Source organism: Ovis aries, chromosome 1 (assembly GCF_016772045.2).
Source record: "Ovis aries strain OAR_USU_Benz2616 breed Rambouillet chromosome 1, ARS-UI_Ramb_v3.0, whole genome shotgun sequence".
In the NCBI taxonomy this organism is placed as follows: Eukaryota; Metazoa; Chordata; class Mammalia; order Artiodactyla; family Bovidae; genus Ovis; species Ovis aries.
In genome coordinates, this window is record NC_056054.1 from 70,963,686 (window position 1) to 71,523,134 (window position 559,449).

Here is a 559,449-nt window from a genome sequence, read left to right on the forward strand (position 1 = left end):
ACGTTTGAACACAGACTCAAGGAGGAGATGGTCATCCGACCACAAAGGCAGAAATCGGAGTGTTATATCTACAACCCAAGGAATGACAGGGTTTGCCAACAAACACCAGAAGATAGAATGGGAAAGGAAGCATCCTCTTGTAGAGTTTGAGAGGGAACATATTCCTGCTAACACTTTGATTTCAGACTTTCAACTGCAGGACAGAGGGGCATTACATTTTTTTTTTAAGCTACCCAGTCTGTGGTACTTTGTTATTGTAACCCCAGGAAACTAATACTATCATCCTTGCCTAGAACCATTATTTCTTTTAGGACTTGTCAAATGGTGATATTCCTTAATTATTGGCTGGAAAACTTCTATAAAAAGAAACATCTCTTTCACTACTATTTGAAATTCAGTTCATATGGCAAAAATAGGTAACAGGTTTACTTGCCTATATTCAGAATGGTAAGTTGGTTTCCCAGTATCATCCAATGATGGTTTGGGGTTGGTATTTTTTTAGCATCATTATGAATATTATGGATTTTGAACATGATTCACATGTTTTATTCTTTTCAGTTTTCATGTTTAAATTGTCCCATATGTAGTTAGTTAGAGCCTTGACAGGTTGGCTCTGAGTCCTTTTGACATGACTCCAGGAATTTCAGGTATGTTGTGATGTTCCAGGTTGATCACGTACATTGCCTGCCTCAGACCAGAACCATCCATCTCCTCAAGAAGCCCTGGTTCCCTTTAGTGGGAAATAGTATTAAGGGACTAAACTGGCACTAAGGGTATGCATTCCATGTGACTGGTCATTTTTTTCTGGGCCTGTCCAGTGGACAGAACTAGGAAACAGACTTTTAAAATAAGAAAATGTATCAACAGTTCATACTGATATTTTCCACTCAAATTTAAGACTATAAAATGTTTACTATGTTATTAAATTCTGTGTTTGCATCTCCTTGTCTCTTCTGGTAAAATTCTTGGTTTCTATTCACATTAACATAATTACTTATTTACTTACTTTATATAATATTATATATAATATTACTTTAGATAATAATTTCAGAATAATAATACCAATGTTATTACTAACATTTTACTCTGTTAAAAATCTCTTGAGGGGCTTCCCTTAGTGGGTTAGTGGTAAAGAATCCACCTGCCAATGCAGGGGACATGGATTCAATCCCTGCTCCAGATCCCACATCCCTTGGAGCAAATAAGCCTGTGCGCCACAACTGCACAACTATGAGGCCCTTACATTCTAGAGCCTCTGCTCCATGACAAGAGAAGCCACCACAATGAGAAGTCCTTGTACCGCAACTAGAGAAAGCCTGCATGCAGCAATGAAGACTCACAGCAGTCAAAAAAAAATTAATTAAATTTTTAAAAAATCTCTTGAAATAATTCCTCTTGGTTGGCCACCAACTCAATATAGAGTTTGAAACATTTTATTTTGATTTTAAGGAATTGCCTTTTTCAATTTTGATTTAATTTAGTCTATATTTTATGTAAATTATTCCCATGAGTCCAAAACCAAACCTACAAAACAAGGTATATTCCAAATCTAGCTTTTAATCGTGTCATTTCCTAGTTTCCTCCATCCTTCTATAGATAACTGTTTAAAAATTTGTGACTTCTATGTTTTTTAAAAATGAGGCAAAATCACTGTCAACAAGGACTTTAGTGAGGTGACTTTACATATAAATGAACATCTTGGTGAATTTTTATCAAATACACAAACTTACATAGGCTAATCAAGATAAAATATATTTCCATCATCCCAGAAGGTTACATCATCCCCACTCCAAAAGTCAATTGAGAAATCCCAGAAATAGCTACCATCTGATTCCTACACCAGTGATTAGTTTTGTTCATTCTTGACTTTTATGTAAATGGAACCAACCATACGGAGTGCACTCTCACGCCTGGTTCAGTTAACATGTCTGGGAATTATTCATGCTGTTGTATCAGTTCATTATCTGTTCTTGCTGAACAGTATTTCATTGCATGAATGAACCATGATTTATTTTTCCTTTCATCTTTTCTGGATTGTTTCTAGATTGTGTCTGATAGGAATAAAGCTGTTAAGAATTTTCTCATAGAAGTCATCTTTTTGTGGCTATTACTATTCATTTCTCTTGGGTGTGTACTTAGAAGTGGAGCTGCTGGGTCATAGGAAGTGGTGGTCTGGAGCCAGCTTGTACAGCTTGGGGCCAGTTATGTGCATTTCTTCCCAATTCTACTTTCAATGACTTCCCATTGGTAGCTTGAAATCAGCCAAGGGGGAAATATTTATCCCAAGGGGGAAATATTTACACCATGGAAATGGGCAAATACTATAAACCAGGACTTCCTTCTCCTCTACCCCCAAAGCCAATTGGTAAATGTTTACAAGCACACTACTAGCTACAAGGAAGTTACATAAATTTATTAGAAACAACTAATTTCCCAAATGGTTCTATCATTCATATTTCCACCAGAAGTGCATAAGTGTTCGTACTGCGCCTCATCTTAGCTAGCACTTGGTATTCAGCTCAGTTTAAAAAATTTTAGCCATTAGGATGGATAGGTGGTATTTTCTTATTGTAATTTTTATTTTCTTGATGACTAATGATGTTCACAATCTTTTCATTTGCCTATCGGCCTTATGATGTTTTGGTATGTTGACACTTTGTCTTCTGATTTGACTAAATTTACTTATTAGTTCTAGTAGTTTACTTGGAGATTCCTTCAGGCAAAGGACTAAATGTCCTTGTACACAATCATATTATATACTTTATAATATAATAAGCTTTATTTAATTTCCAATCTTATATCTTTTCTTTTACCTTATTGCATTAAAAAAATAAGTACTGCGTATGTTTTTTTAGACAAATTGTAGCATACCACACATGCTTTAATTCATCTTGCTTTTTTCACTTAACTCTATATCTTACAGCATTTTATACCAGGATATAGACAGAATAGTGCTTTTTATAAAATTATTTTGGGAATTCCCTGGCAGTCCAGTGGTTAGAACTGTGCTTCCACTCCAGGGAGCATGGGTACAGTCCCTTGTCAGGAAACTAAGATCCCATAAGCTGCATGGCCAAGAAATAAAATTATTTTACCAATTTGAAAAGTTGTGGCAACACCCTGAAGAACTTACAAAAATTATATGCTATATGGAGATAAGTCAATAAGATCTCAGAAATTTATTTCTTGGACCTTCCATCTACTGGCTGGCTGATTTTCTTCAGGTATAGTAATCTGTTGACAACTTGATAAGGTCTAGTTGTGGGAGATAAGAGATCCTTCTGTCCTGATTGAAGGGTCAGAAATTTATATAAGAGAATGTATCCTCCTCCGTAGTCATAGCAACCCACCCGGTGTATCAGGCTCTCCTTGGCAACCCTACCATACATCCAGTTCCATTTCATTGTTTCAGTACTCATGTTTCAAGAACATTCCTCCTCTAACTCTTAGAGCAATGCAGAGACTACATACTTCATCCAATTCTTATATCCATGTTCCTCAAATGTATCTATAAATGAAGTGTGGTCTGTGAAACTTCTTGGACTTAGCATTTGTATACATATATGTATACATACACACATACCTGTGGGAATAATTTTCAGTCTAGACCACTGTAATCTTGCTGAAAAACATAGGATATTACATTTGGGCTTCCAATTTCGGTTGGTTGGATGTGACTCAGACAGAATCCTGTGTCTAGCACTGTAGTCTAGCTCCCTTCGAGCACCTAAAAAGTGGATGGAGCCATACAGCTATCTAAGTTTTAAACGCAAACACCATTTAGTACAGCAAGTTCACCTAGGTAAGTTTACCGCTTCACAAACATGCAGCATCTATATGTTCAAGGGTTTATTGCAACATTATTTGTAATAGAAAAAGAAATTCTGGAATAAACTAAAGGTCAGTGGGTAGAAGACTGGTTAAATTATGGCTCATCCATATCATGGAAAACTATGCAGATGTTTAAAAGAATAATAACTGTCTGAATGTACTGTTGTGGCACATTCTATAAGATAAATTGATTGAAAAGTAAGGTGAAAAAGCAGCACTATAATATGATCACATGGGTATAAGCTTGAACGGAGATAAATTATAGAAAAACAGATCTGAATGTAGTTATATATGTGGGTGAAAAGTGAAAGTGTTAGTCATTCAGTCATGTCCAACTCTTTGCAACTCCATGGACTGTAACCCGCCAGGCTCCACTGTCCATGGGATTCTCCAGGCAAGAATACTCGAGTGGGTTGCCATTCCCTTCTCCAGGGATCGAACGCAGGTCTCCTGCATTGCAGGCAGTTTCTTTACTGTCTGAGCCACCAGCGAAGCCCATCAGTTCAGTTCAGTCGCTCAGTTGTGTCCGACTCTGCGACCCCATGGACTGCAGGAAGCCAGGCCTCCCTGTCCATCACCAACTCTCGGAGCGTACTCAGACTCATGTCCATTGAGTCAGTGATGCCATCCAACCATCTCATCCTCTGTCATCCCCTTCTCCTCCTGCCCCCAATCCCTCCCAGCATCAGGGTCTTTTCCAATGAGTCAGTTTTTCGCATCAGGTGGCCAAAGTATTAGAGTTTCAGCTTCAGCATCAGTCCTTCCAATGAATATTCAGGGCTGATCTCCTTCAGAATGGACTGGTTGGATCTCCTTGCAGTCCAAGGGACTCTCAAGAGTCTTTTCCAACACCACAGCTCAAAAGCATCAATTCTTCAGTGCTCAGCTTTCTTTATAGTCCAACTCTCACATCCATACATGACTACTAGCAAAACTATGACTAGATGGACCTTTGTTGGCAAAGTAATGTCTCTGCTTTTTAATATTCCATCTAGGTTGTTCATAGCTTTTCTTCCAAGGAGTAAGAGTCTTTTAATTTCATGGCTATAGTCACCATCTATAGTGATTTTGGAGCCCAAAAGTAAAGTCTGTCACTGTTTCCACTGTTTTCCCATCTATTTGCCATGAAGTGATGGGACCAGATGCCATAATGCAGGTAAAGGCACTTACATTTCTGGAGGGTTACACTATTAACTGCTTCCCATGGGGGCCTGGGAAAGGACCAAACCTCTAGCAAGAGGAACCTCTAGCAGCTCTTCTTGGTGTGAAGAGTTGGGTGGCTGGAGACAGAACTGCTGCCTCTATGAGCCTGCAGGACCTTCACCTGTCTGTTGAACATGCCCCATGCTCTGGGCACCTCCCCACTAGTGCAGGCCTGTGTAGCACAAGAGCACAACATACAGTGAAGAGTTAGTGTGGCAGGCACTTTGCTCAGTGTACGGCCTCATCCTCGAAGCACGCCTAGAGACTACTGCGCTCTTCCATAAGGAAGCTGATTCTTTCATGGGATCACTAACTTGCCCAGAGTCGCACAACGAGGAGCGTGGGAGCTGGGAGTCCACTCTGCTGGTCTCTTGTTGCACTCTGGCTTTACCCACGACTCCCACCTCCCGCTCCATTTCCAGGCACCTGGCATTTCCAGTTCTCCCACTAGGTCCCACTTTCCTAGTCTCTGAGACTTGCCCTGAGATACACCTTTACCCAGCCCTTCCTTGCTCAGTTAGCTCCTGCTCGACCTTCAGCTTTCTATTCAGATATCATTCCCCAAGGATGGGATGATTGACGTCCTCAGAGCCCTTCTGAAGGTACTTCCTCCCCTGTTTCCCTTTACCTGCTATCATAGAATCAGAAGTTCAGACTTCCCTGGCATTCCAGTGGTTAACACTCTGACCTTCCACGGCAGGGCGCGTGGGTTTGATACCTGGTTGGGGAATTAAGATCCCGCATGCAGTGTGGTGTGGCCAAAAAGATAAAATTTAAGGGGCTTCCGTGGTGGCTCAGTGGTGAAGAATCTGCCTGTCAATGCAGGAGACATGGGTTTGATCCCGGATCCAAGAAGATCCCACAAGCCTCAGAGCAAGTAAGCCCATGTGCCACAACTACTGAGCCTACGCTCTACAGCCCAGCAGCCACAACTGCTGAGCCCGTGTGCCGCAACCACTGATGCCCATGGCACCCTAGAGCCTGTGCTCCAAAATGAGAGAAGCCACAGCAATGATAGGCTTGTACCAGGGAGCAGCCCCCGCTCGCCGCAACAAGAGAAATGCCTGTACAGCAATGAAGACCTAACACAGCCAAAAATAAATACATTTTAAAAAAATCACATGTTCAATTATCAGTCTGCCCACAACCTGTGCTCAACCTGGGCTCTTAGGGGAGAGGAGGTTGTCTGTCTTAGTTATTAAAAACCTCAAGTCCTGGTAATGGGTCATGGTAGAGTTTCGATTTTCTGACTCTAATGTATCTCTTGGCCGAAATCAGAAAAGGCAGTTTAGGAGGAATGGCAAGATGGGGGGGAAGGAGTGGCCAAAACCAGCAGCCGAGTTTCTAGCAGTCAGATTTAATTGTATAAAACTTTGAAAGAGGCAGCGTGGCTGTGAACTTTAGGCAACTCACTTTTGCTTAGGAGGCAGGGTGCAGAGAGACTACTCAAGGGTTAACAGAACCATCAACAGGGCAACAACTTCTAATTGAGAGATGAAATCCCTCAGGGCCTATAAACAGCCGGAAGGCCACTCTGCCTGTGCTCACCATCCCCATTTATCCTCCCACTTTTTTCACAAATATTCACCCAGCTCTGCTCTGAGCCCTGGGAAAGAGGACTGAGAAGAAGAGAAGGCTCTTGACTCCAGGGGGCTGACAGTCTAGTGCACACAGTGCGCTGAGTCACTTAGTCTTGTCTGACTCTTTGTGACCCTCTCTGGAGTGTAGTCCACCAGGCTCCTGTCCATGGAATTTTCCAGGCTAGGACACTGGAGTGGGGTGGTATTTCCTCCTCCAGGAGAGCTTTCTGGCCCCTAGGGATCAGACTCACATCTCCTGCATTGGCAGGCGAAGCCTGCATTGCAATTAGCCTGCACTGCGCCCCCAGGGAAGTGGAGGTAATAGTTACCTATTAAACAAATATAGACGGAATCAGGTGGACATACGCAGGATGAAGAAAATAAAGCAGGATAAGACAATTAGCGAGTGATGCGAAGGGCTGTTTTGGGCTCAGAGAAGCCCCCTCCCTGAGACAAATCTGGGTGAAGAGGAAAGTAAGCTTCACACAAAACTGAGGGGAAAGGTGTCCCAGGGAAACATTAGTCATGTTGACAGAAGGTCATTAGAAACCTGAGCCTCCTCCTCCAGCGCTTTTAAGTAACTGCTTAGTATTTAAGTTGTTCAGGAAATGAAGACACAGTTACAACGCGCGGTACTCCTGGGTTCGGGCCAGGGGAACTGATCCAGGCAGCTGCCTCAGCCCCCTCCCTCCCTTGCATCTGCACCAGGCCTCTCATGCCCACCATCCCCACCTCTCATGCCTCCAGGAAGGGAACAACCTTACCCCAGCATTTCGCCTTGAATTCAGGGCCTTTTAATCCTGGGTCACTCATGTTCCTGTAGCCCTTGTCCTCCAGCGGAAATACAAACCTCTCAGGGCATGTCTCCCTACCCTCAGCCCTGCCTTCCTTCATTTCCTTCCTGCTGACCTCCCCTCTCACTGCTCATGGGATTCCCTCCCATTCTTCCTCAGTACCACCTCTGGGGCCCCACGAAAGGCAGACAACACCCTAGACCTCAGCCTTCCCTCCCTGAGGGCTCCTCAGCCTTCCCTTACCAACTTCTCCAGGGACAGCTGCCCATCCTTCTCCTTCCTGTCCCAGTGCCCAGCTGCTTTGCTTCTCCCCTCCTTTATAGAAAACTCCGGCCATCCACCCCGTCTCCCCTCTGCTTTTCTGGGTTTCCCGTAATAGTTACAGTAAATCCCCTACATATGAATGAGTTCCATCCCAAGAGTGTGTTTCTAAGTCCAATTTGCTCTTAACTCCAACGAAGTTAGCCTAGATATTCAACTAACACAATTGACTGCATAGCACTGTAATAGGTACATAACACTTTTTATACAAGTGAGACATGAAAAACAAGTGAACACAAGAAATACAGAAAATATTTGTAATATAGTCAGCACTTTGAAAAGTACAGAAGTGCAGTACAACAGCTGGCATACAGGGGCGTGTTTGCATCTTTGAATGTTCACAACTTGGAGGTTTGTATGTAGGGGACGTACTGTATTGAGGGATTGACTCAGAGTGTTTCTTACACTCCAGCCCTCATCATCACCTAGGGAAATGTCAAAACCTGGTTGATGATTTTCTTGAAACACTGGTCTCACAATTCCTTGGCTTTTTCAAGTGTAATGATTTTCAACTGCTCTCTACTCAGACACTAAAAGCTGGAAATGGTCCAAAACAGAAGCATAGAGACTGGAAGAGAAAATGACATTACGTGTACAGGAAGCAAAGAGGAAGCAAAAACAAGATGGCAGAGCCAGAATTTTCTTTAGAAATAAGGTTGGGAAGCTCAAAACTCCACGGTGAGGGTGGGTTTCACATGCTTTATGGGTGTTTAAATTTGGCATAAAAATTTACTGGTCTGGTCAGAAATGAGAGCATTCTGGTAATTTTGCTTCAGTTCAGTTCAGTCGCTCAGTCATGTCCAACTCTTTGTGACCCCATGGACTGCCGCACGCCAGGCTTCCCTGTCCTTCACCAACTCCCGGAGCTTACTCAAACTCATGTCCATCCAGTTGGTGATGCCATCCAACCATCTCATCCTCTGTCTTCCCCTTCTCCACCTGTGTTCAATCTTTCCCAGCATTAGGGTCTTTTCTAAAGAGTTGGCTCTTCACATCAAGCAGCCAAAGTATGGGAGTTTCAGCTTCAGCAACAGTCCTTCCAATGAATATTCAGGACTGATTTCCTTTAGGATTGATTGGTTTGATCTCTTTGCAGTCCAAGGGACTCTCAAGAATCTTCTCCAACACCACAGTTCAAAAGCATCAATTCTTCAGCACTCAGCTTTCTTTATGGTCCTACTCTTACATCCATACATGACTACTGGAAAAACCATAGCTTTGACTAGATGGACCTTTGTTGGCAAAGTAATGTCCCTGTTTTTTTAACATGCTGTCTAGGTTGGTCATAGCTTTTCTTTCAAGGAGCAAGTGTCTTTTAATTTCATGGCTGCAGTCACCATCTATAGTGATTTTGGAGCCCAAGAAAATAAGGTCTGTCACTGTTTCCATTGTTTCCCCATCTATTTGCCATGAAGTGCTGGGACCAGATGCCATGATCTTAGTTTTCTGAATTTTTTTTTTTTCCTTAAAAAGACATATTACTAAACATACAAAGAAGAATAAAATACACTGAAATCTCACTATTACTAGCCACTGTTTGCTGAATAATAACATTCATTAAATTTTCAGAGCACTTTTGCACATTTCACTTCATTTTGATCTCAGAACAGTCCTATCTTGGCTCCCTGGTATGAAGCAGGCCCATTGTTTAGAAATCCAGACTTCAGTGCATTGGCTCAACTGAGGATGGCCTCACCAAAAGGTCCTCTGGGGGCCCAGGGCAGTGAGAGCCAGTGGGAAGAGAAAGGTAGTCAGCACGTGCAGAGCCATGGAGAAGAGAAGGCCCAGTTCTGCACAGTCCAGCTGACTGTCTAATGCAAAATAACTACCATGGCCATGCTTCAGTAAAACTTTATTCCTGGACACTGAAAATTGAATTCCATTTAATTTTTACAGATCACAAGATATTATTACTTTTCTTTAATTTTTTTCAACCATTTACAAATGTAAAAACCATTCTTAGCTCCAGGGTCATTCAGAAACATCCAGTGAGCAAGATTTGGACCATGGACCACAGTTGGCCAACCCCTGGTCTGTGACAACACACCCATAAAGGAACCTGACAGCTGGTACTCTGTTCACAGACTAATGGTGATAAAAACAGCTGCCATTATGAACACTTGCTTTATGCCAAATGCTATGAATGTGCCTTATATATTATCACTTAATCTTCATATAATCATGTAAATTATCCCCCTCCCCCCACTGTAAAGTGGCTCTCCGCATGAGATCACACAACCAGTAAGGTTAGGAGATTCTCCCTCTCTACAAAGATTATGCTCTGAACCAGCATGTGGAATGCCCTGTGCCAGCTCTCTGCCATCCACCATCTGGGTCTCAAGTCCTCTCACTCCACCTATCCATCCTTCTACATCTTCCTGATGTTTGGCTGTTTTAACTCTTATTTCGCCTTTTCTTTGCTCCCCAACTTAAGATTTATCTTCTCCCTGACTTGGCAGTTATTCAGCTAGAAACCAGGAAATCTGTCTCTTCAACTTTATATAGATCCACGAGCTTGGGTCAGGAAAGCTCGAACCAGCATGAGGTGCCTTTCTTGAGGCAAATGGGAGCCAAAAGATGAGTTTTATCTAGAGCCCTTACAAAGTGCCTAGTGTCAAAGCCAGAAAAACTCAGACCAGTGTGAAGTCAAAGGTGAGAGGATCCAGGAGAGAGGGGCACCAAAGATTAGGTCCCGTGTGGAGTTGGGAGGGAAGGGAAGTGAATTTAAGTCCAGTTTAAGTCCAAAATGGGTGAATGGGAAAGATATACCATGTTCTTGAACTGGAAGAATCAATATTGTCAAAATGACTATACTACCCAAGGTAATCTACACATTCAAAGCAATCCCATCAAACTAACAAAAGCATTTTTCACAGAACTAGAACAAAAGATCTAAAAATTTGGATAGAGACACAAAAGACCCTGAATAGCCAAAGCAATCTTAGGAAAAAGGGAGCTTCAGGAATCAGGCTTGTTGACTTTAGGCAATAGTACAAAGTTAAAACAGTATCTAGATTGCCAGGAGAAATATCAGTAACCTCAGATATGCAGATAACACCACCCTTAAGGCAAAAAGTGAAGAGGAACTAAAAGCCTCTTGATGAAAGAGGAGAGTGAAAAAGTTGGCTTAAAGCTCAACATTCAGAAAACCAAGATCATGGCATCTGGTCCCATCACTTCATGGGAAATAGATGGGGAAACAGTGTCAGATTTTATTTTGGGGGGCTCCAAAATCACTGCAGATGGTGACTGCAGCCATGAAATTAAAAGTCGCTTACTCCTTGAAAGAAAGGTTATGACCAACCTAGATAGCATATTCAAAAGCAGAGACATTACTTTGCCAACAAAGGTCCATGTAGTCAAGGCTATGGTTTTTCCTGTGGTCATGTATGGATGTGAGAGTTGGACTGTGAAGAAGGCTGAGCGCCAAAGAATTGATGCTTTTGAACTGTGGTGTTGGAGAAGACTCTTGAGAGTCCCTTGGACTGTAAGGAGATCCAACCAGTCCATTCTGAAGGAGATCAGCCCTGGGATTTCTTTGGAAGGAATGATGCTAAAGCTGAAACTCCAGTACTTTGGCCACCTCATGCAAAGAGTTGACTCACTGGAAAAGACTCTGATGCTGGGAGGGATTGGGGTCAGGAGGAGAAGGGGATGACAGAGGATGAGATGGCTGGATGGCATCACTGACTCGATGGACGTGAATGGAGTTGGTGATGAACAGGGAGGCCTGGCGTGCTGTGATTCATGGGGTCTCAAAGAGTTGGACACGACTGAGCAACTGGACTGAGCTACATCAAAACAGTATCAGTTCAGTTGCTCAGTCATGTCCAACTCTTTGCGACCCCATGGACTGCAGCATGCCAGGCTTCCCTGTCCATCAACAACTCCTGGAGCTTGCTCAGATTCATGTCCTTTGAGTTGGTAATGCCATCCAACCATCTCATCCTCTGTCTTTCCCTTCTCCTCCTGCCTTCAATCTTTCCCAGCATCAGGGTCTTTTCCAAGGAGTCAGTTCTTTGCATCAAGTGGCCAAAGTACTGGAGTTTCAGCTCTGGCATCAGACCTTCCAAAGAATATTCAGGGCTGATCTCCTTCAGAATGGACTGGTTGGATCTCCTTGCAGTCCAAGGGACTCTCAAGAGTCTTCTCCAACACCACAGTTCAAAAGCATCAATTCTTCAGCACTCAGCTTTCTTTATGGTCCAACTCTCACATCCATACATGACTACTGGAAAAACCATAGCTTTGACTAGATGGACCTTTGTTGGCAAAGCAATGTCCCTGCTTTTTAACATGCTGTCTAGGTTGGTCATAGCTTTTCTTTCGAGGAGCAACTGTCTTTTAATTTCATGGCTTCAGTCACCATCTACAGTGATTTTGGAGCCCCCCTCAAAATAAAGTCTGTTACTGTTTCCATTGTTTCCCCATCTATTTGCCATGAAGTGCTGGGACCAGATGTCATGATCTTAGTTTTCTGAATGTTGAGTTTTAAGTCAACAAAACAGTATTGTACAGCACAAAACCAGAAATACAGCTCAATGGACTAGGACAGAAAGTCCAAATACACCTATGGTCAATTAATTTATAACAATGGAAAAGATAGAGTCTTCAATAAATTGGTGCCAGGAAAACTGGACAGCTACATGTAAAAAGTGAAATTAGAATATTCTTTTAACACCATGCACAAAAATAAACTCAAAATGGATTAAAGACCTAAATGTAAGACCAGGTACTATAAAACTCTTAAAGGAAAATATAGGCAGAACACTGACATAAATCGCAGCAATATCTTTGGGGGGGCTTCTTTGGTGGTCCAATGGTTAAGAATCCACTTTGCAATGCAAGGGATACCTGTTCGATCCCTGGTCTGGGAAGATCCCACATGGAGCAACTAAACCCCCACGCCACAACTACTGAGCCTTCATGCCTACAACCTGTGTTCCACAACAAGAGAAGTCACTGCAATGAGAAGTCCATGCACAATGAAGAGTAGCCTTCACTCTTTGCAACTAGAAAAGCCCACGTTCAGCAACGAAGATCCACCACAGCCAAAAACAAATAAATAAATCTTTTTTGATCCATCTCCTAACGAAAATAAAAACAAAAATAAACAAATGGGACTTAATTGAACTCAAAAGCTTTTGCACAGCAAAGGGAACAATAAACAAAATGAAAAGACAACTCATAGAATAGAAGAAAATATTTGCAAATGATGAGACCAAAAAGGGTTTAATCTCCAAAATTTACAAACAGCTTATGCAGGTCAATATTAAAAAAAAAAAAAAATCAAAAAATGGGCAGAAGGCCTGACTAGACATTTCTCCAAAGAAGACATACAGATGACGAACAGAGACATGAAAAGATGCTCAAGATCACTAATTATTAGAGAAATGTTAATCAAAATTACAATGAGATATCACCTCATACCAATCAGCGTAGCTATCATCAAAAAGTCTATAAACAATACTGGAGATGGTGTGGAGAAAAGGGAATCCTCTTACACTGTTGATGGAATGTAAACTGGTGCAGGCACTGTGGAGAAGATTGAGGAAATTCCTTAAGAAACTAAAAGCAAGCTACCGTATGATTCAGCAGTCCCACTCCTGGGCATATGTTCAGAGAAAAACAGTTCAAAAGGATACACACACCCCAGTGTTCACTGCAGCACTGTTTGCGATAGCCAGGACAGCGCATGGAAGCAACCTGAATGCCCGTCAACAGATGAATGGATGAAGAAGAGGTGGTGCATATCTACAGCAGAATATTAGCCATCAAAGAGCATGAGATAATGTCATTTGCAGCAACACAGATGGACCTGGAGATCATCATAAAGTAAAGCAAAGACAAATATCACATGATACCACTTATATGTGAAATCTAAAAAAAAAAAAAAAAGATACAAATCAACAAAACAGAAATAGACTCAGAGAACAAAGTTATGGTTACTAGTCAGGGACAACTGGTGTGGAGGGCAGATTGGGAATTTGGAATCTATATGTACACACTGCCATATTTAAAATAGATAACTGGAACTTGCCTAGTGGTCCAGGGGTTAGGAATCCACCTGCCAATGTAGGGTTCAGTTCAGTGGCTCAGTTGTGTCTGACTCTCTGCGACCCCATGAATCGCAGCACACCAGGCCTCCCTGTCCATCACCAACTCCCGGAGTCTACTCAAACTCACGTCCATCGAGTCGGTGATGCCAATGCAGGGTACATGAGTTCAGTTCCTGGTCTGGGAAGATTCTCACGTGGCATGGAATAACTAAGTCTGTGTGCCGTAACTGCTAGATCTAAACACTATAGAGCCTGGGAGCCACAACTACTAAGCCCACATTCGGCAGCTACTGAACCCTGCATGCCTAGAGCCTATGCTCTGCAACCTGAGAAGCCACCACAACAAGAAGCCCACACAGAGCAATGCAGAGTAGCCCCTGCTCACTGAAACTGGAGAAAGCCCATACACAGCAACAAAGGCCCAGCACAGTCACAAGTAATTTTCCTAAAAAAGAAACTACTACTGAAAAAGTTAAAATAGGTAACCAACAAGGATGGACTGTGTAACATGGGAACTCTGCTCAATACTCTGTAGTAACCTAAATAGGAAAAGAATCTGAAACAGAACAGATAGATGTTATGTATAACTTGATCACTTTGCTGTACACTTGAAACTAACACAATATTGTTAATCAATTCTACTCCAACATAAAACTCAAAAAATGGATAGATAGATGGATGGATGAAACAGAGAGCTCCAAGGCTACCCTTCAACTATGGCCAGCGTTTCAGGGCACTGGACAGGCAGGCTTGGCTTGAAGGTACATGGTCAGAGCAGAGAGGCTCATCTTGGGACTCCCCTTCTGGGAGAAGCAGTGTTCCTGGGCACCACTCTGCACCTTCGGCTCCACTGTCATTGATCCAGGGCTAGAGGAATGTTTCCCAGATGGGTCCGGATGAAGCTATCCATGTACTATAGAAAATCAGAGCTCAGTCCAAGCAAGGCTGATATCTAAGGGGCATTTTTGATGGTGCTGACACTGGGGTGAGGGGCAATTTGATTCCAGAGAAGGCAGATCATTTTGAGGCCAGCCTCCAGACGGCAGAGTTCAGTGCTGGGTGGAGACGAATTGAGAGAGGTCATGGAAGGACTCCAGTCCCAGCAGAGAAAGTGCAGTGTCAGGAAATCAGTGCTGAAGTCCACTACCCATAAGTACTCAGTAATCATTCCAGAAGATCAGGAAGGACAGCCCCCTCTGGGGTCAACAAGAGGAACATCAGGTTCCAGGAGGGGCCAACTTGAAGGGGTGAGACCCCAGTGGGCTCCCAGGTTTGGAAGGCAGTGAGGACCTCAGAGAAGGACAGGCTGTCTTAAATAATATCCCCAAGTCCCAAGCCTAAAGGCTAGTATAAGATTAATAAACTTAACTATAAACTTTAAGCACTTTTGTTTATCAGAAGAACCATGGGGCTTCCCTGGTGGTCTAGTGGTTAAGAATCTGTCTGCCTGTTCAAGGGGCACAGGTTGATTCCTGGTGCAGGAAGATTAGAAGCGTCGGAGCAACTAAAGCTGTGCGCCACAACTACTGAGCCAGCACTCTAGCGAGCAGCAGCCACAGCTGCTGAGTCCATGCACTGCAATCACTGAAGCCTGTGAGCCTAGAGCCCGTGCTCCGCAACGAGAAGCCCGCACAACGAGAGGCCCACATTCCACAACTAGACAAAGCCTGTACACAGTAACAAAGATCCAGTGCCGCCAAAACAATGAAAAAAAGAACCATGAGGAAGTGAGAAGACAAGCAACAAACTGGGGGAAGATATTTGCAACACATACGGCCAACAAAGGGCCGTAGAATATGTAGACATACGTAGAATATGTCAAGAACTCCTACTAATCAATGCTATTATCTGTAAAAGGGTAAAACAGGTGAATAAGCAAAATTTAAGAAGATTGATAATATCGGAGGATGTGGAAAATTCTGCTCTGGCAGAGTGTAAATTAGTTTAGCCACTTGGGAAAATAATTTAATATCATGTAATAAAGTTGAAACTTGGAAAAGGAAATGGCAACCCACTCCAATATTCTTGCATGGGAAATCCCCTGGACCCAGGGGCCTGGCAGGCTGCAGTTCATATGGTCGCAAAAAAGTTGGATATGACTTAGTGACTAAACAATAACAACAAAAGTTGAAACTACAAATGCCGTATCATCTAGGAATTGCCTCCTACCCTAAGCTAGAGCTTCTCACCCTTGGTATGATTAACATCTTGGATCAGATAATCCTTCGTTATAAGGGGCTGCCCTGAGCACTGTAGGATATTTAGCAGTATCCCTGGCTTATGCCCACCAGATGCCAGAAGCAAAGCCTTACCATTAGTCACAGAAACCAAAAACGTCTGGAATATTTGCTGACATTGCTAAAAATCACCCCTGTTTCAGAACCACTGCCCTAGGCTCTTGTGCACTAATAGAATTCTGTAAGAATGTTCACAGCAGTACTGTATAAAATATCAAAAAGCATAACACATTAAAAAGACTGGGAAAAATATGAATATCCAACAAGAGGATGGACAACTAAATCAGGGTCAACAAATGCAATGAAATATTACACAGTTCTAAAAATGAATAAACATCTCTCAACAATAAATGACTCTCATGATTGTTAGTGGAAAACAAAGTTGTAGAAGAATATGTTTAGTATGCTAAACTTGACCTGTATGCAGGTCAGGAAGCAACAGTTAGGACCAGACACGGAACAACAGACTGGTTCCAAATTGGAAAAGGCTGTATATTGTCACCCTGCTTATTTAACGTCTATGCAGAGTACATCATGAGAAATGCTGGGCTGGAAGAAGCACAAGCTGGAATCAAGATTGCCGGGAGAAATATCAATAACCTCAGATATGCAGATGACACCACCCTTATGGCAGAAAGTGAAGAGGAACTAAAAAGCCTCTTGATGAAAGTGAAAGAGGAGAGTGAAAAAGTTGGCTTAAAACTCAACATTCAAAAAACTAAGATCATGGCATCTGGTCTGATAATTTCATGGCAAATAGATGGGGAAACAATGGAAACAATGACAGACTTTATTTTCTTGGGCTCCAAAATCACTGCAGATGGTGACTGCAGCCATGAAATTAAAAGACACTTGCTCCTTGGAAGAAAAGCTATGACCAACCTAGATAGCATATTTAAAAAGAGACATTACTTTGCTAACAGAAGTCCATCTAGTCAAAGCTATGGTTTTTCCAGTAGTCATGTATGGATGTCAGAGTTGGACCATAAAGAAAGCTGATTGCTAAAGAATTGATGCTTTTGAACGGTAGTATTGGAGAAGACTCTTAAGAGTTGCTTGGACTGCAAGGAGATCAAATCAATCAATCCTAAAGGAAATCAACCCTGAATATTCATTGGAAGGACTGATGCTGAAGCTTCAAAACTTTGGCCACCTGATGTGAAGAGCCAACTCTTTAGAAAAGACCCCGATGCTGGGAAAGATTGAAGACAGGAGGAGAAGGGGATGACAGAGGACAAGATGGTTGGATGGCATCACCAACTCGATGGACATGAGTTTGAGCAAGCTCTGGGAGATGGTGAAGGACAGGGAAGGTTGGTGGGCCTTCATGGGGTCACAAAAATTTGGATGCAACAACAACAAATATTTAATATCAATATTTCTATAAAGTTTCAAGCATGCAAAATCAGGACTTCCCTGGTGGTCCAGTGGTTGGAAATCTGCCCGCCAACACAGGGGACATGGGTCCTATCTCTTCTCTGGGAAGATTCCACGTGCTGTGGGGCAACTAAGCCTGAGTGCTATAGTGCTCCGGCAACAAGAAAAGACTCGCAATGAGATGTCCATGCACCACAACAAACGGTAGCCCCTGCTCACCACAACTAAAGAAAGCCTGAGCACAGCAACAAGGACCCAGAACAGCCAAAATAAATTAAATAAATTTTAAAATAAATTGAAAATAAAACATGCAAAATCAAATATTTTATCTATGTAGTACCTACATTGATAGTCCAGTAGATGGTACTTCCCCAGAAAGACTGCAAGAGTATTTCTGGTCCCACCTATTTTCCAGAACCCGCCTACTCCCCCATCATCAGGTGCAGGCAGTGACCCTGCCCCTTGAAGCAGGTGGGACTTTGTGGCTGCTTTGACTAATGGACGATATATGACTTTTGAGGCTAGGTGGCCACAGTTCACACAGCTTCTGTGTAGTTTTCTCCTTGGCAACTCAGGTACCACGCTGTGAGAAAGCCCAGGAAACACGGAGAAGAACCAAGGCCGAGGCCTCAGTCCAACTGCCAGCCAGTCAACGCGTCATGAAAGAACATAGGCCCCAGGTGAGTCCCCCCAGCTGATGCTGTGTGTGGCACAGGTGAGTTTTTCCTACACAATCCTGCCCGCATTGCAGATATGGGAGGAAAGAAAAAAAGATTGTTACTTTTACACCACTAAGTTTTATGGTTGTTTTCACATAGCAATAGATTTATAAAATAGATGGCAAAACTATAATGAAGAGCAAGTGAATGATAACATAAAATTTAGGACCCTGGTTACTGATGGGGAGAGGGTTGGGGAATGTGACGGATTAGGAGCTGTGGGGAATGTTCTAGCCAGGCAGCTGAGCCCACTGATGGACAGTGAAACCACTCTGTTCTTCCTACTCTTAGGCATCTTCTGTGCTGAGGGTGAGCAGTTCTTCCTAGTGTTAAAAAGGCGCAGAGAAACTCAAACCCCAGAGAGGAAGGTGTCCTGACTACCCAGCCTGGGCCCAGCCGGCTGCACCTGCCTGCTGCCCTTTCAGGGTGGGCCCGGCTCCTCTGAAGGGCTAGAGGAAGGTTGGAGAGAATGCTCTCCCTAGGCTGTGCTTTTCTGGTTGTTTACTCAACACCTACAGTTATCTGTTGACATTTTGGAAACAAAACCAAGTGTCCCTGAAAAGACAAAGTGAGCATTGTGCCTCTGAGCCATTAGAAGTATTCAGAGCTGGTCCTGAACAGTGATGTGAACACTGGACACTTATCTTCCAGTGAGACCATCTTTGTGTGCAGACTTGGCACTGGGCGAGGTTTGATGTTGGTGCTCCTTGTATGAGCTTCCCTTACCCTTGTTGAGAATTCCAGTGTTATGGGGATGCAGCATTTATCATGCAGTACAGACAGTGAACTTGAGGTTTCAAGGAGAATTCTGCTCATTTGTGGGGGATTCCCAGAAGGGCCTGTCTGGGCAGGGGGGGACTGGAACTGAGCATCAGGACTGTTCTGGGAACTAGGACAGATCACTCAGCTGTGTTCTTCAAATGAGCAGAGCTGCAGATGTCTTCAGACAAGAAACAGTGACCTGCTGGCTTCCCCCAAAGAGAGGTCAGATTGGAAAAGAAGGAAACCCCCAAAGGAGTTCTCTACAGAAAACTAAAAATCAAAAACAAGTATTATTTGTTACTTTTCTATGGTAGAACTGGGGTGCATTTTTCTAAAGCAGAAAGCCTCAGAATCAAGTGTTTGTGAGACATAAAATGTAACAGTGGAAGGGAGTGGTGGGGACTGTGGCAAATGGATCACAGACAGGTGTTTATGAAAGGGACACCCACTACTCAGATCCAGCCCATTGCTCAGAGGAGGAAAACGAGCCTAAATGTATTCAATCTTCTGAAGATTGTGATGAAAAGCCAGAAATTCAGATATTTATATAATTTTTTTGCATATGTAATCACGATTTTTAAAATAATGTATCAGGTAAACCGACTATATATGAATAGTATTTGGACATGCCAAAAGGAATACAACTCCCTTGTAGGGTTGTGAAGAGGATAAAATGAAATAAAATAGAAATAACAGCATTTAGTGAACATGCTTCCCTGGTGGCTCAGATAGTAAAGAGTCTCCCCTGCAATGCGGCAGACCCAGGTTCAATTTCTGGGTTGGGAAGATCCCCTGGAGAAGGGAATGGCAACCCATTCCAGCATTCTTGTTTGGAAAATTCCATGAGAAGAGCCACCTGGTGGGCTACAGTCCATGGGGTCACAAAGAGTCAGACAAGACTAAACGACTAACACTTTAACTTTCAGTGAATATGCATCAGAAAAACCTGTATACATAATTTAAAAAATAGGTCAGTCTACCGACAAACTATTCTCCAAAGACAACTACAATAATATTTTGTATCCTCCTGTTTTTATTATGTAACCTTGACACCCCTTTCATCAAGTGATGGGGGCTACTTCCCCTCCCCTTGAACTGAGGACTTTATGCTTTCTTGAAGCCATAGTATGGTGGAAAAGACACTATGTGGCTTCTGAAGCTAGGTTACACAAACACCATGCAACTAGGCCTTGCTCTCTGAGATGCTCCCTTCTGTAGCCCAGCCTCCATGTTATGAGGGAGCTCAAGCAGCCTGTGGAGAGAGCCATGTTCAAAGGAGCCAGCCCACACATGCAGCTCCCAGCCAGAGCCAGCTCCAGCCTGCCAGCAGTGCAAGGGAACCATCTCCAAGGTGGGTCCTGCAGCTCTCATTTGAGCAGCCTCAGTGGGACCATGTCGAGTCGAGACAAACCATTCCTGCTCAGGCCTGCCTGAATTGCAGATTCATAAGCAAAACAAATTGATGTTGTTGTTTTAGGTCACTAAGCTTTGGGTGTCTTTTTATATAGCAACAGTTAACTGGAACAGGGTCAAAAATTAAACTTTTAAACAAGAGACATTCCTGAAAGGGTGAAGAAAGAGACCTAAGGGCAACTCAGGCCCTCCTAAAGCCCGGGAATGTAATTTTTAGGTCAAAAGGAAAAGGTGTTTTTTTTCCTGATTTCCCAAGCTGAGACAGAACCCATGGAGACAAGGAATGGAGTGGAATGGACCATCTGAACTTTAATTCAGTCCCAGCATTAGGTTGAGGAGGGAGCTGCAACCCTTCTGAGTCTGGGAGTGGAATCAGTCCCCATCCTTTTCAACTTTGAAGATGAACATTTTGATTTACCATTTAGGCCAGCATTCCTCAAATTGGGGTACCCACAGTACACCCTACATCTGACTAATGTAGAAGGGGGTCTGAGAAGCTACATTTTCCACCACTTCCCAGATGATCCTTTTGTTTCAGTTTAGAAACCTACATTCTACTCATCTCTCAGGTGCCCTTTCAGACACTCTCTTGGGGCTTATTTCTTCGGGAAGTGCTCATGGTTGAACATATAAGCAGCCCATGGCTTTGTCAGGGGAAGAAGCAGATGTTTCAGGCAGCAGCCCTGCATCCTCGGGGACTGGGTACAGTGGGCATGGTGTTCAGCTTGAAGAGGTGGAGGGAAAGGGGCATCCCACTCAGGCGGTGGGTGAAAACTTAAAATTAAATGAAGTCAGAGGCAGTTGTGCAGACCAGAGCCTCTTCTGCTGGCAGATGCCTTTACCTTTCCCCCCACAACCCCGCCCCCCATGGGCTTCCCAAGTGGCACTAGGGGTAAAGAACCCGCCTGTCAATGCAGAAGACTTAAGAGACGCAGACTCGTCCCTGGGTTGGGAAGATCACTGCAGCAGGGCATGGCAATGCTGCCACTCCAGTGCTCTTGCCTGGAGAATCCCAGGGACAGAGGAGGCTGGCGGGCTACAGTCCATAGGGTTGCAAAGAGTCAGGCACAACTGAAATGACTTAGCAGTAGCAGCCAAACCCCCTGTAACTCCACCCTTAAACCACAACAAGTCTCTCATTCAGCCTCGACCACCACCCAGAAACCCACCTAGAAGTACCTCCCCTCTGGTAGTAGAAAGAATTTAGGCCGCAAGAACTTAAAAGTTAGGAGAAAAACGTGATTTTAATAAAATTTAAAAAGAAAAGAAGAAACAAACTGAAAATGTTGGTAAAATATTTTCTCCTGAAGTAAGAGGAAATGTTCACCAGCAAATGAAGACAAAGAACCTAACATGTAAAGGCCTGTTATGTGCAGGACACTTTCTAGTCACTGCAACAGAAACCAGTTGGGCCCACTGCATCAGGCAAAAGCTAGAAAATGTTACATACAAATCTCAAGAATATGTATATAGCATTATCCTATTTCTATAAACAGCGTTCATGTAGGTCTGTATTGGTATATTTATCAGATAATCTGGAAACACGCAAATGGTCATTGTGGTTGTAACTTGGGGTGGAGTGAGAGTGAAAGGCAGTGTGAGATTATGCTGAAATTTCCCTTTTTAAACTAAATGACTGTAAAAAGTTTCTTTTTACTTTTTATTTTTGGTAATGGCAACATATTAAGAAAGTGTCATAAGAAATACTAAGAATATGAGAAAAAAACCATAAGGATAATTTAGAAATATAAAATTTTTACTTTGAAAACTATGAACATATAATCTGCATACTAAAACACACCTATTTTAAGCATATATACTGGTTTGATGAGTTTTGATTAAAAATATACACCCTCCAAACACCTCAATCAGAATATAGAATATTTACATTACCCCAAAAAGAGTTCCTGTCCCCTCACCCCTGCCCCAGGCAACCACTAATCTGCTTTCTACCACAACAGATTATTTTTGCCTACCCCAGATTTCATATAAATTAGAAGAATAGCATATTGTTTTCTCTTTTCTAGCTTCTTTCATTCCATGTTTCTAGATTCATTCATGTTGTGATGATTTATCAAGAGTTTGTTGCTTTTCATTTACAAATGGTATCCTATTGTATACAAAAATGTGCTTATCCATTTAGCAGCCGATGGACGTCTGGGTTTTTTTCAGTTTTTAGCCATCTTGCATAGAATAACATTGTTGTGAACAAGTCTTTGTATGAGAATGTATTTTCATTTCTTCTGGGTAAATACCTAGGATTGGAATGGTTGGATTCTAAGGTAAATGTATGTTTAATTTTATTTTTTAAAAAATATAGGTGTTTCCATTTTGATGCAGTAATTCTTCTCACAATTTATTATAAATAATCATGGTTGCTCATGAAGATTTAGCTACTGGATCTTCATCACAACATTGTTTACACATTTGCTACAGTTTACAAATTTTACACATTTGCAGTTTACAAAAGTTTACACATTTGCAAGGTATATCCCTGCAATGGAGTACCATGTGCATGCTAAGTCACTTCAGTTGTGTCCAATTCTTTGTAATCCTATGGACTGCAGCCCATCTGGCTCCTCTGTCCATGGGATTCTCCGGCCAAGAATACTGGAGAGGGTTGCCCTCCTCCAGGGGATCTTCCTGACCCAGGGATTGAACCTGTGTCTCTTATTTCTCCTGCATTGGCAGGCAGACTCTTTACTGCTAGCGCCACCTGGGAAGCCCTATGGAGTACCCTACAGCTACTGAAACGGCTATTTCAGGCTCCTAGTTCAGGTTTGGACTTAGCATGGCTTCCCAGGTGGCTCAGTGGTAAAGAATCTGCCTGCCAATGTAGGAGGTGCAGGTTCAAGCCCTGAGTTGGGAAGATGCCCTAGAGAAGGAAAAGGCAACCCACTCCAGTATTCTTGCTTGGGAAATCCCATGGACAGAGGAGCCTGGCTATAGTCCATGGGGTTGCAGAGTCAGACAGGGCAGTGACTAAACAACAAAAGGACTTAGCAAATGTATTTATCCTCTGAGACGGCCATTAAAATAACAATAAATGGATTAAAATGATATAAACTGACAGCAAAGAAGAAAGCAGGAAAGGGCCATCAGCTGAAGTTTCAGCAAATTTCTTGGAAACATAAAGGGCTGGGTGAATACTAAGGAACACAGCAGGTGGAGGAGGCTACAGGCAATGAAGGCTCCAGTCTGTCCCGACCCTGAGATGCCTCAGCATGGAGATGCACAGGATCTCAGAAAGCAGGAAGGGAAAATGGGCTGAAAACTGCTGAAGTTCTAATATGCAACACCTCTGTTTGCCCAGATTAGACACTAGACAGGTGCCAATCACTTTCTCTAAGACCAACACTGGAGGGCTTGTTTCTGAAGAAATTGTACAGACCACCTGGGGAGAATTCAGTTAGCCAGTATGGAGCTTGGAAGTTCAAAGTAGATTCTTCTGCACTCCTTTCCTTAGGAATCCTTCACAAGAACAAAAAAACTAGCTTTCTGCCACCTTTCCCTGGAGAGAAGCCTGAGAGGCTCTGCCCATGTTCTGCAAACTTCCCGTCAGCCTTCTGTTGCTTCAACCTCATCCTTAAATATTAATAGAAAAGAAAAACCAAGAGTAAACAGATACGGAGGATATTTGGCAAAAGGAAAAAGTACAAAAAAGATAAACCAACAAACAAAAATGATTCTAGAGGAAACAGATAATTCACGGAGGAGAGGATTAAATAACAAAAACTTTTAAAAAAACTCAGTGACTGGGAAAATATATCACTGTGGTATAAACAAGAAGAGGGTGCTATGAGAAAGAAACAGAATGAGATAAAATTCTTTAAAATTAAAATTTACTGCCAAAATAATAATAACCACCATAGCAAGGTTAGATGATGAAGTTGTAATCTCCAAATATAGATTTTAAGGTTTTAAAACTTTTAAATCATACTTTCATAATTTAAAAAAATATTTAAAAGATTTTAAAACAAAAAATGCATGATGGAAAATACAAAAGACATAAAGGGATGATCTAGAGGTTTGAGATCTAAGTAACAGGAATTCCAATAAGAAAAAGTTAAAACAAAAGGAAGGAAGTTATAAAAGAAAGATGATAAATAATTTTCCAGAATGAAGAAGGGCATGTGTCTTTGCTCATAGGATCCACAGAGGCCCAGCACAATAATTGAGAAAAGATTCACGCCTGGACCTGATCTCTGAAAATTCTCAATACAAGATAAAGACCAGGGAGGGAGGGTCAGGATGGGGAACACATGTACACCCACAGCTGAGTCATGTGAATGTACGGCAAAACCACCACAATATTGTAAAGTGATTCAGTTCAGTTTAGTCGCTCAGTCGTGTCCAACTCTTTGCGACCCCATGAAGCGCAGCATGCCAGGCCTCCCTGTCCACCAACTCCCGGAGCTCACGCAAACTCATGTCCATCAAGTCAGTGATGCCATCCAGCCATCTCATCCTCTGTCGTCTCCTTCTCCTCCTGCCCCCAATCCCTCCCAGCATCAGGGTCTTTTCCAATGAGTCAACTCTTTGCATCAGGTGGCCAAAGTACTAGAATTTCAGCCTCAGCATCAGTCCTTCCAATGATCACCCAGGACTGATCTCCTTTAGGATGGACTGGTTGGACCTCCTTGCAGTCCAAGGGACTGTCAAGAGTCTTCTCCAACACCACAGTTCAAAACCATCAATTCTTCAGTGCTCAGCTTTCTTTATGGTCCAACTCTCACATCCACACATGACCACTGGAAAAACCATAGCCTTGACTAGACGGACCTTTGTTGGCAAAGTAATGTCTCTGCTTTTGAATATGCTATCTAGGTTGGTCATAACTTTCCTTCTGATTAGCCTCCAATTAAAATTAAAAAAGAAAAGATAAAGACCAGGGTCACAAGATTCCAGAGAGATAAAAACAGATTCTGCTTTGAGGAAAGTGATGTTTGACCTGGAATTTAATACACAGCCAACTGATTAATTGAGTGGAGCACAATAAAGGCATTCTCAGTAGGCAAGTTCTATAAATTTTACCTTCTGTATAGCTTATCCTGCAGAGTGACTCAAGGACACATTCCAGCGAAATGAGAGTGTAAACTAAGAAAGAGGAAGCTATCGTGGTCTTGACAAGAGTGATCCTGATCAATGAAAGCAGCGAATGAAAACTGCAGCAGTGTGCACAGACCCACAGGGAACAAGGGCAGGGAGACAGAACTACAGGAAGCTGCAGGGAGAGGCTTCTTGTTTTGTTTTTAGGGAGGAAAGGAAACAGAACCCATAGAAAAATAGCATGATCAAAAGCTTGGAAAACATGATATGAGGCTCAGATAAAGGACATTGGTGGGATGTAAAGAAAAGAGAATAAATTTACTTCAGAAATAGTCTCTGTTGGATAGGGACACTGGTCCCATAAAGAAAGAAATGTGGTCCTAGTTCACTACGTCCATCTGCTGTGAGCTGTGTTTACATCACCAAAGTAAAAGAAACACTATTTTCTGGCCTTCTACTCTTAGAATCAACCTTGGACAAACAAACAAGAACAAAGCTGTCAGAACAAACGTAAAAGTATGGAACAGGCTGACAGAGGTGGGGAGGAGCAAGGAGGGAAGCGGGGAGTGGTGTCATTTCCTTACAAAGTGAGGAGTAAAGAGATACTGTCTGCAACTGATGGAGCAGGAAGTGGGGCTTAATTGTGTTCTTTGAAGCTGAAGAAGAGACCAGGGTTTAACTCTGAAAATAGTCATTTAAATATATTTAGAAGAGCTGGAGGAGGAGATAGGAACAGGGTAGAAATGAACCGCTGCCTCATCTATTACGTAAGAAAGTCAATCGAAAGCACGAAGTTAAATCAATAAATAGCATCTTATTTAGAAATACGGTGGTAACCTCCAAATGAATTCTAAGTAGAAAGGCTTAGAATTTGTCTCGGGGGAGCAGAACCATGGATGGGGAGGGGTGAAGCAAGTGACTTGTTTCATTAAAAGGTCTCTGGTAGTATTTGATGGTAAATATTTGAATATATTACTAATTAAAATCTTTAATGATGAATTTCTGAGATAAGTAGTTTATAAGACCATGTAGAACATCATTCCTTGAAAAAGTTGAGGGATATGAATAAAACCGGTGTCAGAAATCATCTCTGAGTCTTTGGATAGTAGATTGCTTCATTTTCCTCTTTATAATTTATACATATCTATATCTTCTATTCAGAGAAGGCAATGGCAGCCCACTCCAGTACTCTTGCCTGGGAAATCCCATGGATGGAGGATCCTGGTGGGCTACAGTCCATGGGGTCACTAAGAGTCGGACAGGTGGAGCAACTTCACTTTCACTTTCCACTTTCATGCATTGGAGAAGGAAATGGCAACCCACTCCAGTGTTCTTGCCTGGAGAACCCCAGGGATAGGGGAGCCTGGTGGGCTGCCATCTATGGGGTCACCCAGAGTCAGACACGACTGAAGCGACTTAGCAGCAGCAGCATATCTTCTATACTAATTAGCTTTTTACTCATAATTTTTAAAAATAACTTTTAAAGAATAACCCTGTAAGTTTCTCTTGGCGCACAGGCAAACTATCTGAAACTGAGACCTAGGAGGTTAAGACCCTTGGACTTGCCCAAGGTCACAATCCAGATTTGATTCCCAGTCTTTGAGCTATACAAGATTTTAAAAGAAAGATCATTAGGGCATCTCAAGTCTTTGGGTTATAGGTAACAGAATCTCAATTTCAAGTCAAAGGAAAAAATTATCAGAAAAATGCTTTACTTCCCTGGTGGAACAGTGGAAAAGAACCTGCCTGCTAATGCAGGGGACAGGGCTTGGATCCCTGGTGCAGGAAGATTCCTCATGCTGCAGAACAACTAAGCCTATGCGCCACGGCTACTGAGCCAGCACTCTCCAGCGTGCGGACCACAGCTACTAAGCCCACGTGCTGCAAGCACTGAAGTCTGACTGCCTAGAGTCTGTGCTCTGCAGCAAGAGAAGACACCACAGTGAGCAGCCCCAGCACTGCAATGAAGAGCAGTCCCCACTCACTACAACTGGAGAAGGTCCTCGCAGCAAGGAAGACCCAGCACAACCAAGCATTAAAAAACACTGGACTCCAAGGACAAGGCAGTGGAGGACTCTTAGCAGGGTGGAGAAAGCCCAGGGGATCACAGGCAGCTCCCCTTCCCCTCTCTCTCTGCACCTGACAAACACCACTCCCGACTCCTGGGCTCCAGCCTGAGTGTGGGCGACAATCCTGAGGGAAGGAGGATGGGTCTTACCGGGCAGATACAGGGCCTGGGCCAGCGTAAACCCTAGGCGAGGAGGGGAGACAAATGCTGCAGGGTGGGAAACCGGAGGAGGGGAGGGAGGGGAGAAGCTCTGGCGCGTGTTGAATGCTTCTGGGCCGTGCATTCTGCTGGTGACTTGGTCAATACCTCATTTTAAAGACAAGGGACTGAGGCTTGGTACAGTTGAGCACAGACAGTAGCGGAGCTGAGTAGCGGACTCGAAAGTGGCTCTCCTTCCTCTTAGTATAAGACTCTTTCCTTGACACTTCTCCTGTATCATGTGAAATGATCCTCTTGGCATTGGGGGCCCTGGAACAAGCCCCAGCTCTCCACGTACCACTCTGAAAACTGTTACATGCTAGCTACTCAAAGCCATCAGCACCCTGGGCTGCTCGCTGGGAACTTGGGCCAGTGCTGAGGGGTGACTCTACCCACTTCTGGCCTTGGTGGCTCCATCCATTTCCTGGCACCGGGCCTCCATTCAGGAGTGTGCTGGAGCAAGCTCACACCGCCTCCCAGGGTCAATTGTATTTTTTTGGAATTGTTCAAGCTGGTTGACATCATACTGGTATCTTGAAATCAGTCGTTGTGGGAGGATTTTAAAGCCTGGAAATGGACAAATGCCACCAATCAGGGCTCTCTTCCACTCCCAGCTTGTTGTTAAATATTTACCAGCACATCACTGTCTCCATCTGCCCACTTCCTGCCCGGAAGACTCTTGAAGATGTTCACATGGAAGCTAACACTTGACTTTTAATTCTCTGTGTCTTCAAATATATTTAGTAGATTGATTTAAAAACAAAAAAAAAAACCCTTTGTAATCTTGAATGCTTCAAATCCATTTCAGTGGTAACTCTAGGCCAAAAGCCTAAGAGAACAAACAGATTCTTTGTGTAACTCAACACTCCAACTCAGCCGTAATGTTTAAACCTCCTTGCTTTCCACACTCACTGCTGTGCCCTTGCCTCAGGCCATTATCTCTCATGGAGCCCATAGCTGGACCTCCTATCTGGTTTCCCTGCCTCTAGCCTCCCCGCTATCCACCCTCCATATCTCTGCCCAGTCAATCTTTTGGAATCCCTGCCTCCCATCAGAGGCTCTGCACTGGCTCCACACAGTTCAGTTTCCTGGCCCTGCCTCTTGGCCTCCTTGCCTCCCACTGCCTTCAGGCCTCTATTCCCCAGGGAACCCCAGTGATTAAACTGGGCAGGACTGGACTTTGCTCCTCTGCGGTTCTTTCTCCCTACAAGGCCCTCCTCCACCCCATCTCCCGTGAAGCCCAGTTTCTGCGGCATTTCATCCACGACACCATCTGTCCCTAGTCCCTACTGCCTGGACAGAGGTGACCCAGGCGCTTTGGACTTCTTAGAACTTTGCTTGAGGCTCTCCGGGGTCCCTCACGGCTGTGACTCTTCTAACGCGGGCAGGCCACAATCGCCTGCTGCAGCACTGCCACTCAAAAGGTAATCCTGGCAGCACTTGGCTGGCCTGTTAGCAAAGTGAATTCTCAGTGCCCATTCCAGGCCTAAGTGAACCAGAATTCTGGGCTGGGTTGGGGAGGGGGCCCTCCAGGTGGTTCCGAGGGAACTGGTCTACTCTCCCTCATTCCCATGGGCCCTTTCTACGTGATGCCCTTTATCCGGCTGCCCCTCATGGTATCTTTTTATTATCAATATTGCCCCTGCTCATTCAGATTCTAGCAGTCTTACCCGCTAGAAGGATCCTCTCAGTAAGGCTCTAGGTGACAGTCGCATCCACCCATATTACTCTCCTTTTCTGTATTTCACAGGCTCTGAACGTTCCCTGTGTCCCCAGCCTCTACTGAGATGTGGGGCCTGCAAGCTCCATTCCTCACTCAGCTGGGTCCACTGTTCTTCCCCCCTGCATAGGTGTGAATTGCAGCCTGTCTTCTCAAAACACGGGCTGCAAAGGCCATCTTCCAGGGCAGGCAATGCTATTATCAGGTAAGCTTTGTGTGCAGCTACTCTGGCCAGCCAAAGGCAGTCAGGGCTTCACAGCTAAAGCCACTTTCACTGAGAAAAGGCCTCACTGTGGGATAATGAGCTCCCTAACCCCAACGAGGGAGCTCTCTCCCTGCCCAGAATCAGGTGTGGCTACCACAAGCCCCAGACCTTGGAGAACTAGGAGGCTTTTTTGTTGTTTTTATGTGGATACAATTTCAAAGTTTAGTACAAAGTACCGTGGTGGTCCAGTAGTTAAGAATCTCCTGCTGATGCAGGGGACATGAGCTCGATCCTTAGTCTAGGAGGATCCCACATGCTGAGGGGCAATTAAACCCCAGCGCCACAACTACTGAAGCACTAGCGCCCTAGAGCCTGTGCCCCGAAACAACAGAAGCCAGTGCAGTGAGAAGCCCGAGCACCTCAACGAAGAGTGGCTCCTGCTCTCCAAGACGAGAAGCCCATGCAGTGACAAAGACCCAGCACAGCCAAAAAAAAAAAAATTCCATATACCTTTTACCACATGCACATTTGCTCATTTCGTTTATTGTTAGTTTTTTCTTAACTATTTAAAAGCAAGTTCAAAACATTGTGTTTTTACCCCTAAATATTTCTAAGTAAAAGGATATTCAATGTCAAATGACCTTGACATTTTTCAAGGTCACTGGCTAGTTATTTGGGGCTTCCCAGGTGACTCAGTGGTAAGAATCCATCTGCAAATGCCGGAGATACAGGAGAAGTGTGTTCCATCCCTAGGTCAGGAAGATTCCCCTGGAGGAGGAAATGGCAACCTACTCCAGTATTCTTGTCTGGAAAATTCCATAGAGGAGCCTGGGGGGCTGCACTCCATGGGGTCGCAAAGAGTTGATATATGAGCACCAGTTACTCTGTAGTCTGTCCCTGAATTTAAGTACCTGGTGTTTCATGCTTACATTTAGATAAACTTCGAGGGTAGGAAAATCACAGGACATGACGTTGTATCCTTCTCAGTGTATCTTCCGGGATCCATGATGGGGGTCTGTCCCAATAGCAATGGTAGCTTTGAGCGCCAAAGAGGCGTGGAGAGCCGTGTGAAGGCTGCCCTCTGCTGGTCATTTGCAATATTGCCTCTGCCTGCTTCGGCGGTTATAATTGACAAGGGACCATGATGGACAGGGAGGCCTTGCGTGCTGCAATTCATGGGGTCGCAAAGAGTCGGACAGGACTGAGCGACTGAACTGAACTGAACTGAACTGAAGAAACCTTGAAGCGCAGACCTTGACCCCTGTCCGTTCCCTTATTGGTTGTGAGACCTTGGGAAAGGTATTCAGCTTTATTGAACCTCGATTTTCACATCTATAAAAAGAAGGTGACAGTTTCTGCCCTGCTTCTCTTACAGGACGGTTGAATGTGAAAGGGTCCTACAAATGTGGTCATGCGGTGTTTTAAACTGTCTACGACTTCTGCACAAACCCATCCTGGAGGTCCCTGAGTGCCAAAGCTACCTGCACTCGCGTCCGCTACCTGCAAAGCCCCTAGTGGATCCTACCTCTGCTGCTGCTGCGACAGAGATGCTGCCTTACCTGGGGCTTCCACCAACAACAAGTATCCAGGAGTCGTGCTGTGAAGGAACACAGGGAGGTCTGGCCCTCTGTGTTTCTGCCCTGGAGGTCCATATGGGGTCCCCACTGGCCCATGCACCAGCCGTTACCCCACACCGCTGCTCCCAGGCTGGTGGGACTGAGCCCTCCCCTTCAGCTGGCGTCCTCCCAACCCCACCAAACCAGGAACACCTGTGTCTTTAGCACATTTAGGTGTAGGGGTTTCACCTGCAGTAATGCCAGAATTGTGCAAACTCTGTTCTTAGCCAGACCTTAACTCCCCACATTTTCTTTGCAGCCTTCCGAGACATTTCGGTGCCCCCACACACATTTCTTTCTACCTACCTGCCTTCTTTCCTCCTTTCAGGTAAGTATTTATTGAGCACCAACTATACACCAGGCTTGCCTTGGTTCTACATGGAGAGAAAGATGCCTGCTTGCCTCACGGAGCTTATAGTTTTTTGAGTGATGGAAACAAGCAGAGCAGCATTTACATCCTAAATGAGATTCCTGTGCCTTCCCAGGCAGGCTTTTCCCATCCCACGTGACTCATCCACTCTTAGTGCCCCTCACATGGCCCAGAGCCTCCTCTTTATGGCTTTATGGTTTTGAGTGCTTTCCCAGAACACCAAGGAGATTCATTTTGTAGGCCCAAAGGAGAAGCTCAGAGCAGAAGAATCATGAGAAATAAATAGATCAAGGAGAGGAGAGAAATATCTCTCAGCATGAAATTAACTAGCTGCTTCTTTTCTTACTGCGATTTATACTTGGAGCAGAGGCATCTGTAAGTAGTGAACTGAAGCCATTCTCTGGAGCATCCGTGGGGTCCTCCTGTTTGGGGAAGCTTGGGATTCATGAGAATTGATGACTCAGCAAATGGAGTTCTGCGCCGGCTCAGAGAAAAGAGCATCACACAGACAGGGGCTCAGTATATAGTGATGTACAAGTGCACTTGACTTTGTAAAGCCCAGATTAGTCTGTGAGGTTGGTCCAGAAGGCACTGGGGAGGTGGGCAGCCCTGGCCTGGAGTGACCAACAAGCCTGCCCAGCTTCTCTTCATCTACAAGACTGGAGAAGTCATTCCTCACCACGTGAAAGACACCATTGCCTGACTCATCTGCCTCACAGGCTTCTTTTGAATGGAAAATGAAATAAAACATGGGAAGGGCCATACACCATTTGTGCAGAGATGCCCTGTGCACCAACAGATATACAGGAAACATGTTTGGCCAGAAACATGAATAAGGAATCACTTCAGAATGTAATTTTACAGTGGTTTATTAGGGAGCTTGTCTCCAGCTGGTTAGGCTTCCCAGGGGGATCAGTGGTCAAAAAATATATATATATATTCTGCCTGCCAATGCAGAAGATGCAGGTTCAACCCCTTGGGTCTGGAATATCCCCTGGAGTAGGAAATAGCAACCCACTCCAGTATTCTTGCCTGGAAAAATGCATGGACAAAGGAGGCTGGCAGGCTACAGTCCATGGGGTCGCAAGGAGTCAGACATGACTGAGCATGCTTGTACACACTCCACCTGGTTAGCAGCGGGTTAGAACAGAGTGCAGATTAAGCCGCAAGATCAGGGTCTGAGCTGGGTTTACAATGGTCTGATTCACACCTGCCTTGCTTCCTCATTTATGTGTGCATTCCAGCCACAAAGGATGCTGGGGAAGAATGTGAATGGAACATTCACAAATTCATCACAACTTCTCAAAGAACAAGTGGGTGAAAAATTAGGTCAGCCTGCTCTGCAAAGGGCTGAATGTGCTTTAGAAAAGTTTACTAGAAAATTCCATGAGGGTGAAGACTATGAGGTCTTGTTCACCACTTTACACACAGAACCTAGTGCCATACCTGGCACTGAGTAGGCACATTAAAACATTAGCAGCAGTGGAGGCTCACCATCACCTAGTTTATTGCTGGGGCATAACTGACAGAAGGGTAGTTGATGCTTTCTCGTGATCTTATCCCCCAAGCAATACTTTTGAAATGAAGCTGCAATTTCTAGCTTTGCTTTAATTGGTGAATAATTAATAAAATACTTTAGAAATTAAAACTCTATTTAAAAATCAAGCAATTGATGGTAATATTGAAAGCATTTAAGCTGTTGCCCACTGAGTTCTTGATTGACAACGTCAAAACAATCATTGTAGCTAAGGCTGAAATATTAAGGAATGCACCTCCAAAAACGAAGACAGAACAAAACAAAATCCTTAAACTATCTTAGCTATCATGATGAAAACAGGTACTAGCTTGTATTTTGCTGAAGTCCTGAAACTGCCTTCAGGGGCAGGCAAGCAAATACTACATAAAGGGAAAAAAAAAAAAAAAGCAGCAGCAGCAGCACAGAAGCAGCAGCTATAATAATAGAACTAGTTTGTCTGTCCTGAGCCTAGGAAGGCACTACCTTCCTGTATTGTTCCATAACATTCACTTCCCAGCCATCTGTTTCCTTGGTCCCTCTACATCCTGTTAAACCAACACTCTCCTGGGAACAGGAATTCCTGTTACATAAAGAGACTTTATGATATCTTTCCAGCTTCCTGTCCTGTTTCTGCAGGAGTTTTATTTAGCCTTATATACAAGTATGTACTTGCATGTGTGATGGAAGGAATGAGGGCCAGGGCATCAAAGCAGGGGTCAAAAGGGGTCAGTCACACGAGGGGAGGCCAGGATGGAACATGGTCTGGCCTTGCTTTCTGGTTCTTGGGGCTGAGAACCAAGCCTTCTTAGTGGATCTAGTCCATGGCTTTTGAAAGTCACCACTTACTGAGCACAGTGCTCGGTGCGTTGCGTATGTTGTTTCTCATTAGATTAACTTCGCAGCACCTAATGAGATGGTTTTGTTGTTGTCACTGCTTTTTTATTAGAGCGCAGGAAACAAGCCTCAAGAAATGTTACATGGCTTGGTCTTTCACGCGACTCAGAAGAGGCAAAAGTGAAATCTGAACTCACGCTGCGTCTAAGGCCTGTGCCCTCAGCCACAGGTGTTTTAGCCTTTCCGCTCCTTCTGTTTTGCTTCCCTGTCTCTGGGCTCCTTCCTAGTTCAGGATGGACAGACATCCATAAGCTCCATGTCACATCTGCATCCTGCCTTCAAAGCCCTCCGCAGCCTGGCTCTATCCTCCCCTTACTACTCCCGTGTTCAGGCTCCCTTCTGCAGCTGACCAGGTCTGTTTATCTCGCAAGTCCCACCCAGCGCCGCCGCCGCGCTGCATCACAGCACTTTCTGCTCAAGGAGTTTTCCTCGTCCCAGCCTCCTCCTGCTTCCTCACCCGCCTTACTCACATCCCCAGCCCTCTCGCTCTGCCAGGGCCAGTGAAGACTTATTCCCTCCATGAAGCTTCTCCATCCACCCAGGCCTCAGAGACGCCCACTTCCTTTAGGGTGAAGAACTTGCTCTTTGGGCTGCTGATCTGTCTGTTAACCACATGCTACTTTACGATACTCTTGATATTACCGCCTTCGCTATCAACTTTCCATGTGCTACTGCTTTGTCTCCGCGATTAAGATTATAAGCTCCTTGAGTGCCAAGTGTCTCCTTTAAACTTTGTGATATTTCTCTTAACCCCTCGTGTGGCGCTTTGCACACTAAAGGGGTTCAGTAGATATCTGTTGGTTTCTATATGATTATATTCATACCTGGTTAATACCAGTACTCTTAGCACAAATGTCAAAGAGCTAAGTTAATCGTCAGCGCTTACCACCTCCCACTCAGGGCTTTCTTTTTCCTACCTATGAGCTGAATACTTTGGTCCACCCTTTCCACACAATATCCCCAACTCAGGCCTAGTCACGCTATACTCGGGCCAGTGGTCTGTTGTTGTAGTTATGTGTCTCCAGAGCCAAGTTTCCTGGATTTATATCCTATTTCTGCTACTTTCTAGCTGTAATCTGAGCAAGCTACTTAACCACTTGGGGCCCCAGTTTCCTCATCTGTAAAATGGGGATAATAGTACTGTCATTCATCAACTATATATTGAGGGCCTACTGTATGCTAAGCATTGTTCTAGGTGCTGAGCATGAAACAAATTCTCACCATCAGGAAGCTAACATTCTAGTGAAGAGACACAGACAAGTAATCGAAATAAACATAGTGTGTCAGGAAGTGATATGGGCTGTGGAAGGGAGTAAAATGGCATGGTGACACTGGAAACCAGACCCGCAGGACACTGTACTGATGAAACGAACAGATGAATGGAAGGACTTAGCATGTGGTGCACAGTAAGCACTGAACAATTGTTGTTCAGCTGCTAAGTCTTGTCTGACTCCTTGTGACCCCATGAAATGCAGCACACCAGGCTTCCTTGTTCTTTACTATCTCCCAGAGTTTTTCTCAGACTCATGTCCAGTGAGTTGACTCTTAGCATCAGGTGACCAAAATATCGGAGCTTCAGCTTCAGCATCAGTCCTTCCAATGAATATTCAGGGTTGATCTCCTTTAGGATGGACTGGTTGGATCTCCTTACTGTCCAAGGGACTCTCAAGAGTCTCCTCCAGCACCACAGTTCAAGAGCATCCATTCTTCACTGCCCGGACTTCTTTAAGGTCCAACTCTCACATCTGTACATGACTACTGGAAAAACCATAGCTTTCAGCTGGAATGTGAACTAGACTTCAAGAGGCAGAGATTCTGGCTTGTTTGCTCTGTTTTTAGTAGATGGTGAACATGTGTTTGTTGAATGAACAAATGAACCCTGGGCCTCACCCCAGGCCTCTCCCAGGCAGCCTGGCCAACTCTGCCCCTTCCCTCCTTCCTACAGACACCTGGCCTGCACTCCTGTTTCCCGCCCTGCTGAATGTTTAGGACTCCCAAAGAACAAAACAGTAGGGACAGAAACAACTTCCTTCCACCTTTGCCCTCAGAACCCCTAGTGCTGCTCCGTAAAGTGACATGTGGCAGCTGTGCTCGAAGGTTGGGGTCAGCAGCAGGGCTCTCCATGGCTGGCTGCAGGCAGGGCCTGACTGCCTCAACAAAGGGGCCCGTCCTTTCCTCCGATCCATCAGATCCATCCCAGAGGGCTGGGCTGGGCTGGCCTCTCAGATGATGACTCTGGGTGTACAGACACACTGACCTTGCAGCTTCCCCTCCTGTCGGGGCTCCCCAGCTCTGGCCCAGGCACTTAGAGGCACCATGCCCCTCCTCTTTGTGTTCCTGCATCCGCCTGGCGGGCTCCTCCTCCTTTCTTTGTGGCCCTCTCCCCCTCTGGCTCCCTTTGCTGGCTTTATTCCTCCCAGGCTTCCTGTCACACTAAGCTCTTTGTCCTCTCTCCCCACTCCTCAGATGACATTCTTTCGTGCCCTCTGTAAGTCCAGAGCTGCCTGGCAGGGCCTCTCCTCCTCATTCCTTCTGTCTCATCAAAAAAGGCACTTAATCTGATTGAAAGTTTCCTTCTGGGCACTGGGTTCTGCCTGCCTCGGTGGCCTGAGGGGCAGCCTTCTCCCCAGGAGGGCTCTGCTGTCCTGAGGAAGGGTCTGTGAGAGAGAGAGCTTTGTCAGGCTTGGCTGCGAGCGGCATGTCTGGCTTTTGTTCCAGGCCATCCCCTTCCTCAGCTCTCAGGCCATCCATCAAAGCTCAGAAGCACAGACCGAGAATCCTCAGCAGGTCAGTCAGCTCTGGGGTGAATTCCCTGGGTGACGTTAAGTGGACAACATTCTCTCAACACCCAGGGTCAAGTTAGGGAGCCAGTACACAGGAAACCCCACTCAGTAACACCAGAGAAAATCACTGAGTGCCACACCTATGTCCCCAAGTCAACCTCAGAGCCAGTCTCATTTCAGGGCTGTAGCTGGTAGCTGCCCTGGGCATACATCAACTTGCAGAGCACCCGCCCTGCGCAGCCCGGCCTTCAGAACTCAGCCTGCCCCACCCTGCTTTGCTCTAAGGAGCTAAGCAGCAGCCTTCATTGGCAGGTTTAAGCTCCCCCTTGGTAGAGAAAAGCAACCAAGGCATTTAAAAGTTAAGTTCTCTTCAGGGAGAGAACCAGAGGTCATGCTGGTAGGAGACAGCAAGGAAAGGAAACAAGGGCATATCCCCTGCCCTTCTCCATGCTCTGCCTGTTTCTTCCAGCAGGGATTCAAGCTGCCCCTTCTCTCTCTCTCCTGAGCTCAGCTTCCCTCCATGTCCAGGGCCAGTGCTTTGGAGCTCATCCTGCTGACTCTTTGCCCCATTTCTGCACTGGCAGCTCCGCTCACCTGACCCCTAAATCTGTGCCTGCTTGGGGACCCGGCCGAGATGCTGTTCCTGCTCTTGTCTGCCTGCCTGCCAGCTCCCCTCTGCTTCCCCTACCACGGCTCCAGCCCAGTGGAACTGTGTCTGGTTTCTGGCTGGATTCATTTTTCAAAGGTTTCAGAGAGAATGAGAGGAAAATTCTCTCTCCAACTTTTAACACATAGAAGGAGCTTGGTAAATATGAGTTGAAATTGGTAAAGAATGGAAGGATGGAAGGGAGGGAGAGAGGGATGGAGGAAGAGGAGAAAGAAGGAGACGATGGAGAATCCTGCTCACTGGACTACTCTACCTTCTTAAGGACTCCAGATCCAGAGCTTCTGAAAGCTCTTAAACAAAGTATCAGGGTGGGCGGAGGTCAGGAGGGGAGAGGCAGAGCGGAAGGGAGGCACTGGCCTGTGCTCCTGGGAGAACACAGACCCAGGGCTGGGGGCCCATAGCTTCCCCATGTCTGCGGCCCTGATCACTGGCCTAGTGTCTCCCCAGGCCCAGGGAATGTCAGAGCCCCACCCCACGTCTTCACCCCTGCAGTTTTTCCTACCTGGGCTGCTCTTTCCTTTCCTCTTCACCTTTCTCATTCCTCCTCCTTCCTGTGAAGACTTCCCACCCATCCCTCCCCCATGCCCGCAGCCAGGGACTCTTTCCACTCTGCCAGCCTTCCTGGAGCAGTGCCTGATGGAGGGTGTTTGTCTGTATCTCTCTCCCTTTCATGGTTTCCTTCATGCAGTATTCATTCAAGTGAAATTTATGTTTTTTTACTTAGTAAAAAAATGAATTTATTTGGATACGCTGGGTCTTAATTGCGGCACATGGGATCTTTAGTTGTGGCCTGCAGGAGCCAGTTCCCTGACCAGGGATCAAGCCCCAGCCCCCCTGCATGAGAAGCGTGGTGTCCCAGCCACTGGACCACAAGAGAAGGCCCCGTGTGTCATTTACGGAGGGCCTACCATCTGCCAGCAGTGATTAAGAGAGACCCGGCTCCTCAGTGCCACCAGGGAGGTCGCAGTGCAGCGAGGGAGAAGACTTCAGGAATACAAGATGGAGAATGCTTTGGAAAGGAAAGTCAGGGTGCTATGAGTGAATATGAGAGAGGGTGTACTTTAGCCTGAGGTTAGGAGCAGCACAGTCAGGGAAGGTCTCCCAAAAGATGGAACATTTAAACTGAGAAACTTGAATAATGAGGAAGGAAGGCATGGCCAGGGAGAGAGGTGTGTGCATGTATGTTAGGGGCAGTGTCCTATTTCAGGCTGAGCTTGCGCAAATGCAAAATCTGCACAGGGAAAGAGACAGTGATTCCGGTGAGAGGATCCCAAGCACAGCTTGTAGCTGGTGGAGGGAGACAGGCTGCACGGTCGGGTGGGACGAGACGCTGGGGCACCAGCAAGGTCAGGTTCAGTGCCATTCCAGAAAGGGGGGGCCTGTGATTTATTTGTTTTTGTATTTCTGGGGCCCCTGGGAATCACAGGTGCTCAAGAAGTGTTTATTGAACAAATAAAGACTGAAAACACTTTAACTAGAGAAACAGAATTTACCAGGACATGGGGATCTGACTAACGAAACAAAACCACCCCAGAGGCCACCACTAGGGCCATTTCAACCTTCAGCTGGCAGCCGGGAAGCGCTGCAGCCATCCGCCTGGCACAAGGACAGGTCTGTCGTAAGCACATTTGGCCTGATTTGAGCTGGTGAAACTTAGCAAAACAAGAGTGACGTTCATCCAAAGCAGGTCTATCCAGAGCCCGTGGGAGGGACCAGTGACATCTTCCAGGCTGGGACTTCACACGGTGGGGGAGCCTGGCAGACACAGACCCTGCCAGGGGCTGAGTATAGCCTTTCAGGGACAGGCACTCTCCGCTTCTCCCTACAGTTCTGGAGGGACACAGGACTCTGGAGAGCCTGCACATTCACAGGGAGGGGGACTCCAGCGATCATCTGGTCAGTTCCTAGTTTTATAGACACTGACACCAGACAAATTGGGTGTCTCACCCTAAGTCAGTGGCAGGAGGAAGCTAGATCTCAGGGCTCCTGATTCTACTTCCAGTCCTCTTGTAAGAACACCTAAGGGAAGAAAGGAGGAAGAGAGAGAAAGAAAGTAGAAGAGGAGTGGGGAGGAAACTCGATTAGGGCTGTCTCATGGGAACTGAAGCAAAACACAGGTCTCCACAGTGAAGGGCAACTCAAAGTTCTGTGCCTTGTAACATACTCATAAACCTGAGTTCAGGTGCCACGCTGAAAGGCAGAGTGAGAACCCAGTGTTTGCCTTTCTCAGCTGAAGGCTCAGCCTTCGGGAGAAAAGTTCCTACCCTAGCGATCTAAGATGCTACTGGGACCACAAAGCCTTCTCCTTTCAGCTAACCAGTAGCTAGGAGCTGGGATCTGGAACGAAGCAGCCCTAAGTCTGGCTGAGCCCTTGTGCTTTCATAATCTCCCTAACCTTTTCTCATTTCCTTTCTCGCAATAAAACTCCTGGGCTTTAGCTGGCACGTGGTTGGCTGGAAGAAAGATAACATTCCCCAGCTCCTGGTGGCTAAGAGTTGCCTCTGTGACTAGGTTCTGATCAGTGGCAGAGAGATCAGGTGCAGCCTCAAGAAGTCAATTACAAGCAGTGGTTCTCTAGCTGAATAGATTTTGCTTCCCTGGACACACAGCAATGTCAGGGGCCATTTTTTCTGTCACACTTGGGAAGAAGAAAGTTATACTGGCATCTGGTGGTAGATGCCAGGGATGCTGCTAAACAGGAGAGGCCCTATGACAATCTGACCCCAAATGCCAATAGTACCAAGACTGAGAAACCCTGCCTTAAGGGAGACAGTGTGCTCATTTGCTTCTCTCTCCAAATTACTGACTGGAGTGTGGATGTAAAGGCTGGAATCTAAGCTGCCATCTTTGTCCATGAGGTGGAAGCTCCATGTTGAGGATGGTGGAGTAACAAGATTGAAGAAATCTGGATCCTTGATCATCCCGAAATTGCTGTACCAGCTAAGGATGCCTCACTTCCACACTCTGTTACTTAATACAGAATGAAGTTTTAACTCCATTGTTTTAGGCTTTCCATCACTTTCAGCTGAACTTCACTGATAAACATTCCTTCCTCCTGCTCCGTCTCCCCTCAGCTTCAGTGCACCTCTGCACACTCAACCCTCGCCCCTGGTCTCCTCCTGCCTCGTCCTCCTTCGTTGCGCCCAGCTTTCACCTCCAGATTGACTCCAGAGCTATATTCACCCATCCTCTACCTCGCTCTACTTTGACTTTGGATCCTGGCTCTAAGATCTATCTTTTTGCAGCTCGGAGTCCATCAAGTCCTGCTCCTTGCAGATTCCCAGTCAATCCAGCCAGTGCTATGAGCAAGCGCATATCATTTGGGTTCTAAACATTCCTCTGTAACCTAATTTGCAACACCGTACCACATTCTTCCAGACTGGGTGCTATCTCTAATGGCCAGTACAGTGTGGGTGCCGTCAGCAGAGTGGAGGCCTGGCCAATGGGAATGGTCCCCTCCCGTGAGGCACTACCCTTTGGTATAGTGGTCATATACCCATAGTCGTATTACACCTGAAGAATTCATCCATGTATTCATCTATCCATCCATACATCAGTTCATTCGACAGTTGCGTGAGTTGTGTTTAAGGCTGTAGCACAGAATCTGCTATGATGGTACCCTGGAGATCTTTCCATGTATCATTATTGTCTACCACAGGCTGGAAAATGCCAAATCACTGGCCACCAAGGAGGGTCAGCCAGAGAAGCAGATGGAAAGGACTGGCCCCTCTCTATTTCTTGATGCCTCCCCATTGCTAGTGTTGAAGAACTTGGTATTAACTAGCCCTTTCCTTTCAAATGGGAATTCGTTTGTATAATGGTGGGGTCACATTTATACAACCAAATTGTCAGCGATCCAGAAGTAAACCCTTTGTATTCAAGGGCAGATATTCCGGGACAAGGAGGGAAATTTCAGCCAGCGTATTTGATAGTGCTTGAGCCTGACATCTTGCAGATATAGCAAAATGCATAGAGTGGATTCTTTCAAGGGGAAAGTGGACAAGGACCAGAGAATAGTAAAACAAGGAGCATCTCAGTCAATCTCCGTGTTCGTCAGGTGAACTGGGATAAATACTGAGTCTGGTACCAAATTTCTGAGTCATAACTGTCTGGATCCTTGATCAGATGTGAGGCCTGATGTCAGGAGAGAAGCTTCCGACTTAGTCAGAGTAACTTGGAGTGAGAACAAAACTGAATCACCTCAAGAATCTTCCTTCTTGGAATATTTGGTGATTGAAATGGAGGAGGGAAATTGGCTGCCATATTAAGAGGGGGAAGCAACTAATATTAGAGATGGGGTGTGGGGCTTCCCTGGCGGCTCACACTGTACTGGAGTTGATCCATGTGGCCCAGAGAATGCAGAAGTGACGGCGTGGGACTTCTGTGGCTAGGTCATAAAGGCATGCGGCGTCCACCTCTCTCTTAGATCATTCAGTCTGGGCGAGGCAGCCCTGTTGAGAGGGCTGAGGCGAGGAACTAAGCGCTCCTGCCAACAGGCCTGTGAGTGGAGTCGTCTTGGGAGCAGACCCTCCCACCCCAGTCGAACCTTCAGGTACTCACAGCCCCAAACCACCTCGAGAGAAACCCTCAGTGTAAACCGCTCAGCTAAGTGGCTCCCTGACCCACAGAAACTGAGATAATTTTATTGTTTTGAGTTGCTAAGGTCTGAGATAAGTGGTTAATGCAGCCCTAAGTAACTGCCAAGCTTCCCTGGTGGCTCAGGGGTAAAGAATTTGCCTGCCAATGCAGGAGACTTGGGTTCAATCCCTGAGTCACAAAGATGCCCCTAGAGGAGGAAATGGCAGCCCACTTCATTATCCCTGCCTGGGGAATCCCATGATGATTGAGGAGCCTGGAGGGCTAAAGTCCATGCGGTTGCAACACAATTTAGCAACTAAAGGCAACAACTTTGGTGACCTTTTCCACCAGTACCTGTTGCAGCCAAGGCCAAGTTAGCTGGACCCATTCAGACACTGGACTGCTCAGCCGCTGCCATTTCCCCAGCCCTGACCTGTCTTTTTCCTCCATCCTCCCTAGTCCGTTTACTAACTCCTTGCCTGGAGATCCTTGCAGGCAAGTCGGCCCTAGGTTAGGTAGCCCTTTCCAAATGCAGCTTCCTCCCTGCTTTGCCCTTTCAGGATGTAATCTCAGTCTCTTCTCTTGAAGCCCCAGACCACTGCACCTGTCTCACTGAGACACTGTTTCACCTTGCATCACAATTGTGTTCCTTTCATCATATATTCTAGGCAGTAAGCCAGGCACACGTCTTTTTCCTTTGTATGTCAACCAGACACTCAACCATTGCTTGTTGAAGAGATGAAGTCATAAGACAACACTAAGCACAAATCAAATGGGATGTAATTTTCCCTGACCCTTGGGCTCCATTCCATTCAGCCTGTGTATCACCTCCTAAATTAACCGTTCTAAAACACAGCCATTCTCACGCCAAAAGAAACGACCTACTGCGTGAAATCCACGTTCCTCATCCTGAACCAAGCTTGCCCCCAGCTCCCTTGCCACATCTGGCCTCCATCCTACTTGCCCAGCATCCTGACTCTGCAAACCCTCACCCCAGCTGTACATTCATAAGGACTCTTTTGTGTCTCTTCTACATTAATATCTAAATTTCTTCATTCTGGCACTTTTTCTTTTCCTTCTTCTATTCCACCTTGCCACCTAGCTTGCTTAATGGTGAGCACTAAGCTTATTAGGATGAAAAAAGCAATCATTTAAATGTTGTGAGCAGATTTTGTCTTCATAAATCCTTCAGGGATACATTGTTTTCCTCTTGCTTTGGGAAACCATGTGGTTGTACTCAGGAAAATAAGAATCCACACAAGGTTCCTGGGGGAGAGTAATGAGGAAACCACGGAGCTGAAGGTAGATGTTTTAGTTGGAGAAGCTGAGCGTTCTGTTTGGTACATCATGTAAATATGACGTCAACAGCTGAGTAGGAGTTCGGTAGGGAGGCTGAGAATGTTTCTTGAGTTGCAACAAATTTAGCTGACCTTGTATCTGAGGTGGTTTGTTCCTGCAGAATGTATGAGATTTCTTTATTGAGAGCTGCTTGCTAATAATAACAGCAAACAGTTGCTACACACTTACTGTGTGCCAGGACTCAAACTGCAGAAACCCTTACAAGGATTAACTCCCATAATCCTCACAACTTTAGGATTTTTCAGAGGTGGAGGAGAAGGCTCAGAAAAGTTAAAGCTGATGTCTTACAAATTAGAGGCACAACCAAGATGTGAACACCAGGAGTCTGACTTCGCAGCCTATGTTCCTAACCACCAATCTCGGAGTGTTTGATTTTTTAAAAAAATCTCTTCCTTTACATTTTTTCTTTTAAAAAGATAATTAGTATAGAGTATATGCTTTTCATTTGGGAATGCAAACTCAAAAGCCGTTTACCGGTAGGGATACCCAATCACATTTTGCCCCTTTTTCATATGCCATCTTCCGTTAGTTTGCTCCTTATTTCACAGTCACAGGTATTTCTCCCAAGGAATCTGAAGTGTCCTTAAAGGTAGGGATGTGTCTTAAACTTCTATTCTAGCTGCCACAGTAGGCCCAACTGTATCCTCCCTAAATACTCCTTGTATTGAATTACACTGGTACTCCAATGACCTTCTCCCTCTGGAGCAAAGCAAAGCTAGTGAAAATAAATAGAAATACAGTGGATTTCTAGAGATTCTGGGGAAGGCTGAAGCTGCTTTTAAGCACTGCAAATAGAACTCAGGAACTTTAAAATAATCCTCCTATACAAACATGAGAAGTGTTACTGCAGACTCCCAAAGGGGTATAATGATCTGAACTTAAAAATAAGACACCGAGATGAAGTAGGGTTTTGCTGCCCAGGGAACTCAAGCTGCAGCTGTGTGATCAGCCACTCACAGTCCATGCTTTGGCTCCCTCTGTTGGCAGAAAAGAAGAGGCTTGTCTGTTTTCACCTGTAGGAATTCTTGGTGCAAGCTGTGTGATGGCTGTGAACTGCATGTACTATTGCCTGAGATTCAGCTCTTAGATTTAGGAAAGGGGATGAGAAAGCCTACTGGATCTTTCTCCTTAGATGGAAACTAAATACAGATTTACGTTCCTTTTATATGCTAACACTGCTGCCTCTAAAACCAGACTCACTACAAACCACTTATTGTCAGAGAACAGACACAGCACTTGTTCCACCATGGCTTTCCCAGGCACCAACTGTAAGATGGAAGCAAGTACACCTTGATTGCTCACAGAGCTGGTCACACAAGCCCTGGTTTTCCCACACTGTCTGGTAACCTTGTATCTTGGTAATGTTTTCCATGACAAAGACAACTACTAAAAGCAATCCAATGTCTAAAAATTATTTGCTTGATTTATTAAGTGGAATTAAGGACAAACATCTTTTCTTAACATGTGATTTCTTTTTCTATTCCCCCTTCCCAGACCTTTCACATATGAGTCTGAACTGTTAATCATGTCAATGTCTCATCATTTGTGATTTGGCTCCAATGCTCCCAGAATTCCTCTGTATGGTATTCCAAGGAAACATTCAGTGAGTTCAGTTCAGTTCAGTCCAGTCGCTCAGTCATGTCCGACTCTTTGAGACCCCATGAATCGCAGCACGCCAGGCCTCCCTGTCCATCACCAACTCCTGGAGTTCACTCAAACTCACGTCCATTGAGTCGGTAATGCCATCCAGCCATCTCATCCTCTGTTGTCCCTTTCTCCCCCTGCCCCCAATCCCTCCCAGCATCAGAGTCTTTTCCAGTGAGTCAACTCTTCGCATGAGGTGGCCAAAGTACTGGAGTTTCAGCTTTAGCATCAGTCCTTCCAAAGAACACCCAGGACTGATCTCCTTCAGAATGGACTGGTTGGATCTCCTTGCAGTCCAAGGGACTCTCAAGAGTCTTCTACAACACCACAGTTCAAAAGCAGCAATTCTTCGGTGCTCAGCTTTCTTCACAGTCCAACTCTCGCATCCATACATGACTACTGGAAAAACCACAGCCTTGACTAGACGGACCTTTGTTGGCAAAGTAATGTCTCTGTTTTTTTAATATGCTATCTAGGTTGATCATAACTTTCCTTCCAAGGAGTAAGCGTCTTTTAATTTCATGGCTACAGTCACCATCTGCAGTGCTTTTGGAGCCCCCCAAAATAAAATCTGACACTGTTTCCACTGTTTCCCATCTATTTCCCATGAAGTGATGGGACCAGATGCCATGATCTTGGTTTTCTGAATGTTGAGCTTTAAGCCAACTTTTTCACTCTCCTCTTTCACTTTCATCAAGAGGCTTTTAGTTCCTCTTCACTTTCTGCCATAAGGGTGGTGTCGTCTGCATATCTGAGGTTATTGATATTTCTCCCGGAAGTCTTGATTCCAGCTTGTGTTTCTTCCAGTCCAGCGTTTCTCATGATGTACTCTGCATATAAGTTAAATAAACAGGGTGACAATATATAGCCTTGACGGACTCCTTTTCCTATTTGGAACCAGTCTGTTGTTCCATGTCCAGTTCTAACTGTTGCTTCCTGACCTGCATACACATTTCTCAAAGGCAGGTCAGGTGGTCTGCTATTCCCATCTCTTTCAGAATTTTCCATAGTTTACTGTGATCCACACAGTCAAAGGCTTTGGCACAGTCAATAAAGCAGAAATAGATGTTTTTCTGGAACTCTGTTGCTTTTTCGATGATCCAGCAGATGTTGGCAATTTGATCTCTGGTTCCTCTGCCTTTTCTAAAACCAGCTTGAACATCTGGAAGTTCGCGGTTCATGTACTGCTGACGGTTGGCTTGGAGAATTTTGAGCATTACTTTACATTGCAATTGCAAGGACTAGTGAAGACTCTAAGATACCACTAATGCCTGGCACATTTCCAAGTTCAAAAAAGATTAAACAAAAACACTCTGAAGTCATTTGCTATTTTAAGAGTTAATTTTGTATATGTCAGAATTTCTCCTTCCTGCATATAAGGATATTTATTTCATTAATCTTAAAGAGGGCATAATGATGTTTTACATAAAGTGCTTACTGTCAAGAAACTTTATGTATTGTGGTAAAATGAAACATACAGGCCTAGCATCAGTCTGGGCTCTGGCATTGTTTGGAGAGGCAATGAACACAGGCCCTTAGCATCCCTGCATGTTCTTGCTGAGTGTGCTAAGAATGTAAGACCCTGCTCACTTGGCTCATTCTTCCAGGCTGTTTGCAGTGACCAACCTTGAAGGATTAGGGAATGTCTGTGAGACAAAGAGCCAGCTTGCTTACTGCTTGCTATAAAATGGAAGGTTCCCCAAGATCAGTATTCCTCTTATGTAATGAAACTCATTATGTGTGCAATCATCCATCTGAGCCCACCTGCTTCTTTCCTGTGAGAAATGGGGTTCAGAGAACTGATACAATCATGTTAGCACTCTGGCTACAGTGAAAGTCTTTCATCTCTGACCCAGGAGTTCTATGTGTTCTGTCAACATCCATGAAACTGGAAAGATGTCATAACTGGCAAGTAGGGTAAAACAGACGATTCTTCAAAGTTCTTGTCACACTCCAGCGGGGCCTCCCTACACAAGTCATTCAAACTCTTTAGCTGCAGTTTCCCTTCCTTATAGAGAGGATGTAGTATCTGGCTCATACCACTGTAGTGGTTCAGTTCAGTTCAGTTGCTCAGTCATGTCCGACTCTTTTCGACCCCATGGATTGCAGCATGACAGCTGCATGTCCATTGCAGCATGTCCATCACCAACTCCTGGAGCCTGCTCAAACTCATGTCCATCAAGCGGGTGATGCCATCCAACCATCTCATCTTCTGTAGTCCTCTTTTCCTACTGCCCTCAATCTTTCCCAGTATCGGGATCTTTTCCAAGGAGTCAATCTTTGCATCAGGTGGCCAAAGTATTGGAGCTTCAGCTTCAGCATCAGTCCTTCCAATGAATATTCAGGACTGATTTCCTTTAAGATTGACTGGTTTGATCTCCTTGCAGTCCAAGGGACTCTCAAGAGTCTTCTCCAACAGCACAATTCAAAAGCATCAATTTTTCCACGCTCAGCTTTCTTTATGGTCTAACTCACATCCATACATGATTACTGGAAAAACCATAGCTTTGACTTGATGGACTTCTGCGGCAAAGTAATGCCCCTGCTTTTTAATATGCTGTCTAGGTTGGTCATAGCTTTTCTTCCAAGGAGAAGAAAAGCTTCTAATTTCATCTTTTAATTTCATGGCTGCAGTCACCATCTGCAGTGATTTTGGAGCCTAAGAAAATAAAGTCTGTCACTGTTTCCATTGTTTCCCCATCTATTTGCCATGAAGTGATGGGATTGGATGCCATGATCTTCGTTTTTTGAATGTTGAGTTTTAAGCCAGGTTTTAAGTCTCCTCTTTCACTTTCATTAAGAGATTCTTTAGATCCTCTTCACTTTCTGCTATAAGGGTGGTATAATCTGCGTATCTGAGGTCATTGATACTTCTCCTGGCAATCTTGATCCCAGCTTGTGTTTAATCCAGCCCGAAATTTCACATGACGTACTCCGCATATAAGTTAAATAAGCAGGGTGACAACAGACAGCCGTGACTACTCCTTTCCCGATTTGAAACCTGTCTGTTGTTCCATGTCCGGTTCTATCTGTTGCTTCTTAGATTTCTCAGGAGGCAGGTAAGGTGGTCTGGTGTTTCCAACTCTTAAAGAATTTTCCAGTTGGTTGTGATCCACAAAGACTTTGGCGTAATCAAAGTGGAGTGAAGTTAAATAAGAATGCACTGATCCCTACTCTACTCGACCCTTCCTGGGTGCTTCCTCTCTCTTTAGCACTGGGATAGGGTGCGGAAGGCACGATGTAGCTAGCTGGGCAGAGTGGAACGGAGTAGACCACAGGGTAGGCTGCAAACGAACCTCAAGAGAGAGCACTGTAGCAGCCCCGCAATTTCTAAGTAGGCGGGCTCGGAAAACCGCAAGCTCATTGGAGCGGGGACCAGGATTTTGTATGCAAAGACGTTTGCGGGGCAACCACGCGTTTTTTACTTGGCTCGTCTATTTCAAGTGGCTTTCGGGTCGTACTGATAGGAATTACGGGGACCACTGAAACCCCAGGTGCCCTCAGACAAATCCTTGGATTCGTGGCGACCGCGCCCTTTCGAGCAGCGGGAGCTCACCCAGCCTGTGGCTGCGCCGCCTCCCGGAAACCCCGCGGCTGCTCTCGGGTGCGCGCCCCCCGACCGCTCGCGACCGCTCACGCATGCTCCCCAAGCTCCCACGCGCGCAGGCCCTTAGCCGCCGCCGCCGCCGCCGCCGCCCACGCAGCCGCGTGCTCTGGCCGCGCGGACTCTGCGGCTGTGCTGCGCCCACCGAGCCAGCTGCCGGCGCTGGGACGACCTCTCGGAGGATGCTGCAGCGCGGGGCGCGTCGCCCCCCTCAGTCCACCAGAGCCCGGATACCTCAGAAATTCGGCTCTGGGTCTGTGGGGAGCGAAATGCAACCCAAACTCCATTTTGCCGAACCCCGCGCAAATAAACACACACAAGCATTCACACAGACGTCGCTGCGACCCGCGCCCGCCGCGGCGGATCCCGGCCGCGTGCGGCCAGGGAAGAGCTCGGGACTCGGGAGGGGTCGCTGCTCGGGACCAGCCGATAAACGGTGCGACGTAAGTGCCCGGCGTTACCGGCCCGGCTTAAAGGCGCAACTGCCGGCCCGAGGCCTGCAACGCCGGGGCGGGGCCAGGCCGCGCGGAACCGGCCGCGGGAGAGCGGGCAGGCGGGGGAGATCGGAAAGGAAAATAGCCGGGGAGGAAGAGCGCGGGCGTGATTTGTCCTCCTCGGCCAGGTACGGCGGCGCCCAGGGCGGGCGGGAGACCGGGCTGCGGCTGAGCTCAGACTCACCAGCCCTCGCCCGGCGCCCCCGCAACATCCCTTCTCTTGCAAGACTAAGCCGAGTTTATTAAAAGGCGGTCGCCGAATGAGGACGGGCGCCAGCGGCCAATGTTTGGAAGTGCCCTGGCCTCAGTGATGCAGACCAACAATATGGGGGCGGTGGGAAGGGCGCGGGGCCGTCGCCTCTGGCTTAACAGAGCAGATGCGCGGAGACTCCAACAGGTGGCTCCGTGGCGCAATGGATAGCGCATTGGACTTCTAGAGGCTGAAGACATTCAAAGGTTCCGGGTTCGAGTCCCGGCGGAGTCGGAGGTTTTTTCCGACCCCCTGTTTTATTTTCTACACCTGTCATTTCTCTCCTTTTCTTAAAGGGTGTACACTCGCATCGCATTCTCTGCCCGCTCTCCCTACTGCCTTCGGCTTTCTGCAGCTCTTTTTCTTCTAGTCGCTCGCACCTCTATAGTCTGTCCCTCCCCCTACTTCCCTGCCTCGGTGGCTCTGGGCCAGGGCCCTGCCGACTCCGGAGCCTGATCTGGGAACTGGGAAAAGCAGCCCGTGCGGCATCGAGGCAAGGTCTCGCGGTTTCGGCCTAAGCAGAACGCGGCAGTGGCCCCGTATCGGTTGTTCCGGAGAGCTGGCTCCAGACCCCTTCTGCAGAGCCGCGATTGTGGCTGCTAGGGAGGGAGGGGCGAGCGAAGGACAAGGAGACGCGCCCACACGGTGAACAGTCCTCCAGCCCAGAAGGCTCCCAGATTGTCACGAACTGGAATCCCCAGTGGGATCCTGTCACAAATACAGATTTCTGGGCGTCACCCCAGTGGGTCCCAGGAATCTGACTTTCGAATAAGAACGCCTGCTCCTCTCCTCCATGATTCCGGTGTAAAAAGACCCAGGGTCTACTCTGCCTGTCAGCTCCTTTAGGCATGGCTATCTTGCACCTCTTTACCGACTGAGCTACCGGCGAAGCCCTTCTGACAATTCATATCTTTGCATGAGATTAGGGTTCTACCTCGATGAATGCGAATAAATCAGTGAGTGAATGAAATTTTAACAGTGATGCAACAAACAATTTATGCAAAAAATACAAAATCCCAAATTGTCCAAAAAAGTACAGGGAAAAGTAAATATCTTTGTTCTTCCTATTTCCCAGCCCTTCAGCTCTATAAGCCATCAGTGAAAACGGTTTCTTGGAAATATTTCAGATTTATTTTATGCACATGTCAGCATTTCTGCATCTACCCTCTTTATGTTTGTTGATGTTATTGATGTAGGTGGTTTCGCATTGCCATTGGTGGTATGCTATGCTTGCTAACTCACTTATTAATGCAATAGGACTGCCTTGTTCCATTGCACCTAAGTATCATAATGATTTAATAGTCCCCAATAGTTGGCTATATCAGTGTTATGTATTTTCCTAGTGTTTCAGTGAACATCCTTATTCTTATTAGTGTACACAAGTGCAAATTTATTTGTAGGATAGATTCCTAGGAAATTGAATTGCTGGGTCAAAGACTTGTTTGTGCATTCTTTGATAGATATTACCAAATTGCTTTGGTAGAGATTGTATCCATTTTACTGTCACTAACAGTGATAAAAGTGGCATTTCAAATTTGCTTAGAAGAGGAGGAATGTTCACTGTCAGTGATTCTGAGACAAAATTCCCACTTCAGTCCTTTTACAGAGGTATATTTCAGATGAAAATACAAATAATATGACCATCAAAAGCACTAAAATAAAATGTGATGAAGTTATTTAATAACTTAAGGGGTACAACTCCAAACCTAGAAGCCACTAAAAAATCAATAAATCCAAATATATGGATTTCTGTAAGACAAAAAATAAAATACCATAAACAAAATCAAAAGACAAACTGGAAAAGAACAATTGTAATACATATCACAAAAAAGGGCTGGTTTCTTTAGTGTGTAAACAACACCTGCAAACCAAGAAGCAAATGACCAATGATGGAATAGAAAAATGACCAAACCCACCACACACACAGTAGGTATCTAGAAAATATATTTGGGTTTGTTTTCTTTTAAACAGACATTATATTTTGGCTTTAACTTCTTTTTCTAAAGTTAAATCTGATAGTTTTGTAGACAACCAAGATTCCTGTGCTATTTATTAGTTGCACTAAAGTACTCACCTACCTTTCTTATTTAAAAAAATGTTAATAGACATACAGTTGAATTGCAGTGTTGTGTACAGTATAGTGATTCAGTTATATATAAAAATATTTTTTTACATACTCTTCCAGTATAGATTATGATAAAAATATTCTTTTTTTACATACTCTTCCAGTATAGGTTATTATAAGATATTGAGTATAGTTCTATGTCTACTGTTATTTTGTATATAGAGGTCTGTATTGGTTAATCCCAAGTTTCCCTCTCCCCCTTACCTTTTTGGTAACCATAAATTTGTTTTCTTTGGCTGTGAGTCTATTTCTGTTTTGTAAATAAGTTCATTTGTATCGGTTTTAAAAGATGCATATAAGTGATACCATATGCCATTTGTCTTCTCTGTTTGACTTAATATGATAATCTCTAGGTCCATCCATGTTGCTGCAAATGGCATAATTTCATTCTTTTTTATGGCTGAGTAATATTCCATCATGTGCGTGTATGTGAATACCACATTTTCTTTATCCATTCATCTGTCAGTGGACACTTAGGTTGCTTCCTTGTCTTGGCTATTGTAAACAGTACTGCAGTGAACATTCGGATGCATGTATGTTAATTCAAATTAGACTATTCTTCAGATATATGCCCAGGAGTGGGGTTGCTGGATCATATGACAACTCTGTTTTTAGTTTTTAAGGAACCTCTAATGGTCTCCATAGTGACTACACAAATTTACATCCCCCCGTGTGTAGGAGAATTCCTTTTTCTGCACACACTCTCCAACATTTATTATTTGTATACTTTTTCATGATGGCCATTTTGACTGGTGTGAGGTGACACCTCACTGTAGTTTTGATTTCCTTTTCACTAATAGTTAACCACATTGAGCATCTGTTCATGTGACTGTTGGCCATCTGTATGTCCTCTTTGGAGAAACGTCTGTTTAGGTCTTCTGCCCATATACTGATTGGGTTGTTTTTTTTATCTTAAGCTGTATGAGCTGTTTGTGTATTTTGGAAATTAATCTCTTGGTAACATTGTTTGCAAATATTTTTTATACTCTGTAGATTGTCCTCTTTTGGTTTTCTTTGCTTTGCAAAAGCTTTTAAGTTTAATTAGGCCACATTTGTTTATTTTTGTTTTTATTTTCGTTACTCTAGGAGATAGGTCCAAAAACATTCTGTAATTTATGTCAAAAAGTGTCATATCTTTTCCTCCAGGAGTTTTATGGTATCTGGTCCTACATTTAGGTCTTTAATCCATTTTGAGTTTTTTATACAGTGTTCAAGATGTTCTAATTTCATTCTTTTACAGGTCGCTGCCTAGTTTTCCCAGCACCACTTATTGAAGAGACTGTCTTTTCTTCACTGAATATTCTTGCTTCCTTTGTTGTAGATTAATTTTGACCATAAGTGAGTGAGTTTACTTCTGGGCTTTCTGTTCTGTTTCATTGATCTGTGTGTCTGTTTTTGTGCCAGTATCATACTGTTTTGATTACTGTAGCTTTGAAGTATAGTCTCAGGTCAAGGAGCTTGACTCCTCCAGCTCTGTTCTTCTTTCTCAAGATTGTTTTGGCTACGAGGGGTCTTTTGTGTTTCGTAGAAATTTAAAATTTTTTGTTCCAGATCTGTGAAAAATGCCATTGGTAATTAGATAGGGATCACACTGAATCTGTATGTTGCCTTGGGTTATAGAGCCACTTTAACAATATTGATTCTTCAATCCAAGAACATGGTACATCTTTTCATGTCTTTCTTTCATCTACATCTATAGTTTTTAGAGTACTGGTTTTTGTCTCCTTTGGTAAGTTTATTGCTAGGTATTTTATTATTTTTGGTGTGATGGTAAATGGGATTGTTTCCTTAATTTCTCTGCTATTTTGTTGTTAGTGTATAGAAATGGAACAAGTTTCTAGATATTAGTTGTGTATCTTGCAACTTTACTGATTCACTGATGAGCTCTGGTAGTTTTCTTGTGGCACCTTTGGCGTTTTCTGTGTCCAGCATCATGTCATCTGCAAACAGTGACAGTATTAGTTCTTCTTTTCCAATGTGGATTCCTTTCCTTTCCTTTTCTTCTCTGATAGCTGTATCTAGGATGTCCAAAACTATTAGTATGTTGAGTAAAAGTGGCAAGAGTGGGCATCCTTGTCTTGTTCTTCATCTTAGAGGGAATGCATTCAGCTTTTCATCAGTGAGGATATTAGCTGTGGGTTTGGATGTGTGTTCTGTGTCAGCCCTCTGAATATGGATCCCAAGCTGGAACAGCACAAGATGGGAGGCTGGATGACCAGTTCAGGGCTGTTGAGGTCATCTAGGTAAGAAAATGATGAGGGCTGGAACTAGGGAGGGGGTTTGGAGAGAGGGATGAGTATACAAATTGAGAGAGATTAAAGGAAGCCAAATTGATGGGACTTGATGAATTAAGTGATATATAGAGGAGCAGGGGCAGTCAGAAAAAAACTCATTTCTAACCAGGGACTACGGGTGGATACTGAAAGAGTCATGAAGGAGACAGACAGAGAAGTGGGTCAAGTTCAGATTTCTTGAGGTCTCTGAGGAACATCCTGGAGAAGAGGTACAGTGGCAGTTGATATGCAATGTGAAGTACATAGCAAGCTCTCAGTGAATACTTACCGAATGAAAGGACTAAAAGGAAAGTAGGTATTTAGGGAAAGAGGGAAGAAAGAGGTGGTCTAGAGCTCAGGAGGCTGATCTAGGCTTGCGATTTAAAATTCATTCACCTACAGATGGCACTTGAGACCATGTGAGGTCATGCGGGGGAGTGTAGATGGTGTATGGAGAGATGAGGATTGAAGACAAAAACCTAGAGATAGACAGTTGAAGGATAGCAAAAGAATGAGTTCTTCAGAGAGAACAAAAAGAGTAGCCAGGGAGGTATTAATAGGAAGAAATCCAGGAAGAAGCATTATCTCCGAAAACAGATGGAGTAAGTTTCCTCTTGAAGAGGACTGAGTCAAGAGGAAAAGGAAGACATCTCACATTTTTCTAAACACCTGCTTCATGATAGCAACTTTATTTAACCCTTGCCATTTAATTATCCCCCCAACCCTAAAAAGCACAAAATCTCCCCACTTTACAGATGAGAAAATTGAGGTGCAAAAATGTTATGGGGGTAAGGTGAAAGGATTAGCCTAAGCATGATGGAAGAGTGTCTGCTCTTCTAAGGCAAGCAGGAAGCGGGCAGAGCGTAAAACATGAAGATAGAGAAGGGAAAAAATTATAGGTTTCCATGTTTGAGGACCTGTTTCCTTTGTGCCCTCTTTCACTGCTCTGTGTCACGCACTCAGAATTCAGGAAGGTATTGACAAAGTGGGAGCTCTGCCCCAAAGGTGGAGACATTCCTATCTTAATGCCACATAGAGCCAGTACAGACCTAAAAGACCAGGGGCTCAGGGAGGTTTCATTCCAGCTTCCTCTTGATCTGAGGCTTTCTGTATCAAAAAATTAAAAAAAAACATTTTACAACTTCATCCACCTTCTATGGCAGCTACTCAGTCAGGAGACCCAGGCTCCTTATTCTTCCATCTTCAAAATGCAACTTCCACCTCATGGTCCAAGATGATTGCTGCTGCCCCTGCTGTCAGGTCAGCATACGAGTTAGTGGGGAGAAGGTAAAGGGACAGAGCCTCATTTCAAGCTCACCTTTCTCTGAGGACACCTCCCAGAAGTTGCACAAACCACGTTCATTCACATCCCATGGAAAGGTGGGACTATTCCCAGCTAAAAATCTTATGTTCTGTTAACTATAAAAGAAAGGGGAAAAATCCAGCAGTTTCTGCTGGTGATGCTGAAATAGGTATGCACATAGCTGTAGTGCATAGCTAAAATGAAAGTGGAACAGAATTATACATATTAGCTCTGTGACTTTAGGCAGGTTACTTAATTTCTCTGTGCCTTAGTTTCTTCATTAATAAAATGATGAGGATAATAGTAGGACTTATCTCCTGGGTTTACCTAAAGGTTACCTAAATTGTTATATATGTATGTACGTTTCATACATATGTACATACATACATAATGGTTACATAAAATAAGTTGTAAGTCCTTAGAAAATGCCTGGCACTTAGTAAGTGCTATAGTGTTTATTAAAAACAAAGTAAAAGTAAGCAGAGTCAAATGGGAATTCCAAGGATGCACGTATTGGTGGGGAAAAAACAAAAGATACTTTATGAAGAAATGTAGAACATCAGCTCATTGATGCCTAGAATGGTCTTATTCCTTCCCTGGGCACCCTGAGCCCCTGGGCCTGTTGCCTTGCACAGAGAAGATGCTCAAAGTACTGGTTTCTGAATGGGTTTGAAAGGTTAGTAGTATTTTTTTAGGTGGGTTGGAGGCAAGGAAAATAGTCTAGGTGGAGTTAACCATATGAACAGAAATAAAGGTGAATGCTTACTGTATCCAGCACAGTAGCTAGTGTGCAGAGCGTGGTATATCAGCTAGTTTGGTTTGGCTGAAATCTGTCAGTTGGGTCCAGGCAGAAAGACACATCACTTTAGGAAATGTAATATGGGGAACTGTCACACAGGTGATCAAAGTGTAGGTAACCCAGAAATTCCAACAGTAGGAAACCTCTTATCACTCCTAGTGCCAGCGGGACATGGGAGGAGGTGTTCCTAGAACCCAGAATCCTGAGTGGTGGGGGACTGCCTGGTGGGAGCTGGGAAATGGCAGAGCTGCAACCCAACCCAAGCCAGAGAGGGAGAGAAACACCCTCTTCCCTTCTGTCCTCCTCTCAGGTCAGTGTCTCACTGGAAAGTCAGTTTGGCATCTGGGAAATATCATTTCTTGAAGCCCAGAGCAGAGCAGTGAGAGAAACAGGCAGATGACCAGCAAAAAGGCAGTTTGGAGCATAGGCAGGGCAGTGAGGAACATAAGCCTGTGGTGGTGTCCTTTTATGGAGTCTTGAATGTCAGATCTTGAACGCAGGGGTTGCCTCATGTTTTGTTAGGCAGAGGTAGGCCACAGAACGTAAAAAAGCAAAGGCATTGTTCAAACCATTTTAGGAAGACTTCCCCAATGGGGAAGATGGAGAACAGGGAAATAGTAGCTTCCCTTTGAGTACCTGTCATGTGCCAGGTATGGTGCTAAACATTTATCTCAGAAAGATGATGTGTCTGGTTCTGGATATGCTGAGTGAGAGAGGACATCACAATAACATGGATGGGCATATTACAGAGTTAATAGGAAATTTGCATCTGAAGCCGAGGTGTAGAGATGTAAGGGTGGATGGACCTCCCTGGTGGTGTACTGAATAAGAATATGCCTGTTGACGCAGGAGACATGGGTTCAATCCCTGGTCCAGGAAGATTCCACATGCCGTGAGCAACTAAGCCCATGCATCACAATTACTGACGCCTGCGTGCTCTAGGGTCCACGAGCCACAACTATGGAGCTCGCATGCTGCAATTACTGAAGTGCGCACCTAGAGCCTGTGCTCCACAAAAAAAGCCACATTGACAAGCCTGCTCTCCCCAACTAGAGAAAACGCATATACAGCAACAAAACTAAGTGCAACCAAAAACAAATTATTTTTAAAAAGCGATGTTAGGATGGAGACTTTGGTGTTTTCTGCAGAGAAGTGAGAGCAAAGCAGGAGAGGGAGAACAAGACATTCAAGTTAAACAGTATAGAGGAAGAAGATAAGAGGGCAGGCATTATGGAAGACTAGCAAGCAGTGGGCAGAGTAAGAAAACCAGTGAAGAGTAGAGAGATAGGAGAAGCAGAAAGTTTATCTTCTGCAGGCACCAGAGGCTGGAGCTTCAGGAAGGAAGGGTCAGTAATGTTAAATAACATTTCCTGGCCAGAAGAGATGAAGACAAAGATAAAAGCTATTGAATGCAACAGCTGGATGCATGGAGGAATGGTTTCTCTTGATGGATTAGGTCACAGAAGGAACAGTGGGTATTTCCTTGGCTGGGAGTGGCAGGTGCGAGTAACAGGAAAAAAAAAAAAAAAAGAGTAAAGGGATAAATAAACTGTAGAGATAAAGAGGTTCTCACCAATGGATCCAGATTGATTAGGGAGGAAAATGTATCCTGATGAGGGTGGAGGACTGGGAGGGTGAAATACTTGAGATCAGGCATTTATAGTCTTTGGAGTCTACAGGACTTTGGAGCCACCTCAGATAATCCCAAAGTGCAGTCAAGGTTGGGTTAGAGTGAACTGGAGGGAAGGCTAACAGAACAGACTGGGATAGTCAAAGTCCAGAATCTTGACCACTGAACAGTTTCAAGCAGTGAGTCTAAGTCTATGATGGAGATTGACTGAGGTGGAGTGGAAATAGGGTGACTAGAATTGATGAGACTGAGCCTGAGAAACTGCAGGCTTGTCTTGGTTCAGTTGCCTTTGGACAGATCAGGATAATGATTTTCACTAAAGGAAAAACCAAGAGTCAACCTTAAAGGACTACAGTCAGGTAAAATGTGACAGGGTTGAGTCATGATTCAGCAGTCACCGAAGCACGAGGAGAGGTGCTGGGCCGGCTGTGTGCTCTCTTCCCCTCACTTGGACATCCACCTCCCCCCTGGCAGGTGGGGGCAGTGGACAGTTGAAGCAGGTTAAATGGCAGACTTGGCTGGAAGGGCAGATGTTACAGCTACATCAGCCAAAGTTTGGGTGAGCTTTACATTACAGAATTAAGCCGTGGCTTGTTCTCCTAGCTCTCGTTTCAGAGCCAGCCATTTTGATTTGTATATACATAAAAATGTATACACATAGATTTGAGGGAAAAAATAGATTTTCCTGATAAAACCTTAACATACAAATTTTATTAACTAGAGTGTGTGCCTTGTTTTTGTTCTCTACTAGTACATTATTCCTGTGAACTTCCCTGAGTTATGGGGGTGGAGGAGTGGATGTAGGAGGGAGGGACTGAAAACTTCATATACACATTTCTTCATATAGATGACTGCATGCACATATTTCTCTCCTGCCACTGAGAAAGGTTGAGGAACACCTCTCAGTCATTTGTAATTGTCCTCACTGTTTTGGGGAGCTAAAGTTCATATGGTAATTGACCTAAATCTAATTAAAGTTTTCATAATCCACGTTTCACTTTTCTTCCCTTGATGAACGTGACCTCAGAATTTGAGTACATTGCATGGGATCTGAGGTCAAGATTTTGGCACCTGAACCATACCAGCTTCTGCTTTGCAATTCTGCCCAGGAGGTTGTAACCATAAGGAAGATGAATCAATGGAAAACAAAGTATACCACTCACGTAATAGCTTTACAAGAGCACTGTGACTGCAGACTTCTCAGTTAAGCTGCGATTGAATGACTTATACCCCTGTCATCCCCTACCTTTCATAGAGAAAGCCTGGCTCAGGAAAGCCCAAATTCTCATTTCCCACCTCATTTCGAAGAGAGAATGATAGGCCTGCCCACTAACAGGGCAAGAGTGACTGCAGATGGTTTCTGACCTGTTACTACATCAGCCCTATTTATTTGTGAAAGTATAGCATAATGGGTGTATCGGGCTCACCTCACTCTGGTTAGCAACTCCTCTTTCCTTAGGAGGGGTAACTGGGAAGGAGGCAGATGGAGAAGAGCAGGACTTCTAAATTCTGAGCAGTGCCACACAAAAGGTGTGGGTCGTTTTGGTTTTCTAGCCAATTTCTATGCTGTTTAGTCGCTAAGTCGTGTTCCACTCTCTTGCGACCCCATGGACTATAGCCCACCAGGCTCCTCCATTCATGGGATTCTCCAGGCAAGAATATTGGAGTGAGTTGCCATTTCCTACTCCAGGGGATCTTTTGACCCAGGAATCGAACATGTCTCCTGCAGGTGGGAGGCGGGTTCTTTACTGCCGAGCCACTGGGGAAGCCCTTCTATGCTGTACTACCATTAAACTGAAGATAAATTTCAAGAATGTGTTAGGCCTTCGAGATCTGCTCAGCAGCCAGCTGAATGACCTCATTTGATACCATGTGGAGTACAAGCCACCTAGCCCAGCCCTGGCCTGCTGAATCATGAGACTGAGTAAAACAGTGGCTGTTTTGAATCAGAGTCTTGGGGCAATTTTTTACAGTGATAACGAATGAACACCTATCACCTGAACCTATACGTTTCCCCCTTCTCACAGCTGGTGTTCAGTGTTTACTGGTAACTTTACATTTCAGAACCACCTCTAGTTATCTCAACTTACATTTCATAGTTTGAAACATTCCAACTCTGATAAAACACTGATCTGCTTAAGATAAGTCATGCTACTGACCCTGCTTCAGGGAAATTATTATAATTTGAATGCATTCTGTCTTCATTTTTAAACAATGAGACCTGAATTTTACATTCTAGTCAGATGCTTTGGGGAGTTTTTAAAATCATTTTGTTTCAATCCTTAACTGCATGCTTTCAATAAGATATTGTAGATGGTTATTCTAAACAGTAGTTGTCATTACTTGAGAGACTGAACTGAATGAGTACCTGCACATATTCCAGAGATGGTACTGAAAATTTTTTCATGAGTTTTTCTTATGCTATATTTAGAATGCAACCCCTTGAATTTATCCCAGTTGCTCACAGTTTCATTAAATGTTTCTGTACAGCCTTTCTTCCTTTTAAAAGCCTGCTATTTATTCTCTGAACAACCAACCATGGCTTGTAGTCTGACAGCCTTGTTAGGGAACCCATGAGACATTTCCTCGGGTTTTAAAAATAGGTATAATGGTGTTTCTCTAAAGCAGTTGTTTTTAATCTCATGGCAGAACACTGAACAGAGCTGATTTTTGTGTTAAGATTCTAGGAAGCCGAGAACCTGCCTTCATCAACTGTTGTTTTCTAATTTCTTCCATCTTCATTTTCCTTTCCCTAATTTCCTTACTTAAGGAAAAACAACACCCCCCTCCCCCACCAAAGAAACCAACAACAAAACCACCAAAACTAGCACTGTAGACTATCTTTTTAATAAGTTGTCTTAAAAGCATTTCAGGTGTCTTTCAAGAGCTCCTTAAGGTATTCTGAAGGCTCTTCTTTCATTACACTGTATCAGCACTTAGTACACTTTTTAATGCTTTCCAGTTGAGAAGTCATGGTACTTCTGATAGTCATTAGCCTTCAAATAAATAGCTCCAGTAAGTGAACTGAGTTTAGTTGACAAAAGCCAAAGACACTAAACCTGTTTCTCAATGGTGGTTTTGCTTAAAAAAAAAAAAGATAAATATATCCATTATTCAAGTATAGATTTTTGTGGAAGCCTGAGGCACTAAGAGACTTCCTTCTCATCTTTACGTAGATATACTTTGATACTCTGTTTTGAAGATTTAAACTTGTGAAGATCGTATCTGATACGGCTATGCATCTTACCAGTTTTAATCCCTTAAAGTAAATGTTAATAAAGGTGACTTAAATTGATTTTCAGTTGAAGTATTTCAGTTTATTTCAGTATTTCACTGAATAAGGTATTTTACATTTGTTAATAACTCTCTACTTTGTTCCAAGTTATTTATGTGACTTAAAAAAATTTACAAATAAAGGGACTTCCCTGGTGATCCAATGGTGAAGGCTCCATGCTCCCAATGCAGTGGGTGCAGGTTTGAAATCTGGTCAGGCAGCTTCAGATTCTGTATAATTTGCAGTGCAGCCAAAAAAAGAAAAAACAACTGCAATATCCTGGAAAAGACAGATTATTAGGTAAAAAACTAAGAAAATCTGAATAAAGTATAAACATAAAAAAAATACACACAAAATAAAGAATCAATGGAGACAAAAAAAGCATGTTACAATGTAACTGTAAGTAAATAACAGTGGACCCCTGAACACCACAGGTTTGAACTGGGTGCGTCCATTAACACATAGATTTTCCAATAAATCCATACTAACGTACTACATGGTCTGCAGGAGTTGACCAGTTGGTTCGCAGATGCAGAACCGTGGGTATAGAGGGCCTACTTTAAGTTTTTGACTTTCAGCTGCTTGGGGCTCAGAGCCCCTCACCCCTTTGTTCAAGGGTCAGCTATCCTCAGAATACATTTTGTGAGCACCTCTAAGGTGGGTTAGCGAGGCTGGCACCTAGGTTCAGTTCTCTTCCTTATCACTGCTTCCCAATCTAGAAAGCTCAAATGCTGCCCTGTGTGGGAAGGATTGGAGATTTCCAATTTTGTGTTCCCTGTAAATGTACTATAGTGTTCCAAATATCTGTCATAACTGCAGTTTTGAATACCAGATAATTCAACCTATTCTAGCATTCATGAGTCAGAAACCAGCATGCAAGTTACAAACAGATAAAAAGTTGACCCATCCCCTTGAGCCTGAGAAAAAACTGGGTAAATTCTCAGTTGCACAGAGAAACACAATACAAAAGGGCCACCAGTTTTGAGTGTTCCAACACCCTAGTAGCATGAGTTGAAGAAACATTCCGCTAAGAATGTCTCCTGGAAGAACGTGTATGGGGTAAATGCTTGTTTTGATAGTTAATTCTCTCATATCAGGTCCTTAATGTAAAAACTTAATACTCTTGAAAAAGCTTTACTATAAAAGAGAACAGATACAGATGCTTCCCTCACTCCGCCTATAAATGTCATTTAGTTTTATTATTAGGCTGCTTGTGATCCTGAGCAGTAAACACAAAATAGGAAGTTTCTTATTTACTGAAATCCCAAGAAAGCAGTATGGTAGAAAATAGAGGTCCTGTGTGAATAACGACATAAAGGAAGCAATAAGCCACCAGGAAGCATGAATAGAAATGACTAGTGTTCCTTGGGTGTCATGAGTTGCTTAGCCAGGATGCATATTTCTGCCACTGGAGACTTTACCTCCTGGCCAAGTTAAAATTATTTGAATACTATTCACTGGAACACAGCATTGAATATGGATGAAAATCTAGATAAAAACCTATCTTACCTCCTGTTTCAGTTGCTAAGGAAAGAAAATAGCTCTCCTGTTTCTACCTTTAACCCAAACTTTCCAAGTAGTCTTTTAAGTCCTTTTCATAGCTTCATTTAGTTCTTTGGTCATGTATTAACATACACATGCTCCAACACTTATAACATTTCTTTGGTTTCAACTATGACTTTTACACTTGCAGCAAGATCTCTGCATCCCAGCTTTACCAGTTTTCTGGATTTGATTGTGCAACTGACATAGGGCATCATCTCCTATGTCTATCTCTACGTAATAATTACAGTATTGCTTATGTAGCTTTGAAAATACTACTTTAAATTTTTTTAATGTTAGCAAACTTTGTATTTTCTAAATATTTTGATTAAGGTTCTTTTCCTTTTTTCCCTCCTCAAAGGGTCTAAACATGAGTGGATCTTTTGTAGACACACCTATTTTTATTCCGGGTGGCATGTGACTGATTCTTTCTCAAATCAACTTTTTAAAGAGAAATCCCCCCAACAGGGCCAGTCTATGTTACTTTATGTGACGGTCATGCTAATTTTAAAATTATCTTTAGTAAATAAATAAAGAGGAGATGTACAATTTTGTGATTTGCTTGGTGAATCTTAATTACGGAACTTCTTCTTCTTTCGAAACTTCTTTCCTGCTGCATTTGCTGCCTTTTCAGCCATTATCTCTGAGTACTTCCTTCGGTTGTATCTAAAAAGAAAAACCAAACCTTTAAGTTCTAAAGTATGACACACCAGATATTAGAAGTTAATGTAACTTTTTGGTGGTGTTTGGGGGGCAGAGGGGGTGAAGATGATGGGCAGGTGCTTCTAATTTTTTTTTTTTTTTTTTTTTTTCATTTTCACTATCCAGCACACCTGTACCGAGTCCCATCATGAATAAGAAGCCACACTAGGGGCTGGAGACAGAGCAGTGAACTAGCCAGCCGCAGTCCCTGCCCTCAGAGCTTGTAGGCTAGTAAGAAAAAAGTGGCCACGGTAGAGGCAGGCTTTTGGAAACTTTCATTCAACCACTAGAGACCCATGCTGTAATTTCTGAGACTGCTATCATGAAGATTACAAAATGCAGGCCAATATATGAAGTAAGCAAAGACTCAATCACCTTGTACCCGACACCTCTGTGGGATAGAAAGACAGGCTTGAGAGAGGAAAATGGGAGGAAAACTGACAGTTTGAACATGGGACTGAAGGGAGAAGGTGCTGTTAAGGACTTGCCCTAAGGGATGGAGGGCAATGCCATTCAGTCAGGAGAAACAGGACACTGGGAGGGGACTAGAAGGGAGACCCCAAGTTAGCTCTCAGAGGGGCTTATGAGATACTCATTAGAAGTTCCTGAGGCAGCAGCAGGTTATGTGGCTCTGGACTCAGAAGAGATCCAGACTATACATATATTTGAAAGTCAACAGTATATAGATTAATACAACTTTGTGGGGATGAGATTTCCAGGGAGAGAAATAAGCGAGAAAAGAGCATTGCTTATTTCTAAAAGTTTCACCATTACCCAGAATCATGAAAAAGTTTACATAACACTTGAATTAAATTTGTCTTCCATGCCTATATTAACCTAATTTTTAAAATCCCTGATGAATATTTTCACTTTTGCTATTAAACCAGTCTGGAAGTTCACAAGTTTCTATATGAGGCATGCTTTTAAACCTATGCTATACACATACCTGCTTCAAGGACATTTAAACATACTTAACTGCCCCCATCTCGGGGCGGGGCGGGGGGAAATCCAGCTGCATTCACTAGCTGTGCCTCTCTCGTCTTGCTCACAACATCTCTTATTTCTTCAGTTCACTCTCAAGTACCATCCAGTCTAGTTTCCTCCCCACCACTCCCCTAAAAACTCCTGACAAGGTTACTGTGACGTCCACATACTAAATTCAGAGAAGATCTTAGTTCATAGCTCACTTGCATTCTCAGCAGCATTTATTCCTGTTAACCACGCCCTCTGGCTTCTACCCGCCTGTAATACTCTCTTTCCTTGACTTCTTTGACACTGTTCTCCTGGTTTTCCTCCTGCCTCCCTGACTTCTTTCCTGGTCTCCTTTGTGGGTTCCTCCTCTAGTCAGTCTCATTTCCTTCTAAAGCAGTGGTTCTGAATCAAGAATGCTCATGCACACCAGGGAACATCTGAAAAACGTTCGAAGACATTTTTGAGTGTCATGAATTGGGAGGGAGGGGAGTGCGCTACCAGCATCTAATGGGCAGACACCAGGGATGCTGTCAAAGATCCTACAGTGTACAGTCCTCCCTAAGAATTATACCACCCAATATACCTAATAGTTCTGTTGAGAAACTGTGCTAAAGCATTTAAAAATTATCTTGAATTTAAAGTTTTTGCACATTCTAAAGGAAAACATGTATTATAAAGTGAAACATAAATTCCTTTACCTTCTGAACTCAGAATCAGCCAGCAGTTCCTCCACGATAGTTCTCTTCCTTTGTTTCTTGGGAAGTCGTGAATGGTAGAAGTCAGCAGGATTGTCAACAATGGTTCCAATCTATGAATGAATGGTTGAAATAAGTCATGTAATACCTGAAAGCCAAGCTGTTTTCATATCTCAGGGGAGCTCTAACAAAGTTTATAGAAAGGAATGGAAAACACAGCTTATATTTTACCAATATTAAAGTTAGTTTTGCCATTTCTTAAAAAAAAATCACTTATTCAACCTGCACTGGGTCCTACTAGTGACATTTCTTCATTAAAATTTTTGAGTAAAACTAAAATTCCTTCTATGTAAGTGCTAGACTATAAATTCTTGATGAATAGTCTAAATAGAGGAAAAGTGGGACAGATAAAAATAACACCTTTTTAGTTTTCCAATTTAACAAGATTGATACACACATTCTATTATATACCTGTTAGATCTCCTAGGTTATCATAAATGCTGCCAGCTTAGAACCTTCTTACTGAACACTTGGCATTTGTTCATACATTCAACCAAGTAAAATATACAATGTCTGCTTTGTGCCAGGAACTGTGCCAGGGGTAGGGAAACAAAGAGTAACTGGTCCCTGCCAGTGAGTGGCCAGTTTTATAGAAGATCCAAAGGGACACGGCTAAAAATGAAAGCATAACCTAGTATTATGTTGAACAAAACACTCTAGATTCTCTGAAAACAAAGTGGCCAATTCTACCAAATGGAGGTAAAGAAGGTTTCACAAGGATGACATTTTCGCTTGGATTTGTATGGGTAAAATTTCACCAAGCAAACATGGCAGAGCCAAACACTAAAGTCAGAATGACTAGGTCATCGGTGCATATCCTGAGAAGACTGAGCAGCTGAGTGTGTTGGAGCTTAGAGGGCTATGTGACCAAAATAAGGATTAGTGAACTGGTGTGGGTGCAGATTGTAAAGGGCTACATCACAGGATAGAGATTCTATCCTACAGGTTATAAAGAATCACTGGTGGTATTACTGGGTATCTTGATACCACTGAGGTGTATCATTAGTATACGGTACACCCATCTTACAGGTCCCATATTTAGAGAGCTCATCTGGAAACCTAGTTACCATCTGGAACACTGTTTCAATGAGGAAAGCCATTCATTATAGGCTGAGGGCTATCTGAACTGGGTTCTGGCCATTATTATATGGTCCAAGCAGATATACACTGTAAATACACATTTAAGAGGAAACAAGTCACTATAGTGTTTCCCAGACTAAAATCCTCAGAACATCACTACTATTATTCTGTTTGCTTCATACCTGGAAGTACTTAGGGAAGCCATCTCTATCATTTTTCTTGTAAAACCTTTTTGGGTCCATGCTAGCTCTCATCTTCAGTGCTTTGAGATCATTTTTCAGTTCATCTGTCAGTTCTGGCGCTTTCATACCAAACCATCCATCACCTGCTGTTTTTTGTCGCTCTTGCTGAAGTTCAAAATTTCAAAAACAATTAGAAAATTCTAATTTTTAATAAGTAGTGTATAACTACACCTCATTTCAATATTATGAAGAAAATTTCATGAATTAAAAACAAGTAAGGTTACTTTACAGGAATGTATGTATTAGTCTCCAGATACACCTTTCATAAAATGAATTAAATGACAAAAATCCATTTCTCTTATACATTAGACACAGCACTATCAGTGTCATAAATGAAGACTCCTTAAAATTAATTTTGTATCTCAGTAAGAACTGCTAACTTGTTGGGAGAATAGCCAACAATGTCGATTTTTTATTGTCTGAGATATCCTACAAGATGTAAAGTATAAAAACATTCTTACTTCTGGAGCCTTTCTGTACACATTAAACATTTTTTTCAGTGACCCAGTTGTCTCTTAAGAGTTACCCTCTCCAACATGCCCAGAATTTGTGTTATTTCTAAAATTTAAAACCTTTCTATTTTTTGGAAAATTTACAGCAAGTTATTTGCTTAATTTCATTTTTTTGTTCATCAGCAAATATTAGTGTTTACTACCTGCCAGGGTGCTCTGGTCATATCAGTGACATTACTGGAGCACCATCCTCAAATTTCCTCGTGTACCATCCATAATTTCTTTATGCTTACTAGTTGAAATGGAAGTAGTCCCCTGTATTTTGCTCAAGAAATTCCTTGCTCCCATTTGGCAGACTAAATAGGCTGGTGTTTTTAGCTGGTTACATTACTTCAAGAGCCAGCAACAGAGTTCCCAGCCTTCTGTGAACAGTACCTATAAGCCACGACATTGTATGGTGTGGACAGTGACTTCATATGCTGGCTGCCACTGTTTTTAATGAAGGGAAAAAAGATTGGATACATTGGTGTATCCAAATGCACCAATCGCTGCACTTTCACTTTGTGAAAATTTACATGAAATGTGTTTATGAAACCATATTTTATGGGCTCTTAGACATCTGTGATAATTTTCTTTGGAAACATATTTTAATTGTACAACCATGTTAGACAAGCTGAATATATATATAATCAAACACATTAAATGCTCTAAGAAAGAATCACTGTACTTACTCTGCGTTTTTTCTGAAGTTTATATTTTGATTCACTATATGGTGGGACACAGTAGTTTTTTTCAAATTCAGGAGTAATGACAGTTTTCTGCAGAAGCTACAAATATATTAAACTGGTTTTAAAATAATGTCAAAATGTCAGTATTTTTTCAACATTTTTGCCTTAAAAAAGAAACATCTCCCACACTGATGACTCCAGATACATTAACCTTCTTTATAGACAGACATACTACTGCAAAGTTGTTCCTGTTCTTAAATCTATATATAAAAATAAAAATGCTTTAGGAGACAAATTGAAGGGTTATTTTAGGGTATCTATAAAATATTCATCTCAAATTTCTTTTTCTAATTTGAATTTGTACACATCAGACATACATTAATGTGTCCACTCGCATTTCATTGGTTTGCAACCAGCCACCTGCACCAACCAACTGGAAAACAAAGACAATAGAAACAATGCTATAGTATTCTGGAACTTCCTGAAAAAAACAAACACACACACACCTGACTAGCCTAAGTTCTTCTGATGTTGACAAAACAGCTTTATGTGATCTGAGACCAGCTAGACTACTGATAAGAACAGCAGTATAGATTTTGATTAAACAACACATGCTTTAAATGGTACACCAATTAAATCATGCCATCAAGCAAATCTGCTTTCTGCAACTCAACAACATATCAAAGATATTCTTTCAATGTCAATTCATGCAAAGATCAACTTCATTCATAGCTGTTAAGCACAATTTTTCTTGATACTTAGTTTAACAGTCTCCATTAAATTTTTTCCATTAAATATTATAAACATCACCTCTGAATACTTGTTATTATTTCTGTAAAACAGATTCCAAAATGTGTCATTTAAATTTTGATAGGTACCACTAAATTGCCTTGAATCCAAGTAGCATAAACTCCTACCAGAAGTTAATCAGTACCTTTTTTTTTTTTTTAACATAGCTAACACTGGTGATTATCTCTGTGTTTTGTCAGTGGTACCTCATGAATGTTTCCATTTGCTGCTGATCATCTTTTTGTGTGTTTTTTTTTAGCTGTGTATAAGTCTTCTGTGGAATGCCTGCATTTGTTTGGGAGTGGGGGTGGTGTTCTTTTTCATTTTTATACAAGGTTGTGTTCTTATTAATTTGAAGAATTATATTCTGTATCTTAGTGGTATTAAAACCATGGCCTTTTACTTATCTTTGCTTAGATGTTTTTAATTGCGCAAGTTTAAAAACTTTATGCAGTCAAATCTGTTAATCTTTTCTGAAATGTCTTCTGCATTTTTTGATTACTTGCCTAGGGTAATTAAATACTGTCTTAATACTGTGTATGTGACTAAAAGGAACCGCAGCCTCATTAGTCATTTCCCTAGAACAAGAACTAAAGACAGTTCACAAAGCCGTTAGCCCGCAAAACAGTTCGCAGGAATGCAGCAAATATTAACTTGGTCAATAACATTTGCGATTATTAAATCCTCAATTCAAATTTAGGACTAGAAGTTGCTGGGTAGCATGGTAGTGGTCTAGACTTTCCTATCAGTCAGAGAAGAGTGCATGACATTTATTTTATAGGTTATTAAGAGCTGGTTGTGTATCAGGTACTACACTAGGGTTTAGAGTGGTTCTCAACTGAGCAACTGGCAATGTCTGAAGACATTCTGAGGTGGGGGGCATGAACTGGTAGAGATGGATGCTATTGGCACCGACGGGGTAGAGGCTGGGATGCTGCTAAACATTCTACAATGCACATGACATTTTCCCACAGCAAACACCAGCTTTGCTGAGGCTGAGAAATCCTGTTTTTTTCAGTGCTAAGAACACAGCCAGGGAGACAGCCAGATGAACAGAGGCACCTTGAAATGCTCTGGGGAACCACGCAAGGACTTAAACAGGAGAATATCATGGTCAGATGGTATCCTGTGTTTTTAGAATGAGAAATCTAGCAAGACCATTGTGGACGGCTTGAAGAAGAGGAGGCCAATGCAGTGGTCTAGATAAAAAGTAAAACAGATGTCACTAGTCAGTGACAGTGGCATGGAAAGAAGGGAGTGGAATATTAATAGAAAGTATATAAGAAGCACTGTCCTTTAAGCTTAGTTACTGATTACAAAAGAGAAGTAGATTGGTGTCATTAACCAGGATAAATAATACAAGAGGAGAAGCTGGTTCAGGCAAGGAAGAAGAAAGGGGCAATTAGTGAAGTCAAGTGCCTGAACACATCTGAATGAAAAAAGAATAGGCACCTGAGTTTAAAGACCTGTGTAGGCTGCAAGATTAGAAAATACTACAGATTTAGGAGGAAGCCACTCAAGGTGGCAGCAGAAACTGAAGGCTTGTGTAAGACTACCTAATGTATAATTTCCTTCTAAAAATATATGTACAATTTAATGTCTATGAGCACATATGCTTTTTCCTGGTGGGGTTAATGGGTACTCACAACTTTCAGATTTTCAACAGAGTCCAAAGCAGTGAGGAACGAAAAATATAGCAAGAAAAAACAAAAACTCTGGGATCACAACTGGTGCTTGCCAGAAGAGGAATACTGACCCTACATTAGTTTTCAAATGTCACCTTTGGCTGGGATTTTATGATAAAAAAAGAAATGACTCTCCTGCAAAGAGAGAAAAAAGGAGCACAGTAGGCTAATGTGGTTTCACTGCAGGAAAACTAGTCTCTTACCAAGGACTAATCATTTCTAGAAGTGACTGGTGAGTTCTGTGCAGCTTACCTCATCTTTCCTTTTCTCTTTCATCTGTGTTAGGGTTCTCTTGTTCAACTGTAGCTTGTCTGCATTGAAATTAATATACAAACCACCCAGCTCCTTAATATTCAGTCCAGTATCTATGCTGCTGCTCGTCAACTTCAGACTGAAAGAGAAATGATCACTTTTAAGTGATTAAGAAATAATCTTTAGATCATTTAGCAATTCAAAATGAAAACTGAGACTTTTCATTTAGAAGAAATTACAGGATAAATAATGAATTAAGCCCTTTGAGAGCACATGCAAATTTATTCCCCAAATTTTCTTAAAAGGGGATTAAGGCCATATTATATGTCAACAGACTTCATACACGTATTTTATAAGGAAAGAATTACAGAAAAAAGGAAATACATCTGGCATTTAGCTCAACTTCATATCTAGGTAGTAAATTAATAAATGTCCATATTTTTCCATGTCAAAAGCCAATGAGACAGACAAGGCCTTTTTCTCTGTACTTCTAAGTTGTCCAAACTTGGAATTTTTTCCTGAGTATTTAAGGACATTTAGTAGTGCCTCTAAATCAGTGAATTTTAAACAATAGTGAGCATCTGTATTTTCCACCAGAGCTTATAAAAAAATTTAACTGTCATACCCTAGATCCACCAAATCAGAATCTTCAGCAGTTGGCTTGGGCTTCTGCTGTTATTTATGTAATTACTGAAGTCTTTTTTATAAGTACACTTATAAACACTTGGACTTAGTGTTAGTTAGTTTCTTCCCTAATTATTCATATAAACTGAGCAGTTTAAAGTTTCCATGAACAACCTCTATTCAATTACAGTGCCTTGGCAGTGATTCTCAACCCTGAGTGTATGTTACAATTATCCTGGGGAAATGGTATGGCTTGTAAAAAAAAATCAGTCCACCTGAGACTAGTCTCGGAGATTTCACCGGTTTAGAGTGAAGACTGGGTATCTGTTAACGCACAGTTCCTTAACCAAGGATACCTGTATTTTCAGTGGATACACTGCCACCAAAGGCCTGTGCCTGGGAAAAACAATTTGGAAAACAGAAAAACTAAAGAAACCGCCTCCAAAGAGTGCTTTTTAATGCTAGTAGATGGGATTATAGGTTACTATTTTTCTCAGTTTTCCTCTATTTTTCATTTTCTCTACAATCAACATGCATAAAAAAGCCAAGTTACCTTCCTTCCCTTTTGTATGTTGCTCTTAATAATCATGCAAGAAAATCGTAACATCATTTTTAATACACCATCAAATGGAGTACTTTTAGCTCTCACCAGTGGGAAAAATATGACTAACAAAGGTGCCCACATAAACAAGGGAAACCCTGACAGATAAAGAACCCAAAGCAGTAATTTTCAGTTCCTATGGTTTGTAATACTTCTATGGTAAATTATTGCCACTTGAAGCATGTATCAAAAGCTTACTTTAAAAAAATAAAAAGGTAAAACTTACAGTTTAGATTTTGTGTTACTTAGCAAGTTGTCTTCATCACTAAACTCATTATCTTTATTTCTGTCATGGTCTGATAGTTCTTCTTCACTTTCTTCCTCTTCTTCCTCTTCCTCCTCCTCCTCCTCCTCAATGGCAACCTCACCTGCCTTGTCTTCTTCATCCAAGTAAAAATTTTTATCAGCACTCAATCCGGGAGTAGTGTCAATCACAAACAATGCATTGTCACCTGACAGATTTTCTGAGTCTCCATTTAGGGACTCTTTGTTACAGTTATTTTCAACAAAACACACAGTGTCCTCTTCATTCTCACTGTGTTCAGACTGCTGGCTTTCATCACTGCTGAGAACTAACAAAACAGAATCATCTTTATCCTGAGTTGTACTGAACTCAAGATTACTTGGTTTGGTATCACTCTCAGAATCTACCTCCTTTTCTTTGCTCATGTCTTCACTAACACCTATAACGGTGCACTCTTCAGCATCACTCTCAGAATCTGCCTCCTTTTCTTTGCTCATGTCTTCACTAACACCTATAACTGTGCACTCTTCAGCATCACTATCACTATCATCATCATCACCAGGTTCTGAATAGTCCCTTGTTTTTATGGCATTCTTTCTCTCTTCATTCCATCTGTCCATTTCCACAACTGCAAATGTTTGAGCCAACGATTTCATCACAGCCTCACAGTTCAGAGTTGAAGATTCTGATGTGGTTTTGTCACTTTCAGGGCTTGAATGCCTTTGAGAAACTAACTGCTGAAGGCCAGTATCCTGAAGTTCAGAAAGATTCTTCAACTGAGAGCTCTTCTCATTACCTTCTTTTCCCCCATCTATTATTTTTTTGGCTTCTTCATCTAAACTTTTACAATTCTGCTTTGTTATTTCTTTGAGAGGTGAAATACTGTCCTGCTTTTCCTCTCTTATGGTAAAATTTTGGGTTTTTTTCACAGCTAGTTTTTTTCCTGAAATTCCAAAGAAGGAATCATCATCAGGGTCATTACAAATTTCATTATTAGAGAAATTTGGCTTATTTATCTGAGAAAGTGATCTTGCTAGTAAACGGGAAGTTCGTCTGTTAACTGAATCCTCTAAATTCACAGGTGTATGTATGATTTCCTTCTCATTTTCTAGTACAATCTTAGTATCATTCTCCTCAGTTTGTGCCTGTAATTTCCTTTGCATACTCCTTGTTGTTCTCCTAGTTGCAATTCCAGAAAATGAAATGTCTGAGCATGATGACTCAGCATCAGAAATAACTTCCACATGGGATTCTTGCTTTGGCTCTCTTTGGGATTTAGCCTTACTTCTTCTGGTGGTTGTTTCTATGGGAGGCGTAATTCTAGAAATACCTGAAACATGTGAGTCTGCTTCAGAGATGACTTCTTCAGTATGAGACTCACTTACCCGAGTTATTTTCAGCCTTTTCCTTACACTAGAAACTGGGGTGCCTGCAACTAAGATCTGTCTTCTCCTAGTTATTCTGAAAACAGGATCCTGGACCTCAGACACAGAAGAACAATCTGACTCTGCTTCAGAAATCTCGCCATTTGTCGAAGGTTTGTTCATTTCTGGTAATGAGCCTGTAGTTCCACTCTTCCTGGTTTTAGGAGCTGGACTTCGTTCTGGAGTGGTCTGTGATTCAGCTGTATTTTGGTTATCAGGTGAAGACCCCTTCCTGCCTTTTGGGTGCACTTGAAGTCTTGTGACAGCAGAATTCTGTAAACCAAATACACTGTAATTTAGGTAGGGCTGGGAAAAGGGCAAAGTGAATGAGTCACTCCCTTCAACAGCAAATTTTAAGGGGGCACTGGAAAAACTCAGTAAAGAAAATTAACGTAAAACAGTAACTACCATCACCAACCACAATTAAAAAAATCAATAGCTAGATACTGGATCTGACTTCGCATTTGCAGGCCCTGCCTCACTAGCGTCACCTCAGTCCTGACTTCAGGAAACAAATAACTACAAATAAAAATCTTCCTCACGCAAGGTCACAAATGCCTGGTGGACCTACATTCCGACACACATACAGGAAAAGAACAAAGAAGCCAACGATGTGTTCAGGAAAACAGGCCAATGAAATCGGTCGCTGTCCTTACTTATCATATCTACGGGGACTAACACTCCCTTCCCTTCATCGCAGCATCAGAGGCAGCAGACAATTAGCACCACTAATTACGAGGTGACGTCACCGCAGTCCTCTTCCCTCCAGACGGAAGTGCAGTCGGGGCACAGTCTTCCCACGTGAAGACGGTGCCTTTTCCAATCCACGCTTGGCGGCCGAAATTAATCCTCCAATAGCAGTAAGGTTAAAATACGAGCAGTTCATCTGCATTACGGAACTGAACTACGCAAATCAAGGTACCTAATCTATTACCTGCCAAGCATTACCTTAAAAGATCCTAATGTGGTCTTTAGAAGCTACAGGCTTAGAGAGGAGCCTGGTACGCAGAAGCGCGCCGCCAATTCTGGCTTTTCTGCCATTCCTTCCCCAGGCTCCACGGGACCCCTGCACCGCCCACCTTCTTCAGCACCGTTCTGCGAAGAAGTTAGGAGAAATGAGGGAGACTTTCGAGTTTTCCTACCTTCTGCTGCAAGCTTTCAACTGACGTGGCTTGGTTCCCGGCCCGAGGCCGCGCAGACCTAGTAACCACCATCCTCCAGGCGTGCGGCCCCCGCAGCCTCCCTCTGTTCCCGCGCTCCGGAAGTACGTCAGAGATGCGCCTACTCGCGTTTCCCGCGAGAATCTCGGAACTCAAGAGAATCTCGTGCCTCCTCGGCCACTCAGACCTAGGTCTAGGCAATCCGAGCCGAGAAGGGCTAGGGTTTGAGAGTTCAGTACAGTGCGGGACCGGAGAAGGCAATGGCACCCTGCTCCAGTATTCTTGCTTGGAAAATCCCATGGATGGAGGAGCCTGGTGGGCTGCAGTCCATGGGATCGCGAAGTCGGACACGACTGAGCAACTTCACTTTCACTTTTCACTCATGCATTGGAGAAGGAAATGGCAACCCACTCCGGTGTTCTTGCCTGGAGAATCCCAGGGTCAGAAGAGCCTGGTAGGCTGCCATCTCTGGGGTCGCACAAAGTCGGACACGACTGAAGCGACTTAGCAGCAGCAGCAGCAACAGTGCGGGACTCCCATGGATGGAGGAGCCTGGTGATCTGCAGTCAATGGGGTTGCTAAGAGTCGGACACGGCTGAGAGACTTCACTTTCGCTTTCATGCATTGGAGAAGGAAATGGCAACCCACTCCAGTGTTCTTGCTTGGAGAATCCCAGGGACGGGGGAGCCTGGTGGGCTGCCATCTATGGGGTCGCACAGAGTTGGACACGACTAAAGCGACTTAGCAGCAGCAACAGTGCGGGGCTTCCCTGGTGGCTCAGACGGTGAAGCGTCTACCTACAATGTGGGAGACCTGGGTTCAATCCCTGGGTCGGGAAGATCTCCTGGAGAAGGAAAGGGCAACCCACTCCAGTATTCTTGTCTGGAAAATCCCATGGACGGAGGAACCTGGTAGGCTACAGTCCGTGGGGTCGCAAAGAGTCGACACGACTGAGCGACTTCACTCACTTGCACTCACTCACAGTGCGGTAGAAGACAGCCCAGGCTGGTGCAGGGAGAGACCTTCCCGCAATGATCTAGGGCCCTTGTCCCTATTACACCCGAATGAATTAGAAAATAGCATCATGTGCCCACTACATCTATCCTCTTGTTTGTTCAGCAAAAGTCTTAATGTAGCCATGGTTATGGCCAAAGGAGACGTTTGCATTATCTATCGCAACACCTTAAAAAAAACAAAAACACTCTCCCCCCAACACACTCTTCTATAACGTGTGAAGTTAAATAAAATAAAAAGCCCTAGTTAGGGTAAAAGACGTGTTTGCTAAATGCCCAGGAACTCGACTAGTTAGGAAGGAAGCGATATAATTTAAAGGTGAGATGGTGTGTAGGGATGGGGAATAAGCAGAATAGAAGAATGTTAAATTGCAAAGGAGAGAGATTTTTTTTAAAGGGTTTTTTTTTTTCAGTGAAAGGAAGAGAATGACCAGAACGAAGAAAAGCGTTTTGATTTTTCCTTCAGAATGAAGAGAAGAGCTAGAATATGTTTGAGGGCAATGGATTGAAAAAGTAAACAGGCATTGGAGATGAGAACGCGAGCCTCATTGTATCTTTTCTCTCCTTTATAACAGAAAAGTGATTTTTTTTTTTTTTTGGCTTAAAGTCATAAAGTACAGAATTTTCAGTGGGCACACTGCCCTCAGCTAAATAACTCCTCTCATAGTTTTCTTTGCAGACAGATAAGGGCTGTTTGAGCTAATTACAGATCATCAAGTGTTGGGTAGTTCTCTGCTGCTGCGTCGCTTCAGTCCTGTCCGACTCTGTGCGACCCAATAGTCGGCAGCCCACCAGGCTCCTCTGTCCTGGGATTCTCCAGGCAAGAATACTGGAGTGGGCTGCCACTTCCTTCTCCAATGCATGAAAGTGAAAAGTGAAAGTGAAGTTGCTCAGTCGTATCCGACTCTTCTCGACCCCATGGACTGCAGCCTGTCAGGCTCCTGCGTCCATATGAGTTTCCAGGTAAGAGTACTGGAGTGGGTTGCCATTGCCTTTTCTGGGGTAGTTCTCTAGAGACCTCTTAAAATAGGAGGTTCTCCTTGCCTTTAACTTCATTCCACTCCCTGGAGAGTCATGTTCCCTGGTTTTCAAGCAGCAATCTTGTGCCATGAAGAGGAGAGCCATGCTTTAAGGATCGCAGAGCAGTGACAAAAAAGTTTCTGACAAATTGGGGAACTGCCATATCAGTTGTTGCAGTCACTCAGTCGTGTCCAACTCTTTGTGACCCCGTGAATTGGAGCACGCCAGGCTTCCCTTTCACTACTGTCTCCCAGTTTGCACAAACTCACATCCAGTGATGCCACCCAACCGTCTCATCCTGTCATCCCCTTCTCCTCCTGCCCTCAATCTTTCCCAGCATCAGGGTCTTTTCCAGGAAGTCAGCTCTCTGCATCAGGTGGCCAAAGTATTGGAGTTTCAGCTTCAGCTTTAGTCCTTCCAATGAATATGCTGATTTCCTTTAGGATGGACTGGTTTGATCTCCTTGCTGTCCAAGGGACTCTCAAGAGTAGTCTCAGCACCAAAGTTTGAAAGCATCAATTCTTCAGTGCTCGGACTTTATGGTCCAACTCTCACATCTTGTACATGACTACTGGAAAAACCATAGCTTTGACTATACAGACCTTTGCTGGCAAAGTTATATCTCTGCTTTTTAATAGACTGTCTAGGTTTCTCATAGCTTTTCTTTCAAGGAGCAAGTGTCTTGTTCTAAACAGACTAATTTTAGAGCTGTTTCACCTGAGAGAAACATCTCTCACTTTAAACCACTGTTATTTGGGGATTTTCTGTGTTTTGCAGCTGAGCCTAATCCCAGCTTTAGAAAAGAATTTTTTTAAAGACTGGAGATGAAGCTATAGAGGAATGCTCCTTCCTTTGAGATAAGAGGAAAAAGTTGATAATTGAAGCAGACAGGAGACTGTAAATGCAGGGGAATTAAAGTGGAGAGAAGAGGAGGGGGTCTGAGAGAACATCAATCCATGTAAGTTGGAGTAGGTAAGAAAGAAGACATGCTAAATTTGAAGAGATGGGATGGGGTAGAGAAAGGAAGGTGAAGCAACAAGGTGGGTAATGGAGATCAAAGCAGCAGAAGACAACAGCTTCAATCGTAGTAACCAGTAGTTCAGTTCAGTTCAGCCGCTCAGTCGTGTCCGACTCTTTGTGACCCCATGAATCACAGCATGCCAGGCCTCCCTGTCCATCACCAACTCCTGGAGTTCACTCAAACTCATGTCCATCTAGTCGGTGATGCCATCCAGCCATCTCATCCTCTGTCGTCCCCTTCTCCTCCTGCCCCCAATCCCTCCCAGCATCAGAGTCTTTTCCAATGAGTCAGCTCTTCGCATGAGGTGGCCAAAGTACTGGAGTTTCAGCTTCAGCATCAGTCCTTCCAAAGAACACCCAGGACTGATCTCCTTTAGGATGGACTGGCTGGATCTCCTTGCAGTCCAAGGGACTCTCAAGAGTCTTCTCCAACACCACAGTTCAAAAGCATCAATTCTTCGGTGCTCAGCTTTCTTCACAGTCCAACTCTCACATCCATACATGACCACAGGAAAAACCATAGCCTCGAGTAGACGGACCTTTGTTGGCAAAGTAATGTCTCTGCTTTTCAATATGCTATCTAGGTTGGTCATAACTTTCCTTCCAAGGAGTATGCATCTTTTAATTTCATGGCTGCAGTCACCATCTGCAGTGATTTTGGAGCCCCCCCCCAAAAAGTCTGATACTGTTTCCACTGTTTCCCCATCTATTTCCCATGAAGTGATGGGACCAGATGCCATGATTTTCGTTTTCTGAATGTTGAGCTTTAAGCCAACTTTTTCACTCTCCTCTTCACTTTCATCAAGAGGCTTTTTAGTTCCTAATCAGTAGAGCACTTACTATATGCTGGTACTAAGTGCTTTACATGCATTAACTCATTTAATATATACCTATGTATAACATTTAATATATATGACCACCTTAACATGAACAAATGCATGAAAATAGAAATTAAGATCACAGGAGTTGTGTAGAAAATTGGGAGAGTATTATTAATATAAAACCAGTGTGTACTATTCACTTACAAGCATGGCCCCTTTAAAATGAAACAACAACAAAATGCTCCCAAGTATTTGGAATCTAAAACGTTCAAGAACAAAAATAAAATACTAAGATTAAAATGTTAGCACATATTAATAATATAAAACTGGACTGGTCTGCTGATCAGGGGCAAAACTGTGAAGTATTCTATTTGAACTGAACAGGTCTGCCATGTTTCCCCATCTCTGCCTTCTTTACCTGCTCTCTTCTTTACCCAAAGTGGATTTTGGGAAGATACAGTAAATATAAAAACACAGTAATTATTACTCAGGCCTAAAGGGAAACTCTCCCATAATATTTTACTAACTAAAAATATTAAATTATAGGGTTGAATCTCTTGCAGGAATTTTAACCAAAAGATGAGAGTTCAGTTCAGTTCAGTCACTCAGTCGTGTCCGACTCTTTGCAACCCCATGGACTGTAGCACTCCAGACCTCCCTGTCCATTACCAACTCCCGGAGTTTACCCAAACTCATGTCCATTGAGTCGGTGATGCCATCCAACCATCTCATCCTCTGTTTTCCCTTCTCCTCCTGCCCTCAATCCTTCCCAGGATCAGGGTCTTTTCAAATGAGAATTTTAGTGCATATGCCTAAAAATACATACTATTCATGGTCATTTTACCTTACTACATACAAAATATTACTTTTAAATTAAGTTTGACTGGTAAGATGGTCTCCATTGATCCTATCCTCTGGTCTTCATACCCTTGAGTATGGGCTAGACCTAGTTTCTTATAATGAAAAGAATGTAACAAAAGTGATGGGTGTCACTTTCAAGACGAGATTACAAAAAAGGCTGGCTTCTCTCTTGTACTTTCTCACTCATCCATTCTGTGGGAAGCTAGTAATTGCTTGCTATGAGCTGCCCTATAGAGACGGCCATGTGGCAAGGAAGTGAGGAAGGCCCCTGGCTTATAGCCAGAAAGGAAACTGAGTCCACTCAACAACCTCATGAGCAAGTTTGGAAGGAGACCAACCTCAATCAAGCACACAGAGGAGACTGGAGTTCCAGATGACCGTGACTGCAACATTTTGAGAGGCCTTGAGGTATCCAGGTGCAGCAATAGATAATACAGTCAATACTAATTCTGTCTGCTCTAGAAATTTCATGTAATGGAAATAATGTACTTTCATGTCCAGCTTCTTTCACTCAGCCTATTTCCAAGACTCATCCATATTACTGTGTATGAAAGTGAAAGGGAAGTCACTCAGTCGTGTCTACCCCACGGACTATAGCCTACCAGGCTCCTCCATCCATGGGATTTTCCAGGCAAGAATACTGGAGTGGGTTGCCATTTCCTTCTCCAGGGAAGAAGATCTTCCCGACACAGGGATCGAACCTGGGTCTCCCGCATTGTAGGCAGACGCTTTACCGTCTGGGACACCACGGAATTCCGAAGTACTATAGATATTGGTATATATCTTCTTCAGATATATGATTTCTCTTGAGTAAATACCTAGGAGTGGAGTTGCTGGGTCACATGGTACATTCTGTAAGAAATCTAAAGTTATTTTTCATAGCAGTTGTACCATTTTACTGGACTATGTAAAAGTTGCTTCCTCTACATCCTTGCCACCACTTCTATTGTCTTTAAAAATTTTAGCTGCTTTGGTGATATTTCATTATGGTTTTAATTGGCATTTCCCTGATGACTAATGATGTTGAACATCTTATATGTTCTTACTAAGTATTCATGTCTTCTTTGGAAAAAAAAAAAATCTGTCCTAAATTTTGCCTAATTTTCCTTGTCTTAAGCTGTTAAGAAGTTCCTTAAACACTCTGGATACAAGATCCTTATCAGATGTATGATTTTCAAGTATCTTATCCTGTTTTTAGGTTGCCTTTTGACTTTCTTGATGGTGTTTTGACTTTCTTGACGGAGGTTTGAAGTTTTTAAAAAAATTTATTAAATGTAGTAGATTTACAATTTTGTATTTTTACTATACAGCAAAGTGATTGTTATATATATATACACACACACACACACACATTCTTTTTCATATTCTTTTCCATTATGGCTTATCTTGAATGGTGTTTTGAAGTTCAATTTAAAAAAATTTATGTCCAATTTATTTATTTTTTGTTTTAACTGCTCTGCTACGTCAATTTATTTTTCATAAGATTTATTGCACGTTTCATTGAGTCTGTGGCTCACATTTTCATTTTTTTGACAGTATATTTTTAAGAATGTAAGATTTTAATTTTGATTAAATTTGGTTATTGATATTTTCCTTTATGGTTACTTTTTTGGTGTTATTAGAAAACTCATAAGCCAGTTTTCATTTTCTTGCTTTATTCTAATTCCATACATATCAAAATGAATCAAGTATTTCAAATGAAAAGAGACCAGAGAGAAAAACAGATTATTTCTAGGGAAGAAAATCCAGATTCTCATTAGCAAGAGTATAAATGCTGGAAATCAATGGAATATTATCTTCAAGATGCTGAGGGAAAGTGTTTGGAAACTTAGAATTCTATAATGTCAAATGATCATTTAAGATTGTTAACAAAGACATATTGAGACAAACAAAACATACTGCCCAAAGACCTTTAGTGAAAGAATTACTAAGGATGTAATTAAGAACAAAGTAAATGTGAATGGAATAGGATGCAAGAATCAACAGTGAGCAAAGAAACAGAGAAAACAAAGCTAAGTCCAAACAAGTGAAGCTTATTATAAAACATGAACCTTCTTAAGATAATGAACCAAAACACAGACCAAAATCTTGTAGAACATTTTATACATTTATTCATTGCTCAGGGATACATATTAAGGTTTTGTCTGACGTTTCTGGTAGTGAAACTACATAAGACATACTCTAACATGTCTAGGGGCCTGGGGCAAGTTTTTGTCTTTTATAAAATGTGACTTTTCAAACCTTACCTACTCTTGTCTCACTAGAAGCCATTCCTTTCTATCTGATAAGAATAAGCTCTTGAAGAGAGTGTTTTCACCGAATTTCTGAAGTTTACATATAAACAGTTTCATCATTCAGTATAAGTGTATTTATTGAATACAAACCAGGCACACCCCACATCCCACTCTACGATCCTAACTCTCAGGCTAGTCTCTTCAGGGAGCTTTTCTTAACGTCTTCTCACTCTGCTCCCAGCAGTCCTATTCCTTCTGTATGACCCTACTCCCCTTTCACGGCTTTCATCATTAACAACACACACAGCCCTTTATTGCTCTTGTTCACATTGAGATCTCTCTCGCCCCTCAAATATACTTATCTGCTCTTTGAAGACAGAGCTGTTTTCATTTCTGTCTTTCTGCCAACACCTTGCACAGTGCCTGACACACAGCAGGCATTCAATACATCTTTATTGAATGAATGTATGAATAACTTTATGGCTTGGATATTTAAATTTTTATCATAATTTATTTCCAAATCATACTCAGTTTGAATTTAAACAGTTCAAAATCAATGTTTCAAGATGTTTACAATTATTGCAACAACTCAATTAAAAAATATACAACTCATACTTTAAGTTCATAATATAGTTAAAATTAAAAACTGTTATAACTATTTAATGATGCATTATATTTTGCCTTTATAGTATACTACTAAAGACACATAAAAGTAGAATTATCTAATTAAAACATTTTCCCCTCCTAAGTATATTTCTTACTCTGAAAACTATAAAAAATTAATAAAAGTTATAGTACATATTTTTTAAAAATAAAACACATATTGTGTGTGTATATATATACACAGATACACACTATCTCTCTCTCTCTCTCTCTCTCTCTCTCTCTCTCTCTCTCTCTCTCAACTGCTTACATTCCTAAATATTGAATCTGGGTGGAAAAGTTAGAAAGACTTCTAAAATTTCTTAAGTTTAAACTTAAGAAGTTCTAAACTTCAACTTTTTAGGTTCTAAAAAGAGACACAATTAAATGAGCCTTAGACCTTTATCACTGAAAATCAAGATCCTATTTCAGTTACTACTAGGCTCTGGTAGGGAAAAGTCTGTTATCATTCATTCAAAATAGAATAACTTCACTTTTCATTTCACACAGCTGTCTAAATGTTCCTGTCAATGGAAAAATTATTAGCTGTTATTCGTGATTCAATTTCTAGCACTGGTTGTTGGATGCTCTATTATCATACTGGCACAATGTGGTCTTCAGAATTCACACTACATAAAACACATTTTATAAGACACCTGGGTTCTTTTTTTGACTATGGTTTCTTAGATGAGGATTCAAAACAGACTCATTACAGAACAAATTACAAGTTACAGCACAATGTGTTAAAATAAGGCTCCAGTGTATTTTGGACATATAATAATAAGCTGCAGCTTCTTGTCATGTTTACTGGAAAAAAAGTTATATAAATTCTTTATACCTTGGGTCACTGGATACACATCTCCCCAGAAAAACAAATCTGTTATATACACTATTGCTCACTTAGCTTTCAGTTTTAAGCAATTATTTGGTAGTATCATCACTCTTTATTTTATGGCTTTTTAAACATTAAATCCTTCAATATTTGAAAAACATTCACTATATTCTGATAGTTCACCAAATAAGTGGATATCAGCTTAGAAAAGATGAAGCCTTAAAAAATCAGTTTTTTAAAGAAAGGTGATTCAGGAACAGAAATTAAAGGTATAGAAGCAAAACAAAAAACACATTTAAAAAATGCCATACATGATCTCCTTCATGAAATGAATCTATAATCTTGGTTCCTTGTCAAGAGTTGATGGAAAAACACACAAAAAGGTCCCCCTGAAGTCTGGATATATTGGCAATATACGTTTTTTTTTTTCCTATTTTCAAAATAACCTTTAAAAATCCGCTTTTGTAAGCCTAGGGTTTTAAAAAATAATAAATGTGATATTTAAGTACCCTCTTAAATATCTTGGCCAATTCACTGTATAGGCTTAAATTAAAATGAGCATTTGTTTAAGACTTATGTTACATGAAAAAATGTACATTTCTAAATTAAAAAGTTAACTATGTATACTTAATAACATTACATACAATTAATATAAAGGCTACAGAAGGCTTTAGGAAGCTGAAAGTCTAAACAAGTTTTAGTAGGTAAGTCAGCTGATTTCACATTACAATTCTAATCAAATTATACAACTAGTAAACCACAAAACCTTACTTAGGATAGGAGAAGAGTCTTGTTTATTTATATAATATTGATTTTTAATGTGTTTATTTTGAATATGGAATCACAGCTCTTTTCCCTAAGCTGAAAAAACTTGGGCAAATTAGTTTTATATGAGTTACATACATGTGTATGTGTGTGTATGTACATATGTGTGTATGTATGAATATATATATTGTCATTAGCTTAGTTTTACAAACCATATGTTAAAATACATGGTTTAAAAGTATTAACTGAGATACAAGAGATTAAAAAAATTTTTTTTCAAACTATTTGGGTCACAGATACAAATTTATAGAATTACAGAGACTAACAGTATATACCAAAGGTCACAACTTATTTATTTGCTATTTTCTGGTTCTTAATCTAATGAGGAATCATATTAAATAATACACAGTCTCTTTTAGCTTTAAAGTTTTGGTTATACTGTTCTACTTTTAAACAGTTAAGACCGTATCTCAAACAAAGTTGTCTAAATAGACAACACTGACCCTGAATTAAAGATTTTTTTCACCTCTTTTCTGGCTTTTAGTCCCTTGCAGTCGGTTACTAGAAGGGAACAAGCACTGCATATTTTACTTAATTGTTTCTTCATCCCTGTGCTCCCTCCCTCCTCCTTCCAGAGCCCATAGTGCCCAGCACACGGAAATCGCTCAATACTTACTGAATATTCGTGAATGAGTAGAAAGATACTAAGGACAGATTGAGAATTAAAAAGAATCTGGATGTGAAAATAGCTGCTTTTATAAAGCCCCCAAACAATAAGATCAAAGCTCCTAGTCTCCTTTACATATTTACTTTGGTCTGTCCTTGTAATAAAAGCAAGAGCAATTATGGCACAGAATACGAGGTTAAGTCACTGCAGGTAAACTACAAGCAAGGACACATTAAAAAAATGTAAGTTTCCATTCATGTAGTGAAGAAAGGACTTTTATTTACACTATTAGTAGATCCCAGCTACTCCAGTTAGTCTGAGATATAATCATCTTATCAATGACAGGAAAAATATCTTCCAGTATTTCAGTTTTAACAATTGTAATTAAATTGCTTAGTTATACTATAGAGTAAGAAGCAATTAATGAACTGTTTAGAAATAAAAAATATGTATATATATTACCCTGATGCCTAGGCCAAAATATATCTAATGACAAATTTTCTTGATTGCTGTTGTCATAAAAATAAAGGAAAAATATATTGCAAGTATATTCTTTATAGACAATTTCAATTGGAAAACAATAGTTTAATGAAAACAATAGAGTGGTTCATGTGAGTGAACTGATATGGAAGCAAGAGAAGTATTCAAACTTGACAGATAACATATTGTCAAATATAACTAAAGAATATCTGCCTCCAAGGCACACTTACAGGCAGTAATTAGATTTTTACACATCTCAATTTTATCTTATATTCAAGGAAAATACAGGTCAGTAGGTTATGGTCCTAAGCTGCAGTTAGGAACCCTTTCTTTTAGCTTGTAAGATGTAGCCTTTTGATTTGATAATTCCTCTACTTTTAACAATGACCGAGTACCGCAGTAGCCACAGAGGCACCCACTCATGTGCTCGAATGTCAGGGATGCTCTCCTGAAGTGCTTCTTGGAAACTTGCTTCAGAAAGCAGTTCTTAAAACAAACAACAAATAAAATCCCAAATTGTTAAACTTGAAATCAAAGCACTTTACTATGTAGGTAAGCATTTAAATACAACAAAAGAAACATCTCAAAACTGAATATTGATCCTTAATGTGTGCTACAAATATGAATCAGAATATCAGAAAAACCCAGGTAGTTCTTTAGAAAGTATCTCCACCTGTAACCCAGCCAGTTTAACTCATAATTTCTGGTGAGAGGAGCCTGAATACTTGTGTTTTTTTGACAGTCTCCAGATGATCCCAATGTACAGTCAGGGACAATAAAGGAAAGGACAAAAGGAAAAAAATATGGACCATTCCACTACCGTGTATTTCCATCAAACTATTTTTTCTGTATATATTTATTTTATATGTATGTATGTATCCATATCTTAAAAACCAGAAATCATACTGCAGTTATAGCCTAATTTATTTATTTTTTCACATATATTATGGATATTTTCCCATGTAATTATTCTGTGAAAGCATTTTTCATAATTCTCCCGATATATTTTATAGATATAATTTCTACATCTTCTTATTGTTGGCAAAAAAATTAGTTTTTTCCTAATATTTTGCTAATAAAAATAAAGCTTGATGAACATCCTTAAAATGTGTGCCTGGCTATGGAATGACAAAGTCAAAGTACAAGTACCTTTGGAAGGTTTGATACATTGTGTACTGCCAACTGCTTTTCAGAAAGACTGCACTTCACAATTGATACTGGAGTGCCAATCTTACCATATCCTCACCAGCACCAGCAATCATTTAAAAAACCTTTCCCGACGGTTGTCTTTTAATCTGCATCTCTTTGATGAAACCATTATTTTCTGAGTCCACATTTATATCTAAGACCTCTGCCAGTGCTCCGATTTACAAGTCCCCTCCTCACTTCCTCCTCTCTAGTCACACTGGCCTCGTGGCTGTGGCCTGAAATCCTCAAACACATTTCTACCTCGGGGCCTTTGAATTAGCTGCTCCCTCTTCCCTGAGCACTCTTCTTCAAGATACCCACACGGCTCTCACCCTTCTTGGAGGTCTGTGATTAATGCACCCTAGCAGAGGCCTCCCCAACCATCCTACATAAAACAACACCCCCTAACCTAGGCACTCTTCTTCCTCAGGCAACTTTTCTCCATGGCACATACCACCACTTATCACATTCAACATTTATCTTATTCGTGTCTCCTCCCATCAGAATATAAATTCCATGACAGCTGAGATTTTCCTGACTTGGTCCTGTATTTCTAGTACTTAGAATGCCTGGCACATAGTCTACTGAAGAAATCACTCAATATGGAAAGATTCCACTAGGGTCAGAACCAATCCTACAGATAGGGATTAGATGACCATCTATGCAATATGATTTGGGAATGTCAAAGAACCTGCCTGCCCCAAAATGAACTGCTGTGATATTTGAATAACAGCAATACTAAACTCTCAGTAAATATTAGCTACTGTCATGTGCCAGGCACTTTTCTAAGTACTTCACATGTATTAACTCTTTTAATCCATATGTTAACCCCAAGAGATGGATATTATTTTCCTTTGCAGGGGGAAATCGATGCAGAGACATTAGATAACTTGCCCAAGGTTTACACAGCTAGTAAACGGTAGTTTTCACAAATAAAATGGTAATTTTCCAAATATTTCTGTTTGCGGATCTGTTTTTCAGATTGTCTAATCGAGGAACCCTGAAGGAATGGGGCATACTATAGACTTAATGGGAGTGACGAGAGGAGGAAGGCCAATAAAAAAGGAAAGGTCTTAAGTCAGAATCACATACTTGACAATTGTACTCTGACTGTAGTTAAACAGTTACCACAACTTCTAGGACAAAGAATAATGGAAAATAAACCTTTCTGAGGAATAAGGGTAATTATGAAGAGAGGAAGGCCTTTCGGTGACTTATAAACAAGATTCTATTTTAGATGACAAATATAGTTAAATGTTTAACAACTTGCTTGCTTAAAAAGTATATCTTACTGGGTTAATTCTCTCTGTATAATAGGTTCCAGTTTCATCCATATGAAACGAATCACCAGCCCAGGTTCAATGCATGATACTGGATGCTTGGGGCTGGTGCACTGGGATGACCCAGAGGGATGGTACGGGGAGGGAGGAGGGAGGGGGGTTCAGGATGGGGAACATGTGTATACCTGTGGCGGATACATGTTGATGTATGGCAAAACCAATACAATATTGTAAAGTAATTAACCTCCAATTAAAATAAATTAAAAAACTTACACAAAATCAGAAAACTATGTTATTCACTAACTACATTCTTTTAATTCAACTAATGTTAAATCTTTAGAATCAGTAAGCATGACAAAACTTTTAAGGGAACTGCTCCATTACAGATCAAAGTGTCTGAAGACCCATTTATAGTATGTGCAGGATCAGACTATAAATTCTACCTAAAGGGCTTAGAATCAAAGAAACATCCTGAAGTCAAATTACACTGGTAAAACAAAGACACACTCTCCCCAAAAGGATTAAATTTCTCTTCTCCTATACATAGGTAATACATCTTTCCATGACGATGTATCGGCACATGATCCACATGCCCACATTTAGATAAACAGAAATAAAACACTAGACACCTTAGACTTTTCCTGGTTCCTTTCCCACTGGAAAAAGAATTACATGTTTTTCAAGTGGAGCACAAATGGGGTACAGGCTCACCGATCAGCTATTTGTAACAACTGCTGTTGGTAATAATTACAGTTGGAAGAGCCTCCACAAAGTAAATAGAAAAATTAGATAATATATGCCAACATATAGGAATTTAAAATTTAAATAGCTTATATTTCAGAACAAATCAGCACAGCAATTCTTTGTTGGATTTTCACTAAAATGACTTTAAAAAAAAATGAATCTAATTACTTATGCATGAAAGCTCTGCTGGAGAGGGAAGGTAAAAGCAACTATGTCTTATTCTGGTATGATTTAAATGGAGGCTGAAAGAAAGTTTTGGACCTGAAATATTACAATACTAATGTTTCAAATCAGAGAGAGAGTGGGGAAAAGATTCCAGATTCACTCAGGACCTAGGTCTAAGCTCAGACTTCAGGCTAGGCCAGCTGGGTGACCTTGAGGAGTTTCTTAAACTCTAAGGCCCTATTTCCTTATCCATAAAATGTCCAGTTTCACTTGTGAGAGTTACAATCTCTGAGGCATGTAGTATGATGCTTAGCATTTGAGAAAGAATAACTATTAAAACTCCTCCTCCACTTCCTATAAAATAGTAAAAAAAAAAATGAGAATGAGGCAGACTGTTTATAGTAAGGTTTAAGTTATCCATAAGCATCCTAAATATAAATGGAGTCACACCACCTATACAAATGTCATGAAATGAAAGTAAAAGCTGAAAGTTTTTCTTTAGGAATCACCTATAAAATAAAATTTCCTCCGATTTTTATTAAATGAGAACTTCTATAAAAGTGAAAGTGAAGTTGCGCAGTCGTGTCCGACTCTTTGCAACCCCACGGACTGTAGCCTACCAGGCTCCTCCGTCCATGGGATTTTCCAGGCAAGAATACTGGAGTGGATTGCCATTTCCTTCTCCAGGGGATCTTTCCGACCCAGAGATCGAACCCGGGTCTCCCGCACTGTAGACAGACGCTTTACCATCTGAGCTACCAGGGCAAGTGTCATGGGAATTTGAAATTTTCACAAGCTAGCTCTCACTTGTATACCAAAAAGAACTATTTCATAGAGCCTGTATGTTTACTTAGTAAAACCCCACCTCTGCTCACTATGAAACTGTGAAAAAATGAAGATGGAGCAGACTGCTAGTAACTAAAGTGTAAAACACTATCTTCCCAGCTTTCCAACTTATCTTGTAAAATGTTGATAAAAAAGTATCCTACAAAAGGCAGACAAACCATTCTCATTAATCAAATAACATTTCTGATTAACATCAAACATATATGTCTTGCTGGTAATGATTAATAAAATACCTAATCAAATACCCATCTTAAGATGCTTAAGTTTCAAATTAAATTTTATCTGCTGCTTTTTCCAGATATTTATCCTCTTTAATTAAGTGGCCTTTTGGTGCAATCTCTGCTGTACTACACAATATTATATGTGACACTAGTTAGAGTATCTTACAAGATCTTCTCTGTGTAGCTTAGTATTTATAAATCTGAGCAGACTGGATGTTCAGGAAGTGATCTCTTCATTTCTTTTCCCATTGGTACAAAGACAAAATTAAAGCTTTCTGAAACTAAAATAAAGGCGTATGTGTTTTTAACTATTAAGAATAGTTCTAGGTGACAGCATTGTACCTTTATCATTGTACAATTAAAAATTAAATTTTAACAAGTAGCTTCTTATAAAATAAAAGCACCTGATCAATCTCTACAAATGAAAATCTCAGTCTTACCTTTTGGATCATTATGAGTCAATAGCTGTATGTCAAACTGTTTAGCAAATGCAGTCAAATCAGGTGGCATCACACAGCAGGAGGCAAGATTAACTTGGTTACTATTTGGTTTTACCTAGAAGTGAAAAAGAAAAATCATGACATCTCCTTTAAATTAAGTACTTCGAAAAGTAGAAAGCAATAAAAGGACTCAATTTTAGAACATATGAAATATCACATCCTACAGTGCTTCAAGTTTACTTTTACATGAATTTATTTTTTACTTTTACTTATACTTGTGCCCAGAGAAGGCAATGGCACCCCACTCCAGTACTCTTGCCTGGAAAATCCCATGGACGGGATTTTCATAGTGAGCCTGGTAGGCTGCAGTCCACGGGATCGCGAAGAGTTGGACACGACTGAGCGACTTCACTTTCACTTTTCACTTTCATGCATTGGAGAAGGAAATGGCAACCCACTCCAGTGTTCTTGCCTGGAGAATCCCAGGGACGCGGGAGCCTGGTGGGCTGCCGTCTGTGGGGTCGCACAGAATCGGACACGACTGAAGCGACTTAGCAGCAGCAGCAGCATACTTGTGCCAGATTTTTTTTAATTTATTTTTTAATTGGAGGATAATTGCTCTACAATGTTGTGTTGGTTTCTGCCTTATATAAAACAACGCAAATCAGTCAAGACTATATAAGTATCCCTTCCCTCTTGGGTGTCCCTCCCACCCCACCTCTCCATCCCACCCCTCTAAGTTGTCACAGAGCCCCAGGTTAGTCTGTGTCATAAAGTGGCTTCCCACTAGTTATCTATTTTACACATGGCAGTGTATATATGCTTCCTAGGGGGCTAAGTGGTAAAGAATCCACCTGCCAAGCAGAAGATGCAGATTCAATCCCTAGGTTGGGAAGATCCCCTGTAGAAGGAAACGGCAACCCACTCCAGTATTCTTGCGGGGGAAATTCCACGGACAGGGGAGCTTGGTGGGCTATAGTCCATGGGGTCCTGAAGAGTCAGGCATGACTTAGGGACTAAATAGCAGCAGGAGCATTGTATATATGTCAATGCCACCTTCTCAACTCATCCCACCCTCTCCTTCCCCCACTGTGTCCACAAGCCAATTCTCTACATTTGTATCTCCATTCCTTCCCTGCAAACATGTCCATCAGTACCACTTTTCTAGATTCCACGTATATATACAAATGTATGTGTGTGTATATATATATATATATATATATATATATATGCATTAGTATACGATATTTTTCTCTTTCTGACTTACTTCACTCTGTGTAACAGTTCTAGGTTCATCCACCTAACTATAACTAACTCAAATGCATTTCTTTTTATGGCTGAGTAATATTCCATTGTATATATGTACCACAACTTCTTTAACCATTCATTTGTCAACAGACATCTAGATTGCTTCCACGTCCTGTCTACTGTACACATTTCTGCAATGAACATTGCGGGTACGCGTGCCTTTTGGAATCATGGTTTTCTCAGGGTATATGCCCAGTGGTGGGATTGCTGTGTCATATGGTAGTTTTATTCTTAGTTTTTAAGAAATCTCCATACTGTTCTCCATTGTGGCTGTGTCAATTTACATTCTTAGCAACAATGCAAGAGAGTTCCCTTTTCTCCACATCCTGTCCGGCATTTATTGTTTGTAGATTTTTTTGATGATAGCCATTCTGATTGGTTTGAAGTGATACCTCATTGTAGTTTTGATTTGAATATACTTATTAATATACACTTTTCTGACTCAACGGTACTGGTAACAGGAAAGGGAAAAATAGCTCTAAGGAGAGGGAAATAATCCAATATATTCCTACACTGTTAAAAAGTCTCATGCTAGAACCTGCCATCTAATATATCTGCCTTGAAAACAAACATGATTCTAAGTGTGATGGTTCCACCTAGAAAGGAGATATCTTAGAGACAAAGGATCAAATACAAATGACAAGCATATTTAATGCTGAAGTATATGATATGGTTATTAATCATATACATTTGAAAAAGAGAAGAATTAGGTCATTCCTAATAGATGCTCTGGTTAATTTACAGATACATTTCAGATCACCCAAGTGATCTTAGCGATTCAGCAGAGTCTTAGCCACATTCTGGCTAAAACCAAGTCAAAGGGACAAGGAGGCAACTTTTCTCTAGGGTTTTCCTGCCCAGAAGAAAATGAAAAGGCTGGGGATGAAGTAAAAGGAATAAAGAAAACAGAGACAGCAAAGGTAAACTACTTGTGAGCAGCTTCCCTAATAATAGTGTAGGTTATTAGGCCAGAGAGTGGCAGTCATTAGTTTATGACTCCTACTCCGTATCAAGACTTCCCTGGTGGCTCAGACGGTAAAGCGTCTGTCTACAATGCGGGAGACCCAGGTTCAATCTCTGGGTTGGGAAGATCCCCTGGAAAAGGAAATGGCAATCCACTCCAGTACTATTGCTTGGAAAATCCCATGGACAGAGGAGCCTAGTAGGCTACAGTCCATGGGGTCGCAAAGAGTCAGACATGACTGAGCAACTTCACTTTCACTCCGTATCAAGTTATGTGAACTGAAGGTCTTACATGTCTTTAAATAACAGAGCAAAATATAAGTTATATATGATATTCTCTTATTAGAACCATGGTCTAATAACACCTAAAGGAAAACATCATATTTTTATCACATAGTTAAAAGTGAAGGAAAGAGCCTTAATTCATTTGGCTATGAATGTTTCAACAGACATTTTCTAGAGTTTTTTTGTCAAAGTCTGCCTCCAAATCCCCATATGTGGAACAGGCCCCCCACAGTGGTGTCTGCTCTGTGCATGATGTTTAATGGGATGCAGCAAAGACTGTGAGAGACAGGGTGCTCCTGGAGTGCTCAGGATGCAGGTGTCCTTTACCTGTGCCCACTGATACAGCTGCTCCAACTGGGTTTTGTCCAGATCAGAGGTCCCAATAGCAACAATCTTTTTGCTCTGAACTAAGTTTTGCAATTCTTCCCAGTAAGGCTGCAAATGTTCCAAGGAAAGATTCACTCCATCTTCAATAGGAGGTGAAGCAATGATCACAGAATCCAGCTGTGCAACTCCAAGGACTGAGCAGGCTGATGCGGAGGGAAACACAAAGAAGACAAACGTCTGTACGTAACGAAGGCAAGTTGTTTCTAATGTCCTTTGCTCCCCCACTGAATTCTGCCCATAGTTCACTAGTACTCTATGTAACAGACTATTCCAGTAGGTTTCATAATTTACCTGTCATGTATAACATTTCCATCTTTTTCAAAACAATGAGTATCCATTCATCTACTTGGTCTGTGTGGCAGACATGTGGGTTTCCTTGACCTGCCTCACTCCTGGTGAAACTCACAACTACTGTAGGCTCCCTATTTCCTAGGCCCCAGGACTTTCTGGTAGCTTCTGACCTAATAGCCTATAATTGTCGGGTGTGCTGTGCATGCATGCTAAATTGCTTCAGTTGGGTCTGACCTTTGGGATCCTATGGACCTCTAGGTTCCACTGTCCATGGGCTTCTCCAGGCAGGAATACAAGAGTGGGTTGCCATGCGCTCCTCCACACGATCTTTCCAACCCAGGGATCAAACCCAAGTCTCTTATGTCTCCTGCACTGGCAGTGGGTTCTTTACCACTAGTGCCACCTGGGAAACCCTGTAACTGGTAGTCATAGCAAAGAATAAGCTTGAGACGATGAGAAACTGAATTTATGGCCTTAACTCACACATTAATTTAGGTGGCTCAGTGATAAAGAAACTGTCTCCCAAGCAGGAGATGCAGGTTCAATCCCTCAGTCAGGAAGATCCCCTGGAGAAGGAAATGACAACTTACTCCAGTATTCTTGCCTGGGAATTCCCATGGACAGAGGAGCCTGTCAGACTACACAGTTTAAGGGACTGCAAAAGAGTCAGATATGACTTAGCAACTAAACAACAATAGATGTAGGTAACTTCTTAGTTTTTATGAAAATGAATTTATTTTTACCGATTTTTATTCCTTCCATAGTAATATTACAGAGCTAGTTATTTAACTGTTCAATGTATGTAAATACGAGAAGAATGTTTTAAAAGAAAAAATACTCATTAATTATAATGCTATATAGTAACCTCACCAGGAGATGAAAATAGATAAAAATGCTTGTTTTTGTTGTTATTCTTTTGATATTTCACCTGTAGTACTAAAAGAGTTAAGAATATGATTAAAGAGAATTTCTATCTCCAAATGTATAGTTTACCTACAGTTATGTTACATCTCTTACAGTCCTCTTATATATCAAAATATGACCTTACATTGGTTAATGTGATTTCCACAGAAACCTTAAAAATTAGGCTAGAACTTGAAAAGTAAAATTGCAATGAGCTCATTTTTTTTAAACTAGACGTGAACACAAGATATATTAATACACTTACAGTAATTTAAAGTTCACTATGAAAATAAAAGTTAAAATTTTGCTTACCCATATCGACTGCATTTCTAGTTGATGATGAAGAGTTTGATCCTACAATGAACAGTTTTGCTGAGTGACAAAAAGAACAAAACAGATTATTATATTTGAGCAACATTCTACTACACAGCAGTAACACTGCTAAAATACTAAGAACAGATAATCCTGAATGAATTTTTTCCTTCCCTAGCTGCATTGTTTTATAGTTTTAAGACCTAAAAGTGTATTTCCATGGTAATTTTAAAAAGATATGCTAGTTGCCAACCAGTATCTGACTGTCAAAACAAAAAGGCAAATATTAATTCTCCTTTATTGGAAAGCAGGGCAGATAAATATAGAAGCATTCAAAATATCTTTTTTTATGAATTAAACATTAATGGAGCATATTATATACCTGGGCTTTCCTGGTAACTCAATCAGTAAAGAATCTGCCTGCAATGCAGGAGACCTGGGTTCTCTCCCTGGATTGGGAAGATCCCCTGGAGAAGGAGATGGTAACCCACTGCAGTATTTGCCTGGGAAATCCCATGGAGAGAGGAGCCTGGTAGACTACAGTCCATGAGGTTGCAAGAGTCAGACATGACTTAGTGACTAAACCATCACCACATTATATACTTTCTCCAATAAACTAAAGTCTATATAAAGATTAGATTGCTTGTAATGAGAAGAAAATTGAAAAAACAAAACCAAAAAAAACCAAACAAACAAATATCCCGCAATTCTACTTTCCTAATCAATTTTAGACAATGATACCTTCAAGTTCTCGGTCATATGAAACACAGTATATATTTTGTACTTCTAAGTATTTGGTTTATTACCCTTATGTAACAAATATTTTTTTATATTTCTATGCAGTATTTAGGTAAACTGCCAAGAGTCTCATCTCTAAAAGCAGTTACTGTTTAGATTTTTACCTACTCTGTACTTTTCTTTTGTTTTTTTTTTTTTGGCTCTGCAGCTTGTGGGATTTTAGTTCCCTGACCAAGGGTCAAACTTAGGTCCTTGGCAGTGAAAGCACAGAGTCCCAGCCACTAGACTGCCAGGGAATTCTCTGTACTCTGTATTCTTAATGAATAATATCGATGGTAACTCTATGTTCAACTTTATGCCTGAAGCATTTCTGAAGATCAGAAATGTAATCATGGGTCAAAGGATATGATTCTTTTGTTAGTCTTGTTTTATTTATCTCTTACTTAAAAAAAAAATTTCGTCAGGTTACCAGACCATTAAAAGTTAGAAGTTGCTCTCCTAACAATATAGGATGCTATTTAAAAAAGATATATATTTTTGCTAATTTGATAGGTACAAAATGAAATTGAAACTTTGGATTGATTTGACTCAACATTATATATATTGTATATATATAAATATGTATATATTTACTTTATGTAATAAACTCACTGTTCAAAAATCTAAATTTACTCAACAAATAGGTAGAGTAATAGGAAAGCAAGAAGAGAGAAAATCATAAAGGGTAATAGAGAGAAAACAGGGTTAATGAAATACCCTTATGTAAAGTGCTTGGCATTCAATACATACAACAAATTTTCTTTGTACAACATTTCTTGTCATTTCCTTTCTACTGCTGGATAATCTTCCTAAAATATTGTTTTCCGCATGTTACTTCTCTATCTAAAAGCCATCACAACTTCCTTACCAGCTGAGAGTCAATCTTTACCACTTTGCTCTAACTCAGCTCTGTAATTATATTCTGTGAAAACCCTCCCCATCATTACCCCACTGGCTATGAATTGGGTGTCATTTGAGATGGTCTCCTCTTTCCAAAAGAGGAGGCATTTTTAGGTAGGTGAAAAGAGGAAAGCTCTTGATGCTTATCAAAAATCTCAAGCCTTCCAGGAATCAAGGGCAACTTGTTAAGAGTTCCAAAATGGATCTACACCATGATGAATTGTAATACACCACAGAGAAATGCTGCTCTGATGACCTTTTCAACACAAACAGTAATGTGAAATTAACAAAAAGAAATGGGTTCTGTAGTCAGGCATACCTTGATGGACTCCTGGTTCAACCATTTACTTGCTACACAACAGCTTTCAAGTTATTTAATGTCATTTGTGTAATGGGGATAATAAACCTACCTTGCAGAATTGTTTTGAAAATTCTATAGAATAAATATAACCATAATTCTATAGAATAAATATAACCAATACGGTTATAACCATAACCATAATGGCAAGTACAATCTCTGGTATAAAGTGAGATTCAACAAATGGTAGTTATTAGAGTCAATGCTCTAATTCATCTTACGTGTTCATCCTAATAAGAATAATAATAAAATGACAACAACTACGACACAGCCACCAATAGTAATAAGTAAGTTTCCTGGCACTTTACTTTGTGCCAAGAACCATGCTAAGCGCTTCTTTTGTTATTTCATCTAACTTAAAGGAAGCTTGAGAAACAGGTGTATCCCCATTTTATAGATAAGAAAACTGAGCTCAGAGATGTTAAATCATTTGTTAGCCCTAGATTATGTCAGTTAGTAATCTGCACATCCAGGAATTTCAATCTAGTTAAGCTCAAGTATTTAGTGACTATGTTATGCTGACTGTAAGCCGAGGACAAGAACAGCTTTCATTCCTTGAACTTAACACTCTCTCTGGAAAGTAGCAGGAGTCCCTCCACCTTTGTTGAATGGGCACAGTATGTATATTATTTTTCTTCATGCGACTTGTTGCCCAGACTGGTTTCCCTGCTCCCAAGTGACCTCAGCCATTGCTTAGTAGTGTCACACCAGGAAGGGAGGACTTACGCCGGCTTCGGGTGAAAACTGCTCTTAAGCCTTCCCTTTATTCTTTCCTACACCTTCTTCTACTGCTCTGATTAATAATGTCTCACATAAATTAGTGAGAACAAAATGAAGAGGTGAAGTTCTATTCTGCCTTCACTGAAGTAGCCAACAGTGACCTCCTATAACTCCTTCTTTAAAGCTGGCTATAAAATTATGTTATAAAGAATCTCTATATTTCCTACACTGAGTGATCGAGTTACTTATTACCAGAGTCAAAGAAAGGCTTAGCCTCATGTCTAACAAAACCTATTATCCACTGTAAAACAAAATGAACTGTAAAGGCTGGACTTTACCAGAAACTTTCATTTCTTCTCTTTCATCGGGATTTATCTTTTCTACTGCATGAGATACAGTACATTCCAAGACATCCGGAAACTCCTACAATAAACACATGATATTTACAATAAATATAAAATTAATGTTTTTACTTAGCTATATATTTTCTACATAACACTCTGTAGAAGCAGAGAACCCGTAAGACAATAAAGTTCTTTACCTGATTGGCTTCAGAAAGTTTATAAAGCCCTGAAATAAAGGTAAAGTGCTGTGTATATATATATGTGTATGTCCATTTTTCTGGGAAAAAGTGTCTCATTTTGATGAGATACTCAGGGCGGGGGTGGGGGAAGGATGTATGACCAAAGACAAATGAACAAACCAGCAAGCAAGCTGGGCAGTATGTGAAGAGTGAGAACCATTAACACAGTCAATACTTCTACTCAGAAATCAATGAAAAGTAGTATTTTCCTTCTGGATACTGACATGTTAAAAACTTCCCATATGTCAATCGCAAACATTTTAACCCAAAATATATTTTTTTCTGAATGCAGTGGAAACAAGTAAAGGCAAGTCCAATGCATAAAAATGAGTAGTTAATGAGGGAAATGTAAAATATTGGTACATAAAAGTCACTAACAAACTAACATTTATAAAACTAAAACAAAGTAAACAAGATTTTCCCATAATTCTTGAACACAGAATGCCTGACCACATGTTAAGTATCTACAAGTCAAGCGCAGAGTGAATGGTCATTTCAGAGAAAGGGGACTGATAGAAGACATTAATGAATGTCTGCCTAGCACCTTTAGTTACAAAGTTGCAGTATGCTCCCGAAAACAATTATTTTTAGTACATGTCCTCTTCCATACTTTTTAAGTAGTCTCTGTAATTTGTGACAAGCCTTTGGCTAAGCTGGATTCCAAAGAGTAGTTTACAGACTGTGTTTTGTATATTAATATTTTTGATAATAGTCATATACTGATATTCAATGAAACACTTCCTTACTGTTTCATAACTGACACTTATAAAATTATTTTTAGCAACTATGTTTTGCTTATAGTCTACCAAAAGCAATCTAGAAACCAGAACTGTTTGATAGTCATTCCTCTACTAGACCAAATATAAACTGGAACTAAATACACTCTGAGGAGACTGTGGAATCTTAGTAGCTTGTCTTACTGAAGAGTTGACTTACAGAGTTGGATTTTCTCTTTCATGCTTAAGCCTACCGGGTCAAACTGCCATTTCAACAAATGGACCACAGTGATTTTCATGCTAGTTGCCTATCTGACTTCCTGATCAAACCTGAGAAAATTAATTTCCTGCTTATTACATGATTTTTTCATTCACAGTTCACTCACCCTGATCAAATCTGGGCTGATTTGGGAACTCCACTCATTTAAGGTCTTTTGAATACAATCTCGAAGCTGCAAAAGAAATGCATTTTTAAGCTGTTAACCATATACTACACTTTTTATGTACTTCTACAATGAAAAAAGGTTGAAATAAACCTTCACCTAAAGTTAAAAAGAAAAAAAGGACTGTATTAATCTGATAAGTAGGAAAAAGAAGATAACCCATAGGAAATACGATACAAATCAAAATTTTAATTCTACAAGGTTTTGTTTCCTTTAACAAAGATCAACTTATATCTGTTTTTATCCTACTCTTAATTCTCAAATGTTCTTGACCTAAAGCAGTAATCTAATCATTTAAAAAGTATTTTTGCACCAATGAAAATTTAAGGAAACTTTTGAGATGTAAAAGCATTCATAAAGAAACAAAATTTCAAGAATAAGGAAATTTATAAATGGAGGAACTGTAATCAAGCCCAGGCAGCCTGACTAGAATGAACCTTAACCACTATGTGCCTACATGAGAATCACCTGTGGTGTTCAATAAATGTTTAAATTCCCGAGCCTCATCCTAGATCTGCTAAATCACTTTCTAAGGGCAGCAGAACTTTCATTTTAAGAGGCATCCAAGTAATCAAAATGTACTCTAAAGTCTAGAAACCACCATAGTCCTATCTCACAGGAGTCAACTTGCATAAAGTCAGTTCATAGAAGTCATTTCCTAACAGGCAGGTAGACCTTAGACCTGTCATCAATGTTTTCTTATACAATTTTCTTACACTAACATTGTAGTATTCTGTAAATTCATTCAAGTGTCTAGTTATCTTTTATCTCTTATGACAGCGTATTTCCAACTTATTTAATAGTGGTCCAACATAAGACATACACTAACAGTGAGTACAGACGTACATACATATAACAACGATAATTGACAAAGTAATATTTATGCTTACTATATACCAGATAGGCTGGTGACTTCTATGAGTTAGAAAAAAATATGTTGCTCCGTGAATCATTGAACTGACTTCTGACCACAAATGGGCCAACACTAGCAGTTTGAAATCACTGCCTTATAAATACCAAGGGCACAGTACTTTGCATTCTGTGGGCAATCAATGAAAAAATAAATGACTAACTAGAAGCACATCCCTGAATTGCAAAAGCACTTTCCTAATATCAACAACAGAGATTAAACTTCTGAACTCACTGTCTGATCAACAGAGATTAAACTTCTGAACTCACTACCTGATCTCTGAGTGCTCATGATAAAAACCGACACAAGAACTTTACTGCTTATATTTCAGTATAGGTAATTACAAGGGACAACTGGTTTATCAAGAGCTCAGAATCACCTATTTAAGATTTACAATATATAACAGTAATTCATGTGCTAGCCACAATAAGCCATATGAATTCATTTACAGGGTCTATATATTTATAATCAAATTTGTCATTAAATAAAAAACAATTAGTTGATAATCATTTTAGACAGAATTACAAGTCAATATTCTCTGAAAAAATGAATAAAAATTGAGGCAGCAGGAACAACAATTCTATCAGGAGTGCTGTGGCTCAAGTCATGGGAGAAATTTTAGAAATTTTCCTCTGGCAGGATGGTTAACTGGTGGAAGGCTTTCCAGATAAATTTCTCAATTCATGAAGATAAGTATATTTTCAGTGTTCTCTCCCTTCTGTCAGGACAAGTTATGGAACAGTCCAATGTTATAATAATATGAGAAATTCACTGACTATCACAAACTCGGTGATTTTTAATCTTTTATATGTTATCTGTACTGAATGAACGTTAACTTTGTACTTTTTTGTTCTCTGCTCTCTTCATTCTTACCACACATAGTATCATGGAAGATGAGCATCATCATAGTTTAGTGTATCATTAGATCTGGAGTTGTGTAAGAGTTTTAAGTCCCTCCTTCACCTAACCCAAAATAAAATACACAAATCACAGTTAGTCTTTTGAAGAATGTTTTTCAAACTGAGAGGTGTAACTCATTACTGCATTAACAAATCAAGTTTTTAAAAATTAAAATAAGAAAAAATTAGAATGCACAGTATATAGTAAAATCTTTTCATAAGATTTTGAGTGTGTGTGCGAAAACATGAAATGGACTGTCATGGCAAAATGCTTTTTTTCTTTTACTGAGTTTGCAGTCAAACTGCAAACTACTACTTTAGCATGTGTTAAGTGAGATAAGAGAGAAAATGTCACCCAGAATTATCTATGTGCAAAATGCTGTATTGAACCATCAACCCTGGAGAAGTTAAAGGTCTAGTACAAAACACAGAAGTGTCTATCTTTGGGAGAAATAGCACAAGTGAGGGTGCTTAAAAAACAAACAAACAAACAAGAGAGACAAACTGATCTGCATCCTGGACACAGAATATGGTATGGATTCTGATTCTTATTAAAGTTGCAACCAAGAGTTACCATCCCCCGATTGGTCCTCACTGCCAGTAGGAGGCCTGGGCACAGGTCCAACTCATACTCAGAGGGATGCTACTGCTACTACCTAGTATATTTACCAACATCTTATTTCAAACTGATTAGGAACACAGTTGATAACATCATAATTGACGTAGCTTAGGAATTTTTTCTTTTAATCAAGATTTATCTCTCTGAACCAGATGGCAAGGGAGATAAATGCTTGCATGGGGTTTCATATAGAATCTTTTATTCCTCACCGTGACCTGATGATGATACAATCCAACTTTCAAGTCATGGGAATAGGCTCGCGAGGGTAACTTTCCCAAAGTCACAGAGCTCTTAAATTAAAAGTTTGTTTTATTGTTATTTTTTTAACACTAAAACCCGTCCTATACCACCAACATGCCTCAGCAATTAACTGTGCATAATGATCAACTCTTCATTTCAGGAAGGACCAGCGATGTAACAAATATTCAACGAGAGTATAATTCCAGGTTATTCCCTGCCGTTTCAAAATTGTGGTCAGTCTTCTGCCAAACTAATCTTCGGCAAGAGAAATACATACCTTTTTCCAAAGCCGAATTTGAGTGTTCAGTCATTTGCCTCACAGCCAGAGAGAAACTACAGTCAACACCCTTAAAGCTAACTGGATTATTACTACTACCTCATCTGAGTCTTCGGCAAGATAATCCCCCCAATTTTTCTTTACCTGGACGCCGTGGGAGAAAGGGAGTGAGCTAGAGAGGGGGACGAAGCGCGGGATCGGCCCTCTCTTATCCCCTCGCCCGGGAGAGCGATCCAATAGGTTCGAGAGTTTGGTCATCAGCCGGGAGCACCGACAAGAGGCGTCACTCCTCAGCAAGTTGCACCTGCCGAATTTGTAAAGACGCAGTGCCCCCCAACAGCAGGTTCGGACGCGACATCGAGCAGATAGCAGCCCCGGCTTCCTCTCGCAGGCGGAGCCCAGGTGCGCGCCTCGCCCACGTCCCCAGCGGCGCCCAGAGCCCGATCACCCGCCCGCGGAGCCGCCCGGCCCGGCCCGCGGCCTGTCCCTGGAGCCGGTCTCCGCCGGCGCGCTCGCCGCCCTCACCTCCTCGCTGTGCGTGGACGGGCACTTCTTCCGCAGGCGGCCCCAGTTCAGCAGGTTCCCCGTCTGCAGGTGCAGGGTGCTGGCCCGCGCCAGGAGCGCTCCGGCCGCGCGGCTGTCGGTGCCCATGACAGCAGCCGACGGAGCGGGCCCGGCGGCGACGGGGCCGCAGGCGGGGAAGGAGGCCGCCCGTAGGACGCGGTGCCCGAGGCCGGAGAGCAAAGCGCGAGGCTGCTCGCCCCGCGCGGCGAGACCCCGGCCTGCGCTCGGGCCCAAGGACGACGGAGCGGCGGCGGAGCTGCGGCCGGGAAAGACGCGCTGATGGCTGCGGCTCTCTGCTACAGCGGCCGCCGCGGTAGAGTGGACTCCCAACTGAGGAGCCGTTTCCTGGAAGACAATGACTAAGCAGAAATTGAGGCGGAGAAAGTGCTTCGTAACCGTTACCCGTCCAGCGGCGGCGCCGGGCGGGGCGGGGCGGCGAGCGGGCTGCGGGGCGCCGGCCCGCGGGTGACTGGCCCTCGGCCTGCGGCGGGCGTGGCGCCGGGCGGCAGGCGGGCGCGCGGCGGAGAGATCGCGGGGCACGCGGGGCGGGGCGGCATGGCGCGGGGCCCAGCGCGGGGCCCAGCGCTCGGCAGGGCTCCCCCTGCCGGCCAGAGGGCGGTGCGCCGGCCCGCTCCACCTCCATCGGCTGCGCTAGCAGTCTCACCTCCCAGCCAATGGGCTATCACGCTGGTGATAGACCTAAGCTACCGCTCTAAAAAGAGAAAGTACCGAGGCACTGAAACGCCCGCCGGTTTCCATTCTCAGAAGCAGTTCGTTTTCCTTCTTAAGGGCTTTCCCCCAAACTGCTCATTTTTCTTCACGTCCATTGATTAAAGGTCTATTGATTTACTCTATTTGCTGGCCAGTGTGTGAAGTCAAAGAGTAAGACAATCTCTGCCCTTGAGATTCTTCAACTGTAGTTCCAGATATGATTTAAGCAAATGAAACAGTGAGTAATACTGTAAGAATATCATAGTTTCCGGATGAGATTAAAGAGAATGCTTAAACTGGTGAGATCAGGGAAGATATGAGCTGTTCCCTTAGAGTTTGTGATTCTTTCAGTTCAGTTCAGTCGCTCAGTCGTGTCCGACTCTTTGCAACGAAGCACTCCAGACCTCCCTGTCCATCACCAGCTCCCGGAGTTCACTCAGACTCACGTCCATCAAGTCGGTGATGCCATCCAGCCATCTCATCCTCTGTCGTCCCCTTCTCCTCCTGCCCCCAATCCCTCCCAGCATCAGAGTCTTTTCCAATGAGTCAACTCTTCCCATGAGGTGGCCAAAGTACTGGAATTTCAGCTTCAGCATCAGTCCTTCCAATGAACACCCAGGACTGATCTCCTTTCGGATGGACTGGCTGGATCTCCTTGCAGTCCAAGGAACTCTCAAGGGTCTTCTCTAACACCACAGTTCAAAAACATCAGTTTTTCAGTGCTCAGCTTTCTTCACAGTCCAACTCTCACATCCATTCATGACCACTGGAAAAACCATAGCCTTGACTAGACGGACCTTTGTTGGCAAAGTAATGTCTCTGCTTTTTAATATGCTGTCTAGGTTGGTCATTTTACTCCTATTAAATTTCATATGTACTAGACTTGGTAAGAACCGCGAATTTAACATTTATTGAGCTTTCCTCAACACATTTTTGCTTTTGTTGAGAGTAATCAGATATACTAAAAAGCAAAAACATAAACCTGTGCGGCTTGCAAATCTGACTTTATCAGGTACTGGTTATTTTAACTTAGACAAGTCGCTTAGTCTCCGTGTTTCACTTTCTCCCGTTTTTGCGGATAATAGTTTAAACTTCGTGATATTGCTGATAACTGACTATTTTTGAGCTACTGAAATGGCTAGTTCCCATGATTCCACCTAATACAACACTACTATGTTGGTTAAGTGTGAGGACTTAATGAGAGAACTTATGACAGCCCTCAGTACAGTATTTGGCTCATAGTAATGTCCAGTAGGCGAGATCACTTAGAAATACTGACTCTTCTCTTTCCCCCTTACAACCCACTTCTCACACTCACAGCAACATCACTGTCATGTTTTTAAAATTTACATTTAGAGAGGAATTCCTGGGTGGTCCCCTGGTTAGGATTTGGCACTTTCACTGCGAAGACAGAGGTTCAATCCCTGGTAGAGGAACTAAGATCTTGTTGGCCATGGGGCATGGCCAAAACAAAAATTCACATGTGTAAACTGCTTTGGGCTTTCCTTGTAGCTCAGTGGGTAGAGTCTGCCTGCAATGCAGGAGACCTGGGTTCAATCCCTGGATCTCCTGGAAAAGGAAATGGCAATCCACTCCAGTATTCTTGCCTGGAGAATCCCATGGACAGAGGAGCCTAGCAGGCTACAGTCCATGGGGTCGCACAGAGTCGGATAAGACCTAGCGACTAAACCATCACCAAACTTTACTCTTCACAGCAACAGATAGGTGATTTGTTGAAAATCTTAGGTAGTACTAAGTTTTGGGGCCTCCATCAAAACCCAGATCATTCATTTTCAAACTCCTTACTCTTCCATACTACAATTTATGCTACATAAGGCGTACTTATTGAGGTAATTTTAATTCTTAAATGTGTATGAGCATGATTTATATGCTTTCTGTGCTTGTACAGCTTTATTTTACAGTATATTATACTGAATGATACCTTTGCCCTGGCATCATAATTTTGGAAGAAAAAAAGCCTAACCTTCTAAATTTATTTGTTGACAAAAACAGGGAATGCAAAATCAGAAGTATTTTGCTATATACAGTTATTTTGAGTGAGTTGCACCCCCCTCCTCCTTCTATGGAAGACGAAAAAATGCTGACACATTCATCTTTGGGAATGGTATAAATTTCAGTTTTAGATACTTTAAAATTCTGCAAATGTGTGTAAGTATAAAGAGTCACTAATATTGACTGCCCTTTTTCAATTCTTCTTGACCTTTCCAGGATCTGATAACTACTGTCCAGGCTCTCCTTTAAAAACTATTCTCCTCACTTAGATTGAAATAAACTACACTACATGTTTCCTCACCATATTTGATCACAGAACACTTTTTAACATTGTAATGTGTTGTTGGAAGCCCAATAGAGGCTCATGAGCTGTAGATGTTTATGTTAAAGCACACAGCAAAAATGGTTTCATAAATAAATTGTAGGAAGTGATTACATTTTTCATTCATAGTCCGTTTTTGTTTGATGTAAGAACAAGCAAAATATGAAAATTAAATTAAATTTCACCTTATTAAGGGGCCACTTGGTACATTTTATGCTTAGTCAGTTAAAACTGATTTAAATTCTTGACTTTTGTTTTAATTCCCAAAATTAATGTTACAACATTCAGGAGTAACTAACTCAGTCATGGCCACTTTAGAGGTGAAGGTTTTTAAAAGGATTTTTCAGACTTCCCTGATGGCTCAGTGGGAAAGAATCTGCCAGCCAATGCAGGAGACATAGGTTTGATTGCTCATTTGGGAAGGTTGCGCATGCCACAAAGCAACTAAGCAGGTGTATCACAACTACTGAGCCTGTGCGCTAGAAGCCAGGAGCCGCAACTGCTGAACCTCCCTGTGTGCCCTTAAGCCCTGCTGCTGCTGCTGCTGCTGCTGCCGCTGCTGCTAAGTCACTTCAGTCGTGTCCAACTCTGTGCGACCCCATAGACGGCAGCCCACGTCCCTGGGATTCTCCAGGCAAGAACACTGGAGTGGGTTGCCATTTCCTTCTCCAATGAGCGACTTCACTTTTACTTTTCACTTTCATGCCCTTAAACCCATGCTTAGCAAAAAAGAGAAGCCACCGAAATGAGAAGCCTGTGCTCTGCAACTAGAGAAAAGCCTGCGCAGCAATGAAGCCCCAGTATAGCCAAAAATAAATATAACAAAATATAAAAAGATTTCTCTAAGGTATTTCTGAAACCCAGATCGTTTGGAAATAACACAACTGTCACTCTCACACAATTTGGAAGAACAGACCGGTGGCTTGGAATAGAAAGAACATGAGTTAAGTACAGAGGAGTGGAAACACCCACAGCATTTTTTGAAAATAGGAAAGAGAGGCGCCTGCCTTGAGCAGGAGTACCCCTTAAAGGTGAAGGCAGTGAGAGTGTGATTAATGGAAGACCATTATCAGCAAGCTGGAGTTTTCGAATTTGGGTTAGGAAGACTTTGACCTTGAGTAAAACAAAGTCTTGACTCCAGGAAGTAAGAAAAAAAAATCTATATTTAAAGTAATATTAATTTACTCAACAGATATTTCTTACATGTCTAGTACTTGTCAGATGCTGGACTAGGCACTACAGATTTAGGGTGAGCAAAGTATGACTTTATCCCTGTCCCCACATAATTTACAATCCAGTAGAGGAGGCCACTTTAGCCACTGCTGCTAAGTCGCTTCAGTCATGTTCGACTCTGTGCGACCCCACAGATGGCAGCCCACCAGGCTCCCCCGTCTCTGGGATTCTCCAGGCAAGAACACTGGAGTGGGTTTCCATTTCCTTCTCCAGTGCATGAAAGTGAAAAGTGAAAGTGAAGTCGCTCACTCATGCCCGACTCTTAGCGACCCCATGGACTGCAGCCATGAGTTACTTCTACCAAGAAGAGTGAGCAGATTTTTAATAAGGCTGTGTAGAGTTATTTTTCAGAAGGCCAGAAGGTAGCACTTTGCTGAGAGTCCTTCTGGTTTTCAGGTAGGCCTGTCTCACCTCCATAAAGCAGGTCAGACCCATTCTCCGGTTACCAGACAACTTGGCAAGAATTCTGGACAGCAGGCTCCTGAAATTCCAATATTTCACCCTGAATAAGACACAACACCCACAGACCCCTATGGTAAAATGATCAACCATCTTCTGGAAAATCCAAGCATGATGTTATCTAAAAATGAAGTTTTAATGAAATTCTAGGCTTTGGAGTCATTCAGAACTAGTTTAGCTTCCTGTCCTATCTCTTCCTTTTTTAAGGGATGGGCTCTAGAGCAAAACTGCCTGGGTCGGAATCTCAGTTCTATCTCTTAGCGGCCATTTGCACTTGGCCAAGTGACTTAACATTCTGTATCTTGATTTCTTCTTCCGTAAAATGGGCATAATTATCGTATTCTTGCTCATGTTGGTGCTATGATAATTAAAATGAGTCAAAACCCATAAATCTCTTAGAATAGTGTCTGAAACATCTTCAGTAAATGTTAGTTATATATGTGTTTTTGTGTGTTTAACATAAATGTGAAACACTATTATTTTTATGCAATTTATTTTAAATTTAATTATATATTACATGTATAATTTAATTATGTATACATATATATGTATGTAGGTCAATATATAGATTTCTATTTCATGTATATTTTAGAAACCTAGTATTATGTAAATATACTATAATTTATTTATTCTCAGTATACAGTTTTGCACCCCAAGAAAAAGAAATGCAAAAAGGCAAAATGGCTGTCTGAGGAGGCCTTACAAATAGCTGAGAAAAGAAGAGAAGTGAAAGGCAAAGGAGGAAAGGAAAGATAAACACATCTGAATGCAGAGTTCCAAAGAATAGAAAGGAGAGATAGAAAGCCTTCCTAAGTGAACAATGCAAAGAAATAGAGGAAAACAATAGAATGGGAAAGTCTAGAGATCTCTTCAGGAAAATTAGAGATACTAAGGGAACCTAGATAGTATATTCAAAAGCAGAGACATTACTTTGCCGACTAAGGTCCGTCTAGTCAAGGCTATGGTTTTTCCTGTGGTCATGTATGGATGTGAGAGTTGGACTGTGAAGAAGGCTGAGCGCCGAAGAGTTGATGCTTTTGAACTGTGGTATTGGAGAAGACTCTTGAGAGTCCCTTGGACTGCAAGGAGATCCAACCAGTCCATCCTAAAGGAGATCAGTCCTGGGTGTTCACTGGAAGGATTGATGCTAAAGCTGAAACTCCAGTACTTTGGCCACCTCATGAGAAGAGTTGACCCATTAGAAAAGACTCTGATGCTGGGAGGGTTTGGGAGCAGGAGGAGAAGGGGACAACTGAGGATGAGCTGGCTGGATGGCATCACTGACTTGATGGACGTGTGTCTGAGTGAACTCCGGGAGTTGGTGATGGACAGGGAGGCCTGGCGTGCTGCGATTCATGGGGTCACAAAGAGTCGGACACGACTGAGCAACTGAACTGAACTGAAGGGAACATTTCATGCAAAGATCGGCACAATAAAGGACAGAAATGGTATGGGCCTAACAGAAGCAGAAGATATTAAGAAGAGGTGGCAAGAATAAACAGAAGAAATGTACAAAAAAAGATCTTCATGGCCCAGATAATCATAATGGTGTGATCACTCACCTAGAGCCAGACATTCTGGAATGTGAAGTCAAGTGGGCCTTAGGAAGCATCACTATGAACAAAGCTACTGGAGGTGATGGAATTCCAGCTAAGCTATGTAAAATCCTAAAAGATGATGCTGTTGAAGTGCTGGACTCAGTATGCCAGCAAATATGGAAAACTCAGCAGTGGCCACAGAACTGGAAAAGGTCAGTTTTTATTCCAATCCCAGAGAAAAGTAATGCCAAAAAACATTCAAGTTACCACACAATTGCACTCATCTCACATACTAGCAAAGTAATGCTCAAAATTCTCCAAGCCAGGCCTCAATAGTACATAAACCAAGAACTTCCAAATGTTCAAGCTGGATTTAGAAAAGGCAGAAGAAATGAAAAGTGAAAGTCAGTCAGTTGTGTCCGATTCTTTGCAACCCCATGGACTGTCCATGGAATTCTCCAGGCCAGAATACTGGAGTGGGTAGCCTTTCCCTTCTCCAGGGGATCTTCCCAACCCAGGGATTAAACCCAGGTTTCCTGAATTGCAGGCAGATTCTTTACTAGCTGAGCCACAAGGGAAGCCATCAGAGATCAAATTGTCAGCATCTGCTGGATCATAGAAAAATCAAGGGAATTCCAGAAAAACATTTACTTCTGCTTCATTGACTACGCTAAAGCATTTGACTGTGTGGATCACAACAAACTGGAAAATTCTTAGAGAGATGGGAATACCAGACCACCTTACCTGGCTCCTGAGAAATCTGTATGCAGGTCAAGAAGCAACAGTTAGAACCGGACATGGAACTACGGACTAGTTCCAAATTGGGAAAGGAGTACGTCAAGGCTGTATATTGTCACCATGCTTATTTAATATCTGTGCAGAGTCCATCATGAGACATGCCAGTTTGGATGAAGCACAAGCTGAAATCCAGATTTCTGGGAGAAATATCAATAATCTCAGATATGCAGATGACACCATCTTTATGGCAGAAAGCAAAGAGGAACTAAAGAGCCTCTTAATGAAGGTGAAAGAAGAGAGTGAAAAAGCTGGCTTAAAAGTCAACATTCAAAAAATGAAGATCATGACATCTGGTCCCATCACTTCATGGCAAATAGATGGGGAACAATGGAAATAGTGACAGACTTTTTCTCCTTGGGCTCCAAAATCACTGCAGATGGTGACTGCAACCATGAAATTAAAAGATGGTTGCTTCTTGGAGGAAAAGCTATGACAAACCTGCTGCTGCTGCTGCTGCTAAGTCGCTTCAGTCGTGTCCGACTTTGTGCGACCCCATAGACAGCAGCCCACCAGGCTCCCCTGTCTCTGGGATTCTCCAGGCAAGAACACTGGAGTGGATTGCCATTTCCTTCTCCAATGCATGAAAGTGAAAAGTGAAAGTGAGGTCGCTCAGTCATGTCCGACTCTTTACGACCCAATGGACTGCAGCCTACGAGGCTTTTCTGTCCATGGGATTTTCCAGGCAAGAGTACTGGAGTGGGGTGCCATCGCCTTCTCTGATGACAAACCTAGACTGTATTAAAAAGTAGAGACATTGCTTTGCCAACGAAGGTCCATCTAATCAAGGCTATGATTTTTTCAGTAGTTGTGTATGGATGTGAGAGACCATAAAGAAGGCTGAACACTGAAGAAATGATGCTTTTGAACTGTGATACTGGAGAAGTCTCTTGAGAGTCCCTTGGACAGCAAGGAGGTCAAACCAGTTCATCCTAAAGGAAATCAATCCTGAATATTCATTGGAAGGACTGATGCTGCAAAGCTGAAGCTTCAATACTTTGGCCACCTGAAACGAACAGCCAACTCATTAGAAAAGACTCTGATGCTGGGAAAGATTGAAGGTAGGAAGAGAAGGGGTTGACAGAGGATGAGATGGTTGGATGACATCACCGACTCAAGGGACATGAGTTTGAGCAGGCTCCGGGAGATGGTGAAGGACAGGGAAGCCTGGAGTGCTGCAGTCCATGGCGTTTAAAGAGTTGGACATGACTGAGCGACTGAACAACAACAATTTCATGAGACAAACAAGCTTTTAACAAGAAGTGATGTAGACAGTTAAAAAAAAATCCACAGGTCAAGTTTCTTCTCTCTTGGTTCCTGTTTCTGTAGCAATTCCAATGAATATGTTAGATAACACTGCATACCTCTTCATAAAGCATTGGAAACTGCCATCCAGTTACTGAGTTGGCAGTTTGCCCATGGGACACAGACCACAGTGTCTCACAGCTATAGGAATTCAGTGCTACCTTATTTGATAATGTGTTTGTGGTGAAAATCTTAAATTGCAACTCAATCCCCAAATTTCCTTCTAGGGTTCTTTCCTGTATGATACAGCCTGCAAGCTCTTTCACTAACTAATTCTCAGAATCCCTTACAAGCTCTTGTTCTAGGTACAAATTAGATTACATAAATTCCATGTACTAGGTTTGGATTTCAAAGTAGAAGTTCAATGGAGGGCGTCTTCCTGCATCATCAGCTGTTGAATTTTGCCACAGCCATGGTCTGATGTCCTACCCCCAGCTTCGCAGACGTCACAGAAGCAGTTAGAACCACTTTCTGATCCCTGGATTGCAGCAATGATGATTCCATGGCAACCTCCTGGTTGCTCATCCTTCTTATTGTGTCCTAGGAGAAGCTCTCCTGAAGGGACAAGTTGAACAGTATCACCATGGGCGTTATTTCTAGAGACAGGGTGCAGAGCTTGTTTGTCCAACCTTCAGTTATTTCCTGAATCAAATATTATCTTCTGCTTTAACAGAGTAGTTTCTGTTTACCCCACTTGAACCCTGACTGATACCATTTCTGTTCTTATAATTTCATTTAAAATGTGTTACTACTATGGAAAAATGTACTACTATTTTAAGATGTAATATACATTTCTTCCCATCTCTAGCAAACAAATATCACTCTATAATTTTTAAGTATACATAAAGTATACATTGATTGTTTATACATTTGGGCAAAGTACTAGCTTTAGTTTGCAATTATACCCACAAAATCACACTCATGAGTATGATATACACATTTTTAAATTATTACATGAAAATATAATAGAACAGTTCTAGGAAGATTAAAAACAGGGGAAAACTAAATTCTGATGTGCATTTCTGAGGATGATATTCATTGATAGATGAATGATAGACAATGCTAACCAGAGAAGCATATACAGGAATGGTTAGGAGAGCAGGGAAGCTGCATCAGATGGCTTTAGTTCAAACATTTGCTCCGACACTTGCCAGAAGCATGTGTTTGGGTAAGCTTTTACTCTCTTGAAGCCTCCGTTTTCTCATCTATAAAATGGGGTGGGGGTAATCCTAGCACCCAACTCATACAGTTGTTATGCAAATGAGAGAATATATATAAAATTCTTAGCATAATGTCTTAGCATATGTAGCTCAATAACTGTTATCTATCATACAAATAAATTTTTTTGCATGATTTACTTAGAAAATACAAGACTTTTGGGACAAGGATTCGAAGAGTTTCTGGCAAAGGTACTGTACTTATTAGTTTCTAGTTTTGGCTATTTCTATATATCATTTTATATTCTCTGTGATGTGTTGCTACCTTCTTCAAAGAATCATCCAAAATCCCCGAGGAAATACTCCATGATGAAAGAAACGAACTTTAAACGTCTTTGAAACTTGCTAATACTTGCTAACTCTGTGCAAGTTATATTTGAAATCTGACTATTGTTGAGCCAACTTTGGGCTTTCATTAAATTGTGGCTTATTGGTTTGGGGATTGGTGGACATTAGCAGCAAGTCCAGTGGCACCCCACTCCAGTACTCTTGCCTGGAAAATCCCATGGATGGAGGAGCCTGGTGGGCTGCAGTCCATGGGGTCGCTAAGAGTCGGACACAACTGAGTGACTTCACTTTCACTTTTCACTTTCATGCACTGGAGAAGGAAATGGCAACCCACTCCAGTGTTCTTGCCTGGAGAATCCCAGGGACGCGGAAGCCTAGTGGGCTGTCGTCTATGGGGTCGCACAGAGTCGGACACGACTGAAGCGACTTAGCAGCAGCAGCAGCAGCAAGCCCAAGCATCAGTGCGTGGTGGAATGTGGAAACCTAGATTCTGTCTTAAGTGTTCTAAATGATGCCTCCATCCCAAGATGAGCGTGTTTGTCATTATGACAAATTACTACTAAGAAACTGAAGGGCTTGGAGAACTCTGGGCTGCCGGGGAATCAAGTGCCCAGGGAGCAAGGGAGCAGGGCCACGGAGCAAGTGAGCCCGTGTGCCACAGCTGTTGAGCCCTTGCTCTAGAGTCTGTGAGCCACAACTGCTGAGCCCACACATTGCAACTACTGAACCCATGTGCCCTAGAGCCTGTGCTCTAAGACAAGAGAAACCACAGCGATGACAGAACGCACGCTGCAATGAAGAGTGGTGCCTGCTTGTCACAACTAGAAACAAGCCTAGGCAGCAATGGAGACCCAGCACAGCCAAAAATGGACAAATAAATACTTTAAAAAGGAAAATCGACCAATATAAATCATCATGTTAGTAGTTTCAAATTGAAAATCATATACTTACTTTGTAAATACTGAAAATGCATTTAATAAAATTAAAAAATACACAACGAAGAGACGGAGTTGAGATACTCATTATACTATTTGTGTGTGAGCATCTGTATGCTCAGTATAGTCTGGTTGTTTGCGACCCTGTGGACTGTAGCCCGCCAGGCTTCTTCTGTCCATGGGAATATCCAGCTAAGAATACTGAAGCGGGTTGCTGTTTCCTCCCCCAGGGGACCTTCCCGACCTAAGGATAGAACCCAAGTGTCCTGTGGCTCCTGCATTGCTACAGGATTCCTTGCCACTGAGTCACCTGGGAAGCCCCAGCTCTATTTGGGACTGTCAAATACCATTATATAGTAGAAATCAAAGACTGGCAGGTTTAGGGGCTGAGAACAGGAAATCTGCCTTTTAAACAAGCCTTCCAGGTGTCACTACAACTAGGGTCCTAGGGTCACTACAACTTGAAAATCACTGGACTTGTGTATGTATTTTTTTTTACATCTGACTACAGATACAATTAAATTTGTTAAGGAATCCTAAATTATTTTGTCCAGCAATTGTCTTTAAAAAATATTTTTTCATTATAAGAAGAATGTATTTTATCACAGAATATTTATAATATGCAGAAAAGTAGAAAAAAATAATTTATACTACTCAAACATATCTACATTGGTTTTTAAACACATACTTTTTAATGTATTGTTAAACACACATTTACAGAACTATTACTCATACCGTCTCAACAAATGTATCTTTTTTCAACTTAACATCATAGCAAACATTCTCCAGTGTTATTAAAATTATTTTAAAGCATTGTTAGCATCTTAACCTACATTTCTTATGATAAAATTAATACCTGTTTATTATAAAAGATTAAAATATACAAAGAAAAAAGAATAAAATCCATAATCTTACCACCTAAAATCACCATTACTATGATATGTCACTGGCTACTGGCTAGATGTTTTCTGCATATTTACATATCTTCATTTTTAAAACATGATCATACTGTTTGAATTGTTTTATAATCTATTTCTATTTACTATATTGTGAATATTTTTATGTTAACAAATATGCACAACATAAAATGTATTATATATATTCCTGACAACACTGGTTAGTAGCATTTCTTTTATAATCTCCATTTTAAAAATGGTTTCCTAAATCCTGCTTACTCATGTAATTCTATGTCCTGTTAACATCCCTTATTTTGGGGCTTAGGACTATTTCTAATTTTTCACTATTACAAACTATTTTATATTGAATATTCTTGTGATATATCATTAGGCTGTTGTACTGTTAAATATGCAGAATAGTTTTCTAAAAGTAAGATTGCAAATCATCAGAGTATATATTGTAAATGCTGATATAAAGGATGATACCAGTTTACAGTCTCACCAAGAGTACCGAGGGATCATCGTCACTCATATTAAATGTCAATTTGTAACTGCCAATCTGATCAGCCACAAAGGGTATATTTTTTAAGGTTTGTATTTTTCTGTATGAAGAATGTTGCTCACTCTTTCACATACTAATTGGTCATTTGTCCGTGTTTTCCCAGTAGTAGCCTGATGATACCTGCTGTCTTAGACCCTCTGGGCTGTTGGAATTAGGTATCATGACAGAAGTTTATTTTCACAGTTCTGGAAACTAGGAAGTCCAAGATCAAGGCACTGGCAGATTCCGTGTCTGGTGAGGATCGGCTTCCTAACTGTAGATACCCTCTTGTCCTTATGTTCTCACATGGCAGAGGGGCAAGAGCGCTCCCCGGGGGTGTCTTTTATAAAGGTGGAGCCCCAAGGCCCCGCCTCTTAATACCATCACATGGGGATTAGATTTCATCATATGAACTGGGAGGGGACACAAGCATTCCGTCTCTGGCACTCGCCATCATCAAATATTGATTATCTGCCCTCCCACTGCAGTGGAGTCTATTTACACAACCAACTAAGGTTAGGCTTTGCCATCTGACTTGCTAACAAAATGTTTGCAGGAGATAGGTGACTGAAGGTCTAAACTGTGCTTGGATGGTCGGGAATGCTTGTTGGTCTTCTGCCATCTCTTTGAGAAGAACATGCCCTGGCCAGCCTGCTGCCAAAAGCATGAGAAACACATGGCACGGGCCTGGACTCTGCCTGTACTGAGCCCAGTGCCCAAACAACCTTAGTTGACCTGCGTGTCATAAGTGAGAATAAATGTTATTTTGCACCACTGTATTCTGGGCCTCTTTATTATTAATTATTTTTGTGGCAATAGCTAACCTAGAAGGGCTTCCCAGGTGCTGCTAGCAGTAAAGAACCTGCCTGCCGATGCAGGAGACCTAAGAGATGCGGGTTCGATCCCTGGGAAGATCCCCTGGAGGAGGAAATGGCAACCTACTCTGCTATTCTTGCTCGGAAAATTCCATGGACAGAGCAGCCCTGTAGGTTACAGTCCATAGCGTCACAGAGTCGGATATGACCGAAGCGACTTAGCACATAGCACACACAGCTAACCTAGACATTGCCCTAGCTATTTTTCCCACTGTTTTATTTTCTTACTGATTTGTAAGAACTATGGACATAATTGGTTTGCTAGTATGATGTTACATATAATTTTCCCTTTGGGCATTTTCTCATTAGTTTCGGTTACTGTACTTATTGATTTACTGAAGATTTTTACTTTTTTCTAATAGACAAATCTGGCATTCTTTTCCTTTATGGTCTCAGCCTTTGGTATTATCCTTAGTAGGGCCTTTCAAGATAACATAAATATTTCCCTCCATTTTCTTCTAGTACTTTTCTTGCTCTGGTTTTTATACTAAATCTTTAGTTGATTTATAATTTATTTTATAAATTATTTTATAAAATAGTTTTATTTTATTAAATAAAATATTATTTATTTTATAGTTTATTTATAATTTATTTTGATAAATGATATGAAATAGGTATCATCTAATTCATACCATATTAGGATCTGTTTTTTAAAAATTGAGATAGAATTGAATTTCAAGTGTTCATTATAATGATTCAGTATTTGTATATAGTGTGAAATGGTCATTACAATGAGTCTAGTTAATGTCTGTCACCATCAGTTCAGTTCAGTTCAGTCGCTCAGTTGTGTCCAAATTTTTGCGACCCCATGGACTGCAGCATGCCAGGCCTCTCTGTCCATCACCAGCTCCCGGAGTTTACTCAAACTCGTGTCCATTGAGTCGGTGATGCCATCCAGCCACCTGATCTGCTGCCCTTCTCCTCTCGCCTTCAATCTTTCCCAGCATCAGGGTCTTTTCAAATGAGTCAGCTCTTTGCATCAGGTGGCCAAAGTATTGGAGTTTCAGCTTCAACATCAGTCCTTCCAATGAATATTCAAGATTGATCTCCTTTAGAATGGACTGGTTGGATCTCCTTGCAGTCCAAGGGATTCTCAAGAGTCTTCTCCAACACCACAGTTTAAAAGCATCAATTCTTCTGCGCTCAGCTTTCTTTATAGTCCAACTCTCACATCCATACATGACTACTAGAAACACTATAGCCTTGACTAGATGGACCTTTGTTGGCAAAGTAATGTCTCTGCTTTTTAATATGCTGTTTAGGTTGATCATAGCTTTTCTTCCAAGGAGTAAGCGTCTTTTTATTTCATGGCTGCACTCACCATCTGCAGTGATTTTGGAGCCCCCCAAAATAAAGTCTGACACTGTTTCCACTGTTTTTCTATCTATTTGTCATGAAGTGATGAGACCAGATGCCATGATCTTCGTTTTCTGAATGTTGAGTTTTAAGCCAACTTTTTCATTCTCCTCTTTTACCTTCATCAAGAGGCTCTTTAGTTCTTCTTTGCTTTCTGCCATAAGGGTGGTGTCATCTGCATATCTGAGGTTATTGATATTTCTCCCAGCAATCTTGATTCCAGCTTGTGCTTCTTCCAGCCTAGCATTTCTCATGATGTACTCTGCATAGCAGTTAAATATGCATGGGGACAATATACAACCTTGACGTACTCCTCTTTCTATTTGGAACCAGTCTGTTGTTCCATGTCCAGTTCTAACTGTTGCTTCCTGACCTGCATATAGGTTTCTCAAGAGGCAGGTCAGGTGGTCTGGTATTCCCATCTCTTTCAGAATTTTCCACAGTTTATTGTGATGCACACTGTCAAAGGCTTTGGCACAGCCAATAAAGCAGAAATAGATGTTTTTCTGGAACTCTCTTGCTTTTTCCATGATCCAGTGGATGTTGGCAATTTGATCTCTGGTTCCTCTGCCTTTTCTAAAATCAGCTTGAACATCTGGAAGTTCACGGTTCACGTATTGTTGAAGCCTAGCTTGGAGAAATTTTGAGCATTACTTTACTAGCGTGTGAGATGAGTGCAATTGTGCAGTAGTTTGAGCATTCTTTGGCATTGCCTTTCTTTGGGATTGGAATGAAAACGGACCTTTTCCAGTCCTATGGCCACTGCTGAGTTTTCCAAATTTGCTGGCATATTGAGTGCAGCACTTTCACAGCATCATCTTTTAGGATTTGAAATAGCTCAGCTGGAATTCCATCACCTCCAGTAGCTTTGTTCGTAGTGATGCTTCCTAAGGTCCACTTGACTTTACATTCCAGGATGTCTGGCTCTAGATGAGTGATCACACCATCGTGATTATCTGGGTCATGAAAATCTTTTTTGTATAGTTCTTCTGTGTATTCTTGCCACCTCTTAATATCTTCTGCTTCTGTTAGGTCCATACCATTTCTGTCCTTTACCGAGCCCATCTTTACATGAAATGTTCCCTTGGGATCTCTAATTTTCTTGAAGAGATCTCTAGTCTTTCCCATCCTATTGTTTTCCTCTATTTCTTTGCATTGATTGCTGAGAAAGGCTTTCTTATCTCTCCTTGCTATTCTTTGGAACTCTGCACTCAAATCGGTATATCTTTCCTTTTCTCCTTTGCTTTTCGCTTCTCTTCTTTTCACAGCTATTTGTAGGGCCTCCTCAGACAGCCATTTTGCTTTTTTTGCATTTCTTTTTCTTGGGGATGGTCTGCCACCATAAATAATTATAATTTTTTCAATGAGGACTTACTTTTAAGATCTAGTCTTTTATCAACTTTCAAATATGCAATGTAGTATTATTAATGATGGCTTACAGTGAACAGTGTTGGATTCTTGATCTCTGAAGAAGATTTAAGTTTGGGACCAGGGACCAGGCTTGATCACTCAAGAACTTTTGTGTAGCAGAGTTTTATTAAAGTATGAAAAGGGGCAGAGAAAGCTTCTGACACAAACATCAGAAGGGGGACAGAGAGTGCCCCCCTGATAGTCTTTAGCAAGGGAGTTATATATTTTTTAATTAGTTATAACAATAAATCAAAAAATGTCTCAATGTTGTAAAGATCTTACTATAATTTACATTTTAAGATAACAGAATTAGCCAGAAGGTTTTCAGGAAGGAGAAACTCTCCTCAAGCAGGATGCATGTTGTTATATAATCCTTAGTACAGAGTTTAAACTGAGTTGTTTGTTGTGTAGTCATCAGTTCAGTTCAGTCGCTCAGTCGTGTCTGACTCTTTGCGACCCCAGCATGCCAGGCCTCCCTGTCCATCACCAACTCCTGAAGTTTACTCAGACTCATATCCATTGAGTCGGTGATGCCATCCAAACATCTCATCCTCTGTTATAATCACCACTTTAAAGAAAAAAATGTTTTATGTAACTAAGACTAAGGAAGGTATAGAAAAAGAAGATGTTTGTCCTTTCCTCCTCCTTGAGAATTCCAGACCCCTATGGGGTGGAGATCAGCCCTGGGTGTTCTTTGGAAGGAATGATGCTAAAGCTGAAGCTCCAGTACTTTGGCCACCTCATGCGATGAGTTGACTCATTGGAAAAGACCCTGATGCTGGGAGGGATTGGGGGCAGGAGGAGAAGGGGATGACAGAGGATAAGATGGCTGGATGGCATCACCGACTCAATGGATGTGAGTCTGAGTGAACTCCGGGAGATGGTGATGGACAGGGAGGCCTGGCGTGCTGCGATTCATGGGGTCACAAAGAGTCGGACACGACTGAGAGACTGAACTGAACTGAACTGAACTGATGGGGCTTCCCTGGTGGCTCAGAGGTTAAAGCGTCTGCCTTCAATGCAGGATACCCGGGTTTGATTCCTGGGTCGGGAAGATCACCTGGAGAAGGAAATGGCAACCCACTCCAGTATTCTTGCCTGGAGAATCCTATGGACAGAGAAGCCTGGTAGGCTACAGTCCATAGGGTCGCGAAGAGTCGAACACAACTGAGTGACTTCACTCACTCACATCTCCTCCTTGAGAGCCCAAGACCCAAGACTGGAAGTGTGTATCTTTTAACCCTCTTCTATTTCACTCATTCCCCATCCCCTGCCTCTGGCAACATGCCCTGAACCTATGAGCCTGGGTTTTGCTTTGTTCTTTTTAGATTCCACATATAATAAGATCATATGGTATTTGTCGGTCTTTGTCTACCTTATTCAACTTACATGATACTCTTGAGGTCCATTTATGTTGTCACAGTGCCAGAACTTCATTCTTTTTTCATTACTGAAAAATATTCCATTGTATATACATATTATGTTTTCTATATCTATTCATCCATTGATTGACAACACAGAGTATTTCCATATCTTGGTGATTGTAAATAATGCTGCAATGAGGGTGCATATATCTTTTCAAGGTACTCTTTCTATTTTCTTTGGACAAATACTCAGAAGTAGAATTGCTGAATCATATGATATTTCTATTTTTAGTTTTTTGAAGAAACTTCATCATATTTTCCATAGTGCCTGCACCAATTACATTCTCACTAACAGTACCCAAGTGTTCCTTTTCTTCCATGTCCTCACCAATGCTTGTCATTTTGGGGTTTTTTGATAATAGACATTCTAACAGGTGTGAGGTGATATCTCTTTGTTGTTTTGATTTACATTTCCTTGCTAATTAGTAATACTGAGTATCTTTTCATGTGTCTGTTGGCCAGCTGTGTGTCTCCTCTAGAAAGATGTCCATTCAGATCTTTTGTCCATTTAAATAACTAATTAATTAACTAATTATGTAGTTCATCAACCAGGGATCAAATCTGTGCCATCCTGCAGAAGAATCACAGTCTTAACCACTGCACTGCCAGGGAAGTCCCTGCCCATTTTTTAATTATATTCTTTGCTGTTTTGTGGTTGAGTTGATTGAATTCTTTACATATTTTGGATATTAACCCTTAATTAGGTATGCAATTTGCAAATATTTTCTTTCATTCAGTAGGCTGACTTCATTTTATTGATGCTTTCCTTTGTTAAGCTTTTTAGTTTGATGTAGTCTCAACTGCTGATTTTTTGTCTTGTTGCCTGATATCAGTGAGCTTACTCCCTATATTTTCTTCCAGGAGTTTTATGGTTTCAGGTTTTCTTTCAACTCTTTAATCCATTTTCAGTAATTTTTGTGTATGGTGTAAAAGTGCAGTCCATTCTCTTGCTTCTGCAGTTTTCCCAACATCATTTGTTGACTACTCTCCTTTCTCCATTATCTATTCTTGGTTCCTCTGTTGTAAATTAATTGATCACTTACATGTGGGTTTATTTAGGGACTTTCTAATCTATTCCATTAGTCTATGTGTCTGCTTTTACAGTAATACCATAGTGTTTTGATCATTGTAGATCAGGTCTGCTCCCACTCTTTCTATTCTCATCTACTGATGGAAGACTAAACTACGATATACCATCCAGTCGAGGATGCATACACATATGTTCAAAGTAGAAAGTAAAGGAAGGAAATGGTAGCCACAAAATTTAGGAAAGTGAAGGTGGGGTTTCAAATTGGGAGGTGCACACAGCTGGCTTCTGTGGTGTTGCCAAGATTTTATTTCCTGACCTGCGAGAGATTACACAGGGGTTCACCTTATAATAATTCTTTAAGCTGCACCAATATGTTTTACTCGATTTTTCTATAAAGATGATAAGTCTCACAATGTAAATTTTTTGGAAATTCTTATTATACTCAGAGTACCTTTCAAGCATGTGTGTAGAGAGGATTTTAAAAATAGCCAGGTTTGGATGCTTATGCTTGGAAAGCTCAGATATCGTTGATATGAACATTATTTTGGGATAGTTCACAGCCCATGGAAGCAGATCTGTCAGGATGTTTGTTTCAAACCTTCTCTCCCATAACATGTTCAGACTTTCAGGTGAGGCCCCCAGACGTCCTTCACGTCCCTCCCTCCCGCTCTTCTCAGCACCCGCATTCCTGTTGAGGTCAGCACCGCCTGTGCCTGGCTCCCCATCTGGGCAGCTTCAGTAGCTCTCCCTCATCCATCTTGACCTTTGCTCTCAATCGAAATGCTATGAGTATTGCTGGCTGTTAAGCTGTGAAGCTATCTATCATCACCTAGCATTCCTCACACACAGCTTCTGATCTCATATGTCCTTATCAACCACTGCCAGGGACTCTCACTGCCCTCTGAACAAAGTCCAATTCTCTATAGGCCAGCAACTCCCAGCTCCAGTCTGCCTCTTGTCTCATGCGGTTGACTTCCTAGTCAGGCCCCACAATGAAGGCAGCTGCACATTGTGCTTTTCCTCACATGGACAACATTTTTCAGCCTCTATGATTTTGTTCTTCCATCTCAACATGCCAAATAGCCCAGTCTTCCAGAGCTACCTCACACACTCTCTTCCTCACAAAGCTGCCCTCGCCCCTGCACTGCCGCCCTCACAGCCTCGTGCTCTTCTCCCTCAGTGTGATCAGTTTGCTATCCATCTGGTTGTCCCCATTCCCACCTTTCTGATGCCCCATGTCCTTTTCTGCTTAGAGTCCCTTCTGGGATTTCCCATGACCTCCTCCATCTGGAGTCGGGGCCCTCAGACCCCCTCCTGTCCCACTTAGGTCCCTCCTGTGTGTGGACCCTCTGCTCTGACCAGAATCACCTGTTCTCTAGTCTTGAAACACTTGGAGGGACCCATGCTGCACCTTCAGTCCATTCCCTCCCTCCAGCCTAGTGGCCTTCTGCTTCATTTAGCCTAGCTTAGTTTAGTCACTCAGTCGTGTCCAGCTCTGTGACCCCATGGACTGTAGCCCACCAGGCTCCTCTGTCCATGGAATTTTCCAGGCAAGAGTACTGGAGGGGTTGCCATTTCCTTCTCCAGAGGATCTTCCTGACCCAGGGATGGAACCTGAGTCTCCCACATTGTAGGCAGATGCTTTACTGTCTGAGCCACCAGGCTTGTTCAAACTCAGCTCATCCTTCAACACTAAGTTTAGATTGCATCTCTCCTCTGCGAAATGTTTCCTCATTACTCTGATTAAACTATTTCCTACCTCTGAACTTTTGTGACATTTAATTTCTATTGACATTTGTTCCATTTATCCTTACATTTTCATTTTGGTACTTGATTATCTAGTTAATTAATTATCAGCTCCTGGAGCTGATGTTCTAGTTCTTCAGTTCAGTTCAGTTCAGTCGCTCAGTCGTGTCCAGCTCTTTGCGACCCCATGAATTGCAGCACACCAGGCCTCACTGTCCATCACCAACTCCCGGAGTTCACTCAGACTCACATCCATCGAGTCGGTGATGTCATCCAGCCATCTCATCCTCTGTTGTCCCCTTCTCCTCCTGCCCCCAATCCCTCCCAGCATTAGGGTCTTTTCCAGTGAGTCAATACTTCACATGAGGTGGCCAAAGTATTGGTGTTTTGGTTTCAGCATCAGTCCTTCCAATGAACACCCAGGACTGATCTCTTTTAGGATGGACTGGTTGGATCTCCTTGAAGTTCAAGAGACTCTCAAGGGTCTTCTCCAACACCACAGTTCAAAAACATCAATTTTTCAGTGCTCAGCTTTCTTCACAGTCCAACTCTCACATCCATACATGACCACTGGAAAACCATAGCCTTGACTAGCCAGACCTTTGTTGGCAAAGTAATAGCTCTGCTTCTCAGTATGCTATCTAGGTTGGTCATAACTTTCCTTTCAAGGAGTAAGTGTCTTTTAATTTCATGGCTGCAGTCTATTTCTTAGGCTTTCTCTATTTTTAGTATCTCCCATGGTTTTGGGTATTGAGTCTCAGCACTTTAAGTTACTTGGTACAGATGTATTGACTGAATGTTAACGAAGTACCTAACTCAATTCTGAGTAAGTGCAGGGTTCCCTGGCTTGGGACCTGGACATTTACCTTCGTCCTATATTTCTTTTCTTGCTTGAAAATGATGATAATTTTATTCCATAAAGGAATGGATGGGACAAAGCTAAACTGGATATATGCTCTATATTTTTCAGTGTTGTATATTTTCATTATTGCTTACAATAAAGTTGCTTCTTAATTCCGATGTAATAGAGGAAGCCAGTATCTCTGGGGTGAGGATGCATTCCCCAGATAACTTATGGTAAAAGCTGATAGGGTTTGAATTCAACTAGATAGCTTAGGGAAAAAAGAAACAACCAACACAGAACTTCACAGAATTTTACTTATGGAAAGCCCTCAGAGTAGAGGGCTGAAGCAAGCTCTGTGGCACACAGGGAAAGGTTTTTGTCATTGTTTTAGTCACTAAGTTGTGTTTGACTGTTTTGCAATCCCATGGACTATCGCCTGTCGGGCTCCTCTGCCCGTGGGATTCTCCAGGCAAGAATACTGGAAGTGGGTTGCCATTTCCTTCTCCAGGGGATCTTCCTGACCCAGGGATGGGGCCCATATCCTCTGCATTGGCAGGCAGATTCTGTAGCATTGAGCCACCTCAGAAGCCCCATGTAGGGGCTTTCCTCTAGAAGCTGAAGCTGGGGAACGAACCCAGCCGGTGCTGTGTGCACCATCAGACCCCTACACCTATCTCTCCATCGGATAACTTCGCCTGGTGGGCCCACCAGCACCTTGAACTCCTGCCCGCTGAAGCTGGCTCCTTATTTCCTCTCTGAAACTCTTTATCTGTGATGGTACCACCTTCTAGAGTTCTCAGGAACCACGGGAGCCAGGGAACCCTCCTGTCATTTTTATCGCTCCTACTTGTTATGCTGACTTTCCTTGTGAAAACCACCATTGTTTTCCATTCCTACTCTGAGTCCCTTCAGTTCAACCAGTGCAGAGCCTCTTCCTGCTGTGAATTTCCACAGTGCCACCTCAGTGATCTTTCTAAACTGCAAACGAGCATCTTTGCCACTGTTTGAAACCTATTTCTCTGTTCTCTCTGTTCTGAACCAGATGTGTCTCCTCGCCTGTCCACCTGCAGACAAACTCATCCTTGGAAAGCCTGCGTGGCTGTCTATTCTGCTGGGCATCTTTGATCCTCCCAGTGAATTATCTCTCCCCTTCTCCTGTGTAGCTACCCTGTGGGCCCATGCAACAGTCTCACACTCACTCTAGTTAGGGTTTCCAATCTGTTTTCTGTACTTGACCACGAGTACCTGGGATGAAGAAGTGACTTACTCATTTTTGTGGCATGACAGAGTGACTTAATTGTCTTTGTATCACTGTATTCAGGTTTCCCAGCACCTGATAGCAGATGCTCAATTAATGTCTGTTGACTTGACCATGGGAGTAAATAATCACAGGCTAGTGATCCAGCAAAAAGACAGGATATGGTGTCTTCTCATTTCAGCAGATATCTTGGAGCCGCCAAACAACTAGCGGCCTCTGAGTGGCTTTGCTCCGCTCTGTTGCTCTGTGCATCTGGCAGGGCAATCCTTCTCCTCTTGTGCTCCATCTTCTTCCCATCAGCCGTCCCTCTGCATTAAGAAGCAAATTTTCCCCACCCTCTGCATGGTGCAGTGGAAGGGTCACTGCATTTGGATTAAGTCGACCCAGGAACTCATCCTGGTGCCTCTGTGTGACCATGGACAAGTGAAGGATTTTTCCTCAGTCTCAGGTCTTCCTACTGCACAACGGCAGGGCCAGTGAAGTTTGATCACAATGAGAAGTTTTAGAAGTGCTCACGAGTAGAGAGCACTTCTTTGACTTGTAGATCACAACAAACCGTGGAAAAATTCTTCAAGAGATGGGGATACCAGACCACCTTACCTGCCTCTTGAGAAATCTGTATGCAGGTCAAGAAGTAACAGTTAGAACTGGACATGGCTTCCTTTTCCGGTAAGTGGCCTGAAGTGACCCCTAAAAATGGTGCTCTATTCACTTGACCCAGAAAACCCCACAAAATCATGCAAATCAAGAGGTTCAAATCTTCATGTACACTTTAAGAACACTCGTGAAACTGCCCAGGCCATAAAGGGTATGCATATCCAAAAAGCCACCGAGTATCTGAAGATGTCACCTTAAAGAAGCAACGTGTGCCATTCCGTCGTTATGACGGTGGAGTTGGTAGGTGTGCACAGGCCAAACAGTGGGGCTGGACGCAGGGTCAGTAACCCAAAAGGAGTGCTGAATTTTTACTACACATGCTCAAAAAATGCAGAGAGTAATGCTGAACGTAAGGGCTTAGATGTAGATTCTCTGGTCATTGAGCACATTCAAGTGAACAAAGCCCCCAAGATGCGGCGCAGGACTTACAGAGCTCACGGTTGGATCAACCCCTACATGAGCTCTCCCTGCCACATTGAGATGATCCTTACTGAAAAAGAACAGATTGTTCCTAAACCAGAAGAGGAGGTTGCACAGAAGAAAAAGATATCCCAGTAGAAACTGAAGAAACAAAAACTATGGCCCGGGAATAAATGCTGCAAAAAATAAATGCAAATAAAAGTTAAAAAAAAAAAAAAAAGAACTGGACATGGAACAATGGACTGTTTCCAAACTGGGAAAGGAGTACGTCAAAGCTGTATATTGTCACCCTGCTTATTTAACTTCTATGCAGAGTACATCATGAGAAATGCTGGACTGGATGAAGCGTAAGCTGGAATCAAGATTGCTGGGAGAAATATCAATAACCTCAGATACGCTGATGATAACCACCCTTATGGCAGAAAGTGAAGAGGAAATAAAGAGCCTCTTGATGAAAGTGAAAAAGGAGAGTGGAAAAAGCTGGCTTAAAACTCAACATTCAAAAAAACGAAGATCATGGCATCCCATCACTTCATGGCAAATAGATGGGGAAACAATGGAAACAGTGACAGACTTTATTTTCTTGGGCTCCAAAATCACTGCAGATGATGACTACAGCCATGAAATTAAAAGACGCTTACTCCTTGAAAGAAAAGCTATGACCAACCTAGACAGCATATTGAAAAGCAGAGACATTACTTTGCCGACAAAGGTCCATCTAGTCAAAGCTATGACTTTTCCAGTGGTCATGTATGGATGTGAGAGTCAGACTCTAAAAAAAGCTGAGGGCCAAAGAATTAATGTTTTTGAACTGTGGTGTTGGAGAAGACTCTTGAGAGTCCCTTGGACTGCAAGGAGATCCAACCAGTCCATGCTAAAGGAAATCAGTCCTGAATATTCATTGGAAGGAGTAATGTTGAAGCTGAAACGCCAATGCTTTGGCCACCTGATGCGAAGAGCCTACTCATTTGAAAAGACCCTGATGCTGGGAAAGATTGAAGGCGAGAGGAGAAGGGGATGACAGAGGATGAGATGGTTGGATGACATCACCGACTCAATGGATATGAGTTTGAGTAGGCTCTGGAAGTTGGTGATGAACAGGGAAGCCTGGTGTGCTGCAGTCCATGGGGTCACAGTTGGACATGACTGAGCGACTGATCTGAACTGAAGAGAAGAGAGAAACAGCTAGAATTGGGGCCTGGATCCTGCCTTCAAGCTCTGTCTTGATGTGTTTTTATTTGCTCTTATATATTAGTAATATTTAGTTTGAACAAAGTGTTCCTCAATCAAAGCATGTTTGAAAATCCCTAGCATAGATTAATTTAAAATCCTTTTCCTCCTTCTATTATCCAGACTTCTTCATTTGCTAATAAGAGAAAGGCCGTCCTAGTCTTCTGAAAAGGATTACTATTGGCGAGGAAGATTTCTTCCTTTGTAGTTTTCTTAAAATTGAAAACTAGTCATAAGTCCAGCTGGTTATCTGAACTGACTTGATTTGTACAATCCTGACTTGTTTGTATGTTTATTGTCTTTCCAACTTTCATTCTCAGTTCATGCTGAGATTTGCCAGTTGACTATAAAACACATCTCTGTGGTGAGGTCACCCTGGAGATTAGCTTTCTGCTCTAAGAGATCAGAGGCAGGCCCAAACTTGCTTTCCTGTGAGTTGAGTGGAAAGAGAAGCATTGGGCATTGGCAGAATTCATTTTAACACTCAGCATTTAAAAAGCATTTATTAAAAAATATTGAGATGCAAATTAAAATTCAATGCACTCAAATATAAAATAAAAAAGGCTTTTCTGGATACCTACTGTGTGGAAGGTGTGCTGGGGGTGATGTGGGGAGTAAAAACAGTAATGTCTTCTCTTAGGGAGTCTATGGACCAGGAATCGTTCAAGAAATAATTCAATTAACCTAAAGATTTGAGTCTCATGTTTGTTTCCTACTGAAAATAAAAAGAGAACTTGTGAGCTATTGTGACCCTTGTTGGTATGACCTTCAAAGATGCCTTAAGTTCAGACTTGCTGTGGGGATCGGAACATGAATTTTCTGTTTGTTCATTAATGGTTCAATGGACAGAAGGCATGTTACAAATTCTGTGATAACTGTTACTTAGTGACTGAGCTACTAGTTTCATTTTTTTAAATGAAGCAAACTCACCAAAGAAAGTGTGGACTTTTGCCTCCGCATTATTCCACGTGAAGTCACTCAATCTGGAACATTCTTCTTATCCTCAAATCTCCTTCCTATGTTTTAAGTCTCTCCCAGGTAGCGCTAGTGGCAATGAACGCAGGAGACGCAAGAGTTCTATCCCTGTCCTTTGGGTTCTATCCCTGTCCTTTGGGCTCTATCCCTGGGTCGGGGAGATCTCCTGGAGAAGGAAATGGCCATCCACTCCAGTATTCTTGCCTGGAGAATCCCATGGACAGAGGAGCCTGGCGGGCTACAGTCAGTGGGGCTGCAAAGAGAGGGAGATGACAGCGCACAGCAGCACATCCTTTGGGGAGGCATCCCAGGTTCGGGTTTATGCACCCTTTTGGTGTGCTCCAAAATAATCTTGTACTTACCCTTGATATAGAGAGCACTTGTATTTTACTGTAGCAGTCTATTTCATTATCACTACAGTCTGTAACATTAACTTCTTTGTAGGACTTACTGGGTACTAAGAGTAAACACACTTAACAATGTATGAATTCACTTAATCCTCTCATCACCATGAGGTAGGTGACCATCATCATCACTGTACATACGGCAAAACCAAGATACACAGGGGCTAAGTGACTTGCCCAGGGCAACAGTAGCTAGTACACGGCAGAGCTGGGATTCTAATCCAGGCAGTCTACCTAGAGTCTATATTCCTAAGCATGATGCCAGGACAGTCTTGCTTGCAGGTGTAGCCCAGGGCCCAGCAATTTGCTTGGCATGTAGAAGACATTAAGGCACTTCCTGCTTGGTGACCTGGTCATTGAGAGCACTAACATGAGGGTGGGGCAGAGATTTCAGGAATGCTATAGACCCAGGGCTGAGGGTGTGATGAAGAGGGAGCAACTTCTGCTATCTGGGAGCTGAGGACTGACCATGCAGGCTCAACATTCTCCCACAGGGAGCGAGCTGGGCTCTGCCGGGCGGTGACTGCCCTTTCTGGTTTGTCCAGACAACCTGGAACTGTCTTGTTCTGAATGTTGAACTAGTCACCAGATGACTTTAATTTCAAGAGAAGCATTATATATTAGATTTGTAGAAATTATTAAAAAACAAATATACTACCATATGTAAAATAGATACCCAATGGGAAATTGCTGTATGACTCAGGGAACTCAAATTGGAGCTCTAGAAGGGTGGGGTGGGTTGGGAGGTGGGAGGGAGGTTCAAGAGGGAGGGGATGTAGGTACACCTATGACTGATTCATGTTGATGTATGGCAGAAACCAACACAATATTGTAAAGCACTTATCCTTCAATTAAAATGGACAACCAACAATAAAACATTTTCTCTCAATGCCAAACAGCAAAAAAAAAAAAAAAAAAAAAAGTCAAACTTGCAGGAACCATCTGCACAGCAGAATTTCCAAAACATAAAGAAAGAGCAATTTTCTTTTTAGAAGGATATTAAGCCTAAACAGCTTGCGTGGTGGGAGCTATCCTGACCCTCCGCTATTCACAGAACCACAGGTATGCGGAGGGAACAGGGTGTCAGCACGGGTTGGCTGAGGGGAAGGCTTGAGAGGACCATCCCTGCCTGCTCATAACTCTCTCATCCTGAGTGCTAGCTGCTAAAATTAACAGGTGCTTTAACAGCACTCATTTATACAAGTTCAGGTATGTTTTAAATTAGAGATTAGATACATTATGGCAGGAATGCGAAAAAATTTTGCCTTGACAAAGTCTATGCTTGGTCTTGCCCCCACTTCCTGTACCACCAGACTCCTTCCCAGCATGTGGGTGCCTGGCCTCTTGCCTGGGACCTCTCCAAATCCTCCCCCTTCCATTGAACCTTCCTGAGTAACTGCACTGCTCATTAATCTCTCAGTTTTTGGAAATACTACATTTGTGGTTGGTAGTAAAAAGGTAAAGGCGGTATCACCTGATGCTCTCCCACATCAGGCTGTGGGGCTTAGGATCTGCTTCTGCCAGCTTTTTGAGCATGCCACTGACCCCTCTGAGCCTTCGCACTAATGACAGCTCCTGCAGTATGGGGCGACTAGGAGGATTAATTAATTAACATCTCGCACCACAGAGATTCGGTGTGAGGCATGTACTACCCCTTCATGGGCCAGTCCTGTGCAACAGGACCCCATATGCTTCTCTTTGTCTCTGGGTCCTGTTTGGTCCTGGTGGTGTCCCAGAAATGACTTGGTGGTGGAGGCGGTCCCATCACCCACCACACAGGAGCAGGGAAGGTGAACAGGGACTGAAGCTATAAATCTAGTGTCTCTGTCCCTCCACGCAGGAAAGATCCCTTCTGGGCTACAGGACGGAATGTGCCAGAGCAGCTTAATCACTGGCTTATTTATTGACCAGCTCAGGGAGAGTTTGGCTGAGGAAGCTAACATGGATTTGGGGCATTAGTCTTTATTAACTCTATTGCCTGTCTCATTTTGAGCTTTTGGTTTGAGTTTAAAAAAAAAAAAAAAAAAAAAACAAGGACAGAAAGAAAGAAAAAAAAGAAATTGAAGCTAACCCAAAGAGACAAAAAGGTTTATTGCCCCAGAGCTGGCAGAGACACCTCGGGGCCTGCTTCTCAGTTCCAGGTGCCATCTGCTATTATGTATCCTGAATATGCGCCCTACTTCCAGGTGGTTACCCCTTTACAAAGCAGGCTGCGGAGATTTTTCTTGAGATTAAAAAGTAACTATGCAAAAGGTCCCAGTGTGAGTAAAGAAAAGCTCACTGGGAGGAGGCACCATAGCCTCCAAGTCAGAAACTTGACTTTGAGCATCCTGACCTCAGTGCTGTGCTGCCAGGGCAAAAAGAGATAGCAGATCTGAGCCGTGGGGATTCCTGGGGTTTGGGTTTGCCGTGAGGGTCAGGAACAGGCTGGGTCTTTGGCTGCGGGTTTCCATTTTTACTGTTCTCAGTTGTTCAATCAAAAGTGGCTGGAACTGTGGGGTGGTGAGGTGGCATGAAGAGACCTGACTTACGGGCTGTGGGATCGGGATTCAGTTCTGACCATGACTCATAGGGAAATTCTTTTAAAAACACCCCGTCGCTCTTGGCAGACATTTCCAGGCTGTTAAGATGCTGACATTTGCTCAGCAACGAGATAGGCCCTGTGCTGTGTGGTTGATAGATGTCGCTTCATTTAATTTTCATAACAACTCTGCCTTGTAAGCCTCCCAGGTAGGCCTTCTGTCTGCACTCTGCAGATTCAAAACTGAGTGGCAGAGAGGTGGGTAACTCGCCCAAAGTGAAATCATTAGAAAGAGGCAGAATTGAGACCGGAAGCCAGGTCTTACTGACGCCCAACCCTGTGCTTGCAGCAGAATAGAAGAAAAACATCACCGAACTTTCCTGTCCCCTAGTTCAGTGAAGTCAGTGGGAATAGATGTGTTCCCCTCTACCTTATAGCACTTCCCAGGTGGCACTGGTGGCAAAGAACCCACCTGCCAGTGCAGGAGACATAAAAGACTCAGGTTCTATCCCTGGGCCAGGAAGATCCCCTGGAAGAGGGCATGGCAACCCATTCCAATATTCTTCCCTGGAAAATCTCATGGACAGAGGAGCCTGGCTGCTACAGTCAATAGGGACATAACTGAATCGACTTAGGACATGCACACTCTACCTTGTAACATAGGCAGTAGCTTCCCACGTCTAGCACCTTGGAAACAGGGTGTAGATTTGGCTCTGGAGTTGCCTCAGGGAGGGAGGCTCAGGCTGGTGACAGAGCCCAGCACTGTGAAGCCGGTGAGTGCCTGGTCTTGGAAGAAATTACGTCCAAGTAAAACTTATACCCTGGGAAATGGGGTGCAAGGAGGCCTGTGTCCTTCCCCTCAAAGGAAAGGTGCCGGTTTAGTGTAGATTTGCCTGTTTGTGCAAAGCACCAGCTGCAAAGGCTTGGTAAGGTTCTTGCCCCATGACCCAGACTGAATGTCTGCTGTGAGGAGCATTTGTACGAGGCAGGAAGATTTGGGTTGGTCTGTATCCAAGGCTGAGGTCAGGTTGGGTAGAGCCAATTGATGTACCTTTCAGATCAATCAGCTCTTCTCCTCCCACCCCCAGGGTTTAGCCAGTACCTGACCCAGCCTTTACTCCACAGACCCTGGGGCAGACATAGGGGCTGCCAGGCCTGAGAGGTGAAGGCATGTGTCCACAGTCACAGCGAGAACTCCAGTCCCATGGTGCTTTTCTCTGCCCTGCCAGGCCTGAGCCCACCTGTTCCTGGTAAACTGACATACCAAGAACTTTGTGTGGGAGGCCTACAGTCCCACATACCTCTGTGAGCATTTTAAAAAATTTATCTATTTGTAATTGAAGGATAATTGCTTTACATTATGGTGATGGTTTCTGACATACATCAACATGAATCTTCCTTTCCCTTGTGACCCTCCCTCCCACCCCTCTAGGTTGTCACAGAGCCTTGAGTTCCCTGAGTCATACAGCAAATTCCCACCAGCCATCTATTTTGCATATGGTAGTGGATATGTTTCCATGCTGCTCTATCCATTCGTCCCCCTCTTCTTCCCACCCTCCATCCACAAATCTATTCTCTATGTCTGTGTCTCCTTTGCTGCCCTGCAAATAGGTTCAGCAACACCATCTTTCTATATTCTTTCTCTCTCTATATATATATATATGCGTTAATACACAATACTTGTTTTTCTCTTTCCCTCTGTGAGCATTTAACTCTCTTCTCGTGTCCTCTTCCACGAAGAGACATTTCAGTAAGTGCTGTTATTTCTTGGTGTTTTACCACCATCCTTCCCTTGGGAGCTGTGAAGAGCTTACAGGTGAGTCAGTGAACATGCAGGGTTCTCCCATGAGGATGCCTGCAGGGTGAGGCCAGGCCAGCATGTTCCTCTTCATTTAGCAAATGTTTATGGAGCTTCATGACCAGAACTGAAGGCCACGGTGGTAACACTCTCACTCTTGCTGGACAAAAATCTACCAGTCAGCTGGGGGCTGCGGACATGTAATCAGGCAACCATTCTACAGAGTGGTGATGTTTCAGGGTGTCAGGAGCAGAGCTGCTGGTGCCTCACCTGGAGTGGGGGACCCTCGGGGGGGCCCTCAGGGAGGATTCTGCAAGGGGTAATAATGCAGCTGGGAATGGAAGAGTGAGGGAAGGGGCAGGTGAAGGGTAGAAAGAGGAGACCACTCTGGGGACCATACCTGGTTTAGTATGTTCAAAGCTCAAAGAGGAGATAGATGAGGTTGGAGAGGAAGGCAGGGGCCAGGACTTGCGAGTCTGGATGAAGATGCTGGACGTTTTCACGAGAGCAGCAGATCATGAGACCTTGTGAGAGAGAAACCCTCCGAACCTGTGGTGACTGCCCCCAAAACAATGAGTTTTCCTAAGAGATCTCAAGGCAGAACAAGTCAGGGGCTCTATGCCAGCAATAGTCACTAACCCTGACATTCCACGCTGGCCACCAAACCAACTTTTGCCCCTAGGCATAGTTCAGTTCCAGACACTGAGGCCAGGGAAGCTCCTATGTATCCCTGTCACAGGTCACAAAACACAGGGGATGACTAATTGCGGACTTGTACTGTTACCAGCCATGCTCCAGAGCAGGCGCCATCCTTGAAAGGCAAATGCCGTATCCTGTGTATTTTTTGTTTTGTTTTTCTAAGTGGGACTATCTTTTTGTATGTTACTATTATGAAAGTAATATATGTTTCTTAAAAAAAATGAAACATCCCTGAAATGTATACAATAGAAGGTAGAATTTCCTATCTCCTCTCATAATTGCATTTCTCCAAGAAACCATTATCCCTCCAGACTTAAAAGAAATGTATGTATATATGTATGTCCAGACATTTTCTGTTGTAGTATCCCAAGTAAAGCCAGGCTCTCAGGAACCTCACCATGTCCTCCAGTTCTTTCTGGAAGTCCCCAAAGGGAGTCTCATCTCTGTCTATAAGCCTGTCTGCTGGTTCTGTCTCCATATGGTAACTTCCCAGTCTCTCTTGGCCCCTGCTCCTTGTGTATCTGCCCAGAAGCTTGGAGAAGTTAACAGAAACCAAATGTTAAAGTCCATGCCATGCGGTGCTATTTCTAGATGTCTCCAAAGTGTCCATTTTTTAAAAAAAACACTGTCCAGTGTTTTGAGGCCTATTCACTGACAGGTGCAGACCTGGACCCACAGGGCAGGGAGCTCACTGGTACTTCTCCATCGGCACCACTGCCTGGCCGGTCAGGAACTTATCCCAGGCTGTGAGCCTGCCCTGCAGGTGGGCGACCAGCACCGTGTGCAAAGAGTGGCTCAGCAGCACGAAGGTTGTGGGCTCCACACACAGGTGTGTCTTTGCGGGTCTGCCACCCGGCTCAGGGCCATGCACAGGTTACCATGCCTTGCATGGTAACGCCCACTGCCTGGAGCTTGCAGTCCCTGGCTCAGCAGCTGCACGAGGCCAGGGTGCTCTCCCAGGTAGTTAATGTAGGCCTTGGTGCTGGGTTACATCAGGAAGAGCCTGTGGAGAAGGGAGCACAGGGAAGGGCTGTCCCTCCAGTGCTGGTGCTCCAAAGGTTCCAATTCTTATTTGGCAGAGTTGTGATGTTGAGCTTTGGGCAGAGGTGGGGAAAGGGCCACCTGCTCACTGTGTGCCAACCACCCTTTGTCACTGTTATGCTTAGATCCCCAGACTCCAAACATCTCTACTGAATGGCTTCATGAGCTTCTCTGCTAAAGACTCGTGTGGGGGCCTCAAATTCAGTCTGAGGGGCAAATGGAAGGGGGGATTCTCTTCTTGCTCATTGCTCTTTTCCCTTTTTTCAACCTCTGCTGCTGCTGCTAAGTCGTTTCAGTCGTGTCCAACTCTGTGCGACTCCGCTGTCCACCCTCAAAAAGGAAGCTCTGCTCTCCCGTCCTTTATCTTCAAACAATTTGTAGAAGCTCTTTATGTACTATTGACCCTCTTATTGATCTATATTGAAATACTTATATCAGTCTATATTTAACATTGTTAGTCTTGTTATTTTTCCTTAAGAAGTTTCAAATGTTATTTAATTAAACTCTCTAATTTTTCCTTTATTATCTCTGTGTTTTCTGTCCTGCTTATAAAGGACTGCTCCAGTCCAAGATTAAAGGTCAAGATTCTTTTGTAGCAATGTAGGAATTGTATATTTAAATTAAACCTTTTCATCTACCTGGATTTGTTTTTGTGAATGTCATATATAGAGTGGAATTTTAAAATTCTCCATAGAGTTGGGTGTAGAGGCTAAAAGCTAAAAGAAGAGATGGAGGGAGCAACTCAGCTGGCTCTTGGATGCCCTGGGGAAGCTTGTTTGCTGAAAACACAAAGAATTGTGCTCTTGGCTGGCTTGGAGTTCCATCTGCTTCCTGCTGAGAGTGACTCTCAAACATTGTGTCTTTAGAGCCAGGCTTCCCTGTGTTATTTTAATCCAGGCTTCAGAGGTTGAGAGGAATATGTTCAGGGCTGCATTCTGTTGATTGCAAGGGCAAGCTGAAGAATCACTGTGGAATTCTGACTTTCAGAGAAGGTCAGAACTCTTCTGTCCACAAGGTCTGGCTCCATCCTGGTGGGGTGGGCAAAGAACCATGAGTTCCTGAATAGCTCCAAGACCTATGGCATCAAATGGCATGCTTGCTACCTCCTGGCTAACTTTATTAATGTTGGGTCCTCAGTGCCTGGCATGTGTTGGGACCTCAAAATATTTATTTGTTGAACTTTTACAAATCCATTAGGAAGGAATGGGACTCCCAAGGAGATGATGGTCAAAACAGGAGAACTTTAATGGCAGTCCTATATAGGATGACATCTATCCATTTGCTCATTCAGTAAATATTAGGTGAGTGCTTTCATGCATTGGAGAAGGAAATGGCAAGCCACTCCAGTGTTCTTGCCTGGAGAATCCCAGGGATAGGGGAGCCTGGTGGGCTGCCGTCTATGGGGTCGCACAGAGTCGGACACGACTGAAGTGACTTAGCAGCAGCAGCAGCCTACTATGTACCAGACACTTTTCTAAGAGGCCGGGTGTGTCATTTTAAAAATAACAACCAATTCTCTCCTTCTCTAGCACCATCTGTGTGTTCACAGTTCAATTCCGACACTAACTGCTTAGAGTTATCACAGACTCCATATGTTAGGGCTTCCCTGGCAGCTCAGATGGTAAAGAATCCTTCTGCAATGCAGGAAACCTGGGTTCTATCTGCCGGGAGCCACCATGGGAGATCCCACCCATGACAAGCTCATGTGGAAGAGACCTGATGAGCAAGGTGGATCAGGACTCAAGGGACTCCCAGGACCTGCTCGAGCATCTACCCCCAAACCAGAATCTGTCTGTCTTACTATTTTGTGCCTTTCGCCAACTTTGCTGACATTAACAGGGGGCTATCCCCAACCACCTTTCTCTGGAGAAAATCAACTTAGGGCTCTAGCTAATAAGTCTCTTGGGCATGAAAGGAATATTTCAATTCAAACCCCCTTGTTAGCATTCTAGCTTGCCTGACAGGTTTATCCAGACTCTTGCAGCTACGCATGTGATTATTCACAGCCTCCCAACTGTGAGAGGCACAGGAAGCCTAAAACATTCTAAAAATATAGAGCCTTTCAAAGAGTTAAAAGCTATTAGAGCAGTGCTGGTGTAGGATTTCTTTGTTGAGCCAATGCTTGCTGCTAAGTTCTCATATCTCTTATCCACTGTGCACCTGGGAGTGCAATAGTTAATGTAGTTGGAATTTAAGAAAAACAAGTAATAGCCTTGAAATTAACCATATCAGACCTTTGAGCTAATTGGTTTTTCTTTGTTGTAACTCACTGCACCTTTGCTCCATGAGAAATGTAACTCTGTTTAATACTTTCTGAGGCTGATATAGATTAAAAATATAAAGAAAAAACACTTCAAGGGAAAATAAGTTTTCTGGTTGAGCAGCCTTTATCAAAAGAGGGTCATAAAATGTCCACAGGCCTCCAAGGCCAGAAGATAATGTACACAACATTGTTTATGGGAAGGGTATGCAGAAAAAAATCCTGGTTTCAATAAAGACAAAACACATATAATGTTTGGGCTGACTCTGTATGACATTGCATCTTTCATTTCCCTCTATGTACAAGTCAAGGTATAAAAGTTCCTTTTGAAAATAAAGTTATGGGCCTTGCTCACTGAAGCTTGGTCACCCCGTGTCAATCATTCTTTTTCTCTCTCTTTCCCTTTCTCTCTCTCCCTCCCTCTCTTTTTCAGGCTGATCCCTTGGAGCACAGAGGCTCTCTGCGTTCACTTTCCTGCCTGGACTTCTAAGACCCGATGGAGAAGGCACTCTGTGTCTTCAGTCTGGTGAGAGGGCACCTGCAGCCTCCATGAACAGAGCAAGTCCCTTGTCTTGGGGCTTTTATTGGCTTTCTGTGTAAACAAAGGAATATCAGCTTCTATCCTTTCCTCTCCCATTCATTCATTCATTCGCCAACGCCGTCACACTTCGAATACCCTGGATCCAACCAGGGCAGGACCCCGGCATCTATCCTTGAGTCTTGAAGAGTTCCATAAGAAGGGAATGATAACCCACTCCAGTATCCTTGCCTAGAGAGTTCCAGGGACAGGGAAGCCTGGCAGACTACAGTCCATGGGGTCACAAAGAGTTGGATATGACTGAGCGAATAACACTCACTTTCCACAGGTGAGGAGCTCAATTCCGCAAGGCTGCCCAGCTTCAGATGCCAGCCAAAATGGGGCCCCAGGTTACCTGCCCTTCTGCCTGGCTGTCTAGAAAATTGAGGTCTCCATGACACTCCCCCCTCTGGTTTGATAATTTACTAGAGTGACATACATAACTCAGGAGTTTATACTGATGATTATGGATTACTATAAAGGATGAGGGCATCACTGGGTAGCTCAAACGGTAAAGAATCTGCCTGCAATATGGGAGATCTGGGTTTGATCCCTCAGTCAGGAAGATCCCCTGGAGAAGGAAATGGCAACCCACTCCAATATTCTTGCCTGAAGAATCCCATGGACAGAGGAGCCTGATGGGCTACAGCTCATGGGGTCACAAAGAATCGGACACGACTGAGTGACTAACACATAAAGGATACAAATGAACAGCCAGATGAAATGGTACATAGATGAGATCCAGAAGGGTCTCAACTGCAGGAATTTTTGTCTTGGTGGAGTCAGGGTACATCATGCTCCAGGCATGCAGTTTTGTTCAACAAACTGAAAAGTGCCCTGAACCTGTTGCTTAGAATCTGTATGAAAATGAAAGTGTTATTCACTCAATTGTGTCCAAGTCTTTGAGACCCCATGGGCTGTAGCCTGCCAGGCTCCTCTAATCATAAAATTCTCCATGCAATATTACTGGAGTGGGTAACCATTCCCTTCTTCAGAAGATCTTCCCCAGAGATTAGCCTAGGTCTCCTTCCTTGCAGGCAGATTCATTACCTCTGAGCCACCAGGGAAGCTCTTTTGTGTAGAGTTTGTATAGGGAGTCTCATTCAGTTCAGTTCAGTTCAGTCGCTCAGTCATGTCCGACTCTTTGCGACCCCATGAATCGCAGCACGCCAGGCCTCCCTGTCCATCACCAACTCCCGGAGTTCACTCAGACTCACATCCATCGAGTCAGTGATGCCATCCAGCCATCTCATCCTCTGTTGTCCCCTTCTCCTCCTGCCCCCAATCCCTCCCAGTATCAGAGTCTTTTCCAATGAGTCAACTCTTCGCTTGAGGGAGTCTCATTACATAGGCACAATTGATTAAATCATTGGCCATTGTGACTGAACTCAAATTTCATCCCTTTTCCCCTCCTGGAGGTTGAGCGTGGGGCTAGAATTTCTAAACCTCTAATCATATGGTTGGTGTCTCTGGCCATTTACCTCCATCCTGATACTATCTAGGACCTCACCGCTAGTCACCTTATTAGCATAAATTCAACTATGATCATAAAGAAGCTCACTATGAGTAACAAAGTACATTCCTATGGCTCAGGAAATTCCAGGGGTTTAGGTGCTCTGTGCCAGGGACCAGGGAAAAAATCCAGTTATATATGTACCATAATAAGATATCTTCCCTTGTGGGGGCTTACAGTCTGATGGGAGAATATACGCAATAAGTTGTATGATATGTTGGAAGGCGATAAATGCTTTGGGGGAAAAAAGGCAGAGCAGAGTAAAGGGGGTTTGGAGTGCAGGTGGGTAGGGGTGGCAAGTATGTTACAATTTTGAAAATGTTTTTGCTGAAAATTAATTTCATTTTAGACAAACACCCAAGTGCTGTGGTTGTAGCAGAATAGAATGGTTGAAAGAAGGGACATGGAGGGAGGGCACAGTAGGGAATAAAGCATATGGTTAAAACAAATTGCCCTGATTTATTATTCTCTCTATTGATAAGGATCTAAGCTCAGTTTTGGCTGGTCAGCATAAGACAAGGGTAATGTCATCAGTAACTCTGAATCAGGTTCCCAGCTAATTTGAGGCAAACAAAGTACTGACTAAAATCCAGCATAGAAATGTGATATTGCAGTCACGTGTTCTGCTTGGTGAGCCAAGTACAGATAGAACATTAATCAGATAGGCGTGAAAGAAGCTCCTTTAGAAATGGGGTCTGAGGGGCCAGCACTAAAGTCCTAGAATTGGCATGTTAATCTTTTCTTCCCTTTTCACAGTGCTGGATGTTGACATCCGTGTGATGTTGCACTCATTTGTTTCTGTAGGAAAAGGCTTCAAACAAACTCTGGGGTTCATCAAAACATATGCATTCCTCAGATAGCTGTATTAAAGTCTCCTTGAAGTGACTGTTATACCAACCATCTACAGAAACTTAGACCTCAGGGTGGGTTTAGAAGACTTTTGGTCATTTACTTCAACTCCTGATTTTATAGATGCAGGAATTGCCCAAAGACATTGCAGAGAATTAATAGGAATCACATTGCCTAACTTCTTATATAGTGTTTTCCCCATCCTATTTTTCTATCCATATAATAATTTTGTGCTTAGAATTTGGAGTTAGCTATATGTTATATTTTTATGAATAAATATTAGGAATGACTACTTTTCTTTTGCTAAAAACTCTGCCCCTTATATGGATGAGTCAAATGGCACCCCACTCCAGAACTCTTGCCTGGAAAATCCCATGGATGGAGGAGCCTGGTAGGCTGCAGTCCATGGGGTCACTAAGTCGGACATGACTGAGCGACTTCACTTTCACCTTTCACTTTCGTGCATTGAAGAAGGAAATGGCAACCCACTCCAGTGTTCTTGCCTGGAGAATCCCAGGGATGGGGGAGCCTGGTGGGCTGCTGTCTATGGGGTTGCACAGAGTCGGACACGACTGAAGTGACTTAGCAATAGCAATAGCAACCCTGCTCCAGAACTGGCTGAATTAGTTGGAAACATTCACTTTTCATTCTGAGAATTTGGCCTGAGTCCTGAAGTTGGGAATTGAGTCATGTAAGCTGCCTCAGCTGTAGAAGGAAGGTCTTTAAACTCTCTTACTGAAGCCCCTACAGGTTTCCCCGGTAGCTCAGGTGGTAAAGAATCCACCTGCAATGCAGGAGACCCCAGTTTGATTCCTGGGTTGGGAAGATCCCCTGAAGACGTAATAGGCTACCCACTCCAGTATTCTTGGGCTTCCCTGGTGGCTCAGATGATAAAGAATTCACCTGCGATGTGGGAGACCTGCGCTCAACCCCTGGGTTGGGAAGATCCCCTGGAGGAGGGCATGGCAACCCCCTCCACCTGGAGAATCCCCATGGACAGAGAAGCCTGGCCAGCTACAGTCCATAGCAGAGTTAGACATGACTAACATAGAGTTAGACATGCAAAGAGTTAGACATGACTGAGCAACTAAGAACACACTGAGATCCTGCAAGCTGTCTTGCCCTAGTTATTGAATTTCATACTTCCAATAAAACCACATTTTAGTTATGCTAAGCCAGATTGGTTTCTGTTATTTGCAACCATGACATCTTAGCCAGGAATCTTAGGAGCTGAGGACAGTTTCTTTCAGACATGAATTTTAGGTTTAGAAGTCTTGGTTCTTTTGTTGTATGCTATTATATCATTACCATTTTGTTTATAATATTAAATCATGAGGGTTTATATGAAGACTTAGTCTACTTGGAGCTATGAAGAAGTTGAGCAATCATTGTGAGGGACTTGTTCTCAAAAAACTTTTCTTTCGTGTTCTGTTAAGAGTCTTGACTTGCATATTAAAAATACTTCTATGAGACAGTGTGGAAAAATGCTTGAGTGTTCCAGAGGGGAAACTCATTTCAGAAACAACCTCAGTTTCTTTACCTGGAAAGTAGTGGTAATAATATTGTCATCATAATGTGAAGAAGAGCAAATTACATTAAATGAAATAGATGAGATAACACGTGGTGGTAAGAGAGGCAGACTTTGGCTCAAATCCTACTCTGCCTCTCATTAGCTGTATGGATTTGGCAGACCAATCTCCTAGAGCTTGAGTGGGCTCATCTAAAAAGTGGGGGAAAGAGTAAATACTTCAGAGGATTATCTTGAAAGCTTTTTTTTCTGTTGTGGGAACTTTACAAATATCAGTGCTCCTCCCAAACCTATTATGTCTTTTCAGCTGCCTCTGTTTGCCATGGGTGGGTTGCAGAGTCACAGGCTTTGCTGTGTGATTATTACAGCATAGGTAGTTGGAGGCTATGAACTAAGCTGACAATTTGAGAATGGGGAGGACTCAGCCCAGTGCATCTGAAATACAGGCTCTCAGAATAACCATACAGGTGCACACAAAGCCTTTTGTATAGCTGTTAAGATGAAGGGTGGCCCAGCTATGTGTGTGTGTAACTATTAGTCTCCTGAAACTCACTTTTGTCATTTGGTGTCTAAAAACTGGTTGTGCATCTTTGAGTAGGGTCTCTGAGCTGAAGGCACTTGGGAGGGGTGGCAGCGGGGGCCCCCATCTTTGATTCCCACCTTAATGGCACTATATAAACATGCTGTGGGTCATCCTAGGCCGCACAGGACCAATAGGTAGAGTTTTTGTTGTAATTTTTGTTTATGCCAGGTGGAGATTCTTGATTATAAGACCAAGAAACAGCTGTGTCTTCCAGACAAGGCAGCAAACCCAATTTCCTAGCAACTCATTAATTATAAATATTTTTGATACCTATGTTGAAACTTACCCTTCAAGTAATAATATCAAGTCAGATATTAGATAAGATCTTTTTAGGTACCAGTTACGTACTCACAAATGTTATTAGATCTCTCTCTCTCCCATGCACACACACACACATGCACACAAATGATATTTAAATGTATTTGGCAGATTTCCCCAGTGGTCCAGTGGTGAAGAGTCTGCCAGGGGACATGGGTTCAATCCCTGGTCCGGGAAGATTCCATATGCTGTGGGGCAACTAAACCTGTGTACCACAACTAGTGAGCCCAGGCACTCTAGAGCCTGTTCCCCAACAAGAGAAGCCACAACAAAGAGAAAGGCCCGCATGCCTCAGCTAGAGAGCAGCCTCACTCACTGCAAATAGAGAAAGCCTGAGCACAGCAACGAAGACCCAGAGCAGCCAAAAATAAATAAATAAATTTAAGATAAATAAATGTTTATAGACTAGAATCTGACTGGCAAGTTAACACAGAAAAGCCAAAATATTTGAGGTAGTCCCCCTGATCCAAATGGACTCACCTTCTAATGGCTATTTAAAGTACCTGAACTATTTTTCTTCTCTAGATCCTCAGTGGGGTCCTGCCAGGTGGTCAGTGAGGCTCCATCACAGAAAATACTAATCAGGATTCAGCTGACAAAAGGGGCAATCCTATACGCATACACCAACAGCATTATTCGGGGAGTATTCAGGAAACAAATGTCCCAGGCGAGAGTCTGGTGCCTGGGCAGTGGCAGAGCTGAGCTGGGAGGACTTTGGCTGGGGCTAAGAGTGGGGCCAGCCCGACCACATGGAGGTCTCTTGGTCATTTCAGACCTGCTCACTGGAGTAGCTGCTTGGCACAGGGAGCCAGAAGAAGCCCAAGACAGGGTTCTTGCCCTCTGAGATGGTAGAATATGAAACAAAATGTTATAGATCATAGCATGGTCCAACTTTGGAAGAGATGTGACTTTTGCTCTGGAAGAGGCATGGAAAGGCAGACAGGTTCTGGGACTAAAGGCTCACTGGGCTTGGATCTAGGTGTGGGTGTGGGTGGTGGATGCTGTCAGCCAGCATCAGTCCGCCTGAACGTTTTACCATGGTCAGAATCACCAGGTTATAAGAAGGCAGTTTTTGCAGAACTGCTGCTTGACTGATTCAGCAGTTCCAGAAAATGAGTGTGGCTTTTGGTTGGAATGTCATTGTTGTAGCCATCACGAAATATTTATCAGTGTATTTTTTGCCATTGGCTGCAAGAAACTAGGCCATGCTAATCAGGATGGGTTCAGCTTTCTGAGGTGACATTATTGGCATTCCAGGGGAAAATGCTGATGTGGCTTGTACCCAAATCCCCCTGGGTCTTTATTAACCAAATGAGCACAGGTTCTGTCCTGTCAGGAGCTTCTGTAGCACCAAGACCAGACTTGGGTCTGCTCCAGGCGTCTGCCCCTTTAAGAGCCTGTGTCCTCCAGCATTCAGAAGTTCATCAGTGGACCTGGAGCCCCAAGACTTTCCTGCTTTCACAACCAGCACCTCTTGTTGCCCTGAGTCTGGAGCTACAAAATTTCAGAACAACAGGCCAGGAGGCATAACTTTCCCAGTGGACTCCCTTCTCAGGAGACTATCTCTTTCAGAGCCACCTCTGAGCGCTGCAGGCCCTGGGCAACAGAAGGTTACTAGGGGATTATCAAAGGATTAGGGGCCTTTGCTGAGTGAGCACGTATGCATACTTTCTGCCAGAGCGACTTTTCTGAAACAGATTTGATCATGCCACCCCTCTATGACTCCCCGTCTCCTGTAACTGTATTCGGAAAAGTACTGCCCAAGCATACTCTGCATCAGATTTACTCAGCGGAGGGAGAGGTTATTAAAATGCAGATTCCTAGGTTCATTGCCTGACCTGTTGAATCCAATGTTCTATGTGCAGGGTTCAGGAGCCACCGTTAAAAATGGGCTCCCTCACTGATTCTTATGTACACCAAGAATCAAAGTACGTTACAGGATAAAGTTCAAACTGCTTAGCCAGGAAGGCAAAGCCCACCAGAATGTGGGTATGCCTGCCTCTATCTTCTCATCCCTCCTGGAAGCACTTATCCACCCCGCACTGCCACGTCTAGACAAACTGATGCACAGAATTAGGGTCTCCCTCCACATAATGCTCCCATTGCTTAAAATGCTTTCCCTCCACTACCTCCCCTTCCCCTGTTACTCTTTTATTCTTAACAATTCGCTCAGCTGCTGCCTCCTCTATGGGCCTCTTAGTGGGTCCACACTGACTCCTAACCATCTGGGACTTGCCTTTCTTCCCACTGTACTCTTGAGCTCCACAAGTTGGGACGGTGTCTTGCCCTGGTTTCCCAGTGTGTGCTACGTTCCCTGGCTCTTAGTAGAGGCTCAGAAATAGTTGAGAATAAATCAAAATTTCAAGTTAGAGGCACCACAGGCTTGGGTCTACTTGAGTTGAGCACATCTTCTTAACAAAACCCAAATATTGGTGGTGGTAGTTGTTTTTAAATTCTGGTCTCTTAAAGACAACAATGGAGGGACTTCCCTGGTGGTCCAGTGGCTAAGACTCTGTGCTTCCAATGCAGAGGTCCTTGGTTCGATTCCTGCTCAGGGAACTAGATCCCACATGCTGCAACTGCAACTAAAGATCATTCTTACCACAATGAAGATCCCCAGATCCTGCGTGCTGCAACTAAGACCTGGTACAGCCAAATAAATATTTTTTTAAAAGACTGCAATGGGAATAATAAATTAAGTAATAAACCTGAGCTATGAGATTAATTATATACACTTTACTATAAATTGTTAGGCATTATATATGCAACAAATTTCAGATGGGGGTACAATCACAATTTGGTTATGTCCCATCTGTGCAAAATCACATTCAGGGGGCCAGAGTTAGATGACGAGGGTGTTGAATAGATGGGCTACTGCTGGGAGTTGAGGAACCCACGGCTGAAACTAAGATAGGAGTCAGGACCTCCAAGGAGAAAGGAGTCAGAGGTCTGGGTCAGCACTAGCAGGCATACCGAGGGTCGTGGCTTCCAAGATTAAGTATCCTTACCAAATCCTGAAGGCAGCAGTTTATAGAGCCATGAACACCACTGTTATTAAGAGTCAGGAGCTGGACGATACGTGGGCCAAGAATGGTGAAGAGTCTGGAAAAGGCAGGCCAGCACTGTTCTCCAGGAGCCCTTGGAAGAGTGTGATAGTCTCCAGGATGGGGTTTTATAGTGAAGGACCCGCTTTAAGAAGGTCAACTGAAGGTAGCTGTGGGACCTAGATATGGGTTCATGGGAATATGACACTTATGAGAAGGTGGGCATCTGGACAGGATGGTCAGGTAGCCCTGATAAAATTCTTACCAGCCTCCTTCCCTCTTCCCTTTAAAAATAAAACTTTATTTCTCATGGTTCTAGAGTCTGGATGGTCTGTGATCAGGGTGTCAGCATGAGAGAGTTCTGGTGAGGATCCTCTTCTGGATTGTATACTACTGACTTACTGTATCTTTGTGTGGCCGAGAGCAGAGACGGGAGTACGTACAATTATTACTCCGCTTTGTAGATGAAGAATTGCAGGCACAGAGATGTTAAGCATCTTGCCCAAAGTCACACAGTTAGGAAGTGGTGGAAGCTGTCTCTTCCCTGGACACAATAATTCTGACCCTGAGATTCTGGAATTTCATGGTTCTAGGATGTCTAAGGGAGAAGGCAATGGCAACCCACTCCAGTACTCTTGCCTGGAAAATCCCATGGACGGAGGAGCCTGGTAGGCTACAGTCCATGGGGTCGTGAAGAGTCAGACATGACTGAGTGACTTCACTTTCACTTTTCACTTTCATGCATTGGAGAAGGAAATGGCAACCCACTCCAGTGTTCTTGCCTGGAGAGTCCCAGGGATGGGAGCCTGGTGGACTGCCGTCTATGGGGTCTCACAGAGTCGGACATGACTGACGTGACTTAGCAGCAGCAGGATGTCTAAGAATCTACAACTCTTAAGGTCCTGGTAGCCCCCAATTCCATCAGTTTGAAGATCTTAAAATTCTCAGATTCCAGGTTGGAAAAGCAAATGCCTGGCATCCGTGGGAGTGGGGGCCCAGGCTGTGAGGGGAAATGAAACTTTTTTATTCTCTCTCTGGCTCTGGCACTGACCACAGCTTCAGTGGTTTTAGAAAAGGCCACCATCCCTTTTCCTGCTCTGGCTAGCCATGCTGCTGCTGCTGCCAAGTCGCTTCAGTCGTGTCCGACTCTCTGCGTAAATAGTGACATTTTCATCAGAGTTCTCCAAAATGAAGTCATTTCATGAAGTGGTGAGCCTCCAGGTTTGCATGCTTGAAGTTTTAGTCGCACTCTGAAAACTGCTCCTCTTTACAGTTACGGGTCCCTGAACACTGCTGCCTGTTTTATCTCTGCACACTTTGTTTTTGAACCTTGGCCTGACGGAAAGCTCATGTTTGGCCTCCTTGGATTAACCGAGTCTCTTCCCAGAGCTCCAGGGAGTGTCAGCACTGGAGTTTTATTCGGAATGGCTTCTTTAGCTTTCTTAAGTTCTTTTGTCTTATTTCCAGCTTTGCCTGTATCTGCCATTCTTTTCATCTCCTCAAAAGGCTGAATGAACAGTGTTTGTTCATGGGATATCCCATGGAACCATGCTGTTGGGGAGCATCAGAGAGGCAAATTGTTTCTGCGTCCTCCAGCCTCTGTCCTGGGCCCTGGTTCTCCCTGCTCGGCTATGTGCATGACCTTGGGCATGGACCTGTCTCCAGGTGGGCATGGACCTGTCTCCAGGTGGGTATGGCCTCCCTTACCCCAGTTCCACTACACGCAGTTTTATCATCATCTTAATCCTGTCTCTAGCCAACCCTGCTGTTTCAAGCCCAAAGTCTGTTTCTCCCAGTGTTTTCAGCACGGCAGTGCTCTTTGGTGGTTATTGTAGATGGACCATGTTTTTGAGAAGAGGGTGTGACAAGTATATACAAGCAATGTTGGCCTTTTCTTGAGACTGGTCTATTTCTCTGGGGCTTTTTTAAATTAAAAGAGTAGGAGGCATGAGTGCAGGCTGCAGACAGGACTGGGATCATCAAGACTTGAGTCTGATCCAATCTCTAACATTGCGTCTCCCTCTGGCCTTCTTTAAATTTTGAATGAAGCCTCTAATGCAGGGTCCAGAAGTTTCTTGGGGAATATGCTAAATATTGTTGAAAATACTAATTATTGAAAATATCTTCTCAATGGCATAGCTGTTCAGTTCAGGTCAGTCGCCCGGTCGTGTCCGACTCTTTGCGACCCCATGAATCGCAGCACGCCAGGCCTCCCTGTCCATCACCATCTCCTGGAGTTCACTCAGACTCACGTCCATCGAGTCAGTGATGCCATCCAGCCATCTCATCCTCTGTCCTCCCCTTCTCCTCCTGCCCCCAATCCCTCCCAGCATCAGAGTCTTTTCCAATGAGTCAACTCTTCTCATGAGGTGGCCAAAGTACTGGAGTTTCAGCTTTAGCATCATTCCTCCCAAAGAAATCCCAGGGCTGATCTCCTTCAGAATGGACTGGTTGGATCTCCTTGCAGTCCAAGGGACTCTCAAGAGTCTTCTCCAACACCACAGTTCAAAAGCATCAATTCTTTGGGGCTCAGCCTTCTTCATAGTCCCACTCTCACATCCATACAAACCCACAGGAAAAACCATAGTCTGGACTAGACGGACCTTAGTCGGCAAAGTAATGTCTCTGCTTTTGAATTTGCTATCTAGGTTGGTCATAACTTTTCTTCCAAGGAGTAAGCGTCTTTTAATTTCATGGCTGCAGTCACCATCTACAGTGATTCTGGAGCCCAAAAAAATAAAGTCTGATACTGTTTCCACTGTTTCCCCATCTATTTCCCATGGAGTGATGGGACCGAATTCCATGATCTTCATTTTCTGAATGTTGAGCTTTAGGCCAACTTGTTCGCTCTCCTCTTTCACTTTCATCAAGAGGCTTTTTCATTCCTCTTCCCTGTCTGCCATAAGGGTGGTGTCATCTGCATATCTGAGGTTATTGATATTTCTCCCCGCAATCTTGATTCCAGCTTGTGTTTCTTCCAGTCCAGCGTTTCTCATGATGTACTCTGCATAGACGCTAAATAAGCAGGGTGACAATATACAGCCTTGACGTACTCCTTTTCCTATTTGGAACAAGTCTGTTGTTCCATGTCCAGTTCTAACTGTTGCTTCCTGACCTGCATACAGATTTCTCAAGAGGCAGGTCAGGTGGTCTGGTATTCCCATCTCTTTCAGAATTTTCCACAGTTTATTGTGATCCATACAGTCAAAGGCTTTGGCATAGTCAATAAAGCAGAAATAGATGTTTTTCTGGAACTCTCTTGCTTTTTCCATGATCCAGCAGATGTTGGCAATTTGATCTCTGGTTCCTCTGCCTTTTCTAAAACCAGCTTGAACGTCAGGGAGTTCACGGTTCACGTATTGCTGAAGCCTGGCTTGGAGAATTTTGAGCATTACTTTGCAATTGTGCGGTAGTTTGAACATTCTTTGGCATTGCCTTTCTTTGGAATTGGAATGAAAATGTACCTTTTCCAGTCCTGTGGCCACTGCTGAGTTTTCCAAATTTGCTGGCATATTGAGTGCAGCACTTTCACAGCATCATCTTTCAGGATTTGAAACAGCTCAATTGGAATTCCATCCCCTCCACTAGCTTTATTCGTAGTGATGCTTTCTAAGGCCCACTTGACTTCACATTCCAGGATGTCTGGTTCTAGATTAGTGATCACATCATCATGACTATCTGGGTCGTGAAGATCTTTTTTGTACAGTTCTTCTGTGTATTCTTGCCATGTCTTCTTAATATCTTCTGTTCCTGTTAGGTCCATACCATTTCTGTCCTTTATCGAGCCCATCTTTGCATGAAATGTTCCCTTGGCATCTCTAATTTTCTTGAAGAGATCTCTAGTCTTTCCCAATCTGTTGTTTTCCTCTATTAAGAAATTTGAATATTACACATGCAGTTAGACCTTCCTTGCATCTCACCCTGAATGTCATTCCCTCCCTCACACCTGGAAGCAGTCACATCCTGAATTTGGTGTTCATAATCCTCAAGCATGATATTTTTCACTGCATATACATGTATCTATAAATAATCTTTAGTGATTTCATGAGTTTTAGATTTTATAAAAATGTCAGGGTACACTATTTAGTCATTAATTCAACAAATATTGATACTTACTGAGTGGCTACTATGGCCAGGCACTGTTTTTAACACTGGGGACGGGAAATATGCTGGGCAGCTTCACCGAGTGGGCCATCATCATCACTGGCGTGTTGTGCTCTATCACCGAGTGTGCCAAGCAGCTCTGCCTGGGCATGCTAGAGATGCTGTTTGGGTCCCCACAGTGAAGAGTCATGACTGTTTGTACCAGCCCATGCCGGATAGCTCTCTATCATCTGTGAGGGCTGCCAAGGTGGGTGCAGTGATGCTGCAAGCTACGCCTACACCACCCATGACCTGGAGGAACCACCACGACATGCCTGCTCAATTCAAGGGCAACACACCATTTCTCCACTCCATATGGCTAAGTTGAACCAGATGGCATCACTTTGCTGTGATGCGTGGTGAGACTGGATTTACCAGAATTGACTCCAGCTTTCCAGAGATAAAAGGCTATTGGGCAAGTTTGGATGCCTTTAGTCAAACCACCCATGAACTCACCATTCTAAATAGCTTAACTGGTTACTTAGTCAGGGGCCAAAGCACCAACAATAATGAGATCTTCCAGATGTCCAGGGCCCAGATCAAAACTGCTGACCCAACGGAAGGCTGTCCTGGAAGGCAGATTGCTATCACTGATTCTGCGGCCAGTGTTAGTGTGGCCCAGAATCTAATCAATGCCAGGCTTTCCTCTGAGAAGGGCAGGTGCTGTAGCTGGAAGAATGTAGGTTCACTCATAAACTTTTTATCCTGTGTCCACATAATCAAATTGTGTGATTTCTAGTCAGTGATTTTCAGGTTTTAAATTATTTCTAACTGTTCAGTTTCTATACAACTTTTTATGATTTGCTAAAAATTTAAAAATCACATTTTCTGTTCAGCTGTTAATGCTGGGATTCATATTTAGTTTTACAAGCTTTTCTGTTTTTAGTTTTGTTTTGGGCTTTTTGGCTCATGAATTATGGTTATGTTTGTTGATAAGAAATGTAAGAGCAGACTGTTACATTTCAGTTTAGTTCTATAATGCCAAGAATTTAAAAATTAAAAATGGTTTGGTTAACAACTACCAGGAAAAATAAGAAACTAAACAAAAATTTCTGTCCTCATGGAGTTTGTATTTAGGGGAGCAGAGAAACAATAAACAAGAAGAGAAAGTAAAAACATACAGTATGTTTGATAATGTAACTTCCAAGGATTTAAAAAAAAGCACAGAAGTGGGTATGATGTCAGGATGGGGATGGGACAGTTGAAAATTTAGATTGAGTAGCCAGAGAATGCCTTGCTATTTCTAGCCTGCTGCCATTGGCTATTTTGCTAATTATTAAGTTTTGAGATACATATTTTTAATTAATTCATTTCCATTGCTATATAGCATCCACTGCATGAATTGGAAACAATTCATTTAGTTCACTGTACTCTCTGGCCCCTTCAGGAAGTTTGATGACCCCCTACATGAGAATGTGAGGATGTGAGAGTTGGACCACAAAGAAGGCTGAGCGCTGAAGAATTGATGATTTCAAACTGGTGCTGGAGATGACTCTTGAGAGTCCTTGGACTGCAAGGAAATCAAACCAGTCAATTCTAAAGGAAATTAACCCTGAGTATTCACTGAAAGGACTGATGCTGAAGCTGAAGCTTCAATACTTTGGTCACCTGATGTGAAGAGCTGGCTCACTGGAAAGACCGTGATGCTGTGAAAGACTGAAGGCAAAGCGAGAAGGGGCAGCAGAGGATGAGATGATTAAATACCATCACTGACTCAAAGGACATGAGTCTGAGCAAACTCCGGGAGATAAAGGGGACAGAAGTGCCTGGCGTGCTGCAGACCGTAGGGTCCCAAAGAGTTGCACATTGCTTATCAATTGAACAACAACACATGAGAATATTAACACCATAGAGACATTGGGTGTATCTTGTGCACTGCTTTAGACCCAGGATGTGGAGCACTGGATGCTTCCTGCCCTCTTCTCCCCTCCTCTCTTATCTTTTCCTTCTCTAGCTGGCATAAGAGGATGGACTCAGCAGTCAGTATCATTCAAGACCAAAGAGACTGCCAAGCTCTGGCGGAAAATGAGAATAGCACAATTGCAGAGCTGTGTGCCAGGGATCCTGACAACTAGGTGCTGTGTGTGCAGTGCTTTGTAGATGACGTGTCCTTCCTGAAACTCACCACAATCCAGGACTAAGGGATTTGGCTACAAGGTGCTGTGGTCCCTTAGGAAAGTTACTAACGTGCTGAACCAAGAGGATGACTGGTTTGGCCAAAGCTTGACTCATGAGACACACATGTCTGAGCCTTGATATCAGACAGCTGCTTGAAAAGCTGAGTATGTGTCATGGTGAGCTTTGGGAAAGGCTCTGAGGAGAGTAGCTTTGATGGATTCTCATATCATGTATGTCTCAATTCTTAAAGTAATAAACTAAGCAAAGAAACTGCTAAATAATGACCTCCTTGGTGAGGCAGGCTCAACTATCAACTTCTTGGATTCCTTGGAGTCCTGTGTTGGACGATGGTGGTGCAGAGCTAGCTGCCCCATGGCTTACCCCTCTTTTCATCGCTTTCCTGCTTTCCCAAGGGCCCTCATGTGCCATGAGCAGACTTGAGCCTGAGAGATCCAGGACCATCCATGACCCAGGGAAGAGGCCCACCAGGCCCTAGAGGCAGACTTTACACCAGCGGGGCAGGGAATTCTGGGTCTGTGTCTTCAGACATGCGAGTGAAGTAACCAGTGGAGAACCAGAGTGAGGCCTGAAGGGAAGCCTGGATGGCCGGCCAAGTAGCTGAATCCTTCTGGGACTTGGTTTCCTTTTCAGTTAAAACAGTGTAAATCAAACAATTACATAAGGATTTAGTTTTTGAAAACTGAGCCTTTTTTTTTTTTTTTTTTTTAGCTCTACAAGCCTGTAAGTCTCTAAATCTGAAACTTCTAGTGCCTCTGCTTTCTTGAACTTGACAAACACCTTGGACAAATGTGGCAGCAGTTACGCCCTGTGGACACCAGGAGTCATGTTCATCTCAGAGGACCTGCTGAGGCACTGAAGTACCACACTGAGGAAACCAAGCCCCAGATAGCCTGGGTCCAGAGGGCTGAGAGCTTCTGGGGTCATGTTTCAGGAAGGGGATACTGCTGTCCTTCTAGGGGAAAACGTTTCCCCTTTCTCCACAGGCCCCTCAGGCTGCTGGTGCTAACTTCCTCCTCACTGGTCCTGGTGCAAATATTCAGGCTGCCACAGAGACCCTTTCTTCCAAGCCCAGAGCTCTGCTGACCTGTTTTCTGCCCCATTTTCCTCTTCTTCTTTCTCTAGGAGATCTAGAGTAGCAGGAACAAATCAAGCTCTCTATGAGCTCTTTACTTAGAGTGAAAGAGATCCTCTTTTGATTCCAGCTGTTCTAAAATCTTGAGTTCCCCAAAGAAGAACAGGAAATTAGAAAAATATGGCAGCAAGTCATACCCCTGGAACACCTCCCAAGTGGTCTTGTTTTCTAAACTGACTCTTTCCATTTTCTCCTCCTCTTCTTTGTAAATTTCTCTTATTAATCCAGATTGGGAAATTTTTCAATAAATTAAACATGTTCTCAGGAGATTTGGGTCTAGTCTCCAACTTGAATTTTCCTCAAACCCAGGCTAAGTGTGTGCATGCCTCCTCCCTCTCGAGGTTTCCCTGCTTATGTTTCGCGGCCAGTATTTCAAAATTTTTATTTATTTATTTTTTGTGGTACTTTGTGGCTTGTGGGATTTAGTTCCCAGCAGGGAACTCAACCTAGATGCAAACAGTACCCAGCTGACAGTGGATAATGTCTACATGCATTGCCAGTTGGGTGTTGTCTCAAACCCTGTGAGGCAGACTTGCCATGGAACATCAAGGCTAGCTCATTACAGAAGCTTGCTGTGACTGGCACTCCCAGGGCAATTACTCTCACATAAGCTCATGCCATGATGGCAAGCCATATGGGCATCGGGAATGACCAAAACTACACCAGATGGTGCCCTCAGGGAGAGGAGTGAGTGGGGATAGTTTGTTGAAAGTGTGTTTGCATTTTATTTTCTCTTTAAAAATAACACACACACACGTACACACACACAACGCAGATCCACTTGAAATGAGAACAGTGTGGAGGCCAGGGCCAGGAGGAAGGCGGCCCCAGGCTTCTCCCTCTGTGGTCTGCTCTGGAAGAAGCGCGTTCTGCGCTCATTTGGTTGCATGAGTTTCCCATCGGATGTTTCAGGTGAGCGAGTCAGTTTCTGTTTCCTTCTGAAAAAGCCTCCAATTTGGGGTCTATACTGTGTGCCTCCTCTGTGTTTGTCTCTGCGGCCAGGGGGCTGCTTATGCTGGCTGGTGTGACTGACCACATGGCAGAGGCTCCTGCCTTTTCAGCTGCCTGCAGTTCTTTTTAAGCTGCAGCAGAAAACGTGGGCAGTGTAGAAGGAGATCAGATGGACTCTGTTCATCTCGGTTTTCTGGTTCGATGGCTTTTAGACTTTAAGTTAAATAGCCGTCGGTCAAGCTCTGAAGGAAGCTCAGCTGAGGGCACTGGAGTCTATCAGATCATCCAAGTTTACAGGTTATGTTTATCTCCTTGTCTGTAATGTTTGGAGCTGATGATCCTGCAGGTTCTTCTGACTCTACGATCCAGATGTTTTAAAGATTCATGCCCCACCATGCACGTACATGTTGACATGTACGTTAGCCACACCTTCTGTAACATTTCTTATGGTGCCTTTTGGTTTGTTTTTTTTTTTTTTAGCCCAAGGAAGTTATCATGTCCTTACTGTCTTAAAAGCCAAGAAATCATAATTAAGGTCATCCTTGAGGTGCAGAATTCCCTTTGTCCACTTCCTATAGAAGAAAATGGTTTTAAAATGGGATAATGTAAACAAACCATAATTATTATTTGTTTCATGACATTTACTTATGTACAATGCTCTGCAGGAGGGTTTTTGCAAACTTTTATAAAGGTTGTATGTCACAGAGTCAGGGTTAGGTTTTGAACCACACATTTATTATAGAAAAATGCTGACTTAATAAATATGCTGCAGTAGGTTTTCTAGTCTCTGCATGCTAAAATGTGACAGGCAAAATAGGAAACGATCACATCCAGTAAGAGGGAAAGTTTGGAGTTAACTGCTGCAGATCACAGATCATGAATGCCCCTTGTCAGGTCCACAGATGACCTGGTATTACCCCCTTTAAGAGGGCACATGCCAGCTGGTGGTGAGGAGACCACTGACAGTTTTAGGAAAAACTTCTGAAACCAAATTATGTATTTTGAGTTGCAAAAGGAATTTGTAACTGCAACTGCTTTCAAAGAATAATTTTCTGCTGGTGTAAACAGCAAATATAAGATTTATAAATGAGAAAGAATGGCTGGAAAATCTCAGCAAAACTAATTTTCTCTGGACAGATGCCTTTACTTAGGTATTTCTGGGCAAAGTCAGCCTTGCCAAGTAGTCATTATGTCTCTACTGGTCAAGAGAAATGGGGAAAATGCATCACAAATAGTGCCTTGGAAAGGAGTGTTTCAATCATTACCTGCACCTGGCTTTTCTCACAATCAGGAAACTGGGAGGAATGAGAACTTTATGGGAAATTAGGCTTATTGAAGAAAATACTTTGATTTTATTTGATCTACTCTCCAGGTAAGTCAGGAGAGGATGGCTGAATTAATTTGATCCTTTAACACCCCAGGCTTAGGTCGCCTCCTCCAGGACTTTCTCCAGCTCTCTTTTGTTCTCTTTCTGGGGAACTGGGATGAATGTGTTCCTTATGTGCTGTGTCAGGGCAGGAATGTGGAGGCACATATCCCAAGAGTTATGACAGGCCAGGATACATACCTTTTATTGTTACTTCCTTCATCATTTTGAAATTTTTATGAAGAGCAAAGAGCCCTCTTCATAAAACAGAGAATAATCTTTACTCTAGCCAAATGAGAACACCAGTGAAATGAGTGCCAGTTAACTTCCTTACTTTGAAATTCAAACATAAGACCAGATGTATATGTCAAGTATCCCAACAACTGAAATATTTTAATATTCTCTCCTATCTTCCCTGCTTATTTCCAAAATCCAATTTTTTTTTTTTTGCTATAAGCAAAAATATATGAGAAAGTTCATTTCAAAAATGTTCTCCGATACCATCCGAAAGTTTCCTGATTATAAAATGAAGGTACACAGCTATCTTTGGCCCAGACAAGTGAGGCATGGAAGGGAGGAGGTGAGGGCTGCTATGGGTGGGACTCTCCGCAGGAGGCATATCTGGGGCCCCTGCAGGCCCAGTGTGTCAGTTGGGTCCCTGAGCCAAGGATCTGCCCCAAGCAGTGGACAGGGAAGGGGTGGCAGAGGTACCTTGGCCTGTCGGCTGGCTCCTGCAGCTCGAGGGTGCAAAGGGAGGTCGTAAGTTTCATTCTGCTGTTTAGCAAAGTTCACAAATACCTGGAGGCAAGAGAAGGGCCAGAGTAGGTAGATAGCTCCAGAAAAGGGCACTCTCCACCCTCCCTCCCACCCATCACTTTGTTGTTTCCCACGGTTAATGTACAGCCCCGTTGGAGCGGCCTGTGTCCTGCCCAGGCCACAGGGTTTCTTCTTAGACTTGTGAGCTAAGCCAAAGGAGTGCCCGCAAGAGGATTATGGGTAAATGAGGCAGAGCCTCAGCTAGTGGTAGCCTCCTAAACCTCTACAGGAATAACTGAAAAATCAAAGCCAGGAAGACGGGAACTGATCGCTCCAGTTTCCTATTCTCAATTCAGTGTGCAGTGTGACCAACTCTGGTCCCTGCCTCCATCTACTTATGCTGGCAAGAAGGTGCTGGGAGCCAGCTCCTCAGAGAGTAAGCAGAGACTTGCCTGTTTCTACTGCTACGCTGAGTAGTCTTTAAGGATATTTATTTTAAAAAGAACAAATACAAACCAATGAAACCCAGAAACAAATGTCCATATGGATGAATGGATAAACAAAACATGGTATGTACACACAACTGAATATTATTCAACCTTAAAAAGGGAGGATATTCTGACACAGGCTCCCACATGGATTTACCTTGAGGGCATTATGTTAACAGAAATGAGCTAGACGCAAAAGGACAAATACTGTGTGATTCCATGTCTTCGAGTTACGTGGAGCACTCAACAATGTAAACCAGTGGCCGGGGGAGTGGTTCCTGGGGAGTTACTGCTTGATGAATACAGAGTTTCAGTTTGGGAAGATGAAAAATTACTGGAGATGGATGGTGGTGATGGTTGTACAACAATGTGAATATACTAATGCCGCTGAAGTGCAATGCCACTTAAAAATGATAATTACATATATTTTATACACATATTTTACCACAATAAAAAATGACCACGTTAAAAAAACCTGACACATGGCACATACATTTGCCAAAACTCACGGAACTGTACACTTTAAATAGGTGCATTCTATTGTATTTAAATTAAGCATCAGTAGAGATGATTTGAAAGGAAAGAAGGGCCATCCCCACAAACTGGGAAGGAGAAAACACATAGTAGTGCTGTGGGGAAGAAAAAGTCAGTGAAGTCTGTCGATGACTGAAATACTCTTAGAAAACCATTTCTGATTTTCCAAGTTTGCCCTAATGGACAGGGGGACTTGGCACTTGGGCACATCCTCCCTTGCCCTCGTGTAGATCCCAGCCGAGCGGGGCAGCGCAGCCCAGGCTTTGCCCAGCTGGGCACCCCCCAGCCTTGCCTGGTCCAGGGTGGTCTGCGTGACCGAGTACTCCTCGATGAGCAGGCTGTCCTTGTGCGAGACGAGCAGCCGGAAGACCCTGGCCAGGGAGGAGGAGGAGACCTGGAACTGCAGCACGTTGCGGTGCCTCTCCGTCTGGACGCTGCCTGGGAAGTTGCCCTGGAAGAACCGCTCCACAGGGCCCAGGTCAGGAAGCAAGTCGTCCTTTGGGGGTCTGATTTTCATCGTGACAATGTAGCCGTCTCCAAACCTGGGGGATGCACATGGCGGTGGGGAACAGGCCTGTTAGCAGCTGGATCTAAGGAAATCCTGAAATGAGGACTAGACTTATCACAAATATTGGGGATTAAAGGCCCATACTGTAGATCTTGAGAAGAGAAGGAAGTGGCTACCCACTCCAGCATTCTTGCCTGGAAAATCTCATGGACAGGGGAGCCTGGTGGGCTCCATGGAGTCGCAAAAGGGTCAGACACAACTTAGCAACTAAACCAAAAGAGATCTTGCGTGCGTGTTTAAAACTAGGACCAAAAGGGCCATGATGGTCCCTGGAGAGGTGGTTTGACACTAGTGTTTAGAGGTCTTACTGCCTCATGCGGTGGAGTGGGTCTCCAGGTCTACGTCACACCTTCCTGTGTCCACCTTCTGGAGACACAGGTGTTCCCTACTCCATTCCCTTTAATGTATGTGCTGAAGTCAAAGGTTGTCTGAGCCCTGTGCAGAGACCACAGGCTGCCCAGGGCTTCCTCAGAGATGGAAAGACTGCCTGGGCCTTTAAGACACTGGCCTGGTGGGCGAAAAGGCTTGGGAAGGCAGTGCTTCCCTGGGGAACCTTCCAGAACAAATGGAGCTGCCAGGCCCAGGGCCATGGAGGCCTCCCTCCTTCACTCACCAGGTCACTCGCATGTAGATCAATGGTCCACTAGAGAGTGAGTGCACGGCCAGATGGCATCCCTTCACACTTACCTCATGGCATACTTATTTCAGTGCTCCATCCAGGATCCAGGGTTGTTTCCCTTTGCAATAAAATGCCTTTACCTTTCACCCCCAGAAAAGTGACCATCCTTCACACAGGAATGTTCCCGCTCACCTGCTCTCCTACAGGAAACTGAGGACTGAGAGGGAAAGGGGGTAGGGAGCATCTGTTCTCCAGCAGGTGGACACTGGAAGCTGCTGACATGGGTCTGGTGACCTCACATGCTGAAGTCCCTGTATAGCGTCCAAGCTGTTGTTACTCAAGACATTATGGGTCTAGTGCCCAGATGCAGCTAACCTATTAGACCTTCATCTCAATTGTTGTTGCATATGATGCCTTTGAAGCCTGATGTGTGCTGTGCAAGACACTCTCCTGGAACATCGAGATGAAGAGTCTTGGCACAGATGTAGTGGGTTATGTGTTCTTCCTTTCACCAACTGGCACGGTGACTTTTCCTATTCTGGGCTCTCAAAATGTGTTTGATAAATAAGTAATAATTTAAAGTCCACCCTTCCTAGTTTATAAAACATATCAGAAGGCAAAGGAGTATGGCATTATTATCCAAAGCTTATTTTAAGTGTTTGTCCACTTTGGCACACAAACTGTTATTAATAACACATTATTTACAGCAGTTTACAATTTATAAGGACAGGATAATCCTACTAATGATTACTGGCATTGCTGGTTTGTCATATAATACATGGTCATTTCCCAAACTCAAAAGCATATGATTCTGTATTTTCCAAGTCTCCTGTAAATGTGTTGTAATACTTTCATAATTTAAAAAATAAAAAAGAAAGAGGAAAAAAAAAGCATACGACATGCCAGAAAGAAACTGACTGTTCAGGCTGTTTGGTCTCTGGATTGCTCCTATGTTGGTTGTGGACTCATTAAATAGGTCACGGGTTCTGGATTGTTGGGATGAGTGGTGTGATAACGAGGCAGTGGTAATGACCCTCTCTCATCCCAGCTGGGCTCTCATCCCAATTTGCCCCTTTCAGAATCCCCATCTGGAGCCTCAGCAAGCCTTCAGCCACAGGCCGTTAGCCCAGTAAAGAAGAGCTGCATTCAGCACACCGGTTTTCTCTACCTGCTGCTGCAGAATCAGGCTCAGATACCTCTGTCCGTGGCATGGGGGAGCAGCAAGACTCTCTCACATGTCAGAAAAGAGCACAGGGCCTTGTTGACTCCCCACTTCTCCCCCGAAGGTAACAAAGGCAACACCCCACCATATCCTTACTTGGACTTGAGGTGCTGGATGGTGCCCAGACACTGAAAGGCGCCTTTCACCATGATGGCCAGCCGGGTACACAGGGCCTCGCACTCTTCCATGCTGGGGGCAGGGAGAGAGCAGATGAGGGCTGAGAGGACTGGACTCCATCACCCGCCTGCCCCACCTCAGCCCCTGGGAATCTCTTGCCTGTGGGAAGTGAGGACCACAGCTCTCCCTTCTCTGATGATGCCCATGATAGTGTTCCACAGCATGCGGCGTGCCTGGGGGTCCATGCCTGTCGTGGGCTCATCCTGTGGGGAGGCAGAGGGCAGAGGGCAGAGGGCCAGGCTGGGAGCCAGCCTCCCCCGGTTCCTGCACACTCCTTGGCTGCACCTTCCTCTCTCTGAGCGATGTTGCTCTCTGGCAGACAGTGCACAAAGTCGCTCCCCCGTGGGCAAGAGCCGGGGAAGGCAGCACAGGGCATGGAAGGCAGGGGGTGAATCAGGAGTGTGAAGAAACATCAGCACGCCTCTAGATCTGTTTTAGCCCATGAATGAGTCAAAATTCATTAAAGCAATGATAGAACTATTTTTCAAAAAGAAAATAAAATTCTCTACATGTGCTTGCAAGGAGGCAGGAAGAAAGCTCAGGTGACTTTTCAGGGTCCTTTCAAGTCCTGTGACCCATGCCCTCATGAACCCCAGACTGCCTGGGAATAGGGCTTTGGGCCTGGTCTAGCTGTGGCGAGAACCACATGAGCCTTTGCTCCAGGCCAGCGCTCCTGTCCAGTTAGGACCTCAAAGAGGCAACCCACTCCAGTATTCTTGCCTGGAGAATCCCATGGACAGAACAGCCTGGCAGGCTACAGTCCATAGAAAGAGTTGGACATGACTGAGCAACTTTCACCTTCATAGGCCTCCTCAGGCAGAGCTAAGTTTTGACCAGTCACTGACATTCTGCAGAAGGGCTGAATTTCCCTGCTGTGAGCCTGAAGCCCCACTAGAGGCTTCCCAGGAACTCAAAGTAATAATGTGTTCTGACTCTGATTTCCCCCAAGAGCTGTGAACCAAACATTGGACTGATTCACTCAACATGAGCAGTATAGGAACAACCCAGACAAACACAGACCGCTGCAGTTCCTAAATCCGCTGGCTCAAACACAGAGATGTGGCCCTCGGCTCTCGCGAGCCCTCAGGTGGCCTCCAGGGTCCTCACCAGCAGCACCAATGGTGGGCAGCCTATGAGTGCAATGGCTGTGGAGAGCTTCCGCTTATTTCCTCCACTGTAGGTGCCGGCCAGGCAGTCTGCATAGAGAGACAGGCCCAGGCTCTGAATACTCCAATTTGTCACCTAGGGAGGAGAAAGAAATCCCATTTGGGAAAAACAAACAAGCAAACACCCCAGCAATTCAAAGTCTGGGCTCCTAGATCTCACTCCTCCAGGGTGACAGACCCAGTGAGGCCAAAACATGACGACTTATGGAGCGGCTCATGGCCTTCAAGGGCCAGGCATCTCCTTTCCAGTCTCAGATCCTTAGATCCCTGTACGGTTTGGTCTGCTTCACATCCATTGGATGCAACTCCCTGAGAAATAGTCTTCAGCCTTTCCAGAGCAGGACAACGCTTCTTACCCAGTGTCCTGGACGATGGTTAGGAGTGGAAGAGGAAGAGCTCTGGCTCCAAATGACAGAAACCCACTTATTCATTTACTTAGTCCTATAAAACATGTAACATTGTTTCAGGAGTGCTCTTCCCATGCCTCTATAAAAAACAAATTGACTAGGAAGAGCTCATAGTCTGTTTGTAGTTCTTTCTCTCCACTCTGCCTGCCCAGGACTGAGGATATACAATCAAATACTGTGTCATCAGTTATTTGTATTAGTTCTTTTCCTCCCCTTCCATATGATTATTACTTTCATTTGAAATAAAATTGGATTAGTTGGTTTTAGTTTGCTTTCAGTGTTAGGATTTCTTTTTGTTTTCACTTTTACCTCTTTCTCATTCTTACTGAGTTAGTTTTATTTTTTGAATATGTAGAATGTTAGCCTGATTGCAAAAGTTTAAACTACACAAAAAAATGTCCTGACAGAAGTGTTACTCCCTCCCATTTCCCTTTCACCCTATTCCCTCTTGCTGATCACCACACTCATTGGTTTCCCGTTTATCCTTCCTGTATCTCTATTTGTGAAGGTAAGCAGAAGTATTTATGCTTTCTTATTTGTCCTACTTTCTTCCATGAAAAAGTAGCATTCTACACGTGCTCTTTTACACTTTGCTTTCTTCATTTAACAGTATTTCCTCGAAAAAAAGTCGGTATCATTCACAGAGCTATTGTTTTGGTTTTGATTTTTCTTTATGGCCACACCAGGCACGGCATGTGGGATCTTAGTTCCCCAACAAGGGATCAAACCCATGCCCCTGGCAGTGAAGCACAGAGTCTTAATTGCTGGACCACCAGGGAAATCCTGGGCTTTTTAAAATAGCTGCATAAGACCTTGCTGCATGTATTTATGGCATAAATTATTCAATCAGTTTCCTATATGCCTGAACAGTTAGCTATTTCCAATATTTTATGACTAAAGTGTAGTGAATATGCATTTTGAATGTGTATTTTGTACTGTGGGATGTGTGTCTTCAGGGTAAATGCCCAGCAGCGGGATGGCTGGATCAAAGGGTAAATGCATATATCATGTTGTTAGATAGGAGGGTGGGAATTTTTTTTCATCTGGTTTGTTGACTGCTATACTCTTGTTTTCCAGAAGAGTACTTGGCACACAGCAGACACTCAGTTGAGCATTTTTTGAATGAATTAATGGATAGCATGCTCTAGTTTTCCCATATCTAAATAAATGCATTCTCATGAAGCAGGTTCATGCTTTACCAAACTATTAAGTGGACACAATAAGCCAAGTTAATTTACCCTCTCAATTTCCTCTGCTGGTACACCTCGAAGCCGGGCATAAAGGTAAAGATGTTCTCGCCCTGTAAGCAGGTCATCGATTGCATCAAACTGAGGACAGTAGCCCATACTTTGATGGACTTCAGAAATATTGGTCAAAATACTGCAAGAAGAAAAAACAATTAGTAGGTTTCCTTCACAAAATGGGTAACCAGAGATCTGGGACTGGAGGAGTTTCTGCCAAAACGATAATAAAGCTCCCTCTCCTCTTCCCATTTTTGCTTTAAAAATGTGAACAACATTTAGGAATCAAAGTAGGGGTTCTTTGGTTAGAAACTGATAAACTCCAGGAGTTCTGAGCTTTGAATCCAGTTGGATTCTCCTAGATTTCCCTATCTAGGATAAACTGAATACCTGTTACCCAAAGACAGCTGTGCTTTTAGATTGGATCCCCTCATGTGTGAGTTTAAAAACAAAGGGAAGATCAAACTTAAGAAAATGAGCAATGTTTTTTGATCCCTTTCAAATATTTGGGAAGTAGCTAGAGAAGATGCATGCTTCCCAATGGAAGTGAATTTTCTACTTGTATTTAATGACAGAGATACTGTCAATGAAAGAGGAACCAATCAGATCACCACACAGAGAAAGAGAATAGCAGAAGAGATGAAGAGATGAAATGAGTTCTGTCAATCCCTCTAATCAATGTATTCTCCTCCACTAAAAAATACACTGCCTTGATGAAAAACAAACTGACCACAGACTGGTCCAATTTTCTTGCTCCTTCTCTCATAGCTTAGGGTCTAAGAATGAAGGATAGATGCAGTGGTATGGGACAGAGAGAGGCCATGTACTTCCCTACTATGACAAAACCATTTAGGTGTGGCCAATTAAAATCGCTCAGGGAAGCAAGGAGGGTACTTCACCAAATCCACAGGAATTCCCACACTTAACAGCCCCAATCCTGTGTCTTAAGCCTCTAGTTTCTAGCTTCTGTCTTGATTTTACCTGTGTCTCATTTTGATGTCTCATGGTAAATCTTATTTCATCCCCTTGTTCTCCACTCCCTGCCCTCTCCCCTTTTGTTTCCCATCATGAAGTCATTTGCTTGGTTGTAGGCCAAGCTAGATCTGAAGATGAGGTGGAACCAGTCATGGCCTGGCTTCACCTCTGCCATTCTCTTTGCTCTAGACCCAACAGCAAGGCTGGGAAGGCTGGGGAACCAAATTCATCCTGTCTGAGCCAGTGAAGAATGCTTAGGACTCTCCTCACCCAGGGAGCATTGGGCCACGTTGGTGATGGCTTTCCCCAGGCAGGCAGAAGTTGGTTTGATGTCAGCAGTGGCTAACTCCACTCATAAACCAGGACAGAGAGTTTCTCTGGGCACAATATGTGTGAGCTCTGCTATTCAAGGAGCAGCTTGTAAAGAGGCAGACAAGTGCCAGCTCATGTTTTCTGTCCTGTCCTGTCCAAGACCAGTCTGTTTCCATGCTCCTTATTTCAGAGAGCAGCAGGCACTCTCCCAGAATCCAAGGGCACATGCCAGTTCTCCCTTTATAAAAGAGTCTTGGCCAGCAAAGCCAAGTGTTGGCACAGAAATAGCCAATGCAGATTAAAGCTTCCGAGGACTCCTGAACAAGCCCCACCTAGAAACGCAACCCAGAGACAGGGTGCTTCACCACAGATGTTCTTAATCTGGGCCCTAGGGGTTCCTGTAAGGTCATAACTGTGCTTCAGGGCTCAGGCAATCCCCTGAAACTGTCTGTAAAGAACATATGAAGAGAGGCAATGGGAAGCAACTTTTATAGGTACATGTGTTCATCACATGATTAAAGGGTCAGAGGCTTATGACCCACAAAAGACTAAAAACCGCTGATCTGGTGCTTCCAGAGTTTCCTGAGAATTCATGCTAAGGGAGGAATCTTTTAACAATCACAATTCAATTCAGTTCTCCAGACAGTCTTAGACTTTTCAGATCATGTTTGCTGGGAGGTCTGTACCTCCATACAGATCTTTCAGGCTCTCAGAGTCATCCTCAAATACAGGGTGGGGAAGAGGACATGCCTCAGGACCTGGGAGAGACACCCTGAGGCAGGATAACAGAGCACTCACCTCTTGCCTGCGACAGTGGCATCGCCTGAGGTCACTGGCGTGTCCCCAGTGAGCATCTTGAACGTGGTTGTTTTGCCAGCTCCATTCACTCCCAGGAGGCCAAAGCACTGAGGGAGAACACACAGAACTAGCCTCGCTCTGAAGCCCAAGGTCAGAGTGTCAGACCCCTGGGCAAGTGGGACCCAGGCTGCCATATAAAGGTGATTAGCCATTTATGGCCTATGGGAGCAGAATGTGTCATTTGGCATGAGGGTGATTGTGAGCTGAAGGCAAATGGGAAGAAGCAGACATAAGACAAGCTGTCTGCCCTCCCCTTATTTGCCTCAAAGCAAGACATAAATTTACAAGGTGTTCCCCTTTCCTCTCTATCAAGATGGACAAAAGTAATCACTGGAGACAACTTTAGACTCTTACTAGCCTGGAGACGACACTGCTGCTGCTGCTGCTGCTAAGGCACTTCAGTCGTGTTCAACTCTTAGCGACCCCATGGACCACAGCCTACCAGGCTCTTCCATCCATGGGATTTTCCAGGCAAGAGTACTGGAGTGGGGTGCCATTGCCTTCTCCAGGAGACGACACTAGAGGAACCTTTATCACAAGCTTTAATAACTAGCCTTATGTGCCATTATTTTCACATACAGGGCTTCTCTGGAGGCTCAGATGGTAAAGAAACTGACTGCAATGCAGGAGACACACGAGATGCGGGTTTGATCCCTGGCTCGGGAAGATCCCTTGAAGTAGGAGTGGCTACCCACTCCAGTATTCTGGAGAATTCCATGGACAGAGGAGCCTGACAGGCTACAGTTCATGGGGTCACAAACAGCTTACCCACACACTTTCCTGCAATCCACCCTTCTAGAAACTGTAAGTCCATCTCCTTTCTCTTGTAACTTCCCTAACAATGTACTGTTCCTTTGCTAAGGTGCCACGGGAGCCCAAGTTCTAACCACCCCTTTGGGGTCGTCATTGCTCCTGCACAGGTACAGTGCACATGCCAGCAAACTTTCTCTTTGCTTCTCTCTCATTACTTCATCTTTTATCAGTCCAATTGATAGAGCACTGGCTCCAGAACCTAAGAGGGCAGTAGGAAGCAGAATTTTCCTCCTTGACAGTGACTGCTGAGCACTTGAATGCATCTACGTGTACTATAAGCTTAAATGCACACTAGATTTTGAAGATTTAGAACAGTAACAAAAAAGAATGTAAAATATAAATGACATTTTATATGACTTACATGTTGAAGTAAGTATATCTGATACTAGTTCAGATATATTGGACAAGATTAATGATTAAGACTAATTTCACCTGCTTTCCCCCCTATGGCTACTGGGCAATTAGAATGACCTACGTGGCTTGTGTTTTATGTCTGTTGATCAGCTTTGTTTCAGAGGAGACCAGAGACATGCATGGGAGCTGGTTTCCTGAGGTTCTTTCACATGTGGCCCATAGAGTACCCACCTCTCCGGGACGGACTCCTACACACAGCCTGTCCACTGCTGGGCTGGAGGTGCCTGAATAAACCTGCAAGATCAGAGAAAGTGGACGGAAGACTAACAGAGGGTTAAACAGGGGAGGGCAAGAGAGCAAACGATGGCTTAGGTGAAGGTTACACATCGACATGGATGTGATAGAGGTGCTGTGAGCACTGAGAGTGTTGAAGCTGAGCCCCTGTGCGGAAATGGAGTGCAGGAAGATTCATTAGCAGGGCTCAGTTGCAGCGGCTCTTGCTGAAGCCCTGTGTCAGTGCCCAAGATAAATGCTAGGGAAAGTGCCTGAAAGTTCTTGGAAGACTAATTATAACAAAGATGACAATCTCACATAAAATTGGGAAAAGGAATTGCTTGCATTAGTGTATCGCCTATTCTACAGAAGGCAAATCACAGCATCATGCCATCTTAGTCCAACTGGCACCTCCAAACTAACATTTCTGTATCTATTCCCTTACCTTGGTGAGTTCATTTAGCCGTAAGATATCAGTTTTATTTCCTCCACTAATAATTCTCTGTCTTTCTTCAGCCACATCATCATCTTCATCTATGATGGGCTCCTTTGCAGGCTCAGTAGTCCTAGGGGAAGACAAGAGGACAGAGAGGGCTGGTGCACAGTGTCCTTAGCGCTGTCCTTTCATCGTACCCTCTGCTCATTCACTGGCCTCTACCCCAGCCTAGCCTTCCACCCCTAACGCTTGACTCTGAAAAGGACTCTGCACAGGAAAGATGTCAGGCATTAGGCAGAGAAGGCAAGCGCTCGAGACCAGAGTCTGCCCTGGTCTCCAGTCCTGGCCTCCCTGTGTGTGATGGTGAGGATGCTGCCGAACCTCTCCAAACCTCGCCTCCTTCAACCATAAGACAGGGAGTGGGTGGTAAGAACATCTGCCTCATGGGATTGTGGTAAAGACGAACTTGGCACAGGGTCTGGCATACAGTCAAGACTCAAAACCTGGTAGCTGCTATCATGATAGAACCCTTCATCTATGGTAAGCACTCAACAAATGAGAGTGACTAGCAACCAAGCCTCCTACTTCTTTTAGTACATCAGGTTATCTCCTGTCCCAAACTATAGTTTTCCATCAGCTGTAGGTTAAAACCCTAACTCCTCAGCTGAAATCCCAGAGACCTGCAGTCAGGCCCCACCTACTCTTCCCACTCATCCTCCCATTAATCTTTCTTTTTTTATTCAAAAAATTGTAGAGAGTTTTATTATTGCAGTTAATGGTGTTATTATTGGTAGAGTCCCTTGGACAGCACTGAGATCAAATCAGTCAATCCTAAAGGAAATCAACCCTGAATATTCATGGGAAGGACTGATCCTGAAGCTGAAGCTTCAATACTTTGGCCACCTAATGAGAAGAGCTGACTCACTGGAAAAGACCAGTGATGCTGGGAAAGGCTGAGGGCAGGAGGAGAAGATGGCAACAGAGAATGAGATGGTTGGATGGTATCACTGACTCAATGGACATGAGTTTGAGCAAGCTCCGGGAGATGGTGAAGGACAGGGAAGCCTGGCATGCTGCAGTCCATGGGGTCACAAAGAGTTGGACGTGAACTAGTTACTGAGCAACAACAACATTGGTAGAGAAATTACATTCCAAATGGCCTGGCCCACCCAGTTAGTGACTCAGGAAACAGAGAGTAGCAGAATTATATCCAATCTCCTTATTGTCCATTTGAGGAAACAGGTTCACAGAGGGGCAGGCGCTTCTGTCAGGTCAGGTCCTACAGCTCAGAGCCCTGCCTCCCTGCACTGGATGGTTCTCCTGCAGCACAATTACTCTCCAGTAATTAATTCAGTAATACTCAAACCCTTTTGAATATGTACACTCAACATAATTTTGAAAAGCTTTAAGTAGATACCTAAATTTTCTCCCCACACTTTAAAAAGTAATTTTTTTTTTTTTTTTTTTTGGCCATGTCGGGTGGCGTGTGAGATCTTACCCATTTATCTCTTGGACTGACTCCTCCACCAACCATAGCTGCATCTCCCCATCTACCCTCAGCTCCCAGCCCGGGTTAGGCTTTCCCAGCTCCCAGCCCCTGCAGGCATTTCCAGTGGCTCAGTGTTATTGTTCTCCTACCCTGCCGAGCAGAACCCTCACCATCCTTAACAACACAGCCTTTTCTCGGAACACCCTGAGTACCCTGACCCACATGCTCTCTTCCCTCCGTTCCTGGCCATATCCAGTTCATTACAAAGTTTTGTCTAACAGACTTCTTACTATTTCCTCCATCAACTTCTTTTACTCTCTCCTAACACCCTCGCTCCTTTCCAGGCTACCCCTGTCCCTTGCCTAGGTAACAAAGCAGCTTCCTGTCTGATCTCTCTGTTTCTAATGCTTGCAAATCATGTCATCTCCCTGATTAAAACACCCCAACAACTTTTTGCTGTCCTCAGGCTTAAATTCTAAGTCCTCACCAAGGTGAGGGGGCATTTCATGACCTGACTCTGCCTTCTTCTCCACTCATCTCTCACCGGCCCCCCCATCCCAAACCTCTCCTTTCACAGCCATCCTGAACTCCCCACATGTGTGCATACCCACTACCAAGAGCACCGTTCTTCCCTCCTCTCCTTTCTCTCCTTTCCTGGTTGTTTCTCAGGATGGGCCCTGTTGTCTTCTTGAAGCCAGAGATTCTGAACACTTCTCTGGTCTAATACAGAAGGACACACTTGATGTGTTGACATCAGAGTTTGAAGCTAAAGTGTGTCTGTTTTAGTAAATAACTCTTGCTTCTCTCCCACCCAAGGCCTCTTAAAGGGGCACCCCCCCAAAAAAAAGAGGTAGCCAAAGCTGCAGAGGGGGGCCTGCAAGGACTGAGGGTCCCATGGACAAATCCTCCTGCTAGAACCACTTTCTGGCCATGTATTTTTATTCTAAGTGTGTTGACATTCATTATCTTATTCAATCTCTTTCCAAATAACTCAATTCCCTGAGGATTAAAAGCTAAAGACAAGTCCTCTGAGTCTTTATTTATATGTGCCCACATTTGGCCTGAGAGGGTGAGAGGGTAAGAGGGTAAGGGACAAACACTGTCCAGGAAAGCTTGTTCTGAGTGCCCAGTGACTTGCAGTTCAGCCCTCTGAGCCGAGGCCAGTAAATATCAACTTGGGTTGCAGAGGGGGCTGCCTTCTGGAAACCTGAGCACACACTTCAGAATGAGGCAGGGCCTTGAGCAACAGAATGGGAAGAAAGGCATGGCTGGGCTGGGTCAGGGTTGGCAGACAACCCTCTTGCTCCCCAACCAGGGGGGCATGACCACTGCTCCACCCCCGCCACACTGCACCTGGCCGCCTTCACCTCAAATATCACCCCCGCATTACTCTCTTCCCCCTCTGCCCTGTCCCCACTCCCAAATCTCTAATTAGCAAAGGGACCTGATTTTTCTATTTCCTCATGAATACATGTATTGATTTCCTAGTACTTTGGATATCAATTAATCATTATCATTTGTGATGCTATGATCCAATTTAATATGATTATATGTTTATTAAAAGAATGGGATTAAATACTAGTGATTGAAATTAATCGTGTTATATTCTAAACACTTTAAAATTTTCACAAATTCTAATGTGACTATTTTAATGTGTCTCTCCTTGCATTATTCAGAATAAGCCAGGCTTTGAGAGCATAACAATCTTTACGGAGTGGGGCTCATGAGGAAAGAGATGACCACATGGATGTGAAATCAAGTCCCCTGACTGACAGATGTGAGGAGCCGGGCTTGGTACCCGCAGGGTAGTGGCGGAGCATACCATCGGCTGAAGAAGAACTGGTATTGGATGAGGAGCGTCAAGAGGAAGTACACCACACCTTCTATTGCCATGGCAGCGAGGTTCTTCCCAATCAGGTCCCACTGGAATGGATTTGAAGAGTGCTCCTCACCTGGGGATGCAGACCATCCCAAGACCTAGTTAAAACACTAGGCTCAGCTAGACCACGCCTTATACAAGGGATTAAGTCAGTGGCAAACCCGAGTCTCTGTGTTGTGTTTAGTTTCTCAGTTGTGTCTGACTCTTTTCGACCCCATGGACTGCATGCAGCCTGCCAGGCTCCGCTGTCCATGGAGATTCTCCAGGCAAGAATACTGGAGTGGTTGCCATGACCTTTTCCAGGGGATCTTCCCAACCCAGGGATTGAACCAAGTCTCCTGCAATGCAGGTGGATTCTTTACCATCTGAGCCATCACCCGAGTCTCATATTGGCTCAAGTCAGAGCAGAACTGTCCCTGATCCCTCCTATGCTCCTCAGCCATGGACACAGAAGCACCCTGATTCCTTCTAGTATCAGGAAAAAATCCCAGACCAACCAGGTGCCCCCAGACCCAGTCCAGGCTGCAGGTTGGTCATAGAAACTCCCACTGGAGCCCTCCCAGTCTTGGAGGATCCAGGGCCACATGACTGCTACCCACCAAACCGGGCATAGACGTCTGTCACTGCCTGGCTCAGTGCCAGGTCAATGAGACCCCGGCCCAGGCAGAAGTGAGGGAAGATAATGAGCAGCTTCCTCAGCATGGCATTGATCCTGAGCAGCGTCTGAAATATAGAAAAGCAGGACAGTCAGTGATGGGGCCAAGCCTGTCCGCCCCCTCCTGAGTGGAGTTGGGCCAGGGGATGGTGTGCAGCCAGAGGGGCCTGGCTGCTGGAGGGATCTGTCAAGCAGATAGGAGGCTTGGGAATACTCACAGGAGGTGCCCCTAGCCAGCAGCCTGCTTGGGGAGCTTTCACAGCGGACTCACTTTGAAATTCCACAGGAAGCCCCCCAGGCTTTTGTTATCAGGAGATGCAGCAGCTGCTGGGCCTGTGGCCTGGACTCTCCCTCAGGCTCTGTCACTGGCGGTGTCGCAGCCTTGCTTGTACCAAAGCGGAGAGGGCCCCTGAGCATCTTCTAGCTCTGCCTCCCAGCTCCCACAGGACAGCAGTGGCTGTCTGCAACTGTCGCCAGCAGAAAAGATGGCCGGAGATCCTCCCTGGTGCCTGGGGTATGCTGGGGGACTTGTTTTCAGGTGGTAGACTGTATTTGCTGTATGAGCCTCAAGTGTCAGTGTCAGGCAGAGGGGACACCAAGGGGCTGAGGCTGACCTACTTTTCTGGCTCATCCCTGCCGTACAACCTCCTTCCTCTCTGGCCTCTTGACTTTCGCTTACATCACCTCATCTCCGCCTATCTACCCCTCCCCACCGTCCCTCTACACTCTGCCTGGAAGGCACTACGTTCTTCTCTCTAGGCCCTTGCACTTGTAACTTCTATTAACCATTGCTATTAGTGAAAAGAATGCTCTTTCCCCTCCTGCTCTCTGGCAGATAACTGCCCTTCTTTAGAAACCTAGCTCAAATACTCTCTTCTAGCCTAAACCTTTCCAGATTCCCATGGAAAAACATCGAACCCTCTCTTAGAGAACTTACCATGTCACCATGATTAATTTTTTTTAACCTGCATGTTTTCTGCACTAGTCACTGGTGCCCAGAGAGCAGGAACTGGGTCCAAATTATTTTGGTGTCCTTCCTAAACACCTGACGCCTGATTAGCTCACTGTAGGGACTTCATTGTTTATTAAGTGGGTTAATAAAACACTACTTATTCCAAGCCAGGTTTGAATTGAATTCCTCTATCAAGGTCCTGCTGACCCACTCTGGTCTGTGGTGCTTTATCAGTCTTGCTCCTTTGATGTTCTGTCACTGCTGTCTCATGGAAGGTTATGAACCTCCATTTATATCAGTTCCTAATTTGGTGTGCAGATCATTTCCTCACCGGAAGGGAGTTCCTGGGGCCACAGTGGTTTATATTGGCACATTCATCACACGGTGCTCTCCTAGTGGATGTCTCTGTGACCTGAGGAGCCTCCTGTGGGATTCTGGGGATTTCTGCAGCATCCATCTATTCCACAATTTAGGGGGAAGCAATCAGCTTTTTTTATGCAGGAGAGGGGTACACACTCAGTAATTGTTGGCTAAATGAGTGCAGCCGGCAGGAGTGGGATGTTTTGAGTTTAAGGCTCAAATTCAGAAAACGAAGATCATGGCATCTGGTCCCATCACTTCATGGGAAATAGATGGGAAACAGTGGAAACAGTGTCAGACTTTATCTTTTTGGGCTCCAAAATCACTACAGATGGTGACTGCAGCCGTGAAATTAAAAGATGCTTACTCCTTGGAAGAAAAGTTATGACCAACCTAGATAGCACATTGAAAAGCAGAGACATTACTTTGCCAACAAAGGTCTGTTTAGTCAAGGCTATGGTTTTTCCAGTGGTCATGCACGGATGTGAGAGTTGGACTATGAAGAAAGCTGAGTGCCGAAGAATTGATGCTTTTGAACTGCGGTGTTGGAGAAGACTCTTGAGAGTCCCTTGGACTGCAAGGAGATCCAACCAGTCCATTCTGAAGGAGATCAGCCCTGGGATTTCTTTGGAAGGACTGATGCTAAAGCTGAAACTCCAGTACTTTGGCCATCTCATGCGAAGAGTTGACTTATTGGAAAAGACTCTGATGTGGGGAGGGATTGAGGGCAGGAGGAGAAGGGGAGGACAGAGGATGAGATGGCTGGATGGCATCACTGACTCGATGGACGTGAGTGTGAGTAAACTCCAGGAGATGGTGATGGACAGGGAGGCCTGGCGTGCTGCGATTCATGGGGTTGCAAAGAGTCGGACATGACTGAGCAACTGAACTGAACTGAAGCTTTTATTTTGAAGTAACACACTCTATTAAGATGTGGAGAGTTGTGAGCCTGTGACAGAAGCAACTCTAAAGAGCAGCATATTCAGTCTTCCAGAATGCTCCAGTCATTAGTGGAGTCTGTTCTCATCCACCTCCTTTCTGGGGTCTGACTGTGATGTGGTACATTTCTTATTAGTCATGGGACAGCTGGGGTTTTGCTTCTTGCTTAGTGGCTACAGAAAGCCTGATGAGGTCAGGGAAAGAGTTGCTCTCAGGAAGCCATGTGACTGGGTGGTTAATGCAAGTTTGCCTTGGGTCCTCCCAGCAAGGCCTGGAGGCAGGCGTGGGGAGAGGGGCCACAGGACAGGTGTGCAGACGTGCTGGCTGGTGCCCACCCTCTCAACTGCAAAGACCTTCCGAGAGAGAGAAGGGCAAGAGAGGTGCTGGGGACACAGGCACACGGAAGAGCCCACTGATCCTCGGGAATGTTTCCAGGACAGCCAGGGCTCAGACACAGAGGACCGGGGGAGCAAGTGCAGAGCAAAGACAGCCCCGGGGCACTGCCACTGGTTTAGTGTTCATTCTGCCAGGTCTTGCCGGGCAAGGAGCAGTCTGGGGGTGTGCGTGTGACAAGCGCACTGCACAGCTCATAGAAGTGGGTCATTCAGCGCTACAAATTCCTAACCCTAATCTCAGGATTAAGCTTCATATTATTCTGTTACAATATGCATATGAAACTGGGAGAAAGGTCATATATGCATTTGTTTATATGTCAGCATACTGAACACCCATGCACGCACTCCAGAATACATAAGAAATTCAAACCAAACGTTGCCTCTGGAGAATGGAACTAGGCAAGTGGGAAACAGGAATAAGGAGGAGACTTTTCATGTATGCCTTTCTGTTCTTTTTAAATTCTGAAATGACAGGAATGTGTTACCTTGTGTATATGTGTGTGTAAAACCTAAGACCCAAAGTCCCCAAGGATAATTTCTTGAAGAAGTAAGATCTAAAAGCTTAGAATTATGAAAGGGCTTTTATAAACTGCAGAAAGGGTCCAGAAAACCATGACATTCAGAGCATATGAATGAACAAGGAGCTTAAAGCAACAGAGAAAGGAAGGGAAGAGGGAGGGACAAAGGAAAGGAAGCAGCAACATTCATCTACACGCTAAGAACTGACAGACGCAGAGTTTGCCCCTGGCTCTGCTTGACCTTCACACACTCTCCAGTGTCCTAATAACTAGCCGGAGAAGCCAAGAAAGGCACACTTACCCTGTTATTCTCAAATAGTTCCAGGACAAAAGTGATGGCACTGCTGTTGATGCCAATGAACAGATTAGCACAAGATAAGGCCACATAGGCAGTGCTGGGGATATCGAACAGGAAGGATGCCGGGTACATCATGGGAATGATTGCCCACCTGTGTGAAATGACACAATTCAGTTGATGGCGTTCCAATTTCCACCCCACCTGCTGTGCCCCTAGGTATAATTCATCCCCCTCTCACACGGGGTGGTATGTTTGAACTGATGAAGAGTCCAGGGGAACCAAAGAGATACTGCCTTCCTTGGTTTTTGCTCTTCATCTTTGAATGGAGACAAACAATGCCTTTCCTGACCACCTCGTGGAGTTTTTGTGAGGAGTAATGAGATAGGAGCTGTGAATGTGCCTTGTAGATTATAAAGCCTTACACAATATATAGGAGCATTCTCTACCCTGCAACACTTTCCATTCTAGTCTGGATCAGCAAAGCTGGGCTGAGATTCCAACAGGCTAATATTCATAGCTCACTGGAGCTGATATGTCATATTCACACTAGTTCCTGAATTCTCTAAGAGATGAATAGAGGCCATTACTCTGGGAAGACACTGCTGGCCCCTGTAGGAAGGGCCAGGTATCCTGATCTCCATTTTGCAGATGGGGAAACTCAGGCCCCAGTGAGGTGAATTACTTGTCTACAGTTTATATGTATAGTAAGTGGTGGGCTTAGATATAAAGTTGTATGCTCTGTAATTCTATTGGATTTAATCCTTGCGTTATTTTCTGGTCCTGACCCAGGAATGACTTTTCAGCTGTAGTCTTCTATGTTACAAATAACTTTTGGCTTGGTATAGGAGACACTGAGATGGACAGATTTGCCACAGATGAATGAGTCAGAGCTGAGTGAGGAACTGGGCAGTGATGGATTCTCAGACTTTGGTCAGGCCATAGTTTGAGTGGAGGAAGATTAAGATTCAAACCATATGGGGCGTCTCCATTGTTCCTGAGTGCACTGGGCTGCAGGAACAGCTCCATGCATGGAGTCAGAAACAGAAGCCAGCCAGATTCCTGGTCAGCAGCCGCAGACCCCGCCAGGAACTAGAAGCTGATCTCGACACTGGAAACCCAGGTTTTCTGTCAGAAGAGCAAGCTCCTCCCCTGGCTTCCCTTCCCATTAGCTAATGGCCCACACAACTTACCCATATAGCATAAGCAGTGCAACAAGGGCTGGAAGGTTGTCTGAAGAAGTGTAGGCTTTCTTCTGAAACCCGATGAAGATGCCCACCACCAGCGCAGCGGTTACAGTGTAATTCATCTTGAAGAGAGAAGAGAGGAGCAAGGTCCTTAATCTCTGCACCTCTGTTTCTCATTCAGTAAGACACGGGCTGGGCCAGGCTCCTCCAGTACTTACAGTTTGGGATTCTGATTCCATTTGTATTAACAGTTCTTGGCTAGCAAATGTATGTAAAGGTGTCCTTCGTCCTCCTACCCTGCTTCACCCCCACCTCCCTACAAAGGGAACCTTCAGTTGTATCTTTTGGAACAATGAATTATAAAATTCCACTTGATTTCTCCTCTTTCTAATCAGTCTCAAAGTCCCGTTGATTCTACTTTCTAAGCATGTCTCCAGAATTCAGGAAAAATTTAAACTATAATCCTTGGTCTTACATCACTCCCTCCCCTCTCTTCTTAACAGAATTCAGTCCATCAGGCTGGACAGGGAAAGGTGGGAAGCCATGGTAAGGACAGGGGAGGAGTCAGAATGGTCCCAAGTAGAATGAGAACCTAAGAAGGACATCCATGGAGGTGACTTGGTACGGGGTGCTGGAGCCCCAGGCGGGGTCAGGATGGTGTCCTTACAGGGGCTGATCTGGTGTGCGATATCAGAGCCAGAGCAGAATGGAGAGGGCCTGCACAAGAAGGCGGGTGGCTGGAGGAGGGAGAGGAGGGTGTCCACACAGTGGGGAGGACGAAGGCAGCGATGGGGAACTTACTACATACAGGTGTGTTGCTCAGGCAGGTAAATGAGTCAGGGGCAATAGCAACCAGTTTTTCACGTTTGGAAAAGGGAGCTACAAATATGGAAAGACAGAAACCAGAGTGAACCTGTAGTGCTGGATTGGAACTAGTGGTGTTTTTTAGTGAATGTTTTGTTCAGTTTTGTTGGATTCCCAGGTCCCTCAGTGGTAAAGAATCCTCCTGCCAATGGTGGAGGCAGGTTCAATCCCTGGGTTGGGAAGATCCACTGGAGAAGGAAATGGCACCCTACTCCAGTATTCTTTCCAGGGAAATCCCATGAACAGAGGACTCTGGCAGGCTATGGTCCGTAGGGTTGCAGAAGAGTTGGACCCAACTTAGTGACTGAATAGCAATAACAACAATTGTTCAGTTTAGTTCAGCATATAGATGAAGTCTAGATGTACTTGTGTGCATGTCTATGTATATACACGCGCATCTCACCTAGATCTCACATCTCACACGCGCATCTTGTCTCCACTGTGAAGGCCTGGGACCATTGATACCCCGGGGGCAAGGAATATATTCACCACCAAGACCTCAGTTTTGAAGGACATTTTCCACTGGAAGGAACCAGAACTCCTTGGGGAGATGACTGACTCCAGGGTAGGACTGGGCAGAGAACTTGGATGAATTCAAGGAACATGTGGACACAAGTCAAAAGGGCATGGGAGCTGGCTTAGAGGACGTCCCACTGGCCAAACTGGGGAAAATCTGAGCACCAAAATCAGTAAGAATGGTATCAGACTGTAATCTGGATTAACACAGGAACCATGACTCCATAAAAGCATAAATAAACATATGAATAAATGGAAAGTTTGATTTAAAAAACCAGGATATTTACACAACTTCAAAGTTGTTGTTTAGTCACTGAGTCATGTCCTGGGGAAGGAGGTGTCTGTGTATGGTTGATGTCCACGTTCCAGAAACAGACTTGAAGAAAGTGACCTCTCAGCTGCCTTGCAGATCTTTTTTTCTTTGAGGTAAAGCAATCTCTTGAGTATTATTACAGTTTTACTTTTGTGCTGGATGAAATTTAAAAGATTACTTTGTTGTTGGGGAACTTACTCTGTTTCAGTAGGACTCCGTGAAGCTAGAAAACTTTAAAAATTGTGTTTTCTTTAGTGGAAGTTTTAAATTTCTAAATAACTCCTCTCATCATATTGTGAAGGCCATCTAAAAATATCATTGATATCCCAATATTTAGTAAAATATTTAGAAAAATATTTAGTAACCTGGAAAATCGATATCGAATTAGAACTTACTTAATTCTTTAATTTAATGGTAACTTAGGTTTCAAACTCTGGAAAGACAAGGGACATGTAGAAATAATTTTCAAATGCCTGTTGCTGCTGTTTACTCACTCAGTCATGTCCCACTCTTTTGTGACCCCACGGACTTCAGCCCATCAGACTCTTCTGTGTGTGTGGATGTGTGTGGGTGTGTGTGTGTGCGCGTGTGCTCAGTGGTGTCCAACTCTTTGTGAGACCATGGACTGTAGCCCACTAGGCTTCTCTGTCCATAGGATATCCTAGGCAAGAATACTGGAGTGGGTTGCCATTTCCTTTTCTAAGGGATCTTCCTGACCCAGAGATAGAACCCATGTCTCCTGCACTGGCAGAGCCACCAGGGAAGCCCTAGCTTCAAAGCACCTCTCTCCAAATCCTGATTAATTATAAGGGAAAAAGAGTAACTTTACAGTGAACAAGCTCAGCAGACACCATCTTAATCAAGTGACAAAAGTGATCATCAGTAATAGGACAAATTGAAGTTAGAAGCTACCTGATAGGATGTAGTGAGCAGGATAGAGCATCCACTCATGAAACTGCTGCTATGACCTGAATCCAATCATGAGGCAACATTAGGCAAACCCCAGCTGATGGACATTGTGCAAAATAACTGGTCTATGATCTTCAAAAGTGTCAAGTCGTGACTGTCAAGGAAAGAGAGAGGATCCATCCCAGGCTGACAGAGACTGAAGGGACAGGGCAACGAAATGCAGTGTGTGTGTGTGTGCGCGTGTGTGTGTCTTATGAGGAAGTTACTCTCAAATGGCTCAGAAAAAAGTTTCAAACTGTATTTTCACTGTTTTTATAACTTTGCGGTTATTTCAAAATTTAAAAGAAAAGAAAAACAGATGATATATTAAAAATAAGAACTTAAAGCATCACATATGTGCTGAGTGAATGATATAAACAACGTGTTTGTTCATTTATTCAACAATGACCTCCAGGCCAGTGTTATCTTTTTACCATTGGCCAACGAGGGTGCTTAGTTCCAACAATATAGCTCCTTGAATTGATTCCAGGCCATTCTTAAAATTCTAGAGCATCAGGAAGCCTGTTGGCATTGTAGTCACCATTTCCAAGCTCTTCATTAGACTGCCAAGTGTCTACTTTGCTAGAATCATCTCCCACTCAGACACTCACTTTGTCTTTCTGTCCACAAATTTCTCCTTAGGCTCAGAGATCTCTGTCTATAGCCAGGCACATGTGTGGGTCAGCATCAGCTGTAAATTCTATTCCTTGTCTTTTTTTTAAAAAAAAAAATAGGATGCAGAACCAGAACTTTAATAGCTTTTCAGTGCAGGAGAGCCTAGCTTCTCTCATGTTTAAAGCACAGGCCAATATGAGTGACTACAAGTGATGTTCTTGTTCAAAGGGAGGCTTATTGTCTCTGACCTCCTCCCCATGTGTTCATAAGTGTTTCCTCAGGTAGACAGAAGCTAGAGAAAAGATTAGTTGCTACTGGTGATTTCTGGTTTTATATCGTTAAATGATGGCTGCTTAGTAAGTTGAGTAAGAGAGAAGAGATCATGTCTTCATAAACCCTAAATCTGTCATCATTATTAAAAATCATAGTGGAAAAAGTTGTATTGGTCTCCATCATGATATATTCTATCTTTGCATGAAGTGGAAGATTAACATCTTCATGTTAGTCTTAGAATGTTGAGATAAAACAAAGTATCTTGGTCCCAAGATGCCTGGAATAGACAGGAATTGGTGTCAAACAACTCCCACATTATAACCAGACCTTTGCTGTCAAGTCATTTGGACCCTGTGACCTGTAGTAAAGTAGCCCATCCTGACCTCTTTCTTCCCCCACCAATTCTGATTCTGAGGTAGTAGTCTGCTTCTGATTTGATATATAGCTTTTTTTTCATGTTCTCTGAAGTGGTAGCTCATCTAATATAATGAAGATCTGGTTGGGAAATCAAAGTAAGGCCCCTGGATAGGGTTTCTAGATTTAGCAAATAAAAATGTTGAACATGCAATTAAACTTGTATTTCAGGTCAAAAACTGATAAATTTTTTGGGTAAGAATGCAGTATTTGAGGGGGACTTAGGATAAACTCCTACAAATAGCTGCGAAAAGAAGAGAAGCGAAAAGCAAAGGAGAAAAGGACAGATATAAGCATCTGAATGCAGAGTTCCAAAGAATAGCAAGGAGAGATAAAAGAGCCTTCCTCAGTGATCAGTGCAAGGAAAGAGAGGAAAACAACAGAATGGGAAAGACTAGAGATCTCTTCAAGAAACTTAGAGACACCAAGGGAACATTTCATGCAAAGATGGGCTTGATAAAGGACAGAAATGGTATGGACCGAACAGAAGCAGAAGATATTAAGAAAAGTGGCAAGAATACACAAAAGAACTATACAAAAAAGATCTTCATGACCCAGATAATCACGATGGTGTGATCACTCACCTAGAGCCAGACATCTTGCAATGTAAAGTCAAGTGGGCCTTAGGAAGCATCACTACGAACAAAGCTAGTGGAGGGGATGGAATTCTAGCTGAGCTGTTTCCAATCCTAAAAGATGATGCTGTTGAAGTGCTGCACTCAATATGCCAGCAAATTTGGAAGACTCAGCAGTGGCCACAGGACTGGAAAAGGTCTGTTTTCATTCCAATCCCTAAGAAAGGCAATGCCAAAGAATGCTCAAACTACCGCACAATTGCACTCATCTCACACGCTAGTAAAGTAATGTTCAAAATTCTCCAAGCCAGGCTTCAGCAATACATGAACCGTGAACTTCCGGATGTTCAAGCTGGTTTTAGAAAAGGCAGAGGAACCAGAGATCAAATTGCCAACATCCGTTCGATGGTCGAACAAGCAAGAGTTCCAGAAAAACATCTATTTCTGCTTTATTGACTATGCCAAAGCCTTTGACTGTGTGGATCATAATAAACTGTGGAAAATTCTGAAAGAGATGGGAATACCAGACCACTTGACCAGCCTCTTGAGAAACCTGTATGCAGGTCAGGAAGCAACAGTTAGAATTGGACATGGAACAACAGACTGGTTCCAAATAGGAAAAGGAGTCCGTCAAGGCTGTATATTGTCACCCTGCTTATTTCACTTATATGCAGAGTACATCATGAGAAACGCTGGGCTGGAAGAAGCACAAGCTGGAATCAAGATTGCCGGGAGAAATATCAATAACCTCAGATATGCAGATGACACCACCCTTATGGCAGAGAGTGAAGAGGAACAAAAAAGCCTCTTGATGAAAGTGAAAGAGGAGAGTGAAAAAGTTGGCTTAAAGTTCAACATTCAGAAAACTAAGATCATGGCTTCTGGTCCCATCACTTCATGGGAAATAGATGGGGAAACAGTGGAAACAGTGTCAGACTTTATTTTGGGGGCTCCAAAATCACTGCAGACAGTGACTGCAGCCGTGAAATTAAAAGACGCTTACTCCTTGGAAGAAAAGTTATGACCAACCTAGATAGCATATTCGAAAGCAGAGACATTACTTTGCCAACTAAGGTCCGCCTAGTCAAGGCTATGGTGTTTCCAGTAGTCATGTATGGATGTGAGAGTTGGACTATAAAGAAAGCTGAGCGCCGAAGAATTGCTGCTTTTGAACTGTGGTGTTGGAGAAGACTCTTGAGAGTCCCTTGGACTGCAAGGAGATCCAACCAGTCCATCCTAAAGGTGATCAGTCCTGGGTGTTCACTGAAAGGACTGATGCTGAAGCTGAAACTCCAATACTTTGGTCACCTCATGCAAAGAGTTGACTCATTGGAAAAGACCCAAGGCTGGGAGGGATTGGGGGCAGGAGAAGAAGGGGATGACAGAGGATGAGATGGCTGGATGGTATCACTGACTCGATGGACGTGAGTTTGAGTGAACTCCGGGAGTTGGTGATGGACAGGGAGGCCTGGCGTGCTGCGATTCATGGGGTCGCAAAGAGTCACACACAACTGAGCGACTGAACTGAACTGAACTAGGATAAACTATACCTAAAATTATTCATTGTTTTATCTGAAATTTAAATTTAACTGGATATCCTATGTTTATGGTGACTCGACCACAGGGGCGGTTCCATTTTACCCACTTTGAGGGTGGGGTGAGATTTAAGAAGAGCATGCAGGGTGAAGGACCTCTTTAGATTACCTCTTCAGCTCCAGATGATTCCCAGGAAGGCCAGCCTCAGGCCTGCCAAGCAGTGATGTTTCTGATGGGTCAGAAGGCCCCTTGTGCAGAACGTGTAGAGCACTCCCCACCGCAGTTGCTGAGCTGCCCCCTGCGTCCTTCCCCAGCTTGGGCCCTGGGCGTGGCACCTTCTGTCAGCCCTGGCCATATGAGAGCCCCATCCTGCTGTACTCCTTCAGTCTTAACAGATACAAACGCCTTGGGCCCAGGGTGGCGAGAGCAGGTCCATGACCTGATACTTACGATGTCCCAGAGGAAGTTGGTCAGCCAGTAGGTGGTGGGGCTCACTCCACTGACAAACTGGAGGTGCTTGGCCTTGTTCACCCTCTCCTGGATCAAATAAAGGACAAAGCTGGCAGGGACGAAGGACATGGCAAAAATCACGCAGATGGCTACTACAGCGTCCACCGAAGTGGTCAGTCTGCAGAAGGACGAGAGACACGGGGAGAGAGAGGCAGGTGAAGGAGGAGGAGCAGAAGCAGAAGGACAAGATCAGGCTCTGGAAAGTCCTTGCCCCACCCCAGGGAACAGCCTCCAGAACCCCCTTGCTTAACCTGAAGCTTGTCATCCCACTCGACTGTCCAAATCAAACTGGGTCAAGGTGAAGGTGGAGATTTGTGTGTTTCCTCTTCCAGGCTGATGTTGAATGTTAAGGTTATGTAATATATAACCAATGTATGTAATATCATACACTGTTCCCTGTTAATATGAAAGTCTAGATACATTTTCTTTATATTACATTTTCTAATTATTTGTTGGTTGTGTATAGGAATGGATTTTTACCTCAAAAATATCATGCACTATAATGCTTTTATTAGTTCTAATAATTTGTCTGTAGATACTCTTGAATTTTCAGGTAAATAAATACATGGTTTGTGAAAAGAAATACATTTTTAAAGGCAATGAATTATTAAATCACGCATTTAAGAAACACATCAGAACACAGAGAAATGTAAGTTTAAGTGAGAAAGGAACAGGCTGGTTATGCAGGCACTTGGCAATATTCACTCTTTCCTGGATCAGATAGAAAGCATCTGCCTGATGGGGCAAGTTTGTGCTGAAATCTAACCCAGCCTTCACATACAAGCCATGAACTCTGGTGTGGGCCAGCGCCCACCTTGACAAAGGAACACGTGTTCACACTATGTCGCTTCAGTCATGTCCAACCCTTTGCGACCCTGTGAACTGTAGCCCGCCAGGCTCCTCTGTTCATGAAATTCTCCAGGCAAGAATACTGGAGTAGGTGGGCATGCTCTCCTCCAGGGGATCTTCCCGACCCAGGGATTGAACCCATGTCTCTTTACATCTTCTGTCTTACAGGTGGGTTCTTTACCACCAGCACCACCTGAAGTACCTTTCACTAATTCCCACGAAAGCACTATATGTGCTGGTCGACGCCCCTGTTAAAATGACAGATAGCTTGATCCACACACATAGTAAGATTAGAACAAATGATCAGAGGGAACACCAAAAAATACTTAGAGGAAATACCCTAAATTGTTGGGTTATAGAAGCTTAGTTCTTAAAACTCTCTTCTATAAACCTTATTTAGTGAACATATACTATTTTATATACTGACCCTATAATCACAAGACTCCTATCTCATATTTCATATTCAAAAGGCTTGGCAGAAAGTAGAGAAACTTAGGTTAAGTGGGAATGGACACAGACTATTTTTCCTCAGTCTAGGGCCTCAGTGGGTGTCCCAAGAAAGGCCCCTAGGGCTTCAGATCCAAGTTTAGCCATATTCTTGGGCATGGTCAGTGCACTTGGAGTATACAGGGCCCCCTTACTGCCTTCCAGAAGGAGTTTGTACTAACAAAGGCATTCTCACCAAATATAGACCTTTGATAAGGCAAACATGCTACAAATTGCAAACGTTTTTCCTGCTTGAGGCTGAGCCTATGCTTTAGGAACGTAGGGATATGTTGACAGGTCCAAAGCCTGACCGTCTGGGGGAAATTACCGGAATCTAAGATAATTACTGCTAGGGCGATGAAAGATTTACTGAACTTCCCAGTTACTGGCAGTCATTTTGGATAATGGAAAGGAGACGATTTGTGTACGTTCCAGGAGCAATATGTTACCAAAAGCAAAAAGGGAATGGAACCAGACATATGCTTACTTTCCAAATAAGTGAGGAGAAAGAATGGCCAAGCTGTTTGGCACAAGGAATCTTATGTTTCTGTGCACCTGATTAAACAAGCTGGCCATCCAGTCTGACAGCTCCTGCTAGTGAAAAGCCTCTTGAAGTGTTCAGAGTGGAGAAGGTGACAAGAACTCTGTGAGGCAGGGGGCACGGTGGCTTACACTGTGATCTCAGAGAGCTGCTCCTTGGTCAGGTTCAAGGGCTGGCTTATGATGGTGATGCCATACTCCTCGGGGTTCTTGTCCTTGTGCAGGCTAGCCCGTAAGATGGCGTTGTGAGCCACGTTGAGGAAGCTGACCAGAGCATGCCAACCCTTGTTGTTAAACCACACCTAGAGGACAGAAAGGCAGCTTCCTTAGGCTCTGCTCCACAGGACACTCTGCACGAACAGCAGCTGTTTAAAGAAAAAAATGAGCTGCAAGAAAACAATGGGAGCAGGAGGAAGGTTTTGGCAGCTGGGAGACATTTCATGCCAGATTCCAACAGGAGGAGGAGTGGAATTTAATTAAGCTGGGAAAATAAAAATAAAACAGCCACCAGCTCACGTGAGTTTTTAGCTCTAGGGCAGATCATGCAGGGCCAATACCTTAATGTTGTCTTCAGTTTCTAGTTGTTTAAGGAAAGCAGGCATTTCTTTAGCGGCCTCTCTGGTCATAGGGCCCTAGAAAGCCATAAAAAACAAACAAGAGGGTTTTTCCCACTCCCCCTCACCACCTCTTCTTAGCACTCATGATCATTTCTATTTCATAGATGACCAGTTGAAAGTCCCACCAAATCTCCAGTCTGTTTACATACCCCGCTCACATTCATTAACTGGCCAAGGTCACTTAAAAATCCGACAAGTGCTTCTCCAGTGATGGGGGGAGCTGGGAGCTTTCCTCCAATAGAAATTCCTCCATACCTGAGAAGGGAACAAGAAGTCCTCAGCTCTGTGTCATGAGCCATGTGACCGTGTGTGTACCTCATGGCTATCATAGCTCTCAGTTTCTGTAGGAAAAGATGTATTTTTGCAGGAATTGTCTGGACTAGTGGGAAACATGGTTTCACTTTACAAACCAACTTTTCACAGCTTCTTCCTTATCTCCAGGGTGCAGTCCTGACTCCTTCTGAGCTTGGTGTCTGCCAACCTCTCCTACTTCACCCTCCTTATGCCTGACCTCCAGTGGCCTATTCCTGGCATCTAGTCACGCCACAAGCTCCAAGTGGTCTCTTTGCCTTTGCAGGGCTGCTAGTTTCTCTGGGTGCCTCTCCAACTCATCTGTCCTGTGTTATCTTCTCTTTGAGGTCTTCCCTGACTTTCCCCCACCCCTACCAGTGGTTCCTCTCCTCTGCCGCTTCCATACTCTGCAGGTACTTCTAGTGTGCAGGACTCACCATCACTGAACCTGGCCCAGTCTGCCATTCTCTCTTTGTGCCTCTCACCCATCCCTGCCTTGGGGAGTCCCTCCCCTCTCCCTGCGTTGCCTCCTATCTGGTCTTCATCTGCGATCCTAGCCTTGGTCTCTCCCTGTCTAACACATCCTCCACACTGGTGCCCTAACACTGGCCTGGGCGTGTCACTCTCTGGCTTAAAACTCTTCAATGGTAGCATAAAAGCCAAACATCTCAACAAACAAAATTAACTTATTGAGTAGGGGAGGTGGAGGAGGAGAACTTTATTTCTCAGAGACTCAACTTGTCCTCCCCACCTCCCTACCTTTCTGCTTCAGTTGAGGCCCCTCACTACTTTCTAGCGAATGACTCTAAAAGCTGAATTTTACTTTCATGGCCTAGAGCCTGCCCAGGAAATCAAGTCAACATCAGCTCCACATTAATTCTAGAGGCCCTGTTCCTGAGGGAGCCTAGGGAGGCCAGCTCACTTGTAGACTGTCTCTGGAGGATTCTCAAACCTCAGGAACCACATGAACCTCCTAGATACCTCAGGAACAGGGTGAGTCTGGGGCTGGGCCAAACTCCTTGAGCCTTAAATGGAATGGGCCAAGGAGTGCCAGGGTATAGGGTACTTGTGCTCTTGTTATAAACTGTTATTTGCTTGGAGGTTTTAGAACCTCCAGTGGAAGTGAGAAATAGATTTAAGGGACTATGGACCGAGGTTTGTGACATTGTACAGGAGACAGAGATCAAGACCATCCCCATGGAAAAGAAATGCAAAAATGCAAAATGGCTGTCTGGGGAGGACTTACAAATAGCTGTGAAAAGAATAGAAGCGAAAAGCAAAGGAGAAAAGGAAAGATATAAGCATCTGAATGTAGAGTTACAAAGAATAGCAAGAAGAGATAAGAAAGCCTTCCTCAGCGATCAATGCAAAGAAATAGAGGCAAACAACAGAATGGGAAAGACTAGAGATCTCTTCAAGAAAATTAGAGATACCAAGGGAACATTTCATGCAAAGATGGGCTCGATAAAGGACAGAAATGGTATGGACCTAACTGAAGCAGAAGATATTAAGAAGAGGTGGCAAGAATACACAGAAGAACTGTACCAAAAAGATCTTCACGACCAAGATAATCACGTGGGGCTTCCCTGGTGGCTCAGAGGTTAAAGCATCTGCCTTCAACATGGGAGACCTGGATTCGATCCGTGAGTTGGGAAGATCCCCTGGAGAAGGAAATGGCAACCCACTCCAGTATTCTTGCCTGGAGAATCCTATGGACAGAGGAGCCTGGTGGGCTACAGTCCACGGGTCGCAGAGTCAGACATGACTGAGCGACTTCACTTTCACTTTTTCTTTCACTTTCAGATAATCACGATGGTGTGATCACTCACCTAGAGCCAGACATTCTGGAATGTGAAGTCAAGTGGGCCTTAGGAAGCATCACTACGAACAAAGCTAGTGGAGGGGATGGAATTCCAGTTGAGCTATTTCAAATCCTGAAAGATGATGCTGTGAAAGTGCTGCACTCAATATGCCAGCAAATTTGGAAAACTCAGCAGTGGCCACAGGACTGGAAAAGGTCCGTTTTCATTCCAATCCCAAAGAAAGGCAATGCCAAAGAATGCTCAAACTACCGCACAATTGCACTCATCTCACATGCTAGTAAAGTAATGCTCAAAATTCTCCAAGCCAGGCTTCAGCAATACATGAACCGTGAACTTCCGGATGTTCAAGCTGGTTTTAAAAAAGGCAGAGGAACCAGAGATCAAATTGCCAACATCTGCTGGATCATCGAAAAAGCAAGAAAGTTCCAGAAAAACATCTACTTCTGCTTTATTGACTATGCCAAAGCCTTTGACTGTGTGGATCACAATAAACTGAAAAATTCTGAAAGAGATGGGAATACCAGACCACCTGACCTGCCTCTTGAGAAATCTGTATGCAGGTTAGGAAGCAACAGTTAGAACTGGACATGGAACAACAGACTGGTTCCAAATAGGGAAACGGGTCTGTCAAGGCTGTATATTGTCACCCTGCTTATTTAACTTCTATGCAGAGTACATCATGAGAAACGCTGGGATGGAAGAAACACAAGCTGGAATTAAGATTGCCAGGAGAAATATCAATAACCTCAGATATGCAGATGACACCACCCTTATGGCAGAGAGTGAAGAGGAACTAAAAAGCCTCTTGATGAAAGTGAAAGAGAGAGTGAAAAGGTTGGCTTAAAGCTCAACATTCAGAAAACTAAGATCATTGCATCTGGTCTCATCACTTCATGGGGAATAGATGGGGAAACAGGGGAAACAGTGGAAACAGTGTCAGATTTCATTTTGGGGGGGGCTCCAAAATCACTGCAGATGGTGACTGCAGCCATGAAATTAAAAGACGCTTACTCCTTGGAAGAAAAGTTATGACCAACCTAGATAGCATATTCAAAAGCAGAGACATTACTTTGCCAACAAAGGTCCATCTAGTCTAGGCTATGGTTTTTCCTGTGGTCATGTATGGATGTGAGAGTTGGACTGTGAAGAAGGCTGAGCGCTGAAGAATTGATGCTTTTGAACTGTGGTGTTGGAGAAGACCCTTCAGAGTCCCTTGGACTGGAAAGAGATCCAACCAGTCCATTCTAAAGGAGATCAGCCCTGGGATTTCTTTGGAAGGAATGATGCTAAAGCTGAAACTTTGGCCACCTCATGCGAAGAGTTGACTCATTGGAAAAGACTCTGATGCTGGGAGGGATTGAGGGCAGGAGGAGAAGGGGACGACAGAGGATGAGATGGCTGGATGGCATCCCTGACTCGATGGACGTGAGTCTGAGTGAACTCCAGGAGTTGGTGATGTACAGGGAGGCCTGGCGTACTGCGATTCATGGGGTCGCAAAGAGGTGGACATGACTGATTGATTGAACTGAACTGAACTGAACTGGAGGGAGGAAGTGAGGTGAAGTCACTCAGTCGTGTCTGACTCTTTGCGACCCCATGGAGTGTAGCCTATCAGGCTCCTCTGTCCATGGGATTTTCCAGGCAAGAGTGCTGGAGTGGATTGCCATTTCCTTCTCCAGGGGACCTTCCCAACCCAGGAATCGAACCCAGGTCTCCCGCATCACGGGCAGACGCTTTACCGTCTGAGCCACCAGGGAAGTCTGAGGGAACTGGAGGGAGAGTGCTCCAGAACTCCTCTTCAGGAAGTATCCCCCCTCATTTATGTCCTCTGAGGAGATTCACTGCTGAGCATGTTCTGGGTGCAGGGTGTCTGTAGCCGCATGTCCCTTAAGACATGTCTTATGAATTCCTGGGCCCGTACGGAACAGCTCATCCAGGTGACTTTGAGGTGTGACTTTTTTAATGTGCAGTAATTTAAAATAGATCACTCTGAGATTTTAATTTTTTAAAAATAGTTTCTTACCTCTGTTCATTGACCCAGAATTTGCTCTTCAAACTGAAAGCCGAAACAAATCATACAGTGAATACAACAAATATACAGGAGTGTTAACTTTCTTTCCCAAACGCCCACTGGGCTGTCCCAGTCTTCAGGGGCATTTTTGTATTTCCTGATAGCCCCTCACAGGCCAAGGGCTTAGCCTGAAAAAAAATCTGTGGAGCAAAGACTGATGTTTCCTAACCCTTGCCCTCCCGTCACATCCTGACTGCTGGGCCTTCCTTCTGGCCCTGTTGTAAGGTTATCTGTCAGATGATCTGGACCCAGGAAACAGGACAATGATCCTGGCAGCGTGGAATGAAGGCTACAGCCCTCCCCTCTTGCACCCGGCAAGAGTGAGACTCTCATAATCACCTGCACACTTGGAGAAAGTTCTGAATCACTCCTAGTGCAGAGTTAAGGGACTGACTTCCAGCCAACAAGGGACAAAATTACAAGATCGGAACCAGCTCTAGTCCTCATAGTGCAGGCGCACAAGCTATCTTGGTCACAAAGCACAAAATCCCAAATTTCACATTGCAAATGTGCTCCTGAGAACAAAGGGTGGGATGCAGTCACTGTTTACTGCATTACTGAATAAATTCTATGCACTCTGCTGGTATTTTCGTGCTCAATGGTATTCCTCATTTGCTAACTGCTGGCTTGGCACTCCTTTCTCAGCAGCTGCTTTCACCATCTGCAGTGTGTTGTAGTTAACTGAGTCCATTAATCCTTCGCTTAGGGACTGGGAGGGGAAGCCACTGAAAACATGACTAGAGTTAGACAGTATGTTTTATTTTAAAATTCCAGAGAACATGGGGCTTAGACCAGGGTCCCCTATAACCCTCTCCATAGCATGCTCTTGTCTCACTGTTTGCTGTGATGGGGCTGCTGAAGTTGGTCCATCCTGGATGGAGCTCAATGAGAACAGCTGCAGAGATGAGAGGAGTGCCTGGCATTGGAAAGGGCAGTCATCCCGGGGCTAATTCACAGTTAGAGTACAACAGGTATAGTTAACCTGGACAACCTGCGGGCTCACAAGGACTCTCTCCCACTGTCTCGCTCCTATCTTGGTCTCATTGTTTCCTTTCTCCGTGTCGCTTCTTACTTTTCCTTTTTTAATTGTCTCTTTGTCTTCTCCCTGTCCCCCTTACTCTCCTTCCTCCCTCCAAACTTCACCTCTCTTTTTGAACTACTTAAAATATGAGACTGTATTTTGGAAAGATTCTATACTTTCTTATTTTACTTGTAGTAGTGCATGGGTTAAACTTTGCTTGGCCTAAACAAAACCAAAAACAAATCAAAATTAATCATAAGTTGCATTTGACTGGTATATGCCCCAATTGTCTTTTCTATCAGTTGAGACTTTCAAATTAGGAAAAAGAAAAAATTCCACTGCCCTGATTGTTGAAAAGTCATGAGGAAATTATCTTCTGATCTTAGTTAATATTTTCCCAAGGGAGCCAGGATGAAAAGTACAAAAAAGTATCTTACCTGCTTCGGATAAGAGCAGGATATGTTTTTACCAGGAAGTCGGAGACATTCCTGTCTGTAAGGTCCTGCAGAATTTCAGTGCTGCGTTGTATTCTCTGAAGCAAGGACATATCTGCATTAATTACTTCTGAATTTGAGGTGAAACTACTTGTTCTTTTCCAAAAATCATTTGTAGACTCAACTACCGGGAAGACAGTAAAGGATTGGTGTCTCCCTAGTTCCCCCAGCAATGATGTGAAACTTCCGAGCCCTCTTTTTCCTTTATTCCATTGATGTAGTTCTCACTTCAGAATCCATCTCCAACCCGTCTGCACGTCTCCAGCCCTGCCACATCACCCTAGACCAAGTCTCCACCCAGGCATCACCTGGACGTCTACAGACACTTCCAAACTGGGCTCTGCGTCCACCCTGGCCCTCCACAATCCACTCTCCATTCAGGAGCCAGACTGAGCTCAAAAAAATAATCAATCAGAATATACCATTTGCCTTGCTTACCACACTCCAATGAGCCGCAGGATCAGATCCTACTTCGTTACCAAGGCTGAGTTTACCTGTAGGCACCCCCTTGCTTCCTGACCTCCCCACTTCTGCTTCTCAAATGCATACCTCGCATTCCCTCCCCCTCCCTGGACAACCTCTCAGGGCTAACTTGTCCTCGTTCAAATCTCAGCCCAAAGTTTATTCCTCAGAGAAGTATTTTCTTTTCTTTTTTTTTTTTTTTAAGTACAAAATAATTTATTACAGTATTATATAGGTTGGCATTATTTTACAGTGAATTCTTTTCTCTCAACAATTATGAATCTAAATGAAAAACAATTCTAATTAGAACAGTTTCTCTAAATAAAATCTCTTTTGAATTTTAAGTGGGTTGCCATTTCCTTCTCCATAGAGAAGTATTTTCTGTATCCAGTTACACATGGTAGTATTGTCTTCACAACTTCATGTCTATCTGAAATTTTCTTTCCAGTCTATCTGTTTACTTGTTTTTGTCTGTAGGATAGGATACAAATTCTGTGAGAGCCAGGACTTTTTCTGACTTGTTAGCTGTTCTGTCCCCAGCACCCAGAATAGTATCTGGCATAGAGTTGACACAATAAATTGTGATGTGAATGAAAAAAGTCAAACAGTGCCTTACAATTTACATCACTTTGAAAATTCATCTAGAACTCAAGGTAATCAAAAGATTTTAGAGAATTCAAAAGTGCATGAGTTTGACCACCAGGTGGCACTTTAAATATAAGAATACATAGCATTTAGTTTCCAGTCTGTCATGAACCTGAGGTGTGAAGAGTGCCACCCAGAGGCAGACGTGCATGGTAAGTCGCCTCAGTCATGTCTGACTCTTTGTGATGCTATGGACGGTAATCTGCCAGGCTCCTCTGTCCATAAGGATTCTCCAGGCAGGAATACTGGAGTGGGTTGCTGCGCCCTCCTCCAGGGGATGTTTCTGACCCAGAGATTGAACTCACGTCTCTTATGTCTCCTGCATTGGCAGGTAGGCTCCTCACCAGCTGAGCTATCTGGGACCCCTAAGAAAGTGTAGTTATCTTCAATTTATAAGTGAGGAAATTATCTCCAATTTATTAGAGAGGCCAAGTAACCCGTCCATGGCTCTCTGATGCCAATGATGGTGCTCATCCCACTGCCTCTTGGGGATTTGTTCATTCATTCATTGGCAAATCATGAGAGATGACCATATAGGACCCAGCTCTGTCCTAGTTAGCTTGGAGGCCTGTTATCAACCTTAGACAAAACAAGACTTCTCTGGCCCAGCTCACTGTCTCTGAAACCTCATGGAGAAGCTCATTGTGATACATTATGGCGTTTAGAACTCCATGAGGATGCCACTCAGAGCCAAGATTGCTGATATCCTTGAGAAACATAGATTTCTAACATAGATTGCATGTGTGTGTATGTGTATGCATGTCAATAACACAGCACATGGCAAACTTCTTAATCAAGATTGTTAGCAAGTGTGCTCTTGAATGGACACTACAACATGGTTTATAACAGAGAAAAATTGAAAACCTACATGTTCAGCAATGAGTGAAAGTTGCTCCTTCATGTCCAACTCTTTGCGACTCCATGGACTATGCAGTCCATGGAATTCTCCAGGTCAGAATACTGGAGAGGGTAGCCTTTCCCTTCTCCAGAGGATCTTCCTGACCCAGGAATTGCAGGCAGATTCTTTACCAACTGAGCTATCAGGAAAGCTCCTATCAGCAGTGTGAGATGCAGGCTTGCTTGCCTGCTCAGTCACTTCAGTCATGTCCGACTCTCTGCGATCCCATGGACCACGGCCCGCCAGGCGCCCCTGTCCATGGGATTTTCCAGGCAAGAGTACTGGACTGGGTTGCCATTTCCTTCTCCAGTGAGAGATGAAATAAATGAAAGTAAATCCAAACAGTAGGATAGTGTGCAGGCATGCTATGATGAGGTAGATGTATATTTACTGATGTGGACATATGTTCATGATATGTTATTGGTTGCAGGTTTCAGGACAACATTTTGAATATAACCCTGTTTGAACAAATAAAAACTAAATATTATTGGTGGTTATTGCCAAGTGATAGGGTGATATCTTTTTGTTCTGACTTCTCTGTATTTTCTAATTTTTCTACAGTAAGCATGCACGATATATTATTTTCTCAATACTCAAAGATATTTTCTTACTAGATTGAATGGGAGTGTTTAATGGAAATGAAACTTTTGGTCAGTGACTTCCTTCAGTTGGTGAGGACCCAGAGCCTCACTTAGTCCTTCACTTAGCTGTTAGTTTGAAATGGTAGTTGTCTAGAAACTCAAGAGGTGCAATGGCTGCAGTTGCAGGCAGGCTCAGGGCCCTGGTGGCCCCCGGAGGGTGGAGGTACCTGCGGGGGTGGGAGGCCCCCTGCGCCCTCAGGGCACTCAGGGAGCATGGTGAGCTTCTCTCTGGTGCTGCACCTGCAGGCAGGTGAAGGTTGGTCCGCTGTCCATCTCTGCTGTTGGAGCAAGTGGGTGACATCCGGGGACACAGATGGAGTCTTCCAGGGGCTTGAATTTCCACAGGGGAACTCCCTCATGGAAGACAAGAGAATATTCCACAGTCAGATCCAAAGTTTATAAAAACTCCTAAAAATGAGAAATAGCACCTAGCCCTTTCCTTCTTAGCCATTTCTTCCCTTTCCTCAGACCCATGCATTTTCTCCTACCCTTTAAGGTTTCTGCTCAAGAAAAATCAAGACTAGAATTTTGTTGATTGACTAGGTGGTGTGGGTCTAGGCAAGGATTATCTAGAATGATATAATTTTCCTTTTATCTGCTGGCAGCTCTGTTAAGGGAACAAATACAAGAATTTGAAATTAGTCTATTTTGGTCCTCACAAATAACTCTGAAAAAGACTAGATGAAAAAGGCATTTAAAATTATACTGCACATTTTAAATTCTTGGTGTATTTCAACCACCAATGAATGAAAGCATGACTTTTCCTCTAGAACTCTCTTCTCTACACTGAAAGCAATATTGACAGTTGGCCATATGTGTAAGTAATGCCGTTCTAGGTCCAATTACTTGCACACCCCCATCTCTCTCCTTCTTCCTTCAGATTCCTTTCAAAGAAGTTGTGAGTAGCATATGTCAACTCAGTTTGGAACTTCATTGAGAATTATAGAAATAGAGACTTATCCAGTGATGCAGAGGCTTCCTGAAAGCTAGTGAACACCCCTGCACACAGGTGTTGAAGGAGAGGCCCAGTGAGTGCTGCTCAGGGATACGGAAGTGTCTGAGTAATATAGATGGGGTCTCGCCAACCATGCTGTCCTAGGCCCCCACTATTGGGCTCTCCCAGGGCAGCTGTTGGTGTTACAGCAGGGGAGCATAGGGACTTACGGAAGCCACTCTTCCTTCAGGCAGCGGTTGCCAAAGCCTGGCTTATTCACAAGGACATCTGCAAGTGCTGAGAGCCATTCGCTGTCCGGCTGGTCCATGCTAGACAGAGTGAGAGGGGCACAGACAGTGGAGGTGTGACTGGGACAGAGGATCAAAGCCACCAACATGGAACTCAACAAATGTCTATTGAATGGGTACTGTGTGCCAGGCATGTACACAGGGCACAGCACGCTGCCTTGATGGGGCTCTGGGTCTCCTGAGAAGGGCGTAGGTAGGCTGCCTGAACATACTCAGTGGTCTGATGCCACATCGTGTCTGCAATTCAAAACAAGGGAACTTAAACCCACTCACCCACCATCTGCCTTCTCTTTCCTTACTCCTGGCAGTCTTGGCTGTCCATGTGGAGGTCACCTTTCCCAGGTGGCAAATTATCTTTCTTTCCGAGGGCAGCCTGAGGACCCCTATCCACACTGGTGACTGTCCCAGAGTGGAAGGGCAGGGCCCTACCAAGCAGCAGGGGACCCAAGGGCCCCACAACCCAAGGAGGTGAATGATGACCTTTGGGATGAGTCTACACACCTGAAGAAGGTGTACTGCTGTCCATACATCCAGGGGTGAAGGGTCAGAGCAGGATATTCACCAAAAGGAGGGATGATGAGGGAAAGCATTAGAGCCAAAAACACAAAAGTGGCCGGGAGCACAATCTGTGGGAAAATAAACATGGTAACTTAGGCTATGGTATCACACACACACACACACACACACACACACACAGCACAATCTGTGGGAAAATAAACATGGTAACTTAGGCTATGGTATCACACACACACACACACACACACACACACACACACATCTTTTAAACATTTATCTGGCAGCCTCATAACTAGCCCCTAATAGAGATTAACATGATGGGAGGATGTGCAAAGGCAAGTTGTAAAGGAGAACAGAGAACATTCCACCCTTTGAAGGATAGTTAAAGCAGGCCAGTTATTGAACCCTAAAGTAGGCCAGTGCTCAGCCAGAGGTAAACCAGAGTTTCTGCTTCTGAACAAAAAATCTAAAGAGAAAAAGCAGACAATGACGTAGGGTCTGCAAAAAATGAATAAAAACATGATTTTACCTTCCCCTGTAAAAATAAAACCAATATTAATATTTTCATTATTATGCTATTTTCTCTGCTGAGTGTACTAGAATACTTACAAAGAAGCTTCATGTTACCAAGAAGAAGCAGAGGTTGGCAAGGAGAAAACAAAGCTGACAGAAGCCAAAGATGGTACCCGTGGCCATGTCTGACCCCACATGCACAAGAAGGCCTGGGAGAGGATGGGGAGGCCAGGGAGGCCACCAGCAAACAGGCACAGCCAAAGACTGCAGTAATACCTGCGCCAGGAAGTCCTTGTGGCTGCGGATGGTGTGCTGGAACCTCTTCACCAGCAGAGCGTGCACATGCTGGACGACAAGCCGCGCTCCTGAGTTCAGTCGGCTGTGTCCCTCCTGCTCCGGTGGAGGCTGGCCCTCCGGGTGAGCAGCTGGCTCCCCAGGGTGGCTGCTGGAGCCCTGGGGAGTCTGTCTGGCCTTCTCGCTAGGACCCAAACAGGAGTTTCGAAGGTTGATGTTTTCTCTTTTCTGCTGAGGGCCTCCTGGTTTGGAAGATGGAATGAGTAACTTAGAAAAACATTCACAAGGTCAATTTTTTCCTTACTGTGTTAGTTTTCCCTTCATCTAAGTTAGAAACAAAATATCTGTCAGAAACGTTAAGAAAAATTTTTAAATTCTACTTTCTGATATAAATCATTTTAGACAGAATTGCCTGAAAATGCTTTAAAAATCTCTACATAAAGAGGACAAGACAGAGAGGTTCAAAACACATAAGCAAAAAATAAAAACAATAAAGTTGCAGAACAATACGTGTAATAAGATCATATTTATGTTAGCACATGTGTCACATGGAAAGAAACATGTTTTATGTATACACATACACTCACAGTGTGTACCCATGTGCAAAATTCTGAAAGAATACCTGTTAATTGTTAAAAGATCACTTCAGGGGCAGAGCTGGACGGGGCAGGGGATGAAGTGGGAAGGGTTAGCCTTTTTTGTATTATTTGAATTTAACAGCAAAATATATTCATGTATAACCTGTGTACATGAAAAGAAAAAGTCAGCTTGGTTCTTTCTATATTTTTAGAGGTCACCGAGAAGTAGAAAGCAGAAAGACCAATAAACTAGGAGTTAGGAGACCTGGGTATGAATTCTGACTCTACTAACAAGATGCGCAAATTTGTCTTAATGACTCAATCTGTCTGAGTTTTCTCCTCTGTAAAATGAAAAAAACAAAAGGGTTATTATGAAGATTAAATGAGCTAACACATGTGAATGTGCTTTATAAACCATTGCAAGTCATCAGCTATTTTGAAGCTAGAGTGTATCATCGCCAATTAAAATGTTCTTGCAGAATGTGGTGTTGGACCTAGAGAGGTTAGAGGACGGCTGGCTGGCCCCCACGTCTCTCTCCTAACGTCCTCCAGGACAAGAACAACTGCAGAGGGAGCTGGGTCAGCTGAGTCATTCTTTCAGCTAATTTCCACAGGCACCTGCAGTGTGCCAGGCTCACTACTTGGAGGGTGACCATCTGCAGGCTCACTGACTACTCAGCACCAGCGCCCCAGTTCTGCCTCCCTTCTGATCTGGACTCGGCTTTGACGCCTTTGCTGTGGCTGGCCCTCCCTCTGGCAGGATTTCTGCTGCCTGTCTTCATGCCTGTCCTCTGAGCTGCACTCTCCCTGACAGCCCATCCAGGCTGTAGGCCCCTGTTCAGATCAGAGTCGAGGGCTTCAGGCCGGTTTGTCCCTGGCTCTCTGCTACCCTCTAGAGGCCACTGGCAATGAGACATCCTTCAGAAATGGCCTGGAGTCTCTAGGTGCCGTGCAGCTCCATAGACAGCCACAGCTCCTTCAGACTCTGAAGACAAGACCAGAAAAACACTGGCCTCAAAAACAGAGCCCTTTCAGAAAAATGCAATTAGCAATCTGAAAAATGGGAGACAATCTGAAAAATAGGAGTGTGTAATCGAGGGCCCTAGATTTGAGAACTGAGACCAAGGAATAAGACTGAGAGGCCTATATGACTTTAAGGCAAGTCATCCAATTTATAAGAGCTGTTTAGCCAGATGTTCTTGCCTGGAAAATCCCACGGACAGAGGAATCTGGTTGGCCACAGTCCACGGAGTTGCAAAGAGATGGACACAACTGAGTGACTAACACTTTTACTTTCTTTTCCCCAGATGGGGTCAATCCCTGCCCTACCAGCCTCATAAGGCTATAGCAACAATCAAATAAAACAATGGATATTTAGTTTTTTGTAAAGTATAAGTTATGGCTAAGTTTGAGGTAAGAGATATTTGTAAGTGCTGAGATGAGGGTATTGCTGAATCATTACCAGAATTGCACACTGTGTTAAGACTTAGCATGCTTTAACTCATTTAATTCTCTCAATAACCTAGCTATGACAAAGCTAGACAGTGTATTAAAAAGCAGAGACATCACTTTGCTGATGAAGGTCCATTTAGTCAAAGCTATGGTTTTTCCAGTAGTCATGTATGGATGTGAGAGTTGGGCCATAAAGAAGGCCGAGTGCTGAAGAATTGATGCTTTTGAACAGTAGTGTTGGAGAAGACTCTTGAGAGTTCCCTTGGACTGCAAGGAGATCAAACCAGTCCATCCTAAAGGAAATCAGTCCTGAATATTCATTGGAAGGACTGATGCTGAAGCTGAAGCTCCAATACTTTGGCCACCTGATGTGAAGAGCTGGCTCATTAGAAAAGACCCTGATGCTGGGAAAGATTGAAGGCAGGAGGAGAAGGGGTTGACAGAGGATGAGATGGTTGGATGGCATCACTGACTCAATGGACATGAGTTTGAGCAGGCTCCGGGAGATGGTGAAGGACAGGGAAGCCTGGGGTGCTGCAGTCCATGGGGCCACAAAGAGTTGGACGTGACTGAGTGAGTGAACAACAACCTTCAAAGGTGGATACTATTATCATCCCCATTTGGCATACGAGGAAACTGAGGTACAAAGAAACTAAATATTAATAAGCCCTAGGGATATAATGTATGACATAATAAATTTAATTAACACAGCTATATGTTATCCATGGAAGTTATTAAGGGAATGAAATCTTAAGAGTGTTCAGAAACAAAAAAAGGGGCTAAGTATCTACCCAAGGGGGCTTCCCAGGTGGCACTAGTGGAAAAGAACCCATCTGCCAATGTAGGAGACATAAGAGATGCGGCTTAGATCCCTACCTAGGTTGGGAAGGTACCCTGGAGGACGGCATGTCAACCTACTCTAGTATTCTTGCCTGGAGAATCCCATGGACAGAGGAGCCTGGCGGGCAAAGAGTCGGACGTGACTGAAGCAGCTTAGCACATATGCATCTACCCAAAGCCACTCAATCAACAAATTATAGAATTCAGGTTTGGTGTTTGGCCTGCTTCATTGTAGAGGCTACACTCAACTCCTACCCTTGACTGTCTCTTTGGAACATCCTATTCTATTAATAGATCCAGAATGATCACTCTTCTGATGTATAATTTATTCTTTTGCTGCTGCTTCTGCTAAGTCGCTTCAGTCGTGTCCGACTCTGTGCAACCCCATAGACAGCAGCCCACCAGGCTCCCCCGTCCCTGGGATTCACCAGGCAAGAACACTGGAGTGGGTTGCCATTTCCTTCTCCAGTGCATGAAAGTGAAAAGTCAAAGGGAAGTCGCTCAGTCGTGTCTGACTCTTCGTGACCCCATGGACTGCAGCCCACCAGGCTCCTCTGTCCGTGGGACTTTCCAGGCAAGAGTACTGGAGTGGGGTGCCATTGCCTTCTCCGAATTTATTTATTCTTCTAAGAGGACTAATTATTAAGCAGAAGCACTCTGTGCAGATTAAAGGCCCCAATTCTTGAGTTCATCATAGTTTCTAATATAAATTATCATGTTTTCATTCTGGTCTTGGTTAATGGAAGTTTTTGCCCTTGGGTGAGTTGAGGGAACTTAATTGCTGTGTCTAAAGAGCTGGAAAGAAGACATGGGCCCTGTGGTGGGCTGCTCTCACTCCCTCCAGGGCACTGCTCTTTACTCCCCGCCCTGCCCGGAGGGCCACCTCTTCTGGCAACCACACAGCCTACCTGGATCATGGCACACATCTGGGCTGATATATTGGACCACTGATAGTTCTAGACAGAGCCGGGATCACTTACAAAGCAAGGTGGAAACCATGACTTAAGAGCAGGCACCAGAAACAGAGAGGAAACAGTCTTTGCACAGGAGAAGGCTGCAGTAGTCACACAGGGTAGAAAGAGGTGACCAGCGGCAGGTGCCCACGTCAGCAAAGGTGAATTCCTTCAGAGCTCTTTCCATGACCAGCAAGAGGGAAATGGAACAAGAAGGGAGAAGCCAGGGAGAGGATTCTATCGGACTGGGTGGATGCCTGTTTTTCTATCAGAAGTGGCCTGTGTTGTGGCAGGTGAGTCCTCCTGCACATCCATACTCCCATTCTCCATCCTCCACAGTAAAGACCACTTAAGTCATGAGTGCTTTTTGTGGCTCTGAGATTTGGTAGAAATTGTGGAAGGGGATAACTGGTGTCCAGGCTCACACATATAGAAGAGAAACCCCCAGAACCCACAACCTTTATGGTCCCCACAGTTTCAAAATTCCTTAGGGCAGTAAATGAGGGCTCAGAACCATTTTATCTCCATCTCAAAGAGGCCAGGGGGTCCTAGCTGGCATCTGGATTGTATTATCTCTAAGAACTCTGTGAGCTGTCACTCATGCCGGCAGGAGTGGATCAGAGGCCTGGTAGAGAGAAGAGGAGAAGATGAGGGTGGTGATGTGGAAGGAACAGGAGACCAGGAAGTGGGGTGAGGAGCTTGAGGGTGGCAGAGCTCCCAGCCTGACCTTCTTAAGACTCCCGATTCATCTAGCATCTTCCCACCTGGACCCAATTCCACTTGCCTTTCCTGTGTCATACAACCAAGAACTCAAAAGGCCTGTCATTTGGGGGTCAGATAAATAGGATGCAGGAGTGTTTGTCCACTTTGTTGTTTCATGAGTTTTTCCTTAGGTTTTTGAGATAGAGCATGAGGGTTTAGTGAGGGGACAAACTGCACACTTGGGGGGCACCATACCAGCAAACAGATGTCCTGAATCCAAATCCTCTGTGACCTTCAGGAAAATCTGTCCAGAAGGAAAAAGAAAATTTGGTTTAGGCATTCCCAGTTTCCAAAAAATCTAACCCAAGCTCAGTTCTGTTGGGTATTGCTTCATAATGGGAAGGGAATACATTATGACTCTTTATCTAAGAACATATTCTTCTGTAAATACAGAAGTGTGTGCACATGGTGACCACAGCTATGTGAAATATGTGTGAGTACGGATGAAGGCAGGAGGAAGCAAGCCAAAGTGAAGACAGCTGCTATGCTTGGGCAAGGAATTATGGCTTTTTGCTTTCACGAAATTTCCCTTCTAGGCTTTTGTATTAGACTTTGGCAAGGAACTTCCTCTCTGGTGCCTGACAGAAACCAGCAGGAGTCTCTGCCTCACCTCTTCCAGGGGAGTGTCAGAAATTCCAAAACTGCTGAGTCCCAGGTCAGCCAGCGTCTCCTCCAGCTCTCTGAAAAGGCTAGCATATGCTCTCTGCTTGAAATTCTTATTTGGAAGAAGGAAGATGAGTTCTTGACCGATGCATTCTACCAGCTTTGCCTCTGGAACGTGGTGGCGAACCATATCCGTCAGTTCATTCACATCCCCTAAGACAAGAAAAAGGCTGACATCAACTGTTTTCCAGAAGCTGGAAGACAGGGAGCTTACCCAGGTCCTCTACTTTCTTCTGTTTTGCGTTTGAGGAAGGCCCATCTCCTTTATCAGTAGTGACTCTTGTGGAGGAATATTGCTCCATCATGTCTATTTTTAACTTAGTTGACCCTGTGACAGGCACTGAAAGGGAGATGGAGATGGAAGCCAACTCTCCCCAAATTATCTGTGTAACATTGGGGCGCTCACATAACATTCCTGTGCCAGGTTTCTCCTTTGTTTGATTAAATGTTCTGTTCTTTACTAGCTATGGAACATCAGGCAGGTGAAACCATAGTTTCTTCATCTGTATAAGAGAAAAATAGTGGTACCCATATTATTGTTACATGTGAGGCTTGGATGAGTTAATCTGCAGAAACCACTGAGAATGTTGTGTCTGGCCCATAGATGACTGATAGCTGCTCTTCTTATCATGAACATCATCTCAAGTAAGAAAGCTCTTGTCATCAATATTGCTCATCCTTAATCACCACAAACCTGAGTCAAAATTGCTTGCATTTTTCTGGTCTGGCGTGTGTGTGTGTGTGTGTGTGTGTGTGTCAAGTTGCTTCAGTCGTGTCCAACTCTTTGCGACCCTATGGACTGTAGCCCGCCAGGCTCCTCTGTCCATGGGATTCTCTAGGCAAACATACAAGAGTGGGTTGCCATGCCCTCTTCCAGGGGATCCTCCTGCTTCAGGGATTGAACTCATTTCTTTTATGTCTCCCGTGTTGGCAGGCAGATTCTTTACCACTAATGCCACCTGGGAAGCCCCAAGGTATATGGGACTTGACCGAGAAGTAGACCTGGGCCTGGTGACCAAGCCAGATGAGAACCCCACTTCCTACATCACACCCCCAGGCCTGGCCCAACGTTTTGGAGGACTGTGCCACTTCCCTCAGAGTTGCATCTGCCTCCTCAAATAAACAAAAAGTCCCAGCTCACGGGAAATGCAGAAGGAAATTGAGACACTGTGAAGAAGGACCAGGGGATGGAGTGCAGAAAGCACAGCATGGGGTAAAGGGAAGCATCCAGTATCAGGTATTTACCTGATATACTCATGCAATCAGAATTGAATTTTATGCATGAGCATATGTTACTTTAAAATTAAAAATCTAGAGATTTCCCCAGCAGTCCAGTAGTTAAGACTCTGCCTTCTAACACAGGGGGCACAGGTCTGAATCCTGGTCAGGGAGTAATATCACACATGCTGCAGGGGATGGCCCCAAATTAAACAAATAAAAAAACTTGTTAAAAATCTAATTAGCATGCATTTAAACAGATAGTTCCCTAGAATACTGTTCTGAGAAGCAGGTCAAAGGGGAAGGGATTCTGGGCGCCCAGAGCCTAGGTCTTGTGTGTTTTGTGAGTAACACTCTCGGAGTCAGGATCACCCAGTGAGTTCTCTTTTTTCTTTGTTTCAGAAATGACTCATGCGGAGAGATTTCGTGGCTTTCAACCCAAATCCTTCTGCCTAGCCGGACTAGAAGGCTTGCTTTATGTCAAACATGCAAATGAGACTCAATTGTCTACAGTTCCAGATGACTTCATGCAGGGGCTAGAGGGCTCCTCGTGGGAGGAAGCAGCTCTGCCCTAGCCGCTCTCCGGGGTCACGTTCATTGTTCTCTAAGGAAGGAAATCGAACCTGAAGCTGCTGGATTCCCAGGAATTGTGTCTTAGATGTGTGTGTCAGCCTTTCCAGAAGTGGTCCTTCAGGGCGGCAGGGCTTTCAGCATCTGGCAAGGGGGTCTGCCAGTGCGTGTGGTTTGCGAGTCTGTATGAGTGGAAAGCCTCTCAAGGAGCTAATGGGAACTGAAATTATCTTCCTTCTCTTATTTGGGGCACAACAACTTACTGTGCTTCCCACTATTCACATCATCCCTCTTCTATTCAAAGAAAATAAACCTTTATTTAGAAATAAAGTAATAGTTAAAAAATTTACCCCACCCAGCAGGCTCTGTTTGCATATTGACTTTGGTGTGTGTGTGTGTGTTTCACTTCAGTTGTGTTTGACTCTTTGCAACCCCATGGACTGTAGCCTGCCAGGCTCCTCTGTCCATGAGATTCTCCAGGCAAGAATAGTTGAGTGGGTTGCCATGCCCTCCTCCAGGGGATCTTCCCAATCGAGGGATCCAACCCATGCCTCTTATGTTTCCTGCTTTGGCAGGCACGTTCTTTACCACTAGCGCCACCTGGAAAGCCCCAGGAATTAAACATATTCATTTCAAAAAAATTATCTGGAAAGCAGGGAGGGGCCTACAGCAAGGCAGACTAGGAAAAAGACACAGAAATGTTCTAAGAAGATATGTTCGTGTTCATCACAGGTTCTGTCAGTGCCAGAGAGGGTGAGACAGTAAATATGATGCAACCCTGGGCATTTCCCCTTAGCTTTTAAGCATAGTGCATAAATACTGCCTTGTTTTCTTGTTTCAGATTTTAGTTAGAAAAATATTTGTGCTTAGGAAACTTTGTCTTTTCTTTAATACGCAAATACTTTCCCCTTCATTAACTTGGATCAGAACATAGTTTTAGTTTTGTTCCTACTTAGGAATATGGGAAATATGGTATTCCAATTGTGAGGACAACCCCTCCCCCTCCCTTCTCTCCCGCCCAGGCCCCTCCCCACCACCCCCAAACAGGAAAGGATGAGAGGCAGGCATTAGCAGAGACTAGAAAGAGCTTGGAGAATAGAAAGAGCTGTTGACAAGCACTCTGGGGCCAGGAAGTCAGGTCCTGTATCAGAAATGCTTCCACAGTGAGAGTCTCTGTTTTGCATCTTTCTGGAGGTGGCTGCTGCTGCTGCTGCTGCTAAGTTGCTTTGGAGGTGCCCCTTACAAGGTTTAACACACTGTATCTAATCCAAGGGAGAATCACTCAAAATTAGGAACCTGAGAGAAAATCTGGGAGTGTAACAGGGCTATGCATTAACCCACAGGTTTGGCATCTACACCATGCAACCTGACTCTCTGGAGAAGTTCACTGTGAGGGCTGTGCATCGCCGAGGCTCATAGGGCTCCAGCTGGCACCTTTGGAAGACCTCCTCTCCTGATACTGGGGAAAGTGGCTTGGATCCAGGCAGGGGGACCCCAGAAATGCAGGCTTAGTATGGGCAAGGGCTAGGAGTAAACAAAGACTGGGTTCCTCATTAAAGGGAGAGGGCCTGTAAGCCCAAGACTTCAACTTTCTTTGGGAATGGAGGAGGAGACAAAAACTCAAAAGAAGAAGATGAGCAACTGCATGACCGTCAGCTTGAGAAGCACACAGAGAGTTCTCTTTGCTCCCATTGAAATGCTCGACAGCTGGACACACCAGCAAGACCCAGAGATGATTGCCAGACCAGGACCAAGGTACAGCCTGCTTGAGTCCTTACCGTCCAAGACTTGTTCTGGAGTCATCGGCTCAGCACAGGCTGGACATCTGACGGAGAAGCCCTTAGACGCACAGCTGCAGGTCCCCTACAACAGATGGACGGCAGTCATTCCTACAGCGCCCCCTGACGTCCCAGATGCCCACTGCAGTCACCGCCATGCTCTGTGTCTCGCACCAAGTGTGGTCAACACATTTTTCTTCACTGTTTTAATCTTATTACTTCATCTGAACATTTCAGGGTGTGGCTGGCTGATTTCGTTCTGACAGTGTGTGAATCAGGCACCGAGAGAACATTGAAGGATTCCTTTGGCTTGTCATCACTTATGTGACAGCTGTAGGTCAGCCCATGCGAGACTTTCTGCTTCTCCCTCTCCGGGGATGCACAGTGGGCTGTGGAAATCTACCCAGGACTGGAAAACCCAGACACCTAAACTACAGGGCTGAAGGCATAAATAATACTATAATACAATAAAAACAAGCATGACAGGACAACTGGAAGGTGAGCAGTGCCTTTTTAGCAGCCCAAAGCACATTTATCATACTTTATCTCATTTATCTTCACCACATCCCCGGGAAGCAGAGTGGCAATTATCAGCTGCACTTTCTATGTGGAAAAAACCCAACAACAATGAGGAATTAAGGAATTTGCTTAAGGCGACAGTCTGTTCACCTTGAAGCCCACACTTGGACCTGGGATTCTTGACACGCTGAGGTGGTCTCTGCTAGTTGGCATTTTATTCATATCAACATTTCTAGGTTATAGTTACTAGGGAAGCTTTTTCTCGGCTTTCATTTGCCAATGAAATTACAGTTTAATTAGCTAACATAAATGTTTGAATGAAAAAAGGAAGCTTGAATAACTACTGTCCTTTAAACAGTGTAACTTTGCAGAATAAGTCATTCCTTCCCTCTATGTTGCACGAAACCACATGTGTAGTTTAGGATTCTGGCCTGTAACAATTTCAGGTCTTTTAAACTAGTTGGTTAAAGCATTTCTGTAGGAGAGTTCAGAATGTTCTCTTATCAAAATCTACAAATGGTTCCAGAAACAAAGAGGTCAGTTCTGCTGGCTGGAGTCTGATTTGGGTAGAAGTGTCTGGAATGACGTTCCTTCTCACCCAGGACAGGCTTTTCCCCTGGACAGACACAAACCTCGCAGCCTCTTCCTTGGCTCTGAATAGTCTTCATCTTGCGCACCAAGGTTAAGTAGAAGCCTGTGCCAAAGCAGTTCTTCAGGAACAGTGGGGTTCCAGAGCAGTAGAGCCGTCCCTGGGATATGATGGCGATGCGGTCCCCGAGGATGTCGGCCTCGTCCATGTGGTGAGTGGACATGATGATGGTTCTGCCTGCAGAGGCAGGGGTCAGAGGAATTACCAGGCAGGCCTGGGCATGGATGGGAGAAGGTGTATAGCAAACTCCATATTCCATGGGTTGCAAAACTGGGAGTTAATAAATAAAAACAAGTATTCTGCAATACAGTCTAGAATATTAGAATAAAAAATACCAATAGGTACCATTTTATAGCATCCTGCATATTGTAAAGCACTATTTTATAGAGTATTTCTTCCTTAGCATAGGGCCTGATGCAAATAAACCACCACGTATGGGACGTATTTATTACTGTCAGTCAGTATCTATTGAGTTCTGTAGTATATTCTCTGGGTCATTAAGTGCTACATTTATCATCTCTGCAAAGAACACACACACACACACACACACACACACACACTCACACTTACATTCTTTCATACTAGAGATGTCCTTAAAATAAAATGGTAATGAGGATTCCAGGAACGCAAATACACCACAGGATTAAATCACGCTGTCACTTTTATGATGGCTCTGCTTGCTGTCTTGTTTGGGTCTGTGCATCTGGTTTCAGGTGCCATGACAGAGGAGGGACCGTCCCATTGAGATACTTCCATCCACAACACTGAATATAGGCTCGTCACCCTCACACCTGGTTTTTGTAGATAATTTGGGTCCCTTTGTCAAGGGGGAATTTTACTTACAGCTGCTCCCATTGTTCCAGGCAGAAGGGTTTTGGGTTGAGAGAACTTTCTAGAGCATTTTGGGAAGTAGGCTGCTTCATCAGTAATTCCCTGCTTATATTTGGGTAAAAAAACCTCAGGAGGCTTCACTTGGAACTTAGACTCCCCAAGCCAGTGATAGTGCCACATCTGAGGGTAGTCGTGGCTGTTACTACACTGAGCTGCAAGATGCCAGGTGTGAGAGAGTGGATTGCACACATTCAGCCTCAGCAAGAGCACAGGTGATGTGCAGTGGCCATTACCTGAGCGATACTTCAGGAGCAGGTCCCAGATTGAGCGACGTGAGTAGGGGTCCACCCCAGAGGTGGGCTCATCCAGAACCACCACCTTGGCATCTCCCACGAAGGCAATGGCCACGGACAGCTTCCTCTGCACGCCACCTAGAGAGACAAGGTGGTGGGGTCACGGGAGCTGTGGACGATGTGAAGGAACGGCCCAGGGCTGGCCACATAAGGAAGGTACCTTAGATCCAGCAGCAGCTTCAAGCTGCCTCCTTAGATGTCCACAGTGTTTGGAACCCTAAGTGGTTCAGGCCTTATAGTGCACAACAGAAAATCCCTGCCTCCCAGGATCAGACCATGTGAAGACTGTTCTCACATTTTTAGTTCAAACACATAAACCTCAGAGCACATAGAGCCCAGGCTGCTGCAGGATAGTGTTCTATGTAGAAAATAATCCAGAGGTGGGTTTCTCTTAGATGCTCAGAATAACTTTATAGATTATTCCAACCCTTAGGAGCTCTCCTGTTACAAGTCTAAGAATACACACACACATACATATATACAAGGCTCTGTGCACTGGGAACCCATGGATTGACCATCTGAAGCCCTTTTTCCAATACCAAGCACCTGATAGATCCTGAGCCTCTTCGTTCCTCTTGTGGTGGAGGCCTGTGTCCTCCAGCATGGCTTCCATCTCCAGCTGGGCCTCGTCCCAGGACCTCCCTTTCAGCTGCGCGTAGAACAGGATGTGTTCAGCCACGGTGAGGCTATGGGGATGGGGCAGTGAGAAACACAATGCGCTCAGCGTTTCCACTTGTAACAATTTACCTTATAGAGATAATTAAAGATGAGCACAGAGATTTAGCAATCATGACGCTCATCATGTTGTTGTTCATAACAGAGAAATGAGACAAAATACTGATCCTACCAAAATATCTGACAGCTTAAATAGCACATTATACAATGGAATAGTATGTATACATTAAAAATTATTCTATAGAAGAATACATAACAGCATGAAAAAATTTTTGTGATATCTTAGGTTTAAAAAAGCATTAAAATAGCAGGTTACTAAATGGTAAGCAGAGTTTTATTCTCTTTTATAATTTCAAATATATGTATAGCTACACATGCATAAGAGAAAGCTTTGAAAAATTATATATCAAAGTGTTAACAGTGGTTTCCTATGGATGGTGAAGTTACAGGTGATTTTTAGTTTCAATCTATATTGCCTTCCTTCCTGTGATCCCTCCTTCCTTTATTCAGTGACTGTATATAATTTTTTATATAAGAAAAGTTTGGGAAAAAAGCAACTGAAAAACTTCCTCAAAAGTGTTTTTAATGCCTGGCTGAAGAGGAAAACAGGAGCCATGGTCCCCTCTGTGGGTCCCCTTGCGTTCCCTGAGAGCAACTTCTGGCCAAGTTCTGAGCAATGGGCCCCAGGACCAGCCACCCTGGCAGAGAGAAGGCAGTGCCAGTCTCCTGAGCAGGAAGACCTCAGCATTGAGCATGAGAGAAACAGTCTCATGTTCTGAGGGACCTTCTCAGTGCCAACAGGACAAAGGACCCCAAATGCGGGTGAAGCCGCTGAAGAGTATGGCCTCTGGCCCCAGAGCCAGCACCCCTCAGCTGTGCTCTAGAGAACATGTTAGGGGAGGGCAAGGTGAGGTTAGGGCACCGGGAGGGTCCCAGTTCCTGTTCTGCTTACTGGTGGAACAGGATGTTGTGCTGTGGACACATGCCAAGGCTCTGCCGGATAGCATCCAGGTTGGTTTCAATGTCCTTTCCCCCAACAAGCACAGTCCCGGATGTCGGTGGCAGCAGACCAGTCATGATGGACCTGCCAAAAGCAGAAATCAGTGGCAGAGAGCCTGGCCTTTAGGAACACCTTAGGACAGCAGTCTCCACCCCAGGGTCAATGAGGACTCTCAGTAATTCTACCCATGCCTCTCAGTTTAACCCAAACCATCACTAGTGGCAGGAACCAACAGTTTCCCAGACAGGGCTTAGCGCTAGTGTGTACTCAAGACCCCCAGGAGGGGGAGTACATCTGCCTGCCTTCCGTGCTTCTCTTATGCCCTAGTGCTCACAGGCAGGTGCCGATGGGCCTCTGGGATTTCCAGCTGCAGAATGCTTGCTTATAGCCAGGGATCTCTCCCCGACTCAGCCATCACAGCTCCTGGTGCTGTGGGGGCTCAGTTAACGGTATTTAGCTCATGGGTCTATGTTTTGCCTGATGTCACCACCACAAAGTGCTAGGTCTTGGTGAGAAGCCCAAGCATTCAACATGTATTTGTTAATTAGTTGATTGAACCCAGGCCTGGGAATTCTCAGAACAATTTTGGATCCAAAGTAAGAAAAAGCCCAACAGCACTGTTAACTTATTTTTGTGAAATGGGAAATGATGACTCTCACTTCATGGGGTATTTTGTGAGGATTAAATACAATTATTACCTCTAAAGCGCTTAGAACAGTGCTTTATAAAGGAAGTGCTTTCATAAAGGAAGAGTCAAAAATGTTATACTGCTTTTATTAAGCGTTGTGTTCCAGCCCCAGGCAATGTTGCGTTTCTCATGCATGAAGTAATATACTTGGGTTTGGGGTCCTCTGACCACATTAGTTAACAAGGAGAGAAATGAGATGCGTCAGTGCTGCTCCTCCCAGCTTTGTCCCTGAGTCAGATACAATCTCAGACTCTCTGAACTTGTCTGTTGATCAACCACTAGAGGGAAACAGAACCAAGTGGAATGGCACCAGCCCCACATTCCATTGGTACTGAACCCGCCCTCAGAGAACATTCCAACGCAGGGTGTACACGGCTGTTCCTTCCTGGGGCTCCGCAAAAAGCCACAGGACTTGATGAGTGCATTCACATGGCTTCCCCGCCCCTTGAAAGGGCCGCCCCTGCTGTTCCTTGGGGAACCTTAGATGGCCGTGTTATCTTTATGCAGATGGCGCCTGGATCCCTTAGAAAAGCCAGGGGAGTGTCCTGAGCTGAGGACTCCATGAAGAGCCTTCATCTTCCCTGAACTTGGTTTTCAGTTGCTCAGCTTTTTATTATTTTGGATCCGAAATTGTTGTGGTGATAATTCCCAGACCTGGGTTCAATCAGTTAATTAACAAACACATGTTAATGCTTGGGCTTCTCACCAAGACCTTGCCCTTTGTGATGGTGACATCAGACAAAACTTGGACCTATGTGCTGAATACCTTTAACTGAGCCCCTAGAGTGATGGGCTTTCTGGTGGCTCAGACAGTAAAGAATCTTCCTGTCATGTGGGAGACCAGGGTTCGATCCCCTTGGTCAAGAAGATCCCCTGGAGACTGGAATGACTACCTGCTCCAGTATGCTTACCTGGAGAATCCCATGGGCAGATGGGCCTGGTGGGCTATAGTCTATGGGGTTGCAAAGAGTCGGGCAATAACACTTTCACTGCAGCACCAGGAGCTGTGATGGCTGAGTCGCAGAGGGATCTCTGGCTGTACGTGAGCATTCTTTATGTATCTTTTTCTCCAGAGCTACCACCAACCCTCATAGGCAGGAAAAGGAATGCTCTTTGAAAGTAAGCAGTGCTCTACAGGCTTCTCAGGTAATGCTAGTGGTTAAGAACCCACCTGCCAATACAGGAGACTTAACAGATGTGGGTTTGATTCCTGGGTTGGAAGATCCCTTGGAAAAGAGCATGGCAACCCATTCCAGTAGTCTTGCCTGGAGAATCCCATGGGCAAAGAGCCTAGGAGGCTACATTCCACAGGGTCACACAGACTTGGACACGACTGAAATGACTAAGGCATTCAGAGGGTAGCCATCTATCAGAAGAGCGTGGAAACCAGATGTAAGGAATCCCCTCCATCATTGCCTTGGTTTGCACGTGGATGGGCACAGCATCCCTGTGTGGAGAAGCTGATGCTTTAACTTAGCCTCTAATGGGACTGGAAAATATTTTTCTCAGAAGAGTCACTGAGAACCCATGAGGGATATTTCTTAATGAGTGATAGAGAAAACTCTGGTGGCATAAGATGGCAGAGGAGAAGGACATGCGCTCATCTTCTCCTGTGAGAACTCCAAAACTACAACTCGCTGCTGAACAACCGTTGACTGGAGAATGTTGGATCCCACCAAAAAAAGATACCCCACATCCAAGGGCAAAGGAGTAGCACCAGTAAGACAGTAGGAGGGGCGAAATCACGTTTAGAATCAAACTCCTTACTGGCAGAGATTCTCAGAGGGCTCAAAAAAAACCTTGTGTGCACTAGGTCCCAGAGACCCCACAGAGACTGAGCCAGAACTGTGTTTGAGTGTCTCTTGCAAAGGTACAGGTGAGCAGTGGCCTGCTGCAGGGGGAAGGGGCTCTGGGTGCAGCAGACCTGGGTATGGCATAAACCCTCTTGGAGGAGGTCGCCATTAACCCCACCATAGAGCCACCAGAACTTACACAGGACTGGGGAAACAGACTCTTGGAGGGCACAAACAGAACCTTGTGTGCACCAGGACCCAGGAGAAAGGAGCAGTGACCCTACAAGAGACTGACCCAGACTTGCCCATGAGTGTCCGGGAGTTTCCGGCAGAGGCAAGGGTCAACGGTGGCCTGTTGCAGGGTCGGGGGCACTGAGTGTGGCAGTGCTCGCATGGGACCTTTTGAAGAAGGCTGCCATTATCTTCATTACCTCCCCCATAGTTTGGCCTCAGGTGAAACAACAGGGAGGGAACATAGTCCTCAACAGACAATTGGATTAAAGATTTGCTGAGCATGGCCTTGCCCATCAAACAAGACCCAGTTTCCCCCTCAGTCAGTCTCTCCCATCAGGAAACTTCCATAAGTCTCTTATCCTTCTCCATCAGAGGGCAGACAGACTGAAAACCACAATCACAGAAAACTAACTGATCACATGGACCACAGCCTTGTCTAACTCGATGAAACTATGAGCCATGCCATGTAGGGCCACCCGAGATGGACAGGTCGTGGTGGAGAATTCTGACAAAACACAGTCCACTGGAGAAGAGAATGGCAAACCAATTCAGTATTCTGGCCTTGAGAACCCCACGAACAGCATGAAGAGGCAAAAAGAGAGGACACTGAAAGGTGAACTCACCAGGTCAGTACGTGCCCAATATGCTATGGGAGATCAGTGGAGAAATAACTCCAGAAAGAATGAAGAGATAGAGCCTAAACAAAAACAACACCCTGTTGTGGCTGTGACTGGTGATGGAAGTAAAGTCCAATGCTGTAAGGAGCAATATTGCATAGGAACCTGGAATGTTAGGTCCATGAATCAAGGCACATTGCAAGTGGTCAAACAGGAGATGGCAAGAGCGAAGACTGACATTTTAGGAATCAGTAAACTAAAAGGACTGGACTGGAGTGGACTGGAAAGGGTGAATTTAACTCAGGTGACCATTATATCTACTGTGGGCAAGAATCCCTTAGAAGAAATGGAGTAGCCATCATAGTCAACAAAAGAGTCCTAAATGTAGTACTTGGATGCAATCTCAAAAACAACAGAATAATCTCTGTTCATTTCAAAGGCAAACCATTCACTATCAGAGTAATCCAAGTGTGTGCCCCAACCAGCAATGCTGAAGTTGAACAGTTCTATGAAGACCTACAAGATCTTCTAAAACTAACACCCAAAAAGATGTCCTTTTTTTATTATAGGGGACTGGAATGCAAAAGTAGGAAGTCAAGAGATACTTGGAGTAACAGACAAATTTGGCCTTGGGGTACAAAATGAAGCAGGTCAAAGGCTAACAGAGTTTTGCCAAGAGAACACACTGGTCGTAGCAAACACACTCTTCCAACAACACAAGAGGAGGCTCTATACATGGACATCACCAGATGGTCAATACTGAAATCAGATTGATTATATTCTTTGCAGCCAAAGATGGAGAAGCTCTATACAGTCAGCAAAAACAAGACCAGGAGCTGACTGTGGCTCAGATCATGAACTTCTTATTGCCAAATTCAGACTTAAATTGAAGAAAGTAGGGAAAAGCACTAGACCATTCATGTATTACCTAAATCAAATCCCTTATTATTATACAGTGGAAGTGACAAATCAATTCAAGGGATTAAATCTGATAGACAGTGTCTGAACAACTATGGATACAGGTTTGTGACATTGTACAGGAGGCAGTGATCAAGACCATCCCCAAGAAAAAGAAATGCAAAAGGCAAAATGGTTGTGTGAGGAGGCCTAACAGATAGCTGAGAAGACAGCAGTAGCTAAAGGCAAAGAAGATAAGGGAAGACATACCCATTTGAATGCAGATTTCCAAACAATAACAAGCAGAGATAAAAAAGCCTTCCTCAGTGATCAATGCAAAGAAATAGAGGGAAAGACAGAATGTGGTCCACTGGAGAAGGGAATGGCAAACCACTTCAGTATTCTTGCCTTGAGAACCCCATGAACAGTATGGAAAGGCAAAATGATAGGATACAGAAAGAGGAACTCCCCAGGTCATTAGGTGCCCAATATGCTACTGGAGATCAGTGGAGAAATAACTCCGGAAAGAATGTAGGGATGGAGCCAAAGCAAAAACAATACCCAGCTGTGGATGTGACTGGTGATAGAAGCAAGATCCGATGCTGTAAAGAGCAATATTGCATAGGAAACTGGAATGTCAGGTCCATGAATCAAGGCAAATTGGAAGTGGTCAAACAAGAGATGGCAAGGGTGAATGTTGACATTTTAGGAATCAGCGAACTAAAATGGACTGGAACGGGTGAATTTAACTCAGATGACCATTACATCTACTACTGTGGGCAGGAATCCCTCAGAAGAAATGGAGTAGCCATCACGGTCAACAAAAGAGTTCAAAATGCAGTACTTGGATGCAATCTCAAAAACGACAGAATGCTCTCTGTTCGTCTCCGAGGCAAACCATTCAATATCACAGTTATCTAAGTCTATGCCCCAACCAGTAACGCTGAAGAAACTGAAGTTGAACGGTTTTATGAAGGCCTACAAGATCTTTTAGAACTAACACCCAAAGAAGATGCCCTTTTCATTTTAGGGGACTGGAATGCAAAAGTAGGAAGTCAAGAAACAACTGGAGTAACAGGCAAATTTGGCCTTGGAATGCAGAATGAAGCAGGGCAAAGACTAATAGAGTTTTGCCAGGAAAATGCACTGGTCATAGCAAACACCCTCTTCCAACAACACAAGAGAAGACTACACGTGGACATCACCAGATGGTCAATACCGAAATCAGGTTGATTATATTCTTTGCAGCCAAAGATGGAGAAGCTCTATACAGTCAACAAAAACAAGACCGGGAGCTAACTGTGGCTCAGATCATGAACTCCTTATTGCCAAATTCAGACTTAAATTGAAGAAAGTAGGGAAAACCACTAGACCATTCAGGTATGACCTAAATCAAATCCCTTATGATTATACAGTGGAAGTGAGAAATAGATTGAAGGGTCTAAATCTGATAGATAGAGTGCCTGATGAACTATGGAATGAGGTTCGTGACATGGTACAGGGGACAGGGATCAAGACCATCCCCATGGAAAAGAAATGCACAAAAGCAAAATGGCTGTCTGGGGAGGCCTTACAAATAGCTGTGAAAAGAAGAGAGGCGAAAAGCAAAGGAGAAAAGCAAAGATATAAGCATCTGAATGCAGAGTTCCAAAGAATAGCAAGAAGAGATAAGAAAGCCTTCCTCAGCGATCAATGCAAAGAAATAGAGGAAAAGAACAGAATGGGAAAGACTAGAAATCTCTTCAAGAAAATTAGAGATACCAAGGGAACATTTCATGCAAAGATGGGCTCGATAAAGGACAGAAATGGTCTGGACTAACAGAAGCAACAGATATTAAGAAGAGGTGGCAAGAGTACACGGAAGAACTGTACAAAAAAGATCTTCACGACCCAGATAATCATGATGATGTGATCACTAATCTAGAGCCAGACATCTTGGAATGTGAAGTCAAGTGGGCCATAGAAAGCATCACTACGAACAAAGCTAGTGGAGGGATTCCGGTTGAGCTGTTTCAAATCCTGAAAGATGATGCTGTGAAAGTGCTGCACTCAATATGCCAGCACGTTTGGAAAACTCAGCAGTGGCCACAGGACTGGAAAAGGTCAGTTTTCATTCCAATCCCAAAGAAAGGCAATGCCAAAGAATGCTCAAACTACAGCACAATTGCACTCATCTCACATGCTGGTAAAGTAATGTTCAAAATTCTCCAAGCCAGGCTTTAGCAATACGTGAACTGTGAACTCCCTGACGTTCAAGCTGGTTTTAGAAAAGGCAGAGGAACCAGAAATCAAATTGCCAACATTTGCTGGATCATGGAAAAAGCAAGAGACTTCCAGAAAAACATCTATTTCTGCTTTATTGACTATGCCAAAGCCTTTGACTGTGTGGATCACAATAAACTGTGGAAAATTCTGAGATGGGAATACCAGACCACCTAACCTGCCTCTTGAGAAGTCTGTATGCAGGTCAGGAAGCAACAGTTAGAATTGGACATGGAACAACAGACTGGTTCCAAATAGGAAAAGGAGTACATCAAGGCTGTATATTGTCACCCTGCTTCTTTAACTTCTATGCAGAGTACATCATGAGAAACGCTGGGCTGGAAGAAGCACAAGCTGGAATCAAGATTGCTGGGAGAAACATCAATAACCTCAGATATGCAGATGACACCACCCTTATGGCAGAAAGTGAAAAGGAGCTAAAAAGCCTCTTGATGAAAGTGAAAGAGGAGAGTGAAAAAGTTGGCTTAAAGCTCAACATTCAGAAAACGAAGATCATGGCATCTGGTCCCACCACTTCATGCAAATAGATGGGGAAACAGTAGGAACAGTGTCAGACTTTATTTTTTGGGGCTCCAAAATCACTGCAGATGGTGATTGCAGCCATGAAATTAAAAGACGCTTACTGCTTGGAAGAAAAGTTATGACCAACCTAGATAGTATATTCAAAAGCAGAGACATTAACTTTGCCGACTAAGGTCCGTCTAGTCTAGGCTATGGTTTTTCCTGTGGTCACGTATGGATGTGAGAGTTGGACTGTGAAGAAGGCTGAGTGCCGAAGAATTGATGCGTTTGAAGTGTGGTGTTGGAGAAGACTCTTGAGAGTCCCTTGGACTGCAAGGAGATCCAACCAGTCCATTCTGAAGGAGATCAGCCCTGGGATTTCTTTGGAAGGAATGATGCTGAAGCTGAAGCTCCAGTACTTTGGCTACCTCATGCTAAGAGTTGACTCATTGGAAAAGACTCTGATGCGGGGAAGGATTGGGGGCAGAAGGAGAAGGGGACGACAAAGGATGAGATGGTTGGATGGCATCACGGACTCAATGGACGTGAGTCTGAGTGAACTCCGGGAGATGGTGATGGACAGGGAGGCCTGGCATGCTGTGATTCATGGGGTCGCAAAGAGTTGGACACGACTGAGCGGCTGAACTGAACTGAAGGAAAATTTCATGCAAAGATGGGCACAATAAAGGACAGAAATGGTATGGACCTAAGAGAAGCAGAAGATATTAAGAAGAGGTGGCAAGAATACACAGAAGAACTATACAAAAAAGATCTTCATGACCCAGATAACCACAGTGGCATGATCACTGGAATGCAAAGTCAAATGAGCATTAGGAAGCATTACTACAACAAAGCTAGTTGAGGTGATGGAATTCCAGTTGAGCTATTTCATATCCTAAAAAGATGATGCTGTGAAATTGCTGCACTCATTGTGCTAGCAAATATGGAAAACTCAGCAGTGGCCATAGGACTGAAAAGGTCAGTTTTCAATTCCAATCCCAAAGAAAGGCAATGTCAAAGAATGTTCAAACTACTGCACAATTGCACTCATCTCACACGCTAGTAAAGTAATGCTCAAAATTCTCCAAGCCAGGCTTCAACAGTACGTGAACCGTGAACATCCAGATGTTCAAGCTGGATTTAGAAAAGGCAGAGGAACCAGAGATCAAATTGCCAACATTCTCTGGATCATTGAAGAAGCAAGAGAGTTCCAGAAAAACATCTATTTCTGCTATATTGACTATGCCAAAGCCTTTGACTGTGTGGATTACAACAAACTGTGGAAAATTCTGAAAGAGATGGGAATACCAGAACACCTAACCTGCCTCTTGAGAAATCTGTATGCAGGCCAGGAAGCAACAGAACTGGACATGTAACAACAGACTGGTACCAAATCGGGAAAGGAGTATGTCAAGGCTGTATATTGTCACCCTGCTTATTTAACTTATATGCAGAGTACATCATGTGAAATGCCAAGCTGGATGAAGCACAAGCTGGAATCAAGATTCCTGGGAGAAATGTCAATAACCTCAGATATGCAAACGACACCACCCATATGGCAGAAAGCGAAGAACTAAAGAGCCTCTTGATGAAAGTGAAGAGGAGAGTGAAAAAGTTGGCCTAAAACTCATTATTCAGAAAACTAAGATCATGGCATCTGGTCCCATTACTTCATGGCAAATAGATGGGGAAACAATGGAAACAGTGAGAGGCTTTATTTTGGGGGGCTCCAAAATCACTGCAGATAGTGACTGCTGCCATGAAATTAAAAGACTCTTGCTCCTTGGAAGAAAAGCTATGATCAACCTAGACAGTATATTAAAAAGCAGAGACATTACTCTGCCAACAGAAGTCTGTCTTGTCAAAGCTATGGTTTTTCCAGTAGTCATGTATGGATGAGAAAGTTGGACTATAAAGAAAGCTGAGTGCTGAAGAATTGATGCTTTTGAACTGCGGTGTTGGAGAAGACTCTTGAGAGTCCCTTGGACTGCAAGGAGATCAAACCAGCCCATCCAAACGAAATCAGTCCTGAATATTCATTGGAAGAACTGATGCTGAAGGTGAAACTCCAATACTTTGGCCACCCGATGTGAAGAACTGACTCATTGGGAAAGACCCTGATGCTGGGAAAGATTGAAGGCAGGAGGAGAAGGGGACAACAGAATATGAGATGGTTGGATGACAACGAACTCTATGAACATGAGTTTGAGCAAGCTCCAGGGGTTGGTGATGAACAGGGAAGCCTGGTGTGCTGCAGTCCATGGAGTTGCAGAGTCAGACACGACTGAGTGACTGAACTGAACCGAAATGACTTAGCATGCAGGCACACACAATGCTCTACAGATGAAGGGCATGTGATGGTAGTGGTCATGACTTTATCACCACCATCATGATAGAAACTCTGGGGATGTTGGGAATGGGGGACCAGCTCACAGCATCAAACACAAGAGATGATCCGGTTCTTGCGCCTATGGAACCACCACAACTTGGCTTCCTTGGAAAGTCACTTCAGCTCTCTGGATGTCCCCATCCCTGGCACCAAGGGGGCAATGAACTTACTACTCCACCTCTCTCTCCAACTTCGTGATCTAATAAAATGATTAATGTGAGCAGGCTTCGAAAACTGCAGTACACTTTACACCTTCCTGGGATACACATATAGAACACATTTTTCTCACTAAACTTCTGTGGGAAAGAATGTGAAGTTGCTCAATTGTGTCCGACTCTTTGCGACCCATTGGACTGTAGCCTGCCTGGCTCCTCTGTCCATGGGATTCTCCAGGCAGGAATATTGGAGTGGGCTGCCATTTTCTTCTTCAGGAGATCTTCCTGACCCAGGGATTGAAACCGGGTCTCCCACACTGCAGGCAGCCTCTTTACCTGAGCCACCAGGGAAGCCCTGGAATGAGAAAGAATAGACTGAAGCTAATAGAGGAGGAGAGCCAGAAAATGATCAAAGACTCACAAGGTCGTGGTTTTCCCTGCTCCATTGTGACCGAGGAATGCGGTAATCTGACTTTCGTAGAAGGTAATGTTAAGACGGTCCACGGCTGGCCTGCCATAGGGCTCAAATATCTTTACCAGATTCTTCACACATACTCCGGGAACCAAGCCTGGAAGCTCACGTTCAAAGAAGCAGCCTTGTTGGAAAAAATGAACATGACGTAACAATGCCTTCATGTACACACTACCCAAGGTTCCTTGTTGAGACTGTTGTCTTTTGTACCTATGGCTTCAACTATAACTTTATAACAGTGACTACACAATAATAATGGTAATAATAGTGTCTAACATTTGTTGAGCTGTTACTCTGTCCCAAGCACTGTTTGAAGTGCTTTATATAGATTTCCTCATTTTACCCTTAAAACGGTCTTAGGGGAACAGAGATTACCGTGCCATTTCTACAGATGAGGAAACCTAAAGAGATATCAAGAGTCCAATCAAGGTCGCATGGTTTATGAGTGGCGGAGCTGGGATCTGAATGCAGATGTGCTCATTGTCTGTATGGAGAGTTAGCCCTAAGCTCAGCCTTCAGTCCCAGGCCCTCATTTCTGACAGTCTACAGGGGATTTCCTCAGGAATTTCTTGGGACAGCTCAGGCTCCTCATTCTCTTTTCCAAACAGTGTTTTCCTTCAGACTATCTTATGTCCATTCTCCTAGTCACCTTGGCTCACATCTTTGAGTCAACTCTACTAAAGCTGACTACTTGCTTTTTAGCGCTCCAGTTTCTCCAGTTAGGGTAGGACAGTCCACTTGTTCTCACCACTGTCCCTCCAACTCTGTCCCTCCACTTTTAAACTCCATACTCCCCTCCAGTATGAGGTCCACTTGGTGTCCACGTCTCCCTGGCTTCGAGTCTCTCCCTGCTTTAGTTCACACAATACAGTGATGGGGCTTCCTTGGTAGCTCAGATGGTAAAGAATCTGCCTGCAGTGCAGGAGACCTGGGTTGCATCCCTGGGTTGGGAACATCCCCTGGAGAAGGGAATGGCTACCCACTCCAATGTTCTTGCCTGGAAAATTCCATGGACAGAGGAGCCTGATGGGCTATAGTCCATGGCGTCACAAAGAGCCAGACATGACTGAGTGACTAACACTTTTCATTTATATGTGTTACTTAATTTGTCACCTTAATATTGTAATTCTGAGCACTTACTCCCCTGCCAAAGAAAGCGGGGAGGGGGAAATCCTAATGCTTCTTCTCTCTTTGCCTCCGCTGGCCTTGTTGACAGTTGAGGTCGGACTGGACCCCCACCCCCTGACTTTGGTCTTAGAATTCTGCTCTGGGAGGAGGGTCTTCCCAAAGGTTCTGCTGACTGGAAACTGCAGGAATCACAGGTCTCCAACCTCAGCTTTGTGAAATGGCACCTGGGGTGCATCAGACACACAGAGGCTGGACCTTCTGCAACATCAAGTGAAGTCCAGAGGCCAGGCTGCCTCTCTGCACCCGGGGTGATGATAGCGGAGCATTTCAGAATCCACAGAGAAATTCTAGAGAAATCCATATGCTTGAGGAATGAAGAACATGGTGGGGGTGGGGGAACCGGGACAGAACTGGTTCAAGAGGGAAGGCAAGGGAGGTAAAGGCCAAGAGGACACTTGCAAACTTGGTCTATGAGCTGAGGAATTATTAAGTAACTTCCATGGTCAGGAAAGGCTTTTGATGGCTTGAATGAATGGACCTCTAGATTTGTAAATCACAAATGAAGTGTAGTCAGCTCCTCTAGATTCTTTCCCCCTGTGCACAGGAGCATTTATTTTTGTCTTTCCTTATAGCTCATATCCGCTTGAAGTCCCAGTGACCCAAGTTATTGTTCTTGCTAAATCCTCGGAAGTCAGCACATTTGTGCAATTCACTGGGGGTTTGCCTAAACAAGGGCACAAAAACACCATATACTTGGGATTTGCTTTCTCCAGGAAATATGTGTTAATGTCTGGCTGGACCATTCATTCCACACATGGACAGCTGGACCCTAGAGAAGGTAACAGGTTTAACCCCTGTCAAGAGAGTCAGCTTCCTGGGTTCCATTACACCCCACACATGAGGTGTTCTGCTCTTGCCCTTTGCAGTATTCTGAACCTTCTCTTGCCTCTGTTCTGCATTCTTTATTGAGGGTTTTTTGTTTTTTACCATTTATTCCTTCTGGGTGTTCTGGGTCCTCCATTTCCTCTGTTATGGGTTCTGTCTTTTCCCAGGCTCTTTCTTCTCTGGTTGAACACCCTACACAAACCAGAAGCTACTGTTACTCTCCTGGTGAAGGCTGAGAATCAGGAAAGACAGGAAATGAGAAGAAGAGGGGAGCAGAGTTTCCTACCATAGCTGGAAAGCACAGTTCCCTCAGAAGGCCAGGTCAACATTGCCAGGACCAGCCCCAGGGAGGGCTCTGCCAACCTTTGACCTGTGGGGCTGTGAAGTTCCCACGGGGTCTGGGGAGAGGGGTTGCCTCCCAGAGGTCTGATTTGGCAACCGTTGGTGAGCGCAGAGGGAGTTTTGTACCAGGAGTTTCACTTATCCTCAGGTGAAGTGCACAATGTCAGAAATTGTGATTAAAAAAAAAATTAAAACTAGGATTGACTTTTAAATGGATTTTTTTTTTCAGCTCACTAATGGTACTTTTCACTCCAATCCAAAACATGCCAAAGTCACGGTGAATCTTCAGTAAAAATCCATTCAAGCTGATATGATGGGCAGGCAGACTGAGACATTGGTTTCCTGAGAAATCTATCAATACTTTTATGGGCATTCACATATTTGGGGATTAACACCAGAGCTGAGCCTGGCTATTGGACAGGCTTGCACAAATTGTGGTGTAAACACTCATGCACATATTCTCACATTCACACATACTCTGACACACACAACACCCATACCCCTAGCCCTCACAGAGGCACTTTTTGTAAACTTTACATTTGGTTTCAAAGGACAAAATAGATAACTAATGAGAACACATTACACAGCACAGGGAACTCTACTCAATGCTCTGTGGTGATCTAAATGGGAAGGAGACCCAAGGAAGAGGGGATATATATGCACATGTGGCTGATTTGCTTTGCTGTACTTAGAAACTAACACAGCACTGTGGAGCAACTATTCTCCAACACAAAAAATAAATTCATTAACTGGAAAAAAAGGACATCACAACATCCTGAAAGGGGGAGAGAAGCAGAAGCACAAGCCAGCTAGCGAAGAAAGCAGAGGCGGGAGGAAACCATCGTCACCAAGCATCTAAAGGCTCTGGCTACAGGTGCACGTCCACGAGCAGGGTGATGTTCTAACGCTGCAGCCAGCCAAGGCCTCTTCCGTCCACACTGCTGTCTGTGGACTGCAGGCTGTGTGGTGAACTGGCATGTACTGGGCCCTGGTCAGGGATCGGCACCCCCTGGTACTTCTGTTTCCTGAAGGACTTTTGAATCTATTGCCCACAATCCCTTTGGTCACTTTACTAGCCATCATACTGCATTGAATGTATAATAATAAAAGAGCAGGAGGAAAATTTCTCCTAGTCACTGGAGTGAGTTCCTTGCCAGGAAATGCATGTCCCAATTCCAGATTTTGTCCAAAATGGCCAACAGGAACTGGGTTAGACATTAGATGTCTCTTGGGCTCCATGTCTTCATCTGTGAAAGGAGTGGATTAGGTGGAAAAACTCAGCTGTTTTCTAATTTTAGAAAAATTTAGAAATCTATTTCAGTCTAGCTTGTGAGACAGGTGAAAAATATTTAGCTTCTGTTGGCAAAAATACATGTGACTCATTTTTGAAGGAGCACATTTGTCTTAAGATTTTTCTTTTTAGAGGCAGCATATCTGTTGAGATTATAGAAGGAAAAACATGCCCACAAAGTCCTGATACTCACTGAAATTAGAAACATTTCAGGAACAGACTCTTGTGTTGAAAATTCCCATTTATTATAGGTTATAACTTTATTATACTAGAAATTTAAAAGTTTACTAGATAGACAAGAAAGACAGACAAGGCAACATAATGGGGGGAAAAGAAAACAAAAAACACTGAGCTGTTGAAATGTAGTTTGTTTGAATCATTTAAAAAAAAAGGCACCCCCCACTGCAAACCTTTTAAAGGTCCTAGACTAATCCCCTAGAGAAAACAAACATCTATCTTAGTGCTTAAAGGCTAAATCCTGGCCCAGGCCCAATAATACAAAGTAAAGAGCAAGTAGGTAAGGAACAAACAGATTGGAAAGCATCTCCTTTGCTTCCAGAGACTTCCTAGCTCCAGGGGCGCCCCAGCTCTCAGCTCTGGAATCTCTCTATCTCCTCATCCCTCCAGGAGTCCACAGTCCGAAGCCCCCCCTCTACCCCTCACTTCCCAGCTCTCAGCTCTGGAATCTCTCTATCTCCTCATCCCTCCAGGAGTCCATAGTCCGAAGCTCCCCTCTCTACCCCCCACTTCTAGAACTCTGTCCTGTTCAGGAAGAAAGGTAAATTTTATCTGTGATGCACTCTGGGCAAATGTCCTTTTAACCCTCTTTCCCAGTCACAAGAAAGACCAACACTAAGGGAATCTGGGAGTCTGCCCCAGCCTCAGGAAAATAAACTTATTGCTTTGGGAAAATAAATTTAATTATATATGAAAAAGTGGAGAGGACTAAAAAACCACACAAGGGGACACAGCAGAAGATGGATTCCTCTGTGATTCTCTAGATCTGTCTGCTTTATTGTCTTCTTAATTATTTATTTTAATTGGAGGCTAATTACTTTACAATATTGCGGCAGTTTCTGCCATACATTGATCTGAATCAGCCATGGGTGTACATGTGTCCCCTGGTCCTGAACCCCCCCTCCTACCTCCTTCCCCATCCCATCCCTCTGGGTTGTCCTAGCGTACCAGCTTTGAGTGCCCTGTTTCATGCATTGAACTTGAACTGGTCATCTATCTGACATATGGTAATATACATGCTTCAAAGCTATTCTCTCAAATAATTCCACCCTCGCCTTCTCCCACAAAGTCCAAAAGTCTGTTCTTTATATCTGTGTCTCTTTTGCTGTCTTGTACATAAGGTCGTCATTATCGTCTTTCTAAATTCCATATATATGTGTTAATATACTGTATTGGTGTTTTTCTTTCTGACTTACTTCACTCTGTATAATAGGCTCCTGTTTCATCCACCTCATTAGAACAGACTCAAATGTGTTCTTTTTAATAGCTGAGTAATATTTCACTGTGTATATATACCACAACTTCTTCTCCAGATTCTATAGATCTGTTTGCTTTAAATTGAGAAGTTGCAAACCTCGTTTGCACCCTCAAGTGGTCTGGCTTTCTTTGAAGCGTGCACTTTAATCCACTGGGCACAACCAGGATGCAAGGGCTTATCAATGCTCAGCCATCACCCTGGTCCTGCTGCTGCTGCTGCTAAGTCACTTCAGTTGTGTCCGACTCTGCGCTACCCCATAGATGGCAGCCCACCAAGCTCCCCCGTCCCTGGGATTCTCCAGGCAAGAACACTGGAGTAGGTTGCCATTTCCTTCTCCAATGCATGAAAGTGAAAAGTGAAAGTGAAGTCACTCAGTCATGTCCAACTCTTAGCGACCCCATGGACTGCAGCCCACCAGGCTCCTCTGTCCATGGGATTTCCCAGGCAAGAGTACTGGAGTGGGGTGCCATTGCCTTCTCCACACCCTGGTCCAGTCACTCACAAAATAGGGGCTCCCAGAGGCTGTGATTATGCACTAAGGAACAGAGCCCCCAGCAGACAGCTAACTAATCAGGAATCTCACACTTCATGTAAGAACCACCTCTACAATGCACACATATCCAAAGAGAGCCAAAGGAGTTAATTTCAAACATTTGTTTTTCTTTCTTAATTAAAAAAAATTTTAAACAACTCACCTTCACCACCTAGCCAGTAAGACTCTTGTAGAAGGAAGTACCAAGGAAGTGGGGTTCCATAGTCCCCTAAAGATAGATAGGCAAATAAAGAGAAAAAGCCTAAGTAGTTCAATCTTACCATAGTTCTATAAGATCTAGAATTTATCTACCTGAACCTCAGGTTGTAACTATATATATTTATAGTTCATAAGCATTACATGGCTATCCACATGCTTCCTCTAAGACTACTTCTTCTAATATGCTTCAATTCAAAAGGTCCTGTTTTGGGGGTGAAATCAGCAACACTAAGACTGATGATCTTAGCTAACATTAGTTTTCCAAGAAACCATTTAATTAAAGAATTTAAGCATGCTTTTTTCAACAGTTCCAGATAATAATAGTGATGATAATTACTAACATTTGTTGAATGTTCTTTCTGTGTCAAACATAACTGTGAGCCCCTTCAATGTGCTAAATAATTTAATCCCCAAAACAACACAAAGGGATAGGCAGTATTACTATTCTTGTGGATAAGGAAATTAAGGCACACTGAATTTGAGGCTTCTGCCCAATGTCACAGCTAATTTAATAGAGGCGTAAGAATTCCAACATTGGTAGTCTGGTTCTAATACCACTGATCCTTTTTTAAAAAAATTAACGAATTATTCTTGGCTATGCTGGCTCTTTGCTGCTGCGTGGGCTTTCTCTATTTGCAGTGAGTGGGGGCCACTCTCTATTGTGGTGCATGGGCTTCTCATTGTGGTGGCTTCTCTTGTTGCAAAACACAGGCTCCAGAGCACACAGCCTTCAGTAGTTGCAGTGTGTGGGCTCAGTAATTTCAGTTCCCAGGCTCTAGAGCAAAGGCTCAATAGTTTTGGCACATGGATTTAGTTGCTGTATGGTATGTGGGATCTTCCTGGACCAGGGATCAAACCTGCATCTCCTACATTGGCAGGTAGAGTCTTCATCATTGAGCCACCAGGGAAGCCCAACACCACTAATGTTAACCATATCATCCTACTTGATCCACTTGAGTTTCAAAGAATAAACTATGAAGTTTCTAGTCCAGTTCCCTTAGCTTGCTGCCTATAAATGTTGACTTTGTGAGAATATTATCTTTGCTTATTTAATAGTTACCCTGTGCCTTATGGCCAATACTAGACTGTAATCCCTCAAGGACAGGCTTGGGTCAGTTTTATCCACTCCTTCTTTTCTGAGTACCTGTGCTACTGAGCCTAATACATCGGTGCTGCTTAGTACATAGTGGCTGAACATATTAAAGCTTTAGCTTGGCTAAATTAAAGCTCTTGAAATATACACAAATTTTATTTTCAATCTAATTAATTTTCACTTATTATTCCTCTCTCATGGCCCAGTGAGATGGAAAAAATGGAGGCTGAGAAAGTCAAGGATATTTCTTTGAATCCACTGTTATAAGGTTGAATTGTGTCCCTTGACTCTCTCTTCCCCCAAAAGAGATATATTGAGGTGTGTGTAGAATACAAAATAATACTTGATCTTTGTCCACAGTTCCTGGTACAGAGCTCTTAAAACCTTTGGAGTTTCCTGAATGATAGAAGTGCCCTTGTTATTCATCAGTTCATTTCAGTTGCTCAGTCATGTCCAACTCTTTGTAACCCCATGGACTGCAGCACACTAGGCTTCTCTGTCCATCACCAACTCCCGGAGCTTGCTCAAACTCATGTCCATTGAGTCAGTGATACCATACAACCATCTCATCCTCTGTTGTTCCCTTCTCCTCCTGCTCCCAATCCCTCCCAGCATCAGGGTCTTTTCCAGTGAACCAGTTCTTCGCATCAGGTGGCCAAAGTATTGGAGCTTCAGCTTAAGCATCAGCCCTTCTAATGAATATTTAGGACTGATTTCCTTTAGGATGGACTGGTTTGATCTCCTTGCAGTATAAGACTCTTGAGAGTCTTCTCCAGCACCACAGTTCAAAAGCATCAATTCTTTGGTGCTCAGAGATTTTTGTGTATGGAACTTGTATCCTACAATTTTACTGACTTTTAAAATTAGTTCTAACAGTTTTGTGTTTTTTTTTTTGGATGGGGTCTTTAGAGTTTTCTATACATAAAATAATGTCATCTACAAATGTTACTATGTATAAATGTACCTCTTTTCTGATTTGGATGTTTTTCTTTTTCTTGTCTTATTGCTGTGGCTAGGACTTCCAATATTATGATGAATACAAGTAGCAACTGGGTGTTGGGTTCTGAGATCCCTCCTGGTTGTGGATCACTGTGCCAAGGGTGGGGGTTATGGTGCAGCTGTGTCTTAGACTCCCCTACCTGCTTTGCCTGATGTGTAGTTATCACTCAGCCAGACTAGGTTTTTTAAAAAGAGGAAATGGTTCCATATGAAGCTGAAGACTCAGTTCTCTATGAGGGAAGGTGAGTTCAGCATCTTCTTAAGCTGACATCTTCCGAAGAATTTGAACAGAGGATTGACACCACCTGACCTAGATTCTGAAAGGATCTCTCTGAACACAGTGTGGAGGAGAGACTAGTAAGAGATGATGATGGAAGAAGGAGGCTTGGATTGAGAAGGTTGTGTAGAGGTGGTGACAAGGGATCATATTCGGAATCTGTTTCTAAAGGTGAGTCAAGCACTCATTGATGGATTTTTGGTTCCTGGGTTTAAGATTTAAATATGGGTTCTGAGAGTTCAAGCTGAAAGACTTCAGAAAGAATAAGATTTTGAAAAAATTGAAGTATACTTGATATAAAGTGTTGTGTTAGTTTTGGTAGAATCACTCTGCTGTACACCATACCTATATTTATATTCTTTTTTTAGATCCTTTCCCATTATAGGTTGTTATAAGATATTGAATATAGTTCCCTGTGCTGTACAACAGGTCTCGGTTGTTTATCTACATTATATATAGTATTGTGTATATGTTAATCACAAACTCCTAATGTATACCCCCCACCCTGCTATCACCTTTAGTAACCGTAAGTTCGTTTTCTTTTTTCTTCTTTTTAAAAATATTTATTTTTGTTTATTAATTTTGCTGCTCTAGGTCTTAGTTGTGGCATGCAGGATCTTCAGCCTTCATTGTAACATGTGGGATGCAGGATCTGTTTTTTCAGTTGTGGCGTGTGGGATCTGGTTCCTGGACCAGGGATTGAACCCAGGCCCCCTGCATTGGGAGTGCAAATTCTTAGTTCCTCGACCATCAGGAAAGTCCCTATAAGTTTCTTTTCTATGTCTGTGAGTCTATTTCTCTTTTGTAAATAACAAAACATTTGCACCATGTTTTTACATTCCACATATAAGTGATCTCATGCGATATTTGTCTTTCTGTATCTGACTTCACTCAGTTTGACAATATCTAGGTCCACCCACATCACTGCAAATGGCATTATTTCATTCTTTTTATGGCTCAGTAGTATTCCATTGTATATATATTCTTTATCCATTCCTCTGTCAATGGACATATAGTTTGCTTCTATTCCTTGGCTGTTATATATAGTGCTGCTTTGAATATTCGGGTGCATGTATCTTTTCAAATTACAGTTTTCTCTGGCTATATGCCCAGGAATGAGATTGATGAATTATATGGCAGCTCTATTTTTAGTTTTTTAAGGAACCTCCAGACTACCTTCCATAGTGGCTGTATCAGTTTACATTCCCACCCATAGTATAGGAGGGTTCTCTTTTCTCCACATCCGCTCTAGCATTTGTTATTTGTAGATTATTAATGATGGCCATTCTGACTAAGTTCAGTTCAGTTGCTCAGTCATGTCCGACTCTTTGCGACCCCATGAATTGCAGCACGCCAGGCCTCCCTGTCCATCACCAACTCCCGGAGTTCACCCAAACTCATGTCCATCAAGTCGGTAATGCCATCCAGCCATCTCATCCTCTGTCATCCCCTTCTTCTCCTGCCCCCAATCCTTCCCAACATTAGAGTCTTTTCCAGTGAGTCAACTCTTTGCATGAGGTAGCCAAAGTATTGGAGTTTCAGCTTTAGCATCAGTCCTTCCAAAGAACAGCCAGGACTGATCTCCTTTAGAATGGACTGGTTGGATCTCCTTGCAGTCCAAGGGACTCTCAAGAGTCTTCTCCAACATCACAGTTCAAAAGCATCAATTCTTCCACATTCAGCTTTCTTCACAGTCCAACTCTCACATCCATACATGATCACTGGAAAAACCATAGCCTTGACTAGACGGACTTTGTTGGCAAAGTAATGTCTCTGCTTTTGAATTCTGACTAGTACCTCACTATATTTTTGATTTGCATTTCTTTAATAATTAACAGTGTTGAACATCTTTTCATGAGCTCATTGATCATCTGTATGTCTTCTTTGAATAAACATCTATTCTTCTTTGAATAAATATCTTCTGCCCATTTTTCAATTTTTTTTTTTTTTTTTTTTTGGCTGTTGAGTTGTGTAAGCTGTCCGTATGTTTTGGAAATTAATCCCTTGCCTAATGCATTGTTTGCAATCATTTTCTTCCAGTCCACAGACTGTCTTTTTGCTTTATGCCTTTTTTGCTGTGCAAAATCTAAGAAGTTTGATTACGTTCCATTTGTTTATCTTTGCTTTTATTTCTTTTGCCTTTGGAGACTGACCTGGGAAAACATTCCTATAATTTATGTTCAAGAGTGTTTTGCCTATATCCCTTTCTAGGAGTTTTATGGTATCACATCTTATATTTTAAGTCTTTAAACCACTTTGAGTTTATTTTTATGTACAGTGTGAGGGTGTGTTCTAGTTTCATTGATTTACATGTAGCTGTCCAGCTTTCCCAATAACACTTGCTAAAGAGACTGTATTTTCTCTATTGTATATCCTTACCTCCTTTATCAAAGATTAATTGGGTGTAGGTGTGTGGACTTACTTATAGGCTCTCTATTCTGTTTCATTGATCCATTTGTCTGTTTTTGCTCCAACACCATGCTGTTTTGATTCCTATAGTTTTGTAATATTGTCTGAAGTCTGGGAGGTTATGCTTCCGGCTTTGTTCTTTTTCCTCAGGATTACTTTGGTAATATCGAGTCTTTCATGGTTCCATATAAATTTTAGGGTTATTTGTTCTAGTTCTGTGAAAAATATCTTGAGTAATTTGATAGTGAGTGAGTGAGTAAGTGAAAGTCATCCAGTCATGTCTGACTATTTGCGACCCCATGGGACTATACAGTCCATGGAATTCTCCAGGCCAGAATACTGGAGTAATTCAATAGGGATCACATTAAACCTGTAGATTGCTTTGGGAAGTATGGCCATTTGAACAATATTAGTTTTTCCAATCCAAAAGCATGGGCTATTTGATTAAGATTTAAACTAGAGTGAAAAGGCAGAGTAACTAAAGAACATAGTTACCTTTACCCTATGGAGGAGGACCCTTACCTGGAAACACCTGGTCAAGATACCAGGCAAGCAAGCCATACAGAGCAGCATCAAGGAGCATCATCTTCATGGACATCAGAAAACTGAATTCATCCCCTTCCATGGGACTATTCCCAATATTGCTCCACTGCAGCCCCACACCTTGCTCTTCAAAACGAGCCAGGTACTCAGTGCCAAACCCAAATGCCACAGGAGACAGCAGGCTCTGCAGTGGGGCAAAGAAGGCATGAAAGATGAGCAGAGGATCTTTAACCCAACCCAACAGAACCCACAAGGTAGGGAGGAAGGCCAATGGAGGGTCTATAATGTATTCTGGTCTAAGACCACTCCAGGGAGGGGTTAAGGCAGTCTTCCCACAGGAAGAGAATTCTGGGAATACTTCTCAGGCCTCAGGGACCCCTGCCCAATACCTACTTGGCCACTTTTCACCTGTCCAATGGATCACAGTAGTGCACTAGGGAAGACAACACAACAAAGGACCAAAGGTCCTCAAGCTTATCTTCCTACCTTTCCCTGCCTCTACCTACCTCTTCCATAAAATCTCACAGTTTTTGGCACAATAAAGAAGCTAACTTGAGCTGCTTTGTGAGAATCCCAATAAAAGTGTCCATAATGTCATCAGTGTTTTAGAGCAAACTAGAAGGCTAGACAGGATATTGTCTCATGACCTCCTTAGCAATGTTTGGCCCAAAATCCTCAGCTTATAATGACTATCACCTTTTCTCATTTCCAGACTAGGGAAAATCTTTTTCTTAGAATCTCCTTGAAGAGCACAAGTAACTGAATAGGTGGTATGCAGAAAGTCTAAAGAGGAAGTCCCCCAGCCACATCCCCACAGTTGCTCCCTGGCATGGCAGAAAGCATATATACACATACAGAGGGATGAGCTATTCCCACTTGCTCTGCTAGGAGGCCAACCTCTAGTTTGCAGGACACAGGTGGGGTTCAGAGTGTCTCTCTGCAGAAGGAAGGGATTCCCTAGCTATATCTTCACAAAAACCATTAAAAAAATCTCAGCCCAGCCCTGGTCCACAGAGCAGCCAGAACTATAGCTTCCTGGTAGATCCACACATGCAAGGAACTAGTTGTGGCTTCTAAGTACCAACTGTCTACACAGTATACCAAGACAGCCCAGCTCTGCCAACAGGCAGAGTCATAAGAATTTCTTGCCCATTGTGATCACGTAAGAAAATTAGGTGCCATAAACGACAGTAATTAATTCTTATTTAACATGAGAAATAAAAGGCAGATGCCCTGGCAGTACTTGAGCCAAATAAGCTTGAGTCATGAGAACAAGTTTAACTTAAATTTTCCCCAGTGAGATGCAGGTGACAGTCCTTTCTCAACTGCATTGTACAAAGAACCATGGATAGGGAGATTCTGGAGGACAAAGAAATTTGCATCCTACAGGGCTTAGAAGCTATTTAGTCTGGTTAATGAGAGAGTAGACATAGATCATTTGAAAACAATTAGAGAAAAAAAAAAAACATGTTGTTTGGGCATTGTGAAGAGGTCTCTCAGGCAATCCAGAGTCAATTTCTAGAGACCTCTCCTGGGAAGAGCACCCAACTGGCTCATTTGTGCACCCTTCTCTGAGTGCCTTGGTAGAACATGACAAAGACACATTAGAGCTATTCTGATTCAAGTTCTTTTACAGAGAAACAAAAACTTTTAATTTATGGGAACATCTTTCTGGGCAGAATAGTAAGGGAGAACCTCCCTCCCTTATGAATCTTCTCAAATGCTAGGGGAAAAAAAAGAACTGAGTGAAATGGGCCCCACTGTTCTCCTCTTATGGATACACAAAGGGGCCCATGAGCTGAACTGATTTTCAATTACTTCCCAGGGCAGACTTATCAAGCAGATTTGGTGAAGAGGAACTGTTAGGTTGCTCAAGATGAAGACTACTCCCACTTTTGTACCTGTGCCTTTAAACCTTATGTCCGTTTCTGCCAAAGGCAAAGTGGACCCCCTAAAGGGTGAGCCAGTCCTCTCAGACTGCTACATACCCTGCAAATGGAATGCATCATGTTCTGGGTGTAAGCCCAGGGTCCCTTACCACAGCCATCTTCATGTCGGCTGTAATTCGGTCCTGCCAAGCGAAGCAGAGAATGTGTGGCAGGTAGAGGGTGAAGTAGATGACACCACTACAGGCTGCTGCCAGACTGGCCCTGGAGAAGAAGGTGCTGAGCAGGAAGCACTGCATGATCGTAGCAATGGAGAAAGCCAACAGGAACAGGAAGAGGACGAACGGATTGCTGTAATGCAGGATCCTTCCATGCTGAAACCAAAGTGGCCACTTGAGTCAGTAATTTCCGCCCACATCCAGGAGCCCCACCCCTTTAGGAAGTGATCTCCATGTGTTCAGAAGCCCTCCGCCCCAAAGGGATCTTTCCCATGACCCAGTGTGTGTTAGTCGCTCAGTCGTATCTGACTCTTTGTGATACCATGGACTGTAGCCCACCACACCCCTCTGTCCATGGAATTCTCCAGACAAGAATAATGGAGTGGGTAGCCATTCCCTTCTCCAGGAGATCTTCCTGATCCAGGGATCGAACCTCAGTTTTCTGAATCTCAGTCAGATTCTTTACCATCTGAGCCACCAGGGAAGCCCTGTTATTGTCTAATTTTCCACACTTAATACTCAATATACTGAGGTCCTTTAATTCTAATTACTGCATTTTCTCCTAGGAGGGTAACATATTAAGCTACCTATCAGTACTGAGTAATTGTTATGGTTCAGTAATGAAATCCTTGGGAAGAAGAAAGAGTGGAGGAAGAAGCCTCGAGCAGGGAGGAAGATCTGGAAAGGGGGTCTTGGAGCATCAATAGTTCCTGTGATATACTGAATTGATGAGGAACAAAAAAGGGAGGTGGGAGACCACCCAACAAGCTTGAACATTTTGCTTTGGTCCTGGGAAATGGCAACCCACTCCAGTATCCTTTCCTGGAAAATCCCATGGACAGAGGAACCTGGCAGGCTATAGTCCATGGGGTCGCAAGAATTGGACATGACTCAGAGACTAAATCACCACCACCTCGTCTGCTGACTTAATTATTTATACTTATATTCTGAGATTTGCCTCTCACATTGGTGAAAATGTCTGTAGTTAATCCACATCACTTGAGAGTGGATTAATCCTTGCAGCACATGATATTATAGAAATACATTTCATAGAACCTGTGGACTATACTCAGCACCTTTCATGTTAACTAATGGGTCAGTCACTGGCTATGTAGAAAATAGAACCAAACTAGCTATTTTTAATAAGTAAGCTTCTATCTAATTACATCAGCAGATAAATTGAGATGTTCAAATTGATCAAGCCTACTTGTTTCTCTTTTGCTATAGGCCTCCTATGAGGATTTTTACCCTTTGCACATAACTCCAAACATGTATAGATTGTCCTGTTCTTTTCTTGGGAAAATAAAGGTACATTGCTTTACCTCTTGAATTGGTTCTGATTATTTGGTAGTGGTACCCTAGAGCACTGGGTTTCTCTAAGTAGAGAACAGAAACCAAGTAGCAATATCTCTGTGTGTGTGTGTGTGTGTGTGTGTGTGTATGTGTGTACTGACAGAATGTGGTCCACTGGAGAAGGGAATGGCAAACCACTTCAGCATTCTTCCCTTGAGAACCTCATGAACAGTATGAAAAAGATAGGACACTGAAAGATGAACTCCCCAGGTCAGTAGGTGCCCAATATGCTACTAGAGATCAGTGGGGAAATAACTCCAGAAAGAATGAAGGGATGGAGCCAAAGCAAAAACAACACCCAGTTGTGGATGTGACTGGTGATAGAAGTAAAGTCTGATGCTGTAAAGAGCAATATTGCATAGGAACCTGGAATGTTAGGTTCATGAGTCAAGGCAAATTGGAAGTGGTCAAACAGGAGATGGCAAGAGTGAATGTCGATATTCTAGGAATCAGCAAACTAAAATGGACTGGAATGGGTGGATTTAACTCATATGACCATTATATCTTCTACTGTGGGCAGGAATCTCTTAGAAGAAATGGAATAGCCATCATAGTCAACAAAAGAGTCCAAAATGCAGTACTTGGATGCAATCTCAAAAATAACAGAATGATCTCTGTTCATTTCCAAAGCAAACCATTCAATATCACAGTAATCCAAGCCTATGCCCCAACCAGTAATGCTAAAGAAGCTGAAGTTGAACAGTTCTATGAACACTTATAAGACCTTTTAGAACTAACACCCAAAAAAGATGTCCTTTTCATTATAGGGGACTGGAATGCAAAAGTAGAAAGTCAAGAAATACCTGGAGTAACAGGCAAATTTGTCCTTGGAGTACAGAATGAAGCAGGGCAAAGGCTAATAGAGTTTTGCCAGGAGAATGCACTGGTCATAGCAAACACCCTCTTCCAACAACACAAGAGAAGACTCTACACATGGACATCTCCAGATGGTCAACCCCGAAATCAGATTGATTATATTCTTTGCAGCCAAAGATGGAGAAGCTCTATACAGTCAGCAAAAACAAGACCAGAAGCTGACTGTGGCTCAGATCATGAACTCCTTATTGTCAAACTCAGACTTAAATTAAAGTAGTGGGGAAAACCACTAGACCATTCAGATATGGCCTAAATCAAATCCCTTATGATTATACAGTGGAAGTGAGAAATAGATTTAAGGGCCTAGATCTGATAGACAGAGTGCCTGATGAACTATGGACGGAGGTTTGTGACATTGTACAGGAGACAGAGATCAAGATTATCCTACGGAAAAGAAATGCAAAAAGCAAAATGGCTGTCTGAGGAGGCCTTATAAATAGCTGTGAAAAGAAGAGAAGTGAAAAGCAAAGGAGAAAAGGAAAGCTATAAGCATCTGAATGCAGAGTTACAAAGAATAGCAAGGAGAGACTAGAAAGCCTTCCTCAGTGATCAATGCAAAGAAATAGAGGAAAACAATAGAATGGGAAAGACTAGAGATCTCCTCAAGAAAAATAGAGATACCAAGGGAACATTTCATGCAAAGATGGGCTCGATAAAGGACAGAAATGATATGGATCTAACAAGAGCAGAAGATATTAAGAAGTTCTGGCAAGAATACACAGAACTATACAAAATAGATCTTCATGACCCAGATAATCACAATGGTGTGATCACTCACCTAGAGCCAGACATTCTGGAATGTGAAGTCAAGTGGGCCTTAGGAAGCATCACTACAAACAAAGGTAGTGGAGGGGATGGAATTCCAGTTGAGCTGTTTCAAATCCTAACAGATGATGCTATGAAAGTGCTGCACTCAATATGCCAGCACATTTGGAAAACTCAGCAGTGGCCACAGGACTGGAAAAGGTCAGTTTTCATTCCAATCCCTAAGAAAGGCAATGCCAAAGAATGCTCAAACTACCGCACAATTGTACTCATCTCACACACTAGTAAAGTAATTCTCAAAATTCTCCAAGCCAGGCTTCAGCAATATGTGAACCATGAACTTCCAGATGTTCAAGCTGGTTTTAGAAAAGCCAGAGGAAACAGAGATCAAATTGCCAACATCTGCTGGATCATCAAAAAAGCAAGAGAGTTCCAGAAAAACATCTATTTCTGCTTTATTGACTATGCCAAAGCCTTTGACTGTGTGAGTCACAATAAACTGTGGAAAATTCTGAAAGAGATGGGAATACCAGACCACCTGACCTGCCTCTTGAGAAACCTGTATGCAGGTCAGGAAGCAATAGTTAGAACTGGACATGGAACAACAGACTGGTTCCAAATAGGAAAAGGAGTACGTCAAGGCTGTATATTGTCACCCTGCTTATTTAACTTCTATGCAGAGTACATCATGAGAAACACTGGGTTGGAAGAAGCACAAGCTGGAATCAAGATTGCCAGGAGAAATATCAATAACCTCAGATATGCAGATGACACCACCCTTATGGCAGAAAGTGAAAAGGAACTAAAAAGCCTCTTGATGAAAATGAAAGGAGAGTGGAAAAGTTGGCTTAAAGCTCAGCAATTCAGAAAACTAAGATCATAGTATCCGGTCCCATCACTTCATGGCAAATAGACGGGGAATCAGTGGAAACAGTGGCTGACCTTATTTTGGGGGACTCCAAAATCACTGCAGATGGTGACTGAAGGCATGAAATTAAAAGACGCTTACTCCTTGGAAGGAAAGTTATGACCAACCTAGACAGCATATTAAAAAGCAGAGACATTACTTTGCCAACAAAGGTCCATCTAGTCAAGGCTATGGTTTTTCCAGGAGTCATGTTTAGATGTGAGAGTTGGACTGTAAAGAAAGCTGAGTGCAGAAGAATTGATGCTTTTGAAGTGTGGTGTTGGAGAAGACTCTTGAGAGTCCCTTGGACTGCAAGGAGATCTAACCAGTCCATCCTAAATGAGACCAGTCCTAGCTGTTCATTGGAAGGTTGATGTTGAAGCTGAAACTCCAATATTTTGGCTACCTGATGCAAGGAGTTGACTCATTTGAAAATATCCTGATGTTGGGAAAGATTGAAGGCAGGAGGAGAAGGCGACGACAGAGGATGAGATGGTTGGATGGCATCACCGACTCAATGGACATGAGTTTGGGTGAACTCCGGGAGTTGGTGATGGACAGGGAGGCCTGGCGTGCTGCAATTCATGGGGTTGCAAAGAGTTGGACACGACAGAGCGATTGAACTGAAACTGATGTGTGTACTCAGTCATGTCCAACTCTTTGTGACCCCATGCTCCACCAGGCTCCTCTGTCCATGGAATTTTCAAGGCAAGAATAACAGAGTGGGTTGCCATTTTCTCCTCTAGAGCAATATCTGTAATGGGCATGTAAGATCTGAATACAAAAAAAAAAAATGTGCCACTTACCTCCTATTGCTACCATTTCTTCTTCTGTCATGCTGTCGTGCCTGCTGGGCACTGACAGAACAGATTGAAAAATGGAATAAAACAATGGCAAAGGAGGTGAAAAAGAGCCATGCTTTTAACTAAAGGCAAACTTTGAAGAAATCTAAATAAAATCATGATTAATACTCAGAGGCCTGATTTTGTATGAAAGAGCTCTCCACATTACCCTGGAAATCGCTCTCCTTATCCTTAATGCCATGCCACTCAATAAAAGCAAGTCCCTGGCTGAACAGGTGGCTTTTGGCTGGAAGACCTTTAAGATGGTTGTTAATCACAAAAGAATGAAATCAATTTCTTATCTCAGATCAAAGTAAGGTCCTTCAAACTTCTAGGCTATATAATTTCTCATTGACTTAAGACAGAGATGAAAGTGGTTGGCCTTGGCTTTTTCTTATGACCACTTTTCTTTTTTGTTTTAATGGCTTGAATAACAATGGAAGCCTTTCATTGTCCCAGCTTCCAGCTTCTTTCCTGCATAGTTGAGGTGGGAAGTAAGGATAGGGGAAAGATGAGAACGTCATTCAAAGGAAAATCCTATTTTGTTGTGGAAAGCTCTGTTTCCGCCATCACTGGAACAATGTCCTGGTTCCCACAAGGAGAAACCCCTTTGTACAAGAAAGTCTTCATAAACATTCTTTACCTCACGTCCTAAAAGCTTTGAAGTTCTAATGCCCATTCTTAGGGAGGCAAATCTCAATGCCACTTATCAGCAACAAGTCTCAGGGCCATCATAAGGTGTCATGCATGTTTACGCATTTTGCATGAGTCAGATGCTCATGTATTTTGATTCTTTTGATTCTGAGGACACTAAATGTCTTAGTAGTGAGGAAAAGAGTAGACTGAAGGGTGGGATGGAACAAAGATCCCTAGAGGAAGACAAGTTACTCAGCTTCTCCCCTCCTCTCCGTGGAACTCCAGGACCCTTTGGGTACTTAACGCTACATCTGGGTCTGGTCAGACTGAGCAGGCTGACTTCAAAATCAGCATTGGTTTTGATAGGGTTCTAGCTCAGGGTTTGGCTAAAGCCACTGTTCAATGAATCTCAATGCAACACTTATACCAAAACCATTCAGACTTAGTACATTTTACTGCAAAGAGAAGGGACAGGATTTGGTTTAACTGGATATGTGTTGGTTGGCCAAGATATGTGATGGAACATTCTTGGATCAAGTAGCCACCAGGTAAGGTCCAGCAAAACAAGGGACATGCTTAGCCAGAGCCTATGCATCAGCACACATATTGCTTAGTGCAAGGAGCTCTTAATAGCATGATGGCAAAGAGGCACAACAAGTTATCAGGAGCTTGCAAAGCCTGAAGTCTAAGCCTTATACTAAATCCCAACAAAAAAATGTAAAAAACTACCTAAATTTAATGTCCCATCACTTAACAAGTACAAAAGGTCATCTATTGTGGAGGAGTTAAACATGAAGCACAAAAGGGTATTATGAAATAAAATTTTATATATAAGTTTAGCTTGCATGGGAGCTGTAAATTTGTGGACAATGACCTATGCATGCTGTCTGCACTGATAAAATATCCGTCACTGAGAAAGGATGGACTCTAAATTCTATCCAAGATTTTGTAGGCATCAGAATGTCCTTTGGTCAAGCAATGAATGGAGTGACCACAATGGTTATTAATAAACAGTCCAGATCTCCTCTCCTAATATACTGAAAAGGCTCTCCACATCCCCACTCCAGCTAGGGGTTGGTACAGTAATCCCAAGAAAACACTCCTTAGATTCATTTCTTCTGTATTTGACAAGATAGAACCCTTTGCACATACAACCACCCAGTTAGCAGAGTCTGGGATCTGCTAACAGCAGCTTTTCCAGATAGTTCATGTAATGGGGTGGGATAATCTATCTATTAATAGCTTGTGGCTCCCCAGGCAGGAAGTGGGGGCAGGGAAGATGCTCGGATACATCGGCTTCTTGGGGAAGAATTTGTCTCTCTGTCTTCCACCTTGGCCTAAATGGAAAGACAGCTACATGTCATGCTATCATTGTTGGTGAGATGACTAATCTAGGTACAAGTTCATTAACAGGAAGGAAAGTAAGAGGAACAAAACTATTCAAGGTTTTCTGGACCTTCTCCATCTGGCTTACCATGATGAATATCGTCAGCAGGCAGATGCTCATCGACATGATAGAGAAGCTGTCCAGGAACCAGGTACACCAAATCACCCTGTTGGAGACACCCTGATTTTTCAAGGTTTCCTTCAGTCTCAACTCCTTCTCCAAGACAATGCTCTTTACAGTCATGGAGACAGAGTAGATCCAGGCCAGCACCATGAAGATAGGGAAACAGCGGTTCAGGATGATCATAAAACTAAAGCAAGAGGAGAGAAGCAGAATAGTAGATTGTCCTGAACCTGGTGGAGTAAATGTTTGAGTAATGAAGTAATGTATTGAGAATGAAGCGCAGGTGGAGGGAAAAGGCAGAAAATTCTCCACTGGGCATTCAATGGACTTGAATCTTTTAATATATTGCCCTCTGTCCCTTTCCAAATTATATGTTAGTTGTTCAGTTGTGTCTGATTCTTTGCAACCCCATGGACTGTAGCCCACCAGGGTCCTCTGTCCATGGGATTTTCCAGGCAAGAATATTAGAGTGGGTTGCCATTTCCTCCTCCAGGGGATCTTCCTGACCCAGGGATTGAATCTGGGTCTCCTGTATTGGCAGGTGGATTCTTTACCGTCTGAGTCACTAGGGTAGCCCCAAAGGATTACTTTTTTCCTTAGAGCAAGTTGGTAGCCTTTTGGTTAGCCCTGATGAAAACTCTGTGAGTAAAATGTGTAAATAAAATTGTACTATGTATATTACACAGCATTCTTTATAAGATCTCAGTTAGCTTTTTGGTTAGTACAGATGAGTTCTCTCTATACATAAAACATGTCAATTAAATCATACTATATATGTTATATAGCTTCTTATAAGGTCTCCCAGGAAAGGACTGATAATACAGGATGTGACTGGAAGAGATTCGTGCTAACTGATGTTGAAGTCCAAGAAGATGGACCAAGGGAACTGGTTGTGGTGAGATCATTAATTGAATTCACAAGGGTTAGGCCAGTGAAGCACTGCCTACCCTGGAGGATCAAACCTCAGTCATACAGGAAGAAGCACAAGATAACTAATCACTGTGGCACTTTTAGAAGGCAACTGCCCCACTGACAAATCAATCAGGAATTCAATGGTCACCGATTCCAGCAGCCTATACTCATGGAGGACATTCATGGATATTCATTCCGGCAAACAGGGCAAATTTAGTATTCTGGAATTACTCTAGTGTGAACTTTACATGTGTTTTCCATACACTTGACCTTGCTAGTAAAGCCCTTGAGGTTATTATCTATTGAGAACTGCTGGGTAACACAGTAAGGGCCCAATTCCCGGGTGGGAGAGTTTCACTGAGATGGCCCTAGGAAGTGAATCATACATTCATAAAGTCTGCCCTTCTGGGACCTGCCACCAGAGGGCTCTCCCACATTGAATGGCCAGAATTCCTGCCTCCTCACTGTCTACCTCAGTTCCCTGCCACTCACTCCTATTCTGATCTTTAAAGTGGAACTGGGCTTTTGCTCCTGGTTCCATTTCCCATTTCTGCCTATTGTCCAACCCTAAACTGACTGTGAAACAGCCCCTGTTATCTCTTTCAGTCTTTTACAGAGCTGAGCAAGAAGAACTGATTGGACTAAGGTGTTACACCCATACGGGGTTTTATTTTTACAATTCTGGCCAGCTGGCAATTTGACTCTTCTTTTCTTTAGGCTGTGCACATTTTTCTCTTCCCTGAACCCCACAGACCCACATATACACTATGGTGAACTTGCCATTTTTTTTTCCTAGGAGTTGAATCCCTAAGCCAATTGCAGATCTCTGCTCCCGTCCTGGGACATTTCTGCCCCACCCACCACAGTAAATGAGCCCTCCCAGCCCCTTCTCCCTCTTTGTCCCTCCCTCCACCTCTCTACCTCCAAATGCATGTTCAGAAAACAGTAGGATACTTGCATGTCTTGCTAATGGCCAGCAAAAGTACAGGCTTGGGGGTGGGGTGGACAGGAAAGGGGGTCCAAGCTCATCCAACACCCCCTTCCCTTCTCATGAAGCACACATCATGGGAATGTTAATTAGGGAAGGAGCTGCATTATTCCAAGGCTCCTAGGAACCGGACCTACTTGTGATGCAGAATCCTAATTTGCTGTTTTGGCAATCACTGGCCAAACACTCTGACCTGAACTCTTTCACATACCAAACATATTACATAGTGGAAATTTTAAAAGCCTGTGTTCCCTCCCCCAACCTCACTTTCTCTGCTTTAATTTTCACCTTCCCTTTTCTACCCATAACACCAACTCCTTTCTCCCACTTTACTTACCCATCTGGCCCTGCCTGCAGCTGAGGGGGCAGGGCATTCTCCCTGAGATGGCCCCAGGAGCCAAAGAGATTTTTCTCCAAAGAGATTGAAGCCTGGGGAGCACCTCCCCTTCATCCTACCCCAGAAACGTGATTAGCTTGTCCTGGAGGGGACCTGGGACCTCCGACTCACGAGTCATCCACGAAGCAGGGGTAAGGCATCTGCTGGAGATAGATTCCAACTGGAACCTCCTCCCGGGCCTGACTCCTTGTGATCCCCTGTTCAACCATGTCCTGCAGATAGGCAAACCCTCCCCAGATGTATCGGAAGTCTTCCACAGGATCAGCTCTGGGGCCGGAATCCCAGTACCTGAGAAGAAACCAGAGAGAGGGACAAGGGATGTGGATGCGGACGGACAGGACAACTCACTTGTTATCAGCACGAGGGGACTTGGCATTCACTCTCCTGAAACTCTCTCCGGAACTTTTCCACATTCTCTGATTCTGTTTTCTAGGTCAAAGTTTAAATCTCAGTGATGAATATTAGCCTCAGCATGATTTGTAATGGCTTTCATTCAAGCACTCTATTTTGAGCTTTACAAATTATCTTTCTTCCTCTGATTTAACTTAATTTTTACTGATGTATAGGCTGAGCCCAGTTTCAATCCCTTGCTCTGTAACAAATGTAATTTCCCAGTGACTCTGGTGAAACCTCATTTGCAGGATCTCTGTGAAGATAACCCAATACCTAGAGATTTTCATCTCCAAATTGATCAAAGGCCAGCCAAGGACAAGTGCTGAGGTGAGGAAGTAAACACATGTAGCTGAATTTGCCTGGTCCCACCAACTAGCAGGGTCAACTGTCTAGCTTAGTTCTTTGATATCAAATGCTTTTCTGTGCCTTCTGTCTCAGGAGGAGATGAGTGGCCTGAGCCCACAGGAGCCACCTTTCCTTGCCTCATACATCACTGGTGATTGCCAGGGCCTTCTGAGATCTCCTGAAGCATCACCTGTCTTTGATCTTATTGGTTTTCTCCACCACATCTATGTCCATTCGGATCTTGTACTTCACATGGGGCGGTAAGGAACTGGTCCAGGGGTGCATGTCCGGAAATACCACTCCAGCCCAGAACCTGTTTTCCTCCAGCAGGGACAGGGCTCGCTGAGTGAGTTGAAATTCATCATCATAGCTTTCAAACTTATCCAGGATCAAGCACTGTGGATAATCACAAAGGTTGAGAGTCTGAGGAACAACCAACCGCAAAGACTCAATGGCAAAACAGGGCAGAGGATCAGGGCTGCTGCCCCAGTGGATGGGTCAAAAGCAAGAAGACTTATAAACTTGCTGTTTGCTTAACTCTGGGCTCTGGTGTCAAGTTTTCAATGTGTGTAGATTTAGGGGTGAAAGGGAGCTTAGAAACACTGACTTGCTCTCATCCCTGCAGATTTAGTAAGGACTGCACAATTGGGCTGTCCAAGGCTGTCCAAACATGCAAGTCATCAAAATGACAAAAATACTCCCAGCTCTCACTCCCCAGTACATGGAGTCTAGGGAGTGGGGTCACATCAGATACAAGCTGCTTTGAAGATCAGAAAGCCTGCCGATAAAAGAGTTTTAAAGGGAGACAGAAACAGTCCCAGCGGTGAACCTTCCTGCCTCTCTGCAAACACACAAGGATGGCCAGCTGAGGGAAGAATGAGGAGGAAGAGAGAAAATAACAGAAAACCAAAGGGATTTCATCAGAGAAATCATTTCCAGTTATAATATTATGACAGGTAATGAGGATAGAGAAGATCTCCTAACCTGTCTTTTTCTTTTCTCCCCCGGAAGAGAAAAAAAATCATTATCTAGAAAAGAGCAGAACTAAGAATTTCTTTTAATTTGAATATTGGGTGTTGTCCACTTTTATAGATTTGTTAAAGTGTTGTACTGTACTTGGGTGTGTTTTTTCCTTAATCTCCTGTTTCTATAATACACTGGGGTTATTGTGCGATGTTTCTTTCTTAGTATGTAACTCACAAGAGGTCAGCTGGCCTTGCTTTGATTAATCTGTTCACGGAATACTTACTGAGAGCCTGCAAAGTGCCAGAGCCTGTTTGGCTCCAGGGATACAAGGAAGAAAGATAAAATCTCTTCCTGAAAGAAACTCCAGACCTAATGAGGGAGAGAGTTGGTGTAAGCCAACAGTCAGAATGCAGGTTCTGGTGAAAGCAAGCCTGGGGTAGTCAAGCAGCCCAGTGGTGGAATGAGGCTATCTACCTGGAGGGGGTCCTGGAGGGCTGCCTGGAGGAAGAGACTCGAGTAGGACGAGAATAAGCAGGAATTAGCCAAGGGAAGAAAGCAAGGGAAAGGTCAGCTCAGGCATGGAGAATCGCTCACCGGATTTCTGCAGACCTCTGAGAACAGAATAGAGATCCCTTCCTCTGGTGCTTTCAAACCACTATGGAGATTTTAAAAGACAACTATACTCAAGTTCCACTCCAAACAATGAAGTCAGATTCTCAAGAGGCAGGACCAAAGCATCAGTATTTTGTCAAACGCCCACACCCAGGTTGTCCTAGGTTATAGAGAAGAATGTAGGTGAGCAGAGGTGAATGGTGAGAGGTGTGTACTAAAAAGGCAGGTGGCAACCAGGTCAGTTGCTCTGCTGGGTTTGCAGGGTGATTGGCCAACTGAGAGGTTTCATGGGATGCAGGGCTTTCCATGCTAAAGTCAGGAGTTTTCCTGGCAAAATTCTAAAAAGCCACAAGAAACCACTGTGGGGCTCTAAGCAGAGGTCTGACATATGAGATTAGATCATGTTTCTCAAAGTACACTGGTGGTGGGAAGGGGAAGCTGGAAGCCTGGTTAGAAGGCTGTTGATGTAACACAGGCTTAAAGGAGCACATTAACTCTCCCACAGAGCCTCGTGAGTGGCCTGGAACCCTAGTTTTATTGAGGAGGAGACCTGATAGAGGTCACATAGCTAGATGGTGGCAGAGTCTGGATTCCCATTTTTCAACTCTAGGTCCAGACTTCTTCCCACACCAGGAGCCACTGGTACAGCCCAATCTACAGGCTTCCATGCGCTACGATTGTCTCATAAAGTAAGAGAGCATGCTTGGATGGGGGAGGGTTAGGAGGAGAATGGATACACATATATGTATGGCTGAGTCCCTTTGCTGTTCACCTGAAACTGTCACAACATTGTTAATCACCTATGTGTGTGTTAGTCGCTCAGTCATGTCTGACTCTTTGTGAACCTATGGACTGTAATCCACCAGATTCTTCTGTCCATGGGATTCTCCAGGCAAGAATAGTGGAGTGGGTTGCCATCCCCTTCTCCAGAGGATCTTCCTGACCCAGGGATTGAACCCAGGTCTCCTGCATTGCAGGCAGATTCTTTACCATCTGAGCTACAGGGATAACCCAATACAAAATAAAAAGATAAAAAGAAAATAGAGCATAGCTATTACTTATCTATTTTAAAATAATAATATCTCCCTTTAAAAAAAAATCAGTTTGTCAAGTTTAGGACTGCACATATAGAGTTTTAGTATTGACAAATAGATTGAACTTGAAATTAAACTTCCAAAATAAAAAAGAATATTATTGGGGAGATGGGAATTCTTTGCAGTGTCTTGTAGCTGTGACACACACACAGAGAATAGTCTATCAATTCCCTCATAGCATCACAAGGCACTTGGACAGAGGAGTCATAGAGGTCTTATGGTCTGATGTCTTTGCTTTACTGATGAGGCAACTGGTATCCGATGGGCAAAGGTCCTTGTCTAAGGTCAATATGGGTCAGAAGCAGAATATGGATCCATGTCTTCAACTGTTAAGCCTGAAGGGTGGTGCTGGTCCTTCACATTCCTCTAAGAGCAGCCGCAAAGTGGGAGAACAGAATTCCTGAGCAAGATCTCTTGCTTCTGGTCAATAGAGCAGCACTGTCCAGCAGCACTTTCCACCACAATGGAAACGTTCTACTTCTGCCCTGTCCAACATGGTAGCCAGGAAGCACACATTGCTATTTTGCACTTGAAATGAAGCTAATGCATCTGAGGCACTGGCCTTTTCACTTTATTTAAATTTAAATAGTCACATGTGACTGCTGGTTACTGTATTGTTAGCACAGCTCTAAAGATAGTAAATTTCCGGAGGTCAGGGGCCATGTCTTGTTTACTAAGTCTCTGTAACAGTATTTCCTCATGAAAGGGGCTTAATAAGTGTATACTGAATTGAGTTAAATTTAGAAGTCCCAAATGCTGCAAGAAATATAACCTTACTACTGTGAGTTTTGAACATAATCCTATGCACCTGAAATCAGATGATAAACTGGGAGAAATTAGTGAAAGGTGAATTTTTGGTATAATGTTAACAAGAGTATAACTCTCATTAAAGCAAAAAAAAAAAAAACAATAAAAACAAAAACATTTTAATAACATGACTTTCTGAGCAATCTAACCCATGCTCTTTGAATTCTCCTTTCATGTCTTAAAGGGAAATCTATAGTAGAGTAGAGTAGTGCTGGTTTTTCAGTGAAATTGTTCAGTCCTGCCATGACCTGGGCTCCATTCTGGCTGTTTTATCAGGCAGCTGATTCGCAGTCATGTTTCCTGCTGTGTCTCTCTAGATTGGTACTCTGATACTCTCTGGAAAAACAAAACCTAAATGGTTCTCACTCATTTTTACTCTGAAACATTTGACCCATTTTCAAACTTAAATTATCATCTCTAGAAAGATGGTACAGGGTAGTGTTTGAATGCCATCCCTACTTTGCTATTTGCTAACCATGTGGCCTCTCTTTCTCTATTTGCAAAATGGAGATGTGCCTACCTTATAGGTATGTTCTAAGGATCACATGAGTGTGTTTGGGAAGGGCCAACCACTGCCTTCTGGTAAGAATAACAGTTGATGCTTAATGAAGGCTTACTATGTACCCAAAACTGGTCCAAGGGCTTTGCTTGTATTAACCCCTCAAATCCTCCCAACCACTTTATGATGATCACTCCAAGCTCTCTTATGAGGCAAACAAGTAAACTTCCTCCGGAAAGAACCTGTGTTTTAACTATGTAGGATCCTAAGAGTGAGTGACTGTTAGTTGTTCAATCGTGCCCGACTCTGTGTGACCCCATGGCTGTAGCCCACCAGGCTACTCTGTCCATGGGATTCTCCAGGCAAGAATATTGGAGTTGGTTGCCATTCCATTCTCCAGGGGATCTTTCTGACCCAGGAATCGAATCCAGGTCTCCTGCATTATAGGCAGATTCTTTACTGTCTGAGCCACCAGGGAATACTAAACTATTTCACAAATAATGAGGACTTGATCAATACAATTTTAATCACTGTTTTGGCAAAATATCTTCAAAGTTAAAAGAGTCTAGTGGCATTTAAGCCCAGCCATTTATAATAGCTGTTTGTCCTGGAAAGAAGACAGTTATTTTAAAAAAACAATATGGCTGGGAACACAATCCATCCCATACTTATCTGCAGCACCCCATCTGGTTAGAAGTATGCTATGGACAGAAGCCAAAGCTTCCACCTGGGCAATAGGGGTGGCGGTGGGATGGATCCTAAGCCACTGGTGTTCACTAGCTTGCTCATTGGCCATTAGTTGAAAGTCAGACAACTCTATCCAGAGGAAGGTCTTATGAAACTAATCCAGAGGTCAAGGCAGAGCAGCTGTGGAAGCTGGTTTGGACATGAGTCAGAGGTCCCTAGGTCATACCCCGAGGTATGATTCATAATGTATCCTTGCATTCTCATGGGGAGGCCACCTGCCTCACAGCAAGTGACCTCATTCCCTACTGGTACTTACTCTGGGTTCCTGAAGTTAAGATCTTGACTAATGAACATGTATACTCATGTGAGTAGGTGCATGAGTGTGTTTGGGAAGCAATGGTGAATGACTACACCCTTAACCACGGTCATAAATTTTGACACATCTGGTCTGGTCTGGTTGGCTTGTAAGTTAAAACATAATAGATTCCAATGAGACTGAAGCCACAGAGTCTGTTTATAAAAGCTCTTTGGTTCTAAACAGAGAGAAACAGTGTGATCATGGATGTTGGGAAGAATATTGTAGGTAGATAAGAACTGGCTAGTGAGAGAGGCTCAGCAGAAAGATAGCATCATGACTAGGAAAAAATTCAAAGGGCATCTTCACTAATTAAAAAGACAGTATCTCCAGGGTCTCATGGCTATAGTCTAGACAAATTTTACAACCAGAGTTGAGAATCTCAAAGAGAATTTTTAGAATGCCCTGTGATAGCCAAGGGCAGTAAAGCAAGAGAAGAGGTTTCCTTGTCTCATTCAGTTTCCAACTGCTGTGGCCAAAATCTGGGTGGCAGGGTCATTGCCATTTGAAGTCTACACAATCCCTACCATTCCTTGTTGGTTGTTTTGCTGATTCTCAGCAGGAAGCAGAGTTCACCCTGCCGGAAGAGGTGTGGCCCTCTCCAGGGCAGACAGCTGTGTTCAGGACCTCTGGAGAATGCAGTCATTTGTTTATACAGCTAAGTCAAACACCACCTTGGGAAAAGAAGCTGCAGTAGCAGCCGGCTTCCTTCTTCTACCGTGACCCCTCCAATGCTAATTCAAACACATTAAGTAATAAATAAATTAAATTATCTCTCAAGTGGAAAACTATATCCAGTAGAGGCAAAGAAAGAAAGAATCATTCTCTTGGCTTGAACTTGATAATCAAAGGGGACTGGTACTCTGTGCTGACCTTTTTTGACTAACATGTTCAGGACGTGTGAGGGATAAATCTTCAGGGATAAGAAAAGCACTGCACCCTTAGAGATGCTGGCTCTACAGCCTTGTCTCTTACATCTTTAACTTCCACACTCAGGCCGAGAACAAAGTGGCTGATGAATGCCTCAAGTGGTCCTGCTGGTGTTAATGTAGATACCTGGGGTTCCTTTTGAAAAATGCCAGTGGATGTGGGCAAACATCCCAGAATGAATTTCCTGGCAGATCTAAACCTTAACACTCAAGATTTGTTTCTCCCCACATGGAAAAAGCCACTGGATAAAATAGCTTTGGGCTGTTTGTGTTGGTTGGGATGGTGAAGTACAGGCCAAAGGCGCTGCAATAAATTTTATCTAACACACTGGGCACCATGAACAGACCTCTGAAATGTTCAACTGTAAGAAGTGCGGAAATGCACCATGACTGGAAAACAAAGGAAGAGGAAATGCACAGCTGTTTAAAAATGTCTGTTTCTAAAATAAATACAATAATGAAACAAATAAAAAGGTCACGTTGGAGCATGAAGTCTCACACTCCAGCAAAGCCCCCAGGTGATGCTTCCTGTGTAGCTGGGTTCAAGGAGAGAGAACAGTCTGGCTGACTGCAGGGCACTTTAGCTCTCAAAGCTTTCTTGTTTAATCATTCCAACAACTTTGGGAGGTGAGTGTTATCATACTTAAAATATTTAATAAGCAACAGAGCCGGGCACTGACTGTTGAAAGCATATTCCAATCACAAACACCCAGTCCAGCCACATTGGTAAATGCTGCCCTAGCTGTAACTTCACTTACCATCCTTATTTTCAGCAGGCAGGGGAACAATATTGCCTGAAATCACAGAACCAGTAAGTGAGGGCAAGATGAGTTTCAGCAAAATCTCACTGGGCAGTGTGGGAGCTGAACAGAAGCAGCAAGAGACCAGAGGCCCAGAAACCAGCTAGGAGACTTGTTGGTACTGGTCCCTGAAAACAGAGGCCATACATGCAGAGAGTGAGGAAGGGGGATTTCAGAGACAGTTGGAGGATAACTGACAGTGCTTGGAGGATTTGTGACATTTTGGATTTGTGCAACTTGTTTCTTTTCCGTTAGATTGAACTGTAGCAGCTCTCTGAGATACTACCACTATGAAGGCCTTGGTAGCTCGGTCGGTAAAGAGGTTCGACCCAGGTTCGACCCCTGGCAGGTGAGTTCTTTAACCACTGGTGCCACCTGGGAAGCCTCTAAACCTAGCTATTTCCAAGCAGAAAAGACTGAAAAAGAATAGTGTTTGCTATCCTGAACTTTACAAAATAATTACTGTCCTTATCCAATTGATTAAATGGGCTTCCCAGGTGGTGCTAGAGGTAAAGAACTAGAGTTCGATCCCTGGGTCACAAAGATCCCCTGGAGGGGGAAATGGCAACCCATTACAGTATTCTTGCCTGGAGAATCCCACAGACAGAGGAGCCTGGCAGGCTATGGTCCATAGTGTTGCAAAGAGCTGGACACATGCATCCAACTCATTATATAATTTATCCAAACTTACTGAGCTCCCTACTAATGTGGCCCCTATGGTAGAAGAAAAAATTTCCTTTTCACAGCCAGACAGTTCTGGGTTAGAATTCTGAAGCCATCTCTCATCTGCTGTGATGTATTAGGCTACCAGGTCTTTAATTCTATAAAATGGTAACAATTATGCCCACTGGGCAGGCAGCAGTGTTGCACGAGATGACGTGTAGGGCTGTCCAGCACAGTGGCTGGTCACAGCAGACTCAAATGCACCTTCCTTCCTTCCACCTATGACTCAAGCTGCCCCATCCCCGACCTGTGTTCTCCTTCCTTGACCCAGTTCTATGTTTCTGAAAGACTGATGAGACATAAAATAAGATCATTGTCCATAAGCTGTTTGTGATTCAGTTCATGGCTCTTGAAATAATATGCTTTCATGCTGTAGACTTTTGTACCCTTCTGGAATAATCTGGCAGTCCTGATTCTAAACCAGTTCACAAGGTTAATATGAACAGTGGCTTCACATCCCTGGTTAATGCTTACATGAAATGAGAAAAAGGGACATTCCTCAGATGGCCTGTGGTTCAAGGGTAGACATCCTTGTGGTTCACAGCAAGAGCTGCCGTGCATCAAATGGCTAGGTGCCCAACCCCCTCCAGTCTCATCCTCACAGCCACTTGGAAAGGAGGGCACTGCCAGCCCCACCTAAGATGTGAGGAATCAAGGGCAGAGAATTTACACACAGGCTTAACTAATCGATGGCAATGAGTGAGTGCCATCGTTCTAAGTGCCTTGCACGCTTCACTCACTTCATCCTCAACAGCGATTCTGTGAGATCTGTTGTGTTATTACCTATATTTTACAAATGACAAAATTGAACCTTGGCAGATAAAGTAGGTTTCCCAGAGGGATACAGCTTATAAGCAAGATCCAAGGTGTTTATCCTCACTGGTGGGTGAGAAGCTTCCCCAAGCAGTGAGTATTTCCCTTCTCCAGGTGATCTTCCCAACTCAGGGATCGAACCCAGATCTCCCACATTGCAGGCAGATTCTTTACCAGCTGAGCCACCAGGGAAGCTGACCTGGATCAACATAATTTATGTTTTACAGTATTTTTTGCTGAATTTTCCTGAAATGATTTTTTTTTTTTCCTTTTCTTTTTTTGCAATAAGCAGGGAAGTAGGCTTTGAGTCTGGCCCAGAAGTTCTCAAAGCTCCCTAATGAAAGTCATATTACTGAAGAGAGGAGAGACTCAGTCAAGCCTTAAACAGCCTGTGCAGGAACACGCTTGCTGCCCTGTCCTGGAGAAGTCCTGCAGCCATTGTGAAGGGGTTTTCATGCCCTGTCTGCTTCTGAGGATAAGAACTGGGGAGTTTCCAAGGCTCTGCCAGACTTCCCAATTCCAAGGCTCTTCCTGACTTCCCAAAACACAAGGACAAAAACAGAACATCCCAGGACCAGTTGCAAGGATCAGATTCTTCTTCACTACTCTTCACCCTCCTCTTCTCTTTTCAGGTCACTGGTCCTCACTTTTCCTCCCCCCACCACCCGAGGGCAGGAAGATCAGAAACCTCAGCACAATTACCTGCTGGGTTTCTGCCACCATCAAAACCCCTGTTAGGAACCCCTGGGGCAGGCCACTAACTGGTGACTATCCTAGTCTTTGCTTAGGAGCACTTGGCTGGGCTAATGGAATTGCAAGTCCTGGGGACATGCTGGTGGCTGTGTTAGATGAGATTACAGCTTTGTAATCCCTGGAGAAGCAGCAGGAGGGGCTCAGTGGCTGGGCCTAATTTCACTAATTCCACTCGCCTCCTGCCAAGCAGTAGTTCCTGCTTGTTTGTTTGTTTGTATTTTACTAAAAAGTTAATATTAAGTGCTTACTAATTGCCAGGCACTGTCTTAAGTGTTTTGCAAGAATTAACCCAGTTAATTCTCATAACAAGCCTATTAGATAAGTATCAATATGTCCATTTTACAGATACAGAAATTGAGGCACAATTAGCAGGGATTTGAACCCACGTGGTCTGGTTCTAGAAACTAAATTCTTAACCATCTAATATATATTAAGTATCTATTTGGTATCTGGTACTATATTAAGCACAAGATATGTGGAAAAACTGATCTTTCAAGAAAACAAGCCCTTTACATCACTATGCAAATATCAAGTTAAACAAAAGATAAGAGGTATTCTGATAGGACCTCACAAAAAACTGTGAGACCCAGTGAACTCCATTCAGCAAGAATAAACGAATAGAGTGCCTCTGTCCATAACCCATCCAAAAATCCTGCCTATATTATAACCACAGTGGCAGATGGGGGTGGGCATGGCCAGGAATGGGGGCTTAGCTGGCAAAGGCATTGCAAGAAGAAAATAGCAACTGAGTAATTGTATGAGGGGACCCTGAGGCCCCACCAATCTAATAGGTCTGTGAAAATACTAGGCCTCTTCCCTGGTAATTCTGAGTCAATCGATCTGGGTTTGTGTCCAGAAATCTGTTTCGTAGAAAGCACCCATGGACACTGTTGCCTTCAGACAAGTGGGAATCACTTTGAATGACCTGAACTTTGGTTGTGTTGCTGCCATTCCTGGCCCCTTCTGAAAGGCCACCTAGGAAGCCTGTGCTGACATGTCTATGGTTCTGGAGAGGAAGTGGCGCACACACTGGGAGAATTCTGGTGGCTCCAAGAGCAGCAGGGAGTCTTTAAGAACGCTGTGGTGACAGATGAAGGTGGGCTTTTTTCTCACTAGTCAGTTATCCTTAGGACCACGGAGTATGGGGGAGACGGGCTTGCTCTTAGGGGCCACTGGCTTAATTTCCTCTCCTATTTCCTTGAGCATCTTCTCTGTGTCAATGTGCTGTATGACGTGAGGCCCATTGGTAGGTAGCTCCCAGACAGAGATGTTCCCTGGGAGTCTGAGGTTGAGAATTTGAACCTAACTAGGATCTGTTCCCTGACTCTGATAACTCCAGTCTGCTGATCAGCCGGAGATGGACATGTTAATAGCTGTCACGAATCGGACTGGAACAAGATCTAAGAGAGATGCGAAGAGAGGGCCAGCGATGCACAGAGGAGTGAATGACCAGCCCTGCGTTGAAGCAGAAGTGACATTTGAGAGCTAAGTCTCAAAAAATGAATGGATACTCACTCAATCGATGATGGAAGGGAAAGCCTTTTGGACTTCTCTGCCTTGTGTTTCTTCTTTTGGGGAAAGACCTTCCCCCACTTTACAGTAACCCTGCTCAGTCCATGAGACTCAGATGAAGCTAACGCTGCCTCCCTTACCCCGGGGTGGTACACAGTCCCCTAAGGGGCTGGTGCTAGGTAGAGCGGCCAGGCCAATACTGTCCAGGAGGACTGTGTATACTGTGGGAAAGCCACTCCCTCTTTCTGCAGAGATTTTGGTATAAGGATGACCACTGAGGGCTGCGAGCAGCTGACTCACTACCCAGTGGAGAGGATCTGGCTGAGATCAGAGTTGGGCCAAGGCAAACAGCAAGGTAAGAGGGAAGGACACAGTGTCCTAGGTCCCCTGAACTTCCAGGTTATGTCAACCAATAAATTTTCTTTATTTAGGCAAAGAGCCTCCAATAAATTGTCAGAGAAACAGACATTTGCAAAGAATGGCACCATGAGAAGCCAGGGTGTGCTTTAGGGTGGTGGCAGGGCCAGTGGGGCAGAACTGAAGATGTGTGGACGAGCAGAGGCTGGGAAGGTGGGCTGGGGCAGGTTTGGAAGGGACTTGTCTTCCTGGAGAGTGGGTCATTAAGACTGTAAGTGTGAGAGTGATATTAGCAGATGTGAGTTTGGAATGTAACTCTGGTGTCATCATGGAGAAGAAGCTGAACCAACAAAGAATGGACCCTGGAGTCCAGGGAGGGAGAATTTAGGAATGACTGGTAGAAAGATGAGAAGGCCTCTGGGGTTCAGAGAGCCTAGAAGGTAAGAGGAGGAGCTGAGGAATACTAAGAGATGAGAAGACAAAGCTCAGTGACTGGGCATGACAGACGCAGGGCAGGAGTCTGGGCAGTAGTATCCCTTCCTGTCTGCTCCACCTAATAGCTAATGGGGATCATACCTAAACTCTTTAAGCCTCAGCTTTTACATCTGTAAAGTGGGAATGATGACAACCAACACGTGATGGAGCTGTCGGAGGATTGAAGGGACTAAGGTATGTAAAAACACTTAGCACAGAGTTTGGCACAAAGTTACACAATTAATGAGAAGTGTTGTATGGAGGGTGATTTAAGGGTGATCGCAAAACCTCTAATTTAAGAATCTGCAAAAACGCAGAGGACTTGATCAGGGTAGGAAATGCTGAAGGAGGATGCATTTTACAGGGAGGGTGAACGCAGATTTATTTTGGGACATGCTGAGTCTGATGTGCCTGTAGAACCTGGGGGTGGGAGTATCTAACAAGCAGGGGGACCTCATAACTGGAGGTTTGGTGACACTAGCAGTGGACAGCCACCGAGGCAATGCAGACAAGAGGTGGCTAAGGACAGACACGACACCATGTGGGCTTCAAGGGGACAGCCAAGGAGGAGCAAGGGAGCTGTTAGGAGGCAGATGTGAAGAGGGAACTGTTTTAATTGTGGATAAGCTGACAGAGAACAAGGTCCATCTCCGTTTGGGGACTGTGGGAATCTTTCAGTGAAGAAAATGAGATCTGAAACCCGAGACCACTTGACTTGCTAAGGAATCTCTGGCTCCATGTACAGGGCTGTTCTGAAGGGGTCCTGGGTGGCCCTCAGGTGACTTGCTACCCTTACCTCCAGATATTGATTAGCCAGGCGTAGGGCACGATCGGTGATGTTAAATATATCCCTCCAGTTGAAGTTGCCCACATCGTCAGCCTGGGCCTCTCGAGGCCCCTTATAGAGGAAGCTCAGGATGGCTTCAGCAGTGATGCCTTCCTCACCAAGCTGCCTATTCCAAAAAGCTTTTACTGTTGGGTTCTCCAGAGTGTCCTTGGGAAGAAGCAACACAGTTACAGCATTTAGAATTCCACAGGATCTCTGGTCTTGTTTTTAGGCCATTGCCAATTTTTAACAAATAGGATAGACTCTAAGGTTCCCTAAAAATCTAGTGGGTTTTCTTCTATCATAAAGCATATCTAGCTATATCCCATTTTTCCCCTAAACATAGGTCTCTATAATAAAGGAGGGATGTGGGAATGGGGGAGAGGGGCAGGGACATGGTATATTGGAAGCTTTCTTTTTCTTAAGGATTTTCTTTGGTTTCCTTTAAATTATCTCTGCTACGCAGGACTCTTATCTCCTGGTTTTGCAAAATGGAAAATGGGACCAGAGAGACACATCTGACTATCTTTGCAGTTACAGAACTGGCCCCTTGAGGAGATGCCCCTTTGAATTGGAGGCCCTCATGTGATGGTTCTTGTATTTCCCCAGTTTCAGAAACCGGCGCTGTACTTAGTTGCTCAGTTGTTTCCAACTCTTTTTGACCCCATGGACTGTAGCCCGCCAGGCTCCTCTGTCCATGGGATTCTCCAAGCAAGAATACTGGAGTGGGTATTGGAGGAAGGTATGCCTTCCTCCAGGGGATCATCCCAACCTAGGGAGAGAACCCAAATCTCCCTCATTGCAGGCAGATTCTTTATCGTCTGAGCCACCAGCAAAGCCCTAGGTCCCATGCAAAGTCAGTGATTCCAGTTAAGGACAGCTTCAAAAACTGGTGCCTGTTATATTTTGATCTAATTCCAGGGAAAGTTATGGGAAGAGGAAACAAACAGAACTTTCCTGGCCTTTCTCTTCCCCTCTCCCTCCCAACCTCTAATGCCATCCGTACTCTGATCATGGTCATCTGTGTGCTCTTGTCAAAGAAGTACCAGATCTGGGGCCCTACTTCTTCCCAGACTTTGACCAACTTCCTGACACGCTCCAGCTCTTCAAACGTCGAATTAGCCTAAAATCAGACAGAGACAGCAAGAGAATGGAGAGAGAAAAAGTAAGAGAGAATCTGTGGTTGTACCTTTCCTGTCACTAACCTGCACTGTTTAGGAAAGGGTTTTCAAGGAATTGTCTTTATTTTCTCAGTCAACTGATATTTCCCAGAACAATCGGCTATTTCCCAGCCTCCAGGACTGACAGAATTTCATTTCTCAGTGGTATTCCTAATATTGATGATGTTATTGTCTCAGAATCTCATTAAAGCTAGATTTGGACTCCCTGTGAGCAAATGCTCTCCCTCCCTTCCTCCCTATCTTTGTCTATTCCCGGAAGCCAGGCTTCAGAGAACTGTGAACCCCTCTCTAAGGGATAGAATTTAGGCAATGAGGAAGAAAATATCATTGCAGGCTCCATAGAGAAGGGAGGGTCCAGGCAGGGGCACCGGTGCAAAGCCTTCCCATGGGAGGAACCAAGTGTCCACTGAGCAAAAAACAAACAGAAGGCTCACCACCAGGAGGGCACAGTAAAACACACACACACACACTCACACATACACACACATGCATGCACACACACTCCCATTCTACTGGACAGCCAGAGGCAGAAGGCAGAAGGGACAAGACCAGCTGGGACCTTACATTCTTCAGGATCCTGCGTGTTGCAGGGGAATCTGGAGTAAAGAGGATTTTTCCCATCAGCAAAGGCTTTGCTGCCCTCCAGGCTATTTTGGTTAGAGGGTTTGACTCCAGGCTCTGGATCAATGCATTACAAAAGGTCGCTGTCAGGAGAGAAGGGACGGATTTTATAGAAACTCCCAGCTAAACACAGTCATTAGTGTGTTCAAATCGCGTGTTTCATTCAACTATATGCTGGAGGATTTGACAAATAACCTAAATTAATAGGCTGCACTCCACCAATAACAAGCTCATCATTAGTAAGTAACAAAATGCCACAGTGCATCTCAATAAAGGCCTCATCAGAGAAACAAAGGATGGGGCTTACCCTCGGTTTCTTTTTTTTTTTTTTTCCTTTGCTTTAGAAGAAGGTTGAGAAGCCTGCTTGCGATTATTAAAAGGAACAGAGGACATTCTCAGATGAAAGGGACTGAGAGGCCAAACGAGGCCTTCACTTGAAATCTCAGCTTTAGTTTCAATAATTTCCCTTCAATTAGCCGCTTAACTTCTTTGTTGTGTGTGGCTATCTTGGGGCCCAACTGCTTTGGGTGCGTGCCTCACTGCCTCTTTAATTTTTAACTAGTGGGTTAGGTTGCATTTCATCCATACCCCACCCTCCTTTACCCCACAGGAGCCAAAAAAAATAAGGAAAAGTGGGAAAGATAACTTGCAGGCAACTTGCCTTTTGGAACACAATTCAATAGTACTCATACAGATTTTCACTGCATTGTGTTTGTAAAAACATCTCACAGCCATGTTTATTTGCCAGAGCCCTTCTGACCCCAGCTCCGCTTGCAACTCTGGGCTGCCTCCTCATTTATCTTTCTCTTCCTCTAGAACTTAACCCTAGTTCAATCAGATCAGTAGGAAATGTCCCCTCTGTTCCCTTTCCAAGCGGGTCTCTGTTCTTTCCTTGACTCACTTCCAGATTTCTTTCTGAGCACTGCCCCTCTTCCTACTTGGGGAAATGGACTCTGTACAAGGAGAAGCCTCTTAGCCCAAAGCTGATCAACAAGACCCAGGGTAAGTCAACCCCGGGATTAATTTCACCTGCAAGTGTGACCCTATCAGCTTAAACCAACATTAGAAGCCAATTTATATGCAGGACTTAGAAAACTTACTTGTTCTTTCGTCATAAGAATAGATAGGATCTTTCCTTGTGGAGTCGATCCCTAGAAAGGCCTTATAGTTATTGTCTTCGTACCAGTTGAACGAGAACACCCGAGATCCTCCTCCCTCTGGGTAGCCACACAGGAGGTCAGAGAGGATGCCCATCAGCTGCGTGAAGGTCTCCAGGCCTCCAGTCTGCACGAGTGGTCTGGTCACCCACAGCAAGTCTTGAACACTTGGCCGGTGGATGAACTATGGCAAGGCAAAGGCTTCAGGTCATTCTAAGGCAGTCAGAGTCACAACCCACTGTGAAGCCAAAGCTCCAAAGTTTGGAGAGATCTCAGCATTTGCCTTTGATTTCCACATTTAAAAGAAACCATAAATATTCTTGACGATCTTTAACCCAGGTATGAAATAAAAGCTACTGCCATCCACTCAGGCCCTAGGAGGAAACTAGGATGAGCCTTAAAGAAAATAAAAGAGGTAACTTCCAAAAGCATTTTAATATTACTTCTCTTTTCCAGTCTGTTTAGTGTGAATTCCCTGGGAATGTATCCTTAGCGAAATGTAGAGAATATTTCTTTGTAAGTCACTTCTTTGGTTCTGTTATTCCCATCAAGATGGAGCTACTGGAAAAAATTGGGAAATGAAATGGAGGAGTAGCTCTGTCTTAGAAAGGCAAAGTCAGGGCAAATTTGGTCTTTGGCCAAATAGTTTAGAAATTAGTTTCTTATATTTGGAAAATTATCTTCTTATTAGCTTAGCTTTACTGAATGTGGACTGTTCCATTTCCTTGAAATGTGTGGTTTGTGGTTTCTTTCAGTCTGTGTGTGTGTATATATATTTTAAGATCGAAGCAAATATAGAACAAATGAACTCTCCATTCCTGGAAAACCTCTTTAAATTCTGCCCCAAACTAAGAAGAGGCTGGTGGTCCTCTCCCCATACGGGTACTGGTGGCACTCACTGGCTTTATCTTTTGAAGGTGAATCTATAATGCTGAGAACTAAGTTAAGGGCTGCCAGAGTTGCCAAGATATCAGTTTCCATACTACCATTTGACTTTAAAGGAAAACACAAAATAAAAACCATGCTGCTTTTATTCCCCAAACACACTTGGTTACCTGTGTTCAAAGGCATATGGAGATCTTAAAAAACCATTCAATCAGGTGAGACTGAAAACAGTTCTCCTGCTGCACTAAGTGATGTTTACCTGTCATCTCCTCTCTGTCCACATGCCAGCACTTGCCCTCTGAAACTGCTGAGTGCCGTGGAGAATCCACATAGTGAGTCATGTCTATAATCCCAGTCTAGGCTTCAATAATAAAGACGGAATCTCAAATTGCTTTAATAGCAGTAAGCCTTATGACAGTCTTGTAAGAGGTTATTACCATTATTATGTTGCTCATTTAATCAAAGTGCTCAGAGATGAAGAGGCTGTTCCAAGGTCAAACGGTTTAGTATCAGTTAATATAAACAGGGCCATCTGCTTCAGTGCAGTTCACGAATGCTAGACTTGTTATCTAGTCAGGCAAGAAACTTTCTGGAACTCCCACATGGAATTCAGAGTGTTGATTTGCTTTGGAGATTTCAAAAAAATTCTCTATTAACTTCAACCCTATTATACTGATATACATTTTTTAAATGCTTATGAAGAGAAGAATGTTAAACAGAGACTCCTACTATAGCAGGTGGCCATCAGTACAATGGGCCCTTTTCTTTTTTTTTTTTTAAGAAAATACTTAAGAGAGTAGGTTTATTTATTTATTTATTTATTTTAATTTTATAATCTTTAATTCTTACATGCGTTCCCAAACATGAACCCCCCTCCCACCTCCCTCCCCATAACATCTCTCTGGGTCATCCCCATGCACCAGCCCCAAGCATGCTGTATCCTGCGTCAGACATGGACTGGCGATTCAATTCTTACATGATAGTATACATGTTAGTATACATGTTAGAATGCAACGGGCCCTTTTCTAACTTGCCCTGCACAGCACTCTGCCCAGGCTGAGCTTAGTTTCATGAGGACAGATTCTAACCATGCAGTTTTCAAGGTTGGCAAAGCCCAAATCGGCTGAGAATACTGGAGGGAAAAAAAGTTTTGGGAAAATTATGTTTCCCCTTTGCCTCTCTTTCATAAGATTCACTACACTTGAAGCTAATTATTTATTTCACAGCTCTCCTCCCTGTTGGACTTTACATTTCACAAGGCAGTGACCATATATCTGTCTCTTCATCATCATGACCCCAGCACATCTCATCTGTTGACTGGAAAATCGTTTATATATGGGCAATTGGCTTGTGTATTTGATTAAAATGTGCACATCTTTTATAAAACAACACCAAAAAGTCACTCTCTTTGTGATGAAATGAGTAAAGTATGTAAGACACTTAGAGTCTGTAAGTATATGCTATTACTATTAATGGTATAGATTTATGCGGATTTTAAGGGCATAAGAGAATATTGTATCATGTCAGAAAGAGTGAAAAGACTTGAATTCAGTTGTCAGTCCCCTGATAATCCACTATACCAGACAAAGTGTTGTTTCCTTCTAGGTGTGAAATTAGACAATTGGTTCCTTTTTGTCTGCCTCCAACTCAGGAGCATGGATAATTAAGGATATATGAACAGATGTTTTGAAATTGCTAGATGGAAAAACTGAATGTATTTCTCCTTGAACAGGTCTGAGGTACAATTAAATTATTTGATATAATAAGTGTGATAAAACAGTGGAAAGATATAATGGAATTATATTTCTATCATCAAGCCACTTACTTCTTGAATTCTTGGTGACATATCAGATAATATTCTTCCCCAGGATCTCAGATTCATACCTTGAGATCTGCTGTCTAGGAGTCTGGGAAACTGTAATTGATAGGAAAAAAATATTTTAAAAACATATATGTGTGTGTGTGTGCAGTTCTACATATGCACGTTGGTGCTATCTGATCTCTGGTATGCTGGAAAAACATTTCCTACCTTCTTTCTGATCATAGGACCTCTTCTGCAAGATTGCTTTCAAAAACAAGTTTTTGTCTAACTGAGAAAATCAAAGGTTCTTATTCTCAACCCTGCTGAACTAGTCAATCACAAATAGTTTTATGGTGACATTAAATACACCAAAGTGATTCTGAATGCTGGTTTAGTAACACCAAACAAGACTCCTGGAGGAAAGAAAACAGAGCAGCTGCTGGTGCGTAAAGGAAGGCTGCGTGCAGACGGCGCCCATCTGTTCACCCGGGCTCTGCGGATGCTCGCAGGCTTCCTGGTCGTTGTCGTCCCTTTATGTCCTTTCCAGACAGGTTGTGTTTCTTACTCTGTTCAGGACCAATCTCTTATGGACGAGTCGGCCAACTCCAGCACCTTTCTTTTCAAAGCTGCTGCTGGCAGCCTTGAATAGAGAGAGCAGTTCCCTCTCAGTCTCTGTCTCATGCTGGTGTTCTAGAGATCCCAGGGCTGTGCAGCAACACAGCGCTGTTGGCGTGTTTTCCACTGCTGTGGGGAAGGTGGGAGTTCATGAGTTTTCTGGCTCTGAGGCCCAGAGCCTGATGTGAACACCTTGTTTGCCAGAAATCAAGTTCAAGTCCTGAATGAATGACTTCATTCTTCATAGTTTCAAAATGATTGACATCACCAGTTCTCTGTTTTTTTTAGGATTGAATTCTAACTTTTGAGATGGTGATTCAGACTCAAGCATGCCCCTTGAGTAGGCCAGAGGGGATCTGCATTTTAACAAGCTCAACATATATTTATCATTCATATATTTGTGGACCACAAGCCACAAGCCTTGCCTTCTCATTTGCCAGTACCGCTCTCCTAAATGCTGGGGGTACTGATCCAGCTGCAGCAAAGCAGAGAAGCAGGTGGAGTGAGGCTTTGAGCAGCCTGGCCTATTTCCAGCTATGGCCCTGCTCCCCTCTCTCCTGGCTGTAGGGGCAGGAGCCCTCATACTTCTCTCTGACTCTGAACTGAAGAATAAGTGTATATGCACTTATGGAGCATTAGCATTTCAGGCTTACTTTATAACTGCAGTATGAAAGACCTCCTTATGCATGAGAGCTACAAAGCAGCAGGAGAATTTTCTAGACTAAGGAGCAGGAAAGCCACCATTGAAACTATAACCTTGAGAAAAGTCTTTTCTCCTTAACCTTAACACTGGTCCCAGACTTTGGTCTTGCCATGACTACTTTGCAAACTCCTTGAAAATAGCTTCAGTGTGGGGCAAAGTACTTTAATTCCTGTTTTCCCATAAGAGGGTGGGACTGAGAAGAGTAGGTAGGAAGGGAGGAAGCCAGCAGGTAAAAATGTATCCCAATGGTAAGATATCACTCAGTCCTGCTGACTCGCCTTCCGAACTACCTCCAATAAGAACTATAACAGATGAAAGGGGATATACTGCTGCTATTGCTAAGTTGCTTCAGTCGTGTCCGACTCTGTGCGGCCCCATAGACAGCAGCCCACCAGGCTCCCCCGTCCCTGGGATTCTCCAGGCAAGAACACTGGAGTGGGTTGCCATTTCCTTCTCCAAAGCATGAAAGTGAAAAGTGAAAGTGAAGTCGCTCAGTCGTGTCCAACTCTTAGCGACCCCATGGACTGCAGCCTTCCAGGCTCCTCCGTCCAAGACATAACCAATTACAATGCTATTGTGAACCTTATTTTGACTTTGATCTGAACAAACCACCTGTAACAAGCAAAGGGAAAGTTAACATAACAGGGTATTAGGTATTATTGAGGAATTAATTTTGTTGGGAGTGATCATAGAACTGTGGTTTTGTTACAACAAGTAAGTTTTTATGTTAGAGATACATAGGGAAATATGTGAGGGTGAAATGTTGTGTGTGATTTGCTTTAAAAGACTTCAGGGAAAAATGGAACAGATAAAACAAGAACAACCAAATGTTGATAATAGTTGAAGCTGGGTGATGGGTACATGGGCATTTATGATGTTATTTTCTCTTTTATAGTTATTTCTAGAATAAAATTCTAAAAATAAAAAGGTTTTTGCATGCATAAATAAATGAATATTGCATCAATACTCTCTCCTCTCTTTGTTCTTTGCTCACTAAACTGTTTTGCTTAAGTTCTCCTTGCTTCTTTCTCAGAACATCTTATCAGAACAGTCTTCTTGCTGGCCTCTTGACCCTAATCTCCTTCCTTCAAATGCACCCTCCACACTATAGCTTGAGTTACCTAACATGACAATACAATCATGTTACTTCTCCCACACAAAGATCCTCCGTGGCTCCCTACTGTCTCCAGGAGAGAAGGTCAGTACCCATGGTGGACACACATGACTTCTCATGAGCTGGTGCATGGCTCCCTCCCAAGCCTTCTCTCTTACTTTTCCTTCAGAGTCTAGACTTCATTCTACACTCCCTAATGTGCTGGTCCCTTTCTCATGCTTCCTGGCTTATGCACATTGTCTGCCTCCCTCCTCCGCTTGGTAAAGCTTTCCTCATTCTTCAGGGCTGATTCCTAAGACCACTATCTATATGAAAGACAGTGTTCTTATGGTAGATTTAGATGATGCTTCTTTTTATATGCTTCTTCACTCGCCCTTGCTCTGTTGAGTTCTTTTAAGGCGCCCTGTTTATTTCCTTCCTTGCACTCTTCACCATAGATAATTATTCTACTGTTCACATGCTATCTGTCTCTCTTATTATACTCTAAGCTCCATGTAGACAGGAACTATGTCTGTGTGTTGGGCACATAGTAGACATTCAGGCACATATCAAATATGATGAATGAATGCTCATAGCAACAAGCAGGTGACTGTTTCTACACCTGCTACTTCATGAAATGGTATGCTTAAGGGCAGTACATAGGTAGATAGAAAGATAGATAGACAGATAGATAGGAAGAGATTTATTCTAAGGAATTGGCTCATGAAATTATGGAGGCTGGCCAATCCCAAGATCTTCAGGGTGAGTTGGTAGGCTAAGTGCATATTAGTCGTTCAGTCATGTCCAACTCTTTGCCACCCCATGGACTGTAGACTCGTCAGACTCCTCTGTCCATGGAATTCTCTAGGCAAGACTACTGGAGTGGTTAGCCATTCCCTTCTCCAGGGGATCTTCCCAACACAGGGACTGAACCTGGGTCTTCTCCACTGCAGGTAGATTCTTTATGATCTGAGCCACCAGGGAAGCCCAAGCAGGCCGGAGACCCACAAAGAGATGGTGTTTCAGTTTGCGTTCAAAAGCAGAAAAAGCATCAATGTCTCATTTCAAAGCCAGTAAGGCAGGAAGAATTCTCTCTTACTTGGGAGAAGGTCTTCCCTGCTCCACCCTTTATTCCCACATTTCTTAGAAGAACAATTTGCATTCAGTGATTCATTTCCTCACCAGCACTTCCCAGTCTCCTGCCTTCGTCATCCTAGCAAGATGGTTTCACTAGAATCCCCAGTTTTAGAGTCTGAGGAATGCTTTCTGTTCTGGTCTTTTCAGACCTCTCTGCTCTTGACAGTTGGTCATGTTCTTTTCCTCCATGACACTCGTCTTGCCTGGTTTCCTCTGTTCTCTCTGCCTGTCCCATAGCTCTTCTGCTTGCACCTTCCGCATATGTGCTGAGGTTCCTGAGGATCTCCATACCCTCGCTCTTCTCACTCCGCACACTCTCTCTGGGTTTTTTCATTCCCTTTATCATTTAATCGACTACATTTTTGTTGATGACTTCTAAATCTGCATCTCCAACTTTCAATTATTTGTTGGATAATTTGCTCAAATCCAATTTGTCCTAAACTGATCTCATTATCTTCTCCCAAACCAGCTTCTGTTCTGGGATGCCCTTCCTCAGTTGGTGGCACTGCCTCCTGCCCATCACCAGAGCTGGAAGCCTGGGAGTCATGAGTGATTCTTCCCCATCCCACTGTCAAAATCCCAGCCTGAAGATCTAGAAGCTGGTGCTGGGTCTGAGTGTGGGCCAGGATGAGCCATCAAAATGCAAAGAGGGGAGAAGAGAAATAGGAAAGACAGCCTTAGAAGGAAGCTGGAATCAAGGGATGGAGACGACAGAAGCTGTGCAGACAAAAACAAGCAGAGTCCTAGATGATGGGAGGCAATTAAGAGAGACCTAAGAAGCCCAGAGGCACAGACGATAAGCAACTGTCACATTCATGCACCCAGAGACTAGACAGGAATCAGTCAGTCACAGCTCCTATCACTTGTAAGTACTTTCTCTTCTTTGTGAGTTTGCTGTTGTTTTTCACTTAACTATGGACTAGATACTATCTATGCTTGTGCTTTGCCTCAGTGGACAGCTTCTTTCCATCCTCTCTCCTTCATCTCCATAGGCTCTAGGCACACACTGATCTTAAAACTTGATCCTGCCTCAAATTCACATATTTAAAGCATCTGTGTCTCTGTCTATAGCTATATTGATACAGATAGATAGATACACATTTTTAAGGCTCTTAATTTTACTTTTGAAATTTGCCTTTGACTAACTACATGGACATCACCCGATGATCAACACCAAAATCAGATTGATTATATTCTTTGCAGCCAAAGATGGAGAAGCTCTATACAGTCAACAAAATCAAGACCAGGAGCTGACTGTGGCTCAGATCATGACTCCTCATTACCAAATCCAGACTCAAATTGAAGAAAGTAGGGAAAACCGCTAGACCATTCAGGTATGACCTAAATCAAATCCCTTATGATTATACAGTGGAAGTGAGAAATAGATTTAAGGGACTAGATCTGATAGACAGAGTGCCTGATGAACTATGGACGGAGGTTCGTGACATTGTACAGGAGACAGGGATCAAGACCATCCCCATGGAAAAGAAATGAAAAAAGCAAAATGGCTGTCTGGGGAGGCCTTACAAATAGATGTGAAAAGAAGAGAAGCGAAAAGCAAAGGAGAAAAGGAAATATATAAGCATCTGAATGCAGAATTCCAAAGAATAGCAAGGAGAGATAAGAAAGCCTTCTTCAGTGATCAATGCAAAGAAATAGAGGAAAACAACAGAATGGGAAAGACTAGAGATCTCTTCGAGAAAATTAGAGATACCAAGGGAACATTTCATGCAAAGATGGGCTTGAAAAGGACAGAAATGGTCTGGACCTAAGAGAAGCAGAAGATATTAAGAAGAGGTGGCAAGAATGCGCAGGACTGTACAAAAAAGATCTTCATGACCCGGATAATCACAATGGTGTGATCACTCATCTAGAGCCAGACATCCTGGAATGTGAAGTAGGCCTTCACATTCAAGTAGGCCTTAGAAAGCATCACTATGAACAAAGCTAGTGGAGGGGATGGAATTCCAGTTGAGCTGTTTCAAATCCTGAAAGATGATGCTGTGAAAGTACTGCACTCAATATGCCAGCAAATTTGGAAAACTCAGCAGTGCCCACAGGACTGGAAAAGGTCAGTTTTCATTCCAATCCCTAAGAAAGGCAATGCCAAAGAATGTTCCAACTACAGCACAATTGTACTCATCTCACACGCTAGTAAAGTAATGCTCAAAATTCTCCAAGCCAGGCTTCAGCAATATGTCAACAGAGAATATCCTGATGTTCAAGCTGGTTTTAGAAAAGGCAGAGGAACCAGAGATCAAATTGCCAACATCCGCTGGATCATGGAAAAAGGAAGAGAGTTTCAGAAAAACATCTATTTCTGCTTTATTGACTATGCCAAAGCCTTTGACTGTGTGGATCAAAATAAACTGTGGAAAATTCTGAGAGAGATGGGAATACCAGACTACCTGACCTGCCTCTTGAGAAACCTGTATGCAGGTCAGAAAGCAACAGTTAGAACTGGACATGGAACAATGGACTGGTTCCAAATAGGAAAAGGAGTACGTCAAGGCTGTATATTGTCACCCTGCTTATTTAACTTCTATGCAGAGTACATCATGAGAAACACTGGGCTGGAAGAAGCACAAGCTGGAATTAAGATTGCCGGGAGAAATATCAATAACCTCAGATATGCAGATGACACCATCCTTATGGCAGAAAGTGAAGAGGAACTCAAAAGCCTCTTGATGAAAGTGAAAGAGGAGAGTGAAAAAGTTGGTTTAAAGCTCAACATTCAGAAAACTAAAATCATGGCATCCGGTCCCATCACTTCATGGGAAATAGATGGGAAACAGTGGAAACAGTGTCAGACTTTATTTTTTGGGCTCCAAAATCACTGCAGATGGTGAACGCAGCCATGAAATTAAAAGACGCTTACTCCTTGGAAGAAAAGTTATGACCAACCTAGATAGTATATTCAAAAGCAGAGACATTACTTTGTTGACTAAGGTTCATCTAGCCAAGGCTATGGTTTTTCCAGTGGTCATGTATGGATGTGAGAGTTGGACTGTGAAGAAGGCTAAGCGCTGAAGAATTGATGCTTTTGAAGTGTGGTGTTGGAGAAGACTCTTGAGAATCCCTTGGACTGCAAGGAGATCCAACCAGTCCACTCTAAAGGAGATCAGCCCTGGGATTTCTTTGGAAGCAATGATGCTAAAGCTGAAACTCCAGTACTTTGGCCACCTCATGCGATGAGTTGACTCATTGGAAAAGACTCTGATGCTGGGAGGGATTGGGGGCAGGAGGAGAAGGGGATGACAGAGGATAAGATGGCTGGATGGCATCACCGACTCGATGGACGTGAGTCTGAGTGAACGCTGGGAGTTGGTGATGGACAGCGAGGCCTGGCGTGCTGCTGGGGTCACAAAGAGTCAGACACAACTGAGCGACTGAACTGAACTGAACTGCTTTATACAGTCAGCAAAAACATTGCCAAATTCAGACTTAAATTGAAGAAAGTGGGGGGAACCACTAGACCATTCAGGTATGACCTAAATCAAATCCCTTATGATTATACAGTGGAAGTGAGAAATAGATTTAAGGGACTAGATCTGATAGACAGAGTGCCTGATGAACTATGGACGGAGGTTCGTGACACTGTACAGGAGACAGGGATCAAGACCATCCCCATGGAAAAGAAATGCAGAAAAGCAAAATGGCTGTCTGGGAGGCCTTACAAATAGATGTGAAAAGAAGAGAAGTGAAAGGTAAAGGAGAAAAGGAAAGCTATAAGCATCTGAATTCTGTGTTCCAAAGAATAGCAAGGAGAGATAAGAAAGCCTTCCTCAGAGATCAATGCAAAGAAATAAAGGAAAACAACAATTTTTGAAAGACTAGAGATTTCTTCAAGAAAATTAGAGATAGCAAGGGAACATTTCATGCAAAGATGGGCTCAATAAAGGACAGAAATGGTATGGACCTAACAGGAGCAGAAGATATTAAGAAGAGGTGGCAAGAATACACAGAAGAACTGTACAAAAAAGATCTTCACGACCCAGATAATCATGATGATGTGATCACTAATCTAGAGCGAGACATCCTGGAATGTGAAGTCAAGTGGGCTTTAGGAAACATCACTATGAACAAAGCTAGTGGAGGTGATGGAATTCCAGTTGAGCTATTTCAAATCCTAAAAGATGATGCTATGAAAGTGCTGCACTCAATATGCCAGCAAATTTGGAAAACTCAACAGTGGCCACAGGATTGGAAAAGGTCAGTTTTCATTCCAATCCCTAAGAAAGGCAATGCCAAAGAATGTTCCAACTACAGCACAATTGTACTCATCTCACACGCTAGTAAAGTAATGCTCAAAATTCTCCAAGCCAGACTTTAGCAATACATGAACCATGAACTTCCAGATGTTCAAGCTGGTTTTAGAAAAGGCAGAGGAACCAGAGATCAAATTGCCAACATCCACTGGATCATGGAAAAAGCAAGAGAGTTCCAGAAAAACATCTGCTTTGTTGACTATGCCAAAGCCTTTGACTGTGTGGATCACAATAAACTGTGGAAAATTCCGAGAGAGATGGGAATACCAGACCACCTAACCTGCCTCTTGAGAAATCTGTATGCAGGTCAGGAAGCAACAGTTAGAACTGGACATGGAACAACAGACTGGTTCCAAATAGGAAAAGGAGTCCGTCAAGGCTGTATATTGTCACCCTGTTTCTTTAACTTAATGCAAAGTACATTGTGATAAACTCTGGGCTGGAAGAAGCACAAGCTGGAATCAAGATTGCCAGGAGAAATATCAATAACCTCAGATATGCAGATGACACCACCCTTATGGCAGAAAGGGAAGAGGAGCTAAAAAACCTCTTGATGAAAGTGAAAGAGGAGAGTGAAAAAGTTGGCTTAAAGCTCAACATTCAGAAAACGAAGATCATGGCATCTGGTCCCATCACTTCATGGGAAATAGATGGGGAAACAGTGGAAACAGTGTCAGACTTTATTTTTTGGGCTCCACAATCACTGCAGATGGTGACTGCAGCCATGAAATTAAAAGACGCTTACTCCTTGGAAGGAAAGTTATGACCAACCTAGACAGCATATTCAAAAGCAGAGACATTACTTTGCCAACAAAGGTCCGTCTAGTCAAGGCTATGGTTTTTCAAGTGGTTACGTATGGATGTGAGAGTTGGACTGTGAAGAAAGCTGAGCACCAAAGAATTGATGCTTTTGAACTGTAGTGTTGGAGAAGACTCTTGAGAGTCCCTTGGACTGCAAGGAGATCCAACCAGTCCATTCTAAAGGAGATCAGTCTTGGGTGTTCATTGGAAGGACTGATGTTGAAGCTGAAACTCCAATACTTCGGCCACCTGATGCGAATAGCTGACTCATTTGAAAAGACCCTGATGCTGGGAAAGATTGAGGGCAGGAGGAGAAGGGGACAACAGAGGATGAGATGGCTGGATGGCATCACCAACTCGATGGATATGAGTTTTGGTGGACTCCAGGAGTTGGTGATAGACAGAGAGGCCTGGCCTGCTGCAGTTCATGGGGCTGCAAAGAGTCAGACACGACTGAGCGACTGAACTGAACTGAGCTTATTTAATGAATGATCTGGTACAGTGTCTAAGCAATCACTGCAAATACTTACTATTGTTTGTAAAGGGGAAGACTCTGAACTATAAACCCATTTTTTAAATTTAGAATTTCATGAATATTAAACTTAACCATAAAATTGAAAAATATTACCTTAAGGATTCAATTTAATGTTTATTAACTTTTATTTTAAAGCTTTTTCTTTGTATTTTGAAGCCATAATTTTTATTTTTAGTAAATGGTGAAAGATTTATGTGATCTGAAGAGAAACCAGAGTATGATTCATTTTTTATTTTTAGATCTCAAGCATTTTTGTAGGCCTCTGCAAACCCTGTTGCCCGTAGTTGCTAGGTTATCATTTTAGGGCCTAATAAAACAGCCTACCCACTCCATCTCATCCCATCCTCACCTTACTGGCCAGAGTCAGCTCACGTAAAACCACCTCATATTCTCCAGAAACCTTTCTTCCCCTCCACCAGCATGCTCTTCTTGCCCTCTTTCCTCTGGGTTAATGTACCCCATCTAGTTGCTCCTAAATCCTCTGTCCATTTCTCACTTTTACATTGGTTTGCTATTTTTTAAAAGTTATCTCTCTTTCTGTCGTTGTTTTAGTTGCTAAGTCATGTCTGACTCTTTTGTGACCCTGTGGACTGTAGCCCATCAGGCTCCTCTGTCCATGGGAATTCTCAGGCAAGAATACTGGAGAAGGTTGGAGATCCAGGGGATCTTCCTGACCCAGAGGTTGAACCTGTGTCTCCAGCACTGGCAGGTGGATTCTTCATCGCTGAGCCACCTGGGAAGCCCCTCTGTCTTTCTACTATACTGTAAATTCATTAAGCATAGGAATACACTTTTAAAAATATGTATCTTCAGAGTATGGTACATAGTAAATGTGCAATAAATGTGTAGTGTATTACTTAATGAGAAAATAAACACAATCTAGTGGATAAGAGACCGAGTCTATTGTGATTTTAAGTTCCATGAGAGATATTTTCACAGGATACAACGGTGACTTACAGAAAGGGTGTGCTCGGCTCTCCCTAGGGATGGGGGAAGCTAACAGTTGGTTACGCTTTGAAAGAAGACAAGGTGATGATCATGAGACTGAAGGCAGTGTTTATGGACAGAACAGGAGGGCCAGGAATTCCAGGTGGAGGAGGAATGTAAGGAGAGATGGCAAGAGAAACTAGAGGGCCCGCCAGTAAGAATGAGACCAGAAATTTGGGGAAGGGGGACGGGAGGAACCACTGCTGGAGGTACGTTTTTGTGTTTGGTTAACATTCTCCTTTTCAGTCTTGTCTGTTATATAGAGTGAAGTAAATCAGAAAGAGAAAAACAAATATTTTATATTAGCACATATATATGAGGAATCTAAGAAAATGGTGCACTATTTCCTGGGCTGGAATAGAGACACAAATGTAGAGACCAGATGTGTGGGCATGGAGGGGGTGGTGTGGTGTGGACGGACTGAGAGATTGGGACTGACATATATCCACTGCCGTGTGTGAAACAGCTCGTGGGACCTTGCCATAGAGCAGAGGGGACTCAGCTCGCTGCTGCATGAAGACCTGCACGGGTATAGGGTGGGAGGGAAGCTCAAGAGAGAGGGAATATATGTGTGAATACAGCTGATTCATGTTGTTGCACAGCAGAAACTGACAATATTATAAAGCAACTATATCCCATTAAAAACAATTTAATAATATTCATTATGTTAATATAAAAATTTACTGAGTTCCAGTTGTGTCCCTGGTACCACAGCTGCAATGCCTTTCCTAGCTCTTTCCAGTGGGGATGGTAAATAATGAGGATCTAGTACTCGAACCTTTGTTTTAGATACCACCTGCATCTCAGAATAGTGCTCCCCCATCCCGCCTCCCCAGGGAACACTTCATACGTGTCTGGTCACCAATTGTCTGATTGATGTTGCCATAAATTATAAAATAACTTTCCCAGGCTCCCTCCCCCAGTATCTATTCTAATTTGCATGGATTGTTCCTGCCAAAAGAACCAGAAGGGACTGTAAATTTATTTGAATGGAAATGTGAAAACATTTCTGGAAAAAAAGGTCACAGACATAAATGGCAAGTATCACCATCTCTCTCTCTCTCTCACACACACACACGCACACCACTGATTCCTATGCCAAATAAGTTTTCTCAATTTCCCAAACAACAAGTAACCCTTCTATGTCATGCACAGAACTCAGCACTCAAGTTGAACTCAACCCAAGTTCAAGACCTGATTAGATCTCATAAGGAAGATTGGATATACAAATAGGGCTATAGAAAAGTAGGTCTCTATCATCTTCCATCAGCTATGGGAGGTCTGAGGGGTTCCTGGGCCTTGGTCCAGAACTTGAAAAATGGATACAAGGTCCTACACAGTAGCCAAGAAAATTCTGGTTACATGAGGTCTCTGGGTTCTCAAGGGACGAGGTACATGCCTGTCTTTTGGGACTATGTAATATTTTTTCTTGAGGCAGAATAAAGCATATTCCCTACTAACAGAGAAGGCAATGGCAACCCACTCCAGTACTCTTGCCTGGAAAATCCCATGGATGGAGGAGCCTGGTAGGCTGCAGTCCATGGGGTCTTGAAGAGTTGGACAAGACTGAGTGACTTCACTTTCACTTTCATGCACTGGAGAAGGAAATGGCAACCCACTCCAGTGTTCGTGCCTGGAGAATCCCAGGGACGGGGGAGCCTGGTGGACTGCCATCTATGGGGTCGCACAGAGTCGGACACAACTGAAGCGACTTAGCAGCAGCAGCAGCTACTAAAAAAGTCTCATTTGAGCAATTCTTGCTGACACTTTGGATCCAACAGGTTAATCAAACAGATGCCACGCTGTCACAACAAAAAAGTCATGTTTTATGAGTTGAAATTTTTGTTTTACTTTCTCTGATTCAAAGAAGTCCATCTGGAAAGCAGTATTGATTTCTAAGTTGAGGATCTAACACAAGGGTGAATAGGTAGCCTTGGGTTAAAAGTGTCTTTACAAGGATAACATGGCCTCTGGGAACTGGTGGAGGGCTCTGGAGTAAGGGATGAACTGCTGTCTTTAAAGCACCCAGACAGAGGTGAAAAGCAGAAGAAGCGGTAGACAGTGAGGGGCCCACTGTGTTTAATTGTGGGCCGCTACAGGAAATCCAGATTTATCCGGGAGGGAAGTTGTTGCTAGGCAACTGGAGGAATGTAGATTTGAAGCATGTTTGTTGCAACCTGACAGTTGTGAAGCATCAGATGAAAAGAGAGGAAACAAGCTTCAGTGGTGAGGGGGCAACCAGGAGGGGACACCCTGAGTACCAGGAAATGCGTCATGAGTAGAGAATTCAGACTAAATCACTCAGAGCAGTGGGGAAATGCCAAACTGTCTCTACTGGGAGAGGTCACAGAGACAAGCTGTCTCCCAGAACTGGGGAGGAGGGGCAGAGTCTGAATGAGAGGGTGGGCTCTTGAACAGACAAGTAATGGGACTCTCTCTGGCTCAACAGAAACTGGGCCTTTTTCTTCCCGCGGCGACTTCAGTTTTGTTTTCAGTATTTGTGGCTGATGAATGCAAAGCTGAGTTTGGAATCTAGGGCAGCCAAGAGACTACCCCTTGAAATAGTCCTCTTCCTAGTCTGGGGGTCTGGGGAGGAAGAGTGTCCCACCTAAGTGTTTGAGGAGGTCACTTCTGGGAGTGGAGCGATGAGGCAGGCCCCCACAGAGCAGCTACATTCTTATTTTTGTAAGAGCAAAAATGCTTTTTGTTTCAAAGTGCTTTTCTACCTCTAATGTAAACTTCACCACTGAATCCTATGAGATCCATGGAATAGGTTTTGCTGTCTCAATTTTACACATGGGGAGGCTGAGTTCTTTGCAAATGACAGCAAGGAAGGGGCCAGTACAGAGCTGGGACCAGGCCCCTGACCACCGGGAGATCTTGTGTGCCCCAGCAGGCTGTCGGCCTTCTGGTCCTTTCTCTGTCTCTGGGGTCCTGTACTCAGGGGAGAAGCTGATTACTTCATAAGGAGAATTAAGGAAGAATCTGTGGCTGTATTTCAAATCTTTTGGACAGAATATACATGAATGGTAAGTAGGAAAGAAATTTTAATGCAAAAGCTCTTAACTTCGGGTCTGACTTCAGAGGCTTCAAGCGCCCCCACCTGCTGTGTGTCTGTGTGAACTCACATTTCTGTAGGGAAAAGGCTTAGAGCTGTTGTCACGTTCTCAAAGGCAGTCCTAATCTATAAAAAGATTAAGAACTACTGTTCTGGAGAGATAAGAAAACTCAGAGGCAGAAATCCTTCTTTAAACCAGTTTACCTTGGAGAAAACCGGATGCCTAACATGTTGCTGCTCTATCTACAGCTACTGAATAAAGGCCAGAACCCCAGGACACTTTATCCTAAGAGCAGTCTTTGCAGGGGACTGTTTGTGTCCTAAGTGACTTTAGTTTTGACCTCTCAGTCTTTTTTTCCTTTTTAAATTCATAAAACTACAACTTATCCGGTAAGAAAATAAGCCCTGGCCTACTAGTGCCTGGAGCCGAAAAGAAACCATTGCAGGCCAAGGCCAATCGAGCCCATAATCCTAATATACATTTAACATACATTAATGTCCCTCTCTCTTCCATTTCATTTCTTTTTTTTAATCAAAATCAGCTTGCCAAAATTTTGAATTATAATAGACACATAATTTTGTAGCTATAGAAAGAACAAATACTAACGCTGTAAATCAGCTGTATTTACTTACTGTGGCTAAATAATTTTCAAAAAACTAAAAAACCTATTCCTAACTTGATTTTCTTTTCGCTCAGCCTGCTGTACTTCCCTCCACATTGCTGACACCGAGCACCACCCCTTTCTCTTCCTTCTCCCTAGACACCCTGCAAAAATGGGAGAATGTTGACAGCCCAAAGATTCAAAGATGGGAGGAGAGAGATCATGAAGTGAAGTCACTAATGGGAGAAACCATCGCAAAATCCTGGAGACATGGGGCTTTTCCAGAGAATTTTGAGGAGGCAACGTCACCCGAAAACTGAAATGCATAGTTGAAATTTAACAAACTGCAACGAATGATCCAAGAGAGCAGAAACCATGGCCAGCTCACACTGAGCAGGGGCAGTCCACCCACACTTATTCCCAGTGATTCAGGAATTTAGGGCGCAGAGCCAAGAACAAAGCAGGACATTGAAAAGAGCATGTAGCAAGCACCCCCAAGATCAGCCTTTCTCCTGTGGAACTCAATCAATGTTCAGCCACCCCATAGTCACAAAGACACAGGGAAAATGAAGTCAGAAAACTAAAAACGTGACAGAGGAGTAGCTGAGGGAAAGGAAAGAAAGCTGAATCATGTCACACTGGAAGCGACTGCAAAGGGGAAAACCACGGGCCAAAATGCCGGGGAGGCCAATTTCCTCTATCAGTGTCCACTGAGAAGGGGGAAGGGAGGGAAACGCAGATTTCCCAGCAGCGTGGCAGGTCTTGGCACCCGCCTCGGTTCCCCTGCCGAACTTCCACAAATAAACATGCGGAGCCGAAGGGACAGATTTGCTTCTCAGCAAGATTTCAAAGCTGTGCACCAGGAGTCAGGGAGAAAACAGGAAGGATCGAAGAGGGAGGCGGAGGAGGGGGAGGAAGACACACGCCTTGGGCCAGATCAGATGGGAAACAGCCCAACCCCTCACCCGAAACTGACACACCGACTTTTATGAGGTGCAAGACGTTTCAGGTAGCGGCGGCAGTCTCAGTACCTTGGCCCAGGTCTGAGCTCCTGGTTTCAAGCTGGGGGCGTTAGGTCTCAAAAGGCCACAGGTGAAGGCAAGCTCTTTCAAACCATCTCAACCCAGGTGAAAGCAAGAGGGGTTAATTCTTCTTGGAGTAAATCCAGTCAGCTGGCTGCTGTTTTTTTCCGTTTGCCTAGGGTACTGGGCACCGAGAGAGAGACAGAGAGAGAGAGAGAGAGAGAGAGAGAGAGAGAGAGTATGCGAGCGTACATCTGGGGATGGGTGGGGTGGAGGAAGGCGTGGGTACTGCATTTGGATTATTTGAAGATGACAACACTCACTTCTGATCTCCAAGGGGCTGAGGAAAAACACAGCTGGCCCCAGTTGGTGCTGAGTCCCCAGCCCCCCTCTGCTAGTTCTCTTGGCTCTAAGGCCAGTTTGGAGGTTAAACTTCCACCCACACACCCAGGTCCTGACACAACAGGGGTAGGTGTCATGCAGTGGCTTAGTGAGTTGGTCCCTCTCTCTTTGTTAGTGAACACCAATTTGGCACTTACTGAAAGCTTATTTATACACTGATATACATGTGCCTGAAAAACAGCCCAGGAGAACGGAAGACACAGCATTCCCCACACAGGACCTAAGCTTGGCTGCTAGCCAACCAGCTGCAACAACAGCCTTGTCCCAGGGAGGCCTCTGCCCCTGCCTCAGAGCAGCTGTGCCTGGCCCGTGCCCCTCTGAGAGGGTTGGAGGGTCTGCCCTGAGCTTTTCTGTGCCTGTTACATCACTGGTTTTCTAAAAACGTTGATAGGGTGGGTATAGGAGCAAAAGCCCCATCTTACTGCAAATAATTCCTTATAGGTTTCCTTCTTCATGTTCATGTTAATCACTTAGTCATATCTAACTCTGCAACCCTATGGACTGTAGCCTGTCAGGCTCCCCTGTCCGTGGGATTCTCCAGGTAAGCATACTGGAGTGGGTTGCCATTCCTTTCTCTAGGAGATCTTCCTGACCCAGGGATCGAAGCTGTGTCTGCCTGCAATACAGATTCTTTACCGTCTGAGCCACGTAGGTTTCCTTCTTTGTAGTTTTGAAAAGATGTTTAGATACTTAGTCCATTTGTCAGCTGGAAAAGCACATTTCAAGGTCACCACCTAGGGTGTTTGTCCTCTTTGCTTGGGCCCATGTGTCCTGTCTTGGTCAGGTCTTCCCCCACAGACACAAGCAGGAGCAAGAGGATGGAAGGTAGGGCAACCCTATCTGCAGGGTTAGCCCATCTGCCAGGGCTTTCTCCTCTTGGCAGTCTCGGGTCAACAGCAGGGAAGATGCTTCTGCACAGCACCCTGGTCTTAGGGGTGAAAAGTGAAAGTGCTCTGAGGCCTTCGGGGCATTTGGGTACTGTTATTGTTATGCTTGGGCTTCCCTCATAGCTTGGTTGGTAAAGAATCTGCCTGCAATTCAGGAGACCCCGGTTCCAACCCGGGGTCGGAAAGATCCCCTGGAGAAGGAAATGGCTACCCACTCCAGTATGCTTGCCTGGAAGATCCCATGAACAGAGTAGCCCGGTGGGCTACAGTCCATGGGTTGCAGAGTCAGACACGACTGAGCGACTAGCACTCATTCACATGCTTGGTCTACAGAAATTAAGTCTGTAAATCAAACTCCTATGTTGTAGGTCCACAACTCTCAACCCTGGCTGGAATGAGAATGTCTGGGAAGCTTTTAAAAATGCTAAAAGAGAGCTTCCCTAGGGGCTCAGTGGTAAAGAATCTGTTGGCCAAATGCAGAAGACACGGGTTCAATCCCTGATCCAGAAAGATCCCACATGCTTCAGAACAGCTAAACCTAGCCTGTGCTCTAGAGCCTGGGCGCCTCTACTACTGCACCCACTGAAGCCTGAGCTCCCTAGAGCCTGTGCTCCGAAACAAAAGAAGCCATCACAATAAGCCTCTGTACTGCGACTCAAGTAGTCCCGCTCTCCACAACCAGAGAAAGCCCACACAGCAATGGAGACCCAGCACATCAAAAATAAAACAAGAAAATTATTTTTTAAAAATGCTAAAAGCAGTTGAATCAAAATCAATCAGTTGTGGGGAGAGGTGATATTCGTAACTTTTAAAAGCTCCGCAGGTAACTCAGTATGCAACCAAGCTGGAAACGCCTCAGTGCTGTGACATGGCCTGTTTGTCTGTCTCAGGATAGCTGGGAATTCAGTAAGGGTGTGAAGACCATGGCTGGGCCCTTGGCCTCAGTGCCTGGTCCAATTCAGGTTTGAGTGCATGGAAACGTGTACCTGGGTGGTGGGTAAGCACCCAGGGTCCATCTCAGGGAGGTGAGAGTGACTGACCAAAATTCTCTGGTTTCTGAACGCTGACACTTGCCAGAGCTGCATATAAGGACAGAAGAAAAAGCATGCTGGTCTTTCTTATATGATAAATAAACATCTGAAGTCTAAGTTATGGGTCCAGACCCTAATGAAGCATTGTGCCCAGGTCACCCTTTGTCCTACTATATCCAGGCTGTCTGTCCTCATGTCCCAAAGATACACTTGCTATAAAGGTGCTTCAAAAAGAGACACACGCCCCTACCCCTTTCCTAGTGCCCAGAGGATTGCATATCCCAGGCACTCAGGGAACCTTCCACAGCTCTTCAAGTACAAACCTACAAATGCAGGTGCTGGTCTCCCATGATGCTGGGGTTCAGCTGTCCAGAATAAGGACCTTCATCACCTACTCACTCTCCTGTCTGAGTCTGAAAACAAACTGAGAACTGTCTAAAATTGGGTTCCTCGAGGCACTTTGGAAAGAGAAGTTAGAAATACATGACTTTTTATTCTCCTGGCAGAGACCTTCTCTGGGGCCCTTGACTCTCAGTATTGGTGGCATCCATAGATATGACCCCTTTACCCACTCTGGATCCCCAGTGAACTGGGAAAATTATGGAATGACATGTCAAGGAAAAGTCACACTGAAAGGGATGAAGTGTGAACCTTGCCATCAACTGTGGGGTCTTGTTTTACTTTGTTTTTAAAGGCCTTCACCTTGCTTTTAAAGACAAGCCTAGGGCAAATTTTCTCCTTGAGAGAGCAAATTAAAAAAAAAAAAAAAAAAAGGCAAAGCAAAAATCCACAGTGCTTCGCTTGTGGTCCAGTGGTTAAGAATCTGCCTGCCAATGCAGGGGATACAGGTTTGATCCCTGGTCTGGGAAGATCCCACGTGCCACGGGACAACTAAGTCTGTATGCCACAGCTACTGAAGCTCACGTGCCCCAGAGCCTGTGTTCTGAAACAAGAGAAGCTACTGCAATGAGAAGCCACAGACCAAAACTAGAGAGTAGGCCCCGCTCGCCGCAACTAGAGAAAGTTCACAAGTAGCAACAAAGACCCAGTGCAGCCAAAATAAATAAATAAACAACTCTTTTAAAAGTATACTAAGAAGCAGAATTTTTTTTTTAAAGACAAAACACAAATTCCTCCGCCAAGTTCTCAGTTGACTGGCACTCCGTGAAATATAGTTCCAGATATTAAAATGTAGGCAAAAGAGAAAACACAATTCAATGCTAGAAAATTCTAATTCTGAGTGTTTCTTGAAGCATGACCTACAAATACCTCTATCAGAATCACCTATGTTAACAGCAGATTCCAGCCTGGCCCAGGTTTCCTGAATCAACCTCTGGGAGTAGGAATTTAGAGCTTGCATCTTTTACCAGTTTCCCTGATGATTTTAGAACAAATGCTTGAAGCCTCCTATCCCTCTCATCGTGTGTGTGTGTGTGTGTGTGTGTGTGTGTGTGTGTGTGTGTATGTGTATGTGTGTGTGTGTGTGTGTTAGTCACTCAGTCATGTCCAACTCTTTGAGACCCCATGGACTGTAGTGCACCAGGCTCCTCTGTCCTTGGAATTCTCTATGCAAGAATATTGGAATGAGTTGCCATTTCCTTCTCCAGGGGATCTTCCTGACTCAGGTATTGAACCTGGGTCTCCTGCATTGCAGGCAGATTCTTTACCATCTGACAGCCACCGGGGGAAGCCCCTTCAAGCAAAAGAAGAGATACAATCAAATCCCAAGACTATGTAGGATGTCGTTCTGAGCATAGTGTTGTGCTAGATCAGGCATGCCAAATTTTTGCAAATTTTCTATGACATTTTCTCTGTTTTCTACCCATAAACAGTAAGCTCTGAGGTCAAAAGCAGACCCAGAGAAGGGAGTGTAAAGCTCTCATTCACTGACATTTATTAAATGTTTTGCCCATATTTTTAATGTATCTTTTCTACTATTCTTCAAAGTATTATATTTGTCTTACAGATGAGCGATAGGGCCAAGAAAGGTTAACCATCATGTCCATGATGACCTAGCCAGGAAGCCAATCCAGGGGTCCCCCCAGGCCTCCTCCCTTCCATACTGCCGGTGGTGGCGAAGAGGGCTGGCCCCACATTTGGGGTAGACCTAGATCTGCCACAACACAGATCTAATGGTGAACCTAGTGGTGACTGCTGGATGTCTGGGCCATGCTCTGGAAATACTGTCAGCTGGTTTGGGGGCCTTTGGAGCCTGTCTTGTCTTGAACAAGAATTGTCTTGAACACCAAGTTTATGCCTTCCCTGACTATTCATTCATAAGTCCCCAGTGGCCTGTTACCAGGCCATACTGGCTCCAGAAATTACCTCCCAGGGGGCGAGCAGCTGAACACCTCCCTTACCACGTGGAAGAGCTTGAAGAAGTCCACGTTGGCGTACAGGGTGTCTTCCATCCACTGCAGGGTGCCCTGAGAGAGGGGGCACAAGCTGCCGCGCACTGTCTGGGCTGCACGGCGCTGGGGAAAGATCAGGAAACGCTCCAAGAGGGCCTCGCTGCAGGCGATGTCCTTCAGCATCAGGTCTGGGACTCCACGAGCAAACTGCAGAAAGGAAAAGCAACACCAGAAACCTCCCTGTGTAGAAGAATACTGGCCTCCCAGTGATGTCCATGTCCTAACCCACAGACCCTGTGAATATGTTATGTGGCATGGTGAGGGGTATTAAAGATTGCAGATGAAATTAAGGTTGCTATTCATCTGACTTTAAAATAAGGAGATGATTTTGGATTATCTGGGTGAGCCCAATGTAATCACAAGTGTACTTTAAATGTGCAAGAGTATAGCAGAATAAACAATGTCAGGATAATTTGATGTGGGAAAGACTGGACAGGCCACTACTAGCCATGAAGATGAAGGGAGGCCACCAGCTGAGGAACGCAGACAGTCTCTAGAAGCTAGAAAAGGCAAGAAAATGAACTTTCCTCTAGACCGCCCAGTAAGGAGCACAGCCCTGCTGGCACCTTGACTTTCAGAATGTGATCTCTGGAACCATAAAATAATAAACATGTGTTGTTTTAAGCCACTAAGTTTGTGGTAATTTGTTACAGCAGCCACAGAAAATGAAAACACTCCCAAGCCTCATTTTAACAGAGAGACTTCACAACATGAGCCATTCCTTCTTAGCAATGATGCTAAGGTACCATCAGGACCTACGGCATGCAGCTGAGGTGAGTGAGTAGCTAGAATGCATTTGGAGTGATGGTGAATGACCACCTCTCCCCCTTTCTGTCTCACCAGATTTACATATAAAAATACTGGATGCCCAGTTAAATTTGAATTTCAGATAAACAATGAACAATTTTTGGTACAAGTATGTCCCAAATGGAGTCCAAATAGAACATCCTTATGCTGAAAAAATTATTTATTGTTTATTTAAAATTCAAATTTAACCAGGCACCCTGTATTTTATCCAATGATGTTAACCCCTGGAGCACCCATATCAGAAACCTCCTGTGGGCAGTGACTCTCAAAGCACAAGCTCCCTGATAGCCTGTAGAGGCAAAGGAGGCCTCAGCCCTGGCCAGGGACCCTTATCCACCCAGCACAGTTACTGGCCTCCTGGAGTTCTGGACTCCCAGTGGACAAAAGCATTAAATACCATGAACAGAACAGGCTCATGGACTTCCTTGGCCTCCACAGTCCCATGGGTTCTACACAAGGGAGGGAATTAATTAACTCATTTTGTCCAAACCTCTAGTATCTCAGAGGAGACAAGTGAGGCTGAAGGGGTTAGGTGACTTGATAGGGTTATACAACAGGCTGGAAGAAAGCTGGGACACCATATGAGTGTCACTCACTCATTCAATGCTCATTCACTGTGTTCCCATTCTGTTACCAGGGATGCGGAGAGAATGAGATAAATTTTCTGCCCTCCAAAAAGCTCATGGGCTAGCTGGAAATGCAGGCATTTAAACAGCAGTAAGTGCTAGACTTAATGTAATGAAACCAGAGCACAGAAGAGGGAGCATTAGAAATTGCTAGTAAAAGTAGCTGGTATTTATTAAGTGTTTACTATGTGCCAGGCATTAAGTGCTTTATAGATATTAAGTCTTTTAACCTCCCACAACCACTGTGTATGGTAGGAAATTTTATTGTCTCCATTTTACACATGAGGAAATAGAGTGATTAATTAACTTGCAGTTAACTGTGTGACCTTGCTGAGATTTGAACCCAGAGCTTTTGCTTAGCCATTTTGAACAACTTTTGCTCTTAATTCTCTTATCAAGTAGGGCAGGGGGAGGGGCGGGACAAAGAAGGGAGGGTTTATGAACCATTTGATTGAGGAAGTAACATTTGAGCTGGGCCTTGAAGAAAGTTCAGGAGTTTCCTGGGCTGTGGGTAAGGGGTGTGGTGAGGGATAAGCCAGAGAACTGTGCTACTTCAGTCATCTAATAATTCTCTAGATGGGGCGAGGAGGGTGATGCTATTCCCTTTGGAGCTATGCTTAGATACTAGGCAGTCAAGAACAAAATCCCATGTATAATGATGATTAATTAGAGAGCGGCACACCCTATGTAATCGGTTAAGGTAATTAAAATTAAATGGCATTTAAAATTCCTACTTCCTCACTTGTACTAGACTCATCTCACATGCCCACCAGCCACACATGGCTATGGTTACTCTATAGATGGCACAGAGAGAACTTTGCCAGCATGGAGGAAAGTTCCAGGGGACAGTTCTGTCCAGGAGTTACAGAGCTGGTTGGAGATGGAGAAAGAGGTCAGGAGGAAGGCTCACAGGTCACTGGGGCTGAGAAGCAGGGTGGGTAGGAGGCATGGAGGGAGCTAGGTCCACATGACTGGCCTCTGGAGTGCAGGAGCTGAGCTCCTTCCTAAGCTCAGGGAAGCCTCAGCTAATCAGAGCCTGAAATACAGGCACACCCCAACGGCCCTGTCTCCTCCCCACATGAAAGGCTGTTGCCCTGATGCTAGCCACACAGCAGCTAAAGACCTAAATGTCACAGAGGTGAGGAACTGGAAAGAAATTTCCCCTAAATTCCTGCCCTTATCTCCATCTCCCTTGTTTTACCAACTGGAAGTCATCACAGGCATTTCCAGGACTTGAGTTTTATGAGCTGAAGAGAAAGCAAAGGGGAAAGTGAGCAATCCATGCTGCCTGACATTGGGTTGGAGCGGGAGGGGGAGCCAAGCAGGGCTGGGCAGCCAGCCAGGCCTGACCCCCGGGGCCTACCCAGGCGTGCACTGGGGTTGCGCCTGGGCACTGCCCTCGCTCCAAGTGCCCCGATGTGCTGTGTCAGGGCTGAACCTTATTTCCCCTTGTCTAGTTTCCATGAAAACCTCAGAGACCGAGAAGCCAGCAAGGCAGGTGTGGATTTCTTCACTGTTGTACTGGGAACCAGCTTGAAAAGCCCATCCAACAGAACAAACCTCAACCAGGCAGGTGGTGAGTCCCCTCCTCTCTCTGGGCTCAGACGGCACCCTGTGCAGACTTTTGCCTCAGGACTGACACAGGCCCTGAAATTTCTCTATTTACATCTCCATCTTCCCTGGAGTCCCTAGTGGCTCAGAGGAGAAGAATCCGCCTGCCAATGCAGGAGATGCAGGTTTGATCCCTGGAGAAGGAAATGGCAACCCACTCTTCTTAACTGGGAAATCCCTTGGACAGAGGAGGCTGGTGGGCTACAGTCATGGGGTCAGGATGAGTCACACACGACTTAGTGACTAACCAACAATTCCTCCGGAGTCTAGAGGAGGTGCCGTCCTGGTCAGGAGAGGCAGGCAGGATGTCTGTGCTAAGGCTCCTGCTTATCATGCATTCTCACTGTGTTTATCACACTAGGAGCCCACACACCCAGGATGCTGGGCCAGGAGCCCATGAAGGCCTAAATTAGAGCCATGCTTCTCACCCCTGAGCTGTTAGAACCACCCAGAGGGTTTGTTAAAGTGGAGAGTGCTGGTAAGTCTGGGGTGAGGCCTGTGAATTTACTCCCAGTCCTTGCTGATGCTCCTGGTCTGGGGACCTTGAGAACCAATGAAAGGGCCCAGGACTAGGAATGAGAAGATCCCGATTCCACTCCAGCTCCAGCAATTCCAGCTCTATAGCTGGGCACGTCTCTCGGCCACCAGGCATGTCAAGTTTCTCATCTGTTTGACCCATCTTGGGATTAGTGTGAGGAGTTCAGGTGCTCAGAGAGGTGGAAGTCTTACTTTAGTGGTAAAAACGCTCTGAACAAATACAGGAGATTATGAAAACAGATGACACACGTTTAGCGGAGCTACAAGCAGTTTGCCTGGCATTGAGGAGGCACGGCCCAGGAAAGCAGAGGTCTGCTCTCTGTGCAGCTATTATCAGGCTCCATGACCTTGAAGGTCACCTCAGCACACTTGATCCTGGCTTTGCCTGTTTCTCAGCTGGCACTCTCCTCTCACAGGCATTTGCACCGGGCCTACTGTTCAGTAAGATCTGCTTAGATAGCATCTCCTCAGGAAGGCCTTCTCTGATGATTACATTGAAAACTGCCCCCCCACCCCCGTCCCTCCCTAACTCAGACCCTGCTGGACCTTCCTCACGACCTGGGAACGCACGTAGGTGCCCTCGGCTTACGTGGTCATCGCCTGTCGTCCCCACTGGAATGTGAGCTCCCGGAGTCAGGGGTTTCCTCGCATTGTTCCCGCTGCATTCTGGTACCTAAAACGTCTCTATGTATTTGACGACTACATGAATAAACCTCAGTTTCCTCAACAATAAAGGGAGTTGGAGCCACATGATCTCTTAGGTTCCTTCCAGTCTTAAAGCCCTGAGGTGTTTCAAGTGCTGCCAGCTTCTACGCCACGTCAGAATCCCATCATGGGGACTGTATCATCTCACTGAACCCGAGGTATTCTCCTGAGCATGTGGCACGAATCTGAATGCTTCTGAATGTGAAAGCAAGCAGGAAAAAAGAAGCTCAAGGTCTCCCTTGCCTTTCTCAGGCTCAGTGCCTGCCCCTCCCCTCCAGGGACCACTGGACCAATGACATCCACCTACCTGCTCTGGACGGACTTGGGAGTTGACCAGAAGGTAGACGATTGAGTCAGACAGACCGATGTTCTTCACGAGAAACAGTGTCAGTGTTTCCTCATCTTTTAGGACATCCCGGATTCGAATTCCTCTTCCTGCATACAAAAGAGAAAAAGAGCAGGGTGCTGAAGGAAAACTGGGTCAAATAAGGAAAAATATCTAGAAGTGATTTCTAACTTGACTCTCAGAGGAAGGCTCTGTTTGGGGGCTCCATGGGAGCACCTAAGGGTCAGGCCTATCACCAACAGAGTCACAGCATTTACTGCTGGAACAGATAGGCAAAATTTGTGAGAAGGCACACAAGCTGGAAAAACCTAGGTTGGGGTGGAGGTGGTGGTGGTCATCAGATCCTTCCCAGAGATGGTGTTGGGCAGTGGGGTGGGGAGAGGAGTAGTTTTGTCCTCCTGGGAATATATGGCAATGTCTGGAGACATTTTTAGTTGTTACAACTTGGAAAATACTGGTGGGTAAGGACTAGTGGATACCACTAAACATCCCCCAATGCACAGAAGAACCCTGCTTCCCTGACCATAAAGAACTATCCAGTTCAAACAGTCAATAGTGCTAAGGCTGAGAAACCCTTCAGTTCAGTTCACTCAGTCGTGTCCAACTCTTTGTGACCCCATGAATCGCAGCACGCCAGGCCTCCCTGTCCATCACCAACTCCCAGAGTTCACTCAAACTCACGCCCATTGAGTCGGTGATGCCATCCAACCATCCCATCCTCTGTTGTCCCCTTCTCCTCCCACCTTCAATCTTTCCCAGCATCAGGGTCTTTTCAAATGAGTCAGCTCTTTGCATCAGGTGGCCAAAGTACTGGAGTTTCAGCTTCAGCATCAGTCCTTCCAATGAATATTCAGGACTGATTTCAAACCCTAGATACGTGGAAATGGAGGAGACACGTGCTCTGTCCACAGTGCCACTGTCAAGGGGTAGACGACCCTTCCTGGTGTTTCTCTCACATCAACTATGGCTCTAAGCTCAGGGTATGGACTTGGACTAAGAGTGATGGGGCTGTCTGGGGCAGGAAAATCTTCAAGTGGGGAAAGGGGAGAGTCTATTGCCTGGGCTTGCAGTTTCATGCCCTGATCAGCCCAGTCACATTCTTTCCACTCCACTCAAACCCACTAGAAGCAGAAATTTCTTTATAAGGAGGCATAAAGGATTTCTAACCATTACAGTGACCTTGGGGCAAGTGATTGACCCTCTCTGGGTCTGCATTTTCCACATATGCCTCTTAGGATTGTTGTGGGGGTGACTTGGAATAAAGAATGTAAAGTACTTAGCTCCCAACTCAAAAAGAAAATGCTTGTCCTGATTGCATTAATATTATTCTTACCCTTTCTAGGGAATTCCCACTCACCTTCTCTGCCTGCTTCCAGGGCCAACCTTCAGTCTCAAGCTGGCCGCTGCTCCAGTTCTGGAGGCACCAGCCCGAGAAGATGGCAGAGGGTCCAGATATTTATGAAATCATTTCAACATGCAGGTCATTTCAGTTCCAGTTGCTCAGCTGTGTCAGACTCAAGTATTTGGGCTGCATGAAAATGCTGATCTCTACATCCTGTCTTTGCCAGAAGCCTGGCTGACTGCCTATCTCTTAGTTCTTCTTTAACTTTAATCATCGAATGTCCCTGCACCTTCCAGGTTCTCATACTACAGTGCCCCATCTGCTCTCTCCCCAGATCCTGCCTTCCCCAGGCAGCCAAGAGGTCTTGTTCCCTGAGCGCTTGACAGCCACCCTTCATATTCAGGTTGTGACTTTCTATGTATATGCTGCCTCTACATTGATGTTCTGCCAATTTCCTCTTGAAAGGGGATGGGCCAGCCACAGGCCTGCCCATGCAGCTGGGGCCAGCTTTGCGGAACCAACCCCGAAGTTCTATCACACAGACACCTCCCTCACCACCATGGAGCGCCCTGAAAGTTGTACCACCAGGGAATCCAGTGTCACCCAAAGCCTTAAGGAGGACCTGACTACAATAGTCCCTTTATCTTCAGTGGATACATTCCAAGACCCCCACCCCCCCGCCAAGCGGATGCAAATAGTACCAAACCCTATATATATATATACTGTTTTTTTCCCTATACATACATACCTATGATGAGGTTTAATTTATAAACTAGGCAGAGTAAGAGAATATCCAAATTGCCAGCATCATTGGTCTTGCACTTTGGGGCCGTTATTAAATCAAATAAGGCTTACTTGCACATAAACACTGTGATACTCTGATAGTCAACCTGAAAAGCCAGGCAGTGACTAATGGGCAGGATACCTGGATAAAGGGATGGTTTCCATCCCAGGCAGGTAAGTGCAGGAGTTCATCAGGCTACTCAGAAAGGCGCACAGTTTAAAACTTATGAGTTATTTACTTCTGGAATTTTCCACTTATATTTTCAGACTGGATGACCACAGGTAGCTGAAACCATGGACTGGGGACACTACCCCAGGAGGGAGGAGTGGTTCTGAGAGGGGCTGCTCTATTTTCTTCTTCCTTTCTTTCCTTTTCAGTAACTTATCTTCCAAACCCAGCTTCCTTTTTTTTCTTCCCCTGGGGCTCCAGTTTGGTTGCTCATCTCCAAATCATTTCTTTGTATACAGCATCATACTATATCCTCTGACCTCCAGCAACACAACTCCCAGTACACACACACAGAGACTCTTGAGAGTAGAGAGCTACAGATACTGCTTTTATCACACTCTCCATCATATCTAGCTGGGCACAGAGATGTAAGCCCTCCAAATCATCTCTACGTGACACCCAGCACTACAGCCTGACATGGAATCAGGGCTTTGGTGAATGTCTGTGGAGTAATAGGAGACACCCAGTAAATAACTGTTGTCTTGACCTGAGAGTCAGGACCCTATCTGACTATTGAACTCTTCGTTATTCTTTAACTCCCTCGCCGGACCTTACATACAAACATCTACAGACATCTCGCTTGGGAAAAGGGACAAAACAAGGGGAGCTGGGAGCAACTTTGCCCTGGCCCAGATTCCCACCCAGATGCCTGGGCTGCCGGGGCCCCAGGGACAAGGCGCATGAAGGAGCATGCTGGTTCAGCACACCTGAGGAAGGGGGGGGGGCACCCTGGAGGGAGACGTGGGGCCAGAATGCAAGCAGACAGCAGGATTCCCAAGGGAGAAATGTGAACTGGGGGGCCCTGAGGAAAAGAAAATAAATGTAGTTTAAAATGTTGTTCTTCTTGTTCTCTTCCCTGGGAAGATTAGAGGCTGGGGGAAGGGGCTGCTGAGGCCCATGCAGCTCAGGAGGCTGGGATGGGGGTGGGGAGACCAGGGAAATGCGTGCGTGAGGCTCGGAGGAGGGCAATGTTTAAAGATGACTGAGAGACTGCAGAGCTTGCTCGGGGGTGAGAGGGAGGGGGCTTCACGGCTAGTTTTTTTTTTTACCATTAATCCTCCTCTGTGGAGAATGCAGTACTACAGGTTTGCTAGGAAAGGAAAATGCCCTAGGTCACTGTTGGCATACTTTCCCAGGTGACTGGGGAACTGACAGGCAAAAGCACACACCAGTGACAGGCCCATCTCGCTTTCAGAGGCTTAACCCTCCACTGCAGCCTGGGGCTGAGGATTCAGTGCTCACAGCCAGCAAGGTCCTGGGAGCCCAGGGACAGACTGAAACTATCTTCACTAGTGACTGCGGCCTTGAGTGCTCGGCCAGAAATTCCCTCAGACACCCTGTCCTTTTCGTTGGGGATGGTCTGCTTTCCCCTCTCATGGCCCCCAAGGACAGGGGTTCTGCAGAGTCTGTGTTCTCAGCCCTCAAATTCCTTCGGACAGTCTCAGCTGGCTTCCTCTAACGCGGTTTTCCCAGACCCCCCGAAGCCAGTCTCATGAAGGGAATGTTCCCCCACAGCCCAAAGGCTGACACAAGAAGCACCTGTATGCCAATTCAAAACTAGCATTGTGTTGGCTTGTAAGCAGTGATTTTGGTCCTCATATACCGGCTTGAAAGGCCACAGAGACACTGTGGTTTGAAACGACTTCCTTTTTGCTTCCTTCCAGCCAGACCATCTGACAGTGAGAAAACAGTGAAACGTGCACCGGGTGAACAGGGTGGACAGTCATTCCAGGCGTTGGGCAAGCCTGTGTTCTCATCTGCTGTTTAACCTTGGGAAAAGCTGCTGCCTTGTTGGTGCTTCTCCCCCTTACTTCCCTCATATTAAAATGCCAACTGTGCCCAGACCCTGCAAGGCCCTGCGGTTCTTTCAACCCTTACTCTTAGTAAACTCCTAGGCAGCAAAGAAGGCTGTGTTTGTAATCTAGTTTTACGATATAACGTGTATGCATTACTGATTTCGGAAGCAGCAGAATGTAATGAAGGAAACTTAACCGTCCTCTGATCAGACTCCTGTGCTTTATTGCTCCAATCGGGAGAGAAGGGAGAAGGTGGCCCAGTGGGAGGAGGACTGGGTTCTCTTTGGACCGACTCACCTATGCTCTTTGGCCCCTTGCTTCCCTCCAGCAGCCCCACAGGGTGTGGTCACGGGCCTTCCACTTCTGCCCAGGGATCCCTCGGGGGAGGGCACTGGTCTGTCACCAGGGACCAGCACACTGCCTGGCTTGCATGAGTGAGGAGCCCTGGGCGACTGTTTCGTACCACGCTCCCTAGGCAGAAGCTATCCTATCCAGCCCCTCCTGTCTTCTTGGGCATCACCTTCCTCACCCTTGTCATTCTGCAAGGTCATCCTCATAGTCAGTTCATCTCCATTCAAAGAGCTGACATTTCCCAGCAGCCACAAACCACTTCCTTTACAGCCTCTGAGCCCATCCGTGAACGAACTTCCCCACCCTGGCAGCATTTTCTCCACCCTCACAACCGCACTGACCCCTGGGGTCCTGGCCAGCCTGCTGCCTTCCAGCTGTTCATTTACCCCTGAAAAGGGGGTGGGGTCCACCTGGTGCCCAGGCTGTTTCCATAGCCAGTAACTCCAACCACCTACAGAGGAGCCTATGGCGGACGCGAAAACCGCACGGCATCCACTTGTGCTCTAAAAAGAGATGTCAGAGGGTTTCTGGGTTTGGCTTTTGCTTGTTTCTAGTTCTTCCCCTGGAGAGGGGGACATGGGAGAGGGAGCTCCTTCCCCCTCCGTCCTCAAGCTTCTGGATTCCAGGGGGCTCTCCCACCCCCGCAACCTTTGTGTCCATCCAGCCTGCTTTCCTTTGCCTTCCCGTCACCTAACCTTTGCCTCTGCTCCACTTCAACCTCCACTGGCGCACCTGGGGGCTTGTTCTCATCTGTCCTGCATGCCTTTGAAATCCTGAATCCACATATTTCACATTCTGACCACAGCTGTCACTGTTTCTATCCTGCTGTTTCCTCAGTCTGTGACCAGCGTCATGGAACACTCTGAGGCCTCCATTCTTTTGCCTCTCCATTTCCCTCGGGCATTTCCAGTCCTGGCTTCTCTTTCATCCATATGCAGCCTAGACCCTATCTGTGTAGTCCAATCACTGCCCTCAACCCCCTGGCCTCCTGGACCTTCCCTGGCACCTCCCTACCAGCCCTACCAGCCCCCAATCCTGCTTCCCCCAACTTTGCACCTGCTCTGCCTCAGGGCCTGGGACGCTGAATATTACTAGAATAAAGAGAAGGACTATACATATTTGTGTCGTGATAAACACATGCTCTGGGCTTCCGGTGGCTCTGTGGTAAAGAATCCACCTGCTAACGCAGGAAATGTGGGTTTGATCCCTGGGTAGGGAATATCCCCTGGAGAAGGAAATGGCAACCTACTCCAGTGTTCTTGCCTAGGAAATCCCATGGGCAGAGGAGCCTGGTGGGCTACAGTCTATGGGGTCACAAAGAGTCAGACATGACTTAGCGACTGAACAACAGAAATAACAACATCAAACCTGTGCACCGATCTTCCTGGCTCTTTACTGCTACTTGGCATTGCTTCCACACAGTCCTGGGTAGCTCACGCTCTAGGACTCTGTGAATGTGGTCCACATCTTTTTCAGGCTCCATGAACTCTTTCCCCTTCACCTGGCCTCAGACTTTCCAGAGCACATCTCTTTCCACATTCTCCTATCTCACGACTTACCTGGGATGAGACCTTTCTTGCCCTCCTTCCTAACTTCCCACCTTCAGGCCTGGTAGAAAGAGGAGTTCTCACCAAGGTAAGCCTCCTCCTGTCTCTAGATCCCTTCCTACACCCTCTGGTATCTTTTCCAACCAAATCTTCTAACTCCTCTCTGTATCTTCAGTTTGTCTGGTGGAGGAGACAAATGAGAAGCAAGTGGTACTTAAGAACACTGAAGTCCACCTCACCTGCAATCCTCTCGGGGTGCATTCGGAGGGTGTTCATGAGCTGGGACAAGGTGCAGAGTTCTTTCCAAACCTGACCAAGGTGCTGGCTCTCTGGTGCATCCATGAGGAGTTCTTGAAAATCTCTATACACCCTTGCCAAGCTGTAAGAATGAGCCTCATCATTAAAGACATAGCTGTCATTTTCATCATCATTATAACACGTTGTGTAATTTTTTAAGATACCACCTGCTTGACCCCGCTTGTATATACCTACATTATATATCCTCTCAATATTGCCAAGACAAAAGGAGATATTTTTACTTCCTTATACATATAAGATAACAGGGGCTCTGAGCAATTTGCTGTCAAAAGTCTTCCAACTTTGGCAGGGCTGGGTCACTTCTTAACTCTTTTCACTCTGTGTTTCCTCCTCCAAGAAGTCTTAAATAGGATGATAATAGGAGGTATTAGTAGGGGCTCTTTTCAGCCAGTACCCACTTCTCTGAGACCTGCCCTTCCAGCCATTCATATGCTCAGGTTCTAACAGCCATACTTAATCTACAAAGCCCTCCTTGCATGCATGAACACACACACCTCTGCCAAGACTGATTGGACAAAGAAAATAAAGCTGGGGAAACAGATGTGCTCCCAGGAATTTGAATGGTACTCAGAGATGCTCTTCTGATTGCCCAAGCTCAGGTGTTGTGAACTGGGCCACTAGTACCAGCTGAGGCACTGAGAAGCAGGGCAGAGTGGTCAGTGGAGAGAGGCAGATGGAGTAGAAGCCCAGACGGTGGTGGAGAGGCTGGACCTTGTAGGTCCAGACAGGAGGGAGCAGCTCCTGGTGGTTCTTCTGTTCTTGTTCCCCTCCCAGAGAACTGCTTGCTGCTCTTGGCTTTGTAAGAAGGTCTAGTGTCCAAATGGTAAAGTGTCTGCCTACAAAGCGGGAGACCTGGGTTCGATCCCTGGGTTGGGAAGATCTCCTGGAGAAGGAAATGGCAACCAACTCCAGTATTCTTGCCTGGAAAATCCCATGGACAGAGGAACCTGGTAGTCTATAGTCCATGGGGTCGCAAAGAGTCGGACACGACTGAGCGACATTTACTACTATTTACTGCTACTAGTGTCCAAATCATATCTTTCCCTCTGAGGTTTAAACTTGTTTAAATGTGTTTCTGTGCCTTGCAAGCAAATGAATTTTGAGTAAGCCAACATTTCACGCATACTATGTGCATGAAACATGAAACTCAGATTTCCTGGCCCAGATGCTGAACACAGCTAGAGTCCAAAGCTGCTTCCCCTCCCCAGTTCCACCTCTCAATCTGTGGACCCTCAGTGTCAGTCCCACCAAAGTTCCATGGAGCTGCCACTGAAGCACCTCCAAAGCGCCCCTGATCCCATCACGTGACCCATGGGGTCTCTCTGGATAGGCAAGCGTTTCTTCTTAGGCACCTCCAGGAGGCTCAAGCTGAAAGTTCAGATTGTAAATTAAAGCTTCCACGTGGTGTTTGCAGCCAGGGGAGCCCAGCTAAAATGCTGTCTTCCAGGAAGATGGGTGTTCTGTATTCCCTCTTCTATCTTCCAATAAACCAGGGCTTAGCAAACATGTTATAGGCTTGTGCACCAGGCAGTCTCTGTCACAACTACTCTTGCCTTTGTACGACAAAAGCAGTCACAGTTTGTTCCCAGTGGGGAAGGTTAGCTCTGAGTATTAAGTGGAATTACCAAATGTTCTTTTTCTTTTTGTCAAAATGCAGTTTTGCCCTGGCGGAATTATATCCAAATCTCCTCTAAGGAAAGAACTGGAGCAACACAATATCTCAGTTTCCATCTGACTTGATGTTTATACAAGTAGGTGAAGCCTGCACTCCAACAAACCCTTGTTGACCTTTGGGGGTAAGCGTCACAAACTGCAGCTGGAGGTCAGCCCAGTGGCTGAAGGACAACCGTGTCCTCATTCCTGAGCCTCTGTCTGTAGAACATGCTACATCAAGTCCCCCTATCTACTTCAAGGAAATTCCAAATATAGACTCTCTTATGGAATTTGACTTGAAATTCAGTCCCAGACCAGAGGTTATTAACCTGGAGTGCACAAATGCCCTGAAATCATATGCACAGTGTAATGTTCTGTGGGTGTGTGCGTCCTCATGTTCCTCGGGAAGGGGCCCACCAGTTTTCATCAGCTTCTGGGAATGGTCTTCACCCCTACAAGTTAAGAACTACTGCTCTCAAGCAACATCCTAGGATCTGGCCAACCAAGAGAACTAATGGCATTGATGACAGAGGATTTGGAAATTGTCTCTTTTTCTTCCAAGAAGCAAATTTCACCTTGTAAACTTGGTTTCATTCACCCTCAAAAGGTCCCCTGACAATTTTCTTAGCTTTTAGATGTCCAATAAGACTTTTAAAAGAACAGAGATCATTCAGAGTTGATCCAGGGTGGAGAGTGACATAAGGAATCAGAAGGGGAATGGAATGTTTCTCATCCAGTGACTCTGCTTGAGCAGATGGATGAGCTGGAGGCAGCAGACACATTTTAGCAGGGTGCTGACATCAGACTCCTAGTCATGTCTTTGGGATATAAGGACCAAGAAATTCTGTCATCTGGCCTATGTTTGTAGCCTTTTCCTCAAGTGCCCTGACAGCTGATACAGAATGTTCCAGAGTGGAAACATGCTCTGCTCCTTAGAGTTTAAGGTTTCTGCAAGCCACCAGACCACTTATTCAGCAGCACATGCTCTGTGTGCAGGTACACGAACTCCAAGGCAAGAGGAGAATAAAGGGTGTATGGTGGGAATCCCAGCACTTACATGGAGTTGTTATAGTTTGACACAATTCCAGGAGATTCTCCTGCAGTAGGACTTTGAAAACAAGGATTGTTCACATTGCAGAAAATTCCCTGGAGCCATGGCAACATTCCTGCTGAGGGCATCGCCTTGTTGGGAAAATGGCCTTTAAGACAGGAAATGAAGGCAAGGGGTTAGACATTGACACCAAGAAGGATGCAGGTCCTAGGAGCTAGAGCCTCTGTAGGATGGACCCTGGTCCTTCTGGTGCTTTCCTTCATTTACCAACACTTAAGAAGCAGAAGCATCTAATGTATGCCTGGCCCCGTGCTGGGTGATGGAGACAGGGTCTCTTCTCTCAAGCTTCCAGTGTAGTGGTGAGATGGAAACATATCCTAATAGAGGCATGGATGGAAGTGTGAAGGGGGAACAGAGGAGAAGCACACTGTACTATGGGGAGATGAAAGGGGTGGAGCGATGTTAGAGCGAGAAGCCTCCATGCGTTGCTGATGTTTAAGGAGGAGAAGAGGTTTGCCTATTCCTTCCACAACTGTGTATTGAGCATCTACCCCCAAGCATTAAAGAGGGAGCACAGGTTATAGGCTCCTTGAGGGGTGAGGTACACAAGCAAGGGTCTGATGGACAGAAGGCTGATTCAGAATATGGGGCCTGGAACTCACTAATAAGAGGATGGGAAACCAGAACAGGGGACTGAGCAGCTGGTATGACTCCTGAGGATCCCACACCGGCTGCCAAGAGCCAGAAGAAGTCATCCTAGCCAGAAATCAGGCGAAAGCGTTCTCTGAGGGGCATAGTATAAGAGAGGCATACATAGGCTCATCCTCGGTCCCAGGACACCTCTGGGGTCCAAGAAATACTACATTATTAATACACTAATTTCTGTCCCTTCTTTCTTATTTATTTATTTTAATTGGAGGCTAATTGCTTTACAATATTGTAGTGGTTTTGCCATTCATTGACATGGATCAGCCATGGGTGTACATGTGTTCCCCATCCTGAACCCCCCACCCACCTCCTCCCCATCCCATCCCTCTGGGTCATCCCAGTGCACCAGCCCTGAGCACCTGTCTCATGCATCAAACCTGGACTGGTCCCTTCTTATTTTTTCTTTAGCACCATGCCTAACATATTCCTAAACTATCTTCAAAATATAGGGCTGGCCAAAAAATTTGTTTGGGTTTATCTACATCTTAACTGAACAAACTTTTTGGCCAACCCAATATTTCAAATAACTCATCTATAATCTGCTCCCTTTAAAAGTACAAAGTGTTTAGGCGTAGAAAAAAACAACCAAACAAAAAATCATTACACATTTCTTTAGTAACCACATGTAAGTATTTGCGTAGAATGTGCAGGATTTAAAAGCTAGTTTGCATAACGTCTGTTTTCTGCATTCTAGGCATGAAATGATGATAAGCAGATCAGATCCTGGCACCACCCCCCCAGTCCCCAAACCCTTTCTAAACAAAGTGATAGGGACCTTCAGGCACGCCAAGGCTCCCCCTACCCCACCTCTGTTATGCTCACATTCATGTTTGCTGTAGAGGGGGTTGACATTCCTTAACCAGATCAAGACCAGAAATAAAGATAAAGGCCACACGAGTTCCACCACAAAGCGAATCTGGAAAAACAAAACACAAAGTGAGAAAGACCAGTGATACTAAGTGATTACAGGAATCATACCCCGAGCAGACCCACTTCATTTCCGTGTCTGTCTCTGCAACAGGACTCTGGTTGTGATATATTTAAAGGACTTCCTTAATTAAACCTTACCTTCCATACTGACTCTACTCTGATATATTGGACTCCCAAGACTTGGTGTCCATCTGGGTTCCAGTCTGCCTCTATTTTATTGGGTTGGCTAAAAAGTTCATTCGGGTTTTCCCAGAAGATAATATGGACAAATCCAATTGATTATTTTGGCCAACCCAACTGAAAACTTTGTTAGCACAGTATGTTCATCAGAAATCATCAGGATAAGTGCTTCAGTGCTTTTTGGATGTTGCTGTGCACGTGAATGTAAATTCTGATTCTGTAGGGCCCTATCAGATCTCACACGTCTAACAAGCTCCCAGATAATGCTGATGCTGCAGGTAGTAAAGGTCTCCTGATAACTTTTCCTTCTGCAGATGAGGAAACAGGGGCCCAGGAAGGGCAGGTGACTGGTGCCGTATCTCATGGGCAGTGACAGCTCTGGAGCCAAAATCCAGCCTCCTGTCTCCAGGCCCAGAGCTCTGCCCCTCCTCACTGCCCTGTTTGCTTATAGCGCCACTGGACTTTGCATGTCTGGTCATTGAATGAATGACTGGAGATGCAAATCCTCCCATGAAATACTGTGACTCACAGTGAAGCCAAACCCAGAAATCTAAATTTACCAACATTTTTTATCAACAATTTCTTGTTGCTTAAATAAACAAAGAAGGGCACACTGCCATGAGATAATTTAAATTATAATTTAATTATAATTTAAATTATCTGCAAGGTCCTAGGTCTGCCCTCCACTCACATTCACGTTTCCTCCTTTTTCTCCCTTTCTGGAGTCAAAACTGCTCAGTTTTCAGTTTGGAAGCATGGGGCTTTCTGAGAAAACTAACCACACACTGTCCCCTACTCCATGGAGGATCTTGGACCAGGGGAGGGTCAGCCAGCCTGGCCTACCTGTCCCATGGATAAAATTCCCAAACCCAGGCTAGTGCATCTCATCCCTCTTTGTCATGTAAGTCACGCATTCTCTTACCCACTTACTCACTCACACTTGTAGTTTTGAAATATCTGGTCTTTGCAAGTCCACCTATCGGGGGAGGTCAGTTCAGAACTTTACTTTCCTCCTTCACCCTTTGCTGAGGGCAAGGACCAGTACAGCTCTGCAGGTTTTCCTCTTTACCACACCTCTGAGTTAGGGCCTCTATTTTCCACCTAAAGTCCCCGCCTCTCAAATGAGCACCTTCATCAACCTAGGTCTGCGGTTCTCACATGGCTGAATGCAGGAATCTGTAGGGAGCTTGGGCCATGCCCCACATCCATCACACCAGGGTGTCTGGCCCTGGGACATCAGCTTGGTTTTGTTTGTTTGTTTGTTAACACTTCTCAGGCAGTTCCAGCGTGTGGCTGGGACTGAGAACCGCTGGCCCGGGTAGTAGTTGGTAATCTTTGAAAAGCAGTTTTGGAGAAGTCAGTGTTGCTGTTCCAGCTCTGCGAGCATTTGTTTCGGCAGGGCTGCATTTCACACTTCACTTCCTGCACAAAGACCACCGGCAATTCTTTTCTAGCCTTTCTAGCCTGACAAGTCCCCACGACAACCTCGTCCCCTCCCCCAGAACTGTATGCGCAGCCCCCATCCCAGAGCGGCATCTTTGTCCTTGATGCTCAACTGTGCACAGGCATACCCTAGGGAGAAATTCCACAGTATAATTAAACACATGTTTTCAGAGTAGCTCTCGCTCCCCACACCCCTCCTCTTTAAACATGTCTGTAACTAATTAAGCCCAACCGAAGCTCAGAAGGGGCTGGTGGAAATTTTTTTTCTCAAACTGGTATTTCCTTGTTCTCTATCTTTTTTTTCCCCTCCTCCCCCTTTACCACTCAATCTACTTAGGGGAGGAGGGGGTCACAGGGAAGGGCAGAGTCATGCTTGTTGTTTGAAACCTTGGTCAGCTAGGTTTTCTTCCCTCCTACTCTGTTTTCAATTTGAAAGCGGGTGGCCAGGGATCCAAACAGCTGCATGATTTCCCCTTCTGCGCTGAGAGCCCAGACAGGATTCTCATCCGGAATGACTATGCCCCAGGACCTGAGGAGGTTTGCAACTAGCTGCCCAGCCTTCCCTCACCTGCCAGGTTCTCCTCACCTAATTCTGGACCCTAGGTCAAAGGTCATGGATATACCAGATGCCCAGGTCTGGGGCCCTGGAAATGATAGCCCCCTACTCTCACGAATCCTTGTGTGCCTGCTCAGTCACTAAGTCATGTCTGAATCTCTGTGACCCCATGGACTGTAGCCCATCAGGCTCTTCTGTCCATGGAATTTCCCAGGAAAGAATGCTGGAGTGGGATGCCATTTTCCTCCTCAGGGGATCTTGCACACCTGGGGATCAAACCTGTGTTTCCTGCATTGGCAAGTGAGTTCTTTACCACCAAGCCACCTGGGAAGCTCCATGAATCCTCAAGCTTCCCCAAATATCCTGCCCTGATATGGAAGCTGGGACCAGAGAGATGACACCAAGGGGCCCTAGACTATGGGCTCTAAGGGGCAAGAGACATACCTAATATGTCTTTATAAACTCACTCAACACAGTGCCTGCCCCATTGAAAATATGAGCAAGAGTGTATTTGCTAGGGAACAGTGGGAGAGCTCTTATCACTAGAAATGCATACTCTGGGGAATGAACTCCCTGAGGAGTCTGTTCTTATCCCTGCCAACCCCCTTCTCTCTTCTGAGCTCCCAGAGCCCAGCTTCATCTCCTGCCCCTTCCTCTCCACTAGTGCACACGGTCTGCTGCTCAGTCATTGTGCGCAGACTCCCGCTTCCACCCCGGCTCTGAGTTCCAGAAGGTTAGGGGCTATCTAACACATGGATAAACAGGCCACAGAAAGTGGAAGTGTTAGTCACTCAGTCACGTCCAGCTCTTTGCAACTCCATGGACTGTAGCTGCCAGGCTCCTCTGTCCATGGAATTCTCCAGGCAAGAATACTGGAGTGGATTGCCATTCCCTTTTCCAGGTGACCTTCCCAATCCAGGGATTGATCTTAGATCTCCTGCATTGCAAGCAGATTCTTACCATCTCAGCCACCAGGGAAGCCCCTAGGTCACAGATAGTGACCATAAAACCCACTTTCCCAGGTCTGTTATCACTTTACACGTATTATTCTGGTATACTCATAATTAGTGAAATCCCATAGACAGAGGAGCCTGGTAGGCTACCATCTATGGGGTCGCAACAAGTCGGACATGACTGAGCGACTTAACTTACTTACTTACTTCACTTTTAAAGCTGCCCTAGATTGGATGATAAACTAGATGGTCACCCTATCTTTGTTGTCTTCCTGACCAGCTTACTACACAGGGCGTGCTACCTGGGGGCAGTGTGGGGTCACTGGCATGCCTGCCTATCCTGGAGCCCTAGGTCCAGGCCCACCAGTCACCAAAGACTCAATGACATCATTGATGCCCATGGTGGATAATAGTGGTGGCTCTCTCACAGAATTGAGATGAGGGTTAAATGAAGTGATACTTAGTGTAATGCCAGACATTCAGTAATACTTGATAAATGTCAACAGAGGAAGGAAAAACAAAGGGATAGGGGCGGGGGAAGCAAAGATCTGAAGACTTTCCTTTTATGACCTTAAGGGATAAAGAGAAGAAGCAGAGGGAAATCTCGTATCTGGTTTTGCTCTTGCTCTGCCCACAACAGTAAACATCCCAAACCATGCAAGTCTGAGGAATTAAAACCTAGAAGCTGGGTTATGGGCTGGGTGAGTTTTTTCTTTTTCTTTTCTTTCTTATAGTCATCATTTTGTGAAGGCAGAAGCTTCCGAAAAGTTTACAGAAGGGGCCACAGATCCCTATCAGAGCTATTGGGGGCTGTGGGGATATCTCCATCATACTCAGACATCCTGGAAATTCCTGGAATGTAGCAGTGGAGAAGCTAGCTGGAGGCACACCAGACAAAGACTTCAATCTCCGCCATCCCAATGGCACCAATTGTCCTGATTGTCAGGCCTGACTACGTGCATCCTGGGAGATGCCCCCAGCCAAGGTCCTCAGCCTGAAAGGCCCTGTCTCATCACAGAGGGGCTGGCAATGCTACCTCCAGGAAGCACACTGGGGAGAAGACAGAATCTCTGAACAGAGACCACCCACCAGCACCAGGGAAAGCAAGCAGAGACCGTGAGGGCCTCTGGGCCAATAGGGTTTGGAAGATAGGGTTTTTGAAAATAGGGTTATTCTCTGTAACAGCAACACACTTGCCACAGGAATGGAATCATTGCAGGCCAGCAGCTATTGTCCCTGGGTGCATTTTTTGAGGACCATGAAGAGCACATTGAGAGTAAAATTGAGTGAAAATCTAGACTAAACATCATGTAGGCAGAGACCGTGATTGTCTTGTTACTGTGTACCCAGCACCTGGCCAAGTGCCTGGCTATTACTGTTGTTTAGTCACTAAGTCATGTCTGACTCTTTGCAAACCTGTGGACTGCAGCATGCCAGACTTCCCAGTCCTTCACTATCTCCCTGAATTTGCTCAAATTCAGGTCCATTGAATCGGTGATGCCATCCAGCCATCTCATCCTCTGTTGGCCACTTCTCCGCCTGCCCTCAATCTTTCCCAGCATCAGGGTCTTTTCCAATGAGTCGATTATTAAGTATTTGTTAACTGAAGGAGCAAATGAATAAATGAATGAATTTAATAAGGAGTCTGCTTCAGTTCTGCCTATTTGCATTCTACAAAGGAAGCTCCTGGAAATAGAGATTAAGTCTCTGATTACTTTTAGTATAGGGTTCTTGGGGTAACATATAACTTCAGTGCTAGTTTGAAAATCACACCAGCTTTGACAAAGGAAAGCAGCCTGAGGACAGTGGTGTCTCCCAGTAGGAAGGGGTCCTAACTTGGCTTCCCCTGCAGTCTCCCTAAATCCTGTCCAAGACACACAAATGGGAAGAATCATCTGTGCACTGGTTGACTGTGGCCCTTGCTGCTCCCTTTTGTGCCAGTTATTAAGCTATCGTCTCTCAGCTCCAAACCCTCTTGCCAGCCAGGGCTTCCTCCTCTTCGGTCTGAGCCTGAGACTGGGCTCAGAGACCTCAGCAGTGGCCTTGTTGTGTCCCTTCCTCACAGGTCTGCATTTCGGCTCTGCTGACATCACCTCTGTGTTTCTGAGACTTAGCAATCCCACTTTCTCCCTGGTTCTCTCAGCTGTAGGGCTGGTAACTGTATCCTGCAGCTGCTACCTCCATGTCACCTGGAGCTCTTTCACATCCTCAGGTACCAGCTTGGTTGCCAGCTAACGCCTCCCTCCATTAGAGTCCCTCTGACTGGACTGTGACTGAGATACTCATCAGGGGTCCTCAGATGTTCCACCTGTTGGCCCCCTTCCTTCTCCAACCTCCTTTCCAGTACCCATGAAAACCCTGTCCTGCCACAAAAACCCATTCTGAATCGAGGCTTGGAACAGATCCGTTATCTTCCTCCCCACAGCCCATCTTCTCCCTGTCTCCTCCTACCTCGCCTGGCTCTATCTCAGTCCTATCCACTCAATCCACCCCCACTGCTTCTTCTCTTGGCTCCTTCAGTCATCCAGCATTTCCATACTGCAGCAATGCTGAGGCCGCAGCGATGTGCATTATCGATAGTTACATATTCGCTCTGCATCCTTTCCCAGAAAAAAATTACAGAGGCCAGTTGGATTTACATGTACACCCTTGGGGTCCTCTGATTTCTTGTGGCTGTTGGCTGTTCTTCTCACGGGATATTTGGCCTGTGTTCCTTTTTCTTGCTCTTGGTCTCAAAACATACTTCAGTTTCTCTCAGCCAGACTAGAAATGAGTCCAGGGTAGGATCTGTGCTTTTTAAGTCCCTGGTCCAGCCCAATCCCTTGTGTGCTCACTGCAAGGCTCAGTAAACATCTGTGGTGCTAAGATATTATATCTCATCGAATCTAAGACACTATCAATGGTAAGATGCGTTGTTACTTTTTTTGATGGGTTATTTTTGCACACTAAGAAAAGAACGTATCACTTGATTGTGAGCTGTAGTTCAATTTCAGAAATGTGAAAAAACTGTGCCATTTAGAACCAATGAAATATAGTATCATTGGTTTGGAAAGCTCTTGGAAACCATAGTTTTCCTTTGAGCCTGATTTTCAGGACTTTGGACTCTTTCTGCCACACAGTATGAATGCACAAGGGAATGCAGACAGAGAGGCAGGCTTAAAAACCAGGGGCAGGGGAGGGATGGGCAGGCAATGGATTCATGTGCAGGGCAGGCAAAAGCAGACTTCATAGTACGGCCATGCTGGGCTGTGGATGGAAGGCAGCTACCTCAGGACAGAGAAGCACATCTTCCTGGGAAGGACACTCGTCAGAGAGGCACACTGAGGAGCCAGACATTACTTGCTGCTTCAGTGACAAATAGCAACCAACCCACTGGCTTCTCACCCTCCCTGCTCCCACCCCACCCATTCTCTCCATTGTCTATTTGCTCCACACCTCCTCAGTCCAAGACCACAGAGTCTTCTCTCTTACCTTTTGCCTTTTCCGCAGGGTCCAGTTCTTCCAGAGCAGAAGCTTGATCTGTCTGGCAAAGCCCATGCTGGTGGTCACGGAAGATCGGAGATCACTCCCAGCCCTGCGTCTGTGACAGGGGCTCACAAGCAGCAATGGACATAAATGGTGCCCAGAGCACCTCCAGCTTAGGCTGCTGTGTCCTTCACAGGGTGATTAAAGGCTACTTTCTTCAAAGCATAATCCCTTTTAATTACACATAAGCCCTTCGCGGAGGAAAGCAGGCTGACACTCTGTTGGCTTCTTTTTGGGAAGACATGAGTGAGTGAGCACTAAGTGAATCGAGGTGGGGGCATTTCATGGGAAACCAAGACCCTCAGGCTCCCTGTCCATCAAAGGGGTTCCTAGAGTTCCTGAAGGGGACATGCCTTTGGGAATCTCTGACCTTCCAGTTTGGGACAGACTCTCCCCATAAATATAGGGTGGGCTGTGTCCTCTGAAATAGCTTGCCCTGAGGCAGTACCCAAGGAATGACTACTTTAAAGCCCAGGCAGATCACTTGCCAGATCTAAAGTCATCTCTCCCTTTTAAAAACCTTTACCTTGCTCTGTAGTGACTTTAGGTCAGCTATTTGTAGACATCTCTGAGTTTAGTGGATGGTAAAGAGTTTTTTCTCCTGTGCTGAAATTGATCAACTAGTCGTGGCTACCTGGAGCTGTGGTGGAAAAGTTGCTGGAAACCTCCATGCTCAGCAGAACAGACTGTGATTGGCCAGTCATGTCTGACACAGTCTAGGCTTGAGAAGAAATAGTGGGTGGATAAGCTACTATCATTCCAGCTCACAGTGGATGGACTCGTCATTTGCAGGTGGATCCATGATCCCAAACATCTCAAACAGAAGACTTTCTGCTACTTCACCACTGGGAACTTTTATTCCCACCATTTCAAATCTTAGTAGTTACTTTTTAAAAAAGACTTTAGACCCCTGAGACCTTGATAGGGTGGAGGGAGAGTCATAGAGTAGGAATGGCTGCTGACTTCATGGAATTAATGATCTGGTTGTAGACATGAGACACGAACTTGGATAAGTTAAAGAGTGCGATGGAATCCATGAGCACAAACGGGCTGTGTATGGTGGGGTTTCCAAGAGGAAGAGAATGGTTTCTGGTTTGTTGTTCAGTCGCTAAGTCCTGTCTGACTGTTTGCAACCCCATGGACTGCATCACTCCAGACTTCACTGTCCTTCACTGTCCCCCAGAGCTTGCTCAGACTGATGTCCACTGAGTTGATGATGTCATCCAACGGTCATCCTGTTATCCCCTTCTCCTTCTGCCCTCAATCTTTCCTAGCACTGGGGTCTTTTCCAATGAGTCAGCTTTTTGCATCAGGTGGTCAAAGTATTGGAGCTTCAGTTTCAGCATCAGTCAGTCCTTCCAACGAATATTCAGGGTTGATTTCCTTTTAGGATTGACTGGTTTGATCTCCTTGCTGTCCAAGGGACTCTCAAAAGTCTTCCCCTGCACCACAATACAAAAGCATCAATTCTTTGGTTTCTGCTTAGGATATGAAATAAGTTTCTTGGAAGCGGTGATATTAAAGTTAGGCTTTGATGAATTACAAAATAACAGTTTATTTTTATGGTTTACAGACCACTTTTGCATATGTCATTTCCTTATATCCTCGCTATAATTTTGTATGGTAGGTGTTTACGAGGCAAGGAACAAGAAGTCTAGTAAGATTAAATACTGTGCTTTGGGTCACATGTGACAATGCTGGATTCCTGAACATCTCATTTAAACCCCATGCAAAGACAGAGAGGCACGAACAGCTTAATCCTGCCCAGGAAAACCAGAAGTACTACAGGCTGAAGTAGAGGATATGGATGGAGAAATGCTGAAAGAAGCAACTAGAAAGGGAACTAGACCGACAAACTGATGATTACCTTTGGCTCGACTGAGATTTCCTGGGCCCCCATGAAGTGATCCCTCCGTGGTCCACAGGTGCAAGGCACACCCAAACAGAAGCAGGCGCTGTGCAGAATCATTAAGATATTGCTGCATGCTACAGAGTACGGGTTTAACCATGCAGGAAGCTATCGCAGATTTCAATCCAGTGGCTGCCAAGGGGGGTAAACTCACTTTGGCAGTAGGGAGGGAGTGGTGGGGGAAACAGAAGGCCTGAGCAAAGGCAGCAGGTGATAGTAGAGGGGCTGGAGTGACCAAAGGAAGGTGGCACAGACGGCTGGGTGGCTGATTGGGAGCAGGTGAGGAAGAGGAGGGAGACGTCCGTCAGAGTAACTAAAGTTTAGGGCTTGGCTGGCTGAGTAGTGAAGTTGGTGTTGCCTGTAACTGGGAGGAGAATGCCAGAGGAGGGCCTAGGGAAGTAGGAGGAAGTGGGAGAGAAGATGGGCTCAGATTTGACATATTGACTTTGAGGTCCCTGTGACCTCCCTATCTGACTGGAGGTATTCAGCAGGCTGTTCTGAGATGGAGACATAGATTTGGGACTCATCAGCATATAAACAGAAGATTAAGCCCTGGGAGTGATTAAGTAGATTCTCCAGGGAGGATAAACTTGGAGAGCGTGTGGAATTGCTGTGGGGAGCTACAGCTGGTGAAGAAATATGCCTCCTTTCAAATTCCCAAAGGGAAGAAGTTATAGTCATCAGATACCTGCTATGTCAATTGTGTCTTGTCACAGTATACAAATATTCTGTTTTTCATTGAGTTACAATAGAAAATGTTAAACTTTGAGCACTTTGTTAAACTCAACTGATGGCACTGCAGTGGCATTATTTCCATGTAACTGATGTTCTTGTCTACGCAAATATTTGTTGATGTTGACACTATTTTTATTGTGGCAAAATATATGTAACATAAAATTTATCATTTTAACCATTTTTAAGTGTATAGGTCAGTAGTGCCAGGTACATTTATATTGTTGTCCAACCATTACCACTATACACTTACAGAAGTTTTTCATCTTACCAAACTGAAATTCTATCCTCATTAAACAGTAACACTTTTCCCTCCTCCCCTGCCAAGCACCATTCTATTTTCCGTGTTTATGAATTTCACTGCTATAGGTACCCATATAAGTAAAAAATAGTGTTTGTCCTTTGTGTCTGGCGTATTTTACTTAGAGTAATCTTTAAGGTTCATCTGTGTTGTAGCATTGTGTTAGAATTTCTTCTCAAGGCAAAATAATATTTCATTGCTCTTTGATCCACAGTAATTTGTGCTGTTTCCACAGTTTGGCTATTGCGAATAATGTTGCAGTGAACATAGGTGCACAAATATCTGCTCAAGTCTCTGCCTTCAGTTTTTTTGGATAAGTACCCAGGAGCGGAATAGATCAAATGGTAAATCTACATTTAATTTTCTTAAAAATGACTCTTTTCCATAAGAGCTGCATCATTTTACATTCCATCTGTAGTGCACAAGAGTTTCAATTTTTCCATATTCTCACCAACACTTACTATCTTCCGTTTTGTTTTATAATAGCGATTCTGTGCCTGTGTGCTAAGTCACCTCAGTCGTGTCTGATTCTGTGCAGCCCTATGGACTGTAGCACACTAGGCTCCTCTGTCCATGGGATTCTCCAGGCAAATATACTGGAGTGAGTTGACATGCCCTCCTCCAGGGGATCTTCCTGACTCAGGGATTGAACGCAAGTCTCTTACATCTGCCTTGGCAGACAGGTTCTTTAACAATAGCACCACGTGAGAAGCCCAATAGCCATCCTAGCGGGTATGAAATGGTATCCTGTGATTTGATTTGTATTTCCCTAACGACTGGTGACGTTGAGGACACTTACTCTTTAAATTTTATAGCTATTTTTAAGTGTAATTCCCCCACCTTACTCCTTGCAGGTAACTATAGTTGTTTAAAAATTATGTCAAAATAAATCAAATGCTTCTGAGAATATGCTTAATCACGAATGGTGCTAACAACTTCACATTTTATTCTTATAATTATCACCAATAACACTAATTGATTGGGGGTAAATCTAGAATTGACGTAAATGTAGGGAATGCAATGATTTCATGCTAGGACCCTACATGAGGACTGGGAATTGTGTGTGGTTTGGGAACTGTGAAGTTAAGTGATAGACTATATCAACCTATATTTATCTTCAGAAGTACAGAAGACAAACGATGAAGCTTAAAGACCTCATTTCTGAGGGTTGAGATGCAGTGTCATCAAGAAAGAAACCTTCTATCACTTGTACCAGTTATTCTGCAAAAATTCTGTAGCAGAGAAAAGTAATTTATAATTTTAAGAAGTTTCTTGTTGGAGAAAGTACTCAGGAAAATATGTAAGCTAAATGAATTAGAAAACTCTGTAGTGTTAGAGTGGAGATAAATTTGATAATGAACTAATATCAATAGATAACAATAGTTCATTTGAAACAAGCTGAAGAAAATAGAATGTTCCCCTAATCCATCACTGGACACATATTTCTTTGAAAACAGCGATTACAGGTGGGGTGGGAAGCAGTATGAATCTATGTCATAAGCATAAAGACAGTTTTGAGACATCACAGTGTAAGACAAAAGGGAAAATATTTTGCTTTCTAACATTGAGTTTATCCCTACCAGATTTAAAACTAAACAATTGGCAGTTAAATTCTCCAACTCCTTCAGTCGTAATGAATAACATCTCCTCAACTTATTCAATAATATTTGATAAGGTAATAGTGTAGTGTGCGGTGCCATGCTCAGTCGACTCAGTCCAGCCTGACTCTGCAGACTGCAGCCCGCCAGACTCCTGTGTTCATGGGATTCTCCAGGCAAGAATGCTGGAGTGGGTTGCCATGCCCTTCTCCAGGGGATCTTCCTGACCCAGGGATTGAACCCGTGTTCGCTTAACTCTCCTGCATTGGCAGGTGGGTTCTTTACTGCTAGCGCCGCCTGTGAAGCCCCAATAGTGCAATAAATGAATACAATTCAGTTTATGTAATTTTCTCCAAAAAAAATTATCCAAACCTGGGTAGGAGCTGCCAACAGATTGACTGCTTGACTCACAGACTTGTTCTTTTCCGGGGGTGACCCCAATGTCAAGGAAAGGGTCTACAGTAGACTAGGAAATGCTGTGGGTCCGTGGTCAGAGCTGATTGGTCACATGTGGTTTTCTGACTTTAGTTGGGTCAGTCAGAGCCTAGTCACAGAATGTTTTACTGTGGACCTGAGAGAAGCTTGAGTTTATCATTACGGAAGTACAGAAGTTGGTAGAGAAATCAGAGGCCATGCTAGGTCATTAGGTCCAGCTTGTACTTTGTGCAGGTGAAGAGTGGAGTGAGTGAAATCTCACTTCCTTTTACAGACCAAATCATGGGCCCTGGTATAGGGTTGTATCCAAGTAAAACGTGTGCATTTTTCAATTCATGAAGATACCTCTTCTCACCAAACTATGCAACTGTGGAGCTATCTCTGCCTTTTAATTTGTTCAAAAGTGCTATAGGGCATGGGTTCAATCCCTGGTTTGGGGAGATCCCGTGGAGAAGATAATGGCAACCCACTCCAGTATTCTTGCTTGGAGAATCCCATGGACAGATGAGCCTGGCAGGCTATACAGTCCATGGGGTCGCAAAGTCTGACACAACTGAGAGGCTCTGTGGGCACACGCATGCACACACACATGCCAGGGACTGGCAGTGGCCTCAAGGCTGTGCTCCCCACTACGGAGAGAAATCTGTCTGCAGGGAGAGGGAATGACGGGAATGCACAGGAGAGACTGAGGCCGAGGGCAGCAGTCTCAGCTGCAGCTGCGGCCCTGCTTCCAGCTGTCCCCGGGACACAGCTGCTCTCCTGTTTTTCTTCCAGGCAATTTAGCTGTAAGACACCCCAGTCCTTTCAATTAAATCCACTTTGCCTAACTTAGCTCAAGTTTGGCGTCTATCACTTGCAACCAAAAAACTCCCGACTAATGTGAGTTATCATAATCAAGGAGAGGCTATCACCTGGACAACTGACATAGGGCAAAAATTGATTTGCAGCCTGTGAGATGTATCTCAATAAAGTACCTAGGTAGATACATAATTACAATATTAATATAGCAGAAAACTCAACAGAATTGCAGCAAAGTTTAAAGAAGAACTACTATCGGAGCTCCAAAGAATAGCAAGGAGAGATAAGAAAGCACTGGGATGAACCAGAGGGATGGTACGGGGAGGGAGGTGGGAGGAGGGGATCAGAATGGGGAACATGTGTACACTCATGGCGGATTCATGTTGATGTATGGCAAAACCAACACAATATTGTAAAGTAATTAGCCTCCAATTAAAATAAATAAATCTAAATTATATATGCTGCTACTGCTGCTAAGTCGCTTCAGTCATGTCTGACTCTGTGTGACCCCATAGACGGCAGCCCACCAGGCTCCTCCATCCATGGGACCTTCCCGGCAAGAGTACTGGAGTGGGTTGCCATTGCCTTCTCTGCTAAATTATATATATATATACACACACACACACATATATCTATGTATGTGTGTGTGTGTGTATATATATATATATATATATATATATATATATATATATATATGACAGAAAGCCTTCATCAGCGGTCAATACAAAGAAATAGAGGAAAACAATAGAATGGGAAAGACTAGAGATCTCTTCAAGAAAATTAGAGATACCAAGGGAACATTTCATGCAAAGATGGGCTCAATGAAGGACAGAAATGGTAGGGACCTAACAGAAGCAGAAGATATTAAGAAAAGGTGGCAAGAATACACAAAAGAACTGTACAAAAGAGAGCTTCACGACCCAGATAATCACGATGGTGTGATCACTCATCTAGAGCCAGACATCCTGGAATGTAAAGTCAAGTGGGCCTTAGGAAGCATCACTATGAACAAAGCTAGTGGAGGGGATGAAATACCAGTTGAGCTATTTCAAATCCTGAAAGATGACGCTGTGAAAGTGCTGCACTCATTATGCCAGCACATTTGGAAAACTCAGCAGTGGCCACAGGATTGGAAAAGGTCAGTTTTCATTCCAATCCCAAAGAAAGGCAATGCCAAAGAATGCTCAAACTACCACACAATTGCACTCATCTCACACTCTAGTAAAGTAATGTTCAAAATTCTCCAAGCCAGGCTTCAGCAATATGTGAACTGTGAACTTCTAGATGTTCAAGCTGGTTTTAGAAAAGGCAGAGGAACCAGAGATCAAATTGCCAACATCCACTGGATCATGGAAAAAGCAAGAGAGTTCCAGAAAAACATCTATTTCTGCTTTATTGACTATGCCAAAGCCTCTGACGGTGTGGATCACAATAATCTGTGGAAAATTCTGAAAGAGATGGGAATACAGACCACCTGACCTGCCTCTTGAGAAACCTATATGCAGGTCAGGAAGCAACAGTTAGAACTGGACATGGAACAACAGACTCCTTCCAAATAGGAAAAGGAGTCCGTCAAGGTTGTATATTGTCACCGCGCTTATTTAACTTCTATGCAGAGTACATCATGAGAAATGCTGGGCTGGAAGAAGCACAAGCTGGAATCAAGATTGCCGGGAGAAATATCAATAACCTCAGATATGCAGATGACACCAGCCTTATGGCAGAAAGTGAAGAAGAACTAAAGAGCCTCTTGATGAACGTGAAAGAGGAGAGTGAAAAAGTTGGTTTAAAGCTCAACATTCAGAAAACTAAGATCATAGCATCCGTTCCCATCACTTCATGGCAAATAGATGGGGAAACCGTGGCTGACTTTATTTTTCTGGGCTCCAAAATCACTGCAGATGGTGACTGCAGCCATGAAATTAAAAGACGCTTACTCCTGGAAGGAAAGTTATGACCAACCTAGACAGCATATTGAAAAGCAGAGACATTACTTTGCCAACAAAGGTCCGTCTAGTCAAGGCTATGGTTTTTCCAGTGGTCATGTATGGATGTGAGAGTTGGACTGTGAAGAAAGCTGAGTGCTGAAGAATTGATGCTTTTGAACTGTGGTGTTGGAGAAGACTCTTGAGAGTCCCTTGGACTGCAAGGAGATCCAACCAGTCCATCTTAAAGAAGATCAGTCCTGGGTGTTCATTGGAAGGACTGATGTTGAAGCTGAAACTCCAATACTTTGGCCACCTGATGCGAAGAGCTGACTCATTTGAAAAGACCCTGATGCTGGGAAAGATTGAGGGCAGGAGGAGAAGGGGACAACAGAGGATGAAGTGGTTGGATGGCATCACTGACTCGATGGACATGAGTTTGGGTGAACTCTGGAAGTTGGTGATGGACAGGGGGGCCTGCCGTGCTGTGCTTCATGGCATCGCAAGGAGTCAGACACGACTGAGTGACTGAACTGAACTGAACTGACACTGTCATCAGGATCTTTTAGGAAAGCAAAGGAATTCCAAAATACTGAACACTGTCAGTTCGTCTTCTATTAGGAAAAGGTTGACAATTTTTAAAAACATGCTAAGCAGTGTGCAGGCGTAAGAAGTGGGAAGATGTGAGGCAGGTTCATAGCACATTAGCCATTGTGAACTCTTAGCTGGGACTATACTTTCATAGATGATCTAAACTGAAAATTATGTCAACTGACTCTTTACATATTATACTTTGGTGGCCAGTGAATCAAGTGTGATATTTATATTTGTTTCAATTTTGAGCCAGCTTTTTGTTTAACATTTATTTACTGTTCACTAAGCGTCACAAGAATTCTTTCTAAAGAGCCTCAAAGGGAAACTGTAAACACATTTTTTCTTTGTTTTTAAAAGTAGAAGCAATACCACATAGTTTATCATCAGAGGGAAACGATGACTATTTCCAAACCATTTGGCACAGAGTAGAAGAATTTCTTCAGAAAATAATCTTTACATGTCTTATATTTGGAGGATAAAAATACTAAATCATGAAATTTTGGGTAGTGAGAAAAATCATGAGTTTTTTTTCTACCTCCTGGCACTCCACTCCAGTACTCTTGCCTGGAAAATCCCATGGTGGAGGAGGCTGGTGGGCTGCAGTCCATGGGGTCGCCAAGAGTCGGACACGACTGAGCAACTTCACTTTCACTTTTCACTTTCATGCATTGGAAAAGGCAATGGCAACCCACTCCAGTGTTCTTGCCTGGAGAATCCCAGGGACAGGGAAGCCTGATGGGCTGCCATCTATGGGGTCTCACAGAGTCGGACACGACTGAAGCGACTTAGCAGCAGCAGCAGCAGGATAGTATAAAATTAAAATCTTTTCTATGGATTGCTAATTATACTACTAGATTTGAACTGACATTTTTTTGAGAATGGTTATACCAAAATAAAAATAATTTCTGAACCATCAAGTAAAGCAGTAGCAAAATTCATTAAAAATTCCTTTATAGACTTGTTGCAAGTATAATCCCAGAACTTTGGTTTTACCTGAAGTACCTATAGCTGTTTCCTCTATGAATCGATCTTGACTCTTACTTGACGTGGTCTTATCAGTGAGCCTTGTGACTTGGAGCTGTCACATGTTGCTTTGACTTGGTTGATTACCGCAGCAAGACTGCCATGCTCATTGTCTACTGTACCTTGCTAGAACATTTACACTGTGTCATCAAGAGGTCCAAGCCCTGCTAATTTTTGTGGAGTAGAAGCTAATGACCAAAATAAGAGAATGTAAACTTTCAGTAGTACTATGGAATCAATGGCCCTATATGCTGAAAAACAAATTTTCTAAATTTATCTCTCCTATGAGAATCTTGCACATTACCTATGTGCCTAGTCACTCATTCGCGTCTGACTCTTTTCGACCTCATGGAGCCTGCCAGGCTCCTCTATCCATGGAATTCTCCAGGCAAGAATACTGGAGTGGGTAGCCATTCCCTTCTTCAGATGATCTTCTTGATCAAACCCGGGTCTGCTGCATTGCGGGCGGGTTCTTTACCATCTGAGCCAACAGGGAAGCCCTTGCACATTACCTGGCATTATTTTAATCTTTGGTATAAGAATTTTGGAATTCAGGTTGTTGTTGGGCTAACTGGAAGATGCTAAACTTAAACTTTTGAAAATTGTAATTGAAAAAAATTATGTGAAATACTTCTAGCAGCTTCTTTCTTATTTAGTGAGAGGGACACTGGCTTTCATGTCTAAGCCATCTTTGCTCATCTGCCCCTCAAATAGTCCAGAGCTTCTCTGGGGGACAAGGGAGAAGGAGAGGTTTGGGATGGAAATCTAGAGAATTCACCATTTAAAAGCAGGTACATGAGTGTTTTGCTGTTATCATGCCTTCTAATAACAAAACCTTGGAAATTCACCAAACAGCCATCACAGAAGCACGGATAAATGAATTATGGTGTGTTCTCCAGTCAAAGCTCATACAGCAGGGAGTGGGAACAAAGTACATCCAGAAAATGATAGCTAATTCTCCCATATACACATGATAAGCAAAAGAAGCCAGATACAAAGCATTCATAGTTCACATTTACATGAAGTTCAAGCCCAGGCAAAACTCATGCCTGATTTTCAAAATCAGGAGGGTGGCTACTCTTTGCAGGGGCAAGTTGGCTGCATGGCAGCTGCGAAGGTGATTGTCACCATTTCTAGGGGCACTGGAAACAGTGTTTTGATCTGGGTGCTAGTTATTTTGGTGTGTTCAGTTTGTGGAAATTATTAGCCTGTAAACTTAGGACTTGTACACCTCTCTATGTGTATATCATACTTCAATAATAATCGTTTCTTAAAAAGCAGGTGAAGAAAGAGAACCCAGCAAACGCACTTGAGCAGGATTAGCTAGAGGTGATGGGAGAAGGTCTGGAAAAAGCGATACCCTGGAAGCCATGGAAACAGGACGTTTGCAGGAGGAGGAGTTGGTTCAAAGTGCCAAATGGCTCGAGAAAGGAGGTGGAGTAGAATGAAGACTGAAAGCTGTCTATTGGGTAGGATGACTGGCCCCTGAGAGGACAGTCTTACGGGAGGTAGACACCAGACAGCAGAGGATTGAGGCGTGACACACGGAGGGACATCAGGTCAGACAGGCTTTCTTTCCCTGAAGACAGGAGAGATGTGACCCTGTTACTATGTGGGGGAAAGAGTATTTTGAAAGGAAGATGCTAAAACTAGTGGGGATGATTAATGTGGCCCCAAGGAAGGGGAGGAAGTAGAATTAGCCTTGGGCAGGGAGGGACACCTTGCATCCCACAATCATTGTGGGAAGGATCTTTTTTTTTTTTTTCTCCAATTCTTTTTTTTTTTTTAATTTTAATTGAAGGCTAATTACTTTACAATATTGTGGTGGTTTTTGCCATACACAAGGAGCAGGGGCAGATTCACTTAAGAGCGTGGAGGCCAGGAGCTCAGGGACCTAGTGGTTCCTGTCTTAAACGCGGCAAAGGAAAAATAAGAGGATTAAATGAGATAATGTGAAAATACCTTGTGAACTGAATGAGCGACAAACATGCAAGTTTATTTCTCATCTTTCTTTTGTCCTCCTTTGAGCTTTGTTAAGCAAAGTGCATGTTGAGCCATTTATAAAGGGTAAGTAACGGAGCTACAGTGTGTAGAGCTCTTAGGGGTGAAATTATTCATTGAAACCCCCTCCCCCAAACACACTTGTCACTATATTCACCTAATGAATTGGCAAGTCAAATGTAGGGTCTTGTTATAAATTCAACTTGATGGTTTAAACTGATAACCAGCACCAACTGAAGTGTTTTCTGGAGATTTCTTTCCCAGTCACAGTTACTTCTGCTCTGGGAGGGCAAGACCCTATGAAAGGTCAGCTGTCCCTGGGAAAGCAAGATCTGAGTTCCTAGGTCTCACCTCTACCTCAAGGCATGCTCCACAAGGCTGTGTGGACTTGCATATCGCCCTCCTCTCCTTCCTGGATGCCCAGTCCCAGCCTTGTTTGCAGAGTCGGTCTGAATTTCTTCTTATTCTTCAGCCTGAAGGACATCTTCATTTCCATCAAAGGCAGACCGATTTGGGGAAATTATCATATGGAAATTGAAGCTCTGGAAATGTATCCATGTCAGCTATCTTGGTCTGGTATCTTTGGAAAGTCTTTGAGGACTCTTGCAGGTGGGGGAGGCGGGTAGCCCACTTGTCCCAGTATAAAGGACTCTAACAGAATAAGTAAAACTAAATCAAGCTGCTATCAAAAATGAGGAGGCAGGTTGCTATTCCAAGCACATTCTATGCACTCACTTCAAAAGCTGTTTAGAGTTGTGCTGACTTGACATTCAGAAAACCCACAAGAGCCCAGAGATTTCACATTTTCTGGGAATTAAGTACAAAATACTTGTCAGATAACAAGAGTTTTAGGGGATGCTGAGGAGTGTTTCATAGCAGACCATTAGTCTGGGATGTTATCACATGGGCCTCAGTAGGGGTTTGAGCTGCTGGCTGTGGGCAGAGTCTGATAACACCTGAGTAACCTCACTCCCAGGGCCAGACCTGCCAATCTGCAATCTCAGGGCATCATGAGCTCAGCTTCCAGAACCAGACATTCCGAAGGACTCCAGCTAGAGGCAAGCAGCACAACCAAGGGGTAAGCTTAAAGAACAGAGGAAAAGAGGTATTTCAGTGCCAAAAATAACTGAGACTCAGGGACCCAGACTAATTCAGAACAAGTTCTTTGTGGTGATCCATTTAGTGAGACAAATAATAGCAGCAATTTGAGTGCCCATGTGGAAGATATATCTTCCTTATAACACCAAGGAAGGCTTGGTGTCCCTCCTTGGGAATTTGCTGTTGGGAGGTTAACAAGTTAAGTCTCTGCAGACTCTGCTGAGAGGTCTGCAAAACTCAACAATGGGCAACTCACCACAGGCGAACCAAGAGGAAGGGCTTGCTCCAATTTACCTGCCAAGTGGCAAAACCACGCAACAGCCAACAACGATGTCAGCTTTCCAGTAACCGTTTGACCTTGAGCATAGAAAAACAGGAGGAAAACGGAGACTATTGAACACTTAGGCAGCATTCTATGAGGTGGTGGAAGTGGCGTGGGAAAATATTTCACATGATTCTTGCCTGCTCAGCCTGACAAAGAAAGCTTGTGGTTTGCTGTCAGATTCCTTCAGCTAAATTTGTCAAAGGGAGAAAAACCTCTGTCGGGTGAGGGAAATCTCGCTCTTCAAACAGCTCCATATCACCCCCTGCCTTCATGATTCACAGCACTCAGGGCCCCCCTGGCCCTCCGTCTCCCCTGCTCTTTGCATCTGTTGGGGCAGGGAGACGGGGAAAGACCCACACGCAGAGCTGCGAGTTGTGTGCCAGCCTTCGCCCCTGCTTTGGATTCATTTCCAGCTCAGCCCCAGCAGGAATGTGGCTTAGTCATTTTATCTAACACAGAGAGGCGAGGCAGCGATGGGGTCCCAGCATTTCCCCAACAGTCTCCCAGGAATCCCCATGAATGCTGTGGAAGCATTTCCATCTCCATCGCTTAATTAAATTCTGATTCTCTTTTCTCCTTAATGAAATTAAATGATTTTCAAAGTGCTACTCGTTGATATCAATCAATAAAGATTTGAGTACAAGGACTGTGGTATGGGGAAAAGTCCCTGTCTTTGGAACCAGAGAGACCCTGGTTTGGATGTCAGACTGCCCTTAGCTGTGACTGCTAGTAAGAGAAAATGTCTCTATTAGACCAGGAACTTCTCGGGAAAATACATGAAGGGATTTTTTTTTTTCTTAATAATTGATGCTTCTTTATTTTAGTTTTAATCGCTATTTAAGTAACTAGATTATATTTGGAAAAAAATCCAACATGATCCACTGAAGTCCCTTAATATAGAAGACTATGTTGCTTTCTTTTGAGGTCACATCAGGTCAATACTGGTTTCTCAACAAGCCTGGAGAAGCCATCCTAAATGAAAGCCCTGTCATCAAAGGCTTGCAAAACAAGCCTTGCAGTAGAAGAGTTGTCAGTAGCTTTTAACCTTTAGCAGTTAAGATGCAGCTGCTGCTGCTAAGTTGCTTCAGTCATGTCCGACTCTGCGCGATCACATAGATGGCAGCCCACCAGGCTCCCCCGTCCCTGGGATTCTCCAGGCAAGAACACTGGAGTGGGTTGCCATTTCTTTCTCCAATGCATGAAAGTGACAAGTGAAAGTGAAGTCACTCAGTCATCTTTGCGACCCCATGGATTGCAGCCTACCAGGCTCCTCCACCCATGGGATTTTCCAGGCAAGAGTACTGGAGTGGGGTGCCATTGCCTTCTCCATAAGATGCAGCTAGGGCCTGGCAAATATTCAAGGCCTGAACTGAGCAATCAGTCCCAGTAGGACTGTTACAGACCTTTCCAGAGCACTTATGCTTTCTTTCTGAAGTATGTTTATGATACTGAGTAAATCCTCATTTTTCAAAGTAGAAACTCATGCCCTGTGTAGAGGAGCACCCATGGTTTGAAACCTGTGTAATGTAGAGTGAAAAGTGTATTTTTTGGAGAAGGAATAAAACAATACTTTGGCTCAAATTGCCTTCCTTATGGGGCAAGTACATTCAACCAGAGTAGGGAAGGTGGGAGTATGGGGTGAGCTTTGGAGAGAATGTCAACAGAGCTCTTTACTGTTATTATTACTGTTGTTGAAGACAAGAGATCCATTGAGATCAGCCGGAGATAGCTCCAACAAGCTCCTCTGACAAGACTTCGTTTTCAAATAGAGTACTTTCTTCAGTGCTTCCTAAAATCTTTTGCCTTCTACCTTTGCCATGTTTGCTGGATCTGTGTAATACCTGTACTTCATTATATTTAATTCATTTTAAATTGATTCACTTTTTATACTTAGCTGAATTCTCAAAAGTAATTCGGGAAATCACAATATTTTTCTATTTTTCTATTCTATATTGTTCTAGTAAACAGAACTATTAAAATACATTTTCAAGTACCTCTTGAAATAATCTTGCGTCCCACCAGTAGGCACACGATACTTTGAAAGCCACTTTTTTAGATAATCAGACTATGGTATACTGAGGCACCATTCTGTGAGGTGATGGATGTGGCGTGGGAAATAAAAGGAGTGACTACTGCAGGGGATTAATGGTTCCTTTTCCCTTTTTTTCTACATTACTTACCAAACCTTCTCTCAATCTCTTACTGGCTGAGAAACTCTTAACAACACCCTCCCTTTTCTTCAATATCTAAACATACTCTTCTTTGCACCGTTCCACTTGACCCTCACAACTCCCTATGAGGTGGGTTAGATAAACATTATGACCTTCACTCAAAGCAGATATTAGGGCTCGGATTTTAAATCACTTACTCAAAGATACATAGGTAATCAGCAATATGAGCTAAGCATTCTGGCTCTTCATCAGTCAGTTATAACACATATCTCCTTCATAACCAACTCATGGCTGACAGGAGCCAGGTATAAAGGAGGAGAGTGTGTGTGTGTGTTTGTGTGTGTGTGTGTGTGTGTGTGTGTGTGTGTGTGTGTGCCTGTGTCTAAGCTACGTTCATCATCATGTACCAATTTCAAAAACAGGACCGTAAGTCAAGGCCAGCCTGTCACAGAGACAAGACTTCTGTTCCAATTCAGTGGAAAACAGGGTGGTTTCCATTCTCTTCAAGATTTTGGTAGTTAAAGACACAGGCTTTAGGGTCAGATATACTTGGGTTAAAAAGTCTATTTCTCTGCTTATTAGATATATGCCCCTGGAAAATTTTTTTTTAATTTAATTTTGATCAGTTTCATTCTCTCTAAAGTGGGCATAATAATACCTATTGGTGTAGGGCTGCTGTCTACAGTGGCTGGGGAGAATGCCTACATATTGGGGCTATGGCTCAGTCTGATGGTATAAAGGGAAAGGTTTGTTATCACTATGCTCAGTCTAAAGAAAACATTAGATGATGGCTATTATTATTACTTTGGTAAGAAATGCCTACAGTTGATGCATTCGCTACCTAATATTTTGAAATGAAAGGTGATATAATTGAACTTTTCAAACGGAGGTCATCTTCATACTTATAAACATAAATCTGTGATAATGGGTATCTTCATTCAAATACTCATTATTTCCCCTCTAAATGCAAGAGCAGTACACTGACCCCTCTCTTACCTTATTACTGTGACCAAGTAACCACGGCCAACCCCTCCAAATACCTTCACAGCAACAAAGAGGCTTTACATTTTTATAGGGCTGAAAATGTACATTAACTCAAGTATACTAACTCATCTATCCTTCACAACTGCCTTGTCATGCAGATATTATTCTCATTTCACAGATGAGGCAACACTCTCAAAGGAGCTGAATGACCTGCCAATGTCACACAGTGTGTAAATAGAAAAGTTGGGATGGAAACACAGGACTTCATTCTTTCCTGCCATATGAGTCTCTGACAAAGCAGGAAATAACTACATGGTTGAATCTTCCTTTGACTTATATCTCCTCTTGCTGGTAGATAATGTCATTGTGTGTGTGTTAGTTGTTGGGTCCGACTCTTTGGGATCCATGAACTGTAGCCCACCAGGCTCTTCTCTCCATGGATTCTCCCGGCAAGCATACTGGAGTGGGTTGCCATGCCCTTCTCCAGGGGATCTTCCTGACTCAGGGACTGAACCTGGGTCTCCTGAATTGCAGGCAGATTCTTTATCATCTGAGCCACCAGGGAAGCCCAACAAAATGTCATAAGCTTCTGCATAAAGTTACCCAATGCCTCAATGAGTGCCTTTTCGATTGATACCAATGCAGGTAGCAGTTATTACTCTCCATCCTAGATGCCACTGGCCTGTTGCAGTTTTATCCCTTTTATTTAAACAGGGAAATCAGGCAGCTGGAATTGAACATTTTCTAAAAAGGAAAACTGAGTCATCTGTTTTTCAGTGATTTCCATCCTAACCTCCTCCTGTCTCGCTAGATGGCAAATAGCTTCCAGATACTTTAGTGACTCAGCTACAGGTTGGCAACTTGTCTGGGATTCCAATTCAGTTTCAGGATGTTAATTTCCTATTTCCTCCCTGTTTCAGAAACTATCACAATAGACTTTAATTACTGCTGTGGGCATTCAAAGAAAGGAAAAAAAAAAAAACAGCTTGGTTTTACAAACGGTTGTGCCCTTTCAATTTCGAAGAGGAGCTCTTTGACTGAGAACCTGCAGGTCAATGTATCACCCAGTCATCTTTTAAAAAGGTCAGATAACCCTCTTCAACGGGCTCTAGGGCCCAGACGTCACACACATTCTCAAGAAAAAAGAAAGGAAAACAAAAATAGAGAGCAAGGGAGAAAGGAGGAAAATAACTAGAAAAGTTGAGGGCAGAGAGAAGGGGCACATGCTAACCTCAGGTCCCTCTCACAGTCCCTAAACCCCAAATAGGGAAAATCCCAGTGGTACTCAAACAGTTGGAATGCATCATTATTCCTTTTTTTCTCTCCTCTCCGACCACAAAGGCTTCATAGTCTAAATTATCATCATTACAGCTGAGTACTTTTGCAACATGGTTTACCAACTGCTGCTGCACTTTAGAGAACTGCTATTGGGTTACTTAGCAGTGTTCTCTCTTGATTAGATTATGAATTATACTGCAGTTGTTTTAGTAGTGTCTGTATTCTATTTTCATTAGGATTAAAGGGTAGGATTTGTAAAAACATTCCCAACTGCTTTGGTGAGACAGTTTAATTCACTAGACTTGAAAACATTGGCTTCAAGACTGAATTTCAAGTAGGAATAAATATCTCCAAGGGGCATATAAATTCTTTGGTATACAAGTACATTTGTTAAAAAAAAAAAAAAAAAACCAGATTAAAACATAAAACAGCTTAATACCTGCCTAGCACAGGAAAACTCCCATGATGGCTTAGGCTGTTAAGCCCTTGCACAAGTTACCTTCAGACACTGGAAAGAGAAAAAAACAAGAAAACAAACAGCACAATCCAATCCTTCTATAGGTGTCACACCCCCTGCATCAGAATCAACAGCTGTTAAACATACACATTCACAGCCTTGGTGGCTAAGCCACTTAATCAGAATCTCTGGGGGTGAGGCCCAGGAATCTGCATGTTTATCAAGGTTTCCAGGTGATTCTGATGCACCTCACCTTTGAGGAACAACCTAGAGAACAGAAAGATGGGCCAGCCTTTCACTGGGGTGCCAGGGTTTGCCTTCAGACACTGTCATCCAAGTCTTACTAATTCTCATGACTAGGATTACTACAAACCAATTGCTGTCGTAGGAACTACTTAAAAGTGGAATTAGTTTATACTAAGAAAATGTAATACTGACTTCCAGTCACATGCAAATCTTTGGGAATGTTATAACTCAGCTCTGGGATCTTTTATTTGAAGTTCTTCTTTGAACACATGGTTATTTACTCATTTTTAATTCAAAGAAAAGGACTCCATAAAGACTGTTTACGACAACAAAGGCATATTCTTTCCGCAAACTCAGACTGCTGGCAACCAGAATCCCCTTGCAAAAAAAAAAAAATTTTTTTAATTACAAAAGGTTAGGTCTGTCCAGGTTAAGCCAATAATTTGGTTGGCTCAAATGACACAACTCAAGTGCAGTTATGGCTTTGTCAGTATTTTGTTTACTTGGAATCATTGTACTTGCTTGACTTACTTAATTGATATTATGACTGACAGTTAGCTTTCAAGTGAAGCTCCATGTCGAACCAGTTCGCCAATTACATAAATATCACCAGCAAAGTCCATTAACAATTTTCAGGACATAAAAATAGAATCTGGATAATAAAGTCTAATCCCTTTCTTCCCTTTGTACTTGGTCTAGTCTCACTTGCTCATGGGGTACTGCATGCAGAGGATTGCAGAGGCTTTGGAGGTTCACGGGAGGATGACTGACTCTGATCTTTGAGTATATCCTGATGGGGTAGAACAGTGGCAGCCTTCAGCCAAATTCAAAGCAACTCAGTTCAGCAACCCAACACTTCAATATGGTACACACAGTGTAGCTCCCAGAGTAATCTGGACTGTGCCCCGCTTGAAGGGATCATAATATGGAATCACTGGGGACTGGAGATTGAAACCTCACACCCGTCTGTCTACCGCCTCTGGCTGGTCTTTGGTGATACCAGAAGCCCAGGGACAAAGGGAGCCTGCGGATGAGAGGGGGCCATGGCAGTCTTGCTGCTGCTGTGCCTGTAACACTGTCCTCTTGACTTCTCTACCAGGCAACAGTGGCTGCCCTAGGGCTTTCTGCTTCTTTGCCAAACTCTGGGGATCAACAGTAGCATTCTCCATGATCACTTTTGGTTTGGTTAAGGAAAGTTGCCAGCCCTGTGAGCCAAGAGGTGAGACTGCAAAAGGGAGTAGGTAACAAGGACCACCTGCTAACTCAGAATGAGGACACTCAATCCAATGCTCAAATGTGAAAGTGTCCCAAGCTAGGTATGGGACTGTGACTTGACCTCTTCCAGGCAGCGCTAGTTTCTCTGAAGTGGGCGGGTGAGCATGTGAGCCACTTGCAGAACCAGGAATCCCAAGATCAGGAAGCCCTGTGAGCTACTTGCAAGAACAGGGAACACCCTGTTTAATTGACCAGGGCTTCATTAGACCACGCCAATCGGGCTGTAATACCCTCATTCTCCCTTAGGGCTGTCAGTGAAGCAACTGAGAAAATGCATCCAGTGGTCCCTAATCCCTATGCCCTGCTGGTCACTCTATTGTCCACCAGAACCTGGTATTATGTAGTAGATTTAAAAGATGCCTTCTTCTGTACTTCATTGGCCCCAGAGTTGCAAGCCATTAGCAGCCTCACCCCTTCTAAAACTAGAAAACAGCTTTGGGGTTTCCTGGGGATGGCCAGGTTTTGCCACATTTGGATCCTTAAGTATGATCTAGGCCTCTATATGAAAAGTTGAAAGATGATGATCCCTTTGAATGGAATTCAGAAAGCAAAAAGGGCCCTTCAAGAATTGAAAAAACAATTATTTCGGACCCATGCCCTGGCCCTCCCAGATTTAGCTAATCATTTTGACCTTTACATTCATGAGAGAAGGGCTGTACCAGCTACTTGTGTAGTTGCTAAGTTGTATCCAATTTTTGCAGCACCGTGGACTGTAGCCCCCCGAGGCTCCTCTGTCCATGGAATTTCCCTGGCAAGAATACTGGAGCAGATTGGCATTTCCTTCTCCAGACGATCTTCCCAACCCAGGGATTGAACTTGCATCTACTGCATTGGCAGGCAGATTCTTTGCCACTGAGCTCACCAGGGAAGCCCAGTAGCAGCTAAAGGAGGCTGAAAAGTTGAGGTTTGGTCAGCCAGTCACTATATGGACTCCACACCAGGTTCAGGCCTTAGTATGTTCTAATGGAACAGAATGGCTATTCCTCAGAAGATAGATACAAATTCATGTTGGACTTTTAAATAGTCCAATGGCTGCCATTAACACCTGTTACATGCTAAATCCTGCCACTCTGCTCTCCCTGGACCATGACTCTATAAAAAAACCTACTCTAGTCACTCTAACCTAAGAAGTGAGCCTCTCCCAATGCCAAAGAAGAATGGTTCACAGGTGGGAGCAGTTTCACTGGAGAGGAAAAAGCTGGTGGGATACACAGTAACTCCCCAGATCCGCGTCATAGAAACAAGACGCCTACCCCCTGGGACTTCTGCCCCGAAGGCTGAGCTGATAGCCCTCACCTGAGCCCTAGAGCTCAGGACAGGGATGACCTTAGATGTTTAAACAGATTCCCAATAGGCATCTCGCATCCTACATGGACACAGGGCTGTTTGGAAAGAAACAGGGTACACATACTGTGGAGAATAAACAGGTGAAACATGGCTTAAGCATATTGAAGCTCTTGGAAGCACTATGCTGCTGTTGCTGTTAAGGTGCTCAGTCGTGTCAGACTTTTTACCACCCCATGGATTATAGCCTGCCAGGCTCCTGTATTCATAGGATTCTCCAGGTAAGAATACTGGAGTGGGTTGCCATTTCCTTCTCCAGAGGATCTTCCCAGCCCAGGGATCGACCCAGGTCTCCTGCTTGGCAGGCGATTCTTTACCGCTGAGCCACTTGTGCTCAGTGGGATACACAGTAACTACTATGGAAGCAGTATAGATTCGCCAAAAGTTGGCAGTGAAAGAAGGATGGGGAGGAGTCACCAAAAGAGGGATGGAGAGGTAATTAGGGGAAACAAAAGGTAGACACAACTGCGAAAAGGGTGGGCCCTAGAACCAGTAACTTGGCAATTTCTTCTCATACCCAGCAGGCCAGATCCATCCAATTACTCCCCAGTCTACACAAAGCAAGAATTAGACATCTGAAGCGGGGCTTCAGTGGAGATCTAGGAGACCATGGGTGATTAGTTAATGAACATGGGCAACATTTCTTTCCCCAAAGTGCAACTTGTCAAGCCATCAGGGAGACTCATCAAGGAACTCACTACGGGAGGCAAGCCCTTTATAACTGGTTAGTTGAGGTCATGGTAACTCCTGGCATGAAAAATATTATCAGTCAAATAGTTGAGATTTGTCTCACCTGTGCAATAAACAACCTCAAAACCAGACTCCTCAGAGGCCTCCAGATAAGGTCCATTCAGACCAGGGGAACATAGCCTGGAGAAGACTGGTAGATTGATTTCACTGTCATGCCAAGACATGTCACTGCCATTACCAAGTACCAGAAAATGTCAGATTTCTCTTGGTCCTGTGTGCACGTGCTAAGTCGCTTCAGTTGTGTCTGACTCTTTGCGACACCATGGACTGTAGCCCACCAGGCTCTTCTGTCCAAGGGATTCTCCAGGCAAGAATACTAGAGTGGGTTGCCACGCCCTCCTCCAAAGGATCTTTCTGACCCAGGGGTCAAACCTGTGTTTCTTATGTCTCCGGCCTTGGTAGGTGGGTTCTTTACCACTAGTGCCATCTGGGGGTGCTAGTAGACACATTTTCTGGCTGGATACAAGTATTCTGTGCTAGAACCAAAATGGCAGCTGAAATGGCTAAGGCATTACTAAAAGAAATAACCCCCAGGCTTGGGTTCCCAATATCCCTCCAAAGCAGTAATGGTCTAGCATTTGTGTCTCAAGTGATGAAGGGGATTATGAGTGCCCTGGGCATAAAAATGGACCTTGCCCTCAGTCTGGAGACCCCAATTGTCAGGTAAAGTAGAGATTCAATCAGACTTTGACAAGAGCCTCAGCCAGATTAGGTCAGGAGACTCAAGAAAATTGCATTAAGTTGCTTCTGATAGCCCTGTTCTGCATGTAGTTAGCACCAAGGAATAAGTTAAAGTGAAGTCCATATGAACTCATGTATGGTAGACCCATTTCCCAAGCCTGAAAGAAGGGACACCTTAACCCTCTTATCCCCTTAACCTCCTTAGTTGAAACAGAGCAACTGAAGTGTGCCCTCCAGGTAGCAGAAACCATGAAAGCCCTCGTGGTATATGGTAACCAGGTGCTGCCCGCATCTGACCAGGAAACTGGGTTTATCGAAAAACCTGAAAAACCAGCAGCTCACAAGATCAGCTCAGTCCTATGTGGAACAGATCCTGCTTGGTGATCCTAACCACCCATTCTGCCCTGCAGTTGCAGGGATCATTCTGTGGGTACATCACACTCAGGTGAGGAGGGCCCGCAAACCCAAACCTCCAGAGACACAACCTAGGGCAATGAACCTCCTTGACTACTCATGGAACTTCTCTCTGACATGCAGAACTTTCCTCTTCTGGAAAACAAGAAAAGTTTTGACTTGGGGAGATTCGGGCCATGGCAGTGAGCTTTGTCATCAGAGCACACTATGGGTGACAAAGTTAGTGGAGGTGATGGAATTCCAGTTGAGCTATTTCAAATCCTGAAAGATGATGCTGTGAAAGTGCTGCACTCAATATGCCAGCACATTTGGAAAACTCAGCAGTGGCCACAGGACTGGAAAAGGTCCGTTTTCATTCCAATCCCAAAGAAAGGCAATGCCAAAGAATGCTCAAACTACCACACAATTGCACTCACCTCACATACTAGTAAAGTATTGCTCAAAATTCTCCAAGCCAGGCTTCAGCAATACATGAACTGTGAACTTCTAGATGTTCAAGCTGGTTTTAGAAAAGGCAGAGGAACCAGAGATCAAATTGCCAACATCCATTGGATCATGGAAAAAGCAAGAGAGTTCCAGAAAAACATTTATTTCTGCTTTATTGACTATGCCAAAGCCTTTGACTGTGTGGATCACAATAAACTGTGGAAAATTCTTCAAGAGATGGGAATACCAGGCCACCTGACTTGCCTCTTGAGAAACCTATATGCAGGTCAGGAAGCAACAGTTAGAACTGGACATGGAACAACAGACTCGTTCCAAACAGGAAAAGGAGTACGTCAAGGCTGTATATGGTCACCCTGCTTATTTAACTTCTATGCAGAGTACATCATGAGAAACGCTGGGCTGGAAGAAGCACAAGCTGGAATCAAGATTGCCGGGAGAAATATCAATAACCTCAGATATGCAGATGACACCACCCTTATGGCAGAAAGGGAAGAGGAACGAAAAAGCCTCTTGATGAAAGTGAAAGAGGAGAGTGAAAAAGTTGGCTTACAGTTCAACATTCAGAAAACTAAGATTATAGCATCTTGTCCCATCACTTCATGGGAAATAGATGGGGAAACAGTGGAAACAGTGTCAGACTTTATTTTTGGGGCTCCAAAATCACTGCAGATGGTGACTGCAGCCATGAAATTAAAGACGCTTACTCCTTGGAAGAAAAGTTATTAGCAACCTAGATAGCATATTGAAAAGCAGAGACATTACTTTGGCAACAAAGGTCCATCTAGTCAAGGCTATGGTTTTTCCAGTGGTCATGTATGGATGTGAGAGTTGGACTGTGAAGACGGCTGAGAGCCGAAGAATTGCTGCTTTTGAACTGTGGTGTTGGAGAAGACTCTTGAGAGTCCTGTGGACTGCAAGGAGATCTAACCAGTCCATTCTGAAGGAGATCAACCCTGGGATTTCTTTGGAGGGAATGATGCTAAAGCTAAAACTCCAGTACTTTGGCCACCTCATGCAAAGAGTTGACTCATTGGAAAAGACTCTGATGCTGGGAGGGATTGGGGGCAGGAGGAGAAGAGGACGACAGAGGATGAGATGGCTGGATGGCATCACTGACTCGATGGACGTGAGTCTGAGTGAACTCCGGGAGTTGGTGACGGGCAGGGAGGCCTGGCTTGCTGCGATTCATGGGGTCGCAAAGAGTCGGACACAACTAAGCGACTGAACTGAACTGAACTGAACTGAACTGAAAAGACCTAGACACCTTCACTTTCAGGAAAAAAGCTGACATGTGACCATTATTCTTAATGTGTCTTAAATTGTCTGGTGCCCTTTGTCTCTAAAAGATTAGACAACTGGTGATTGTTCAGAGATATGAACATCAGGACTGAGGTCTGGTGACAGTAAAGTAGCTGGGGAGAAGTTCTGCTCCTCCAACTGGGTTCATGATGCCCAAAGCAGCAGAAAGTGGTTATAGAAGATGGACCTGCCTCTCAGCACCCCTCGCAAATGAGGAGCAGGACAAACGGCAGAGACGGGACTTGTCACGGCAAAATCCATTAACAATTTTCAGGAAATAAAAATAGAACCTGGGTAATAAAGTCTAACCTTTTGTTTTCTCTTTGTGCTCCGTCTACTTTCACTTGCTTATCGGGTACTGCATGCAGAGTCCCGCTTCAGGCCAGTGTTCCAAGTACAAAATGGCTGCGTCAGACACAGCGCTGCAGGTGTGTGCACGTGACACCTCAATTCAAGATGGCGGTGGCCGCTGCCGGCCGGGTGCCGAGACCCTGGGCCTGGCACTGCGAGGGTCTGGCGTGAGTGCCGTGAGCAACACGCCTGCGCCGGACCAGCAGGCACTCCCACCGGTCCCCCTCTCCCCGGCACCACCATCACTCCCCCGCTACGGAGAGCCCTATAAAGCAGCAGTGCCAACGGTCTTTCTGGAAAGCGTATACACTAGAGTGAGACCTTGCACCACTCCAGTCTTTGATAAAAGCTTGGGACTTCACTGGTGGTCCTGGCTAGGACACTAGGCTTCCAACGCAGGGGGTGAAGTTTGATCCCTGGTCGGGGAACTAGATTCCACATGCTCCAAGAGTTTGCGTGCCACAACTGAAAAGGATCCCGCACACTGCAACTAAAGTTCCCACTTGCGGCAAGAAAGAAATGGCATGCAATACATAAGGCATGAGACAACCACCATAGCCAAATAAATCAATATTTTTAAAAAGAAGAAGGAGAACAAAGCTTTCCTTTGCTTCCAAACTGAACTGGTCTCCTTCTATTGGTATGAGTGACACAGGGCAGGAATACCCTTATTGGGACCTGACTCAAAAGGGTTTGTATCATAAGCAGTTTTTGAGGGTTGTCTATGGGTCAGTTATGCTGGGTGCAATGGATGGAATTAGGCATAATATTAAAAAGAGTGCCTCCCAACTCTTACTGTGTGTCAGAATTACCTATAATACTTTTAAAAAATACTGAGGTATGGGGCCCACCCAACATCTACTGATTCATCAGGAGCAATACTCTTGTGACAGAATGTATAAACCTCCCAGGTGATCTTAATGAAGAGCCAAGGTTCAAAGCTGTGGTGTTAAAAATCCTACTATCCAAGAATTTCAGTCTACAATAGGTAATATTGATGTAAATACATTTGTTACAGGACAAGTAGTAAGGATACTTATCAGACAAAAGACAATAACAGTAGATAGCATCAAGTCCAAGGTAGAAACAAATGTATAAATGGAAGGATAAATGCAATATTGTCAGAGGTTAGGGAAAGCACAGAGATTTCTCTGGGCAGGTTCTGTTACATCTGGTTGACGGGAAGAATAATACACTCTGCTGTTGTTACTGCTTTTTGTGTGTGTGTGAATTTCAAATTAAAGGTTTATAGTCAGAAAAAGTGCTTCTAGTTTAAAAGGCAATGCTTTAACATCTTCAGACGTATTTGAAGTTGTATTAAAATTACATAAAAGGTATGCTGAGAGTGTATACAATTTGTATTAAAATTATATTATTTTTATATTTTAAGGTAGAACAGCAAATAACTAATTTCTGCATAAGACTACATATTTTGTCCACAAAAAAGTGAAAGATTAGACCAATATGCTGTGGACATACATGAACATATATTACATCCATGTTTAAGTGAATTCTAGGCAGCTGCATATCAAGTAAAAAGAAATCAAAGGTTTGCAGTCTGGCTAATGAGAGGTTCTCTGAAGGGCATTCTGCGGAATGCATTTCTCTTGGCAGTTGCTCTAGTGGATCCAATTCAGTTGTAAGCAGATTTCTTTAATCCTTAGCTCTAACTGGGTCAGCATCATCTGATTTTAAGTGTTATTAAAGCGGACATATGCACAATGATTATTGAAATAGCTGCAACAACCTTGCCTGGAAAGTTGCTTTTTCTTGGAAAATGCTCAAAAGACCCTATTTACATAAATTGAAAAGTTTCAGGTAGGACCACTATTATTATAGGGGAGGGAACAAAGCCAAGGTAGTCCTCACATGATAAAAATACCAAAAATTCCATTGAGATTTTTTAATAGGCTGCTGAGAAAAAATTGCTTAATTAGCTTATCATAGTCTGTTTGGTTTAGGAAGACTTCGTTGGATGATTTGAGGACATCTGCTTGAGGATTTTTCAGAAAATCCAAACAAAAGAGTCAGTTTTGTGTTTATTCCTCAGTAGAAACCATTATCAACAGCTGTGTCAGAGATACTAGTTCAATATAGATGTTAGGTGTTCTTCATTAAGTTAGGATTTTATTACACTCAACAATTTTACCAAAGTCTCTTATTATTTGCAGTTTGTCAGTGATTTTCTTTGAGGTTTTAGGTTTACGATAATGTTTCATCTACAGATAGTGATCATTTTATCTTGTCGTTTCCAAGCTTTTTCCTTCTTCATTCATTCTCTTGCTTAATTGTATTAGCCAATATTTCTAGTACAATATTATATAGTAGTTAAATAATAGTAGTGATAGGGATTTTTGCTATGTTTTTCTATATCAGGATGCCTCTGGTATTGTTCATCCATAAAGTATAATGCATATTGATATTTTAGGCTGCTACCCCACTTCATCCCTAGATAAAGTAATATTAATAATTTTTAAATTACAGAACCATCCATGCATTCCTGGAGTAAACTCCAGTACTTACAAATATAAGACGCATTATACCTAATAAAGTCATGGTACCATTTCTCAAGTAAGTGAACTAAGGAAGAAAGAATTTAATTCCATTTGCTTTTGAGATCTCAAAATAGAGAATTCATCACAGGAAACACTCATTATCCATCTCTGTATTCATTGCCCAAATGCACACCATAAGAAACATTTCCAAATGTCTGCCCATCTTTGTAACTGAGTCTTCTAGTCATAAAGCCAGATTAAACTAGAGTTCACCACCTCCTCAGACACTCTCCTTTATAGCATAGTACACTAGCTACCAGGATTTGTGGTAGTCAGTAGTCTTATAAACACAGCGGTATTATTGTCTTTTTCCATCAGTCGGATATCTCTGTCCATTTGTAATAAATCACTTTCCAAACTAGTGACTTCCACAATAGAAATAGCAACATCTTCTCTTGTTAAATGGCTTCAGAAGCTGGAAAGTGTCTATAAGCTGAGGATTATAAATAGAATGAGATACTTGAGACCCCTGAAGCAGGACTTCCTGACTCACCTCAATGTATGTAGGTTGGTAAGTGTTGGGGAATGGAAAAGGGAGATGAACCAAGAAGGAAGAAATGACAGTAGGAAACGATACTCCCAAGGAGGTTTGCCAGTGAGGGCAAAGGAAGACGTCAGTTCACCAGGTAATTCCATTATATTCTCTGACTGGGTTGTTTCAACATGTTAAATGACATGTGAAGGTATTTTGAAGTGCATAAATACTAACACCTATTATTTAATGGTAAGATTAAGAGTCCTGATTTTGTAATCTGACAGTTCAATGTGTGAGTCCTTGCTCTGTCGATTACTGGTTGTGTGGTCCTGGACAAGTGTCTTAATTAAGCCTTCATGCCCTCATACATAAAACAGGCATAATACATCAACATAGTTTTTAAGCTTATGTGGATGAAATGAGATGATATGTGTAGAGTACCTAACAGGGCCTGACATGTTGGAGGCTCAATAAGTTGTTACTGTTGTTCAGTTGCTAAATCATGTCCAGCTCTTTGTGACCCCATGAACTGCTGCACGCCAGCCTTCCCTGTCCTTTGCTGTCTCCCTAAGTTTGCTCAAACTTGTATCCATTGAGTCAGTGATACCATAGTTACCATGATTTCTTTTAGGTTTCCATAAACAATACAATGCTTTTATATTTTAAGCACTAAGGACTAAAAACAAAGCTATTAAGGCAAAGAGAGTGGACTATTTATTTCCCCTCTATTTCTCAATGCCATTCAGTACTATAATACAACTTTCCGTGAAATTTATTTTATCTCATAGCCAAAAGAAGTATGATTCAAAATGTTGAAAACCATGTGAGTGGCTCAGACTTGAATAAAGTCTAAGAGATCACAATTTCAGGGGAGCCATGAGTCCTTGAAATAGGTTACAAATAATGAGTTTACATATATGTGAGATATATACATATGTATAAATCAGCTATAACAAGGTCATATAAAACATTTGCTATGGGTAGATATAATATGCACATACTATTATGGACATTTAGGCTATCTTGGCCAGTCTTATATTCTATTTTGGACACATTAGTCAAAACGCAGAAGAGGGAATTCCTGTACGTAAAACACTTACTGTAATAGCAAGTGTAATATTTAGCACACCATCTGACTCATCAAATACAGAGGTCAGCAAATTTTTTTCTATAAAGGGACAGACGGTAAGTATTTTCGGTTTTGCAGGCCGTAGGGTCTGTGCTCCAACTACTCAACTCTGAAGGAAAGCAGCCACAGACACTGTGTAAATGAATGGACATGACTGGGTCCCAATAAGATTTTATTAACACAAATATGTGGCAAGTTAGATGTGGTCTGAACTAAGCCATATATCATATTCTAAATAACTTGACTTGTTCAACTAATCAGAAGCAAGCTTAAATTAGCCTGATCTCTATACTAGTTAACAATCTGCGTACTGTTCACATATGAAAAAATAAAATTATACATTGTATATATCTATATGTATAAATATAAACATAACAAAGTTTTAAATGTCTTATGAAATGGTGAAAAAGCTTAAAACTGTATTTTATTTATTTTTATGCCCATATTTCAGTTGTTCACAGTTTTTTTTTCATTGAAGTATAGTTAATTTATAATGTGTGAGTTTCAGGTGTATAGCAAAGTGATTCAGTTATATATCGATACTTTCTTTTTCAGATTCTTTTCCACTATAGATTATTATTAATACAAGATATTGAATATAGTTCCCTGGGCTATACAGTAGGTCCTTGTTGTTTATTTTATACATAATAGTGTGTCTATGTTAGTCATTGACAATTTTATATCGTGTACTTCTACAATGAAAAAATGCAAGTAATCTCGTCTTTGAATTGTGAGGTTCAGGAAATAATAATATTTGTAATGTGATTTGATGGCTTTAAAACACTCTTCCCTCTCCCAATATTTCTTCTTTCCTTTATGTACATTCTGTTTTTTAATATGTAACTCAGTCCTGGACTTTTGCACCATTATACAAAATATTTATTGCCACCTTGAATCTAATTGAAAATTTAAAATTTACATATATCAAAGCCCAAGTGCTGAATGGTAAACTATTAACATTTTAAAATCTAAGTAATGGGATATAACTAAACCATGTGGTTCAGAAACAGGCCTCTGTGCATCTCCTTTGTACAATCCAGATGCCTGTCACTGGTAGAAACTTCAATCCTGAAATAAAAGTATATAAATATATTTGCTAGCCTTTGACTATTACAGAAAATATTGGAAAGAAGCTGTCTACATTTGGAATGCAAAAGCTTGTGTTTATTAACAGGACAACTGTTAAGTCTTGTCATCGCTTTTCATAACTTTATAATTTATACCAGTGGAGGTTTTTTATTTTTTTAACCATTGTAGTCAGAAATTCAGTTCTATAAATAAGCGCTTAGTTGCACTCAAGAAAGTGAAACTGCTTCTTACTATCTATCAGCTTGACACCTGTACCTTATTGAAGGTAGATTAATAGTCCATTTTACAGGAGCAAGAAAAAAAAATCAATGAAACTTTACAATTTAAACATCAGTGTGTTCTATTTATATTTCAAAACACAAAATATATTGATGCTTGTACTGCTCAGAAGTCACTCAAGAGACTAATAGAACATCATTAGCATATTTGGGCTGCAATGTTCTCAGTGTCCTGAAAGTAGCTCAAGAATTTAAAGCTGAGCAAGATCTAGATACTTACTGATTTTTAAAAAATGAGTATCTTGTTTCAAGGCCAAACACCTGATTTAAAAAAAAAAAAAAAGGAATGTCAATTTTTTACAAAGCAAATTTGAAGGGCATTTAATTAGTAGCTAAATTTGACTGAGTTCATAGATGTGTAACCTTATAAATCAATAGAGAACTAGCTAAAGTTTGTTGAGAGATAGATGCAAAATGCTTAGAACAGTACCTGACCTAACAAATTCTCACTACAGTTAGCTATTTTATCACGATCAGCGTTTCTTGGAATGAACTCTATATCATGAGGTAACAGAATGACCACAGGCTTGGAAGCCCACCAGCCTAGGTTCATATCCAGCAAAACTAAATTGCTTAACTTCTCTTGGATAGTTTCACCGTGATGGACAAGATGGTCATATTCCAGATTCTACAGAAGAATACTTGCAAAACTTGTCTTTACATTTCCTATTTCTGCCTTTCTGTCATTAGGAGAACTTGCAAGAAGTCTGTGTATAGGCAGAGTGACAAGTATAGTCAGATTTTAAAGGAAATTGATTAGGGATTTTTCATTTTAGAGAGGAATTATGTTTTGAGCACTTCAAGTAGTGTATGATTTCATCTTTTGAAACAAATTTTATTGGAGTATGCTGCTGCTGCTGCTGCTGCTGCTAAGTTGCTTCAGTCGTGTCCGACTCTGTGACCCCAAAGACAGCAGCCCACCAGGCTCCCCCATCCCTGGGATTCTCCAGGCAAGAACACTGGAGTGGGTTGCCATTTCCTTTTCCATGCATGAAAGTGAAGTTTCTTCAGCCATGTCCGACTATGTGAGACCCCATAGACAGCAGCCTACCAGGCTTATCCATCCATGGGATTTGCCAGGCAAGAGTACTGGAGTGGGTTGCCTTTGTATTCTCCAATTGGAGTATCAGTTCAGTTCAGTCGCTCAGTCGTGTCCGACTCTTTGCGACCCCATGAATTGCAGCACGCCAGGCCTCCCTGTCCATCACTAACTCCCGGAGTTCACTCAGACTCATGTCCATCGAGTTAGTGATGCCATCCAGCCATCTCATCCTCTGTCGTCCCCTTCTCCTCCTGCCCCTAATCCCTCCCAGCATCAGAGTCTTTTCCAATGAGTCAACTCTTCGCATGAGGTGGCCAAAGTACTGGAGCTTCAGCTTTAGCATCATTGCTTCCAAAGAAATCCCAGGGCTGATCTTCAGAATGGATTGGTTGGATCTCCTTGCTGTCCAAGGGACTCTCAAGAGTCTTCTCCAACACCACACTTCAAAAGCATCAATTCTTTGGTGCTCAGCCTTCTACACAGTCCAATTCTCACATCCATACATGACCACAGGAAAAACCATAGCCTTGACTAGACAGACCTTAGCCGGCAAAGTAATGTCTCTGCTTTTGAATATGCTATCTAGGTTGGTCATAACTTTTCTTCCAAGGAGTAAGCATCTTTTAATTTCATGGATGCAGTCACTGTCTGCAGTGATTTTGGAGCCCCCCAAAAATGAAGTCTGATACTGTTTCCACTGTTTCCCCATCTATTTCCCATGAAGTGATGGAACCGGATGCCATGATCTTCGTTTTCTGAATGTTGAGCTTTAAGCCAACTTTTTCACTCTCCTCTTTCACTTTCATCAAGAGGCTTTTTCGTTCCTCTTCACTTTCTGCCATAAGGGTGGTGTCATCTGCATATCTGAGGTTATTGATATTTCTCCCGGCAATCTTGATTCCAGCTTGTGCTTCTTCCAGCCCAGTGTTTCTCATGATGTACTCTGCATGGAAGTTAAATAAGCAGGGTGACAATATACAGCCTTGACGTACTCCTTTTCCTGTTTGGAACGAGTCTGTTGTTCCATGTCCAGTTCTAACTGTTGCTTCCTGACCTGCATATAGGTTTCTCAAGAGGCAGGTCAGGTGGTCTGGTATTCCCATCTCTTGAAGAATTTTCCACAGATTATTGTGATCCACACAGTCAAAGGCTTTGGCATAGTCAATAAAGCAGAAATAGATGCTTTTCTGGAACTCTCTTGCTTTTTCCATGATCCAGCAGATGTTGGCAATTTGATCTCTGGTTCCTCTGCCTTTTCTAAAACCAGCTTGAACATCTGGAAGTTCATGGTTCACGTATTGCTGAAGCCTGGCTTGGAGAATTTTGAGCATTACTTTACTAGCATGTGAGATGAGTGCAGTTGTGCGGTAGTTTGAGCATTCTTTGGCATTGCCTTTCTTTGGGATTGGAATGAACACGGACCTTTTCCAGTCCTGTGGCCACTGCTGAGTTTTCCAAATGTGCTGGCATATTGAGTGCAGCACTTTCACAGCATCATCTTTCAGGATTTGAAATAGCTCCACTGGAATTCTATCACCTCCACTAGCTTTGTTCGTAGTGATGCTTTCTACGGCCCACTTGACTTCACATTCCAGGATGTCTAGCTCTAGATGAGTGATCACACCATCGTGAGTATCTGGGTTGTGAAGATCTTTTTGTACAGTTCTTCTGTGTATTCTCGTATTGGAGTATAGTTGCTTTATAATATTGTGTTAGTTTCTGTTATGCAGCAAAGTGAATCAGCTATTAGTTCAGTTCAGTCACTCAGTTGTGTCCGACTCTTTGTGACCCCATGGACTGCAGCATGCCAGGCCTCTCTGTCCATCACCAATGCCTGGAGTTTCCTCAAACTCAAGTCCATTGAGTTAGTGATGCCATCCAATCATCTCATCCTCTGTCGTCCCCTTCTCCTCTCACCTTTGGTCTTTCCCAGTATCAGGGTCTTTTCAAATGAGTCATTTCTTTGCATCAGGTGGCCAAAGTATTGAAGTTTCAACTTCAGCATCAGTCCTTTCAATGAATATTCAGAACTGATCTCCTTTAGAATGGACTGGTTGGATCTCCTTGCAGTCTGAGGGACTCTCAAGAGTCTTCTCCAGCACCACAGTTTAAAAGCATCAATTCTTCGGTGATCAGTTTTCTTTATAGTCCAACTCTCACATCCATACATGACTGCTGGAAAAACCATAGCTTTGACTAGATGGATCTTTGTTGGAAAAATAATGTCTCTGCTTTTTAATATGCATCTGCCACTGCTGCTGCTAAATCGCTTCAGTCGTGTCTGACTCTGTGAAACCCCATAGACGGTAGCCCACCAGGCTCCTCCATCCCTGGGACTCTCCAGGCAAGAACACTGGAGCGGGTTGCCATATCCTTCTCCAATGCATGAAAGTGAAGTTGCTCAGTCACGTCCAACTCTTCATCACCCCATGGACTGCAGCCCACCAGGCTCCTCCGTCCATGAGATTTTCCAGGCAAGAGTACTAGAGTGGGATGCCATGTGACTAGGTTGTTCATAACTTTTCTTCCAAGGAGCAAGCGTCTTTTAATTTCATGGCTGCAGTCACCATTTTCGGTGATTTTGGACCCCCCCAAAATAAAGTCTCTCACTGTTTCCATTGTTTTCCCATCTATTTGCCATGAAGTGATGGGACCAGATGCCATGATCTTAGTTCTTCGAATGTTGAGTTTTAAGCCAGCTTTTTCACTCTCCTTCACTTTCATCTAGAGGCTGTTTAGTTCTTCTTTGCTTTCTGCCATAAGAGTGGTGTCATCTGTATATCTGAGGTTATTGATATTTCTCCCAGCAATCTTCATTCCATCTTGTGCTTCATCCAGTCCAGTGTTTCTCATGATGTACTCTGCATATAAGTTAAATAAGCAGGGTGACAATATACAGCCTTGATGTACTCCTTTCCAGATTTGGCACCAGTCTGTTGTTCCATGTCCTATTCTAACTGTTGCTTCTTGACCTGCATACAGATTTCTCAGGAGGCAGGTAAGGTGGTCTGGTATTCCCATCTCTTGAATAATTTCCCACAGTTTGTTGCAGTTCACACAGTCAAAGGCTTTGGCATAGTCAATAAAGCAGAAGTAGATGTTTTTCTGGAACTCTCTTGCTTTTTTGATGATCCAACAGATGTTGGCAATTTGATCTCTGGTTCCTCTGCCTTTTCTAAATCCAGCTTGAACATCTGGAAGTTCTCGGTTCACATACTGTTGAATCCTGGCTTGGAGAATTTTGAGCATTACTTTGCTAGCGTGTGAGATGAGTGCAACTGTGTGATCATCTATACTTATACATATGTCCCCTGTTTTTTGGACTTCCTTCTCATTTAGGTTGCCACAGAACACCGAGTGGGGTTCCTTCTGCTATACAATAGGTTCTCATTAGTTATCCACTCCCTACATGAAAGTGAAAGTCACTCATTTGTATTGGACTCTTTCTGACCCCATGGACTACACAGTCCATGGGATTCTAGGAATTCCAATATATAGTCCTGGAACTCCAGGCCAAAATACTGGAGTGGGTAGCCTTTCCCTTTTCCAGGGGACCTTCCCAACCCAGGGACTGAACCTAGGTCTCCCACAATGCAGGTGGATTCTTTACCAGCTGAGCCTCAAGGGAAGCCTATTCTATACCTAGTAATGTATATATGTCGGTCTCAACCTCCCCATTTATCTCACCCGCTTCCTTCTCTTAGTATCTGTAAGTTTGTTCTCTACCTCTGGGTCTCTATTTCTGCTTTGCAAATAAGTTCATCTGACAAGAAAAAAAAAAAAAGAAAGGATCATCACTTTATGTATCAAAATCAAACATGTGATGCTTAATAAAAAAAGTGTGGGTTGACAGATGGACTCATTCTCAGAACAATGGAGAGATAATTTATTAAAACAAGTTGTTCTCAGTTTAAAAAGTACATAAGAATTAGTGAATATTTCTTTCTACTTAGCAAACAGAAACTGTTTCCTACTCAATAGGAATACCTATCCCTAAAGATATATTAAAGGATTAAAAGTACACTTTGAATGAAATTGTAAAGTTATGTATGTGCGCTGTAATTAAATTAATGTAACAAATAACTACAAAACATGCTTTTAAAAAAAGAAAAAAAATACTTTCCTTCTGAGAAGTTCTATTTATAAAAATTTCAGTAAGAACTTCCACAAGACAAATTCACAGAAGTAAATTTGTTGTTCCAAAGAGTTGTCATGACTTCAATAGGCAGATATTGGTAATTAACCTCAGAAAAGTTACACCAATTCACACACCAACCAAATGCATGTGCCCTGAATCCCAAGGTTTTTGTCAACTCATTTAATCCACTTTTCAGATACATCAAATCCATAGCACAGTGAGAGCTATCATGTTAAATGCTTTAGATGCCCTTCTTAATCTGATCAACTAATACATGGACTGTAACATTCATCCTGTCTGATTAAGACTGAATAGCTTTTTTAAATTTATTTTTTAACTGAAGGATAATTGCTTTACAGAATTGTGTTGTTTTCTGTCAAACCTCAACATGAATCAGTGAATAGTTTTATTTTAGGTAAAAATTGCCATTCTCCCCATTTACAGTTTACTCCCAGACTTAACCCACAGTCCATGTTTTTTCAAACTCGTTCCCTGAGCTTCTTCAAACCCTGACTCTTTTTGCTAAGTCTTCCCTGAAAAATTCCCAGCTGGAAAATTCCAGCTCTTTGCTCACAATCCTTTTTATTGCTGAAAAACATCAAACAACTCTGGCTTTGAACTTCAGCTGGCCCTGAGCACAGCATGCAATCCTTGTCACTGTTGCCAGGTCCTTCTTTCACATGTTGGGGGCAGCAATCTGCAGACAGGAGTCCATCCGAATGACTTAACAGTCGTCACCTCATCTGATCTTCCTTCTTACCTGAGACTATGGAGCTTCCCTGGGCTCCCAGTACAATGCTCTCTTATTTTGATTTCCCAGGTCCTTTCCCATGAGTATAGAATACCTTACGGGACCTGATGCATTTCAGTTGACTGTTGTTCACTGCTAAGTCGTGGCCAGCTCTTTGTGACCCCGTGTACTGCAGCACACCAGTCTTCCTTGTTCTTCACTATCTCCCAGAGTTTGCTCAAACTCATGTCCATTGTGTCGATGATGCCCTTAGGCACCAACGTGCTTTCTTTGGTTCTAAGGGAAAAAAACTACGGTGTAGTGGATAAGAGGGCTTCCCTGCTGGCTCAGCTGGTAAAGAATCCACCTGCAGTGCAGGAGACCCCAGATTGATTCCTGGGTCGGGAAGATGCCCTGGAGAAGGGAAAGGCTACTCACTCCAGTATTCTTGGGATTCCCTGGTGGCTCAGCTGGTAAAAAGTCTCCCCATAATGTGGGAGACCTGGATTCGATCCCTGGCTTGGGAAGATCCCCTGGAGTGGGGCATGGCAACCTACTCCAATATTCTTGCCTGGAGAATCCCCATGGACAGAGAAGCCTGGTGGGCTATATAGTCCATGGGGTTGCAAGGAGTGGGACATGACTAAGCAACTAAGCACAGCACAGCACAATGGATAAGAGTGCAGACTCTGAAGCCCAGTGTTTGGGTTTAGCTCAGTTCTGCCCCTTTGCACTGGGCAAGGTGATCTAGCTGTCCCTCAGTGTCTTCATCTGTCAAAAGGAATCATAATTGTATCTATGGCAATGTGTGGCCTAAATGATCTAATCATGAAAAGTGCTTAGAATTATCTAGTATATTGTAAGTACTTAGAAAGTGACATTTCTCTTTCCTTCATGTGAGGGTATATAAAGAATCTCTTTCCTTCATTTGAGGGTATATTAAGAAAATGGCATTATGGAAACCAGGAAGAAGGTTCTCACCAGACATCAAATCTGCCAACATTTTGATCTCGAACTTACTAGCTTCTACAATCATGAGATAGAAATGTCTGCCTTTTAAACTAAAAAAAAAAAAAAAAAAAAAGGCATTTACTATTATTCATAATTGGGAACCCTAGGTAATGGAATAGTGAAATAAACACATATATAAGAATCAGACTAGGTTTCCACATCCTGACTGAACAATTTAGTAGGGGCATGATATAGGGAATCTTATGAAACTGATCTTGGTCTGCTGGACTATGAGTTTACTGGGGTTAATTCTACCTTTTTTAAAAATATTTCAGAGTTGTTATATGAAATAAAATCAATGGAATTAAGCACTTAGCACAATATGCAGAATAGAGGAAGTAGGAAATTGCTGTTTTTTGTCACCATCCTTTTGGACACTGTGATTATTGATACTATTTTATCATTGATGCTAGCTTTCATTATTGATGCTAGATTGCAGAACAATATAAAATGGAATTTAGTTCTACTAGTGTATAAAACTGCAGTTAACAGTGGAGACTTTCTATCAGCATGTGTGAACTCTGACACTAAATAAATTATAAAGAAAAAGTGAATAAAATGGTATATTTAATGAAATAAAAATATTCATATGTATGCATAATGAGCAGAAATCAGACCACAGGCAAATGCATATTAAAAAATAACATCTAGTGATTTCATAAGTCTAGTTTGACCCTTTTTTTGGAGCAGTGAGACCAATATACATAACTATGAAACTGGATAGGTCCTGGATAATTCTCACTTTACACAACACATCCTTTACTTGGTATTGATTCATGGCAAAATTTCCCATCTGTTATAAAACATATTAGATAAATTAGTTTACTGGTATCCTTGTAGTTGAATTTGTAATATTTGATTAATACATTATCAATGTATATTTGTACAAACCATCAAGATATATTTTATATATACAGAATAAAGTAGTTGTTTTCCAAATTATCTGTTTTCCTAATATCATGTATTGCTGCTGATTCAAGTCATTTAGTGGAAACTAAACTACTTTAATGACATTCTCTATTGATAGTATGCTGAAGTCTTTATCATAAATAAATATTAGAGTTATCAAATGCTTTTGTGTTTTTAAACATCTTCAAATCCAGCTTCTAAATATAATGTTTCTTTAGGTCAGTACCAATAGAACTTTCTGCCATAATAGAAATGTACAAAATCTTCATGGTCAAATATGGTAACCACCAGACACATGTGGCTATTAAGCACTTGAAATGTGGCTATTATAACCGAGGAACTAAAATTTTATCTAATTTTAATGAATTTCAATTTAAGTAGCCATATGTGGCTTCTGGTTACTGTATTGACAACTCAGATCTAGACGGGCAGCAGAAGATGGGCAGCTCAGTTAGAGCTCATGATTGTTTTCAACAAGTTTCCTAAAATTGTGGACATGACTCTCCTAATCATTCACTGCAGAATTTTAGGTATGGGTAATAACAGTATTTTAGGAACAAACCATACTCTTTTAGTTTCAATATAAAATATTCTTTCTATTTTCATACTGTATACAATTTCAGCCAACAATTCTGGCTTTTCCAAATGTAAAAAAAAAGAACCAAGAGCCAACTGCTGATAACATTAGGTGGTAAGATCTGCAAGGACAGGAAGTATTTTTTCGTTTCTGTTTTGTTTCTATGATCTGGTTTAGTGGATAGATGATAAATGGTAAATTGTCATTAAATGATAAAGAAATACAATGTACCCTAAAGCTTTCTATAATAAATGTACAAAAATCTACAAATGGAAATACAACAGCCCCATCACATTTATGTTGCCAGTAGGACAGGAACCTGGGAACCAGGAGCAATGATCCTGTCCTATGACAGCTCATAGGACATGAGCTGTCAGCCAAGGTCTCTGCTGGTTGTCTCAAAGCATGTTCGGAAGCAGCCTGACCAGGTAATGAGGTTTATTTGCTCCTTGCTGATCCTGCAAATAGGGCTTTGTCTAAGTGCAAGGTTACACTTAACTCAAGGCCTTAACAATCTTCAGTTCAGAGTTAGAAAGTGCTTTACTAATTATTTAAACCACATCCTCTCTCCCAAGAGATTATTCGCTGGTATGCTTCAAAGGTGGTCATCTAATTTCTGTTTTGGATGTCCCCCACATCTTCATTTTGGATCTATTCCAGCTATATTACTTCTTTGTAATACTTCCTTGTATCACTTGTATTACTTCCTTGTATTACTGAGCAGACACCTGTCACCTATAAATCCCAGCCCTGGTTACGTCTCCCTACAGGAGTAAACAAGCATTCTGATTGTCATCTCTTTCCCCTTTCAGTGTCTGAGCGTGACTGTCATGTTCCCAGCTCTCCTCTTTTCCAGGCTATGCATCCCCCGGTCTTCAACCATTTATCATGTGACCAGTGTCTAGATTCTGAAGATTCTCCACCTTATTCTTCTCCGGTCTCACCTTTCCCAACTCCACATTCGTTATAGGTCACTAAAATCAGTTATAGTTCCACAAGCCTTCAGTGCTCCCTCTCCACTGCCAACAGGTATGTCGGTGGTTTTATACAGTTATACATTGAATTATGACACATTATACTTCAAATGTTATCTGACTGGCAAGGACTTCAGAGTGAGTCCAAGGAAGTCAGACAACAATGAGGAAACCCTGCGAAGCTCTGGTCACAGTTCTTTTATGGGGAGCCTTCTGTCAGCTTAGCCCAAATAAGATTACCAGCTTAAAAAAAATTCTCTTTGATGAACTTCCCTGGTGATCCAGCAGTTAAGAATCCATCTGCCAATGCAGGGGACATAGATTTGATTCCTATTTGGGGAAGATTCCACATGCTGCAGGGCAATTGAACCCACGCGCCTCCACTACCTGAGCCCACATGCTACACCTACCGAGCCCGCACACCCAGAGCCCGCACCTGGCAACGAGAGAAGCCACTGCAGTGAGAAGCCTGCTTTCCACAAATAGCGAGGAGCTCTCTTTGCTACAGCCAGAGAAAGCTGGAGCACAGCAACAAAGACCCAACACAGCCCCAAATGAATAAATCTTAAAAACTTCCTTCTGAAATTAAACTTAGCTTAAGGAGAGAGACAGTAAGGAAACAAAAGCCTTATTCAATGAATAACCAAAAGAAGATGTGATTAACACCACTCACTCAACTCTCACATGCTAGGAAAATTTTTGTCTTTATTACGAAAAATCTTTGCAGGATCCCAAATAATTTAAGGCTTGCTCTAGATTGGGTCTTAATTTCTGGGGGTAGCTAGAACTTTGTTTTTACAAAGATAATTACAAACATTCAGTTAACTATTTAGGCTCACATCTCCAGAATGTCCCTGAACAGCAATAATTTTAAAGTAGGACTCAAAGTATTTATTGACAATCTGCCTGTAAACCCCAGTGCTGCATGGAAGTCATTTCTGACTTTAAATTCAAAGACTTTATTTACAAGGATAAATTTTCTATACCATGTAGAACTCACGTGGTTCAATGGTAAAGAATCCGCCTGCCAATGCAGGAGATGTGAGACATGGATTCAATCCCTGGGTCAGGAAGATGCCCTGGAGAAGGAAATGGCAACTCACTCCAGTATTCTTGCCTGGAAAATCCCATAGATAGAGGAGCCTGACATACTGTAGCCTGGCTACAGTCAATGAGGTCACAAAGAGTCGGACATGACTAAGCACACATTCTTTCAGCTTTCCACATTTTTTTCAATACTTGGAACACACACATACACACACACAAAGCCTGGGATTTTGAGGTAGGTTAAATCCTATAGCATGTCTCTGGCAGTGTCAAGATTCTAGGAGGAAGGAGCCTAACCAGGAAGAATAGGACTGGAGTAGTCTTTGGTAGAAGAGTAGAGGAAAAAAAATGTCCCAGTAAGACTCCCACGGGTTCATGTGCCACCTCTTCTCTGCTAGCTGTATATTCCGTGGCAAGTTATCCTCTCTGAAGACACTAAGGGCAAGTTCAAAACACCTGCTCTGCTTTTCTGGGGATCATGACACTATCTTTACTGAAGTATCTTAAGGCATATTTGTCAAAAGTTAACACAAATAAAGAAGACTGTGTTGGATGTACAGACTAGTTTGGTGAGAACTCCAAATGAAGAACTCCAATCTTCATAATATTGAATTTTCTAATTCATGAAAATGGCATATCCCTCTGTTTAATTCTTTAAATTGTATCAAATATATTTGTGTATGTATATGTATCAATGTTTATGTATATGTATATACCTATAACACAAATGTATAGGTATATACCTATACATACAAATGTATATGTATCGATTATTTCAATGTATAATCATCTCTACATATCCCACAGTAGATTTCCTAGCTCATTGATGTTTTAATTTTAAATTCCATTTTCTATTTGGTGTTTATATATGAATATTAATGACTTTTGAGTACTGACCTGATAAGGTTGTTAAATTTACTTCAGTTCAGTTCAGTTCAGTCGCTCAGTCGTGTCCGACTCTGCGACCCCATGAATCGCAGCATGTCAGGCCTCCCTGTCCATCACCAACTCCTGGAGTTCACTCAGACTCACATCCATCGAGTCAGTGATGCCATCCAGCCATCTCATCCTCTGTCGTCCCCTTCTCCTCCTGCCCCCAATCCCTCCCAGCATCAGAGTCTTTTCCAATGAGTCAACTCTTCGCATGAGGTGGCCAAAGTACTGGAGTTTCAGCTTTAGCATCATTCCTTCCAAAGAAATCCCAGGGCTGATCTCCTTCCTAATAGTTGGTAAATTCATTTGGATTTTCTGTGTACATAATTAGATATCATCTGCAAACAAAGTTATTTTATTTCTTCCTTTTCTATCTTTATGCCCTTCATTTCTCTTTTCCCCCTTTATTGCATGTCTAGAATCTCTAGAACAGCATTGAATAGTAGTAGTAATGGCAGGTATTCTATCTCAGGGGTAAAACTTTCAGTGTTTTACCACTAAATAGATCTGTATTTCTATCAGTTTAGGGAAGTTTTAGAAGGTAATGGCACCCCACTCCAGCACTCTTGCCTGGAAAATCCCATGGGCGGAGGAGCCTGATGGGCAACAGTCCATGGGGTCGCGAAGAGTCAGACACGACTAAGCGACTTTACTTTCACTTTTCACTTTCATGCATTGGAGAAAGAAATGGCAACCCGCTCGTGTTCTTGCCTGGAGAATCCCAGGGACGGGGGAGCCTGGTGGGCTGCCGTCCATGGGGTCGCACAGAGTCGGACACCACTGAAGCGACTCAGCAGCAGCAGCATGGGCTTCCGCAGGTGGCTCAGTGAAAAGAATCCGCCTGCAGTGCAGGAGACATGGGTTTGATCCCTGAGTCGGAAAGATCCCCTGGGGAAGGAAATGGCTAACACTCAGTATTTTTACCTAGGAAATCCCATGGACAGAGTAGCCTGGTGGGCTACAGTCCATGGAGTCACAAGAGTTAAACACGTCTTAGTGACTCAACAATTCATAGTTTGCTATTAATTTTTATCATAAATGTTGAAATTCATCAAATCCTTTTTTCAGTTTGCAACTGAGATAACCATGTTTTTCTCTCTTTAAGAAATCAAGGTGGAAAATTACATTGATGTTTCAAATGTAAATTGTATTTGAATACAGGGAGAGTTAAGGCAATGGCAACACACCAGTACTCTTGCCTGGGAAATCCCATGGACGGAGGAGCCTGGTGGGCTGCAGTCCATGGGGTCTCGAAGAGTCAGATATGACTGAGCGACTTCACTTTCACTTTTCACTTTCATCCACTGGAGAAGGAAATGGCAACCCACTCCAGTGTTCTTGCCTGGAGAATCCCAGGGACGGGGGCCTGGTGGGCCACTGTCTATGGGGTCACACAGAGTTGGACATGACTGATGTGACTTAGCAGCAGCAGCAGCAACAGAGTTAACCTCACTTGGTTATCCTCTTTATGTAGAGCAAGTTCTTTTTCTGTGTATTGTGATGTCCTTGATAGGTTGTGATATCATGGTTAGATGGACTTAGAAAGTTTGGAAATGTTCCTTTTCTATTTACTGGAAGAATGTATATAAAATTGGAATAATTTCTTCCTTAAATGTTTGAAAGAAATCAGTAGTAAGGCTTTTAATAAAGCCTGATTCAATTCCCACTAAGAGAAGAAACTCTCCAAATTTTTGTCAGTTTAATTTTTTTGAGGAATTTGTCCTTATTCAAATTTTGTTGTTCATTGTAAGTTGTTCATTATGTCATTATAGCTTTTAGTGTTTGCAGTGTCTTTAATGATATTCTTGATTTCATTCCTAATGTTAATTTGCTTTCTCTTTTACTGATGTCTTACTGGGAATACATCAAACTTTTCAAAGAACCAGCTTTTTAGCTTTATTATTTTTGTTTTCTATTTCACTTATTGCTAATCGTTCTTTCCTTTTTCTACATTCTTTCGATTTGATTTATTCTCCTTATCTCTTGAGATGAAGTTTAATTGATTTTAACCTCTCAACTTTCATAGTAAATGTAGTTAAGGCCATGAATTTCTAAGCTTTGCTTCAGTTGTAGCCTACAATTTTCGATATGGTACATCTTCCTTATCATTCAGCTTAAAATATTTCTTAAATTCTGCTTCTTCTTTGATCATGGGTTATTTTCTGTTTCATTTCCAGGCACTTGAGGATCTTCTAGCTTTTATTACTGATTTCTGGCATAATTTCCCTGAGGTCAGAGAGCCTAGTTTGAATTATTTCAATGCTCTGAAATATTTTGGAGCTTTCTTATATGGACTGCTTATTATCAGTCTGGGTAAATTTTAAATATGGGCTTAACCAAAATACGAATTCTGTCATTGTTGGCAGTGTTCCCTGCATGTCAATTAGGTCAAGGATGTTAACTGTGTTCTTCAGATCTATCTTTTTACTACTCTTTTTATCTGTTCAGAAGTGTGTTAAAGTAACCCTACGGTTGTGAATTTCTCCACTTTTCCTTTTACTTGTCTATTTTTGCCTTATATATTTGAAGCAGTGTTCTTAAAAATTTTAAGTGTTCTTGGTAGATTGACTTCTTTATCATTACAGAATACCCTCTTTATCTCTAGTAATACTTCTTGATTTAAATGTTTTATCTCACATTAGTATAGCTACCGGAGAAGGCAATGGCACCCCACTCCAGTACTCTTGCCTGGAAAGTCCCATGGATGGAGGAGCCTGGTGGGCGGCAGTCCATGGGGTAGCGAAGAGTCAGACACGACTGAGCGACTTCACTTTCACTTTTCACTTTCATGCACTGGAGAAGGAAACAGCAACCCACTCCAGTGTTCTTGCCAGGAGAATCCCAGGGACGGGGGAGCCTGGTGGGCTGCCGTGCCGTCCATGGGGTCGCAGAGTCGGACACGACAGAAGCAAATTAGCAGCAGCAGTAGCAGCAGTATAGCTACATCTGTTTTTTCATTAGTAGTTGCATGGTTTATCGTTTTCCATCCTTGTACCTTCTGTGCATCTTAAGGTTACGTCTCTTGTAAACAGGATGTATTAATACATTGATTTTATTTTCTTCCATAGTCTGATAACATTAGGTTATTGCTTGGAGCATTTAGTCTATTTTCATTTGACATAACCACTGATTTAAGTGCTTTCATATCTACCATCAATTTGCTTTCCATTTGATGCACTCTTTCATTTACTTTCTTCTGTCTTCTTTTGGATTACTCAATACTAACACTTCACTTCCCTCTCCCTTTATCTTACCATTCTTTTTAACATTACAACACACATCTGGACTGCATTTATTACAAATTAGTACATTTGCCCCTGATAATGCTGGAAATTCATACTTCCATTTTTTTACTTTTCCATTATTGTTGCCATATATTTTAACTCTATACAAATTTTATACTCCACATTACTATCATTTTTATTGTCAATATTCATTTATATTCAACCTTTCCAGCAGTCCTCATTCTTTCCTGCATTTCTGTATTTCCAAATGGGATCAGCTTCCTTCTGACTAAAGACCTCTCTATAGAATTTTGATTAACACAGGCATGCTGGTGACCAACTCTCCTTTTTGTTTGCCAAAAACATCTATATTTCATCTTTGTATCTGAAAGACATTTTAAACTCTATATAGAACTTTTAGTTAACATTTTTTCCCCTAGCACTTTAAGGATGTTCTGTAGGTCAGTCAGTTCAGTTCAATTGTGTCCGACTCTTTGTGACCCCATGGACTGCAGCACACCAGGCCTCTCTGTCCATCACCAACTCCCGGAGTTTCTTCAAACTCATGACCATTGAGTTGGTGATGCCATCCAACCATCTCATCCTCTGTCATCCGCTTCTCCTGCCTTCAGTCTTTCCCAGCATCAGGGTCTTTTCAAATGAATCATCTCTTCACATCAGGTGGCCAAAGTATTGAGTTTTCAAGTTCACTATCAGTCCTTCCAATGAATACTCAGGACTGATCTCCTTTAGGATGGACTGGTTGGATCTCCTTGCTGTCCAAGGTACTCTCAAGCATCTTCTCCAACATCACAGTTCAAAAGCATCAATTCTTTGGCGCTCAGCTTTCTTTATAGTCCAACTCTCACATCCATACATGACTACTGAAAAAACCATAGCCTTGACTAGATGGACCTTTGTTGGCAAAATGATGTCTCTGCTTTTTAATACGCTGTCTAGGTTGGTCATAGCTTTTCTTCCAAGGACCAAGTGTCTTTTAATTTCATGACTGCAGTGATTTTGAAGCCCCCCCAAATAAAGTCTGCCACTTTTTCCCCATCTATTTGCCATGAAGTGATGGGACCAGATGCCATGATCTTAATTTTCTGAATGTTGAGCTTTAAGCCAACTTTTTCACTCTCCTCTTTCACTTTCATCAGGAGGCTCTTTAGTTCTTCACTTTCTGTCCTGTAGGTAATGTTTAAATGCTTGTTTGCTGACATCAAGAACAGTGGCATACTGAAAATATTGAAGTCGCTTAATGCAGTGATTTTAGGATTTTCAGCACCAATAAACATCTCCTTCAGTTTAAATTCAAGGTCACAGAATCATGATCAGAGTTTGAAAAGACTACAGATCATCTAGCCCAATTTCCTCCCTAGTAACAATCCTAGTAGGAGGCTATTTTGTTTTTGCCTTGAACACTTTTCCAGTTTGGGCAAGCTCAGCAAATCACAGATTAATGCATTCCATTCAAAATCTGGAGCCTATTATACAGAGTGAAGTAAGACAGAAAGAAAACACACCAATACAGTATACTAACGCATATATATGGAATTTAGAAAGACGGTGATGATAACCCTGCATGCGAGACAGTAAAAGAGACACAGATATATAGAACAGTCCTTTGGACTCTGTGGGTGGGGGCAAGGGTGGGATGATATGGGAGAATGGCATTGAAACATGTAAATTATCATATGTGAAATAGATTGCCAGTCTAGGTTCGATGCATGATACAGGGTGATCGGGGCTGGTGCAGTGGGATGAACCAGAGGGACGGGATGGGGAAGGAGGTGGGGGGGGGGGGTTCAGGATGGGGAACACATGTACACCCATGGCAGATTCATGTCAGTGTATGGCAAAACCAATACAATATTGTAAAGTTAAAGAAAAAAATTCTAATGATAAAATGACTTCCTTGGAGTGAAATGAAATTTGCCTCTGTTTAACACCCAGTGATGGAAATGTATCCTTCTAAAGGAGCAAGTAAGATATTTAACTTAAATTGTTTTCACTTAGGATAAGAGAGGTATTATGTTCTGGCTTCCAGGTTAAGTACGTCTTTCTCCACCCAGCCCAAGTCCATCCTCAACCTTTACCAACTCCACATTCATGATGGGTCCCTAATCCCTGTCAGTTATGTTCCTAAAAATAAGTTGGAATTTAGGTCATCATCCCCATAGCCAGTGGCTTAATTTAGGGCCTATTTCTCACCTGTACTGCTGACTCCTTCCCCCATTATAAGCAGATGGTAAGAGATCTCAGGCAAACCCTATTCTCTCTATGTAAAGAATCCTCAGCAGCTCTCCATTACAGAATTGTTTTCCAAACTACTCTTTTGAGATAGAGTGTGGAGGGGTAGAACTGTTTTTTGTTATCTGCTCTTTTGTTCTCTCATTATCAGCAAAATTTGCCTACAAAACTCACTATAACCCAGGAAAATTTCAGCAATTTTAGACCCATTTTAACCAAATAAATAAAACACACACATACATATACACTCACAAATGACCTTCATGTTGGGATATGATAACCCTAAACTTCAATATCCTAGCAATTAGAAACAAAAATATAAAAGCCTGAAAACTTTTATACACAATATGTCACAGCTTTTGGCTGAAAAAATGAAGATGAAACAATTTAGAAATGACAGAATTTGTAATCTGAGCCACCAGGTAAGTCCAAGAATACTGGGGTGGGTAGCCTATCCCTTCTCCAGGGGAACCTCCCTACCCAGGAACTGAACTGGGGTCTCCTGCATTGCAGGCAGATTCTTTACCAGCTGAGCTACCCGGGAAGCCTGAAATAAAGACACTTGGGCTCAAGTCTTATTACTTTTTCTTATTAGGTTATAACCAGTAATAAGTTTTTTAATCTCTTTGAAGTCTACTTGTTCATCTGAAAAAAGGCAGTTAAGAATACCTGCTATGGTAATGATTAAATGATATAATGACAAAACAGATTTTTTTTAAGTGAAATTAAAAAGAAAAGCAAAGACTAAGTTTTCAATGCAGCATTGTTGATAGTGATGAAAAATCAGAAGCAAATGAAATATCTATCGGTGGTTAGATGAATACTAAATCATATGTATTTTCCACAGGAACACTTCAGTTTAAAAAAAAAAAGGAAAAATGTTTGCAGCTACAAACATCTACATGAACTAATCCCTAAAACAGGTTGAATGTAAGCAAGCCAGCCACAAAAGAATCAATCATGATTCTACTTTCGTAAAAGCTTCAAAAACAGGCAAAATTACATAATACATGGATTATAACAGTAATTTTTTTAAAAAGTCAGAGAATGATTAACAATTCAAGATGGCAGTTACACCTGGGAGGGGAGAGGGAGTGACTGTCACATGATCAGGGAGGGGGCTCTGGTGGCTTCTTAACATTCTATAAAGGGGATTGAGGGTTAATGGGAATTCATTCTACAATTATTCTTTATATGTGACATACACCCATATACATACTTATGCATTTATGAGTCAATTAAAACAGAAAATCATTTGAAACTCTGATTCTGAATTATTAAGTATGTATCTAAACTTGTAGATGGAAGATTCACTGCTTTCTCCTGTGTTTAATCACTACATGTTCTGATTTGACTGGCAATTGACTAGTCACAACTCGGAAGAAAATAGTTGGATATAAGAAAAATTTTATTTCCTTGGATCTCAAAAAGCAAATTTCTGATGTGAAATAAGATATAGAAAATTGATTTAGAAGACAGCAACTATTATACTCTAGGCTCTGTGCCTACTATAGTAAATAAGATCTTACCACACTTAGTCTCTTAAATTTTTAAATTTTAGAGCCATATTCATCCATTATTGCGACCCCATGGACTGTAGTTGCCAGGTTCCTCTGCCCATGGGGTTTTCCAGGCAAGAATACTGGAGCTGTTTGCCGTTTCCATATGTCAATGTTAATCTGATTTTGATGGTCATATTATGGTTATGCATGAGTATTCTTGTTTTAATCAAGTATCACTCAAGCAGTGTTAATGGGGCATCATTATACAACTTCAGATGGTTCAAAAATTATATTGGATGGGATCACAATTAATCTATCAATAAGGTAAATGAATATCTTTACAATATTGTGACTTCCAATCCATATATAACATAGTTATAAAATGTTATAACATTTAAGACCTCCTTCAGTGCCTCTTGATATAGCCTAAAATTTTTTCCACAAAGATCTTCTGTATATTTTGTCAATTCTTCATATTTTTAAAATCAAGAATGTATGATTCTATTTGCTTTTGAGACCTCTAGGCAACAAGTCCCTTTCAAGGATCATATATTCATCTCTGTTGCCAAAAGTAATTTAAAATGTGCACTCAAAGTAATTTTAAATACACATAAATTCTAATTAAGTTCTCAGCATGTTCAGTTCAGTTGCTTAGTCGTCTCTGACTCTTTGTGACCCCATGGACTGCAGCACACGAGGCCTCCCTGTCCATCACCAACTCCCGAAGTTTATTCAAAATCACATCCATAGAGTCAGTGATGTCATCCAACCATCTCATCCTCTGTCGCCCCCTTCTCCTCCCGCCTTCAATCTTTCCCAGCATCAGGGTCTTTTCAAATGAGTCAGCTCTTTGCATCAGGTGGCCAAAGTATTGGAGTTTCAGCTTCAGCATCAGTCCTTCCAATCAATATTCAGGATTAGTTTCCTTTAGGAATGGCTGGTTTGATCTCGTTGCAGTCCAAGGGACTCTCAAGAGTCTTCTCCAACACCACAGTTCAAAAGCATCAATTCTTTGGCACTCAGCTTTCTTTATAGTCCAATTCTCACATCTATACCTGACTACTGGAAAAACCATAGCCTTAACTAGACGGACCTTTGTTGGCAAAGTAATGTCCCTGCTTTTTAATATGCATCTAGGTTGGTGTCTAGAAGAAGCAAGTGTCTTCTAATTTCACGGCTGCAGTCACCATCTGCAGTGATTTTGGAGCCCCAAAAAATAAAGTCTCTCACTGTTTCCATTGTTTCCCCATCTATTTGCCATGAAGTAATGGGACCAGATGCCACGATCTTAGTTCTCTGAATGTTGAGCTTTAAGCCAACTTTTTCACTCTCCTCTTTCACTTTCATCAAGAGACTCTTAAGTTCTTTGCTTTCTGCCATAACGGTGGTGTCATCTGCATATCTGAGGTTATTGATATTTCTCCCAGCAATCTTGATTCCAGCTTGTGTTTCTTCCAGTACAGCATTTCTCATGATGTACTATGCATATAACTTAAATAGGTAGGGTGACAATATACAGCCTTGTTGGACTCCTTTCCCAATTTGGAATCAGTCTGTTGTTCCATGTCCGGTTCTGTTGCTTCTTCATCTGCTTACAGATTTCTCAGAAGGCAGGGAAGGTGGTCTGGTATTCTCATCTCTTTAAGAATTTTCCAGTTTGTTGTGATCCACATAGTCAATGGCTTTGGCATAGTCAATAAAGCAGATGTTTTTTATGGAACTCTCTTGCTTTTTCCATGATCCAACAGATGTTGGCAATTTGATCTCTGGTTCCTCTGCCTTTTCTAAATCCAGCTTGAACATCTGGAAGTTCATGGTTCATGTACTGTTGAAGCCTAGCTTGGAGAATTTTGAGCATTGCTTTGCTAGTGTGTGAGATGAGTGCAACTGTGTGGTCATTTGAACATTCTTTGGCATTGCCTTTCTTTGCGATTGGAATGAAAACTGACCTTTTCCAGTCCTGTGGCCACTGTTGAGTTTTCCAGATTTGCTGGCATATTGAGTGCAGCACTTTCACAGCATCATCTTTTAGGATTTGAAATAGCTCCACTGGAATTCCATCCTCTCCACTAGCTTTGTTCGTAGTGATGCTTCCTAAGGCCCACTTGACTTCACATTCCAGGATGTCTGCTCTATGTGAGTGCTCACACCATCGTAAAACAAGTCTATCTAGGGAAGTTATGATCAACCCTTCACAAATGACTTCTTAGAATCTTAACAGTATGCTTTCCACAAGCTTTCTGGTGGTCTGGCAGCTCTTAAAGGACTCCCAACTCTTGCCTTTTCCCTAGGCTCACATTCTTTCCATGTGACATAAAACAAGTTCTAATGAATGACTGCCACCACATTGCTGGGCAGCAGAGCATAGTGGATGTTGTAGGTACTCTGGAAACAGCAACATCCCAAGAGATACTGATAGCTTCAGCTGGACAAGATGCCAGAGAGCCCTCAAGACAGACAGGAGCCAAAAGGGAACTCTAACTTGTGAGGCTTAAAAATTGAGGGGAAACAGAGAGCCCACTTGTTGATGAAATACTCTTTGGCTTGTCCCAGTAGATTAAAAGAAAATTAAGAGTTTATGCAGTAATAAGCCTGCCAATGCAGGAGATGCAACAGACCCGGGTTTGATCCCTGGGCCAGGAAGTTCCCCTGGAGGAGAAAATGGCAACCCACTCCAGTATTCTTGCCTGGAAAATTCCAAGGACAGAGGAGCCGGGTGGACTGTAGTCCATGGGGTCTCAAAGAGTCAGACACAACTGAGCAAGAGTTTAAAAGTATATTTTCTACTGAGTGAAAGGTCACCGGCTGGTATTCCTTAAACAAATGTGGCAGAAGGCACAGGTCACTCATGACATTCCATTTCCAGAGTTGCTGTATCCGCTTTGTGCTCCTTAGGAAAAGAGATAAAAGACTTGAAAACCTGGATGCGATTTCCTAGTAGTTTCTAGTCGGATTAGCCTAAGGGATATCCCACCTGAGGACTTTATCCTGTGGCGGTGTTGTTGCCTAGGCACTAAGTCGTGTCTGACTCTTCTGTGACCCCATGGACTGTATCCCACCAGGCTCCTTTGCCAGTGGGATTTCCCAGGCAAGAATATTGGAGCGGGTTGCCATTTCCTTCTCCAGGGCATCCTCCCAAACCACGGATTGAACCTGCATCTCTTACACTGGCAGGTGGATTCTTTACCACTGAGCCACCAGGGAAGCAACCTGCAGTGTACCCTACTCTTCTTTTTACCTGGTCCACAAAGGAAAAATAAAGAAGATAACTTAGTGTTGAGATGTGAATTAGGGGGGGTTATATGCTAAAGGGAAAAATTTTAAATAAACATAAAACTCTATGAACATCATGAAAAAATTATGAATAAAAAGTCTAAAAATTTAAAAAGCACATTTTCTGAGTCACAAAATGAAATGATGAGAAAATTTTAGACATGGATAGTGGTCACGGTTGCAGAACAATGTGAGTGTACTTAACGGCACTGAAATGTACATTTAACACTTGGTAAAATGGTAAATTCTATGCTATGCATATTCTACCACAATTAAAAATTTTCAAAGGTGCATTTTCTATTGTTAAACACTACCTGATATTACTTAGTAATTATGTAGTTATGAGCACCAATGTTACATCAGGATCTGACTGCCCTGTGTTTGAGACCTGACTTCAACTTTTATGTCTGTGGAACCCAGAGTAGATTTAAACATCAGTTTCAAATCTGTAACATGGGAATACTAAAGTACTTACCTACCCATTATAAGCTGCTGTAAACGTGAAATAATTTACAAGGAACTCAGCAGAGTTCATAGCATGCAGAAAGAACGCAATTAAATATTGGCTCTTATGTTCTTTTTAGGTTTTCATACCAACACAATTCTACATTTTTAAAACAATTAGGACTACAAACAAGGCTCCAATACAAAAGGGTGGGTAATTCTTTATCCCTAGTCCTTAATGTTATATAAAAATATAAAACAACTTCCCATAAAATGCACTCCATGCTGCAGTCAAAGGACATATGAGTTCCAAGTGTTTACCACTAAGCCAATGGTTAATAAACCTCAAAGTCTTACACCCTAAGTGGCAACAATTTCACAGAAACCACAAGAACTTGAAATAATTTAACAGGTTAATATATATATATTTTATCAAGTATAACATGGTCATACAAAAGCATTTGTTACAAATATAATTCACACATACAAAAAGAGGCTATTTTATTTTTTGTCCCTTTTATATCCTATTTTATGCAAAATGACAAAACCAAGAAACTAGCAGAACTGAGCTAGTTCTAAAAAACTGGGAAATATAAATGAAATATATCCAATCATCTACACTCCCTCTCAAATTCCAAACATTGAGGCTTACTGAACTATACTCTTAGAATCAACTTTAAATCTCTGTATGATTCACCTGAATCATACATGGTCAATAGTTATAAATCCAGGTAGAAAAAGCACACAAAATTATTCATAAGTGAAAACACCTCAAACAAAAGAAGTGTTTTTTTAAAAATCCAGATAATATTAAAAGGAAATACACTGAATTTTAAAACATTGTTTTGGACTATCATATAAAATATCACAAGGTTCAGAACTGTTGAACAAAAGTTTATGCAGAACAAAGCCAAAAAGTGAAAAATTATTAAATGTGTACTATCTAAAACCAAATAAGACATGACTAAACTATACAACTTAGAAACATGTTTAAATGTATTTTCTTTGTACAGTTAAGCTGGCTACCACATGCAAAATTTGGCAATTAATTAAAATGGAATTAAATACAGATTTGCAAGCCTTTTGGCCATGATGTAAATATGAAAAAGTTAAGTGAATCACCAATTGCAAAATAAAATGTTACACACTTACCACAAAAGCATAAATGGTCAAAGATACACTATAAAATTGTGTGAAAAAAACAATCATACCAAATAAAGATCTTTCAAGCACTTGCACTCAGAAACATTCCTTTTATAAATAAGCATGTAGTTTCAACTTCAAAAAAATAAAGCTGATTTCCCTCAATTGCACCTATTAGTTGAGAGCTATATCATATATTAGGGATGTACTTAAATGGACCATATTATGGGGAATCAACTGAACTTTAAAAAAACTTTAGAGTCTATTTATTCACAACTTCAAAAATACATATAATTCCAGTGAGGCACAGGTGGGCCCTATCAAAACATTCTGCCATTCAACAAAATTGACACAGGATAACACAATACAATGACAAAAAGCTAACTCCACAATTTAGCAATCCTATACAAGAGAGGCCCTGGCAAAAATTTCTTTCAGAAGACAAACACAATACCACAAAACAAAACAACAAAAAGAAAAAACTGAATTCTGACAACCCTACACAAACTGCGGGATTTCATCTTCAAGGTCTTCAAACTGCTGCATTCGTTTTAGCCTTGGTCTCTGACACGCCGTGGGTACATCAGGCTGCTCTCGCTCTTCAGCCCTCTCTTCAGGCCTACTAACTGGGTGCGCAGGCTCAGCCGATGCATTTTCAGACCCTGGAATTGATTTCAGCACGTGCTCCTGGGGAGCATGCGTTGTGCCAGGGGGCACGGCCACGGAGGGTGTCCCCGGTTTCTCCTCATCCCCTCTCCCACTAGCAGCGGGAGCAGGTGGTTTATAAAATGTTGTCCAGTGCTGGGGCTGCAGGGTCCTGGGTGCTCTGGCAGAAGCAGGAGGGCAGGAGTCAGAGGACCGTCTCTCTGACACCTGTCTTGCTGACCTGACAGGCTCTGTGTATGGCTTACTGGGCTGGGCGATGCTGACTGGGTGGTCCCCACTGCTCCTGACGTTCAGTGTCACACCTCTTTCCTGGAATGCACTGGGCACAATCATTCCAGTCTTTGCAGTGAGGTCATTTTGTTCATACTGTTTCTCCCTAGTTTTTTGTAGAGTCTGCTGATCAAAGCCATCAAATTTAGAACAAACAACAGTTGTGGTGTCTTTTCTATTAACTCCTTCAAAGATAGGATTCTTGCAAACCTTGTCTGAATTTACATTTCCCATATTTCTGCCATTTCTCTCAGTAGGAGAGCTAGCAAGTAGTAGTAGTTTGTCTATTGGCAAACTTACAGGTCTAATCCTGGTCCTTGGAAGATGCCTCTCAACACCATTTATTTCCCTATCGGACTTCACAGTAGGCAGCCTGGAGGTTTTACAAGCATCTTCTGTCTTTCTTGATGCTGACTCAAGTTCTTGGTCTACAAGCAAACGCCCTTTGTTGTCTGTAAAGGAAGAGATTCATTTTAAAATCAAACTTTATGGTATACAGTTAACAAGAGTATCAAAACGAGTTAGAGATGAACACCCTCTCAAAACAAGAGTCTTCATGTATTTTCTCGGTGTTATTTTTTAGTTTTCTAGGCAGAGGAGTAAAATACTCATAAAATATTAAAGGTACACTTTGATTTAAAATGTTAGAAGTCTATATTTATTTAAATAAATATAATAAATAGCTACAAGATTCACTGCAGGTTGTGGGGAAAAAACTCCCTTACTGATGTACAATAGCTTATATGCTATGTATGAACAAGTGAAGTGAAAGTCACTCAGTTGTGTCCAACTCTTCATGACTCCATGGACTATACAGTCCGTGGAATTCTCCAGGTCAGAATACTGGAGTGGGGAGCCTTTCCCTTCTCCAGGGGATCTTTCCAACCCAGGACTGAACCCAGGTCTTCTGCATTGCAGGTGAATTCTTTACCAGGTGAGCCACAAGGGAAGCCCATGAAAAAAGTAAAGTGAAAGTGAAGTCGCTCAGTCGTGTCCAACTCTTTGTGACCCGTGGACTGTAGCCCACCAAGCTCCTCCGTCCATGGGATTCTCCAGGCAAGAATACTGGAGTGGGTTGCCATTTCCTTCTCCATAAGTGCTGACTAAAAGGGCTGTCACGATTTCAACAGTATGATATTGGCGTGTTACCCTCAGAAAAGTTACACCAATTTATACGCCAACCAAATATAAGTATACGCTGAATCCCAAGGCTTTTTCCAACTCCATCTGCTTTTCACAGTTATACTCAACCCACAGTAAGAAGGTATTATATTAAATGCCTTAGAGGCCCTTATATGATCAATTAATAAATGGACTATAATATTCATCCTGAGTTGAATAGTTTTAAGTGGAAAATGCCATTCTCCCTATTCACTGTTCACTTCCAGATGTTCTTCCCTCTCTCTTCTATCAAGTCTGGACCCATGGTCCATGTTTTCTCAAATTAGAATCCTGAACTTTTTCAAACCCTGTCCTTTTTTTGCAGCATCTCCCCTAACACATCCCAGTTTCTGGTAAATTCCAGCCCTCTGCTCATGCTCCTCTTCTGAGGAGTGGTTTGGAGACAGGAGCCCATCAGACTGACTTAACAATTATCACCTCATCTGACCTTCCTCCATAGCTCCTTACTGTGAACCTCTCTTCCCTGGGCTTCCAGGGCAATGCTCTCTTATTTTAATTTCCCAGGTCCTCCCCCCAGGTATATAGAACATCCTAAAGGACGTTTTGCAAACCACTGCAGGCACCAAAGTGCATTCTTAAGTTCTAAGGGAAAAAACTACAGTGTAATGGATAAGAGTGCAGACTCTGAAGCCCAGCATCTGGATTTAGCTCCACTCTACCCCTTTTGCACTGGGCAAGGCAATCTTGCTGACCCTCAGTGTCTTCACCTGTCAAAAGGAATCCTACTTGTATCTTTGATGATATGTGGCCTAAATGATCTAATCATGAAAAGTGTTCATTTATCTATTATATAAATGAAGTGGTACAGGCACTAAAAAAATGAAATTCCTAACTGGGAGCCCTAGATAATGGAATAGTGAAATTATCATCAACATAGGTTCAAATACTGAACAATCAATTAGGGGCATGACCTCTGGCACTATTTAACCTCTCTCAGATTACTAGGTTATGGGTTGAAAGGGGTTAATACTATCTATATTACAGCACAGAACTGTTTCTGAGATCAAATCAGATAAACAGAATCAAACAATAAGAACAGTGCCTAGCACAGAGCAGGCTCCGTTGCTTTTCAGATCTTGTCAGGCTGTCATCATTAATATTTAATTACAGATGAAATTTAACATATATGACAACATTTAAAAAACCTGCAAGTTCACTTTAGTGATGTACAGAATTACAGTAACAAACGAAAGCCTTTCCACAAATGGATGCCACCAATCGCTGCAACTAAAATTATATACAGTGAATGACTACAGACAAGGAAATAAAAAAATACCATGTGTGCTCAATGTGTTAATGACAGGGGATATGAAAAGGCACTTGAAAAAAATTTTTCTGAGTTTTTTGAATCTAAAATTTTTGAATTTGAGGAGTCTAGGTGACTCCTTACAAGTAGTAAGATCAATACAATGTTCTATGGTTACAGAAGATGCTAATGCATCATCATACTACTTAAAACATTTCTGCATTCTTGACATACATTCATTGCAAAACTAAAAAAAATTTTCAGAAAGAGCACAAAACACCTCTATGAACGCCAAGATGTCTTTTTATAAGGATTACTGAAAAGAATGGCATTCATATAAATGCAAGGTACACTAAAAGGCATTCTTAACATCTGGAAAAGATGCACTTACTGAAGAACTTTCTTCCTCTGACTTCTTTCAACTTCACTCACCTTGGCTTTTAATCATGGTTTACTGGGACAGTTTTAAGTCAGTAAGCATGCATTTTTCATGGCCACTCACCAATGAGACATGCATCACATTTTTCTAAAGCATTTTGCTTTCGCTCTGATTCCTCAAATGATGGAGTGGATTCAAAACTTTTGCATTCACTTTCTGTAGTTTGGCTATCCTGTTGATAGAAGAAAGTTTTTAAACTTGAAGAAGCAAAACACACTTCAAAATAAACAGTTCAAAGATTTTCAACTTACAACATTAAACTTTACAAAGTTCCAACATAATTCCATATGAGCAAAACTCACTTCTTTTGAAGAGAAAAACAATGACTTCATAGAATGTTCTGGATCTCTTTCTTCGGGTGATAACAGAGACTTCGGAAGACAGCCTTGGTCAACCTGAGATGCGATGCCACCTGCACTACATACAGCTGTATCTTGTGGCTGCAGGGACCCATCGAAGATCTTCTGTGAGTAGGTAATGAGGAACTCTACCAACCGTGCTTGATTTGAATAGTCAGCAATGGAGGAGATAGTGACAGGAGCCGCTGTGGGCCTTGGCCTGAGGAGACTTGGTCCGAATATCACACCCAAGTTTCTGGAGTTCATTTTGTTTTCTTCTGAATGATCTACAACTCTGCGACAAAGAACACATAAAGCTGTATTAGATTTCCTTGATGGCAGTTTATTATGGGTTGGGAAAGGTGGAGGAAAAATGGGTTGAAATTTAGGAAAAGGATCTATTTATTTGCTTAAATGCTGACCACACAGCAAGTCGGGTTTCACGGTATTAGGATTAAATATAAATAAGTAGAAGGAATCAGTAAAGATTTACCAGCGGAAAAAAAAAATACCCCTGCTCCTCCCTGGTACCTATGGTGGAAACTCTGCCTCACTGCCCACAGCTAGTCCTCAAGCCTAGCTCATCCTACAGATCTCTCTGCTGCTCCACTGCCATCCCCACTGCTCTGGCCTTACTTCAAGTTCTCGCCACCTTTTATTTCTCTGACTATTCAAGGAGACCTGAACTGAAGTAATTAAGTACCTCTCCTCCAAGCCATTCTCGATATAGCTGCTAGAAAGACCTAACAGGCAAACTTGACCATGTTAAATTCCTGGCCCCAAATCCTTTAGTGAGTACAGAAAGAAGACAGTCAATTCATCTGCCAGGCATGTATGACTTTACCAGGACTCCACCTAGCTCACTTTGTGCTGTTGCTTGCTAGACTATGGCCGAACTGAACTTCTTTTATGTCCCCCAAAGCAAAGTGATCTCCTGTGTCTCTGCCTGGACTGCCCCTGTGCACATCAGCAAACCATTCTTCAAGTCTGGCTCAGGGTTACCGTCTCTGACTCATGACTCCTCCCCCATGTTCCTCTGCATGCTAAGCAAAGTGCCCTCAGAATAAGAATGACACTGCACTGCACTTCTGTGCAGGTCTGCCCCTCAAGCTCACAGCGGAACACGGAAGAAGCCTGACATCTGCATCCTTATTTCCCCAGCCAGAGCCTGGCACAGAACAGGCATCTGACGGAAAGATGTTGGCTCCAAGAACATATACAAAGCGTCTCCCTTTCCCTCATACATATTAGAAATGAAATATTCAGTCTAAAAACAATACCACAAGAATGTGAAATGTACTTAATACTACTGAACTGTACACTTAAAAATGGCTAAAAGGGTAAATTTTTGTTATGTGTATTTTACCACAATTAAAAAAATAAACCATAAAAGCAAAACCAAAAAACCTGACCCATTATCCACCCATTAATCAATGCCTGTCTTATTGAAAGTTCTTACCGCTTAAGATGAACTATGAGGTAATGAAGGCTGTTAAAATTTGATGCTGGCAATTGTCTTAGAAGGTCCTTGCTTTTTAGGAGGATTCGGCTTATTTCTATAGATGTACTGGGCCATTTTTTGTCCTCAGGGTTATCCTTTTTCATCTCCTGTTCTTCATTTACATGTTGGATTTCTATTGCAAGGTCCATAAATTCCTTGTACAATCGAAATAAAATAAATGGTTCTGGGAGCTAAAGAAATAACATTACATTAGAAGTATCATTCTTTTCATGTTTTTCACTGTTAATAATTTACTGAATAGCTACTGAGTGGTTTAGCACATCCTTTTTAGAGTAACAGGACTTAAGGTCAATCCACAGTTAGAAATGTACGTAATGTCTCATCACAAGGAAAAATATTTTATTTCTTTAACCTTGTATCTACATATGATGGATTTCACTAAACTTATTGTGATAATCGTCTCGTGATGTAAGTCAAACTGTTATGCTATACACCTTAAACTTATACAGTGCTGTATGTCAGTCATATCTCAATACAACCAGAAGAAAAAAAATTAAACTCTAGAACAAGAAAAAAAGAAATGCATGTATGTTTGCTAGGCGTGATCTATAAGAATATCCATAGATTACAGGCTACAGTCACCATAAGCATATCCACACTAAAAATGAGTTAACTACTAACCAAGTAAAACTCTAAACCTAAAGCGACATGATGGGATCTTAAAACTGATACTCTGTACCAATTACATTCAAGACTGCACCAAAGTCAGCATGATTTTCAGCTATCCTATTGAAAAAAATCCAGGATAATGTACAAAATATATCAAATTAAACAGAAAATACTTATTTTCTGTCTGTACGGGAGACAGAGAGAACAAAATGCTATAAGGTCCTTGTGTTTTACCTGGACCTGACTGAAGATTAGCAAAAGACAATATGACTTAACAAGAAGACACTGCCAAAATTTTGTTATCTAATTTTTAAATACCACTTTAATTGCCATAAGCAGGTCAAAAGATAAAGTTCCTCTCTCAAACTGTCCACAGGCATACCACCTTAATCTGTCTACTGGCATAACTGATTTCAATGACTGCACTGTGTGGTGATAAAATATACACCATCTCTCTTGCTAGCTGATGTCTTACATTATCTGTGGTGAGGTCGGCACCTACTTCTCCAGTTTCCCCTGCTGGTCCCAAAGAGGGCATATCAAGATCAATTTCTACCTCTACCATTTGAGGATCTGAAGAAGGTCATTCTTGGAGCTTCAGACTTCCCACATAGTATTGAGTAAAATAAAGGCTATTCTCTTAACACTGTAAGAACTGAGCATGGCTTTCCACACTAAAGCTTTGGTCCCATAGTATGCCTAGCACAGAACAAGAGCTGGTATGTTGTTGTTGTTTAGCTGCCAAGTCATGTCCAACTCTTTACAACCTCCATGGACTGTAGCCCGCCAGGCTCTTCTGTCCATGGGGTTTCCCAGGCAAGAATATTGCAGTGGGTTGCCATTTCCTTCTCTAGGGGATCTTTTTGACTCAGGGATTGAACCCATATCTCTGGCATCTTCTGCACTGGCAAGTAGATTCTTTACCACTGAGCCACCTGGGAAGACTGAAAGCTGGTAGTATTTGACCCCATTTATTTCCTCTCCCTGACTGACTAGAAGAAATAAAGGATGATTCATTGTGAGATTAAAAGTTATTTGAAAATACTGTCTCCATTTCTCAATTGAGAATCATATAAAATGTGGTTAAAGAGATATCAAAAGTTTCCTGGGCTAACATGGTACATCCAATTTGTACCTAATTTCTTTCCTTTCTACAATCCTACTGACATACAGTTAAGAGAACAGGGATGGAGACAAAAAACACTTCGCAAGCTGAAGAGGACATAAATATGTGCTGACTTAGCACTCCTAAGAAAGCTAAAATTCTAAACAGAGAATCAATATGATTTACCAGATCCTAAGGAGACTCTTGATGAAAGTGAAAGAGGAGAGTGAAAAGGTTGGCTTAAAGCTCAACATTCAGAAAACGAAGATCATGGCATCTGGTCCCATCACTTCATGGGAAATAGACGGGGAAACAGTGGAAACAGTGTCAGACTTTATTTTGGGGGGGCTCCAAAATCACTGCAGATGGTGACTGCAGCCATGAAATTAAAAGACGCTTACTCCTTGGAAGGAAAGTTATGACCAACCTAGATAGCATATTGAAAAACAGAGACATTACTTAGGCAACAAAGGTCTGTCTAGTCTAGGCTATGATTTTTCCAGTGGTCATGTACGGATGTGAGAGTTGGATTGTGAAGAAAGCTGCTGCTACTGCTGCTGCTAAGTCGCTTCAGTTGTGTCCGACTCTGTGCGACCCCATAGACGGCAGCCCATGAGGCTCCTGCCGAAGAATTGATGCTTTTGAACTGTGGTGTTGGAGAAGACTCTTGAGAGTCCCTTGGACTGCAAGGAGATCCAACCAGTCCATTCTGAAGGAGATCAGCCCTGGGTGTTCTTTGGAAGGAATGATGCTAAAGCTGAAACTCCAGTGCTTTGGCCACCTCATGCGAAGAGTTAACTCATTGGAAAAGACTCTGATGATGGGAGGGATTGGGGGCAGGAGGAAAAGGGGATGACCGAGGATGAGATGGCTGGATGGCATCACCAACTAGATGGACGTAAGTTTGAGTGAACTCCAGGAGTTGGTGATGGACAGGGAGGCCTGGTGTGTTGCGATTCATGGGGTCGCAAAGAGTCAGACACGACTGAGCGACTGAACTGAACTGAAGGAGACTCTGCCTCTTGAGAAATCTGCATGCAGCTCAGAAAGCAACAGTTAGAACTGGACATGGAACAACAGACTGGTTCCAAATCAGGAAAGGAATATGTCAAGGCTATATACTGTCACCCGGCTTACTTAACTTATATGCAGAGTACATCATGAGACACACTGGGCTGGATGAAGCACAAGATGGAATCAAGATTGCTGGGAGAAATATCAATAACCTCAGATATGCAGACGACACCACCCTTATGGCAGAAAGCGAAGAAGAACTAAAGAGCCTCTTGATGAAAGTAAAAGAGAAGAGTGAAAAAGTTGGCTTAAAATTCAGAAAACTAAGATCATGGCATCTGATCTCATCACTTCAATGCAAATAGTTGGGAAAACAGTGGAAACAGTGTCAGACTTTATTTTTTGGGGCTCCAAAATCACTGCAGATGGTGACTGCAGCCATACAATTAAAAGACACTTGCTCCTTGGAAGAAAAGCTATGACCAACCTAGACAGTGTATTAAAAAGCAGGGACATTACTTTGCCAACAAAAGTCCATCTAGTTGAAGCTATGGTTTTTCCAATAGTCATGTATGGATGTGAGAGTTGGACTATAAAGAAAGCTGAGCGCCGAAGAACTGATGCTTTTGAACAGTGGTGTTGGAGAAGACTCTTGAGAGTCCCTTGAACTGCAAGGAGATCCAACCAGTCCATCCTAAAAGAAATCAGTCCTGACTATTCATTGGAAGGACTGATGCTGAAGCTGAAACTCCAATACTTTGGCCATGATGTGAAGAGCTGACTCATTTGAAAAGACCCTGATGCTGGGAAATGAAGGTGGGAGAAGAAGGGACAACAGAGGATGAGATGGTTGGATGGCATCACTGACCCAGTGGACATGATTTTCAGTAAACTTCGGGAGTTGGTGATGGACAGGGAGGCCTGGCATGCTGCAGTCTATGCGGTCGCAAAGAGTCAGACACGACTGAGCTGAACTGAAGGAAACTCAGGGATTGTCAGACTAGGTCCTCTAATTTGGGCAAAGAGTGAGCTATCCAAAAAGCATTAGAATTCTAGATCTTAGCCTCTAGTTCATGCTCCTGAGCAACCTCAGAAGACTGGAAATTTCTTCTCTGGGCAGTGTAAAACAGAGGGTCTCTGGAAGGGTAATGCCAAGCATAAGGAACAGGTGGGTAACTATCTTAAATAAGGATTTAGTGACTGCATGCCTGCTGAAGCCTTCTTACCTAACTAGGCTCCCAGAGTTCCCATAGGCAGGGAGACTCTTATCTGTGCTATTAGATTGGCCCACAAGCAGAGACCTAGACATACGAATGCCAGGTGTTTCCCAAACAGCCCTCTTAGATAACACTACACTCACTACAGTAAAGTTCAAAATCTTCAAAGTCTTCATGCATTCAAGAGTTTCCAGACAGTAGCACAGGGAACCATATTCAATATTCTGTGATAATCCATAATGGAAAGAATATAGAAAGAAAATATACATATATATATATGTAAAAACAGAATCACTTTGCAGGAATTAATACAACATTGTAGATCAATGATACTTCAATAAAATCTTTAAAATAGTTTATAATTAAAAAAGCTTCCAGAGAGATTTCAATTCCCAAAGCTTTCATTTTAAGGAGATAATAAATAGAAGACAGAAATAAAAATAAATAGGAAAAAAACCAACTCAAAGGCCTATAACTCTGCTGTCAATATTGTGGCTGCTAGTCATATATGGCTACTGAGCAGGGGAATTATGGCTGTTCCAAACTGACATGAGCTCTAAATGAAAAATACACACCAGATTTCAAAGACCCAGTAAACTCCACAAAAGGTAAATAATTCATTAATTATTTAAAATTACTGATTAGATGCTCAGATACTTTCCATTTGTTAAATGAAATATTAAAATTTAACTTCACTGTTTCTTTTTATGTGGCTACTAAAAAATTAAATATTACATATAAAGCCCATATTATATTTTTATAGGACAGGGCTAGAAGCTGAGAAGAGAAAAAATTCTTAAAAAAAAAAAAACTACGAATATTTCAGGTAGAAGAAATACTGCATTCAATAAAATAAAAAGAATGCTATAAAAGGGACAGAAAACTAGAATTCTTAGAATTAACACATGATCTCAGAAATGAAATAGTTTACAGTAGGAATGCAAGATAAAGCTGAGGGAATTTTTTAGACAGAATTAAAAGAAAACAAAAACAAAAGAAAGAAAGAATAGGGAAAAGGGAAGGAAGCTAGAGAACCAATGCAAGTTGTATCCAAATGCAAGTTCCAGAAAAAAAACACAGAGAAAATAGAGGGGAGAAATAGAGCAAGAAAACTAAAGTTCCACGAACTAAAGGACAACTAAGCAGAATGACAGAAACTGTGGAGTGCCTGAAAGAATGGATGAAAATACACCCATATCAAGGCATAGGCTGTGAAATTTGAGGATAGTGGATAGCAAAAGATTCTACAAGTTTTCAGAGTGAAAACAATAGGCTACATATAAACAGTTAGGAATGAGAAGGATTTTAGGCTTCAAAGAAAACAATTTTTTAAAATGCCTTCAAATTTTCAAAGAAAAATAATTTCCAGCCTAGAATATTATAACCTTCCTTACTACCCACTCTTCCATTCTTATTCAAGGAAGCAAAGTAAAGACATTTACAGATAAAACAGTTTCAAATGTTTAGTCTTAGTCCACTTTGCTCCAGGATGGCCCTGACCAAAACAGGAGAATAAATTAAAAACAAGAAGACATGACACAGAAGACAGGTGTTCCTCACAGAAGAGAGTGGAGAAGAGAGATCCCAGGATGACAGCTCTTCCCATATTAAAAAGGACCCAGAAGAACAGAGCTCCTGAGTTGGACACGTTGAGGACCAACATTACTATGCTCTCTGCAATTGTCGTCATTTTCACTCAAGGACAGAGCTTTACCCAAGGACAGAATGCAGCTGGCCCTGGCCCAGATCTTTTGAACTTGGCTTATCATGACAAAGTGCTGATTCTTCCTGCAACCCTTCCATGAGCTACTGCCTGAGACACTATGGCCACTTAATCCACCACAGCAGCATTTTTTTCAGACCTACTCCTGCAACAAGCGTGTACAAGAGTGAGCACAAAGAGAAAATATAAAGCACTTCACTGCTGACCACATTCCTGCTGACCTTGCAGTACTAAGCTTATAGGATATCCCTGACTGATGCCCCAACCATAGTGAACTTCATGTTCCCTGAATGCATTCACACCTCGATCACTAACCTCCCCCAATAGCTATTTTAAAATACCAGTGAAACTAAAGCCAAACCACTACTGAATCCTTCATATAACAGTGTGAATAGTAAACTTTCCTTCAACAGTTAGATTTATGCTTTCTACTCAGTTTTCTAGAACTTGATACATTCTGTTGTACATATATTGTGAGGCTTCCCTTGTGGCTCAGTTGGTAAAGAATCTGCCTTTAATGCAGGAGACCTGGGTTTGATCCCTGGATTGGGAAGATTCCCCTTGGAGAAGGAAATGGCAACCCACTCCAGTATTCTTGCTTGGGAAATCCCACAGGCAGAGCAGCCTGGAGGGCTACAGTCCATGAGGTTGCAAGAGTTGGACACAACTTTGTGGCTAAACCACTATTCCTAAATATATGAACAATATTTAGGAATACACAACAGGTATTGAAACAGTTAAGAAAAGACAGGGAGGTATTAACACGGTTACAAAACACCACTGGGTAGAGCTGCAGGCTGCAACTGTGGAGTGGCATATAGGGGCCTTCTACAAAGTACAGGAATATTCTATTTTAAGGAGCTAAGTGATGGAAACGAGGATTTTTATTATTATGGGTCTTTAACTTATACATACATTTTATACACTCTTTGATCTGTACTTTAATAATTGGAAAGATATTGATGTGGTTTATATCAATGAAAAATGTGTGCAGCAAACATTATCAGCAAATTGCAAATTGTATTTTTGCTCTGTTTAATGGTAAGTTTCAATGGTAAAAACTTTACCTGTCGAAGGTATAATTTTAAGACATCACAGATATCATGTGAGCTAAATTCTGAAATGTCTACCAAGTGCATTCCATTTTCCAAGGCTTGACACAGTTTTTCAGTTTTGATTTTGTTTCCACATACACGATAAATTCCCTTGAGAAAAGAGAAAAAATTTTGCAAAAAATTCTGCTTCAGTACAAATGGTTAAATGCATATAGCTAAATATACTTTGATTCTTACTAATATTTTAGGAAAAAAACTAGGACCAAATAAGGTAATATTTTTCAAATAAATCTGAATAAATTCCGTTACTTAGTAAAAACTGAGAGCATTGTTCTCCTTTAGTGTATCCTTATGACTAGAACAAATCACATTTATGCTTTAAAATTATTAACTTTAAAAATTATAGTGTACCTGTAGACTCAAGGCTCTATTTTCAATCTCTGAGGCACACATTTTGAGTACAAAAGGGATGCCATCTGGTTCCTTTTTTGCAATCTGTGTGAACTCTGCTCCAAATAAGTGCATTTTCCCCATAAGTTTCTGATGACCACAAATGATGACTAAATTTTCCAAACACTTTCGGTGACAAACAAGGAGACACTACAAGAAAATGACAGTTTAAAATGGTTAATTCACCTTAAATCTGTCCACAAAAGGACAAACTACAGGTAGAGTGATAAAATAACAAAAATGAGTTTAAAAGGTATTACTTGGGTTTGAAATACATTTGATAGCAAAATAAAATATAAAAGTATAGAAGGAACACTGTGGTTCAATTTTTTAAAAATATATTTGCAAAAGATCTTAACTGGTAAAATTAATATCAAAAATGTATAAAGCAAAAAGGATAAAAGGGCTAATATAATTTCAGAAAGATCTTACCTCTTCGCATTCAACACCCTGGAATACCACAATGCCTTCACAATCCCTGCACTTGGTGGGGGATCTCAGTTTGCGAAGTTTGTGAGTGAGAGCTGCCTTTGACATCAACGTTTTCTTAAAGGTTCCAAGAGAATTGGGTCCTTCCAACAGAAGCAGGGTAGTATACAAGAATGGTCAGCAGGACAGAAAAAATTATACCACATGATACTACACTTTAAAAGATTTTTAAATAAGATTACAAAAAGTTATGACTTTAGTCTGTAACATCAAAATAAGCACCAAATGTACAGATCCCTTATAAGGCACACATTCATCAAACATTTAAGCTATGAGTAAAAATCATCATCAAACCAGTAACATACTTCTAAATTACCATGGCACAAGGTTTCCAGAATTAGAAAATTTACAGTTATTAACAAGACCTTCATTTCACAGGCGCCATTACATTCTTAGAGAAGGACCTTATAAAAGTTTGGAAGAAAACTAGCTCTATGAGTTTAGTGTGTCAGGATTATTTGCATTAATGATAAAGCTATACTTGATTTATTATAAAATTACAGATAATAGTAGTTATCTATAAATATCCTACCAGAGGTCAGGTATTCTGTATTATTTTAGAAAATGATGCCAAAACAAGTATCGGGAGGTCTCAAGTGAAGCCATTAACGTAACTGACTGCTCTTTTATGTCCTTCCATATCCATAGATTTCCCTGCCCTCAAGAAGTACGTGTATTTTATTTACTTTTCCTGCCTAGCTTCTTACACTATTTCTTTTGAAGAGGATTTTCTCATATAGAAATTCTCAGAAACAGAATTTCTTCTGTACACTCTGAACAATTAAGTTGCTATAAAGTTTCTGAAAGATAAAAATATCTCGCCTTTTGGACTTCTCTGGTGGTCCAATGATTAAGAATCTGTGTTCCAAAGCAGGGGACGCAGGTTTGATCCCTGGTTGGGGGAACTAAGATCCCACATGCTATGGGGCAACTACCAAGCCCACATACCACAACTAAGACCCAATGCAGCCAAAAATAAATAAATATATTAAAAAATATATCTAGCCTATTTGAGCATCACACCAACACATTTTAGCTCTAATAGTTGTCCTGCTTATTCTTATATTTTTATTTGTAACATTTGATTAATACACTATGAACTCATAAATAATTTGTTGGGATATATCTAAGTCAATATAATGCCTTTTGTTTAATACACGGTAAAGTAATTCTTTAAACCATACCACTTCTTCCTAATATTATGCAGTGCTACTGATTCAGCTAGTTTAGTGGAAATGTGATTCAGGTGAGAGTAATACCAGCTTCTGAAGGGGAGGGTGGCTCTCTTTCATCCAGATCATCTGCAGAAGACATGGTGCCACTGGATGGAGTTCGTGGAAGTTTTCGATGAAAGTCTCCTAAAAGAAAATTCATTGAGAGTTTAAGAAATGGGTAATGACAGCATTTTTTGAATAACGCAAGTCATGCTGTTTTATTAGCTACAGTTTCAACATTTGCTTCCATTCAGACTGTGGATACACAGGGTCCTAATACTTATTACTGAGAACAAAAGAGAATGAGCCAAATCTGACTTTTCCAAATAAATCTAAAACAAACTGAGGGTCACACATTCCAATGAGACCTCAATTGTCAACTTCTGATAGTGTTAGAGATTATAAACTCTATAAGAATAGAGAGTATTTTCTATTCAAGCCTTATATCTAATATCTGACGGAATAGTAAAGCTGTCATTACTTGTTTGTTGAATTAAGTGATAAAGAAATATAGTGTACCCTAAAGCTTTCTATAATAAAATATATAAAAATCTACAAACACAGCAATATAACAGTACTATCACATTTATGTTGCTAATAAGACAGGAGCCTGAGAACCAGGAACAATGATCCTGGCCAGGAGCTAAGAGTTCATGACATAAGTTGTCAGCCAAGGAACCTGCCAGTTGTCTCAAAGCGTGTTCGGAAGCAGCCCAACCAGGTAATGAGGTTTATTTGCTCCGTGCTGACCCTACAAACAGGGCTGTCTCTAAGTGAAAGTTTACATTTAACTCACGGCTTTAAGAGTCTTCAGTTCAGAGTTAGAAAGTACTTCACTAATTATTTAAACCACTTCCTCTCTCTCAAAAGATTCCTTCCCCTCTTCAAACTATGCTTAAAAGGTGGTCATCTAGTTTTTCTTTTGAATGTGTCCCCAAATGACTAAGAGATCATGAAGCCACATGTTCATTTTAAAACTACTGTTACTGTAAAACAAGGGCTCCCAAGGTGACTCAGTGGTAAAGAATCCCCCTGCCAAGCAGGAGATAGAGTTTTGACGCCTGGGTTGGGAAGATCCCCTGGAATAGGGAATAGCAACCCACTTCAGTGTTCTTGCCTGATAAATCCCATGGACAGAGGAACCCAATGGGAAACACCCAATTCATGGGGTGGCAAAGACTCAGACACGACTTAGCAACTAAGCAGCGGCAGCAGCAGAAATTGTAAAAATGACTTCCTTTATTACTGAGCAGAAACCTACCACTTATAAATCCCAGCCCCAGTCACATGTCTCCTCACAAAGCACTCTGACTCTCATCCCTTTCCACTTCCAGTGTCTGAGGATGGCTGTCACAAGGCTATGTATGCATCCTTGGGTCTTTACACATTTATCATGTGACCAGATTCCAAGTTTTCATCTTTATCACATGAAGTCTTACAGGATTCCAAATAATTTAGGGCTTGCTCCAGACTGAGTCTAAGTTTATGGGAATAGCTAGAACCTGTTTTTATAAAGCTAATTATAAATATTCAGTTAAATAGTTAGTCTCACATCTCCAAAGTGTTCCTGAACAGCAATAATTTTAAAGTAGGCCTCAAACTAGTTGGTGACAACCTGCCTGTAAACCCCAGTGCTACACAGAAGTCATTTCTAACTTTAAAGTCAAAGATATATTTATATGAATAAAATTTCTGAACTATGTAGAACACCAAAGAAATAGTCATTAGTCTTTTATTTTGAGGAAGGTTAAATCCTATAACGTATCTCCTGGAATGCCAAGATCCTAGGAGAAAGAAACTTAGCCAGGAAGAACAGGATTGGAGCAGTCTTTGGTAGAAGACTGAAGGAGAAAGAACATGGAAAGCAATAACCTCAAGGGTTCAAATGACCCATTCTTCTCTTGCTAGCTGTATTACAAGTCATTCTCTTTGAAGCCACTAAGAGAATTCAAAACATCTATTCTGCCTCTCTAAAGAGGATGAGATTATCTTTATCAAAGTACCTTAAAGCACATTTATAAAAAACGAGTAAGTTATCACAGGCACAAGAACTGGTATTCATTTTATGACTCATTACAGTGGTTAACTACAAAACCACCCAAAAGATAGAAGATAAATTATGTTCACAGAATGGAAAACTATACAGCATATGTCATAAAATAAAAGACAGTTTCTCACACATCAGTAGGAATCTCAGAATTCATAAAAGAGGTCACAAAAGAACAATATGATTCTGTCTGCCTAGTATTCCAAAGAGGGCAAAGCTCAACTACATGAATACTAAAATATTTAAAGTAGCCAGGGAAAGATAAACAAAATTCAGGATGATGGTTCATCTGGTGAGTGACAAGGCAAGGTTATCAAGGAGGTATACACAGGGGCCTTCTAATATACTCATAGTGTTTTGTTAGGCTAGGTGTTGAATATGTATGGGTTTGTTTTATGATTTTTAAACTGTACATATACATGTACATATTTCTCTCTCTGAGACAGTTCATTATAAAAATAAGATAGTTATAAACAACAAGGATTTACTGTATAGCACAATGAACTATATTGAGTATCTTGTAATAAACTATAATGGAAAGGAATCCAAAAAGTATGTAGATATATACCTAAATATATGTATAACCTATTCACTTTGCTGGACATTTAAAACTAACACAATATTGCAAATTAACTATACTTCAATTAAAAAGAAAGAAAAAGGAAAATAAAGTAGCTAAGATATCCCCAAAAAGGAATCTTTTCATCTTTCACTGAATTTTCACTCCAGACTTAATACTTATGTACCTGGACTTATAGATTCAGAATCCAGAGATCTAGATTCACTGCTTCCCCCAGTGCTCTCAGAATCACTAAACATTCCAAATGTCCATGACCTTAGAAAAGACGGACCTTTAAGAAAAAAACAGTTAAAAGTCAAACTTGGCTACAGATGAATTTCATAAGGCAAAATACTGACATTATTTAAAATGAGACAAGTCAAACTTCTCTAACAGTGTGACACAGCTGGCAGGCACAGTGCTCACAACTATGATTAAAGCTTCATAAGGTTATAATTCAAGGCCTGATTTTTAAATGCCAGACCTGCAACTCATTTAATGATCACATTTAAACAACTTTAGCTTTCAAGAATTAGTTCTCTTTTTAGTGTGAAAAACTACCTGTTATGTCTGCACTGTTAGAGCATCTGTCCTCTTCAGTCTTATTAGAGTTGTCAGGAAGGCGTACAACGTCTTCTAAAGAGTCAGAAGGTCCGTATCCAGAAATGGGAGGACTGCTTAATTGTTTATTTACATTCCTAAGAAAACCCAAACAAAATTCTTCATACAGAAAAATGACAAATCATCAGCCCACTTTATTTTCAGAAATATCTGTTAATTTAATGAATAATTAAATAAACTAAATATTAAGAAACATATTATACAGTTGAACTTCTTAAAAGATGTGAACAAAACTTATTAATCATTTTTATTTATTACAGTTGAAACTTGAAAAAGAGGAGCAAAAATACAGTCAATTATTCATAACACGGTTAAACTTTTCAAGTATAACCTGTGTGGATTTCTAAATCTCAAATAGCTCTGTGTCAAAATGGAAAGCTTTACTCTAAGTCAATTACATCTTAAATATTTTAAAAATCCAGAAAGTTTTAAAGTTAATGCTGTCAGTGTTAGAAACGACACCACCTGACACCAGATAGTAAACTCAGCAATGAAGATTTTATATCGAGAAATAATTTCTTCTATATGTTAATTCTCACCCATCAACTTTCTCCTCTTCAGCTGAATTTGTGGCCCTGACAAACTCACTGTACTCTTGGCCTGGGTCATAGAGTTTGGCACTATCACAGAGAGATTGTAAATTGCTTGAGAGGGAGGCAGCCTGCAGGTGCTGCATCTGGAAGAGGTTAACTGTTACCTATGGTCACAAACAAAACAAAACAAAAAGGTAAAAGAGTCATGCTACAGAGAATGCTATGTACATACACATTTATTTCAAGTAACAGTACCAAGAAAAAGGCCACACAGTGAAGAATTCAACAGTGAATATCATCGTGAGCACACTATGTCACCTGACTTTGTACAAGGACTAAATTGGGGCAGGGGGGCGCGGAAAGTAGTTTTAATTAAGTATCTAGGATCAATCATTTCCAGCAAAGCTGGCTTTAATCTGAAAGGTTTAAAAACACAACCCATGCCCCTACAGGTTCACAATTTTAGGAGATGGATGTGTTTCTGATGATCCCAGCTTTGTACTCTAATGATCTGACCGTAACTGTCTACACTGAAAAACATGGAGGAAAAATTCCAATCAGAGCACTATTATTTTGAGTTTCACTTCTTCAATCCTATAAAAATAGAAATGCTTTATACTTATAATGTGTCCTACAGCACTCAGTTTTTATAATTAGGTACTATCTTGAATCTATTCAAAATAATTATTCCATTGAATTTCTACAAATGCCTAACATGCCTACTGTCACGACTGCCACTTATAGGAACAACAACAAAATTAAGCAGACAGTGTTTATAATATACCAGGTCCATCGTGAGAACTGTACATGAATTAACTACTCTCATGTTCATAAAAATCCAAGTTTTGGGTATATTACAGCAAATAAATTGATGAAATCCCAGTCCTCATATAAGAGTTTGCATTTTCCTGAGGGTGGGAGTTGAAGACAGAGGACAAATTAAGTAAGATAATTTCTGGTCCTGAAAACTGCTACAAACATGATACAAGATTGTCAGGTTATGGAATACGATCAGGTATGTGTTTGCAAAAGGGTACTTTTGATATGACAGTTTGGTGAACGACTCTCTGAGGAGGTAGTGTCTGAACTGGACCTGATATAACAGAGAACCAGTGAGAAGTTCCAGGGAGAAAATCAATACAAACAGAAGAGATAGTACAAAGACCCTAGGGCAAAAGTGAGTAAGAAAGAACCTGTCATGCGCAAGAAACAGATGAAAGGTCAGTATGGAGTTTCACTTTGAGATAAAGCCAAACAGGGAAGACGGCATCTAAACCAAGGTAAGGTACAACAGGAAGCCAGTGGCGGCTTCCCTGGTGACTCAGTCGGTAAAGAATCCACCCGCAGTGCGGGAGACCTGGGTTCGATCCCTGGGTTGGGAAGATCCCCTGGAGGAGGGTATGGCAAGCCACTCCAGTACGCTTGCCTGGAAAATCCCCATGGTTGGAGTCTGGAAGGCTGCAGTCCATGGGGCTGCAAAGAGTCAGACGGGACTGAGCGACTAAGTACAACATACAGCACAGCACAGGATTTGTAACATGATCTGACTTTTCTAAATGCCACTCCCACTTCTGTGCGGGAAATGTGAATGAATGCCAAATTTCGATCAGCTTAATGTTATTTCAAAGACTGCCATGTTTCCTCTTCATCTCTTTTGATTACCAGATGATATGTTGAACTTTTGATTAGACTCTAAGTCCTTTCCAAGGTAGATAGGCATTCTCCAAGGATAACTAGGAGTCAGCATAAATAGTATTTGAAAAGTGCACATAATAGAATCACTTGTTCCTCCTTCAAGTAACATGGGAAATTCAGATTGTGGATGGTAAAGTTTAAGTCCAACAATTAGCTGTAATTGGGAATTCTCTGGTTAATGGTAAACTGAACTGAATTCTCTTGATCCTAAAGGTAATTTTATGTCCATTTTTAATACTTTTTAATAAACTTTATGAATCTAGTTAGAAACACTAATAATTAAAAAAAGTCAAATAAATACACAGGCATAATCAATCAACTCATCCACTTAATGTTTGTCTATGCTGCTGCTGCTGCTGCTAAGTCGCTTCAGTCGTATCCAACTCTGTGCGACCCCATAGATGGCAGCCCATCAGGCTCCGCCGTCCCTGGGATTCTCCAGGCAAGAACACTGGAGTGGGTTGACATTTCCTTCTCCAATGCATGAAAGTGAAAAGTGAAAGTGAAGTCGCTCAGTCCTGTCCAACTCTTAGCAACCCCATGAACTGTAGCCTACCAGGCTTCTCCGCCCATGGGATTTTCCAGCCAAGAGTACTGGAATGGGTTGTCATTGCCTTCTCCGATGTTTGTCTATGGGTACTTATAAATAAAGCCTTATATGTACTGGAAGTCCAATCTTAAAATCTCTTTTCCCTAAATTATTCAGTCTTCTCCCTCACCTAACAGAAATGCTGAATATTGAAGTCCCCATGGGGCAGATCCTGCAGGACTTGCTGGGAATCTTCACTGGGGTGGCTCATGGGTACTTCAAAAATCATCATGTCTCTAAGATCTTTTTGTCCCCTAATCCCCTCCTGAGTCTGGGACTTTGTCCTTTTCTTGTAGGTCCCCAATGAATAACAGCACAGTGGCCTAAGTGCTTCATAAAGGGTAAATAACCAAATGAATAGTAGTAGAAAGTGTTATCAGTCAAGGTCATACTGAAATCCTGCATGTTTTCTGTTACTGTTCACTCAAGAACAGAGGATTTTCAACTCTATGCCCAGCTTTCATCATCTACATTTAATCTTTAGTTACTCCATGGGCATACAGATTAGCACAAATTTTTCTGAGAGTTGCTGAAATAGAGTATTTCATAATTTCCAATCAATGGGAAAAGTTTCTCTCATATACATTAGCAATAATCTAAAATTTTTTGTTCACTATTTCTGTCCCACATTTTTTAAAGAGATAAAATTTTCATGAATGTTCTTTCAAAGGAAAGGAAAACCTCTTGTGCTAATGTTTCCCATCCTTCAAAGTCCGTTAATTTAATTAGTCCTTTGGTAATTGGTTTGGTCATTTCTCCTTGTTCTCACAGTAATGCAATTTTTGGGGGCCAAGATACATGCATTCCAGGATCTTAGTTCCTAGACCAGGGATTGAACTCACTTCCCTCCTCGGTGAAAGCACGGAGTCCCAGCCACTCAACTGCCTGGAAATGCCCTAAGTAATGTAATTATCCTACATCTCATATCCTTCAACACTTCCTAATTCAATACAGAGTAATTCTTGATGTTTATGATGTAACTTACAATTTTGCTGGGACTGATTTATGTATTTTCCTTAAGATAGTGAGTGAATATAACTGAGTGTCCAGCATCTTTATATTTCAGATGACTTTGTTTTCTTTTCAATGATAGATGTAATAATAATAGATCCTAGAGTGAGAACAAAATTCTTTTGAAAACAATTTGAGAGATGGTGATGCGAAATAGTCACCAAAAATTCCCCAATTCTTCTCTGATGGAGAAGAAAACAAAGAAATCTGAGAAAATTATGGCTCTTACCTTGGGGGAAAAGCACCTACATTTAAGAACTGAATGCTGGATTTGGTATCTGCTTAGATTTGCATGTGAATGATGTCAAAGAGAAGGAGTAAAACTGATTAGACTGGTTCAAAAGAACTCCAGCTAATAAGAAATTCTGTTCACAAATATACATAGGGAGAAACTTCCCATAAACAGACTACATTACATGCTGTAGTGATTTTCAGGAGTTTGTGTATTTGTTCAAGTTTGGGGAACTTGTACCTCAAAGTCTACTTCATACACGGATAAGTACTGCTCTACAATTTTTCAGATGTATTAATTCTCTCTCCCTAGATAAATGCTAAAACTCCTTGAGAGTGGGTATCTGTTGTATATTTCTTTTAAATAAATAGTAGGCAATAACAATAGTGGTATCATCATGCATATTATGACTCTAACAGCACAAAGTGAAGAGGAACTAAAGCGCTTCTTGATGAGGGTGAAAGAGGAGTGAAAAAGCTGGCTTGAAAGTCAACATTTAAAAAACTAAGAGCATGGCATTTTGTCCCAACACTTCATGGCAAATAGAAGGGAAAAAAGTGGAAACAGTGACAGATTTTACTTTCTTGGGCTCCAAAATCACTGCAGATGGTGACTGCAGGCATGAAATTAAAAGACACTTGCTCCTTGGAAGAAAAGCTATGAGAAACCGAGACAGCATATAAAGAGCAGAGACATCACTATGCTGACAAAGGTCCATATAGTTAAAGCTATGGTTTTTCCAGTAGTCAAGTATGGATGTTGAGAGTAGGACAATAAAGAAAGAAGGCTGAGCACCAAAGAACTGATACTTTCGAAGTGTGGTGCTGGAGAAGAGACCCTACTGAGTCCCTTGGACTCCAAGGAGATCAAACCAGTCAATCCTAAAGGAAATCAACCCTTTAGGGGGGTCCCTGAATATTCATTGGAAGGATGGATGCTGAAGCTGAAGCTCCAAAACTCTGGCCACCTAATGCAAAGAGGTGGCTCACTGGAAAAGACCCTGATGCTGAGAAAGATTAAAGGCAAAAGAGAAGGGTGCAGCAGAGGATGAGATGGTTAGATAGTATCACTGACTCAATGGACATGAATTTGAGCAAACTCCAAGAGATACTGGAAGACAGAGGAGGCTGGCACTTACAATCAATGGGGTCACAGAGAGTTGGGCATAACTTAGCAACTGAACAATAGGCATTAACAAGTACAAATGTTATATTCAAAATTGTGTGCTTAGTTGCTCAGTCATGTCCAACTCTTGCGACCCCACAGACTGCAGTCTGCCAGGCTCCATGGGATTCTCCAGGCAAGAATACTGAAATGGGTTGCCATGTCCTTCTCCAACAAAATTAGGTAACTTCTTATTTATATCACATCAAATTAAAAGAAATCATAATTGTTGGATCACCAAACAGCATCACTTTTTTAGATGGAGGCAGACAAATAAGATTAAGCTCATGAGAGAACTCAAAACTATGTTATATGCAGTAGTCAGATTTGAGGGTATTTAGTCTGAAAAAAAATCCAGGGACAGATATTTAAAGTGCTATCTTGTGGAAGAGGGATTATATCAATATAGCACAACTTGAAAAGTCTACAAGAAAACGGATTTTTTTAAAGCTCAAAATACATGTCATACTAATTCTGGAGTTGTTCAAATCAAGGCTGGGTAATCATTCACAGCAAGATAGCATAGTATTTAGAAGCACCAGCTCTGAAGCCATTCTTCAAGTCTGGCTTTCCAACTTATATGGTGAGTGACTTTGATATCAAGTTGTTTATAACTACATTAAACATTTGTTTCCAAAAAAGTTAATGTGCAATAAATCTTGTAGGGGATCCTGTTCAAAATACAGATTCTGATATCAAAAGTCTAGGCCAAAATCCAAAATTCTGCATTCCTCATAGTACTTCCAAAGTAACGAGAATGTGACTGGTACAAGGAATACACTTGGAGAAGAAAGATTTTCTAAACTTTAGTTTCCTCATCAGTAAAATGGAGCTTAAAACAATTATAGTTACCCAATATGATTTGTGGTAATTAAATGAGTTAATGAAGACAAACAGCTCAATACACTGGCAAACACATAATCTTAACTATCATTAGCTATTGTCTGAGGTAAAAGGACTTGTGAAAGGTAAAAAGTTGGCTTAAATAACTTACACAGGAATTTTGAATCCTGGGATTTTGTAATTCTTTTAAATATTTTTATTAAAATTGACTCTGTAAATTAACCATATTAATTAATCAGAATTTGATAAACAAATGAGATACAATTTTAAACACCCAGAAATATTATAAGGAAGGTTTGTGACTCAAATGGAATAAGCTCACTTCCAAAGTCTCTCACTCAGTTTCCCTAAAAACCCTGGACAGAATGCATGGATTAGCTATCTGAGGGCTCTGAAAAGTAAATGGCAGCAAGTAGATTGTGGAAACAAACTACAAATCAAGTTTTGACCAATCCGTGGTATGCTTCCTGTTATTTTTTTCCTGCTAGTATTTCCCAGTCAGTACACTACTCCTACTCAAATACAGGTGACGGAAAGAGTTGGGGAAATTCTCTAGTTTCTTTTGTATGTTTGTCTTCCCTCTTGCCCCAAGCCCTAAGATGAAGTCCTGTGGCAGTGTGAGTGAGGGCAGTAGCAGCAGAACAGACGTCTAAAGCTGAGGGAATTCTTTTCTGTAACTGTAGTCTGAAGAGTGAGGAGTCTGAAATTCCTGTTTCTTTCTCTTTATCCTTCCCCAACTCAGCTCTCAAAGCAGCAGACTAGGCTGACTTCAGTTTCCCAGCCAGAAGGCCTCGAAGGGAGTCCTTAGTTGAAGAGTGAACCTAGCTGGATAAAAAGCCTGCTAAACTTTTTAAGAATCAACACTCAATACAGGTTATAAAGAAAACCCAGAGTCACATAAGGTAATACTGAAATTGCCTAAGATATCATCCAAAATTACTTGTCATACAAAGAACTGGGACAATCTCAACAACTCATAAGAAAAAAGACAAACAGATACCAACACTGAGATGACTCAGCTATTTGAATTATCACAGACTTTAAAGCAGATATTATTACATTTCAAGCAATAAGGGCCAACAATATCAAAATGTGGAAAGACTGAAGTCTCAGCAGAGAATTTGAAGACATAAAAAAGAAACAAGAGGAAATTTTACTACTAAAAAAATATCCAAAACAAACAAAAAAAATCAGTGGATTGACTGTATGGAAAAATGGAGATAACAACAAAAAAAGTCACTGAGCTTGAAGAAAGATCAGTAGAACAACATAAACAATCAGGAGAAAAAAAGATTGGGGGAAAAAAGGTCCTACATGTGGGATAATAACAAAAGGTCTGTCATTTGAGTCTTTAGGGTCTTAGAGGAAGACGAGGGACTGTTACCAAAAAAAAAAAAAAAAAAAATCTGAAGGAAAAATAGCCAAATACTTCTTACACATTGCAAGAGTTAAATCTGTAGATCTAAGAACAGGAGAAACTCAACAAAAGTCACATCCAAATACATTGTAATCAAACTGCTGAAACCCAAAGACAAAGAAAAATTTTTGCAAGCAGACAAAGAAAAACAACATGCTCCATATTAGGGGAACAATGATTCAAGTTTCTATGCATAGAAATTCTGGATGCCAGAGGCAGTGGAATAACATTTTTATAAATAAAGTGTTAAAAGAACTGAATTCTAAATTCAGTGAAAATATCCTTCATGCATGAAGATGAAATAGACATTCTCAGATGAGAGACAACCAAGAGAGTTCATCACCAGTAGACCAACTATAAAATAAATGGTAAAAGAAGTTCTTTGGACAAAAGAGAAATTATATGGGAGAGAAGATGGAACCTCAGAGTGAAAGAATAATAACAGAAATGGTAAATATCTGGATAAATTCAAAGACTAGTTTTATTCTCTTAAACTCTCTAAACTTTGAGACTTCTGAAAACCAAAATTGTGAGTTTGTCTGGTAAGGTTTTCAATGTATGCAGATCATACAACAATGTATGTAGATATCAACCACAACAAAAAATGAATAAAATAACTTATATGGTGGTATAGTTCTTACATTCCATTTGAACTTGGTAAAATATTAGTTCAAAGTAAACTGAAAATGCAGCCATTATAATCTTAGTGCAGCCATTTAAAGAAAAAACACTATACAAATGAACAGATATAGTCAAAGACCCAATACATGTATTAAAATATATACAATAAATTAAACTTTAGACAATCATTTTAGATAAATTAAAATATAATTCTAGTATATAAATAAAACATTAAATTAAGTCTATAATAAATAAATTAAATAGATCAATTAAAATGTAATTCTAAAAAATTGTTGATTCATACAAAAAAGGCATCAAAAGAGAAACAGATGAAGGGAAACATAAGGTACAAAGAGAAAACAAAAAACAGTAGGCCTAAATTTGCACATATATTTAACATTAAATATAAATGGTCTAACCATTCCACTCAAAAGACGGAGATTTTTAAAAGGTCAACACTGAACACTATGCTACAATAACTTTATGTAAAATACATGTTTAAGTTAAAAGTGAAAGAATAGAAAAAGATATACCATGCTAAAAATGCTCAAAAGAAACCTTAACTACTTCTATCAATATTAAATAATGTAGAGTAAAAGGCAAGAAAAATTACCAGGATAAAAAGACACATTTCATAAAGATAAAAGGACCAATTCACCAAGAATATATAATAATCATTAGTGTATATAAGCAATTGAGACATTCAAAATATATAAAGGAAAAACTGAAAGAATTAAAAATATATAGTATGCTAAAAACGTCAAAACTCCTTTCTCAGTAATTGACAGAAACAAAAAGTAAATCGTCAAAGATATGGAAGAAATAAATAATACCATAAACCAAGAGGAACTAATCTATATTTATAGGTTACTCCAGCCAACCACAGCAGAATATACGTTCTTTCAAGTGAATACATGAACAGTACCAAGATAAAGTATTTGTTTCACTATAACAGAATTAAACTAGAAATCAATATCAGGAAAATGTCCAGAAAATCCTCAAATAATTAGAAATTAAACAAGCTTCTACAATATCCACAGGTAAAATCAAAGTCTTGAGGAAAATTAGAAAATATTTTGAATTGTATAAAAATGAAAATCCAAATTCAAAATTTGTGGGATGTAGATAAGCAGTGCTTAGAGAGAAATTAAAATCATTAACTATTTATATTAAAAAAGTAGAGAGGTCTTGATGAACAATCTAAGTTTCTACCTTTAAGAAACTAAAAGGAAAACTAAAAGCAAAATAAACCTAAAGTAAGCAGAAAGGAACAAAAAAAAGCAGAAAAAAAATTTAAGAAGAAAAGTAGAGAAAAACCAATGAAAGCTAAAGCTGTCTCTCAGAAAAGATCAACAAAATTTATAAACCTCTAGGCAGACTAACCAAAGAGAGAGGAAGTGAGAGAAAAGGCACAAATTACCAACATCAGGGAGGAAAGAGAGGATATCATTACAGCTCAATGAGACACTGAAAGGTTAAGAGTTATAAACAACACTAAATACACACTAAACAACACATAAATACAATAACTTAGATGAAAGGGTGGAACTAATTCCGCAAACGACCAAAGTTCACGTAAAAAAGAACTAATTCAAACAGGCCTCTATCAAAAGAAACTGAATACACAGGGAAAGATTTTCCAAAAAAATGAAAACTCGAAGCCAACTACTTCCACCAGGAAATGCCACAAAACATTTAAAGAAATAACACCAATTCTATACAATCTCTTCCAGAAAATAAAATAGGAAGCAACACTTCCCAACTTATTTTATGAGGTCAGAATTACCCTGATTCCAAAATCAGATAAAGGCAGTATAAGACAAAAAAAAGTAAACAAAAACATAATACTAATATCTTTCATAAACAGAGTAGAAAAAACTATTCAACAAAATATCAGCAAATTGAATTCAGCAATTTATAAAAGGAACAATGTGTCACAAACAAAAGTGGCTTATCCCAAGAATGCAAGGATAGATCAAAACTTAAATATCAGTATCAGTATTATGAAGTAACTCATCATATTAACAGACTGAAGAAGAAAAACTCTATTATCACATCAAGTGATGCAAAAAAAAATAATCATATGACAAAACCCAATATTTTCATGACAAAATTCTCACAATTAGAAAAAAATTGAAATTCTTTAACATGATAAAAGGTATCTTCAAAAAATAACAAATCTTACAGGGACTTCTCTGGTGGCCCAGTGGCTAAGACTCTGCATTGCCAGTGCAGGGGGCCTGGGTCTGCTCCTTGTTCGGGGAACCATTTCCCACCTGCCTCAACTAAGAGTTCACATGCCACAACTAAAGAGACCTCATGATTGAAGGCAAAAGGAGAAGAGGGCGGCAGAAGATGAGATGGGTAGACAGACTCGCCGACTTAATGGACATGAATTTGAGCAAACTGTGGGAGACAGTGAAAGATAGGGAAGCCTGGCGTGTTGCAGTCCATGGGGTCACAGACAGTCAGACATGACTTAGCAACTGAACAACACACCACAACGAAGATTGAGGATCCCTCATGCTGCAACTAGGACCCTGTGCAGCCAAATAGATTAATTAAAAGTAAGTATTTTAAAAAACCCTACAGCTATCATGTTTAATGGTGAGAGACTAAGTGTTTTCTTCCTAAGATTAAGACAAAGATGTCTTATCTCACCACTTCCATTCAACGATGAATTTTAATATCTAGCCAGTGTAATAAGGAAAAAAAAAGGAACAGAGTTTGGAAAGAAAGAAAACTGTCCCTATTTGCAGAAAACATGATTTTTTTATGTAAGAAAACCCTATGATTCTGCAAAAAAAGCTCCTAAAAGTAATAAGTGAGTTTAGCATGGTTGCAAAATACAAGATCAAGATATGAAAATAACTCATATTTTTCAACAGTAACAATGAACAACTGAATTTGAAATTAAATAAGCATGTGTGTATGCATAGATATATATACACATGTACACAAATATCATGTACTTGTATCAGATTAACAATGAACCCCTCAAATAAATAAATACTTACATACATAGGTTTAAATCTAACAAAACATGGGAAAGAAACATTAAAAACTACAAAGTGCTGATTAAAAATAATATACACCTAAATAAATGGAGACACATACTGTGTTCATGGATTGGAGAACTCTATACATAGTTATGTATGGATGTGAGAGTTGGACTGTGAAGAAGGCTGAGCGCCAAAGAATTGATGCTTTTGAACTGGGGTGTTGGAGAAGACTCTTGAGAGTCCCTTGGACTGCAAGGAGATCCAACCAGTCCATTCTGAAGGAGATCAGCCCTGGGATTTCTTTGGAAGGAATGATGCTAAAGCTGAAACTCCAGTACTTTGGCCACCTCATGCCAAGAGTTGACTCATTGGAAAAGACTCTGATGCTCGAGCAATTGGGGGCAGGAGGAGAAGGGGACGACAGAGGATGAGATGGCTGGATGGCATCATGGACTTGATGGACGTGAGTCTGAGTGAACTCCGGGAGTTGGTGATGGACAGGGAGGCCTGGCATGCTGCAATTCACGGGGTCCCAAAGAGTCGAACACGACTATGCGACTGAACTGCACTGATACATAGTTAGGATGATACATATGTAGTCAATTCTCCCTAAGCTGAATTTAATGCAATTCCGATTCAAATGTTAGCAAGATTTTTTTTTTGTAGATACAGACACACTGATTCTAACATTTTTATAAAAGAGTTAAATACTCAAAACAATTCTGAAAAGAATAAAACTGGAAGACTTATAGTAACATAGTAACTGATTTTAAGACTTTGCTAGACAACACCAGTAATCAATATAGTAGTGTTCTGACAAAAGGATAGATACATATATATTATATATCCACAGAACAAAATAGAGAATCTAGAAATAGAACTAAAAAATATGGTCAATTGAATGTTGACAAAGGTTCAAAGGCAATTCAATAGTGACGATTCACTGGTGATGATACAATGTCTTCAACAAATGGTAATAGAACAAGCAAACAAGTATTAATCACCTTTTTTATTTTCTGTATTTTATGATCATTTAATATCTTTAAAAACTTGCTGACTGGGGACTTCTGTTCCTCTGAATGCTAGCCAATTCTTAGCTGGGGACACACATGTCTTTCACATGTAACTCCAACCATCTCTAACTCTCACATACCAAGCCAGTATTTTCCCCTGCCCTAAATTATTCCAGGTCAGGTATCAATTCCTATTCCCTGTTTCAGGCCATCCTTATTCCCCAAAGCCCACTGGAATAACTCAAACTAGACAATCCTATATTGCTTATCCTGTCCTACCTAGATTTTCCCTCAGAAACCCTAATAAAGGCTTCATATTTGCTTCTCCCCTCCCGCATGCTTCTACTTCACCAATCCTGGTACCTTCTCTTAGGAAATCTAGGTAATCCATTTTTCAATGACACTGACCTCTCCATGCCAACATTCAGTCACCGCTATAAAATAAAAGTTCCATGAGTATAATTTTCACATGACATCCATATGCAAAAAATGAACTTCAATTTATACTTCACTTTATAAAAAATTAACTCAAAATGGATCATTTCTCAATATCAAACTATAAAATTTTTATAGAAAACCAAAGAAGTCTTTGAGATCTTGGGTTAGATAAAGCACTCTTAGGTATCATCCAAGAGCATGACTCATTAAGGAGAAACTGTTAAGTAAGATTCCATCAAAATTAAAACTTTTGTTCCCTGACACTGCTAAAAGAATAAAGAGAAGCTTCAAACTGGAAGACAATATATGCAAGCTCAACAATAAGAAAATAACTCAATCCAAAAGAACAGGCAAAACAGAGATTGCACACTTACCCTTTAAAAGATGCTCTATATCATAAGTCATTCTCAAAACAAAATCACTACCACTACATACCTAAGGACAGCTAAAACATAAAACCAACAACTGACAAGTGCTGTGAAGGATGCAGAACAACTGCAGCTCTCACAGGTTGCTAGTTACAATGGAAAACTCTAAAAACAGTTTGGCGACTTCTCACAAAATCAAACATTTACCGTACCACCCAGTAATCTCACTCCTCGGTGTTTACCCCAGAAATGTAAAACTTACATTCACACAAAAACTGTAAATGAATATTCATAGTAACTCTATTCTTAATTACCCCAAACTGCAACTGTCCAATTGGTGAATGGATCAACACTGCGGTATATCCACACAGTGGACTACTACTCAGCAATAAAAAGAAATGAATTATTGATACATGCATAACACTGATGAATCTCAAAAGCATTATGCTGAGTGAAAGAAGCCAGTCTTCAAAAGATACATATTATAATTCAATTTATGGGACATTGTGGAAAAGATCAAACTACAGAGATGGAGTACAGATCAATACTTGCCAGGGGGATAAGGGATAGGTGGAGAGTGTGACTACAAATGGGTACCATGAGGAAATTTTATCGGAGTGATAGAATTATTTCGAATCCTAACTGTGATGGTAGTGATTACAGAAATTTATATATGCTTTAAAACTTGTGAAACGTATGCCAAAAACAAGTACAGTCATCCCTCAGTATCTAAGAGAATTGTTTCCAGGACCACTCATGGATACAAAAAACCCATGGATGCATAAGTTCCTTATATAAAATGGCACTGTATTTGCATGTAAATTAGGCATAACCTTCTACAGACTTTAAATCTTCTCTAGATTATTTATAATACCTAATGCTATGCAAACAGTTATTAAATATAATTAAATGCTATGTAGATAGTTACCAATGCAGACAAATTCAAGTTTTGCTTTTTTGGAAGTTTCTGGAAATCTTTTTTCCCCTGAATACTCTCAAGCTACAGTTGGCTGAATCCACTCATGTAGAACCCATGAATATGGAAACTTGACTGCATTTTGCACATAAGTTTTTAATAAAAGCCATTTTAAAGAGATACATGAATGTCTTGTCTTCAAATAAACCATTGGGTTCAATTTCAATATTTAGTTTACTCAAATTCTGGAGAACAGATCTCACTGTGCTGATAGATGTTTCAGGATTAAATCCATTTTGTTAGTCAACCCAAGAAAGAGTGGCTTACAGGCAATTTCAAACATTCACCCTTCAATTTTAACCAAACAAATCATCAATCCATGGAGAAGAGAATAGATAAGAGCTCAAACCACATACTAGAATTAAAAACTGAGAGTCAACTTTCAAACTCTAAACTTTCCTATAATCTCAGAAATTAAATCCTGTAAGAATTGCAACTCATCAAGTATTCTAGAGGTTATACAGTCTGTATATCTACAGATGTACAGACTTAATTTTTTTTCTCTTTGAAATACTGAAGAAATTACTTACAGCTTTAAGGGTAAGATCACACTGGAAAACAAGTTTACGGAGTTGTGTTAAAATTTCTCTTTTGGTATTTTCTAGATCATTTCGTCTTTCTTCAACATTTGTCACACACACTTTGTAGAGTTCATTTGCTTCTTCTACCTTTAGGAGTTATCAGAGAAAAAAGTGACGCTGGTTCACTGAATCTGTATTTTAAAATAAATATACTTATTCTAGTAAAGCTCAATTTAAATGATTGAAATGGCTTATGCATGAAAGTTCTGAAACATTCTATGTTTTAGATAGAATATTCCTAAAGAGAAATATTCTGTTTTGGTCAGCAATTCAAGGACAACTGACTTCTATGAATAGTTAAGCATAATTTACAATTAGTACACTGTCTATAAAATAAATGTCCATTAATAAACTTTTCTATTGATATTTACCATTTCCTATAATCTTCTTACAGAATTTATCAATTATATTTCATGAATATTAATAATACAAAGCTTCTGCCTAGTCTTGCTAGCAGGTACTAGAATAAGTACACATATATAGCCAGTTGCCTAAATGGTGAACCTCCTGAACAACCAAGCAGAAAATATTAAACGATTGCCCTGAGATACTTTCTTCACAAATAAACCCCAATATTCAAAATATAAGCAAAAATCTCTTAGCAGAGTGGTTCTCAAAGTGTGGATCCCCAGCAGCAACAGCAGCAGCAGTCCTGGGCACTTCTCTGAGATCCAAGTTGTCTGGGGCCAACTCCAGACCTACTAAATCAGAAATTCTGAGGACATGGCCCAGCAGTTTGTTTTGACAAGTCTTCCAGGTGGTCCTGATGAAGGTTAAAATTTGAGAACTGAAGCCTTAGCAGATTATTGCTAATTCAATAGTAACAAATAACAAAAAAGATGATTACTTTTTGAAGAGCTTCCTCTTCCAGCCTTCGCTTCTTTTCTAGCTGCCTATTGAGATTTTTTACTAATCCACTACTTGAGCTCAGATGTTCTTCTTCTGCACGAAACATGGAAGATTTTGCTTTTTCATATTCATCTTGACGTTGCATACACAACAATTTTGCCTTTTTAAGAGCAGTCTCTGTTTCAAGCTACACAGAATAAAAAAGAGTATTAAATACAAAATAAGAAAAAGCCTAATGTACAAGTCTCTTTAGCATATTCAGCAAGACAGTTATGACTGCATTTTAGATAAACTATAGAATAAGATATGCATCTTCCCAGGGTATATATGCTGACAGATTGCTCATGATTTTCAGATGTTCACAAATAGATGAAACTATTATAATACTAACCATTTTATTTTGCTCCTGCTTCCAAAGTTCTTTTATTTCTTTCCTTTGCTTTTCCATTTCATTTTTCCTCCCAAGCAGAGGCTGCCAAGGGCATTTTAAAACAACAACAACAAAAAAAAAAAAAAAAAAAAAAGAAGAAGAGAGAGAAAAAAGCTGTTTTCTAAAGGTACACTGCTGTTTAAAAAAATAAAAAGTATAGTGTATATATAAATTTTTACCTGCACAAATTTGTTGGCTTGAAGAGCTGCAATTGTTTGTTGTAAAAGGTGACTACTCTCTATATCATTAAGAAGGGCATTGGTAAATAAAGACTGCAGTGGCATAAACTCCTAGAATTTAAAATTGAAAAGAAAATTTTCCAATAGAAATGTACTAGAGGTCTAGATCCTCCCCCGTTATCTTTCTTCAAAAAAAGAAATTTTTAAGTTTAAATTTTTTTCAGAAAAATGACTATTCATAAGTATGACCATATGAAAAAATACTGAAGAAAATTAATAATAATTCTTAAACTAGTCAGCAAAATTAGTAGCTAACAAGATAATTAATATTCATATATATATAAAACTGTAAATTTCTTAGCTTCTTCATAATGAGTATCTCTGTAAGTTTATAAAGATTTTATCTTGTCAATAAAAAGGTTATTTAGCATTCAAGTTCTTTCCTATATTAAGGACAAAATTTTCTGATTTTACATGGTATTATCAGGAGCTGAGTAATCGCTTGGTATAAAACCCTAGTAGTTCACTGACCACCTACCTGTAGTCCAATGTTAGTTCTAGTTGCCTCTGCCAACTTAACAATATTTCTAGTGGACTCCAATTCTGAAAAGGTCAAAGAAGGCATCAGAAGGTAAGTCCAATTTACTTTTTCTTCTCCATACTCTAAAATTATCTGTAATCCCCCAATTAAAGTGAAAGTGAAGTCGATCAGTCGTGTCCTACTCTTTGCGACCCCATGGACTGTAGCCTACCAGCTTCCTCTGTCCATGGGATTTTCCAGGCAATAGTCCTGGAGTGGATTGCCATTTCCTTCTCCAGGGGATCGTCCCAACCCAGGGATAGAAGCTGGGTCTCCCGCATTGTAGACAGATGCTTTACCATCTGAGCCACCAGGGAATTTTTTTAAAATTCCCCAATTAAAAAGTGATCACAAATACTACCTTGCATCATGGTATGAAGCTATGATTCTTAATTGAAATTATTCATCAAAATCAACTGGGAAACTTTCAAAATACACTTGCATAGATTTCACCTCTCTAGGGGACTGGGGCCTATGCCTGTTTATTATCTGTTTCTAAGGCTATTTAGATGAATCTGATGGGCATCCCATATTAAAGGCAAATAATGTAATAGAGCACAGGTTTTGGGTAACTTCTGTGGTTTGTCAGTTACTAAAATGATCTTAGGCAAATCTGCTGACCTTAGCCAAATTCCCTGTCTCATTCACCTCCTCTGTTAAACAGGAATAAGAATTTTGTCTTGCCTACTTTCCAGGGTTTTGGTAAGGATTAAATCAGAAAATGAATGTGAAAGCACTTTGTTAACTGTAAAACACTGGGAAAATATTAGCTATCAAGAAGTTCCTTATATATGTTTCCACTGCCTTCTGATCTGATAGCTAGATTTTTATCTGATAGTTGTTTTTTATCTCCTTTAACTATATCATCTGATTGCATTTCTTTTTGCTTATTAGAGTATAACTTCTTTAAAGGCAAAGAGAGTACACTGTCACTGTGTCCCCAGATCTAATGGTTGGTCCACAGTTCAATGTTCAATAAATATATTTATTTTAAGGAGAGCCTTCCCTATTTCAAGAAGAGAAAATGGACAATGATTTTATTCACTAATGAAAGCACTACTAATTTGGAATCATTATTTACAGTCTGTAGAAAATGAATCACAAAGAATTTAGTTCTTATGTTCCAGAGTTAATCAGATGCCCCAAAGGGCAACTCACCCAAGTTCAGCTTCTTTTCAACCCATGAGACTATGTTCTTGGTATATTTTGACCATGTTTTAGCATATGACAAAGCCAGTTCTATAGAATTAGTGTTTTTTAACAGCATGCTGTCTAATTCTATAGGAGAAAAACTTCCTGAAAATAAAAAAAATGTCAAGGTAAGTATATATTAAATATGAGCTCATAACATGAAACCTTTAAAGAAGCATTAAAATCCTAAGATGTTTTTCAATGAAAACTGGTTGAAAAAAATGTGACAAATTCAGAAACAAAGGGTCACGGCTTGAGTTGAAAATAATTTCAAATTACATTTTAAAATCTTAATGCATATTTCTATTATTTATCAAGTTACAAACCCTATATAACTGTTGATCAGTCTCTATCATCACACTATCTACTCTAGTAGGTTTTTTCCCCTTAAGTTTTATGTGTAAAACTTTACATATTATTCATCTTATGTCTAAAATAAATACTTTCCGTTACTAAGCAAGGAGATTAAGTAATCCAAAACATTTATCAAAAGTAACTGTAAAATGTCTGACTAAAGTTTTAAGTACCTCAAGCATTACCTTTTTCATTGGATGAGTCCACTGATTCCACAGAAACACTTTCAAAAGACTTTAAAAAAGGAAGAAAACAAATTTAAGATTACAGCAGAAGATAACAGATCTTTGCTTCAAAATTTTTTCACTCTAACTTCTTACTCTGAGATAATTCCTACTAAAGAATTTCAAGCATTTAGAACTCAAAGAGCCTGAGAAGCCTGTTTAAATGCCAGAACATTTAATAAGAACTATATAGCTTTTTACAACAGCAGTTCTCAAGGTCCAAGAATGAATAAACCTCTTTGTTTACTAACAGCATTAATGAATCCATTCAAAATTTTAAATCCTGAAGATCTCAAAAATATTAGTCAGCAAGTTATGGAAGCAATCTAAATAGACTGCTATCTAAACAGAAGACAAAGACACTCTCTTTCAGCCATCCTTTACCATTTTATTATATGATAAGCATGTCATGCAAAGTCCTTTGGACAGCTTAGTATGGAACTTTCTATGATGATGGAAATGTTCCATAGCTGCACTGTCCAATAAAGTACCTACCAGCTACCTTTGAAAAGTGGCATTTGAAAAGTGGCTAATGTAAATGAGAATTAAAATTTTAATTTAATGCACTGTATGTGACACACAGCTACCGAAATAGACAGTGCAGGAAAATGTTATCTACCAAAATTGTGAGAGCTTATTATTCAATGCAAAAGGAATCATGTAAAACCTACATTTAAAGTCAAGCTCTATCACTTAGTAGCTATATGACACTGAGCTACGTATTTATACTCACTTAAGTTTTCTGGCCCTTCATAAAATGAGGATAAGAATACCACTTCATAGGTCTATCTTAAAGATTAAGATGATGTAGGTTTGGGGCTTCCTTAGTGGCTCAGTGGTAAATAATCTTCCTCCCAATGCAGAAGACATGGGTTTGATTCCTAATCCAGGAGGATCCCACACACCACGTGGAGCAAATAAGCCTGTGTACCCCAACTACTGTAGCCTGCACGCCACACCCTAGAGCCTGTGCTCCGAAGTAAGAGAAGCCACTGCAATGAGACACTCACGCACAGAAACATGGGCCACAGCAGGAGCACATGAATAGGACATATGATTCACACCTAAAATTTAAATTATTTAGACCCCTGTTACACTGATAGAATGTTTTATTACACTTTCTAAATTAGCAGCAAGCTTGAAACATATAATTGAGGAAAAATAAAAAATAACAGCATAATATTTTAAAGATCTAGAAATACTTCACAATTCTGATATGGTTTCTACACTGTCCTCCTTCAGTCATCAAATGGATGACTTCAGAATGTCACATTTTTTTTCTAAATACTGTAGTACATATAACAAATGGCCTTTAAGTAGTCATTCACATTTTGTATTATTTAAGAAAGGCTGCAGTTCTTATGTTATTTTGACATAATAACAAGTACTTGGCACATTTCCAAATACGTGTTGAAATCCTTTTGGATCTGAATTCCAATACTTTTTGGAAATCCTTAACAGGAAATGATCAACATATGTCCCTAATGCAGTCTGTTTAAATATCTTGCATTTGGTAAAAAAATATTACTCAAATGAAAATATTACTACTACAATTACTATAAATCTTTAAAGCAATATTCTACATACATTCGTAATGTTCTATGATTTTATAGGTATTTTTCTTCAACTAGGAATCAGAACTCTAATTCTCTGACACACTTATAACAACGCTCTTAGGGAGAATTAAGACCTATAGTTTTGTTAATAAGGTGTTTCATGGTAACAAACAAACTGTAGGGCATGTGAAAAGATTAACACCCTCTTCACTTCTTGTATCATTTTTCTAAGTTTCCACCAGTCTTTAAGACCTGCGGCACTATCAAGAAGGAAAAACGGCTAAGAACTACTGATTAAAATTTTGGATCATACGACATACAGATTCATTACATAAGACATTATAAAATTATCAGATACGTTCTTTTAAAATGATATAGTTCCACTTCAAAAGTACAACTAAATTTTTGGCCCCAAAACTGGCCATAAATTATCATACTTCAAATGAACTGAGCTATTTTTCTTGCTACACTAAAAAACTATCAAAGACTAATGCTGAGATTAAGATTAGGATATTATTAAAATAGGAAGTTAAAAATATTAAAGTCTTTGCTTTCATATAAACTTGGCCTACCTTACTTTCCTGAGAAACAGGCAGTCGCAATAATGAATCATTGCCTACATCTCCCATAAGGAAGTTTGTCAAGCTATCCAGGGGAAGTTTAAAAAAAAAAAGAAATAGAAATTAAAAACACAAAGACAAAACACAAGTCATTACATTGCTCTGTCACAAGCTGTACATTCAACATGTCATCTAGATTAAAAGAGCCTTAGATATAAACTCCTAAGACTCTATCCACGTAAACTAAGCAGTCACTCACGGATGGATGCTGCTTCTAAATGGCTATAAACACCTCCAAATACAGCAATATAGCAACACAGGATATAGCGTTTCCAAAGCTGTGATAATATTTTATGTTGGTGAATGCTTTGCTTTGCTTTACATACTGAATTATCATGACACATACTCTCACTGAGACACTCAGCCCCTAAATTCTTGAAACGACAGTCCTCTACTTACATATTTCCAAAGGTAAAGGCCAAGGTTTCAATAGAAGAAAACACTTCTCTGAAGAGATCATTTTTGTTTTCTTCATTTACTTCTGTGAAGTTCACAGCTGTAGGGAAAAGGGATTACAATAAATGAGGGGGGAAATAAACTAGATTTATACAAAGTAATTTAATCCCATAAAAATCCACCATTACTTTCTAGAAGCATTAGAAGATTCAGAAACTAAAAAACCTAATAAACAAAATAATATGATGTTCAAGTTCTTCATTAAAGAAATCACACAAAAGAATCACCTTGCATAAAAGTAGCTGGCATTCCAATACGACTCCTCCACACACACTGCATTATTCGGCACATCCAAAAAGTGACTCAATGTGAAATCACTCGATCTTGAGTCATGGAGACTACGTTACATCAGCCCTCTCTCAGTGAGAGAGCCCTGTGCTATTTTCTCTTGCTTATTGCTTCACAGCATTTTTAAAGAACAGTTAAATGCACTGTGACCCACTTAAGTCAATATGAAGTACATTCTCCACTACAAATTACCAATATCTAAAGTCATATATACATCTGACATAGCATAAAACCTATACACGAAGCATATCATATTAACAACACCCAATACTTAAAAAATCTTAAATTCCTTATTTCTTCCTTTTTAAAGCCTTATTCTTGTGAGGTCCTTAGGCTCTGAGGTCCATTTAATTGATATATAGCTGTCTTTTGTTTATCATAGTGATATTCTAACATTTTGCATTTTGTTAAAGAAAATTAGGAAACATAACTGGAAAAAGTTTTTTATTATAACTTTGTCTTTACACACCTTTGTTAAAAGCCCAGATACAATTTACAGAGACAAAACGTGAGGGCTGAATGGGTAAACTGTTCGAAGCACCACGTTCTACTCAGACTGAGTTTAAGGGGCAACTGGCTCCTTGTATCCCACCCTCCCTAGGGTCCCTGCCAATCACCCTCCCTAGGGTCCCTGCCAATCACCCTCCCTAGGGTCCCTGCCAGTCACCCTCCCTAGGGTCCCTGCCAATCACTAGAAGAAGAGAAACCAAGTGGAGAGGAAGCTATACTTTGTTTTAAAACAGAGTTGTTCTTAAGCTCGGTTGTACATCAGACTTACTTTAGGAGCTTTAAAAACAAAATCTGAGGCCCACCATCCAAGATTCAGATTTTAAAAGCCTGGTGAACCACAGATATCTGTTCAAAATTTCTCCCAGGTGAATCTAATGTGCAACAAGAATTAAAAATGAAGCCAGGATTCCTAAGAAGGGATGAATTAAAACCTCAAACCTGGAAGCCTCAGGAAATTACAACCAAGATTTTATAGACACGAGGGGCTAAGGTCCACACCTTTCATCATATTCCTCTAAATATTCCTGATACAAAGATGAAGAAAAACTTAACCACCACAAATAATTTTTTAAATATCTCAAAATTTAGGTTGTAGCTTATATAACCTAAACAGCTGAAAGAAATCCATACAAAATATATGAAACAACAGTTTTCAAGACACTAGCTATCAAGCAACAAAGAACAAGAATCCTAACATACAAGAAACAAATGTGGTAAGCTCTGCAACTGCCCTAAACTTACTGTCTCATAACACACACAGATTTCTGAGCAAAGGAAACTAACAGAGATAAAGAAGGCCATTTTATAATGATGGAGTCAGTTCATCAGGAGGACATAATTTTATACATTTATGTACCTAATTAACAGTTTCAAAATGTATGAAACAAAAACTAATATAATTGAAATGAGAAATAGACAAATTCACAACTACAGTCAGAAATTTCAAAAACCCTCTCTCAATAATTGACAGAACCCGTAGAAAGAAAATCAGTAGAGGATATGGAAGCCTTCAACCATACTATCAGCCACATGGATGAAATGGAAATTTAAGGAACCTCTACCCAATGACAGCATATTCTTTTCAAGCATACATTGTAAATTTACAAAGATGGACTATATTATGGGCCATAAAACCAGTCTCAGTGGGTTTAAAAGGATTCAAGTCAGGCAAAATATGTTCTGTGACTAGATGGAATTAAACAATAAAAATCTCTGTAAAAATCCTCAAATATTAGGAAATGAACACATTTCTAAATAACCCCATAGATCAAAGAAGAAAAAGGGAAATTAGAAAGTATTTTGAACACAATGAAAATACACTGTATCAATGGTGGTGAAGGTGGGGGCAAAGAGGTGCAGAAGGGAGGGGCTACCAAGGGGCACGCATCACCTGGACTGCGATGGTTTCACAAGAGAATGGACATCAAAACTGATCAGACTGTACCCTTAACTTAAATATGTGCAGTTTATTATAGGTCAATTATACCTCAATAATGCTGTCTTAAAAACTGCACTGGAAAGTAGACTTCAAACATAATTTAAAATGGAATACCAGAAAAAAATGTAAAGCCTACTTCTATTTCCTAATTTTAACATGTTAGACTTTAAAGAAAAAAAATACTTTGTAACACTTGGCAGAATTCTGTAATTATTCATCCTTTCTTATAAACATATTTTTCAAAGCACTAAACAGGACTAGGAGACTTCAAAATATAACTGTAAGTAGTGAAAAGACAATTATTTGAACCATCTTCAGTCCTTACCTTCATCCCTACTCAAATGAGGTTACAGCCATCTATTGAAAATTCCTCTTACTGCCTTTGCCTCCACTTCAAAACAGCTCTCTCTCTAATATCCTTTCACTTCTTTTGCTCCTGCCCTGGGTTTCAAAGAATAATCTTCAGCTCCTTTCCAATAATAAATCTTCCCATTCTCCCCTGCATTCTCCAAAACCCTACACCACCACTGCTTGCGCTTGTGCTCAGTCGTGTCCGACTCTTTGCAACCCCATGGACTGTAGTTTACCAGGCTCCTCTGTCCTCCTCTCTCAAGGCTCCCCTAGTTCCCACTACCTGACGTTTCTTATGATACTAACAACATACCCAAATCTTTCCTATGGGAAAAAATTAAATTTATCATATTTCTCCTTAAAGCTATCACCCTAATTCAGCATTTCTTTACTGCCAAACCTCTATAAATAGATAATGACTGAATTCACTAGGATTTGACTTTTCATCTAGTTTAATGGTTAGCAGGGGTTGGAAACCTTTTTCTGTAAGGGGCTGCTGCTGCTAAGTCACTTCAGTTCTGTCCGACTCTGTGCGACTCCATAGACGGCAGCCCACCAGGCTCCCCCATTCCTGGGATTCTCCAGGCAAGAACACTGGAGTGGGTTGCCATTTCCTTCTCCAATGCATGAAAGTGAAAAGTGAAAGTGAAGTCGCTTAGTCGTATCCAACTCCTAGCGACCCCATGGACTACAGCCTACCAGGCTCCTCTGTCCATGGGATTTTCCAGGCAAGAGTACTGGAGTGGGGTGCCATTGCCTTCTCCTTCTTGTAAGGGGCTAGATAGTAAATATTTTAGACTTTTCAGGTCATACAATCTGTTGCAACTATATTCAACTCTGTATAAAGGAGTCAAACATAAATAAGAGTAGTTGTTTCTAATAAAACTTTACCTACAAAAACAGGCAGCAGGTCAGATTTGGCCCACTGGTAGTAATAATAGTTTGTGCACCCCTGGTTAAAAGGACGGGTTCCAAAGCCAGTATGCCTCAGTTAAATCCTAAATCTATCTCTTATGAGGTTGAATAGCTTAACTGTTCTGTTCCTCAGTTTCCTCATTTATAAAATGGGGATAATAATACGTATTTTGAGAACCACTGTGAAGACTGAAAGAACATAGAAGAGAGCTTTTTACATAGAAAATACTCAATAAATGTCTCACTCACTACCACTCAACAACACTGTCAGTAATCTGCAACTACATTAGTCTAACTTAGAAGTCTTTTTTCCCTTTTAAGTTTTCATCCTATTTGACCATTCTGCAACTCTCAACAACCCTACCACTTTATACATATGTAACTTTGGACAAATCTCTCTATGTCCCAGCTTTCTTATCTGCAAAACAGGAGCTGATATAATAATTTCCTATAGAGATTAATGGCTAATCCATGTAAAGAGCTTAACAGTAAGTACATCCTCAATATATTATGTCAGCTATTATTACTACAAGTATTAACCACTTTCATCTGACTTGAAGCCTTTCGCTTAGAAGCAATATATTATACTTAACTAGAGGAAGCAAAACTTCAGAGGTTCAAACCTGAGTTTACATCTGACCCATATCACTTCCGGTTTTACTCTAGATACATCACCTCACTTCAATTTCTCATATGTAAAATGAAAGGAACTAAGAAAACAAATGTAAAGCACCTAGGGTGTGGAACTTGGTGTTTAGTAAATCTGAGCACCCTCATGTTCTTCATCTATCTGTAGACAACAATTTGTGCTTCAAACAGTTGTTTCCACTCAGTCCAAAGTTCTCATCTTGGCCTTCTTCTCTATACATTATCCCCACAGAATCTCATCCACTTCCAGTATCTGTAAGGAAACAATCCTCAAACCACGGGCCTAGGTTTCCCCTCTGAGCTCCACTGGTCTGTTTGATACGTTCCTCCCCCTCCTTTCTAGCCTTCACCCACCAGCACTGCAATCTCAGCACGTACAAAACCAAACTCTCATCTTCTCATATGCTCTGCCCCTCAAGCCTACTCTTTTCCATACATTTCCTAGCTGATGAGTTTTGCTTCCAAAATGTCTCTGAAGTTTTTTCCTTCCATTCCATTCCTATCGACACTGACTTAGTTCAAAGACGACATTTTACGTCTAGTCTGGACTATTTAACAACCTGCTAATTAGCCTCTCTGTCTCCACTCTCTCCTCTCTATTAGCTGACCTTCAAAATCAAATTTAAAAAATTTTGTGCAAAGTTTAAATATCTCCCTTGAGTTCCCTATTAAGTCACAGCAAGGAGCACTAAAACACATTAAGTATCTCTTTAAGAAAACAGATGAATAGTTTTCATATATATACTCTACTAGAACAGCAACTTTCAAACAGTTTTACAATAACCAACCTTTGCTAAGAAATACACATCACATCATGACAAAGTATACCATAAACATATAATAGATAACTATATATACAGTTATATAACATTTTTTAAAGTTTCTGAAACATCCTTAAGTCTTAAACTTATTTTCAATTCACTTTCATATTTTAAAAATGCTGGCTACAATTCATTAATGTGATGTCATAAATCAGAGGCCATAGTTTGAAAACTGCTGAATTAAAAGATAAAATGGAAGAAAATTTTCACCATTTGCATGGGGAAAATTGCAAAAACACCAACCAAAAGCTATAAGATTTATAAAATGAAAACTTCACATTGCTTCTGAGAAACAAAAAAGACAACGTGAAGAACTTACATGCATCCTATACTCAGAAATGCTGAATATACAAATTGCTCCTTAATTTAATTTATAAACTTAATTATAAATTAACTATAATCTATGTTTATAGACTTAATTATAAATTAATTTAAATTTAATTCAAATCACCTTCAAAATACTAGCACGTATTTTTTAGAACTAGGACAAATCAACTGAAAAGTGCTTATGGAAAAATAAAATCCTGAACAAAAAGAGTATTGGAAAGAGGAGCTATCCCTACCAGACATTAAAACACTATAAAACAATGGAGACAATAAGGTATTGACACATAACTAAACAAATCAAGGGGAGAGAATAAACTCTAGAAATAGATATTAAATATGTGACAGTGTAGAGTATTTATGATAAAGATAGCATCTTAAACCAATGGGGAAAATAGGAATTATAGCCAGAAACATAGATACTCTAGAATGTACCAAAGATTTAACTTTAATAAATAACACCATGAAAACATTAGAAGAAAAAACAATGGCGAATGCTATTATAATCTCCAAGCAGGGAAATCCTTCCCTTATACTCAAAAAACATACAAAAGATTGAGATATAGATGCAAAATAAAATAAGCAACTCAAAAGATAAAAACAAACTAAAGAAAACCTGCAACTTATATCAAAGATTAAGGACTAATTTCACTTATACAGAGTTTCTATAAATCAGTAGTGCTGCTGCTAAGTCGCTTCAGTCATGTCCAACTCTGCGATCCCAGAGACGGCAGCCCACCAGGCTCCCCCATCCCTAGGATTCTCCAGGCAAGAACATTGGAGTGGGTTGCCATTTCCTTCTCCAATGCATGAAAGTGAAAAGTGAAAGTGATGTCGCTCAGCCGTGTCCGACCCTTAGCGACCCCATGGACTGCAGCCCACCAGGCTCCTCCATCCATGGGATTTGCCCGGCAACAGCACTGGAGTGGGGTGCCATCGCCTTCTCCGATAAATCAGTACTAAATCAGTACTAAAAAAAGACCATCAAGAAGAAAATCTGAATCAAGAGTCAAGTCACATAAAATGATGTGTAAATGGCTCTGAAACATATGAAAAGATACTCAACTATACCGAAAACGAGGGAAATGCAAATCAAATCTATACTGAGATACCAGTTTTTGCTACCAGATTGGATAACAAAGTCTGGTCACCAGCTCTGTTGGCAAAGGTGTATGAAATTAGCTTCTTCAGCATGACTATCAGAAGGACAGAAACTCTATGGAGGATGTTAGCAATATAAAAAACACAGATGCAAAAGTGCTCTGTTCTAGTAACTACCCACCTAGAAATATACACAAGCTATTCACTGAAGTATTGTTTGTAATAAAAAAATTAGAAACAATCCAAACATCTATTAGTAGTGAACTGGTTAAATTACAGTACATCAATATAACAGAATATCATGCAGCTTTGAAAAAACAAATAGCAGCAAAAGAAGACCTTTTATATACAGTTAACTCAGAACAATGAGCAAAGAGCAGAATGTTACCCTTTGCATAAGAAAGAGAACATACTGTTATTTGCTTTTGTATATGTAATATGTCTCCAGAAAGATACATAAAAAACCAGTAATAGTTGTTGCTTATTTAGGGAAAGGAATGGGTAGCTAAGGTCTGAGGTAGAAAGACACTTCACTTAGTGAATACCTTTTTATACTGTTTGCACTATGAACCACGTGAATGAACTGCCTATTAAAAAATTAAGTTTCAAAACAAAGAAAACATGTAAGGCTTCTATAATTTTGGATACATAATTAAAACTTTTCTTGCTTGCCAATTTTTAAATATAGGGCAAAATACAGATCATGAAAAACCTTAAAAATTGTCCTTTTATATTACAAATGAGGTTTATCAAAATGCTTGTAAATGATGAAAACACAACTACTACATGCATAATAAACTACTGAGTGCTACGATGTCTTTATCTGCTTCACAAATAAGCTGTATCTCTCTTACCATATTGCAAATATTTTGTCAGACTGAGCTTCCTGCTTGGAAACAAGAAGACACAGGAAATACAAATCACTATTAGAATGAATGAGGAAAAGCTAAGGATTTTTCTTTTATGGTTATTAAAAGGTAAATCCCACATTTAAAATAAAAAATAAGAGAAGTTAAAGGAGAAGTTAAAGGATTTCAATTTTATTTCAACGCAACTGTTATTACTATGCATAGGAAATGCATAGATTTCATGCCTTCACACCCTGAGCAGCACAAACAAAATGACACCTCCTTGATCTAACTGTCTTTAGGGCTTCCCAGGTGGCTCAAACGTCAAGAATCCTTCTGCCAAGCAGGAGGCTGTGGTTCAATCCCTGGGTCGGGAAGATCCCCTGGAGGAGGAAATGGCAACCCACTCCAGTATTCCTGCCTGGGAAATTCCATGAACAGAGGAGCCTGGCGGGCTACAGTTCATGGGGTCACAAAGAAGTCCAACACCACTGAACAACTAAACAACAACAATGATATTCAAAAATGGTTTCTACACTTCAAATCCTGGCCTTTCCAGGGTTTGAAAACTAAATTAAGATTAAATGAAAGAATTAAATAAGCTCTAATTTGACATCAATTTTCTAGGTTACTGAATATTTTTCATTTGAGGTATCAATGACATTTTTAGATGGCCTCAACAATAATACAAGGGGGGCATTTAGAAACTTAAAACTTACACCAAAGAAAACACAATTTTTAGTTTTCTAGTGTCATACTGAAACAGAGTAAGTGAAGTCCTACTGAAACAATAAATTCCCCAATAACAAAGTAATCTTCAAAACTTCATCCAACACAAAAGTTAAGACTGTAACAATCATTCCAAGGGTAAAGACACTCTTAGTGGAAAATAATACTCAAAAAATTGCTTTACAGCAAAGAAAAAAGATCTGTAAAGCAGTGGAGAAGTCTCTTTAAGTCTGTTTCTGGAATACAGACACTCTCCTTCCCCAGGACATCCTGACTACACACAATAGCTACTGACAACAATTGAATGAACTGTGGTCCTTATTTTCAAGCATGGAAATTTTACTATCTATAGACACAAATTACTCTAACTTACATTAAATTGCGCTTATAAACAATCTATTTTAAAACAAATTTGGTTACTAAGCATTTTTAAGAGTCACAGCAGAAGCTATCCACTTTGAAACCATCTATATTTTTCCAGTGCTTGAAATACAGAAAAAAAGAGAACCACGCAAACAGGATAAATCTACATAAAAAAGTAGGGAAGGCAGTTCTTAATTACACGGACTATATTGTATTGACAAGGTTTTTCTCTTCCTGCCTAATCCCTTGACACTTGCCCTTTGCCCTCTCTACATCAATCACATTATGTTCTTCACATCCAGAGTTCTACTAGCATCCAGAATTGCAGTTCCAATACCTGCCCTAGCCCAGTTAATGTTCACCTGACCTTTGAGACTCAGGACAGGTAATCCCTCTCCCCAAAACAGCCTCTCAATTCATTACTCAAGCCATGGTGACTCACTTTTAGTGAGTTAAACTATTGTTAAACCAAATTGTTAAACTATTTGAATTCGCATTACCTATCAGGTTAACATTCAACACTGACAATCACTTCTTAGAACCTAACATTTTTAAAATTCCGTAACATCGTTCTCCAGATAGTCTACCTACTTTTGTTCCTCACCTTCTCTCTGTCCCTGGGAGTTCACACTCAGTCCTCTACTCAGTCTGCACACTATGAGTTGGTGTCATCCTCTTCCATCACCACTCAGGTCAACAACAATCGAAGTTCACTCCATCTTCAACTTCAAACTTCAGCCTCATCCCTAACACTCAACCTGTCCTATGTTCCATCAAATCAACAGCCATCTCCTCTTCTGTAATAGCCACACTCTTACTTCTACCACATCCCAGCTTCTGCCTTAGCTCAGATCGTCAACCCTCCTCTAGCCCATTATTTCCAATAATCTCCTAACTGAACTCCTTTGTCTCTAGTCTCATTTTTCTCAATCTTTATATAATGCAGCCTAGAATAATAGATTTTAACAATTTTTGGTCCAAATTATTTCATCAAAAGGTAACGTCCTAATTCTTATTTCTTTTAGCACATGTAATATATACATACACATTTATATACACATATATGATAAACTTATTCTACAATTTTAGTTTCATTTATCCACATTTTAAAATAAGGTACCAATTAAGTCTACTTTTTTCCATTTGTTTCCCCCCTTTAAGTGGAGTCACTACAAACAGCCATTTTCCAGCATTAATTGTCCTCACATAACAAAGACTTTTTGTGCACCAGTAACTTATTTCAAAAGAGCATACATATTTTCAAAAAACTCAAAAATTTTAAATGTCAGTTGTTTAGTTAATTTTACTTAGTATTTTTAGAGTGTTTCCTGCCAAATAAAGTTTAATTTTTAAGACAAAAAGAGTTTTAGGTGTGACTTAGTGTGTTAGTTGCTCAGACATGCCTGACTCTTTGCAACTCCATGGACTGTAGCCCACCAGGCTCCTCTGTCCATGGAATTCTCCAGGCAAGAATACTGGAGTGGATTGCCATTCCCTTCTCCAGGGTGACTTAGGAATATTTAAATATCAATGTGTATCCTACTGATACACATCATACAGGCGCCATGAGAGATGGCTCCACAGACATTATGAACCAAAATGTATCATGTGGATCCTTTTTGCTCATGCCAACCCACGGTTAATAGTGTCTTTCTTACCTTTCACTTTTGCGGTAAGCATTTCTGCAGCATTTTGAAGATCGACAGAATTGAGGTTCTGATGTTTATTCATTACAGACTTTAAAACACGAAGAAGTTCATCCAGACGTATATGAATGACTTCTTTAAAACACTCTTAAAGGAAAAAAAATTTTTTTAATTTGTTTCCCAAACCATGTTACAAGAGTCTAAATAAACCATGAAAAACCATTTGGGAGCACATTTTAAACACAAGCAGTGGCTCCAAAATTTTTGCCTACAGTATTTTCACTTTTATTTTCACCACTGCAATTACATGTAACTCATTTAGCCTTCAAACACTCCATAATCATTTTAATTCACTAAAGATTTCAAAGGCACTCACAGAGTCAGTTTAGGCATTACCTTTTGCAGTTTTCTCCATCTAAATGTGCTTTCCAGATTTCCCTTGCGGCAACTTTATAAGTTTTTCCTGTCTTACAGTTTCTACTATTAATATACTTTTTAATACATATGGTAACACTTAAAGCCATATAAATGTCTGAAATATTAACCCGTATTAAATGGCACTTACATGTTAAGTTACCACATAAGAATTGACTTTTCATTAAGCTATTATCAGATATCAGAAATGAGCAACTCACAGGCATATATGTAAGTACCACCATTTCACCTATATATTTTAAAAACTAAAAACTGAATTAACTGCATGATGAAAAACTGGGGGATCATTACAAGAACTCCAGATTTACGCCTACTCTTGAAAAAAATCAAAATCTGGTTATACCAGGCCCATATCCTCCTTGGCCTCAAGCAGCTGAAAGAGCAGCACTGCACTCTTTTAGGCAAGCTTCCTTCCCAGCGCCCACCTGCCTGCTCTGACATTTATAGTAGTCCTGGTCAAAGACATACAGACAACCTTTTATAACCCTTGGAAATAAGGTGACCATATAATTTATCTTTCAAACCAAAGTACTCTAGCAAGTGAAAGGGGGGGCACTTCCTAGTAAACAGGCATGTTTCTGGATCACCATTCCTGGCAAACCAGAAAGTATAGTCACTCTAAGCTTTAAAACCCCTGAAGTAATCCTCAAAACTTTGAAAAGACAACCACCTGAAATACAATACTCTGATGTAATGTTCATTTCTACAGCTTATATATATAGCACTAGTGTTTAATAATGGCACATTTATTAAATGCTTCCTTCTGTGCTAGGCACTGTTAAAAGCACTTAAAGCCTATCACCTCATTTAGCTTTCATATCAATTCTATTAGGTAGATAATTTTAAAAATTTCCATTGTACATATGAGAGAACTGAGGCACATCTAGGTTCACCAAGTCAGAATTTGAACCCAGGTTATATAATTCTAAAAGCTAAGCTCTTAACATTATACTGTCTCCCTACTGAAATATTAAAAGCTTTAAAACACATTTTTAAAGATGTGTTTTATAATTATGCAAATTTCCCAGAAATATTAAAAGACAGCCACTAGAAAGAAAATCTACAGGATGAAAAAACAAAAGAAAATTCTATTATCTATCAAACATTCCATTCATTAACAGCATTATCAAGAGCGAGAAATAAGTAGTATAAAAGGAGCAGGCAAGGTGGGGAGCTGGGTATATTAGGGCAAAAAGTATCTCAGGTAGAGGTAAAGAAGAATAGTTCAGGTAGTGACGGAAGGAAAGAGAATAGAGTGCCTTCAATAAAATTTACACTCATTCATCCAAAAATTTTAATAATAGATAAACCCAAGAGATTAGGTGCTGGCTTAAGTAGCTTTGGAAGTGAGTGGAGAGTATAACATTAAAGGCAAAGGAAATGCACATACGCACTGGACTCTAGTTGAGAAAGTTTTCAATGAGACTTCAGGTTAACAATGCTGATACTGCTCTACATGTACCCTGAAAGTGAACAACTGCATAACTGGATGGTGGATGGTGGGAGCCAGCATGGCACTCCCCCGACCCCAGAAAAAAAGAGAGAAAGGAAAGCCAGTCATTTCTGTCCCCTACTGTGCTGTTTCAGATTAATTTCTACAGATATTAACATACTTAGGAAACAGGAGGTAAAAATATTGTCTTATTTTGAGGTCTCAGGAAAAAGAGCTTGATCTTTGTGGGTCAGCAAGAATCCTCAATATTCAAAATGAATATTGGATATTAAACAAGAAGGTTTCCCAGGTGACGCTAGTGGCAAAGAACCTGCTGCCAATGCAGGAGATCCGAATTCAGTCCCTAAGTCAGGAAGATCCCCAGAGAAGGAAATGGCAGCCCACTCCAGTATTCTTGCTGGGAGAGTCCATGGACAGAGGAGCCTGGTGGGCTACAGTCCTTAGGGTCACAATGAGTCGGATACAACTGAGGTGACTTAGCACATATGCACAAAATACTAATGGTTTAAATGCCTAAATAAACCAAGGTAATAAATTCTGGCTTTCTCAGAATCAAAGAAATTAACTATGTGGAAATAAATATATTTCAAAATTATTATGTGTTTATTAATATATTTTAAAATTATAAGTGTTTCATATGTTTTAAAAACATATTTTATATTTTTCAATGTTCTTGGTTTACAGTATATAGTAACAGATACAGCCCACAGAAACAAAAACTCTTCAGGATTCTTAATTTTTAACAGCATAGAGGGGCCTGAGAATGACTGCTGTAAGTTTTCTTAAAAACCACTGCAGAACATTCCTATAATTGTCAACATAGATGTTCTACCAATTTGAAATTCCTTTTTTCCTACAAGGAAGCCCTTATAAACAGATATTGAAGTTGTTTTAAAGCAAAACACTGAAAGACAGTAACTGAGTTATTTAGTGAGAAATTTCAGAAATATCTCAAATTACTCTATAAATAATTCCTGTTTTCTGTGACTGGACACATCTCTGAAGTATATAAATCAATGGAAATGAACATGATAATTTAAAAAGCCTTACGTACAAAGAGTCATAAACTCCCCTATGTATTTGAGTAGATGAGTTTAACATAACTATTAGGACATGAGAAGATTCTGATAATATTTCAGCTGGGACGTTATAAAATAGCAAGCCCTTAATTATGCTTTATAATTTTAAAAAATGTTCCAAGGTTCTTTTTCGTTATAGGAGAATAAAGCTATCACAAATTATTTTTATGAAGCAAAAGCTTCTTGAACATTTATTTTTTCAGAAAGTTTTACCTTTAGGCAGCTCCTTCACCAACACTAAATATCTCCAAACCACCAAAAGCAGCAATAATGAGCTTAGCAAAAAAGACAGTTATTGTTCTTCCCCAGTGGCTTCCCTGGCGGCTCAGACGGTGGGGAAGATCCCCTGGAGAAGGGAATGGCAACCCACTTCAGTATTCTTGCCTGGAGAATCCCATTGACAGAGGAGCCTGGCAGACTAGAGTCCAGGGGTAGTCCGTGGCAAAGAGCTGGACACAACTGAACTATTTTTACTTTTTTTTCAATACAGAAGAAAGGTATGCGGCTCATTGGTGTGGTAGAAAACAATAGATTTCAATCAAACTTCCATTCCAATGCTTAATCTGCCACTTCCTTGAAATGACCACATACAAAACTCAAGTTTCTCTAACCTCAGATTCATCATTAATTCATAAAGTTACCTTATAAGTTTGTTGTGAATATCAAATAAATTGACAGAAACAAAAGTGCTTTATAGTCTTAATATATGCAAACTATTACTATTAAATCTGAAAGCCATTCAAACTAAATACCTTTAAAACAGATTTGTCTCACACAGAATTACACTCAGTAACAAATTACAGTATGGTTCCACAATATTTTAATGAAAAAGAGATATTAAATTTCAATTTAATTTTATATGTAAAATCTAAATTAGTAAACCACTTAGAAATAAAACATAATTAAGAATATATTTTATAAAAATATTTCTATACCTACCAAGTAAATGATAGTATTTAATTTAGTCATATAATTACAAGATAATTTTTAAGTTTTATAGTGGCCATATTGTAAAGGTAATAAGATTTAAATTATAGTACAAAGGTATTAAATATGCAAATATTATAAGGTTCAATCAGTTTTAATACTAGCTATATAAAAGAGTAAAACTCCTGTATCCCAACATTTGCTTATCTACCATCCCTATATGGTCATCTGAATTTTAATTTACTGTTTCTTTCATTTGTGCCATTTATTTTCTGCTTCACTCAGCTTATCAAGTGAGAACAGATTAGCCAGTTCCACTTTTTGGTTCTCATGCATTAACACAATACCACAGTGTTTATATTGCAAACACTTCATGGAAATACTTGGGTAAATAAATAAGTGAAAAGGCCATGGTGTTTTCCTTGATTTAAAAAAATAAAAACTGACAATAATTTTTTAACTCAGTCTTATTAATTCAGTTTAACTTCTCTGAGAAAGCAATGAAAACAAGGAGGGGGGAAAAGTTTTCAGAACTTATCACAAGGAAACTCATTTTTGTGTTTTCTGTAATAACTTCTGAATTTACAGGATAAAAGTGAAGCCTTAACAGCAACTTTCATTATCCAATCACTTGGGGGATTGTAAAAATAGTTACAGTTGACATTTTAAAAGACTTAGTCTTATGAGCCTTACATATATGAAGTATGAACTCATTTAATTTTCACAATGACCCAATAATGTAGGTACTACTATCTTATTTTAGGAGATGTGAAACTGAGGAAGAGAATACTGGTAACTTGCCCAGGGTTATATACAAATAGTGGCAGAATGAGAATTCCACCTCAGGGCTCTGGCTCTAGAATTTGTGTTCTTAGTCACCATGACAATCAACATGGTTAAAAAAGCTATAGCTTAATGGCAGGTATACTCTGCAATCTGATTTAACAGGCTTCAACTTCCATCTAAATATGCCAGTTACTATTACAAATGAGGTTAAATTATGTAAGCCGTACTAGGTAAGTGAAGAAGAAGAAAGCAATCTCCTAAAGCTGGCACGTGTGTAATAAATGAGCTACCTGTATTTCATACTCCATTCTTCAAAGATTTATTTTGTACCTTCTAGACACTAAGCCATAACCTATTAACATCCATATTAGCTTTTCCTAAACGATAACGATTAGAAATCACTTCTAGAGAGGTTTACTTCTGAAAAACACAACAGGAGGACTAGCAACTTATGTTTCCAGTATTTCACAAAATTTCTTGCACACTATAAAGGTTGAAAGTAAAATACTAGCCAACAATGGTAAAATTAATACTCACTGTAATTTGCCTAAATAAATTTGCATATTCTCCTGTGTAAAAAATGGGGTAATCCACAAGATTTCAATTCAGATTTTGAAAGTTTATACACAACTTCCCTCTCACAACAGAACATAGTATTTAATGACATTAAAATTTTTACTTAATTCCTTTAGTAGTTTGTTTTAGAATGTTAACATACCATTTCTGACTACAGTTCTGTTAAATTTAGGGCTCAGAATTCATCAAAAGCTGTCACTTATGAGATCAGTTACATTTTTACAAATTAAAAGTGATACACTCTTCAACTAGAAATCATTTTTAACAATTAGAGAACTTTATCTGGAACTGATGATGAAGTTTTATCCTCCTTCCTAACCTATTTAAAAAACAAAACAGAAAAACATGGCACCATTGTCACAACAGTAAACTTTTATTAAAATCCATTTTTAAAAGTTACATAATCAAAAAACCTATAAGAAGTATTAGATTTAACTGCCAATTTTTTTCTTCAAATGTATGTTATAATGGCAATGGACACTTCCAAGCACTGAGTACTAGACAAAGCAAGCAATGTGCACTATTCTCTCTAGCCCAATTAAAAGCCTTGCACTTTTTCAGATTTCCAAATTTCGAACTTCCACACATGGTGTTCACTTGGGAATGGAGAAGGTATATCACAAAGGGAGAGTTTAAGGTTACTGTAAAACTAGAAGAGCATTTATCTCTGGAATTCAGAACACACTATTTCTCAGTGGGGCAACATAAACCTGAATTGGTACTGCACATACATTAATCTGCAGTGCTATATTTAAACACAGGGGATATAGGTATAACAGCATGCCTTCAGCATTTTAACGTAAGTTGCAAATTTTGCCCTGTAATTATTCATAATGTACCATAATGACACTGGCTGCTGCTGCTGCTGCTAAGTTGCTTCAGTCATGTCCGACTCTGTGCGACCCCATAGACGGGCAGCCCACCAGGCTCCCCCATCCCTGGGATTCTCCAGGCACTGGAAGGAGATCTAAAACTTCAAATTTTACATCTGCTACTTACATAAGACTAAGGGGGCTTCCCTGATGGCTCAGTGGTAAAGAATTTGCCTGCCGATGCAGGAAACACGGGTTTGATTCCTGATCCAGGAAGATCCCACATACATGGAACAACTAAGCCCCTGTGTCACAACCACTGAGCCTGTGCTCTAGAGCCTGAGAGCCACAATTACGGAGGCCACAGGCCACCACTACTGAAGCCTGAGCACCCTAAAGCCCACGCTCTGCAACGAGAAGCCACAGCAATGAGAAGCCTGTGCACAACTTGAGAGTAGCCGCCACTCGCATCAACTACATAAAAGCTTGTGTAGCAACAAAGATCTTGCACAGACCTCCCCCCACCAAAAAAAACCTCCCAGGGTAACCTCCTCTTGGAAATAAGTAGTGGACAGAGAATCAATAAACTATCACTTACCCTATATCAAATGCAGCTGTGTTCACAGTCCTATGATCTCCCACATTAAGCTCTCTACTTTCGTTTGTAAATAAAAACAGTAGAGACTAAGTGCACACACATCTTAACTCTGTTAGGGGGCAGAGAGTCCTTTGGCAGACATTACATGAACTTGGTCAAACTCCAAGAAATGGTGAGGGACAGGGAAGCCTAGTGTACTGTAGTCCACGCGGCTATGAAGAGGCAGACACAATCTGGCGACTGAACAACAGCAATTTTCTGTGATCAGTTCATCAACACCTACTGCAATATGACCATAACGTGCTCACTTGGGAAATTTTCATTTACATTACATTTAATAAAGCTATCATAAAATTCACATTAAAAAACCCTATAAATTGGTGGGAGACAGATGTCCTCTAAAATGTGTTATATAGTTGAGTACAAATACTTAGCTGCCCTCTTCAGCTCTGAACTGCCAATATTCCGAACAATGTAGAATTTCCAACTCCAATAAATTTTTAAATCAGAATTATAATATCAATAGCATCTGATGTAAACATCTCATTTTTAACAAAGTATTAAATGACTTAAGCCATATTCCAAAACTAGCCAATAGCTGAACTGGGTCTACAACCTAGATTGTGTGATTCTCTTTCCTGAGCTCTTTCTGCCATCCCTTATTACCAATCTCCCCAACTTGTATAAACTGCTTAGAAAGTGATCTGCTGGTTCAAATCAAAGAACTGCATGAAAGCCACACATCCCAAAGGCAATTTAAGGAAGGAGAATTCAAATGATTTCCAAGAATTCTTATTTCTAGGTAAAATTTTGCTCCAGTAACAACTTTTTCTAGGTTTCCTTTTCAGGCTATAAAAATAAAAAATACTTATAGCTCAAATATTCATCTCAATATTCAAGAGATTGATGAAAACCAAACGTCAATACCATCACTGCCCAACAGAAATCTCTGTAATGATGGTAATTTTTATATCTTCACCATTCAAAATGGGTATCTAATCAGAGATGGGTAATAAGCACTTGAAGCAGTTATTGCAACTGAGGAGCTGAATTTTAAATTCTAATTAAATTTAAACAGCCATATCTCTAGAGGCTACCATATTGGGTAAGTCAACATAAATACCACATGAAATAGAACGAAATGAAAACTGAGCAGTGTCTTTATAGTATCATGCTGCTGCTGCTAAGTCGCTTCAGTGGTGTCCAACCCTGTGCAACCCCATAGACGGCAGCCCACCAGGTTCCCCCGTCCCTGGGATTCTCCAGGCAAGAACACTGGAGTGGGTTGCCATTTCCTTCTCCAATGCATGAAAGTGAAAAGGGAAAGTGAGGTCACTCAGTCATGTCCAACTCTTAGCGACCCCATGGACTGCAGCCCACCAGGCTCCTCCGTCTATGGGATTCTCCAGGCAAGAGTACTGGAGTGGGGTGCCACTGCCCTCTCCATTATAGTATCATACTGCCATGTAAAGCAGCCAATAAAGCATGAGAAAAGGACACATCATTCTGCGTTCATGACCTCTAGGTTACAAATGAAATAGTAGTTATTTATCAGCAATCAGAGGTTGGTGAAATCACATAATCTAAATTATACATACAACTCGTCTATGAAACGGGCTAAACTCTGCTTTTGCAGGGACTGTGTGATTAAATACTGTTTGCATGTGAAAGTGCTCTGTAAAACGTAAAGCATCATATACAATTATAATAATCTCTGTAACTAGTCAAGGAAAGGGAGATGTGGGTGTAAACCTATCACAAAGCTGTTAATGTACACCGAGCCTTAGCAATGACTGAACACCTGAGGCAGCTATGATTTTGCACACCACTGCTTCATGACAGGTAAAGTACATAAAGAAAATGGTATGCAGATAACACCAAAGGTGATCTGCATACCCACAGCTACATTCTTAAAAGACAACTTGTTAGCTTTTTCATAGCCAACCAACATGAATTGAAAGGTAATAAACAATATCAAAAATTTGGCATCCCTCCTCTTGAGGAGGCAAAAGACAAACCAGTGGCAAAGCCACCAATCAAATACCGACAATGGTCTCTTCACTCCAAAAGAAAAATATGAAACAGCTCTTTGTTGTCTGGCCAGTTTACAACTATACAGAACAGCAGAAGTCCAGGGACGTTTCTCAGTGCTCAGAGACAAGAGCATGACCTATGTCCACTAACATATGTTTATTAAACTACCTCAGACAGCTACAGAATTCAAACTTTTTACCTGCTTTCCTGAAGATTATATCTCATGTGATTTTTGCAATAATCTATTAAATAAATAGCATGACACTCTAACAAGCTGAAAATCATGATCAAAATCAAACACTTTATTATGTGGCATTTGTCATTTATAATGCAGTTGATTTATGCTGTTTGTACATACTCCCTTAAGGAAAACAACAAACAGAAAGGGTCTATCAGTTCAAATAAACTAAAGAAGATATTTCCAGATTTTTATAACAATGATGCAAAGACATAGAAAATAAATTCTTGCTAAATCCAAGATTTATTTTGAGATGGCACACATAAATCCTTTTAACTCTGACTGAAGAATCAAGCATTAAAATCAATCCAAAGATAAATTAATGGAAATTCTCTGGCCACTGCTTACTAATGAGAGCTAGTTACCCAAAAGATGGTCTTTTGCATTAATTTACCAACCATAAATGGAAAATTTTTTTACTATTAGCAATACACTCAAATTCTAAATTTTGAAGTACTGTTTTTTTTTTTTATTTAAAGAACAACATCCTTACAGATTTTTAACATTGCTTTTCTGTAAAAAATATATTTCCATATACATCTTTTTACCTCAAAAGGTAGTTTCCCTTTCCTATCTTATTACCAATTTCCTCTTTTCTTCTTACTTAGGATCAACTTTAAATCCTCTTCTTTCTTAACCTATGAACTGTCTACTTACAAATTAAAACTCATTAAAAAAAAATATGGATATAAGGAGTGGGTCCAACTTGTTTTAAATTACCACCATTTTAAATCTGTGAAACAGGGGATAAATATGTGAGATAAAGATTCCAAATGATGTAGAATTTCCTATGGAAAACAAAAACAAATAGATATTCTAACTAAAAATCTTATTTATATTAGTGAAACCTATTTTACTCGCTGCATTAAGTAAGATCAGATTTTACTTTAAAGTAAATCATTTGCCAATTAATATAAATTTTGAGTTAAAAGTTAACCCAGTTACATCAAAAAGAAAAAACTTTACTATACGTAAATTAAAAAAAATTAAAACCCAGTTAAGAACAAACCTTTATTACACAGCTATGCTTTATTTAAATAAATGGCAGATACGTCATTTTAATAATGAATCTGTTACTGGTATAATGCTTAATGTTATTTAGAATATCTTTCCACAATAACAAAGTAACTTTATTACCATTTAATTATCCAAAGTTAGACTTCAAAATCAAGTATTAAAATGAACAGAAATGTAGGTAAATTCTTTTCTAAAAACATATATATATAGTCTCAAAAGAATGACTTACGTGATTGTCATTTAAGGGTAAATCTAATACTAGCATTTGAGGCTACAATTCAAGTCCAGGTATTTTGGGCATTTCAAATGGAAAGTTACAGGTAGGTTAGAAATAAACTCTTAAAAGCAGTATTTATGACAAACAGAAGGCATAGTTTTTTAGTTTCTATTTTTCAGAATGCATATCAGAAAATGAGTATCTAACTTATATTCACAGAAAATATTTACTGAAATCTTATGTCTATGAAACCCCAAAAGGTCTCATATAAATAACCAGGAAACTTCATTTTCTACATCCAGATATACCTTTATGAATATGGACTGAACTGCTACTTATTACAAAAGAATATCAGTTGTATGATTATTAATCACCACTGCCATCAAAATTAGATATAAAAGAGGCACAGAAAGTTGAAAGACAGGGACTAAGATCAAGTCAGGGAGTACAGATGTATATAGCTCTTTATTTCAGGACAATCAAGCCTCAGTCTCCAGTATCCATTTCTAACTAGACAGAAAATAAATCCTATGACTCTCTTTTGAGGAAGAGAACAGCAAAACAGAATTAAGTTTGACTTCTGAGGAAAATATTCACTCAAATCAGTGATTTCAGACTGTTTCAGGAACACTATAGAAAACTGAATCTAGGCAGATGTATTAACAATGTAAATTAAAACTATTAGTGTGCTTATTAAAGACCAATCAGGGCATTGCTACCATTAACAAGAAGGTTAAGATTCCAAATATCTAAAAATCTCCCATATCAAATGGGTCTTGTTCCCTCACTTCCCAAGCTTTCTACTATGGATTGCACTGTATCTGATTATAACATAGTTTACACTATAAACATCAAACATTTGGCAAAACATATATAAAATAGCTAAAGCAGAAGACTCTGCTTTACCACTATGTACATACTTATATGAAAGTGAGGCTGGCATTTAAGATGTTACAAACCATCCAATAAGAAGGCTAAGGGAAAAAGAGTTGACAAACCTGAAAGAATAGCTTCTTTCAAATATAGTAACATATGGGAGAACTTCCTGATATCATTCACCAACTCCTTGATGTAATCAGGATCCAAAATGGCGTTGGAATTTATGGACTTGAGCCCCATCTCAGAAGTTGTAACATCAGTTGAGAGCTGGCCTGTTGACAAAACACGTTTTTTCTTTGTCTTTTTCTGTTTGTAAGCAATCATCCTTTCACATAACAGTCAAAAAAATGGAATTCCTTAGGTAGGGGAGACAAAAAGAGAGAAACGAAAATATTTCATTAACCAAGGTACACTATAACACCAGGTTTTCATGAACAGCTCAAAGCCCACCTCAATATTCTATTTAAAAAACCAACAACAAACTCTGTATTACTAATATAGCAACTTCCATTTATTAAGTGCCAATAATCTTGACAAGTCTATGATATGCAGATTCTCAATTCCCAAGTTAGGAAAGTGATTTGAAGGTTAAATGATTTGTCTAAGCTCTCAGCTGATAAATGATGAATTGGTACTTAAAACCACATCTGCCTTGTGACCAGAATCTATGCTCTTAATAAATTTCCTCTTAATTCCTAGAGCACAGAATTTTTTAAGCTATAAAAGTTGTTCTGAAATGTCACTTAGCGGAAGAACATATTCTCCCACTATGACATCACCTTCAAAAATAAAGGTGAAACATGAGCTTTGAAAATAGAAAGGCCTGTTTTCAAAATCTCACTTCCATGATTACTATGTTTGACCTGACAAACTGTTAATCATCTCTTCTGGGCTTCCCTAGTGGCTCAGATGGTAAAGCGTCTGTCTGCAGTGCAGGAGACCTGGGTTCAATCCCTGGGTTGGGAAGATCTCCTGGAGAAGGAAATGGCAGCCTACTCCACTACTCTTGCCTGGAAAATCCCATGGATGCGGAAGCCTGGTAGGCTACGGTCCATGGGGTCACAAAGAGTCAGACACAACTGAGCAACTTCACTTTACTTACTTACTTCACTTTGGTGAAGTGTTAGTCGCTCAATCATGTCTGACTCTTTGTGACCCCGTAGACTGAACAACAATACACACACATACTCTGGATTATCATTTTCATCAAGAATACTTCTCTGTTGAAATTAAGTTCTAAGCATGTCCACAAATCTGACACACTGTTGTTATTCAGTTGCTCAGTCGTGTCCGCCTCTTTGCTACCCCATGGACTGCAGCACACAAGGCTCCCCTGTCCTTTACCATCTCCCGGAGCTTATTCAAACTCATGTCCTTTGAGTCAATGACGACACACTTGGACTGAACAAATAAATATATGATCACTGGAGCAATATTTTTGGTAATTTCAGGGTGATATAATAAAAACAAAATCTTTGTTATGACAAAGACTGAGATTTGAATCCTAGCTGAATACTTAGTAACCTGTACAATTTGGTTATAGGCTGTGTGAAGATTAAAAGGGAACATAAAATTAAAAGACTTCATTTAAAACACCTAAACCTGGTATACAGTTGGAACTCAAGGAAAACCTTACTGTTTCTGCTTCATCCTTACATTTTATCTTCCTGGAATTAAAAGTCCTAAATTTGTTTACATCTCTTGAAATCAAAAAGGAAATGACTCGAGGAATTAAATTAGCTCAAGCATTACAATTGAAATATTTACCAAACGTTTTGTCTTGGATATTTGGATACTTTCAAAATGGTAGAATGACTAAGGACTTCTGTGAAATTTACAGTAGAAAGTTTTATGTAATATTCATTTCTGGGTTACATGTAAGATATAAAATTGTATCATTTACTCTTTACTATACATTGCCCAACTCCATAGATTACCGCCCCCTCCACCCCCGCCCATCTACAGTTTTTTACTATATCTAATTCTCTCTCTACTACCACACTAGGTAAATAACCATGATTTCTTGTCTGAGCTACTGCTACTAATTTCCTAAGGATTTTTCCACATTCATTCTTGTTCATTCCATAGGTAGTGTCTCATTACAAAGGTATTCACTTTCAAAACATGAATCTCATCATGTTATTTCTCTGTTTGAAACTCTTCCAAAGGACAATGAGAAGCTATCGTGCATTACAAGGTTCAACATGAGATCTGCCTCCTACCTATCTCTGCAATGTCATCTGAAGTCAAATTCCTACTCAACACTCTCAGCACTCTGGCCACCCACACACCACTTTCTCATTTTTCCAATATTTGTTTACCATGACTTGTAGTGGGAAATAATTTTACATCAGGAGCTAGTATACACATTAAGTATGTTATGTTTGTGTGTGGTGTATGCATGCAGAAATGCATAAACATAAAACAGATACTGGCCAAGGAGCCAGGTGATGTACTCAGATGTTTTCTTTCCTGTTCCATTTCGTTTTTTAAAATGCCAGTTGTAACCCATCAAATTGCTCTCAGACTTGCTATGGATTCTGTCCCTACAACCTGAAAAACACCAATTGTTGGACTCAACAGGGTCTTGTCTATATACAGTTCCATCTGTCTGGACTATTCCTTCCTCTTTGTTTACTCATTCTGATCTCAGTTCAAAGAAACCTTCCTGGACCTCCCCTGCCTCATAACCACCACCGCCACCAAACTAGAGCAGAATTTCCTGTTGGATGCTTTATAGCATCTTATCCTTTCCATCACTGCACTTATCCAAGTTCCCATAGATGATTCATGTTTCCCTATCCAGACTAGAATCTCAAGGAAATCATGACCAATGTTTGCTAACCATGTGTTCTCTGCTTATAGCAGAACGAGGGATGAAAAACTCAAAACTGTCTGAATAAGTAACGATTTTGCAGGATGAATAACGAATAATAATGAATAAGCGATTTACAATGAATTTATAAACTTTATAATTTTACAAAATTTCAATTAATTTTTATAGAAATAAAATGGTTAACTCTGGATTGTTGCAGTGTCTTGAATGGAAAATAGAAATTGTTTTTAAAAATTTGTCTCTAAAATAGTATCTTTCAAAAAAGAAGGCATATAAAGTTGAGTAAAGGCAAGAGTATATAAGACTGAAATCAAAGGTATTTCTATTACTGTTCCTCTACTTCTGATTATTAAATAAGGTGTCCTGACACTTCTTTAATAACATTTAAAAGTCCTTTATTCAATATTGTTATCCTTAAATCATTTCTGGAAATGCAATTTCTACATTCACTCTAGTTTCAAACCTATCTAACATTAACTCTTAAATGTGTAAATAACTTCTAAAATGAACTTAGGACAGTTTAGGGGGCACTATTATACCTAAGTCTCCCTCCAACAAAAACAAAACAACACTCAAGTGTCTTGTTTGGGCAGCTCTTTTACAAACCATTAATTTAAAGACTATTAGCCTAATTTATCACTTTTGCAGCTTACTTAATAAAGGCACTCTGATTAATTTTGATGGCTTTTAGTTTAGTAAATTAGAAAACTGGTCATTGTCACTGGTAAAAAGATGGTTATAAATTTTAAAGCGTATGTCACCAGCTTCAAATAAAACAAATCACCCACCTCAGTAAAACTAATTTACTTCAACTGTCAAATTAGTAACTCAAAGTTATAGAGTGTTTCAAAAATGCTTGAACATTTTTAGTCAAGACTATCTGTAAACAAACAAAAATGATGGGGATGTGAGGAGTCAGCATTATGGTGAGTAATGTACTACACTTTACTTCTAATATATACACTTTACTACTTTTCATATTTCAAACTAAAAAAAGGAAACAATACAGTTGAAAAAATGTTAACATAAAGTTAATCCAGACTTTCACAAAATTGAACTATGATAATGAGAAAGTTTGGAGGATATACACTTTCCAAGGTCATCCACATTACTTTCTCAAGTCCCAAAACGAACTTCTAGTTGGTGGGAACATAAAATGTAGTTACCAGATACTGTAACTGTAAATTTAATTTCATGAGATAATACCGAAAGCACACTTAGCACAACACTTGGTTCATCATGAAGATGCAATAACCATTAGCCATTATCATTAGCAGTGCTTTACTGCAGGAGATTGTAGACATAGGTAAGTAATGAGCAACGTGTGACTTCATTACAATATATCTGTAAATTGTGACCATGAAATATAGGACTGGAAACAATTCCAGAAATGTCACTGACTTTGTGGAAGCCTATTAAATGACTTCCAAGTGAAGTTTGAACTGTGCAAACAGACTGTTGAGCAAAATATTTGTGAAACTCTTCTAATTCTCTTGCATCTCTTCCAAGCCATCAATATTAAAAAACACATATTATCCACTTCACAAAGAACTGTGTAGCAAAGAGAAAACTACTGTGCAAAACTACTTTCTCTATATGTTCCAAATTCTAAGTTATATGTGCATCAGAAATGTGAACACTAACTTCTGGTACCCTGGAATGTGTCTTTTCCAAGACATCAGTAGACTGTGTTTATCAAATGTTCTTGCCCCACGTTCCTCCACCCCAAATGTCTCCTTACAAGTATTTTCATTTTAGGCACCGGGCTGCCTAATTGAAAAGTGAAACAACCTCAAATATCTGTATTTAATTCCCAATCTTACTATTTCTACCTCAGGAAAAATTGCTATATATTTTAGAAATCTGCTATTTCAACACAATTTCTGATTGGTAAGAATCTTAGAGATTTTTTTTTTAATCAGGAAAATTCACCCTGGAGGTCTTTGATTATGTTTTTTAAATGCACTCCTCACTAAAACAGAAGAGGGAAATGTTGGAAACTTTTTCAGTAATATGCAAATAATTTCTAAAAGAAGGCATGCAATACTCATACACTTCATTCCTGTGCAGTCAGAACTCAGCACGTTTAAAGATGAAGCTGCCCAACCTCCCACGCCTCCAGAATGTCTAGCATTCCTGACCGGCAGGGCTCTCCCTTGACCAGCCAAAACTACCCAAAGCCAAAGACCACGTTCCCCATTCCAGCGTTTAAACAGAGTGGGAAAATGGATAAACCAAAAAGTGTGTCCGGCATTGATAGCGATGGACAAGAGAAGGTGCATTCAGCTCCCGCCTTTAGCAACTAACAATCCTGCTCTCCGAAAAGTTATAAGCCCAATTCCCTCTTGAGGAAGAGAGTCAAGAAAGATAAACATGGAGACACGAGATTCGTGAATTACTACAGCTGCAGTATGAAACGTCTCAGGCTTGAAAATTCAGCCGTCAAAAAGGCAAAAAAAAAAAAAAAAGAGTCCAGCCCTTAAAACGTCCACGGCAGAACTGGGAAAGACCATTGAGGCTTACGCGGCCTCGGAAAGAAAAACCCCTCACTCAGCCCAAAAGACAGAGACCAAAACAATGCAACCACGGAAATCCTAAAATACATCGGGAATGAGACCCAGCTGAAGAGAGGACTGCTGTCAAGGCAGGTGGGGTAGAACGGGGTCAGATCAACTCTGTAGCGACAGAGCACAGATTCTAGAGCAAACCTGCCTGAGTTGAAGTCACACTCTGCCAATTACTAGTCTGTGTGTTCTGACAGGTTTTTCCCATCTGAAAAATTAGTTAAATAATCGTGGAACTCTCAGGAGGTTAAAATGTGTAGCGCACTTAGGAAACAGTATGCCGAGCGTGGGACGCACTAGGTGTTTGCTTTTATTATCTTCATAATCCGCTCAGGGCCACCGCTCGTGCCCTCCCGGCTCCCCCTCCGGTGCCGCGCCCCTCTTCCCGTCCGACCCCTCCCGGAGGACCAGCAGTCCTGGGGACACCGACCCGGCCCACCGCCGCCGGTCATCAGCGCACCCGCACTTGCCTCCACCTCCCGCCGCCGCCGCCTGGGCCGCCCTGACCGTAGACGTCAACTCGCCGGTGACCCCAGTGTCCTGCCTCAGCCGCCGCAGCTGGAGCGAGCGCGGCCATCCGACACTCACCGCGGCGCTCCATCCCGCGTCCCGAGCGCGGACGCCCGCCCGACACTCACGGCCGTCACGGCCGCGGCCGCCGACCCCATCCCCCACGGCTCGCAGACGCCGGCCAAAGCCGCCGCCGCCGCCGCCGCCACGGCCCGTGCAGCTACCGCCAAGACCGCGCCGGCCCCGGCCGCCCCGCCCCCGGCCCCGGCCGCCCCGCCCCCGGCCCCGGCCGCCCCGCCCCCGGCCCCGGCCGCCCCGCCCCCGGCCCCGGCCGCCCCGCCCCCGGCCCCGGCCGCCCCGCCCCCGGCCCCGGCCGCCCCGCCCCCGGCCCCGGCCGCCCCGCCCCCGGCCCCGGCCGCCCCGCCCCCGGCCCCGGCCGCCCCGCCCATTGGTCCGCGCACCCGGGGGGCGGGGCCGGACGCGGGCAGCAGGTGGGGGCGGCCTTTGGTTCACGCGCTAGGGGCTGCGACGGTCAGCTGCACCTTGGCGGGCTGGCGGTCCTGAGTGCTGCAGGACGTGTTAGCAGCCCCGTGTGGCTTGTGGCAGAACGGGCGGAGGAACCTTAGGAATAGGTCACCTGATGACTACATCTGACAAACGGAAATTTCTTGGATAAGCAATATATATTTTTTTATGAGGTACTTCTTTTGACGACCTCGTTCCTCTCTCTCCAACTCTTAAGAAAACAAAAACACGAACCAAAGCAGGTAAAAGTGTAACACAAGCCTGACTCCTTTTCAGAAAAATAAACTTCCTCAAAACCAACTAACTACTCTACTCTCTGTACAGGTCCTATTTCCCACTTAGACCTATATATTACTTCAATTGCACTCTCAAACTCGCTCGGAATGAGAAAAAACGTCTGAGAAAGATGGAATAACTAAAGAAAGCAGCAGGGGCCGAAAGCACATAGGTTTCCACATCATTCTACTCAGGAAAACAAGCCTTATCAGTTACCTTCATGCTGGAACATTCAGAAAGAACTGAAGAACCGATGGAGAAACATGGCCCATGGGGAGGGTAGTGTGGCTAAGCGTAGTGTTGGAGGCAGAGAAAAACAATGATCACACGGGGAGAATGCAGAAAAAGACAAGTGAGTGTGAGGAAGAAGAGGAGGAGGAAACTGGGGCTGCACTCATAGGGAGAGAGGCAAAAGCAAGGAAGACAGAAACAAGTGAGGGCAGAAAGAAGATAATGAGCGAAAAAAGAGAAAAGAGCGACCACCTACTTCCAGAAATAGAAAAAGGAAGTGAGCATGATAGAGCCAACAAGGGAAGTAGCAAGAAAGGGAGAAAATACTCACTGGCAAAGAGAAGAGGAACATCTCTCATATCTTTGAACTCTTACTAAAAACAATGTTGGGGAAATAAAGCAAATTTGGCCCTTCAGGTGCTACTTTATAAAAGATAAATCTGAAAACATTCAGCTCCTTGGTTACTTTAGCTCCACAATGGAATTTTCAGATTCAACTTATGCAAATTTACCCCTTCAAACTTCAAAAACAACAGTATCAGGGACATGCCATAGATACTAAGGAAACCCTAAATCCAAACTTTCCTTCTAACCACACTTAAAAAGAACAATGCGCCATGGACTCGCACCATGGAAACTGATGATGCCCTGAACTGAAACAAACTAATGAGAGGTCAGGGATCCCAGGCCAAAAAGGGGCTGGAGCATTGCAACCCTAATTAAATCCTAAGAAAAGGTTTGGGGAAGAAATATAAGAAAGTTACTCCATCTCAAACACTCTTTTATATCTATTTTTAAATACCTATATATTAGCATTGAGAAGGAAGTGGCAACCCACTCCAATATTCTTACCTGGGAAAGGCTAGAGTCTGGAGGGCTACAGTCTATGGGGTCACAAAAAGTCAGACACAACTAGGGACTAAACAATAGTACATGGCTGCAAAATATGGATCATACTTAATATAATGCTTTTTGACTTAAAAAATAAAATACCTGTATATTAATAATGTTGTACTCTCTTACTCCATTAATCACCACTCCCTTAATAAAGAGGATTGTGTTCCTTATTAAAGTTAAACTGAAAATTTTGTGCCCAAGGTCCTCATGTGTGAGGTAGAAGCGGTGGTGTACAAAGACAGAAAGGAGCACATGGGAGGGAGGGAGAGGAAAAACACCATGAAAGATGTGGGAGGGTGAGAAACAATTGTGGAGAGAAGAGAAAGAAGACCAAGAAAGATTCAGGGACAAGTTAAGGCAGAGAAAATAAGATGGAGACAGAATGGGAAGACAGAAAGAGAAATAGGGGGACTACCCACTAACAAGAAAAGGAAGACAGACACTTCTCACACCCAAACAATTCTGGGCAAGTGATCCTAATTAAGCGCCTAGGTTGTTACTCGAAAAGATAAATATGAGAACCTCAGGCTCCTCAATTACTTGGACTCTACTATCATTTTGCAGATTTAATTTCTGAAAACTTACCCATTAAACTTTAAACATAACTGTGTCAAGATTAAAAGTACTAACAATGCTGGGGACATCTAACAATCAAATGTTCCTTCAAATCCTACTGGAAGAGAATGATGTACCACAAACACTCATCATGGAAACCACTGAGGACTGAACTGAAGCACATCAATGGGGAAGAGAGGAAAGCATTCTAAAGCCGTGGAAGGTAGAGGCAGGGTAACCTTCAGAGAGCTCAATAGAGCAAAGTCCGCCCCCTGGATCTGCTCTGGGTTAACCTCAAGACCCTTCCCACCAGATCTACCTTTAAACCATATCAAAACAGCCAACTATTGTGCACAGAACCAGCAGAGTGGCTCCTCGATGAATATTGGACGATTAACTTATAAGTACTGTTATCTGAGGGAAATTTTGAGAAGTCTTTCAATCCCAATCCTCCTCTTAAATCTTTTTTAAAAGATATATTAATTGTCTGTCATCTTTTCTATTCTTTTTCCTTAGTAAGGAACAGGGTATTTGGAAACAGCGAAAATTGTAGTTCACTTTTAAATTAAAGGGGTTGTTTTATTAATTCTCCCTAATTTACATTTTGTTTAAAGAAATTTTATGTCACACAAGTGAGTTTCTAGTATGAAAAAGTACACTATTAAAACCTTTCTGCAACTCCAAAATTTTTGGTTTATAATTAAATCATAAACTGTTTAAAAGAAGAAAAAGTAAAACCATCTATATATCTATGGTAGAAGTCTAATATCTTAAAATTGTTTTTTACCATTTTACATTATTATTGTCTCAAGTATTTTTCCCTTCTAAAATAGAAATTCTTATCCTCTGTGATGTTACTTTTCTGTCACTCTGTGAAACTTCAACTTCCATACTGTTAAAATCTTTCCCATGTGTTCTCTTCAGTGTTAACATTTATAATAAGTATTCCTATTTTTGCTGGGTAGGGATCTTCATATTCCTGAAATTGATTCTGTAGTTTAGGTAGCCTACTTTCCATAATAGAACATTGTTCCAAAAACATTTTACAGTGTCTGTGGACACCTTGGGTTCTCACAACTGGGAAGGAATCTTACTGACATCTAGTGAACAGAGGCCAAGGATGCCGCTACACATCCTGCCTGCACAAGAGAGCACCCCTCAACCCTCCTACCTCCACCCCTAACAAAGAAGGACCCAGTCCCAAATGGTCACAAAGTGTCAAGACTGACTGCTCTAGATCCAATCACCACTTTATAAGCAATATAGAAGACGAGAATACGTTAAATTATATCACAGGATGCACTCAGTAAAGTCTAGACTGTGCACCATTTTATAGAGCAAACAACAGTTTCTTAAACAAATAAACTGCCACTATAATGATGAAAAGAAAGTTTCCAGATTTTAGAAAAGTCTTAAAATTTTGAATACATCAATGCAGGAATAACTGAGATCAGATCTGCCCTTCTACTATATTATTTTCCTCTTTGTGACCCCATGGACAGCAGCCTGCACCAGGCTCCGCCGTCCATGGGATTTTCCAGGCAAGAGTACTGGAGTGAGTTGCCATTTCCTTCTCCAGGGAATCTTCCTGACCCAGGGATCAAACCCAGGTCTCCTGCATTGTAGACAGACGCTTTACCGTCTGAGCCACCAGGAAAGTCCTTCTATATTATTTTCATTCGTCAGACTATAAACAGCACAGGACCATGATCCTGCAGAGATGGAATCACTAACAAATGAGGTGATCCCTACCAGTCACCCCAACTCTCTGCCTGGAGGCACATTCTAGACCACAGAACAGAAGGAGGAAGCCAAACAGAGTGTGGTGCTCTCGTTGAGGAAAGAGCAATCATAGCTCTGGAATCAGTACAGCAGAGTACCAGAGAGGAAGAAGGTAGGCAGAGAAAGAGCTCCAGGAATTTGCATAGGCAACTCCTGAATTCTCTTGCTGAATTCAAAGCTGTATATGTACAGGGTGAATCCCCACAGGGTGGACAAAGAATTTCCAAGGAGCTGTAGCTGAACAATTTCCAGGGCTCTCACAAGGCTAGGAGACCTCTGAGTTTTCATCACCCAGAGCAGAGAGACCTATGAATACTTAAGGAGAGATCCCTGAAGGACATGTGTTAGTAGTACGTGGAGACCAGCCCTAAGAAAATAATATTCTAGATTCACCTCAAATGAAGCTTCAACACAAGCCTCATTTTGTAAATTTCTCTTTTTAAAAGAATACTGACATTTAAAACAAAAGTAATAGCAATTTGTGTGGTATTTACAACATATGTAGAATAGCAAAAGGTATCACAATAACAAAAACTAAGAGAGGAGGGAAATGCAAGTAAGCTTCTTACACCATATGTGAAATAGCATGTTATTATTTGAAGGCATATTATAATAAATTTAGAATGTATAATAAATCTTCAGAGGTACAGTTAATAAGCCAACAGTAGGTATAAATGGAATTTCAAAAAATTAGTCAATCCAAAAGAAGGCAGAACAAGAGGAAAAGAAACAAAGAACAGATAAGAAAATTAAAGACAAACAGCAAGATGATAGGCTTAAACCCAATCATATCAATAATTACATTAAATATAAATTCTCTAAACACCCCTATAAAAAGGCAGCGCTGGTCAAATTGGACAACTGGACAATCTCTAAAAAAGTAAGACTCAATTACATTCTGACTTTCCAGGTGGCACTAGTGGTAAAGAACCTGCCTGAAAATACAGGCGACATAACAGACATGGGTTCCATTCCTGGGTGGGGAAGATCCCCTGGAGAAGGGCATGGCAACCCACTCTTGCCTGAAGAATACCAGAGAGGAGTCTGGCAGGCTACAATCCATAGGACTGAAGTAACAGCATACACACACAATTACAAACTGCCTGTAAGAAACAGACGTAAAATATAAAAGACACAAGTAGGTTGAAAGTAAAACATCAGAAAAAGATACACCAAGTAAATACTAATCATAAGAAAGCAGAAGTAGTTTTTAATCAGACAAGGATAAAGAGTAACATTTTATAATAGTAAGAGTCAATTCATCTTAAAGACATTATCTTAAAGTGTATGCACCTAAAAATAGAGTATATAGGATAAGACTTGACAGAAATGTAAGGAAAAATAGATAAATCCCAATGATAGTTAAGATTTCAATAATCCTCTCTCATTAACTGATAGAATAATAAGAGAAAATCTGTAAGGATATAGAAAATTTAAACAATACTATCAATCAACTTGACTTGCCTGACACACATTTATAGCGAATTTTACCCAATGACAGAATACACAGTCTTTTCAAATACACATAAAATATTCACTAAGATATATGTAGGACCATACACAGCAAGTCCCAATAAATTTAAGAGAACTGAAATCATACAGTGTATGTTCTCTGACCCAAACAAAATTAAATATAGAATAAATAACAGGAGGAAAATCACCAAATACTTGGAAATTATATATTTTTAAATAATCCATGGGTCACATTTTCACAAGGCAAATTTGAAAATAGTTTGAACTGAATAAAAATGAAAACACAATATTTCAAAATGGGTAAGTTACACAGTAAAAGCAGTAGTTAGAGAAATATACTGTTTTAGAAACCTTATTAAAAAGAAAGGAGGGTCCATCTGCAGCAACATGGATGGATCTAGAGATTGTCATACTGAGTAAAGTCAGACAGAGGAGAATTATCGTATGACATCCCTGATATGCAGAATCTAAAAGGAATGATACAAATGAACTTATTTACAAAACAGAATCAGACTCACAGAGAACAAACTTATGGTGCCAAGGGGGAAGGATTGAAGGAAGAGATGGGGAGCTTGGGATCCACATGTACACACTGCTACATTTAAAATGGATATCAACAAGGTCCTACTGTATAGCACATGGCACTCTGCTCAATCTTATGTGGCAGGCTAGGTGGCAGGAGAGTTTGGGGGAGAATGGATACATGTATTCGTATGGCTAAGTCTCTCTGCCGTCCACCTGAAACTATCACAACATTGTTAACTAGCTATATGCCAATATAAAATAAAAATGTTTTTAAAAATAAATAAAATACTTGAACAATAAAAAAGAAAGAAAGGAGGATCTAAAATCAATGATTTAAGCTTTTACTTCAAGCTATAGAGCAAAGAGCAAATTGAACAGAAAGTAAGTAAAACAAAGGAAATAATGGTAGAAATAAGAGTAGAAATCAGTGATTTCTTTATTTTCTTGGGCTCCAAAATCACTGTGGACGGCGACTGCAGCCATGAAATTAAAAGATGCTTGCTCCTTGGAAGAGAAGCAATGACAAGCTTAGACAGCATATTAAAAAGCAGAGACATTACTTTGCCAACAAAGGTCCGAAGAGTCAAAGCTAGGGTCACAAAGAGTCAGACACAACAGAGCAACTGAACAACAAGGAAGAAATCAGTGATATGGAAGACAGGTAACAGAGAGAAATCAATGTCACTAAATGTCGGTTCTTTGAAAAGATCGATTAAATAGATATATATCTTGCTGAACTGATCAAAAAATAAACTGAGAAAACAAATTACTAATATCATGAATGAAATAAGGAACATCAGTACAGACCCTACAGATATTAAAAGGGAAAAGACTATTATAAACAACTTTGCCACGAAATTCAACTCTGATAAAATGGAAAAATTTATTGAAAGACACAAATAACCAGATCTAACACACAAAATAGAAATTCTGGGGTAACTTTATATGTACTTTAAAAAATGGATTCATACGTTAAAACACCTCACAAAGAAAAACTGCAGACCCAGATGGCCTCACTAATGAAATCTATTGAACTAGATAAAATAGTCCTATAGAAACTCTCAAAAAATAGAAGAGTTGGAAAACCTCCCAACTCATTTTATGAGGTCAGTATTACTCTGATACTGAAAGCAGACAAACATATTATAAGAAAACTACGGATCAATTTCCTAACACAGTATTAGCAAGTCAAACCCAACAATATTTAAAAGAAATAACACATTAGAACCAAGAAAGGTTTGTCTCAAGAATCAAGCTTAGTTTAATAGTCAATAGACAAAAAAAAAAATGTGATGATCTTAATAAATGCAGAAAAAGCATCTGACAAAATTCTGCAAACTTTCATGATTAAAGCAGTCAGCAAAGTAGGAATAGAAAGGAATTTTTTCAACCTTTTAAGAGGCATCTACAAAAAATCTGCAGCTAACATCTTGGTCAATAATGAAAGACTATCTATGTTTTCCACTTTAAAATTAGGATCAATATTGTTACTGGGCTTCCCTGGTGGCTCAGATGGTAAAGAATCTGAGTCTGCAATGCAGGAGACCTGGGTTCAATGTCTGGGTCAGGAAGATCCTCTGGAGATGGGAATGGCTACCCACTCCAGTGTTCTTGCCTGAAGAATTCCATGGACAAAGGAGCCTGGCAGGCCATACAGTCCATGGAGTTGCAAAGGGTTGAACATGACTGAGGGTCATTGTTACTGAAGGTCTTAGACAGTACAAGAGAACAAGAGAAAAAAAAAAAACAAAACACATGCAGATTGAAAAGGAAGAAGTAAAACACTTCATTAAAAATTGACATGTTTGCATACCTCAAAAACTCTAAGAAACCTACAAATGAGTTACTGCAACTAATAAATGAATTTAGCAAGGCCACAGAATATAGGGCCAATATATTACAATTTTATTTCTAAATACTAGCAACAAACAATTGGACAGTGATATTTTAGAAACAAAGACTATTTATAATAGCATCAAAAAATCAGATATTTTTAGGAATAAATTTAACAAAATATGTCTAACATCCTAAATTTAAAACTATAAAACTTCAGCGGCCAGAAATTAAAGAAGTGAATCAATCAGTAAGTATGCCATGCTCACAGACTGGAAGAATGAAAACTGTTGAAGACTTTCGTTTCCCTCAAAGTGATGTGTCATTTCAAGCAATCCCAAACAAAATCTCTCCTAGGTTTTTGCAGAAATTGATAGGCTGACTCTGAAATGTATATAATATGTAAAAAATCGAAGCAGCCAAAAAATTTTTGAAAAAAGAACAGATTTGGAAGATCCATAATGTCTGATTTTAAGATTTACTACAGAGTTACAGTTACCAAAACAATATGATATTATTACAGAGAGTGAAACAGATCAACAGAATAGTCTAGAAATAGACCTACATATTTTCAAAAGGTGCTAAAGTAATTCAATAGGGGGAAAGGTGTTCTTTTCAATAAATGGTACTGAAATAACTTGACAGCCATATGAGAAAAAAAAAAAGATCCTTACTTCAGAGTATACCCTAAAATTACCTCAACATGTATCATAAACCTAAATACATAATCTAAAACTATCAATCTTTTAAATGCTGGAGCTGGAAGAGGCAACTGCATGTTTTTATAAAAGAAAATTATGGGGGAACACAGCCATGCCCAACTGTTTATGTACTGTCAATAGCTGCTTTTGCTACAACAGCAAAGTTGAGTGGTTGAGGTACTGTAGCCTGTAAGCCTAAAATATTTATGATCTGGTCCTTTAAGAATATGTTTGAGGATCTCTATTCTAAGAAAACTTGGATAGAAAACCTAGAGAACAATTTTGTAGACACAAAAAGCAAGAACCATTAAACAAACAAACAACTGGTTAACTAAACTTCATTGAAATGTAAAGCTTCTGCTATTTGAAAGACAACTGTTAAGCCCACAAATCGGGAGAAAATACATGACAAAGGACTTGTATTCAAATTACATCAAGAACTCTTAGCTCAATAATAAAACAAACAGCACAAGAAATTAATTAGTAAAAGATCTGAACAGATACTTCAAAAAAGAAGATACACAACTGGGCAATAAGCACATGAAATACTGCTCACCATTAGTATCAGAGAAACACAAATTTAAGCCACAATGAGATACCACTAAATGTTTACTGGAATTCTCAATTTCAGCTAGAGTGAAATCTGGGAGAGGAAGGATGTACAGCACCTAAAACTCCCACACATTGGTGCTATACAAGGTACACACCACTTTGGAAAACAGCCTGGCAGTTCCTTATACACATGAACATACATTTACCATAAAACCCAGCAACTCTACTCCCTTATATAACTCCCCAAAATGAAAAATACATTCATCCAAAAACTATACACAAATGTATGCAGGAACTTTTTTCATGACAGTCAAAAACTGGAAACAATCCGAGTGCCAACAGATAAATGCTAACAGCCTTACAAGGGAATACTACTCAACAATAAAATATCTATAACATAGCAAAAATCCATGGGTGAATCTCAAAAACATCATGCTAAATGAAAGTCAGGCACAAAGAAAAGATGAACTTAATTCTTAGTAACAAAAACGCAGGAATGGCTGCCTGGTGATGGGCTTGTAGTGTGGAAGGTGGGGGGAGTTCTGCATGTGAGAACTTTTTGAAATAATGGAAATGTTCTATATCTTGATTATGGGGATTACATGAGTGTATACAATTGTCAAAAGTCACTCATAGTGTATAAAAAATCTCTTATTATTTTAGTACTCAAGTAATATTAGATAAATTAAAAGTAAAATTGTAAGGTTGCTATTCCCTCCTCCCAGGGATCTTCCTAACCCAGGGATGGAACCCACGTCTCTTACATCTCTTGCATTGGCAGGCATTCTTCTCCACTAGCGCCACCTGGGAAGCCCACAAAATTGCAGGAAGTTCTACTGAAATAATCCCTGAATTCAACTTTCTCTCTCCCTTAATATTTTTCAAAATATTTTCCACCTTCTTCCTTAGAAAGAAAGTCTGTAGTATTTGAAAACTTTATCAGGGATAAATACTGGAGCATTTTTTTAAGAAAAAGAAAAAAACTTATCCCAGGGAGGCAGTATCATCAAAGGGCCCCTGCTTATCAGAGTAAAAGATAAAGACAAAGCAGAAAGTACAAGCCATCCACAAAAATCCTCATCATATCCAAACGTGTTGCTAACCCTCCTTTTAAACCTCCTTATTTCTTTACACAGGGATGTATCTTTCTGTGTTGTGGCTCATCATTACACTGGAGATGAGGTGGGAAATCAAAAACAAAGTAGCCGTCAATGCAAAATCATAGAAGCTGACCGATGACACCCTTGTATGTGTGCATTAGGATAACCAGCAACTCTGCCAAGAAGGATCTTTTGGCCTTTTGTGCTTATTAAAATCATTCTCTTAATCGACTTCAATCTCACAACAAACATCACTTCTTCCAAAAAGCCTTTTCATTTCCTCTACCGAAAATAAGTCATTCCTTTACTTTCCCATAGGACATTCAACATACTTTTCTCAGGTAACCCAAGATATTATGCCTTGGGCCCTATTTATTTGAAATTACCTGCTTCTACCCAATAGACTGAAAGTTTTCACAAGACCTTGTCTAACATAAAGTGGTGTCAAACTAAATTTTCTGAGCGAATGCTCAATCAATCACCAATGGTACAGGAATGAAAATCTTTCCAGGGAACCTTTTGGTCATGAGCTTTGTTCAAGCATTACTAACAACTGAGACCAACAGCAGTGGTTGAAGCAGCACACATTCCTAGATCAAGGGCTTTTACCACTGGGAAGAGAAGGTGCTGATAATTTAGTGGATATTCTATTTTAGGGAGGTGGGTAGAGCAGGAATGACCAGCCACCATAGATTCCATGAACAGTGCTTTCTTCATCTCAGCCAGAGTTTTACTTCCTGCCAATTTGGGAACCGAAAAATTTTCAATTCAGACCTATCTTACTTCTCTTCAAATCCACTCTAGACTTTTTCTCAGAATCAGGAGACTAAGGCTATTTGAACCATAAAGCTAATGAAGCTTAAGTGTCCGGGTTCCTCACTTGCTTAGTTCCTACAATCAGGAAGCATTTCTACGTATGCATTCCTGGCAAACTGCCTAAAGAAATCTCTGAAGGAAGGGATTTAAATCTCCAAGACCCATAATTTGTTGCGATTCCTTTACTCATTCTAAATATTCACTTTTGTACTTAATTATGAATTCTTTTTCTTGAACAGGAAACTAACCCCCCCTCCCAACACACACACACTTCCTCAAACCGAACTAGGGGACGAAGCTAATTCCCAAAAAGAAGAGAAAAGGAAAAGGTAAATGTCAAACAAATAGTTCTTTGGTTATTTTGGCTCCGCTGCCGTGTTGCAGCTTTCACCTCCTAACAGTCCCTAAGAGATCCACCATTAGAGGTGGACAGAGGATGTCAACGACCAAAAACAAAACAAAAAAACAGTCCATGAGCGTAGTTGGTTAGCAAACCTCACCCTCCTCTCTAAAGAAAAGTGATGATGAAAAAGCGAGATGGACCCTGGAAATGTCAGAGGGGGCTCAAAGACAAGGAGACTCCCCGGCTACTTCGTTCAAGGCAAAGGAAGGCCTTCCCTCGGGCCAAGGTTTGGATTGTGGGACCTGGGACAGCCCGGGAAACAAACTCACAGGGATACCCTCTCCTGCTCTCCTCTTGGGAGCTGCAATCCTCCGCCTGTCAATTTCTATTCTGCAAAGCACAGGGCTTAGCCGAGGACCAGGCTGGGATAGCGGGTGCGTGTGTGCGCGTGCGAAGAAACAGCTACAGGGGTGTGACAGAAGGGTCGGAGTGGTGGGAGAGGGAGGGAGTGTGAAGAGCGCCAGACACGCACTGGAGCGGGCACTTGGGTAGAAGCGGAACTGAGTGTTTTTCTACTTTTCATTACCGCTCCCCCCGCCAAATAAATAAATAAACAAACAGCCGGGCCTAGGTGAGGCGAAATGTGATAAGAAAAGGAAGACAGGCAACACGAAATGTCTTGTTATTTTACCTCAGCTTTCGCATTTGTCAGACAAAAATTTGAGAAAAAGGCACTAAACTTCCAAAAAGATCCCAAGTAAGGAACACGAAAGTGAAGACCTCGTTAAGGAAACCAAAAGTGGGGGGGTGCCGGGGGGAGAGAGAGTGCGGGGCAGGGAGGGTGAAGAAGCCCCTTCCAGAATTCCGCTTAAAGGCGGATGAGCGAACGTGATTAGAAAATGGAGAGGGGCTGCAGGACACTCGAGGGGAACCTGGAAAGGGAGGAAAGTCCACCCCGAGACTCTCCTCCCCAGATCCCGGGACGGCGTCGCCTAACTGGGGCACCGGGGTCCGCGGGTCCCTGCGACGCCCTCTCCAGCTCTCCCCGCTCTCCCTCCCCTGCCGCGCCCCTCATCCGCTAGGACCCCTCCCGGAGGACCAGGAGTCCCGTGGGCCCCGGCCCGGCCCGCCGCCGACCCTCAGCGCAGCCGGCGGTCGCTTCCCCTTCTGGCCGCCGCCTGGGCCGCCCGGACCCTGGACGGCAACTCGCCGGTGACCCCAGACCCCTGCCTCAGCCGCCACGGTTGGTGCGAGCGCCGCCACCCGACACTCACCGCGGCGCTCCATCCCGCGTCCCGAACGCGGACGCCCGCCCAACACTCACGGCCGCCGCCGCCGCCGCCGAGGGCTGGAGCTCGCCGCCCCCATCCCCCACGGCCCGCGGACGCCCGGCCAAGCCGCCGCCGTCGCCGCCGCCGCCCCTGCAGCTACCGCCACGACCGCGCCGGCCCCGGCCGCCCCGCCCCCGGCCGCCCCGCCCCCGGCCCCGCGCCTCCCGCCCCCCGGGGCCCAGCCCATTGGCCTGCGCGCCCAGGGGGCGGGGCCGGACGCGGGCGGCAGGTGGGGGCGGCCTCTGGCTCTAGCGCGCGGGGCTCCGACGGTCAGTTGCGCTTTGGCCTGCTGGCGATCCTAATAGCTGCAGGACGTGATAGCAGCTCCTTGCGGCTTGTGGCAGGACGGACGGAGGAACCTTAGGAATCAGTCACCTTTTACACCCTCCAGTAGGAAGCAGGTCCTTGTTGTTTAAATGCGTATTTCTCAGGTGGACACTGAGTTATTTACAGTCAGAAATTTGGTGTTCAATTTGTTTGATCCTACTCCTTCCCACATCCTCCTTATCCGTTTAGGAACAAAAATACATTTTATGTTTAAAATTGCCACACTCTTTTCTTTGTTGACTGTCATTTTCAGAAAATTAATTTACACAAAACGTCAACCATTATGTAGAATACCACCTGACTCGTGGGAGTTACTCAATGGATGCTAGTTGAATGCATGATTCCCTAAGCATTCTACTTGGCTCTTACCATTAAATGCTCCTTTACTAATGGGACTCATCAACACTTGTAGGGAAAATGAACAACCAGAATTAAACCACTTATCTAGATTTGGATCACACACCATAATGAAAAAATACAGGGTTTCTATTGAATAGTTCAAGTACTTAGTAACACTTAACTACCAAGAATACCCTTCCTGTCGTCTATGCCAAGACATAGCAGACATTCTGTGAATATTAACTGAATAAGTAAAATTATGGGAACGGAAATTGGAAAAGTTCCTCAAATCTTCTCCTCCCATTAAATCTTTTTCAAAATATATTAAGCGTCTGCCATAATCTCCACTGTTCTTCATTAGTTGGGAGTAATATATTCCAAAACATTCTCAGAAAAATGGTAATTCACTTTCACAATAAAATAAATACAACTATTAACTGAGAAAGAATGAACATCAAAAATCTGTTATCTGCTGTAAATCAACTGTACTTTCATAAATTTTTTTAAAAAAGAAAAAGTCTGTTATCTGGGACAAGTAGTTCATGTGTTTGGTAAAGAAAATAAGAAACAAATACCTCCACCAAACTTGATAACAGTATCCCACCACTTGCTATTATAAAGCCAACCGGTTTTTACCTCTAAATATTTCTTGGTTAAAGTGGCTCAGGGTCACGGCTTTGGACCATAAGGAGTCAGAGACAAACGAACACAAGTCAGAGGCATAACAGGATGCTGGATCAATATTGTAACATACATGCAGATGATGTAGTATTGCTATTTATAATTATGGTATTTATCAATAACACGTGACTACTCTGCCAACTGAAGTGTTCTTCATTCTTTCTATGATACACAGGATACAACCTTTACTCTGAAACCTTCCTGTTCTCACTGAAAATCAGTCATCCTATTTAACATAGTATGGTACCTGGAACCCTATATTTAGGGCACTTGTGATTCTCATGCCCTCTTTCATTGGATACTAGTACCAATGTTTACTTATACTAATTAGATTATAGAGGTCTATAGTGTTATGTTACCTAAGTCTGTGTCCAGTACACAATGGGTCCGTACTAAATATTTTCTGGAGGACTGTTGAGGGACTGACCAATGGGCTCAGGAATAAAAATTCTAGGATCCGTTGTTTGTTTGTTTACTGTAAATTCTGTTCAACCTGATGTGACTAGTGAAATTAAGTGTTATGGCCACAAAAACCACTTGTCTAAAGCAAAGACAGTCCCAGTTACCCTGTGGCCAGGGGTGAAGGGGCTGACAATGAAAGCAGCTGTTCTAGGTACGTGATAGAGATGGGAGCCCAACCCGAAGGCGAGTCCAGTGCACAGGTGCTTTTCCTGCCAGTCATGCTTCAGTGACAGCCTTTTTAGGGGAGCGCAACATCACTCACAGACAATACTTACTGCGTACTTCCATTGTGCCAGGCATTGTTCTAAGCACAGGGATTATTATGTTAGTGAACTTTCAACCCACTTTCAGACTCTCCTCAATCATGGCTAAACGCCCAAGAGAGGGAAGGAGACCCTGGAAGCAGGCAGGGTGGCCCAAAGGCAGGCAGATTCCCAGTCACTGCGGCTGTCTTTGCCCCTCACTGCTGGGAGCCCTCAGAAAGAACCATGGAGAGCCCGCCGGGCCACAGTGAGTACAAAGGCCCCAGATTCCAAAGTGGACAAAACTCACCAAGCAGGTTATTAATCTTGATTCTGTGATGGTTGCGATTGAGAAACAAGGAATCAATTCAGACCCACATGCTGGAGATGAATGTGAAAGACATTGCAAAGATCCAAGAATTCTGTGTTGTTGTGAGGAAAGGGAAGTGAGTAAGACTGACTGAAAAAAAAAATAAAAATAAAAAAAACTTAAGTACATGAACATGATACCATACTCGTTTTATGTCTAGATTAAGGTATTAAATTTCAACCCCAATTTGTTTATGTCATTTTAAGCTCTTTGTAAGACATTTGATGACATAAACCTCTGTGCTTGAGTCACCATGTACCATGACCCTACCTAATATCCTAATACATGTAAGGAAACTCTTCAGATAATTAATGGTTGGTGCAAAATTATACTATTGGCCTAAAAAGTTGAATTATTGACATGGTTGTAGATAAGAGATAGTGATGATGATAGTAATAAGTAGCTCTCCATGGTTCAGTGGTAGAGAATCTGCCTGCCAGTGTAAGAGACACAGGAGATGTGGGTTTGACCTCTGGGTGGAGAAGATCCCCTGGAGCAGGAACTGGCAACCCATTATAGCACTCTTGCCTGGAGAATCCCATGGACGCAGGAGTCTGGTGGGCTACAGCCTATGGGATCACAAAGAGTCAGACACAGCTTAGAAACTGAGCATGCAGGATTTACTCTGTGCTAGACAGTGTCTTAATTATTTTTTATATTTAGTAACTCATTTAGTCCTCACAACAATCCTATGAGGTACTATCATCCCTATTTTTCAAATTAAAAATTGAGGCACAGAACAGAAGAGATTACATAAAGGATTCTTATTGGATTTTATGAAAACTGATCTTAGGATGATGATAAATTTGACCATACTTTTCTTAGAAAAAGATGGTGGGAAATCACTCCTCCTATTCTTCCTCTGATGTTTTTGTTATTCCCCTGATACCCCTTGCCTCTGCGGTTCCCTTTGCCTGGAATGGCTCCCCTGCCCCATATACCTGACTTTGCGTCCTTTCAGTCTCCCCTCAAATGTTCCATGTCATTGACATGTTCCCTAACCATTCCATGGAAAAGAGCATTCCCCTCTTTGACACTCCCTATCTTCCTTACCCTGCTGTATTTACTTACTTATTGATTACTACAATAGTTAACTTTATTTGTTCAGGGACTCATCTTGTAAGCATTAAACCAAGCATGGGCTGTAATTCTGGGAGCCAAGATTCACATGCTTCGGAAGATACAAGCAAACTGCACTCCATGTACATGGATGAAAACTAAAGGTTCATGGTTAATCACACTGTAGTTTTTAAGTTTCTACAGCCTAGCAGCCAGAAGTCACAAGTCCTTCAGGTCCTTCTGGATGTTGCACAGGGTGTCTGTAATTTTCTTGAATTGGGCAACCTCATCATTTACCCTGCTTTAAATGCTAGAAAATGCCATAGCACATATCCCTCTACTGACTTGGTAAATTTTATTAGCTTATTTGTATATTTTTTATTTCCTCTCACTAGTGAGGAAATGTCAGCACCATGATGAAAGGGACACTGTTTTGTTCACCATTGTATCCCCTGCCTTTGGAACATTACTTGGAATTAATCAATAAATAAATAGTTTAAAGAACAGTACAGCCCATGGGGTCACAAAGAGTCAGACACGACTGAGTGACTGAACTGAGCTGAACAGGCCAAACACTAGATTTATCTTTCAAAAAGATAAGTTTAACATTTTGAAAGTTTTAATCAGATAAGAAGACCTTATTACTTTGTTTGACAAATATTCTACATTTGCTGCTTGTATCCAACATACTAATACATGCCAACTTTAATTACTTAACCTCATCTTTGTCTGAAAGAACCATAAATAACTCTAGAATCTTAAATTATTTCCTTCCTTCTTTAAAGTGGAAAGATGAACATTTTCTGCTGTTGTTTTTCTTTCATCTATTCCCTCAAATGCTCACTAGATGAGAAAACAAATACAGCTACCCCTCATCGACATATTCTACTCAATGGATGATGCTGTGCTTTGGAGTAATCATGTCATCCAATTCTCAAAAACCTTTATGAGATGGGAAAATGAGATCTGTTTTCCCTGAAAGAATATTGTAATTTTCAGAGCCAGAGGATGTTAGAGCTCTACTCCATTGTCCTTAATTTTATTTGCTTTTTTTAAAAAAACCTCAGCTTAGTTTTCCCAGAGATCACAGTGTTAGTCATTGGCCTAATTAGACTGGAACTAAGACCAGGACTCTTTCTATACTAATTGACAAATTAAGGTTTTAAAATGTCCATGAGTCTATGAAATTAGATCAGAGCCCCTACCTGAATCATTCTTAGTTTATGTGTAAATATTTAAGCTATACTCACATGTTTAAATATTAAATTTGTTCTGCAAATTTACTCCTATTATTTTAGAGGTCTGACTTATTAAGTTACTAAAAAATTATGTTCCTTGAAAAAGTGGGTGGCTTAGCATGGAGCCAATGAGGAGCTCAGTTTGCTTTTGAAGTAGAAAGTTGTCCTGAGGCATTCTGAAACACATGCACAGATTACTGCCTTTCTCCTGGAGAGAAGGCTGGCTGGCTGGCTTCAGGAAGGAGTAGAGCCCAGTGGAAACATTGCTAATCTCTTTCTTTATCTACACACTGAATAAATATTGCGGAACCCTGAGAAACAATGCAACCACTAGGGACTTTAATGAGTGTTTATCTTTCTAACTGTATTTATAGAGGGGTGACTGCCTGTGGCATGCTTGCCAGAGGATTGAGAAGGGACTGCTTGGAAAAGCTGAAAACAGGTTAGTTACACTATCACATTCTATAGCATCAGAAGAATTATTATTATCCAATCATGTAGATATCTGGGTTTAAGTTATTTTATTTTGAAACTATCTCAATAGCTGACAATGTAGGACTTAAATTAGAAGAAATAAAATATGAGAAAAATAGTACTATATGACTTACTAACCCTATAATATTTATATCTCGAAATGTCTCTAAACTTTAGTGTCAAAAACCTTGAAAAATAGTGCTTGAGTATCACTGATGGATTGGCATCCTTTGCCACTGATAAATATGTCAAATAATAAGGTTTGACATACTTATTATGCTCAATGACATATTCAGTTTAGGATGTTCATCAGTATAATCAAATTTTCCTAGGAGCTACATGGTATTAGACTACATGAGGTCATAAGCATAACCAAAAAGCTGATGAAATATCTGTTACGTAACATGACTGAAACCATTAGCTTAGCATATGCAGGGTGGAGAACAGATGGAATGACAAACAAGCATCAAGACAGCCAGTTGCCTTGCTTGAGAGTTAGCCCGAGCTGGGCTGCAAGGTGAAACATGGTTTGTATCTCTCTTATAAATAGATGAAGACAATCCTCTTGCTTAGAATGAACAATATCAAGCTGATGTCTAATATCTTCCATCTGGATAATAACTAAGGATCAGTGTGTGTGTGTGCAGGGGAGTTCCATTCTGGAAAAAAAGTTATTGAAAAGATAAAACAAGTTTACCAAGAGACCAGAATCTAAGGAAGTGAATAAACCAGTAGACAAGAGGTATTGATATAAAACTTGGAGTTACTTGGGGAATTAGAAGCATAGAATGTGGATTCTAAGGAACAGTGGATTCTAGAAGGACTCTTTGAACGTGTTTCACAGAGAATTGGTATTTCAATTTACACAAGCTTTCTTGAGCACCAACAAATCTGTGAAATGGAGCTGCCAATGGCAATGGCAGTGTTTGAAGCACCATGAAAACTGAAGGGGCTTTTCATTGTTTTGTAGGTAATACGTGGCTCTGGTAGTGGGTGAGGCAGCACTATGCCAAGGAGGCAAAAATAAAGGAGATAGAGATATTACTGGGGAAATTTCTTGAGAACAAAGTAGATCACTGATTTATCAGACAAAGTGTTGTAGGCTGAATTTTATCCCTTCAAAATCCATATGTTGGAGTCCTAACCCCTAATACTTCAGAAAGTGACGGTATTGGGAGATAGGGTCTTCAAAGAGGTATTTACGTAACAATGAAGCCATTAGTCTAGGACCTAATCCAATATGACTGCATCCTTATAAGAGATTAGAACACAGACCATGTGAAGACGAAGGGAGACCAGGTCTAGACCATGCAAGAACACGGGGAAGACAGTCATTTACAAGTTGAGAGGCATCTTGAAAGAAACCAATCATACCAACACCTTGATCTCAGACTTTAAGTTTCCATAACTGTGAGAAAATACATTTCTGTTAAGCCACTCTGTCTGGGGTACTTGGTTATGGCAGCCATAACAAACATGTAAGACAACACAAAGATCTAGAAATTAATTAATTAACTAATTTTTCCATTAATGAATTCCAGTTGGACTCAAGACCATTTCTTTCTTTTACTCCATAGAGATATCAAGTCCAAGTCTGGCTGAAAGTTGCCATTATCCAACTCTTTTAGTGGGCCATATCTTCTTTGTAATACGTAAGAGAGGCAATGAGTCAATATCACTCCTACTCTGGGGTGTAGACCAGGATGCAGCATCCTATCCACTGTAGTATTATCATTAACATCAGAAGGCAGGATGTTTACAAGCCCGGTGTTTTGTGAGTATTTTCAGTGGGAGGAGGCTGATTGGTTTCTGCTCAGAGTGGAAGGGTTGCCCTGGTCTCTTCATTTGTATACAGTAGGGAAAGATTTGAGAGTGACAATTTTAAGGATACTGTTTCTGCCACTGTAGGTAGTGTTGGTGGCTAGTTAGTTAATACTAGTAATTTCATCACAGTGCTTGGTTCATAATAAGAGCTTGACCAGTGTTCATTTACTTTTTCTTTTGTTTTTGATTCTATATATTTCACAGTGTACAAAGCTACATTATTTCAATTTATCTTCAAAACAAGTTGGTGAAATATGAGTTACTGTTGTCATTCTTATTCAGATTTCTTATAAAAAAAAAGCTGTATCTTAATAAAGTTAAGCTGTTTACCCAAAATTACACAAACTAAGAGCAGAGACTGAACTCAAAGCAAGGTCATCTGTCTCCTCAAGCAGGACCCTTTCCAATATCCCTACCAGCTCTAAATAGACGTATTCCACCCTGCAAGCTTCAAATAATCCACTTTGATTTAAAAAGATGACATATTCAGTATTCATCAAGTGTTCTAGGTAATAAAGAGCTTTGATATTTCTTACAGAAATTGTACCTCTCCTACAAATCTGCATGACTAAACCACATGCCACATGTAAGCGGGCATAAGAGGAGACGGTCACTAAAACTTCCTATAAGTTACTTCTCACACCATTGGCCTTGATTCAGAATTTCTAAAGAATGAGAACTTTTTAAAAGAATATGTATTTATTTATTTTTTGGCTGTGTTCAGGTCTCGCTTGTGGCACATGGGATATCCATTGTGGTGGTGGGCTTAGTTGCCCTATGGCATGTGGGATCTTAATCCCAACCAGGGATTGAACCCATGTCCCCTGCATTAAAAGGTGGATTCTTAACCACTGGACCACCAGGAGGGTCCAAGAATAAGTACTTAAAAAAAAAAAAGAATACTGTAGAAGATACTTTTTCTTAATTACAGAGTTCCAACTACTAATACCCAGGGATGATTAGGGTACAATAGACAACTGAGTGACTCAGCACAGCACACCGCACGAATCTTCAGATATTCTATGGTCTATTTATTTTATAATACATATAGTATATTTTATTTTGGGCATGTATATGTGTGTGAGGGCTTCCCAGGCAGTGCTCGTGGTAAAGAACCTTCCTGCCAGTGTAGGAGACATAAGAGACGTGGGTTCCATCCCTAAGTCTGGAAGATCCCATGGAGAAGGGAATGGTAGCCCACTCCAGTATTCTTGCTTGGAGAATCCCAGGGACAGAGGAGCCTGGCGGGCTACAGTCTATAGTGTCACAAAGAGTCGGACATGACTGAAGTGACTTAGCACGCACACATGCATATGTGTGTGAGGTGGGGGGCAACAACATTGTTTCTATAAGATGTGCCTTTTGATTCTTTATGCTAGATGTACAAGCAAACTTTTGGAATGCAATCCATTGCTTAGATGGGCTGCTGCTGCTGCTGCTAAGTCACTTCAGCCGTGTCCGACTCTGTGCGACCCCACAGACGGCAGCCCACCAGGCTCTGCTGTCCCTGGGATTCTCCAGGCAAGAACACTGGAGTGCCTTAGATGGGAGCTCCTTGAAAATTAAGAATTTCCTTATATGATTCAGAAGACATTTCAAGAATCTCACAGTGTCTACAAATGATTGTTATGACACACATGCCATAGCCCAGTGATAAACGCTCTATAGATGCAGAGAAGGACTGACTAATAAGACTTCTGATGATGATAAGACATAAATGAGATTATATAGATGATAGATGTTGCTATGCTATTGGAAATTCTTTCAGAATCCATGATAGCACCTGAATGAATCCAGTATATACAACGACTGGTGACTCACTCCACACTCTTTCATTCAAAGAGAAGGAAGATGATAGAAGCCCAGGTCAGAGATATTGGACCAATTATTAGGTGTGATATAGAAAGGTTAGTTAAAATAAAACTTTAAAACTCAAAACCCGGAAAATAGGGGCAACTGAGAGAGACAGATTCCCTACAGAGGCATTCACTCTTAGTTCCAGATCACTGAGGTCCTGCATGAGTAGGGTAACCAACCATATATTCTGATTTGCCTTGACGGTTTAGTGGCCAAGTCATGTCTGACTCTTGCAACCCCATGGGCTGTAGCCCACCAGGCTCCTTTGTCCATGGGGTTTCCCAGGCAAGAATATTCGAATGGGTTGCCATTTTCTTCTCCAGGAGATCTTCCCGACCCAGGGATCAAACCCGGGTCTCCTGCAGGCAGTCTCCTGCATTGCAGGCAGATTCTTTACCAACTGAGCCACTAGGGACACCTCAGGCAGATTCAATTAATATCTATTATTCAGCTGTAATTATTAAAAGAGCCTCTTCTCACTCTTAGAAATATGCCAACTTGTGTAATACAGTGTACGGGCAGTCTGGTCATAGGAAAATTTAGGTAAAGTTTTGCCTGGTCTTCTGATTTTTCAAGCCAGAAATTTACGTTTTAAAGAACATTTTTGGATTTTTTTTTTTTAGTGGCCAACAAATTCCAAAAGTTTAAGCATTTTGTTCAGACCAAAGAAAAGTTAGGAGCAGGATCTGGCCTGGGAGCTGCCAGCCTCTAGATTAAAACCTTGGACTGATACTACAGTGTTCTTTGATTTGCCTATTTGGAGAACATGTCCCTCTTGTAGCTGGTGACAAAGGGTCTTAGGTTTCTTCCCACAAGAGAGGGCCTTCTTGCCCTAGGAAGGGCCATAGAAATCAGTGTGGGATCAGGAATTATAATATGAACACCTTAAATCTGTTGTTCTAGGCCTTGCAATGATTGTAACTAGCATTTCCCCTGTTGGAAGGAATGATGCTAAAGCTGAAGCTCCAGTACTTTGGCCACCTCATGCAAAGAGTTGACTCATTGGAAAAGACTCTGATGCTGGGAGGGATTGGGGGCAGGAGGAGAAGGGGACAACAGAGGATGAGATGGCTGGATGGCATCACTGACTCGATGGACGTGAGTTTGAGTGAACTCCAGGAGATGGTGATGGACAGGGAGGCCTGGCGTGCTGCAGTTCATGGGGTTGCAGAGTCAGATACGACTGAGCGACTAAATTGAACTGAACAGGCATTACATGCATGCTTAGTTGCTCAGTTGTGTTTGACGCTTTGCGACCCCATGGACTTCAGCCCACCAGGTTCCTTTGTCCATAGGGATTCTCCAGGCCAGAATACTGGAGTAGGTTGCCATGCCCTCCTCCAGGGGAATCTTCCCAACCCAGGAACAGAACCCAGGTTTCTTATATTGAAGGTGGCTTCTTTACCATTTGAGCCACCAGGGAAGCCCAAGAATACTGGAGTGGGTAGCCTATCCCTTCTCCAGGGGATCTTCCTGACCCAGCAATCAAACTGGGGTCTCCTGCATTGCAGGCAGATTCTTTGCCAACTGAGCTACCAAGGAAGCCCCTCATGCATTACTTATTTACTCCTTACTTTAAGTCTGTAGGGAAGACGCTGCTATCTCCATTGTTCTAATGAAGAAACTGAGACTTAAGTAACTAATTAGTCTGAACGAGGTCACCCAACTAGTAAGTGGTGAAACCAGGGTCTGAACTTCTAACAAACTTAACACCAAATCTCCAAAGGCCATGTCTTTTTTCTGTGTCTGCTGCTTTCCCAAGATGGAAAGATCAGCTTTCTCTTTCCCTTGGGACATTTTTCATTTGAATAAACCCTTTTTGACCTCTTGTCTCTATGGAAAATTATACTCTTGACTGGGTCTGTAAGAAGACAATTTCTTGCTTTTATTTAGGGCTTTAGGTCAGAGGTCCAGTGGTTCAGCCAAAATCTCTGGGAATGGGGGGGCAACAAGGGAGTTTAGAGCCAAAGTCCCACTTAGTTATAAGCACTGTTCATTTACCAGGTGTCCCTTCTGCTTTTGAGAATCTTTGAGAATCTATAGTGGTGCTAGGCAGCTGGTCAAAGATTTAAGGTTGCATAACCCCAGTCATCTCTGTATTTGGTATCCATTTTAGAGATACAAGTAACAAACAGACCTCATCTAATGGGGACTAAGAAAAGCATAGGATTTTCTTTCCATTATTAATTTGGCCAGAGGTTAGGAAATGTTTAATATGTTCTACTGGGTTGAATAACCACCTCCCCCAAATTCGTTTCTGCTTGGAACTTCAGAATGTGACCTTATTTGGAAATAAGGTATTTGCAGATCTAATTAGTTAAAATGAGGTCATACTGGATTAGGGAGAACCCTGATCTGATGACTAGAATCCACATAAGAAGGGAAAGAGACATATAGACCAATACATAGTGAAGGTGGCCATATAAAGATAAGTAGAAATTAGAGCAGTGCAGCTGTCAGCCATGGAACACCAAGGACTTCAGGCAATCATCCGACCCTGGAAAAGGCTAAGAAGAATCATTCTCTAGAGCTTTCAGAGGGAGCATGTTCCCACCAGTGTCTTGATTTTGGGCTTCTGGCCTCCACAGCTGTGAGAGAATACATTTCTATTGTTTTAAACCATCCAAGTTTGCGGTCATTTGTTACAACAGCCACAGGAAACTAATACACATAAAGAAAACTGTTTGAATACTGTAATTCCCTCTCAGGATGCAACAGAGGAATCTGTGTTGAATATTTAAATTCAGAGTTCATAAGTCAAAAGTTCAAGAAATATTTCATGACTCACCATTAGTTAAAGAACAAACTATTCAGGGAGTAAAAGTTCTCTCCCTATATAATGCAAAAGCATCTGTGGAATTTCTACAGAGGACCAGAGGCATCCAGTTTGTTGATTCAATATGGCTCAATTCTGAGCTAATCCTGACCAAGACTAGTAATAGGGAATCCCTCTACCGATCTAATACCATTAATCATACTGTGCTAGCCTGAAATCTGATATGGCTGAGGTGAGTCACAGGCATTGGCGTGTGCATTCTGTAGCAGTCTCTTCCCATTCTTTGCCACGTGTACCCTATTTGTCTGATTGGTGTCTGACTCAGTTTCTTTCCTGGGATTCTGACATCACCAGCTTTCATTTCTCCAAGGGTAAATCCCTGCCTTACTCTAACCTCTGGCTGGGATCTGCCTCATATTGGATGGACTCTGCCTTGGGAAGAAATCTCTTATCCTCTGAGTACTGAAATGTCCATTGCTCCCTTCAGAGAAAAGCTAGTCACAGCTCCCACATCCTGATCTCAGGTGATTCAACCAAATTTGGGTGTCTCATCCCAGACCAGCCCATCCGTAGGCCTACTGGTGTTCTATTAGGCAATCTGGCAAGTGAACTCTACCCAGTGAGGGAAAGGGTAAGCAACGGCAGCAAGAAGACCTATGTTGGATAGTTTCAATAGGAGGTCATTGTAGAGCCCCTGCTGTTGGTAGTACGGACAGAAGTTGAAAACACACAGAGAAAGCAGAAACCATGAGGTAGCAGATGCAATTAGTGAGCAGAAACCAGGAGATAAAGAAAAGAAAACAGGAAGTTGGATGTGGCAGGAGTAGTAAAAACAGAGGCCTGGAGTAGCTGCATCACTATAAAGCTTGCAGAGCATTAGAGTCAGGCTGAGAGGTTTGCAGGCACCCAGGATAACCCAAGCTGCATTATATTCTAAAGTGGCTTTGAGTTCTTAGATGACGGTCTGGCCCCTGAAGCACAGCTGCACAGCTGTTAAGAGTGTTCCCTTTCTCACATTCTGCATCGCTAGAAGACACCATCTTTGCATCCCCACCCTCAGACTCCCCATTAACTAAAGTAAGTGGGTCCCTGTTCTTGAAACTTATGACTTCCTACTTCTGTTTACTTATTTTGTTTTTGCTTTTCTCCACTTTAAATTTTACAATATACTTATTTTCCCCTGCCATTTTGGATTTGCCAGAAGCATGATGTAGTGCGGCTACATAATAGTACGTTTTCCAGAAGTCCTTTACTTTTGCCAGATCAGTTCTCTGTCTTTGAATGTTTGCATTTCTTCCAATTTTCCTTGAGTATGAATGACAATGGTGAACTTCCTTGCATGTAAAGCTGAGCCCACATCAGCTTTTCCTTAGATTAAATCCCTAGAAGTGGAGTTTTGGGTCAAAGGGTGGGCCTATTTTTATGGATCTTTCTACATATCACCAAACGGGCTTCGGAAAGAATATACCTGTTCATAATCTTGGCAGTAGCATATCAGAATTGCCATCTCACCACAGCAGCCCTTGAATTCTTTCTCCCATGTGTTACCATTAGTTGCTTTGAGCCTCAGGAATTCTTGCTGGCTCCTCTCTGAATCTTTCTTTGTTGGATTCTATCATCATCCTCATCTCATCTCCACCATTTGTAATTGGTACCCAGACATTCAAAGCTACCCCTTCCATCTGGAGACTGAGAAGGCTCCATTTGGGAAGAACATTAATGGCCCTTGCTGGACTAGTCAGTGGAGGTCTGGAATGATCTTTGGCTTACTGGCTGAAATATGAGATGCAGGGGCTTCAAGGGGTTTTGGGAAGTGATTCTCCCTAATGTCCCTCTGTAGTTCCTTCCACTTGCTTCCCATGGGCTTTTGAGTTCGCTCAAGGGAGTCCCACCCTGTCCCCACCATCAAGCTGGGATCCGCTCCCCCTACATTATGTTTTGCCTGTCCCATTTCCTGAGGCTGGGCCACTCACTCTTCTCTACCTCTACTGGATAGATTTCCCTAGAAGCTTTAGCGTTACATCTCACAATCCTCCATCCTTAATCCTTTATCCCACCTCCCAGACCCCTCCACACACACACATACTCATGATCTCAGCCGGGAGCCTGTGAGGCCATTCTCTTAAGCTGCCCTTCTGTGTTAGTTGGCCCTTTGACTTCGACTTCTGGTAAGTAGGGCAATATTTTTTATACTCTCGGCCTCTTATTGCCATCATCTTCTCTGGATTGCCACCTCTGCCCTACTTTTGCCCCTGACTCTGGCAACTTTCTATCACTTTGGCTCAGGGCTTCTTCTCTGTTTCCAGCAAGCTCTGGCCCTTTCACTGCAAGTCTAGTGAGAAACTGACACTTCAAGGCCTTGCTCCAGGATATTAAGGGAGTGTACTAAATGTACACCGAAGGGCTGTGGCAGTTTGCCAGTTTCATCTTAATAATCCCTATTTCGCTCCTCAGGCTTATCCTCTCCCTGTTCAACTTCCATGTGGTCCTTCCTGCCTCCCATTTGTTAAGGGTCTGTCTGTGGCATCAGCATCTTGGTTAACCTTCCCTCTGGCCCCTGGCCCACCATAGGATATCCTTGTTCCCTCCTTGGCTCTCCCCTCCTGCCTTGGCATTACCAGCATGGTCTGGCTTCCCCATGGGCTGTATTCACAAGGTGCCTGGGCAGGGCTGACCTGGCATTCTTGAGGGCCCTGCCTTCTTCCTGGCTCTGACCCTGCTCTAGAAGCTATGTAGATAGGCTATTTTAACCCCTTCAGTTTCCTCCCTAAAAGTTAAGGGCTAATACTTGACCATAGGCAGCTCAGGCTCAGACCAGCTTTTTATAGAAAACCCTTTCCAGGGACGGGGCTTTGAAAGGAATGTGGAAAACAGTGGCAGCCCCTCAGATCTAAAGAAATTCTAAGAAACAAACCATCAGTCATTGTCTAGAATGCCCTGATCATCCTCCTGTGGGATAGTCTTACCCAAGTCCACATCATCAATTACTGGGAGCTACCACAGTACTTTCAGCACACAGCTGGCATCTCCTCTCCTTGCTGTTGCTGCCTGTTCCCCAAACCCCAGTGACTTTTTCCTTAAACTTGCAACTGACTGAATTCCACTGCTTCAGGGGTGGAATTGCTGATGTCCTTAGTAAGTGCAACAAGGCTGGGCTATTTCACCAGAGGTAATGGGGAACACCTCAACCAAGAGGTTGGGGTGATATCTCTTGGTTTGTGAAACCAAATCCAAATCCACGGGGAGAGTCTGGTTCTCTCTATCCACGCTAGCAGCTGTTACAGACTTGGCACTGAAGCAGGAATGTGGATGTAGGGATTTTAGGGAGAATCACTGTTCTTGTTTCTGGGCTATTTTATGAGCCAGCAGGCTCAAGTCGTTAAAGAATCCACCTGCCATGTGGAAGACCTGGGTTCGATCCCTGGTTGGGAAGATTCCCTGGAGGAAGGCATGGCAAGCCACTCCAGTATTTTTGCCTGGAGAAGCTGCATGGACAAAGGAGCCTGGCAGGCTGCAGTCCGTGGGGTTGCAAAGAGTCGGACACGACTGAGCGACTAAGCACAGCACAGCACAGGAAAGGCACATGGTGGCATTCTCTCTGATCAAGCTGCTTTTGATGAAAAGAAACCCACACCTCCTCAGAGTTCAGGCAAATGGAATAAGAGGAGGGGTTGGCCCCTCTAAGGTGAACTAGTGGAGCAGCGGGTTCCACAGGCAGATTGACTGACACATCCAGGGGAGTGAGTCAGCCAGGCTCAAAGGCCAGGCCAAAGGGACACTGGGCATTGTCATTCTCCTCCTTCGCCAGCATGCTTATTCCTGGGCTCCCTCCTCCCCATACAGAGATGAGGACCTTCCGAAGCTCATGCTGCTCTAGAAACTGCTCTCCACAGAGTCTGCATTCTTTCCCCTCCAAACTATGGTGAGGAGTTATCAGAGCTTCAGATAGGATTCTGAGGCTCTCTCCCTTTCTGCTAGAGAGGGACTAAATTTTCCTGAGTATTGTGCTTACTGTGCCCACCTAAGAGCTAAAGATATCTCCTTGCCTCTCTTCTCTTTCCCCTCCACTTTTCTCTCCTCCACACTTCATGGACGGAACGCCCTTCAGTGCTGCGGACTTTGCTTCTTTTCATCTACATTATGGTGGGGTTCAGGGTATAGAACACGAAGAGGGTCTGGGAGAACCAACTCGTTCCCATAAAATAAATCTGATTCCAAAGAGGATTCTTGGAGTCAATGGAGTATCTGTTAGCCATTTAGTTACTAAGTTCATAATAACTTATTCTTAGTGTTCATAACCTCCCGTGCTGTGGAGTTTCCCATTCTAAGCTTTTTGAATCAAACTTTGTGGTTCCAGAGACACATGTACAAATAAATTATTTGTGACAATCATTAGCTCTTAGAGGAAGTGCACTCATCAGCCTCCTGTAGGCTTTACAGCACTGGGCATCCAATGTATGAGGAAACCAAGTCTCATAAATGTGACATGACTTGCCCAAGGTTGCATGAGTTAATGGTAGAACTAGGACAAGAACTCAGATCTTCTGTCTTCGGTCCAGGAAATCTTTCCATTGCACTGTCGTGCCTTCCTTAAACTTTGTTCATCTTTGGCTGACACAACCCTCTCTTGACTTGACATTATTTCCATAGCTTAGAAATAGGTCAGTTGCCGGTTTAGCATTTTCTTTCTGGCTTTCTGCCAGAAGGAAATAAAGCCTGCTAAAGTCTGCGACTGGATCTTAGATCCTGAAAGGTTGTGCTGATTATCCCAAAGCGGGGAAGTGTGTTTCGGTGTGTTCTCACTTATGCTGTGGCTCTACAGCCTTGGTTTCCAGTGGCTGTCATGTCACGGTGCTCGAATGTGGATCACGGTTACCCTGTACCTTGAGTAACCCTTTCTTAAATTCTTGGACGAGGTAAAAGTACGGTATGATTATCAGATCCTGTGTACATTTCTTCTTCTTGTGAATATTTAACTCACCTACATTTTATCTCCCATCATAGACACAAATATAATAGAAAATGTAGTAGAGAGGCAGTTCAGCGTAAAGCCTGAAATGGTGGATTTTGAAGTCAAACCAATCTGGAATTATATCTTGACTTGGCCACTTGCTAAATGTGTGACCTTGGGCAAATTATATAATCTCTCCAAGATCTGATTTTCTTCTTCATAAAATAAGTATTATTTGAAATAATTATAAAAATAATCCATGAAAAAGGATTAACCCTGGGTATGGCCAATAGCAAATGTATTCCTTCAAACTACCTCAGTTCATGATATAATAAGAGCCTGAATATTCAGGTTATTAGATGAAACCACAGCATTTCTTTGGCATATTGGCAATGTTGACATTTGTCCTGTTACTTTGTCCCTCTTTCTCCGGTTCTTTTAATTATTTTTACACTGTATAAGCTTCAGTAAAACATAGGCTTCTTCTGACAAAGAGAAAAGAATGATTAGTAAATTTCACAAGTTATAGTTTTGTTTAATACTTTGATTTTTTAATTAGTTATGTCTGTCAATTCAGATATTCGTTTTGAATGTAACATTCAAACTCTGTTTGATTAAAAATATTTGTATTAAATGGCAAGACCTGTAGGCAACATTTGATATGTTAATTTCAAAAATATCCACTTTACTAATTCCCCTCCCTTCTTAAAGTTTTGGTCAAATCTCACCTTATCAACGGGGCTTACTCTGATCATCCCATTTAATTCTGCAAGCTTTCACCTTCACTCAATCCTGCCGTGCACACGCTCACCCACCTCCCACCAACACACACGCTGGCCACCCTGCACCACTCTATCTTGCTCAATTGTTTTTCCATAGCACTTATCATCTAACATACTATTTAATTTTACTATGTTTATTGTATGTCTCCACATGGATAGGGGTTTCCCTCTTTCTCTCTCTCTTCATTAATATATCCCAAGTGCCTATAACAGTGCCTGGGATATAGTAAAAGATCAGCAAATACAGGCAATATCAGTTGAATGTTTGTTGAATACATATATTGGCATATTTAATTAAAGTAGGTCTACTTAAACTACCAAAGGATTATCTTCTATGGTAGAAATATAGACAAATCCCTGAGTCACTAACTTCTGTCTTTTCACGCGCGTGTGTGCTCGGTCGTGCCCAGCTCATTGAGACCCCATGAACTGTACCCCGCCAGGCTCCTCTGTTCATGGGATTTTCCAGGCAAGAATACTGGAGTGGGTTGCCGTTTCCTACTCCCGGCGATCTTCCCAAGCCAGGGAAGCAGATTCTTTACCACTAGCGCCACCTGGGAAACCCATATATTTATGCATGGGTGATACGCATAAATGCACACATATCCACATATGTAAGAAGGTAATTTTTGTTGCAGTAACTATTAAGTCTGTCAACAGAGTATATTTGCTTTTTTTCTTTTCTTTTTCTATTTTGAGACAATGTTTATTTCAAAAGACATAGATATTTCTTCAAATATCCTACAGAGCAACAAATACCCTGGGGTGAAAGTCCAGAAAAAGTTCCTTTTCAAAACTCCCAGAATTTAGTCCAGTTTTGGCCATGATCCAGTCAGACAACTGAATCATTTACCATGTTGATACTTGAGTATGGAGCATCATTTTAGAGCAAAGCTCAGAAGGAATATATATTTTACCTAAATAAATCTGCTTCTTGCTGCTTAGTGGACCGACTTGATTCATTTATTCATGAACATTCATTTAATTAACGTATTCATTCTCACCTTTTGTCAGGCATTGTGTTAGCTCCTGGTTATATATGATGTAATACATGATAAAAGGAGAAAGTTCATTCCTTCAAGGAATATAATGTAAGCAAAGTAATGGGCAAGTAAAAAGGCAGTTATAATGAAGTATAAGTGCCTCTGTACAGCTGACATCAGGATGCTAAAGGAACACAAAAGGTTAGGATATATTCACAGTCTCTAATAACCCAGATTGCTGCCCAGTTCACCTTTAGACAATCAAATTTTTGAGATTAGATCAGCCCTTTGTCTGCTCGGAAATGGCAATTGCTTGTGGCCAGAATAGAGGGGGAAAACTATATTATTATCATTATTACTATTACTAGTAATATTACATTTTCAGTGATAATGATAATTAAGTAGAAAAGGCAGTTTACAGAACAAGAAATAAAATCTTACCATAATAATTAAAGCACTACAAATTAAAATAATAATTCAATAGGTTTAGTCAATTATTGAGTACCTACTGTGTGCCAGGCATGTTAAAGTTGCTGCAGATACCGCAGAGACTAAAGCCTGCAAAGTCATGGCTCTCAAAGAGCTCATATTCTTTGCAGAATAAACAACAAGAGATACAGCAGAGAAATAAACAAAGGAACAAATAATAGGTAGATAACTGTGATTAAAGTCCCAGCTGAAGCCCAGTTTACAGTGGGTCCGTTGGATCCATGGATCTAAGTGAGGTCACTTCTCTTGTCCTCAAGTGTACGATTGATGTTGACAAACACAGAAGCTGGAGATAAAGAAAGTCAAGGGGATGAACAATAATGTTACAATTCTGCTCCAGCGTTTTGTTAACTACCCTGCTTGTCATGATATGGTTTGAAGAAGAGAGCTGGACTTCTCTCAGTACATAGTTATCTTGATAACATCATTTTGATCAGGCAAAAAAAAAAAAAAAGCAACAAAGAGAGTTAGTATGCTGGAGATCTTGTTCAGATACATACACACCAGAGGGTGGGAAATAAAACCTGCAAAGATTCAGAAATCTGCCATATCAATAAAGTTTTCAGGGTCCAGTGGTCAAGAGTGTGCTAGAATGTGCCTCCAAAGTAAGAAACATTACTGCATCTTACATTCTCTACTACAAAGAAAGAAGCCTTTGGGGTTCTGGAAGCAACATCTTCTTCACCTAGGAGTATTGTGGCAAGCCATATACTGGTGTCACAAAAGATTGCCAGCTTTGAATGTAAAGGGGCTCTGCAGTAGGGCCACTGCAAGCAGTTTGGTCGCTTGGGCCATACACTCAAGCAAACCCATGCTGGTCAAGTTGTCAGTGGTGAAAAAAGGAATTTATGGTTAAGTCCCAGTGGGAGAATCACAGTGTAGACCCCTGGAGTTCTGGAGATGGCCATGCCACCTGGAGCCACACATTATATATCTTTTGAAAATTGAAAAAATAGTTCTTGATATGTTGCTGAGCCCTGGTGGACAGAATGCTTGACCTTGGGACACCAGGTACCATAATTATCTGTGAGTTGGGTTATTTGTTGTTGCTGTTGTTCAGTCACTCAGTTGTGTCCGACTCTTTGTAACCTGATGGACTGAGGCATGCCAGGCTTCCCTGTCCTTCACCACTTCCCAGAGCTTGCTCAAACTCATGTCCATTGAGTTAGTGATGCCGTCCAACCAATTCGTCCTCTGTCATTCTCTTTCTTTCTGCCTTGAATCTTTCCCAGCATCAGAGTCTTTTCTGAGTCTGTTCTTTGCATCAGGTGGCCAAATTATTGGAGCTTCAGCTTCAGCGTTAGTCCTTCCAATGAATATTCAGGACTGATTTCCTTTCGGATTGACTGATTTGATTTTCTTGTAGTCCAAGGGACTCTCAAGAGTCTTCTCCAACACCACAGTTCAAAAGCATCAATTTTTCGACATTCAGCCTTCCTTATGGTTTAACTCTCACATTCATACATGACTATTGGAAAAACCATAGCTTTGACTATACTGACTTTATGACTTGGGGCCCACCAATCACAAAGTCAGATAAAATTGGGGGTAGTCCATTAAAAGAAAGGGCTGGTTCATCCAGGATTAAGGCCAAGCAGCCCCACAAGACAAGTAAGCTCCCTGAGCGGATAGTCCAGAGCCCCAGGTCACCAACCACAGTTACACTAGCATCTATTCCTCCAGGTTCCCCTACCTATGCCTTAAGAGGGGAGGGGGTCCCTCTATGACTAGCTTAAACAGAGGGGAAATCTTGAGCTTGAGTTAAGGATGAATCTGCTTTGCTTATGGAAGCAAGCTGAAAATGGGCACCAACGACGTTACAGCCACCCTCAGGAACAGACTTGAAAGAGAATGAAGAAAGAAAATCCTCCCCACAGGCAGAGCTGCAAACAACACACCTGAATTGTCTACTTTGTGAAGAAGAAGAAATGGCCCAAGATAAGAAAGTGTATTTGTTATCTATCGCTACATTACAAATACCTTAAAACTTAGAAACTTAAAACATCTCTCTCACAGTTTCTGTGGGTTAGAAATGGGATGTGGTTTGGCTGGATCCTCTGCCTTAGCGTCTCCCGCGTGGTGCCAACCAACATTCCAGCCGAGCTGGAGTCTCTTCAAGCTCGACTGAGGAAGGGCCTACAACCAAGATCACTCACGTGGTTGTTCAGAGAACTGTTTCTCACAGGATGTTGGACAGAGGGCCTTGGGTCCTGGCCACCTGTTGGCCAGAAGATTCCCTCAGTTCCTCGCCACATGGGCCTCTCTGCAAGATAACTAACAACAAGGCAGCTGGCTTCTATAAGGGTGAGCAATTACGAGAAGGCTAGCAACATGGAAATCAGCATTTTTGAAATTCGTCTTAGGAATGACACCACATTTTTGTCGTGTTCTGTTTGTTAAAAGCAAGTCGATATGTCCTGGTGGTGGTGATTTAGTCGCTAAGTCGTGTCCAACTTTTGCAATCCCATGGACTGTAGCCCACCAGGCTCCTCTGTCCATGAGATTTCCCAGGCAAGAATACTGGAGTGGGTTGCCATTTCCTTCTCCGTGGGATCTTCCCGACCCAGGGATAAAACCCAGGTCTTCTGCAGGCAGATTCTTTACTGACTGGGCTACCAGGGAAGCCCCGCTATGTCCTACCCACACTCAAAAGAAGGAGATTATACAAGGGCATGACTACCATAGGTGGAGATCATCAGGAGCCTTCTTAGAAATTGTTTTCCACAATAGATTCCTGGACAACTACCCATTAGAGTATTAGAATGGCTTACAGATGTAGTGGAGTGCCAATTTGGTGTCAATTTGGTGTCCTACAGGTGGGAGTGCCATTCCTCAGGACACAGTAGCTTTTAGAGACCTCGTTATGAGACTATATCCCCTCTACAAAGAATACAAAGAGTAGAAGCAGGCATAGTCTCACAAACCATTACTCCCAAGGACTTATCCTAGTAATTCTAGGCTCTGTAGGGTTAAAAGTACTGGTCCTTAAAAGAAATGCTGTCTTGCCAGGGGACAGAGCAAAGAGTCCCATTGAATTATAAGCTATAGATCCCACCTGGACACTTTGAAACCCTTATAGCCAGAGACCAATAGACCAAGAGTAAAATCAGGAATAATTGACCCTGATCAGCGAGAAGATAGGGCTGCTTTTACACAAAGCGGGCAGGGATGAACAGATGTAGAACTAAGATTATGCACTTGGGCACCTCTTGGTAATCTGTTACCTGATTATAACTGCAAACAGTCACACAGAGCAGCCCTGGCACAGGAAGACTATGAACATCCCTCAGGGAGGGGAATTTGGGTTCAACCAACGCGAGAGTCATCAATACCTGCCAAAGTAAAGGCTGAGGATGAGGGAGATTCAGAATGCATAGTAGAAACGGGAAAGGATGGGAACCAGTTTTGACTCTAAGACTGACTGCAGAGATGGGACTACAGTGTGTCCCACTAGCCCCCTCTTCTAAGCTTTTCCTCAGGAAGAGAGGACTATGGGAACCATGGTGGAGCTATTCTTCGACCTGGTGTGGAAAGTGTGTCTGTGAGGCGTGAGGGAGACTGTGAAGACCACGGAAGTGGGTGGCTCAGACCTTCCTTCGAAAGAACCAGCTGCTTGGTGTGTAGTGCAGGCTCCAGCCTTTGGAAGCACGCCAGTGTTCACTCTGAGGCCACAAGCCCCTACCAGTGAGTGAGATGACAGGGTACTGGAGCTGGGCTGCTTCTGCCCAGCATGAGACTCCTCTGATAAACAATCTCAGCTCCTGAGCTCTCCGCTGGCCTGCCTGAGACTTCCTCAGAGTTGTGTTGCAGTTGGAGGTTCCTTCCACCCAATTCTCCTTCTTCTTTTCGCCTTTCACCTATGTTAGACCTACATCCTAGTCTGGAGGCTCTTCCTGCCTATTCCTTCTTTCTTGCCCCTTGTATCCTTCATGGGCTTTGCCCTCAGGAGATCGTGAACATGGCTACTTCCCTCTCAGTGACTGTTTCTTCTACATCCTCACCAGGACTGACACAAAGCAGTGATTTTATCCCTTGATGTGAAAGTCAGTAGCATCTGACTCTTTGAGACCCCATGGAATTCTCCAGGCCAGAATACTGGAGTGGGTAGCCTTTCCCTTCTCCAGAGGATCTTCCCAACCCAGGGATTGAACCCAGGTCTCCTGCATTTGCAGGCGGATTCTTTACCAGCTGAGCCACAAGGAAAACCCTTATCCCTTCGGGTTCTGGGTAAAATTCTAAAAAATAAATTTCTTAATCTAGATAACTTTTAATCCAATGCATGAGTATCTCAAATACAAGTCCAACTTTCAGAGCTTAGGTTTGTACGTTAACAAAAACTGTAAAATTCCTATTGCTATGGGGATTTAGACACAGTGCCCAAGCAGGTAACTCCTCAGACAGGTAGATGACTATTGACTGGAGTCAAGAGAGGAGTGTCCAGCTGTTGTCAGTTCCTGTAGAGCAGAGTCTTGGTCAATGCCAAGACTTTGGAAATTTTGAATGCTAACTGAAAAACTGAAATTCCATTCAAGCTTCATGATCAGAAAGAGACACTAATAAATAAGTTGTTGGTTGAGTCAGAGAGCTGTCCTCCTTTGCATGAGCTATAATCCACTCTGCAGGACATCTGTCTGATTAAAGGACTTAAGCAATTTATTTTAACAAGAGTGGTAAGCAGGTTTTCCAGCAGTGATGGTTACAAGTTAAATAAAAGATGCCTTTGGGGATTCTTGGCTTGGTCTTTTATTTATCATTCTTGCAAACATTTCTTGCTGCAAAAAAAAAAAAAACTTTCATAATGTTTAGTGCTTACCCCACCTCCACATTTTTTGAAGAAATTTAATAGAAAGGCTGTGAATGTTTGGTTTTAGAAGCAGTGGAAAAATATGTTGGACAAATCCCAAATTAGGGAATAGACAAGACCCATCTCTGTCTATTATGATTGAAAGTTATTCAAAACAAATCTCTCATATCAAAACATGTTTATTGAACAGCCAATGATTTTGCCTTGGATTTTTTTTTTTTTATAGAATTAATGAGTATTTTAGTCTTTGTTCTCAGGAGCTGAGTAATTTATCACTAAAAAAGTAGTTGAGCCCAAAGTTCTTTCAAATGGCAATGCCTGTGTTACAGCTAGAGAATGCTCTGGGTTTATTTTTATTAAAAACTTTTAGAGCAGATGAAGAATAGCAGAAAAAGGACAAAAGTGAATATAGGCAAGTTTTTTAAGGTTGTAAAAATAACAGCTAATATTTACGGAATACCTATTATGTGCAGGTTTATAAGGATTGTCCCTTTTATTCCAAACAAGAACCCTATAAGGTAGAATGCCAGGATAAACCCCAGTACCCAGATGAGAGCGAAATTAAGAAAGATTAAGCAATGTGTCCAATCAGGTCTATACAACTCTGGAGCAGGAGTTGGCACACCTTTCTGTAAAGAGCCAGATGGTAAATATTTGGGGCTTTGTGGGCCACACAATCTCTGTCTCTCTGTTGCAACTACTCAGCTCTGTCGCTTCATGAAAGTGGCTGTAAATGACAATGTAAACGAATGGACATGTCTGTGTTTCGGTAGGACTTTATAGAAAAAGCTCATCTGGATTTGACAGGTGGGCCTAATCTCTGTGAATGTTGGTTCTTTTTCTCAGGTGAAACAGTGTTTTAAATTGTGAGGCACAATTTTTTTTTTTAATCAATGTATTTAGAGTCCTGCAGAGAAAATTCTAACCTAGTTAAAGCTATCTAAAATATAAATCCGCTCATTCAGCAAATACCTGCTGAGTGGCTACTGTTGGGATGTTGGAAATACAGTGATATCTTAGATGGAGTGTACAGGGGGAAAAAGGCAAGTAAATAGACAACTATTGTCTTAATAGACTGTGACAAGTGCTATATGATAGGGGCAGTTATTAGGGTCCCAAGGGAACGTAGAACTAACCTGGCCTGGGGAATTGGGGTCTTCTGGCAAAATGGCCCAATAATAGAGCACCAACTCCATGCTCCCACCACTCAGCTCCATTCTCCAGGAGTGAAGGCTATTTGAATAAAACAGCTGGAGCACAGCTTTAGCTTGCTGTGTTCTCAGGCTCTTCAGAGTATAAATGTCCCATGCATTAGGGATTGACATTATCACCTGAAGGTAAAAGGAATCACCAGGCAATTTTTAAGGATTTTAGTTTTCTCTAATGTTGCCTTGAACCCTGACCCTAAGAAGCCTTTGTGCTCACTCTCAGTTGTTCACTTCCCCAGAGAACAGCACATAAGCCAAATGGGTAGCTGTGGATTGGCCTGCCAGTGGTTCCTGACTGTCTGTGAGATGTGTGTGTGTGTGTGTGTGAGAGAGAGAGAGAGAGAGAGAGGGAGGGAGCAAGAGAGCGCTCAATCATGTCCATCTCTTTGTAGTCCACCAGGCTCCTCTGTCTATGGAATTTTCCAGGCAAGAATACTGGATTGAGTTGCCATTTCCTTCTCCAGGTGATCTTCCTGACCCAGGGATTGAACCACATTTCTTGAGTCTCCTGCTTTGGCAGGCAGATTCTTTACCACTGCACCACCTGGGAAGCCCATCTATGAGATGTTAACACTCACTTGAAATAAACTTCAAGGGCCCTAAAGACTGACTTAGAAGTTCTTGGTTCAGTGTCTGAGAATCCAGTCTTTGAACAAGCGCCACAAGTGATCCTGATGTGCATGAACTATGTTTGGAAACTGCTGGTCAGGCGGATTTCTAAAGTTTCTCTTAACTTTTCCAGCCAGCTAGTCTGTGTTTATTGCCATGACTACACTTACAAACATCCTACCAAGAAGGAAGGAAAATTCTAACTGGTTTTGGGGATGTTTACCACCGTTTCTACCTTCCCATCACTGCCATATAGGGACAATGGTTTGTGTGATAGGTTGTTGTGTGGGAGTCAACTTTGTTGCCCTAATATGCTGAAGAATGGCCAGGAGTTCCTCTTTGTTAGGTTACAGAGAAAATGTGAATCATGGATGTATCTGCCTGCATGCTTATTTCAGGCATGCTTTGCATAGTGAATGAGCAGCACCTATGTATTAATCAAACCCAGCAAGGCACAATAAAGGTTCTTCCTGCCTCCGGGTTCTAGACAGGTCCAGATTGGAGGTCTTCTTGTTAATAGCATCCAAACTGGTTTAATGTTCCACAGAGTCAATGAGTGCCAGTTGGCAAAAGTTAAAAGCAAGGGAACGAAAAGGGTAAAGGAGAAGGAACATACAAGAAAGGGAGTGTTAGAAGGCAGTGAAAAAGAAAAATAATGTTGGAGTGACAGAAAGTCTTTATTTCCTGATTCTGCTTTAAACATTAGTCCACATATTGAGTTTGGGGTTTTCTGGTACTCCAAAGACTTGGGATTCTGAGCTTCTATTTTAAATTAGAGCATTTGGGTAGAAGCAAAGCCACAAGCCCAGCAGGAGGGTTTTCAACCTAAAAAAATTTCTAGAAGACATCCTGGATATTAAATACTTAACATTGGTCTCTTCAGAGCATATAAGGAAGAGAGCATCTTGTTAGACTGTTTACATAGTGAATGTATAATCTCATAGAGACAAGCCTATAATGGCATTAAACTCTAATTGTTCATGTATAGAGTTAATTTTAGATATTTTTAAACATAAAAGTATTAGAAATTCATGAGTCCGAATTCTACATTGTCATTGTAGTTCCTATTATTGATGTATTGAAAAAAACCTGTATGCTTTTCAGCTTCTTTTTTGTAATATTTGTCAAGCTGCTCCTGGACATTGTAAAAAGCCAACTAACTTTAATGAATAATTGTCTTAAGAGCCTTAGCTATGGCCCCCAAATTGTTGTTACTGAGGCCTTTTTGAATACGAAAAATGAAAATAGGCATGCTTTCATCCGGTTTTGACACAGCAGGAACTTTCCCAAATAGTCAACTCTTAATTTTCCATGCTTTGGAGCAGAGTGCAGTTTTTCATCTCACTCTGGAATGTGTTTTTATTTTAACATTTGAATAGGGATGTTTCTAGAATTCTGGGAACTCACTGGACTTAAAGTAAAATAATGTTGTCCTTCTGGGAAGATCCAACTCTGAAGAAACCAGAGAGCAAGCCAACTTCTCATTCTTAAAGATGAGTTAAATACGCAAGGGGAGGGAGTAATGTCACAATGAAACTGAAAGGCAGATTTGTCATGGATTTAGGGCATCAACATTTGGCTGTACTGAATGAGACAATTCAGACCTTGTTTTTCCTCAGATCATGCTCCCCTAAATTACTGCTCAAAGGGGAAGAAAATGCTAATTTTGACTACGATTTTAAACAACTAATATAGTTATTTTTTAAAGTACCAATTATTTATGTAGACACTAGGTAGATCAAATTCAGCATTTGATTTTGTCTTGTGGGGGCAGAGGGGCTTCACCGGGGGCTCACCGGTAAAGAATCTGCCTGAAATGCAAGAGCCACAGAAAGCACAGTTCGATCCCTGGGTTCTGATGATCCCCTGGAGGAGAGCATGGCAATCCACCCCAGTATTCTTGCCTGGAGAATTTCATGGACAGAGGAGCCTGGTGGGCTACAGTCCATACCGTCGCAAAGAGTCAGACATGACTTAGCAACTGAGTACATGTGTGTGAGAGAGTGTGTGTGTGTGCATGTGTGTGTGTTGCTTCAGAATGGAAGAGAAAAATATAAGGGATTGTACTTTCCAACCTGGGAAGAAGGGCAATTCCGTTGTAGCAATGAGACAGTTAATATTTTAATTTTCTTATTCCTTTTTCTCTGAAATTCTCTCCTCCTTCCCTGATTAAGGTAATTTTTGCACAGTGTGTGAGCTGCCTGACATAGTGACAGGGAAAAGAAAGGAAAAGGATAGTCTGATGATTTGCTCTTAGTATCAGATCCCTACTGGAGGGAGACAAGTTGATTAGAGCTTTTCTTCTCCATCAGTTGCTGCTGGGTCTTCCTCCAGGATATAGCTCCTAGAAGGAAAGCAATTCAAACTCTCAGCAGTGGAAAGATTAAGTAGTTTGGGGCAATAACTATATCTTTGTAAGTCCAGATTGTCTCCAAATTTTATCTATACATCAACCAGTTAATAAAATATTTCAAGAAATCTTTCTGCATACTGAAAATATACCCAGTCCTAATTCTACTTGCACAAAGCCATCAGATTATTTGATATTCATTAAAGCATGCATGAGCGCGCACACACACACACACACACACACACACACACACACACACACACACAGTATGTCTTGTACCATTTAGGAACCTCTGCCTCCCTAAAGGGGAAGTCCTGAGAACAGGCATTCAATTGTTGTCTTAATAAAAGGTAGTTTATTAATTTCCTTGCCTAGTCAAGAACTTTGAATACCTTGTCCTAACCTTTTCCTCTCTATATAAGGAAAAAGCAGCCCAGAGAGGTTCAGTGATTCTTTCCAAGGTTGCACAGCTAGTACCTGGTACATCAAAGGCTAAAATCCACCATGCCTGGCACATGTGCCTGCATGTGTTTCTCACCACATCGAGGGGAGAAATGCTCTGAGACATTCTGAAACCCATTAAAAAATTAACCTCAGGGAGGTTGAAATTAAGGGTGTCTTAATTAGTCATTAAATTTATTAAACCAAACCCTTTGCTGAGGACCCTGCGGGCACAGTCAAATTAAAATATTTTAAGCCATATAAAAACCTCACTTTAATTGCTAAGTAGACACACCAGCCTGGAAAGATGGGTTTTGAACCAACCTGACTGTTAATAAACAGAAGCAAATGCTTAGCAGCTCCATAGCAGGAAGCTGCCTGCCTGGAAGAACCTCTGTGGCTACCTGGGTTTGTTACAGGCCTCAGAGGAAGGAAAGTGATGGGGACAATAGTCTTATTGGATAAGTGCACACGTAAGCATTAGGAGAAATACTAACCTCCAACCGGTAGGAGAATAAGATGGTCATGATGTTTGTTAGGGAGTCAAAGAAGACTGATTGCAATGTGCATTTATCTGCAGGAAATCAAGGTCATGAATCTAGCTACATGCTTATGAGCGTCAGACAAGAGTGACCTACTTTCTAGCTTCTTTGATTGTTTTGGCCAGGTTTGCTGTTTCTCATGGTTCCCTTTTGTCTGGTAACATTGTTGCTCTCAAAGAGCAGCTGTGAGGGTCCTCCAGATGGCTAATCTCCAGCAGTCTTAGTATTTCTTCAAAGATTAGTGGGCAGCTGCTTATTGGTATGAAGCAATGCTTTGCTTGCCATACAATTTCATGCCCCCTTTTGACTGTGCTGTACCCTCTGCCTGCAGAGCCCTAACCCTCTTGTCTAACTGATAAGCTTCTACATTGTACTTCAAAGACTAGGGTTGAATGTCACCTGTCCAGGAAGTTTTTCTGAACTTGAGGAGTGGCACAGACTTCTTCCACTCTACATCATTTCTTTCAACATATAACCTTTTCATAGCACCTTTCAGAACTTACACAATCACTACCCTTCCTATCTTTAAAAGCTGAACGGAGGCCTTGGAGTCAGTGACCATCTTCTTTTGTGTCCGCAGGGCCCTGTACCTTTAGTCCATGCTTGTCAAATGCATGCCACTGCTTCATTGTTCATGACTCACTCAATAAATGTGTTCGTGGAGTTTCTTCTCTGGTCTAAATGTCTCTCCTAACTGTTGGGTCCCACCTCCACCTGTTGAAGCTGAAACTCCAATACTTTGGCCACCTGATGCCAAGAGCTGACTCCTTTGAAAAGACCCTGATGCTGGGAAAGATTGAAGGCAGGGGGAGAAGGGGACGACAGAGGATGAGATGGTTGGATGGCATCACTGACTCAATGGAGATGAGTTTGAGTAAACTCTGGGAGTTGGTGATGGACAGGGAGGCCTGGCATGCTGTGGTCCGTGGGAAGTGTCGGACACAACTGAGTGACTGAACTGAACTAAACTAAACCTCCACCCTCATTCCTACCCCAGTGTCCTGAGAGCACGCTAAAGGGTAGTGTTGGCTTGAACTTTCACTATACTTATAGTCTTTCCCTTGGGGTTTTTCTTTCCATTTATTCTGATGGACATCTCATGAGAATTGCTCTTTCGGTCAAGATTTCCCTAATATGATTCTAACTTTGTCTCATAGCGTTTTGATACCACCTTCTACCATACATCTTGACCATATCCAGCTATTAAACACCATCCATCAAAGTTCCCTTACAGTTTCACAGTTTCCAGCCTTGGTTCAGATTTAGAACTCATTCACTTATTCACTCACATTATTCATTTACATAGCTTTGCATCTCATTTATTCATTCAGAAAGAGCACTTACCATATGCTAAGCACTTTTGCTTACTGTATTCAACCAAGACCACCATTCTCCTTTAGGAATTTTGTTCATCCCCTGATTGCCCCTACTTAGACCTAATTCTTCCTTCTTCTCCCTCTTAGCACTTGTTTTTCTGGGGGTCTTTTTCTGTTTTTTTTTTGTTTTTAATTGTATTTTGTTTGATGATTAACTTTTTGGTTTGACTTTCTTCAGCAAATGAGGTGCTCTTGGAGGACAGGAGATGGTCTACAAAGTTGTATTTCTGACTCAACTTGGCATTGTCTTCTATAGGTAACTTTCCCACAGTAAAAAAGAAATCTCTTGAATTGAAAAGTGAAGAAACCATTAAGGACTCTGTAGAGGAAGATGGGAAGGTTGAAGGCTTCCATGGTTCTTGCATATACACGCTTGCTAACCTCTCCCATGGGTCATATAAACTCACCACAATGAGCACGCCTGACTCAGGTAATTCACCATTAAATACGGAAGTTTAATGCCACTGAATTTATATACTTACAAATGGTTACAGTGAGAAATACTATGTTATTTGTATTTTATCCCCCTAAATGTTTTGCCCTGAAGTTAGGGAATTAAAGAATAAAAGAAGACAGGCGGCGGGGGGGGGGGGGGAAGGGGGCAGGGGGGGGGGGGGGGGGGGGGGGGTGAGGGACGGCAGGCAGGCACTAGCTGGAAGGAGAGTTGTTTGGGGAAGGAGAGAAAGAAAGCCTAGAGTTTATCTTGACTCTTTTCTGTAACCTGCAATCCAGTCTTCAGCGGTTACATTACCCATTCCTCTTTCCTAACTGGGAGGATGGGTGGTTTTGTCAAATTACCTAAAAGATGGAATAACAGTAGGGTAAGCCGAGAACACTGATGTCCTCCCTTTCCATCTCCTGTGTCACATCCTCCATCAATCTTGAACTTCTAGGCATCATTTCCCAACTTTGAATAATGACTTCCAGTGACACAGAAATATTTTAACTCCCTTCAAGAGTTAATCATATTTCCACAGCTGACAGTTGTACTCTGCTATGAGTATTAGATATAGAGATGGTCATAGTATTGCTCTCTGAGAGACAAAAAAACAGAAAAGTTGAATCTTATATGAGAATACACATGTACCATGTAGCACACATTCACACACCCATATGCACACGTATCCAAACATGTACTTTCACAAAATAGTCATGTAGATCTATATGCATACACATTTAAACACTTTCTAAAGCAAGGATTTATAATTTTCCAAACATAAATCTTTATGTTTGCCAAATATGACAGCATGATAGGGAAGGAATTGAGGCCCCTGTGGTATCATATCTCCCTGGGCAAGCACGAGGCAGGAGGTACGTTAGAGGCTGCTCTTTCTGGAAACAACCTAGCACTTAAAGCTAACCCTGAGATCAACACCATCAGTGAGATGAGTTACAGCACTTCATGGCAGTGCATCACAGAAATCCAGGAATGTATCAAAGCATTCATCACTCTGGTGGCAGGAAATCAGCTGGAAGAATTTAGAGAACTGCAATCACACATAATGGTGTTATCACTGGGAAGGTAGAATCTGAATTATGCACACGCAGGCTTTCTTTTTAAATGGGTTTCTGCCGCTTATATGCACTCAAGAAAAAAGGGGGGTTCTGGATAAAATCAACTAGTGACTAGCTGCCTACTCTTTGACAAATGCTATACAGAGCAGTTAAGGTTGGTGAAAATCAGTTCTGAGCTATGTATGCAGTGTTGGCAGCATTACTGGGGGATTTTTTCCCCCCCTGGGATATCATGGCTGAGGACTGCTGTGTTGGTGGACATGCAATTACTAAAGCCCCTCCAAGGAATATTCTTTGGTCCATAGGTTTGCACTCCTCAGCAACTATTACAGCATGGCATATGTGAGGGAAGGGCCTGAGGGTGGTGAGGAGAGGCATGGATCTGAGTAGGTGTCTCTATTTCCAAAATAATCTAAGGGCTAGGTGCAGTTCTTTTACCAAAAGCAGACATCATAGTGACCCACAGCCTGGCAAGCCTCTTATTACTTCCTAAAGTTGGCAGATAATCACAATCACTAAGAAACTCTTTACAAACACAGACTTTTAGCCCCTACTACCCCAAAAGTCTGATTTAGATCTGTGCTGGAGCCTTCTAAAAATGTTCCATGGGTCTTTCTGTGATCCAACAGGTTTGGGAACCATTGGTGTAAGTGATGATCCAATTTTGCTAATTCTTGGTAAAGAATGAAAGAGAAGAGAGAGAAAGATGGCAGAATAGGATTTGAACCTCTTCAGGGTCTTCAACACTCCTCTATGCTAGTGGGAGAGACAGATTTGAAAATAATAAGTGAGTGAAGTCGCTCAGTTGTGTTCGACTCTTTGCGACCCCATGGACTGTAGCCTGCCAGGCTCTTCCCTCCATGGGGTTTTCCAGGCAAGAATACTGGAGTGGGTGGCTATTTCCTTCTCTGAGGGATCTTCCCTACCCAAGGATTGAACCCAGGTCTTCTGCACTGCAGGCAGACACTTTACTGTCTGAGCCACCAGGGAAGAAAACAATAAGGGCTGTGATAAAGTTAAGCTCAGGAAGTATATAGAGAAGGAAAATGGAATCAGTTCTGCAGGAAGTGATCCTTAAGTTGATTCCTAACAGATGAGTGAGTATTGCAAGATGAAGAAGGAAAGGGATATACTGGTAGAGAGAAGGAGTAATTAATTCAAAGCCCAGTGAACAGTAGGTGAAAAGCTAGGCAGGTCGCAAGGACAGGATAGTCTTAAAGAACATGATTTGTTCCAGGAGACAACAAGCAGCACACTGTCTTAGCTCAGGCTAGGTGGCTTACACAGCAGTGATTTATTTTCTAACAATCTCATTGGGGTTAAGGTTTCGACATAGGAATTTTGAGAAGGCACAACCATTCGGTCCACAACACACACCATGGCGGGGAAAACAAGGTACAATTTGAAGAATAGTGGAGAAAGAAAATTGAGAGGTAAGAAACACAGAGTATTACAGACACCCGTTAGATATTCTCTCAGCTCACAGTGATTCTCAGTCCTTTGTGAATGCCTTGCACGCGGGAGGGAACCCCCAAGAGTCATACTTGTGCCGTGTGCTCCTCAGAGTATAGAGATTAACTGGTATCCATACTGGGCTAATCAGAATGTTATTAGTGGGAATTTTAAAACTAGAAGCAAGGGACACAGAGGCTGGGAATCTTCAAGCTGAGTCATGTTAATGGCCATTCCATAAAGAGAAGGGGCACCATAAACAGTGTACACCTATGAGTTGTAGCCTGGTTAAGGTTTTCAAACTTCTGCTGCTGACATCCTCAGAGCATCCCTGGTTCAGGTTCTTCTTGGCACTTGGTTGTTCAGTTCCTCCCATTCCACAAGCTTCTCCAATATTGCTTCGATAAAGGAGCCCTTTTTTTGTTGACTTAACAGAAATTAAAAAAAAAAAATTCCTTTCAGCCAAAGGAATTTGTACTATAAAATATTATTATATCATGATACTGTGTCTGGATTTAACCCTCAAGACAGTGAATAACCACTGAAGCTTTTTGAGAAGGGAAGTAACATAATAAATCTTTTGTTTTGGAATGATCATTCTTTTGGTGGTGTGGAAGATGGGTAAATTAGAATTATAGAGACTGACTAGAAGATTGTTGTAACATTCTCTGTGAGAAATAATGAGGTCAGAAGGAACAGAGAGGATGAATGGATTTCAGAACTATTGAGAAAGAAATAAGATCTACCAGGGTTTGGTGATCAAATGAATGAGTAAGGATTGGTGCGTGAGGAGTCAAAGATGGTTGCAGAAAGCTGAGTTCCAATGACTGGGAAAATGGAAAGTGATGCCATTCAACAAAGGAGGGCTTGGCTCGGAGGTTAGAGAGTCTGCCTAGAATGAGGGAGAACCAGGTTCGATCCCTGGGTTGGGAAGATCCCCTGGAGAAGGAAATGACACCCTACTCCAGTACTCTTGCCTGGAAAATCCCATGGAAGGAGGAGCCTGGTGGGCTACAGTCCATGGGGTCGCAAAGAGTCGGACACGACTGAGCAACTTCACTTTCACTTTTACTTTGAGCAGACTGTAACATGGAGATAAATATTAATCATTTAATTTGTACTATATTAAGTTCTGGGTACTGGTCAGATATACAGTCAAAATCCTCGGCAATTAGATCTAGAATTTAGGAGCGAAACTTGATTTCTAGGCTTAGGAACCATCAGTGTACAGATTGCTTGTGCTAGTGACACTGGCAGTGGCTAAGAACACTTGGCGAGATGAGAAGAGGGAAGAGGAATCCCAGGAAAATGTCAACATTTAAGAAAAAGAGGTCAGCAGGAGATAGTATTTTCCTAGAAGGCAAGACTGAGGAGTTTCAAGAAGGAAACTGAAAATAAGGTCAATGTTCTTCAAGATACCAAATAAGGCAAAGAGTGAAAATTCAATTGTGTTGAGAAATTAAGAATTGCATTGTTGACCGTGGCGAAAGCACCATCAGTGGACAGTGTGAGACTGAAAGATACTGGAGAGAAAAGGAGTGAGAAAGTTAAAATGGCAAGCATAGATCCCTCCTTTCAGTTTAAGAAGGTTTGAAATTACATTTTGTGGGGAGAAAAGAGAAGATATTAAGTATGGACACCTGGAAGAGTCAGAAATGAGGTTGGAGATCATAAAATAATAGTGATTCCAATAAGTACAAACGCGAATTTCTCTCCACCAGTGTTAAGTATAGGGTGGAGTAAGTGGTTAGTTGAATTCACCTAGGACTGGGATTTTTCCTAGATGGATATGTAAAAGAATGAGGAGAAACAGAATTGTGAGTATTAAGTAGGCAGGAGAGAGACTGAAAAGATGTATATATGTTTGTCTTTTAAACTGCCTAGAGAAGGAAGAGAAAACAAATCGAGACTGAGCAATTGCTGGAAGGAGGAGGAGTCAAGGGGCTTAGTGCTTTTGATACAATTTTAAAATATGCATTGATAAGGTTAGAAGATGGTGCTCGGATAATGGGAGTTTAAGATCTCAGAGATGGAACAATTCTGATTGTTGATGAGACCTGGGGTGTAATCAAGAATGTAGGATAGAAAAAGTAGATAACAGTAATAATTAAGGATCTGTGAGGCTAAGATACTTAAACATGTTTCTACATCGACGAGAAAGAGTTCATTAGAGAGAAAGAGAGTGTCAGTCAGTAGGAAACAGATGACACTCACATTAGTTTAATCCGAGGAAGGGATCCTTTACAATGGGGTAGTTATTAATACAATGCAGGAATCTAACGGGATTGTAGAGTACCCTGGGGCAAAAAAACAGTGGAACAATAACTTTAGATTTAAAGGATTGGAAGAAGCCAGATATTATCAGAAATCAAAAGGAGAGGGTTGTTTTGAGAGGACAATGACTTTGGTCAGAAGAATCAGCAAACACAAGAAGACTTTGAAGAGAGAAAGTCAGAGAAATAAATACTCCTATCTCATGCTCCTCCCTCTCTCAGATCTCCTACTGGTACTTTCCATTGGCCACGCCCCCAGAGAGCAGAGGGCTGAGAAGCCTGCTGATACAGTTTATACAGACTTCAGCGTCCTCCAGCACCGACAGGGTCAGTTTAGTTCAGTCCAGTCACTCAGTCGTATACAACTCTTTGAGACCCCATGGACTGCAGCACAGCAGGCCTCCCTGTCCATCACCAACTCCCAGATCTTGCTCAAACTCATGTCCATTGAGTAGGTAAGGCCATCCAACCATCATCATCCTCTGTCATCCCCTTCTCCTCCTGCCTTCAATCAGGGGCTTCTCCAATGAATCAGTTCATCGTATTAGATGGCCAAAGTATTGGAATTTCAGCTTCAGCATCAGTCCTTCCAATGAATATTCAGGACTGATTTTCTTTAGGACTGACTTGTTTGATCTCCTTTCAGGCCAAGGGACTCTCAAGAGTCTTCTCCAACCCCACAATTCAAAAGCAATAATCCTTCGGCGCTCTGCTTTCTTTATAGCCCAACTCTCACATCCATACATGACTACTGGAAAAACCATAACTTTGACTAGATGGACTTTTGTTGACAAAGTAATGTCTCTGCTTTTTAATATGCTGTCTAGGTTGGTCATAGCCTTTCTTCCAAGGAGCAAGCATCTTTTAATTTCATGGCTGCAGTCACCATCTGCGGTGATTTCGGAGCCCAAGAAAATCAAGCCTGTCACTGTTTTCATTGTTTCCCCATCTGTTTGCTGTGAAGTGATGGGACTGGAAGCCATGATCTTAGTCTTTTAATGTTGAGTTTTAACATTCTACCCAGCAGAGCAGACAAGATAAAAGTGGCTCTAGAGAGGAAGACCTGGTGGCTAAGACGGTAGAGAATCTGCCTGCAGTGCAGGAGATGTGGGTTCGATCCCTGGGTTGGGAAGATCACCTGGAAGAGGGCATGGCAACCCACTCCAATATTCTTGCCGGAAGAATCCCCATGGACAGTAGAAGCCTGGCAGGCTACAGTTCATGGGGTTGCAAAGAGTCAGACATAACTGAGTGACTAAGCACAGCGCAACACAGAGAGGAAGACAGGGCTCATCAGCCAAGTGCCTATAGAGACACAGGCTAGAGAAGGGCAAATTGATAGTGTGGATTTCTGACAAGGTGGGACAGTATGAGATCCCAGCCTCAGAAGAATGGGACTTAAATAGGAAAGATAGCTCATTTATTATGAAAAAGTGAAAGAAAGTGAAGTCATTCAGTCGTGTCCGACTCGTGGCTAATTAATAGAGGATGGGCTATATTAGCAGACTGTTTTTCAGTTTCTATTGCATCAATGAAGCAGAGATCATCAATGGAAATGATTGGGTGAAGAGATGAGAATGATAAAAATTCTGATGTTATCATTGAGGAACATAAGAGAAAGCTAACCAGAGGATTGTAGTAGGATTGCTGAAGAGTACTGAGGGCCATTTGAGGTATGATCATGAACTTAAGGTAAAGTCAGTCTGCTCTTTGTCTGATTTTCTCTCTGTGTGTTAGTCACTCAGTCGTGTCTGACTCTTTTTGACCCCATGGACTGTAGCTCACCAGGCTCCCCTGCCCATGCAATTCTCCAGCCAAGAATACCAGAGTGGATCACCTTTCCCTTCTCCAGGGCATCTTCCCAACCCAGGGATAGAACCCAGGTCTCCTGCACTGCAGGAGGATTCTTTATCAGCTGAGCCACCACTGATTTTTCACTAGCATTATTTAATTGCTCATGTTGGAATAAGGAGAAAGCAGGTAGGTAGGCTCCATGGATGGAATTTTTGCTTAATGAAGTCAAGGGAGTTTTTGAAATGATGAACCATAAATCTAAGTTGCAAAAGGAGGAAAGTAAAGGCAGGAGGGGGAAGAATCCATATGGAAGAATTAGAGGAGTTGATAGAGGACTGGGTGCCTTGCTAAGACATAGTTGAACAAACTATTTAGAAAGACAAGTAATAGAAAAGAACAAGATGCTTGAATGCATGATTTTGAAGGCTGCAATTCATCTAGGTCCTTTCAGTTATAAATAATGGAAACTAAACTCAAATTATCTTAAAATAAAAAGGACTTTATTGGCTCACTTAGGAGGTCCAAGGCCAGAGTGGCCTCAGACATACCTGGATTTGGAGGACATTATCAAGGCTCTCTTTTTTTCATTTCTAAGGCTTCTACTCCTTATGCCCTCTTAAAACAGATAGACTTTCTCCACATCGCTCCATATGGAAAGATGGCTACTGGCAACTCTTCACTCACCTAAAGGTACCTTCTGGTCCTTTAGGAAGAGAGACTCTTCCAGTTTCCATAGACCAAATTTTGTTGAAGGACTGAAACTGAAATTGCTTAGGTCTCAGCCCATCCCTTGAGCACTTCCTTGCGCTGGGCACTATGCAAACTGTCTCATGTCTACAGTGCTATTTAATTTTCATGAAAATTCCTGTGAACTACTGAATTGGATGGCCATTGGTTGCCTCTTCACTGTCCATTCCCCCTTTTCCTTTCCTAGCAGTGCGCAGATTTTTTTGTGGGGTAAACCAGAGTTCTCCCATTCTTAGCGAAGTTGTTAAAAGATGACAAATTCCATTCTTGGATGCAGGAAGAATCCTGGGCTGGTTTCAGCTAATTAGAGTCACCCATCTCCCTGGTCTTTCATGGGTTTTATTAGTGTGTAGCTCTTTTTAACTCATGTACATATATTTGAGAACAATTTGTACCGCACAGATACAAAGAGGTAAAATTACTTTAAAAATAACATGCATTCAATTTTTCTATTATAAAATTATGTCCATTATAAAAATATAAGTAGTCTATATTGTTTATAGTTGGACTTAGTGTTTATGGTAGCTTCTATAAAGACTGAGCATTAAGTCTTTGACCAGAAAAAAAAGTTCTTCATTATTTGTAGTTCCATGGAAAATTCACCTCGATTTTGATCATCTTCAACTTGTATTACCTAATTTAGGAGCATTGTCATGATGAACACAAGGATTACTTATATGAAAGCAGTCTCTCAATCTCCCTCCTTCTATCTCTCTCATTCTTTTCTTAGATTTGTGTTTATTTAGATCCATAGCAGTTTGCCCAAAGCAAGTTAATCATAGTCCTTAAAAAACTTCTTTGTTTTTTGTTTGCTTGCTGCCGTCAATGTATTCATAAAAATGTTTACCAGAGAGCAATGAGATAATTATCTGTCCTTATGGTCAAAGACCTATGATGCTATTTGCCACAAAAAAAAAGAGAGGTGAAGAGGTAGAAGAGTAAATAATTAGTTCATTTGTATGGTGTCACATACTTAATCTTGCAAATCCAACTCGTGACAATAAATATATGAAAACAAAACGTTTAAAAACTTAGAAAGTAATAATAAACCATAAACACAATGCTGTTGAAACTCAGCTCTACCACATCCTCAGCTCTGATTTGGATGTAACACAAGTGTTTTAAATTGCACAGGGTGGAGGCCCTGGCAGGAAGGAAGCATCGGATATTGCTGGAACATATCTTTGTTTGAGCAACAGCTAATGAGAAAGGTCACCATTATGCTTTGCTTTCAAACACTATGTTTGTTTTGAAATTAGTACTGAACATTTCTTCACAAATGCTGGTTTATAACATTGAGGTACACAGTCCTGTAGTATTAACCTTTTTTTTCTCCTAACTGGAGGATAAAAACTAAAACTTATATTCTCACCACTGTTTTGATCAGAATATGTCAGTAAAAGATAAAATGACTTCCTATTTTGGGGCTCAGGGTTCCTATTTATAAAATTCCAATAGCGGGTTTAAAAGAAACTTAGCCTTTTAAGTTTTCCTACAGTATTAGTGTTATTCATATTCTTATTACACTCACGGCCAGAGTTTGAGATGCAAGGCTTTCTGAACTTCGCTTCCTAACATTTTATTGCATTTTTTTTAATGGACCAAGTCAGTGGCACTGAGATCCTAAGAAAGATCTTAACTTTTTTCTGGGCAAAGTGTTTGCTGACAAATGCAGTAAACATCAGAAGGCCTCCTCCCTAGAAGAGCTGACATATCAAGAATAGTAAAAGCGGTAATAGCTGACATTTCTGCTGTAACTGAGGGAGAGAGAGAAAGGAATCTATTAAATCTCTCCGTTTATATTTTTGGTTTTCCCTGTTGGCTGGGCCGTTTTATTCCCATGTCCGCAGCACGTTCCATTGTGGGAGCCTGGAGCTCTCAGAATAAACTTTGGGAAAGGCTGGGTCCACCCTCTAGGGATAAGGGAGCCAGAGGGAGGAAGGGGAGGGGGTAAAGGAAAAGGGAAGGGGACGGCTGTCTTCCTGTGTTTGGATGACCTTTCCTTATGTTTATCCGGAGGGGCTGGACAGCCCTGCTGGTGGGTGTCTTTCTGCCATGTTGCCCCACGTGATTCCTTTCTTAGTTTTTTGTGGGTTAAGGAGCTTTGCTTCTGCTGGAACGACTAGATTTAAATCTCCGAGGAAAAACAAAAGTGTACAAGTCTGCTAGGGGTGAGTGCCTGGAGAAAGAAGGCTTAGGAAACAAGCTCATAAACCTGAGTCTAACTGTTCCCTGAGGGAAGGATCTGGCTGTCTCTTGGAGCCGCTGGAGGAAGAGCCCTCCCATACTTCTGCCTTCCTGCTGAGAACTAGACTAGAGATTGTCTTCCTACTCCTGCATCCTCATCATTTAACACAATGCCCACCCCCAACCTGTGGGTTATTCATAAATATTTCTTGAATGAGTAAATGAATGAATGAGCAGAGTCACAGAGAGGTGACTGGGCAACAGGCAGCGGGGTCCCTACAATAGCTAACTGATCTGCTGGTCCCTCTCTAAGGCCCTGTGGAGCTACACTTCAAAGAAACCTGTTTTAAGTCTTCCTGCCTCACATTCCTGATGGGTGAATCACTTGTTTCTTCTGGGTAGGGGAGACTGTTCTCTGGTTCCCACCTCTCCTTTTCATTTTAGTGTTGACCTCTTACCCTGGCCTGGCCTTGGTGTAAATGTTATTTCCCCCAGAGAAACTATCCCTAACGTCCTTGCTTTATCTAAATTAGGCATTCCAACATCCCTTTTATGAAACTCCATTTTCTTCATAGCCCTTCCATAACACAATTTCTCATTATATTCATTTGTGTGCTAGTCCATTCTGTGACTCTTTTCTCCACGAGATGACACACTCCTTAAAGAGAGGGAGTTGTGTTTATTTTCTCATCACTGTATCCTCAGCACCTAAAACAGTGCCTGACATACACTGAGCACTCAACAAGTATGTGTTACAGGAATGAATGAGCACATTATGAATGGATTACATTTGGAAGGAGAATTTGTACTAGGTTATTAAGTGGGGATGGTGAGAATCCAAAAGCTCTACCCTCGACCAGACCCTGAACACTTTATGAGTTTGAGATCCTAGAAGCGGATGAAGTGGTTAGTAATCAGAAGTAAAGTGCATTTTACCTGTGGAAGCTAGATAGCACTCAAAACTCCTCGGAGTACCAGTAACTTTCCTTTCCATACCCCAAATTGCAACTTTTACTACTTCTTCAATAATAAATTATTCTTGCTCACCAGGTATCCAAACTTAAGAAGGACCCTTTTCTTCACACCACATACCTTCACAATGCTTCTTGTTAGTTTCTATCTTTCTGTTCCCATGAGGGTCATTTGATCCAGTGTATTAGTCAGGTTTATTTCTCTTGCAAGTTATAGAAATTCAATTTTAAGTAGCTTAAAAGCAAAAACCAGGAATATATTGGATCATGTATCTGGGAAGTTGATGGGGACGATTGGCTTTGCCCATATCCAAACCCAGGAATCAGATGAACGCTCAGGACTTCATCTCTCTTGCCATCTTCCTGCTTAAATTTAAAATGAACCGTCATGACCCTGGCTTACAACCAGAGAGGATTCTGACTACATCCCTGTGACCCTCCTGAAAAGGTCCCTATTTGAGCCTGGGTAATGAGCTCGAACGTGTAGACTTTGTGTGAAGAGTGGAACAATCACAGAAGGAGTTCCTCAAGAAAAAGAGGAATTTTTTACCAGGATGAGCTGAGGAAGAGGTGCTAGGTAGTCAAGAGCAACTGAATATCTTCCTGCAATAGCCATCCTGTGCCAGCTGCAGTGTTGGGTTCTTTATATGAGACAGGATTACAGGGAAACACAAGATATATAGTATATAAGCTTATAATAATAAGTTATGGAATCAGATTGAAAAGTGAAAGTGACAGTTGCTCAGCTGTGTCCGACTCTTTGCAACCCCAGGGACTATACAGTCCATGGAATTCTCCAGTCCAGAATACTGGAGTGGGTAGCATTGTCCTTCTCCAGGGGATCTTCCCAATCCAGGGATCAACCCCAGGTCTCCCACATTTCAGGTGGATTCTTTACCAGCTGACTTACAAGGGAAGCCTTTAGTCCAAATCCTACCTCTTTCTTTTATTAGCTGTGCTATTTTCAATAAGTTAAGTCCAATTTTCTTGTGATAAAACAGTAATGTAAGATACTCCATGAAACAGCATTCAGGCTTAAAAGGGAAGAAAATTCTGGCACATGCTGCAACATGGATGAGCCTTGAAGACATCATAAACCAGACACAAAAATACAAATACTGTGTGATCCCACTTATATAAAGCACCTAGAGTAGTCAAATTCATAGAGACAAAAAGGAGAAGGGTGGTTGCCAGGACCTGGAAACTGAGAATGGGGAGTTATTTTTTAAATGGATATGGAGTTTCACTTTGGGATCTGGAGCTGGATGGTGGTATGAATTTGCTTAAAGGTACTGAGCTGTACACTTAAAACTGGTTAAAATGGTAAATTTCATGTTAAGTATATTCTGCCACAATAGAACAATGATATAAGGATTAAATGAGATAATAGGCATAAATGAAATATTATTATTCTCATAATAATCCTTAGAATGAGTATAATCTCCATTTTTATTGCTGATTAAATGGAGACTTGGAGGTTAAGTAACTTGTCCAAGCCCCTGTAATTAGAGAGTATCTGAGCCAGGTTCGAATCCAGTATTTCAACACAGGGCCCCTGCTTTTTTTTGCTATTCCACATTTCTTCCCAGCACACTGCTTGCTAGCTACTATCACCTGATTAACATTTTTAAATGCTGCTTTCTGCCAAGCTTCTGTTTAACAAAACTTTAAGAGGTCTATTTCTGGTAGAAACCCCAGATGCCTCCTCCTGGAACGATTTGATCTGCAGTCTGACCCTATTGACTTTTCCAGCTTCAGTTCGAAGTCTGGGCCCTGCTTCATCCTGTCGCATTTTATCTGTGTCCATATAGCATCCACGCTTCTCCTGTTGAGACAGTGCTGGAACTCTACCTGCATTTCAATGCCCAGCTCAAGACTCAGCTCCCCCAGAAAGCCTCACCTCACTGACAAAGAGGCACAGACACTTCTTTCCCAGAATTGCCATAGTGTTTAGTTGTTCGTGTCTTATCTCCGCAGCAGACTACCAGCTCACACGCAGGGACTATGGACTGTGTTGGTTACTTCTTTAAATTCCTCTCAATGTTAGTGTAAGTGTTTCGTATTGAGCAATGACTTGATGATCATTTCTTTTTTTAAGGATTTTTGAAAATATTTTGTTTTAATTTATTTGCTTGGCTGTGCTGGGTCTGTTGCAGCCCATGGGTTCTTCAGTTGCAACATGCGAACTCTTAGTTGCAACATGTGGGATCTAGTTCCCTGACCAGGCATCAAATCCAGGCCCTCTACGTTGGGAGGACAGAGTCTTAGCCACCAGACCACCAGGAAAGTCCCATTGATAATTTCTTAACAATGCTAATGTAGGAAATACAATTAACAATGACTAGTTTGCACACCATTATCTGGATTGAAGAAAAACGTGTATTATTTTCTTGTTAGAGAGGATCCTGAAACTTTTCCTTGAACTTTCAGGTCAGTTCAGGACATAATGTTTCCTAGTCAGCATGGAAATAAAAAGATTAAGGCTGGGGTGGGGGGAACTGATCTGCTGGAGGGCCTGAGAGGTAGAAGTCTCTTGCTGATTAAATTCTGAAAAACAGAAGGAGGCAAAATTATTTACAAACAACCAGAGAAAAGGCAGTGTGTGTGTGTGTGCGTGTGTGTGCGTGTGTGTGCGTGTTTAGCACATCTCAAAAATCTAAAAGGTCATTTTAGGTTCTGCAAGTAGTGCTTACTGTGAAAATACTTCAGTCTCTACATAGGTGCTGGACACGTCATCATGGTGTTTTTGTGTCCTTAAACCTTTCTAAATGATGCTGTCCTTTACCTCCCACCACTGCTTAATGGCTAGTCTTCTGTGGACCATGTAAAGGAACCATAGAATTTCCCCAGGAAGAGAATCATGGTCAAGATGCTGGAAATAGCAGTCAGAGCTGATGTTTAGCAGACTGTCCTTATAAGCAGTTCTCAGTAGTTGTGGAGTTCATTCTGATTGACTTGTTCCTGTTCTTTAAATATATTGAAGTAAGCCAGAAAGAGAAAACAAATATTGTATAATAATGCATATATGTGGAATCTAGAAAAATGGTATTGCTAAGTCACTTCAGTCATGTCCGACTCTGTGCGACCCCATAGATGGCAGCTACCAGGCTCCCCCATCCCTAGGATTCTCCAGGCAAGAACACTGGAGTGGGTTGCCATTGCCTTCTCCGAGAAAAATGGTATAGATGATCTTATTTGCAAAGCAGAAATAGAGTGCACACAGATATAAAGAACAAATGTATGGACACCAAGGGCTTCCCAAGTGGCACTAGTAGTAAAGAACCTGACTGCTACACAGGAGCTGCAGGAGACGGGGGTTTAATCCCTGGGTTGGGAAGATTCCCTGGAGGAGAGCATGGCAACCCACTTCAGTATTCTTGCCCGAAGAATCGCATGGACAGAGGAGCCTGGCAAGGTATGGCCCATAGAGTTGCAAAAAGTCAGACACAACTGAAGTGGTTTGACACACACACACACTTGGATTACCAAGGTGGGAAAAGGAGGGGTGGAGGGAGTTGAGAGGTTGGGATTAACACATATACTGTATTGATACTGTGTATGAAATAGATAAATAATAAGGACATAGTGTATAGCCCATGGAACTCTACTTCATGTATTGTGGTGACCTGAATGGGAAGGAAGTCTAAAAGGGAGGAGGTATATGTATACATATGGCCGATTCACTTTTCTGTATAGTAAAAACTAATACAACATTGTAAAGCAACTACATTCCAATAAAAATTAATTTAATAAATAAATATTTAAAATTTCAGCCTTAGGCAAGGGGAGGAACACTGCAAGTGCATGGCAATCTATGCGGTAGAAGCATAGAACATCAGTGAAAGGATAACAGAATATAAGGCGGGAAACACACAGGTAAGGACCACCTGAAAGAATTCAGATCATCTGGGCAGATCATCTGAAAGATCCATCTGAGCAGATAAGCCACCGCAAATTGTTGGGAGAGAAGTAGATGTACCTTTTCAAAAGATGAAAGAGCCTGGCTTTATAGTGGATCAGATGGGCAACGATGAAGACTTGAACCAAGGCCTTGGCAGTGCCAATGGATATTAGGGGGTGGATATAAGATATATATATACATTTTTTTTAGGTAAAATTTACTGGTTTTATAATCAGAGGAAGACAGTGTCAAGAGGACTCGGAATCTGAAATGTGAGTTTTCTAGTTGGTTGGTGCACACCAAGAATACGCTGATGTCTCATGTTAATTTTCACTGTCTTCCCTCAAAGTTCAGGGAATAAATTGTGGTTGATCATCCATAGGATACATGAGTAGAGCAGTCGAATGTGAGGTTTCTGGCAACTCTTGAAAAATGTGATCACCACGTCTGGCCACATTTTGATTCAATGAGAGTCTAGACTACAACAACTCATTTAAATTTGCATGAGTCCAGCTTGCCTCGACTGAAGGAGATACAGAGAATATTTTGAAGGCTGCTGAAAACTATGGACATAGCAGTCAATGCCTTTAGGGGAGGCCATTTCCTGACCAACCTATAGGACATTGTGCCCTCTTCTTTGAAGTAGTTGAGCCCTGGGTATCAGTGGGATTGCTTTAGCTTTTTGGATATTTCCCTACCTACAGTGCAGTCACGCTGGAAGAGCTATAATGAGAATGGAGAGCATCTCAAGAGTTTGGGAAGCCCCAAAGGAATGACTTTGAGTTATTTCCCCAGAGTAGAACAGAGAATCATGCTGTGAAAGCCTAGGTTCACAGAGAGGGAAAATATAAAAAGGTTTGTTTCTTGTTTCCATGGTGATATCCATCATTTTCATGGCGGATCTATCATATCCATTGTCGTATCCCTTAAGACTACGTTCTTCACTAGTGCCTTAACTTTGCTTGTCTAAGTAAAGGAAAATATCATTAAACCAAGCACTTTGAAATATCAGTAGATTTTTCTATTTCATCTGGATTTAGGTCTTCAATTTTCTAACTCAAGATTTTTTTGAATAACTTTTTTTCAAACAGCAATTTCTTCTCTCAGTGAGGACCAACACTAAGGTATCCTTACAGTTTTAAAAATAAACTATTCTTTGGACCTGCAAAGAAGTATTCAGATGTCGTAACCTGAAAATAACCTTGGAATTTTCCCACACTCTAACAGATCCCTAAACTGCCAAATGGATATGTACCAACATTTTCAGATTCCCCAGGGAACACACTTGAAAATGCTCAGTACCAAAGAAAATGTTAGGGAAATATACACACTCAAAAAATAGGTGTGCACACCAAAAGTGCTCTCCTATTATAAGGGAAACATCTCAAGTATCACATGATTATATATGTGTATTATATAGTATTTATACAATACTAAAATCAACTGTAGTTTAGTTTTCTTGTCCACGAGTTAACATTTTTTATTTTACTAAAATGGGCTTCCCTCTTAGCTCAGCTGGTACAGAATCTGCTTGCAATGTAGGAGATATAGGTTTGATCCCTGGGTTGGGAAGAGCCCGTGGAGAAGGAAATGGCAACCCACTCCAGTGTTCTTGCCTGGAGAATCCCATGGACAGAGGAGCCTGGCAGGCTACAGTCCCTGGGTTGCAAGAGTTGGACTCAACTTAGCGACTAAACAACCACCAAGATGTTTAAAGCAAGAGCAAAACAAAAAAATTGCACCTCTCTTCATTTATTCACACGTATTCCTATTTGATGAATAGAAAACAAAATTATTTGTCTTCAATCTTTATCAAAAGGAAGACAAAGAGATGAAAATATCTTCATTTCTGCAAGGTCCTACCATATAGTACAGGAAACTCTGCTCAATGTTATGTGGCAGCCTGGATGGGCTGGGAGTTTAGGGGAGAATGGACACATGTATATGTGTGGCTGAGTCCCTTTGCTATCCACCTGAAACTATCACAACATTGTTAATTGAATATAGGCCAAAATAATATAAAAAGTTTAAAAAAAATCTTCGTTTCTAAAAACATTCTAATAAAACTTTTAAAATTCTAAAAAGTGAACTCCATGGTGCTCCAGTGGTTAGGATTCCATACTTTCACTGCCAAGGGAGCAAGTTCAGTCCCTGGTTGGGGAACTAAGGTCCTGCAAGCTGCATGGTGTGACCAATACATAAATAAATAAAAATATTTTCATTCTTTAGCTCCCTCTGTTATGCTTGTCTTAGCAACACCCAATCCCAGCATGAACCAAACCAAACTGTTCTTTGTACCTGCTCATGAGCAGCTGAGGATGGATGAAAAAAAATCACCCAAATTGCAGATAGATGCTATTATAAATTCTTGGCTGCCTCCTCTCTGCAGAACCATTTGATAAATTAGTTCTACTTTCCACTACAATTTTCTCAAATGCTCACTCTCCTCAAACATCTGATCCTCCATGCCTTACTGTAAATGGATGACTTTGTATAATATTTCATACAGAAAATATAAGCAAAACACAGTGGAACATTAAAGTAAGTATACGAGAACAACCAAGAAAATGAAAAAAAAAATAAAAACAACAGGGGCAATATCACTCTCTGAGTTATCAAACAAACCATAAACTTACTATCATTAAATCATGTGGAATTTTTGCTAGAAGATATAATACATCAGTGACACAGACCCCAGAAACCACAGATAAGAGTACAGATAAGATAAAGGTAGATTTCAAAACATTGGGAAAGGTTAGAATATTTAACAAAATAGTGTTGGAAAAATTGGGTTTCAGTGGAAAAAAATAATGTTTATCTCCACTTAATTGAATAGATTTTTAAAGTATGTTAAATATAAAATAAGACTATAAAATTAATAAACAGAAATATGGGAGAATTTTTATGATTTTCATAATGGGAAAGTCCTTAAAAAGTGAGTCAAAATCAAGAAACAGACCAAAAAAATGACAAATTGACTACAGACTGTCATTGACAGTAGACCATCACTAATTATCATTATCATATGTCATTGTGTATAAATGACCTTGGCCTTTAAAGAAACCCATCTGGTAATATCTATCAAAATGTTCCTATTTATTTATTTCCAAGATTCTCTTCCTTAAAAAATATTCACATCTGTACACAGATATTCACTGTAGCACTGTGTGAAACAATAAAAAATTAGAAGCAATTTCACTGTCCTACAAATAGAGGAATGCTTTTGATGCATTTGAACTGTGGTGTTGGAGAAGACTCTTGAGAGTCCCTTGGACTGTAAGGAGATCCAACCAGTCCATTCTGAAGGAGATCAGCCCTGGGATTTCTTTGGAAGGAAAGCTAAAAGTTTCAGCTAAAGCTCAAACTCCAGTAACTTTGGCCACCTCATGCGAAGAGTTGACTCATTGGAAAAGACTCTGATGCTGAGAGGGATTGGGGGCAGGAGAAGAAGGGGATGACACAGGATGAGATGGCTGGATGGCATCACTGACTCAATGGACGTGAATCTGAGTGAACTCCGGGAGTTGGTGATGGACAGGGAGGCCTGGCATGCTGCGATTCATGGGGTCGCAAAGAGTCGGACACGACTGAGCGACTGAACTGAACTGAACTGAACTTACATAAATCACAGTACATTCATACACTAGAAAACTACTAGCCTTTCTAAAGAATGAGGTGGATAATGTATTATGATAATGTATTATCCACCTCATTCTTTAGAAATAACATAACATAACATAAAATACCTTCAACAGAGAGAGAAAAAAAGTCAAGTTTCAGAACAAGAGTATATATGATCACATTCACAAAAACCAAAACCAAACAAACGTGTGTGTGTGTGTTTGTGCGTGCTCATACTTAATGCTTAGTAAGTGCTTTCAAAGGAAAAACATTAAATTGTTAATTCCAAGTGCTCCTCTGAGCCAAGAAAGGGTAATTGGAAGGATAGCAGGTATGAAGGAGGAATTTTCACTTTTACTGTAATATTTCTGCTTTGTTTGAATTGATTACATCGAGTACATAATCAATTGCACTTTTATAACTTAATTTAAAATGAGATAGAAGAAAATAGAAATTATCAGAGCCCATCACACATAATAAAGGCAAACATTGTTTTATTAAACTATTGTTTTCTGAAACATTTGTTTCAATCGTACGTGTGTAGAGCACATACTGAGTCCCAGCGAAAAGATATATTTCTAACTAGGAGTTGCATTTTAAAAAGCGACTTAAGTAATTTGCTTTCATGAATTCTTTTCATCGGCTTCCAAACATAAGCTACTATATTCCATCTGTGAAAATTTCCCCTGAAGGGGATATATGTATAATTATGGGGGGTTTGTGTTGTTGTTTGGCAGAAACCAACACCACATTGTAAAAATTAAAAAACAAGGGAAAAAAATTTTCTCCCTGAGTTTCACACATCCATCCAGCTCTTGTCTTGTTGACTCAGGTTTGTGAATAAGAGGTCTGAATTTGAAAATGCACATCCCAGCCACTTTTCAACACACCCACTCTAGCCCTGCCGTTAAGAACCTTACTGTGGAGGGATCTTTCACAGCCCCGCACCTTATCTGATGTCTCAGCAGTAGTCTAAGGCTACTCCTTACCTCCTCGAACATCTTTCTTCTTCGCTTCTAGGAGAAAGCGCCCTCTCCTGCTTTCCCTTCTGCCTCTTTGCGGCTTCCCCTTTGGCGGCTTCTCATTTGTGGGCCAGCTGACTCTGAACTATTAGTGTCCTTTGGGGCTGGTCCTGCGTACTCTTCTTCTCACTCTCTACTCCTTCCCTGCATGCATGCTTGCTAAGTCGCTTTAGTCCTGTCCGACTCTTTGAGACCCTATGGACTGTAGGCCACCTGGCTTCTCTGTCCAAGGGATTCTCTAGGCAAAAACACTGCAGTGGGTTGCCATGCCCCCCTCCAGGGGATCGTGCCCACCCAGGGATCAAACCATTGTCTCTTATGTCTCCTGCATCAGCAGTCCAGCTCCTTACCACTAGTGCCGCCTGGGAAGCTCGCTCCTCCTGTAGGCAGTATCAGTCATTCTCATGAGAATGGTAACCATCTGTGTTGTTCTCCACTTTCCACCTACACAGCAGTTAGCACAGTGCCTGGCATACAGCTGGTGCTTCACAAATAATCATTGACGAATGAGTAAATGACCAAGGGGTCTCCTCAGGTCAGTTCAGTCGCTCAGTCGTGTCTGACTCTTTGCGATCCCGTGGACTGCAGCGCATCAGGCCTCCCTGTCCATCACCAACTCCTGGAGCTTGCTCAAACTCAAGTGCATTGAGGTGATGAGGCCATCCAGCCACCATTCTATTGTTTTCCTCTGTTTCTTTGCACTGATCACTGAGGAAGGTGTTCTTATCTCTCCATGCCAGCCTTGGAACTCTTCATTCAAATGCGTATATCTTTCCTTTTCTCCTTTGCCCTTTGCTTCAGTATTATTCCAGTTCCGTATTCTTGCCTTGAGAACCCAAGAACAGTCACTTCAGGCTTGATTTTTCTTCACAGCGCTTCGTACCACCTGACAGCGCCCTTCTTTTAGTTTAAGTCATTTCTCCCCACCAGAAGGTAAGTTTAAGAGTACAGAAAGTTTGACCATTTTGTTTACAGCCCTCATACATAGTACTTAAAAGAGTACCCAAGATGCAGTAGGCATACTGTTTAAGAATGAACTCCTAAGGAGAGAAAGTTCAAAGGTGCAGTGGCTACTTGGAGAGCTGCTCATCAGTGTCACTGGAGGCAAGTGGGAAAGCTGCCAACATCTGAGGGTTTGTTGAAGTAAGGGTGATTATTTGAATTTACTGAACCCAAGACTCTGGCTATATGAAATCCCTGCGGTTATCAGTATCTCCCTGAACACCAACCCCCATGTCATGATCAGTTATTGTCCTTACCGACAAGTTTCCTCTCCCCTCCCTTGTCTTAGGCGGCAGCACTAAGCTCACTGGGTCCCCTGCTCCTTCTCAGATACCCCAACCCCAACCTCGTTGCTGTCTTCTCTCCCCCCTGCTGGACGCGTTACTCAACATTGCTTTTTGACCTTCTTCTCCTTAACACTCTCCCTAAACTCCTGTTAATCATTGTCTTTAGATGATATCAATGCATGAGAAAGATTAGCAAAAATGCTAGAAGCAATATTTTTAAAAAGGGAAACACATTTTGCTTTGCATTTTAATGAGCCCAGATTTTGATTGAGAAGACCTAGGTTTGGGCCCAGTTCTGTCAACTTACCAATTTTGTATCTGTACAAAAAACTCATAACTTCTCTGGGCTTCCATTTCTCCACTTACAAAATAAAGATAATAATGTCTTGAAAAGAAAGTGTTAGCTGCTCAGGCGGTCATGTTCAACTCTTTGTGACCCCGTGGACTGTAGGCCACAAAGCTTCTCTGTCCCTGGGATTCTTCAAGCAAAATGCTGGGATGGGTTGCCATTTCCTTCTCCAAGGGATCTTCCCAACCCAGGGATCAAACCCAGGTCTCCCACATTGTGGATAGACTCTTTACTGACTGAGTCCCCAGGGTTATAATGTCTTACCTTACATAGATTATCTTAATGTATGAAATCTGAATGACTCATTTGTTTATAATAAGTTTCACAGATCCTAACATGATAGACCAGAAAAGAACGGGTCACTAAACCACCTTCTATAGGGAATAATAATTGATGTGGGGAATTGTCTTTTCATTTCCATGTACTTGTAGGGAGAAGTACAAGTATGCCCATACAAGTACTTGTATGGTCTCAAGGTTGCTGTTTAGGTCTTATGTCAGTTCAGTTCAGTTCAGTTCAGGTGCTCAGTCGTGTCCAACTCCTTGCGACCCCATGAACTGCAGCACGCCAGGCTTCCCTGTCCATCACCAACTCCTGGAGTTCACCCAAACCCATGTCCATTGTGTTGGTGATTCCATCCAACCATCTCATCCTCTGTCGTCCCCTTCTCCTCCTGCCCTCAATCTTTCCCAGCATCAGGGTCTTTTCCAATGAGTCAGCTCTTTGCATCAAGTGGCCAAAGTATTGGAGTTTCAGCTTCAACATCAGTCCTTCCAATGAACTCCCAGGACTGATCTCCTTTAGGATGGACTGGTTGGATCTCGTTACAGTCCAAGGGACTCTCAAGAGTCTTCTCCAATACCACAGTTCAAAAGCATCAATTCCTCTGCACTCAGATTTCTTTATAGTCTAACTCTCACATCCATACATAACTACTGGAAAAACAAGACTCAATCAAATCAGTAATGCACTATGACTGCCCATGGACCTAGGATTGAAACTACAAATAATCTCAAAATATGTGACCAATGAATTGAGCTGAAATCCAAATCAACCAGGATTCCATTTCACTCCTTGAAGTTAACAGTCCTCAAACCTTCTTTGACTGCGTTCACATCAGCCCTGCCCCTTTATGGCAGCTGGAAGCTGGCTGAATTGTCCTCCCAGTAAAGGGGGCTCATGTGGGATTGGAGGCAAGCACATTAGCACATTCCTATACAAGGAGGGGGGATTTCAACATTTTCCAGGCTCAGTGTTCCTTTTAGCTGTGGATTAGACACAGAGCACATCTTAGTTTAGTTTTGTTCATTCACTGTTACTGTTTGTTTCATTTTTCCTCCATAATATATAAATCTGCACTTTGAGGGGGAAGAAAAATCCTATCTGCTTTACGGTTGGTTCCATGAGAGGCTAAGCTATTTATTAAGAGCAGAAAATATTTTAAGCTGCTCAGCTGAGATTTTAATAGCTCTTGTCTAATCGTTAACATACAAGCCTCCCTAACCAGAACATTTGTGAAGGATGACTTCTTAACAGGATCTGAAATCAACCCTTTCCCAAAAGGCCTGTTAAAAATTACACATTTGGAATTTTGTTCTAACCTGATGCAGCTGCTGCATTCTCTTTTGATATTTCCTGGGGGGTTGAGGGGAGAGGTAAACAGCTTTGTTCTATTTAATCTGCCTGCAAAGCCAGAGACTGGGGTTCAATTCCTAGCTCAGGAAGATCCCCTGGAGAAGAGAATGGCAACCCACTGCAGTATTCTTGCCTGGAGAATTCTTGCCAAAGTATTCTTGCCAAAGAGTCAGACACGACTGAGCAGCTAACACTTTTCTATTTAATCTAGCATAAAAAAAAAAAATCTGGTGTAATATTTGAGTACTTGATGAAAGGAGGATGACCAACCATCCTAGTTTGCCTGGAAATAAGGAATTTCCCAAGACACAGGCCTGGAAAGGAATTCTTAGTCCAAATCACTCACAAGACAGAGGAAGAAACTGAGGCCCAGCAAAATGAAAGAATCTTCCCTAATATCACATAAAGAACATTTACAGTCTTGCTGGCACCAGAACCCAGATCTCTTAAGACCTAGATAAGGGCTGCACTGACCCACTGTCCTTATCCTGGCAGTGAGATATAGGGTCAACTATGAAGAGGAGGCAATGGCACCCCACTCCTGTACTCTTGCCTGGAAAATCCCATGGATGGAGGAGCCTGGTAGGCTGCAGTCCATGGGGTCGCTAAGAGTCGGACACGACTGAGCGACTTCACTTTCACTTTTCACTTTCATGCACTGGAGAAGGAAATGGCAACCCACCCCAGTGTTCTTGCCTGGAGAATCCCAGGGACGGGGACCCTGGTGGGCTGCCGTCTATGGGGTCGCACAGAGTCGGACACGACTAAAGCGACTTAGTAGTAGTAGTATGAAGAGGAACTTAAGTTTAATTACTGGCTCTTAGACATTTGACTGCTTTATTTATTTATTGTCTTTATTGAATTTGTTACAATGTTGCTTCTGTTTTGTGTTTTGGCTGCGAGTCATGTGGGATCTTAGCTCCTTGACCAGGGATGGAACCTGCACCCCCTGCATTGGAAGGCAAAATCTTAACCACTGGACCACCAGGCAAGTCCCTTAACTGCTTTATTTAATTCACATGTGAGGAAAGCAAAACAATAATCCAAGTACATTCTAATCAGTGATTGTAGGGGGTGCAAATGTTCTAAAGCAAAGTAAAAATGAGATGACCACTTGTATATCCATGTTTACAGAAGCATAATTCAGGATAGCTAAACCTAAGTGTCTATTGACAGATGAATGATTAAGCAAAACATAGTATATACGTGCGATGGAGTATTACTCAGCCTCAAAAATGGAAGGAAATTCTAACACATGCTACAACATAGATAAAACTTGAGGACATTATATTAAGTGAAATAAGTCCATAGCAAAAAGATAAATACTGTCTGATTATACCTACATGAAGTACTCTATAAGTGGTTTCTTACAGATCCAAGATACAAATACTCTTAGAGTATTTGACCACTCTCAGGAGTCAAAAACCACAGAGACAGAATAAGAATGGCAGTTGCCTGAGGCTCTGGGGAAGGGAAATGAAGAGTTAGGGTTTAATGGGTAGAGAGTTTTAGCCTTCCGAGATAAAAATTGTTTTGGCGATGGATAGTGTTGATGTCTGCACAACAATATGAATATACTTAAAACCACTGAACTGTACACTTAACAATGGTTTAAATAGCAAATCGTATGTGTATTTTACCGCAATTCTTTAAATGAAAAAAAATTAAATAATGATTACAAAAAGCTCATCTATTCCGCTGGTGCCTCCTCTGTTAAGGAGGTCTGCAAAGTGCTTTGCAGTCATTTATTAGCTAGGGGTGTTTTGTCAAATCCAACCACATTCTTTAGATAAGGAGTTTGGTTTGCTTTGATATTTAATGACTTTCCCTTTACAGAGGGCATAGAATTTCCAGATGTGCAACACCCTTAACACCTAGCAGGACCTCACAGCCTGGCACATAGTAAATGCTTCATAAACATTTTAAAAATAAATACAGAACAGCAACAGCTAGCACTGGTTTTGAACATTTATTCCGAGGAGGGTTTACTTTGAATCTGATGAAGATGAAGCTTCAGGTCTTCCTACTTTACAAAGCCCTCTTCCCAGACCCTGTGAGGGGCCTTAGCAATGTATTCACATAAAACTTATAAAAATAAGATTTAACTTCTTTTTATTTAAGAGGGCCCTCACAGTCGTATAATCTTTAGGCCCCATAAAATCTGGACCTGCCTTTGTACTTTCTGCCTGTCTAAGGACTCCGCTCATTACTTTCCACCTTCCCCTCTTGTTATTTTCACTTCTCAGATAAGATAACAGGATAACCTGAGCACAGTTAACCAGCTAGGGAATGATATGCAAGGATTTGTACCCTGACATCTGAGACCAGCTGAGCACTATGAAAGTCACTCAGTCGTGTCTGACTCTTGCAAATCCATGGACTATAGCCCACCAGGATCCTCCATCCATGGGATTCTCCAGGCAAGAATACTGGAGTGGGTTGCCATTTCCTTCTCCAGGGGATCTTCACGACCCAGGAATTGAATCTGGGGTCTCCTGCATTGCAGGCAGATTCTTTAAGGACTGGTCTATGACCGGGGGGCGGGGGGGGGGGGGGGGGGGGGGGGGGGGGGGGCAAACCTGACTCCAGTCTCAGTTGAATTAGCTGAGTTAGCTGTCCATGGTAAGGACTGTGATTTCATCTGATGCAACTGTACTGACAACAAGGATGGCTGCTCTTTTAAAACAACCTATGATTTGGGGAAACCATTTATTATATATGCTTTTCCTACTCTCACCTCCATTTGGTATTCTTGTTTAGTCAATGGAAGGGAATTTAGGAGAGTGGGGGATGAAAAGAGTGAGACTGAAGAGGGGAGAGGAACAGAGATGCAATCTTGTATTAACAAAGTTTCTCCACACTCCCTCCCCAGCTGTTTTCCTTTCTTTTTTGAGGGATGTGCAAGGGTGCTTTGTGACCTGGGAAATTCCACTTCTGTTTTATCTATTATTTGTATTTGCTCTGTCCCCCTAGGATTTCTACTCTGGAGGCACTATTTCTAGTCTGAAAGCTCCACAAGTCAAAGGGCAGAAAGGAATCTTTCCTGTAAACATCCGCTAGGCCACTCCCGGAAAAGGTAACCAGCAACCACTGTTTCCTGTCTTTATTCTGGTTCTTGGAGCAAGTAATACAATTTTCTATTCCTCTAAGATTTCTGGGGGCTAATGGGAAAACAGAATTGAAATGTCCCAGGATTGAAAATTTCCTCCCATTGAGGATGCCGCCTCTCTTCAGAGTCGGATTCTCCGCCTTAGAAATCTCTCTCACGCACACCTTTCATCCAAACGCTGGGCCTCCACTGTGCCTGGCATCTAGGAAGCCATGCGCTTGACTCCCACCTCCTCAGAGAGGTGGTGTCATCAACCCAAAGGCAACACCTCCCACCCCCTTCCTGCCCTGATTTCCCTATACCTGACTGTAATACAAACCTTAGAGTCACCTCTGCTGATCCCTCCCTCCCCTCAGATCCCACTAATCACTACAATTTTCCTCCTTTGCTAACACCCAGAACTCATTCCCTGTTTTCCATTTTCTCCACTGATAGATATTAATACTTTGTTTTCTGTCCTTCTCTTCTTGGGTCTAGGCTATCACAGTTGCTTCCTGACTGGGTCCTCTGCCTTTAGAGTCACTCCCTTATAGAAGTGAATTTGTCATTTAGTTTATAAGTCCTAAAATCTAGGATGCCTTGCTTGCATAGACAAACCCCTTTCAAGTGTTTTTACCTAGTTTTGTATATGTGATTTTACATTCCTTTTCTTAAAGATGACTCCCCAAATCATATAATTTCAGATCTCTCAAAACAGGATCTTCCTCATCACCATTAACTTTCCACTTAAGATGCCAGATTAATCATTTTTTAATAGACTTTATTTTTTAGAGAACTTCAGGATCACAGAAAAATGTAACAGAAAGCTCAGAGAGTTCCTCTGACTCTACATAGACATAACCTTCCCCACTGCAGACATCCCACACCAGAGGGGGACATTTGTTACTATCGGTGAACCTGCAGTGGCACATAAGTATCACTCCAAGTCCCTGGTTTATGTTAAGATCAATCTTTTAAAAGTAATACTCCTTCATGTCATTTTTTCTGCTTTAAAACTGTGCACTAAAATGGTGCCTACTCTTCTAAGTCTATCTCCTTATTTCGACATTGAAGGTTTTCCGTATAACGTGTCCCAGTTTTACTTCAAATGGTCAGGAAGAACCCCTGGAGAAGGGAATGGCAACTTACTCCAGTTTTTTTTTGCCTGCAGAATTCCATGGACAGAGGAGCCTGGAGGACCAAAGTCCATGGGGGTCACAAACAGTCAGAGACAACCGAGGGACTAGCACTTTCACTTATTTCCCAGTAATCACCACTACACTCCTCAGAGAGGGAGGCTCCAAGCTGGCCGTCCCCACTGTCACCCCTCTTGTTCACATCTCCACTCAGAGTACGGTTAAGTTCAGCTCTCCAAAGATGTGGTGGAACAGGCTAGCACGTCCCTGTGCATCCAGTGTGCAGTTACTCCACGTGGTCAATAGCCCCTCCTGTCCATCCTTCCCCCAACTGCAGCACTTTCTAGTTTGGGGATTTAACAGACCAGTAAGACTTTTCCAAACAATAATAAAGTTCAGTATAGGACTGTCAACTTTTTGTTCTGCCAAACTAAAGACTTACAACACTAGCATCACAATTTTCTTACTAAAGACATTTTATCACTCAAAAAGCACAAAAGGCATAGTCTCAGAATAACCATCAGTTCCTTCAATGTAGAAAGATCTTACACTCCGCTTTAGGAAAACTCACCACATTTCTCTTTATTGTATGGCTGTCTGAGGTAGTGAAAACAACTAGACTGGTATCTCCGACACCGATTTAGCTCTTACTCATAAGCTGCCCTGGGGCACATTTTGAGTTGTTGACTCTATTTAACTTCTTGTGCACATAAGTCATTTCCTCAACTAGGACGTAAGCTTCATAAGATGCCTGTAGAAGAACTGCCCCTTTAACTCCCCAGCAAGGCCATGCACACAGAAAATGTTCTATAAATATTTGTTGAATGAATGAATCAGCCTAGAGTAGGCTTTCTAAGCCTGTGTAACCAATAAATCGCCTGTTAATGGAGTATGAGCGCCCCATCCTGAGGCAATTTCTTTCAAGACTTCTTTAAAAAGAGTTAACCAGTACAAATTGCTATGCTTTTGAGTGAAACCTGAAAATTTAAAAACATCTGATATGAAAAGTAAACAGTTTCTTCCTCAAGGCGGTAGCAAGCCCCAGCAAAGAGAATCAAAGCACAAACGCACCTTCTGTAAGCTGTCGTTTAACTATCCCGGTTATTTTGGGCTTTGTAAGTAGGCACGCTTGCAGGGTGTGCTTCCAGCTTGACTTAACGTGAAGGGGCTTCCTTCTGGGGCTCCCACCTGTGTGCCTGAAGTCTCCATAATACCCAGGTTACCTCTTTCTCTACCTGGGAGATTCAGAAAGGAAAGCAGTTCAACATCTTCCCAACTGAGTCTTGATTTTATATTCTGGTGTTCACATAGAGCAATGCAGAAAAGAAAGTGTCTTTCAGATTTAAAATACCCTTTTCACTCAGCATCCAGAGTCATCTTTGGAAAATATAAATGAGAGACAGTCACATCCATGCTTAAAACAGTCATGGCATTTCAATTTAATTCCATTCAATAAGGAACTTCCCTGGCAGTCCAATGATTAAGATGTAGTGCTTCCACTGCAGGGGGCGCAGGTTGGGGAATTAAGATCCTACATGCAGTGTGGCTCTATCACAAAATAAAAATAAAAGAAATAAAAATCTTAAGATAATAATAAATTTTAAAAATTCAAAAAATTCCATTCAATAGTTACTGACTGAGCATATGCCAGGCCCCATTCTAAATGTTGGGAATACATCAGTAAATAAAACAGTTAAAAATTCCTGATTTCCTGACGCTTACAGAAGAGGGTAGGGGAAAACATAGAAGAAACATAATAAAAAAAATTATTATGCTACAGTAGAGACTGATAAGTGCAAAGGAAAGGAATTGGAATAAGAGGGCTGTTACCATTAGGTGACAGAGTCAGGGCAGGCCTAACTGAGAAGGTGGTTGGAGCAAAGACTTGAACAAGGTGAAGGGCGTGGGCTGTGAGGTTATCTGGGAGAAGAAGAAGAAATGCCTTCCTACAGCATGACCTCACTGGGTACCTTATCACCTCCTCTTGTGCATACTAGCCCTCCCTCTCTGCTCTTCAAACCCCCTGGCCACCCCCTTCCCAGCTCAGGACTTTGCACACATTGTTCCAATCACTCAGCATTCTCCCTTCCCATCCCTGGCTCCTGGACCAGCTCCTCATCCTTCAGGTTTCATATAAATGCCATCTTGGCAACCCGCTCCAATATTTTTGCCTGGAGAATCCTATGAACAGAGGAGCCTGGAGGGCTACAGTCCACAGGGTTGCAGAAAGTTGGAAATAACCGAGCGACTAAATACACAGATAGGCTTTCTTAGTCCCAACCCATTGTAACTTAGGTGTCCTCTAATAATTACTCTAATAGCCTCCCCTGCAGATACTCAATTAATGTGGTTTGAATAAACAACCAAATGAGCAAAAAGGGCTAAAAGGACTGAGCTCACTGGGGACAAGGTCTCTGACTTGTTCACTTATCTTCAGTGCCAGGAACATTGCTGAATGTATTTGATAGACTTCCTCTGCCTAAATAAGCTTCTTTACTAAGGGTTGGTACAGGGGTCAAGTTATGGATTGCTCAAATTTAAGTATCATCATCATAATCAATAAACAGTATGAAAAAATGGGGTATGAAGCTTTAAACTGTGTTATGGAGAATTAATTTTCTCCCTGCTTCCCTCTTTCAGCAGAGTAACACCTCCCTCCAGCTGGTCCCTTTCGGAACCATTTTCCATACAGTGAAGGGCCAGTGGTATCTTCTTCGCTTCTTTTGAGTCCTAGTTTTCTCAGTAGGAGAGTCCTGGCTGATGGAGCATTTTTGCTTTCTATTCTTCCTTGAGTCTGAGATCAAAATGTTTCAATTTCCTCTGTGCCTCAGTCAGATTAATTAAAAATAGCGATTATATCTCCAATTCTCAATTATCAGAGGTAATTAAAACATTTAAAATTTTCTCCCGTAATCATTCATACTTTGGGGAGTATCTCCAATGGTATTTTCTTATTGATGTTTGCTCGGGAAATTCCATAAGAATGATAAAGATATCCATTTAACTCCTGCCTCATTTTGAAATGTATCTTAGGTAATATAAAAATCGTGCAACATAATTGAAACAAAAGAGATAAATCAGAGCAAAGAGAAAAAGACAGTAAAATGGAACAAGAGATAAAGCCACAGCACAAATAAATTTCAACCACAGGGATTCAAGCAGTCACTATGGAGGGACCACAAATTTGGCTTTGAGCAATGAAGGAATCAAACCAGTCATAGGAGTCGAGATGTTTTATAAGATGAATGCCAGGGGCTTGGAGACTAGAGATCTGACGTTTCTCCAAGGCATCTTCAAACGGGACACCTGGGGGCTTCCCTGGTGGTACAGTGGATAAGAATCTGCCTTGCAATACACAGGAGACCTGTTCGATCCCTAGTCCAGGAAGATTCCACATGCCGAGGAACACCACAACTACTAAAGCCTGAACACCTAGAGCCAGTACTCCACAAGAGCAGCCACCGCAATGACCCACACACCACAACAAAGAGGAGCCCTCATCTCTGCAACTAGAGAAAGCCCACACGTAGCAACGAAGACCCAGCATAACCAAAAAATAAAAATATGTAAATAAAAGAGACACCACTTGATGTCATGCTACTGCTGCTAAGTCACTTCAGTCGTGTCCGACTCTGTGCGACCCCATAGATGGCAGCCCACCAGGCTCCCCTGTCCCTGGGATTCTCCAGGCAAGGACACTGGAGTGGGTTGCCACTTCCTTCTCCAGTGCATGAAAGTGAAAAGTGAAAGGGAAGTCGCTCAGTCGTGTCCGACTCTAAGCGACCCCATTGACTGCAGCCTACCAGGCTCCTCCATCCATGGGATTTTCCAGGCAAGAGTACTGGAGTGGGGTGCCATTGCCTTCTCCAGTAGTTCAAATATGAAGTCCTTTAATTACTTGACTTGATCCTGTTTAAAGTTTAAAAGAAACAAAGGACTGCATCCACCCATACATGTTATTTTCTCCAATCAAACTTCAGTAAGAATCACACAACAAAGAAATCAAGGACAAACTCTCTGGCAAGGGTCTAATGTATCAGAACTCTGTATTTTTGATTAGACAGGGGTCTATAAGAGTGTGGCATCTACTTATGAACACAAAGTAGGCTATCCAAGCCAGGTGCCTATATAGACCTACCTTTGTAAAGAAGCCAACTAAGGCGTACCCATGGGCTGGGGCCAGATTTCCTTCAGAAAATAGTTCACATTTGCTCTGACACAACAACAAATGGACAGCCAAAACCCCGTGGAGCATGACCGCCATGGGACATAAATAACAGCCCTCCCACGAATATCGTATGTTCCACAGTTTCGTTTTCTATTACCCTGTTTTCGTTTATTTATCCCGTGCCTCCCCACCCACTAGAGTAGATAGTTGAGAAGTGACTGTTAAAATCAACCTGCAGAGAAAAGTCATTCTGGATTAATGACTGTGGCCCTAGGCAGTTGGCCCTCTGTTTAATCTGGCTCCTTCCCAATCCAGTCCCACGCAGGAGATAGGTCACTCCGTATAGCTAACTCCACCAATATGACGATTTTGTTTTTTCTAAAATATGTACACTTGGTAAGCTGTCAAAGTGAGTGGTGCTTAAGGTATGAGTTATTCAGAGGGAGAAAATATTTTCAGCACTACTTGAAGTCTTTATTTCTGACAACGCACTAGGAACTCAACACAGTAATCTTATTGTTTTAGCTGTTACTTTTACCATTAGTCATGAAACATGCCTGGAAAAAAACTAGTGATAACTTCTCCCTCCCCTTCCCAAATGTTTTGTGTGTGTGAATTGTTTTTTTTTTTTTTTTTTTTTTTTTAACTTTTGGTTTGGGATGAATGCGCCTAACAACCCACCACCTGGTGTCCAAATATTTTTACAGACGTGAATTCAAATACCACAGAATCAGGGTCACAGCTCAGGTTATATGGGTCTTTTTTTCAGACAGGCTCTTTTACATTGAATATGATCATTCTTGAGCTAGGAGAATCTCAGCCAGGAGTAGATGTAGCCTTTAGATGAGAACTCACTCTGTTGACCAATTAAAAAAAAAAAAAAGATGGAAAAGAGAACTCCCCCTGGAGAATATTTCAAGGGGGAAAAAAATGAACTTTTATTTTGGTTGTCATAATCAGCAGTACACAAACTGAACCAAAGTAACAATTCCTGCTGCATTCCTGCTGTGATTGTCCCTGGTGGAAGAAGATACGGTGTGAACAAGCTCAGTAGGAATCAAGTTTCAGTCCTGTCGGGTGTAATCAGAACCACAGCCCTAAAACAAAGGCCTCCAAGCCACCTCCTCCCTCAGTCAGGGGCCTGTTCGATTCCCCCTCCCACCCTAACCCCAACCCCACCAGACACTAAGAGAAGAAAAAGGGATCAACTCTGCACAAACGAAAAAACAGTAGCAAGCCTGAGGACTGTCTCTCCATCTGCACACCCTGGGATCAGGGATCTCCAAGTAACATTGGTTCTCCACTTTTCCTATAGAATAATAGCAATAGATCTTCAGAAAACATGTTTTGTTGCACTTAAAAATGAACATTTCCCTTTTAATACTATGCGAAGAAACTTGGTGAGTGAGTCTGCCTTTTGATGGAGTTCCTAGGATAATGCCATGTCATGATGGTTAGAAAGAATATTTTTTTCCCCCTGAAAGAAAATAGAGTACATTCGCTCAAAATGTCAGCCAGATTTAGAGCCCAGAGAAAACTGCTCTGGTCAGTGACTGGTAAGATCTGTATGACTGGATTTCCTCACAAAGTTAAAAATAAGGATGTGCTAAGTCACTTCAGTCATGTCTGATTCTTTGCAACCCATGGACTGTAACCCACCAGGCTCCTCTGTCCATGGGATTCTCCAGGCAAGAATACTGGAGTGGATTGCCATGCCCTTCTCCAGGGGATCTTCCCAACTCAGGGATCGAACCTGCAGTTCTTATGTCTCCTGCATTGACAAACATATTCTTTACCATTAGCATCACCTGGTAAACCCCTAAAAATAAGGACAAACAAAACCAAAACCAAAAAAAAAAGACATGTCTTTGCAGCCTCTAGCTTTGCTAGTGAAACTAATTGGAAGGTTCGTTAAAATAATCTCAGAATTCAACCTGTCCCCAGTGTCTTATTGGCCAGACTGTCTTACCAACAACCGGATTTTGATGCAGCTGCCTTGGAAGAAAAGGGAGAGGTGACACTCCCATTTCAGCAATGGCCAAACTAAGGTGCAGTTAAGCAGCCCTGCCAGAGTCACTGAGAGCCGGTGCTGAGCTGGAGACCGGTCAGAAAGAGAGTAGGAAGTGTAGACACCGGTGATAAAGCGATGAGTAGAGGAAATTAAACCCCTGTAGTGTGGGAAAAGAACAATTAGCCGAGACAGAGGAGCAGGAAGGAATACAGAATGAATTACAATCAGAGGAAACGAGCTAGGAACAAAAGAGCCTGGTGGGGCAGGGCGAGGGGAGTCCGGAGAAGTGACTTAGGAATGCTGTCTCTCTTTCGGTCCCTTCAGGAGCTCATTGTTGAGTTCAGGAGGCTCATAACTTAACCCCTTTGTACCTCAAAGCATCAGACTCCAAGGCAGTTCTCTTTATTCATGAAGCACTTTGAGTATTACTTCATGAATATTATGAATTCTGGATAAGAATGACTTCATGATTAATTTAGAGAAATCTGTCCCCCATCCAGAGAAAGGCCGAAAGTTTAAGCTTGGATTAGTAAGCAAAATAGTTCCATCAGAAACCATAAGAAATATCTACAGCACAAGCATAGATGTTTAGGCAGGTTTAGATGGTTTAAGACCAATAAAAAAGTATTCATTAATGAGATCTTTTTTTCCCCCTAGATGCTATTATTACTTCAAAAAAATTTTTATTGGAGTCTAATTGATTTTCAGTGTTGTGTTAAGTTTCAGGTGTATAGCAAAGTGAATCAGTTATATGAGATCCCCCTTTTTTTTTCTAAAAAGAATCAGTACCAAAATAACCTAAAAGGATGCAATGCTCTATAACTAGTAGGAGGTGACAGGAAAAAGGTACAATTTTATAAAAACAAGAATTAGCTTATTCTTTAAATCAGTGTGTTTATCACCCATGATTATTAGCGTGAAAAAAGGATTTACGGTAAGCCCAAAATAACATTGTTTTTGATTCATTCCTAAAACTTGATTGTCAGAAAGCTAAGAGAAGCTCAGCTTTAATCAGCCAAGATGTTAAAATCATGGGAGAAAGGCAAGCGGAAGGATGAAACACTGCCGCTAGAGTCATCGAAAAGAAGGGGGAGAGTTTGATTATAAAATAGATAGGATTAGAAGAACCAGGTACTGTTACAAAGGATTGACTGAGGGGGCAAAGTGGATAATAAGGCAGATTAAAGATTCCTAAAAATCTTCTGTGTCCAGGAAATGAATTAACTGCCCAGACAAACTAATAAAGATCACATGGGAATAACCAAGAGTTACCATAGAAAAAAACAGAAAGCTCTTGCTTTATAAAACCAGCACACTTGGAAAGATTTTTCTATAAAACAGGGAGGCGGCTTAGAGACAATTCTAAGAAGATATAACTGCTAAAGTAGATGATAATCGAAGGGACGACCTTAGAAAAACCCACAACCATAAAAGATTTTTAAAGACCCAAAGTGGTCGTGGGTGAGGGGGAACATTCTTCGGGACCTTGGAAAAATTGAACTAAGTTTTATTTTAGTTTAGCTTTTTGTCTTGCCTTCATGAGGCCAGTAAAATGTGTCAGAAATGGAAACAGTTTCAGAAAAGTGATAAATTAAGGGTGATTAGGAATTCCCTTCATAAATTAAGATGACTCAAGAAGAGACAGCCTCTGAGTGGGAAGGAAAAGCGTCAGAGATTAATACTGCCTTAATGCAGTGTTTGGATGTCTCCCTGGAAAGACAGAATGCTTGGGGGAATCAGAGCCAAGTTAATCTAACACATTTCTAGAAATGGACCAGGGGAAGGAGCAGAAAACTGCTAGTGTTTCCCTTGGAACTCAAGAGCAACTGAAAAATTTAAAGTGTAGATAAAGCATCAGGATGAAATTACAAAATGCGTAGATTTATGTGAGTTCAGAAAATAAGCAATCTTATTTTAAGCAAAATTACCTCAATTAAAATTCTTATAGGGGTCTCTGGAGACATATTTAGAGAGAAAAATGGTGAATGAACATATTGGCATCATCATCACATTCTGCAAATGCTATTTGTCTGCTAATATAGAATAGAGACTGGTAAGAAGGTATTAAGAGCAGATTAAGTAACCCCTCTCCACTTGGAGATCCTAACACTCTTAAGGACCTGACATCAGTGTAGACACGAAGCTTCCCATGAGCATGGGCATCCAGTGATAGGAAAGCACATGCATTATACGAGCACACGTGTGGGCAAGAGAATCTCAACCTCAGGTTCATCTAAAAAGGGACGACATTAACAGAAGAGGTGTACATCATGAGACCCTTGATGAGTGGTGATGGAGCAAATGGCTTGCTTTGCAGACAGGGTGTTTTGGATACAGAGAGGACCTCTGAGAGCCCAGAGCCAAGAGCAGGCAATTAGCCTAAGGCAACTGAGCAGGACTTGTTAAGAGAACCATTTGAGTGAACGGTGGTGGGAAAGGTTATGCATTCTAGCAGATAAGGCAGCTTTGAACATGGGCTCTAGGCAAGTTGAGTTTGGAGTCCAGCTGCACAGTGGTAAACCTTTCTGTGCTTTGGTTTGCTTGTCTCAAAAATGGGATTTTAGGGGACTTCCCAGGTGGTCCAGTGGTTACGACTCTACACTGAAGTAGGTGCAGGGAATGCTGTTTCAAACTCTGGGAAACTAAGATTCCACATGCTGCACCATTGTGGCCCAAAACTGGAGGAGGCGGGGTTTAATTCCTTAGAAAATATTTAAGGATTGTTAAGAGTTCAGAGAGATAGTAGGGGAAAAGTAAGAATTCCAACAAAAGCCATCACTGTGAAAGAATTGCAGTCAGTTTGAGGGTAAGACTTTATACCTTTCTAGCTTCCCTGTGTCCTCTCTGGCTAACTTTCTATTGCCTTTTCTAACCTTTTCCACTCTCAGAGGACCACAGCTCCACTTGGCTCTCCTGCTCTGAAAAATGGTGGGAAGGTCTACCTCATCGGAACATGGTCCATTTCTTGTGCACCTCCTCCCCTGTTCTATTTTCAAGGTCACAGACCCCATTCCTTCCCAAAGCTGACCTCTCTCTTGCACTAGGGATCCAAAAATGTCCTCAAGGCTCTTGCAGGATGTCACTTCATCAATGAGCCCGTTTCTCTGTCTCAGCTGCAGACACTCCTCCATCACCTCCTTCCCCTCAGCCTCTAGCCATACGCAATTATTTTCTGGCTTCATGCATCGCGTCCTCCAGTGTGCAGACTGGCACTACCCACTGCCCTCATTCCTCACATAAACTAAACTCCCCTCCGTCTGTGTTTTGCTCCCTTCCTCTGCTGAAACAGCTGGTTTCATGGCCATCCAAGAAGAATCGAACAGGTTTTTCTCCGTCTATGCTATTCTAGCTTCTTGCGGTTCTGAGTTTACCTTCTCAGAAGCAAACATTCAGTCTACAGCAGGCAGGTGGCATGAGCTGTTACTGGCTGCACTGAAACAGGCGTTCTCTCTCCTTTCTCCTCGTTCCTGCTTAGTCTTCTTTTCTTTACTCACACCGTTCATGTACATTATCCCCAAGGATTCTCGGCTTAGCTTGTTTGGTTTCTCTCACTGGACTTCCTCTGGGCAGCCTCATTCAAGCCTACGATCGTTTTTTTAACAGGTCATTTCTTCACTACTATCCTGAAGTCACAATTTCCAATTGTCTTTTGAAAACCTCATGTCATTACCTTTTCGTTCATTTAATTATCCGCTCAGTGAAAACTTATTGAGTGCCTCTGAAATGTGTCTAAAATCATCTAATCTTTATCCCCACTCCCATCTGCATTTTGTCCTGTCCTTACTCTGGATAAATGACATTTTAATCACGATACCTCAATGAGGATCTTCAATCTCCTTATCTAGACATCTAATCAGCCATTGATTCATTATGGCAGTGTACATTGACTCCTTTAACATATGCCTACTTTTTCTCTAGAAGTTAGAAGCTAGCTTATTTCTTGGGGGCAGAAGCTAATCTCAATTCTCTCTGCAACCTCCCAAAGTGACTTAGTATAGTTTCTAGAACTGAGTGTAAATCCATAAATAGTGTTGAATTACATTGAATTGAAATCATTCATTAAGTGATTGACAGTTTTGGCAAGACTCTTAGAAGATGTGCCTAATTCTTTGGCAAAAATGCAAATACACTAAATTATCGATTAATACTTGCAATTAAGGTTTTAAAATTCTATAGAAATGAACAGAAAAAACATGTAATGGGCCTAAAAATAATAACTTTGAGGATAGGAATAGAATTGTTTGAGAGAAGACTATCCTTTGCTTAGCAAATGAACTTGAATATGAAAGCTGCAATCCCCAAGGATAAATTGCCTTGTATAAGAAAAGTATCAAGGATTGAAGAGTGGCAGCCAAAAGCGTGGCGTCCCTGGTAGCTCCGGTGGTAAAGAATCTGTCTGCAATGCAGAAGCTGCGGAAGACACAGGTGCCATCCCTGGGTTGGGAAGATCCCCTGGAGGAGGAAATGGCAACCCAGTCCAGTTCTCTTGCCTGGAGAATCCTATGGATGGAGGAGACTGGCAGGCTACAGTTTTTGCATGTTGCAAAGAGCAGGACACGACTGAATTGACTTAGTATGATGCAGACACAGCCAAAAGGGAAGAGAAAGAGGAGCTAAAGAAAGTGAAGAAGAAAAAAAAAAAAAAAAGAAAGTGAAGTAAGGGGATGATTTTTTCAGAACCCCCCCACCGCAAAGAGAGCCAGTAAGTAGTTAAGAATGGCTAAGTGTGTTTTCAACCCAATGGCATCCAATAGTTGATTTTACATAATTGGCCATGCTATACTCTGATTTTGTGTAAGTCTTACCATTCTCTCCTCTGTTGTAGAACCTCAGTAAGTCTCCCATGTGGTGCCCTAAGTCGGTGAGTGTGGCTGTAGAGTATGCTGTTGAGGTCTTTCTTCCAGAGAACCTGCTGCTGCGAGTACAAGTACATCAGTCTCCAACTGCTGCACCTTAGGATGCACTACAGAGCTCATGCCAAAGCCACCACCTCCCTGGGCTGCCCAGCCAGTGAGTGAACACAACAGGGACTGTGACTGGGCCATTCCTGCCCACTGCAGGACTCCTCCAGCGCTGATCTTTGCTCTCAACCTCCCTATCTGCTGGTTCAGGACCTTCTCAGAACCGCAACATGGCTTCAGGCTCTTCCTACCAATCAGCTTCTTTCCTTTCCTTTCTTTCTTCGAAGGTGTCAGGGCTGAACCCTGTCTAAGACTTCCCCTACCTGCTCCTGCTCTCTTGCTCTCTCTTCTTTATCACTGAAAAGCTTTTCCCTCAAGAATTCACGTGCATGTCTAACTTTTTCTTGGTGACTGAATCTCAGAGGACCTGAAATGACATAGTGGGGTGTTTTCCTTGTGGATGGGGCATGGGCAATGCAGGAATTCGAGCAGTTTCCATGGTGGAGTGATATGGTGTGAAAAAGGACAGTGCATACAGAAGGTGAGGGGCTGAGTGGTGATGGAGAAATAAGCAGAAGCAGGAAGCTGGAGCCTTGAAGTGACTAGAAGCAAAGCTCTCTGGAAATATCTAGAGATTTGGGAGAGAGATGCTAGGTTTCTCATTTCGTGTGTACCTTAGAGGATAAGATAGCCTCAGCAGCTGGAGGACTTTCCAGGAAAACCACCTGCCTCGCTGTATGTGAGCAGGTGCAAAGGCAGAAGCTCATGGTGGACTTTGTCCTGCAGGGAATGGAGGGTGGTCAGAGAGCCCATCATTGTTCCTGCAGCACCTGCCTCAGGGCTCAGCAAAGAGGAAGCTAGTCAGACTTGCTGAATGAATGAAACCTGCTGCTCTAAGGGAGCACACATTTCCTTGTCTGGGTGAATTACATCAGCTACCCAATAAACTTGTGAATGATGTCACCAAATCCCAGTTAGTGACCACTAAGAAATTTAGAAGAAGGAAAGGGCTATGAACTAGGAATTGAACAATGTCAGTGGGGTATTCCATATGAAACCAGGATGACCCACTTTGTTAACTCAATGTATGATAGTTTTTCCCCTGAGGGGAGTTTATTTCACATTTACACGTCTGCATACTTTCTATTGATAATGTGAAGATGAAATATTTGCAATCATCCCTTACCTTCTCCCAGGCTCTCTCTCTGAGATACTGCCTGCAAATGCAGGTGTGGATACTGCACTTGGCCTTCCCCTATCCCATCAGGTCCCTGGCCGTGGCAGCTGGTGGTCCCTGGGGCTCTCCTAGCCCCAGTCACCCTGTTCGCTCCTGTCAGGGGTCAGCAGGCCACAGGGAAACCGCTGCTGAGCCGACCGCAGTCAGCACAGTGGTGGTAGAGGCTGCAGTGGTGGAGGCCGTGGGAGGCAGCAGCCAGGCTTGTGCCAGCGCGGTAGCTGCCAACTTGGGAAAGGTGTAAGAGAACAGGGAGGTGGCAAGGGTATTATCACTTTCACATTTCAGTGAAATTGCTTGATTCTGCAGCATGGTCTGTATCTCTTTTCCGAAGGCCACCTCTGCCTCACTTACGTCCAATGTCTTACGAAGACTTAGTCTAAACGGAGGTGGTGATGAGTGCTGATATTATTGGCTATGCCGAGTACTTTGCATGTACTTTATCAACCTGTGTTTACATAGCTAAGAAGGTCCACTAAAGTGACTTTTCCTGAGTGAAGAACGTCTACTCCATGCTCTGGTTTATACATTATAAATGCCTCCGAGGTACACCATTACCCAAGAGCGCCAGGCGGATTCTGCCACCCATGATCAGTTACTTGATGAGCTGTTCAGTGAGATTCTGGCGTGGAGTATGAAGGCAGTTTCAATAGTAGTTGTACGATGGACAACTGAAGAACTACCAGTGTTTAACTGAGGGTGTCTGGCCCTGGGGTGTGTATGAATCACCATGTAAGGAAAAGGGAGCGCCTGTGAAAATTTATTCCTCGTGATCTTAGTTCTGAACTAAGATCAGAGTTAGTTCTCTGATCTTAGTTCTGAACTAAGGCCTTCCTGTACCTGTGCATCTTATTGTTCTCCTCCACTCCTGACCCTCTTAGCTGACAAATTTACTGTCTGATATCTTCCTTCTGTCCCTTCTACCTCTTGACTTGATGTTCCATTTCCCTTCAGATATGACCATTACTCTTACTGGCAAAAACTCTGGCCCTCGCATCTGTGTGGGATAGTATTTGGCCATTTCAGGTAAGTACCCCACCTAGGTAAACTGTGGGAACTTTCAACCAGGGCTCCATTTGTGGTGTGGAAGACTTAACAGGTTTGGTGTCGGAACTCGATACTGGGAAGGCATGAGCAAACATACTTCTGCCTTCAAATTCCTGGGAGCAGCATTTTTCTTATTCTCTATGGCCCTGAGGGATAGAATGAGGAATAGTGGGGCATTAAAGGGACAGAGTATGGCTTAAAACAGAAACAAGAATGTATTTGACAGCAGTTAGAGCATCCACACTTGAATTACCTTGTCTCTAAAAGGCGCTAGAGGAAAGAGTAACTAGCCATCACATAGAAATGATAGCAAAAGGGGTCAGGCATCCATAGATCATTTACAAAGGGTCTGTGGCTCAGTGGTAAAGAATCCGCCTGTCAATGAAAGAGATGCAGGAGATGCCAGTTTGATCCTTCGGTTGGGAAGATCCCCTGGAAAAGGAAATGGCAAGCCAATCCAGTATTCTTGCCTGGGAAATCCCATGGACTGAGGAGCCTGGTGGGCTACAATCCATGGGGCTGCAAAAAGTCGGACTCCACCCAGCAACTGAGCATGCACACACACATACATTCTTTCAGTACAGAGTGTCTCTGATTCTAAACTTTCATGATTCTTTGAGTTAAATAGAAAAAAATTCAGACGTTTGACCCCGAGGAACAATTTGGAGTTGGAGCCACTGGACGGTCATTCACAAATTGCTGTTACCCAGAAGAAAATCCCTGAGATGAGAAGCACTAGTTAGAACCTGGGTTGGGAGGGAGGAACTATCCCTTCAGAAGGAACTTGGTAAACGGTCTGTGTTTTTCTGCAACAAACAGGGTAAACTTAGACTAAAGAATGTCAGCAATTTTTGCCTTCCCACACTCTACTCTATAATAATTAGTTTTACTATTTTTTTCACAAGCTATTACTTTAATTATTTTAATTAGATTGTTCATGCACTCAAGTTGTTTACAAGCACTTTTTTTTTTTTTTTTTTTTTTTTTTTAGCATATGGATAAACAGTAGAGGGAAACTACCACCCTGGAGAAAGTCAGGAAGTTTTTACTAGGTAGCCATTGCCCGTGGAGATGGACCCTTCTACTCTGAACTGGAGAGCTCCCAGCATTCTGCCTCTGTGCAGTGCCTAAGTCATAACCTTATATTCTGGGGTCATTGCTTCTTCAGTCAAAGAAAGAGAGCAAATAACCTACTTTCTGTATGCCCCTCTGACAACAACAACTGCCGAGTAACTACGAAGGGTTATGGAAGTTAGTTGTCCACCTATATTGAAATTTCACATACTTGGCATTTCTGCAAACTTTTCTGGTTTGTTTCCTGCTTCCACTTACCATTCGGGTGACTTTGAAAAAGTAACTTCTCACATTCTCAGTTTGCTTATCTGTCAAATGAAGGTTAAAAACACTGAACAGGTAGAGTTCTTCAGAGGATTCAGTGAGCCATCCTTGGGGGAACTCTTAAGACTGTTCAGGAACAAATGATGATCAGTTGGTATCTGTTCCTCCTCCCTCTTCTACTCTACCCTCTCAGGGTTTGGACATGACAAAATTGAGATTTTTTTATTTCAAGCTGCAGGGCTCTCTCTTACTTCATTATTGTTCTTCAGCCTACTCTTTTCATAAGTGTGAAAGAGAAAAAAGGAAACAAGTTGAGAAAACAGTCTCTGAGGAATTATCACCATTCGAGTAGTCCTGTTGGGACAGATGAAAGAGCCCCGAGTTCCTGTTCTCCGTGGCTGTTTTGTCATCCTTGTCAAAGTTATGCACATGAGCTCATTGACTATGTCCCTCAGTCCCATCCTTTCCACGTAATGGGGCTGCTAAATCAGGACCAGTGAAGTGTGATTTAAACTTTTTTAAAATTAAAACTTCAATAGATTAATAGAAAAATTTTTTTTTCTCCAGGAGTTTTCCTATGACTAGGATCTAGAACAGAGAAAAAGATTTAGTTTGTGTTGAATTGAAATGTTTACACTTGACCTCATTTATTGCATTGTTCCAATTAAATATGATGATCAAATATTTTTACTGTAATTTAGTGTTAGTCGCTCAGTCATGTCCAACTCTTTGCAACCCCGTGGGCTGTAGCCCTCCAGGTTCCTCTGTCCATGGGATTCTCCAAGCAAGAATACTGGAGTGGGTTGCCTTTTCCTTCTTCAGGGGATCTTCCTGACCCAGGGATCGAACCCGCATCTCCAGCATTGCAGGCGGATTCTTTACCATCTGAGTCACCAGGGAAGCCCCTACCATAATTTAAACACTAAACAAATAACTGACATTTCAAGATTTTCAGAAGTCTTTGGGCACCATCTAGTGGCCATTTGGGGTACAATTTAAACAAAACCCCAAACTTCCTGATTAAGTTTTCAAAAGAAGTCTCTGGCTCCCCCTTGTGGCACATCACACAACTGGGAAAACAAAAGCTTCCAGGTGATGCCTTTTGTCCCAGGAATGGTCAAATATTCAACCTCTGGGACAAATAATAGAGGAAAACAATAGAGTAGGAAAGATTAGAGATCTCTCCAAGAAAATTAGAGATACCAACGGAACATTTCATGCGAAGATGGGCACAATAAAGGACAGAAACGGTATGGACCTAACAGAAGCAGAAGATATTAAGAGATGGCAAGAATATACAGAAGAACTGTACAAAAAAGATTTTCATGACACAGATAACCACAATGGTGTGATCACTCACCTAGAGTCAGACACCCTGGAATGCAAAGTCAAGTGGGACTTATTAGGAAGCATTACTATGAACAAAGCTAGTGGAAGTGATGGAATTCCAGTTGAGTGAGTGAAGAATGAAGGTCGCTCAGTAGTGTCTGACTATTTGTGACCCCATGGACTTACTCCATGGAATTCTCCAGGCCAGAATTCTGGAGTGGGTTGTCTATCCCTTCTCCAGGGGATCTTCCCGACCCAGGGATCCAACCCAGGTGTCCTGCATCACAGGCGGATTCTTTACCAACTGAGCTATGATGGAAGCCCAATTGAGCTCTTTCAAATCCTAAAAGATGATGCTGTGAAAGTGCTGCACTCAATGTGCCAGCAAATTTGGAAAACTCAGCAGTGGCCGCAGGACTGGAAAAGATCAGTTTTCATTCCAATCCCAAAGAAAAGCAATGCCGAAGAATGTTCAAACTACCACACAATTGCATTCATCTCACACACTGTCAAAGTAATGCTCAAAATTCTCCAAGCCAGGCTTCAATAGTATGTGAATTGAGAACTTCCAGATGTTCAAGCTGGATTTAGAAAAGGCAGAGAAACCAGAGATCAAATTGCCAGCATCTGTTGATTCATAGAAAAAGAAAGAGAGTTCCATAAAAACATCTCTTGCTGCTTTATTGAGTATGCCAGGGCCTTGACTGTGTGTATCACAACAGACTGGAAAATTCTTCAAGAGATGGGACCACCAGACCACCTGACCTGCCTCCTGAGAAATCTGTTTGCAGTTTAAGAAGCAACAGTTAGAACCGAACGTGAAACAACAGACTGGTTCCAAATTGGGAAAGGAGTACATCAAGGCTGTATATTGTCACCCTGCTTATTTAACTTGTAGGCAGAGTACACCATGCGAAATGCTGGGCTGGATGAAGCGAAAGCTGGCATCAAGATTGCCAGTAACCTCAGATATGCAGATGATACTACCCTTATGGCAGAAAGTGAAGAAGAACTGAAGAGCCTCTTGATGAAAGTAAAAGAGGAGAATGAAAAAGCTGGCTTAAAGCTCAACATTCAAAAAACTAAGATCATGGCATCTGGTCCCATTACTTCATGGTAAATAGATGGGGAAACAATGAAAATAGTGACAGACTATTTTCCTGGGCTCCAAAATCACTGCAGATGGTGATTGCAGCCATGAAATTAAAAAGACGCTTGCTCCTTGGAAGAAAAGCTATGACCGACCTAGACAGCATATTAAAAAGCAGAGATATTACTTTGCTGACAAAGGTCCATCTAGTCAAATCTATGCTTTTTCCAGTAGTCATGTATGGATTGAGAGTTGGACTATAAAGAAAGCTGAGCACCGAAGAACTGATGCTTTTGAACTGTGGGGTTGAAGACTCTTGAGAGTCTCTTGGACTGCAAGGAGATCAAACCAGTTCATCCTAAAGGAAATCAGTCCTGAGTATTCACTGGAAGGACTGATGCTGAAGCTGAAAGTCCAATACTTTGGCCACCTGATGTGAAGAACTGACTCATTGGAAAAGCCCCTGATGCTAGGAAAGATTGAAGGCAGGAGGAGACGGGGACGACAGAAGATGAGATGATTGGGTGGCATCACTAACTCAGTGGTCATGGGTCTGAGTAAACTCCAGGAGTTGATGATGGACAGGGAGGCCTGGCATGCTGCAGTCCATGGGGTCGAAAGGAGTTGGACACGAGTGAGCGACTGGACTGAACTGAAATGGGGCTTCTTTGGTGGCTCAGTAGTTGAAGAATCTGCCTGCAATGCAGGAGATCTGGGTTTTATCCCTGGGTCAGGAAGATCCCCTGGAGAAGGGAATGGCAACCCACTCCCGGAGTTTACTCAAACTCATGACCATTGAGCCCTTACCACCGTGTAAACCTCTCTTTCCAGTCCTGTAAGATCTTTACCATTTCTGAACTCTTCGTTTTGTGAACTAATGAATTTCATTATTAAGTTGAATGTAGGTTAATTTTTCTTTTTTGTGTAATCTAAAGTATCTTGACTAATATACTGTCCTTAAAACACTATAATGCCATGATGTTATTTTAAAAGGACATCAATAAATTATAATATTTGTAACTGAATAAATGAATTCATCCATCAGGTATTTATGGAGTACCATACAACTACTTTGGAGAGTGAGCAAAATGATAAAAGGTATAAAATCTGGAAAATGGTAAGAAACAGAATGGTTAGCCTCAAGATGAGAAGACTTAGAAGGGCCATGATAGATGTCTTCATGACAGGTGTAGTTCCACGTATTTGAAGAGGGTGACACTTTGAGACATGGATTTAGCTTGGACCTGCCTGCTAGAATACAAGATATCTTAATTCTCTTTAAGATGTGGGTCCTTCTAAGATACTGGGAGGAAATATATTCACAGAGAATAAAGCAAGGAAAGGCAAAATCTTGCAGTTAGATTTTGGACTTCTAGATCACCAGTGTTTCCTCTCAAAAGAGAAGAGTTCTTTCCTAAAGTAGACTGGCCTGGAGGGGCTAGAATCAAGGCAGGTCAGAAGGCCTCTTCCAGTTCCTTCCATCCTAAAGCCCAAGCCCTTGTTGTGAGTCTTATTACAATGGAAACAAAGGATACTCTTGCCAGTTCAAAACATATGGGGTGCCCAATTCAGGAACAAAAAGTTCTTATCATCATCTGTATCTTATCCTCCCCCTTCACTTTATTGATCCTTCACATGGATTGCATTCTTGATCAATAGTAAATCTACAGCCTCATGAGGGGTCTTGAGCCAGGGGTACCTAACTAAGTCTTGCAGGGATTCCTGATTCACACAGACTTTGAGAAGATAAATTTTTGTTGTTTGTAAGCTGCTAAGTATATGAAGTTTCAGAAGATAATTTCTTTCATAGCAATGGATAACCAGAACAAATGAGTACATAAAATTCATTGTTGCTCAGTCACTCAGTCATGTCCTACTCTTTGCAACGCCATGGACTGCAACACGCCAGGTTTCCCTGTACTTTACCATCTCCCAGAGCTTGCTCGAGCTCGTGTTCATTGAGTCAGAGATGCCATCCAACCATCTCATCTTCTGTCATCCCCTTCTCCTCCTGCCTTCAATCTTTCCACGCATCCAAGAATAAAATTCGTAAATTTGCGTTTATGTAAAAATTTGTTAACTTCTCCTGCTTACAGTATGACATTGAATATCTTTGCACATATAGTCTTGTGAATTCCCAAAAGTAATTTTGTAGGATAAATTATTAGACATGGAATTGTTTACTCCTTTTTGACTGTGTAGATCACAATAAACTGGAAAATTCTGAAAGAGATGGGAATACCAGACCACCTGATCTGCCTCTTGAGAAACCTGTATACAGGTCAGGAAGCAACAGTTAGAACTGGACATGGAACAATGGACTGGTTCCAAATAGAAAAAGGAGTATGTCAAGGCTGTATATTGTCACCCTGCTTATTTAACCAATATGCAGAGTACATCATGAGAAATGCTGGGCTGGGAGAAGCACAAGCTGGAATCAAGATTGCCAGGAGAAATATCAATAACCTCAGATACACAGATGATACCACCCTTATGGCAGAAAGTGAAGAAGAACTAAAGAGCTTCTTGATGAAAGTGAAAGAGGAGAGTGAAAAAGTTGGCTTACAGTTCAACATTCAGAAAACTAAGATCATGCCATCCAGTCCCATCACTTCATGGCAAATAGACGGGGAAACGTGGAAACAGTGGCTGACTTTATTTTTCTGGGCTCCAAAATCACTGCAGATGATGACTGCAGCCATGAAATTAAAAGACGCTTACTCCTTGGAAGGAAAGTTATGACCAACCTAGACAGCATATTAAAAAGAAGAGACAGTCAATGTATGGCAAAACCAATACAATATTGTAAAGTAATTAGCCTCCAAAAAATAAATAAATAAATTTTAAAAATAAAAAGAAGAGACATTACTTAGCCAACATAGGTCCGTCTAGTCAAGGCTATGGTTTTTCTAGTAGTTATGTATGGATGTGAGAGTTCGACTATAAAGAAAGCTGAGTGAAGAAGAATTGATGCTTTTGAACTGTGGTGTTGGAGAAGACTCTTTAGAGTCCCTTGGACTGCAAGGAGATCCAACCAGTCCATCCTAAAGGAGATCAATCCTGGGTGTTCATTGTAGGGGCTGATGTTGAAGCTGAAACTCCAGTACTTTGGCCACCTGATGCGGAGAGCTGACTCATTTGAAAAAACCGTGATGCTGGGAAAGATTGAGGGCAGGAGGAGAAGGGGACGACAGAGGATGAGATGGTTGGATGGCATCGCCAACACGATGGACATGGATTTGGGTGGACTCCGGGAGTTGGTGATGGACAGGAAGGCCTGGCGTGCTGTGGTTCACGGGGTCGCAGAGTTGGACACAACTGAGCGACTGAACTGAACTGATTTTGAATTACAAAACTGTATAATTGTTCCCCCAAAAAAGGTTGTACGCCAGTTCATACTCCCAATAAAATGTCTTTGACATTGCCTTTTGCCCCATAACCTTGCTGATACCAAGTCTACAGATCTTTATCATTTGCCAATTTGAAAGGGAAAAAACCAGGTATCATGTATTGATTGCTTCTCTCATGCTGACCTTCAGCTCAAGGCTTTATATATCTTTTTCCATTTGATCTCTGCTTTAACTCTGTGATATAGGTACTACTGGGCTTCCCATATGGCACTCGTGGGAAAGAACTCACCACCAGTCAGTGCAGGAGACAGAAGAGATGGGGGTTCAATCCCTGGGTCGTGAAGATCCCCTGGAGGAGGGCATGGCAACCCACTCCAGTATTTTTGCCTGAAGAATCACATGGACAGAGGAGCCTGGCAGGCTATGGTCCATAGGGTCGCACAGAGCTGGACAGGACTGGAGTGACTTGGCATGCATGCAGGTGGGTGCTATTATCATTCCATTTTGTACCCCAATTATAAAAACAAGACCTGATCAAGATTCCATAATATAGTAGCAGATGGGGTAGTCTCAGTAAGTCTGACTTAAGAATCTGAGCTGTTAATGACTGGTGAGATTGAGTCTACCTCATGTGGCCAAATAGGTCCATAATATTTCTTTCTCTCCGAATTGCATCTTCACATCCTTTCCTTCTGTGCTGGATGTCTTCTGTTCGTCACTCTTCCCCTTTCTCCACTCTGCTATCACCCTAGAAATTTGACCTCCCTGGGTTTCATGGCCCAGTGCCCTCCAGCTCCCTGCTGGATTTAGCCAGTGGAGAGGCAGGCAGGAGAGTGGAGGTGGAAAGAGCCTAAACTCAAAGTATTTACTCCCTTGTCTCCCTCCTGGGAGGTTGCATCTGACTGGTTGTGTCTTCAAAACAAAGTTCGTTGCTCTTCTAACCTGACCCTCTCTCACTCTGGGCTCCTGTGACCTTTCCCTCTTTGACCTTTCACACAGAAAAGAGGTATCTGGTTGACTTCAGATAGCTCCAAGTGACTGCACTCGTTTTTCCTTTCACTCATAACTGTACAGACAGTCCTTTGGAAATGAACCCTCTTCCCTTTATCCTAATTTGCATGTGCCATCGTTTTCAGTTCTCTATTATGTTGTCTTTTCTCACTGAATGTAGGTTATTTCCCTATGTTGAGGTCATAACCCTTTGCTTATCACTTGGTATAGCTGTCCCAGCTTGTTGTTTCTTGTGCATGCATGCTGAGTCTCTCACTCATGTCTGACTCTTTGCGACCTCATGGACTGCAGCTTGCCAGGCTCCTCTGTCCATGGAATTTTCCAGGCAAGAATGTTGGAGTGGGTTGCCATTTCCTGCTCCAGGGGATCTTCGGACTCAGGGATTGAACCAGCATCTGTTGCGTCTCCTGCGTTGGCAGGCAGATTTGTTACCACTGTGCCACCTGGGAAGCCCTGTTGCTTCTTAGTTTTCTTTAATATAGTTTTTGGGTAAAGTATATCCTCACTCAAAGCTCCACTCTAAAAAATGTGTGCTTAACCTTAACAAATCCGTTGCAACTTGCTTCCTATCTTTGGGGTGGAATAAAATGTCTACAACCTGATCCATCTGTGGCCCAAATATCATCTTCCCCTCCTTAAAAATGCACGCTTTCTTTCAGAAGCATTTGAAAAGGTTTTATCCTGTGCTCCACCTGAGCAGCCTGTCAGGAGCTGTACTCCAATGCCATGTGCTTTCCTCTCCTCCCAGCTTTGCTGATTACTGATTACTCTATCAGGGAATCTCATAGTTCAGTACAGATGATAAGACTGTGCTTTGGGGGCAGGAGAGAAGTGGAGGATGGATTTCCATTAAGATGAAGGACATTATAATACAAGATGGTGGGGAAGGGGGTTAAAACTGAGGGTAAAGTGTGGTTTTTCCAGAAGTGCACTTAGGAAGTTAAATTATTCATGGAGTGTCTCATGGACAAGCTTGCTCTCTAATATCACTCCTTATCTTTATATCTTTCTTCTAGTCTTCTAACCTTTTCTCCATGTATTCCTTGCCTCTCTTCTCAAAGAAAAACCTGCTCAGCTATCCACAGTGTCAATCTTCCCCCAGAATTCTTTCCCTCCTTCCACCAGCGAATTGTCCTCAGCATACTGAAGGGAAAGTGGGGCCCTAGCAGCATACACTGAAGGAGCACTCTATCACCTGTGCCAGCTCTGAAGAGCTGTGGGGGTGGGGAGTTCAACACCCCAACCACACATAGGAATCTGGGGTGGGCAGCCAAGCCCAGCCTCCTTTGAGGTGGCCCAGGCAGAATATGCTGCAGATCCAGCTTCACTTCTTTGCATTGAGTGTGTTCATCTCTTTCTTTAATCTCCTGTTATCAAATTATGTCCTCTTGGGCTTCACGAATAAGAAGTGGGCTCTACATGACTGAGCGACTAAGCACACACACACCTTGATGCTTATCTTGGGGAAAAGGAGGGAGGGAGAAGATGGGGAGGGGAGTGGAAAGAGAGAGGAACATTTCATTCTGTACCTTTAAAAGACGGAAGAAGCAACAGTCCGTATCTAATAGCTATTGCTGCAACAGTGGAACATGACACTTTGGAAGTAAGCTCCCTCTCCTTGGGAGGGTGGACTTAGAGGGATGCCATCATAGAAAGATGACATAGAAAAGATTCCTGTCTTTTGGGGAGAAAACACAAAGTCTTTTTCATCATGTGGCCTTTAAATCAGCTCTATACTATTTAAGATATAAGTGTGAAGTCCAAGTTGGACTTAACTAACTGATAAGGAGGAAAAAATGTTAAGGGTAAGGAGGTCAAGGGTCAGGGGTGGGTAAGACATACAAACAGGTTGTGTCACACTGTTGAAGGGAGAATCTGGGGTGTGTGTGTGTGTGTGTGTGTGTGTGGGTGTGGGTGTGGGTGTGTGTTGCTCGAAGCTAGAACCTGATAGGCTGGGCTAGGCAAAAAGATTCATGGACTGGTGGCGAGAGGGAAGAGACGCCTTCCTGGATGAGGGCCAAAGAGTAAAGTCCTCAGGTAATCCAGGGAAACCATGCCCATGTGTGCTTTGTGGACACTCTGGAAAGGGAGATGACTGCAGTACCAGGGCACACAGGGTCAGCACACAGATGGAGGTCAAAGAGGGATAAAATATTAGGCTGCAAAAATTATCTCAAGTAAGAGCAGGCAGCGGGGCTGGATGCAGGCAGTGAATTTTTAAAATCAGCTTTATTGAGGTATAATTTGAGTACAATAAAAGTCACCCTGGAGGAAGAATGAATGGGGAGTTATTGCTTAATTCTTTTTAGAGAAAAGAAATAGTTTTGGAAATATATTGTGATGATGGTTGTGCAACTCTGTGAATATAAATAATGCCAATAAACTGTACACTTAAAGGGTGAAAGGGCAAGCTTATGCTATATATTTTACCACAGTAAAAAAAAAGTCACTAATTTTAAGTATACAAGTTGATAAGTTTTGACAAAGGTACACAGTCTTAATCAAACCACCATCTATTTCAAAAAACAGAAAATTTCTTTGTGCTTCTTAGGAGTCAACCCCCTTCCCTTATGGCAAACATCATCTACTTTTTGTCACTGTAAGTCTGCCTTTTCTGAAATTTCCTATAAATGTAATCATAAAGTATGTAGTTCTTTTTTGTCTTGCTTCCTTCATTTAACATAATGATTTAGAACAAACAGAACACTGCAAAAATGTGATGTCATTTCTAAGATGTGTGAATCAGTAGTTTCCTTCTTTTTTATTGTCGACGGGTGTTTCACTGCATGGATGTTCCACAATTTGCTTATCAATTTCCCAGCGGACAAACATTTGGGTTGTTTGTTGAGTTGTTTTAAATGACAGCTTGGATTAAAGCCTAAGCTCCTGACGATAGAAGTGTCACTACCACAAAAGGATGAGGTGCAAATGCTAACTACCTGTGGTTATGAATCAAGGTCAATGAACAAATCCTTTGTGTTTCTTTTGACAGTGTGACATCTCGGACCATGGCCTTCAAATGATTGCCCAATCTCAGATTTTCCAGTGCCCTAGTTCGCAGATTTTATTCTATGAGGCATGCTCCACTTGGGGATCTCTGCAGCTGGGGGTCTATGTGACAGGCTCTAAGAACACTGTGCAAAGACATTCTCTTGTTGACTGTCTACATTACTTCTCTAGGAGGTGAGTGGAGATCCAAAGAGAAGTGAACCAGTAAAACTTTACACCATATTATATTGACATAATAAAATTTATTGTGTACAATATGCTATATAATTATATCACTTACCTACATACCTCATGCTCTTCTTCTTACATAAGAGAAAATTTCACTATATATTCACAAAGTTATCATCACTTGTTCAAAATTACTTTTTCCCCCCTTTTCCTTCCCAAACAAACTCCATAAATGACTCTTGCCCCAGCTTTGGTGCCCTAAGAAATGTCTTCAGACTATCTGCTGGTACTTGGCCTTTATGGGTCCTTGGCTGGGCTCTGATTTTAGACTTTTGCTGAGACATCTCAACCCAGTTCCCACCTCTGGCCTTTCCTCTGACCTTGACATTTTAGACTGAGCTTTTTATGCAGAATGGCTTGGGATGAGAGGAAGTCTAGTGAACTCCTTGCCTGTTTTGGCCCTTGGGCCCCAGGCAACAGATGGCAAACCTGCCTCCCTGGCCCTGTCCACCTCGTGGATTTTCTTCAGCTCTCTGTTAAGAAGCTTGTGGGATTTAATGGAAGACTTTCAGGCTTGGACTCCATCTCCCAGTGGTCCCAGAAAGGCGTTAAGCGCCTAGTGAGTAAATGTCCAAGATCCCGAAGTATTTTCTGTGCCACACCCTGCCTCCTTCTATGGCCCTATGCTGGCCAGACGGAGAGCCCATCCCCTCCAGCCTGAGATACCCCTCTTGGGAAAATTCACCAGCAGCATCTCGAGTTTCCTTTCTCCTACAGGACTCACAAAATTCCAGGAAGGAAGAATCATGCAGGGTTGACGGCATGATGGAAATCCATTTTTCTCTGCCCAGTATTACTCTGCTGCCATCTTTTGGTAGTGACACTCCTATTCTTTAGGGAACTGTTCCTTCCTTATTTCTCTGTATGGTTCTGGAATAAGAACCAATCCTAATACCTTACCCAATACCCAAGCCCCACATGCAGAGCAGTCACCCAGCCTGGCCGCTTAAAGTCATTCCCTGTGATTCTTTCTCTTCCCTCACTAGTGATGGAGATGTCAGATGTGAGCCCAGAATTCCTAGGAACCATGTCCCCCAGAGTATGAAGAAGATTGAGAAAATGAACTTTATAAGCAGAAATATATCTTGATTTTTCTTTGGGGACTCCCCCTTTATAATGAATGCAGTCTTGGTTCAATTGTCGGTTAAGATCCCAACACTCACTTGCCCAGGGTATGGGCATGTGATCCAATAGAGGCCAATTAGACTCTCTCCAAGAGACTTCCCTAGTGGCTCAGATGGTAAAGAGTCTGCCTACAATGCAGGGGACCCAGGTTTGATCCCTGGGCCAGGAAGATCCCCTGGAGAAAGGAATGGCAATCCACTCCAGTATTCCTGCCTAGGGAATCCCCACGGACAGAGGAGCCTGGCTAGCTGCAGTCCATGGTGTCACAAAGAGTTGGACACAACTGAGTGACTAACATTAGACTCTCTCCCATGAACATTTGAGTCTTGAGCTGTGTGACACAGGAATTTAAAGCTTGGAGCTGGGTCATCCTAGCAGAAGCACCCTGGAGAGACTGTCCATTAGCTCCTGGATCTAGATCTCAGTTTGCACTGCTTCCTGTCTCCCAAAGACCCAATTATTCAACTTTTTATTTATTTCTGGATCATTTTATGATTTTGTAATAATTTCCTTTTTACTTATGTTAATCAAAGTAGGTTTCTGCCATTTGCAACTTTAAAACCTTTCAACTAATAAATCTTCTGTGTCTTTATCCATTAGGGTCTCCCCCAGTCATCACCATTGCTGGTTCCATTTCATCTACTAATACCCCATCACCAATCAGTCTGACTGGGAAACAGACTGTGTCTTACAAGACTTCTCCGGGGAATGGTATGACTCAGCAGTAGTTGCTTAAACCCATCGTTGGGAAGAAATTCTCCATGGGTCTCACATGTTTCTACACATCACGCAAGCAGAAAGACTGACTACTGTTGTTATGGACCATCTTTTTCTTTGCTTTTTTTTTCCACATCAGTAAAATGCATGTATTTTAATGTGGATTGGTATAACTACAAATAAGGATAGAACATATTATCATATTCTTCCTGGCTACATATATATATATTCTGATTTGAATTCCTTGTTCAGTTTCCAAGCCCAAATGATGAATTCATTTTATTATTGTTATTATCATTAACTTGTTAGGTATTTTTAAAATGAATCTATTAATGTATTTTCCAAATATTTTTTCAATTGGTTCTTTTTCATTTATAATTCTGTTTATGGCATTTCATTTTATTTTGACATAAGAGAGAAGTGCTTGAATTTTGCATAATCACATCTATAAATGTTTTCCTAATGATTTTTTTGGTTTTATGCTTTATAACAGCCTATACTCCAAAATTATATAAATACTTACCAACTTAGCCTAGAAGTATGCGTATGCTTCATTCTTATGAAATTATTTGTGTATGTCTTGTAAGGAAATTAGAAATACTTGGTTATATTTGGTAGAAAGAGTTCCAGGAATATCTTGCTGTTTTGCTCTTTTTCATCATTTCCATTTTTCTTTCCTTTCTTCCTTTTAAAATTTGTTTCTATGTAGGCAAAAGCAGGATTCAAGTTATTTGGCTATCTGTGACCGTTCTAAGGCTTTCTTGGACTTCCTGGACTATCTTTTTAAAGGTGTTTGTATAACAAGCAATTTTGGAAGACAGAGACAGTACATGTTTGCTTTTGCCTATTATAAGAGGTCTGGGTTCCCTAAACTCAGGATTTCTCTCTGTCTGCCACATACACTGGTGTTATCTGGTCTTCTCTGGATTGCCTGTTGGAGCTGGGGTCTGGGAAATTGACACAAATCTGAGATCTGACTACTGCCAGTGCTGTGACTAAGCAAGTCCTTTGTCCATGATCCAGTCTTGTGTTTTCTCCCAGCATTCATGAAACTGTGGCAAGGTAGCTTAGATTACTGGATGATAAAAATCATGCTCTATGGTTATTGACAGTCTTGGTGACCAAGAGGGAATGTGAAAGAGCAAGGATGAGGACCTTATAGACCAATTAAAAGATTTTGAGGAAATCCCCGGGAATTAGTGTTGAACATGTTGACCAAATGTTATTATCAATCAGGCATTAAATACTTCTGTCATTTCTTGTTGCAGGCTGAGTATTAGGAAGTAGGTTGAAGGCCAACCATGTGAAAAAGTGCCTGGGGTGTTGCTAACTCTCCTCTGTGCAGGGCACTTTCTCAACTTGTTGATTAGCTTCAGGTGTGTCCCACGGTGACAATTAGTACTAATATTCACCCTGGGTGACAACAGCTGGACTGTTTTATGACTTGGTCTCTCATGCCAAACTTTAACCCATTCAGATTAGAGCAAAATGTCTCAGGATATTTTGCAGATTGTCCTGGCTGCTAAATGGAGCAGTGGCTCTTTGGGGGAAAACTTCTACGGGAATCCATGGATGAGGTATTAACTAATATTTGAGCTCTTCCTGCCTGGGAGTGGGTTTCTAATGCTGATGCAGATGACACATTGGAGAATGGGAAACTGACCCAGAGAACTCTACATGTATTTTTACTGTCAATTCTTGGCCCTGGAAAACTTAACACTGGAACTAGGTGAAGCCAAAGGGGTATTTTTGATAATGAGGCATTAAATACCTCAGGTTGAAGTTATGATTTTTTTTCAGTCACTAAGTTATTTCTGACACTTTTCGGCCCCGTGGACTGCAGCACACCAGGCTTCTCTGTCCTTCTGTATCTCCTGGAGTTTGCTCAAATTCATGTCAATGATTTGTATCATTTAGTCAATGATGCTATCTAACCATCTCATCCACTGCTTCCTCCCTCTCCTTTTTCCTTCAATCTTTCTCATGATGAGTTGACTCCTTAAAAAACTTGCCACTCTATGAGCCAAGCGTGACGCCAGCCAGAAAAGAATGAGGCCGTGATTGCCAAAGCCAAAGTAGGCAATACCAGCCATGAGGAAATTTACCTACCTTAAATTTTTGAATCAGCCCAAAGCATTGCAAGTTGATTTGTTGGAGCCATGAGCAGCCACACCCAGTTTGAAACTATAAATAAATGTAAAGCCTTACTGGCATAGAAGGCTCTTTTCCCTTTGTACCCCTCCTTCCCTCCACCCCCTCAACTCTTACCTTGGCTGCTGATATTACAGATATTTGAAGGAACTTCCATGCTCCCTACCAGCCATAGACATCTAGCACTGGAATAGCCTCCCTAAAAACTGACTAAAAAATTTCTAATTCTACTTCCTTCACCTTCTCCTGGTCCATGCACTTTAGTAAGGCAGTTTGGTCACTGAATGCTGCTGTCCTCAGAAAGGGTTCACTTCCCCTTGGCTGCTTTCTTAGGTAATGGTCAGGACAAAAGGGGTAGGAGATGACATGGACCTGTTTTGAAAAATTGAGATTTCTTCCTAACCATTCTTGCACATGCCTTTCTCTCCCCTAATAGCAATTCCAGGCCAGCCCGGCTGGTGTACTCTCTAGGTGGCAGTTCAGCCAAAATGGTGCCCAAGAGGTTCCAACTTAATTCTGATTTTACTGTCTGGATTCTCCAGTTAGATGGACTTTGTCCTAGATCATAAAGATAATACCATTTGACACTATCACCAAACCCCCATGCAGTGGTCCAGACAGGCTGATGTGGGGTACATAAAGTGTTTGTATAACTTTTATTAAAATGTCCAAGTCTTGCACCTTTTTTTCTCAGTAAAAGGTCTGGGTGTGATTAGGAGATAACTACAAAAAACATGAAATTATCAATAGTGGAATTGAACACACCAATTTTGAAGCAATGGAGGACAGACAAGAATAGTACCTGGGATTGGAAACACTTTAGACCCCAAGAGACACAGAAGAGAGATGGATCTGCATGACCTCTGTTTTTCAGAATCACCCTTGGAGCCTTCTTCCTGATGGGCAACCGCCTGGTGAGCTTCTCCCAAACCATTGCGTGTGCCTTCTGTTTTATTGGCTGTTGGATCTGTCACCCTCTGCCTGATGCCTCTGACCCACAATTTGGCCCATTTCCTCTAACTTCACTGAGAAGTCAATCAGAAACAACAGAGGATGTCCTCAGCTCCTGAATCTTTCACAAAAAAATCCTGTTAACACCTCTAGATATTTTCCCTACCCCCCAGTTTCATAATTATGTCACTTCCTATGAAGACAAATGTCACCCAGCTGGTAGTGTGGACAAGCAGGACAGGTTGGACTGACTGCCCTTAGGCAGTCCTTCTGAAAACAATGATTAAACTTAATTGCTTAAACTGAACTGGGAATGTAAGGTTTACCAGTTTGCTGAGAGCTTATGTTAGAGGCACTGTCAACACCTTCCCCTAAATGATACAGGTCTTATGTAGCAAACTCCAACAATTATAATAATGCTTTCTTTCCATGGGGATGATGTACATCCTTTGTACTGTACTTCTTTTGTGGAATCCAGGCATTAACCTCCCTGCCTTCTAAAAACACAGTGACTTACAATTTAGCAGTGGTCATAAGAAATCTTCCAGGGTTTAAGGAAGAACCTGTAGACTATATAGCCCTTAGGACTGCAGAAATCTCTCCAAAAAGAAGCTACCTTGGAGAGATTCCCAGAGGGATAACTAACATTTATGCACACTCTATGTGTAGTTATCCTTATGGCAGAAGTCGTCCAATTAGAAAATTAGCTCCTGACTTTGGTTGAAGTGATCAATGGTACTACCTTATTCCTGGAAGGCATTCAGTTTGGCCTCAACTCACTGGTCAGTGTTGTTACAAATGAGAGGATTGCCCTAGACTTCTTTGAGGCTCAAGATAGAGCCTGTACAATCACCAATACATTCTTTTCCACCTGGATTAATATCTCAGGCCAAGTGGAAAAATCAATATAGAAATTTACAGAGCAAAATCACCTGACTTTCTAAGGTAGAACCTGATGATATATGGAATTTGTTCAGCTGCCTGGGTCTGGACTCTTGGGAGGCAAGTTTGAGGTCAATACTTCAGGTTGGCCTTATCCTGAGAGTTTGACTCCTATTGATAATATGTTAATTGAATGTGGTGTGAGAAAAGTTGGGCAGATTTGGCTTTATTGGTCCAGACTAATCTGAGTGGCCAGTGGAGTATTAGACTTATGGGATATTTTTCCAGATATCCAAGAGAGCATAGACAGTCATGCTCATTGTCCAGTATGATAAAGATAATGTTTCCTTTGGCAGCAAGGAGTAGGCAACTCTACTTTTATTAGGATATAAACATATTCTGTATATGTATGCTGTTGTTGTTCAGTTGCCTAGTTGTATCTGTTCTTTGCAACTCCCTGGACTGCAGCACGCCAGGCCTCCCTATCTGTCACCATCTCCTGGAGTATGGCCAAGTTCATATTCATTGCATTGGTGATACTGTTGAGCCATCTCATCCTCTGACACCCTCTTCTTCTGCCCTCAGTCTTTCCCAGCATCAGGAACTTTTCCAATGAGCCGTCTGTTCACATCAAATGGCCAAAATACTGGAGCTTCAGCTTTAGCATCAGTCCTTCCAGTGAATATTCAGGGTTAATCTCCCTTAGATTGACTGGTTTGATCTCCTTGCTGTCCAAAGGACTTTCAAGAGTCTCCTCCAGCACCACAGTTTGAAGGCGTCAATTCTTTGGTGTTCTGCCTTCTTTACAGTCCAGCTCTCACAACAACTGGGAAGACTATAGCCAGTCTATGGACCTTTGTTGGCAGAGTGATGTCTCTGCTTTTCAACACGCTTTCTAGGTTTCTCATTGCTTTCCTGCCAAGAAGCAATAGTCTTCTGATTTCATGTCTGCAGTCACCATCGGCAGGGGTTTTGGAGCCCAAGAAGAGGAAATCTGTCACTACTTCCTCTTTTCCCCCTTCTATTTGCCTTGAAGTAATGGGGCAGGATGCTATGATCTTAGTTTTTTTAATATTTAGTCTTAAGCTGGCTCATTCACTCTCTTCCTTCACCCTCAAGAGACTCTTTAGTTCCTCTTCACTTTCTGCCATTAAAGTGGTATCACCTGCATATCTGAGGTTGTTGATGTTTCTCCTGCCTATCTTGATTACAGCTTGTAATTCATTCAGAATGGTATTTTTCATGTACATGTATATGCACATGTATATGGCTTCTCAGGTGGCTCCAAAGGGTAAAGAATCTGCCCCCAGCGTGGGAGACCAGAGTTTGATTCCTGGATCAGGAAGGTCCCCTGGAGAAGGGCATGGCAACCCACTCCAGTATTCTTGCCTGGAGAACTTCACGGGCAGAGGAGCCTGGTGGGCTACAGTCCGTGGGGTCACAAAGAGTAGGACATGACCGGGTGACTAACACACACACGTGTGTGTGTGTATTCATGTGTGTGAAGTCACTTCAGTCATATTTGACTATTTGTAACCCTATGGACAATAGCCCACCAGGCTCCTCTGTCCATGGGATTCTCCAGGCAAGAGTACTGGAGTGGGTTGCCGTGCCCTCCTCCAAGAAATCTTCCCTCCTCCAAGAAATCTTCCCGACCCAGTAATAGAACTGCATCTTTTACGTCTCCTGCATTGGCAGGTGGGTTCTTACCACTAGCACCACCTGGGAAGCCTATATGTATATATACACATATATATAATATAAAGCCTGTATATATTATGTAACATACACTTATATGTATTACATTTAATATAGCTGTAGACTCTTATATAATATAAAAGTTCAGCGTCCCTCCCCTGTGATGGTACCTGTTCCATATGCAAGTGTCACCTGGCCCTGTTTTGCACCATACTATAGGAATTGGGGCATGGGAACCAGCGCAAATGCTCACACCTTGGCAACTGTCATTGCTTTGAGTAATAAAGTACTTTGTCTTTGACCCAGGAGTCTCAAGTCTTCCTCCAACATCCATGAAATCACTTCCATTAGCTTGCAAGAAGGGTAAAATGTGAGACCTTAAAGGTTTAACATCAGTCCATCTTATAATGATACTCTTAATGGGTTAAACCCCTCCATCAAGTGAACTTAGAAAATCCTGTTCCTCTCCACACAGGAAAGAAGAACTGATGAGGGATTAGGGTGATGTTCAGTGTCCTTTACCACTTTCTCTCCACTTGTAGGTTTGCCTGTGCTCTTTAAACAGCCCTCTCTTAGAAAGCAAAGTAACTTTAGTTGATCTCTCCAGGCACTACTTCTTACACTCTGCTGGGCCATCCTATTTCACCCCTCTGGCCTGTCTTTGCTCACTGTCTACCTGAGTTGTAGATGGCGCTGCTAGTTGGCAGCATTCATTCTCTACCATCACCATTCCCCCTGCAAGATGATTTCTGATGGAATTCAAACACCATTTAGACCTTCACTTATTTTCCACCCCCAGCTTCAGAAGTGAAATGAATTGGTCTGAAAGTAACCCATTCACTCCGTTTGCCAACAGATCAATTTTGGTCAATGAGCTGTGAAGCCAGCTCTCAACTCTGGGCTACCTGTTATGCAGGATCAGACATTTCCTAAGTGCTTACTGGTGGTCCAGTGGTCCAGAATCCACTTTCCGATGCAGGTTCATTCCCTGGCCGGGGAACTGAGATCCCACATACCCTGGGGCAACAAGCCTGTGAGCAGAAACTAGAGAGTCCATGCTCCACAACGAGAGACGCCCTTACAACTGGAGAAAGCCTGCACGCTGCAGTGAAGAGCCCATGTGCTGCAACAAAGGCACAACACAGTGAAAAACATGGTCTAAATATTCAAATCTGCTTGAGGGGCTTCCCTGGTGGCTCAGCAGTAAAGAACCTTCCTCCAGTACAGGAGACACAGGAGTCACGGGTTCAGTCCCTGGGTCGGGAAGATCCCCTGGAGGAGAGCATGACAACCCCCTCCAGTATTTTTACCGGGAAAATCTCATAGACAGAGGAGCCTGGTGGGCTACAGTCCATAGGGTCACAAAGGGTCAGACACGACTGAAGCAACTGTACACACACGATCAACTTCTTCAAAGAACATCTGTTGTCTGGACCAAATATCACTTTTCAGGAAAGAGTATTCTTGCCTGGGAAATCCCATGGACCGAGGAGCCTGACACACTACAGTCCATGGTGTCGCAAAGAGCTGGACATGACAGCAACTAAACAACAACTACTACAACAACAACAACAGTTGCTGCCAGCCAGATCATGTGTGTGTGTGTGTGTGTGTGTGTGTGTGTGTGTGTGTGTGTGTGTGTATATACTTAAGGCTTCCCTGGTGGCTCAGCTGGTAAAGAATCCACCTGCAATGTGGGAGACCTGGGTTCAGTCCCTAGGTTGGGAAGATCTCTTGGAGAAATAAAATGTATTTGAATATATTTAAAATGTTTTTTGGACAAAAGCTTATATAGTGTAAGAAAATCCTGCCTCTATCAAAGCCTCATATACTCGTCTCCTAATTTTAATCATCTGACAAACAGCACAGTTACCCCCACATTATATTCTGATAGTGGGAGGGACATGATTAACAGAGAGGATCAATCCATTTATCCTTCCGTCCCCTGCCCTTTGCCCAGGGAAGTCTCATTGCCTCTTCCTGTTGAAAGTTCTCAGCTTCTGCTGACGTTCTCCCAGCCAATGACTAGGGGAAAGCCTAGCCTTTGCATGAGGACACTTCTGCAGCGCCTCTTCCCTGTCAGCATCATTGCCGCCTAACACTATTATCAATAATCTGTCAGATAAATTTCTAGAATTTCTAAAAAGTCACCAAAGAAACTGAGAGAAAGGTGAAAGGTATTGTAAACCTGGAGGTCAGAAGTGATCAGTGGGTGGCTCTGTTTGATTAAATCAGGAGTACTATTGCTTAATCCTGGGGCAGTACTCCTTTAGCGCTAAACATGTTTGAAGTTACCTATAAGTGTCTACAATGGAAATGTTAACTCATTTCAAGATTTATCTGAATAGAAAATGTGTTATCTTGAATGAAATGGAGATGGGGAGACTTCACATTTGAGAAATTCTAAAATTCTACAAGATCTCCTTAGATCTAAACAGGGAGGACTTGTTTTTTTTTTTTTTTTTCCCTAAAATCTTTTGTATAATAAACATCTCAAGTTTCCTTTTAAGAGAATCTAAAATGAAGCAGATGCTTTGAACTGATCTGAATTTAGAGCTGAAAACACTGTAAAGCCTCTTTTGTAACTCACACTGGCTTTGAAGAAAAAGATCAGAGTCTTGAGAGGTTTCATTTTCACATGGATAGCTGAAGAAGACAATGCCCAGAGAAGATTGGGATTTTTCTTTGTATGCGCTATGGAAGAAATATCTATTTTATATGCAAAAAAAATCAAGCATTCTTTTCTCTAGACAAAATGTAGAGAGAGAGAAATAATAGATATGGGAAAAAATAAAGGAACTAAAATTATGAAAGGCTTATGTATTTTGTTAATGTGCTTTGCTATCTGAGAGTCCCCCTGGTTTATTAACAGAAGAGTTCAGTGCAAGGAAATGGTCAGAGTAATGTGTTTATCTTTGGGAATAAACTGCAAATCTTCATTTTAGATAACAAGCATTTATTTAGTTATTCTTATAATAATATGACTTTTAGCATACCATACTACTACCGTAGTGTGGTAGTCTTTTTTCGTTGATTTTAAATGCAACATATATGGCTATATATGACAAAGCCACAGCTGACATCACCATCATCCACAAAAAGATGAGAGCATTTCCTCTAAAACCAGGAACATGACAAGGATGCCCACTCTCACCACTTTTATTCAGTTTTGTATTGGAAGTCACAACAATCAGACAAAGAAAAGAAACAAGGGAAACCAAACTGGAAGGGAAGAAGTGAAACTGTCACTGTCTGGCATTTCAAATGACATAATACTATATATAGAAAATCCTAAAGATGTCCACTAAAAAACTGTTAGAACTAATAAATGAGTTTGGTTGGTGAAGTTGTGGGATACAAAGTTAATATATGTAAATCTGATACTTTTCTATCCACTAATAGCAAACTATCACAGAGAGAAATTTAGAAAAGAACCCTATTTTCAATTGCATCCAAAAGAATAAAATACCTAGGAATAAATCTAACCAGTGAGGTAAGATGCTTATACTCGGAAACCTATAACGCACTGATGAAAATGAAAGCGACACAAACAAACGGAAAGGCAAGCCCTGCTCAGGAGCTGGAAGAGTCAGTAACACTGAAACGTCCACACTACCAAAGGCGATCTACAGATTCAGTGCAATCCCTATCCAAATACCAGTTGCATTTTTCACAGAACTAGAACAAATAATTCTAAAATTGTATAGAAACACAAAAGACCTCCAATAGACAAAGCAATCTTGAGAAAGAACAAAGCCAGAGGCATTGTAAACTCCAGTAATCCAAACAGTATAGTACTGGCCCAAAAACAGACACATAGATCAATGAAACAGAACAGAGGGCCCAGTTTAAACCCATACTTTTATGGCCAATTGATCTGTGACAAGGGAGGCAAGATTATACAATGGGAAAAAGGCAGCCTCTTCAATAAACTGTGCTGGGAAAACTGGACAGCTACAAGCAAAAGAATCAACCTGCACTACTTTCTCACACCATATTCAAAAATAAACTCAAAGTGGATTAAGACTTTAATGTAAGAACTGAAACCATAAAACTTTTAGAAGAAAACACAGGCAGCGTGCTCTTTGGCATTGATCTTAGCAACATTTTTTTTGGATCTATCTCCTCAGGCAAGGGAAGCAAAAGCAAAAATAAACAAATGAGACTACATTGAACTAAAAACCTTTTGCACAGCAAAGGAAACTATCAGCAAAATGAAAAAGTAGCTTACTGAATATATTTACAAACGATATATCCAATAAGGGAGTAATTTCCAACACAAACCAAAAACTCAGATAATTGAACCTCAAAAACAAACCTGAGTAAGATATGAACAGAGACCTAAAGAGACATTTTTCCGAAGAATATATACAGACAGGCAACAGACATGAAAAAAATGTCAGCAGCACTAATCATCAGGGAAATGAAAATTAAATCCCAGTAAGATGACACCACACACCTGTCAGAATGACTACCTTCAAAAAGACAACAAATAACAAGTGTTAGGGAGGAAATGGAGAAAAGGGAACCTTCATGTACTGTTGACGACATCGTAAATTCCACAGCAACCACTATAGAAAGCAGTATAGAAGCTCCTCAAAAAGTTAAATATAGAACTACCATGCCATCCAACAATTTTACTTCTGGGTATTTACTCAAAGGGAAAAAAAAAAACACATCAATTTGAGAAGATATTCACACCTTAACGATCATAGCAGCATTATTTACAATAACCAAGACACGCAAGCAGCCTGAGTCCATCAAGAGATGAATGGATGAAGACGTGGTATATGGACAGTGGAATATCACCCAGTCAAAGAAGTCTTGCCACTTGTGACAACATGAGTGAATTCTGGATAGTACTGTGCCAAGTGAAATGAATCAGACAAAGACAAACACCATATGCTTTCACTTACTTGTAGAATCTTAAAAAATAGACCAAACGAAATGAAAGCTGACTTACAGGTACAGAGAACTGACTGGTGGTTGCTAGAGGGGAAGCCCATGGTGGAGGGGTGAAATTGGTGCAGGGGACACAGAGGTACAAACCTCCAGTTATGAACTAAGCTATGGGGATGAAATTTATAGCACAAGAAATATAGTCAGTAATATTGTAACAACTCTGTGTGGAGACAGGTGGTGACTTATCTCAGTGTTCATTTCATAATGTATGCAAATATCAAATCAATATGTAGTACACCTGACACCAATATTTATGTCAGAAATATTTCAGTTTTTAAAGGCAATATGTTTTATGTAGAGAATCAAAAATGCTTCTTTACTGAATAAGTATTTTTAAGATCCTGCTGCATTTATGTATTAGGAATGCAATACCAAACAAAAACAGATGTGGTCTGTTTTCAGTTTGTGAGAGTTCAGTACATATCACTCAATCCCCCAAACAACTCTATGATCTTAAATGCCCATAAAGAACTGAATTTTAAACACACAGTGGAATACTATACAGTAATGTGAATGAAGAATTTGTAATTACATACAATGGATAAATCTCTGAACATAGTGCTAAGGAAAGATGCCCAATACAAAAAAGTACATGTTATATGACTCCACTGAGATGAGGTACAAAGCCGGCAAAGTTAATCTGTAAAAAAAGGTCGTACTTTGGGACATAATGACAAGAAGAGAGCACAAGAACCACGTCTGGAGTCAGGGAACTGTTCTGTTTCATGATCAAGGTTCTAGGTACACGGATGAGTTAAGTTTGTGAAAATTCAGTGTAGCTTAAAAACTGCAACAGCTCTAAGAGAAAATAGTTATTACTATTTCCATTAACAGATGGAAAGTCTGAGCTTCTGAGAGGCTGATGACTTGGGTCGAAGTCATACTTTAAGTGGCTTCAATCCAGGTTTCAATCCAGGCTACCTGCCTCCAGGGCCCAGGTGTCCTGAGGAACCTGAGAAACACCTGTTACTCCACACGCTCAGCAGCATTTGGTCTTGTCAAATTTTTGGATTTGGGCCATTGTAGTAGGTGTGGAGTGGTGTCTTTACCACTCTAGGTACCATGTATCTTGGTATATGCTCCAAGTGTATTTGGAAAGAAGATGTGTTCTACTGTTCTTGAATGGAATCTTGTGTAAATGTCTGCTCAGTTTTGTTGACTGATGTCTTGCTGAGTTCTTCTGTGTCTTTCCTAGTTTTCTGTCTAGTTGCTCAGTCAGCTAGATTGTGCATGTGTTGGTTTTAATACACGGACTGTGAATAGAGACTTAGTTAAAATAAGGAAGGGAACTTTGTTCTATGGAGTGATAGCTGATATGACTACCCCAGGCACCTGGGGGGGACAAGCATTGAAAGTACAAAGGGCAAAGGCAGGTGCTTACTTCACTGGATAAATCGTCACTTCCCAGATGCCTGTCTATTGCTATTTTCTGATTGAAATCTCTGGAATGAATCTCCTCTACTAGAAGTGTCCAAGTTCTGCCATGTCATTAAACTTTTTTTAAATTGGAGGATAATCGCTTTACAATGTGGTGTTGGTTTCTGCCAAACACCGAAGTGAATCAGCCACATATATCCCCTCCCTCCTGAGCCTCCCCCACCTCCCTGACCCCATCCTGCGTCTCGAGGCTGTCACAGAGCTCCAGGTTGAGCTCCCTGTGCCCATGCAGCAGCTGCCCACTAGGTTTTTTACACAAGGTAGTGTATATATGTCAGTACCCCTTTCTTAATTCATCCCACCCTCCCCTTCCCCCACTGTGTCCACAAGTCTGTTCGCTATGCCTGTGTCTCTATTCCCGCCCTGAAAATAGGGTCATCAGTGCTATTTTGTTATCTTGAAATGGAGTCAGCTTCAAGTTTCTTAGTAAGGACTCTAAAAAATGAGTTTCTAGATGCAAACTCATTAACTCTTATAATTTGAACAAAGAAACAAAAACTAGTAAAAGAAGCATCACTGTCATATGTTATATATAACTTTCCCAAGATGACTCCCCCTACTTCCATATATTATCACTTACACTGAAAAAGGTATAATCCTAAAGATATGACCGTCTTTCAGAGAGGTAGCTTTTTTCCCTTTTCATGTGCTGGGGAGAAAGAAATTTTTTTCTTCCCATCTAGGTTCTTCTGGCTGGTCTAAGAATTAAATTGACATGATAAAAGTTAATGGAAGAAATCATACAAAAGTTTAATAATCCCAAACTGAGTAATTTGCCCAAATAGCCTAAACTCTCACTTTAAATACCATTTTCAGTTAAAAAAAAAGATGTTGGGGGTAGGGGTTTAGGGATTCTCAGGGAAAGAAGACAATTTATATAGAGATAGAAAAGCAAATGTCTGGTAACTAAATTTTGATGGGTCGTGTGGAGACTATGGGACGCAGAGTGGACTCTGATCTCTACATCCTCGCTAGTTCCCACCACCACACTTGGCTGATAGGCTTTGCAGATATCTCTGGTCATATTTTGAAAACAAGCCCTTTATTTAAGTTCTTTGAGCAGCTAAGGGGGAGACAAAAAGACTTCTTAAGTCTTCTATATTTTCTGGTTGTCTTGGGAAAAATCTGCATGCCAAAGATATTTTGGGGCGGCAGATTCTTCTCCCTTATACACAGATATGCAGATGACACCACTTTTATTGCAGAAAGCGAGGAATTAAAGAGCCTCTTGATGAAAGTGAAAGAGGAGAGTGGAAAAGCTGGCTTAAAGCTCAACATTCAAAAAACGAAGATCATGGCATCTGGTCCCATCACTTCATGGGAAATAGACGAGGAAACAATGGAAAAAGTGACAGACTTTATTTTCTTGGGCTCCAAAATCACTGCAGATGGTGACTTCAGCCATGAAATTAAAAGATGTTTGCTCCCTGGAAGAAAAGCTGTGACCAACCTAGTCAGCATATTAAAAAGCAGAGACATTACTTTGCCAACAAAGGTCTATCTAGTGAAAACTATGGTTTTTCCAGTAGTCGTGTATGGATGTGAGAGTCTGACTATAAAGAAAGCTGACTGCCAAAGAATTGATGGTTTTGAATTGTGGTGTTGGAGAAGACTCTTGAGAGTCTTTGGACTTAAAGGAGCTCAAACCAGTCCATCCTAAAGGAAATCAGTCCTGAATATTCTTTGAAAGGACTGATGCTGAAGCTGAAGCTCCAATTCTGATGCGGAGAACTGACTCACTGGAAAAGCCCCTGAAGCTGGGAAAGATTGAAGGCGGGAGGAGAAGGGGATGACAGAGGATGAGATGGTTGGATGGCATCATCAACTTGATAGGCATGAGTTTTAGCAAGCTCTGGGAGCTGGTGATGGACAGGTAAGCCTGGTGTGGTGCAGTCCATGGGGTCACAGAGTTGGACACGACTGAGCAACTGAACTGAACTGAACTGAAGTGTATGATTTAGTGGCATTAAGTACATTGGAATTGCTGTGCAACAACCTACCCAGTGTCAAGGAGAGGGACATTTCCCCCTTTACCTCTCTTGAGTTCTTGTGGCTGGACTGTCAGGCGAGTGTACGCTCCTCGGTTCTGTCTCGTCACAACACAGACTGGGAGTGACGGACGTTAAAGCCCCGCCTCAGCGTGTCACAGCTCTCGGGTCTTAGACAGACCGAGTTATAGCTCTCAGGTCTGGAGCGGACTGTGATATAGCTCTTAGACAAATCAGTGTTACAGCTCTATTTTATTTAGATAATAACAGGAAAATCCATCTTGAGGCGTGAGGGCATGTCGACCCAAAGATGAGAAGAGAAGAGCGCCCCAGCGCGTGGGTGTCAGGGGTGGGGAGAGAGAAAGAGAGAGAGAGAGAGCGGGAGAGAGAGAGAGCCCAGCCCTTTGGCTCCTCTTTTTACATGTTTTCCTCTCCCTGCGCCTGTCCTATGTAAATTGCACCAGCCAGGAGTGTTGTTTGTTTTACCTGAGGTCCTCACTCCGGTCCTCCGACCTTTCTTTGTTCTATTTTCGTGGGCTTTTCTCTTCCTTGTCTTTTAGCCACCGCCATTCTGGACTCCTTTTCCCTATTCTAACTACCTAACAGGACTAATAATAAAATTGACACAAGGCAGATTAGCAGGAGAAAAAGAATTAAATTTTAATTTCTGTACATGGAAGTCCCATGGAAATAGAACTTAAGTGGCCAAAATAGGCAGCTTATATCTGGTCAGTTCAGTTCAGTCTCCATTCCCTATTTGGAACCAGTCTGTTGTTCCATATCCAGTTCTAACTGTTGCTTCCTGACCTACATACAGATTTCTCAAGAGGCAGGTCAGGTGGACTGGTATTCCCATCTCTTAAAGAATTTTCCAGTTCGTTGTGATCCACACAGTCAAAGGCTTTGGTGTAGTCAATAAAGCAGAAGTAGATGTTTTTCTGGAACTCTCTTGCTTTTTCGATTATCCAGTGATGTTGGCAATTTGATCTCTGGTTCCTCTGCCTTTTCTAAATCTAGTTTGAACATCTGGAATTTCACAGTTCACGTTTTGTTGAAGCCTGGCTTGGAGAATTTTGAACATTACCTTACTAGCATGTGAGATGAGTGCAATTGTGCAGTAGTTTGAGCATTCTTGGCATTGCCAAAGAATATATAAGCAGTTCAGGCAGCTTATATACTTTGTAGAAAAATTAGAAATATATCTGTGAGGAATTAACAAGTCAAAGGTTTTGGGTGAAGAATCTAAATTGAGCTTGGCTTGAGGTGATAAATGAGAATAAGTAACAAATTTTATTAATAAGGGCTTCTCTGCTCTGAATCCCTATCTTTGGTGATGAAGATGTCCTCCTTTCAGATGCAGAGGGTGCAACCTTCATGTAAGATTTATTTCCTGCTTTTTTTAGGGAGACAGAGAAGGGTCAGAGTTTCCTTCTTGAATCGCCTGCTTTTCAAAAAACTTCAGTCAGTTCAGTTGCTCAGTTGCAACATCTGGAAGTTCATGGTTCATGTACTCTTGACTCCTGGCTTGGAGAATTTTGAGCATTACTTTGCTAGCATGTGAGATGAGTGCAACTGTGCAGTAGTTTGAGCATTCTTTGGCATTGCCTTTCTTTGGTATTGGAAAGAAAACGGACCTTTTCCGGTTCTGTGGCCACTGCTGAGTTTTCCAAATTTGCTGGCATATTGAGTGGAACACTTTCACAACATCATCTTTTAGGATTTGAAATAGCTCAATTGGAATTCCATCATCTCCACTAGCTTTGTTCATAGAGATGCTTCCTAAGGCCCACTTGACTTCGCATTCCAGTGATCACACCATTGTGGTTATCTGGGTCGTGAAGATGACCAGGAGACATAGTTTTTGTATAGTTTTTCTGTGTATTCTTCCGCCTTTTCTTAATACCTTCTGCTTCAGTTAGGTCCATACCATTTCTGTCCTTTATTGTGACCATCTTGCATGAAATGTTCCCTTGGTATCACTAATTTTCTTGAAGTGATCGCTAGTCTTTCCCATTCTATTGTTTTCCTCTGTTTCTTTGTATCGATCACGGAGGAAGACTTTCTTATCTTTCCTTTTATTCTTTGGAACTCTGCATTCAAATGTGCATATCTTTCCTTTTCTCCTTTCCTTTAGCTTCTCTTCTTTTCTCGGCTGTTTGTAAGGCCTCCTCAAACAACCATTTGGCCTTTTTGCATTTCTTTTCCTTGGGGATGGTCTTGATCACTGCCTCCTGTAAAATGTCATGAACCTCCATTCATAGTTCTTCAGGGACTCTGTCTATCAGATCTAATCCCTTGAATCAATTTGTCACTTCCACTGTATAATTGTAAGGGATTTGATTTAGGCCATACCTGATTGGTCTAGTGGTTTTCCCTACTTTCTTCAATTTAAGTCTGAATTTGGCAATAAGGAGTTCATGATCTGAGCCACAGGCAGCTCCCGGTCTTGTTTTTGCTGATTGTATAGAGCTTCTCCATCTTTGGCTGCAAAGAATATAATCAATCTGATTTCAGTATTGACCATCTGGTAATGTCCATGTGTACAGTCATCTCTTGTGTTGCTGGGAGAGGGTGTTTGCTATGACCAGTGGGTTCTCTTGGCAAAACTCTGTTAGCCTTTGCCCTGTTTCATTTTTGTACTCCAAGGCCAAATTTGCCTGTTTTTCCAGGTATCTCTTGACTTCCTACTTTTGCATTCCAGTCCCCTATAATGAAAAGGACATCTTTTGGGGTGTTAATTCTAGAAGGTCTTCTGGTCTTCATAGAACTGTTCAACTTCAGCTTCAAGCAACTTCAGTTCAAAATAATCAAGATGCCCCTGTAACATGTTTTGGGATAGCCCACCCTGAGTCCTAACCACCTTTAGAGCTTTTTCATTAATCCAGACTGAAATTCAGTACCTATTAAACAATAACTTTCCATTTTTGCTATCCCATAGCATTTGCCTGCCTTAGCTGAGTTTATCATATTCTGACTTGGGTAGCTTTAGTCTGTCATTAACCTTCGTTTTGTCTGTGATTGCCTGAGTGTTCTCACTGTAGGAACTGGAAGCTGTGAGTTTAGGTAAACACCACCAGCTGTGTTGGACAGGGGCACTGATTTCTCAGTGAGTGGGTAGACATCCAAGCTGAGGAGTCATGAGCTGATAAAGAAAAGATAAAGGAACATCTTTATTCTCAACAACAAGCACAAGGTTGTTTTTTCAACTAAGAATACTGATGCCTAGGACATTTAAGTAAGTTGCCTGTGGTTACAATGCTAGAGTGGTTGAGTCCTGGCTAGGACCTTGTTTCCTCCTCAATCCAAGCATCCCTGCCTTTTGGTTTCATTTCATCCAGCAGGCCATATTTCCAAAGTTTTAGATGATGACTTGATGCTAGGCTCCAGGGAAGACAAAGCCAGGGATTTTGCTTTCAAAGTATTTGCAGTCCTAAAGCCTCAAAGTGCTACTGTTTAAACATTAGTGGCTCCAGGCAAGTTTTAACTGCTCCGGGTGTCTTCACCTACCGATACCTCAGCTGAAAGCATCACAGGTGTGCCTGCTAAGTCGCTTCTGTCGTGTCCAACTCTTTGTGACCCTGTGGACTGTAGCCTGCTAGGCTCCTCTGTCCATGGGATTTTCCAGGCAAGACTACTGGGGTGGGTTGCCCCTGACCTCCTCCAGGGGATCTTCCCACCTCAGGGATAGAACCCACATCTCTTCTGTCTCCTGTATTTGCAGGCAGGTTCTCTACCACTAGCACTACCTGGAAAGCATTGCAAGAGGAGGTAAAACAGTGAAAAGGTGGATTGCCTTTAGATGGTGTTGAATGATTCTGTGAAATACAATGTAAGGAAATGGCCTGTAGTTCACGCTACATTAAAAAAGAATGACGTATTTAAGACTAGTCTTTCCAGGGCACTTAAAATGTCAGTTAATTTAAAAAGTGAAGTGTACTACAGGTTTGGGAGGAAATGTATATTCAGTTTTCAAAGCCCTTTAATCTCTGGACTCAGTGGCTGTGTTTAAGGCAGTACAGTTCCGACAAGGCTATGTCTGCCGAGTAGGCCATGGAGCTGCTTAAGTCATCTCACCTTGTTCACGATGCTTTCCTTGGTACACGGTATCCCTTGTGGAAAATGGCTGATCCTGCAGGTCCTTAAATGACCCTTCCCTCAAAGCAAGCCGTGCCTCCACCCCTTCAGACGCTGGCTTTGTAGCTCATGGTTCGTTTCAGTCTTTCATTTCCTGTAAGGTTCAGAACCAGAACGACAGCTGCCATGAAGAGCTCCTCTTTCAATTCAACCTGTGGCGATTTCCTCATCCTTCCATACACTGAATTTTGTTAACTGTATCTTCCACTTAAAAACACGGGGAGAGGTGAGCATAATGACTAAGATTTCAGGCTCTTTACGCAGGCTTCTGGATTCAGATCCACTACTTACTGGCCAAGCTTCTTCGTTTATCTCAGTTTCTTCATCTGAAAATGGGGATAGTAATAATTACCTCAAAGTTAACTCTTTTTCTTTCTTTATTTTTGGCTTGTCTGGGTCTTTGTTGATGCACAAGGGCTTTCTTTAGTTGCAGTGTGCAAGGGTTCCTCTTCGTTTCGGAGCATGGGCTTCTCATTATGGTGACTTCTCTTGTGGTGCAGCACAGGCTCTAGCGTGCTAGCTCAGTAGCCGTGACACACGGGCTTACCTGCCCTGCGGCACGTGAAATCTTCCCGGATCAGGGATCAAACCCATGTCCTCTGACTTATCAGGTGGATTCTTATCCACTGTACCACCAGGGAAGTCTTAAGTTAATTCCTATAAAGGTACTTGGAACAACCCAAATGTTCATTAACAGACAAATGGACTGAAAAATGACGTAGAAACATATAATGGAGTATTTCTTACTCAGCCTTGAAAAAAGTGCAGTTCTAATGAAAACGTCAATGTGGATCAACCTGGAACAATTACACTCAGTAAAATAAGCCTAACACAAAAGGACAAATATTGTATGAGATTCCTAGAACAGAAAAATACATAGAGACAGAAAGCAGAACAGAAGTTATCAGAGGCTGAAGGAAGGAAAGAGAAGCGAGTCGTTGTTTGCTGGATACAGAACTTTGATATGCGGTGATAAAAAAAGTTCTAGAGATGGAAAGTGGCAATAGCTGCACAACAATATGAATGCATGTAATGCCACTGAACTGTATGCTTAAAATGGTGAAAATGGTGAGTTTTGTTATGTATATTATACCGCAATAAAAATGGTTTTAAAGGAACAGGGTCTGATCCATACTGAAGTTTCTGCTTTATTTGTGGTATCTCTTGCATTATTGCCTAATGTTGTTCTCTGACTTTTTGCCTTTAAATGCTTCACTCAGTGTGATGCCTTCCCTCTAACTTCAGGGCGCGGACCATGTCATACTTCGGCTTGTCCTTCAGTGTACCTGCCCATGCACCTTGCATATAGCTGGACTCTGTCAATCATTGACTGACTGGAGCAGATTCCAAATAACTGGGTTAGAATAACGTGACCCATGCTCTCACGCGGATGGAGTGGATCTCAGTGTTTTCTCTGTGCGAGGCTATTAGCCTGGTGACTAAGAGCTAGAATCTGGAGTCCATCCGGCCTAGATTTGAGTTTCGATTTTGCCATTTGTTAACTCTGTGCCTTTGGAAAGTAAATCAGTCTTCTCAGCTTTGGCTAATTGTGATGGGGCAAATAATATCTACTTTACCATATGTTCTGTGTTGATAAAAATGAAATAACATATGTTGAGAACATGGCCCAACCTGGGAACTCAATAATTAGCAGTTAATACAAACATTTCTTATCCTAAGCACTACTGCTACCTTAACTTATCACTCTGAGAGTCAATTTCTGAAACTGATCTTTCAATTAAAGCAAATGCCAATCCCTGGACTTTTGTGGCCATTTCTGCAATGAAGGACAATGTCTTAAAACTATAACCTCTCAGGAGGATTGTGGGACTTACTCTGCTTCCCAGTGGCCTCAGATGTATGAGGAAGATTCTAAAAGCTCAGCAGAGTGAGAAAAGAGCAGTAGCTCTTCTCAACTCAGCAGTAGCTCCCTCTTAACCCAGACAAAAATTTTAGATGTGAATGGTTGCTCAGAGCCCTTAGAGAAAGCAGTGGTGAGCACAGTTAGAGTCAAAAGCCTGGGTCTCTCTCCAAAGTACAAAGTAGATTGAGAGACAGGAGCAGTGGAGTTATTGACTCATTCAGCATTGAAGGGCAGTGAACATGTAAAGACCAGGTACACTCAGAGGCTAAACTTGCTTTAAAAAAAATGGTGGCCACTGTGGATGATTTTGAAGGCATCCAAGAAAGGAAGCAGAGCAGGAGCCACAAAGATGAAGTCCTGAAAACTGAGGTTTTACCTGTACGAAGAACCAGATCTAGGCAGACTGGATCTTATCCTCACTGAAATATTTTAGGGAGTTTATTCCAGAGTGAGGCACTGAGACATTCTCTTAGCCCAGGGGAAGGGCAAGTGGCCATACATTAAGGTGAATGTTGGCAAACAAAGGAGATCCACTTGGACTCGGTATTCCAGGAAGTCTAGAATGTAATCCTGTACTGGAATGTGAATTCTAGATTTCACAATACCTGAAGTGACTTCAGAATACAAAGCAGAGAGAGAGCAAGCTGAGAAGGAAGGAAGGGGGCAAACACATCAAGAGACTATACTTGAAGTGGAGCAGTTACGAAAAAGAGGGCCCAGGAACTAGAAACATGTTCTTACACAAAGCACTTATCACCTTATGGGCAGCCACTATCAACGTTCCTTTGACTGCCATGCAACTGATGGTAGAAAGGTACTCTGTACGTATCAGTCACTGCCTTAAACAGGGGCAAACTCTATTTTCCTGCCCATGAATATATTTGTAACTAATCTTCCAAGTAACGTCACACTTCAGAGGCTTCAGCAGTACGTGAACCATGAAATTCCAGATGTTCAAGCTGGTTTTAGGAAAGGCAGAGGAACCAGAGATCAAATTGCCAACATCCGCTGGATCATCGAAAAAGCAAAAAGAATTCCAGAAAAACATCTATTTCTGCTTTGCTGACTATGCCAAAGCCTTTGACTGTGTGGATCACAATAAACTGTGGAAAATTCTGAAAGAGATGGGAATACAGACCACCTGACCTGCCTCTTGAGAAACCTATATGCAGGTCAGGAAGCAACAGTTAGAACTGGACATGGAACAACAGACTGGTTCCAAATAGGAAAAGGAGTATGTCAAGGCTGTATATTGTCACCCTGTTTATTTAACTGCTATGCAGAGTACATCATGAGAAACGCTGGAAGAAGCACAAGCTAAAATCAAGGTTGCCGGGAGAAATATCAATAACCTCAGATATGCAGATGACACCACCCTTATGGCAGAAAGTGAAGAGGAACTAAAAAGCCCCTTGATGAAAGTGAAAGTGGAGAGTGAAAAAGTTGGCTTAAAGCTCAACATTCAGAAAACGAAGATCATGGCATCTGGTCCCATCACTTCATGGGAAATAGATGGGGAAACAGTGGGAACAGTGTCAGACTTTATTTTTGGGGGCTCCAAAATCACTGCAGATGGTGATTGCAGCCATGAAATTAAAAGATGCTTACTCCTTGGAAGGAAAGTTATGACCAACCTAGATGGCGTATTGAAAGGAGAGATATTACTTTGCCAACAAAGGTCCGTCTAGTCAAGGCTATGGTTTTTCCAGTGGTCATGTATGGATGTGAGGGTTGGACGGTGAAGACGGCTGAGCCCCGAAGAATAGCTGCTTTTGAACTGTGGTGTTGGAGAAGACTCTTGAGAGTCCCTTGGACTGCAAGGAGATCCAACCAGTCCACCCTAAAGGAGATGAGTCCTGGGTGTTCTTTGGAAGGACTGATGCTGAAGCTGAAACTCCAATACTTTGGCCACCTCATGCAAAGAGTTGACTCATTGGAAAAGACTCTGATGCTGGGAGGGATTGGGGCAGGAGGAGAAGGGGATGACAGAGGATGAGATGGCTGGATGGCATCACTGACTCGATGGACATGAGTCTGAGTGAACTCGGGGAGTTGGTGATGGACAGGGAGGCCTGGCGCGCTGCGATTCATGGGGTCGCAAAGAGTCGGACATGACTGAGTGACTGAACTGAACTGATGTCTGAGTTATGAATTTTCTGTCAATCATTACCCATAACTTGAGAAATGTCACCCTAATCCTACTTCAGGAGATCTTTATCTATGTCACTAAAGACTTGTCTGAAATTTTTATCAACAGTGAGGAAATACACAGACACACACACATAAACACAGATAGCAATAGACCATATAGTACATAACTGTAAATATGAAAAAAAGTTCAGGAAAAAAGAAAGGAAAGATATTCACCAAATTGTTTACAAGATTATATTCATTTTCATCTTCATTTTTGATACACATTTGTATTCCCCTACCTTCACTGCAGGAACCACTTCTCCATTCTAAGCAAAACATCTCTCTCTCTGAGCCAGAGGTTGGTAGATGTCTTTGTGGGATCAGCAATGGCCATCTGTTACTGAAATTTTGGCCTTAAAGTCCATGGTGAGCAATGAGCTCTTTAGAGAAAAAGTGTGATAACAATTCAGGTGATTCTGGGACTTCCTGGTGGTCCAGTGGTTAAGATTCTGTGCTTTCACTGCAGGGGGCACATGTTCAATCCCTGGTAAAAGAACTAAGATCCCACATGCCAAGAGGCACAGCCAAAAAATAAAAAATAAATAAAACCAAAAAAATTCAGGCGATTCTAAATTATATTTTAATTTCATATTAGAAATAATAAAATTGTAAGAGTTTCATAAACATATTCTTACCCTTTTCAAGCAAATGTTAAATTACTAAGGTAACTAATGTTTCATTCTCTTCTAATACATATGATTAACACTGGTAAATCTGTCAATTGAATTCAGCACCTATTCATCACTTACTATGTACAAGGCATTTGAAGGACTGCAAAATTGAACTGCAATCTAGTGGAAGAGAAAATGCAAGTACATAACAATATCACATGTCAGAATACAATAGATTTAGCAAATTTATAATTTAGCAGATCTATAATGCTGTAGAATGCTCACAATAGCTTTTTATACTTTCTGAATCCTTCAGTCATTAGGAGGATTACAAATGTAAATATTTGGATTTTCTAAGCAGTCAAATATTTGTCATTACGTTAAAGAAATGCACTGAAAAAATTTATTGGCACAATTAAGGGTTTCTCTGAGCAACATTTCTTTTATCTGATTTAATTTTCAGAGTTCAGTGTCTCAGAGTTTATGGTGATCATTTTGAGCTGCTATAAGAATTTTAACTAGTTCTTTGATTTGCTAACACTTTCTTTTCAGTAAATATGCTCAGATATACTATTTGCCTTTGGTTCTTTACCTATGTGAAACTTATCCTACTAAGACATGCTTGAACCTCCATTTCATAATTTAAGGAAAAGCTGATGCCTTCCCCAGGGTTTCTGTCAACTCCTGGGGTAAGACAGCCTGGGCTTGACACTGCCCAGGTCCCTCTGTCTTCTTGGGTGGTTACTGCACTGCTCCCAGCCTCTCTTTAACAAGAGGCCTTGAGTGGTGTGATATTGTCCACATCACTCACTTAGTACTGGTTGGGTGGAGACTGGCAGCAGGGTGGCGGCTTCACTGCGGGAACTACAGCAACAACAAAAGACACGAAGGCAGCAGTTTCTGACCCTACAAGTTCTTCGAGCTCCCCCCTTACCCTACATAGCACCAGGCTATGATCATTCTCTTTTCTTTTTCTTGACATCGACCTTTTTAAAAATCTTTACTGAACTTGTTACAGTATTGTGCCAGGTGCTGTGTTGGGCTCTCGAGGACGCAGTGGTGCAGACCCAGTCGCTGGCCTTGCTGAGCTTCATCTGGGAAATGCTTTCTGGCCCCCACTGAATTCTGAACCCCGAGCCACTCATCACTCTCCAGATAGGCTCTCTTTTTCTCTCTCTAGGTTTGTCCTTACCTGGAATGTGCTTTCCTTCCCCATAGTCACCCGTTGAGTTATTCAAAAGGCCAGCCATAAGTCTTACTTCCTTCAAAATGGTTCTCAGATTCCCCCAGCTGGGATTAATTCATTTGTACTCCAAAGGCCATTTGTACTTCTATTAGAAGTCAACATGGTAAGAGAAAAGATGATAAACTTTGAAGCTAAAAAACACTAGGTTCAAGACCTATTTCTGTCACTTACTAATGACATAAACTAGAGGAAAATACATAGTTCTTCAAAGCCCATTTTTCCATCTGTAAAATGAAGATAATAATACCTAGCTCAGAGATTAAATAATACCTATAGAATAATATAATGGTACAAAAGTTGGTATATTTTTATGTCATATGTTTCTAGAAGTGGCTGATTGTTTTATCCCTTTAGAAGTGTTAAAGAGAAATAGATTGTAACAGATAAAATCTTTCAGCTGGCAATACTGCTTTACCTGTTTTTTTTAGCTGAATTTCCTCTGATATATTTAATTCCTAATCTGAACCAGCCATTGCACATAATCTCATTTAGCCATCCCCAGTCCTGTGAAGTATACAACATCTCCCCTATTTGATACTGTTTATTAGCAATCAGCAGTTGTTTCCACCTTCTTCTCTGCTTTCGCTTGTATTCAAGGGACTGGAAGCTCAGGAACTATAATTCTGAATGTAATTTAAATGCCTCAATAAGATACTCCCAAACTATTTGGGGAAGGGAGGGCAGATAGAATGCATTCTTCCAGATGAGGTATAAGCAGATATGGTGGCTTTAGCGAATATGAACTTTTGCAGGTCTGGGCAGACTCTCTGTTCTGCTCACACTTGAGGCTATTTCCCCCAAAAGCTCCATATAGAGGATATTTGGAGAAGCACTCCTCTTGGCCCATTTTGTGTCCCATATCCATCCCTTGACAAATTACTACTGCCAGGAAAAGAAGTCCTCTAAGAATATGGCAGCTTCCATTCAGATAATATAGCCACAGAAGATAGAGGTATGGTTCCCCAGAATAAGTGGAATAACACAGACAAGGCCACTGAAGAATCATCTTATCCCAAGTCTTCCCCGAAGCAGTCTCGTATGCAAGTAGTTTATTTAAAAAGTAATCCCAAAGAGCAAGATTGAGGGTCTGAAAGAGTAAAACATGGAAGGAAAAAAATTACCTCCAAATTCTGTGATAGATTATTGACTTAGCAACCATGCTGGGTAGCTTGTGTGCAGTCCTGCCAGTGTGTATTATTATTTTGGCATACTAACTTGACTGAGGGAAGAGACAGTTTCAAGTTTCTTACCATGACGGCTCTTCACAGGTTGAGAAACCAATGTACGGCTTCTCCCAGCTATTAATACTAACTGTATCCACCCTAGCTGTATACTCAGAAACTAGAGAAAAGACCACAGGGTAGCTCCACCAGATCCGCTGAACCCATCTGAGACAGGCGGAACTCCATTTCTAACCTGGCCCTCCTTATAACACCTTTCAACGAGAGGATAATGGAGGGGCTGCAGCACCCTTGAGTTAGGATGAACACAGAACCATAGTCCCAATGTTCAGCAGTTCTTTGAAAGTCTGAGGATTCCCTTTTTGTCGGTGTGTGTTAACCCTGATAAACAATCTTAGATCCCCTTTGGCTAGGATCATGAGAATATTTATCATGCATACTTACAGCAGCATTGCATTATCTTTCCTCAAGGGGATCCACCTCTCCTTCAGTGAGTGAGCTTTGGGTCTATGAAATGACATATTTGGAAACTGGGTGATGGACTCTTTTCCACTGAAGTGAAAGCTGGTGAAGGTTTTCTGTTCACCAGTTTTTTATTTCATTCTTTTTTACAAGTTAAATAATGTTCTGAGTGGTTCTCTACCTGACCTGCCCTCAGAGAATACCATGATTAATAAGTTATTGCTACAGATTCCTGCGGGGGTGGGGAGGGTGGTTGTTAAGGCAGATTGAATCCTATAACAGATAGCCTGCTGCTGCTGCTAAGTCGCTTCAGTCATGTCCGACTCTGTGCGACCCCATAGACGGCAGCCCACCAGGCTCCCTGGGATTCTCCAGGCAAGAACACCGGAGTGGGTTGCCATTTCCTTCTCCAGTGCATGAAAGTGAAAGATCAAAGTGAAGTCACTCAGTTGTGTCTGACACTTCACGACCCGATGGACTGCAGCCTACCAGGCTCCTCTGTTCATGGCATTTTCCAGGCAAGAGGACTGGAGTGGGGTGCCACTGCCTTATTATGGCTTATGTCCTCTTTATTCTAAGTGCTGCCATTGGTCTCTGTCATTCCAGAATCCTATCAGCACCTTGGTATTAGTGGTCTCAATTCCTTTGCAATACCTTCCTAAATGGGATAGTTATCACTGAGGTTCTTAAATGAGTTGATGCCCCTTAGCAAGTATTCCTCATTGCTTTAGCAAAAGAACTGTCCTCTCTGTTTTCCCAGGGAAGCTTGTCCAGTGCTGGGCAATGGCACCCCACTCCAGTACTCTTGCCTGGAAAATCCCACAGACGGAGAAGCCTGGTGGGCTGCAGTCCATGGGGTCGCTGAGAGTGGGACACGACTGAGCGATTTCACTTTCACTTTTCACTTTCATGCATTGAAGAAGGAAATGGCAACCCACTCCAGTATTCTTGCTTGGAGAATCCCAGGGACGGGGGAGCCTGGGCTGCCCTGGGCTGCCGTCTATGGGGTCACAGTGAGTTGGACACGACTAAAGCGACTTAGCAACAGCAGCAGCAGCAGCTTTTCTTGATCACACACAATAAATTTATTCTAATATTTTCACCTCCTTGAATCACCGGCATTTTCCCTCAATACTATGTCAAGGCAGTTCCAGCATCCGCGTCTCGTTTATGCTAATAGTAAGCTCTTAGTGCACAAGCTTCATAGCGTCATCTTAGCAGCACCATGCGAGATGGGCTCCTGGCGTCCCTGCCAGAACACCGAGCTCCAAGCATGGAGTGCTCCCATGCCAATAAACTATACTCCACCGAGCTTTATATCCCCACCAACCACCACCATCCCTGATCCAGTATCCTCAAGATCCTCATACATGTGTCCTCCTGAAATATTCATATTCACCAGGTCCTGAAATTTCTTTGGCATGTAGGCTACTTCCTCCCAGAATAGGAACTGTGTTTCTGCTCTGGGACTATGCTGAGCACTTACCATAGTTACCAGTCTGAAGGCAATGAGGGAAATAGGTCAGGTCTTGAGGAAAAAAAGTATAACCTTGAGAGGAATCTGCCTCAGTTGTGATTTCTTTTTCAAGTGTCTCCAGACAAGGGAATGTTAATTTCATCTACTAAGTTCAAGAACTAGTGAAGAGAGGGTTGGCACCAGTTGCCACCAAGGAAAAAAGCAGTCTATCCCATTTACTATAGATCTGTGAGAAGTTGATTCTGCTCCACAGTACACTGGGGCATGGACATCTTATAATCCTGGTAAGATTTGTGCAATGTGGGAAGTTGAAAAAAAAAAAGAATATAGGACTTCCTTGATGGTCCAGTGGTTAAGAATCGTCCTGCCAACGCAGGAGACATGGGTTCAATCCCTGGTCCAGGAAGATTCCACCTGCCACAGGGGCAACTAGGCCCATGTGCCACAACTGCTGAGCTCATGTTTCCCAGAGCCAGAGCTCTGCAGCAAGAGAAGCCAGCACACCTCAACTAGAGAGTAGCCCCTGATTGCCACAACTACAGAAAGCCCACACATGGCAACTGAGACCCTGCACAGCCAAAATAAGCAATAAAATAAATTTAAGACAAGACTCCATTAAAAAAATAATATAAAATCTGAACATAACAAAGTCAATATATATAATCAAGCTTATTAAATACTGCATGAAAGAGAGGAAACTAAACTGGTAGGACTAAAAATATACCTTGCGGTGCGGTTGATGCTGGGCACACTATATTCAGACGTGGCATAGCCGGAAGTCAGGACACAGAGTCAGGGTAAGACCCTGGGTAAGCAGAAGAGTTTGACTGCATTTTCTACATTATGGTTAAAGACAGATTCTTGGAAGTGTACCTCCAGTGCTTTCCACTGAAATTATATTCAAAGTTTCTTTGTGTCCGACAGAGCACTTTTCGAAGCCATCCCTCTTAATACGCCCTCTAATCTATAGTAACTCCCAACCATGTGGGGAAGGCAATGTGATTATGGATATCTATGTAAACAGGTGAGCAGCCATGAATAAAATTTAGTAAATTTAGAAATCTGTATATATGGTAATTTGCTTGAAGTCGTTAAAAAAAATCTAGCTTAAAGAAGAATTTGTATACACCATTTGTATTTTAACTGAAAGCATTCAGGCCCGAGGAATTTGCTGAATTTGCCTGAAAACATTCTTCTCAATATTTAGTTGTATTGCAAGCAGTTTAAGAAAAGCTTTTTGGACTTACTGTTTCAGGAACATTTAATGCCCTCCACAGAAAAAAATTCAGTATTGCGATACTATTCTAAGCCTTTCCCCACTAGAAGGGAATCACTTCCCCACTGTGTGACACTGAGGTAGGACTTACCCAGGTAATTCCATTTCTCACTTGGAGTAGGAATGGGGTGAAGTAAGCTTTAAGTTACTGAATTTGGAACAAAGAGGGGAGCCAAGACAGCGCCTTGGACAAAGATAGGTTATGGTAAAGGTTTAGAACATTTATAGCCTAATAACTAACACGGACCTATCGGATAGCACGTGAAACTCTGCTCAACGTTGTATGCCAGCCTGGATGGGAGGGATGTTTGTGGGAGAGTGGATGCATGTGTGTGTATGACTGAGTCCCTTTGCTGTTCACCTAAAACCACTACAACATTGTCAATCGGCCATACCCCAAAAGAAAATAAAAAGTTTAAAACTTGTAAAAAAAGAATCAGAGGAACATTTTGTGAGGCACCTCACGTCCCATAGCACAGAAATTTAGAACTCTTGTACCTCACATGATCTAAAGAATTTTGGAGCTCAGAGGGAATGAAAAGATCATCTTGATCAATATCTTCACCTGTCACACAAGTAAACAAGATCAGAGAGATTAAATGAACTGAACAAAATCACAAACAGGTTAACTGTAGGGTTAGGATTATAACCTTTGTCTACTTGTTTTTCTGGTCCTTTGTTCTGCTCTACTCTGTCAACTTTAATTATATAATATCCAGTTATTTTATCAGTACAAGGAAGTTTATTTGGGAACTGAAAGAGGAATTGCAATATGGGATATGAAGACTATGGCAGATCATAGCAAATCCAGAGAACAAGGAAGGGAAACTTGATTTTACAGGGAAAAGGGAGAAGCTGGGAAGGACTGTATAAGCAGGGTCCACTAGGGGAAACTGAGAGTAAAAAGTTAGATGCTTCTGATTCATTGGCCTGCTATAGTCTATGACTGACGGGCTGTTGTTGGGCAGAGAGACGTTTTCTGCTTCCTGCCGGGTAATAAAGTAGGCAACATTTTCCTGTCAGAGATGTAAATGTACATCTCTTCCTGATTGGAGTAATTTATGATGGCTGAGCATGACAGTTAAACCTGCAGGCCTGCCCCAACTCTAATTTTAACTGAAATTTCTTTAATTAATTCTACGTTCCCTCCTTTTGGTCGAGATCTTTCCCCTAAGGATTGCAGATCAAGTCAGGACCTCCACATGTACTGATTTGTCCCTCGGTGCCAGAAGGGACTTTGCCTGATTGTCATGTCCCGTATGAAAGAGAAAGTACACAAATCAGAAACCGCATGGAGCTGGAAAGTAGTAGGGAAAACTCTCATGCATTTTTTGGTTAAAAGTCCATTTAAAGTCAAGGTTGTAAGTGGTAGAAATAATCTCAAAGCGATGAGCTAGCACCTTCTTACACTGGGCAAGTCGTTTTTATAAAGGCCTGACAAGCAATAAATACAGAACTTAACAAGTATACAGAGCAGAATTTAAAACCACATAATAAACCCAGTGTGTAAGGTGGGTCTATACCAGGAACCCAGACCCGAAGGTAGCCAGGTGAATAAACTAAAAGACAGTGGGTTGTCTGGTAAAAGTTGATGTGACCAGTGTGTTTGCTGGTCACAAGAGAGACTCAATTTTATGTAATTTAGTCTCTCCTATTTCAGAGGCTTTTATCCAAGTGAAGCAAGAGGTGTTTGCTATTGCACAGATCCCTCCTTGCTCAGCAGATAGGTAATCAAGGACGATGTGATTATCTAAAACCACTTTGGCCAGGGATTTAAGTGACTATTGTTGAGCTAAAACTCTGTCTACAGAATCAACTAACTTTCTAATGTAGGGAGAGGCTCCTGACCATTTGTTTATTTGCACGCCAAAGCTCTTCCTAGGGAGGCAAAACCAGAACTACATACACCTCCCAGAAGTTCTCGCTTAAGGCAGTTACAGAAGCTTGATTGGACAGATCAATGAGAGGCTTCTCTTCAGTTATGTAGGGAGAATAGGACAGTGAACACAACAAAGACACCCGGACCTTGTATTCTCTAGCTACCAAGGCAATGGATTGCTCAAGCATAGAGGCCATTTCTCAAACTTCCATATACAAAAATAAAACCAGCTGGTATACTTAAGGTGCCCACATAAGGGATAGTATCTATGGATCTATTTGTTGGTGTAGAGACATTAGCATTATACTTAACAAAGCCTTAGACATTATATTGTTACACGCTGAGAGGTTACCTATGTGTATCGATATTCAACAAATTTATAAATAATCCAACTTGCATTTCTAACTCTGGAGAAACTTCCATATAAATATTCAAAAGATCTTGTTTACCCATTCTAGGACTGGGTCCAGTTGAAGCAAGGAATAAATTTAGGCAGTCACTGACTCTATAAAATGGACCCACAGAAGAATCTAGGCAGACAACAGCCTCTGGAACCCCAGTGAAATTACTTCTAGGAAGAACCAAAAGGTCATTGCAGTCTTGGACAGACTCAGCCAAAGGCTCATTGCCATCTTGGATGGACCAAGGTTTTCAATGGCACATCCAGCAATTAGAGAGCTTTCCTTCTTTTGCAAGGAATTGGGGGATATGGACCAAGGCATTGTCCTTCCATGGAGGGATGAGAAAATAAGGTAAGAGACAGTACTGAAAGAAAAGTATACAGGCCTGGCACAGACATCTTGGGAAAGCTCCCAGCCTCAGATGTCTTCTGCATCAGATCCTAGTGAGCTTTATCTTCAGGTTGCCGTACAATACGCAGGTCCAGTTTGGGGTTTGGTGCCTCCTTAGGTACAGCATGTGCAAATGCTAGGAGTCTACTCCCTGGCCTTTGGTGGCACAGGGGTTAGTCAATGGGACCTGATAGTTGCCCTTCAGGCTGGAGGGAGTCCTGTTGGAGGTGCCTTTTCCAGTACACTAAATCTCCAGGTTGTAGCATGTGATATCTGGAGTTTTTGTCTTCTAGGCGCATAATGAAAAAGAGTGCTCTACCAGAACAAGGCTGTTTTTAGTAGAAGCAATTTAGGCCTTAACAGTGTAGACGTCTGTCTCCATTTATCAGCTGTGGATCAAAAGATGCAGTAACTAGGTGCATTGGGCATTCCATTACAAGGAGAACAGCCTGCCATCGAACCTACACAAATACTTCATTGTCATGAGAAAAAAGAATATTTAATAAGCACTTCAGAACACTTTGAGAGATCAAGTAGGGAGAAAAAAATAACTGTTTCAACCTTCGTTGTGAAGACATCATTTATTAAATTGCTGTAAGTTATAGGTAGCTTAGAGGAGAGGACAAAAGGTGATCCTTTACATCTGAAACATAAAACACTATGGCAATTAGTTTTCCACTGGAGTTTTAGAAATTCTTATCCAATTCAGTGCTATAATCTTAAACTTATTCAAAAAACCCTGTATTACGGAGTACCTATCAGAATCCTTTCCACAAAGTCTTTTGAAGATGAAATGCATTTTTCAAAAACACCAGAGTGAAGTAGTAACTTTCCATAAATGACAAAAAGACTTGAAGATGACCATTATTAAAGATCTGTTGAGATTTCATTATAATGAGATTGACAAGGGGATCTGCTTATTTCTGTGACATACATTTTAAAATATGGCCAGTAAAAGTGTGTCAGGACAACTTAGAATTTTAGAGATTTCACACAACTTTGGAACACATATATTAATATGTACCTATACAAACAAAAGTTAACATCCCCTGGAGAAGAAAATGGCAACCCACTCCAGTATTCTTGAATCCCATGGACAGAGGAGCCTGATGGGCTACAGTCCATGGGGTCAAAAAAGAGTCAGATACAACTTAGCAACTAAACAACAACAACAACCACCACCCTACATTATGTGAACTTGAAAAGCATTTGGGGTTAGTTTCTGTAACATTTCTTTACTTCATATAAGTGCTTGCTTGTTTTTAAGTCAACTAAATAGAGCTCTTTACAAATAAATTTTAGAAATACCATCCAGAGATAAAGAATAGCACATATCAACAATAGCTAGGTGTATATGAACACATGTTCAGTTGTTTCAGTCGAGTCCAAATCTGCGAGTGTATGAACTGTATCAGAATCACATAACCTTATCAATGGATACAGCAGGAAAAGCATTTGACAAAATCCAACACCATTCATGACTAAAAACTCAGTAAACGAAGAATAGAAGTGAATTTCCTCAACTTGGTTTTTTAAAAATATCTACCAAAACCTACAACTAACCTACTAAAACCTAACTAATAAGTGTTAGTTCTCAGTCGTGCCCGACTCTTTGTGACCCCATGGACTGCAGCCTTCCAGGCTCCTCTGTCCATGAGATTTTCCAGGCAAGGATACTGGAGTGGGTTGCCATTTCTTTCTCCAGGGCATCTTTCCAACCCAGGGATAGAACCCGGGTCTCCTGCACTGCAGGCAGATTCTTTACCAACTGAGCTACAAGGGAAGCCCCTATATCTATAGCTAATATCACACCTAACAGGAAAAGTTTGAAGTTTTCCCATTAAGATCCCAAACAAGGCAAAATGTCTTTCCCAGCTCACCTCTGCTTCTCAGCATTATACTGGAAGTCTTAGCTAATACAAACAGGAAAGAACAAATATATATGCAGATTGAAAAGGAAGAAGTAAATTTGTGTTAATTTGTAGACAATATGATTACGTATTAATAGAAAGTCCACTAGAATTTACAAAACCAAGCAAACAACTGGAACTAATGAAAGATACAGCAAAGTTGCAGAATACAAAGTTAATGCACAAAAGTCTATTGTCTTCCTATATCAGCAGCAGTGAATAACTGCAATTTGAAATTAAAAGATGCTACCATTTACATTAGCACTAAATGCATGGACCTAAGATACGTATAAGACTTGAAGGAAAACAACAAAACAGGTGAAAGACAGTAAAGAAGGAATAAGTAAATGGAGCTGCACGTCCATGCTCAGGGACAGGGAGACTCGGTATCTAAGATGTCACTTGATTATTACATTCAACTTGAGTCACAGATTCATAAGTTTAATTCATAAATTCAACACAATCCCAGTCAAAATCCCTGAAACTTATTTTACGGATACTGACAACTACTTCTCAAGTTTATATGAAGAAGAGAAAGGCTCAGAACAGCCAACACAGTATGGAAGGAGAACAACAAAGTTGGAAGACTGACATGACCCCTGCCAGGTTCCTCTGTCCACTGCATTCTCCAGGCAAGAATACTGGAGTGGGTGGCCAGGTCCTTCTCCAGGGGATCTTCCTGATCTGGGGATCGAACCTGCATCTGCCTGTGACTCTTGCATTGCAGTTGGATTCTTTACCCACTGAGCCAACTGGGAAGCCCATACACGTGTATGTATACAGACAAACATAAGCATACAGACAGATGCAAACAGGAGCCTCATAGATTTGTTTTAAATTTTAGTCATGTCTCAGATACAAACTCAAAAGAATAGTTGGATACAAGTTGTGTTTTTGGTAGATGGACTAAGTTTACTTGCCCAGGTGATCAAAGTTTTTGTTTGTTTTTGTATGCTGTAAGGATCCTTTTAGAGCTATTTTGGACACAGTTTGTCAGTCGGAAACTTGTGCATAAAAATTACAAAATGGATTTCATTGTCTCTTCTAAGTGCGCCTCTTAAGTGGACTTTTTAAAACAAAGTTTCCCCCTTTGAAACAGAATGGGTAACTTACCAAAAGGCTTCAACAGACTGCCAGAACCAGAAAGCAAGTTCTCTCCCAGAAGTTCCAGAGTATATTTGTCTACTATGAAGAATCAAGGGCCATTGCAATTTTAATCTTTCCTTCTAGTTGTTTATTTTCTCCAGTTAACTTAGAAACAGAATTGGGGGGGTTGGATTTGGATTCTTAGAGGGTCTGATTTGGAGGTGTCAAGTTTTCACGGAGACGGAGAGAGCAAGATGCTATCAGGCAGAGTTTGAGCACAAGATGCTTTCTGGAGAAGACATACAAGATGTCACCTGAAACAAAGAGGCTGGGGAAGAGGACCGTGAGGAAGATGAGGCTTTGAACATCATTTTGGTCTTCTTTAGCTTTTCAGTTGTTTTTCGCCAGTTTAGAAACTATCTCACCAGCAGGTATGAGAGCCCCAGACCACTTGCAGATAGCACTCTGTTGTGGTGAGAGTTCCCAGGCACTATCCAACCAGCCTCCACTCTGCCAAGTTCATGGCCCTTTCAGGATGGAACCAGATGGAAAGCTGGCCCTGGGAAGGGAGACAAGCTGCTTCAGAAGGTGTATGAGGTTACATGTGGTGATTCCAATTCCATTTCCTCTCTGAGTCTGAGATTTCTCTGTGTGTGCGTGCTTGTGAGTGTGTGTGTGTGTGTGTGCTTGTGTGTGTGTGTGTGTAAGGAGGTGGGGGAGAGCAGAAGTAAGTACTTTAATGTCTCTATGTCCATTGCCATTTCCTTATTTGTGCCAATGATAGGGCCTATACCTGGGAAACTCAGCAGCCTTTAGAAGTGAATCTCAGGTATTTGAGGCAAATACTAACCTCTCTCACATTATTCCTGCCTAGCCTTTCTTTGTTCTTGGTTCCTGTGTCTTTTCAGTTGCTACTCTTTTCATATTGTGGTTAAGAGCTCAAACTCTGAGGTCACATAAACTAAGTTCCAATTTGGCTTCCCCAGTTACCATGTGATATTTGGCAAATATTCTTAATGTCCCTAGGCTTTAGTTTCCTTAAAAGTAAATAAAATGAGCTATGTGCCTATAAGTGAAAGCTCCAATAATTATTCAGTCTTTCTCTGATAGCTCATTTGGTAAAGAATCCGCCTGCAATGCAGGAGTGGTTCGATTCCTGGGTAGGGAAGATCTGCTGGAAAAGGGATAGGCTATCGACCCCAGTATTCTTGGACTTCCCTTGTGGCTCAGTTGCTAAAGAATCCATGTACAATGTGGGAGACCTGGATTCGATTCCTGACTTGGGAAGATCGCCTGGAGAAGGGAAATGCTTCCCACTTCAGTATTCTGGCCTAGAGAATTCCATGGACTGTATACTTCATGCGGTTGCAAAGAGTCAGACACGACTGAGCGACTTTGACTTCACTCCCTTTTTTAACTCTCAGACCTGACAACAGAATCTTGATGGTGGACTTTAACAGTCTTCCTTTACCAGGGCATTGACTGCAGTTATTCTCAAGGGTTGCCTCCTCATGCAACCTCACTCTCTAGGGCACCACAAGAAGTTCAGCCATGAAGTCAGTGCCTGCCTTGGGGTAGCAGGCAGCTCCTCCTCCTCCCTCCTCCTCTCTCCTTTCCTTTTCATTCTATATACTTCCTAGTGTGAACAGAAGTTTGTCTTTTTTTCTACCTTCTTCTACCTTTATAGTAGAACAGATTCATGTAAACCCTTCTTAATTTTAAATGCACATGAGTATAACGTTACACATTTCTATCTCTGAAAAAACAACAGCAACTGAAAATGGCATTAAATCACTTTGTACTAATGCTTATGTTTTTCTATGGGTCTATTGGTCTGGATAGGAATGAAATGATTCCCCAGCCTGGGACTTGATGGACTCCTGAGGTTCTTTTAGCGATATGAAAAGCCAGCAATGACAAAATAATGAATTCCATGATGTGTAAGGTATGTGCACAGGTTTTGTTGATGAGTCCGAGATGTAGTTGGCTGGTATTCCAAGGGGAAAAAAAGCTATAGTGGCCTTTATTTCTTTACATTTAATTTTTTTTTCTAGGATTTTTAAAAATGCTAATTTCTTTTTTGAGTTCTGGGTTCAACAATAGATACAGTACCTGATTAGATGTGCATATTTTTATATCAACACTGAATGCATTTTGTCATGGCATTTTTTTTTAACTTTTAATTTTGAAACAATTTAGATTTAGAGATGTTACAAAGATAGTACAAAGATAAGGTACACAGTGCAGAGATAAGTTACAAAGACAGTACAGAGAATTCTTGCATGTTTTATCTATCTTCCCCTCCTGTTATTACATTTGTGTTGTATTTATCAAAGCCTGAGAAATCAACTTTTGCTCAGCATTATTAACAAAATCACAGACTGTGTTTGAGTCTTTCCTCACTTATGCTTTTTCTGCTCCTGTGTTCAGTGGGATTCCACATTGCATTTAGTCACCATATCTTCTTAGCCTCCTCCAACCTGCGATGAGTCTTTCCTCGTGTTTCATGAACTTGACACTTTTGAAGAGCACTGACCAGATGTTTTGTAGAAGGTTCCTCAATTTGAGTTTGTCTAATGTTTCCTCATGATTAGACTGATGTTGTGGGTTAAGAATACCACACAATAAAGCACCCTTCTCATTGTATCATATCAAAGATTCATGATATCAACATGTACTAATCAACTTATTACTGGTGATCACTTGGTTACGTGGTATCTGCCGGGTTTCTGCACTGTCATTTTTCCTGTCTCCATGTTATATTCATCAGAAGTCGAAGTCCAGTTAACATTCAAGATCTGGGGAAATAAATGACATCTTCTGGAGGGAGGCATATTAAAGAATTTGTGGACATATTTTAAAACCATTAAAGCATTTAATAAATTCTAGGGGGAAGATACATTGAGGCTTTGCAACTATTCTGTTTCTCCTTAAATCTTCATTTACCAGTTTTTAAGCATACATCCTTGAATCTTGCCCACAGTAATTATTACTGTGGTGTTCAAATAGTGATTTTTCTTTTGCCCTCATTCCTTCTACATGAAATTTTCTCTAAGGAAGAGTTTTCTCTTCTCCATTTTTATCAATTATTTATATCAATATGGAACAGATATTTACTCTATTCTCTAAGTTATAGCCCAACAATATTCCTATTAATTTCATTGCTCAAATTCCTCCAAGTTTGGTCAGTGAAGTTCTTTTTATTTCTGTATCATTTCTATCTACCTATCTATATGTAAATAAGTTTATGCTGATATCTTTGACTCCCCAAATTCCACAGGGTTCATTCTAGCCTTTCTTTCTTTGCTTATTTGTAACTTGCTTTCTCTGGCAATGATTTCCAGTTATCTGTAATTTACTTGGTTTTGTTTACCCCTAGTATACTTGAATCAGAATTGTATCAGAGCCAGTATCAGAATTGCTAAACTGTACTCTTGTGTGCCACACAGTTACCAAGTAAAACACATCAGTGTTTTCATCAGTTCTTTTTGTCTTTAGTCTTACAGTTTTCGGTAAAAACACTCTTTTCTCAAATCACTTAGGCCAGCTCTTCTCCTATCCCCATGCAGTTGTATAATGTATTTTCATACATTCTTTCCCTCTGCCGTAACACCTTCTGGTAAAATGATGAACATTTTATACAATAGAGAATTTAGAAATCAAATTCTTTGATTTGATTTGGGACAAATTCTGGTCCAAAACTTCTCTATTTTATATATATTTTTGTATTTTTATAATTTATAAAACACACACATTTTTGTTTAATGGAAGAGAAAGTTGTAATGTGAAAAACAATTCTCCCCTAGTTGTTTGCATTTATGAACATGTAAGATCCTGTTTACATCTGTAGTTCCTTTATCTCCATTGGTGGGTCCTTATTTGGCCCAGTAGGTTATGGTTCCAAGCCCCATCCTCAGAATTAACCTTTATTTCACATACGAGAAAGCTGAGAATCAGAGATTAAGGCCACACAAGTTTTGTTATGACATAACTTGAGGTGGAACTCAGACTCAAAACTCCCAGATTATTTTTCTTCTTACTTCCTGGTGTTTTGTTCAAAGGCATGTGCTCAGATCAACCTGCAACCCAAATATGGGTGAGTATGAAACGGACAACAAGTAAAACAACGATGAGGTGTTAAGTAGAGCGTTTTGACCTCAGCTTCTGTAGCTGTAGATAAAGGGGCAGTCGTGTGCTATCAGAGGGTGATTCTTATTTTCTGTTATGTCATGGAGGGTTGTAAAAAATCTTTACATATGATTATAGCTGTGAGTGCTTGAAAAATGGTGTAGATATTTAACATTATGTCCATTTTGCAGTTTAGTTTTTGTGAACTAATCCCTTTAGTTATTTGAATAAAATGAACTCCTTCTTGTACAGCTTAAAGACAGATGCCTGGATTGGGTGGAACTCAGCTAATGTGTAGTTGCAGCCTTGGTTGGTGCCAACCGTGGGCAAACCAAGAGAATACGCCCTGACAGGCCCCTATGAAGACATGCCACTCTTTATATGTATGAAAAAAAAACCCAAGTGGCAAAATCAGGACATTCTCCCAAGTTTAGCAATATACACATTGTTTGAGGTTAACAAACTGGTTAGTTATGTTTTGAAATTAACCATAGATCCCACAGAGAATTCTTAAATATTCTTAAATATTCTAAAGGTTGTTTGAGGGAAGGTTAAGACAAATTATTTCCCTTCAATATTTTCAGATACCCTAGGTCTTCTTAAGATAATTATCTCCCTTTCCTATTTTTAGAAAAACCAGGTCTTTTTCAGTACATAATGCTCTTAATATTGGAACAAATTCCAGGGATATTTAACTTTTTCTTTCAACCTGAAATTTACCTTATCTTCCTTAAAAAAACAATAATTAATTTGTTTGCTTACTTATTCATATTTATTCACTTAGTTGGAATTACAATTTACAGACCACAAAAGGCACAGATCTTAAGTGTTCAATTTGATGAGTTTTGACATTTGTAAACACCCATGAAACCACCTCTCCAAACAAAACGAAGAATATGTTATCACCCCAGAAAGCTTCTTCATGCTCCTTATTGTCGATTTTACTCCACTTCCAAACACAACCATGTTCTGACTTCTTTCATACATCTGTTTTTGTTATTGCTTTTGTTATTTTGCTTGTTATTGCACTTCACATTCACTGACTCAAGTAGCACATGTGTGTGTGGATGTGTATGAGCGTGTATCTTCTTTCATCCAGCATTTTGGATATTCGTATCGCTGTGATTATCAGTAGTTCTTCCTTTTCCCTGCTGAGGTTCATGATTTGGCTATATTGCAATCTATTTACTCATTCTCTTGTCAATGGGCACCGGGGGAGTCCAGTTTTAGGATGCTATGAATAAGGTTTCTATGGATATTCTCAAATTATTCTTTGAATTTTCTCTTTTTAAAAACTTCTTTTAACAAACAATTTCAAACTTATCAATAGTGGCAAAAATTAAACTTGGTACTCAAATACTCAGAAAACAAAACACTCAAATAGTCTTTATCCAGATTTGTCCATTGTAACTATATAAACGTTGCTTTTACATTTGTGTGTGTGTGTTTCCTGAACAATTTGAAGGTCTTTTGCTTGAAAATTACTTTTACTCCTAAAAAGTTTAAGAATGTGGATATTCTCTAATATGGTCATAGTATAGTTACCAATTTCAGTGAACTTAACATCAATGTAATACTCTAATCTATCAATTGTATTCCAATTTTGTCAGTTATTGACTCAGTAATATCCTTAACTGAGTTGGACCATGGAGAAAGCTGAGTGCCAAAGAACTGATGCTTTTGAATTATGGTGTTGGAGAAGACTCTTGAGAGTCCCTTGGACTACAAGGAGATCCAACCAGTCCATCCTAAAGGAAATCAGTCCTGGGTGTTCATTGGAAGGACTGATGCTGAAGCTGAAACTCCAATAATTTGGCCATCTGATGCGAAGAACTGACTCATTGGATAAGACCCTGATGCTGGGCAAGACTGAAGGAAGGAGGAGAAGGGGGTGGCTGAGGATGAGATGGTTGGATATCATCACCAATTCAATGGACATGAGTTGGAGCAGGCTCTGGGGGTTGGTGATGGACAGCGAAGCCTGGCGTGCTGCAGTTCATGGGGTTACAAAGAGTCAGACACGACTGAATGACTAAACTGAACTGAACTGAATGCCCTTAACAAAGTCCCCTACTTCCCCAATTAAAAATAATCCCATTTAGGGTCAGCAATTGCTTTTCATTGTCACCTCTCATGAGGCTTCTTTAATCTGGAATATTTCTAAAGACTTTTTTTCCTAAAAGATTTTTCTGAAGTCTTTATACATTTGACAAATTGGTACCTCTTCTCTTTTTAAAAACGTCTTCCTCATTTCAGGTTCTCCTAATATTTCCTCACAATTAGATTCATGTTATGCAGACCAGAATACTGCGTAGGAGATGCTATATCCTTCTCAGAGTAGCACAGCTAGAAGCATGAAGTGTCCATCTGTCCAGCACTGGTGATGTTAATTTGGATTTCCCAGTCAAGATGTTTCTAATTTATTTACTATAAAATTACTGTTTTTCTCTAACTAATAGGTGGTCTATGGGAAGATAATTTAGAATCAAGAAAATATCCTGTTCCTTATGAAAGTCTCCTTCTAGATTTAGTATCATTGGTGATTCTTACCTGATACAATCTTTACTGTAATTACGGCAAAATGATCATTTTCCAACTTGCTAACTCCTCCACACTTACCAGTTGGTTCTCAATATTCAACTATAATCAAGAGCTCTTTCCTCTGCAATTTTATTTAGTTATTTATTTATTATAGGTACAAACTCATTAATTTCTATTTCCTCAATGGCTTACAATTCATTACTTACTTTGGCACACAAGTCATTCCAGATTTGGCCAAGAGGAATCTCTTTAAGATGGCTGTCATTTTCTTGTGACATTCTTTCCTCCATGATTTCTGTCGTATCACTTCCTTATTTCTGGCATAACTAGATGTGTCAGGTTCATCTAATACCTACTTTGCTCCATCCCTGGTGTTAATCATTTCTTTGAGGAGCCCTGGTTCAGCTTAGCAAAGAATGATATTAAAGACCAAGATTTGGATATTAGGTATAATCATTGCTCCCAGTATCTTTGCTTCTTGGTCCGTGCAGTGGACAGAATTAAAAACATAAACTTACATACTTAAACACACACACTTATGTATGCACACACCCCATATACATATTTTGTGTGTGTGCTCAGTCACTCAGTCATGTCTGATTCTTTGCAACCCCATGGACTGTAGCCCACCAGGCTCCTCTATTCATGGAGGTAACCACAGAGAAGGGATGCTTCTTCACATGCCTTCCACCCTATTTCCTCCCATTCTTGTGTGCTATCACTTTCATTATTATCTGGTTTCTCCTTCAGTATTTCTTTTTGTAAAGATAAGCAAATATAGGTATGTATCCTTACTTTTCCTCTTTGGCACATAAAAGGTAATATCTTATATAAGCCGCTCCACATTTTAAAACTGTCATATCACCTAAAATTATGCTATTTCAATTCACAGAGATCTTTCCTATTATTATTTTTTACAGCTGCATAGAATGCATTGTGTGCCCATCCCAGAGATTCTTCAATCAACATCTGACATTTGAATCTTGGGTTCAGTTCAGTTCAGTCGCTCAGTCATGTCCGACTCTTTGCGACCCCATGAATCACAGCACACCAGGCCTCCCTGTCCATCACCAACTCCCAGAGTTCACTCAGACTCACATCCATTGAGTCAGTGATGCCATCCAGCCATCTCATCCTCTGTTGTCTCCTTCTCCTCCTGCCCCCAATCCCGCCCAGCATCAGAGTCTTTTCCAATGAGTCAACTCTTTGCACGAGGTGGCCAAAGTACTGGAGTTTCAGCTTTAGCATCGTTCCTTCCAAAGAACACCCAGGACTGATCTCCCTTAGAATGGACTGGTTGGATCTCCTTGCAGTCCAAGGGACTCTCAAGAAGTCTTCTTAGTTTCCATTATTTTGCAGTTTCAAATAATGCTATAAGAAAGAATTTTGTGCGTATACAGTTTTGTATTTCTGGAAGTGGATCTATTTCCTCTGATATCTTGATCCCTAGAAGTAGGGCAAGAGGCAAATGCATGTATAATTATATGTGTGTATAATTATGCCAAACTTCTCTTATTTTTTTTCATTCCCTTGGTGATGTATGAGGGACAAACATGTGAGAACATTTTCCTCATAGTATTGCCACAGGGTAACCTTGTTAAGCTTTTGAATTCTTGCCTCAGCATAACATTGCTGAGCTTTTGAATTCTTGCCAATGTTCTGGGTAAGAAATGTACCCCAGCTAATTTCTTTTCAGTTCAGTTCAGTCACTCAGTCGTGTCTGATTCTTTGTGACCCCATGGACTGCAGCACGCCAGGCCTTCCTGTCCATCACCAACTCCCTGAGTTTACTCAAACTCATGCCCATTGAGTCGATGATGCCATCCAACCATCTCATCCTCTGTCTTCCCTTCTCCTCCTGCCTTCAATCTTTCCCAGCATCAGGGTCTTTTCAAACTAGTTAGCTCTTCACACCAGGTGGCCAAAGTACTGGAGTTTCAGCTTCAACATCAGTCCTTCCAGTAAATATTCAAGACTGATTTCCTTTAGGATGGACTGGTTGGATCTCCTTGCAGTCCAAGGAACTCTCAAGAGTCTTCTCCAGAACCAAAGTTCAAGAGCATCCATTCTTTGGTGCTCAGCTTTCTTTATAGTCCAATTTCTCTTATTAAACATTTTTCAACATGTTCAAAGACCATTTTTTATCTCTTTTTGTGAACTGTCTGGGTTTTGTCATTTGTTCATTTTTCCCTCAAGTTTTAGCATACATTATTTATAAATTAGGAATATTATTAACTGGGATGTAGGTTGCAAATATTTTTTTTTCTATCAATAGTTTATGATTGCCTTTTGACTTTGCTTATGCTGTCTTTTGGACATATTGAAGTTTTAAACTTTTTATTACTTATATTTATCAATTGTTTTCCTTTCATTGCATTTGGATTTTTAGTCACAGTTAGAAAAACTTTTCTGATACCTGGGTTAAAGAGAAATTAGTCTATGTTTTCTTGCAGCACTTGTGTAATTTATTTTTTACATTTGGAATATATTCTGGTGTATGATGTGGGAAATGGACTTAAGATGATGTTTTTTCAAATCATTATCCAGTTGTCTGAATATACTTTATTTTTAAAAAGTATATAATATTTGCCCAGTGATGAGAGATACTACTTGTATCAAATGCTAGATTGTTATACACAGTTAGCTCCATTTCTGGATTTTCTATCTATTCCATTGGTCTATCTATTCATGTGTCAATGGCATCACTTTTAATTATAGATGCATTATAGTATGTTTTAATATTTGAAAAGGTTAAATCTTTTCTTCTCAGTTACTCTTGTGTGTTTATTTTCCCATATGAACTTTAGAATTAACTTATCCACTTTCATACAAAGCTCACTGGGCTTTTTCTTGAAATTGTACCATTTACTAAGGGAGAACTGACATACTGATGATGCTGAAACACCCTAACCAAGAAACAGGATGTCTTTCTATTTGTTCAAAGCTATGTTTATATCTTTTGGTGATGCTTTATAATTTTCTTCATATGGGTTTTGAATATTTTATTAATAAGTTTATTCTGAAATAGTTTTTCTTTTTTATTGCTGTTGTTAATGGAATTTTCTCATCTATTATAGTTTCTAAACTGGTTGCTATTTGTATATATGAATGTTATTGATTTTTGCATGACAAAGTTATATCTTGCTATTATAACTTTTTTATGGTTTGAGATAATTTTGTCATTGCTGCTTTAGGTCAGAGGGGGGCAAACATTTTATGCAAAGAACTGGAGAGTTAATATCTTCGACAGGAGGATCTAAAGGTCTCTAATGCAATGACTCAACCCTGTTGATGCAGTGCAAAAGCAGCCATAGACAAGTCACAGATGAGTGGACATAGCTGTGTTTCATTCCATTGTTTTTCTCTATTGCTTGGCATTGCTCACTTAAAAAGGCTTTCTTTTCTCTCTTGGCTGTTCTCTGAAACTGCATTCATTTGGGTATATCTTTCCTTTTCTCCTTTGCCTTTCCAATAGAATGGGAAAGACTAGAGACCTATTCAAGAAAATTGGAGATACCAAGGGGACATTTCATGCAAAGATGGGCACAATGGATGATAGATACGGCAAGGAACTAACAGAAGCAGAAGATATTAAGAAGAGGTGGCAAGAATACAGAAGAACTATTTTTTAAAATCTCAATGACCCAGATAATCAAGATGGTGTGATCACTCACCTAGAGCTTCACATCCTGGAGTGTGAAGTCAAGTAGGCTTTAGGAAGCCTTACTACGAACAAAGCTAGCAGAGGTGATGGAATTACAGCTGAGCTATTTCAAATCCTAAAAGATGACGCT

At 42.1% G+C, this 559,449-nt stretch overlaps 4 protein-coding genes, 2 non-coding genes and 2 pseudogenes across 16 annotated transcripts; 4 read left to right on the forward strand and 4 right to left on the reverse strand.

Moving 5' to 3' along the window:
- Positions 1–49,460: 49,460 nt before the first annotated feature.
- TRNAR-UCU (transfer RNA arginine (anticodon UCU)) lies at positions 49,461–49,545 on the forward strand. The gene is given in 2 exon segments: positions 49,461–49,497; positions 49,510–49,545. It is a non-coding gene; the product is annotated as a tRNA-Arg (tRNA).
- Positions 49,546–60,736: 11,191 nt separating this feature from the next.
- Positions 60,737–74,073, reverse strand: DNTTIP2 (deoxynucleotidyltransferase terminal interacting protein 2). Of its 2 annotated transcripts, XM_012176567.5 has the most exons (8): positions 73,950–74,073; positions 71,366–73,080; positions 69,915–70,053; positions 67,192–67,287; positions 65,949–66,113; positions 64,630–64,739; positions 62,805–62,923; positions 60,737–60,994 (listed from the first exon to the last, which is right to left on the reverse strand). In XM_012176567.5, exons 1-7 carry the CDS (start codon positions 74,019–74,021, stop codon positions 62,830–62,832), a joined length of 2,391 nt encoding a protein of 796 aa, XP_012031957.3. In that variant the 5' UTR covers positions 74,022–74,073; the 3' UTR covers positions 60,737–60,994; positions 62,805–62,829. The 2 variants fall into 2 exon arrangements, with proteins under 2 accessions (XP_012031957.3, XP_060267890.1); XM_060411907.1 differs by having other exon boundaries at positions 60,737–62,923.
- Positions 74,074–80,788: 6,715 nt separating this feature from the next.
- GCLM (glutamate-cysteine ligase modifier subunit) lies at positions 80,789–101,993 on the reverse strand. 2 transcript variants are annotated; one of them, XM_027972220.2, is made up of 7 exons: positions 101,623–101,993; positions 98,096–98,161; positions 96,749–96,833; positions 93,656–93,715; positions 92,090–92,292; positions 89,207–89,321; positions 80,789–84,808 (listed from the first exon to the last, which is right to left on the reverse strand). In XM_027972220.2, exons 1-7 carry the CDS (start codon positions 101,746–101,748, stop codon positions 84,639–84,641), a joined length of 825 nt encoding a protein of 274 aa, XP_027828021.1. In that variant the 5' UTR covers positions 101,749–101,993; the 3' UTR covers positions 80,789–84,638. The 2 variants fall into 2 exon arrangements, with proteins under 2 accessions (XP_027828021.1, XP_060267941.1); XM_060411958.1 differs by lacking the exon at positions 101,623–101,993 and adding an exon at positions 99,043–99,139.
- A 22,519-nt stretch (positions 101,994–124,512) lies between these two features.
- On the forward strand, positions 124,513–125,124 carry LOC114113095 (large ribosomal subunit protein uL22-like; annotated as a pseudogene).
- Positions 125,125–136,358: 11,234 nt separating this feature from the next.
- LOC105605497 (poly(rC)-binding protein 1-like) lies at positions 136,359–149,156 on the forward strand (annotated as a pseudogene).
- On the forward strand, positions 143,717–143,789 carry TRNAG-UCC (transfer RNA glycine (anticodon UCC)). The gene has a single exon. It is a non-coding gene; the product is annotated as a tRNA-Gly (tRNA).
- A 3,233-nt stretch (positions 149,157–152,389) lies between the features above and the next one.
- Positions 152,390–299,447, reverse strand: ABCA4 (ATP binding cassette subfamily A member 4). 3 transcript variants are annotated; one of them, XM_060400859.1, is made up of 50 exons: positions 299,299–299,447; positions 292,588–292,681; positions 291,064–291,205; positions 288,275–288,414; positions 281,949–282,076; positions 277,305–277,502; positions 257,828–257,917; positions 255,061–255,301; positions 253,904–254,043; positions 253,165–253,281; positions 252,129–252,326; positions 240,142–240,347; positions 239,325–239,501; positions 236,881–237,103; positions 229,962–230,183; positions 227,903–228,107; positions 222,547–222,612; positions 218,826–218,915; positions 216,660–216,834; positions 206,634–206,765; positions 205,553–205,692; positions 204,947–205,084; positions 203,806–203,999; positions 202,655–202,739; positions 199,036–199,241; positions 198,621–198,669; positions 193,823–194,082; positions 193,019–193,143; positions 192,440–192,538; positions 191,443–191,629; positions 188,573–188,667; positions 187,067–187,099; positions 183,079–183,184; positions 182,870–182,944; positions 182,445–182,614; positions 180,378–180,555; positions 173,880–173,995; positions 172,693–172,840; positions 169,172–169,295; positions 168,516–168,645; positions 165,214–165,334; positions 164,727–164,789; positions 163,269–163,375; positions 161,181–161,322; positions 159,477–159,611; positions 158,469–158,572; positions 158,289–158,381; positions 156,076–156,325; positions 154,717–154,803; positions 152,390–153,211 (listed from the first exon to the last, which is right to left on the reverse strand). In XM_060400859.1, exons 1-50 carry the CDS (start codon positions 299,362–299,364, stop codon positions 153,176–153,178), a joined length of 6,846 nt encoding a protein of 2,281 aa, XP_060256842.1. In that variant the 5' UTR covers positions 299,365–299,447; the 3' UTR covers positions 152,390–153,175. The 3 variants fall into 3 exon arrangements, with proteins under 3 accessions (XP_060256842.1, XP_060256840.1, XP_027829718.3); XM_060400857.1 differs by lacking the exon at positions 152,390–153,211 and having other exon boundaries at positions 153,353–154,803; XM_027973917.3 differs by lacking the exons at positions 152,390–153,211; positions 288,275–288,414; positions 291,064–291,205; positions 292,588–292,681; positions 299,299–299,447 and adding an exon at positions 283,345–283,756 and having other exon boundaries at positions 153,353–154,803.
- A 52,328-nt stretch (positions 299,448–351,775) lies between these two features.
- Positions 351,776–431,197, reverse strand: ARHGAP29 (Rho GTPase activating protein 29). 7 transcript variants are annotated; one of them, XM_027972222.2, is made up of 23 exons: positions 431,029–431,197; positions 412,355–412,591; positions 401,197–401,331; positions 391,146–391,242; positions 390,699–390,771; positions 388,532–388,580; positions 387,960–388,097; positions 386,760–386,824; positions 386,222–386,332; positions 386,004–386,084; positions 385,611–385,799; positions 384,713–384,850; positions 370,820–370,977; positions 370,221–370,357; positions 369,847–369,951; positions 367,099–367,197; positions 365,783–365,922; positions 365,312–365,500; positions 364,913–365,050; positions 358,115–358,347; positions 356,620–356,950; positions 356,381–356,489; positions 351,776–353,902 (listed from the first exon to the last, which is right to left on the reverse strand). In XM_027972222.2, exons 2-23 carry the CDS (start codon positions 412,557–412,559, stop codon positions 353,013–353,015), a joined length of 3,810 nt encoding a protein of 1,269 aa, XP_027828023.2. In that variant the 5' UTR covers positions 412,560–412,591; positions 431,029–431,197; the 3' UTR covers positions 351,776–353,012. The 7 variants fall into 7 exon arrangements, with proteins under 7 accessions (XP_027828023.2, XP_014947610.3, XP_042107049.1 ...); XM_015092124.4 differs by lacking the exon at positions 431,029–431,197 and adding an exon at positions 418,224–418,390; XM_042251115.2 differs by lacking the exon at positions 431,029–431,197 and adding an exon at positions 418,106–418,390.
- Between the last annotated feature and the right edge of the window lie 128,252 nt (positions 431,198–559,449).

What these genes read in the sequence shown, in the direction of transcription:
- DNTTIP2 (XM_012176567.5), bottom strand. Translation starts at nt 74,021, where the DNA reads ATGGTGGTTACTAGGTCTGCGCGGCCTCGGGCCGGGAACCAAGCCACG. An exon ending in AGTAACACAAAATCTAAACT is followed by an intron (nt 70,054 to 71,365) that starts GTAAGTTTTACC and finishes TTTCTCTTTCAG; the next exon opens with TCTGAAGTTGACGAGCAGCA. An exon ending in GCTTCCCTAAGTACTTCCAG is followed by an intron (nt 64,740 to 65,948) that starts GTATGAAGCAAA and finishes ATTCATTCATAG; the next exon opens with ATTGGAACCATTGTTGACAA.
- GCLM (XM_027972220.2), bottom strand. Translation starts at nt 101,748, where the DNA reads ATGGGCACCGACAGCCGCGCGGCCGGAGCGCTCCTGGCGCGGGCCAGC. An exon ending in CGTCCACGCACAGCGAGGAG is followed by an intron (nt 98,162 to 101,622) that starts GTGAGGGCGGCG and finishes TTTCTTTTGCAG; the next exon opens with CTTCGAGATTGTATTCAAAA. An exon ending in TCAGCCCAGATTTGATCAGG is followed by an intron (nt 96,834 to 98,095) that starts GTGAGTGAACTG and finishes TGTTTATTGTAG; the next exon opens with GAGTTTCCGGATGTCTTGGA.
- ABCA4 (XM_060400857.1), bottom strand. Translation starts at nt 299,364, where the DNA reads ATGGGCTTTGCCAGACAGATCAAGCTTCTGCTCTGGAAGAACTGGACC. An exon ending in TGCTGACGATATTCATCATG is followed by an intron (nt 230,184 to 236,880) that starts GTAAGCCAGATG and finishes CTTTGGTTTCAG; the next exon opens with CATGGAAGGATCCTGCATTA. An exon ending in CAGTTCTTCTTCAGCCGATG is followed by an intron (nt 165,335 to 168,515) that starts GTATGCTCCGCC and finishes GTCTTCCCCTAG; the next exon opens with GACTACTGAGCCTGCAAAGG.
- ARHGAP29 (XM_027972222.2), bottom strand. Translation starts at nt 412,559, where the DNA reads ATGATTGCTTACAAACAGAAAAAGACAAAGAAAAAACGTGTTTTGTCA. An exon ending in GTGATCTTACCCTTAAAGCT is followed by an intron (nt 370,978 to 384,712) that starts GTAAGTAATTTC and finishes TTGTGACCATAG; the next exon opens with GTAACAGTTAACCTCTTCCA. An exon ending in ATGTGATGCATGTCTCATTG is followed by an intron (nt 353,903 to 356,380) that starts GTGAGTGGCCAT and finishes CTTCCTTTACAG; the next exon opens with ACAACAAAGGGCGTTTGCTT.